Below are 576,716 nucleotides of genomic sequence, written 5' to 3' on the forward strand. Positions count from 1 at the left end.
AAAGCAAATTGTTCACCTCTAGTTTGTATGTCTCCCTTTTATACCTCCAATAACAAATGAATAAAGTCTAGACATTACTCATAACACTTGTTCCTAAAGAAACAAATCCACAATTTAGTAAATTGGAATTGCTACAACAGTCATTATTTTGGAAGGACCATCTTAAAACATTACAACAGGATGGATAAAGTCATAATGGAAAAAAAGCTTCTTCCAAAAAATTAACCTCAAAATACCTGTCTGTAAAGAACACTTCCTGCACATGGTACAATTCTTCTTTCAGTGTGTAAAACGTTGATTACAAAATAGCAATGCAGAAAAATCCAGGAAATAAAGAAGGCACACCACAAAAGGAAATGCAAAGCAAAAATCCATTTTATTTCATTTAAAGACTAGAAGTCTTCCTTCTACTATTGCTGAGGGTTTTGACTCCTGGGAAATCGATCGCAACAGGCAATCAAGTCTCTTTCCAAAGCTCAAGTGCTTATTACATTCTTGCGACCGTAGTACAAGATGTCCATTGCGTCTATTTGGCCATTTCGGGTTTATCAAAGCCATTACTTTTCTCTTTAAAAAGTAAAACGTCAATTTTTTTTTGTTGAAACACTGACTTTTCTCCCCCCACAAAAAGCAGCACTATACCCGCACCGACACCACTGTAGTTAAACCTGTGTAGTTTAATGTAGAATGCCCTTTTTTAAAAAAAAACACTTCCTTGTAGAGGTCAGCTTTTCTTGCCATTTCAAAAGCTACAGACAGCAAAATATCCTCAGAGGAGATGGATTTATAGAAAATCTCTTCCTCCAAAAGGTTTCTCAAACCCTTAAAATTGGCAACCTTGTGCATCCAAGATAAAGTTGCTGAACCCTCTACCATCTTCTGCGCACACATGACGTGGACTACTGATGCTTTGCACAAAAAAAATACCTTCAAGCAGCCCAGAATAACCAATAGAATTTTTTTTAATGGACATGAGTTATGCAAAGGTAATCCTCTACCACAACAAAAAGTATAAAAACAACCAGTCTTATCTAGAACATTGTTGCAGCATTTAGTTGTTTTCTATTTGTTCTAGATCCAGATCACCACAGTCCAGTGGAAATATTCCTTCTTCAGTGCTTTCACAATCGCTTGTATCCTCCTCGCTTTCACTCACATTAACTTCTTCCCCATAATTCCTTGGGTGGCAGCCATCTCGGCTCCCAGGGACATGATACCTCGCCGAGTCGTGCTCTTTGACTGGACTGGAGCCTGGAGTGATGATGTTCATTAAAAGGTCATTTGAGTCACATGGTGAGGACACAATAGTCTTCATATGGTGATCATCTTCGTCATCATCATCTTCTTCATAGTCAAGAGAACAAAGGCTTTTTGAGTTCTTTAGCGTCTGAAATTTTAAAAAAAAGTCACCTTGGGTTAATAAAGAACTGTTAAGCATTCTCTGAAACATTCCAATTACAACTGCACGTTTTTCACAATATAACCGCTTTTGGTAGGGAATGATTACTACTCAAGTCCCATTCTAGCAGCTCTTCCACAACCTTCATGAGAAAGAAAGTGGAGGAGATTGGAGAGAAGAGAGGAGAGGAAAAAGAAAACAAGTGAATGATGCATTTAAGGGGAAGCAAGACAAGTACACGAGGGAGTAAGGAATAGAAGGATATGGCAATAGGATAAAATGAAGTAAGGTGGGAGGAGGCTCATGTGGATCATAAACAATGGTATAGACCTGTTGGGCCAAATGGCCTGTTTCTGTGCTGTGTAATTCTATGTAAAGAAAAGAATTTGCATATATAGCAGCATTTCCCAAAGCCTTATTATCTGCTCAAGTTGCTGAAATGGGGTTTGAACCCACTACCTTCTGACTCAGAGGCAAGAGTGCTATCACTGAGGCAACGATTGACAGCTAATAGCCTTAGACAACTAATAACTCAAGTAAAGCAACTGTGATGAGCCTTTTATTTCCTGTAGTTCACTCCAACACTGCCACAAACATATTTATTCCACTTTTGTGGGAAAGTCTAGGAGAATATCAAAATTACTGAAAGTGTTTTTTTCAAAGGGACTTCATGTGGGAAAAAAATGGAAGAGCCCTTTCAATTGACCCACTGCAGTACAACTTGCATTTACAGCACCTGTAATGTAGAAAAACATCCCAAGTCACTTCAGAGTTGCAAGGAAAAATTGGATGCCGAACCAAAGGATGAGATATTAGGAGGGGTAACCAAAAACTTAGTCAAAGAGTTGGGTTTAAGGGGTACTTGAAAGGAAGAGGGAGGTGAAGAGGTTTAGGATGGAAATTCCAGAGCATGGGCCGAGTTGGCTGTAGGAACAACTGCCAGTGGTGCAGTGAAGGGGTGGGGGGGGGTTCACAAGAAGCCAGAAACAGGAACAGAAAGTTTGTGTGGAAAGGGGCATTGTAGCACTGAATGAGTTTACAGAGATAGGAAAAGGCAATCCTTAGAGGGATTTAAATCCCAGGATGAGAATTTTAAATTTGAAGCACTGGGGAACTGTAAGTCATTGTAGGTGAGTGAATACAGGGTGAGCAGGACTTGGTGGGGTAAAATTCAAGCAGCAGAGTTTTGGATGAGCTCAAGTTTATGGAGGGTGGAGGTCGGAAGCCCAGACAGGATAAGCATTACAACAGCCAACTCTAGAGGTGACAAAAGCATGGATAAGGGTTTCAGCAGCAGATGGACTGATGGATTGGAGGCAGGATTAGATGGTCTTTGTGGTAGAATATCGCAGTTGGGGTTGGAAGCTCAGCTCAAAGTTAAATAGGACGCTACGGTTGTGAACAATTTGGATCTGCCTGAAACAGGGGCTTGGGGGCGGGGGGGGGAGGAAAGACAGCGCGGGGAAATGGGTCAGTGGCAAGGGAATGGAGTTTGTGCTGGGGCTCCAGATGATGGCTTTGGTCTTTCCCATGTTTAGCTGGAGGAAATTGCAACTCATCCAAGACTGGATGTCAAACAGTTTCCATAGCCTTGCTCTTGCGCATATCTAACCTCCTCCAAACTACAATAACTCCCTCCAAATCTTCCATTCTTTTGACTCTGGTTGCAGGGCATTATCCCCTCACTTTCCTCCACAATTGAATGCCATGCTTTCAGCTGCCGAGGCTCCAGGCTCTCTAATTCCCTCCCTGCTTATAAACACTACAAAGAACAATTGCTTCAAATAGTCAAAGCCAATAAACAACCTGAAGTCAGGAGAATGCAGTAACTATTCGTGGGGACTAGTGCAGCTGTTTAGAATTGATCTATGTTGCAATTCAAACACTTCCTACAAGCCTTTTACATTAAAATAGATCTGTTAATGTTAATTAAATCATGGCTTCCCATCCGTTAGGACAAGTACAAAGTTGAAATTGCAGACAAGGACCCTCAAATCTTGGATCTCGGTGCAGAATCACCATTATACTACATCAACAAAATTGCACAACACTTACATGAGATTCTACTTTTGTGAAGCCTCAAATTTAAAATTCTTATCCTTGTGTGCAAAGCCCTCCATGGCCTTGCCCCACCCTATCTCTGTAACCTCCTCCAGCCCTACAACCCTCCAAGAACACTGTTCCTCCAATTCTGGTCTCTTGTGCATCCCGTTTCCTTCACTCCTCCATTGGCGGCCGTGCCTCCAGCTGCCCAGGCCCTAAGTTCTAGAATTCCTTCCCTAAACCTCTCTGCCTCTCTCGTCAAGATGCTTCCTCAAACCTACCTCTGCAACCACCCGTCCTAATATCTCCTTATATGGCTCAGTATTAAATTTTATCTGATAACGCTCCTGTGAAGCTGTACAGTCGGGATGTTTTACTATGTTAAAGACGCTATATAAATGCAAGTTTTTGTCTGATGGAACAAAAGCGGCAAACGCCTTAACCACAGGCTTAAAGGATCCTGTATACGAGAGGGAAAAATCCGAGAATCATAATTGTGTTAAACCTCTTAACAATGCTTCAGCCCCTCCACACATACAATTTATAAAGCAGATCTCAGACTTATTAATGAGCTCTTTGTTCATTACCAAATGTATTACAACATCTCCATCTCTCAAATCAACCAAAACACTTGAAAGTGTTTCCAGAAAACAATTTAGTAGTAAATATAAAAAAATCCAACTAGCAAAAAAAAAGATTTTGGCTAACAAGGGTGGAAAGATCTTATTCATACTATGCCTTTTCTACATCAATTTTTGAGAAGCAAACAAAAAAAAAAATTATAAAGAGAATGCCATCAACATTCATCCAGGATGACAACGTGGCATGAACAATGTGCATAAATATCAGTGTCTGCCCTGGAATTTACACCAGTGATGGGAATATGATGCATTTAATTTGCACGGTCAGACCTAATTGGTATCAGATTTTGACATTAACGGGGGCTCGGTGTATCAGGCAGGGAGCGACTAAACCCAGGAGAACCACGTCACTTCACACACATACCAATGAGAGAATATTTTCAAAATAGATTGCTAAAAATCAAGCCACTACATCAGGTTAACTGACAAAAAAAAACATGGCTTTTGTTTGTTTCAAGACCCAAGAGATTGGCATAGACTGAAGGCTTTCAGGCCTCTCAATCGAAGTATTGCAGTTAAAAATATTTTTAACCACCTTTTTTGGATTATATCTGACAACAAGTTTGGAACTGATCAAATGCAGTGATATGGAAAATGAAATGACTCAAATCATAGTTCAAGATCCCCAATGCTTTTCACACTATTGAAAAACAAGTTGGAGCTAATTCTTATCTCCCATCAGCTCAGCTGCTGTGAATGCAAATAGTCCTGCAGTGTTACAGCAGTGAATTGCAAAGAGATTCCTGCCTCATTTATTTACATTCCAGTGGGGCATTACCTCAAGCACTCTGGTCTGCATCTGCAAACCAGAGAGAACACTGGAAAAATACAGAGGCTCAATTTTCACAGTTGCCTCAGTGACAAAACTTTAAATACAGCAGTCAATTAGCCATCTCTATATGAAAAAACACATGCCTCTGCATTTTAAAAATACATTTTAGTTGTGAATTTCCCCATCGCACTTGCTCCGATCTGGGCTACTTTAGTGGTTAAAACAGAATCCACAACAATGGAATATATAAAGGTCCTCATTTCCTTTTCATGAACTCATCTATAAATGAAGCAATGATAAATTTATACGAGACAAAAGTTAGGGCAGTGAGATTAGTTTTGGAACATAAGAAATAGGAGTAGGAGAAGACCATATGGTCCCTCGAGCCTGCTCCGCCATTCAATCAGATCACGGTTGATCTTCAACCTCAACTCCACTTTCCCACCCAGTCCCCATATCCCTCGATTACCCTAGAGTCCAAAAATCTATCCATCTCAGCCTTGAATATACTCAACGACTCAGCATCCACAGAAACATAGAAAATAGGAGTAGGCCATTCGGCCCTTCGAGCCTGCTCCACCATTCAATATGATCATGGCTGATCCTCTCTCTCAATACCATATTCCCACTCTCTCCCCATACCCCTTGATGCCTTTTGTGTCCGGAAATCTATCTCGCTCCTTCTTAAACATATTCAGTGACTTGACCCCCACAGCCTTCTGTGGTAGAGAATTCCACAGGTTCACCACCCTCTGAGTGAAGAAATTTCTCCTCATCTCAGTCCTAAATGTTCTACCCCATATCCTGAGACTGTGGCCCTCGTTCTGGAACCCCCAGCCAGGGGAAACATCCTCCCTGCATCCAGTCTGTCTAGTCCTGTCAGAATTTTATATGTTTCAATGAGATCCCCTCTCATTCTTCTAAACGCGAGTGAATACAGGCCTAGTCGACCCAATCTCTCCTCATAAGACAGTCATGCCATTCCAGGAATCAGTCTGGTAAACCTTCACTGCACTCCCTCAATGGCAAGGATATCCTTTCTTAGGTAAGGAGACCAAAACTGCACACAATACTCCTGGTGTGGTCTCACCAAGACCTTGTATAACTGCAGTAAGACATCCTTGCTCCTATACTCAAATCCTCTTGCAATGAAGGCCACAGCCCTCTGGGGTAGACAATTCCAAAGATTCACAACCCTCTGAAGAAATTCCCCTTCATCTGAGTCTTAAATGGCTGACCCCTTATCCTGAGACTATGCCCCTTAGTTCTAGACTCTCCAGCCTGGGGGAACAACCTCTCAGCATCTACCCTGTCAAGCCCTCAGAGAATCTTGTAAGTTTCAATGAGATCAGCTCTCATTCTTCTAAACTCCAGAGAGTATAGGCCCTTTCTACTCAAACTCTCCTCATAGGTCAACCCTCTTGTCCCAAGAATCAATCTAGTGAACCTTTGTTGCACCGTCTTTATGGCAAGTATATCCTTCCTAAGGAGAGCAAAACAGTACTCCAGATGAGGTCTCACCAAAGCCCTGTAACAATTGTAGCAAGACTTCCTTATTCTTGTACTCCAACCCCCTTGCAATAAATGCCAAAATGCCATTTGCCTTCCTAATTGCCTGCTATACCTACATGCTAACTTTTTGTGCTTCTTTTACGAGGACACCCAAATCTCGCTGAACTCCAACATTTAATAATCTCACCCTTTCAAAAAATATTCTGTTTTTCTATTCTTCCTACCAAAGTGAATAATCTCACATTTCCCGACATTATACACCCATCTGCCACCTTCTTGCCCATGCACCTAACCTGTCTATATCCCTTTGCAAATTCTGCGTGTTCTCCTCACAACTTACTTTCCCACAAGAGTAAGCACAGATATGATGGGCTAAACAGCCTCCTCCTCTGCTGCAATGTTCTGTAGTTCTAGCTCAATTAGAGGCGGCAGAATTTCTCAAGCTATTTCAAGCCCCAATTTTTTTTAAAAAAAAAATTGTAGGCATGACTCACTGTAGCTAAGCAATGCCATTTTCAGGACATTTAACAGTCAATGAGCATGAGATGAAACCTGCCAATGAACTGGCGCCCATTTTTATTGAACTTAAAAATATATCTAGAGCAGGGTGAAAAATAGATTGCAGTTTCCAACTGGCAGAATGCTGCAACTTAGTAAATGTTTAACTGATAAGAAAATTAGAAGTCACAAGGATAAAATTAGTCTCTTTAGGAAACTGAAGGCCCTTACATTTCTTTGCATATCAACAGTGACAATACTCAAGAATAAACTTAGTAAAAAGAGTTACTGGTGTCAGTATTGCTACACCTTTAATGTGGCTACGTTGCACTTATCAATCTAAACTGTATCCCTTCTTTAGCTTTGGATAGTTACTTTAAAATGCACCAGTTATCATCTAACAGCAACTGTAAAAATGCACAACCAGCAGTGAGATGTGATGAGATGTGATGAGCATCTCACCACAAATGAGCCTGATCAACAACTTGCATTTATATAGTGCCTTTAACGTAGTAAAACGCCCCTGATCAGAAATCTTAACAGAGAGGAAATAAAAAGTTAATTGCATCTTACTGTTGACTAAGATCTGTCCTTTATATACACAACTTGTCCTGCACAAATTTTAAATATAATTTTAAAATAAGCCTATGTTGCTATTGATATCCCAAATGTGGAGATAAGAGGTGCCTCTCCAGTTACCCAGGCTACAAGTACAATATCAAAATAAAGTGCAACTATAAGTTAGCAATAGCGTAGGCTGGACATTTCATATTTTAAAGAAACCAATGGAAAATGTGTTAAAATAATGACAAGTTTTAAATGGCTACGAATAGCGAGTCATCTGTTACATAGAGTCATAGAAGTTTACAACATGGAAACAGGCCCTTCGGCCCAACATGTCCATGTCGCCCAGTTTATACCACTAAGCTAGTCCCAGTTGCCTGCACTTGGCCCATATCCCTCTATACCCATCTTACCCATGTAACTGTCCAAATGCTTTTTAAAAGACAAAATTGTACCAGCCTCTACTACTGCCTCTGGCAGCTCGTTCCAGACACTCACCACCCTTTGAGTGAAAAAATTGCCCCTCTGGACCCTTTTGTATCTCTCCCCTCTCACCGTAAATCTATGTCCCCTCGTTATAGACTCCCCTACCTCTGGGAAAAGATTTTGACTATCTACCTTATCTATGCCCCTCATTATTTTATAGACTTCTATAAGATCACCCCTTAACCTCCTACTCTCCAGAGAAAAAAGTCCCAGTCTATCTAACCTCTCCCGATAAGTCAAACCATCAAGTCCCGGTAGCATCCTAGTAAATCTTTTCTGCACTCTTTCTAGTTTAATAATATCCTTTCTATAATAGGGTGACCAGAACTGTACACAGTATTCCAAGTGTGGCCTTACTAATGTCTTGTACAACTTCAACAAGACATCCCAACTCCTGTATTCAATGTTCTGACCAATGAAACCAAGCATGCCGAATGTCTTCTTCACCACCCTATCCACCTGTGACTCCACTTTCAAGGAGCTATGAACCTGTACTCCTAGATCTCTTTGTTCTATAACTCTCCCCAACGCCCTACCATTAACGGAGTAGGTCCTGGTCCGATTCGATCTACCAAAATGCATCACCTCACATTTATCTAAATTAAACTCCATCTGCCATTCATCGGCCCACTGGCCCAATTTATCAAGATCCCGTTGCAATCCTAGATAACCTTCTTCACTGTCCACAATGCCACCAATCTTGGTGTCATCTGCAAACTTACTAACCATGCCTCCTAAATTCTCATCCAAATCATTAATATAAATAACAAATAACAGCGGACCCAGCACCGATCCCTGAGGCACACCGCTGGTCACAGGCCTCGAGTTTGAAAAACCCTCTACAACCATCCTCTGTCTTCTGTCGTCAATCCAATTTTGTATCCAATTGGCTACCTCACCTTGGATCCCGTGAGAACTAACCTTATGTAACAACCTACCATGCGGTACCTTGTCAAAGGCTTTGCTAAAGTCCATGTAGACCACGTCTACTGCACAGCCCTCATCTATCTTCTTGGTTACCCCTTCAAAAAACTCAATCAAATCCGTGAGACATGATTTTCCACTCACAAAACCATGCTGACTGTTCCTAATCAGTCCCTGCCTCTCCAAATGCCTGTAGATCCTGTCCCTCAGAATACCCTCTAACAACTTACCCACTACAGATATCAGGCTCACCGGTCTGTAGTTCCCAGGCTTTTCCCTGCCGCCCTTCTTAAACAAGGCACAACATTTGCTACCCTCCAATCTTCAGGCACCTCACCTGTAGCTGTCGATGATTCAAAAATCTCTGCTAGGGGACCCGCAATTTCCTCCCTAACCTCCCATAACGTCCTGGGATACATTTCATCAGGTCCCAGAGATTTATCTACCTTGATGCGCGTTAAGACGTCCAGCACCTCCCTCTCTGTAATATGTACACTCAAGACATCACTATTTATTTCCCCAAGTTCCCTAACATCCATGCCTTTCTCAACCGTAAATACCGATGTGAAATATTCATTCAGGATCTCACCCATCTCTTGTGGTTCCGCACATAGATGACCTTGTTGATCCTTAAGAGGCCCTACTCTCTCCCTAGTTACTCTTTTAGTTACAATGACAATGGTGGTCTACTAGCAATGCACTTGCCCAAAACACTTTTTCCACCCAAAGTTTACCCTTTATGTATCTGCAGGTGCATTAATTGGTCAACTCCTTTATTTATAAATAATGAAACATCTCTTTTCTCAAACTTAATCATCCCAATGAGACCATAACATTCTTCTTCCATTTGACCCAGAGTAGAATTTGACCCTATCCTTATTAACTAATGACTCAGGAACCCCTCCACATAAACAGGTAACAACTCTAATGGTCAGCCATTTTGGGCTCTATTTTAGCACCCGCTATCGGGTTCGTTCCTGGCGGGGAGGGCTCCGAAAATCGGGGAATCCCGGAGCGGGTCGGGAGCCCGGCTCCAACCCGCCCACTTCCGGGTCCCCCACAGACACGCAGACGTGCGCGCGCAGCCCCCGCATGTGGGACTCCCGCAGGCAATTAAAGCCAGCGGGGTGCCACTTAAGTATTTACCTAGGTATTTCAGGTCATTAACAGACCTGATTAAGGGAATATTTCAGGAGGGGTGGGATTTTAGAAACAACTGGGACTGTTTCCCATACAGGGACACACACTCCCAGTTGAAATGGACGTGTGGCAGCCATCAGCCTGTGGCAGCTGCAAAGGTCCATTTGACAGGTGGGGGGGGGGGGGGGGGGGGGGGGGGGAGACCCTCACTCATTGCAGGAGGCCACTCTGTCACTTGGGACAAAGTTTGGCCTCCACCACCCTCCTCCTGACAATCAAATTCACCAACTTGCACACTTACCCCGGGGTCTAGAGACATGTACCTACCTTGCGGACTCCCTCAGATGTACATCTTCCAGATGGGGGCCGCCGTAGCTGCAGTCATGTCCTCCTCGGAGGATGAACAGCATCACCAGCCTCGCCGGCCAAGCCGTCCACCTCTGACATGTGGAGCTCCACAACACAGTGCTGTGACACATCCACCTGCACAGCAGGAGGGAGGGCAACCCCAAAGAGAGATGCGTCGCAGGGGGCACTACCCTCGCCACAGGGTCCACAGACTGAGGCTCAGCTTCCTGGACCTCTCTGAGTAGCAGTGCACACGGAGGCTCAGAGTCACTCGACATGTAGTCGTGGACATCTGCAGCCTCCTTCATGCCGAGCTGCTCCCAGCTGGCCTGAGCACCATCTTCTTACCTGTCGCTGTCAAAGTCACCAGTGCCCTCAACAACTTCTCCACCACATCCTTCCAGGGTACCACCAGGTACATCGCCAACGCCTCTCAGTCGTCTGCACAAAAGAGCCCTGCAAATACACCTACACCCACTTTGCAGTGACACAATGGGTGGCATCAGGTGTGGGTCTTCATTGTGATCCTCAGGAAAGGGCATTATTGCACAAACCAGACAAGATTCGCAAAGATGTGGCAGTAGTGGTGCCAATATAATGTGATGTGAGTTGATCCGAAATTAAATATAAGTTAAAAACCATAACAAACCCTCAAACACCCTTGTGCATCCCCTTCATGCTCACGACACGTTTGCCTTACGCTTCCTACTGCACATATGTGACGCATGCCCTGTGGCTGCAGCACAGGTCGTGGCAGGTTGAGTGAGGCTGACCATGAAAGAGATGCATGAGAGGGTGAGTATGAGATAGAGCCATGAGATTGTATGAGGATTGGGTTGAGTGGGAGTGGCAGGATGAGTACTGGCGAGGTGAGTAAGTGCAGTTAAGATGAGGATGAGGTTTGAGTGAGTGTGAGGAGTGATGTGACAGAGTAGTGTTGGCAGTGCAGAAGGAGATGTGGCAGACGGAGTGTAGGGGAATAAGTGTACTCACTTTGGCTGACCTACTTAGGTTAATTCAGCGCCTCCTGCACTGTATGCAGGTGCGCGATATGTTGGTGGTGCAGGTGACCTCCTCTGCCACCTCGAGCCAGGCCTTCCTGGTGGCAGAGGCAGGCCGCTTCCTCCCGCCCGCCGGGGGGGGGGGGGGGGGGGGGGGGGGAGGAAGATCTCTGTCCTCCCCCTCCTCCTCACCCCATCTAATGATACCTGGAGTGAGGCATCATTAAACTGGGAGCAGCCTTCCCCCTGGGCTGCTCCATGCTGTATTTTTTCCTATTTGTTGCAGCATGTCAGTGGAGGACTGCCCCTTTAAATAGAGCTCCTCCAGCTGACAGACCTTACTGCACATGCTCAGTCCGCCCGACGCGCAGATCAGCAGCGGGGAACCCAGAACAACAGGTAAGTGGATCCATTTAGGCTGCGATCGCGCGCAGGGCAGGCTGATTTCGCCGGGCGCCCCGCCACGAACCCGCAGCCCTGGCAATATCGAGCCCATTATCTCAAGCAGCCACAACCAGTATGAGGACTCAACTTGCTGTTTCACTGATTATCCACTCAAACACTGATAGATGTTATCCACACATTCTATTTACTCATGGACCAACATGTGTCTTTTGTATATTAAAAAAAAGCTATGCTTAAAAAATGATAACTTCAGGAACCTCCACTGGAAACATTCCAGACTGAAACTTCGCAGATAAACAATGGAACTCTGCAACTGATTCAATGCAGCGCTGTGTCTGCATCTGAAGTGTATTTCTACCTTATATAGTGCCGTTGCACAAACCACATCTAAAAACTTGTGCACAACAATGAATTGAAGTGCTGCCTGCCTTTCTCCTACCCACCCAATGTTTATATTTAGAATTGTAAACAATTTTACAACACCAAGTTATAGTCCAGCAATTTTATTTTAAATTCACAAGCTTTCGGAGATTTTCTCCTTCCTCAGGCAAATGTTTCAAGATCTCCTTGAAGCCTACGCATTTATACATATTTAGAATCACTGTGGAACTCATTCTTTTGGGATATTAGGTTCTCCAATCCCAATCCACCAACTTTTCTATTTTGTTTCCACATTAAAACAGCAAGGTGGAGCTCCAGGGATAAGAAAGATTGATCAAAAGTTATTGCAGCATTCCTTGTGCAAAGGCTAAGCAAACAATTAAAATGCAGGCTTCTGCATTGTGCACTGACATGGCCCTTCAGTACTACAATCCCTTAAGTCACAGGCTGCAGCCATTATCCAAAATCTGGAAGCTTTGTGCTGATGCAAACTCGCTATCTGCCACATAATGGACAGCACCACCAAAGATAAATTAGGTGGTATAGGACTGGAATGCATTAATAAATTGAATGAAAGGCGACCAAAAAAAAAGATACAAAAATACAGGAGTTCCTCAGGGCAGTGTCCTAGGCCCAACCATCTTCAGCTGCTTCATCAACGACCTTCCCTCCATCGTAAGATCAGAAATGGGGAGCTCACCGATGATTTCACAGTGTTCAGTTCCATTCGCAACCCAACATCCTGGTTTGGGCTGATGAGTGGCAAGTACATTCGCACCAGACAAGTGCCAGGCAATGACCATCTCCAATAACAGAGATAGTCTAACCACCTCCCCTTGACATTCAATGGCAATACCATCGCCGAATCCCCCACCATCAACATCCTGGGGGTCACTATTGACCAGAAACTAAACTGGACCAGCCACAAATACTGTGGCTGTAAGAGCAGGTCAGAGGCTGGGTATTCTGCGGCGAGTGACTCACCCCGACTCCCCAAAGCCTTTCCACCATCTACAAGGCACAAGTCAGGAGTGTGATGGAATACTCTCCACTTGCCTGGATGAATGCAGCTCCAACATTCAAGCAGCTCTACACCATCCAGGACAAAGCAGCCCGCTTGATTGGCACCCCATCCAACACCTTAAGCATTCACTCCCTTCACCACCGGCGCACTGTGGCTGCAGTATGTACCATCTACAGGGTGCACTGCAGCAATTTGCCAAGCTTCTTCAACAGCACCTCCCAAACCCGTGACCTCTACCACCTAGAAGGACAAGGGCAGCAGGTACATGGGAACACCACCACCTGCACGTTCACCTCCAAGTCACACCATCCAGATTTGGAATTATATCGCTGTTCCTTCATCGTCGCTGGGTCAAAATCCTGGAACTCCCTTCCTAACAGCACTGTGGGAGAACCTTCACCACAGACTGCAGCGGTTCAAGAGGCAGCTCACCACCACCTTCTCAAGGGCAATTAGGGATGGGCAATAAATGCTGGCCTTGCCAGTGACACCCACATGCCATGTGTGATTGTTAACAGTATTAGAATTGAAATGACAACTGTTAACTGTTCAACCTGGTCAGATTGGGGTGTGTGGGAAACAGAGCCACTAGGAAAGCAAAATTCAGGATGGATCGAACCAACAAGTATAAAACATTTGATACAGGATGTAATGTTTAAAAAAAACACTACACAAAATTTGTTTGACACCATTTTCTTTCCCCAGGGCCTTGATTCGGCCATCCTTTAAGACAACCTACTGCCAAAGGCAATGGGGAGACCACGAATACAGAAGGTTACTTCATTAAAGCCCACTTCAGGCCTAATTTTATGTTGTGATCCCCACGGTGATCCGAAAGAAGCAAAACACCAGATGCTCTCAGTGCCCGCCACCTTAGTAGTGCTCTTTCATTGCACCAAATGCCTCTAGCCTCTATTCAGAACTAAGTACCCCAGCCTGTTATCTGCTGTCACAGGACAAAGCACTGGTTTGTTTGCAGCTCAATCTTGATGGTTGATTATCATCTCCTGGGCCCAGCCTACTGCTATCGGTTTTCCTTCTTCCCAAGCCTGTTGGAATTTGAACATTAAATGGATGCTCTTCTCAGGAACAATAGATAAAAAACTGATTTTCTTTTTGAGCAATGCATGAACAAAGGCCAAGATCCATCTTCAGCTTAGCCTGGCTAGAACTCATCCACTAGCTCCCATTCCAAAGCAAGGCTTTTGCCTGTAGCCACAGTATTCACTTCCATTCAGAAAAATAAAATCCTCAGGTTTAACTGCATATTTTCTCTGAATAAAGAGGCACACAGACAACTTTCAAACCCAAGCATGCACACACACATGTATGCTGAGGGACAGTCCATTCCTGTTCCAGTATCTCTCTCATGCACTCATCTGGATCTCAGTAAATATTAGTATCTTTGATCTCTTCCACAATTGCTAGCATACCTTTAACTGGAATGGGAAACAGTTTTTTTTTGCCAAGTTGGTCACGTCAAATACCTGAGGTCACCCTAAAGAGGATTTCAAATTTGAATTTAACCAGACTAATGTCACCCCCGTTAATATTCTAAAATGTAATCTTTTCAGATTAAAGTTTACTGTTATGACCGTAGAAATAACAGAATGGCAGTTCATACAGAAACAGATGACGGCAATTTAGGTTGCAAACGTCCTGAAAGCCATATTTCTAGGAAAACAGAAATAAATGCAATGGGAACATCTGGATTTTGAATTTCCATTTGTGTGGTAGAAATATTCAGAAGTCAGATATTCACCCGAGTCAGCACAAACTATTGGCAGCTTTTGGTGTTGAAATTTACTGCAGTTGCATTAATAAGTTACTGACCAAATTTCAGTGTCAATTTCTGAAAAAACAACCCATGTCCTTGAAGTAATCAATATATTTATATTATGGTTTCAAACTGTTTTTTAAAAAATGAAGCCTATGTGAGTTAAAGGCACCAGATTTGGTCATTTGTTCTCCCATCCCATCCTTCCAGAAAAAAAAACTTTTGGGCTTTTACTTTTAAAAATGTGGTAACATATCAGCAAAACCCAAAATCTAACTTCTCAGTTGAAAATAATATTGTAATAATGAAATGCCCTTGTTAGGGTATTTCTCAAATTTAATTTTAATTTTCTTTATTACAAATTTATGTAACTATAGGGAACATATTTTGAAGACGACAGATTTTAGTATTCTTATTTTGCAAACAAATCAAATAGCTTGAATGTCAATGCTATTGTGTCTGAGAATTAATCAAAACTGTATGCTGCTGCCATTCTTCATGGTAAAGGCACCTTACAACATAGAAGCTGACCAATGCTAGATCCTTACCACTGGCCAGCAAGCTTGTTGCCCTTTAGATGGTGTTTTAAAAACGTAAGAGTGCTCACATTTTAAAGATGCAATTCCAGCAGTTATGTTGCAATCTTCTGACCAAAGGACAGAGAGCCATGTTCAAGTCCCTCACTAGATTTTGCGTACATTAACTAGGCTGACTCTCTAGCACAGTACTGAGGGAGTCCTATATTGTCACAGGTGCTGTACTTCAGCTAAGATGTTGTACTAAAGTACCTGTTCAGGTGGATGGCATTACTTAAAGAGCAGGACATCATGGTTTAGGTGGGTAGCTAACGTTCTACCCCCCTAACCAATATCAGAAAAAAGATTAATCATTCATTTTGTTGCCATTTGTGGGATATTGCTGGAACAGAATGGCTGCTGCATTTGTTTACATAACAGGATTCACTGTACTCCAAAAGTAATTCTAAATGCGGAGACATTTTGACCATTTACTGTGCTACATAAATTCAAGTACTTAATTCTAATTTTACTTTAGTAGCTTCAATGCTGAAAGTAGTACTAATGGAGTTTTATAGTGGTTTTATTTAATCACATAACATCTTATTCATGCTGTGGGCCTCACAATGACCACATGCAGTTTTGACTCCAAACCGAATGTCTATAACCAGGCCTGTCCAGATTTAGCAATAATGCAGTGTGTTACTTGCCCGATATATATATACACCAAAGCCAACTTGAAGTCCAGAGACTCTTGAACCTCAAGCAAGATCATTTCAGCCATTTATACTTGGCCATGTAATGTCACCATTTAGCTGCAAATTCACAGTAAATGCAAAATTTATAGCTGAGTACAGGCTGCGGCTTAAGATAGCACAAAACACATTCAATGAGATACTGAACAGAAGGCATGTCATTATTATTGCTAAAACAGTCTCAACAATGCAACTAAAATAAATGTGGGCTTTGCAAATCTGTTTTCAGGAAGTCTTTCAGGTTAAGCAAAAGCATCTTCAACCAGATACTGGTTGAATAGTTGAGTTTACATTATGCATCGAGAAGACGGTAGAATTAAACATTGCACAGAATTTCACTCAAGATAAGTCTCTCAGAAGCGTGTAGAGAAAGAAATTCTTCGATTTATATAGTTCGTCTTGAGAACTCCCAAAATCATCACAGGATGAATGGCTTCAAAATAGCAGTGACTTATGTAGGCAAATGCTAGTAATTTTGCGTACAGATACAATTAATTGAATGACCACAAATTCTGTTTTTGGTGGTGTTGGCTGGGACATCGGGGTAACTCCCTGCTTTCCTTCAATTAGTGTCATCTTAACATGCACCTGAACAGGAAGACAAAGCCTCAGTTTAATGTCTCAATGTCAGAGGCAAAGACTCCCTCAGAACTATACTGTTGTGTTAGCTTGAATCAGGCACTCAAGTGATCCTCTGACTAAGAATGGAGTGTGATTCAACTGAGCCAACCTGATACTTGACACTGTTGAGACGCAAAGTTGTATTTTCTGGCTTAAGATGTGTGCCTACTGCCAAACCACCCACATTTGAATGCTCAACACCAACTCCCATGTACAACTGCCGATGGGTTTTTGTGCTATAAAAATCGATAGGTTTGTTATAAAACTGCCAATCCCCCAGAAGCTTGTTGTATAAAGCTAGGATTCTGCTTTTTGCACTTGAGTGATTTCTGGGAAGGCGTATATTATTCCAGTAGAGTTTTCTTCACTATATGATATATATTTAAATTATTTCAGCCACTGTAAATTAGATCTATCACTATCCAAATCAATGACCGCTTTTTAAAAAGGTGGACAATGAAAAATCGTAGATCTGCAGGAAGGTAACACTGGTGCAGAAATGCTCATTAACTGCAATAAGCCAGCTGAAAACAATCATTCCTGGCAGCTCTATCCAGGAGCTGCTTGCCAAGTTTCAAGCTCATTAAACCTAATGATATTTTGTAACAAGTTCACTCTGTTAGACCAAACTAAATTACAGAGAGGGAAATGAAAAGTGGAAGCAGCTGCAACCAGCCTTTTTTTCCCCTCAGCAGACAACGACAACGACCGGAGCTGCAGCTGCCACACGAGTACCAGGTCCAAATGCCTTCAAATCCACACGAGAGCCAGGCCCAAGAGCCTTCAAATCCACACGAGAGCCGGGCCCAAGAGCCTTCAAATCCACACGAGAGCCGGGCCCAAGAGCCTTCAAATCCACACGAGAGCCGGGCCCAAGAGCCTTCAAAGCCACACGAGAGCCGGGCCCAAGAGCCTTCAAAGCCACACGAGAGCCGGGCCCAAGAGCCTTCAAAGCCACAGGAGAGCCGGGCCCAAGAGCCTTCAAAGCCACACGAGAGCCGGGCCCAAGAGCCTTCAAATCCACACGACAGCCGGGCCCAAGAGCCTTCAAAGCCACACGAGAGCCGGGCCCAAGAGCCTTCAAAGCCACACGAGAGCCGGGCCCAAGAGCCTTCAAAGCCACAGGAGAGCCGGGCCCAAGAGCCTTCAAAGCCACACGAGAGCCGGGCCCAAGAGCCTTCAAAGCCACACGAGAGCCGGGCCCAAGAGCCTTCAAAGCCACAGGAGAGCCAGGCCCAAGAGCCTTCAAAGCCACACGAGAGCCGGGCCCAAGAGCCTTCAAAGCCACAGGAGAGCCGGGCCCAAGAGCCTTCAAAGCCACACGAGAGCCGGGCCCAAGAGCCTTCAAAGCCACAGGAGAGCCGGGCCCAAGAGCCTTCAAAGCCACAGGAGAGCCAGGCCCAAGAGCCTTCAAAGCCACAGGAGAGCCAGGCCCAAGAGCCTTCAAAGCCACAGGAGAGCCAGGCCCAAGAGCCTTCAAAGCCACAGGAGAGCCAGGCCCAAGAGCCTTCAAAGCCACACGAGAGCCGGGCCCAAGAGCCTTCAAAGCCACACGAGAGCCGGGCCCAAGAGCCTTCAAAGCCACAGGAGAGCCAGGCCCAAGAGCCTTCAAAGCCACACGAGAGCCGGGCCCAAGAGCCTTCAAAGCCACACGAGAGCCGGGCCCAAGAGCCTTCAAAGCCACAGGAGAGCCAGGCCCAAGAGCCTTCAAAGCCACACGAGAGCCGGGCCCAAGAGCCTTCAAAGCCACAGGAGAGCCGGGCCCAAGAGCCTTCAAAGCCACACGAGAGCCGGGCCCAAGAGCCTTCAAAGCCACACGAGAGCCGGGCCCAAGAGCCTTCAAAGCCACAGGAGAGCCAGGCCCAAGAGCCTTCAAAGCCACACGAGAGCCGGGCCCAAGAGCCTTCAAAGCCACACGAGAGCCGGGCCCAAGAGCCTTCAAAGCCACAGGAGAGCCAGGCCCAAGAGCCTTCAAAGCCACACGAGAGCCGGGCCCAAGAGCCTTCAAAGCCACAGGAGAGCCGGGCCCAAGAGCCTTCAAAGCCACACGAGAGCCGGGCCCAAGAGCCTTCAAAGCCACACGAGAGCCGGGCCCAAGAGCCTTCAAAGCCACACGAGAGCCGGGCCCAAGAGCCTTCAAAGCCACACGAGAGCCAGGCCCAAGGAGTCTTCAAATTAACTTTTGAGTTGTCTGCTCTTCCACTAGTTAGTGTGAAACACTCAACACCAGAGGGGCCTCAGCACACAGCAAATCACTGAGCAAAACTGCCAGGGTTTGGGGTAAACAAGCAGTAGATTTCATATTCTAATGACGAGTGGGGCCAAAAACTCATTTTGTATACAAGTTGAAATGGTCTTAGGACAGAACTCAAAATGCAGAAGTACACCATACTTTATCGCCAAGGCAGTCCTTGTTTCAATAAGGGGCTGGTTATAAATAGGCTGTTTAACCACAGAATTCACGTACGAGGCATACTTATTTAAAATCAAAAAACATTTACAGCTGGGAGTGTGGCCTATATGTGAGTCAATACAGTATATTGTTTCTCTATCAACAAGGGTGCCACAAGTACAATATTAATAACTTGAATACATCAAGCCCACAATGGAGTTGCAGTGGGTGTGGTAGGACTAATAGAGACCTTCATATATATTGTGAAATGCTTAAACTTATAGCCCATTAACAGAAATGTATAAGCATTGTCCCAGCAATTCCCTTCTATAAATTAGCATAGGACATCAGCATCAAGTGTTTAATGAAACATGCATATGATTTCCAATGATGCAGCATGCCCGGCATGCAAGTTACTCTATCTGCACTTTGATTTCAGATTTTACTATCACATAGCCTTTAGTGCACTCTCATTGTGCACAAAGTATTGCTATTGTTACTGTCAAGTATACAAAGTATCTGTGCATTAGACCCACTAAATTTCTACTCAAAAAGCCTACAATGTAATTGTATATAGAGGCAGTGAGTGTAAAAATTACATTACTGGTACAGTAAACTACTGTATAAGTGCTTCTGGCCGCCCTTATTTCATAGTGTGTCTATGTATCACCATACATGTGTCTGTCACGTCATTGATTATACCAATATATTAGGAAAGGCTAAACCCAAGCTCCTCTACTCTAATTGAAAATTGAGACAAGGGTTAAATAAACACAGACATATTCCTAGCAAGTTTATCACAGAATATGAGGTTACATGACAACCTGCATTCGATCTACAGAGATTACTTGATAACCTGCATTCAATCTACAGAGATTATATGACAACCTGCATTCTAGCCATGGCTTGTAAAGCCCAGTATAAAGGGCTGAACAGAAAGCACCAAAATTCATAAGTGCACACTGCAGCCAGCTCACAGATCCAACAACAGTGTGTCAGCAATGCCAGTCTACAGGCACAGTAGCCGACTCCCATAGTACAACTAGCAAATCAGCTTTTCACAGGGAGCAAGTTTCCTCATTAGCTTTACAGTGTAACTATATAAATCACAAACAAGGATGCAACATTTCCAGAGTAGTCTTTCAGACCACAAAGGCTTTCAACTACTTTCAATGCACTTATTCCGATCACAGAGATAGTTAATTGTGGATTGGACATGGAAGAAGCCAGTTTGATCCAAGCCAACCTAAGAATCACAAATGCATCTAAGTGCTTAGAGTCAGCTTTAGACTGCAAAAGAAGCAAAGTCAGTAAAAGTACAAATATACTACAGGCAAATGCATGTGAAAGAGGTTAGTAACCAGTGAAAACCAAAATGTTGGCCAATTCAAAATGAACTGACAAATTCCACAAGTCCCGTCTTAATGTATGGGAATATTTTACCCCATCAAAAATGTAACCCCCTCTCCCGACGACAAGCATCCACCCAATTACTGGGCCATCAACATTTCCTTAATGTACAATACTGCTATGCAAGTCTATACTAGTCAGAATTCTCTTTTGGGCAGAGGCTGAACGAATTTAGATACCCAAAGCCAAAGGAGAACATCTCTCCTCGTTATTGTTAAAACTCAGTCTCCACAGTGGGGTTTTCAGTAAAATTGTTAACGGTTGTCTGTGGTTATGGACAGATGGAAATTACACAGCTTCACTTTGCCAAATATATTTCACAGCGCTATATTATTTAGAGGCTGGAAATAAACCCAGTAATGTGCCAATACTAGTGTAACATTACATTGCATGAGGAAAATAACTCACTAGTCAGAATCACTGATAGGGAAAGGAAGAGAAATGGAGATGAACCCTCTATTCCTTTTCACCCTTTCCCTCCTACCCCTTCTCTAAGAAAATGATGCACGGGAGGGAGTCCATCAAGAATTGCCTCATTGGCAGGGGAGGGGGTTAGGCTCAGTAAAAATGGTGTTCAATTGGAGAGGGGGTTGGGGGGGGGGGGGTATAGTTAATGGTGATAGGTCTAATGTTTGGTGGATGTGTGTTGGAGGAAGGGGGGGAAAAAAAGGGTCTCACTTGTTCATTATGGAGGGGTCCCAAAGATGGAAATGCTGCTCAGTGAAAGAGGGTTGGAAAGGACAACTGTGGAAATGTGTGGAGGAGATGCTTCCACTGTGGTGGAAATGCTGCTCAGATGAGAAGGGTTGCAATATTGGAAGGGGTGCTGAGTTGGGGGGTGGGCGCAGAGAAGATCAACTGGGAAAAATGGTGCTCTGTTGGTGGGAGATTGGATCAGCATGAAGATGTTACTGGAGAATATGGTCAGTGGGGGCACAGCCAGAACAGAGGAAAACTCAGTCACGGTGTGGGAGAGCAATTGTTGTGTTTGACCATGTTGGAGGACATTTGGGGTGGAAGGAAGGATTTGGAGCAGGTCTGAGGATATACCAATGAAGGCACCAAATAATCAGCCAGCCATGCACGAGATCATACTGCAGCAAGTCCCAAGATATTCCCTCTGCATACTACGAATAATTGAAAGGTTAAAAACTTCCTGCTCTGTGAAATTTCTCCTTAATCCAAGGTGATCTTGCCATACACCCCAGAATAAACCAATTCATATTATTCAACCCTGATCAGCTTCATTCCACACATAACATATCTACGGTTCAAGCAAAAGGTTTTCTTGTAACTGTTTTGCTGAACAGGATGCCTTGGTCAAAAGAACGATTCGGTCTCAGCCACAGTAGGGTTCTGAGGTCAGCTATTTTGATTACATTTGCCTTTGTCGACTTGTAGTTACTGGTAGCTGCATGTCAGCAACCATTAAAAACTGCCAATCATATTCATCACAGCAATCCAGATAGAGGACCTTGCTTGGAGTCAGTCAACAAAGACTAATACTTTTCCATGCAGATTTCATTCTCCCACTCCTGCAACATATCCATCTACTGTACAATCATATTGGAAAGCCACACCAAAAATGGAATAAAATCTGCAGATACAAAAACTGCTTTCCCACCTATCTACCTGTTCCAGTAAGTTAACTGAACGTAATTCCCTCAATGGGTTTTGCTCACATCCCTTTATAACAAAAGATATCAAACACTCCACGTCCACTTGCACAACAGCAGGTAGAACCTAAAAGCGGATGGGGTGGGAAGTTAATAGGCCAATCACACTGATTCTGTGCCAGTGCAATATAGTTATCGCTTTGCACTAATGCTAGAAACATAATATAACCAATTAAACCTCAATCAGGTTTAGGTCAAGCAATCTACAGAAGGCTTCCCATTGTCTGCAGTATACTTTTTTTTTTAAAATGGAGAAACCAAAAAGGAGGGCCAAAACGCTTAGCAGAGGACACCAGTAGGTTGAAAAGAATAAGGGAGAAAACAAGGTAAATCAAGTAGGGGTGATTAGGCAACACAAGCTTGAATTTTAAAAGTCTGAGGACTATATGAGGAAGGAAGAATGGAGGGAACTAAAGACATTTGTGGCACCCTGAGAAAAGATGAGTTACGGTAGAAGACGGTGTGATGTAAGACGGTGAGATAAGTCTGGATTTCAACACAGTGAAAAAAGCAAACTTCTTAAAACTTAGCAATATGAAAAATCTAAGTCAGTCTGCTGTCAAGGTTGTTCCGTCAGCTCTTTACTGATTATTAAAAAGGTCACTGATATTTAGATGCTGGGTAGTACAGAACTGCAAATGTATTCATGTGCATATATACAGTGCCCTGTTTTCCTTCAGTTTGAGCCGGGTGCAGAGCCAGAATAGTCTGCTGCTGGCTTGCATTACCGGTGTCAAACCAGTACCAGCAGAATAAGCTGTGGCATTCAAAAAGGCTAGGCAATAGTGCCTATGCTTTTTAAGATCCAACTTTTAAAAAAAAAAATCGAGCCACAAGGTCAGGTTTATAACACCTTGATCTTTCCAGATATGATCTGTCACGTAAGGAAGATCACACCACCATATTTTGACACACAATATCCTGTGCTGGAAGAATTTTTAAGTGTCCAAGGAAAGGGAAAGCAAGACAGAAACTGAAACCACCCCACAAAACTCTCACATCCAAAGGATTCAGAAAATTCACAAGATGAAGGGCACACAATTGGTCAAAAAAGAGCAAAGTAGCAGATTCAAAAGAATTGATTGTTTTTTGGACAAACTGAGGACAATACTTTCAAAGTTGGATTAAACAGATAGGGCTCAAATGTTTGCTTTTTAAAACTATATAAAGGATGTCAACGGTCGGTTATTCTTAAATACTTTCAAATGTTAAACAGATGTAAAGCTGATTTTATTTACAAGGACCAGAGGGGAGCAAGTTGATGGTTCAGTTGAGGTGACTCAACGACTGTTGTATAATACGGTTTCTTCCTCCCAATTCCTGAATACACATCTACAGGCTGTCAAGTCTTTTTATAGACCTTTCTGAAATACTAGAACACGTTTCTATTCAGTGTACTTCATAAATCACTCTGCCTGGATTCTGCACAGACTTCTAAGAGTGTCTTCGTAGTATTTTAAAAAGGCAGATGACTAATAGCTGAAGTTGTTACATAAACCATTTCTGTTTTCAGCACTTTCATAATGACTACCCCTTCTTCCAGCACTCCTCGGTCCATTGAGCATTTCACCCACCCAAGTGTTGCTTGCTGTTTGAATAAAACTGTCCCATTTGATTATGGGGCAAGCAAACATAGATCAAATTAACTACGGGGTAGTTTCTGTGAATTGCAGCATTTTCAGTGCACAAAATGACCTGCAAAATACTACAGGGAATCACTTATAATCTAGCAAGTGAGATTCACTTTTTTCATCTGGGAATTATCATTTAATAAAAAGGGAGAAAACAAGCATTTTCAGCTTCCAGCTGTTTGCAGGAAATTTTAAGCTACTGTTTTCTTCAACATTTACAAAACAGTAATCTATTTGTAATATTTGAAATGTTCCGTTTAGCTTTGCTTAGGACCGCCTAATTGACCCATTGAATGGTCTCAGGCCTCTTGCATCACTCCTCTTGGCCTCCCCACGCTTGAGTTTTAGCTGTTTGTTGTCCGCTTCAAAAGCGCAAGTAGGTCTGCCTTTGCTTTCCGTTCCATTCCCAGCTGGCTCGCTCCCAAGCCCAGGCCACTCTTCACACGTCCTTCCCAGAAGCCAATCCAGGGCCCTGCCTCCCACTCCAGAAGCCCAGCTGGGCCCATTCTCAGTGCTCCAGGGTGCCTGGACCTGCTAGAAATGCCACTGGAGATCCACTGGTACTTACCTCCAAAAAAAAATTAAAACATTAAAATTCCATGACTGGCATTAGAGCTGTATCATTTTCCTTTTATTGGGCTTTGAAACTCTTACATTGTAGCCTCCAAGCTGTAAAGAATCAAAATCGGCACTGCTATGGGAAATGCCCTCACCCCAAACAAAGCTTCAAATTTGGAAACTGTGTCAAAGAGCCCAGTTTCTTTATAGTTTCATTAAGACCTCTAGCTTTGCTTAGCAAAGATTTTGCTGAGCCAACATCGAGCTGAACTTTGAAACCACAATGCTGTGAAACACAAGCTGTAGGACTGCAGAAAGAAAGCTTTGGGTAAAAGGACAGCTGTACAATTTGAATCCAAACCAAGAGGTACAAATAATAAAACTTTCCACTATAGCTAAGTAATTCAATACTACAACCCACTCCTGGTCCTGTGCCATGAAGTCAAGGGTCAAAACAATATGAACACAATGCAATTTTAAAACTGCGAAGGTGCCTATTAAGATGGCTGACAATGTGATTGATCACAGCTCTTCACCATTACCCTCTGAAATCCAAAAGAGCCATCTAAATAGCGTACATGGGTGACCTTCAACACCGCACTGGATCACCAGTTCTGGAAACACCTTTGTTTTGGCTTTTCAGACATTAAATCATGATTGTGAGTAAAAGTAGTACACTAAACTGCACCTAAATAGTTATTAATTGTGGACGATTATACTGCAACCTGCAAGTAGGACGATAGTTTGAGAGCGCCAGTTTGAGAGCTACAGCTCAGTAACAACACACTGTTAGTGAGTGTGCAAGATTACATTTCCTCAAAGATGGCTTTGCTATGCAAAAATGAAGTCAATTAGGAAGTACTGCTGATTCCTAAAATGGATACTCCCACATATGGAATTCTTTGCCTATAAAAATCAGGCTCAAGCATCTATTCTAGACCTTCTGGCTATACATTTAGTACATGGCAAGTTTACAAAAAATATTTTGTTAAAACTATTTCAGTAACCAACATATTTTCTATCCATTCTGATATTGCTAGTGAAACAATCTCTAACGTAAGGTTTATACTGATTATGCTCTTTTTTTTACTCCTTCCTCCCACCCCCAATTATTCCTCCTCTGAGTTGGTCATTATGCTGCATTACAGTTCTGTGGTCAAGCTACCAAAGAGGCTGTCACCTTAATTGCCATTGTTTGAGTGTCTCTGGGCTGCAGGTCTCAACATGCTACAGGGAACACATCACAGCCGACTCAATGCAGACATCACTCGATGCCCACACAGGCAATTTCAAGCAGGATTTACTTAATAATAACCAGTCAGACTGGAAGATCCCCCCTCCCTGCCCCTAGCAAAAGGAGTTTTGAGACCAACTGAGGACCCCACTATTGTCCCAGGTGAAATCTTCAAAATGATAAGGGTCCAAAGCTGGGACTTTTCTGGTCTGTCTTATGTATTTGCACACTGGGCCATGGAGGAAGGCAGAGCTGCGAGGTGGATGGGAGTCTTTTGAAGTAAGCATATGTCAGAATTATAAGAGACAAATTTTCAATATTCAAACTCTTGTCTTTTAAAAAGATCACTGACCAACATTAGCAGAGCTTCAGATTTAGAATCAATTAAGACAATCTCGCCATTCATTTCATGTAGCTCGAGAGTAACCAGCTTATAAAACAAATTTATGAGGTTGCTGGAAAAAGAGATCCTGCTGGAAAATATAAAAAGGTAAGCATTCCAGATACATTTAGTTCAAGTTGGACTAAAGTTAAAGCCAGAGCCACATTTAAAGGTCCTGCATCGTATGGATTTTACAGACAAGACTTTGAGACACGTGTACAATGACTGCTGAAAATCTGTGCCACAAAGCATGGAAAAAAATGCTAAATGTCATTGCTGTCCCCAGAATGAGCTCTCAATTCAGACTGGTTTAAGTTCCTTGTTGTTTAAATATGGTTTATATCTCCACAGAACAGAGGAACTTTTATAAAAGGCAATCTGGGATCAAAGATAGCCCTTTATTTCTGAATCCACAAGAGGTTTGTTATCTTTCAGAAACTTTGCCTAAATTCATTTTCTAAACTCCCTAGAATAGCATAATGTTGCTAAACTAGATTTATTTTATTTTTAATACTCCTGTTTTTAACCACCTAAAATACAGATTTTTCCCCAAGGTCTATTATTCTCAAGAGTTCGCTACAGTTCATGTGCAATGAAAATGTGTGTATAAACTAAACTAGTAACACAAAGGGACTACTTTTATTAACAATTATAGTTCCACCCAAATATAAGTTGTGCAGGATTGCCTTTTCTGTTTAAGGAGTTCTGTAAATAGTTGGGATCCACTCATTTTGTATATTCTGAAACCAAGGGCCCGATTTTACCAGGCCTGCGGGTTTCGGGAGCGTGGTCAACACGCTTGGTGAAATTAGTGGGTTGCCCGCGCGATCGTAGCAGGCAACCCACTAATAGGAATCAATTACCTGCTCTTCTGGGCTCCGCGCTGCTGGTCTGCGCGTCGGGCGGGCTGCGCATGCGCAGTACGATCTGTCAGCTGGAGGCTCTCTAGTTGAAGGGGCAGTCCTCCACTGACAGATGCTGCAACCAATAGAACACATTACAGCATGGAGCAGCCCAGGGGGAAGGCTGCTCCCAGTTTAATGATGCCTCACCCCAGGTATCATCAGATGGGGTGAGGAGGAGGGGGAGGACAGAGCTCTTCCACCCGGCGGGCGGGAGGAAGCGGCCTGCCTCTGCCACCAAGAAGGCCTGGCTCGAGGTGGCAGAGGAGGTCACCTGCACCACCAACATATCGCCCACCTGCATACAGTGCAGGAGGCGCTCCAATGACCGCAGTAGGTCAGCCACAGTGAGAACACGTAGTCTTTCCCCTACACTCCGTCTGCCACAACACTGCCCCCACCCCACATCTCCTACGGCACCGTCAACACCACTCTGTCACATCACCCCTCATACCCACTCAAACCCCATCCTCATCTTACCTGCACCTACTCACCTCGCGAGTACTCACCCCGCCACTAACACGCAACCCAATCCTCATATAATCTCATGGCTCTATCCCATACGCACCCTCTCGTGCATCTCCCTCATGGCCAGCCTCACTCAACCTGCCACCACCTGTGCTGCAGCCACAGGGCATGCATCACATATGTGCAGTAGGCAGCGTAAGGCAAACGTGTCGTGAGCATGAAGGGGATGCACAAGGGTGTTTGAGGGTTTGTCATGGGTGTTACCTATATTGAATTTCAGAACAACTCACATCACACATTATATTGGCACCACCACTGCCATGTCTCCGCGAATCCTGTCTGTTTTGTGCAATAATGCCCGCTCCTGGGTATCACTATGAGGACCCACCACTGATGCCACTCATTGTGTTACTGCAGAGTAGGTGCAGGTGTATTTGCAGGGCTCTTCCGCGCAGACGACTGAGACACATCGGCGGTGTACCCGGCTGCACCCTGGAAGGATGCGGAGGAGAAATTGTGGAGGGCAGTGGTGACTTTGGCAGCGACAGGTAAGCAGATGGTGCTGGGGCCAGCCAGGAGCAGCTCGGCATGAAAGAGGCTGCAGATGTCCACGACTACATGTCGAGTGAATCTGCGCCTCCGTGTGCACTGCTGCTCAGAGAGGTCCGGGGAGCTGCGCCTCGGTCTGTGGACCCTATGGCGAGGGTAGTGCCCTCTGCGACGCGTCTCTCTCTGCGGTAGCCCTCCCTCCTGCTGTACAGGTGGATGTGTCACAGCACTCTGTTGTGGAGCTCCACATGTCAGAGGTGGACGGCGTGGATGGCGATGTTGTGCGCCCTCCGAGGAGGTCATGACTGCAGCTACGGCGGCCCCCATCCGCAATATGTACATCTGAGGGGGTCCGCAAGGTAGGCACATGTCTCCGGACACCGGGGTGAGCGTGCAGGTTGGTGACTTTGACCGTCAGGAGTGGGGTGGTGGAGGCCACATTTTGTCCCAAGTGACAGAGCGGCCTCCTGCAATGGGTGAGGGTCTCCCCCCACCCGTCAAATGGACCTTTGCAGCTGCCACAGGCCGACGGCTGCAACATGTCCAGTTCAACTAGGACTGTTTCCCCCAGTGTGTGAAACAGTCCCATGTTTCTCCAAAATCACACACAGTCCCTTAATCAGGTCAGTTAATGACCTGAACAAGTAAACTAAATACACTCAAGTGGCATCCCGCTGGCTTTAATTGCCTGCGGGATTCCCACCAGCGGGGGCTGCGCTCGCACCCCCGTACGTCATCGGGGAACCCGGAAGTGGGCGGGATCGTGGCGCAATCCGGTCACGTGCCTGGATATCGGGATTTTCGGGGGCCCCCCGCTGGAAACGCACACGAAACCCGCTGGTAAAATCGAGCCCCAAGCCACAAGTCTACCAGTAAAATCACATTTTAAAGACACAACATAGCCTAGTGCACAGTAACTTTACATGCCTTTTGACTGAAATTTAAAGTGGTCAACTACCAGTTGTTGGCCAGACTGCTAGCAGGAGCATTCTATAGATAAGCATCTCATCTGACCTTCAGAAGTCCAATTCCTAGGCCCCTTTCACCTTACAAGGTCACGTCTAACTACAGGAACACTAGAAGCAATCCTGTAGTAATCCAATGACTGGATCAAACCCTCAAGGGGTCATTTTTCCACCAGAGGTGCTTGGGACAGGGCCACTATCAGGCATGCTGAGCTCTCAGTAAGGTTCCAGCCAGAGTTGGTCACAAAGAATTTTCAAATAACTGTACATGTATGATACATACATGCATAATTGTTTCAGACATTTTCAACTTTTGATCAAGTGCGGAGATACAAATTTTGCAAACTCTCCATTCTGTTGCTGCAATGCAAGTACTTGAAAGTAAAAAATTTGCAGGGGTATGGGGATAGGGAGGGGGAGTGGGACTAACTGGACCGGTCTTGCATAGAGCTGGCGTGGACTCAGTGGGCCGAATGGCCTCCTTCCGTGCTGTAATCTTTCTATGATTCTATTAAGTAGGGCAAATTCCATTATAGAACCATTTCCAATGTAGCAATACAACTAGAGAGAAATTGAAGTGGAAAAAAAGATTTTTCATACAAACGTTTTACCCTATTTGCATAAACAGCAATGTTAACAGGGCACAACTGCTACTTGCTACTTTGTCATACATAGATTATCGGATTAAGTAAATTGCTACCACAATGTGATTCTATTCCGCAGGTAAGGCTGCAAAGCTTCCTTCCCCAACTCACATTTTCATAGATATCACACTCTTTAAAAAGGTTGCTAAGCTAACTATTTACTAGCTGAAATGATGCCACAATTCAGAGCTTTTATATTATAAAAAGGCTGTTAAGGATACATTCCAGATAACGAAAGCCACATTACCACTACAGAAAACAATTCACACTGAGGCAGAAACTTGGAAAGACGCCGTTTACCAGAGCTGCACATTATAAGGGAATGCTAAACAATTTAGAAACACATTTCTAATTAAAATGGATTACATTGTACAAATGCTATTAAAAATGGTGAGGGGTGGGGGATGGAAAATTAAAAACTAATTGGTCTTTCTCTTTTGTTCTTTGCCTCTGGTACAATAAACGCCTATTACAAAGTTGTGAACCTTCGCAGTTTACTGCATTTACAGTACAAGATTTAATAGTCAGGCAATTGCCAGATTAAAAGGAGTATTATCTAGCAGATTCAGCTTCTGGAATAGCCTGCTGCAAGAACATAAAGGCCATGCCATTGTGTTGGCCAAGTAAGCAAGTCCACACAGCCCACAGTGACGCAAACTTTTTTTTTTAAATACTCTGAATTTGTAGTGCCAGATACAACACTACACTGGCAATTAATTGCTTCACATCATTCATAGTGCATGCCTTTGCCTTCATTCACACGCAGCTTTGGCCAATAAATGTAACCACAGCAACAGCCAGTCAAGTAGCTCAGGATCTAGCGAGACCCATCACTTAGTTCAACCAGTAGCTTTGTTACCTGCAAATTATATTTCACCCAGCCAACCTTTTCAACAGTCAAGTTCGAGTCAAACGACCATTGAGTGAGTGGTGCCTTAAAAAATGTCAATGCAATACTATGTAAATGCCCATTACAATTTTAGCTTTTAACAAGCTGTTTTCACAACTGTGACTCACAGACATTTAAGATCCTGTGAAGTTTTTTTTTTAATATACAACCATATATTGCTTCCAACTACAGGATATCTTCAGGTGCCAAACTTCTAATTCTGGATTTTGGTGCGCTGTTAAACACAACATTTATTGTACACCAGTACCTGGAATGATTCCGGAGGAGTCATTGCACGTTACATTCGAAAAGTTTACAAGTAGTTTACATTACTAAAGAAATCTAACCCTGAAAAGGCAGGAGCAAGAACAGTACATCAGTAACCAATTCATCTCATATACCCTCTGTTGCTGGTGTTAAAGACAACATTTACTTTGCTGTCACACCTGGCTTCTATTTACAACCCATTTAACATACCTGTAATAAATCCACAGCCTAGAACATAGAACTTTGTTAAATGGCAAAATGCATAATTTTATTTTGTGTAGTGTCAATGAAAAATTTACTGGCCTGCCTCTTGGACCAGACTAGGTGATTTTGCAGTTTGTCCATACAGCAAATTGCAGAAACAAACCCATTGCTTCAATAAATAAGAAAAACAAAACTCAACTGTAGGACAAGGATTCCAACTCAGTAATACTCACAATGAGTTCTTGATCCAGTGTGGAGGTTCGGGCAAGAGAGACTTCTTTTGGAAAAAAAAGCATTTAAATGAGTTTGAAAGTTCAACTGCAGCGCAAAATTCACTCGACCCACCACAGGGACCATCTCAGGAATGTGTGCGGCAGCAGTTTCCATAATATGCAATTTTTGGTTTTTCAGACACTTTATTAAAAGTCTCAACCAGAGGATCAGATGAAGATAAACCATTGCATATATATTACACCCCCACCCACATTACACAGAATGTACAGCACAGAAACAGACCATTCGGCCCAAATGGTTTATGCCGATGTTTATGCTCCACACAAGCCTCCTCCCACCACTCTTCATCTCACCCTTTAAGCATAACCTCTATTCCTTTCTCTCTCATATACTTATCTAGCTTCCCCTTAAATGCCTCTATGCTATTCGCATCAACTACTCCTTATGGTAGCGAATTCCATATTCTCATCACTCTCTGGGTAAAGAAGTTTCTCCTGAATTCCCTATTGGATTCATTAGTGATTATCTTATATTTATGGCCCCCAGTTTTGGGCTCCCCACAAGTGGAAACATCTTCTTCACATATACCCTATCAAACCCCTATATAATTTTGAAGATGTCTATCAGGTCACCTCTCAGCCTTCTCTTTTCTAGAGCAAAGAGCCCCAGCCTGTTCAGTCCTTCCTGATAGGTATAACTTCATAGTTCTGGTATCAGTAACTATAAACATAACCTCTCCAATCTTCCGTTCAATAACACTAACACTCCATTTTCATATTCCTACAAAGATCAAGACACAATTCTCTTTCTCCCACACGATATTGTTTCAAAGCTGGCGATCCAGCATTACAAAGTTTTCTTCTCAACTCTGATGTTTTCAAGTCAGGTTTAAAAACATCTAAAGCACCAACTAACTTCACTCCAGCGAATAACTCAGGTGTCCTACCAACTACAGGATGAGGAGCCGTACAATAGGATAAATACAGCTCATTTCTGGCGCATGGAACCAGGATCTTGTTACGTACACAAATGGAATCCCCGAGTCCTAAGAGCATGTTGGGAGGGGCTATGGCGCAGAACCCATAATTCTGAACATCTAAATGTGCACAAAGATTCAATCCCTACTGGCAAAATGTATTATAAGGAATGATGACAATCAACTCTACATAAAACTAGATCAAATCCATTCGTGTCTGGGACTCTCCAAGATGAACATAAAGAAAGTTAACACAGGCAAACTTCGAAGTTTTCTGTTAATTGCTGTGTGATGGTGTGTCCAACTGTTGCTGTGGCAGGCATAAATGTCATTAGCATGGTTCACCTATCTGACACTGCGCCGCTGCACACCAAACTGTCACTGATGAATAAGCGTGAAACCATTTTTAATGGCTTCATATTAAATACAGGTGAAGCTTCTGCCAAAATTAAACTGGTGATGTTGACTGAATACTTGTTAGGATTACATTAGTCTTGTGCATTGTTGCCTGAGTGATGGCCATCTTCTACATGGAACCCAATAGTAATCCCCAAGTTTCCTTTGTGTAGCTTCGCAATGATGCAACCTTCATTGGAGGGAGAGGGTTGGGAAGAAGAAAGTGAAAGCTTGGCGGGTTTTAAATCACTCTACAAACAAGGGGGAGGGAAGGAGTGGGATGGGGAGGGAAGAGACCAAACAGAAGCAGAAAAAAATATATTTTAAAAAATGATTTGAGGCACCCAAGGATTAGCAGGTTAACACAATTAATTCCTCCCCACACAGTTGAACTTCCCATGTTCATTTGGAGAATTGACCAAGGTACTAGACAGCAATTGATACACCACCCGTGAGATTCAGGAGAAACTTCTTTACCCAAAGAGTGGTAAGAATGTGGAACACGCTGCCACAAGGAGTAGTTCAGGTAAATAGCATAGATGCATTTAAGGGGAAGCTAGATAAGCACATGAGGGAAAAAAGAATAGAAGGGTATCCTGATAGGGTTAGATGAAGTAAGGAGGGAGGAGGCTCGTGTGCAGCATAAATGCCATTATAGACCTGTTGGGCCAAATGGCCTATTTCTGTGCTGTAGTTTCAATATAACTTGATGTAAAGATAATTTGTCTTAGTCCTCCATTTGTGGTGTAGGCTTCTGAAACAGTTTAATCAAGTTTTCAAAGATAGTACTCTGGGTTCCCATCTTGATTGTTATAGGAAGTCAGAATTGTCTTTCATGTTCTTAAAGAAGTCCAGTTTGTCCCACTCAACAAAAATGTCTTGTCTTAGGCAATGCTGTAACACCAGTGTTTTTTCCTAACCTGCCAAAATAGAAACTCAATATGCTTGGCTTTTTTATTGACTGCAATGCACTATGTCCCGATCAGAATGCAAGCTCCCTAGATGGTGATTTGGTGCCACAGTAAATCTACCATACAGGTTGATTTTTACAAATAATTTAACTAGATACAGAACACACTATTGTGGGAAGTACCAAACTGAGGCCAGATAGTTCCCCTCAAGGAAAAAAATTCAGGTTTGTGATCCTAAACATCTATGAGTAATCTACTCAAAAATGACATGTTAAATTCAGAGACCTCTTTCATCCTTCTTCCACCCCCACCCTAAAAATAGCAAACCCATAAAAGGTAAACAACGGGAATTAGCAGCAGTGCACTTTGGAAAAGATCCAAAGTATAAAGTGGCTTATTCTGCAGTTTGTAAACAAATTATTTTTTAAATTACAAAAAAGAATCAAGGAATTTGCCTACTTAAAACAGCCATTGAATTCTATCTATACAGTTGATTAGAGTTTTGCTTCCAGTTTTTCAGCACAAGTTCAGCTCCTGGTGACTGACCAAAAAGCAACAAGGGCATTATGGTTGGTAAGGCTGTAGGCTGAGACATTAAAGTCTCCCCATTGAGAATAGTATGGATGTTAAGAGTTAACTTTTTGGGAGATAGATGGGAGAAGTAGGAGAGGAAGCAAACAGATAGAGTCCAACATAACTTTTTTTGGTCAAGAAACAATTCCAAATTTTCTAAAATGATATGCATTAGTGGCTATAATAAACTGCAATGGCAATTAGAATATAAAAGCCAAGAGGTGATGGTAAACCTTTATAAAAACCTTAATAGGACCTCAGGCGGACTGTTGAGTACAGCATTGGGCTCCACACTTCAGGAAGGACACAAAGGCTTTAGAGGGAGTACAACATAGATTTACTAAGATGCTGCCTGGATGAGGAAATACAAATACAAGCAAAGAACTAGGGGGTGATTTTAAACCACAAGAACGGGCGGGTGGGAGTTGAAAAGAGTTGTTTTTTTGGGTTGCAACCACAAAACTTTCAGACTTTGCATTCCCAGTGGAAAGCCTGTACTTTTACGCGCCAACGTTAAACCTGGAAATAAAGCCGGGTTGCAGTCGCGACCCAAAAAACAACTATTTTCAACTCCTACCAGCCCCCAACCCACCCGTTCTTGGGGTTTAAAATCATTCCCCTAGTATCTGTTTTGTAGCTAATTGAATTTGCTAGTCCATAACGAGATGTCGACGTGACTGGTGACACAGAATATTAAGTCAAGATACTTATATTTTGCAGTACTGTGAAACACACTTTTATATCTACAATAGAAACTAATGCATTTTTGACCACAAAGGTCATGAATCATCTTGTCTGAATATCACCAATTACATCACAAACAGAACTATTAACAAAAGCACAACTAGATTTTAATTTTTTAAAATATTTCCCACCTGACCACAAAGTGTATTTTTGCTAGATCAAATCTCTAATTTAAAAAGTAAGTATTGTTTGATAAGTGGCGGTAAATGAGATGCCCTTCATTTGGTTTCCTTTTCAATATGCCCTTAAGTATCAACTCAGAAGTGGCTCCAGAATATACATGGAAAACAGACAAAGTTATGACAATTGTTCAGCCAATTTCTGGGGCGATAACAGTGAGCTAACATTTCTTTTTTCCCCCAATAGCGCCCATCTCAAAACCTTGTAATCAAAACACGGCTTTGATGGGCACCCAGAAACCAGTTCTATTACCATTTAGTCACCACACTAACCAAGTGCTACACACACAGCCATGGAGATAAAAAAGACATACCTAGAAGTTCAATTTCTTGAGTAAAACTTCGCATGAGCATAGATATATGGAGCATCTATGCAGAAGGTATTTAAAACATCTAAAGTTGGCACAATATTGTGCGGTCATAGCCAGAAACAAATTACATGAATCTCTTGCCATTACATTACAGGAAAGGATATCTAGAAATGCCCAATCTTCACACAGAACCTTTTGTACTCAATGACTTTGGGGAGCTGATCTATATGTCCGTGGCAAAAGAAGGCTCAGCAGCTGGTCTAATCGATACATGCCCCGCATGCCCTTTCTCAATGGTTCAATTCATCTGAATGCTCTGCCTGGGACACCTGATCTCCTATCAGAAATAAGAGTTTATGTCAACAGGTGTATGTGTGAAGGGAGATAAATAAGCAATTGAATGGATTTGGCACACACACAAAGAGCACAGTGCTTTACAAACTGGCATACTACGTTTTTTTATTGTACATTTAGTTGCACAGCTCTAAAATGATGTAGGCACAGAGGAAGCTGGTTTAATAATATACTCAACCAGCTGTTAGTCATTTCTTAAAAGGACATGTAAGGACTTTGTACCAAGAAACCTTACAGTGAACAGTGCCTCTGAGCTGTTCAATAAGCACCCATTCATTTTCCTTTATAAAGTGAGTAATTGAAGTAACCATGTTACTTGCCAAATGAAAGGGAGGAAAACTATTTTGCGTTCACAATGATCTAGGATTCCCAAACAAAATTACCCTATCAATTTTCTACTTTTATTTAACTTAGAACTTCAAAAAAGTTCTATTTCAAAAAGAAAATACAAGATTTATTCTTGGCATTACTAGAATGTTGCCTAAATTGGTTCAGTTATCTATAGCAAGAAATAAATTCAATTTAAAGTTTCAAGAATTATAAAGTTTCTTTAATGAACTCTTCATACTAACAGGTGCAAAATAATTCCAGTTTTCCACTTAACAATTCTCCCTTCAACTAAATACATAGTTAGGATAGTCCAACCTAAATGTATAATCACAATGCTGTTTCTTAGTTGGCCCAACAGGAAATATGCCTGAGTAGCATGTGTAAAGACTCTCACACCAAACCCCTTTCCAGTCACCAGGACAAATACAAAGCACTATACACGTCACTGGTCAGACCACATCTGGTATACTGTGCCCAGTTTTGGTCCCCCCACATGGTGGGTGATAGTGACCTTGGAAAAGGTCTAGAGGAGAGATACGAGAATGATTCATAACTTAAAGAACTTCAACTACTCAGATAGGCTTAAGGACCTTGGTCTATTTACTTTAGAGTAGCGTAGACTTAGAGGTGACCTAATAGAGGTCTTAAAATAATTAAAGGGCTGGATAGCTTGCGTAGCTAGATCACCTAGGAAGATCTAACTATTCCAGCTGGAGGACCAGATAACAATTGGTCCATGTGATCTCCTGGACTGGTTTCGATCACCTGAGGGGTTCGGAGAGGAATTTTCCGGAGTATTTTTTCCCTGTTGGCCCTGGTTTTTTGCCTCTCCCAGGAGATTACATGGCTGCGGGGGGCAGGGGAAGTGTCTAGTCATGATGCTCCGGCCATCATGAGTGTGGGGCAGGCTTGATGAACCAACTGGTCTTTTCCAGCCTATCAATTTAGTACGTTCATAGAACGACGTCAAATAATTTTGGTAATGATAGTCAAATTTGAAACTTCCATTTTCATGTTTGAGGTTTTTTTTTAAAAAGTCTCCTTCCTTTCTTCCACTGAAAACAGGTCTCTGCTATAGTTTATATACTCTGAAATCGTCTAACAGTTTGGTAAATACAATGATCAAGACTAAATTTATTGAGGTTCTGCTTAACGGAGACAATTAGCTGGCAGCAGACCTGTAAAGATTATTCCAATGCTGTCAAAGAAAAAAAATCAAATCAAGGCAGTCAAACACAAAACTACAACTAAGGCAACACAGAATCAGTCTACAAGTCAATTTTAAGAGAAAACAGGACAAGAAAATATCACAGGCCCATCAAGCTTACCCCACCTAACAGTGTAACATTACACATCATCCTCCCACCTCCTAGAAATGCCATTTCCTAGTAGAAACAAAACAGGAAAAACTGGCAAATTCAGGAAAAATCTGGGCAATTCCTCCTCAATTCCCTCACAGAGCAAGATCCAAATGGTGGTTGCCCACAGTATACCACAGGATTTGTCTGTGACCGTAAGTGACACGCTGTTGGTCTTAACCACAAGGGGAAGGGGGTTTACCAGATGACCATGATGTCAGACCTTTTTAAGTTGATTGTAAGGCCAAAACAATGCCACCCGAGCAAAGCAGTTGGATAGCAGCTGAATGTCCTGTAAGAGAGTGGGCAAAAAACATGTCGTAAACAGTTTTCTGCATTACTTTCATTTCAACATGCAGCTGACGATGCCTCAGTCAGTGCGGTATTGAATATAGATTCCCGTCACACTCCTTGAATGGCTCAAGCAGTGCCATAGCAAACAGTATGCTAAACAGGATTGGGGCAAGAACACAACTTTGTTTGACATTGCAAGCGACTACAAATGACCGTGATCTATTACTTGGGCCATCATACCAACATGTAATTGCTGAACCATGTTCACAAATGTGCCACAGCATCTCCCACAGTGCATCACAATTCGCAAAATCAAATGCCTTTATCCAATCAACAAATACCACAGTGGTTCTGGTGCTCTTTACATTCTTCCTGGATTTGGTGGGCTGAGAAAATCATGTCAGATGTGATACAACCAGCCTGAAAGCCACATTGGCTTTCTTGGAGAAATTTTTCCACTAGATGCTCATTTACTCGGCGGAGCATGGTACAGAAAAGAATTTTACCTGATACCGATAGAAGTGAAATTTCGCAACAACTATCGCAGCATGAGCGATCACCTTTGAGCTTTTGGAGGTGCACAATGTTGGTGTTGTTAAAGCTTTGCGGCACGTTTTCATGTTAAGGTTTTATTATAGAGGGCAAGAAATCTCTTCTCAAGCTTGTGGCCCCCATACTTGTAGATCTCTCCGGGGTACTGTCCGAACCAGCTTCTTTTCCACCCCGCATTTGCTTGAACGCAAATTGGATTTCAGCCACATTAGGTGACAAGCTGGTCTTGCATAGGTACTTGTGGTATGTTGTTTAGCACGTTAGCAGAGGGAAAATTGAAGACTGCTACCTTGGTAGCGTTCTCTCGCAAATTGCGACAGTCAGCGACGTCACTCACTAGATTGGCAGCGCCAGCTCCACCTTTGGCGAACTCGAGCAGAGACTCTGGCAAGAACAAGGAGCTAATCTGCCAACAAAAATCACAACATACCAAGCTGTTGTCCTCACCATTTTACTATATGGATTGAACTTGTGGATCTGCTACCGCTGTCACATCAAGCAACTTGACCATTTCCACTTGCGCTGTCTACGACTTATTGCTCACATCAAGTGGCAGGACACTGATGCCCTGAAGCGCTGCAATACAACTGGAATTGAGGCCACGATGTAAAAAGTCCAGTTGCGTTGGTCTGGATTTACCATTCACATGCCTGATCCTCGAAGCAGATTTCTGCAGCGAACTACTGGGCAGCTGAAACGCTATAAAGACACACCAAAGGCCACCTTGGAATCCTGCAATATTATCCTCCGGGGACAGTGACCAACAGTCTGCAATGGCAGCACTTCTGCTGAGTCAGCTTGAATGAAATTAAGGCTGAGAGTTTGCAAGATCTGGCTGCCAAGCAACTTATTTACCGCCTCATCTGACTTTCAATGCGACATGTGCAACCGTATACGTACGTCTGGGATTGTGCTCATATCTCATTAGTGCACGCATAACAACTGAGACTCATCTGTCGATTCAATGAGAGACTGCATCATCACAATCTAAACGACTAACCCTGTGGGTCCTTAGCAACCTCCATATTCTTGTATCTGGGGCAAGCAATTGTATTGGGCTGGGAACTGCATAATCCACAGATATCAAATTCACTGTGCCATCTTATCAAGGGTGAAGGCAAGCCAAAAAAGTTGTCCAACACAGCATTACACTGGTGTATCAGGGTCGACCATGCAATAGGCCATGGATTTGCTCCTCCAATTTCAATATGGAGAGCTCATCTCAAATGTAAGCATGGCAGGTACTGAGGGAATTGGGGCTGTCACCATAGGGAGGCAGAGAAATTAAATCAATTAAACAATGTGAGCCATTGAGACCCAAAAATGAGAAAAACAATGGTTATGCAAGATTGGTGTCATGCGGGTACGTCAAAAAATAAAAGATGTTCAAAAATTGTACAGTGTCTGTCCTAATACATTTACAGCTGTGCCATGATTCACCCAGCAATTCTATACGGATTGTCTGAATTTCTAGAGTCCATGTTCTCCAGTTCCTTGGAGACAGCTGTGAATATCTGATGTAGACAGCTGTTTATAGTTTGGATTAGTTCACTGTTAATTGTGAAACTGCATTAAACAATAAAACACTTAATATAAAAAGGCTAGTTGTAGCAACTTCCAAGGATATCCCTTCTTTCCAAAAAGGAGAAAAAAAATGATTTTTGCATAATAATTGGAAGTACCTAGGTACTTCCTATAAACAGCCATCTGACTACTTTTCAAGGCTGTCATCTTTAACCTGGTCTTCACGATCTCTGCTGAACAGCATTCTCAACTAAACAACAGCAGACACAGCTGTTAAATTCATCCTTAATAACTTGGCTATCAGGTAAAGCAACAATTTGCATTTATCCAACATTTAACGTCCCAAGGACTGTCCCCTGTTACTTTAACACTACATACACCATAAGATCTAGATGCCACTGTAAAATTAGGAAGTATTTGAACTTTGGATTTAATGGGGGTGGGGGAAAAAATTACAAATAGAAAATAGTTTTCACTCCAACTCAGCGAGGTAAATATCCACTTATATCTCAGTGTTGATTGCAGCTGCCTTTATATTGTGCTCAATTGGGTACCAGTACAGTTGGCAGCCGTGCCTTCAACCGTCTATGTCCTAAGCTCTTGAATTCCCTCACTAAACCTCAACATGTCTCCAACTCTCTGTCCGTGTTCAAGACCCTCCTTAAAACTTCTCTCTTCAACCAATCTTTCAGTCCCAATATCTCCTCCTTCCGCTCGGTCAATTTTTGTCTTATTACTCTCCTATGAAGCGCCATGAGTCGTTTTCCAATATTAAAGGCGCTATATAAATGCAAGTTGTTGCTGTTGATGTTATTGGATCTCACATAGCCGACAACAACCCAAAATAAACTTCGCTAAAGTGAGCTACAGAAAAGTCTTGGTTAAATCAAAAAGCCTGCAAAATTAGCTCGACAGACATGGCGAAAGAGAAGCTAACACATAGTCACACTGCTGGGTGGCACTCGCCTCCAAATCAGAAGGTTGTGGCTTCACGCTCCACTCTAGGATTTAAGCATATAATGGGGCCAGAATTTACTATAGCTGGCGAAGGAACGGCTTGACCTTGCCTGTTTAATTTCCATGGGACTTTGCACTGGAAGTTGCGGTAAGTGGGAGATAGAAATGGTGTTTTTTTTTAATTCGTTCATGGGATGTGGGCGTCGCTGGCGAGGCCAGCATTTATTGCCCATCCCGAATTGCCCTTGAGAAGGTGGTGGTGAGCCGCCTTCTTGAACCGCTGCAGTCCGTGTGGTGAAGGTTCTCCCACAGTGCTGTTAGGAAGGGAGTTCCAGGATTTTGACCCAGCGACGATGAAGGAACGGCGATATATTTCCAAGTCGGGTTGGTGTGTGACTTGGAGGGGAACGTGCAGGTGGTGTTGTTCCCATGTGCCTGCTGCTCTTGTCCTTCTAAGTGGTAGAGGTCGCGGGTTTGGGAGGTGCTGTCGATGAAGCCGTGGCAAATTGCTGCAGTGCATCCCTGTGGATGATACACACTGCGCCGGTGGTGAAGGGAGTGAATGTTTAGGGTGGTGGATGGGGTGCCAATCCAGCGGGCTGCTTTGTCCTGGATGGTGTCGAGCTTCTTGTGTGTTGTTGGAGCTGCACTCATCCAGGCAAGTGGAGTATTCCATCACTTGCCCTTGAGAAGGTGGTGGTGAGGAGCCGCCTTCTTGAACCGCTGCAGTCCGTGTGGTGAAGGTTCCACCATCTGCAAGGCACAAGACTCCTGACTTGTGCCTTGCAGATGGTGGAACCTTCACCACACGGACTGCAGCGGTTCAAGAAGGTGGCTCCTCACCACCACCTTCTCAAGGGCAATTAGGGATGGGCAATAAATGCTGGCCTCGCCAGCGACGCCCACATCCCGTGAACGAATAAAAAAAAAGGCTTTGGGGAGTCAGGAGGTGAGTCACTCGCCGCAGAATACCCAGCCTCTGACCTGCTCTTGTAGCCACAGTATTTATATGGCTGGTCCAGTTAAGTTTCAGGTCAATGGTGACCCCCAGGATGTTGATGGTGGGGGATTCGGCAATGGTAATGCCGTTGAATGTCAAGGGGAGGTGGTTAGACTCTCTCTCTTGTTGGAGATGGTCATTGCCTGGCACGAATGTTACTTGCCACTTATGAGCCCAAGCCTGGATGTTATCCAGGTCTTGCTGCATGCGGGCTCAGACTGCTTCATTATTTGAGGGGTTGTGAATGGAACTGAACACTGTACAATCATCAGCGAACATCCCCATTTCTGACCTTATGATGGAGGGAAGGTCATTGATGAAGCAGCTGAAGATGGTTGGGCCTAGGACACTGCCCTGAGGAACTCCTGCAGCAATGCCCTGGGGCTGAGATGATTGGCCTCCAACAACCACTACCATCTTCTTTTGTGCTAGATATGGCTCCAGCCCTCTACAGAGCATTTGGGACCTGTGTGAACAGGGCCAGCAACTGTGTATCTCCTTTACGAATCAAACTGAAGAATTGAACAGCACAGAGTCTGAACAAGGACGCGTAAGTTAGAATAGTGAATTCAATGTCAAATCAGGTACAGAAAGCAAAAGAGGGGGAAAGAAAGATTGGATTGAGAGAGCAGAAAAGAGACAAAATAAGTGTAATTTTTTTTTTTAAAAATCTAACAGTTAAAAGCTGAAGGAATGAGACTCCACGCTTGTAAGAGTTAATTTTCAGTGCCAGATAAGTATTAATTACTGCCAAATAACTATCACACCGTTAAAAAGGGTACTTGGAATGAAATGGACAAGCCCTAACTTTCTGTGGCAAGTTTTAGATTGTATCCATGACGTATGTACAGGAACTTCACACCGTTTGATGCATTTGAATAGTGAGTCAGACAGCGAGATCCTGTTTAACAGAAGCTAACGAAGGAGCAACGCATCTCGGACAGCAACTTCTGGATTTTCGCGTTTAACCACGCATCAGCCCTCAGTGTGATTTGCACATAAGTAACGGTAAGCACAGTTAGTTGTACCGTTGTTTTGACAGTAAATTCTGGCCCAATGCTAGATGGTACTCTACTGTAGCACTAAGGGAGTGCTGTGTGGTCAGACATGCTGGCCTTCAGATGAGATACTAACCCAGGTCCCAACTGTCGGTTCCAACAGTTTAGGTGGATGTTAAAGATCCCATGGCATCATTCGAAGAGGCAGGAATGTACATGATCTCCAAGAGCATACAAACTAGACATAGCACTTGCAAATATACAGTTTGAAGATCATGGGTAATATTGCACAATGGCAGATAACTTTAGTGTACTTTCTATAGAATTGCCATTTTTTATTTATAAAATGCCATTTTTGTTAAATGGTTACATAGATTTACCTTTAAGAATGTCTAGCTAGATCTTTAAATTTGTAATTATTTTTGCAATGAACAACCATTGCATTTTGTTAAATTTTTAAACGAACAAATGGAGATACAATGTTGCATCATGGGCATAAGGTTGAAATGTAGTGTAGTTCATCTGCAATTACTATAAAATCTGGATTATACACTCTAATCACGGTCATCTTCTTCATCCCATTATTCTTAATGCTTTTGAATGCAAATCTTGGAGCTATTAACTTAAGTTAATCTCCCATACTGAATGGGATAAAAATGAATGTGAAAATATGTGCAAGACTAATTTTTTGCTCAGTAATTTGCAGTTTAGGAAACACGAAGGGAATGTGAATGCAGACTAAGGTCATTCTTCATGATGCAAGGTAAATTTTATTTCATGCTCACTGATCAATGGAAGGCACCTGTTTAAAAAATGTCCGTTGTGAAAATATACACAATACTAATTCACAAGTAATATTGCAAGTGGTGAATATAATTGCTCATGTTAACTGATCTGTTTGGATAGACCATAGAAAACAAAACTTGCATTTATATAGCATCTTATCACATCTTTCAATGTCCCAAAGTTAGTCAGAAATCCTTCAGGTGAGTTCACAGTAGGGGTGTGCCAAGTGACTTCAGCCCCCTGGATAAGAGTAGTGAAACAGCTACGGTACCCAATCCAGATCACTGCTGGCATCCCGACAGGATCATACTAACCTGCAATGCCCTCTTCCCTGGAGTCGAATAATTTAATGTTCAATCAAGGGTCATGGGTACTTGAGTGAATGTCAGAGGCACAGGCACCAATATCTCAGCATCTTCAGAAAAGGGGTAGAGGGAAGAAAATTAGTTGAAAATAGTGGAACTCCACTCTGCCATGGTAGGACTCACTTATTTCCACAATCCTCTATGCATCACTGATGCATAGATACTGAGCAGAAGTTAACACTTTTCAACTTTTTTTTTGGGGGGGGGGGGGGCACAGAGGAAGGGGGCAGAGCTGCACTTGCACCAATCCAAATTGCCAATTTGCAAGTGGCATTGGCACTGGCCTGGAAAGTCAATGGCCCTCTCAGTAAGTGGTAGCATGTGACAAATGGAGACCCTGGTAAAGACACTGTGAAAAAAAAACTACATGCTAATATTTAAAACCCTGATGACAGCACATTTGGAAACAAATTTGCAAAAGCCACATATATTCCCAATAAGGCCACAGTGCAGATATGCATGAAGACAATGAATGCAGTTCTTGCAAAGTACACTACTGCATATTGAAACACAACCAATCACTGGCTAGGTCATTAATGAGAGACCATTCATATGTTTACATATATATAGAAATCTGACAGAAGAAAACTGTCTGATGTAATTACATAATCTTGACAGCATCCTGCTTTTTTCTGGAAAATGACAATTTTTCCAGAAACATGCTTCAAGCCTGCACATTAGACATTACAGTACAATCCCTTGGAGCAAAAATGCTTCAATTTGATCCACATCATGGAGTTCTAAATAGTCAAGAATTGAAAGGCTGCCGTTTTGCAAGTCAGACTATTCGAGTGTAACTAGGTGGGGTTATGCTACAAATGTCAGATGTGGTCAACAGAAAGAGAAGATAATTAGCTTCTCAGGATTAAAATAGCCATTTCTGGATTTTGATACAACTGTTTTAATGCCAGTAAGTAAGCCCTAGATAAAAACCAGCAAGTTCAGCAACAGGCTAGTAACCAGAGTAGGAATGATCTGACGGACTAGGCAATTCACCCCAGTGCCAACATATCCACACTACACTGCTCACATATGGAGAATTCAGCTGATGGCTTCGTTCCAAGCTGTTTGTGAAGGACTTACGTAGAGAAAGGAAAGCATAGCATTAATATATGGTGTTTTCTTGTAAAAATTGGACCCAAGACTTACTACGAGGATGTGAAAAACAAATCGCAGTGAATAAGTTGCAACCACAGATCTATGTGGAGGTGTGACTTTTATGCACCAATTTTTCATCAAGTGCCTGCAACATTGACAGAACAATAATTTGCAGTCTATAGAGTTCTGCAACCTCAATAACTAGCCCTGAAACTAATTTCCACAGTTAGCCCAGGCAATTAGTTTTCTGTATTGAACCTCAGTAATAGACCTTACTTAACAAGCTGGAAATGCTCCATAAGTAGGATTACAATATTTGCAAAAACATTCATTTACTGTTTTCAGACCACAGTCACATCTTACTTGAGTTTCTGTTTGTACAAACCAAAAAATGAAATATTTGGAATGGGTTAAATCTCCGGGACCTGATGAAATGTATCCCAGGACGTTATGGGAGGTTAGGGAGGAAATTGCGGGTCCCCTAGCAGAGATATTTGAATCATCCACCGCTACAGGTGAGGTGCCTGAAGATTGGAGGGTAGCAAATGTTGTGCCTTTGTTTAAGAAGGGCGGCAGGGAAAAGCCTGGGAACTACAGACCGGTGAGCCGGACATCTGTAGTGGGTAAGTTGTTTGAGGGTATTCTGAGGGACAGGATCTACAGGCATTTGGAGAGGCAGGGACTGATTAGGAACAGTCAGCATGGTTTTGTGAGTGGAAAATCATGTCTCACGAATTTGATTGAGTTTTTTGAAGGGGTAACCAAGAAGATAGATGAGGGCTGTGCAGTCGACGTGGTCTACATGGACTTCAGCAAAGCATTTGACAAGGTACCGCATGGTAGGTTGTTACATAAGGTTAAATCTCATGGGATCCAAGGTGAGGTAGCCAATTGGATACAAAATTGGCTTGACGACAGAAGACAGAGGGTGGTTGTAGAGGGTTGTTTTTCAAACTGGATGCCTGTGTCCAGCGGTGTGCCTCAGGGATCGGTGCTGGGTCCGCTGTTATTTGTTATTTATATTAATGATTTGGATGAGAATTTAGGAGGCATGGTTAGTAAGTTTGCAGATGACACCAAGATTGGTGGCATTGTGGACAGTGAAGAAGGTTATCTAGGATTGCAACGGGATCTTGATAAATTGGGCCAGTGGGCCGATGAATGGCAGATGGAGTTTAATTTAGATAAATGTGAGGTGATGCATTTTGGTAGATCGAATCGGGCCAGGACCTACTCCGTTAATGATAGGGCGTTGGGGAGAGTTATAGAACAAAGAGATCTGGGAGTACAGATTCATAGCTCCTTGAAAGTGGAGTCACAGGTAGATAGGGTGGTGAAGAAGGCATTCGGCATGCTCGGTTTCATTGGTCAGAACATTGAATGCAGGAGTTGGGATGTCTTGTTGAAGTTGTACAGGGCATTGGTGAGGCCACACTTGGAGTACTGTGTACAGTTCTGGTCACCCTATTATAGAAAGAATATTATTAAACTAGAAAGAGTGCAGAAAAGATTTACTAGGATGCTACCGGGACTTGATGGTTTGACTTACAGGGAGAGGTTAGATAGACTGGGACTTTTTTCCCTGGAGAGTAGGAGGTTAAGGGGTGATCTTATAGAAGTCTATAAAATAATGAGGGGCATAGATAAGGTAGATAGTCAAAATCTTTTCCCAAAGGTAGGGGAGTCTATAACGAGGGGGCATAGATTTAAGGTGAGAGGGGAGAGATACAAAAGGGTCCAGAGGGGCAATTTTTTCACTCAAAGGGTGGTGAGTGTCTGGAACGAGCTGCCAGAGGCAGTAGTAGAGGCGGGTACAATTTTGTCTTTTAAAAAGCATTTGGACAGTTACATGGGTAAGATGGGTATAGAGGGATATGGGCCAAGTGCAGGCAATTGGGACTAGCTTAGTGGTATAAACTGGGCGACATGGACATGTTGGGCCGAAGGGCCTGTTTCCATGTTGTAACTTCTATGATTCTATGATTCTAGAGGTTGATCTAAGCTAACAATGTGACACATACCACTGGTTTTACTTTTAACACATTACAATTATCTGCTTTATACAAATCCAGTGGGGACTCATTAATTAGACCAATTGTCTACAAGGCAAACTTAGCTTCTTCTGATTATGCAATTCTACAAACAGTTAAATACATCACACACCACCAGCTTATGGCTTTTGTCAATGCTTTGATCTTAGAATCATACAGCACAGAAGGAGGCCGGTAGGCCCATCATGCTGGCTCTCTGAAAAAGCTACCCAAATAATCCCACTCCCCTGCTCTTGTCCGTAGCCCTGCAATTTGTTTTTCCTACTTTCTCTCTTCAAGCTTCCTTCCCCTTCGTTCTGGTCACATTATTCTCTTGCTAAAGAATAAGTGACCAGCTCCCAGTAATGGAGGAAAGCAAGATGAATATTCCTCCAATTTTCCTTCCTTCAGCTCGCTACCTCCCGATCTGAGCCCAAGAACATACCCCAACGTCACAGACATCCCATCACGACAGCAGAACAGGTTAGTCCAACCAGATTGGCAATTAAGGCACCAAAGAGAAGTTCAGCAAGAATCTTTTTGGGGTTTTCAAGATGTAAAAATAGGTTTTCCGGTGACAACTTTAAATTCTAGTGCTGGGTCAAGGTCAGGTACAGGATAGACAGTAGAAATTCCATTATTCGACACTGCACAATATTATGAAAACTAGGTCCTGCTTTCTACACAGGCTCAGTTTCAAGAAGGCATCTCAGATACAAAGGACAAAACTGCACTTGTTAAAAACATTGCACAACTGGTTATCAGAACCTATATCGGGCTAGCATTAATTTAGGACAGCTGCTGTGATATATTAACAGTTTATTAAACACCATCTGATCAACTGGCAGACATCACTAAGCCCTAATGAGGGTCCAGCATTTCAAGCTGCCTGATAGCTCAAAGGATAAATCTACAATTTAGCGAAGCACACAGAGCAACTAAGTGAGATTCCTGGTCTGCGTTCAGTTAGTCGACTTCAGCCAGAATACAGTATCCTCTGCAGTGGGGTTGCGGAAATATTAACTAGATTTCCTGCTCCTGATCCTATACAGTGATCACTGCTAGGAGGTTTCGACCTTCATTGTGAACAATGAGGAGAGGATCAGTGTTGGTTTTAATGGCCCACATGGAAGAACTGCCTGCCTACAGCAGTGTCTAGGCTCAAGTATATAAAAGGACACCAGGCCTAGGTACAGGCAACAGTGGAACCATACTCCAGCATGTATTACCATCCTCAGGAAAAGGGAAGAACACAGTCCACTCCAGGAATCCAATTTAAAAGCAATATTTTACAAGCACTTAAAGATCCTGCATTGATTACTAATGGCTGTAGCACTGGGTTGCACAGTTCCCATCTCTAGTCCACGAGCCTTCCACAAATCAACTATCCTGATTTCATGTTAAACTGCATTCATGCCTTAGTTAAGCAGCTTCCAGAATGCTCAGAGAGCATTATACCTGGATATCAAGACTGCTAGTTTACTGGTACATACCATAGTCTGTACATGGTGTTCTGATAGTGTCTCAGCTGGAATCCAAGGCTGACTTGAATTCTGGTGTTTAGAATTGTTGCAGACCAAGGGCCCGGTGACTAAGGAGGTTCACATTTTGCAGAGAAAGTCCTAAATTATTTACATCATACTAAATTCAAGTACAGCAATAAGGTTCCTGGCATACTGCCACTGTACATCTAAATTGCAGTAATCAACATGGATCTCATTTAAAATGCTCAGCAACCACGAGGCAAATCAATGTTTTTGAGATGTTTTAATTAAACAAGCAAAGCAATGGTTGCAACTCAAATGATCCAAAGTTTTGAAACAACGCAACATTTATTATTTGATAGGGAAATGTGTGATGTCTAGGTTGGCAAGGCATCAAATGACTTGGTGCCAAAAAGATCTCCTTTAGGAGAGTAAGGAGATGTGAAGACACAATCAGACTTTCAGGAAAAACTCCTGTCCTTTATAATCTCTATGATTTCCACAAATGAACATCATTGTGTCCTTAACTTATTTACGCAGAAGGAATGGTGAGTTTGACAGATTACAGTGGTTCAAATAACCAGGGTCAGCTCTGAATATTAAAAAATGTGCTCAGCTTTCACAACAAGCAAGGTCACTTCTACATGATGAAATGGTGTAAGAACTAAACAAAGGGTGCATTCACAAGTGCAGTGGCAGTGCAAAGTGGATTTTTTTCACACAAACACTGCAGTTACAGTGCAAGTGCTGTCTGAATGAGAGTCAGGGTCCAACTTTTATATATATCTCTACGATCACCACTGTGAAGCCAAGGTTTGTCCAGTCTTTCCCCAACTCAATCCCCCAACACTCGGAATCAGCCTCATGGCTCTTCTGTACACTGCCCAACTTCAAGAACCCGCTCTCGTGAAAGGCACAGGTTTTCACAAAAAAAACTCGTCTGCCCATGGCAGAGACACTTAATTCTTGGATAAATTCACTATTGCACATAGTGCATTCTCACCAAATTTCAAGTTTCCTACATCCAGTTTTAATAAAGGCAGAAAAACAAAAATCTCAACAAGAAAAATCCTGCTCCAGGTCGGCTCAGGGAGCCTCAGTCTGCTCCACATTGGGCCTTTACACCAGACTGACATTATACAAGTTTAGTGTATGTACAAAGCCAAAAGGGCTTTGCGTCAATGCTAAACTTGCAAATTTTAGTTGTGATAGAAATCACTGCCACTTGAGAAGAGAATTTTAGAGCTATGCTATTATTCATTAATTGAAGTTTTGTTAGCTCATTCGACTACTTCCTAACTATGTTCAGAAACAGCCATGCAAGACCTCTGGTTCCCCACAAAAGGCCTGCTTGACCAAACATCTCATCTGCAGTGGTTTGAAGCAAGCAGCCTCTCTTTCCTGTTCAAAGGAAGGTGCATGCACAAATGTTAGAACTGTATGTTTTGTTAGGTGCAGCTAGCTTCAAATTTGATGAGAATGCACAAACCATGCGCATTAGTGAACTCATCCAAGAATTGTTAAGTCTCACTTCCAGTGGCAGACATGGGGTTTTTTGTGCAAAAACCTGCATAGGACACAAGGGAGACATGTCATCCAAAGAACGCAGGTCAATTGTGATTTAAAGCTAGGGTTTAAATTTATAACTAAGCTTGGCAACCTAACAGGAACTACCCTGCAAAATTATACTTGGCACACATTACTACATGATGTTCTTTATCTTTAATATCTAAATGGATGCCTCTTCACTCTTATGAAACTAGAACACAACACAATTGAAGGTATATAGGAATTTAAATGCAATCATTTTAAAAGGCAATATACTTTATAACAAATTTATACTGTGAACCTTCTTCTTGGTTCTGATACTGCACTCCTGTTTATATGGGGGTGGAGTGAGAGAAAGTAAGAAAGAAAATGGTCTTCTCTATAGCAGCCAGTTTCATTTTAAAATTGTGCAATGAGGGGAAGTTGCTCAAAATTAATCTTTCTGGCGGTGCGCTACACCACCAGTGTCACTTACTTACACTGCAAACTACGTTTGATGATAGAGTTGTCGTTAATAGTTAACCAAGAACGTAAATGCAACATTAGATGCTTACTTTAATTTTTCCATCACATACGCAATAAAATCCATTATATTGGTTGCACCAGTGCAAAAGTCACACCAGCAACTTGCACCCTGGGCGGCTGAACAAAAAATGCACAATCCAAATTTCTGGTCATTTAAAAACCTGCGCTGAGACATGCACACCTAACCAGCTGAGCAGGCTTCACAACTACTGCCAACTAAATTAAGCCATTACAAGATAGACACCAGGAGCACAGTTCATACATCTGTTCCTCAGTAGTACATCTATAAATCATCTTATTTGGGCATCACCATTCTATGACTTGGTCACGTCTGCAGCTGAACAATTCTACCACTAGATGGAGCTTCATAAGTTTCAAAAGCTGTAGATCCCCATTTTCTATACCGACTGTAGTACTATTCAGGCAGCCTCACAGTTCCAGGATGCTATCAACATCCCTACCCTTCGCCCCCTGAACAGTGGTAAGTTTGGTACAGCTACTCTTCATTTATCTTCCTTTGCTTCAGTTTCTCCCTTTCGATGTTGAAGTAAATGATTCATGAAACATTTGAGTGTTTTGCTCAGAGATCGATTCTGTCGGCTGTTCCAGCCAACCCCCTCCCCCTAGCAAGGGACCAATTTCCCTCCTTCCAAGACCTTCCACAGACTGAGTTGGTGCCTAAATGGTTTTCATCTCAATGTTTTGCTGATTATGCATTAATTCATTGTCCATGTACCACATTTTTGCATTTGATAGATTTTCAATTGTGTTTATTTCACATTATGATTACAAACTGTTTGTTTTTTATATTATTAAATTTATCATTGTTGCACACTCCTTATTTCAGCATTATTATTTTTCATGCCTCTTGGTGCCTTGATAGCTTTACCCATCATAAAGTTATCAGTCAGCTAGCTTATACCTGAAGCTGCACACCTCTACCAAATATAGGCAGCTTCATAAGCTTCAGAATTTACAGATCCTCATACCTATGCTGACAGCATCACTAATGCACTCTGAAGGAAACTGCCCTGACTTTCCGTAGACAATACCACAGCACATCCACTACTCCACATAAATTACTGCATTGTTCATCACTTTCAAGCTTATTCTGTAGTTTGCTACAATTGCATAGAATATCAAAGCAGCAGTAATCAATCAGCAGTAATCAATCAGCATTAACCTTCAAAACAGAACTTCTGTCTAGAAGGTCAAGACATTCTGCTGTGAAGCAGTATACATAACATTCTGCTCCAAGCCAGATCTAATATGCACCTTAACCTGTTCACCTATCTCAGGGAAAATGCTCAGTCTTGATGTCTAATCTGCAAGGCACTGATATTTCACAACTCTGCAATAGAGCATATTTTCTGAGGAGATTACAGGAGATGCAGTAAGTTTCCAATAACTACATCTTGTGCACATCATATTTAAGTTCATAGCTTATTATTTAGGCACTGGTGAAAAGGAACATTGATGGTTTTGAAAATATATATATGTATATATATATATATATACACACATATGTATTACAGCAATATGTTAGCTATTTATGCATCTCTATTTTCCAAAAGAAATGGTGTGATCTGATTGACCTACTTACACAGATATGGTGCGTACTCTGGTTAGCTGTAAAACTCAGCTTATTAAAACAGTTCACATTATAACTCGAACCTAATTTCTTCTCCATTTTCAGTGTAGCAAGTGGTGAAAATTAGAGCAACACTGTGCTAACAGAGCTGCAGGAAGAAAGGTAACTCTGTTCTTGCAACGTGACCGTACGTGGTTAATTGAGATATTAAAAATACATGCGGTACAATGGAAAACAAAATTGAAGACATTTAGTGACACTATCACACAATTAATAGAAAAGGTCAGCTCACAAATTAAGCAAGACCTGTAATTATCCACTAAGAATCATTACAGTTTCAAGTTAAGTTTGGAAAGCCTCCTTGTTTAGAGGGGCGTGCACTGCAAGCAGATTTTTTTTTAAAATATAGAAACAGCTAAAATTTACGCGATCACTTTGCTATTTTGGCAGACCTCAGTCTTAGTCATTTAATTTAAATATATGGAGGGAGGGGCAAGGAATGAAGAAAGTCGACAGCTATATCAGGGAAAGCACATCACAAAAGGATTAAAACATACCCTGAAGATGGGACAATTTAAATACCTGACTATCAAAAACTCATGGAATTTGTCATGTATCTCAAAACCAAAGGTCCCCAACTTCAAGAATCCAAACAAAGCCATTCTGTTACAGTGGCATTTACCGCAGGGATAATCTATATACTGTATTAAGAATTTATCGATTTGGATGGAATTAGGCTACTTAGAAAATCGGAAGTAAATAAATTGGCCTCTTTGCAAGTTCTACAAAATCACAAGGCTAGGAACCAAAAGGTCATGAATGTACACGGAAGCAAACTTCAGCCATGAGATCAAAACCAAGGGTGACTGATTCGCCAGCTTCAAACATCACTTTCATCTTTTTCAAGTTGGAATGGCTCTGGATTAAGCAAATTTAATTGCTTTAGCTCAGAATTCTCTTCAAATATAAATCAATAGATTAATTTTGTAGAACCATGTTTAAATAATATGGTGCTTAATTCCGAATAAAGAATTAAGAGTTAATCAACATCGCAAATTTTCTATAAGCAAATATTTGAAGAAAAATATTACATACAACAATCTCCAGGTCTGAGTTTGCAAAAATGCAGACTCCAGCAAGAAATGGATTTATAAAGGCATTTAAGATGGTTTCTGTTGGTAAGAAAGTCAGTATGTATTGCATTAGAAGTTGAAATATCAACATATTAGAAGTGCTATTAAATATAATATATATTTTTAATGTGATAAAATTACAACCTAACTCTCTACTATTTGGTTTAGTGGTTAAAAAGAGTTAAATCCCATAGGTAACAGTTTTATATGGCTTCAATGTGTAGATTTCCCAAGAGTATTTTTAGAATAGATCCTACATCTGCTCCGAATCATGACTTGCATACTGTCTTCAGTATGTTCCATACTTGCTAAGTCTATTAAAGCTCTTTCCCACTGAGACTGAAGGCTCATTTTGAGATTTCCAATTCAGCAGGATTATCCGTTTTCTAACTATCGCAGGGAAGAATGCCCATCGCCACCTCCAACTGTGTGAGGTCTTAGAACACACTCATGCCCACTTTGTTGAAATTAAGCCATCTGTCGGATTAATGTTAGTTAATGATCTCTTAGAAGCCCAACTATAATTAGGAAATATAACTATGAAAATAAAAACATTTTCCAAGAGTTTAACAGTCATACTTCTGAAACTGAGTGTTTCTGAACAGTTTGATTCCACATACACCCATATAGAGTAGACTTCAGAATTAAACTACTGGTTTTGAGCCTATTACTTCTATCTGTTTTCTTCTCTCTTGGCCTCTCTTGTCTCTTCCCTTTCTTGTCACCAAGTCATACCATCTTTCATTCCTCCCTCTCGGGTACTTTTTCCATCCTCATCACTAACCCAATCCATCACCACTCCTCTCTCATAGGTACATGAGTAGGCCATTCAGCCCCTTGAGCCTATTCCACCATTCAATTAGATCATGGCTGATCTATACCTCAACTTCATATCCTTTGATGCCCTTAACCAACAAAAATCTATCGATCGTAGTCTTGAAAATTTCAATTGACCCAGCACCTCAAACTTTTAAGAGAGAATTCCAGATTTCCAGTATCCTTCGTGTGTAAAAGTGCTTCCTAATATCACTCCTAAACGGCCTAGCTCTAATTTTATTATGCACTCTTGATCTGGATTCCCTACCAGAGGAAATATCTTCTCTGTATCTACCCTATTGAATTACTATCATTTTAAAGACCTCAATTAGATCATCCCTCAATCATCTAAATTCAAGGGAATACAAGCCAAGTTTATGCAACCCAACCTCATAACTTAAGCCTTTAAGCCCTGGTATAATTCTGATGAATCTGCACTGTGACCCTTCCAAGGTCAATATATCTTTCCTGAGATTTGGTGCCCAAAGCTGAATGTAGTATTCCAGATGGAGTCTGACCAAGACGCTGTACAACTAAAGCATCACTTCTGAATTCAAAGTTTCTTGAGATAAAGGTCAATTTTCCATTAGCCTTCTGATTACCTTTTGTACCTGCGCACTCACTTTTATTGATATGTACATGGACACCTAAATCCTTCTGCTCTTCCACAGCTCCTAGTCTCACCATTAGGAACATATTCCAATTTGTATTTCTCAGATCCAAAGTGGATGGCCACACACTTCCCCACACTGAACTCCATCTGCCATAGTTTTGCCCAGTCACAGTCTATGTCCCTTTGTGCTCCCATCTACACAACTTACTGTGTCTCCTAACTTACTGTCCAAGTGTCTAACTAGAGGACCCAGTACATATCCCTGGGGAACACAACTGGTCACATCCCATCAGAGAAGGAACCCTCTATCCCTTCTGTCTCCTAACACCCAAATAATTACCGACTCAAAGCTTACCTCCAATTCAATGCACCCTCACTTTTGTTGATAACCTCGTGCGGAACCTTAAGTGCTTTCAGAAAGTCCGCATGGACAATATCCATACGTAATCCCTTATCCATCATGCCAGTGACTGCCTCAAAAAAATTCAACTAGATTAGTCAGATATGACATACTCTTCACAAATCTATGCTGATTCGCTTTTATCAGCTTATCCTTGTCTATAAGCTCAATCTCTGATGAGATTCCAGTAATTTCCCCACAATTGATGTTAAATTGACAGGTCTATCTGGTTTCTCCCTCCCTCCTTAAACAATGGAGTAACATTTGCAATTTTCCAATCAAAAGGCACAATTCCGAAATCTAGTTTTGGAAAATTATAATCAACATATCTACAATTTCATCTATTTCCTTCAATTTCCTTTAGCTGCTGGATATCTGTCTATCTTAAGTCCCATTATTTTCTCCATTACCATTTAAAAAAGAGACGTATTAAATTTAACAAAATCACCGTAAAACTTTAGCTACTGCATACAAGCTTAACTTAGGATAACGGGTAAGTAAAATGCATTTCAAAACTTACCAGCAGAATCATAACACTTACTGACATGTCACATAGCTACAATTCTTATTTGGCACTGCACCTTTACAACTTCAAACTATTGTAACAGTCTAAAAAGGAATTTAGAGTCACAGGAACGAGATACACTTCCTGAAATATAATGGATGAATAATCAAGGCTACATTGGGACAACATTCATATCATACTTTTGACTCATTTACAGAAATTGGTACAAATACCAAAAATTGGTCACGTTATTTTCAGTTGCATGAACCCTTAATTCTGAACCAAAATAGAATAGTCTACCACACTCAAAAAGCTCGATCAGGATTCAAGAATGTAGCAACAGCCTGGCTTGGCAAATATTGCGCCACAGAACCACATGTGAACTCATAACTGCAATTCTCCACATGCTGGGTATTTTTGATCTCAAGCAAAAGGTGATCAACCAAACGCTTGTATAAAAAGATGTTCGGGTTAATGTCCCAAAAGACATTAGATAACTCACTACATTATATATCCAAGTGTCCAGGTGCTAATGCGAGTTAACTACAACACTAGAGGCATAGAAACATAGAAAATGGGAGAAAGGGCCGAATGGCCTACTCTTCGGGCCTACTCCGCCATTCAAAATGATCATGGCTGATCGTCTAACTCAGTACCCTGTTCCCACTTTTTCCCCATATCCCTTTAGCATTAAGAAATGTATCTATCTCCTTCTTGAATACATCGAATAACTTGGTCTCCACTGCCTTCTGCGGCAGAGAATTCCACAGGTTCACCACCCTCAGTGAAGAAATTTCTCCTCAATTCAGTTCGAAATGGCATACCCCATATCCTGAGACTGTGACCCCTGGTTCTGGATTCCCCAGCCATCAGGAACATCCTCCTTGCATCTAGTCTGTCTAGTCTTGTTAGAATTTTATATGTTTCAATGAGATCACCTCTCATTCTTCTAAACTCCAGTGAATATAGCCCTAGTCGAACCAATCTCTCCTCATACGTCAGTCCTGCCATCCCAGGAATCAGTCTGGCAAACCTTTGTTGCACTCCCTCCATGGCAAGGACATCCTTCCTCAGATAAGGAGACCAAAACTGCATACAATACTCCAGATGTGGTCTCACCAAGGCCCTGTATAACTGCAGTAAGACATCCCTGCTCCTGTACTCAAATCCTCTTGCAATGAAGGCCAACGTACCATTTGCCTTCCTAACTGCTTGCTGCACCTGAATGCTCGCTTTCAGCGACTGGTGTACAAGGACACCCAGGTCTCGTTGCACCTTCCTTTTTCCCAATCTATCACCATTCAGATAATAATCTGCCTTTCTGTTTTTACAACCAAAGTGGATAACCTCACATTTAACCACATTATACTGCATCTGCCATGTTCTTGCCCACTCACCCAACTTGTCTCAATCACATTGGAGCCACTTTGCATCCTCCTGACAGCTCACATTCCACCCCAGCCTTGTGTCGTCTGCAAACTTGGAAATGTTATATTTAGTTCCCTCATCCAAATCATTGATATATATTGTGAATAGCTGGGGCTCAAGTACTGATCCCTGCGGTACCCCACTAGTCAATGCCTGCCATTCGGAAAAAGATCCGTTTATTCCTACTCTGTTTCCTGTCTGTCAACCAATTCTCAATCCATGCCAGTATATTTCCCCCCAATCCCATGTGCTTCAATTTTGCACACTAACCTCTTGTGTGGGACCTTATCAAAAGCCTTCTGAAAATCCAAATACACCACATCCACTGGTTCTCCCCTATCTATTCTAATAGTTACATCCTCAAAAAACTCCAGTAGATTTGTTAAGCATGATTTCCCTTTTATAAACCCATGCTGACTTTGTCCAATCCCATTAATGCCCTCCAAGTGTTCTGTTATCACATCTTTTATAATAGACTCTAGCATTTTCCCCACTACTGATGTTAGGCTAACTGGTCTGTAATTCCCTGTTTTTTCTCTCCCTCCTTTTTTAAATAGTGGGGTTACATTTGCCACCCTTCAATCTGTAGGAACTGTTCCAGAGTCTATAGAATTTTGGAAGATGATCACCAATGCATCCACTATTTCCAGAGCCACTTCCTTTAGTACTCTGGGATGTAGATTATCAGGCCCTGGGGATTTATCAGCCTTTAGTCCCATTAATTTCCCTAGCACCATTTTTTTTTTACTAATACTGGTTTCCTTCAGTTCCTCTCTCTCACTAGACCCTTGGTTCCCTAACATTTCTGGGAGGTCATTTGTGTCCTCCTTTGTGAAGACAGACCCAAAGTATGTGTTTAATTGTTCTGCCATTTCTTTGTTCCCCATTATAATTTCCCCCATTTCTGACTGTAAGGGACCTACATTTGTCTTCACTAATCTTTTTCTCGACATATTTATATAAGCTTTTACAGTCAGTTTTCATGTTCCCTGCTATTTTTCCCCTCAATCAATCTTTGTCCTCCTTTGCTGAATTCTGAACTGCTCCCAATCCTCAGGCTTGCCGCTTTTTCTGGCAATTTTATATGTCTCCTCTTTGGATCTAATACTATCCCTAATTTCTTTTGTAAGCCACGGTTGAGCCACCTTTCCTGTTTTATTTTTGCACCAGACAGAAATGAATAATTGTTGTAATTCCTGCACACGTTCTTTAAATATTAAATATTAGCCATTGCCTATCCACCATCATCCCTTTTAGTAAAGTTTCCCAATCTATCATAGCCAACTCGCACTTCATACTTTTGTAATTTCCTTTATTTAGTTTCAGGACCTTAGTTTTGATTCAACTACTTCAGTCTCCATCTTAATGAAGAATTCTATCATGTTATGGTCGCTCTTCCCTAAGGGACCCCGCACAACAAGATTGTTAATTAATCCTTTCTCATTGCACAATACCCAATCTAGGATCACCTGTTCTCTAGTTGGTTCCTCAACATATAGGTCTAGAAAACCATCACGTACACACTCCAGGAATTCCTCCCCCACAGTATCCTTGTTTCCCCCTCCTCTGTCTCCCTGCTCAGGTTCCCATCCCCCTGCCATTCTAGTTTAAACCTTCCCCAACAGCAATAGTAAACACCCCCGCGAGGTCATCGGTCCCGGTTCTGCTCGGGTGTAACCCATCCCGCTTGTACAGGTCCCACCTTCCCCAGAACCGGTCCCAATGTTCCACGAATCTAAATCCCTCCCTCCTACACCATCCCTGCAGCCACGCATTCATCTGGTCTATTCTCCTGTTCCTATACTCACTAGCACATGGCACTGGTAGTAATCCTGAGATCACTACCTTTGAGGTCCCGCTTTTTAATGTGCCTCGCTAGCGGATAAATCTTTGTCCACATCCAAGCAGCATTTAAGCATTCGGGTATAATATTATGGCATGAAACCACATCATTTGCTATGGGTGCTGAAAGCAAACACCACTTTGCTTTCTTCAATCACCCCAATCGAGACAATATCAGTCGGTCATGAGAGTGCTTCCTGAATTCTGGATCTCTTTCCTCCCACCCCACAATGTATCAATTGGCTGCTGATAGACCACTCTTTACAATTTGATGCTCATCTACTCAGGAAAGGCACTACACATTAGCTTGGATGGGAATGGTCCAGGAGCTCTCTAAACAGGTTATGTACTTAGTCATGTACTACAAAACAGACATAGAAAAGTACTAAAATGCACTAATTTTCAAGTTAATCTAAAGGCAAGTAAATGTGTAGTCCAGTATACAACTGGAAAGAAAAGTTCTGCCTTCTAATACTCACTACATCGCGATGGAAATGTTTAATCAATCAACTCAACATGGGCCTCAATTTGAACACCTGATGACAAAACTATTCAACAGGATATCATTCTGAAACGTAATAGGCTTCAGGGTTCTAAGAAAAACAGATTTGGGGGCGGGGGGTTGGCCGCCACAAGAACAAGCATTGACTCCGCCTCACAGCAGTTTTGCCCATTTTTGTGCTTATCTGCGTATGAGGCAATTTAGTCTGACAAGAGGACGGTCAAATGTACAAAAGGTTACTGTTTTCTCCAAGACAAAAGCTAGCTGGGCGGGCATCTGTAAAACGGCTGGCATCTATAACACGAAGGAGCAGTTGGCACTGAAGTGGCGGGAAAGTCCTGTCAGTTTTGTGGCACACTCAGTAACTTCTGCTGGCAATCTCGCCCTATAATGCAGTACATTATAACCAAATGTATCCAAATCGTATCAGCAAAGGACAAACAGATCATACAGTTCACTTTTTCAAAGCTGTACATGGTGATGTTTCCAGCGTCTGTCCTTGTGCCCATTTCCATATATTTTTGGAAAGTCAATTGCACAGCAATAAATCCATATCACAAGGTAAAAAAAAATGCACCAAAGCAGACCAGTGTTTCTCCAGAGGCATTATTAAAGAATTAACACACACTGGATAAGATAGTCATTACTAGAAGTTTGACAATCAAACTATGAGGGAAGACAATTAAGTGTTTAAATGAATGTCCAGACCCTGCCTGGTCAACTAAAGCATTCAAATTCCTTCACTCAAAAAGATAGTGTAGAACCACTCATATGTATGCATGTATGTATGTATGTATGTGTATGTATGTGTGTATGTATGTGTGTGTTATCTAAAGCAGACCACTTTACTATTTTAGACCAAGATATTTAAATGTTTTGTCTTGGCATTAAATGGGCTGAAATAGAACTTAAATAGTCAAACTTTTGCTGCAACTGGTTTTCTAAAATTAGCTGTACATCATACCATTTGAATAAATGTCATGGCAAAAATGGCAAGTTTATTGCAATATACGAGAATCATGGCTTCAAATGGTTATTCAATGGTAAACATCGTATTCTCTCATTCCAGAAAGATTTCTGTTGGGAGCCCTAAGAAAAAAATCTTAAATAATGTCTTATTTAAGCAACAATCTATGGCCCAATTATGCACCAAACATTAAATGTTTGAGTCATTCCAATTACCTGATCACTTCTACAACTGGACATTTGATGGAAACACCACCGTTGCTCAATTTATAATTTTACAGCTGTAAAGGAGGCAACTGACTATATATGCGGTACCCTTCATGGAATCCCACACTCACCTGACGAAGGAGAAAGCCTCCGAAAGCTTGTGATTTTCAAATAAAACTGTTGGACTATAACCTGGTGTTGTAAGATTCCTTAAAAATATATGGATTGAGTTTTAAATATAGGCATTGCTACTGTACTCCATGGCAAATCATGAGATTGCTATCCTCTATGCATTGTAAAATTGATACTCTTAGCTCCATATATCCTAAACATAATAGAGCCTCACCAACCTACCTGTTGCAGACACATCTGTTTGCTATAGTATCAATAAATATAAGTGACCATTGCACAGTTCTTGTGAAGACAAAGTTTCATCTCCCTTATGTATGTGACACTATTGTTGTGCTGTGGAACAGATTTAATGATAGATCTAGCAGCCAAAAACTGGGCATCCATGAGATATTATGGGCCATCAACAGAATTGTATAACACCATTTCAATTCTCATATCCTTCAATCGTGATCAGGCCAGGGTACCGACCCTGGTTCAATGCAGAATGATGAAGGGGGTACCAGGAGCAGCACTAGACATATCTAAAAATGAGATCGTTCCCACCACTTATACTGCCCATGCCTATGGTGGACATCCGTCCATACCAAGCAATTAACGATAACCATTTTCCATCACCGCAGAAATCAGTTACAAAGGTGCCGCTTACAATGTATTAAGTGCACCGACTATTTCGAACTTTTTGCACTTCGTTAAAGGGTGATTACCGTAATTACCTAATCCTCTCTATTTACCATTTTAAAAGCTCTGCTGATTTCAGGCAAATTGAAGTATTTATTAAATGTCTTTCAGTTTGTATGTGAACTATTCACCTGAGGAATGGAGTGCTTCAGTACTGCAGTGCTACTGTTTGTATTGGGAGCGTGGTGAAACAGTAGCTGAGTTCAGGATTACATGTATTTACCGGCCATCGTTCAGGATGCAAGATTTCAATGTCTTGTTCTCCGTCATGTATCAAAGAACGGTGACCATCTCCTCATTCGGATGTTCAACATGAGCTGGAAGCTAAACTGGCTATCGACACTGTTTTTATTCAACACTTCGGGATTTTACCGTCCACTGCTTATAGTGGGCAAATCACGTTAACACCAACACGTCCGCTATAAGCATGGGGACTGTACCAACCTAGTGAAGTTACTACACAGGGCAATCTGCACGCTAAACCAAAAGCAGCAGGCTATACAAACAGATAAGCAGTCCCACAACCAAAGCTCTCTAAGCCCTACCTCATCCAGTTAAAAACCTTGGTGGGATAACCAGACAACTAACAGGAGGTGGCTCCATGAACATCCCCATCCTTAACCACGGAGAAGCCGAGCATACTGGTGAAAGGGACAATGCTGAAGCATTTGCAAGTGTCTTCAGCCATGAGTGCTGAGGTCCTCACCATCATTGATGCCAGTACCCAGTCAATTCAATTCACACTACGTGATGTTAAGCAGCTAAGTGTAATGGACATTAACAAAATCCTGGTCGTAGTGAAAACCTGTGCACCAGAACTAGCTGTCCCAGTACCGCTTTGACACTGGCATATACTCGACAATGTGGACGATTACTTGGGTATGTCCTGTGCACAAAAACAGGACAGATTTAATCCAGTCAACTGCCCCTCAACTGCCTCCTCGCAATCATCAGTAAAGTGATGGAAGGAGTCATCAATAATGTCATCAAGTGACATCTACTCACCACTCGGCTCTAGACCTCAAAGCCTTGATGCAGACATGAACAAAAGATCTGAATGAGAGAGGAGAGAGTAGCTGACAACATCAAGACAACATTCAACAGAGAATGTCACCAAGGAGCCCTAGCAAAAGGGAAAATCTTCCAGTGGCTGGAGTTATAAATCACATTAAAAGAAAACGACTGTGGTTGATACCAATCTTCTCGGCCCGAGGGTGTCGCCTCAGGAGTTCATCAGCAACCTTCCCTCCATCATAAGGTTAAGAGTGGAACTGCTAGTTAACCATTCTGCAGTATCAGCTCAATTCACAACTCCGATAATCAAACAGCGCATGCCAACCTAATGAACCTGGATAACATTCAGATTTGGGCTGACAGATGGCAGTTAATATTCGCACCACATAAGTGGCAAGCAATGATCATCTTGAACAAGAGAAAGCCCAGCCATCCCCAACCTTCAACAGCACGACCTCAAGTCCCCCATCAACATCATATTGGGGAGCCAGCGTTGACCAGAAGCTTAACTATAACCGACATATCAACAAGCATATCAGCTACAAAAGCCTGTCACTTGCACTCTGCAACAACTCACCTCCTGACCCCATAAAGCCTCTTCACCCTCTACAAGGTCAGGAGTGCGATGGAATATTCATCCCTCGCCTGGATGGGTCCAGCATCAACAACATTCAAGAAGCTAGACAACATCCAGGACAGGGCAACTATGCAATTGGACTAGATATCCACTCCCTCAATCACCACTGAACTACTACTGCAGTATGTACAACCTACAGGATGCTTATAGAAATTCATCAAGGTTACTTCAATAACACCTCCCTCCCTTGCAACCTCCACCATGGAGAAGGAAGAGAGCAGCAATGTTGCAGGGACACTATCACCAAGTCTCACACCATGCTGACTTGGATATACATTGCCTTTCAATGAGTCAATATCCTGGCATTACCTACCATCACAAGGACTGCAGCAGTTCAAGGATAATGCCCACCAGCACCAACTCAATGTAATGTGGGATAGGAAATAAATGCAGCCTTGCCAGCATCATCCACATCCAGAGAAAAAAATTAAAATGGTTTCACTTTTAATTTAAACTGTGCCTTTGACGCTTACTCTCCTCACAATCTCAAATGTAATCTCTAAACCTAAGTCTTGAATATCATGTAGCCTGGATATCCTAAATCTTCTAAAAATTTAAAGCAAGCTCCATTTATACCAGCAAAATACCAGTAAATTTGTCAACTTCACTGCTCAGTATTCACCATTTAGGTGAAATTCGAGGTTCACAATTGCATGTCAATGCCGAAGACCCAACATGTAATTTCTGGGGGCGGGGGCGGGGGAGAAAGAGAAGAAAAACCATATAGTCAAGCCATATTGCATGCAGCTCCTAGTTACTATATACAGAACAGCACTAACAGATTCCTGGAGATTATCCAATTTCCCTGCTTAGAGAAGAAATTGTGTACAACTTGGAGGACAGGGGCAGTGGGAAACAGGATATAAAAACCAAAGAAACCTTTGTAAGGAGAAGTACATGGAACATTAATCATAGAATCATAGAAGGTTACAGCAAGGAAGCGCCCATCGAGTCCACGCCGGCTCCATGCATGCGCAATCCAGCTAGTCCCATTCCCCCGCCCTATCCCCGTAGCCCTGCACATTTTTTCGTTTCAAGCACTTATCCAGTTCCCTTTTGAAGGCCATGATTGAATCTGCCTCCACCACTCCCTCGGGCAGTGCATTCCAGATCCTAACCACTCGCTGTGTAAAAAAAGTCTTCCCTCATATCACCTGTGGAACTTTTACCAATCATGTTAAATCTATGCCCTCTGGTTCTTGACCCTTCCACCAATGGGAACAGTTTCTCTCTATCTACTCTGTCTAGACCCTTCATGATTTGAATATCTCCATCAAATCTCCTCGCAACCTTCTCTGTTCCAAGGAAAACAAATCCAGCTTCTCCAGTCTATACACATAATTTAAGTCCCTCATCCTGGAATCATTCTAGTAAATCTCCTCTGCACCTTCTCTAAGGCCTTCACATCCTTCTTAAAGTGCAGTGCCCAGAACTGGACACAATACTCCAGTTGTGGCTAAACCAGTGTTTTATAAAGGTTCAACATGACTTCCTTGCTTTTGTACTCTATGCCTCTATTTATAAAGCCCAGGTCCCCATATGCTTTTTTAACCGCTTTCTCAACCTGCCCTGCTACCTTCAACAATTTATGCAAATATACCCTCAAATCCTTCTGTTCCTCCACCCCTTTTAGAATTTTGCCCTCTAGTTTATATTACTTCTCCTAATTTTTCCTACCAAAATACATCACCTCGCATTTTTCTGCGTTAAACTTCATCTGCCATGTGTATGCCTATGCCACCAGAGTATCTATATCCTCTTGAAGTCTATCACTATCCTTCCAAGTTTTGTGTCATCCGCAAATTTTGAAATTGTGCCCTGTACTCCCAAGTCCAAGTCATTAATATATAAGAAAAGCAGTGGTCCCAGCACAGACTCCCGGAGAACACCACTGTACACCTCCCTCCAGTCTGAAGAACAACTGTTCACCACTACTGTCTGTTTCCTGTCATTTAGCTAATTCTGTATCCATGTTGCTATTGCACCCTTTATTCCATGGGCCACAATCTTAATAGCAAGCCTACCATGTGGCACTTTATCAAACGCTTTTTGAAAATCCATATTCACCACATCAACTGCATTACCCTCATCTACCCTCTGTTACCTCTATCAAGTTGGTTAAACACAATTTGCCTTTAACAAATCAGTGTTGGCTTTCCCTAATCAATCCACACTCATCCAAGTGACTGTTAATTCTGTCCTGGATTATTGTTTCCAAAAGTTTCCCCACCACCAAGGTTAAACTGACTGGCCTATAGTTGCTGGGTTTATCTTTACACCCTTTTTTGAACAAGGGTGTAACATTTACAATTCTCCAGTCCTCAGGCACCACTCCCATATCGAAGGATGTTTGGCAGATTATGGGCTAGTACCTCTGCAATTTCCCCCCTTACTTCCCTCAGCATCCTAGGGTGCATCCCATCCAGACCAGGTGACTTATCTATTATAAGTACAGCTAGCCTTTCTAGTACCTCTTCTTTCAAAATTTTTAGCCCATCCACTATCTTAACTATATATTCCTTTACCGAGAATCTGGCAGTATCTTCTTCCTTGATAAAGACCGATGCAAAGTACTCATTTAGTACCTCAGCCATGCCCACTGCCGACATGAGCAGATCTCCTATATGGTCCCTAATCGGCCCCAGAGTACTCCTTGCACACAACTATGGATGCCCCCGAAATAAAAGGATTCCAGACAAGTAAGTGAATACCAACTCCTGATAAATGACACCAATGATTTGCCATTCATGCTCATCCCAAGCAGCTGCTTGATTGTAACTTTTGGAAGCTTGAAATCCCTTTTTCCAAAGTAACATTAGGGAGACCCACTGCAAAGCAGCTGCTCTTTGAACAACACCAACACCAAGCCCTCCTTCGCTCAGCCTTGAGCCAAGATATATTCTGGCAACCAGTCAGCAGAAAATCAATTTCTTGCAGAGTTGTTTCAATGCTCCGCACAACACGTGCATATCTCTGCAACCTCAAATCTTCTTTGTTTATGAAGCTTGAATGATATCAACAGTGGTCCCAAGTGTTAACACCGTTTGCATTTCCTGATCCCTCCAGAACAAACCCACAGCCTTGAAGTCCCACAATTATAACTTTTCAAGCTACAATCACTCCTTAAAAATAGAACGTTCTTATTTTGGTTTTGCTTCAATGAATGCACTTTGAAGTAGGACAATCGACTGTTGTTGCTATTTAACCTCGCTATTGTGGCTGAAGTGACATTTTTGCCATATTATAATGAAAACTCGTGCAGCTTTTTTTAAAAAGCCATATCATCTGACGAATTCTTATACCTGAAGCATTCTAAGTCAGTAACGTTTCTGTTGAGCATTAAAAAGGCTGATGCAGCAGGATCTGATAAAAAGCAAGAATCAACATTGTGCTGACATTTAAGTGCACTAAGGTCAACCAGAATTAGTAAATTTACATGCAAGGTTTTAATAGAGAAAAGGAAAATGGTTATTTCTACTCAAATACAATGGGAAACCAGCTGCCTGTGTTCTGGACTCATTCTACACAATAATGCCAGTGTGGCTCTCAAATTCACTACAATTCCTATTTACATTCATGCTTACGGATAAGGACGATTGAGGAAAGGGAAAGCACCATGGCAAATAGTTTTACCCAAGAACATACGAAGAGGAGTATGCCATTCAGCCCCTCAAACCTGCCATTTGATAAAATCATGGCTGATCTGATTGTGATCTCAGCCCTACTTTCCAGTCTACCTACTATAACCTTTGACTCCCTTGTTAATCAGGAATCTATCTAACTCAGCCTTAAAAATATTCAATGAACCTGCCTCCACTGCTCTCTGGGGAAAGGAGTTCCACAGAGTCACGACCCTCAGAGAATAAAATTCTCCTCATCTGTCTTAGATGGGAGACCCCTTATTTTTAAAACTGTGGCCCCTAGTTCTAGTCTCTCCCACAAGGGGAAACATCCTCTCAGCATCTATCCCTTCTGGTCCCCTCAGGATCTTATATGGTTCAATAAAATCACCTCTCATTCTTCTAAACTCCAATATATACAGGCCCAACTTGTCCGACCTTTTCTCATAGGATAACCCCCTCATCCTAGGAATCAGTCGAGTGAACCTTCTCTGAACCGCTTCCAAAGCAATTTTGTCCTTTCTTGAATAAGGAGACCAAAACTGCACATAGTATTCTCGATGTGGTCTCACCAATGCCCTGTACAACTGTAGCAAAACATCTCTACTTTTATATTCCATTCCCCTTGCAATAAATGTCAACATTCCATTTGCCTTCCTAATCACTTGCTGTACCTGCAAACCAACTTTTTGTGATTCATGTACTAGGACACTCTGATCCCTCTGTATCTCAGTTCTTCAATCTCTCTCCATTTAAATATACTGCTTTTCTACTCCTCCTGCCAAAGTGGACAAGTTCATATTTTCCCACATTATACTCCATCTGCCAAATTTTTGCCCACTCGCTTAACCTATCTATATCCCTTTGCAGACTCCTTATGTCCTCTTCACAACTTACTTTCCTACCTACTTTTGTGTCATCAGCAAATTTAGCAACCATACATTTGGTCCCTTCATCTAAGTCATTGATATAGATTGTAAATAGTTGAGGCCCCAGCACTGATCCCTGTGGCACTCCACTTGTTACATCTTGCCAACCTGAAAATGACCCATTTATGCCTACTCTCTGTTTCCTGTTAGCTAACCAATCCTTTATCCATGCTAATATGTTACCCCTACACCATGAGCTCTTATTTTGTGCAGTAGCCTTTGATATGACACCTTGTTAAAAGCCTTCTAGAAATCCCAGTACATCACATCCACAAGATTCCCTTTATCCATGTTGCTTGTTACTTCCTCAAAGAACTCTAATAAATTAGTCAAACACAATTTCCCTTTCACAAAGCCGTGTTAACTCTGCCTGATTGCATGGAGATTTTCTAAGTGCCCTGCTATAACCTCCTTAATAATAGATTCTAGCACTTTCCCAACGACAGATCTTAAGCTAACGGGCCTGTAGTTTCCTGCTTTCTGTCTCCCTCCTTTCTTGAATAGAGGAGTTACATTCGCTATTTTCCTATCTGACAGCACCCTTCCAGAATCTAGGGAACTTTGGAAAATTAATACCAATGCACAACTATCTCTGCAGCCAGTTCTTTTAAGATAGCAGTTCACTCCCCATTAGCCATAGAAGAGACACAACATTGCAAGATCAAAAAGTCTTATTATAGGAAATATTATATTTTAATATGTCCAGACTTACCACTCTGGTATATTTTCCTGTAGATTATTTCTCAATTGTACAAAAGTTATCCAATTGGAGGAAGTGACATTTGGTCATGGGAACTAGGTTTTAGCTGCTAAAAATAACTTACGATATACTAGTTAAAAATCACATTTAGAGGTCATCACTATTGGGTCCCCTTTGTTGGAAAGCCGCACTGAAAATGACAAGAGTTGGTACATCGCTTCTCTGCTCCTTGGGTGTGAATAGTGATTGGTAGGTTCACTTGAAATTAAACAGACCGTCCATTTACACAGCTGCAGTATTCTTTTAAAATCTACAAATTAGGTATTTTTGTCAACGCTTGCAGGCATTAGTTAGCTTGGGACTTCTATGTGCTCTTGAAATGCAACTACCAATACTGGCTTGAGGGTACAATCAATACACAACTTAAGTAGGAATTTGGTCATAGTAGTGGTCAGCTATTCTAGTAGATGGTTAATTACTCAACAAGCACAGTTAACTTGCAGCCAAGTGAATAAATCAGCCACAAAGTTGTGCTCTTATTAGGAATTTATAAGATCACAAGTACAGATGTAAAAGGTCATTCAGTACATCTTAGCTAATCCATTTAGATAATCTGAATTACCCCACTCACAGCATCCACCGTTTAAGGACCCAAGATTTGTGCTTCCACTAACCTAAGCAGATGTCCATTCCAATTGTCAATCACTCTGAATAACTTTTACCTTTCACCAGCTTTGTCCTACTTACATGGACTACCTTGCAGCAGTGCTCTGGATTGACCTTTTTGACGGTTTAATGCTCGATAAACCTTGCAGTCACCTCCTTTCAAGGTTGAAGAACATAAGTTTCTCCCGTCTTTCCTCATACTTTAATCCTGACACTAGGGATTATGGCTTTTCTCTGCAGTTTCTAGGGTTTGGAGGTTTATCCTGTATTTCAATGGCGAAAAATGGACATGGTACTAATGGTGTGGGCTTACCAGAGCATTGTACAATTGCAGTTATTACCCATCCTCTAACTTAATACTGAACTATTTTAGCAATACAATGTACTGTTCCAAATCAAAAGCAAAATACTGCATATGCTGGAAATCTGAAATAAAAACAGAAAATGCAGGAGAAGCTTAGCTAGTCAGGCAGCATCTGTGGAGAAAGAAACAGAGTTAACGTTTCAGGTCGAAGACCTTTCATCAGAATTGGAAGATGTTAAGAGTTTAAGTTTTTGAGCAAGTACAGAACCAGGGAAAAGGAGGGGGTTGGGAGAAGGAGGGGAAAGAACAAAAGGGAAGTTCTGTGATAGGGTAGAGGGCACGAGTGATTAAATGACAAAAGGGATAATGGTGCAAGGCAAGGAAGGTGGTGATGGGACAAGAAACAAAAGATGGGCCTGGAGTAGCTGTAAATGGCCGATTACCAGCACTTCCTGTCCAAAAAAATGGGAGCAGTGGTTATAATCTGAAGTTATTGAAATCAGTGTGGAGTCCAGAAGGTTGTAAAACGCCTAGACAAAAGATGAGGTGCTGTTCCTCGAGCTTACGTTGAACTTCGATGGAACAGTGTAAGAGCCCGAAGAGTGGGAGTGGGGTGGGGAATTAAAATGGCAAGCGACCGGCAGATCAGGGTCACACTTGCAGACAGAACGGAGGTGTTCAACAAAGCAATCACCCAGTCTGTGTTTGGACTCCCCAATGTAGAGGAGACTGTATTGTGAGCAGCGAATACAGTATACTAAATTGAACGTACAAGTAAACCACTGTTTCACCTGGAAGGAGTGTTTGGGGCCCCGGACAGTGGGAAGGGAGGAGGTGAAGGGGTAGGTGCTGCATCTCCTGCGTTCGCACGGGAAGGTGCCGTGAGGTGTTGAGCTGGGGGTGTTGGAACAGTGGACCAGGGTGTCGCGGAGGGAGCGGTCCCTTCAGAATGCTGAAAGGGGAGGGGAGGGGAAAATGTGTTTGGTGGTGGGATCATGCTACAGGTGGCGAAAATGGCAAACCATCCCAACTTGGACATATATTGCCATTCCTTCATCATCACTGAGGCACTGTTGAATGTGGAGGCTGGTGGGGTGGAAGGTGAGGACAAGGGGGACCCTATCATGGTTCTGGGAGGGAAGGAAGGGATGAGGGCAGAAGTGCGGGAAATAGGACGGACGCGGTCGAGGGCACTGTCAACTACAGGGGAATCCTCTTTTAAGGAAAAAGGAAGTCATATTGGAAGCACTGGTGTGGAAGGTGGCATCGTCAGAACAGATGCGACGGAGACAGAGAAACTGGGAGAAATGAAGCGAGTCCTTACAGCAAGCTTTGATGATTGTTAGTCTGTAGTAAATGGAAATGTTAGGAACCTGGACCAACACATTTAATTGGCTTTCAGCTTCAGCTTGTTTGGCACTATTCATACAGTATGCATACCTCCCATTTTCTTTTAATGTTCAATGCCTTACACTTACCAATACTGACTTTTATCTGCCACTTTTACACCTGATTACCAATTTTATCATGCTCATTTTATTGGTTCCTGAATGTCTCCCCATTCCATTTTTGTACCATTTGCAAAAATTTGCATAGAGTTGCAGAATCCAAATTGTTGATTTAAATTAGAAAAGGCCCAAACAGTATTCACTGTGCACACTATTCAGTACACCCACCTCTCTAAATTGGCATCAGTCCCCTAACACTTATTGCTTCCCTTCAGCCAATTTCTTAAACCAAGCTTTTTCTTGAATTCTCACTGATAGCAATTGTCTACGGTGCAGTGAGCAAAGTTCGGTTGCAACTCAGGTAGGCTTGTAACCAGTTTCCAGACTGCAAACTATTTCATATCAGTCTTGATGTAATTTGATTGTTGATGCAAGAGAAATTGTGCAACAGGGTGAAGAGGTGATCATGAGGGCAATAAATAGTAAAATGGATCATCTGGGCAACAGAAGAAATATTTACTTAAGGATACAATGGTTGTAGATGTAGAATGAGTTGGAACTTTTCAATTTCTATTTGCCGATCCAGTATTCATTTCAGTGAATTGAAACGCAGTACTCAAGATGCTGAAAAACTCAATAGAAGCTGGTTATTTAAAAAATTCATTCTTGGGATGTAGGTGATGCTGGCAATGCCAGCATTTATTACCTATCCCTCGTTGCCCATAGGTGGTAGTGGGCCTTCTTGAGCTGCTGTCATTCGTGAGTCTCTGCAGTAGGGAGTTCCAGGATTTTGACTCAGTGACGATAAAGAAATGGTAATATATGTCCAAGTTAGGATGGTTTGCAGCTTGGAGGTCATGGTGTTCCCATGCAACTACTATCCTCGTCCTTGATGGAGGTCATGGGTTTTGGAGGTGCTGTAGTGCTTCCTGTAGATAGTACATTCTGCAGCCATGGAGAGGGTGGATGCTAAGGCTAGTGGATGAGCTGCCAATCAAGCGGACTGCTTTGTCCTGAACGGTGTCAAGCTTCGAGTGTTGTTGCAGGTGCACCCATCCAGGCAAGTGGAGAGTATTCCATCACACTCCTGACTTGTGCCTCGTATGTGGTGGAGACTTTGGGGAGTTAGGAGGTGAGTCACTCATCACAGAATACCCAACCTCTGACCTGCTCTAGCAGCCAAGGCATTTATGAGGTAGGTTAAGTTCAACTGAATTTCTGGTCAATGGTGACCTCAGGATGTTGATGGTGGGTGACTCAGCAACGGCAATTTCATTGACTGTCAAGAGGAGATGGTTAGACTCTCTCTTGTTGGAGATGGTCATTGGCTGGCACTTGCGACACGAATATTACCTGCCACTTATCAACCCAAGACTAGATGTTGTTCAGGTCTTGCTGCATGCTGGCATGGACCACTTCATTATCTGAGGAATTGCAAATGGAGCCAAACACTGTGCAATAATCAGCAAACATCCTCACTTCTGACCTTATAATGGAGGGACGGTCATTGATGAAGCAGCTGAATAGTTGGGCCTAGAATGCTGCAGAGGATCTCCTGCAGCGATGTCCTGGCGCAGAGATGATTGGACTCAATCACGACCATCCTCTATTTTGCATTATGACGTCAACCACCGGAGAGCTTTCCTAATGAACCCCATTGACGTCAGTTTTACGAGGGCTCCTTGGTACCACTATCTGTTGAATACTGCCTTGATGTCAAGAGCAGTTACTCTCACCTCATCTCTGGAATCCAGTTCTTGTGTCCATGTTTGGACCAAGGCAGTAATGATTTTTTTAACCAGAGTGGTCCTTGCAGAACCCAGTGAACAGATTATTGGTGAGTAAGAGCTGCTTGATCGCATTGTCGATGATACCTTCCATCACTTCGTTGATGAAAGGGCGATAATTGGCCTGGTTGGATGTGTCATAGAAGCTACCAAAGCATTAGGAGCATCTAAATCAGACAGCTCAGGAACTACAAAATGAATGTAAATTATGTAAGTGGGCAGAACAAGGACAGTTGAAATTCAATATGGACAAGTGTAAAGTACTGCACATAGGAAGGGGAAAGGCATACAACTACTTCATGAATAATGTAAAAGTTAAGTTTTTTTTGGTAGGCTTGACATTCAATACGTAGATTCAATAGTTGAACCACAGTTTCCTCTCCTCCAAAGTAGTGAAACTCATTCCAAATATGCATCGCAAGTAAATGTTTGAAAGGAGTTCAAGAGCAGAAATGGCTTCCTAAATGAGCTTGCAAGCTCAAAATGCGGAGCTAAACGTGCAAACATTGAGCAACAGCATTGGCTCTCTGCTGTTCACTTGGAGAATATTGCACTCCTGTGTGGTTTAACTCTTCCCACACAAACTAGTTGATGTACAATTAAATTAAACAATGAAAATAATAATAGGGTTAATGAGACTAAAACTAACTGTCTACCAGTCCTCTCAACTATATGGCCTCCTAACATCAGGCATCATATTGCAGCAAAGAACCTCCAAGAAAATCCTGGAGTTGTCATATCTGGCACTTTTCAAAGATATATGGGAGGTGCCTCACCCCTGACTCCTCAGTAGAAGACCAATCCAGACTATACTACCAATCATTTCCACAGCGGACACAACCTCATTATGAACAGAATGGGAGTGAACTGTTCCTCTAAGGAACTCCTTCCTCATCATCCAGCCTGATGAGATTTCCTAGCTTCGAGCTGCTATGCATCTCTGGTGCAAGCTCAGACATAGGGTGGAGGTGTACTAAAGTACTGGAGCAAACATACTTTTGCCAGGTTAAAAAGAAACCTTTTCCCTAAATTTATACTCGTAGAAGATAGTGAAGATGAAAATGTGCTATCTTACTATATTCCAGGGCTCTTGCACATAAACTATTTATGTTCCCTTTCATGCCAAACTAAAATATTAACATAACAGATTTACCAGAAGTGTTAGAAATACAAAGAGGCTTTCCCCAACTTACCCTCGTCATCTTTAGGAAGTCCAAAGAGGGTCGTGTCCACCTGACATCTTCCTCCCGCCTGCGCTTTAGCCCACATTTCCTTTCATTCAGCACGCAAGGCTGTGAGCGGCATCGGAGCAATCCCTGTCGACGGCTGAGCTCTGGTGTGGAGGTGGGAGTGCTGTTTGCTGAAGGCAAGAGATTCGTCGTCTCTGTAATGTGTTCCTGTGAAAGTGACAGCCGCCGCCTTGGGTTAAAATCAAACGGTCCTGCAGAGTTCCAGCGGACACTTGATGTGCTTCCCTCACTACTGTCCACAAAACCACTGCTGGCGGATGAGGGCCTTGGTACTGGTGAAGTATTGAAGCTGGTGATATTAAATATACTGTTGTTCAGAGATAAGGTGTGTTTACTAGTATGCTGGAGCAGATTGATGCTTGTGCTCCGCTGCAGTGTGGCACTTCCATGGCTGTTGCAGCGCTGTAAAGTTGCACTGCCACCGCTGTTGCACCGCCGCTTCGACACAGGAGTCCAGACCTTGGAACCACTGGGCTTCCATGGAGACCGGCACCGGGACAGTTCATCAGGCTCCGAAAGAGACCTGCAATGTCGTTTTGTGGGAGGAGCCAAGGGAGTGCTCGAGTTCTCATTGAGATTCAACTCACTGATCCAGCCGGAGACAACAGAGGTTTTATTCGTGTCGATCTGCCACTGTAACCCAACGTGGTCAGCCAGGCCATGGTTAAACGTGCATGTTGAAAAAGGAAAAGCCACATTGCGGTTTGTTTCAGCTTTAATCGGACAAGTCCTGTTTACAAGTCCCCATGGACTTTCTTCTGTTAGAGAAAAGTGAAAACACGGTCAACAATTCCTCCAGTTTGTGCATGAGCATAATTTCCAATAGACAATTGAAACAGCCTTGACAATATTTTTAACCTTCCATACATTCAACGCTAATAAAAAAGTCTGAGTCAGCACCATATTCTATTACTCAAATTATTGAAGCTCTGTAGAATAACAAGGTTATTTGAATACAAGTAAATTTTTACATTTTTCTTTAATTAGGATAGGTGAAAATAAAGATGCTGTCAGGATAAAGCACCTCGTTTTATATTAGTCATGGCATACCTGGCAGCTTATTTTTAGCACATGCAAATATAGACTAGCTCTTCATTAAATACATCAGGCCTACTGAATGGAATAAACTTGCTACTTTGTACTTCAAGACAATCAAAAGTATTCAGCATTCACATTATTACGATGCAAAGACAATGCAGGAATAAAGGTACAAGGACATCATTACAGGAATGTCAAGGACAGTATGTTGACAATTGGACTGTTCCTCCTCTCCTGCAGTTCATATGACTGATTATTTAAGCACTGGATTATGGCCTTTTTTTGGAAAAGGGCAGGGTTTGAAGAGTGCTTAAACAATTTTGACCCAAGGTTATAGGATGCTTCGGCTGTTTGGAGTTGATCCTGTGATGTTTGATGACTAATTAGAGTTACAAACAGGAACAAAACTTTCTCTGATGAACTTGAAGCAAAGCAACATATTATTCACTCATTCAGCCACCATACGAGGTAATGCACCCTAATTTTAGAGAAAAATGTTTGCAGTTTACATTTTTTTCAATGTACATCAATACAGTGCATGCAACTTCAGAGCTTGAACAGAGGACAGCAATTCAATCCAAGTGTAACACATTTTATGAGGACAACTTAAAGTTCAGTACATGAGAATATTGGAATCAGGATTTAAAAATGAAATGAAAGTTTTACATTGTGGTAATAATTAATAGACAATTCTTCAGAGCAGTGTTGCACAACATTGCAGCCACAGGCTGAATCTGGCCCAATGTATCATTTTGTCAGCCTTTTCAAGCACTTTTTAAAATTAACATTTAAACTGTCAGCAGATCCAAAGAAATTCCCAACTCCGAGGCAATTAGTTTTGTTTGTTCCCCACACATGCAGCAAGTTGTGGAAAACACCACTGCAGTAACAATGCAACTTAAACATCAGAAATATAATTAAACAGTAACCCTGAAGCCCCAATTTTTTTTAAAAACTGAGAACAGTTTTAAAACTTCACCTGTCACCCTTTAATCTCCTTTTCCTGTTTTTAAATTACCCTTTATTCTACCTTTATTCAACAATTCTAGTCATTTTCCTCACTATCATCTGAAATCTCTTGTCCGTCTGTCTTCTTGCTCATACCATTCATTAAGAAAGGTGGGAGCAAGCTTTTCACTGACTGAAAACCTAAAAAGGCCAAAAAGCCCAGATTCAATAGAATCAAATCAACACTGCGCTGAAGAAGTCAATTAACTATTTTAACAATGTAGACATCATTTTATTCTGGCCATTGATCAATAAACTGGTTTGTGGCCCTTCCAACCCAACAGGGTCCAAATGATTTTTTTTAAATTCTCAGGACGTGGACAATGCTGGCAAAGTCACTTTATTGCTCTGGCAAGGTAATTTTTGCACCTGCATGGTCTGCTGGACAATTTCAGAGGAGATTAAGAGTCAATTATAGTGTGGGACTGGAGTCACGTGTGGACCAGACCAGCTACGGCAAATTCCTTTCCTGAAAGGGAGAGGTCACTATCCCCCCCTCCCCCACCCCAAGTTAGCTCACAAATTACCAGATTTATTGAATTCAATTTTCCAACTGGTCATGGTGAGATTTGAACACTCATTCTCAGTTCCTAGGCTAGTACTATAACCAATTACACTACCGTACACTAAAGTACTGTAACTTTGGATCCTGGCCTACCAAACAGCCAAATGAATTTTAAGCCCCAATATCATTCTGGTGACTCTGAGCTACATCCCTCCAAGGCCAATATATCCTTCCTGAGATGCGGTACCCAAACTGAACGCAGCACACCCAATCCGTACGCAGTTTTATTTACAAATGGTCCAGTGGACCTTCTTAATAGGAGATGAAGAAGTGTGAGCAGTAGCAACACAAGATAAGTTCCACATATAACTGGGGCAAGCATTGTTCAGGACACTGCAAGGTTCCATGCCAATTTACATCTGACTGTTACCGAATGCAGAAGTCAATCAGCATTGCAAGGATATACTTTCCACTCCCAGAACTGAATTTGTGCAACACCACATTTAAGAACGCAATCAAAAGCACCCAATAAAATTGCAAGATATAACTGGATGAGTATTTATGAACATCACACCAAGAATTTTTTTTAAGCTAGCAAATTTGTCATTTTCATTAATTACAGCTGAACTCGCAAAACTAAAAGCAGGTTTTAAAAAGTTTAAGAAATATAATACTCGGGATTTAATCTTGAGGATGAAAATTTGAGAGATTACTCAAACAACTAGAGTTGATGACTACCTCATCATCCACTCCTACTTGCAACTACATCCAGGGCACATAAGCAGATATAGCACAGGCATAGCAAACATTTACATTTGCATCTGCATACAAAGCAACATGAACTTTTTGTAGTACATTCTCAACAAATCAAATACTTGTACTTTAGGCATTGCTTAGCAATGGAGGGCAAAAAAATTAACTCCCCTGTGGCGCTTTCAAAATCCATTTCCTAATGCTGGGGGATTTTCAAAACAAGCATTAAACAGGCCAAAGTCTCACAGGTCAATTTGAGAAGCAATACAAGTTTTTTTTAAATGTTTCTGCTGCACCCTTTACAGCACTTGTTTTGAAGTAGCATTTTTATTAAGCAGCACTTTTTAATATATTACTCAGCCTATTTGATATGATTTCTAACAGGAAATTCACCCATAAGGAAAAGTCATCCAATGCAGAACTTAGTCATTATACAGTAAATATTCTGGTTTCAATATTAAACACGATGGCAGATTTAGTTGCAACATAACAGCAATTTAATTAAGATTTTCAAATATTAATATGGTTAAAAACCTGTATTGTATTTATGAAAATATACTTAGCCCAGCAAAATAGTATTTACTGAAAACATCAATTTCCACTAAGCTCAGCTTGTATTATGAATTCATGATTGAGCCCCAAAATATGCATTATTCATTTATAAAATATCATGGCCCTTGAAAGACCCTTTCTTTTTCAATTACAAACTAGAACACAGTAAATGAACAAGCAACCAGAGTTTGCTTTCCAATAGAGAGCAGCTCTTGATGTTCTATCAGGGCCAGAGTGACTGAGCACATGGATATGTATCAGCTTGGAGAGTCAGCATGGATTTGTGACTGGTAGGTCATGTCTGATTAATCCAGATTAAGTTTTTTGAAGCAGTCATTAGTGAATAGGGGAGTATCTATGGATATTGTCCACATAGACTCCCAGAAAGCATTTCATGAGGTTCTGCAGATGTGACAAGTGGTGTTTGTTCTCCAGGGGTCTGTACTGGAAACTCCACTTTTCACCACATATATTAATGACTTGGATGAAAGAATAGAGTTGTATATCCAAGTTTACAAATGACACCAAGTTAGGAGGCACCGTAAGTTGTGTGGATGGGAGAAGGAAGTTGCAAAGGAACAGACAGACTAAGTGAACAGGAAAAACAAGGCATATGGAGTTCAATATGGAGAAGTGTGAGGTCACCCACTTTGGATCTAAAAGACAAATCAGAATATTTTCTTAATGTTGAGTAGCAGCTGTGGAGGAGCAAAAGGATTTAGGTGTCCATATACACAAATCACTAAAAGCTAGTACACAGATAAAAGAAATAATCAAAAAGTCTAATGTAATGTTGGTCTTTATCTTAAGGGGATAGAATACAAAAGTGAGAAGTGATACTTCAGTTGTACAGAGCCTTGGTCAGACCCCATCTGCAGCACTGATGGGATCTGACCAAGGCTCTGTACAACTGAAGAGGAGGAAAGGCAGTGAGGTTTAGGGAGGGAATTCCACAGCCTGGGGCCTAGATAGCTGAAGACATTGCTGTCAGTGGTGGGGCGAATTTATACAATCTGTCCTCATAATTTATCTCTAAGCCCTGGTCTCGTTCTGGTGAGTGTCCTCCATTGTCTGTTCCTGTGAAGCACCTTGGGACATTTTATTACGTTAAAGTGCTATATAAATGCAAGTTATTGTTGTTAATACCCATACCTAACAAAAATCTATTGAGATATAGAACAAAGGCACATATCAATCATGATCAAACTGAATGATGGAACAGGCTCAAGGGGCTGAATGGCCTACTCCTGTTCCTATGGAACTCATTGTGTTCCGGCTCTTCTCACTACAAAGAACTGCCAATTTCTAAAAAAAGTTACCAGAAATCTGTGTTGCTATTTTTATTCTGAAGTGTCTGCCTCGGGGGAAAAAAAAGCAAAAGAAACTTACCATCAATTTCGTATGGAAACAAGCTGCCATTTTCATTCAGTTTCTCAGATGAGTGCTGAAATCAACCAAAGAGAAAAAAAATTCAACACCACAGAAGCAAAGATGGTGCAAAAGTCAGTGGAGATAAAGGCTGTGCAACAAAGTGGAGACTTGGGCCAGGAATTATCCCTACAGTTTCAGGTTTGTCACAAGGCTACGGTCTAGTAACTTTTTGAAGAATAACATGCAGGTCGAACAGTTGAATACTGTACAACACTCAAGTGAATCCCAGAGAGGAGCTCAGTCTGAATAGCTCTCCATCACACAGAGGTGATGACAGGAGATGTTAATGTGGCCACTTCAGGGTACAGTGTTACGGCAAGGACCAACTTGCAAAGTTTATCTGTCCTGGCTAGAATAGTATTTAAAAATCAAAAGTTAACTATAAAAAATTGTTCCTCCCATATTCCCTGAAGGTTAGCAGTCCTGCTGATTTTTTTAAAATCAGTAAGACTACTGTGTACAACAGGCTTGCTTACCCAAAGAACATTAAAAAAAAATTAAATTTAACTGGTATCTAGTGTTTTTTTGTAAAATGTTAAACTCATGTGAAACCTGCATGTGGACTTGTGTCCACAAAATTAACCTTTGGCACATTTTGCATGCTCACTGCTTGTTCCAAATATAAACCAAGCAGAATCTAATTGATAGGAAGCTTACAAACCATATTGTTTATTGTATTATTCCTAGTATATCTTTAAAAACAATAGTTTTGGAGAAGCATGACAGAACAGAGAGCATTGTTTAGTGACTTCCTCTTGCACGGATATGTGTGTCATGATTAAACAAATATCCTTGAGCAATACTGCTCGAGATGCACAGTGCTGCCAATTGCATTAGATCCTGGAGTTCTGGGGACATATGCACAACAGCTTTCTGCAAAGTTCAGAACTCAGTAGGGTTTATTTACACACAGTTAATAGGATTTTTATGACAGCATGCAAGCACATAGTCCAACAGGATAACTGCTAGCTGATTAAACTCAAGGAAAATTAAAACCAATTTATCCAGCAGAATGAATTAAATATAAAATCTGAGGAGTGGTAGTCACAGCCTATGACTCAACAAGATGTTCAAAGTAAGACAAGTGCCAAGTAAATCAGTCAGCGTCAAAAGCAACCCTTTAGCATTTCAGCTATTAACTCATGTCCACGTATAATTTTTTTTAAAAGTACGCTACAGCATAACAACCTTCAGAAGACTCTCCTGCATAATACAACTCCCAAAAAACCTAAGCTCTAATTCTTTTCAACTTTTACAGCTTTACCTTTGGATGGTAGTGGTTTTGGTGGGGGGAGGGTGAGAGAAGAGGGGAATTATTTAAAAAGATGGAATATTCTGCTGCAGTTGCAACAGTGGATATTTTTAGTCTCTCAAGCTCTTCACTTTCCACCTCCCCTGCCCCCCTACTCCCCTCCCCTCCCCTCCTCCTCTGCTGCTTCCCTTATGCATGAAAGGACATTTACCTCTTGGGATTCTGCCAGGTTTTTTTGCCTAGCTACTGAGCAGTTAATCTGCCGTGGCCAAAATTGCTCATTCTCAGGGAAACTGAATTTAATTTCAATGGAGGGATTAGGAACCATCCACCATTTCCTCAGTGTAACAAATTAGAATTCAAAAAAATAAAATTTGAACAGAAGCTTAGTACATGGGACTCATACGAGATGATGGAACTACTGGGAAAAAAAAACTAAGCAACTTACTGATCACATTCAATAAACTAGAAAGGTGGGAAATTTAAACACCCCCTTTCCCCCCCATCCAAAGTGCTCAGTTTGAAAATGAAAAGGAAGTTTTGGAAATCAAGTATATAAAAAGATATGCAAAAGTTCGGTAAAAATTTAGTTAAATCCAACCTGTTAGGTCACCAGTCCATGCTCGTGCACAGGAACGCACAAGACAGGTTCCAGCTTGAGTGAAGATGGCTTTACATTAATGGAGTGCTGTTGACTGCAGTTGTGCAATAATTCCAAAATCGACAGCACTCTTAATGACCCCAACTCCAGAGACCCACATGTCCAGCAGTCTTGAACGCGGTCAGGTCTCCAGTTAAAATTAAAACCGCAGAGCCAGATTCTCTCCTTTTAGAAATGAGATTCACAGATCTCCAGGCTCGATGAGAAATAGCAGCAGGAAAAACAATGGGTGACTGTGGAACACATATGTCATAGATCTCCATTAAAGCACTACTCCCCGGGCACCACTTTATATAAAGTAAAAAGGAAGGAACTGAGGATCTGAAGACGGGAGGACTCTGAATTTTGAAGAATCCAATATTTAGTTATGGCAGTGACAAGTGCAGAATGCTTCAACGCTCAATCTGCTGAGCTTATGGTTGTTGTATCCATTTTAGACAAGAACCTAGAAAGAATTGCTTGACAAATTTGATGAAAATCTGAAAGTGGGTCTTTATTTTAAGGTTTAAGTCACTTATTTCCAAATGTGAGGAAAGAACTGGACAGGTCTGGGCACTAGCACAGTTATGAAATCCAGTTAAAATCTCACTAAGCATTTGCAACATTTAAGGTTAGAATTCACAACACTATAGCAAATAATGCAGGCCAGAAGAAAATGAAAACCTAACTACATAAGAATCTTCTTCAAGCGCAGGAAGAGCCACCAGTTAGTATTGGGACATCAGAGACTGCACAAATTGATCCATTGTCACATGGATAATCTTTTCTACTTTACACTTTAAAAAAAAATGTGCCCCACTAGCTGAGCAGGTATGTGTTGGTTAAGTAATTAAACATTTGATTTCCTGCCAGTTTCCTCAATGCCTACAGAGCTACTGCTGAAACTCCACTGTGTAAAACAAACTTGAAGCAGATGTAATGAACAAAGCACTGTTCAGCTCTATTTGCTAACGGTCAGTTTCTTTTTTGCTACCTTGCCTCATCAGCACAAGAACATTGGTTATGACAGATTGCTGCTTTAAGAGTTAGGACGTGAAGGGCTGGATTTTCTGCCCATTTCACAGCCAACAGGCAGAAATTCTAGCCCTAAAAGCCTTACAGATCACCATAAAAGCTCAGTAAGGCCAGTTGTTTAGGAAAAAAAAAGCCAGCTCTAATATCTCCTGGACAGAAAAATATTTAGCCACATATCAATTCTACTTTTAAAAAAGGAGAAACTCTTAAAATCAGCCTCTCAGTAAAAAGCAGCAGGCAGGAGGTGACCTATTATCAAAGCAGTCATAGTCACTGCACGAGCTTTCTACAAACTTTACTAAGAGTTTTAACATTATACTGAAAGCCCACAGCAGAGCTATGGTCACCTCACCAGTTATTCTTGATCTAATTTTTGAAATTTCCAGCATCAATAAAATGCTTCCAACACAGGTTTCTGTGTTTGCTATAAGGAGATATGTTTTCAAAGTAGAAGCTGCCATTTTTTGTGCAGAAGAACTCAATGCTCCTTCTCAACTGATGGGCTTGATTATTAAAAAATTATAATCGAGCCAGTGAGACTGCAGGAACACTTGAGAAACAAATGGAAACTATGTCTCCATAATCCTGTCCAAGCATGCAGTGTTGGAAAGGTTAGGTAAACTTCATAATGTTGAGGAATACCAGTCACCTTCGAGATCACAGTGTGCAGTTTTACTCTGCTGGAAATGGATAAGGAGGGAATACACTAGTTATCTTATCTTTACAGTTCAGTTTGAGCAAGAATGTGCTACAAGATTTCAAACATTTTGGGTGTTGACTACTAAAGTCATCCAAATTAAATAATGCCTAATCCACTTCAGAAAACGATACAACTGGAATAAAACTTCAAAAGCTAGGCAAGTTTGTTAAGAAGCTTAGGTTTATGTGGCACAGCCCATTTCAGCACCAAAATCCTTAACAGGACCGAGTTCACAATCTCAGCCATATCACTTCAGGGTAAGAGCATGCCGAGGGCAAACACTCTCCATCCAGCATAGAAGGTACAACGGAGAGTCATTCATAGATCATTCATGTGTATCTCATTATTAAAGCAGACAATACAAGTGAATTCAATAAGCAATTAGATGCATTGTTGAATGAAAAGGGATTGAGGGATAGCAGGTAGTTGGAGCTAAAAGGCAATGGAGATAGGCTTTTAGGCCTTATGGCCCTTTCCTCTACCTAAAAATTCTAGCTGCCAGCTTCAGAGCAGCAGTGGAGGAGTCCAACCTTGTCAACTTTGGATCATGTGATATGTGAAAAATAATAGTTTATAAAGAGTGTGTTCCTCACACAAGGAAGAAACAGTGACCATTAGATTCAGGTCCTTTTAGGTCAACTGCAGAGAATGGAAAATTCTCAATCTAAAAAGTCTAACTTGAAGTCCTTGTAAAATGGGCTGTAGGCTAAGGAATCTCAATAAACTAACTATTCTACATTGCAACTTATAAAGCAAATACAGAAATAACACTGCACAATTGTCATTTTGGCTGCTCTCTGCATATATAAGGAAACGTTTTCTTTTTCAATCAAAACTCTTGAAACCCACAGTTTATTCCATTGAACAAGCAAGTGAGCATTTCCTCTGCCCAAATTCAACATCTTAGAATTTTAATGGCTTTGGCCAAGTCTACTTTGACACCATCAAATCAATGAACCCCTGTCAAAAATGTTTTGGGTAAATTCCAAAATTAAGAAAATATTTAAAAAGTAAACAGAATTTGTCTCCATTCCCACATTACGATGGCTATCTGCAGTTGAGCACTGCAGTTAATTTTATAAAAAGAAAGCAAACCTTACACTAGTGCTACATCTTCACCAACTACCTTCAATTTCTGCAAGCCAACAAAATGTTATCTGTCCGCTTTAGTAAAGAGAGTGTTTGTGTGGCAGCGACTCAGTGTGGCTATCAAAACCTCAATACCAGGCTTCTAAACTTCCATTCAGTTCACACTTGAATTACCACTGCTCATTGCAAACCTACAGCAAGTGACCACGTAGAAATGATGCAGTCACTCGAATTAACACTGCAGAATATGGTAAGCACCAACCTCCTAATTTCACCGGAAAAGTAATCCTTCGAACTCTACAGAAGAGTGTATCATTTCACAAAAAAAAAATCATACCCTGTGGCTACCAGTGGAATAACTGAGTTTCCCGTCGTGTGTCTGCAATAAAATCCTTTCAAATTTGGCTTATCCCTTCTCATTCCAATCAGATCACGTTTGCTTGCAAATGCCTAAAAATGGTAGTTCTTTCTTGCTCTCAAATTAAATTTTCCTTGTTTAAGATGGTCTGTGTAGCGAGGTAACAAGTTTACAGGATTTTAAACAGGAAGAGAGATGGCTATTACATTTATGACATTAATCTAAAAATATTATGAATGACAAGTGAGTTGAGATACATGTGTAAACTGATCAGATTAGTTATATGTATTTTATAATTAATAGATTTTTTTAATGGGGTGTACACAGCTGCATACACATACTGCAGTTATGCTCCTGGCCCCATGGGTATTCCTAGTTGCATGGCAGTGGACTGAGATACCACACTGGTAGGATTTTTTAAAAACTCATCACGGTATACTTTGTTGCAATTTTAAACAAAAATGCCCACCCCCGCCCCACCCCCAATGCTTGGCCTCAGAACAAACCTAAGGGTGAGGGGAGGTAGAGAAATAGAAGAAAAAGATCGGATGTAATCTCTCTACATTGCTAAATGCATTAATGCAATTTGAAGTCAGGAAAAAGCAGGTGATTTGTAGGTGCTTTTACACTACGTGCAAGCTGTCAATTGCCAACACATCGGCTGCTCACAGTTATTAGCACTCAAGATAAGGGTGGCGCTCTCCTCAGGCCCAACAGCAATGTAGACTCAATTTTTATGGGTCTTGGCTCCTGCCACAAGGCACAAACGTGGTTGTATTGCTAAACATACCAAGTGAATGCAGAGCATCCATGTTGTAACATAAAACTACAACATGACAGAAGACCACATGACACACTGATCTGGTTCAGTGTCTTTTCCAAAGTCCATGGCTCCAAATATGGCTTAAAGCAAAAATCATGGCAGCTTAATGGTCTTAAAAAGGACCAAGAGAAATAAGCACTTTCAAATTCCCCATCACTAGATGACAGCATCTAGCCGCTCCCCTAGCCAAGCTGCTCCATGCCTAGATTAAGCTATACTGAGGTCTGGAGCCAAGTGGTTCTGCTGCAACCCAAACTCAACAACGAGCAGGTGAGTTGATGCTCCACGATGGCCCCCCGCCCCACCATGCTACTCAACTCAATATCCACCCCCACTATCACCTTGCACTGTAGCTGCAATATGCAAAATCTACAGGATCTCACCAAGGTTACTTCAACAGCAGCTCCTCTCTGACTTGCACATGTATCACTATTCTTTGATTTGCGCCACATCTGTACTTTAGGATTCACTACCTAACACCATTGTGGGAGCACCATTACCACAAGGACAGCAGCAGATCAAGGAGAAGGTTCACCAACACCACTTTCTCAGGACAAGGGATGGGCAATAAATGCAGCCTTGCTAGCATCATCCACAGCCAGTGAACAAATAAATATGTAGGAAGTATGAGCTGACTTTAGTTAAATAATCCAAACAAATTGGAAAACCTAAAAGTGTTCTCAACACAATAATTTTTTGCAAAGGATTGTGTAACAGGTCTGTCCAAAACCACGTTGCCATTTACAGCTACTCTCGACTGATCTTTTGTTTCTTAACTTGTCCCATTACCACCCTCCCTCCTTGCCTTGAACCATCATCCCTTTTGTCATTTAATCACTCTTGCCCTCCACCCTATCCCCCCTTTCCCTAGCTCTGTACTTGCTTAAAAACTTGAACTCAAACATCTTCCAATTCTGACAAAAGGTCTTCGACCTGAAACTTTAACTGTTTCTTTCTCTTCAGATGCTGCCTCACTTGCTGAGCTTTTCCAGCATTTTCTGTTTTTATTTCAGATTTCCAGCATCCACAGTATTTTGCTTTTGAAGTTATGTTAAACTTGCATAGAACCTTGGTTAGAACACACTTGGGAGTATTGTGCAGAGTTTTGGTCTCCATATTATATAAAGAATATAGAGGCATTGGAGAAGGTGCAAAAAAGATCCAAAAGGATGATACCAGAACTGAGAGGATATCGTTATCAGGAAAGGATGAAAAAACTGAGACTCTTTTCTCTTTTTTAAAAAAAGGGAAGGCTGAGGGGCAACCTGAAAGAGGTCTTTAAGATAATGATAGGCTTTGTTAGGGTAGACGTAGAGAAAATGTTTCCACTTGTTGGGGGGATGGGGGGAGTCCAAAACTAGGTCAAGAATATAATAGTCGCTAATAAATCCAATAGGGAATTAAGGAGATACTCCTTTACCCAAAGAGTGGTAAGAATGTGGAACTCGCTACCACAAGGAGTAGTTGAGGCAAATAGCACAGATGCATTTAAGGGGAAGCTAGATAAGCACATGCGAGAAAAAGAATAGAAGGATATCCTGATAGGGTCAGATGAAGTAGGGAGGGAGGAGGCTCGTGTGGAGCATAAACGCCGGTATAGACCAGTTGGGCTGAATGGCCTGTTTCTGTGCTGTACTTTCGATGTAACTCAATGATACAAGAACACAAAAACAACCGCAATTTGACTCGTCTTTAATCCAATAAATCTTATTGTGCTGAGTTTCTATAGTTGCACCTCCTACACAAACCACACCTCATTAATTTTAGCATTGCATGCAAAATTTATCAGGTTTTTTTTTAAGGACATGGTGGAAAGACAATCACAACTACATGCTCCTGAAACCTTGCATAACACAAGGCTGTTTTTCAACTCCTTCAGATATAGAACAATGAAGCTCATTTAAGAGAATGTATTAAGATTTTTCTTGAGTTAACATGGTTTTCCTATAATGGAGTTTCATTGTATTATGGAAGACCTGACTGTAATAACTTGCATTTATATGGTGCCTTAAACAAAGAAAAATGTCCTAAGGGATTTCATGGAGGAATAAGAAAAAAATATGAAATCGAGCCAAGATGATATTAAGAGTGACCAAAAGCTTGGGCAGAGGTGGGTTTTAAGGAGGGTCTTAAAGAAGGGGAGGTAGGTGGAGAGGTGAAGGGGTTTAGGAAATTCCAGAGTGTGGGGCTTGCTAGGCTAAAGGCATGGCTGCCAATACTGGGATGAAGGGGCAGGTGCACAAAAGGCCAGAATAAGAGGAATGGGATGCTCAGGGAATAGATGGCTGGGTTTGTAGGGCTGGATGAGGTAACAGAGATAGGGAAAGGCAAGACCATAAGGGGATTTCAAAACTAGAAGAGTTTTAAATTTGAGGCATTGGGGGATCGTGAGCCAATAAAAGTTAGCGAGGATGGAGTGACTAGGTAAAATATAGGCTATGGGCAGCAGAGTTTTGGATAAGCTTAAGTTTATGAAACATGGCGGATGAGGGGCCAGCCAGGCGAACATTGGAATAGTCACATCTGATGGGGACAAAGGAACGGATGAGGGCTTCAGTAGTAGATGGGCTGAACCATAGGCAAGTGATGGTAGCAGGTGGAAGTAGGCCATCCTTGTGATAGAGGCTATGAGAATTGGAAACTCACCTCAGGGTCAAATAGGACAAACAGTCTGGTTCAACCAGAGATAGAAGGATGCAATCTGTGATAAGGGTACGGAGTTTGTGGCAGGGACCGAACATAGTAGGCTTCAGTATTCCAAATGCACTGCTGGAGGAAATAGCGGCTCATACAAGACTAAGAACGTAAGAAATAGGAGCAGGAGTAGACCATAAGGCCCATCGAGCCTGCTCCGTCATTCAATAAGATCGTAGCTGATCTTTGGCCTCAACTCCACTTTCCCAACCAATCCCCATAGCCCTTGATTCCCCTAGAGTCCAAAATTCTATCTATCTATCTCAGCCTTGAAAAACTAGATGTTGGACAAGCAATCTGATAACACAGAGGTAGTGGAGGGATCAAGAGAGATGGTGGAGAGGTAGAGTTGGGTGTTGTAAGCATACATGCAGACGGTGATCACATCTGCGGATCATGTCACCAAGGGACAGCATGTAAATGAGGAAGAGATAGGGGCCAACTGTTAATGGAGGGGTTCTTATTCATAATTTACTTCTCAAATCAATACGGTTCTTAAACATTGAAAATCAGGTGTCAGATTTATTATGCAAAGTAATAGTACTTAAAAGATAGCACTTACAACCACACTTAATTATGGTTGACTGGGCATTCTGAGCTACAGTTCTAGCTCAGTATTTTGGGCCTTTGAGTCCAAACACTCATTACAAACAACCAATTTTTATACATTTCTCAAAGACCCTCTACGTAACAATCCACACAACTCTCCATTACATCATTAAATAAAAATTAAAGTACAACTCATATTTAATTGACTTACTGCTTATAAATAACTTTGGTTTTCCTTACTTAACCAGCTCTTTTTCTGTTGAGCTAATGAGTATAACTCCCTTACTTTTTTTACCTTATCGATAATTTCATTCAATATAACTGCTAATCTACCAAGTGAAACCTTTAATTATAAGTCTGCCTTTGTTTCTGTATCAGTCGTACCAATTAAAAAGGATGTATGCCCAGATGTTTCCTTTGCAGAACTAACTGTTTCCCAACATGGTTATCAAATGATTCAGTATGCAATGGCATGTCTTTAATTAGGCCTCATTACTTCATCCTGAAATTGATCATTGCTGCAGGGTCAGCTCTGGCCCAATAGTACTTTAAATTGACTTATATTGCCCCGCTTAACATGCATACTTCTTTGACCAAGCTTTTGGTCACCTGTTCCAATATCTCATGTGGCTTGGTGTCAAATTTTGTTTGATAATGCTCCTGTGAAGTGTCTTGGGACGTTTTGCTACATTAAAGGCGCAAGTTGTTGTTGCATACAAACATACAAAAATGCCAGACAGGAGAAGACCCACTGCTCCACCTAGCCTGTCCCATATAGTTGTGATGCCCTATGCTTCACGACAAAGACACTCCCTACCCACTCGGAGTCTTGTAATCTTCTGGGAGGGGCGAAAAACCACGTAAAAACCCAGGCCTGTTAGGGGGAAAAAAAATTGGAAAATTCTTCTGACATCTTTAGGCAAACAAAACTAGTCCAGGAGATCACAATGACCAGGATTTATATTACAAATGTCAGCGATGCCATTTTTCAGATAAGATGTTAAATCAAGGCCTCATCTGTCTGTCTACATGAATGTTAAAGATCTCATAGCACTGTTGGAAAACAAGCAGTGTCTTGGTCAGCATTGTTCCTTCAATTAACACCAAAACAGATTAACTGATCATTCGTTTCATTTATTTCTTTGTGGGATCTGGCCATGTACAAATTGTCTGCCACGTTTGCTTGCATAAAAATCACTACAATTCAGAAGTAATTAATTGTTAGTAAAATACTAACGTAAGGACGTGATAAGGAGTTATGTAATAATGCAACTTCTTTCTTTACAAGTGGTAATGAAAACAGTGCAAGGAAAACTGTGTTGCAGGAATAAAAAGTATCAGTTTAAAAACATTTGAGAGAGAATAGCAGCTTCCTTAACATGCACTGTGACAGTACATATTAGAACAAAATGACTGACTTGCTGACAAATTCCATGTAGTTTATAATTTTTAAAACAAATCCAGGCCTTGAAAGATGGTGTCTGTTTCCCTTGGTACAAGATAGTTTATTTAGCTACATTTACTTAATATCTTACTCAGGAATATGTGCTTAAACTTTGAAGGTTTAACCTACGTTGGATAACCAGAACTGCACTACACGTGTAAAGAAAGCAGAAGTTCACAACACTTAACAGACCTTTGCCAACATTATAAAGCCAATATTCGAGGTGTAACATTAGTCCTTCATAGGCAAATAAGTAAAGCCAATGATCACAGAGACTCGTGATCGTCCATCATTATCAATGTACGAAGCACACGAGAATGTCATTAGCATACCCCTCCCAGTTTGCAGTGTTCGTTTCTGATAAACATTTTACGTGATTAAAAGTTACAATTCCCCATAAACGCAAAATCTAATTAACAGTCACAAGCATGCTGAAGTGTCGTGCCCTCGATTTCTCAGACGGTAAGCTTATCTCAGCCTAAGCAGAGGCTATGCATTTCTACTCAGGTGGGAGATAAAATGAATCAACCCTCTTGGTACTGGCAGAAGCAGAGAGCAGACTGCCTGCCTTCTGGAATGATGCGTGGCATTTTGAGACACGAGAAGATGGGAAAAAGATTATAATGTACAAGGCATGCATACTGCATGGCTGAAGTATCCCCAGAAGGTGATGGAGTGAGTCCCAGCTTGAAAGACACTGCACGGAAGGATAAAATTGAGATGATATGTACGGGAAGTCCTGAACAACAGAAAAGTAGCTGCAGAAGGGAGCAGAGCATTACTACAAGGTCTTGCAGTTTTTTTTTAAACCAGCCTAACTGTGGAAGTTGATAAGAAATTTTAAAAAATTGGGAAAGCAGAACAGACAAAAATACATTCCCAAGATTATTTTCAATGGGTGAGAATCCTAGCCTTAAGTGACACTCAAACTCCTATCCCTCACTAATCAGACCATTAGGTAGAGCACTCTGCAGCATTGGAGTGCCCCTCCTTAGGGGGAAAGGTGATAAAACTGGCAAGATTGGCCTTACAATGTGGAAACTCACCCACTGGACATTGAAGAGTGAAACTCAGTGATGGATGCAATGATATGGCACAGTTGGTGATCTGTAGTAATTTAACTTTTGACACAAAGGGAGTTGCACTATTTGCTTTCATCATAACCTTTGTTTGAAAAGGGAGCGAGGGATAGACCGAGTAATTACAGGCCAGTCAGTCTAACATCAGTGGTGGGCAAATTATTGGAATCAATTCTGAGGGACTGGATAAACCATCACTTAGAAAGGCACGGAGTAATCAAGGACCGTCAGCATGGATTTGTTAAAGGAAGATCATGTCTGAATAACTTAGTTGAATTTTTTGAGGAGGTAACAAGAAGGGTAGAAGTAGTCTACATGGATTGTAGCAAGACTTTTGATAAGGTCCCACATGGCAGACTGGTCAAAAAAGTACAAGCCCATGGGATCGACGGGAAAGTGGCAAGTTGGATCCAAAATTGGCTCAATGGCAGGAAGCAAAGGGTAATGGTCGACGGCTGTTTTTGTGACTGGAAGGATGCTTCCAGTGGGGTTCTGCAGGGCTCAGTACTAGGTCTATTGCTTTTTGTGGCATATATTAATGAATTGGACTTAAAGGTAGGGGGCACAATTAAGAAGTTTGCAGATGATACAAAAATTGGCCGTGTGGTTGATAGTGAGGAGGAAATCTGTAGGCTACAGGAAGATATCAATGGACTGGTGAGGTGGGCAGAAAAGTGGCAAATGGAATTCAATCTGGAGAAGTGTGGTAATGCATTTGGGGAGGGCAAACAAGGTAAGGGAGTACACAATAAAGGGGAGGACACAGGGATGTAGAGGAACAAAGGGACCTTGCAGTGAATGTCGACAGATCCCTGAAGGTAGCAGGACAGGTAGATAAAGTGGATACTTTCCTTTATTAGCTGAAGCATGGAATATAAGAGCAGGGAGGTTATGCTGGAACTATATAAAACATTGGTTAGGCCACAGCTTGTCATAGAGTCATAGAGTCATACAGCACGGATAGAGGCCCTTCGGCCCATCGTGTCCGCGCCGGCCATCAGCCCTGTCTACTCTAATCCCATATTCCAGCATTTGGTCCGTAGCCTTGTATGCTATGGCATTTCAAGTGCTCATCCAAATGCTTCTTGAATGTTGAGGGTTCCTGCCTCCACAACCGGTGAGGTGAGAGTGACTGCCCTTGACATCAAGGCAGCATTTGACCGAGTGTGGCACCAAGGAGCCCTAGTAAAATTGAAGTCAATGGGAATCAGGGGGAAAACTCTCCAGTGGCTGGAGTCATACCTGGCACAAAGGAAGGTGGTAGTAGTTGTTGGAGGCCAGTCATCTCAGCCCCAGGACATTGCTGCAGGAGTTCCTCAGGGCAGTGTCCTTGGCCCAACCATCTTCAGCTGCTTCATCAATGACCTTCGCTCCATCATAAGGTCAGAAATGGGGATGTTCGCTGATGACTGCACAGCGTTCAGTTCCATTCGCAACCCCTCAGATAATGAAGCAGTCCGAGCCTGCATGCAGCAAGACCTGGACAACATCCAGGCTTGGGCTCATAAGTGGCAAGTAACATTCGCGCCAGACAAGTGCCAGGCAATGACCATCGCCAACAAGAGAGAGTCTAACCACCTCCCCATGACATTCAACGGCATTACCATCGCCGAATCCCCCACCATCAACATCCTGGGGGTCACCATTGACCAGAAACTTAACTGGACCAGCCATATAAATACTGTGGCTACGAGAGCAGGTCACAGGCTGGGTATTCTGCTGCGAGTGACTCACCTCCTGACTCCCCAAAGCCTTTCCACCATCTACAAGGCACAAGTCAGGAGTGTGATGGAATACTCTCCACTTGCCTGGATGAGTGCAGCTCCAACAACACTCAAGAAGCTCGACACCATCCAAGATAAAGCAGCCCGCTTGATGGGCACCCCATCCACCACCCTAAACATTCACTCCCTTCACCACCGGCGCACTGTGGCTGCAGTGTGCACCATCCACAGGATGCACTGCAGCAACTTTGTGTACTGCATACAGTTCTGGTCGTCACCACATTACAGGAAAGATGTGATTGCACTAGAGAGTGTACGAAGGAGATTTACGAGAATGTTGCCAGGACTGGAGAATTTTAGCTGTGAGGAAAGATGGGATAGGCTAAGGTTGTTTTCCTTGGAACAGAGGAGGCTGAGGGGTGATTTAATTGAGGTGTACAAAATTATGAGGGGCCTAGATAGAGTGGATAGGAAGAACCTATTTCCCTTAGCAGAGAGGTCAATAACTGGGGGCATAGATTTAAAGTAATTGATAGAAGGATTAGAGAGAAATGTTTTCACCCAGAGGATGGTGGGGGTCTGGAACTCAATGCCTGAAAGGGTGCTAGGGGCAGAAATCCTCAGCTCATTTAAAAAGTAACTGGATGTGCACCTGGAGTGTCGTAACCTACACGGCTACAGACCAAGTGCTGGAAAGTGGGATAAGGCTGGGTGGCTCATTTTCGGCTGGTGCGGTCGCGATGAGCCGAATGGCCTCCTTCTGTGGCGTACATTTTCTATGATTTCTATGATAATTATGCCTAAATTTAACATTAATAGAAACATATTAAAATGTAGCATGAAGAAGCAGTAACTGGGACTAGCATAGAAGTCACTAAGTTATAAGAATTAAGTCTACCCATACAAGTTTACCAAGAAAGTTTGTGAAACTCTTACCAGATTAATGCTGTAGGCCTTGCATGTGATATCCTCCAGGCTCTGGTTCTGCAGCTTTTCTGTGATTAGCGTTACCATGGTAGTTGTCCCTTTTCCACTGCTCACGCTGACTAGCATTGGAGGTTCTTTATGTGCTGTTTCAATATTCCCCATGCATTCCCTGGTTGCCGTGCTGCATCCCTGGTCTTATTCATAGGCCTCCATGGCAGCTGCAGTGCTTACGAGCCAACATATCCTTCAGTACATTCAATTATCTATCAAAAATTACAAATGCAAGAAAAAAGAAATAAAGGTTTTGTTGCAAAATTCATTCATGATAACATTTACAAAAAACAATAAAAAATTGGAGATGGGAAATGATTTAAACTTTGCTAAAAAGACAGGCTAACCCCTGTCCCCACAAACGTTCTGGTACTTTCCTTTGTCTAGTACTACCCATGGACATCCGTCCTACCATTAAAACCTAAACTAAAAAACTAAATGGGAATTCAGATCAATAGATTTGAGCCACAGAGGCCTTCCAAGTAAATCTGCATCTGTGGCAGCTTTGTGGCCTCATTTTCTTCAAGCAATTCTGTGTTGTGCGACAATCTTGTTAAAGTTTACATAAAACAGTTGAAACTGAATGTTACCCACTTGAGTCCCCAGTCTCAGTCAAAGAGTTAGGGACTCCTGGCAGCTGGTCAAACTACAGGACACCAGCAGCAGGTCTTCTCACCCATTGGAAAAGACTCGAGAGATGTCATTTTAAAATAGCCATGATGTGGAGATGCCGGTGATGGACTGGGGTGGACAAATGTAAGGAGTCTTCCAACACCAGGTTATAGTCCAACAGCTTTATTTAAAATCACAAGCTTTCGGAGGCTTCCTCCTTAGTCACCTGACGAAGGAGGAAGCCTCCGAAAGCTTGTGATTTTAAATAAAGCTGTTGGACTATAACCTGGTGTTGGAAGACATTTTAAAATAGAGTAATGCAAAACAAAGTACTCCACTAAAGTGCTTAACCGCCCATATTTTTTTAAACTGAAGACATTACTCATTTTCCCTCCCACAGTGGCCCATTTCAGGTTTCCTCTTGCATCAGAGAACTCAACCGAGCTGCTCTGATGATGCAGGTTGCTAGAGTGGCTGCACGTCACAGATCAACATTTGAAAGAAGCCTGGATGCTACTTTAGACTGTTCAAACTGAAAAGAAATTCAAACCAACTGATCATACAAGATAGGCCTTTCCTCACAGCAGCACCTCTGGATTTGCGCCCAAGTTGCTACAAAACTGCAATATCCAGATGTGTATTGAGCCATGCCAGAGAACATATGTCCAAGCTGTTCCAGTTAGGAGACTCGACGTAAAATTGTCGGTGTCCATAGGAGGCAATATAAGTAATAAAAACGCTTTTAAATTTGACACAGATAATAGCACTGAATATTAAGTGTTCCCATCTTAGCAGTGCTTGCACTTGCCTCACATCATTGACATATCTGCTTACCATCCAATGATGCACACTCGGCCAACACAAGTGTTTTTTTTATTCTAACTATATTTGTTTGAAACTGGTTTTAATAGACATGGCCAATGCAGCTCTAACCACAGGAGGGGAACATCTGATAAAATTACATCATCCAGTGATGCTATCTCATCAAGTTTTAACTTGCAAGCCTATTTCTAGAACAATTGCACATCCTGTACCAGTTAAGTGAAGACCATTTACTTCATTGTCTAGGATCCTCCTTGATCATTAGCTCCATCCTGATGGCATCATGTGCGCATTCCTACACAAATGTCTCCAATAAAAATAATTTTGCAAATCTCACGTAAGCATCTATTTCAAGTTCCTACACCTCTGACCAGACACATCCATTGCCCACAAAGAATGCCTACTCATCCAAGAGATCTACTCACAAATTAAAAACTGTTTAATTAAGCAATGTCTCCATGAATAATGTTATTGTGAAATTCTGTCTGGGAAGGCAGAAAGGTCAGAAAAGCCTAGCATCTTTTTGCCACCACTTTCGATTCAATACCACACACACAATGCTAAATTTAACTGCATCCACTTTCATTGGGATTTGCTTTTGTGGATTTGTTTTACCACCACTTCGCCCAGAGCGCGCGCACTCTAAAATGAACACATATTAAAAATGTTGGAACAAATTAATTCTATATTTTATTAGACATCAGTTTCATTAGATGGTCACGTTCCCAATCATGCTTTGTTGTAGAAAGGCCACTACAAAGAAAAAGAGCAGAAGGTAAATTGGAAAGTACCATGCACTTTTGTCATAGCTGCAAATGCAAATGACAGGATTAAACCTTAGTACAATTCACATAACGTTGGTAATATAAAAGCTTGAAAATGAGATTGTACCCCTTTAAACTTTTCACTCACCGACAAGGTTTGCCATCAAGCAGTGCTTCCAAAGCAGAAGATCCTAAATCATCTTTCACCATAACTAGTTCAAAGGTCAAAGCCTTTCAACACTTCAAATTCAAACAAAAACTTCACGTCATGTACATTCACCCTTATTCAATTAGTTGCTAAAACCTCATATCTGCTACACAGCTTGCTTTTATCAGGATTTTCTACAATTTCCGAAACACTCTTTGTTTAAGTTTCTACAGGTGGCAACGGTCAACTGCCTTAGCAACAAAATCCCTAAGGCCAGACTGTCCTGCAGTAAGTTGGAATGAAAGACTCAATGAAAACCTTATTGCAATTAACCTGCAGCAGTAGTCATCCTGCAGAGTCCACTCTTTTGCATGCACACTCATGATTACTGTCACTCCAACCCACAGCAATTACAGAATAAAAACATTCATGTTTTAAGCAACTTTGACAAAACTTACCTGATACTTGAACAGACTCATCATACAATATGCTAGCATTTTAAGGATTTACAGCATATTTAAAAAGGTGCTATAAAAATTTACTTCTCTTTACAAAGATAACCTACATAGGGACTCTATATATGCACATAAAAATGTGTGTCCTTAACATATGTAACATAAAATTATTGAGTTTAATATCTCAGACAAAAAGTTTAGTTATTAAAGACACTAATGCCACAAATAAAAGCCAATAGAATTTAATTTGATTTCCAGTCGCCACCTGACCTGAAAATCTTCGCAATGTTCCCAAAACTGTCATTTTAGAATAAGTTCCTCCAACAGTTTAGCTACCCTAATATATATTTAGTGTAATAGCTCTAAATTTTTTTTTACAAGGACAGGATTTTGAAAAACTAGGTTCAGTTGCTGGAAAGTAGCCTAATTAGACGTTTTCCGTATTTATATGCAATAAGACCTTGGAGATCGTAGCCATTTAGAGAAATGCAATGTCAACCGGTATGCAACATTGCTCGACTAACAAAACTATGAGCATTTCAATTATTTTCACCAACATTTTGTTTTTAAACAAGGTTAGCTTATTGTTGAGTAAATAAGGCTGCAAATCAATTTTCAGCATTAGCATTTCTTGGAATGAAATAAATTTTACATATTAATTCATTCACAATTATGAACAAGAATCAATCTTAGGTTCAGCGTTTCATGTGAAAGAGTAATTTTAGCAGGCAATCTGCAATAGAGACAGGTGTCTTCGGAAAGTTGAAAAGGTCTTTTGGTGCTCAAACTGGGGTAAACATCTGCCTACTGCCAAGTACAAAACTGGGGAAATGAGATAATGTACAGCACAGCCCAAATCTCCAAGGGGTACATTCTAAAACGATGTAGGCCAATGAAAGGAGCATTGTTTGAAGACAGGGTAAACAAATGCAATGTGAAAAATAAAAATCATGTCACTACAACAATATTAAGTTCAGGTAATTGCAGGGCTGTGTCCGGAAACAAATGTCCAGTCAGGATATTCCTTAGGTGGAAAAAAAATAATGCTCCAAATAATTAACTTTCAAAAGGGAATTGGATTTATACTTGAAAAGGAGAAATTTGCAGCGCTATGGGGAAAGAGCAGGGGAGTGGGACTAATTGGATAGTTCTTTCAAAGAGCTGGCATAGACACGATGGGCCAAACTGCCTCCTTCTGTGCTGTATGATTCTATGAACCACTTCAGAATACATTTTGAACTGAGCTCATTTACACTGTTACCACTTATCAACACCAGTCACAAGCTGAAGCAGCCTCATCTCCGACACTTGTGCAACATCAAGCCACAAACCACAATTCCATCTGATATATGTGCTAAATTAGTGCCTAAATTAACCAAACAGGAAGGTTAGCCATGAGAGATGGTAATGCAAAGGCACTACACTGTACCGGTTATTAACAGTGGCTACCCTTCCTTCACTATGTTACATTTGAAAAGTAATCGGAATAGATTAAGTACATTCTATCCATATTGTGAAAAGCTCGAAACAGTGGAGGGGCAGAGGCTTAGGGGTCCATGTACACAGATCATTAAAATGTCATGGACAGGTACAGAAAATAATCAAGGCTAATGGAATGTTGGCCTTTATACCTAGAGGACTAAAATACAAGGAGGTAGAAGTCATGCTACAGCTATACGAAGCCCTGGTTAGAGCACACCTGGAGTACTGTGTTCAGTTCTGGGCACCACGACTTAGGAAGGATATATTGGCTTTGGAGGGACTACAGCGTAGATTTACTAGAATGATACCTGGATTCCAAGGGTTAAATTATGAGGAGAGATTACACAAACTAGGGTTGTACTCCCTGGAATTTAGACGGTTAAGTGGTGAATTGATCGAAGTTTTCAAGATATTAAGGGGAACCGATAGGGTAGACAAAGAGAAACTATTTCCGCAGGTTAGGGAGTCTAAGACTAAGGGACATAGCCTGAAAATTAGAGCCAGGACTTTCCGGAGTGTAGTTAGGAAATACTTCTGCACGTGAAGGGTGGTAGAAATTTGGAACACTCTTCGCAAATGGCCATTGATGCTAGCTCAATTGTTAATTTTAAATCTGAGATTGATAGATTTTTGTTAACCAAAGGTATTAAGGGATATGGGGCTAAGGCAGGTATATGGAGTTAGGTCACAGATCAGCCATGATCTCAATGAATGGCAGAACAGGCTCAAGGGGCTAAATGGCCTACTCTTGTTCCTATATTGTAAACCTTGTTCGTTTTTTTCTCTTCAAGATAAAGGGAATAGTCCTAGCATACTTAATATAAAATCAAATCAACAACTCATATGAAACTCCCATGAAAGAAAACTGAGGGACTGTGAAAAGGTTCCAAAAAAAAGCACAATGCAACAAAGTACTCCAGCCACAGCTGGAGTACTGTGTGCAGTTCTGGTCGCCACACTACAGGAAGGATGTGATCGCTTTGGAGAGGGTGCAGAGGAGATTCACCAGGATGTTACCAGGGCTGGAGCGCTTCAGCTATGAAGAGAGACTGGGAAGATTGGGTTTGTTTTCCTTGGAGCAGAGGAGGCTGAGGGGGGACATGATTGAGGTGTACAAAATTATGAGGGGCACAGATAGGATGGATACTAAGGAGCTCTTTCCCTTCGTTGAGGGTTCTATAACAAGGGGACATAGATTCAAGGTAAAAGGTGGGAGGTTTAGAGGGGATTTGAGAAAGAACTTTTTTACCCAGAGGGTGGTTGGAGTCTGGAACTCACTGTCTGAAAGGGTTGTGGAGGCAGGAACCCTCACAACATTCAAGAAGCATTTGGATGAGCACTTGAAATGCCATAGCATACAAGGCTACGGACCAAATGCTGGAATATGGGATTAGAGTAGACAGGGCTGATGGCCGGCGCGGACACGATGGGCCGAAGGGCCTCTATCCGTGCTGTATAACTCTATGACTCTAAATTAGAAATTCAAATATCATTGTAAATTTAATCTGTTCTTGCAAATTTTTACTTGAAGTTTGAATTAAATCAGGTGTCCAAGCTAGGACCCACCTTGACCCACAAATTCCAGGCAGCTCAGTTCTATTTGCACTTATATTACTTGCTGGGAATGTCATCACAATTTCACGAGTCTGGAAGCTTGGTAAGGGCTGTTCCTAGAACTGCTGCCTCACTGAATAAAGCTTGAATCAAAACACCTACAAATTGTTGTGTAAGCAGCTTGAGATATAAGCAGATTAATGGGAATGTTAGTTTAAACTTCTTGTGTCCTGTGAATCTTCCTGGTATGCACCCAATTGGCCCACGATGACAAAAAGCTTGAATATTCTTCCATTAGATTTCCAGAGTGCAGTTGAAAAAAATTCTGGGGGTGTCAAATGCAAAATTTTAAAAAATAAAAATGGAAATCATAGTAAACCATGCATGGTCCCAGGAACTGGGTTTTGTAGGGACAAAAGGCTCAATTCCACAGGGCAATATTGGCAGAGGCATAGAAGGCGTCCAATCAGTAATCGTGGATGGGGAAGGTGTATTGCATAGGAAGACTACAAAAGTAGCCAAAGAGATGATAAAGTACCACCAAAAAAAATTGTTAATTGCATCTTACAGGTGACCTTTTAAAAGTGATGTACTATGCACACATACGGTAGTGTAGTGGTTGAATATATTACTAGTCTAATAATCCAGAGGCCTGAACTAATCATTCCAAGAATGAGGGGTCAAATCCCACCACGGCTGTTTGAGAATTTGAATTTTAAAAAAGCTGGTATCACTAAAAATGACCATGAAGCGGTCATAAAAACCCAACTAGTTCACTAATGTACTAAAGGGAAGAAAACCTGTCATCCATGTACAGCCTATATGTGACTCCAGTCCAACACCAACATGGTCGACTCTTAACTGCCCTCTGAAGTAATCTAGCAAGCCACTCGATTCAAGGCAATAAATGCCCGCCATGCCAGCCACACCCACATCTGAGAAAACAAGGACAACTTCTGATTTAAGTTCATACTTGAAAGGAACCAAGTAGAACCGATGAGAAAGTTTGGTGAACGTCTAATCAGATCAAATCCACTGATAAATTCCTGTTCAAGGGCGAGCAATGATAAGCAGCATTGAACATTATTGCTTCCAAATGTCCACTGTTGAGGAAAAAGTGTCAGATGAGACTAAATCAATTATGAAATTGTGAAGTTATTGTTTAACAGCAGATTGACACAACCTATCCCCAAATGCCTTGTAGCACACGATTATGAACACCCAATCAAATGGAAACTGTGTTCACTGAGTTACAATACTGACTCCACCGGATATATAAACTCAAACTCAACTTGCCTTGATTGCTGTAAAAGTTGAAAGTGAAAACTTTAGATATTCTCCAGTGTTTTTAGGGCCACACCAGTCCACAGCTTAAACTCCATATAAATCTGAAAATAAATCTGAACTAATACTGACTGAGGTGAAGTTCCAAAAAAATCTGTGGATAATGGGGTAAGAGATACAGAAGGGGAGTCTTCTGCACTATCGACTTTCATCATGTTAGACCTTAAAGAATCTCATGCTGTCAGTGGATGACAAGTCAAACTAGGTGAAGAATGCTAATGTTTTGGAAAGCAGACAAAATATGATGTGAACAATGAGGCACAGAGTACAAAAGCAAGGAAGTTATTGTAAGCCTTTATAAAATCACTGCTTCGGCCCCAGCTGGAGTATTGTGTCCCATTCTGGGCACCACACTTCAGGAAGGATGACAAGGCTTTGAGAGAGGGTGCAGAAGAGATTTGCTAGAATGGTACCAGGGATGAGGGACTTCAGTTATGTGGAGAAACTGGAGAAGCTGAGGTGAGCAGAGAAGGTTAAGAGGGGATTTGATAGAGGTGTTCAAAATTATAACGGGTTCTGTAAAAGTAAATAAGGAGAAACCGTTTCCAGTGGCAGAAGGGTTGGTGACCAGAGGACACAGATTTAAGGTGACTGGCAAAAGAACCAGAGGTGAGATGAGGAGAATTATTTTTTTTTAAAACGCAACGAGTCATGATGATCTGGAATGCAGGGTGATGGAAGCAGATTCAATAACAACTTTAGAAAGGGAAATGGATAAATACTTAAAGGGGAAAATTTGCAGGGCTATGGGGAAAAGACTGGGGAATGGGACTAATTGGACAGCTATCAAAGAGCCAGCACAGGCACGATGTGCCGAATGGCCTCCTTCCGTGCTGGATCATTCTATGAATAGTATACACAATCAAATATGTTGCAAGATAAAACTCTTAGCATTTAGATTTTTTAAAACATTGCGTTCCAAGTGTTTCAATGAACTTCAGCAAAAAACAATTCAACAACCAGAATGGTTGGAGCACTTCAACAGGGAGATATTCTATACCTCAGTTTTGGTCACTAAAAGACAGCAAGTGTCATCTTGGTTCAGTGGTAGCACTCACGTCAGTCTGAAGGTCACGGGATCAAGCCTTACTCAAGGACTTGACCACAATCTAGACTGACATTTCAATACATCACTTGGGGAGCATTGTCGGAGTTGCTTCCATTCAGCTGAAAATGCTCAGGTTCCCATGGCACTATTCAAAAGGAGAACAGGGGAATTCTCCCAGTGCCCTGGCCAACATTTATCCTTTAATCAACACTGGTAAAAACACAGATTATCTAACAGCTCTTTGGAGACCTTTCTATGCACAAATGCTACAGACCCCTACAACACCCGGCTGTAGTGCTGGAGAACTGTGCTCCAGAATTAGCTGCGCCTCTAACCAAGCTGGTCCAGTACAGCTACAATACTGGCATCTATCCGAAAAGTGGAAAATTGCCCACGTATGTCCTGTCCACAAAATGCAGGACATATTTAACCTGGCCAATTACCATCCTATCAGCCTACTCTCAGTCATCAACAGTGCTATCAAGCAGCTCTTACTCTCCAATAACCTGCTCACCGATGCTCAGCTTAGGTTCCACCAGGACCACTTGGCTCCAGACCTCATTACAACCTTGGTCCAAGCATGGACAAAACAGCTGAATTCCAGAGGTAAGGTGAGTGACTGTCCTTGACATCAAGGCAACATTCGACCAAGTGTGGCACCAAGAATCCCAATAAAACTGAAATCAATGAGCATCAGGGGGTAAATTTTCCAGTTGCTGGAGTCATACCTAGCACAAAAGAAGATGGTTGCGGTTGTTGGAGGCCGATCATCTCAATCCCAGGACATCGCTGCAGGAGTTCCTCGGGGCAGTGTCCCATGTGTGACTATCACGAATGACCTTCCCTCCATCATAAAGTCAGATGTGGGGTTGTTCGCTGATTATTGCAGCCTTCAGCTCCATTCGCAATTTCTCAGAAAATGAAGCACTCCACGCCCGCATGCAACATCTGGATAACATTCAGGCTTCAGCTGATAAGTGGCAATTAACATTCGCGCCACACAAGTGCCAGGCAATGACCACCTCCCCTTCATATTCAATGGCATCACCATCGCCGAATCCTCCCCATCAACATCCTAGGGGTTGCCATTGACCAGAAACTCAACTGGACCAACCGCATTGGCGTTGTTGCTACGACAGCAGGTATTCTGCAGCAAGTGGCTAACCTACTGACTCCCCAAAGTCTCTCCCACCACTTATAAGGCACAAGTCAGGAGTGTGATGGATACTCTCCACTTGCCTGGATGGGTGCAGCCACAACACTTAAGAAGCTCAACACCATCCAGGACAAAGCAGCCTTTCCACCACCTTAAACATTCATTCCCTCCACCTCTGGCGCACTGTGGCTACAAGTATGTACTATCTGCACTGCAGCAACTCACCAAGGTTTCTTCGACAGAACCTCCCAAACCTGCAACCTCCACCACCTAGAAGGACAAGGTGTGGAGATGCCGGTGATGGACTGGGGTGTACAAATGTAAGGAATCTTACAACACCAGGTTATAGTCCAACAGTTTTATTTGAAAATCACAAGCTTTCGGAGGCTTTCTCCTTCATCAGGCGAGTGTCGGATTCCTTGAAAATTACCGCATATATAGTCACAGAACAGATGCATGGGAACACCATCATTTCCAAGTTCCCCTCCAAGTCACACACTATCCCGACTTGGACATATATCACTGTTCCTTCGTCGTTGCTGGGTCAGAATCCTGGAACTCCCTACCAAACAGCAACAGAAACTGATGTTAAAAAACCTGAAGAAATGCACTAGGTTATTCTGGCCACAAACCAGTGAGCACTGACAACATTAATCCTTCTCTTCACCACGCCCCCGCCCCCTTCACTGCACAAGTTATAAACATAACAAGAAACAGGACCAGGAGTAGGCCATACTGCCCCTCAAGCCTGCACCGCCATTCAATCAAATCATGGCTGATCTTCAACCTCAACTCCACTTTCCCGCCCAATCCCCATATCCCTTGATTCCCTTGGAGTCCAAAAATCTACCCATCTTAGCTTTGAATATATTCAATGACTCAGCATCCACAGCCCTCTGGGCAGAGAATCCCAAAGATTCACAACCCTGAGTGAAGAAATTCCTCCTCATCTCAGTCTTGAATGGCTGACCCCTTATCCTGCGATTATGCCCCATAATTCTAGACACTCTAGCCAGGGGAAACAATCTCTCAGCATCTACCCTGTCAAGTCTCCTCATAATCTTGTATGTTTCAATGAGATCACCTCTCATTTTTCTAAACTCCAGAAAGAGTATAGGCCCATTCTACTCAACCTCTTCACAGGACAACCCTCTCAGCCCAAGAATTAATCTAGTGAACCTTTGTTGCACCGCCTCTAGGGCAAGTATATCCTTCCTTAGATAAAGAGACCAAAACTGTACGCAGCATTCCAGGTGAGGTTTCAGCAATGCCCTGTACAACTGTAGCACGACTTCCTTACTCTTGTACTCCAACCTCCTTTCAATAAAGGCCAACATGCCATTTGCCTTCCTAATTGCTTGCTGTACCTGCATACTAACTTTTTGTGTTTCATATGATGAAATGTTATCTGCACAACTGAACAAAACTAACTACATCTTACTCCATACTTCAAGAGACAATATCCAATTAAAAGCCCCACATCATTAAAAGGTGGTAGTACAAGTAGCTACTGCCTGAAAAATGAAAACTGAATCTTTGTTTTCGTATCTAGAGGCACAGAATACAAAAGCAAGGAGATAATATTCGACTTGTATATGACCATAATTGGGAGTTTATGTACAGTTTTGCACTATGCATAAGGACATACAAGCAAAGAAAAAGATGCAGCATAGATTTAGCCACGAGGGATGAGGGGTTACAGTTATGAAGGGAGACTTGAGAGTTTAGAGCTTTTGCCACTGGAGCTGAGAAGGTTGAGGGATGACCTGAAAGAGATCTATGAAGGGATAAATAGTGATGGGTTTCCAATGTGACAGTAACAAGAGGGCACAAGTTTAAGATAGTCATAAGAATTAAAGGGAGGCTAGAAAAAAAAATGACTTTTACTGAGGAGAGAGGGGGAGAACTGTTAATGTGTGACATTCTCAGCCACACAGCCTGGTTAAAGCATAAATTATTTTAAAAGGTAATTCGATAGTTGCTTAGAAAAGAGGAATATATATATATATATATATATATATATATAGGGAAGCAAGCGAGTGGGATTAGACTAGGTAAATCACGTAGCACAAACTTAAGGGGCCAAATGCCTATTTCTGTACTGTAACATTCTATGAAAAGTCTTGCTTGCCTGAGTTGGGGCAAGTTTTATCACCTCATGACTGATCATCATCTTCCAAGCGGTCCCCTAGTGGAGAGTTCAAGAACTGAGATGAGGGTAGTAGGTCTGTGGAATTTGCTGCCCCAGGAAGCTGTGGAAGCTACATCATTAAATAAATTTAAAACAGAAATAGACAGTTTCCTAGAAGTAAGGGAATTAGGGGTTACAGGGAGCAGGCAGGAAATTGGACATGAATTTAGATTTGAGGTTAGGACCAGATCAGCCATGATCTTATTGAATGGCGGAGCAGGCTCGAGGGGCCGATTGGCCTGCTCCTGTTCCTATTTCTTATGTTATTAACTAGAGGACATAGATTTAAGCTGATTGGCAGAAGGATTAGAGGGGACATGAGGAAAAACTTTTTTACCCAGAGGGTGGTGGGTATATGGAATTCGCTGCCCAAATTGATGGTAGAGGCAGGGACCCTCAACTCTTTAAAAAGTACCTGGACCTGCAGGGCTACAGACAGGGTGCTGGAAGGTGGGATTAGAATGGGGCACCTGGTTGCTCTTCGAGCCGGCGCGGACACAATGGGCCGAATGGGCCCCTTCTGTGCTGTATCTTTTCTATGGTTCTAAACCAGAAAGTCAATTAGTTGAATAAATCATGGGCAACCTCGCCAGTTAACAAAGATCCTGGTGGCCATGCAAATCCACATTCTTGCACCCAAATATTTATTTTTCCACATGGTTTTTAAAAAAGAAATATTGGGACCAAAGGATGAACATATTTCACAATTGTGAAACATTCCACCAGAATAAAAAGGAGCTTCAATTGGCCGGCCACATCTCAAGAGTATGAGAAGCCTGTGAAGGCAAATGCTTCAGACTCATCTTTGCACCACACTGTCAATTTCACTCACTCAGCCAACAATAGATCAATAAGGAATGAGTATCAGGCATTTCCTGCGCAGCCAGCTTCAGAGGGACCCTACACATACAAAAATCTGAATGGCATTAATACCTATTTTTTTTGCAGTAAATGCCCAAGGTTGAGCCTTCATACGCCACATACTGGAATATTACATTAATGTTTACCTTGTGTTTCTCATTCAATATAATTTTCAACCTAACTGGGTCTTTTCGGCATGTTTTCACCAAGCTTGCAACTCCTTGATCAATGACCTATGTCGAATTTCCCTGAACTTAACAGAATACCAAGCTCTGGCAAACTAATGACGCTTTTTAAAAACAGATCTAAACTGCAACAATAGAACTGTATGCAGAAAAATTAAGGTTCACTGCATTTTTGCATGTTTTTAAAATGCATTTTTCAGTCCAAAGTGACTAAAGATAACTGCATTATTAACACCTTTATTAAGAACATGTCTGCTGAATTCAGGCTAAGATTTTCAAATGCAAAAGTTTCAATTCTAATCAGCAACAGATGGTTTCAAGGGATCTACGCACTGAATCCATGGAATAACAGGAAATCTATTTCTTTCTTGCAGTTTCATTCCACATGTCATTTGACTTTGATCCTTCAGTAAAGCTGGTACTAGCAGGAAATAAAGCCGGAAAAGTATTTAACTCAGCGTACAACAGGTAAGAACATTTCTGAATAGTCATGAAGCTCGATCCCATTTGCTGCAGCTATTTACTAGGAGTAAACCTCAGTATGAACTCATCAGGTCCAATCTTTTTGCGCTCCTATCAGGAGTTCATCTCAATATGAACTGAGCTCCTGAACTTTTTGGTTAATCATCTATTATTGCCTTGAACAATGTCAAAGCCTTTGATGGAATCTGGCACTTCTAAACATGTTACCATATGGCCAGAGCCATGGTTAATACCTTCTCAAATTGTTCTTTCTGTGCTGTAGTTAATACCTCATCACTGACATATTTTTCAATTAACTTGAGTCCTCAAGGGTTCTGGGCTCTATTCTCTTCCCTAATCTGTTCTTTCTCCATACCAATGTCCTCTACTTAACATCCAATCACATCCACTCAGATTGCATACCCTCAACCCACAACTTCCAGTGATCTTGCAGTGCAGTGATCAAATTCAGTCAAATAACCCTGCCAACACTCGCTATCTAGGCTAACAGAGGGAAAACCGTCTTTGCCCAAGATACTGGAGGACTGCCAGTACTACAAGACAACTTGATTTTACAATTTTAACGAGTACCTAGTACAGCTTTTTTTGCACGATGTATAATTAATTTCCCAATTGGCAAAAAGACTGCCCAACGCAGGACAGCCCCCTCCCAATCCCAAGACAGTACAGGTACTTGAAATTTAAATCTGCCTTTGACAGATGAGCAGTCAAAAAACCCACTGAGTTAGCAGGTTAAAAACAACAGCACCACTATTTCAAAAATTAAAGTATTGCAGATGCTGGAAATCTGAATTAAAAACAAAAAGTGCTGGAAGCACTCATGTCACGTAGTATCTGTGGAGAAAGGAAGGGAGGATTAATGTTTCAGGTCTATGACTGTCAAAATCAGCATCATTATTGTCCATTTTTGTCTCCTTTTCATGCTATGAAACTTGTTAATAGCATGGGCATTATATGGAAATTGAAATTGTACAGTTCACAACTTGGTAAATGTGATGATACAAACCTTACTTATTGCTTATCATATTAACAATCTACTGGGAGGCCGTTTAAAAAAAAAATCAACAGTCTACATCTACTGCAAGTGTCAAGGCTGGCAACCACTGCTGTGGAGCACAGACAACCTTATCTATTGGCACTGTGCTATTGATTAGGCATCTGCAGAGAATAGGAGTGAACACAATGGAAGGATTGTTGTGTGAAAATTAAACCACTTGGCAAGGAAATTCCTAAAAAAAACTATACGACGGTATATTGTGTAGGAACATCATCCAACTGTTACATTCCAACTCGCTGTACTCAACTTCACTTTAATCTAGAGAAAAATGTCAAAAATAGATAGGTATTATTTGAAAAAAAATTGAAAGATTTGAGCTTACGGTTGAGTTTTGTGGATGTTTTTTCTTTTTAAAACTTGACCACAATTAAATACTTAGGGAGAAAAATATGTTCAGTGCAATTATAATTAAAATGCAATACTGAATTCTTCACTGGCCACTTGGAAGATATTGGCTTGATCTCGGAAAATTTATCTACACCACAAAGCTGGTACAAAATGGGGAGTTTTCGCAATGGCACACAACTTTTAAATATATAAACCAGTTGCCAAGACTTGGATGGGAAACATTATGCAACTACATCACATTTAAGGGGTGATGTTGCCAGTAATTTCTCACTTGCAAGACAGAAATTCAGAATGAATGTGGCTAGTTATCAAAGGTGTGATGGACTTGCAAGTTCACCACAACTCTCCCTCTTCCTCCTGCCACCCGATATTTTCTCCCCTCTTCTCCTGAAAGTAGTGATCCCTATTAGAATACAGTTCCACAGACATTGGCAGCTCTCCAGCATCTTGCATAAAAGCACCCATTCTTCTTACATTAGCCTAGACAGTGACCATCAGTAGGTTATTGAACTATATGGGACAGCTCAGGCCTGCCTGATGTCCACAAATGCACATTTGCTCCCATCAGGAATAGGAAGCACGGTTGATTTTTCACCATCTTGCACCGCAACACCAATACCTACCCCAACTGATAACTGCTAACTCAGCCATTTCTGCCACACAACAATGCACATTTAGCCAGTCATCAGGAACGAAGAAAGAACGTGCATATATAAGCATTTTTCAGATCTTCTGGATGTCCCAAAGTGCTTCCTAGCTGAAGAATATTGTTTAAAAATATAGTCATTGTCATTTCGTAGACAGATGCAGCAGCCAGTTTGCACACAAAAAAATCCCACAAACAGCAGAGATGATTGACCAGGCATCTGTTTTGGTGGTGTTGGTTGTGGGATGAATATTGGTCAAGGCATCAGACAAATTCCCTGCTCATATTTGGAAAAGTGCCATAAGCTCTTTTACTTTCACCTGAACAGGCAAACTGGGTCTCAAGTTAACGTCTACTATGAAAGATGGCTCCTCCAAAATATAGCGCACTCTCCGCACTGCACTGAAATGTCAGCCTAGATGCTGTATTCAAGTACTGCATTGGGGCTTGAACCCACACCTTCTCACTCAAGAAGTGAGAGTGCTACCATTAAGTCAAGCTCAAAACAGTTTTAAAAGTAAGCCTTTCCCCCTGAATGTCACACCTTTGAAACTCAGTTATAATTTAAAACACTGTTAATGTTTCCTAATTGAATATTTGTATATAGACATTTCAGCCAAGAAGAAAATTTGAGATGGATGACCTTTAGCCTGTTGTACTGCAGATACTAAACCAATAAATGTATAATAGAATACAAAGCCATCAACTTGGTCTACACTGCCAGCTGCACCTCATTGAGCCACAATGGGTTCAGCAGCAGAGCGTCATGCCTGTGTATTTGATCACATTCACACAATTCCACTCACATACATTAACTATTTAATGATAGAATATCGTAGGTATTAGCATCACTTCTCGAACTTGTTTATCAATGTTTTTAAAGTTCCCGGGAAGTCCACTGGACAGCCGCGACACTTAGAATGTGGCTTGTCGTATATGCTTGTCATATTAACAACAACTTGCATTTATACAGAGCATTTAAAGCAGTAAAACAACCTAAGGCGCTTCACAGGAGCGTAATCAGACAACAAAATTGACACCGAGCCAAAGGAGGAGACATTAGGACAGGTGACCATAAGCTTGGTCAAAGAGATAAGTTTTACAGGAGGAGAGAGAGGTGGAGAGGCAGAGATGTTTAGGAAGGCAATTACAGGACTTGGGGCCTAGACGGCTGAAGGCAGCGCCACCAATGGTGAGGTGAAGGAAATCGGGGATGCACAAGAGAATACCAAGTAAGAAGTACTCAGCAGATAAATCAAACACTGAGTACAAAAAGGCAAACAGCCAGTTTCCCACTGGCAAAGACCATGCCTGTCAGAACTGTGGCAAAAGACAGAGAAAGGTGAAGGATGAATGAAAAAGGGAAAGGAAGAGGGAAATGGTGAGGGGTAATTATGAAACGAGGGGCAGAAGGAGAAGGCAACAGTGTGGCGGAGAGCAGCAATTGTACGGGGAAGGGGAGAAGAAGAGAAGCTCAACTGGAGCAGCCATATCAATAATGTGGCAACAAGCAGGGCAGAGGCTAGAGGCCAAGTTAGGAGGCACAGTAAGTTGTGTGGATGGGAGAAGGAAGCTACAAAGGATTTCAGACATAACAGAGTGGGCAAAACTATGGCATATGGAGGTCAATGTGGGGAAGTATGAGATCTGAAAAAGACAAATTAGAATATTTCCTTAATGGCAGGAGACTAGGAACTGTGGGGGAACAAAGGGATTTGGGGTTCATGTGCACAATTCATAAAGCTTAAATGCAAAAATTTCTTACAGTAAATGGCTTTAAAAATACAGAAGTCCAAAATCAGCTAGCCACAACTGTGGTTTTCAAAATAACTTTCCAATTAAGTTTCCTTAAAGTTGCCATGTATTGTGCAGTAACACCTACAGTGTTTGGCACAAAGTATTTCCTATGATTTAAGTTTAAATAGCTGTGCTCGACATATTTACAAACATTAAGCAGAACATTGCTCCATCATCTGTGTAAAAAAAAATTAAAGTGCTCCAAAGCACAGAAACAGATCGCTTTTTACCAAAGATTACATTACAGGAACTGTTAGCTTCTGGCCTATGAATAATTATAGCATCACTCTAGCACAAGGGCACATCTCTTTCTTACCGAGACCTACCAATGAACAAGCTCCTGTTAATTTAATTATATCTCGTTTGCAGTCCAGAGAATCTAATTCTGAAAATCTCATAGGAAAGAGATAGCATGCAAAGTTTAGACGTATGGAGTAGAATGCTGTCAGGAAGAATGACATTTATATTGCCCATTCACAGCAGTGGCATGTAGGAGTAAGACCAATGATCCACAAATGGATACAGAAAAAAGCTTCAAGTCGATGCCAGATATTATGCTATAACTTTTTTTTAAATTTATATTTGTTCTTGGGTTCAATGCCACATTTACTGCCCATCCCCAGTTGCCGAGGGGATTAAGTCAACCATATAGTGTGGGACTGGAATCACATGTAGGTACGACCAGGTAGGGGTGGCAGGCTCTCTTCCCTAAAGGACATTAATGAACCAATTGGTTTTTTACAGCAATCCAGCAGCTTTTAAGGATTTTTTATTTTTCCCTAGTGTACGGTCACAAATTACCAGAGATTTATTGAATTCAATTTCATCACTTGCCATGGTTTTGAACTCTCAATCAGTGCTGCTAGTACAGTACCATTATCACTAGGCTACCGTACCCATCTACTTGTACTATGCCACGGAGAATGGACATTTGCAGGCCATTTCCCCTTGCTGTGGTCCTCAGCAGAAGTGCTGCTCCATGTACCTTCTGTTTTTTTAATATAAAAACATCCATTACAGTAACTATCAAACAAGTCACTGCTTGGATTTACAGCCCTCAACTTAATGCCTTAGGAGAAAGAATTAGTCTAGTCACCTAACTACTACTAAAAGTAGTAATTGCTACCCCTCCCACTGCCCCACAACCCCCCCCCCAACCCCACCGGCTGAGAAATGGCAATGACCTCAAATAGGAGAGTAAATAATATTTTAAAAGATTGAGAGAAAAGTACAACAGCACATCACATCGGCAGTTTAAAATTACTTGCTGTTAAAACCAGCACACAAGCCAATGCCCATGTCTATGGAGCTATTCTGGAGATAATGGGAAGAAAGCCGTTCACTTCACAATATAGGCCCAAAACTAGTGGTTACCAAGATAGGTTACTAATCAATGGCCCAGTGCCATTTCTAGTCCACATAAAGTGAAGCTTCAGCATTCTGTGAGTCACTACCATTCTGACCACTGATTGTTTGTTTGACATACATGACCATGCTAACTGACCACCCCACACAGATGGTACACAAATACGACAAGCACAGCACACATTGGGCCAGAATGTGCTGTCAAAATAACTGTGAGGCTAATGGCGCTCGCCGTTATTTAGGCACAAACGCGACAACTTCAGACAAGGGGCAGATGCATGGTTAAATGCAGATATCCAAAAGTTGCTGAGAGTTGTGCCACTCTGCCAGTAGCTTCGAGTAAACTGCATCTCACTGTCTGCCTCAACAGTGAAATGCACTGAATGACATGAAGTTGCTGTATTTGCGTAGCAGGTACGAGCTAAACTCACCACAGAAAGTCAAGTCAATTCAAGTCTAAGTACCCTTTTAACGACATGACAAGTGTTAATTACTGCCAATCAACCTCTCTGGCACTGAAAATTAACTATTACAAGCGTGCAGTCTTATTCCTTCAGGTTTTAGTTGTTGGAGATTTTAAAAACGTAAAATTTTTTTAAAAATCTTTTCCGTTGTCTCTTTTTTCTCTCTCTTAATCCAATCTTTCCCTCTCTATTTCTCTTTCCATACCTGATTTGACATTGAATTCACCCATTCTAATTTATACTTCTTTCTCAGTCCTTGAGCTGTTTATTTCATCATCCTTCAATCTGATTCATTAAGGAGATACACAGTTGCTTGCCCTGGTTCACTCAGGTCCCAGATGCCGTTTCCCTCGCTGCGATGTTATCAACTCGCACTTTCAGCAACTTGCCACGCAAAAAATTTAAAAACCTAAAATGTGCAAGGGCAAGTCTAACTAACGGCAATCGCCGTTAGATGCCCTGCTACAGCAAATTACAGGCCATTAACCATTCCCAAGAGAGCTAGAGAAAATGTTCCCCTTTTAATTTGTGTAAATAATATTAAATAGCATTTCATGTGAAGTGCTTTGCAATCAAAATCTCTCAGATTCCATCTTAACGCGCACATACTCATGTGGGATACTGTGGATTTAACAAAAATTCTGCCTCTCGAAAATTATAGAAGTTATCTGAAAGGAATTTATGTTTCTGCTCTGGTCTTTCATGAATTTAGAGGGAGAGAGCGCACAAGAAAATTCAAGGGTACATGTGTTAAATGCAGCAAACACAATGTTCATGTTCTCCTTCCAATCTATACAGAGTACCGCTGCTCTCAAGTGTACTCTAGTCAATGTTGAAAAAGGGTGCATCTACTTGCCCCAACACTTAAAAATTGCACAACTGAATAAAAATGAACTTTGCATTAGTGCTGATGCTCACACAGCTACCTTTATTTCCTCATTGCAAATCATTTAATGCACCATCATGAAGATTAGAATTTGAATGGAGAATGAATTTTAAGGAAGGCCAAGTTTAAAAAACTTTTAGAAATAAAAATGTAATGCATCACAGTTGGCTACATTGATATTTTTAATAACTGCTGTGGTTTAGAGATTTGATGCTGACTTTTTTTGTAAGAGTAGTAGCAGCAGGTACTGTAACTCTGGAAAGGTATTTAAGGAGCAGCAGCATAAGGACAGGGAAGCATACGAATAAGTGCGTCACCAGATATACTGCTCTGCTGCTATTAGCATCACCTGATTTTCTGGTTAAGGCGCTGATGTTGCTCTGACACTACAGTTTCCACTGACTTAATGATGTAAACAAAAAATTGCAAAGCCTTTTATATGCTCAGTTAGCAAAGTTCCACCTTTGCTACACACACTGACGTCCAAACATGAGCCTCATCTACTAGTTTACAGTTCCAAAGATCATCAGCATCCATCCAACATAACTAAATATTTCCTGCTACTACTCTGTGTTAGATGAATTCCCCAAGCCTAGATCACTTCTAGTTAAACCTTCCTTGCAATTATTTTTAAAATTCTATATGTGCCAACACTACCCAATCGGAGTATCCAAACTTTTTGTCTTTGTGGGCCACTTAAATGGGTACCACAAAGCCTGCAGCCACAGTTTAAATGAACGGCATCAATAACTTGTATACATCTCAAGCTGCTAATGCCAAATGACCTCGGATAAATGCCAAATGTGACCAGCATCATTAACGGAGCATTGCTGAAAACAGAACTTCACAAGCATCCAGGTCAAACTGGAGAAGCCAGAGTATAAAAAATACAAGCAGATAGAAAACAGAGCTTCCTGGATATAGCCCAAGAACCATAATTTGGATATCCCAGTCCCACAACAACAAACTACTTGTGGCGCTCCTAGTTTTAATCAGGAGTCTCGTGATAACCGGAAGAACCAAAGGCAACATGAGAAAAAAACTTTTTTTTAAGAACGCAGTGAGTGGTTATGATCTGGAACGCGCTGCCTGAAAGGGTGGTGGAGGCAGATTCAATCGTGGCTTTCGAAAGGGAATTGGAAACGTACTTGAAGGGAAAAAATTTGCAGGGCTACGGGGAAAGGGCGGGGGAGTGGGACTAGCTGGATTGCTCTTGGAGAGCTGGCACAGGCTCAACAGGCTGAATGGCCTCCTTCTGTGCTGTAACCATTCTATGATTTTATGCTAACTATGATCTAATTGAATAGTGGAACAGGCTCGAGAGGCTGAATGGCCTATTCCCGTTCTTATGTAGAAACCAGCTATGCAAACACATGCACATAAGCAGAAAACACACTGAGGTTTACGTTATGAAGGTTTGTTATTTTTGAAGAAACACATTTTTCTGGAGCTCAAAAACTTATGTTACATTTCCTATTATCATTGACCATTAATGGTATAAAAAGCTGCCCTTTTAGTAAAATCCATTTTATTGAAATTTTAAGTAGTTATTTTCATGACACAACTTGCATTTATATAGCGCCTTTAATGTAGTAAAACGTCCCAAGGTGCTTCACAGGAAAGAGTATCAAACAAAATTTGACACCGAACCATAAAAGGAGATATTAGGACTAGGACAGGTGACCAAAAGCTTGGTCAAAGAGGTAGGTTTTAAGAAGCATCTTAAAGGAGAGAGGGGTGGAGGGGTTTGGGGAGGGAATTCCAGAGCTTAGGGACTCAGCAATTGAAGGACGGCTACCAACGGTGGAGCGAAGAAAATCAGGGATACGCAAGAGGCCAGAATTGGAGGAGTGCAGAGATCTCGGAGGGTTGTAGGGCTGGAGGAGGTTAAAGAGATAGAGAGGGGTGAGGCCATGGAGGGATCTGAAAACAAGGATGAGAACTTTAAAAACCCAACACTGTACAGCTTTTGTTTGGCTATTAAAGGTGAAAGCACTATAGAAATATTAAGTATTAACGCCATCATAAATTAACCACTCAGCCTACCATTCCAATAGAACTTATTAGTTGAGTGCAACTTTGCACTATGTAGTCTACTAGAGGTTATTATAGTCATTACTCCAATTGTGAATGGATGATTGAAGCTTATAATTCAGCTCTTTGACATGACCTAAACAGTGAGTTCAAAACACCAGAATGTAGTGCAATTTGCTTTAGTTGCTAAGTGATCAAAACATACACACTCAAACATTAACTTTTTATTTAAGATTAGGAGTTGCCAACCCTGCTAGAACTCGCTTCCAACCTTAGGAAAGGAATACAACATTCTCAGACTAGAATAAATGAATGCTCACAGATGATCAGCAAGTGTACTAGAAACAAAATCCACAATTGATTATTTGGCTTAAATCGTACAGTTCCAGTAAATGCCAAAACAACTGGAGGTCATTCATGTATTATTCATAATGGACTGTGCACTTTAGTTCATGCAAAGGTTATAACAAACTACAGAGCCCTTCAGTACAGAATTCTTGTTCAGTATAGAATTCTCCAAAATGCGTGCTGGAAGGGTCAAGAAATCCAGAAGGGCTACGCATTTTTCTTCATTCATCTCTATGGAAAGGATACATCCGAAGAGGGTAGGGGTGCAAGAGGAAAAAAATGAAATCAAACGTTTTGGGGTTAACAAATCAACCTGAAAATTCACTTCGGCACTTGTTGGCCTCCAAACAATAAAGTTCTACCTCCTTCACTACAAAAGAAAAAAACACTTACAGTGCAATTAATAAACCCTGAACAGTCACAAATTTCTTTCTATATCTATAGATCAAATCCTGTGAATTTCTCTCATTCCATATGGTGTGAGGAAAAGCAAGGCCTTGCAAACACTTAACATAAAACTAAGAGTGGAGGGGTTAATAAATGTAGCCGGACTACAGTACAGAATTTAATCAAATTGTTAACTCCATATATCTTCATCCCCCCACCCCCAAAAATGAAGTGTTTCTGGTGTACGTATATCAAATAGCCTCTATAATTTGTGAAGTTCACATTTCTGCTCTCACGTCCCCATGACATTCTTCTAGGTCAAGAGACTGATCACCAATGTTATTTCTTGTGGCACAGTTCCTACATTAAAGCTGTAAGAGGACCTAGAGCTACAGGATATGAAATGCATTTACTCAGACTATTTCAGTATCATTAAAAACAGATTTTCAATAGATACACAGCTCAATGCATTATACTTGAAGTGAATTAAAACAATGACATGCTGTTCATGCCTATTTATTTCAGAACGGGAATCAGTTTATTTTTTCCCCCTAGACCCACCTCTGTTACCAGAGCCCATGATGACACTTATATTTCATATTTGCCTACATGATTTCTCAAATCTGCATGCATCTCATGGAATCTCCCTAGAAGGAAATTTACTGCTCACAACAAATGCATTGCTTTAAACAATCTAGATTTGCTTTGCAAAAACCAGTTTGTGGTTACAGTTTAGCACCCTCTCAGCAGTGCTGATTCTTATCTACACAAAGATTAGATGACTGCATCCAAGAACGCAAATTATAGACTATTTCACCTCAATTTCTCAATACTGAAACATAAATGCAAAAATAAAGGTTTTAACAAATGTTATGACTGTATATAAATATTTTGAAAGTTTAGCACATTTAACAATAAACTGCCTACAAAATGGGTAAATTCCAAAATTCAGAGTTCTTTCTGACAACATCAATTAAGGCAATGTATAGCTTAAGTCTGAACGTTCTCAATGCTCAAGTTACATACCATGGAATGCAAATAAGTTCAGAAATCATTGAATAGTTCTCTTTCAGGATTGGCAGCTACTTTACATATGGGTGGACACCTGTTGGCATTAATAGTTAAACTGCAACCTCCCTTCTCATCCTCAATAAAAAAATTCAGTAACAAGACTTCTGTTTCATGCTGTTGGCTACACGTCACTGCATTCTCACTATATGCCTTCAATCGCAAAGGGTCCCATCTTCCAATACAGCCCATATATTAAAAAAAAATCAAGACACATACCTGCTGGCTTAACAATTTTAAAAAATCATAAAGACTAGAAGTTCCTTTAATTGCAAAATAACTTGAGCAACAATTCAGCTCCTATTGCAAAATAGCAACAGTCATAATATATAAAATCAAGAATTCAGGACAATACCACAATGACATCATTAAATGCTTTTGCCAGAGAAAGAACACAAAGATGAATAGTGATCTAAGATGCACCTAATCATTTATTTGATGTTCACCCAGCCTGGGCACATTTATACAACAAAGGAAATTCTAAAGCCAGAAAAACACATTAAAAAGGGTAAAAACCCAATATTGGAAATGCCAATCTTCAGGTTATTTTCATGTAGAAATTAATGTCGTCCATGGTAAATAAATATCGTTTATTAACGAACGTTTTAGTGATCTTCCTGAATTTATTTCAAACTAAGCCCGTTAACGACAGAGGAAAAATAAAACTGCATTTACATTCCTGCTGTACCCATTTCCCCATAAAGGGGAAAAATGCAATAGAATTTTTTTTTAATATATACATAAAAATGTTTTTTTTTAAAAAAAAACTGCATCCCTTAATGAAGAACACTCACCGTTATTTCTTACCGTATTTATTAAAGCTGAACTTCCCTCTGTCTCAGAGCTGCCTTGAATAATAAGGTGCCACCCCTTTTTCCTGTGTGCGCTTCAGGCCCCATCTACAAGCACCGCAAGAAAAACACCAGACCCCAGGAGCAAACTCAGACTAACTTCCACCGGTGGGAACCCGCCCACCGCCACGCACCCGATTGGCGGCGCCACTCAACAGCTGCTGGCCCCCCCCCCCCCCCCGGACGTCTGATTGGCTCAGCCCACCCATCAATCACACCACCCCACCACCACCACCAAAGCTTCAAGGATCGAGCAGGAGGTAATCGGTATCGCGCCACTGCGCAGGTGCGGGGGGCACGGAACACCGGGAGATGCTGTTTTTTTTTTCACGCTGTCAACCCCTCGCTCGCAGTTGTGCATCTCGAAAAGAACTACAACTCCCACAAGGCCGCAGAACCACCCCCCCCACCACCACCATCACCACCCCCGGCAAAATCTGCCCCCCCCTCCTCCCTCCCTCACCCCAACAAAAAAAAATCCGTTCGTTAAAAAAAAAACAGCCTTCCCTTTCAGCTACGTCAATATCCTCATTATTATGCCAGTCTTTTTACCCACTAAGACACTAACGCATGTCTCGAAACAAAAGCACACTATATTAGGCTCCCGTTAAAAGATTTTTTTTTTTAAAAAATCTTTTCTTGCCCCGTTTTCTTTTTTTTTCCTCTCTCATAACAAACACATTGTTATGATAGGGGTGAGCTACGTACGAGTAAGACACCAGCTCCCACTCACATTCACGTTTCCATCCTTCTCCCAACCGCCAGGAGAACTAAGCCGCCCGGTCGGTGCTGCCATTTATATAACCTCGGCACCTACCACTCACGCGGCAACATAGGAAGAACGGATGGAGAAAGGAGGGGGGGGGGAGGGAGAATAAATAATCTCACAGCGCACATTATATTCAATGACACGTATTAATAAAATTATTAACTCTTAGATATCAAACGTTGAAATCGATTCTCTGAAAGGTTTTTTTTAAAAGAAGCACGAGGGGGGGGGGGGAATAATCAATCCACCCCTGCTTTTCCTCCCTTTGTAGTGTGGAACAATCCGTGTCCGAGCCCCAGATTATAAACAATGGAACCTCGTGGGAGCCGCTGCAGGTCAATAACCCATGGATAATTCAAACTAGAATCATTGCATTATCAGTCATTATTTTTTTATCTGTGGCTGCCAGTTTGCAAACGACGCCACAGTACAGCGTAGTCTGAAGCAAGGTACATCAAAATACGTATTGAGTGTACATTTGTACTATGTATGGTAAAATAAAAAGATAGCACAAGTGCATTTGCTAAAAAAGTTGAGATTATTAAATTAGTTTTCCTCCCATACACTCCCACCCAAGAAGATATGTTTTTTATTAAATTTGCAACTAAACGGTGTCGTTTGTGCGCTTGTCGAAATAACACGTTGTTATAAACACGTTTTTAAACACGGACCAATTAAGACTTTGTTATAAAATTTGCTACTTTTTTAAAAAAACAATAATTTGATTCCATTCAGCGGGACCGAAAACACCGAATTTAATTGATAACAGTAGTTCATAGTTTATAACACGGAAATTGTTTTTGAAACTCCTACCTATGTTATATAATAAATATTTAAATAGTAAAAGACTTCATCCGAGTTCCTCTTTCATTCACAAGATGCACAGAACAAAATTCTCACCTTATCATAAATATTAATTATATATTTAAAAAGTGCAAACATTTCCCGTTGAACAAACAGACTGACGGCGCGCTACCAGGTCAGTGATGCCATCTGCTGGAGCTGAGAACAGATCATCCCTGCCTCCATCGCAAAAGAGCTACCATAACACCATAGATTTCGACTAATTATAAGTAACTCCACTATGTACTGGCCAGGGGGGGAAATGCTTTGATGTGTCGTTAACAGTCTATTTGTGGCCATACGAAGAGCCTGGGAAGTGAAAAGGCCACTTGTCCCAAAAGGCCATCCTTGGACGTTAATCATCATATCATCTAATTGTTATTTGGATAACCGTAATGTTTTTATTATTATTTTGGTTAGGAAATTATTCAAAAAGTTTATCACTGTTTCAGTAAAGCAGTTTTTTTCTGATATTTGTTCTAAATCTACTTTTCACTCATTTCCATTTATGTCCTCTGGTTATGCTTACTGATCTACACCATTTAATATTTTACATACTTTGATGAATTGTCATTAACTCTTCTTTCCAGACTGTAAAGCTTAAGCTTCCCTAATCTTTTATCGTAGCTCATTCACATTACACTTGGGATCAATCTTGTTCTTCTAGTCTGTACCATTTATCATGCAAGCATATTTTTTACAAGGTAGAGTATATAAAACAGAATTGCATGCAAACTGGACAAGCTTATAGCTCAGCTCCAGTGTTGGGTGGGTTTCAGTACTGGCTGGAGGAATATCTGGCATTATAGCAGCCAGGATTTAAAGAAATGAGGCTACTTAAAGGTGAGTGGCCATACATGGGGACAAAAAGTTAGTTTGGTGTTCTCGGCCCAACCATCTTCAGCTGCTTTATCAATGACCTTCCCTGCATCATAAGATCAGAAGTAGGATTTTTTGCTGATGATTGTTCAGCTCCATTCACAATTGCTTAGATAACAAAGCAGTCCATACCCACATGCATAAAGATCTAGACAACATCCAGGCTTGGGCTGATAAGTGGCAAGTAACATTCGCACCATACTAGTGCCAGACAATGGCCATCTCCAACAAGAGACTGCTTAAACACCTCCCCTTGACATTCAATGGCATTACCATCGCTGAGTCCCCCACCATCAAAATCCGGCAGTCAATATTGACCGAAAATTCAACTGGACCAGCCACATAATACTGTGGCTACTAGAGCAGGTCAGAGGCTGGGTATTCTTCAGCGAGTGGCTCAACTCCTGACTCCCCACCAACTGCAAGCCACAAGTCAGGAGTGTGATGGAATACTCCCCACTTGCCTGAATGGATGCAGCAACAACAACACTCAAGAAGCTCAACACCATCAAAGGCAAAAAAGCAGTCTGCTTGATCGGTACCTTAGCCACCAGTCCTCATGGCATCAGGTCAAACATGGGCAAGGAAACCTCCTGCTGATTACCATCTACCGTCCTCCCTCAGCTGATGAATCAGTCCTCCTCCATGTTGAGCACCACTTGGAGGAAGCACTGAGGGTAGCAAGGGCACAGAATGTACTCTGGGTGGGGGACTTCAATGTCCATCACCAAGAGTGGCTCGGTAGCACCACCACTGACCGAGCTGGCCAAGTCCTGAAGGACATAGCTGCCAGACTGGGCCTGCGGCAGGTGGTGAGCAAGCCAACACAAGGGAAAAACCTACTTGACCTCATCCTCACCAATCTACCTGTCGCAGATGCATCTGTCCATGACAGTATTGGTAGGAGTCACCACCGCACAGTCCTCGTGGAGATGAAGTCCCGTCTTCGCACTGAGGACACCATCCAACATGTTGTGTGGCACTACCACCGTGCTAAATGGGATAGATTCAGAACAGATCTAGCAGCTTAAAACTGGTCATCCATGAGCAGCAGAGTTGTATTCCAGCACAATCTGTAACCTCATGACCCGGCATATACCTCACTCCACCATTACCAACAAGCCAGGGGATCAACCCGGGTTCAATGAGGAGTGTAGAAGAGCACCAGGCGTACCTAAAAATGAGGTGCCAACCTGGTGAAGCTACAACTCAGGACTACATGCATGCTAAACAGTGGAAGCAACATGCTATAGACAGAGCTAAGCGATTCCATAACCAACGGATCAGATCAAAGCTCTGCAGTCCTGCCACATCCAGTCGTGAATGGTGGTGGACAATTAAACAACTAACGGTAGGAGGAGGCTCTGTAAACATCCCCATCCTCAATGATGGCGGAGTCCAGCACGTGAGTGCAAAAGACAAGGCTGAAGTGTTCACAACCACCTTCAGCCAGAAGTGCCGAGTGGATGATCCATCTCGGCCTCCTCCCGATATCCCCACCATCACAGAAGCCAGTCTTCAGCCAATTCGATTCACCCCACGTGATATCAAGAAACGGCTGGGTGCACTGGATACAGCAAAGGCTATGGGCCCCGACAACATCCCAGCTGTAGTGCTGAAGACTTGTGCTCGAGAACCAGCCACGCCTCTAGCCAAGCTGTTCCAGTACAGCTACAACACTGGCATCTACCTGACAATGTGGAAAATTGCCTAGGTATGTCCTGTCCACAAAAAGCAGGACAAATCCAATCTGGCCAATTACCGCCCCATCAGTCTACTCTCAATCATCAGCAAAGTGATGGAAGGTGTCATTGACAGTACTATCAAGCGGCACTTACTCACCAATAACCTGCTCACCAATGCTCAGTTTGGGTTCCTCCAGGACCACTCGGCTCCAGACCTCATTACAGTCTTGGTCCATCATAAGATCAGAAATGGGGATGTTCGCTGATGATTACACAATGTTCAGTTCAATTCGCAACCCCTCAAATAATGAAGCAGTCCTTGCCCGCATGCAGCAAGACCTGGTCAACATCCAGGCTTGGGCTGATAAATGGCAAGAAACATTCGCGCCAGACAAGTGCCAGGCAATGACCATCTCCAACAAGAGAGAGTCTAACCACCTCCCCTTGACATTCAACGGCATTACCATCGCAGAATCCCCCACCATCAACATCCTGTGGGTCACCATTGACCAGAAACTTAACTGGACCAGCCACATAAATACTGTGGCTACAAGAGTAGGTCAGAGGCTGGGTATTCTGCAGCAAGTGACTCACCTCCTGACTCTCCAAAGCCTTTCCACCATCTACAAGGCACAAGTCAGGAGTGTGTTGGAATACTCTTCACTTGCCTGGATGAGTGCAGCTCCAGCAACACTCAAGAAGCTCAACACCATCCAGGCCAAAGCAGCCCGCTTGATTGGCACCCCATCCACCACCCTAAATATTCACTCCCTTCACCACCGGCGCACTGTGGCTGCAGTGTGTACCATCCACAGGATGCACTGCCTCAACTCGCCAAGGCTTCTTTGACAGCACCTCCCAAACCTGTGACCTCTACCGCCTAGAAGGACAAGGGCAGCAGGTACATGGGAACAACACCACCTGCACGTTCCCCTCCAAGTCACACACCATCCTGACTTGGAAATATATCGCTGATCCTTCATCGTCGCTGGGTCAAAATCCTGGAACTCCCTTCCTAACAGCACTGTGGGAGAACCTTCACCACACGGACTGCAGCGGTTCAAGAAGGCGGCTCACCGCCACCTTCTCAAGGGCAATTAGGGATGGGCAATAAATGCTGGCCTCGCCAGCGACGCCCACATCCCGTGAACGAATAAATAAAAATTCCCCACCATCTATACCACCAGTGTACCATGACTACAGTGTATACTATCTACAGGGTGCATTGCAGCAAGTGGCCAAGACTTTTTCGACAGGACCTCGTAAAGCTGCAACCTCCACCACCTAGAAGGACGAGGGCTTCAGGTCCAAGTTCCACACTATCCCGACTTGGACATGTTTCTTCATTCCTTCATCGTCGCTGGGTCAAAATCTTTTAACTCCCTACCTGTGAAAGCGCCATCACCAGACGGACTGCAGTGGTTCAAGAAGAAGGCTCACGACCAGTTTCTCAGGACAGTCAGGATGGGCAACAAATGCCGGCTTTGCCAGCGACACTCGCATCCCGAGAAAGAATTTTTAAAAAAATGTATCTGCCTTTCCAACAGCTGTGTGAAGCAAAGTGATTTCCAATAACTAATGGATGGCAAAACAAACGTGAAGGCAGGAAAAGTCTGTGGGCAACGATGGAGTTGCACAGCTGGCAAAGTGCTGCTGCATGAATAAAAAGAGAACACCACAATTGTGGGGATTCTGAAATAAAAACAGAAAATGCTGGAAATACGCAATGGGTCAGCATCTGTAAAGAGAAAAGACACATTTTCATTTTTTAGGTGCATACCCTTTATCAGAGTCGAAGACTGAGAGAAAAGCAGGCATTTTAGCAAGATGGGAAAAATAGAGAGAAAAGGGATGGGGGTGAAGGGAAAGAATCAACAGACTGCGCCTGCTTATACAAAGGGCCTAACGCCTGCTTCAGGCATGGGTAAAGGGCGCCTCTTGTTTGTATTGGAGCCATAGTAGTTCGAGTCGCGCCTGAAAAAGGGGCACTTCTAGGCCACTGTGTATATAAAAGTTATTTAAAAACAAAATGCTTAGTGTTTAGATTGAGACTTTTTACTCATTTTCTAGATAGAAGGATGTCTACTGTAAAAATAAATCATTTGCATTTATATAGCACCCTTCTCATCCTCAGGATATCCAAAGCAATAGAATGTTGAACTACATAGCCGAAACAGTAGAATATGTCAGAAAACATAATGATGAAACTTTATAGTGCTCTAGTCAAACAACACCTTGAATTCAGTGTCCAGTTCTGGTCACTGTCGTGTATTGATACCACCAGAGTAATCAAACACTGCTTATAAAAGGAACAAACATTTTACTTTGTAACTTCAACACACATACAGCAACTGCATGGAACAAATAAAATGGTGGAACTGACCATTGACTTTTACATGCCATCACTTCCTTTCCCAGAATCCGCCACATGACCCGTACACTAAGTACAGTACTCCGCAGTCAACGCGAAATAAGAGAGACAGTCAAGTGCTGGAGGCAGTAAAGAGAAGAGGCTCTTCCCCAGGTGTCAGGGGATTGTTACGAAAGAAGACTATAGAAACTTGGGCTTTTCAGCCTGGAAAGGAGGCATCTGAGAGGTGATCTTTGAGAGGTACATAAGAATGTTAAGAGTATAGAAAAAGTTAACCTGAATATTACTTTAAATTAAACCGTAGGTGTAAAATTAGGGGACACAGGTTCAAACAGAGAAGGGTATATTTAAGACCGACACCAAGATTTTTTTTATTCACTCGAAGTGTGATCTACATGTGGAATAAACATCCAGACAGAGTAATGGAGGTAATATCCCTGGAATCATTTCAGAAACAATTGGATGCCAGATTGGGGGGACATTAGGATCTTTCTGGATGGATGTGTTAAGATGGCCTTTGTCACCTGTAAAGCATCTTGTGATTTTGTGAAGAGGACATGAGCTTCTGGAATTTCAAGGTGGGGGGGGGAGGGGCAGAGATGAATCTCCTGATCTAATGCTAGAACTTTGGCAAAGGTTTGGAGGAACCCCCAGAGAAACAACAGAAACAGCTCAAAACAGCCTTTAGTGCCGTTTCTCCAGGCTCTCCAACAACGTTACAGGGGGAGGCCAGGACAAACCCAATGTAAATTCTCCCCCATGCTGTCCAGGAAAGCAGCACAGGAGAACGCAAGACGGTAAATCTGGTGAGCCACTTGACAACACACTCAACCTACACATATTAGAAAATGACGAGTAAACTGCAGCTAATAGAATGCGAGGGTCCACCAGTGGCTTGTGGACTCACAGTATCTATCCTAAGATGTACAGCAGAGAGAGACAGAGAGAGTGTACTGGAGAATCTTAGGCGCACAACAGAATACGAGCTGCACAGAATAAAGTGCGAGGGATAAAGGCAGAAGCCAATATAAGACGACTGTGTGGAAAGCTTGTGTGTAAGTCCAGGATGAGAAAAGCAAAATACTAGCAATAGAGAAAGACACGAGGAATGATGCACAGTCTCGGGCTCAAGTACTCTGGCCCTGGTCCAGCTTTTTATCGTGCTTTTGTACTGTTTTGTATATATATGAATCTCGTACGTGTACATCATTATTCTTTGTATTTCTTTGGTTGAAGCATATGAAAAGGTTTATTCTACTTTACCCACAAAAGGGAACGCTTGAAAAGGGAGCGCCTGAGGTAAGGAGCGGACTTGTTCGGAGTCGGGGGCGGTGAGTCGGAGTCGGGGGCGGTGTGTCGGAGTCGGGGGCGGTGTGTCGGAGTCGGGGGCGGTGTGTCGGAGTCGGGGGCGGTGTGTCGGAGTCGGGGGCGGTGTGTCGGAGTCGGGGGGCAGTGTGTCGGAGTCGGGGGCGGTGTGTCGGAGTCGGGGGCGGTGTGTCGGAGTCGGGGGCGGTGTGTCGGGGGCGGGGGCGGTGAGTCGGAGTCGGGGGCGGTGAGTCGGAGTCGGGGGCGGTGAGTCGGAGTCGGGGGCGGTGTGTCGGAGTCGGGAGCGGTGAGTCGGAGTCGGGGGCGGTGTGTCGGAGTCGGGGGCGGTGTGTCGGAGTCGGGGGCGGTGTGTCGGAGTCGGGGGCGGTGAGTCGGAGTCGGGGGCGGTGTGTCGGAGTCGGGGGCGGTGTGTCGGAGTCGGGGGCGGTGTGTCGGGGGCGGGGGCGGTGAGTCGGAGTCGGGGGCGGTGAGTCGGAGTCGGGGGCGGTGTGTCGGAGTCGGGGGCGGTGAGTCGGAGTCGGGGGCGGTGTGTCGGAGTCGGGGGCGGTGTGTCGGAGTCGGGGGCGGTGTGTCGGAGTCGGGGGCGGTGAGTCGGAGTCGGGGGCGGTGAGTCGGAGTCGGGGGCGGTGAGTCGGAGTCGGGGGCCGTGTGTCGGAGTCGGGGGCGGTGAGTCGGAGTCGGGGGCGGTGAGTCGGAGTCGGGGGCGGTGAGTCGGAGTCGGGGGCCGTGTGTCGGAGTCGGGGGCGGTGAGTCGGAGTCGGGGGCGGTGTGTCGGAGTCGGGGGCGGTGAGTCGGAGTCGGGGGCGGTGAGTCGGAGTCGGGGGCGGTGAGTCGGAGTCGGGGGCGGTGTGTCGGAGTCGGGGGCGGTGAGTCGGAGTCGGGGGCGGTGAGTCGGAGTCGGGGGCGGTGAGTCGGGGGCAGTGTGTCGGAGTCGGGGGCGGTGTGTCGGAGTCGGGGGCGGTGAGTCGGGGGCGGTGTGTCGGAGTCGGGGGCGGTGAGTCGGAGTCGGGGGCGGTGAGTCGGAGTCGGGGGCGGTGAGTCGGAGTCGGGGGCGGTGTGTCGGAGTCGGGGGCGGTGTGTCGGAGTCGGGGGCGGTGTGTCGGAGTCGGGGGCGGTGAGTCGGAGTCGGGGGCGGTGAGTCGGAGTCGGGGGCGGTGAGTCGGAGTCGGGGGCGGTGTGTCGGAGTCGGGGGCGGTGTGTCGGAGTCGGGGGCGGTGTGTCGGAGTCGGGGGCGGTGTGTCGGAGTCGGGGGCGGTGTGTCGGAGTCGGGGGCGGTGAGTCGGAGTCGGGGGCGGTGTGTCGGAGTCGGGGGCGGTGTGTCGGAGTCGGGGGCGGTGTGTCGGGGGCGGTGTGTCGGAGTCGGGGGCGGTGAGTCGGAGTCGGGGGCGGTGAGTCGGAGTCGGGGGCGGTGTTTCGGAGTCGGGGGCGGTGAGTCGGAGTCGGGGGCGGTGAGTCGGAGTCGGGGGCGGTGTGTCGGAGTCGGGGGCGGTGAGTCGGAGTCGGGGGCGGTGAGTCGGAGTCGGGGGCGGTGAGTCGGAGACGGGGGCGGTGAGTCGGAGTCGGGGGCGGTGTGTCGGAGTCGGGGGCCGTGTGTCGGAGTCGGGGGCGGTGAGTCAGAGTCGGGGGCGGTGTGTCGGAGTCGGGGGCGGTGTGTCGGAGTCGGGGGCGGTGAGTCGGAGTCGGGGGCGGTGAGTCGGAGTCGGGGGCGGTGAGTCGGGGGCAGTGTGTCGGAGTCGGGGGCGGTGTGTCGGAGTCGGGGGCGGTGAGTCGGAGTCGGGGGCGGTGTGTCGGAGTCGGGGGCGGTGAGTCGGAGTCGGGGGCGGTGTGTCGGAGTCGGGGGCGGTGTGTCGGAGTCGGGGGCGGTGTGTCGGAGTCGGGGGCGGTGTGTCGGAGTCGGGGGCGGTGTGTCGGGGGCGGTGTGTCGGAGTCGGGGGCGGTGTGTCGGAGTCGGGGGCGGTGAGTCGGAGTCGGGGGCGGTGAGTCGGAGTCGGGGGCGGTGTGTCGGAGTCGGGGGCGGTGTGTCGGAGTCGGGGGCGGTGAGTCGGAGTCGGGGGCGGTGAGTCGGAGTCGGGGGCGGTGAGTCGGGGGCAGTGTGTCGGAGTCGGGGGCGGTGTGTCGGAGTCGGGGGCGGTGAGTCGGGGGCAGTGTGTCGGAGTCGGGGGCGGTGAGTCGGAGTCGGGGGCGGTGAGTCGGAGTCGGGGGCGGTGAGTCGGAGTCGGGGGCGGTGTGTCGGAGTCGGGGGCGGTGTGTCGGAGTCGGGGGCGGTGTGTCGGAGTCGGGGGCGGTGTGTCGGAGTCGGGGGCGGTGTGTCGGAGTCGGGGGCGGTGTGTCGGAGTCGGGGGCGGTGAGTCGGAGTCGGGGGCGGTGTGTCGGAGTCGGGGGCGGTGTGTCGGAGTCGGGGGCGGTGTGTCGGAGTCGGGGGCGGTGTGTCGGAGTCGGGGGCGGTGTGTCGGGGGCGGTGTGTCGGAGTCGGGGGCGGTGAGTCGGAGTCGGGGGCGGTGAGTCGGAGTCGGGGGCGGTGTGTCGGAGTCGGGGGCGGTGTGTCGGAGTCGGGGGCGGTGAGTCGGAGTCGGGGGCGGTGAGTCGGAGTCGGGGGCGGTGAGTCGGGGGCAGTGTGTCGGAGTCGGGGGCGGTGTGTCGGAGTCGGGGGCGGTGAGTCGGGGGCAGTGTGTCGGAGTCGGGGGCGGTGAGTCGGAGTCGGGGGCGGTGAGTCGGAGTCGGGGGCGGTGAGTCGGAGTCGGGGGCGGTGTGTCGGAGTCGGGGGCGGTGTGTCGGAGTCGGGGGCGGTGTGTCGGAGTCGGGGGCGGTGTGTCGGAGTCGGGGGCGGTGTGTCGGAGTCGGGGGCGGTGTGTCGGAGTCGGGGGCGGTGAGTCGGAGTCGGGGGCGGTGTGTCGGAGTCGGGGGCGGTGTGTCGGAGTCGGGGGCGGTGTGTCGGGGGCGGTGTGTCGGAGTCGGGGGCGGTGTGTCGGAGTCGGGGGCGGTGAGTCGGAGTCGGGGGCGGTGTGTCGGAGTCGGGGGCGGTGTGTCGGAGTCGGGGGCGGTGTGTCGGAGTCGGGGGCGGTGTGTCGGGGGCGGTGTGTCGGAGTCGGGGGCAGTGTGTCGGAGTCGGGGGCAGTGTGTCGGAGTCGGGGGCAGTGTGTCGGAGTCGGGGGCAGTGTGTCGGAGTCGGGGGCGGTGTGTCGGAGTCGGGGGCAGTGAGTCGGGGGCAGTGAGTCGGGGGCGGTGTGTCGGGGGCGGGGGCAGTGTGTCGGAGTCGGGGGCAGTGTGTCGGAGTCGGGGGCCGTGTGTCGGAGTCGGGGGCAGTGTGTCGGAGTCGGGGGCAGTGTGTCGGAGTCGGGGGCCGTGTGTCGGAACGCCGGATCAGCGATAAAGAGTTCGGGGCTTCAAGGAGCGAGGTAAGACAATTAAAAGTGACGTCAGCACAAGGGGAGGAGCTGATTCGCTGCGAGCGAGTGAGGGTTCCTTTCACCGTCTTTTTTAAGTCTTTAGTTTATTTCAGCTGCTGGAGGCACGAAGTCACAGCCAACAGGTAATTGATTGGCTGGTGACTGGTAAGTAGTTTTTCTTTCCTTTTTTTCTCTTGACATTGTAGTTGTTGTTAAGCTAACTTAAGGGTTAAGTCATGGCAGGAGATCCCAGACCCGTGTCATGTTCCTCTTGTGGGATGTGGGAATTCAGGGCTCCTTCCTGTGTCCCTGATTCCTTCACCTGCGGGAAGTGTGTCCAGCTGCAGCTACTGGTTGACCACTTGACGGCTCTGGAGCTGCAGATGGACTCACTTTGGAGCATCCGCGATGCTGAGAAAGTCGTGGACAGCACGTTCAGTGAGTTGGTCACACCACAGATAAAAATTACTGAGGGAGATAGTGAATGGGTGACCAACAGACAGAGGAAGAGTAGGAAGGCAGTGCAGGGGTCCCCTGCGGTCATCTCCCTCCAAAACAGGTATACCGTTTTGGATACTGTTGTGGGAGATGGCTCACCAGGGGAAGGTGGCAGTGGCCAGGTTCATGGCACCGTGGCTGGCTCTGCTGCACAGGAGGGCAGGAAAAAGAGTGGCAGAGCTATCGTGATAGGGGACTCGATTGTAAGGGGAATAGACAGGCGTTTCTGCGGACGCAACCGAGACTCCAGGATGGTATGTTGCCTCCCTGGTGCAAGGGTCAGGGATGTCTCGGAGCGGCTGCAGGACATTCTGGAGGGGGAGGGTGAACAGCCAGTTGTCGTGGTGCATATAGGTACCAACGATATAGGTAAAAAACAGGATGAGGTCCTACAAGCTGAATTTAGGGAGTTAGGAGTTAAACTAAAGAGTAGGACCTCAAAGGTAGTAATCTCAGGATTGCTACCAGTGCCACGGGCAAGTCAGAGTAGGAATGACAGGATAGCTAAGATGAATACGTGGCTTGAGAGATGGTGCAAGAGGGAGGGATTCAAATTCCTAGGCCATTGGAACCGGTTCTGGGGGAGGTGGGACCAGTACAAATTGGACGGTCTGCATCTGGGCAGGACTGGAACCAATGTCCCAGGGGGAGTGTTTGCTAGTGCTGTTGGGGTGGGTTTAAACTAATGTGGCAGGGGGATGGGAACCGATGCAGGAAGTCGGTGGGAAGTAAAGTGGTGACAGAAACAAAAGGCAGTAAAGGAGAGTGTACAAAACATGACCGGACAGATGGTCTGAGAAAGCAGGGCAAAGACCAAGGGAAGTCTAGATTAAACTGCATTTATTTCAATGCAAGAAGTCTGATGGGCAAGGCAGATGAACTCAGGGCATGGATGGGTACATGGGACTGGGATGTTATAGCTATTACTGAAACATGGCTAAGGGAGGGGCAGGACTGGCAGCTCAATGTTCCAGGGTACAGATGCTATAGGAAAGATAGAGCAGGAGGTAAGAGAGGAGGGGGCGTTGCGTTCTTGATTAGGGAGAACATCACGGCAGTAGTGAGAGAGGATATATCCGAGGGTTCGCCCACTGAGTCTATATGGGTAGAACTGAAAAATAAGAAGGGAGAGATCACTTTGATAGGATTGTACTACAGACCCCCAAATAGTCAACGGGAAATTGAGGAGCAAATATGTAAGGAGATTACAGACAGCTGCAAGAAAAATAGGGTGGTAATAGTAGGGTACTTTAACTTTCCCAACATTGACTGGGACAGCCATAGCATTAGGGGCTTGGATGGAGGGAAATTTGTTGAGTGTATTCAGGAGGAATTTCTCATTCAGTATGTGGATGGCCCGACTAGAGAGGGGGCAAAACTTGACCTCCTCTTGGGAAATAAGGAAGGGCAGGTGACAGAAGTGTTAGTGAGGGATCACTTTGAGACCAGTGATCATAATTCCATTAGTTTTAAGATAGCTATGGAGAAGGATAGGTCTGGCCCAAAAGTTAAAATTCTAAATTGGGGAAAGGCCAATTTTGATGGTATTAGACAGGAACTTTCAGAAGTTGATTGGGAGAGTCTGTTGGCAGGCAAAGGGACGTCTGGTAAGTGGGAGGCTTTCAAAAGTGTGTTAACCAGGGTTCAGGGTAAGCACATTCCTTATAAAGTGAAGGGCAAGGCTGGTAGAAGTAGGGAACCTTGGATGACTCGGGAGATTGAGGCCCTAGTCAAAAAGAAGAAGGAGGCATGTGACATGCATAGGCAGCTGGGATCAAGTGGATCCCTTGAAGAGTATAGAGATTGCCGGAGTAGAGTTAAGAGAGAAATCAGGAGGGCAAAAAGGGGACATGAGATTGCTTTGGCAGATAAGGCAAAGGAGAATCCAAAGAGCTTCTACAAATACATAAAGGGCAAAAGGGTAACTAGGGAGAGAGTAGGGCCTCTTAAGGATCAACAAGGTCATCTATGTGCGGAACCACAAGAGATGGGTGAGATCCTAAATGAACATTTCACATCGGTATTTACAGTTGAGAAAGGCATGGATGTTAGGGAACTTGGGGAAATAAATAGTGATGTCTTGAGGAGTGTACATATTACAGAGAGGGAGGTGCTGGAAGTCTTAACGCGCATCAAGGTAGATAAATCTCCGGGACCTGATGAAATGTATCCCAGGACGTTATGGGAGGTTAGGGAGGAAATTGCGGGTCCCCTAGCAGAGATATTTGAATCATCGACAACTACAGGTGAGGTGCCTGAAGATTGGAGGGTAGCAAATGTTGTGCCTTTGTTTAAGAAGAGCGGCAGGGAAAAGTCTGGGAACTACAGACCGGTGAGCCTGACATCTGCAGTGGGTAAGTTGTTAGAGGGTATTCTGAGAGACAGGATCTACAGGCATTTGGAGAGGCAGGGACTGATTAGGAACAGTCAGCATGGTTTTGTGAGAGGAAAATCATGTCTCACGAATTTGATTGAGTTTTTTGAAGGGGTAACCAAGAAGATAGATGAGGGCTGTGCAGTAGACGTGGTCTACATGGACCTTAGCAAAGCCTTTGACAAGGTAGGTTGTTACATAAGGTTAAATCTCATGGGATCCAAGGTGTAGCCAATTGGATACAAAATTGGATTGACGACAGAAGACAGAGGGTGGTTGTAGAGGGTTGTTTTTCAAACTCGAGGCCTGTGACCAGCGGTGAGCCTCAGGGATCGGTGCTGGGTCCGCTGTTATTTATTATTTATATTAATGATTTGGATGAGAATTTAGGAGGCATGGTTAGTAAGTTTGCAGATGACACCAAGATTGGTGGCATTGTGGACAGTGAAGATTGTCTAGGATTGCAACGGGATCTTGATAAATTGGGCCAGTGGGCCGATGAATGGCAGATGGAGTTTAATTTAGATAAATGTGAGGTGATGCATTTTGGGAGATCGAATCGGGCCAGGACCTACTCCGTTAATGGTAGGGCGTTGGGGAGAGTTATAGAACAAAGAGATCTAGGAGTACAGGTTCATAGCTCCTTGAAAGTGGAGTCACAGGTGGATAGGGTGGTGAAGAAGGCATTCAGCATGCTTGGTTTCATTGGTCAGAACATTGAATACAGGAGTTGGGATGTCTTGTTGAAGTTGTACAAGACATTAGTAAGGCCACACTTGGAATACTGTGTACAGTTCTGGTCACCCTATTATAGAAAGGATATTATTAAACTAGAAAGAGTGCAGAAAAGATTTACTAGGATGCTACCGGGGCTTGATGGTTCGACTTATAAGGAGAGGTTGGATAGACCGAGACTTTTTTCCCTGGAGAGTAGGAGGTTTAGGGGTGATCTTATAGAAGTCTATAAAATAATGAGGGGCATAGATAAGGTAGATAGTCAAAATCTTTTCCCAAAGGTAGGGGAGTCTATAATGAGGGGGCATAGATTTAAGGTGAGAGGGGAGAGATACAAAAGGGTCCAGAGGGGCAATTTTTTCACTCAAAGGGTGGTGAGTGTCTGGAACGAGCTGCCAGAGGCAGTAGTAGAGGCGGGTACAATTTTGTCTTTTAAAAAGCATTTGGACAGTTACATGGGTAAGATGGGTATAGAGGGATATGGGCCCAGTGCAGGCAATTGGGACTAGCTTAGTGGTATAAACTGGGCGACATGGACATGTTGGGCCGAAGGGCCTGTTTCCGTGTTGTAAACTTCTATGATTCTATGATTCTAATACCATTGAGTGTCAGGCATTAAATCTGTTATTTACAATAGCTTTTTTAAACAGACCCATTCATTGTTAATAATGGCAGTAGTTCAGATGACAAGAGAAGTTGTCTGTAATTATTATTACCTAACACTGAAGTTGAGTAAAAAACCTCCAGGCCAGGGTGGCACTACTGGTGCCACAGCTCTGAAGCAGTGCAACCTCGACCAGATGAGCGAGTTCGACTTGCCAACTCACCTGATGACAGGGTGGGGGGATGAGCTGCCTGTCGGACCAGGTATTCGAGCAGCTCGATGACCAGAGAGAAGCACTGACGTTCGAGGGAGAGAAAAAGTAGATTAGAAAAAGTTAGCAAAAGAAAGTAAGCTTGAAAGAAAAAAGTTTGGGCGCTAAATTGGGCCGTGTAGCGTCCATTGTTTCGGCGCTACACGGCCTCACTGACATCCAAGACGGCGTCTTGGATGCGCACGCGCTTTTCCAGCGTGACGTGTGCCGGACGCTATCTTGGTATCGGAGTTGGTGCATGCGCAAATACCGAACGCTGGAAGCAAGTAAGGTAGGGAGAAAATGCATGCAATCAGTGTGCAACGCTGATTTAAAGTGATAAACACCATTTTGGACCTTAACGCTCAACTCAATGCACAGTCTTAACCCCGACTATCTGAACGTGTCTTACAGTGCCTGAAGGACCCCCCCACCAGCACTATTTAAAGGGGCCATGCAAGTGTTACAGGTTAGTTGCTGGATTATTGCTTCTGGCTGCTGAAGGAGTAGGAAGTGTTTTTTGAAGCTCCCTATTCTTACTGAGAGTGGTTTAGCAGGTACTGCCTTACAGGTCGGAAAGTTACAACCGTGGTTGTACAACATTCCTGCCAACCATAGGCGGTCTGCTAGGGCTCCCGCTGGGCATTGAGCATGACTGGGAGCATGCAGAGAGGTCACGCATTGCAGGTCAAGCTGCAAAGAGACGGAGGACAAAGAGGCGCAGGCACTGAGCAGGAGGCCATAACCAATTAGGGCCTTCCGGGGCCAATTCTCTTACCTCAACATGACCGAGGAGGATTGCATCCGACGCCTGAGGTTCACCAAGGAAGCCGTCACCGAGATCTGTCAACTGGTGCGGCCATAACTGCAGCCTCAGAGCAGGGCGAGGACAGCATTGCCTGGGGCTGTGAAGGTCACCGTGGCGCTGAATTTCTACGGATCAGGAGCATTTCAGGCCTCTGCTGGCGACATGTGCAACATCTCGCAGTATGCAGTGCACTGCTGCATAAGGGAGGTCACAGACCAGATGAGGAACCGGTTCATCACCTTCCCTCTCCAAAGAGACAACAGAACGAGCGAGCACGGGGGTTCACTCGTATTGCTGGCTTCCCCATGGTGCAGGGTACCATTGACTGTACGCATATTGCCCTGCGTGCCCCGCACATCAACTCAGCCGTCTTCGACAACCGAAAGGGCATCCACACCCTCAATATGCAGCTGGTTTGCAGCCACATGCATCGGATCATGGAGGTCGATGCCCACTACCCTGGGAGCGTTCACAATACCTTCGTCATCGGCAATCGGCAGTCCAACGTGCCAGCTATCTTTCATCCGACTCAGCAAGTCAAAGGCTGGCTACTGGGCAACAAGGGCTATCCCCTCACGCTGTGGCTCATGACACCGGTCAGGAACCCACGCACGTGTGCACAGCAGGCCTATAATGAGAGCCATGCTGCCACACACAACATTGTGGAGCACACCATAGGCCTCCTCAAACAACGCTTCCGCTGCCTGGACTGGTCTGGAGGAGCCCTGCACTACTCCCCTGAGCAGGTGGGCAGATTTGTGGTGGTCTGCTGCATGCTGCACAACCTCGCCATCATGAGGGACCAGCCTTTGTCACCAATGATTGCAGAAGGCTCTGAGCCAGAGGCGGAGGAGGAGGAGGCTGAGAAAGAGGAGGAGGTGGTGGAGCCAGAAGAGGAAGTGGAGGAAGACGCAAGGGTGCAGCAGGAACCACACGCCTTGTCTGCAAGGGCTGTGCGTGCTCGCCTGATCCGTGCCCGCGATCAATAATTTGAACTGTATCCCCCAACTCACCAACTACATTCCCCACCTTTCCCCTCCCACAAGACAATCAAATCACCCTCCATCTGATTACACATTGGTGTCCCTCTCAGCTCATTGCATAAATAGAAACCACCACCAAATGCAAAATCAAAGTCTCATTTATCAATGAATAAATGAAATTATGCAAACATAACAGAACTATTCACCCTTGTGCATTCCCTTAATGTCTGTTGTTCGTGTGCCTTTACCTATCCTAGTGCTCCTACGAGGTGCTTCCCCAATGGCTGGAGCATGGGTGGTGGGGGGCTGCTGGCCTCCAATGGAGGAGCATGCAGATGGCCTTGGAGGACGACCTCGAGCAGCTATCGGCCTGGAGGGCCCGGCTTCAGACTGCACCTTCGCAACACGGGCTGCAGCAGTCTGGCCTGGCTGGCCGATAGGCAACAACAGGGGCACTGTCGGAGTGGCAGGGGTGGGAGCAGGAAGGCTGTCGCACTGAGAGAGGACAGCAGGTCCGACTGCCATGGCGCCACTGCCACTCTCCCGGGGCGGCGCCTCAGCAATCCTGGTGATCAGCTGGAGAGCGGATTGCTGGAGTGCTGGGATGGCCTGGAAACCATGTTCCACAGTGGTGGGTTCCTGACCGGTGTCATGAGCCACAATGTGAGGGGATAGCCCTTGTCGCCCAGGATAGCAGAAGTCTAAACTTCCAAGACAGCAGTCTGAGCTGCAAATGCAGCAGTCAGGCCTTGGATGGCAGATGTTTGTGCTGCAATGGATACTGTGACATCAGTCATCAGACGCTGCATCATGGTGGGTTCCACAGGTGTGCTGATGGAGATGACCACCCGTTCCATGTTGGAAAGGATGGGCTCCAAGCTAAGTGCAAAGAACTGTGCTAAGTTGTAGCTGGGCTCCTCCACGCCCCTTCTCATTGTGCGCAGGCTTTCTGGCAGGTTTCCCAGTGCCCCAAGCATTTGGTGGTGTACGCCCATCAGCCGTCTTCTGTAGCCTGGCCCATTGAAGTCCTCATTTGACTCCTCTGCAGCAGAACAAGAGAACTAGAGAGTGACCTCGCCCTCCGGCAAGCTGGCACTTGTGGTATCCGCTCCCTCCTTCCCGGCTCCTGCGTACTTGTGCTCGGTGTCTCACCACGTGCAGATCCCTCCTCTAACCTAACCTCTAAAGGACGCAAAGTGTCAGTTTCTGAGCTGGTGGAAGCAAGTGTCAGATCGAGTGACGGTGTGGCTTCAGTGTCCCCTTCCTCGTCCTCCTCCTCCTCCTCCTCCTCCTCGGTCGGTGCCACTACATGCTCTTGGGTATCTACAATGACAAAGGGAAACAAGTTGACTTGTGGACTGGGGAGAGGAGCAAGTAAGATGTGCATGCTGACAGCATCTGCAGCACACGAGTCAGAAAAGATAATGGGAGGAGGGAGATGTGGAAAAGGAGAAGGAGCATTAGATACGCAGAGACCCCCTTCATCAGGATCTCCAGTGCGGCATGTTGTGACGGCTGCAGCGACGACCCGCCCAATGATCCAAAGCACTGTCTTCTCTGGGGGGGTGAGGACGTGCCCGTCCACCCTCAGGTCCCTCCTGTTGCCGGCTGTTACGCGCCACCTTCTCCTGAAAGACAGAGGACAGTGTGTCAGTGAGTTTCCTGCAAGGTATGTGGGTGATGTACCTGTCATGGTCGAATAGCTGCCAGTTTGTGTGACTTGTGAGTGGTGGTTGTGTGGCCTGCAAGTATGGTACTATGTGCGGGTGACATGCAGCATGCTGAGTGCAGCATTGCGTATGGATGGGCAGTGTTTGTTGGTGGGTGTGTGATGGGGAGTGTGATGTGTGGAGCAGTGGTGCTGTGTCACTTGACACTTGCATTCACTCACCTTGACTACTAGTGTCAAATCATTGAACTTCTTCCAGCACTGCACCCAGGTGCGTGGTGCAATGCTCCTGGCATTGACTTCCTGCTCCACAGCCTGCCAATGCCTGCACAGCTGCAGTCTGGAGGTCTCCGGCCATCCTGTGGGTACATGTTGGCCCTCCTTTCATCCATGCCTTCCACCAGGGCCTCCAGAGCATTATCAGAGAAGCGTGAAGCCCTCTCTCCTGCTTTTCTCGTGGCCATCTTTCCCTCCTCCAAGTAAGGTGTGTACCTGCCATTTGAAATGTGCACCTTTAAGAAGTGCAGGCCGCTGATGACGTGCGCTGTGCACGCCCCATTTCCAACTTCCTCATTCTCCGTGCAGCCTCTCAGCAGCGAGGGTTGCGCTGGCTGCACGGAGATATCATGATAATTAGCAGGCAGCACGAAGTTCACGTATAGGGTCCGTCGGGCACGGGGTACTAGCGCATCAAGCTACCCCCGCCCGAAAACGACCCTTAACGAATTTTTCCCCCTATATCTTTTATTAAAAAACTGCTAATGCTGGAAATCCGAAACGAAAATAGGAAAATGCTGTAAATACACAGCAGGTCCATCAGCACCTGTAAAGAGAAAAGACAGGTTGGTTCCAATAATGGACCCCTTCTCAAGCCTGTTTTTCGGACGCGAAATGGGCGAATGTGGCCTAACCAGTGGTCCTTAAAGGAACTGCTAGAAGCCGTCAACACAGTGGTAAGTTTTTTCTTTTTAACTTACTTCATGTGGAGCTAGGAGGAGCAGGTGGGCTCCTTCTGGCTCCACAGTAATACTGCAGGCTCAATCTCACCCCCCCACCCCACCTCCCTCCCAGGACCTACCTGAAGGCTGCTGCCAGTGGGAGTCAGCCCAATTGGGTTGTGCAGCAAACTGGAAAGTTGCCTCTGGATGCCCAATTGACGTTTGCAGCTTGCCGACATTATGGAGATGAGGCCTGAGGCCCAATTTTGTATAGGCCTTGGGCCTCCGACTTATGGCGAGCACATTGAACGTGTTGCCAATCTCGTACACAAAACGGGCCATAAACGATTTCTCCCCCATTATGAAATTTTAGGCTAGTTTCTTTATTAGCTTCTGACAAAACATTCATCTATCTTTTCTGTTTTCAGATGTTGACAGACCTAATGTTTATATCCAACATTTAAACTTCAAGCAAAAAGGGAAAAGTGCAGCTCGGCCGTACAGACCGAGAATGTTGGATTTTTTTACATTCATTCTTGGGACATGGGCATCGCTGGCCCCGCTCAGTGAAACCCAGTCTGCAAGAAGAAGAGACCATATAAGAATCATAGAATCATAGAAGTTACAACATGGAAACAGGCCCTTCGGCCCAACATGTCCATGTCGCCCAGTTTATACCACTAAGCTAAGGTAAATATTAAACTTTCCTTTGTGGGGCCTGGAGGTTCAGGAGTGTTCTTCCGGGTACTACAAGGAAAGTCTGGGCCTGTGCTGCCCAATTCTCCCCCTTCCTTCTCACTCACGAGACCAGGCCGCAATCCCCCTTCACGACTTACCTGTGTGCCCGCTGACAGCCTCCAACCCACCCGATCTTCCACATCCAATAGTGAGCCGGTTGCCTCCTACCAGCTGTTTCAGGCGGGCAAGTGGCCGATGGATTGCAAATGAAGCCTGGGAGTTAAAATAGCCTATGCCCTGAATTGATGATGTCAGCAGGGGTGGGGTTTGACGCTCACCGCATCCGAAACCCACTCCCAGTTAAAATCCCCCCAAGATCTCTAAAAGCTGTATTATTGTATATAGTTTCCAGAAGTTATCTCTCTCACTGACTAATGTCTCTTTTCCGTTCTGATAGCACATCAGATTAGTTGTGCAGTTTCCAGGATGCTGTAACAAGCTGAGTGGAAGTTTGGTGAGAAGAAGATAAGAGGTTGTGCTTAGTGGTTATGGTCAGATGAAACAATTTAAATATTTTGATATAAAGTGGAAAATGGAACACACCATCAGAAAATAGCACCCAGAGAATGAGCAGTTCTCCAAACAGGTGACGAGGATTGATTTAACAATGTCAGTGTTTGCACAGCCCATATCCTTATGGTGATAGAAAATGTTGGGGCCAATTTTCACATGCTGATATAATCCAGTTCTAAATAGCTAAGAACTGCTGCAAATCTCGCCAGAATGGTAATATGCTAATAGCATTCAATCTTCCAGGATCAGCTCATTATTATAACTTTGCATAGATTCAGGTGCAGATTTGGATGATGCAAGGATCACACTTGTGTTGGAAATGCAAAATGGTGTGAGGGTGAAATTTAAAGGAGGCAGAATTTTTTTTAAAAATTCATTCATGGGATGTCGGCGTCACTGGCAAGGCCAGCATTTATTGCCCATCCCTAATTGCACTTGAGAAGGTGGTGGTGAGCCGCCTTCTTGACAACTCAGTGGCTTGCTAGGCCATTTCAGAGGGCAGCTAAGAATCAACCACATTGCTGTGGGTCTGAGTCACATATTTTTTTTATTCGTTCATGGGATGTGGGCGTCACTGGCGAGGCCAGCATTTATTGCCCATTCCTAACTGCCCTTGAGAAGGTGGTGGTGAGCTGCCTTCTTGAACCGCTGCAGTCAGTGCGGTGAAGGTTCTCCCACAGTGCTGTTAGGTAGGGAGTTCCAGGATTTTGACCCAGCGATGATGAAGGAACATCCAAGTCGGGATGGTGTGTGACTTGGGGGGGATCATGCAGGTGGTGTTGTTCCCATGTGCCTGCTGCCCTTGTCCTTCTAGGTGGTAGAGGTCACGGGTTTGGAAGATGCTGTCGAAGAAGCCTTGGCGAGTTGCTGCAGTGCATCCTGTGGATGGTACACACTGCAGCCACAGTGCACCGGTGGTGAAGTGAGTGAATGTTTAGGGTGGTGGATGGGGTGCTAATCAAGCGGGCTGCTTTGTCCTGGCTGGTGTCGAGCTTCTTGAGTGTTGTTGGAGCTGCACTCATCCAGGCAAGTGGAGAGTATTCCATCACACTCCTGACTTATGCCTTGCAGGTGGCGTAATAACACTTCGGTTAAGGTTACTGTGCCCCTTAAATGAACCCCTGTCTACTTGCTGGTTCCTAGCAACCCTGGATGCCAGAGTTGTCAAGAATATGATTAAGAAATAGACACCCTGGCCGTGTGCAAAACAGCCCTGCTCCCCAGTAATATGCATCAAGCACAAAAGGTTTGGAAACCCAGTGTTAAGGGTCTCTGCCCCTTTTTCTAATCCATTACACCTCATGAACTGCTGCCCACAGGAAATGATGGAATCAAAAATCACCCCTGTATTTTTATCAGGCAGGTTACAGAGAAAACAAATTTCTTGCTCCTGCGCTCAATATAGGCCAAATCCCTGTAGTTCAGTGGACCTAAAAAGGATGTTAGGAATTAAACTGTAGCCACTTTCAATGATACAACTATGAGTTGTCCCCTAGGACCACAGTAAAGAGAAACTCGCACAGCCTGATATTCTATACACTGCAATTACAGTAAAGAAAGACCTGCACAACTTGGTTTCCTCCACATAGCGGCCAGCATCAGGAAGCAGAAGCAAGAAGTCTGGATGCTACCACGTACATGTTGCTCTGACCAGTGACTGAAATTGAAACGTGTTTTCTCCTTTTTGCTTCTAACGTTGAGACAACATTTAAAATCAAGTTTCTAAGATACTGTAAAATGAAATATCTGTACATCATAAATACTTTGCATTCCAGATCTTGATGGGACTGTGGTAATGAAGGTTTACTTTCATGGTACAGATCACTAACATTATACAACAGATAGGTTATTCGCAAATGATGTAACTATTTTTACTGCATTGAAGAAGTTCATTTCACGCTATCACAGCTGCTATTATCCAGTGCAGTTACAAACAGATATGGGGTGGTGGGGGAGAGAGGGGAGAGGGGAGCTGAGAGGCAGACGGGGCATGGGGATGGGCAGGGTAGAGTAGAGAAGCAAAGTGAGAGAGAGACAGTTATAGAGAGAGGGAGACAGGCAGCGAGCATGAGAGAGACTTGGGGAGATTCAAATAGGCAGATAGTGGTACAGGAAAAAGCAAATAATCAGCGAGTTAGAGATATTTACTTCTCAGGGTTTTTTTTATATCATCAAGGAGAAGTCAAAGGCTGTATTTCCAAGCAAGAAGACTTTATTTACGCAGTCCTTTGCTGCTCAGGCACTTCTTTCAACTCTCGCAATGACTGGTGCAATCTAATTAGGGACAGTTACTTGCTCAGCCTGTACATCAGATATGTAGATCTGAGCTAGCTGTTTGCTGCTTTGGCATAGAACTTGGGACTACCACCAGTCTGGTCATCAGCTGGACAATCCATTTTTCAGCAGGTTGTCTGCTTAAAAATTTAAACTGCGCAACAAAAGTTCATTTTACGCGTGTGTGGCCCGGGTTTCATCCTGTTTTATGAGCCACACCGTGCTCTTATTGGCCAAGCCCAACAATCAGAGTGCTCTCAGTCATTCATCATAGTCAACTGTTACTCTGTTACTGTACCAAGGTCAGATGGAGTATCAATTATCTGTTCAATGAATAAAGGAGCTCTTGGATTGTTGAATAAAGTGTCCATTGTCGCTTTGTCTTGGCAAAGCTCGATTATAAGTTGAGGCTTCAAAGTATTTGGATGGAGTGGCAACAAAATTAGCGCCTCAGGACGAAAGTGTACAGGCATGCTGAGTGTTTGGACAAGCTGTCAGTCATGGCAAGCACTGCTATAATTCAGATTTGTGCATTGTGACCGATGCCAATGTAATTCAAATTCTGGGATAAATTATTGAATATGTGTGTTAATAACTACATCAGGGATTTTACCAATATATGTTGTTCCCCCCCACTTAATAAGCCCAAACCTCTGACTCTGGGCTATCTGGTTTTGGACTTAGCAAAAAAAGTGGCAATTCACCCTGCTACATAGGCCTGATAGAAAGTGAGAAACAATAGAGCATATAAAAGAAAACAAGGTCTGAGAAAGAGAAAAAAATGAGCAGGGGGATCTGAATGGGCAGACAGAATGAGAGAAAGACAGGCAGAGGGAGAGACAGTTAGAGACTAAGAGAGATAGGCAGAGACAGACATGGAGAAGAGGCAGGCAGACATAAACTGAGAGACAAAGAGAAAATCTCAGTGCATAGGTAGCCATTATACAAAGAATAGAAGAATGAAAGAAGGAGGTAGAGAGTAACAATTAGAGACAGACATACAGACATTATTAAAGAGAGGCAGAATGAATAGAGACACAGTTACAGAGACAGGCAGAAAGGCAGACACGCAGACGGAGCAACAGCACACAAAATGAAGGCTAGGTACAGACATATAAAACAGAGTCACTGTAACAGCAAGCCCTGTCATTTTAAGAATCTCTATCACAAATGTAAATCAACTTTTGGAAGAAAAAAATTGCAGCCAACTTTCTGTTCAGTGTGGCCCTCAGCAGAGCTCCCACTCTATGGAGCCCAATTTCACAGCCTCTGCCGGATGGAAATGGGCCGGGTCGTGCTCCAAAAGTTGAGGGGCTGAACTGCCGCCCCGTTCCCACTCCCAATCCACCCGCCAGCATTCTGTTCAAGGCCTTCACATGGGTGGCCCAGGCACACGCCAGTCGCCTACTTGTAATATGCAAATCAGAGTTCTATGGCACAATGTTGAGGTACCGTTGGTTCTAGGCCAAACCAGTGGTCCTTCAAGCTGCAGGCTGTTCAGAAAGGTACATTTAAAAAAAAAAAGATTCTTGTGGGGCCAGGAGGAACATGAATGCTCCTCCTAGCCCCACAAAAATCAACTTCCCACCCACTAACGCCTCCCTTTCACCAAGCCATTACTTCCGGCTCACCTCTGCGCAGGAGCTGCCGGATTTCCAGCCTGTGAGTGCTGGTTTCACAACTCACATGCACATTGAAATGAGGCCCAACCACTAAAATGGCTCAGGGCCTCTCGGCGAGGATATTGGCAGGCAGCACAGTTGCACCTCCTGCCCCATGTCCGCCCAAAGTCAAAATTGGCCGCCACATGTCTCCGTGCTTCTATCCCCTGATTCTGACTCAACAACTAAAAGCAACATGTTACCTCACAATGATGATGAGAACACAGCAGTGTGACATAAAACATGCTCCATTACATTGAGTCATTGATCCATTGAGCTTAATAAATAAAACATTTTGTTTATACCGACAGCACTCTGCATGATGATACTAAGATTCAGCCAAGAACAATTACTCCCGGTGGGGCCCTTTATTATGTCGCTGTTCATATATTTGAACATACATATTATGAATATTACATGAAAATTGCCATTAGCGATTCTCACTCTGTTCTTGTGTTAGAAGGACTGTGAGATGGACTCACTTATGTGAGGAGAAATCTATTTCAGGTTCATGTGCTGTATTTAAAAGCAGTAACAGATGTCACAAGTCTAAGTATATATATCACACGAGCGGATCTCTGTGGAATAGCTCACAGTGAGTCAGTGGTTATGCCTTTGCAAGGTGGGGAGAGTTTGCTGGGGTGTAGGAATGGGGGAGGAGTGCACAGTTCCAGTGAAGTAATTTGGAAAGCGGTTTATTAAAAAAATCTCCCTGGAGACAATGAAGTGAGTGTTTTTGATTGGTCCCTGAAAAATAAATTGGTCCTGAAATTCCACAGAGGTTCTACTCGTCTTCCACTGTAACTCTGGGGGAGACTCAGTTACATTTCTAGGCTTATAAAATTGTGCTTGTATAATTGGGCGGTCTGTCTGAAACCTTCAGAAAGAGATATAGTCCGGAGAGAGAGATTCCACAGATGACCAGCAAGAAACTGCCACATAATGGTTATCTTCAGGGAAGTTGTTGTAACTACTGTAAATCCACAGTGTGTTGCTAGTTAACAAATCTGTTTAGCAATTTGTAACCTACGCCAAGGTCTGGTGAAAACTTTATCCTATTGCCTGCTGAACAAGCTGAAGGTTATATAGGGGGCACATGATTATATATAACAGTGAGCAAAAATGCAGTGACAAGGGTCTTGTGTTCAATCCCTGGGCACACTAGAAATTACCTAGATATTGACCAGGTAAAGGCACTCTCTGGATCATTAGAAAGTAACGGGGTCTCCTACTGAAGTGGTCTGAGATGTTAATTGCCCTCTTCCAGCAAACCGCTCAGTTGTACAACGACAACTCAGGATGGGCAATAAATGTCGGCTTTGCCAGCAACACCCACATCTCAAGAATTAATATAGAGAAAATGCCAAACGTGAGAAAAATATCTAGAGTTAAAAACCTAAAAATTCTCAGTATAAACAGAAAAACACAGGTAATGTAATCATTCTACTGTGTCAGTCTGTTTCTGCCTTTCCCTCTCTGAGCCAATCTCTCTCAGCCTTTCTCTCTGAAGTAAAAGTATAATCAATTGAAAATAGTTTCCGTATGAAACCTTACTTCAAATCCAGCCCTCTATCTGCTAGCTGTAATGGCCCTATACGGTATATAAAATGAGTTTGGCCAGTTCCTGGTAGGCACGGGCCTACAGCGTAGAACTGCCCTTAATTCAGCACTAATTAGTAATCTCTCTCAGAGAGGCCAGAGGGTGGCTGGTGTGGGAAATGGAAAAAATATCAGGCTGATGCAGTTGGGGTGCTTCAGGTGGAAATATATTGTCAGGGCAGAGACAAGAAAGCTTTATTCTGCATTTGGCTGTGCTCCAACCGACCTGCGAGTATTTGATGCTGACACTGGATACCCGAAATGTAAAGTGTTCCATTCCCCAATAGTAATGTCCTTCACTTTGATGAGCGCAAAAAGAAAAATCAGTTAAAAACTGATATTAAAATATAATAATCTGACAAAGAGCGGTACCGAGTAAAAAGTGCTTGGAATAAAAAGGTGATGATAAATTTTTAACCCCTAGTCAATAGTAGACAACACAATTTTAAGAGAGGCTGGCCAACCTCCTTGACTTCCTTGAGGAAGTGGCATCCCAAGTGAACAGTGGAAAACATTATGACACGATCTATCCAGAACACCAAAGTTCTGCATGAAAGGCTGTTACATAAATTAAAGCAGCGGCAATTCAAGATAAAACCTGGAAATGGATATGAAGCAGATACTAGTTTAAGAAAAGGAAGCCTTGAGTAATGCTGAGTTGGGGCAGTACTGGGTGGATTGCTCCAGAGGTCAGTGCTGGGTCCCTATTGTTACCACTTTACATCAACAATTTGAATTCAGAAACTCAAAACAAATTGGTCAGGTTCACGGACAATACTAAACTAACGGGAGCACTTGAGTCTGATAAAGCAGTCAAGGATTTACGAAATAAACTACTGTAACTAAAATCTGTAACTGGATGAAAGTAGATTAAATTCAATATGGATAAGTGTAACGGTACTCCCCCATTGGAAGAAAAGTCAGTGATGTATATGCTCTCTGAATGGTGTTGAACCAGCTAAGGGTAAGGTTGAAGAGGTCTAAGCACAGGTTCAAACCAGTGAAAAGCAAATCTAGAACTTATGTTGGAAAGTTGTTCTTCGGGCAAAGAGCAATCAACACTTGAAATGGATTTCTGGATAAGTTAGTGGAAGCAAAAACCTTGATGTAATTTAAGAGACAGCTGGCTGCTGTTGGAGGCTAAGATGAATGAGCAAAGATGAACCAAAGGCCTCTTTCATCCATATTTATCTTGTGATTTATCTTAACGCAAGTAAATATGGAAATAGCTACTGTATTATCAATCGATTCTTACATTGTTGTGCTGGCCCATCTGACTTGAAGAGAGCATAACCAGAGTGCAAATTATCAATCATTTAAACAAACTGTGACATTAACGAATTTCCATGATTTATACACTGATAGCTAATATATAAAGTAATGTTATTGATAGTGATTGTCTGCTGAAATGTTTCATATTCTCAGAACACCCTAGATTACACTGCAGCATTCCACCCTGAACTTTCTTTAGCTAATTTTTTTTTTCCTTTTAGCCCCTCCTCTTCTAAAGACATGCCTCTTGCTGGTGAACATGCTGCTTCCTGGTGTACACACTCCTTCCTGGGGTAAATACCTCTTGCTGGTGTATATGCTCCTTGCTCGGGTAAATACCTCTTGTTGATGTACGTGCTCTTTGCTGGTGTATACGCTTCTTACCGGGGTAGTCGTCTCTGCTGGTACACATGCTCCTTGCTAGGATACACGCCTCTGCTGGGATAGGGGCCTTTAGCTGGGATACATGCTGCTTACTGGGGTAGACGCCTCCTGCTGGTATATAAGCATCTTGCTGGGGTACACGCCTGAGGTGCAGTTTCACAGGTACCAGGAAGGTTCCAGTACCTTTCGGAAGCGTCTATTCGTCATGTTTCAACATGTAGACAGTGAGGCCCTGAAATTCCACCGGGGCTGTTCTGGCCTTCTGCTAGGCTATAGTGGGTCTGCACCTTTTATTGGGAATTGCGCCAGTTCACTGGTTTCCTGCCATAAATCTAGTGGATCCACCGTGGAATTTCAGGTCCTGAGTGTCACCCGAGTATTTAACCCCATGGCGAGGCATCATGGCCAATCACGATCCTATCCTGGCCTGACATCCACACACGCACGTATTCCAGCAGCGATCACTAGATTATAATTAGGAGAAGGAAACTCTGGCTGACTGTTTCCCCCCTGCTTATCCTGGGGACACTGAAGTCGACTGCTTTGCCCCCTAAATGCCATTCCGGCTAAGCACAAATCGAGCCTGGGACCTTCCAATGCTTTATGACTCATTATCTCAGGCACTGCGCCGCTGGGGAAGAGGGAGTAAAATTATCTTTCATACGCAGTGTGTTGTTAAATTTCTAAAGAAGTGAGAATGTCGATCTCTCATCTCGAGGCAGCTTCACATTAAATTGCAGTGGTGACATTCGTGACCTTGCTAGGAGCATGATTTGCACTAGCTCAGCACCGGGGGCCCTCTCTGATCCTGTAAGAAGTCCGATCAGGCTAACAGCTACAGTCATCGAGCAGGATTACATTACTGCTACTGCATTGCTCCCATGAGTTAGAAATTAAATCAAATTCATACATTTTTGTGAATAAGTTACAACTGCAATTAGAAAATTACTTAAAGTAAGATCAGAGATGGTAATGAAGATATTTTTACTGGATACGTGCGCTCTACTGTGCTGAGCTGGCTGATCTGAGCAGGAGGAGTAATGGGTGGGCGGGTGGGGTGGGAGGAGGGTTAATACCTGCTCCAGGCTCAGTGTGATGGAAAGTCACCTGGATTTTTGCTGCTCATCACAAGCCAGTGACATCTGCTACAATGTTCTGATGAAGACTGGCCACTTGGCCGATAACCGGAAAGCATGAGTCATCGCCATCAGGAGAGGAGCAGAGAAAAGGAGGGGGGAGCCGATGACAAATTGGTGCTGAACGCCTCGATTTTAAAATTATCATCCCTGTTTTCAAGTCGCTTCATGGTCTCGCCCCTCCTCCAGCCCTACAACCGTCTGAGATCTCTGCACTCCTCCAATTCTGGCCTCTTGCGCATCCCCCATTTTAATCGCTCCACCATTGGCGGCCGTGCCTTCAGCTGCCTAGGCCCTAAGCTCTGGAATTCCCTCCCTAAACCTCTCTACCTCTCTCCTCCTTTAAGACGCTCCTTAAAACCTACCCCTTTGACCTAGCTTTTGGTCATCTGTCCTAAAATCTCCTTATGTGGCTCGGTGTCAAATTTTGTTTGATAACGCTCCTGTGAAGCGCCTTGGAACATTTTACTACATTAAAGGCGCTATATAAATGCAAGTTGTTGTTCATAAAATTTCTTTTGAAATAAAGTGTAACTTGGTTGTGGAACAGAGGCATTTTCAGCTTCCTAAAGCACCAAGGTTTTCGAAACAGCTTTAATTTCAGTCTCACACTTGTGATTCCTGATGCTGGTGGAGACCACAAATATATATCAGGGGAAAAAAGAGAGAGAGAAGGCAGCAGCGGCCAGTGTGTATGTGTGTTGCTCCAGTATATGGTGGGATATCTACCTCACAACAAAAACAGAAGCTGTTTTGAAATACACCTCAGGACTACAGATAAGCTGGTGAAAGGGAAGGCAGTAAATCTCAGTGCAGCATTCAGATGCGATGTTTGAAGTTTCACTGCAGGTTGAATAAAATAAATGTTTTTTATATTAGTACTGCAGTCTAGATAATACGGTGAAAACAGCAATAACTTAGGAACAATGTTAAAGAGGGACAGGGCTAAAAGTGCAGGTCTTTTTGGGACTTTTCTTGTTTTAGTTGCCAGTGGAGCATTTTATTGTAATGTTTTTTTCAACATCAGGTGACAGAATAAGTTAATGTTACACTGGGAGGGGAATTTTCCACCCAGGTGCTGATGAAAGTGTTTGACAATGTTTCACATAAAAGGCTGCTGCTTAGCAGTGGAGACAAAATGTAAAACCTGGAAATGAATAAGAAATTAGCTGAAAGAAAGGATATTGGAGTGTGTGGGGAGGGGTGAGGGGGAAGGGGGAAGTACTCTGTCGAGTGCTCAGTAATTGGCGCTGAGACCCCTACCATTTTTTAATTCACATCAATGACTTGGATCCAGAAATTTTGAGAGAATTGTTCAAATTTGCAAATGATATTTAAGTGAGGAGGGTCAGTGAAATTTGACATGGCAAGAAAGGGCCGACAAAATAAGTTAGATAAGTCTAACCATGGCATATGGATAGGCACATGGTGTTACACAAAGTCAACATACACATTCTGTGAATGGTGTTGAACTAGCTATGGGTGAAGTTGAAAGAGATCAGGGGAGTGATAATAAGGCAAAACAAATGCTGGAAATCTAAAATAAAACTAGAAGTCCTGGATGTACACAGTAGGTTCATCAGTATCCAAGAGAAGACAGAATAGCAATTTGGACAGAGGTCCTTCTTGGGGAAAGTGAGATACAATCAAACCCTTTGATAGCAGTGTCAGTGGACTTGGCACAACATCCAAGCACTGCAGAGCAGCACTCAACAAAGCAACTAGAATGTTGCATTATATTGCTAAATCAGTAAATAAGCCAGAGGGTATCAAGCTTTACAGTGCTCTGGTCATTCCATACCTTGAATACTGCATCCATTTTTGATTCTCCAGATACAAGAAAGACACGCAGACCCTGGAGATAGTGCAGAGAGCCACTCTCAGAAGATTGAGTTATGAGGAAAGGCACTAAAATCTTGGATTCTTCAACCCTAAATGAGGTGACTGAAAGGGGACCTTACAAAGAATATAAAGTATTAAATAATTTAGGAAAGGCACATACTGAGCACTACTTTAAGGTGAGCATTGGTACTAGGACAAGGGGGCACAGGTGAAGGGCAAAATACAATGATGGGAAGCTCTTCATTCAAAGAGTGGTGTGTATTTGGAATGGATTTCCAGGTCAGGTAGTAAAGACTTAAATCTTGGAATCATTTAAGAGACACTGGCCTAGGTTTTCCACCTTCCCATATCCATTGGAACCAACTCAGGGGCACGTTCTGCTGCTTTACCACTGTCCTGCCATTTTACAGCCTTTTTCCAGGGGCTCGGTCAGTCGGAGCAAATAACAGCTGCCGGTATGTGAATGGACAAATAGTAAATGCACCAAAATGAGGGAAACATGGCCTCCATATTTGCACTCTTTGAACCTTGATGCAGGGGCCACCTACTAGGCCTCAGCATCTAAAATTCAGAGGTCTGTGGAGAGGTACCCAGGCCAAAAAGTGAAGAGGGACCTATGGAAGGGCTCTCAGAACATGGCCATCTGTGAAATGAAAAGTTTCCTTACAATTTTTTTAAAAACAGACAGCTCACTGACCATCTCTTTCTCCCAATGCAGAAGGTTCCAGAGGCATGCCAAAGAAAGTCTCCACCTCCAGACCAGAGCCTGCCTTCTTAGGGCCAGAAAAATGGCCACGGTCAGTGGGGCATTTCCGAGGCAGGTGGACGTCTCCTCATGCCGGAGATAGGCCCTAGTCAAAGGGGTGGGATGAAAAGCCTGGATTATCGGGTTGCTCTGGGGAGGAGGTGTGGAGGGGGGGGGGGGGGTTGCAGGAATGTACTATAGGATTTTCATGATGAATGAATTAAGATGAGACAAATGGCATTCCTTATCTGTATCCACCTTGTGGACTTGTGAATAAACTGTGGATTTTTGTATATTTATATCTGCTGAAGATGCAGTGCTGAACAGACTTTGTTGAATCTTACATTGAAAATGGCGTGGGACATTTCTGTTTCTACGCGTCCTAATGGAACTAACATTTATATAGAGGCAGATTCTGATCATGAGAAGATGTGGACATTGGACTGTTCTAGTACTGTGCCTTGATGTACTAGCCCTTCCCTATCTCTGTAACCACCTCCAGCCCTACAACCCTCCGAGATCTCTGCACTCCTCCAATTCTGGCCTCTTGCGCACCCCTGATTTTCATCGCTCCACCATTGGCGGCCGTGCCTTCAGCTGCCTAGCCCTAGCTCTGGAATTCCCTCCCTAAACCTCTTCCCCCTCTCTCTCCTCTTTTAAGACGCTCCTTAAAACCTACCTCTTTGACCAAGCTTTTGGTCCGAATATCTCCCGGTGTGGCTCGGTGTCAAATTTTGTTTGATAATCGCTCCTGTGAAACGCCGTGGGACGTTTTACTACTTTAAAGACGCTATTTAAATGCAAGATGTTGTTGTAGTTATAAAATAAAATGTGAAAACACAGAAAAGAAATGAAATTGGACCTGTTTCGAGAAAGAGAAGGAAGTAGTCGGATTCAAAGCATGCTCCTGCCATCCCCCCCAATACTCTACACACAGCAAGTCCCAGTTCTCTACAACAGGAAAGGTAAAACCCATTCAGTGTCACTTTGCCATTATGCCAATTTGTAGAGTGCCGTTGACGGAGATCTCGCAGTGAGCTCACTGTCATTTGGCTGGTGAACAGTGTAAGAAACAGTGGAAGAAAATAATTTCTGAAAGGTAGGTAAGAGTAAATATTAATTTATTACCATCATTTGCAAGGATGTATTTTTGGAATGTGTTTAAAGGGGTAGTGGTTTCATGAATTAGCATTTGGCAAACTTCTTTTTTCATTAACTGAGTGAGGATGACAGTGGTGGACACTGCAATTGGTCTCAGTCTCCCTAGTCGGAGGGGCATGGAAATCAGCTTGGCTTAGAAATTGTATGCGTTGGTATCCATTGTCCCCGGTTGGAAAGGTGTGGATGTCTTTTCTGATACAGTGTTATGCACGTGATACAATCGCCTGAAATTTTCACAGTGGTTTTTTTTGGTAGGAGGTCAGCAGAACACTGGAGAAATGGTGTAAATGACTAAAAATGACCATTAGCTCTGAGGTTTTCGTCGAAGTTACAGAGGGAGATTCAGGGCAAATAACATAATTTACATCACTGTCTTGTGTACTTTCAAACAAATTAAAACAGCTTTGTCAACAGTTTTGTTAAAGATATTACCCCTTAAAACAGCAGAAATTTATGGACATTTTGTCAGTTCATTTCTCCAGATGATTTTAAATGAAGAGTTTTGCATATCATTCGTACATATATTGTTCAGAAAGTTCTAATGATACACATTTATGCCACTCACCTGTGACTTGATTACTGTGGCAATGTGATTATAAAGTCAAACTGGCAGATCTGGAAATGATTAGACAGTGATGCCGACTTTTAGAATATCAGGCTCCAAGATGGAGTGTACTGTATTTCAGTTCAGTGGAAAACCTGGTCTGTATGACTCAGTACCACAACTCACAAAGCATTTATCCACTGACCCATCAATGGATCCCACCTGCATTCTTAAGGGTTTTATTTCCTGTTTAAGTTTCCCTGTGCCACGCAATAAGTCCTGGTGTGGAAGACAACCAGATGAGCTGGTCCGAGGCCTCCACCAATGCCAAACTTGTTCCCATCATTAGAAAGAGTGGCTGTGAAAATTTCTCCCATCAACGTTCTCTTCATTCCTTATGGAAGCACCTACCCACTGCCAGCTGCCTTCCCTGACAGTGTGACTGAGATCAGAAGCTCATAGGAACAGGTGTAGACCATTCAACCGCTCAAGCCAGTTCTGCCATTCAATTAAATCACAGCTTATCCATTTACCCACCTTGGTTCCATATCCCTTGATACCCGTACCCAACAAAAATCAATTGTTCTCAGTCTTGAACATTTCAGTTGACCCAGAATTCACAGCCTTTTGGTGGAGAGAGCTCCAGATTTCCAATACCCTTTGTGTGAAAAAATGCTTCCTGATTTCACTCCAAAATGGCCTAGCTCTAATTTTAAGATTATGCGCTCTTGTTCTGGAATTCCCCACCAGAAGAAATAGTTTCTCTGTATCTACCCTATCGAATCCCTTTATTATTTTAAATACCTCAATTAGATCACCCCTCAACTTTCTAAACTCAAGGCAATACAAGCCAAGTTTATGCAACCCGTCATAACATAATCCATTAAGCCCTGGTGTAATTCTGGTGAATCTGCAATGTACCCCTTCCAAGTCCAATATATCTTACCTGAGTTTCGGTGCTCAAAATTGAACACTGTGCTCCAGATGGAGTCTGACCAAGGCGCTGTACAATTGAAGCTTAACTTCCTGCCCTTTGTATTCCAGCCCCCTTGAGATAAAGGCCAATATTCTATTAGCTTTTTTTGATTACTTTTTGTACCTGTGCACTCGCTTTTAATGATTTCTGTACATGGACATCTAAATCCTTTTGCTCCTCCACAGCTCATAGTAAGAAAATATTCCGATTTGTCTTTCTCAGATCCAAGTGGGTGACTTCACACTTCCCCACATTGAACTTCATCTGTCATTGTTATTCCCACTCACTTAGTCTGTCTATGTCCCTTTGTAACTTCCTGCTCCCATCCACACAACTTACTGTGCTTCCTAACTTAGTGTCATCTACAAACTTGGATTTGCAACACTCTGTTCCTTCATCCAAGTCATTCTGAGGAATAGCGTGAACACACCTTCTAACACCCTATGGCTGGTACGTCAAAGCATGTTCATGCGACCTCATCTTACTTCCCAGGTTTTAACTAACTCATTTAAGAAAAGAATAAGAAAAACAGAAGGTCATTCACACTTGTTAACTGCAAATTAATTTGATGCATTTACACAAACACCACAAATAATTCAGCAGCAAAATATGTTCACTTTTGCACAATAATAACTTTGGGTATCATCGATTTTTGTACTTATTAATGTTGAATAATAGGCAGTAAAAGCTTCTGTCACCAGAATTCAGATTGTTTAGGAAGATTTCTGTTGCGAGCTCCAGCACATTGTCAAAGGGAAAGTATATTCCACTGAATTGTCAAGTAACACTAAATATTATTCTTAAAATGTGCTGAGGCCCCTACTTTTCTTGCTGTCATGATGGTTCTGGCTGTAGTGTTCATTCATCTGATCAGACTGGGAGGGTGAACCAGCTCATCGTGAGAAAAGAATAGTCCTGTCTTTTGATAGAGCACAAAGACCTTTAGAGAATTGTTTGAACTCTTTTAGTGTCGTATTCCCAGGTTGGATTGCATTTCTCTTCACTGAATGTTTCATTATTTGATTTTTTTTTAAAAAAGCTAACATTTATCTTGAAGGGAAATACCAGTCAGTTTATTAAAACATCCGATTGTCCCTCACTAACTTACATCACTTCTGGAAAACAAAAGAAAGACAGAAGTAAGAGTGATTTGGGCAGGCTTTGTTTGATCTTCCAGCAGGCTTACCAGGTTAAGAATGTCACTGACCTGTCTGATATTGCTATTATATGTCGGGGTGAGGGGAGACGCGTGGGGGAAGGGAGAGTTAAATGTGAGTTTGGGGGTCACTCTGCACAGTCGTTTGATCTAGATTGGTGATATTATTGCACGTGAAACCATTGGCTTAAACATTCATAGTTGGCTGCTTCCAGCATGCAGCAGAGGATCACTTGTGCAGAAGGAAAAGAAAACTGATTTTGCTTTTTAAATAGACCGTATAGACCGTGATAGCGTTCAGACCAACTTTCATTTTTACTTATTTATACAGCAAAGGATTGCTGGTAAGCTTTGACAATATGTTTTCTTTGGGTTATTCTCGTGGAGTCTCCCTTTATATTGTCATTTAAGACATATACACAATACATAATATGGAAGACATTATTTCGGAGACATAGACATAGAAAAAACATAGACATAGAAAATAGGAGCAGGAGCAGGCCACTCGGCCCTTCGAGCCTGCTCCGCCATTCAATATGATCATGGCTGATCCTCAATCTCAATGCCATATTCTCTCTCCCCATACCCCTTGATGCCAAGACGCCATGTCATGTTAAGTAGTTCTGTTTATCACTGCAGCACTTAGCAAAGCAAAATAATAAGAACTCTTTCTGTCAATGAAACTGATAAAATATAACAACAACAACTTGCATTTATATATCGCCTTTAACTAGTGATTATCAAATAAAATTTGACACTGAGCCACATAGGAGATATTAGGACAGGTGACCAAAAGCTTGGTCAAAGAAGTAGGTTTTAAGGAACATCTTAAAGGAGGATGGAGAGGTAAACAGGCAGAGAGGTTTAGGAAGGGAATTCCTGAGTTTAGGGCCTAGGCAGCTGAAGGTACGGCCGCCAATGGTGGAGCGATGAAAATTGGGGATGCGCAAGAGGCAAGAATTAGAGGAGTGCGGAGATCTCGGAGGGTTGTAGGGCTGGAGGAGGTTACAGAGATAGGGGAGGGGTGAGGCCATGGAGCGATTTGAAAACAAAGATGAGAATTTTAAAATCATGGCGTTCCCCGACCGGGAGCCAATATAGTTCAGCAAGCACGGGGATGATGGGTGAACGGGACTTGGTGCAAGTTAGGATATGGGCAGCAGAGTTTTAGATGAACTCAAGTTTATGGAGGGTGGAAGATGGGAGGCCGGCCAGGAGAGCATTGGAATAATCGAGTCTAGAGGTAACAAAGGCATGGATGAGGGTTTCAGCAGCAGATGAGATGAGGCAGGGGCTGAGACGGGCAATGTTACGGAGGTGGACGTAAGCGGTCTTGGTGATGGAGCGGATATATGGGTTGGAAGCTTATTTCAGGGTCAAATAGGATGCCAAGTTTGTGAACGGTCTGGTTCAGCCTCAGACAGTGGCCAGGGAGAGGGATGGAGTCGGTGGCCAGGGAACGGAGTTTGTAACAGGGACCAAAGACAATGGCTTCAGTCTTTCCAATATTTAGTTGGAGGAAATTTTGCTCATCCAATACTGGATGGCAGACAAGCAGTGACAAATCAGAGACATTGGAGGGGTCAAGGGAGGTGGTTGTGAGGTAGAGCTAGGTGTTGTCAACGTATATGTGGAACCTGATGTGTTTTCAGATGATGTTGCCAAGGGGTAGCATGTAGATGAAAAATAGGAAGGGGCCAAGGATTGATTCTTGGGGGATTCCAGAGGTAATGGTGTGGGAGTGGGAAGAGAAGCCATTGCAGGTGATTCTCTGGCTACGACTGGATAGATACCAAAGACAAACGAAATACACCTCAACTTTCACCATCTAAATGGTAATTTAAGCACTTAAATTATTAAATGAAAGTTGTGTAGAACTCAGTTATAGGCTGCAATATCATTGTTATTTAAGGTGGTGACTAACCAGAAGTATAGTACATTAAACTGGATACACAGCTCTCTGAGGTTTGTTTGGATGCTGCAGTGTTAATGTATTATTAATTCATATTTAAAAGGCAATAATAGGCAACAACCAACAGCGCAAAAGCTCTAAATAAAGTATTTTGCAAAAAACAACTGGCTCATCCCACAATGTGTACTTAGTGCATGTAGTTATCCTTAATGGATACACCTCAGTTTAAGAAAGAACAATGTATTTCTCAGCAAGGGAGTGCATGACCTTCATATGGGAAATCAAATAATCAGTTATAGTCCTTACATGGTCAAGTTAGCCATGAGACACTGTCCCTTGTTGAAAGGCCTTTTCTACACCTGAGGGTATATATATTAAGCGCAACAAATGAAAAATTTAACGCTATTAAAGACAAGTGGATGAGGCAGAAAGCCGAATGATAGAACAAGTTGTTGCTCGCTCCAGCAATCAGAAAACCAATACTAGTTAAACAGCTGGCTATGATTTTATTCAGATAATCTGGATTGACAGTTGATTTACATATTTCAGCATCAAGCTGCTGGCAGCACCTTGAGATAACCAGTACTGAGGAGAAGCTTGAGAAAGATTGGTGTAAAGTAAAGTTGGATCTACTTCAGCACACAGGGAGGTGACGTGCTCCCTCGGTGTTTGTACACATACAGGAACGTTAACTTCGCAAATCCCAATGTGGAAATAGCAATGCAAAATAAATAAATAATTTCGTTTTGCATGTTTGGGATACTTTTAAGACTCCATTTAACATATATCTATAGACATCTGCATGCACTTCCTGTTAGCATTATCCAATATAAATCCCTATGTCCACATTTAAAATGAAAAGTGTTACATTAAATGACACCTTCCCCAAGTACGGGTGTGGCAGTGGCAATAGTTCCAGATGGGCGTAATTACAGCAGGTCAAGGTTACATCGACAATTTCCACTGTAAATGTAGACAGGAATTTATAACTGAAATATAAAATAAAGGACAGAATATATTACTTTTAAATGGGAGATTAAGGAAACAAGACAAGAGTGTCTCAGAAATGCTGCATAAATTAGCCTTCAGGGTCAGCTGCGCACAGCCAGTTCCTAAATCAATATCATCAATAACCTGTTCAGATCTTTTGAGGATGGATATCGATCAGCTGGATTCCTGCAGTCAGTCAAGTATTGTGGATTTTAATATTTGTTTTAATTCTCAGCAATTAAAATCTGAAAGAGCTGAGAGAGAACATTATAGGTTAAAAGTGATTAGTAAATATAGTCACAGTGGGGTCAGGTGAGGCATGCGTGCTTGGGTTCACTAATAAATTATTTATTTATTGAACTTCCCCCCCCCCTCTTCTCCTCTGAAGGCAGTGACTCATGCTAGGTGACAGTTTCATTGATCTCGACCACTCTCCAGGACCTTATCCAACATACCATTCCTTCACGTGTGATCCTGGACGGTGAGTCTTGGCAGACTATTCGACTGAGGTGGTCATCACAGCCAAGACTATCCTCACTTAATGGGCATGATTTTATTTTGGAGCTTGGTACCCCGCGTGTCTGTAGATATTCGCATGGGAAACACGGAAGCCAATTGAGCAGGTCGTAATCTGTGATTGCAACTCAATTAAAGGTGAGTTTTTGTGCTTCTGGATTTCCCTCACGCCAGGCAGCCAGATTGACAGGCTGGCTGCCTGTTGGAAGGGAAAGGCACTGCGAATCAGAGAGGGGAACAAGAGGGAGAGAGAGATCGTGAGCCCTGGAAAATATTGGAGGTGGGGCGGGGGGGGGGAGGTGGAGGACATCGGAGTTCCAGCATTGGGATTGGGGGGGGTTGGGGGGGGGGTTGGCCAGTATTGGGATTGGAGTTGGGGGGGGGTCAGCCAGCATTGGGATCGGAATGGGGGGGTCCAGCAATGGGGGTGGACCCGGCTGATCGCAGGGGTCCTGTTGGCCAGCTGAGCTTGTTGGGCCTGGATGAAGCACTCCTGCTCCTCTGGGCCCACAAGCGATGCTATAAAGGCTCACCTCATGGATCCATCCCTTCCCACCTGCTTTCACCTGACGTGAATCGGAAATGATGGGAAACCCGAACAGTTAAGGTTAAATTCATTTTACTTTTGTAATTCACAGAAAATTAAGTACCTCAACCATTTCAATGAGGTACATTGCCCCTTTATGTATCGGTCCGCTGACTTCAAATGGGGATGGTACTTCCTGGGTACCTGTTTTGCCCTCGCATACAAACCTGCCTGTGTCAAACCCAAAAGAGGGCGCGTTGAAGCCGGCTTACGGCCCCGCTCCAAAAAGCTCTTATTTTAACATCCCACTCACCTCCAACCCACCTGTTCTTAGGGGTTAAAATTACCCCCAATGTCTCCACCCTTCCACCCGCATATGTGCACGCTCTCTCACTCACACACTCTCAGGAATGGGGACCTTAGTTGATTTTTCCCTTTCCTAGTCCAAGAATGCTGAGGCCAATTGTAGTGCTGTCAGCTACCTCAACACAGAACAGGGATTGACCATGGATCCTGCTGCGTGATTCTGTACTCTACCCGGTGGGCACTTACCACCTGAGCCATCAGGATAACCCCAACTCTGACATGAAGGGCATCATAATGTGAACATTATGTGGAAAACACATTTGCAAAGCTATTCTAGTAATGTTCCAAAGTGGCAGCTTGGCTCAGTTGGTAGCACTTCCGCCTCCTAGATATAAAATTGTGAGTTCAAGCCCCAGTCCAGTACTTGAGTACATAATCTAGGCCAGCACTCCAGTGCAGTACTGAGGGTGTCTTTTCGATAAAGCTGTCTTCCCATTTAGGTGGATGTAAAATATCCCATAGCGCTATTTGAAGAAGAGCAGAAAATCTCTCCTGATGTCCTAGTTAACATTCTTCCCTCAACCAACACCACTATAAACAATGACCAAAAGTATACGTGTGCAAGAGCCAAGGCTGAAGTGTTTTCAAGCATCTTTGGCCAAAAGTGGCAAGTGAACTATTAAAGTAGCCCATGCCAGGCCACAGCAGGATCTGGTTAACATCCAGGCTTGGACTGACAAATGGCAGGTAACATTTGCACCACAAAAGTGCCGGTAATGATCATCTTAAACAAGAGAAAGTCCAGCCAACTCCCCTGACTTTCAATGACACCATCAACATGAGTCCCTCACCATCAACATCTTGATGGTCACCATTGACCAGAAAATTAACTGGACCAGCCATATCAATACCCCGGCTACGAAAGCAGGGCAGAAGCTGAGCACTCTGCAACAAGCAGCTCACCTCCTGACCCCTCAAAGGTTTCCATCATCTATAAGGCTTAAGTCAAGTGTGCGATGGAATACTCACCACTTGCATGCATGGGTACAGCTGCAACAACACTCACAAAGCTCAACACCATCCAGGAAAGAGAAGTTCACTTTATCAGCCCCCATGCCACTGGAACCAATATGCACCCCTCCACCACCTGCACAATGTGGTTGGAGTATGTATGATCTATAGGATGCACTGTAGCAACTGACCAAGTTTACTTTGACAGCTCCCCTCGCCCCTCTGAACTCTATCACCGTGAAGGACAAGGCCAGCAGACACGGGAACACCATCACCTCCAAGTTCCTCTCCAAACCATACAACATTCTGACTTGGACATATATTCACTGTTACTGGATGAATATCCAGGATTTTGCTACCTGACACCGTTGTGGAACACCATCAGCACAAGGACTGCAACAATTCAAAGGGCCCACCACAAACTTCTGAGGGCAACAATGGGGAGGGAAGGGGGTGGGGATGGGCAATAAATGCAGCCTTGTCAGCATCACCTACATCTCGAGAACACATTTAAAAACATAAACTGGTCATTCACCTCATTTACAGCATTTTTGAAGCACTTTTCGACTCTGAGAATGTGATAAGCTATATAAATGCAAGTTCTTTCAATGACGATGATTCCTTTTAAGAAACATGAGTCCAACCCATAAAGATGTGTAGTTTACCGTCACTGTGAAAATAAATGGACTAGAGACATCTCTATTCTGTTTAAATACAGTAAATTACGACAGTTCAGTTAGAAGTAAAATCCTCTGCCAGCAACTAGTCCTGGAGTTTCCTGCCATCTGGTGTATTCAAGAAGTCGGAAAACCTGAGGTTTAATTATTTCACAAATGATGATTAGTTTAATAGCCAGGTTCTATGAATTATTGACATCGCCTAAAATCGTGCTGAGTAGCTTATAAAACACTTTTAAACATTGCTGCACTTAGTCTGGAACAGCAGCGCTCCAGACATTGTGCTCCCTGTGCTCCCCATAATACAACTCCTGCGTGCCACCAGACTTCTATCAGAGACCCAATAGAAACAATCTCCAATCTCCACTCCCAAGCCCACAAAAATTTGGTTCCCGGGCAGCTCATGGGGGCGAGCAGTCACCTCGTTTATATTGTGTTGTCTGTCAGCTGGAAGAGTTCTGCACTCCTACCACCAACAGCAATAGGCGCAACCACCAACAAAATGCTGGGACACCAGAGGCCCACCCACATGACTTTTTGGCTCAAGCCAATTATTATTTCTGACAATTAATTTGAAAAAAACCATGGCCCCGATATTTGCGGGGAGGGTGCAGGGCAGGGGGGTTGTAGCATCTGGGAAAATCCGGAAATGCAGGGAACACGGAGGTCCTGCTGAATTTAACGGCGGGACCTCATTTGAATTTACTTTCGCTGTTTCCCGGATGGCAACCAGCCAGATTGAGAGGCTGGCTGGCTGTCGGGCGGCAAGGCCTGTGCTATAAGGCTGCAGCCGGGGACCGGAGAGGAGGGAGAGAGGGAATGACCGCAGGGAGGCTGAAGATGCGATCGCGGGGATGCTGAAGAGGAGATCGTGGGGATGCTGAAGAGGAGATCGCGGGGATGCTGAAGAGGAGATCGCGAGGAGGGAGGCTGATCACAGGGAGGGATGCAGGTTATTTTGGGGGGCCAAGTGGAAGCACTCCTGCTCCTCCTGGTCCATAAGCAGTGCTGGAAAGCCACTTACCTGCTGGACCCAGCTGTTCTCGCCTCCTTTCAGCTTCCGGGTTTCCCGAGCCCTTGAAAACCTGGCCCTCAGCCATTAAATGTAAAATGCTGCTAAAATCTGAGACATGCCGCCTCATTAACATATTTAAATTACTGAGGCACCTCTCGAGGGCCGGTTACTTGCCCACCCCCCCAACACACCTCTGTTAAAACCGGAAGTGGGCGGGTTTGAGGTGGGTTGTGGTCGGGTTTCAGATTTTTGAAATTTTAACCTACCCCCCTGCCACTGTCCCACCTGTCGTGGGGAGTTAAAATTTTCCCTATGTGATTTGACGATGCTTAAGCTTTGTCAGGCTGGGCTCCCCAAAAAAACAGCCTCTCACACCTTCGTAGCTAAGGGTACTGGTAATGATAAGTCTAACAAAATGGATTTCTCTCTCCTACTCCATTTCTGCTTTTTTTTTCATTAATCCATGGGATGTGGGCCCATGAATTAATAATTATTGCCCATCCCTAATTGCTCAAGAAGGTGGTGGTGAGGCGTCTTCTTGAAGTGGCTTGCTAGGCCATTTCAAAATCAATCAAGTTGCTGTGGGTCAGGAGTCACATATAGGCCAGACCGGGTGAGGATGGCAGGTTTCCTTCTCTGAACAACATTAGTGAACCAGATGGGTTTTTACGACAATCCGGTAGTTTCATGGTCAACCAATACTAACACTAGCTTTTTATTCCAAATTTTATTTAATTAACTAAATTTAAATTCCCCAGCTGCTGTGGCAGGATTTGAACTCATATTTCTAGATTATCAGTACAGACCTCTGGATTGCTAGTCCAGTAACATAACCACTATGCTCCCATTACCCTCTCACTTTCACCTGTTTCGCTTTCTTCTTTACTTGAATGAGAGGAGATCTAATTGAAACATATAAGATTATGAGAGAGCTTGACAGGGTAGATGCTGAGCAATTGTTTCCCCTGGCTGGAGAGTCTAGAAATAGGGGGCATAGTCTCAGGATAAGGGGTCTGCCATTTAAGACTGAGATGAGGAGGAATTTCGTCACTCAGAGGGTTGTGAATCTTTGGAATTCTCTACCCCAGAGGGCTGTGAATGCTGAGTCGGTGAGTCTCTTCAAGGCTGAGATAGTTAGATTTTTAGACTCTAGGGGAATCAAGGGATATGGGGATCGGGAGAGAAGGTGGAGTTGAGGTCGAAGATCAGCCATGATCTTATTGAATGGCAGAGCAGGCTCGAGGGGCCATATGGCCTACTCCCAACCTATTTCTTATGTTCTTATGTTCAGTTTCCTAATATCTTCCTTCACTATTGTTTCTATCTCTCTTTCTCCCCTCATTTTTGGTTTTCTCTCTCCTCCTCTACTTCTGTCTGTCTCTTTAACTGCTGATTTTCTCTCTCTCTCTGTTCTCTTCCTTCACTCCTGTCTCTTTCACATTAGGTTTTCTCTCTGTTCCTTCACTTTTGCCTGTCTTTCACATCTGTTTCTCTCTTTGTTTTCCACTACGAACGCTTCTGTTTCTCCTGCTCTCTTCCTTCAATTACCAAGAAAACAGAGAACTGTCCTTTCATCCCTGGAAACTGAAATCATTCAATTTAGGACCAGTAACAGGTTTTTATCCTATTTAGACAGGATAAATACAGATCCCAGACTGTGCTGTAACAAATATAGTATATCAACTAGACCCATCAGAGACACATCAACCCCATCTGTCAGTTTCCAGAGATGAAGGACAATTTTCTAAAAACATTGCACTACTTAGTCCCCATCGCAGAAATGAAATTTGCCCTGTCAGAGATAGATTGAAATTCAAATCCCAAAGGTGAAAGGGCAACATGTGTTAAACCAATGTCATACCCAGTCCCATCAGAGAAAGTGAATCTTAATTACTTCCTTCCAGACTGGATTCAAACCTTAGTAAAAGGATAGTGTCTAACTGTGTCCTACCCCAACGTATTCCCAAGTCCTCTAAAGTGTACATGATCTTTAAAATGTGTGTTATTCTTCAGTTTTCATTAAAAGGTACTTAATCTTACATTTTTTAAGATTAATCTTAAAATGTTAGATTAAGATTAAGTTTAATCTCATACAACAGTACACAGTGGTGTTGAAAAAAAGGTTAAACAAGACCCTTAACCCAGTTTGTCAAATGACAATTGAATAAAAAAGGTGTAGGTATAAAATTAAGGGACTTCAGAACAATGCATCACAAAGCGATTCAAACCGTAAAGTGTAGTTAATCACAGCGTTTCTTGGACTAATCATATGGCAGTTGATTATGCCATAGGGTAATGGTTCAACAACAGATTAATTTTTTTTAATGTCTTTATTGGGAAGGCAAGCGTTCTCTGAGGACTGGGGGTTATTATTTTCCCACCCTCACTATGAAGCCCTGATTTACTTTCTGGACTGTGTGTTAAGTGAGTCTAAAGGCATTTCATTTTACATTGAAATGCTGTCGACAGCAGATGCATGGCACTCCCAATGTTGATGCCACTCTGCCTCCGGACATCTGGCTGCATTGGAGATCCACAATCTCGTGTTGGGTCTCCATTTTAAACAACAATCAATTAATTCCTTCACTTTTAGCCAAGGGAATCATTGACCTCCATTAGGTGCTGTGACATCAGCTAAAGTAATCAGAGGAGCATGGTACTTGGTGATGGTAAATCTATGTTTGAGTGCTGCCCACTCTGGGATAACTCGTAAGAGTATAAAAGTGCTTTAAACAACTTCAAACAACAACTTGCATTTATATAGTATCTTTAAAGTAGAAAAATATCCAAAATAGGTACAAATAAGGCGGTATTGGGGGGGTGACCAAAATCTTGGTCAAAAAGATGAGTTTTAAGGAGGGGCTTAAAGAAGAGGGAGGTAGAGAGGTGGAGATGTTTAAGGAGAGAATTTCAGAGTATGGGGCCTAGGTAGCTAATGGCATAGCTGCCAATGCTGGGGTGAAGGGAGAGGGGGATGCACAAGAGGCACAGAGAGTTTGGAGGGAGAAGTGAAGGCTACAAGGATAGAGAGATGAGGCTAAGAAAGGATTTAAACAACTGCAAATGTTCGCGAGTGAACAGACATTGTGGAGGGAAATATGGAGAGCAGCGGTGATTGTTGTTCTGCTGGTAATGATCTGGATTTATAGTTGCCCAAGTTTAATGCAAACATATATTCATATTGTGACAGGTGAGAGCTCTCTGTTGAAGTCAAAATAACTGAATTACCAAATGTGGTCACTGTCCCAGTTTATTTCACTGCTCAAATTGTACTCTGCTCAGCAAATGTATGTGCCTGGGGGAAGGGATGGGAGTTGTCTCACTGGGTACTCAGTAAGGGTCATTAAATAGCAAGAGGCAGTTGCTCCTAATTCTAATAATTTAAAAATAATTAAAGAGCTAAATCTGCAGTTTAAATATATAGCATCGGAGTCTGTGCTTTCAGGCCTTCAAATTCTTGCTCATTGCTCAAGATGCTTTGCTTCCTATGATCAGATAATCTGTCACTTAAAATGTTACTAGGTCAGTTCATTTGATATTTGACCTTTAAATTGATTGCAGTTAAGCAACGTAATTACGCTGATATGCGTCTGGTTTAATCCAGAAACTCCATAGGTGGGACTGTCCTACGTGCAGTCGGGTTTGTACGCCATTAGTGCTCAGAGGAAAAATAGTTTCTTGGGTGATCAATCTGCTTTGGACATTATTCGCACTAATTTGCATTCAACGTTGTAAGTTAATTGCTGGGTTTCGGCATTATAGTCCAAACAGATTAATCATCATTTAAATCAATAATTAAGGGTTGGGGCAACCTCAAAAGAAGTCAAGTCACTTTTTTGAGTATTAAGCAAGGGTGCTTCTATGCCTCATTAGTATGAGTATTTAATAGCTGTCTTATGTACGAGGTGCATGCACCTTTCTGAGGAGAGTGACCTCCACATACCATGTCGCCTACCAGTCTCTGTACATGTGATGGGTTTCAATGGAGATCTGAATGCTTGAAAGTGCAAAGTTGCAGGACTGGCTGTGTGTGGCTATTTTGCTGCAAGAGGAGGACAGATGGCAGATTCACCCCCTCACAGTCTCCTAGATGTATATTGCAATTGGTCCTCAGAAGATTGGATCATTACATGAATGACGACATGTCCATTTCTGAGTGCACTTCTTTAATGTAGAAGTGCCTATAGTTTCTGCCTCAGAACAAAGTAAAGTGAATTATAAAACAGTTACAATTCATTAACAGTGATTGCTGTAATCACGGAGGAGTGTCACAATTTCTAAGTAATCTGCTATATTTGCATACTAGTTCCAGCAATTACAATATATTATGTTATGCAGTAGACTTAAAAGAATTGTACTGAATATAGATGGAAACTATACTCAATCCAACTACTTTCATGTATTACCTGGCACAAAAGGAAATAAGCAGAAAGATGTGACTTATGTGCCAGAACAGTCTTGAAATCAATGGTTCAGGACACAAGCACCACCTCACAGCATAGATTCCACAACATGGCCACAAAAACGCACAGGGCGGCACATCTCAGCTTAAGTGCCGAGATGTGTCATACCAGGAATCACGCTGCTGGGAAGTCCTGAAATTTGCACTGCCAGGGTGGGCTAGTAGTCCATCTGGGACACTCTTACCCCCCCCCACCCCCCACCCCCCACCTCAGGTAAAGATGCCAGAAAGTCCACTATAAGGACCTGGGGCTGGGGGGTTTGGATCCTCACTCCCAAAATAATTTTAAGGCCCCTATAGAAAGGGGGGTTGCCTTAGAATTGTTGTATCAGCCTTGGCTCAGTGGTAGCAATCTTGCCTCGGAGTCAGAAGGTTCAAGCCGCAGTCCAGAGAGTTGAATGCATAATCTAGGTTGACACTCCAGTGCAGTACTTAGGGAGTGCTGCACTGTCGGAGGTGGTGTCTTTTGGATGAGTCATTAAACCTGCCCTCTTGGGTGGACCTAAAACATATTTTAATGCGATTACAAAGGTCCACCTGTGGATCAGTGGGTAAATAAGAGTCTAAATGGGGTAGAGGAACAAAGGGATCTGGGGTACATAAATCATTAAAAGTAGCGATGCAAGTTAATAAGGTCATTAAAAAGGCAAACCAAGCACTGGGGTTCATTTCTAAAGGGATAGAATTGAAAAGCAGAGAAGTTATGTTAAACTTGTACAGAACATTGGTTAGGCCACACTTGGAGTACTGTGAACCGTCCTGGTCTCCACACTATAAAAAGGATATAGAGGCACTGGAGAAGGTGCAAAAAAGATTTATTAGGATGATTACCAGAACTGAGAGGTTATACCTATCAGGAAAGGTTGAGCAGGCTGGGGCTCTTATCTCTAGAAAAGCAAAGACTGAGGGGTGACCTAATAGAGGTCTTTAAGATTATGAAAGGGTTTGATAGGGTAAACGTAGAGATGTTTCCACTTGCGCGAGGAGACCAGAACTAGGGGCCATAAATATAAGATAGTCACTAATAAATCCAATGGGGAATTCAGGAGAAACTTCTTTACCCAGAAAGTGGTTAGAATGTGGAACTCACTACCACAAGGAGTAGTTGAGGCGACTAGCACAGAAGCATATAAGGGGAAACTAGATAAACACATGAATGAGAAAGGAGTAGAAGGATATGCTGATAGGGTTAGATGAAATAGGGAAGGAGGAGGCTCGTGTGGAGCATAAATACAGGCAAAGACCTGTTGGACTGAATGGTCTGTTTCTGTGCTGTACATTCTATGTAATTCTATGTCAAATGTACAATTCTTGATGTGTATTGCAGGTCACCAAACAGTAGAGATGAGGTAGAGGCGAGACCTTCCCTACTCTCTGTCTCCTACCTCCCAACTAATTGCCCACCCATGTCACAAGGTTAAAACTTTGTTTTTTGCTAATGGTCTTGTGCAGAACCATATCAATGCACTGAGAGGAGTGGCACAGTTGTCACAAACACAACAAATATATGAAAATGATGGACAGGAAAAGACCAGCTGGTCCATCAACTCCACTGTTGTGATGCTTTAAGCATCATGATTCATAAACCCCCCCCTTCCCCCCAACACAGACCAGCAGCCATATAATCTCCTGGGAGAGGTAAAAAAAAATAAGAAAACCCACGGCCAATTTAGGGAAAGAAAATCCGGAAAATTCCTCTCCATCCCACTTTGGCGATCAAAACTAGCCCAGGAGACCACATTGATCATGACTTATATTAGTTAGTACTTCGCTTACTTTTTGTATGCCATGGTCTCCACCTTAACCAGGAACTGGTCCAACTCTCTTTTGAAGGTATGCTGCAAAACAGCCCTCACCGCACGAGCTGGCAACTTGTTCCATAGGTCTGTTATCCTCTGGGAAAAGGAGAATCTCCTGACGTCGAATCTAGTTCTGCCCTTGCATAATTTATACACATGACCCCTGGTCTTCCTTAACCTATGTGATTTAAATAATCTGTCAATATGAACACAGTCTGGTCCCTTCATTACTTTAAACACCGCTGTCAGATAGCTCCTGGGTCTATGCATCTCTAAAGTAAATAGTCACAGATTTTTAGGCATATCTGGTTAACTGATGTGTTTTAAGCTGGGTATCGTTCTTATAGCCCTCCTCTGAATCTTTTCCAAAGCCTTTATATCACCCATTATGTGAGGGGACCAAACTTGACACAAAGGCACTGGACATAGTGACACTTCAGGCTGCCACAGCAAATCTGCTAGACTTGCCATTAAGGTACTTCAAATATGTCAAAGCAAGTCTGACTGGCAACAATCCTGAGATGCTCAGAGAAATGTGGCAAGTGGCAGACAAGTGAGGTCAGTAGATTAATGAGAGATAGAGAGACAGACAACCTGCTCAGTTCACTATACGTGGTCAGTGGATGGTAGTCAAACACTGTACCTATACTGATATCCTACAAATTCTCTTGACACATCCTATGGGGTTACCAGAACTATGTTAGAATTTTTATATAGGATATCAAAATTTAAATATTGAGTATTGTGAAAATGTATCCACATAAGACATTGATAAAATATTTTTTAAAAAGAATAAACATAGTGAGACAATTCTGTCACAAACAACATCTTGCTTTTCTCAAACTACTTGTCCAACAGATTGTTACAATTTTTCTGTTTAAAAGGAGATATTCAGCACATTTTAATTCACAAACAAGGATTTTTCTTTTTCTTAAATAAAATATAAGGTTTATTTTATTAGTCTCTGGTATTATGTATGAAGTTATTGAGCGGATAAGTATGAATAATGATGAAAAACTTTTTATTGCAATCCGAAAATGAATCCTAAATACATTCCTTCATTTTTATGAGTTTTTGCTTGTTTCTTCAGCAACCGAAATAAAGCGTATTTTCTTTCATAGAATCATAGAATCATAGAAGTTTACAACATGGAAACAGGCCCTTCGGCCCAACATGTCCATGTCGCCCAGTTTATACCACTAAGCTAGTCCCAATTGCCTGCACTTGGCCCATATCCCTCTATACCCATCTTACCCATGTAACTGTCCAAATGCTTTTTAAAAGACAAAATTGTACCCGCCTCTACTACTGCCTCTGGCAGCTCGTTCCAGACACTCACCACCCTTTGAGTGAAAAAATTGCCCCTCTGGACCCTTTTGTATCTCTCCCCTCTCACCTTAAATCTATGCCCCCTCGTTATCGATTCCCCTACCTTTGGAAAAAGATTTTGACTATCTACCTTATCTATGCCCCTCATTATTTTATAGACTTCTATAAGATCACCCCTAAACCTCCTACTCTCCAGGGAAAAAAGTCTCAGTCTATCCAACCTCTCCCTATAAGTCAAACCATCAAGTCCCGGTAGCATCCTAGTAAATCTTTTCTGCACTCTTTCTAGTTTAATAATATCCTTTCTATAATAGGGTGACCAGAACTGTACACAGTATTCCAAGTGTGGCCTTACTAATGTCTTGTACAACTTCAACAAGACATCCCAACTCCTGTATTCAATGTTCTGACCAATGAAACCAAGCATGCTGAATGCCTTCTTCACCACCCTATCCACCTGTGACTCCACTTTCAAGGAGCTATGAACCTGTACTCCTAGATCTCTTTGTTCTATAACTCTCCCCAACACCCTACCATTAACGGAGTAGGTCCTGGCCCGATTCGATCTACCAAAATGCATCACCTCACATTTATCTAAATTAAACTCCATCTGCCATTCATCGGCCCACCGGCCCAATTTATCAAGATCCCGTTGCAATCCTAGATAATCTTCTTCACTGTCCACAATGCCACCAATTTTGGTGTCATCTGCAAACTTACTAACCATGCCTCCTAAATTCTCATCCAAATCATTAATATAAATAACAAATAACAGCGGACCCAGCACCGATCCCTGAGGCACACCGCTGGTCACAGGCCTCCAGTTTGAAAAACAACCCTCTACAATCACCCTCTGTTTTCTGTCGTCAATCCAATTTTGTATCCAATTGGCTACCTCACCTTGGATCCCGTGAGATTTAACCTTATGTAACAACCTACCATGCGGTACCTTGTCAAAGGCTTTGCTGAAGTCCATGTAGACCACGTCTACTGCACAGCCCTCATCTATCTTCTTGGTTACCCCTTCAAAAAACTCAATCAAATTCGTAAGACATGATTTTCCTCTCATAAAACCATGCTGACTGTTCCTAATCAGTCCCTGCCTCTCCAAATGCCTGTAGATCCTGTCTCTCAGAATACCCTCTAACAACTTACCCACTACAGATGTCAGGCTCACCGGTCTGTAGTTCCCAGGTTTTCCCTGCCGCCCTTCTTAAACAAAGGCACAACATTTGCTACCCTCCAATCTTCAGGCACCTCACCTGTAGCTGTCGATGATTCAAATATCTCTGCTAGGGGACCCGCAATTTCCTCCCTAACCTCCCATAACGTCCTGGGATACATTTCATCAGGTCCCGGAGATTTATCTACCTTGATGCGCGTTACGACTTCCAGCACCTCCCTCTCTGTAATATGTACACTCCTCAAGACATCACTATTTATTTCCCCAAGTTCCCTAACATCCATGCCTTTCTCAACCGTAAATACCGATGTGAAATGTTCATTTAGGATCTCACCCATCTCTTGTGGTTCCGCACATAGATGACCTTGTTGATCCTTAAGAGGCCCTACTCTCTCCCTAGTTACCCTTTTGCCCTTTATGTATTTGTAGAAGCTCTTTGGATTCTCCTTTGCCTTATCTGCCAAAGCAATCTCATGTCCCCTTTTTGCCCTCCTGATTTCTCTCTTAATTCTACTCCGGCAATCTCTATACTCTTCAAGGGATCCACTTGATCCCAGCTGCCTTTGCATGTCATATGCCTCCTTCTTCTTTTTGACTAGGGCCACAATCTCCCGAGTCATCCAAGGTTCCCTACTTCTACCAGCCTTGCCCTTCACTTTATAAGGAATGTGCTTACCCTGAACCCTGGTTAACACACTTTTGAAAGCCTCCCACTTACCAGACGTCCCTTTGCCTGCCAACAGACTCTCCCAATCAACTTCTGAAAGTTCCTGTCTAATACCATCAAAATTGGCCTTTCCCCAATTTAGAATTTTAACTTTTGGGCCAGACCTATCCTTCTCCATAGCTATCTTAAAACTAATGGAATTATGATCACTGGTCCCAAAGTGATCCCTCACTAACACTTCTGTCACCTGCTCTTCCTTATTTCACAAGAGGAGGTCAAGTTTTGCCCCCTCTCTAGTCGGGCTATCCACATACTGAATGAGAGTTCTGGCAGGGTAGTAGGGTAGTACATCAAGTCACAGTGGACATCCATGATTTGTGGGACTTCGGCATTAATAATTCATTTTACTTATACTCATAACGTGGCTGACATGTAGGATGGGAGTATTCGGTGTTCTTAAAATTTCTTGCAGAATTTTGCTTCTGAAAAATGTGAAACCATTAGAAATATACTTAAAAGAGGTTTGCTACTGAATTGTCACAAAATTGTCACAAAGGTAATAATCTCTGGATTACTACCTAAGCCTCTTGCAAATTGGTATGGGGACAAACAGATCAGAGTTAAATGCATGGCTCAAAGAGTGGTATGGGAGGAAGGGGTTTTGATTCATGGGGCACTGACACCAATTCTAGGGAAAGAGGGAGCTGTTCCAACGGGACGGGCTCTACTTAAACCGGGCTGGGGCCAGCGTACTGGCGAATCGAATAACTAGGGTTGTAGACAGGGCTTTAAACTAAAAAGGGGAGGGGGTGGCATTTAGGTGAGGGGAAATTTAGAAATCTAATGAGAAAAGTTAAGACAATAGAACAGTGTAGTGACTTGGATAAAGATATGCAAAGTGTGGCAGGAAGGGACAGAGAGTTTACCAATAATAGTGTAACAGCAAGTAAGGTCAAAGCAGGAAAAAATGGTAAAACATCAAAATTGAAGGCTCTTTATCTGAATGCATGGAGCATTCGTAACAAGATAGATGAATTAATTGCACAAATGGAGATAAATGGGTATGGCCTATTCGCAGTACAGAGACATGGTTGCAAAATGACCAAGGTTGGGAACTAAATATTCCAGGGTACATGACATTTAGAAAAGACAGGCAGAATGGAAAAGGAGGGGGTGTAGCCCTAATAATAAAGGATGACATAAGGACAGTGGTGGGAAAGGATCTTGGCTCGGAAGATCAGGAAGTAGAATCTGTATGGGTGGAAATTAGAAATATCAAGGGGCAGAAAATACTGGTGGGAGTAGTTTATAGGCCCCCTAATAGTAGCAATACCGTTGGACAGAGTATTAATCATGAAATAATAGGAGCTTGTAACAAAGGAAATGCAGTCATCATTGGGGTCTTTAATCTGCATATAAACTGGGCAATTCAAATTAGCAAAGGTAGTTTGGAAGACGAGTTCATGGAATGTATTCGAGACAGTTTCCTAGAGCAATACGTCAGGAAGATATAGTTGAGATACTGAATGGGCTAAAAATTGATAAAGAAGAGGTGCTTGAAAGGTTAGCTGTACTTAAAATAGATAAGCCACCTGGTCTGGGTGGGATGCATCCTAGGTTGCTGAGGGAAGTAAGGGTGGAAATTGCAGAGGTACTGGCCATAATCTTACAAATATCCATAGATATGGGGGTGGAGAATTGCAAATGTTACACCCTTGTTCAAAAAAGGGTGTAAGGATAAACCTAGCAACTATAGGCCAGTCAGTTTAACTTCAGTGTTGGGGAAACTTTTAGAAACGATAATCCGGGACAGAATTAGGAGTCACTTGAACAAGCGTGGATTAATTAAGGAAAGCCAGCATGGATTTGTTAAAGGCAAATCATATTTAACTAACTTGATAGAGTTTTTTGATGAGGTAACAGAGAAGGTCAATGAGAGCAATGCAGTTGATGTGCTGTAAATGGACTTTCAAAAGGCATTTGATAAAGTGCCACATAATAGGCTTGTCATCAAGATTGAAGCCCATGGAATAAAAGGGGCAGTAGCAACATGGATACAGAATTGGCTAAATGATAGGAAACAGAGAGTGGTGGTGAACGGTTGTTTTTTGGACTGGAGGGAGGCGAACAGTGGTGTTCCCCAGGGGTCGGTGCTGGGACCACTGCTTTTCTTGATATATATTAATGACTTGGACTTGGGTGTACAGGGCACAATTTCAAAATTTGCAGATGAGACAAAACTTGGAAGGGTAGTAAACGGTGAGGAGGATAGTGATGGACTTCAAGAGGATATAGACAGGCTGGTGGCACGGGTGGACACATGGCAGATGAACTTTTATGCAGAAAAATACGAGGTGATGCATTTCGGTAGAATGAGGAGAGGCAATATAAACTAAAGGGCACAATTCTAAAAGGGGTACAGAAACAGAAAGATCTGGGGGTATATGTACACAAATCATTGAAGGTGGCAGGGCAGGTTGAGAAAGCGGTTAAAAAAGCATATGGGATCCTGGGCTTTATAAATAGAGGCATGGAGTGCAAAAGCAAGGAAGTCATGATGAACCTTTATAAAACACTGGTTCGGCCACAACTGTGTCCAGTTCTTTAGGAAAGATGTAAAGGCCTTAGAGAGGGTACAGAAGAGATTTACTGTAACGATTCCAGGGGTGAGGGACTTTAGTTACGTGGATAGACTGGAGAAGCTGGGGTTGTTCTCCTTCGAACAGAGAAGGTTTGAGAGGAGATTTGATCGAGGTATTCAAAATCATGAAGGGTCTAGACAGAGTAGATAGAGGGAAACTGTTCCCATTGGCAGAAGGGTCAAGAACCAGAGGACATAGATTTAAGGTGATTGGCCAAAGGACCAAAGGTGACATAAGGAAAAACTTTTTTACACAGTGAGTGGTTAGGATCTGGAATGCACTGCCCGAGGCGGTGGTGGAGGCAGATTCAATCATGACCTTCAAAAGGGAACTGGATAAGTACTTGAAAGGAAAAAAATTGCAGGGCTACAGGAATAGGGCAGGGGAGTGGGAGTGGCTGGATTGCTCTTGCATTGAGCTGGCACGGACTCGATGGGCCGAATGGCCTCCTTCTGTGCTGTAACTTTTCTATGAACCTTTGCCTACATAAAAAGTCACTGCACATCAAAGATTTCCATAATTTGTCTTTTAATTTTTGCTCCAATGAGAACAAGTTTTCGTCATAACTTATGGTCTGAAATTACACTGTTAAATATTAGTATTGAGCATGTTAAAGCATTGAAATGAAATTCCTTTGTCTGCTAATTCAACAAAGGGCCAATTATTTTAAGTTAACAGACAGAGGAATTTCATACTAGGGTTGCCAACACTCCAGAATTGTCCTGGAGTCTCTAGGAATTAAAGATTAATCTCCTAGACACTGCTGCGAGCAACTTAGGAGAAAAATCTTCGGGGCATTAAAAAAACTGTGTGTTTTCTTCACTTTCTTAGAACACTTTTGTTTATTAGTTATAAAAATATTGGAGATGGGAAAAAACTTGGTTTGACTTGGTGGGAAGGTTGGAGGTCATGTGATGAAACCTCCAGGAATAAGTCCAATTAGAGTTGGCAACCCTATTTCATACAAGTGCATTAACATGTTTGTTACTAATGTTGCAGAACACAATTTCAACCTATTAAGTGCTTTAAATCTCTGAATTATCCTCATCACTTCTTAATGAACCCTATATAATTCTTAAAAGTATAAGTCCAGGTGTACACAATAGCAGCAATTCTGTGGTCAGGTGCTCACAGGAATGCTGATCAGGATATTGTGGGCCTACAGCTCATGATTTTTCATCCTTTAAAATTAATAGATAGGAATCCCGGTATGATTTTCTGACTCTTGCCGAATCACTCCTGCTATTACAAGTATGTGGAATTTGGACATAGTTAAATATTCTTGAGATACATCCTGGTGCTTGATTGTTGACAACATACCGTCAGGACACTTTGACGAATAGTCAATAATTTCACTTAGACTTTTTCTTTCCACTTTCCACACGTCCATGCACATTCATGCATTGTACACACATTTCATCTTTCCTGTATCAATTTACATTACCTCACCTTTTTTCCACAATCAATTTCATCAACTATCTTAGAATATCGGCTTAATTTTTCCAGCTCCCTCTGAATGCTATTAATCTTCCCTACACTGGGCTCTGGGCCATTTTGGCTTGGTGTCACAAGCAGATGTTGTAATATTTCTGGAGGTGTTCTTTTCCACACTATTCACAAGTCAGGTAAACAGCAGAGACCCAGAACTAATCCCTATAGGATGGAACTGGAATTTGTTCACTTAATTCATTTAACACATCTGCCATTTTCCGGTTCCCACATGATTCTTCCAGCCAATAATCCTGTATGGTCTTCAAGGCACAAATTAATTTCAAGCAAAGTAACATTCCTACGATCCTGTCGAGACAGCCATTTTAGATAGCAGGCTGAGCAAAGTGCAGCTGCACAGTTGCATGTGCAGCCTGGACCCAAGGTACCTGCAAACGCAGCAACAGACACAGTGTGCTCAATGTTGTGCCTGTCACTCTAGCTGATTTGCAGGGAGGTGGGAACAGCTATGTTAGAAGTGCATTACAGCAACTGTATGAGTAGTCATTTCTGTTGATTAATATGGTGATCCAATATGATGGAATTTAGCATCATTTAGTATTTTAATTTAAAAAAAAATTGTTCTTGGCATGTGGGAGACACTGGCAAGGCTGCATTTATTGTACATCCCTGTTTGCTCTGAGAAGGTGGTGTTGGGCCATGGCTTGCTAGGTCACATCAGAGGACATTAAGTGTCAGCTACATAGTGTAGGACTGGAGTCACATGTAAACTGAAAGCCAGACAAGTTCCTTTGCCTGAAGTGAACCAGTTGGGTTGTTATGACAATCCAGCAGCTTATGGTCTTTTTTCTGATACCACAACTTTCCATGAGATTTGAACTCACAACCTCTAGGTTGCTAACCAAGTAATATACAACTACACTAACATAACATGCCATTTAATACAAGAGGGATATTAAAATTGAAGTATAAATTACTAAATTGCTCATAATTCTAAATGCTATAAGGGAGATGCAAAGACTTGTATCAGTGTCTGTCAGTTCGCCTCAAAGGAGACATTTTTCGGTTGAAATTGCACTGTGTGATATTAGCAATGACTGAGTTAATGTATTCACATAAAATTCCTTGTCCGCTATTCTAATAAAGCCACTAGCCCAAGACATGTTAACATTTATTACTAATATTCATATTTAAAGTAATTGGTAGAAGGATTAGACAGGAGTTGAGGAGGTATTTTTTCACCCAGAGGGTGGTGGGGGTCTGGAACTCACTGCCTGAAAGGGTGATAGAGGCAGAAACCCTCATCTCATTTAAAAAGTACTTGGATATGCACTTGACGTGCCGTAACCTACAGGGCTAAGGACCAAGTTGGATTAAGCTGGATAGTTCTTCTTCGGCCGGCACAGACACGATGGGATGAATGGCCTCCTTCTGTGCCATAACTTTCTATGATTCTTTATTGCACAGCTCAATTTTAATCTCCTTGTGTGGTACTTCCCCTACGGTAAAATCAATGGAGGTAATTTCCCAATTATATGCCAGCAAGAGGCTGGCTGGTTTTCTGATATGGCCTGGAGGCAGGCACATTTCTCAGCTGCTAGCACGAACTTGGCAAATTGCCCCCATGAAGTTGGCATCATTATCGGCAAACACTACCCACAATCTACTACAACAACTTACATTTATAAAGAGCCTTTAACGTAGTAAAATGTCCCAAAGCGCTTCATTAACAAGGTCATTATTCATAATGCAACTGGAGTGAGACTCTATGCTAGAAATACAGAAAGTTACAGCACAGGAAGCCATTTGGCCCATCATGTCTATGCTAGCTCTTTGCTAGAGTAATCCAATGCAAATCCCACTGCCCAGCTCTTCCCATGCCCTTTTGTATCTCCCTCTGCTTTAAATGATTATCCACTTTTCCTTTAAAACATATTGCTCAAAAGATTGCTAGAAACTGTTAACAGACCTACTTGGACTGTGGTGCAGCATGTGCCGTCCTATATTATTAAAGTTCTGGAACAAGAAATGTTTTTGTCCATCCCAACCTGTTGTATGTTCCACTGGGTCTCAATGTGCAGCTGCAAAAATGGAACAGACCCAGTGAAAGTTTTCCACCCTAAGTGTAGAGTTATAAAAAAAAATGATTTCGATTCTAGCTTCTGCAAAAGTAAAAGAGTTCCAAGTTTAAAAATGCTGTGAGTCAATAGTTTCTGTCTACCAAGCAACAGATCCAGGCTAGAGGACTGCAGGACTCAGTCAATCCTGGTAAATATATAACTAATTTGCTCAGGAATGTTATGCTTGGATCAGGCATATGCCTGAATAAGGGCTTCTGTATAATGTGAGTAAATGGAAATGATACATTGGAATTCTTGCCTGGACCAGGCAAGCACTGACTCAAAGCTCACAATCTCTTCACTATTAGTCGACTGTATCTTTCCACAGACAATTATACTGTATGACATTCCTATGTAGCTTTTCAGCATGGTAATATGGAAACTACTTCTTGGGCCAACAATATTCCACTAGCATAAAAATGGCAATTCATCAGTGATGATCTCTGAACCTGATCACCTGATGGCAGCAATTTAAGGGATACCTTTGGTCATAAAAAGTCGTAAATCATTCTTGATAAGAGGCTTATATAATTTTTCAAACAAGAATGTTTGCATAAATCTGTGGCATAAATCTGCTTAACTTTTTAATACACAATTTTAATGGCTGTGTGTATTCAAGGGACACCAAACTAATTACATGTGAGTAGAAACCAACAATAGAACTTTAATAGGATATCGACTGATTTAGTGTTTTCAGACCAACAGGTATTAAAATGTTGATTTAATCAGTATTTTTATTATACAAAGCAAAATCTGGAATTTAGATTTATAATCTTATTAAGGCCAACCAAAATGTATTTTCACATATTTATAACACGAGACTCCAGGAGCTGAATACTGTTCTCACAGCAGGGGAGGTTCCAGTCAGGTTACAAGAAAATGCTGGTCATCTGCTAGGTAATCCCATCACATTGTTGCCTCTAACCTCTCTTTCTCTGTCACAACCTTTCTTCTCCTTTTCTCTATTAGTTGGTGCTCCTTTGAACTTTCTTCTCATTCCTCCAAAGCTAAAAATATAATGCCCTACACATCATTCCTCCTCCTTGTGCAGAAATCAAGACATCACATCATTTTCTACTCTAACGTTGTTTTCCAGGACCTTAAAACTATGGATGTTCTTACCAAGCTCAATCTACAGGCTTTAAAAACTGAACTTTGGTATCCCTACTCACTACTTACAAAATCATAGACCCTTACAGCACAGAAGGAGGCCATTCAGCCCATTGTGCCTGTGAAAGAGCTGTCCAATTTAGTCCCACACCCCAGCCTTTTCCCCATAACCCTGTAAATTAGCCCTCTTCAAGTCTTTGGGAGGAACAACATCCAATTGCCTTTTGAAAGTTTCCATGGAATCTGCTTCCACCACCCTTTCAGGCAATGCATTCCAGATCATAATAACCCTGTGTGAAAACATTTCTTCTTATTTTCCCTCTAGTTCTTTTGTCAATTATTTTAAATCTATGATCTCTGGTTACCAACCCACTTGCCAGAGGAAAGAGTTTTTCCCTATTTGCTCTATCAAAACCCCTCATAATTTTGAGTACCTCAATTAGGTCGCCCCTTAACCTTCGCTCCTCTAAGGAGAACAATCCCAGCTTCTCCAATTTCTCCACATAACTGAAGTCCCCCATCCCTGGTAAACCTCCTGTACTCTCTCCAAGGTCTTGATATCCTTCCTAAAGTATGGTGCTCAGAATTGTGCACAATACTTCAGCTGAGGCCTAACCAGTGATTTGTAAAGGTTTAGCATGACTTCCCCCTTAACAAAGCTGTATCAACTTGCCCTGTCACCTTCAAAGATTTGTGAATATGCACCCCCAGGTCCCTCTGTTCTTGCACCCCTCTAAAAATAATACCATTTAGATTATACTGCCTCTTCATGTTGTTCTTCCCAAAGTTCATCACTTCACACTTATCCGCACTTGCACCTGCCAAGTGTCTGCCCGTTTCACCGGTCTGTTTATGTCCTCCTGAAATCTGCTACGATCCTGCTTACTATTTACTATGTTACCAAGTTATGTATCATCCCTGAACTTTGAAATTGTTCTCCCTATACCCAAGTCCAGGTTATTTATATATAACAAGAAAATCAATGGTTCTAATACTGACCCCTGGGGGACCCCACTACATACTTCTCTCCAGTCAGAAAAACATCCGTTCACCACTACTCTCTGCCTCCTATCCCTTAGCCAATTACGTACCCAAGTTATCACTGTCCCTTTAATCCCATGTGCTTCTGTTTTCCGAATAAGTCTGTTATGTGATACTTTATCAAATTCTTTTTGAAAGTCCATATATACATCTACTGCACTACCTTCATCAAACCTCTCTGTTACTTCATCAAAGAACTCAATCAGGTTAGTCAGACATGATTTGCCTTAAGCAAATATGTGCTGGCTGTCCCTGATTAACCCATGCTTCTTCAAGTGACAATGGTCTTGAGTAGTTTTCCCACCACTGATGTTAGACTGACTGGCCTGTAGTTACCAGGTTTATCCTTCTCCCCTTTTTTGAACAGGGGTGTAACATTTGCAATCGTCCAGACCTCTGGCACCACTCCCATATCCATGAAGGATTGAAAGATTGTGGTCAGAGCTTCTACTATGTCCACCACCTTGATTTGCTTTGTCTTCTCTCCTACTCTTTTAAACCTTGGTGATTTCCTCCCTTCTCTCTTGCCTTATCCTTTGCACCTCTTCCAATGATTTTGATCTTCACCTCAATTCTCCTAGTCTTCTTTCCTCCGAGATCACCTACCTGCCCTCTCTCAATCATATAAATCTCCCCACCCATAACTTTGGCCACTCCCTTGACCTCACGACCTTTTCTGGCCTCAATCTCCAACAAAGCTATTTCTGACCACTCCCTTGTCTCCTTTGGCACTGATAAACTCCTACCCTCCTCCAATCCAACAACTGCCATCTGCCCCATGGAAAATACTCTTTCCCAACTCCCTTATAATCTGGTCCTCATGCTAGCTTGCATTGTCAATGATTCTCTCTCTTCGGGCACTGTCTATCTTCCCTTCAAAGCTACTGTTTTCACCTCTTCCCTCAAAAAACCTTGACCCTTCCATCCTCGCCAACAGCCATCCCATGTACAACTCCCATTCCTCTCCAATGTGCTTGAGTGTGTTTTCACCTACCCTCTGTATCCATGCCAACTCTCCCAAAATTCCCCCCTCAAATCCAGCTTCCATCCTTTTCACAGCACTGAAAGTCCCTCAGAAAAATCACAAAGGACATCCTTGGTTTAGAAGGTTGAGGGGTGATCGAATCGAGGTTTGGTAGAGTAGATACGGAGAAACTACTTCCCCTGGTGGGGGAATCCAGAACAAGCGGACATGATCTTACAATTAGGAACATAGAAACATGTTCTCACTGGAAAAGAGGTTGAGGTGACATGATTGCTGTTTTTAAGATTCTAAAAGGACTAGATAATGTCGACCATGACAAGCTCCAGAACAGTAGAACCAGAGAAGACAACCTGCGCTTGAAGCGGAGTAAATTCAAAACATAGAAACATAGAAAATAGGAGCAAGAGTAGTCCATTCGGCCCTTCGGGCCTGCTCCGCCATTCAAAATGATCATGGCTGATTGTCTAACTCATGACCCTGTTCCCGCTTTTTCTCCATATCCCTTAATCCCTTTAGCATTAAGAAATATATCTATCACCTTCTTGAATACATCTAATGACTTGGCCTCCACTGCCTTCTGTGGTAGAGAATTCCACAGGTTCACCACCCTCTGAGTGAAGAAATTTCTCCTCAACTTGGTTCGAAATGGTATACCCCGTATCCTGAGACTGTGACCCCTGGTTCTGGACTCCCCAGCCATCGGGAACATCTTCCCTGCATCTCGTCTGTCTAGTCCTGTTAGAATTTTATATGTTTCAATGAGATCACCTCTCATTCTTCTAAACTCTAGTGAATATAGCCCTAGTCGAACCAATCTCTCCTCATACGTCAGTCCTGCTATCTCAGGAATCAGTCTGGTAAACCTTCGTTGCACTCCCTCCAAAGGCAAGTACATCTTTCCTCAGATAAGGAGACCAAAACTGCACACAATACTCCAGATGTAGTCTCACCAAGGCCCTGTATAACTGCAGTAAGACATCCCTGCTCCTGTACTCAAATCCTCTTGCAATGAAGGCCAATATACCATTCGCCTTCCTAACTGCTTGCTGCACCTGAATGCTCACTTTCAGCGACTGGTGTACAAGGACACCCAGGTCTCGTTTTACCTCCCCTTTTCCCAATCTATCACCATTCAGATAATAATCTGCCTTTCTGTTTTTACAACCAAAGTGGATAACTTCACATTTCTCCACGTTATACTGCATCTGCCATGTTCTTGCCCACTCATCCAACTTGTCTCAATCACATTGGAGCCTCTTTGCATCCTCCTCACAGCTCACATTCCACCCCAGCTTTGTGTCGTCTGCAAACTTGGAAATGTTACATTTAGTTCCCTCATCCAAATCGTTGATATATATTGTGAATAGCTGGGGCTCAAGCACTGATCCCTGCGGTACCCCACTAGTCACAGCCTGCCACCCGGAAAAAGACCCGTTTATTCCTACTCTCTGTTTCCTGTCTGTCAACCAATTCTCAATCCATGCTAGTATATTCCCCCAATCCCATGTGCTTTAATTTTGCACACTAACCGCTGGCGGGGACCTTATCAAAAGCCTTCTGAAAATCCAAATACACCACATCCACTTGTTTTCCCCTATCTATTCTATTAGTTACATCCTCAAAAAACTCCAGTAGATTTGTTAAGCATGATTTCCCTTTCATAAACCCATGCTGACTTTGTCCAATTCCTTTAATGTCCTCCAACTTTTATCACATCTTTTATAATAGACTCCAGCATTTTCTCCACTACTGATGTTAGGCTAACTGGTCTGTAATTCCCTGTTTTCTCTCTCCCTCCATTTTTAAATAGTGGGGTTACATTTGCCACCCTCCAATCTGTAGGAACTGTTCCAGAGTCTATAAAATTTTGGAAGATGATCACCAATGCATCCATTATTTCCAGGGCCACTTCCTTTAGTACTCTGGGATGTAGATTATCAGGCCCTGGGGATTTGTCAGCCTTTAGCCCCATTAATTTCCCTAGCATTATTTTTTTTACTAATACTGGTTTCCTTCAGTTCCTCCCTCTCACTAGTCCCTTGTTCCCTAACATTTCTGGCAGGTTATTTGTGTCCTCCATAGTGAAGACAGAACCAAAGTATGTGTTTAATTGTTCTGCCATTTCTTTGTTCCCCATAAGAATTTCCCCCATTTCTGACTGTAAGGGACCTACATTTGTCTTCACTAATCTTTTTCTCTTGACATATTTATAGAAACTTTTAGTCAGTTTTTATGTTCCCTGCTAGTTTACTCTCATACTCTATTTTTCCCCTCTTAATCAATCTCTTTGTCCTCCTTTGCTGAATTCTAAACTGCTCCCAATCCTCAGGCTTGCCGCTTTTTCTGGCAATTTTATATGCCTCCTCTTTGGATCTAATACTATCCCTAATTTCTTTTGTAAGCCACGGTTGAGTCACCTTTCCTGTTTTATTATTGCGCCAGACAGGAATGAATAATTGTTGTAATTCCTGCACACGTTCTTTAAATATTAGCCATTGCCTATCCACCGTCATCTCTTTTAGTAAAGTGCCCCAATCTATCATAGCCAACTCGCACCTCATACTTTCATAATTTCCTTTATTTAGATTCAGGACCCTAGTTTCGGATTCAACTACTTCACTCTCCATCTTAATGAGGAATTCTATCATGTTATGGTCGCTCTTCCCTAAGGGACCCCGCACAACAAGATTGTTAATTAATCGCACAATACCCAGTCTTGGATCGCCTGTTCTCTAGTTCGTTCCTCAATGTATTGGTCTAGGAAACCATCACGTATACACTCCAGGAATTCCTCCCCCACAGTATTATTGCTAATTTGGTTTGCCCAATCTATATGTAGATTAAAGTCACCCATGACTTTAATCTACTTTAATCTCTAATTTCCTGTTTAATTCCCTCCCCTACATCTCCATTACTGTTTGGGGGCCTATAGACAACCCCCACCAATGTTTTCTGCCCCTTGGTGTTTCTTAGCTCCACCCATACAGATTCCACATTGTGATTTTCCGAGCCAATATCCTTCCTCACTACTGCATTGATTTCCTCCTTTACTAACAACGCTACCCCACCTCTTTTCATTTTTTGCCTGTCCTTCCTAAATATTGAATATCCCTGGATGTTTTGTTCCCATCCTTGGTCACCCTGCAGCCATGTCTCTGTAATCACAACTATATCATAACCATTAATATCTATCTGCGCTGTTAATTCATCTACCCTATTGCGAATGCTTTGCGCATTTAGACACAATGCCTTTAGACTTGCCTTTTTAAGATTGCTAGTCATTTTAGTTTTGTTTTGCACTATGACCCTATTTCACAATTGCTTCTTCCCTTTCTGTCTTTTGTTTCTATCCTTGTTTCCCCCTCCTCTGTCTCTCTGCTCAGGTTCCCATCCCCGTGCCATTCTAGTTTAAACCTTCCCCAACAGCACTAGCAAACACCCCCGCGAGGACATCGGTCCCGGTCCTGCTCAGGTGTAATCCGTCCTGCTTGTACAGGTCCCACCTTCCCCAGAACCGGTCCCCATGTCCCAGGAATCTAAATCCCTCCCTCCAACACCATCCCTGCAGCCACGCATTCATCTGGTCTATTCTCCTGTTCCGAAACTCACTAGCATGTGGCACTGGTAGTAATCCTGAGATCACTACCTTTGAGGTCCTACTTGTTAATTTATCTCCTAACTCCTTAAATTCACCTTGCAGGACCTCATCCCTTTTTTTTTTACCTATGTCGTTGGTACCGATATAGACCACGACTACTGGCTGTTCACCCTCCCCTCCAGAATGCCCTGCAGCCGCTCCGTGACATCCTTGACCCTAGCACCAGGGAGGCAACATACCATCCTGGAGTCATGTTTGCAGCCGCAGAAACACCTATCTGTTCCCCTTACAATTGAATCCCCTATCGATATAGCCCTGCCACTCTTATTCCTCCCCTCCTATGCAGCAGAGCCACCCGTGGTGCCACGAACTTGGCTCTTGCTGCTTTCCCCTGATAAGCCATCTCCCCCAACAGTATCCAAAGCGGTAAATCTGTTTGAGAGGATGATGGCCCTAGGAGACTCCTGCTCTACCTGCCTAGTCCTTTCATTCTTCCTGGCAGTCACCCACTTCCTTTCTGCCTGCGTAATCTTTACCTGCGATGTGACCACCTCACTGAAAGTGCTATCCATGATAATCTCAGCAGCGCGGATGCTCCACAGTGAATCCACCCGCAGCTCCAGCTCCGAAATGCGGTTAGCCAGTAGCTGCAGCTGGACACATTTCCTGCACACATGGTCTCCAGGGACACCTATAGTGTCCATGACTTCCCACATAGTGCAGGAGGAGCATATCACGGGTGCGAGCTCTGCTGCCATGACTTGCCTTAGATTTACACTGCGTTCACCTCTCGGACTCTCTTCCTGCTCTCTAGACTCTCCTTTTGCACTGCGCTCACCTCTCGGAACTCTGTTTTTACACTGTGCTCATCTCTCGGACTCTCCTCCCGCTCTCAGACTCTCCTCTCATGCTCGGACTCTCCTTTTACACTGTGCTCACCTCTCGGACTCTCCTTTTACACTGCGCTCACCTCTCGGACTCTCCTTTTACACTGCGCTCACCTCACGGACTCTCCTCCCGCTCTCGGACTCTTCTTTTACACTGCGCTCACCTCACGGACTCTCCCATTACACCGCGCTCACCTCTTGGACTCTCCTCCCGCTCTCGGACTCTCCTTTCACACTGCGCTCACCTCTCGCTCTCTCCTCTCACTCTCGGACTCTCCTTTTACAAAACAAATTTGCGGAAACAATATTTCAGTGAGCGAGTGGTCAATCTACTGAACAGGGAGATGGTGGAAGCAGTTAATATTTCCTATGGTTTCCATTTTTGTTTGATGTGTTACAAAACAGTCATTTCTACACCAGTCCACTCAATTCAACTTAAACAACAGTTCCTTTACAGTGAACTTGTGCATACTCCAATTTAATTACCATATATCTGAATCAAATAATATTCCATTGCAGAAAAATGACTATCTTCTTGGCAAAAATATATTCATTCTACAAAGAATTGACACTAGTCTTCTGTGTGTGCATGATGATGGTGGGAAGGGAGGAATTTAACATTTTTCTTCCCTCTTCATGCCATACAGTATGACCCAGTCAAGAATGCAGAGAGAAGACCTGTTTACAAGGTTTCCCAATAAAATTATCCACTGGAAAGTACAGCAACCTAACCTTCCAATGTCCCCCCACCTCTCTCCCTGTGGAGAAGTGGCTGGCTCTACTCAATAGCACAGAAATTATGGATCCCTACCCATGTCCTATCACTCCACGATATACCTTATTGCACAAAGGAAATATCATAAAATAAGGCTCAGTGCAATTGAAAGATGAAATAGGATATTCATCCAAAGCAATTTATTTCAAAGGAATAGGTAAAGTAAGAACTTGCATTAATATAGCATCTTTCCTGTCCTCAGGATGTCCCAAAGCACTCGACAACCAATTAAATAATTTTTGAAGTGTAGTCACTGTTATTATGTAGGCAAACATCAGCCAATTTTCACACTGCAAGGTCTGACAAGCAGTAATGAGATGAATGACCAGTTAATCAGTTTTGGTGGAATTGCTTGAGGGATAAATGGTGGCCAGATGCCAGATCTTTTACATCCAACTGAACAGGCAGACAATGCCTAATTGTTCCAACATCTCAACCAAAAGACCTCTGACAATGGAGCATTCCCCTCAATATTGATGTGTCAGCCTAGATTATGCGAATCATCGAATCATGGAGTAGGACTTGAACTCACAACCTTTTGACTTAAGAGGAAAAAGCAACTAACCCAAGCTGACACAAACTATGAATAAAATACAGACAAGAACAACTTGCATTTATAAAGCGCCTTTAAAGTGGTAAAACATCCCAAGATGCTTCATAGGAGTGTTATCAAACAAAATTTGACACCGAGCCACATAGAGATATTAGGACAGGTGACCAAAAGGTTGGTCAGAGATAAGTTTTAAGGAGCATCTTAAAGGAGGAGAGGGAGGTCAAGGCAGAGAGGTTTAGGGAGGGAATTCCAGAGCTTAGGGCCTCGGCAGTTGATGGCACAGCCACCAATGGTGGAGCGATGAAAATCAGAGATGTGCAAGAGGCCATAATTGGAGGAGCGCAGAGATCGCGGAGGGTTGTAGGGCTGCAGGAGGTTACAGATAGGGAGGGGAGAGGCCATGGAGGGATTTGAATATAAGGATGAGAATTTTAAAGTCGAAGTGTTGCCAGACTGAAAAGAGATAATTAAAAGAAATTTGAGGAGAAAGGGAAAGGTAGAAACGAAAAGAAAACTTTTAAAAGCAAATCACTTTTCACAGCATGTGGAGAAATCAATAGGAAAGGGAGGGAATTTAGAAGAAACTGTTACACAAAGGATGAGGTGAACAAAAAAAATATGGAAGACACAAATAATGCTCTTCTAGGCCTGTCATGAATAGTGTTGGTGATGATGGACATGGATCTCATTCAAAAAAACACCATGAAGTGTACAGAGACAAATGCAGATCAAAAATCAGTTGGTGCACCTTTTCCTCAAAAATTACTTTTCTTTCTTTTTGATTGCACACTAAAATAATATTGGTTTGAGACAATTTGAGAATTTGAGAAAAGTCTTCAGTGAGTTGGTTGTGCAATATCAGGCATGGATATCCCCAAATCTCTGCTTGCCGAAGCCAGAGGGTTCCATTCCACCTGATATGGAGAAGTAAAAATTATACATTTTCATTATGCCAATATATTTGTAGCACACAAGCACGTATTTATCTATTGATAAACTTTGCATAGTCTTGAGACTTGATTGCCTGAGTTGTTATGATTAGCATTTGCAAGTGCATACGTAGTAAAATTTAAGAGCGTGTGCAAATGACAATATGGTATCTCCAAATTAACCACATGGAGTAATAAGGAACACTCAGACCAAGGTGCAGAACAAACAGTGGGTGCAAAACTACAGGTTCCAAACTGCAGGCAAGTAAGCTACTCAGGTAATAGCTCATATCTTAATCAGTATCCTATTCCAGCAGAGAACCTATATATTCCTTCACCATAGTGCTAACAACATTTCTTACAGTCCATATATGCAAGTTTACAGCTCAGAGGGAAGCCATTCAACCCATCGTGTCTGTGCCAACTTTTTGATAGAGCAATCCAAAACAAATCCCATTGTCCCTATCTCTCCTCATAGCCCTGTATATTCCTCAAAGTCCAATCTAAATGATTTGTTCATTTTGCAGCACAGGTGCAGCAGGTTCCAGAATATCTTATGTGTAAAAAAAATTGTCAAAAAACAGACATTTGCTTCGTAGAAATTATGATCATGATTCGATACCCTCTAATTGTCTCCTGGTGGCTAATCCATAACTTGCATAGAGTGCTGCAAGAAACTCTCTGCGGCATTGTTGCCTTGCATTGGCTAGATACTGGCCTGAATGTTTAAAACAGCTCTACCTTCCTAAGTGATCACTTCAGTTTATAATTATACTGAGGTACTTTTAGTTATTAATTTCCAATGCTCATCAGATCTCACTAATTTTAATTATATTTGGCATCTCTGCAGCATTGAAGAGGCTCCGCGGAGGATATAGTCGGGTTATTTAAGTGTTCAAGCTAGCACACCACAGATACAAAACTAACACTATCCTAAAACCAGTTTAATAAAACTTGAATATCTATAGCTGTAGTAAGTAACATCCAATTGTCTCCGCTTATAAGTCAGCTAAGAAGTAAAAAAAATAGGTGAACTTGCATTTATTTTGTACGTTATCACATCCTAAAGTGCTTCACATACGAACATACAAAAGTGATCGACAAGAAAAAGATCAGCTGGTCAATCAAGCCTGCCCCACACTGTCGTGATGCCTTAAGCATCATGATTCGTAACACCTCCCAACCCCCTCCCCCCCCCCCCCCACACACACACACACCAGCAGCCATGTAATCTCCTGAGAGAGGCAAAATACCCACGGCCAATTTAGGGGGAAAAGAAATCTGGAAAATCCTCTCCAACCCCCCCCTGCCCCGGCTTGGGAAATCAAAACTAGCCCAGGAGGCCACGTTAACCATGATATATATTGGCCCGTAAATTATTCTCACCCACTTTACTGCAGGAACTTCCTCTAATAGGAAGCTGAGAGGAGCCCAGCATTAACTCCAGCGAAGATAGGACCCGTGGAAGAAGTGAGAGGACCAGTCCTTGAAAATCCGCGAAGAGTCAAAACCTCGAAGTACAAGCTGGAATGTAAAAACCAGGAAGTGAAAGTTGCAACAATAAAATCATTTATAAAAAATTATAGACAGTGAAAAAAGAGAGGGTATGAAAAATCTAATTAAATAAAAGAGACAGAAGGAAAAAGTAAAAAAAAAGTTTTTTTAATTTGAAAATTTTTTTTAATGACCAAAAGTTATTAAAATAAGGAGTAATGAGACTCCACATTTTTAAAAGTTAATTTTTAGCTGTTTGGCAGTCATTAAGACTTAGGTTAGACCTGGTATGTTTAAGTGTACTGTTTTATGGCAATATTAATTAGTTTCCAGATGGGTAGACGAGCAAGTTGGCAGTGGTCTGTTAAGTGCAGCCAGCGATATCCCTTTAACGCGAACCTGTCAGATCGCCAGCGAACCAGGAAGAGCAAATTCCAGATTTCCACATTTGACTGCGCATGTACCGACGTCGGAACTTGCTTTCATTTGGCCACTAACAACAGTGAGCGCTGTTGAGCTCACCGTTCTTTTTAAAGCAATTTCCAGCCCATGACTTAATATTTCACCTACTTCTTGTATGCCACGATCCCCGTCCCAGCCAGGAACCGGTCCAACTCTCTTTTGAAGGTATGCAGTGAATCGATCCGGCAATTTGTTCCATAGGTCTACTGTCCTCTAGGAAAAGGGGAACCTTCTGACATCTCACCTAGTTTTTCCTTACGTAACTTATATGCAAGACCCCTGGATCTCCCTAACCTATCTAATCAAAATACTCTGTCAATATGAACAGTCTTGTCACTTCATTATTTTAAACACCTATATCAGTTCACCCCAGAGTCTAAGCATCTCTAACATAAATAAACCCAGCTTCTTAAGTCTATGAGTAACTAAGGTGTTTTAAGCTGCGTATAATTCTTCTGGCCCTCCTTTGAACCATTACCAAAATCTCTATATCACCCACCAATGTGAGGGGACCAAAATCGAACACTATGAAGCCTAACTAAAGTCTTCTTCAAGGACAAAATGATGCGTTTTGTTTTATATTAAACAGCCCCAATGCAACCTAATACCCTATTTGCTTTGGATATTGCTTCATAGGAACAGGAGGCCATTTAGCCCCTCAAGCCTGTTCTGCCATTCAATAAGATCATGACTGATCTGTGACCTAACTCCATATATGCCTTAGGCCCATATCCCTTAATACTTTTGGTTAACAAAAATCTATCAATCTCAGATTTAAAATGAACAATTGAGCTTGCATCAACTGCCGTGTGGAAAAGTATTCCAAACTTCTACCACCCTTTGCATGTAGAAGTGTTTCCTAACTTCACTCCTGAAAGTCCTGGCTCTAATTTTTAAGCTAATTCCCCTAGTCCTAGACTCCCCAAGCAAGGGAAATAGTTTCTCTTTATCTACCCTGTCAGTTTCCCTTAATATCTTGAAAACTTCGATCAAATTACCCCTTAATCTTCTAAATTCCAGGGACTACAATCCTAGTTTGTGTAATCTCTCCTTGTAATTTAACTCGGAGTCCAGGTATCATTCTAGTAAATCGACTCTGCACTCCCTCCAAGGCCAATATATCCATCCTAAGGTGCGGTGCCCAGAACTGAACACAGTACTCCAGGTATGGTCGAACCAGGTCTTTGTATAGCTGTAGCATAACTTCTACCCCCTTGTGTTTTAGTCCTCTAGGTATAAAGGCCAGCATTCCATTAGCCTTTTTGATTATTTTCTGTACCTGTCCATGACATTTTAATGATCTATGTACATGGACCCCTAAGTCTCTTTGGACCGCCACTGTTTTGAGCTTTTCATCATTTAGAAAGTACTCTGATCTATTCTTTTTAGGTCCAAAGTGTATGACCTCACATTCGACTACAATGAAATCCATATGCCACAGCTGTGCCCACTCACTTAATCTATTAATATCTCTCTGTAATGTTACGCTTCCATCTACACTGCTTACAATGCTGCCTATCTTTGTGTCATTGGCAAACTTGGATGTGTGGCTCTCTATCCCGTCATCTAAGTCCTTAATAGATACAGTGAATAGTTGAGCAGCATTTGTTGTGAACCTTAAGAAAGTTCTGTACTATAACACCAAGATATTTTTTCTTTTGTCAATAGTCTTCAGTTCTGTACACTGTAGGGTATAAATAAACTTCTTGTTGATTCTGCCCTCGTGCATAACACTAGATTTATCCACGTTATGTACCTTTAGCCAAAAGCGGCCCATTCCCTCATCGCATCAAGGTCTGCTTGCATGAGTTTTTTCTCATTCTTAGTCCTAATACTTACACAAATTTTCGTATCATCTGCAAACATGTGGACCATTCCCCCAAAACCTACACTCAGGTCATTAGTGAAGACAGTAAATGGTAACGTTCCTATCTTCAATCCCTGCAAGGACTCCAAGCAGATCTACAACCATTAATAACCACAGTCTGCCTATGGGAATACAGCCAATTCTTAAACCACTGCAGCAACTCCTCATCAATTCCACAAGATTCTATCTTGTACAGTAACCCCTTGTGAGGTATCTTATCAAAGGCTTTCTGAAAATCCAAACAGACATTATCTACTAGGCTACCCTCGTCCACCAACCTAGTAAGGTCTATCAAATTAATGAGACATTACCTTTTTCCCAAAAGCTGTGTTGAGTGTCTCTGAATAGAGAAGCTGTTATTCATTCCAGCATCATGCCTATGATTGAAGTCAGACTAATAGGCCTATAGTTACCTGGTATTAACTTGTCACCTTTTTCAAAATCAGGATTACATAAGCATTCTTGCAGTCCAAAGAAACAATCTAGTGAGCTGTTAAAGATACAGTCGAGGGTTTGCATAGCACATGTCCCATCTCTTTAAGTGCCCTCGGGTGGACGTCATCTGGACCAACTGTCTTGAGGTTCCTAATTCTATCTAAGATGATATCCTTAGCCAATTTACTTTTTACTACTTTCATGTCATGCAATGAATTGTTTTGAATTCAGTCACCTTTGTTATATGGGTGAATGTGACAGCCAGTTTGCACACAGCAAGATTTCAAACAGTAATGAGAAGAATGACCAATATTTTTGGTGGTGTTGGTTGAAGAATGCATGTTGGACAGGAGACCGTGAGAACTCTGCTTTTCTTCAAGTAGTGCCATGGGATCTTTAACGTCCACATGAACAGGCAGACAAGGCCTCAGTTTATTTGGCAGATGGAGTATAATGTGGGAAAATGTGAACTTGTCCACTTTGGCAGGATTAGAAAAGCAGTATGTTATTTAAATGGAGAGAGAATGCAGAACTCTGAGGTACAGAGGGATCTGGGTGTTCTAGTACATGAATCACAAAAAGTTAATATGCAGGTACAGCGAGTGATTAGGAAGGCAAATGGAATGTTGTAATTTATTGCAAGCGGAATAGAATATAAAAGTAGAGATGTTTTGCTACTGTTGTTCAGGGCATTGGTGAGACCACATCTAGAATACTGTGTGCAGTTTTAGTCTCCTTATTTAAGAAAGGACATAATTGCTTTAGAGGCAGTTCAGAGAAGGTTCACTCAACTGATTCCTGGGATGAGGGGGGTATCTTATGAGGAAAGGTTGGACAAGTTGGGCCTGTATACATTGGAATTTAGAAGAATGAGAGGTGATCTTCTTGAAACATATAAGATCCTGAGGGGACTTGAAGGGGTAAATGCTAAGAGGATGTTTCCGCTTGTGGGAGAGACTAGAACTAGGGGACACAGTTTAAAAATAAGGGGTCTCCCATTTAAGACAGAGATAAGGAGAATTTTTTTCTCTCAGAGGGTCGTGAGTCTGTGGAACTCCCTTCCCCAGAGAGCGGTGGAGGCAGGGTCATTGAATATTTTTAAGGCTGAGTTAGAAAGATTCCTGATTAATAAGGGAGTCAAAGTTTATAGTAGGTAGACAGGAAAGTAGGGTTGAGGTCACAATCAGATCAGCCATGATCTTATCAAATGGCAGAGCAGGCTCGAGGGGCCGAATGGCCGACTGCTGCTCTTAATTCGTATGTTTATGTCTCAGCTGAAAATGAGCACTTCCTCAGTATCCATTGAAATATTAGCCTGCATTAATACAAATCAAAAGAAGCTACAATATTCTATTATATGGTATTGCATTGTATTATTGCTGTAGCACATTGCTCAGATCTCACACAGTGTGTGTAGACTTCTGGTCATCTGATCATAGCAAGATTATTCTTTCTCTTGAGACGAAACAGAAGTGAGCAATCAAAATGTTATTCAGAATCCATACTATGAAGAAAGTGGAACTTTCTCGGTGATTCTGAGTTGGGGATAAAAAAAAATTCAGCCAGGATTCTCACTTCTGATCAACTCATAAGCGAAAGTGTGTGTATCTATGCATGTGGAAATCTGATGAGGACAGGGCTGAACTTGACTCTACCCTAACCCACCACCCCCCAGTTGTATATGACAGACTCATAAGAGAAGTATGGGTATTAGATAAGGTTATAGGAACTCCGCTGCTGTCACTGAAACTGTATCCTAACATCAGTCAGTACCTTCAGGAAAGTGGAGAAAAATTAGAAGGGGGAGGAGGGGGGACATTAAAATAAGTTAAGACTTACACAAAGAGAAACATATTACATTTTTAATATATGTGATTTAAATACAAAATCCTCTATAAGAAAGACAATTAAAGGCAGGTACTCATTAAGTACTATTTGTAGTTTCTTTTGCCTGACCCAAAAAAAAATCAATCACACAAGGCAGCTTCTAAATTGCAACATTAAAAACATTTTTTGGAGGCAGTATAAACCACCCAAAGATTGTATCTTTGGTAAAGATGTTCCATTAGAGTTCAGTGTTCTTTGTATTTAAAAAATGATAAATTATGTAGCTCACTTCCAAATCAAAAAAATACTGGCTTTCAAAATAGCATACTGAATTCCTTCAAACACAAGATAACATAAAATCAGCACTAACACATATGGTAGAAAAATGAATAACATCTATAGTTTTGCCTTATGAAAATTCATTCACCAAAGGAGTTTTTTTTAAGGCTGCTCATCGGCTTTTGAAGTGTTAATGTTTCAGAGCTACAATACAACTCGAGAGTGTCCCTTGAATTTGGGTCAATTGTTGACCATACAGGAAACCTAACACTTTTTCAAGTTCAGGTAGCTCAAGACCTTCAAATCAGTAACACATTTAACTGAAAAATAAAAAATAAAAAACGTTAAAGTGCTTTGTTATAATGCATTTCTATGGATCAACTTTTCCAACATTTGAACCGAAATAGCACTGACTGCTCATTGTTCTGGGGTTTTATTCATACAAGGCAAACAGAGAACTTTCCGGCGTCTATTGCTGTCCACTCGCAGTGCAAGCCACTCCTGCTGATTTACTGCCAAATAGGACTCCGGGTGCCCGGTTGCCCTAATCTTGCTGAGTAACTCAGAACCTGTGGAGGCTTCAGGCTGAAAGACTGCTCTGGTTCTTTCAGCCCGTATATCCAGGCTGTCAAGACTGTTCAAGCTCCTGTGACTGAAGTCGACCGTCCTGGTGGAAGAGGAGCCTACAGCAAAGAAAATATTCATTAGTAGGGTTGTGTGGTCACAGAATCAAAAAGCCAAGCAAAGCCAGTTCTAGCAAACCTATGATCGATCAAAAACAGATTCAATTGCTTGACCCACAAAATTATCAAACAGTTGATATTAATAACAGATCTCCAGCTAATGAAAACATTTTAAAATCCTCAGTTTCAGTGCCATTCCTGTTCAGCTGGAAAATCTGCAGCCAAGCTAATTTTCTGAAACAAATACAATTCGCTGAATTAAGTTACCAAACTTATTTCAATAGGACAGTGTAAATACAGTTTTCAACAACTGTATAAAGCCAAACACATAAAAAAAGGATCTCAAAGCTTAAAATCAAAATAGAATTAAAACACCTCCATTCATCCAAAGAAAACACTCGTTATTTTACTTCAGACTAATTTAACCCAGTCACCCAAATGTAGTATCAAACAGCAGTAATAGTAGAAAGAGAAATTCCTACAAGAAAAACTTCCCTCCCCTCCCTTATATTCATCAGAATAAGGAATGCTAGAGAACGGATTGTTTTTAAAATGGTTACTTTCCTGAAAGAGAACAGTATCTGTAAGGAGTAAGTACACTCAGTATACTACAGTTCTTTTTTATACATGTTTTATTCTGTTATTTTTCTCAATAAGTTTTTTATTTACTTTGACCTGTAATTGAAGAATCCCTCCATAGAGGTCAAGAGAAATTAATTTCAGCAAAGAGGATGTGCTCCAGTAACATGTGCCAGGGATGCCCATGTAACATACCTACATAGTGATAGTTACTTTCTCCTTTAACATTTATGACTGGAATTCAGTACAGATGCCTACCTTGCATTACCATATTCAAATTGACATTCAAATAAAACAATATGTAAAATAGTGCAGGTGCTGGAAATCTGAAATAAAAACATAAAATGCTAGAAATACTCAGCAGGTAAGGCAGCATCTGTAGAGAGAGGAAGGTAGTGTTAACATTTCAGGTCTATGACCCTTTGTTAGAACCCAATAAGGGTTCATAGATCTGAAACGCTTACCCTACCATACTCTCTCCACAGATACTGCCTGATCTGCTGAGTGTTTACAGCATTTCTGTATTTATTTGACATTCAAATAAAAGGATATTGATGTTCTAAGAATAAAGTTGAGAAAAAAAAAATTACATTTTTAAAAAGCTGTAGAAACAAGTAGAACAGTTAAGTGATTGAAGTCTAGCTGTAAGTACAGGGGCTACTCATCCAGGTCAATGACGAGCCCATATTTAGACTAAATGTAAAAAAAAAGTTTAACTTTGTTTACATGTTACAGCAATTGTCGCTGAGGTAATCTTTCAAAATGAATTAGTTTAAATCTCCTCGATTAAGAGTTATTTTTCTTTCCTCTCTCCTGCCTTTACACCTCCCCCTCAATAAGCAGAGATCCAGTCTACTAATAGATGTCGGCTAATGCTGGTTTAAGCTGATCACTGGTTATGCCAAAGAATGGTCTGGGTGGAGTGGAGAGGTAACGTGCTCTCTGATTTGCTAACCCCTCATCATAGGAAATTGCCTGGCACGAGCTGGACACTGTTCCTTGAAGGGAAGGTTGAAGTTGGAATAACAAATGGAAAAGGAGTTTATAGGCCAGTTTAAAAACTGAACTCCACAATACTCCATGAAGGATCTCACTGAGTGAAGTGAACATGTCAAGCTTTTCAGGGCTGATGTCACAATTGCCTTCTTGTGGATTTTTAATCGAACCCAAAGTTAAATCAAGTAAGCTAAAGTCAACTTTATAAAGAAAGCAAACTGTATAGTAGCAGTGTGATGATAGGAGGCTGAGAATTTGCTTCATACTGTAACCTGAAGAGTTTCAATAATATTTTAAAGGTGGGGGGGGGGGGGCGTGGTGGTGGCAGTGACTGAAGACTGAAACACTTCTTTCCTGGTCTACAAAAACATATACTGTGATGCCAAAAAAAGGCAGTTATCTACAATCATTTTTAAAAATTCTAAATTCCTACAGAAAACCTCCATTTTGTGCCATACTGAGTTTGATATGTGTAGAGATATAAGGAAAAAATACAAATACTGGAAATCTGAAAAAACAGCAGAAAATCATGAAAATGCACATCAGGTCAGTTTGTTTTATTAAAAAAGATAGATTAATGTTTTGGGTGTGAGCCTTCATCATAATACTGATATGCTTTTTGAATCATAGAAAGGTTACAGCACGGAAGGAGGCCATTCGGCCCATAGCGGCTCTATGCAAGAGCAATCCAGTTAGTCCCACTCCCCGCCCTATCCCCGTAGCCCTGCAAATTTTTTCCTTTCAAGTACTTATCCAGGTCCCTTTTGAAGGCCACGATTGAATCTGCCTCCACCACCCCCTCGGGCAATGCATTCCAGATCCTAACCACTCGCTGTGTAAAAAGGTTTTTCCTCATGTCACCTTTGGCTCTTTTGCCAATCACCTTAAATCTAAGTCCTTTGGTTCTTGACCCTTCCCGCAATGGGAACAGTTTCTCTCTATCTACCCTGTCTAAACCCTTCATGATTTTGAATACCTCTATCAAATCTCCTCGCAATCTTCTCTGCTCCAAGGAGAACCATCCCAGCTTCTCCAGTCTATCCACGTAACTGAAGTCCCTCATCCCTGCAACCATTCTAGTAAATCCCTTTGGCACCCTCTCTAAGGCCTTCACATCTTTCCTAAAGTGTGGTGCCCAGAACTGGACACAATACTCCAGTTGTGGCCGAACCAGTGTTTTATAAAGGTTCCATTCTTTGTACTCTATTTATAAAGTCCAGGATCCCATATGCTTTTTTAACCACTTTCTCAACCTGCCCTGCCACCTTCAATGATTTGTGCACGTATACCCCCAGATCTCACTGTTCCTGTACCCCTTTTAGAATTGTGCCCTCTAGTTTATATTGCCTCTCCTCGTTATTCCTACCGAAATGTATCACTTTGCATTTTTCTGCATTAAATTTCATCTGCCACGTGTCCGCCCATGCCACCAGCCTGTCTATATCCTCTTGATATCACTATCCTTCTCACTGTTCACTACCCTTCCAAGTTTTGTGTCATCTGCAAATTTTGAAATTGTGCCATGTACACCCAAGTCCAAGTCATTAATATATATCAAGAAAGGCGGTGGTCCAACAGTGACCCTGGGGAAACACCACTGTTCACCTCCCTCCAGTACGAAAAACAACCATTCATCACTTCTCTCTGTTTCCTGTCACTTAGCCAATTGAGTATCCATGTTGCTACTGCCCCCTTTATTCCATGGGCCGCAATCTTGATGATAAGCCTACCATGCAACACTTTATCAATCGCCTTTTGGAAGTCCATATACACATCAACTGTATTGCCCTCGTCTACCCTCTCTGTTACCTCAGCAAAAAACTCTATTAGGTTAGTTAAACACAATTTGCCGTTAACAAATCCGTGCTGGCTTTCCCTCATCAATCCACACTCATCCAAGTGACTGTTAATTCTTCCCAGATTATCATTTCTAAAAGTTTCACACTGAGGTTAAACTGACTGGCCTGTAGTTGCTGGGTTTATCCTTACACTCTTTTTTGAACAAGGGTGTAACATTTGCAATTCTCCAGTCCTCTGGCACCATCCCCGTATCTCCGGATGTTTGGAAGATTATGGCCAGTACCGCTGCAATTTCCACCCCAAGGATTTCACTGAGTGGCTGCAGAACATTCTGGGGGGGGGGGGGGGAGGGTGAACAGCCAGACGTCGTGGTCCATATCGGTACCAACAACATAGGTAGAAAGAGGGATGAGGTCCTGCAGGCAGATTTTAAGGAGTTAGGAAAGAGATTAAGAAGTAGGACCTCAAAGGGTAGTAATCTCCGGATTACTCCCAGTGCCACCTGCTAGCGAGTTATGAAATAGGAGGATAGAGCCGATGAATGCGTGGCTGGAGAGATGGTGCAGGAGGGAGGGCTTTAGATTCCTGGGACATTGGGACCAATTCTGGGGAAGGTTGGACCTGAACAAGCCGGACGGGTTGCACCTCATCAGAACTGGGACCAATGTCCTCGCGGGGAGGTTCGCTAGTGCTGTGGGGGGGGGTTTAAACTAATTTGGCAGGGGGATGGGCACCAGGATGTAGCATTGGAAAGGAGAAACAAGGGGCACAAAGGATCGGGAGAGAAAGATAGCATTACAGCAAGTAATAATACAGTATTAGATGGGATCAGACTAAGAGAAAGTACAAGAAAGTCTAGGACTGATTTGCAGTGCATGTGTGTAAACACATGAAGTGTGGTAAACAAGATTGGTGAGCCGAAGGCGCAAAGAGCCACATGGGAATACGTGTCGTGGCAATAACGGAGACCTGGCTCAAAAAAGGGCAGGATTGGGTACTAAATATTCCTGGATACAAGATGTTCAGGAAAGATAGAGAAGGAAAGAAAAGAGGAGGACGGGGGGGCGGCGGTGGCAGTATTAAGGAGAATATTGCAGTACTGGAGGGAGAGGATGTCCTGGAGGGGTCGAGGACAGAATCTATTTGGTTAGAGTTAAGAAATAAAAGTGTGCCATTACACTATTGGGTGTATTCTATAGGCCACCAACTAGTGGGAAGGATATAGAGGAGCAAATTTGCAGGGAAGTTACAGAGAGGTGCAAAAGCTATGGAGTAATTATAACTGGGGACTTCAACTATCCTAATATAGACTGGGATAACATTAATAATATAATGGGCAAAGAGGGGGAAGGAATTTTTGAAATGTGTTCAGGGTAACTTTCTTGACCAGTATGTTTCCGGCCCAACGAGGAAGGAGGCATTGCTGGACTTGGTTTTAAGGAATGAAGCGGGCCAAGTGGAGGAAGTGTCAGTGGAGGAGCATTTAGGGAGCAGCGATCATAGTATCATAAGGTTTAGAATAGCTATGGAAAAGGACACGGACCACTCTAAAGTAAAAATACTGAATTGGAGCAGGGCCAATTTCAATGGGATAAGAACAGATCTGGCCCGGGTAAATTGGAATCAAAGATTGGCAGGCAAAACAGTAATTGAACAGTGGGCAGCCTTTAAAGAGGAGATGAAGGGTTCCACCTGAAACATTACCTAATCTTTCTCTTTCAGTTGCTGTCTGATCTGCTGCGTATTTCCTGTTTTTATTCTAAATTTTATGTCTGTATTATTCCCAGTGTTAACCAAGTGCAAAATCAGTACAGGAAGAAGTTTTTAACCAGTTTATAAACAATTCCTCAACACTTCATGAAGTATCTCACTGAGTGAAGTGAACATGACAAGCTTTTTAGGGCTGATGTTACAATGGACTTCTTATAGATTCCTAAGCATTTTTGGGGCCTACTCACCCCCTTTGTACCCTGGATTATTGCAGTTCTCATGGGCTCGATTTTGCGATCGCGTTTCCGGCGGGTTCCCAGCGGGGTGGCCCCGAAAATCCCGATATCCGGTCACGTGACCGGATCGCGACGAAATCCCGGCCACTTCCGGGTACCGCGCTGACGTGCGGGGCTGCGCGCGCAAGCCCCGCTGGTGGGAATCCCGCAGGCAATTAAAGCCAGTGGGGTTCCACTTGAGAGTACTTAACTTGCTCGTTGTGGTCAGTTAATGAGCTGAAGCAGCTGTCAAAAGAGGAAGTGTGGGATTTTAGGTTCAAGGCAGTGAGTTTCACACACTGGGGGAAACAGTACCTTTCCAACCAGGCGTGTTGCAGCCAGCAGCCTGTGGCAGGTGCCAAGGTGCGCTCCACGGGGGAGAGCCCTCACCCACGCAGGAGGCCACCGCGTCACATAGGGCAACCCCTGCCCTCCAGCACCCCCCGCCAAGCCAGAGGACAGACCGACACGAAACCGCAGCCCCAGTCCGAGGAACCACCCACCTACCCTGCACAACCCCTCAGACCAACACCTGCCAGATGGGTGGTGCGTTGACATCGTCGGAGGACGAACAGGATGACCAGCCCCAGCAGCCTCGCAGTCCACGCCGTCCGCCTCGGAGACGTGGGGCCCCCCAACACGGTGCTGCGGCACACCCACCTGCACAGCAGGAGGGAGGGCAACCGCAGAGAGAGATGCGTCGCAGGAGGCACTACCCTCCGCACAGGGTGTACAGAGCGAGGCTCAGCTTCATGGACCTCTCCGAGGAGCAGTGCATACGGAGGCTCAGAGTCAATCGCCAGGTAGTCGCCGACATCTGCAGCCTCCTTAACGACGAGCTGCTCCCTGATGGACCAAGCAGCATCTTCCTACCTGTCTCCGTCAAAGTCACCACCGCCCTCAACTTCTTTGCATCCGGTTCCTTCCAGGGTGCCACCGGGGACATCACCGGGGTCTGTCAGTCCTCTGCACACAAGTGCATAAGGCAGGTCACCAATGGGTTGTTCCGCAGGGCCTCCCACTACATCAACTTCGCCATGGACGAGCGCAGCCAGATGGAGAGGGCGGTTGGATTCCATGCCATGGCCGGCTTCCCACGGGTGCAGGGTGTAATCGACTGCACCCACATCGCAATACGGGCACCTCCGCATGAGCCAGGGCTGTTCATCAACAGGAAGGGGTATCACTCCATGAAGGCCCAGCTCATCTGTGACCACCGCCAGAGATTCCTACACGTGTGCGCCAGATACCCCGGCAGCTGCCACGATGCCTTCGTCCTCAGGGAGTCCGCCGTCCCGCCCATCCTGCAGGCACCCAACGCAGGCAACGGCTGGCTCCTCGGCGACAAGGGGTATCCCCTACACACGTGGCTCATGACACCTCTGAGGAACCCCATCACCGAGCCGGAGCGTCGGTACAATGACAGCCACACTGCTACCAGGTCTACAATTGAGCAGACCATAGGGCTTCTCAAGATGCGCTTCAGGTGCCTTGATCGTTCTGGGGGAGCGCTCCAATACACACCATTCAGAGTGGGACGAATCATAGTTGTCTGCTGCGCCCTGCACAACATGGCCCAACAGAGGGGGGTGCCGCTGGAGGAGGCCCCATCCACACCCGCCACCCACATTGAGGAAGGCGAGGGCGAGAAGGAGGAGGAGGAGGAGGAGGAGGAGGAGGAGGCGGAGGAGGAGGAGGCGGAGGAGGAGGAGGCGGACGCGCCAGAGGATGTTGGACGACCCATGCGCCGAGCCGCGACTCACCGGGATGGTCGCCGGGCCAGGGAGGCACTCATACGTCAACGGTTCTCCTAGAGTCAGACACTGCGAGGCGCTCGCATCTCCTCACCTGCACATGCGAGCGGCCATACCAGCCCCCTCCACTGAAGAGTGCTGCCAGTAATCCTGCACCCACAGCAGTGTGCCCAATGGGTGGCAGCAGGTGTTCGCCGTCATGATGGCCTCCACGGAACGCACCTATTGCACAAGCCGGGGAAGAATGGACGAGAGGTGGCAGGAGTGGTGAGAATAGAGTATTTAATATCTCGAATGTGACATTATATAAGAAAAAAAGTACAAATTAATAAACACCCTGGTGTATTCCCTTTGTGATTATAAGGCTTTTGCAATTCTTTTCCGGGAACCCCTACGTGGTGCTACCCCTGTGGCTCCAGCAGAGGTAGTGGCAGGTTGCTCGTCTTCTTGCCTTGACCGGGTAGATGCTTTTGGCGGACGGCCCCTGGGTTTCGGTGCCCGTGACGGCACCTCCACAGACTGCTCCTCCTGCACCGGGGCAGGGGCAGACTCGGCCACCTGGAGAGGAGGCACCATTGCGGGTACTGGTTGAGAGGTGGGCGACGGGTGGGACGTGGGGACGCCTTGAGAGGCGTCCCCGCTTCCATGTCCCCGGTCACCATCATCCCTCTCTTGGCCTCGGCCCACATCACCCCTTCCACCCTGCTGGACGGCAGTTTGGATGGCATGTGTGAGGCCTTGCAAGGCCACCCCTGGTGTATCCCTCAGCCTGTTGATGGCGTCGGAATGTTGCTCACCCTGAATCCGTACAGACGTTGTCAGGGCCTGCATGGACCCGATCTGGAGCTGTGCGTGACGCTCGAGGGAGGCCAGCCTGTCCTCCACCGCAGACAGTCCCGCACCTACCTGCGACACTGTGTCGCCGGTACCCTCCTGTGCCTGCGCCACCAATGCCCACATGCAGGAGTTGGACTCCTCCATCGCCTGCGCTATTGTGGACAATGCGCGCGGCACCTCTGCCAGTACCTCAGCAATTAGCTGGTGGCCCTCGACGACTCTCCTTTTCACTGGTGGCCCCCTGGGTTCAGCATCTGGGTCCGGCTGAGCAGAGCCTGGAGATGAGTGCTCCCTCCGTCGCGGACCCTCCGCGGCTGCCCCTGCCACCAGGGTCTGCTCATGCTCACTCGTGCGCGGTGACTCACCAAGTGCTACCCCAACTAGTTGGCGAGGGGGACCCACCGAGGTGCGTGTCTCTGCGCTGGTGGATGGTTGGCTCTGATGTGACGATGCACCCTCAGAGACCGCCATGTCCTCTGAGGAATCGCCCTCCACGATCGCTTCACCCAAAGACGGACCTGCAAGAGAACAGAGGGCACTTTGAGGCATGTGGACCAACTTGACAGTGCGCCTGATGGCAGGTGATGAGACGGTAACTCGCGATCATGGGTGTTGAGTGTCAGCTTTCCCTTACCGGCCGTTTCGGCAGCGACACACTCGCCATCGCCCACCGACAGGCAATGTCGCGTGCGGGCGAGGTCGAGCGCCTCCACCTCTGCGTCGGTGAGCTCCACCACTTGCGGCGGCCCACCTCCGGTGCGTGCCCTTTCCCTATTGTTCTTGCTTCTCTTCTCCTGTGAAGGCAAAACACAGATGTGTGAGTGGGTGCGTATTGCATCGTGAGACGCATCGAGCATCGGTGTGGTTGGGTTGAGCGTGGGCCACGTGCCCATCCCATTGCATGGGGATTGGGGTGTGTGGTAGTGTTCGGGTGGGGTCAGGGACGGTGGCTACTTGCGTGCACGGCGAGGATGGTGAATGAGTGGCTGTGAGGATTGCTGATGGAGCGCAGTGGTGGCTGTGCAGGAGGGGGTTGTGATCTGTTTGGCGTGATGGTGGGGACGGGATGTGGGAGGGTGCGTTGGTGTACTCACCTTGCCAGACCTAGTCAGGTCATTGAAGCGCTTGCGGCACTGCTCCCAAGTCCTTGGGGTGTTGCCCCTGCTGCTCACCTCCGCCGCCACCTCTGCCCATGCCTTCCTGGTTGCGGCGGCAGGGAACTTGCGTCCATCTTCTGGGAAGAGTGTTTCCCTCCTCCTCCTCACGCCCTCCAGCATCAGCTGCAGTGCCAGGTCTGAAAAACGGGGCGCAGCCTTTCCCCTTTGCTGAGCCATCGTCTCAAACCGCTTGCATGTAGCAGGAGGGGCTTTGGGAGACTGCCCCTTTAACTGGAGCTCCTACATCGCGTCGACGGTACTGCGCATGCGCAGCCGGCCGGCACGCAGCTGGGGAGCGCAGAACCCGGAAGCAGGGCTTAATCAGTTCAATTATCCCGCGATCGCGTGGGGGACGCACACGATTAGCCGTCCGCGTTTTCCACGCTCCCGGAGGACCACCCGCTGGGAACCCGCAGGCCTGCTAAATTCGAGCCCCATATCTTTGATCACTCTCATTGGCAAGTCCCAACTCCCCATTTTTTTGAGAGCAATCTGAGATCTAAGTAAGCTTTCAGTAACATGTCTAGCGAAACAAATAGCAAAACCTATTTGGTAATTGCTTTTTAGTACTGGACTATCTTGCCACTATTAGATCACAATTCAATCTTCAAAAGCTGTAGAGCATCACATCAGACCTTGTTTTTAGTTTAAGATTTCAAACAACTTAATTAAACAATGAGCAAGCAAATAATCTAACTATGATATATATAATGCATTCTTTTACCTAACTCCTCACGTAGACAAAATAATAAGAGTTGTAAGCTATTATTTTATCAATAACTTTTATAAATTTAGTCCTTTTCTTTCTTACATACTTTTCTGACTGCAGGCATTAGCTGGTCTATCTTTTCTGTCCATGTGAAGTTTCCAATCGGTTTGACTACCCTCTGATAACTCAAGTCAATGAATAAATCCAGCCACCAACTGGATAAAGTACAACATTTTTGTCATAGTAACCTAATGTTAAGTTTGCTTAAACCTAAATATAAGTGTACACATACAAAAAGCTTAAATGGCTAATACATGAAAAACAGCACTGCTCACAGTAAATCAGAGGCTGTGTTGCTGGGATGGTGGTAAGGAAGTGGAAAAGTGAAGGGGTTTAGGAAGGGAATTCCAGAGCGTAGAGCATAGGTATGGGGTTGCACAAGAGGCCAGAGTCAGTATCCTGGACATACTGTGGAAACCCTATCTTTGGATAATTAAAGGCACCCATTATGGCTCTGTTATTCATTCATTTTTCTCTAATCTGTCGACAATCTCCATCTCTATCTCCTCTCCACTGGTCTATAATATACTCCCAATAGAGTAACAGTTCTCTGTTAATTCCTTAACTCGATCCAAATTCAACTTTTGCACCCCCCCTCCATGCCATCATATGTTCTAGTGCTTTAATGGAATCTTTGATTATTACTGCCACCCCATCTCCCCTTTTTCCTATTCCATCTCTCCTAAATATATTGTAATCAGGAATGTTCAGCTCAGTGTCCTGTCCTAGCCTAAGCCACACATCTGTTCATGCTATTACATTATACCCCCAATGCAATTTGTGGCTTTAGCTCACCAATTTTATTCATAGTGTACTTTGAGTAATAATATACAGCGCAAACCTGCCTCTGTTTGGCAATCTTAATTTGTTTTAATCCCTTTGCCTTCTTTTTATTAATTCATTTTTTTTTGATTTGGGATATGGGTGTCGCTGACAAGGCCAGTATTTGTTGCCCTTGAGAAGGCGGTGGTGGGCACTTATGTGGCTAGTCCAGTTGAGTTCCTGGTCAATGGTGGCCTCCAGGATGAGGGGGATTCATTGATGGTAATGCCATTGAATGTCAACAGTGGATGGTTAGGCTCTCTCGTTGGAGATGGTCATTGCCTGGCACTCGAGTGGCACGAATGTTACTTGCCACTTATCAGCCCAATCCAGGATGTTGTCCAGGTCTTGCTGCAAGCCGGCATGGACTGCTTCATTATCTAAGCAATTGTGAATAGAGATGAACATTGTATTCCAACACAATCTGTAGCCTCATGGCCCGGCATATCCCTTACTCGTCCATCACCATCAAACTAGATGACGAACGCTGGTCAATGAGCAGCACAGGCGTGCCTGAAAATGAGGTGCTAAACTAGTGAAGCTACAACACAGGACTACATGCATGCTATGGACAGAGCCAAGCGATCCCACAACCAACGATCAGGTCGAAACTCTGCTGTCCTACCGCATCCAGTTGCGAGTGGTGTGGACAATTAAGCATCTTTGAAAGTAGATAAATCGCCAGGCCCGGATGAAATGTATCTCAGGCTGTTAAGAGAGGCAAGGGAGGAAATAGCGGCGGCTCTGACCATCATTTTCCAATCCTCTCTCGCTACAGGCGTGGTGCCGGAGGACTGCTAACGTTGTACCGTTGTTTAAAAAGGGAGAAAGGGATAGTCCGAGTGGGCAAATTATTGGAAAAAATTCTGAGGGACAGTATTAATCGTCAGTTAGAAAGGCACAGGTTAATCAAGGACGGTCACGATGGATTTGTTACGGGAAGGTTGTGTCTGACTAACTTGATTGCATATTATTGAGGAGGTAACAGGGAGGGTCGATGAGGGTAGTGCGTTTGATGTAGTTTACATGGATTTTAGCAAGGCTTTTGACAAGGTCCCACATGGCAGATTGGTCAGAAAAGTAAAAGCCCATGGGATCGACGGGAAAGTGGCAAGTTGGATCCAAAATTGGTTCAGTGGCAAGAAGCAAAGGGTAATGGTCGACGGGTGTTTTTGTGACTGGAAGGCCATTTCCAGTGGGGTTCCACAGGGCTCAGTACTAGGTCCATTGCTTTTTGTGGTATATATTAATGATTTAGACTTAAATGTAGGGGACGTGATTAAGAAGTTTTCAGATGATACAAAAATTGGCCATGTAGTTGATAGTGAGGAAGAAAGCTGTAGACTGAGGGAAGATATCAATGGACTGGTCAAGTGGGTAGAAACGTGACAAATGGAATTCAATCCAGAGAAGTGTGAGATAATGCATTTGGGGATGGCAAACAAGGCAAGGGAATACACAATAAATGTGAGGATACTGAGAAGTGTAGAGGAAGTTTGGGACCTTAGAGTGCATGTCCACAGATCCCTGAAGGTAGCAGGACAGGTAGATAAGGTGGATAAGAAGACATACGGGATACTTTCCTTTAATAGCCGAGGCATAGAATGTAAGAGCAGGGAAGTTATGCTAGAACTGTATAAAACACTAGTTAGGCCACAGCTTGTGTACTGCATACAGTTCTGGTCACCACATTACAGGAAAGATGTGATTGCACTAGAGGAGGGTACAGAGGAGATTTACGAGGATGTTGTCAGGACTGGAGGTTTCAGCTATGAGAAAAGATTGGATAGACTGGGGTTGTTTTCCTTGGAACAGAGGAGGCTGAAGGGAGATTTAATTGAGATGTATAAAATATGATGGGCCTAGATAAGAGTGGATAGGAAGGACCTATTTCCCTTAGCAAATAGGTCAATAACCAGGGGGCATAGATTTAAAGTAATTGGTAGGAGGATTAGCGAGGAGTTGAGGAGAAATTTTTTCACCCAGAGGGCGGTAGGGGTCTTCCTCAAAGGGTGGTAGAGGCAGAAACCCTCATCACATTTAAAACATACTTGGGTACATACTTGAAGTGCCGTAACCCACTAGGCTACGAATCAAGAGCTGGAAAGTGGGATTAGGCTGGATACCTCTTTTTCGGCTGGCAGACATGATGGGCCAAATGGCCTCCTTCTGTGCTGTAAATTTCTATAATTCTATGTACATAAGATATGAATTCCAGAGGTGAGATCAGAGTGACTGTCCTCAGGGGGACCTCAAACTGGCAACAGCAGCCAGAGTTTTTGTCTGAGCCTAGGAAGAGCAGCTTGCTTCTTCTGGTCCCACAAAATTAAAAATTTCTATGCCCTTTTTGAGCAGCATCCAAAGGTCCCTTTTAGGACTGCTGGTCTGGTCGCTCATTGCCTGGTACATACAGACGGAGCTTGCACAGTGCATGCTCCACCCATTTGTAGGACCCTGATGTACACATTTAAGCAACCTTACGCCCATTTCAGGTGAGTGGGTTGCTAGTCCATTAACAAGCCTGCCTGAAAATTGTATCAGGTGGGCCTTTGGCATCCACCCCATCCTCCCCCCGCCCCGATTTTCAACTGCCGGCACCCTGTTTTTCAGGTGAGAAACAGGTGGTCGTCAGTTGATTATTGCACTACTTTGTCAGCATCTCAGGTCAACTGTAAAACAGGCCTGATGGAGACTTCTACTGTTACACTTATAAAAGAACTTTGAGACCATTTAGGTGAGGCAGTACTGAACAACGCCAACTTGCTCGGCATTGTATATTGTCTGGTGCTCTGGTTTCCTTCAAAACCATCGAGCAAATACAGCCATCATGTTTTGGAGGAAACCATGTAACCCAGCTTGTTCACCAATATACAAGATTAAGTCAAGGTTACTTCAGAATTTACAAACAATAGAAAATTACTTAACACGTACAGCATCTCATCAATGGCTCCCAGGTGTTTGATGGGACATAGACCTTCCTGGTAGGTTGCTGAAGGAGGCAGATGATGGCATTGTCCACTTGATGGAAGACACGGAGAGAAAGGACAGCCTGTCTGATTTCTGATGACAACTGCTGTTCTTCTGAACAGATTAAGTCTCTGATCATTTCAAAATCCTGCTTCAGCTGCAAGGCACCCTGGAGACTAAAGGACACAAACAACAAATTCACAATTTAATACAGTAGTTACATCTGTTGTGATGTTACAATATATACAGAAGAATATATATCCTACTGGAATAAAATTATTACCCATCTTAAACTGAAATGGTTTGCAGAAAGGAAATAGATGCAAGTAAGTAGCCTGAACCTTCAATCTGTTTATAATTATTTAATAATAGACACAGGTGGATTCACAGATTTAACAACAAAAAACAACAACTTGCATTTAAAGGTACAGTGGTGTTGAGGTTATGTTACTGAACGTGAGTTCAAATCCCACCATTGCAGTTTGAGAATTTGAATTCAGTTTACAAAACCTGGAAATAAAAAGCTAGTATCATTAAAAGTGACCATGAAGCCATCGGATTGTCATAAAAACCCAAATGGTTCATTAATGTTCTTTAGGGAAGGAAACCTGCTGTCCTTACTCAGTCTGACCTATACGTGGCTCCAGTTCCACACCACTAAAGTGGCCTAGCAAGCCACTCAATTGTACAAGGGAAACTCAGGATGGGCAATAAATGCCAGCCTCGCAAGCAACGACCACATCGCAAGAATGATTAAAGAAAAGAAAAGTATAGCACTTCACAAAGTATGAAGAAAAATGGAAGTCAAGCCAAAGATGGAGGGGTGAGCAATAGCTTGGTGAAAGAGGTGGGTTTTAAGGGGTGTCTTAAAGGAAGAGAGGGAGGTGAAGAGAGAGAGAGGTTTAAGAAGGGAATTCAATAGAGTGGGACCTAGGCGGATGAAGGTACAATGCCAATAGTGGGGAAAAGTGGGGGGGCGATGAACAAGAGGCCAGAAACAGAAAGCTTGGGGGGAAGATTTAGGGCTGGAGAAGGTTTCAGAGATAGGGAGGTGTGAGGCCATGAAGGGATTTAAATGCAAAGATGAGAATTTTACATTTGAGACTTTGGGGGATCAGGAGCCAATGTCAGTCAATGAGGACAGAATGTGATTTGGTCTGTGATAAGATATGGATAATAGAATTTTGGATCAGCTGAAGTTTCTGGAGGGTGGGAGGAGAGCATTGGAGTATATTGAGGCTGGAGATGACCAAATGCATGAATGAGCGTTTCAGCAGCAGATGGGCTGAGATAGGGGGACAGATGGATGATGTTATAGAGGTGGACATAGGCTGTCTTTATGATGGAGAGGATATATGAGGTGAGAAGCTCAGCTCAGGTCAAACAAGATACCAAGGTTGCTAACAGTCTGGTTCCGCCGGAGGCCGTGGCTAAGGAGGGGGATAGAGTCAGTAACGTATGGAGTTTGCAGCAGGGACAACGGATTTGATCTTCTCAATGCTTAGCGGGAGGATGTTACAAATCATCCAAGATTGGATGTCAGACAAGCAGTCTGACAACACAGAAGCAGTGGAGGGGGGTCAAGAAGGGTGGTTAGTGCTGATGCCCTTAGAACTCTGGATTCCAATCATAAGAGGAGGAGGAGAACATTTTAAATTCTTGTCACACAGCATTAAGTCCCACATCAAAAATCAAGTTATAATGGGGCAGTAAGAAAATATTGGCACCAGTAACATGATTCCAACAACAAAGCATGATTGGGAAAGTTTAATACTGGAAAAAAAATGTTATTCAAACCTCGAGTGTATTACAACTTTTTAACACACGCCCACCATGCTTATTCCTTATGTAACATCAGTTTTTATTTAGCTGTATAAAAGCACAACAGTTTTTTAAAAATTAGTTGCTGAAATTATTAGCAAGCAATAATAAAATATTTTGGAATTGGAGTGCTTTCTAGCCAGTTGTACAAATAAAATTGAGTACGGCAGAGACAAGCTTTGAAATACTTATTTTTCACAGGATATACAACATTTAATAAAATTACTTGAAAGAAGACCTGAATTTTATCTTTTGCTTCAGTATATGATCCATCCAGGCCTCCATAAAAGCAGTCAAGGCCTCTGTTAATGGAATGGTTTGAGCATCTTCTGGAAGCGGCTGAATGCCCTCCAGAATCTGACCAATCACAGTCTGTACAGCAGCAGTTGCGTATTCATTGGGTTTACTGGGGAGCTCAACTGAAATGGAAAAAAAAAGTTATTATTCATACTACATTTGAAAAACAGAATTTGATTACCTGAAGGGTATCTCCAATGTTTGATAGTGGAGATTTGGATACCTTAAAGATGACATATTTGACTCAACCAGATGCTTTGGAGGGAGAAAGGAGTTAAACAAACCAAATATATTTAGCAATTATTCTACTCAACTATCAGTTTCATTCATAAATTGTATAACCTACTCTGAATTCTAGAAGATACAGCACTCAAACTCATCATTCCTAATAAGATACTATTCATCAAATCCTTAATCTCCTTCCCTCAACTGTTTTACCACAAGTTTGTTTGTCTCTTGCACTTACAAAAAAATAAAAATCATGGGCTCAATATTGCCAGGGCTGCGGGTTTGCGGTGGGGGGGCGCCCGGCGAAATCAGTCTGCCCCGCGCGCGATCACAGCCTAATTGGATCCACTTACCTGGCCTTCTGGGTTCCCCACTGCTGAGCTGCGCATCGGGCGGACTGCGCATGCGCAGTAAGGTCTGTCAGCTGGAGGAGCTCTATTTAAAGGGGCAGTCCTCCACTGACTGATGCTGCAACAAATAGGAAAAAATACAGCATGGAGCAGCCCAGGGAAAGGCTGCTCCCAGTTTAATGATGCCTCACTCCAGGTATCATTAGATGGGGTGAGGAGGAGGGGGAGGACAGAGATCTTCCCCCTGGCGAGCGGGAGGAAGTGGCCTGGCTCGAGGTGGCAGAGGAGGTCACCTGCACCAACATATCGCCCAACTGCATACAGTGCAGGAGGCGCTCCAATGACCTAAGTAGGTCAGCCAAAGTGAGTACACTTACTCATTCCCCTACACTCCGTCTGCCACATCACCGCCCCCACCCCACATCTCCTTCTGCACTGCCAACACTACTCTGTCACATCAACCCTCACACCCACTCAAACCTACTCAAACCTCATCCTCATCTTACCTGCACTTACTCATCTCGCCAGTACTCATTTCACCACTACGACTCAACCCAATCCTCATACAATTTCATGGCTCTATCTCATACTCACCCTCTCATGCATCTCTTTCACGGTCAGCCGCACTCAACCTGCCACTACCTGTGCTGCAGCCACAGGGCATGCATCACATATGAGCAGTAGGAAGCGTAAGGCAAACGTGTTGTGAGCATGAAGGGGATGCACAAGGGTGTTTGAGGGTTTGTCATGGTTTTTACTTCTATTGATTTCTGACCAACTCACGTCACATATTATATTGGCACCACTACTGCCACGTCTTTGCGAATCTTGTCTGGTTCATGCAATAATGCCCTTTCCTGAGGATCACAATGAAGACCCACACCTGATGCCACCCATTGTGTCACTGCAAAGTGGGTGTAGGTGCATTTGCAGGGCTCTTTTGTGCAGACGACTGAGAGACGTCGGCGATGTCCCCGGTGGCACCCTGGAAGGATGCGGAGGAGAAGTTGTTGAGAGCAGTGGTGACTTTGACAGCGACAGATAAGAAGATGGTGCTCGGGCTAGCCAGGAGCAGCTCGGCATGAAGGAGGCTGCAGATGTCCACGACTACATGTTGAGTGACTCTGAGCCTCCGTGTGCACTGCTGCTCAGAGAGGTCCAGGAAGCTGAGACTCGGTCTGTGGACCCTGTGGCGAGGGTAGTGCCCCCTGCGACGCATCTCTCTCTGCGGTTGCCCTCCCTCCTGCTGTGCAGGTGGATGTGTCAAAGCACTGTGTTGTGGAGCTCCACGTGTCAGAGGTGGACGGCTTGGCCGACGAGGCTGGTGATGCTGTTCGCCCTCCGAGGAGGTCATGACTGCAGCTACGGCGGCCCCCATCGGGAAGATGTACATCTGAGGGGGTCCGCAAGGTAGGTACATGTCTCTGGACCCCGGGGTAAGTGTGCAAGTTGGTGAATTTGATTGTCAGGAGGAGGGTGGTGGAGGCCAAACTTTGTCCAAAGTGACAGAGTGGCCTCTTGCGATGAGTGAGGGTCTCCCCCACCACCTGTCAAATGGACATTTGCAGCTGCCACAGGCTGATAGCTGCAACAAGTCCATTTCAACTGGGAGTGTTTCCCCCAGTATGGGAAACAGTCCCAGTTGTTTCTAAAATCCCACCCCTCCTGACATATTCCCTTAATCAGGTCTGTTAATGACCTGAAATAGCAAGATAAATATTGTCAAGTGGCACCCCGCTGGCTTTAATTGCCTACGGGAGTCCCACATGCGGGGGCTGCGCGCGCACGCCGGTGCGTCTGTGGGGAACCCGGAAGTGGGCGGGTTGGAGCCGGGCTCCCGACCCGCTCCGGGATTCCGACCCGCTCCGGGATTCCCCGATTTTCGGAGCCCCCCCCCCCCCCCCCCGCCAGGAACGCACCCGATAGCGGGTGCTAAAATGGAGCCCCTTGTGTATGTGCAGGATAAGTTTATACAAATCTAGGGATGTAAATTTTGGAAAAAGCATTTATTAGTTAAGATAAAAATGTCAAAAACATTAAATCACAGTAAAAATCAATAATAATCGGATATGATTTGTGCTAACCAAACTACCTTTATTTTGTTTTATTATTAAATAAACATATCAGCAATTTGTTGTGCTCAAACTAGTGGGTACTAACTCCTTCTGCGGGTTGTGCTATGTACTGGCTGTTGTACTTGGAGCTTGCCAGACATATTCCAGGAGATTATGTTGTATCGGGGGAGTGTCCAGTAGATGGTCTTTGGAATAGGAGAGGAGGGGTGTCGTAAGTTGGAGAGATGGTGAATAGGTTTTGGTTCACCATCCCTGTGTGAACCTTGGCAGGCTGCTGGGAGGGTGTAAAGTTGCTGCAAAGACCTAATTTGCTGGTGGCCCCATTGGGTTCTGATTTGAAGGAAATGCAGATAGCTCTAGCTGTGTGACATGTGGGCCTCCTGTAGGTGCCTAACTCCCATTTTTGCTTGTTGGCAGATTTAATGTTTTCCCAGCTATCAAATTAGTTGTCTTTTCAAGCATTGAATCTGCCGCTGGGGTTTTGAGTGCACAGTGCTTCCTGTTTGTAAAGCTTAGATAGTACTTTGTATTAAGAGTAAGAAGGAGCACTTTTGTCTTGGTCAGCATAGAGGAGACTGGTGCTCAGTTGAGTACTAAAAATAAAGCAGGAGTGATGAAAATTAAGAACGTATTAAACTGCCTGTATAGCAACATATAGAGCATTAGCAACAACAATTGTGATAAGTCAAAAAGTGTGAGAAATACACCATCAGGGCACGATGCATGTAGCATAAGAAATAAAAAAAATGAGTTAGAAGCACAAATTCAGCTTAAAAGGTATGATGTAGTAGCCATTACAGAGACCTGGCTACAAGCTGAGCATGGCTGGGAGCTAAATATTCCAAGCCATAAGATTGTTAGAAAGGACAGTGAAATTGGAAAGGAGGAGGAGTAGCAATATTGACGAAAGATGCAATTACAGCAGTAGAAAGAAAGGATTTCAGTAAGGTTGATCTGGCAGATGGAAACATTATGGGATAGATTTTGACTTTGTGTGATAGTATAAAATGGGTGATAGCGAATCAGCAACCCATTTTACAGAGATGTTAAACAAATATTTTGTATCAATCTTCACAGTAGAAGGCACAAAAAACATACCAGAAACAGTGGGGTAACAAGGATCTAGTGAGAGTGAGGAACTTAAAGTAATTAATATTAGTAAAGAAAAAGTACTGGAGAAATTAATGGGACTAAAAGCCGACAAATCCCCTGGACCCGATGGCCTACATCCTTGGGTTCTAAAAGAGGTGGCTGCAGAGATAGTGGCTGCATTGGTTGTTATCGTCCAAAATTTCCTAGATTCTGGAACAGTCCCAGTGGATTGGAAGTTAGCAAATGTAACACCTCTATTCAAGAAAGGAGGGAGAGAGAAAACAGCAAACTACAGGCCAGTTAGCCTGACATCAGTCGTCGGGAAAATGCTGGAGTCTATTATTAAGGACGTGGTAACGGGGCACTTAGAAAATCATAATATGATTAGGCAGAGTCAACATGGTTTTATGAAAGGGAAAACGTGTTTGACAAATCTATTAGAGACTTTGAGGATGTAACTGGCAGGGTAGATAAAGAGGAACCAGTAGATGTAATATATTAACATGGATAGGGGATTGGTTAACAGACACAAAACTGATAGTAGGAATAAATGGGTCATTTTCAGGTTGGCAGGCTGTAACTAGTGGGGTGCCGCAAGGATCAGTGCTATTTACAAACTATATTAATGTCTTAGATGAAGGGACTGAGTGTAATGTATCGAAGTTTGCTGACGATACAAAGCTAAATGGGAAAGTAAGCTGTGAGGAGGACACAAAGAGTCTGCAAAGGGATATAGACAGGTTAAGTCAATGGGCAAGTAGGTGGCAGATGGAGTATAATGTGGGGAAATGTAAGGTTATTCACTTTGGTAGGAAAAATAGAAAAACAGAATATTTTTTAAATGGTGAGAAACTATTAAATGTTGGAGTTCAGAGGGATTTGGGTGTCCTTGTACATTAAACACAGGAAGTTAACATGCAGGTACAGCAAGCAATTAGGAAGGCAAATGGCATGTTGGGCTTTACTGCAAGGGGGTTGGAGTACAAGAGTAAGGAAGTCTTGCTGCAATTGTACAGGGCTTTGATGAGACAACACCTGGAGTACTGTGTGCAGTTTTGGTCTCCTTGCCTTAGAGACGGTGCAACAAAGGTTTGCTAAATTGATTCCCGGAATGAGAGGGTTGTCCTATGAGGAGAGATTGAGTAGAATGGGCCTATACTCTCTGGAGTTTAGAAGAATGGGAGGTGATCTCATTGAAACATAAGATTCTGAGAGGGCATAACAGGGTAGATGCTGAGAGGCTGTTTCCCCTGGCTGGCGAGTCTAGAACTAGGGGGCATAGTCTCAGGATAAGGGGTCGGCCATTTAGGACTGAGATGAGGAGAAATTTCTTCATGTAGAGGGTTGTGAATCTTTGGAATTCTCTACGTCAGAGGGCTGTGGATGCTCAGTCGTTGAGTATATTCAAGGCTGAGATCGATAGATTTTTGGACTCTAATGGAATCAAGGGATATGGGGACTGGGTGGGAAAGTAGAGTTGAGGTCGAAGATCAGCCGGTATCTTACTGAATGGCGGAGCAGGCTCGAGGGGCTGTATGGCCTCCTCCTGCTCCTACTTCTTATCTCTCCCGATTTTTATTTACATTGACTTCAAGAGTAACTCCCCTGCTGTTCTTCAAATAGTGCCATGGGATGTTTCAGGAGTGAAATCAAGAAGCACTTTTTCGCTCAAAGGGTAGTGGAAACTCTCTCCCCCAAATGGCTGTGGATGCTATGTCAATTGAAATTTTCAAGATTGAGATCGATAGATTTTTGTTTGGTAAGGATATCAATGAATATGCATCAAAGGCGGGTAAATGGAGCTGAGGATCAGCCATGATCCGATTGAATGGCGGATCAGGCTCGTGGGATTAAATGGCCTACTTCTTTTCCTATGTTCCTATATCCCAACATTATGTCCTGATCCCTAACTATAGAACACTCTTCCCCCTACACCACCAGTGTTAATTACATTTCTATTTCCCTGCTGTCATCTTAACAGCTTTTGTCAGCAAGACTACCAGTTTAGTGCTTTGAGCACCTGGCCACCGAGAACCGGTTCGATGTTGCCCAACCTCATTTCACTCAAAGCACTTACAGTCAAAGAGTGGAGACTTTCATCCCATCAATCTGGGTTGGATATGACTTGAGCCCATTTGTCAGAAATAACCGCAACTCCTTCCCATATTAGGAATATTTTTAATAAACATCATACTTATTTTTTTGTTTAGGGATTCTTCATTTCATCTCTCTCCATTCCAGGCCCAAGCAGTTTCTAATAGAAGCACATCTACAGATTCATGAAGTCACATTTTGAATGAATGCTTAGCACACATTTAGTTTAGATAAATTCAACATTCCAAGTTTAGACAACTAAGAGTCCAAGCAATATTTTGTTAAAAGTCAATTATTTTTAAACCTTTGCCATAACAATTTTGACTGGTATTGTTTGAACTAATTGTTGTTTTTAAGATGTACCAGACAAAGTCCCAATTTTAATACGGGACGGCAGTTATGCAGGAGGGATGGAGGCGGGCTGCATACTGTCCTAAATTCAGCAGTGTGAGGCCCGGGAGATTTTAAAATCCCAGGCTTACATGAAAAATAGGAGCAGGAGTAGGCCATTCAGCCCTGTGAGCCTGCTCCACCATTCAATATGATCATGGCTGATCCTCTATCTCAATACCATATTCCCGCTCTCTCCCCTTACCCTTAGTATCACCAAGGCCCTGTAAAATTGCAGTAAGACATCCTTGCTCCAGTACTCAAATCCTCTTACAATGAAGACCAACATACCATTTGCCTTCCTAACTGCTTGCTGCACCTGCATGTTTGCTTTCAGTGACTGGTCAAATGTAAGGAATCTTACAACACCAGGTTATAGTCCAACAGTTTTATTTGAAAATCACAAGCTTTCGGAGATTATCTCCTTCGTCAGGTGAGTGAGTGAATGAGAGGTTCTCAAATCGCATATCTTATATTAGGCTGGGACACCATCACACCAATCAAAGTTGTCGTTGGTGTTCAGACAGGTTAGCCACGGAAAACAGTAGGTCCCACTGGTGTACAAGGACACCCAGGTCCATTTGTTCATCAACATTTCCCAATCTATCACCATTTAAATAATTCTCTGCCTTTCTGTTTTTCCTTCCGAAGTGGTAACTTCACATTTATCCACATTATACTGCACCTGCCATGTATTTGCCCACTCACTCAACTTGTCTAAATCGCCTTGAAGCCTCTTTGCATCCTCCTCACAACTCACGATCCCACCTAGTTTTGTGTCGTCAGCAAACTTGGAAATATTACATTTGGTTCCCTCATCCAAATCATTGATATATATTGTGAATAGCTGGGGCCCAAGCACCGATCCCTGCGGTACCCCACTAGTCACCGGCTGCCACCCCGAAAAAGACCCATTTATTCCTACTCTCTGTTTCCTGTCTGTATATTACCCCCAATCCCATGTGCTTTAATTTTGCACACTAACCTCTTATGTGGGGCTTTATCAAAGGCCTTTTGAAAATCCAAATACGCCACACCCACTGGTTCTCCCTTATCTATTCTACCAGTTACATCCTCAAAAAACTCCAGTTGGTTTGTCAAACACGATTTCCCTTTCATAAATCCATGCTGACTTTATCTAATCCCGTTGATACTTTCTTAAGTGTCCTGTTATCACACCCTTCGTCTGCATAGGCCCGTCAGCCTCTCGTCCAAAACCGGCGGAAAGCGATAGCTGACTGTCGGGCGAAAGCGGAATGTCAGCCAAGAAACTGACGATAGTGATGTAGTGGGAACTGCTGGGGGCCAAAGGAATAGTCCCCGGCACTCATTTAAGTAGCGTGCCGGTGGATAGATGGGCCTCACGGTCAGAAGAGGGATAGGGGGGTGGAAAGCTTGGGGCAGGGGAAGCCTAAATTTTCCTGCTCCTGCGCCTCCTGTCCCACAAGGAAAGTCAAAAAAAGTACTAACACTTACCTTTTTGGGCCTATTCTACACCGACTACTCTTCCAATTAGGTTAGCCTGGCAGGGAAGCCACAATGGCTTCGCCACTCAGGCCTCTGGTTAAAATTGTAGTTCAGCCTCGATGGTGTTATCGGATCTGCATATTTAAAGAAAGCCCCAGCCGGTTTCCAGTGGGTGTCCCTCTTGCCTGCTCAGAACAGGTGGTCAAAATCGGAACCTGCGGAGAGAGCAGGACCGCGGCGGGTAAGCCCCATGGGCGATTTTAACTGCCCAGTCAGTTTCTGCCAGGCAGTTGGGTTAAAATCACCCATAAATTCTTCAGCCACAAATAAACTAATATTTGCATGCACTAGAAGGCATATATAACTGTAACAATGCTAAGGAACAAATATTACAATTAATTTCATAATAAGGTACCTTTGAGAATTTTGAAGTGATCTAATTACCTGTTCGATATTTTACCCTCCACTGTCTTCCCACAGGCATGGTCTGTTCAAATATCTCAATAGCTATCCTTTTACAGTTGGTTGAAAATAACGTCAGTGCCTTCACCGAGAATGTCTGAAAAAGGAACATAATTTACAGTGATGTCTGCAGTTTGGCATCTGCACGCACATATGTACGGTTTTATTATATAACTAGTGGATCTTCTCTAGTGTTGCGTATGGTAAGTCAGGCAGTACACTGCTTTATAAGGAGCATGTTATACCATGTAAAGCAGAATGCTGGTGCTAAGATGAATTGGTGTCCTCTTAAGGAAACAAAGTTTAATTTCTGTTAAATAAGGTTAAATTGGTCTTCAGGCTGCAGATAAAAACCCTGACTTTCTGTTTTTTTGGGTATATTCCACTAACTTCGAAAATATAAGCATTCATCAGACAGGAGGGACTGCAATTTGAAGGGTGAACCTGTTTTTTTTAAATTCGTTCCTGGGATGTGGGCATCGCTGGCAAGGCCTGCATTTATTGCCCATCCCTAATTGCCCTTGAGAAGGTGGTGATGAGCCGCCTTCTTGAACCACTGCAGTCCGTGTGGTGAAGGTTCTTCCACAGTGCTGTTGTTAGGTAGGGAATTCCAGGATTTTGACCCAGCGACGATGAAGGAACAGCGATATATTTCCAAGTCGGGGTGGTGTGTGACTTGGAGGGGAACGTGCAGGTGGTATTGTTCCCATGTGCCTGCTGCCCTTGTCCTTCTAGGTGGTAGAGGTTGCGAGTTTGGGAGGTGCTGTCGAAGAAGCTTTGGCGAGTTGCTGCAGTGCATCCTGTAGTTGGTACACAGTGCAGCCACAGTGCGCTGGTGGTAAAGGGAGTGAATGTTTAGGGTGGTGAATGGGGTGCCAATCAAGCAAGCTGCTTTGTCCTGGATGGTGTTGAGCTTCTTGAGTGTTGTTGGAGCTGCACTCATCCAGGCAAATGGAGAGTATTCCTTCACACTCCTGACTTTTGCCTTTTAGATGGTGGAAAAGTTCTGTTGGGTCTTCACCCCTTTCTTCCATGAGAGGACAGGGGACTAGTGGGATGTTGTTACCCGTTAAAAATTCTGCCAATTGCACTTCTTCTTGTGCCCTATAGACACTACACCCTAATGCAGGTGTATGTGAAGCAATTGGGCAGTAGTGGGTTCCAAAATCCATTTTCCTAATGGCAATCAATCCCAGATCACCCATTGCTGCTAGGAAACTGGCAATTATAAAATGCACAGCTTTTTGACAAGCTTTGACTGTCTTTGGGTTCCGTCATCACCTCTCTGATATTCCTGACCCCACCCACCCACTCTCCCCCAGAGTAAATGCCTGCCCCGGATTTGGAACAAGGCTACTGCTGGGGCACAGTGGCTTCCCAGAGCCCTTCCCTGCCTCTATAGTGGGGAAAACGAGGCCTACGGTGGTAGGCTTGATACCAGCCACGATACCACCAGGGAAAGCTCAGATTTGGCAAGCCCCAGTCTGAAATCACAGGGTGGTGATTGGACGAGGCCTGCAAACTGGCAAGTGGATCCCAGTTGTCTTGTTTTTCAGGTGAAAAACCTGAAAATCGGGTAATAAACATCTGATGAATGAGGAAAAACACTCCACAATCACGAAAAATCAGATTACAAACCACAGGCTAGTGATAGCGGAAGCCCTGCAAACTATATAAACGCTCGTAATGTGTCAAATGAGTTAAGATCAAATATTACCAAAAACTAACAAATCTAGTACTATTTACATTTTGTGGCAGAAACACTTCTGTTTGGAGGAAGTATAAAAGGGTCATTCTGGTTCACATGTGTCTAAAACAGAGGAATGTCAATATGAAAACCCATTATGTGCCACTGTGCATGACTGGTTCTCTTCTCAAAATATTTTTTCAACTAGTTAGTCTCATTTAATCAAAACCCCGCACATACTAGTAACTGTTAAACAGGGAAGAAAATCTGCAGTAAACAAAACATTGTTAGAATTATAGTACTTGAAAATGCAAACAGAGAAACATATTTAAACAAAAGTGTAACAAATAAGGGAGAAAGAATTGCACTGATTATTATACATAGCAACATACTGGCATTTAGTTCTCTGTAAATTTGCATCAAAAAACGGCATAATGGTGGTGCAATGTCGATTTCCAGCTAGCTGCCTGGTAGACCACCAAAGCGTAAATTAAGCAAAATCATGTTTTACAAAACAATGAATTATTTGGGAAAAAGAAAAATTTGCTTTTATATAGTACCTTTCATACCCTCCAGACACACTGAAGCATTTTACAACAAAAGAATCATTTTTGAAGTGTAGCCACTGTTGCAGACAAAGCAGTCAATTTCTGCACACGATTCCACCAACAAATGAATAAATGGCCAGATAATTTTTTTTTGGTGATGTTGGTTGAGGGAGAAATGTTAGCCAGGATGCTGGGAGAATTGTGATGGGATCTTTTACATCCATCTGAGGCCTCAGTTTAACATCTCATCTGAAATAGAGCACTTTTGACAATACAGCATTCCCTCATTATTGCTTTGAAGTGTTAGCCTAGTTTTGTGCTCAAATCCATAATGGGGTTTGTATCCACAACCCTTGGACCCAGAGGTGATGGTGCTATCAACTGAGCCAAGTTGATGCTTATTAATATCGTAGTAGTATCATAGTAGGTAGCACAGGAGAAGGCCATTCGGCCCATTATGCCTGTGCCAGCTCTTTGAAGTGGGAGGGTGGGTGAGTGGGGTCAGGAATATCAGAGAGGTGATGACGGAACCCAAAAACATTCAAAGCCTGTCAAAAAGCTGTGCATTTTATAATAGCTAATTTCCTGGTGGCAATTAGCTCCCTGAATACACCAAGTGAGTAAAGACATCTTCCAGTGGAGCGTTAAACCATACAAGCCAGAAGATCTTAGGTTTGATTCCAAATCTATGGTGAGTTAACTGAATCAGTCAGGCACTACAATTGATGTCAATACCCATAGGTTAAAGAGGGAGAAAAAAAAACAGCCAGGAATCCTCATCAGGAGTCAGTGACTCCTGCCAGAAGTATGTGAGTGCAGATATTAGGTGAGAACATGAATTCAGTCAAATAGACTGCCAACGCTAACTAAAAAATAAGACACTTGGGTCAAGGTACCAGTGAGTTCATGGAATCTTACTCCAGCATGTACAGAAGAGGTGAGGAGGGGGAAGGGAAAAAAGGGTGAAAATTGGGGAAAAGATAATACTGCTGTGCAAAAATGCAAATTAATTTGTGTAATAAAAATGGAATATTTGCAGAATATTAAAATGCCATTTTAAATAAACATCCATTCCACTCTGTATTTTACCAAGAGCACAAATGGCCATGATAGTACCAGTGACTGTATTGTGTTTAGAGAACATTTGCAGCCTTTGGAATCCAGCATTCAAATGAAAATGAGTTATGGACTTGATCTCTGGGTTGGACCTTCCTATCCTGCTGAGTGAAGAGGAAGATTTTAGTGTGGGAGGTTTAATTGCCTGGGCAAAATGACAATAGAGGATATTTTCTTTACAAAAAATGATTGTTGTTCGGAACATGATGGTGCAATTTTGGAATGGACCAGAGATGCATTTCATCGTTACTTATTCCTGCACCACAGATACCATCATATTTGATTCTAAAATATGAAGAAAGAAAGCTTTTCATTTAAAAGTGCATTCTACATCAGTTTTGTATCGGTATGTTTTTGTTACTGTTTGGAATTCAGAATTTACAAACCTTCCTATGTTTAATCCGCGTCATATACAACCTGGGAATGAGGGATGCTATTATCCCCTTCTTCTCCAGAAAGTAGGACCTGCTAGATGCCATGAAGTCACATAAGATCCAGAAGCTGGGGCTAACCAGGAGTCTGATACAAGAACGAGTATGTGTAGCTGTCCTGCTGCATCTCACAAGGTGGATGGACCCTTGAGGGACTACAAGTTCCAATTACAAAAAAAAAATATGACGTGTACCAGAAGTTTTCTGCATTGAATCAACTGATTCATTTTAGAACTCATACCTTGAACAAGACCAAAACATTTAAATGTGAATTTAGATTTTACAACAAGCTAATTGTGATTTTCACATTCTAATGTCCGACTTAATCCAGTTAGAGAATGAGATAAACAGCTAAGCATAGAGGATAAGAAAGGTAATAGATGGGAGAGTGTAGAAGTGGTCAACTTATTGCTTGATGAAAATGTTGCTGTTCCTTGACAAATCTTACAATAAGATTGCAATGTGCTGCTAAATACTATAGTTTTAAAAAGATATATTAAATGCTGTAGACCCATAATGCTACGCAAGACGTGTACATTTATAGAGAGAGAAAAGAATGAGAGAAACAAATTAGGGGATTGAAAGAACCACAAGTAAAGGAAGAGAGAGAAAGAAAATTAAAAAGTTCTGTTAAATGTTATTTTACACTCACCCTAGACAAAAGAAATAAACCCTTTGGAGTTAAGACTGCAAATGTACTATTGATATTGATTACAATTTTCGTGGTCTGAAACAGATTTAAATGGACTTAAGTCAATTTGTGTCAAATTCAATCTATAACCTAAACACAAGCTGAATGGGTTGTTACTGTATAATTATTATTGCTACAGACAACTTATAGGATTAAACAAAGGAAAGTTTGTAAACTCTGAATTCCAAATGTAGTAACAAAAACATACAGACAAAAAGTGATGTAGAATGCACTTTTAAATAAAATGCTTTCTTCCTTCATATTTTAGAATCAGATATGATGGTATCTGTGGTGCAGGAATAAGAAACAAGAAAATCCATCTCTAGTCCATTCCAAAATTGCACCATGTTTCTGACAATAATTTTTTAAAAAGCCCAAACTGTCATTTTCCCCATGCAATTAAACTTCCCACACTAAAATCTTCCTTTGCACTCAGCAGGATAGGAAGGTCCAACCCAGAGATCTCCACAGACCTCTTTCCTTAATCAATCTGCCAAGAGGTCAGATACCCACAACTATATCGGGCTTCTGCCAAAATAGTTCCTGTGTTTTTCCTGTGCAGTTTTGAAATATTTCCTATCTTTGTCTTTTGTGTCCTGTCATAAATCTCAAAATGCACAAAAATGTATAAGAACATTATAACTCTCCTGCAGGTGTGCTCCTGTTCCCTCATCCTCAAAAAATGTGTTCACAGTAGATTAGTTAAAAACAAAATGTGAGCTTGAGTGATTTTGTGCTAAATGATTGGTTAAGATGAGCACATTTTACCACTGCGACGTATACTACTATTTAAGTGGTGTCGCGAGTTCAATTTGAACTGCTTACGTCAGTGCTATTACGATGTGGGCTCTCCCAGCTTACATAGTGCTACTGAAACAACTCTACAATCTGGTACTATGCAGTCTATCAAAGCTCTCCAACTTTTCCTTGCTGAGACAGAGGGAGCAAAGACAGAAGCAGAAGTTGCACTGATCACATAAAGGCATGGAGGGCTTGTGGAGCAGGAGGAAAAAATTGGAGATATATATGAGCTGATTTTCCTTTCAATCTATCTGGGGAACACTCAGTTCCCATGTGCAAAGGACAGGAAAAAAAGGCAGAGATCCGTAATGCTGGGTCTCCAGCCCCTTTACAATGCCCAAGGGTTTCCTGGGGATCCATCGAGGGATCAGGGAGTTTGTGCCTGCAGTATTTGTAATCAAGGGAAGGCTATGTAAATGAGCCAGGAGGCTCTTTACAAGCTTTCTGCCTCATTTTCCTCCATGGTTGCAAGGCTGGCAACCAAATGCAGGGAACCCCAAAAGTTAGCAGTAGCCCTTGTGCCTGGATCTGAGAGGGGCAGGCAGCAAGGCAAGGGAGGCCTAAAAAACATAAGAGGTACCTTTTTTAAAAAAAAGACATGCCCCTAGGATCCTCAGGGCTGGAAGGGCCCAGAGCCAGTGGACATTACTGCTGCAGGCCTCTCAGTTAGATTTCCACTCCGATTTTGGTTGCAGACCCTTGGGAACGTTGGTTCAATGATAGTGACCTAAATCAAGAAGTCCAGGCAGGTTCACGTCATGTCAGGCAGAGTACACTTTGGGTATGCCCTACCTGATCTAAATGCAGGCATGGTGGAGGAGGTGGGGGGGTGGCTGGGGAGGAGGGGCAAGGTGCATACTGATTTCACTCCATCTTGCTCATGTTTCTACAGGTATTTCTCCTCCATTCAAAATGAAAATACCTGTGCTTCTAGGAGCCAGATTAAAAATGATTATTTCTAAACTAATTCATGGAAATTCTACCCTCCTCACATCCTGCCCTATGGAAATCCAAGTATCAACACTGAGATTCAAATGTGGAGCTCCTTAGAAACATAGAAAATAGGAGCAAAAGTAGGCCATTCGGCCCTTCTCCGCCATTCAAAATGATCAAGGTTGATCGTCTAACTCAGTACCCTTTTCCTGCTTTTTCCCCATATCCCTTGATCCCTTTAGCACTCCTTAGAGAGTCTTAAGTGCTATTTCAGCACCAGGTGGCAGTAGATGGCCTTTTCCACCTTAACTTTACCCTAGATCTATAGATTAGTTACATAGTATGGTACAACACAGGAGGAGGCCATTTGGCCCATCATGCTTGTGCCAGCTCTTTGAAAGAGCCATCCAATCATTCCCATTCCCCTGCTCTTTCCCCATAGCCCTGTAAATGTTTTCCCTTCAAGTATTTATCCAATTCCCTCTTGAAAGTTACTATTAAATCTGCTTCCACTACCCTTTCAGGCAGTGCATTCCAGGTCATTATAACTTGCTGCGTAAATAAATGTTTCCTCATGTCGCCTCTGGTTCTTTTGCCGATCACCTTAAATCTGTGTCCTCTGCTTACCGACCCTTGTTTCTCCTTGTTTACTCTGTCAAAACCATTCATGATTTTGAACACCTCTATCAAATCTCCCTTTAACCTTCATTGTTCTAAGGAGAACGACCCCAGCTTCCCCAGTCTCTCCACATAACTGAAGTCCTTCATCCCTAGTACCATTATAGTAAATCTCCTCTGCACCCTCTCTAAGGCCTTGACATCCTTCCTAAAGTGTGGTGCCCAGAATTGAACACAATACTCCAGCTGAGGCCTAACCAGTGTTTTATACAGGTTTAGCATAACTTCCTTGCTTTTGTACTCTATATTAATAAAGCCCAGGATGACATATGCTTTTTTTTTTGAAACAGCCTTCTCAACCTGTCCAGCCACCTTCAAAGATTTGTGTACATTCATGCCCAGGTCTCTCTGTTCCTGCACTCCCTTTAAAATTGTACCATTTAGTTTATATTGCTTCTCCTCATTCTTCCTGACAAAATGTATCACTTCACACTTCTCTGCGTTAAATTTCATCTATCATGTGTCTGCCCATTTCACAGTCTGTCTATGTCCTCCTGGAATCTGTGACAGTCCTCCACATTGCTTACTACATTTCCGAGTTTTGCGTCATCTGCAAACTTTGAAATTACACCCTCTACCCAAGTCCAGGTCATTCACATATATCAAAAAGGGCAGTGGTCCTAATATTGATCCATGGGGAACACCACAATCTCATTTTAGAAATTAACAGCATGTCTTGTTGTGGCATTTTGCCACTCTAGTCTTAAGTAAAATCATTTGTTACGTAAGAATATTTAAATTAAAATGAATTTCGTCATTAACATAGAGCATGAGTTGTGGATTGGGCAGTTAAACAAGCATTTGATCATCAATTGATTCAGTTCACAATTTAAGTTAAGCTTTGAAGAATTAAAAGCCAGATTCCTTACATTGAAGATGGCTGTAGCATAGCTGAGTTCTGTTACTAGTGCAGTTACTTGAGCCAACAGCAAAGTGTCTTGGATTCCTTGGCTACTCATTTCTTCAATACATAAGGTTTCTGCAAGCCGCAACATCTTCGATGCAATCACCCTGAGAAGCTAGTTAGGAAAGAAATATGTCATAAGCAATCTCAAAACTTTTTAGGTTTCTTCTAGAACAAACTAAACCAAAAATATATACTTGTTGAAGGCTTCCTAGTGGCTGTGAAATGTAAACATTCAGTATACAAAAAGTATAAACAACAACTGGCAGAGAAATATACTTGTACCATCAGTAAACTAATTACAATAGGGGTGAATATAAATCTGAGTCAATACTAATTTTGGTTGGTTGGACCAGGCTGGACTTCCTCTTAAATTACAACATTCTTTGTTAAACAAAGAATCTACACCCAAATTAATGACAATTTTACCTAAGCTGTTGTTGATACCATTGACCAATATACCAACATACCATATACCAAAGCTCTTTTAGGAATTTTGATCATGCTGAGAGTTCAGTCTGGGTAACTTTTGACAAATTGAAGTGAATATTCAAACAGATGTGTATTGCTAGTTGTGGGCAGCGTTAAAACTTTTCTGGATGTCTACCATCTGATAAACCAGAGTTTTTTTTCAACTTTAAGTTTAAAGAATTTGAAATATACAGCAGCTTGCAGTTTGAAAACATCGTTTTCCCAAATGGTCATGCTGCCCAACAACAACTTGCATTTATATAGCGTCTCACACCAAATTGCCAATTTCTGTAAAATTGGTAGCATTTTATTGTGGATTATCACAGTTTGTTACAGCACAGGAGGCCATTTGGTCCATGGTGCTCGTGCCAACTCTTTGAAAGAGCTATCCAATTTGTCCCACTCCCCTGCTCTTTCCCCATAGCCCTGAAATTCTTTTCCTTTCAAGTATTTATTCAATTCCCTTTTGAAAGTTCATAGAATGGTTACAGCACAGAAGGAGGCCATTCGGCTCATTGTGCTCGTGCCAGCTCTTTGTAAGAACAATCCAGTTAGTTCTATTCCCCTGCTCTTTTCCCGTAACCCTGCAAATTTTTTCCCTTCAAGTATTTATCCAATTCCTTTTTAAAAGCTACAATTGAATCTGCTTCCACCACCCTTTCAGGCAGCGCATTCCAGATCATAACTACACTGCGTAAAAAAAGTTTTTCCTCATGTCGCCTTTGGTTTTTTTGCCAATCATCTTAAATCTGTGTCCTCTGGTTCTTGACCCTTCTGCCAATAGGAACAGTTTCTCTTTATTTACTTTATCGAAACCCTTCATGCTTTTGAACACTTCTGTCAAATCTCGTCTCAACCCTCTCTGCTCTAAGGAGAAAAACCCCAGCGTCTCCAGTCTATTCATGTAACTGAAGTCCCTCATCCCTGGAACCATTCTGGTAAATCTTTTCTGCACCCTCTCTAAGGGCCTTCACATCCTTCCTGAAGTGCAGTGCCCAGAATTGGACACAATATTCCAGTTGTGGCCAAACCAGTGTTTTATAAAGATTCAACAAAACTTCCTTGCCTTTGTACTCTATGCCTCTCTTTATAAAGCCCAAGATCTCGTATGTTTTTCTAACCGCTTTCTCAACCTGTCCTGCCACCTTCAAAGATTTGTGCACGTATACCCCCAGGTCTCTCTCTACCATTTAGTTTATATTGCCTCTCCTCGTTCTTCCTGCCAAAATGTATCACTTCACACTTCTCTGCGTTAAATATCATCTGCCTTGTGTCCGCCCGTTCCACCAGCCTGTCTATGTCCTATTACTATCCTCCTTACTGTTTACTACACTTCCAAGTTTTGTGTCATCTGCAAGTTTTGAAATTGTGCCCTTTACACCCAAGTCCAAGTCATTAATATATATCGAAAAGTATGGTGGTCCTAGTACCAACCCCTGGGGAACACCACTGTATACCTTTCTCCAGTCCAAAAACAACCATTCACCACTACTCTCTGTTTCCTGTCACTTAGCCAATTTCGTATCCATGCTGCCACTGCCCCTTTTATTTCAAGGGCTTCAATTTTGCTGACAAGCCTATTATGTGGCACTTTATCAAATGCCTTCTGAAAGTCCACATACACAACATCAACCGCACTGCTCTCATCAATCCTCCCTGTTAGCTCATCAAAAAACTCAATCAAGTTAGTTAAACACGATTTGGCTTTAACAAATCCGTGCTGGCTTTTCTTTGTTAATCCACACTTAATAGTCCAAGCGACTATTAATTTTGTCCCAGCTAATCATTTCTAAAAGCTTCCCCACCACCGAAGTTAAATTGACTGACCTATAGTTGCCGGGTTTATCCTTACACCCTTTCTTGATCAAGGGTGTAACATTTACAATTCTCCAGTCCTCTGGCACCACTCCCATATCTAAGGAGGATTGGAAGATTATGGCCAGCACCTCTGCAATTTCCACCCTTACTTCCCTCAGCAACTTAGGATGCATCCCATTCGGACCGGGTGACTTATCTACTTTAAGTACAGCTAACCTTTCTAGTACCTCCTCTTTATCAATTTTATGTCAACTCCTCTTTACTATGACATTGACAGCATCTTCTTCCTGGGTAAAGTCAGATGCAAAATAGTCATTTAGTACCACTTGACCCACCTCATTCCCCAGAACCAAAACAAGAAAAAAAGTTATTATTGAATCCACTTCCACCACCCTTTCAGGTAGTGCATTCCAGATCATAACAACTCTGTGTAAAAAAAAGTTTTCTCATGTCGCCTCTGGCACTTTTGCCAATCACTTTAAATCTGTGTCCTCTGGTTACCGACCCTTCTGCCACTGGAAACAGTTTCTCCTTATTTACTCCATCAAAACTGTTCATGATTTTGAACAAAAAAAAATTAAATTGCTTAATTTCAGTTCTTAACCAGTCTTTAGTATTGCATTTGATTTCTTCAGGATGTTTTAAATCTCTCTCTTTGGTCTTTACCACTGCTGCAGAATCCAAATGGCAGATAAAATTTCATATGTTCTCCATTATATTCCTTTAAGCTAGTTGTGAACAGATCCCTACAGGCTGAAGTGTTAACTCATCTGCTGATACCTTGGTGAGGGGGTGGGGGCATTTTAACCCCCAAAGATACCAATCTCTCCCTGAAGCCCCCAAGGATCCTGATCTCTCCGCGACTCCCCCATCCAACCCCCAAAGATACCAATCTCTCCCTGAAGCCCCCAAGGATCCTGATCTCTCCGCGACCCCCCCCCCCCCAATCCAACCCCTGACTTACCTTTGAGTGACCGTGAAGCTGTCGGATTGTCATAAAAACCCAACTGGCTCATTAATGTCCTTTAGGGAAGGAAATATGCCATCCTTACCCGGTCTGGCCTATATGTGACTCCAGTCCCACATCAACGTGGTTGACTCTTAACTGTCCTCTGAAGTGGTCAAGCAAGCCCCTCAGTTGTATTAAACTGTTTGCCATGATACAAACATGTGCCTATTCTGCCCAAGAAGGCCAACGCAATGTTGGCTTTTATTGCTAGGGGGATAGAATATAAAAACAGGGAGGTATTGCTGCAGTTATATAAGGTATTGGTGAGACCGCACCTGGAATACTGCATACAGTTTTGGTCTCCATACTTAAGAAAAGACATACTTGCTCTCGAGGCAGTACAAAGAAGGTTCACTCGGTTAATCCCGGGGATGAGGGGGCGGACATATGAGGAGAGGTTGAGTAGATTGGGACTCTACTCATTGGAGTTCAGAAGAATGAGAGGCGATCTTATTGAAACATATAAGATTGTGAAGGGGCTTGATCGGGTGGATGCGGTAAGGATGTTCCCAAGGATGGGTGAAACTAGAGCTAGGGGGCATAATCTTAGAATAAGGGGCTGCTCTTTCAAAACTGAGATGAGGAGAAACTTCTTCACTCAGAGGGTAGTAGGTCTGTGGAATTTGCTGCCCCAGGAAGCTGTGGAAGCTACATCATTAAATAAATTTAAAACAGAAATAGACAGTTTCCTAGAAGTAAAGGGAATTAAGGGTTATGGGGGGCGGGCAGGAAATTGGACATGAAGCTGAGTTCGGATCGGTCAAGGCCCTGTGGGTGGCGGAGCGGGCCCAGGGGCTGAGTGGCCGGGTCCTGCTCCTACTTCTTGTGTTCTTTAGATTTGAGGTTAGGATCAGATCAGCCATGATCTTATTGAATGGCGGAGCAGGCTCGAGGGGCCGATTGGCCTACTCCTGCTCCTATTTCTTATGTTCTTATGTTCCTCAATCAACTCTTGTGGTATGCCACAAAGAACGCTGCTTGTACAGAAATGGTGCAGTGAGACATCATCCAGTTAGTTTAAAGCCCACACGCAATTCGTGACCCCGTGTGATACAATATTCCATGTAGGAGTGGCAACAGAGAGGAAAAAATGGGTCAAGTGTTTAAAAAAAATCTTCTTTAAAAAGAAAAAGGCTTAGCACTGTCTTTTTCACTGCAGGTGTAAAATGGTCACACCATCTGTAGTGCTCAGTCAAAATAATTTCTTCCCTAGCTTCAAAAGCAGAATGCTGGCATCCCAATGCAAAGTGGCACCAGAAGCAGATGTAAATGGAGTTTCTAGTGTTTATTCAGCAACATAAGCTCGCACTCCATACTGCCAAATACAATAATTAAAACAGTGCCCTGAGGCATTTCAAAACACAGTATGCTGTTCATGCTGATTCATGTCTCAACAGATTTTGGACCAATGTTGGGTATATTTTTGAGACCTTCAAAATGAATATTGTTTAACAATGCTTCAAATTCTTGACTTATTATATGGGTTTTTAATTTTTCTCTGAACTTTCACAACTGCAGGATAATTCCCAATTATTTCATCACATGAATCATGTGGCACAATTATTCTGCAGCACTATCCCATTTGCAAATATTGCTGAGCCGTCACAGGCCTAGTCATAAAAGAAACACAGATGGTTGTTACTGAGTACAAGGCTGTAATTTTATCAATAGGGGGTTGAAGGACAGTGAAGTGCTCAAGCACTAGTTTATGGCATCATCTGTACACTTCAAAAATTCACTCCTAAAACGTGAATTATTCTATCTACTGGAGCTGGAAAGCAAAAAAAATTTGTAATTTACAAACTACTTCTTTATTCCTGAGATTTTAGAAAGACGAGGAGCCAGCTAGCTGAGGTAGGGTGGAAAGAGAAATTGACACACAGGACTTCAGAACAACAGTTAGAAGTTTTAATAAAAGATTGCAAAAGTGCAGAATAAATATATTCTATTAAAAAAGAAAGAAACTACTACTAGCAGTTTTAGGAAGGATAAATAAAGAGGTTACAAGCCGATTAAAATCAAGTAGGATCTTTGAGAGGAGAGGATTGTCAATTTGTAGACGATGATCAAAAAATGGCAGAGGTAATAACTATTTCAAATCAGTCTTTACTAAAAAGAAAGGATATGGGAGAGGATGAATTCTGAAGTGGTTGAGAACTAGATGAGTGATATTATGATGGATAAAGGGAAAATTTTTAGATAAAGTTAATTAAGCTTAAAGGAAGACAAAGTGCCATGGCCTGAAGGGATACACCCGATGATCCTGAGGGAGCTGAGGGAGGAAATTGCCCTAGAAATGATATTTTAGGGCTCTATTGAGTGTGGATATGTGCCGGAAGACTGGAGAGTGCCCATTGCGGTACCCATTTTTAATCCTGGTAATGACAAGCCAGTAGGCTTAACATCTGTGGCAGGAAAATGTTTAAAGCCTCAAATTAAGAGTAAATGTGCCATTTATCTTGATAGAGAGAAAAGAGTGAGAAGTAGCCAGTGCAGATTTCAAAATGAACAATCGTTTTGACATAGCTCATCGAATTCTTTGAGGTAACAGACATGGTGGATGGGAGAAATGCAGTGAATGTAGTGTACATGGGAGAAATGCAGTGAACGTAGTGTACATGGACTTTAGGGACACCTTTGAGAAGGTAGTATGTGGAAGATTACAAGAGAAAATGAAGGAGTATGAAATTAGAAGGATGATAGCAAACTGGAATAGCAGTAAAGGGCAGTTTTTTTTTTAAAAGAGTGGTTGAAAGTGGTTAGTCGTGTCTCAAAGGGTTCAGTTCTGGGGTCACTTCTGTTCACTGTGTATATCAATGACTTGGATTTAGGCCTAGAGGGAGTGGTGTTGAAATTTGCAGATGATATCAAAATGGGAAGTACAGTTAATTCTTTAGAAGACAAAAAGAAGCTGCAAAGAGATATTGATAAGATGGGGGAATGGGCCAAGAACTCATAGATGGAAATCAATGTCAGTAAGTGTGAGGTGATGCATTTTGGTTAAAAAAACAGCAGTAACTATACTCTGAATTAAAGTAGGCTCGGTACAGTGGAAGAGCAAAGGGATTTGGGGTACAGGTTCGCAGGACATTCAATGCTGCACCTTGTGTTGATAAGCCTGTAAAAAAAAGTAATAGAATTATAGGTTTTATCTAGCTCAATTGCTAAATTTAAATGTGAGATAGATAGCTTTTTGGCAACCAAAGGTATTAATGGATATGGGCCAAAGGCAGGTATATGGAGCTAGATCACAGATCAGCCATGATCTTATCAAATGGCGGAGCAGGCACGAGGGGCTGAATGGCCTACTCCTGTTCCTATGTTCCTATCTAAAAGGTATAGAACATAAAAGCTAAGAGGTAATGATGAGCCTATATAAGATCTTAATATGACCATGGTTAGAGTGCTATATGCAGTATTGAGCTCCACACTCAATGTTTCTTGCCAGATGAGCCACCTGGTTTAATCCCACTCATCTTTTGCGCCCCAAACCCTTCAATATTCTATTTTCAGGCAACTATCTAATTCCCTTTTTAAAGAATTTATGAACTCTGATTCAACAACAAGTTGTGGCACAGAATTCCACTCTGGATACTCTCTGTAAAGATTTTTTCCAACCCTCCCTTTTAGTTCTTTGTGATTATCTTAAATTTGCACCTTTTTGTTCCTGTCTCATTGATCAATGGAAACCATCTATCACTATTTACTTTATCATAAAGGCAGTAACATATCTTGGGAATTATGATGATGGCTATAAACCACTTTCATTGTTCACAATGTCACCTCAACCCCTCGATATGTTAATACTTTGGGACACACTCCATTTTGCATATTATTATATATTATATATAAAATCATCCAAAAAATTAATGAGCTTTGTTTAATGACTTTTCTAGCTTTTAAAATGTAACATCTAAAAAGGTTTTTGCATTTACCCTACTCTTTTTCTTATTTTCTTCTCTTCCTAGTTTAAGCTTCCTCTGTAACAAACAAGAGGGTAGACAGGTGATCCAGTGATCAGCCTGTGCCAATGTTGCTTTGTAATCTGCTAGAAAGTGCACAACAGAGGCCTTTGTTGACGTGTGAGATTTTCATTGGGGAGCTGCCCCATCTCTACTATGCATCTTCCTCCAAGCAGTCCCGCCAAAACAGTCATGTAGGAAATCATTGGGAACTGCCTTGGTGCGCAAACACATTACGCAACTATGCCACTCCTTACATAAAACAAAGAAACTTTTCAATTAACGGCCTTTTAAAAAATAAATGGCGAAGTAATTTGTTTTGACGTTGTACAATTCTGCTATCGTTCTCACACCGTTGAAAAAGAAACCCCATAGTATTATAGTAAGTACAGCACAGGAGGCCATTTGGCCCATCGTGCCTGTGCCAGCTCTTTGAAAGAGCTATCTAATTAGTCTCATTCCCCCGCTGTTTCCCCATAGCCCTGTAAATTTTTCCCCTTCAAGTATTTATCCACTTCCCTTTTGAAAGTTACTATTGAATCTGCTTCCACCACCCTTTCAGACAGTGCATTCCAGACCATTACAACTAGCTGTGTAAAAAATGACTGCCTTCTTGAACCGCTGCAGTCCGTGTGGTGAAGGTTCTCCCACAGTGCTGTTAGTGAGTTCCAGGATTTTGACCCAGTGACGATGAAGGAATGGCAATATATTTCCAAGTCGGGATGGTGTGTGACTTGGAGGGGAACGTGCAGGTGGTGTTGTTCCCATGTACCTGCTGCTCTTGTTCTTCTAGGTGGTAGGGGTCACGGGTTTGGGAGGTGCTGTCGAAGAAGCCTTGGCGAGTTGCTGCAGTGCATCCTGTGGATGGTACACACTGCAGCCACTGTCCGCCGGTGGTGAAGGGAGTGAGTGTTTAGGGTGGTGGATGGAGTGCCAATCAAGCGGGCTGGTTTGTCCTGGATGGTGTCGAGCTTCTTGAGTGTTGCTGGAGCTGCACTCATCCAGGCATGTGCAGAGTATTCCATCACACTTCTGACTTGTGCCTTGTAGATGGTGGAAAGGCTTTGGGGAGTCAGGAGGTGAGTCACTCGCCGCAGAATACCCAGCCTCTGACCTGCTCTTGTAGCCACAGTATTTATATGGCTGGTCCAGTTAAGTTTCTGGTCAATGGTGACCCCCAGGATGTTGATGGTGGGGGATTCGGCGATGGTAATGCCGTTGAATGTCAAGGGGAGGTGGTTAGACTCTATCTTGTTGGAGATGGTCATTGCCTGGCACTTGTCTGGCACGAATGTTACTTGCCACTTATCAGCCCAAGCCTGGATGTTGTCCAGGTCTTGCTGCATGCGGGCTCGGACTGCTTCATTATTTGAGGGGTTGCGAATGGAACTGAACACTGTGCAATCATCAGCAAACATCCCCATTTCTGACCTTATGATGGAGGGAAGGTCATTGATGAAGCAACTGAAGATGGATGGGCCGAGGCTGCTGCCCTGAGGAACTCCTGCAGCAATGCCCTGGGGCTGAGATGATTGGCCTCCAACAACCACTACCATCTTCCTTTGTGCTAGGTATGACTCCAGCCACTGGAGAGTTTTCCTCCTGATTCCCATTGACTTCAATTTTACTAGGGCTCCTTGGTGCCACACTCGGTCAAATGCTGCCTTGATGTCAAGGGCAGTCACTCTCACCTCACCTCTGGAATTCAGCTCTTTTGTCCATGTTTGGATCAAGGCTGTAATGAGGTCTGGAGCCAAGTGGTCCTGGTGGAACCCAAACTGAGCATCAGTGAGCAGGTTATTGGTGAGTAAGTGCCGCTCGATAGCGCTGTCGACAACACCTTCCATCACTTTGCTGATGATTGAGAGTAGACAGATGGGGCGGTAATTGGCCGGATTGGATTTGTCCTGCTTTTTGTGGACAGGACATACCTGGGCAATTTTCCACATTGTCGGGTAGATGCCAATGTTGTAGCTGTACTGGAACAGCTTGGCTCGAGGCGCAGCTAGTTCTGGAGCACAAGTCTTCAGCACTACAGCCGGGATGCTGTCGGGGCCCATAGCCTTTGTTGCATCCAGTGCACTCAGCTGTTTCTTGATATCACATGGAGTGAATCGAATTGGCTGAAGACTGGCTTCTGTGATGGTGGGGGTAGCGGGAGGAGGCCGAGATGGATCATCCACTTGGCAATTCTGGCTGAAGATGGTTTTTTTTTTATTCGTTCACGGGATGTGGGCGTCGCTGGCGAGGCCGGCATTTATTGCCCATCCCTAATTGCCCTCGAGAAGGTGGTGGTGAGCCGCCTTCTTGAACCGCTGCAGTCCGTGTGGTGACGGTTCTCCCACAGTGCTGTTAGGAAGGGAGTTCCAGGATTTTGACCCAGCGACAATGAAGGAACGGCGATATATTTCCAAGTCGGGATGGTGTGTGACTTGGAGGGGAACGTGCAGGTGGTGTTGTTCCCATGCAAACGCTTCAGCCTCGTCTTTTGCACTCACATGCTGGACTCCACCATCATTGAGGATGGGGATGTTTGCAGAGCCTCCTCCTCCCGTTAGTTGTTTAATTGTCCACCACCATTCACGACTGGATGTGGCAGGACTGCAGAGCTTTGATCTGATCCGTTGGTTGTGGAATCGCTTAGCTCTGTCTATAGCATGTTGCTTCCGCTGTTTAGCATGCATGTAGTCCTGAGTTGTAGCTTCACTAGGTTGGCACCTCATTTTTTGGTATGCCTGGTGCTGCTCCTGGCATGCTCTTCTACACTCCTCATTGAACCAGGGTTGATCCCCTGGCTTGTTGGTGATGGTAGAGTGAGGAATATGCCGGGCCATGAGGTTACAGAATGTGCTGGAATACAATTCTGCTGCTGCTGATGGCCCACAGCGCCTCATGGATGCTAGTTTTGAGCTGCTAGATCTGTTCTGAATCTATCCCATTTAGCACAGTGGTAGTGCCACACAACACGCTGGATGGTGTCCTCAGTGCGAAGACCGGACTTTGTCTCCATGAGGACTGTGCGGTGGTCACTCCTACCAATACTGTAATGGACAGATGCATTTGCGACAGATAGATTGGTGAGGACGAGATCAAGTAAGTTTTTCCCTCATGTTGGTTCGCTCACCACCTGCTGCAGGCCCAGTCTAGCAGCTATGTCCTTCAGGACTCGGCCAGCTTGGTCAGTAGTGGTGCTACCGAGCCACTCTTGGTGATGGACATTGAAGTCCCCACACCCAGAGTACATTCTGTGCCCTTGCTAACCTCAGTGCTTCCTCTGGCTCTCTTGCTGATCACTTTAAATTTGTGTCCTCTGGTTAACGACCCGTCTGCCACTGGAAACAGTTTCTCCTTGTTTACTCTGTCAAAACCATTCATGATTTTGAACACCTCTATCAAATCTCCCCTTAACCTTCTCTGTTCTAAGGAGAACAACCCCAGCTTCTCTAGTCTCTCCACATAACTGAAGTCCCTGGCACCATTCTAGTAAATCTCTTCTGCATTCTCTGTAAAGCCTTGACATCCTTCCTGAAGTGTGGTGCCCAGAATTAAACACAATACTCCAGCTGAGGCCTAACCGCTTTTATAAAGATTTAGCATAACTTCTTTGCTTTTGTACTCTATGCGTCTTAATAAAGCCCAGGATTCCATGTGTTTTTTTTAATGTCGATGGTAGCCATGATGTGGAGATGCCGGTGATGGACTGAGGCTGACAATTGTAAACAATTTTACAACACCAAGTTATAGTCCAACAATTTTATTTTTAATCCCACAAGTTTTCGGAGGCTTCCCCCTTCCTCAGGTGGTGTGGAAATTTCCACACCACCTGAGGAAGGGGGAAGCCTACATTTCCACACCACCTGAGGAAGGGGGAAGCCTCCGAAAGCTTGTGGGATTAAAAATAAAATTGTTGGACTATAACTTGGTGTTGTAAAATTGTTTACAATTTTTTTTTTAAAACAGCCTTCTCAACTTGTCCTGCCACCTTCAAAGATTTGTGTATGTGCACCCACAGGCCTCTCTGTTCCTGCACCCCCTTTAAAACGGTACCATTTAGTTTATATTGCCTCTCCTCATTCTTCCTACCAAAATGTATCACTTCACACTTTTCTGTGTTAAATTTCAACTGCCATGTATCTGCCCATTTCACCAGTCTGTCTATTTCCTCCTGAAGTCTGACTACATTTCCGAGTTTTGTGTCATCGGCAATCTTTGAAATTATACCCTCTATACCCAAGCCCAGGTTATTAATATATACCAAAAAGAGCAGTGGTCCTAATACTGACCCCTGGGGAACAGCACTGTATACTTCCCTTCGGTCTGAAAAACAACTGTTCACCACTACTCTGCTTTCTGTTCCCTAGCCAATTTTGTATCCACGCTGCCGCTGACCCTTGAATTCCATGGGCTTTAATTTTGTTAACAAGTCTTGTATGTGGTACTTTATCAAATGCCTTTTGTAAGTCCATATACACATCAGCCGCACTACCCACATCAACCCTCTCCGTTACTTCAACAAAGAACTCAATCAAGTTAGTCAAACACGATTTTCCTTTAACAAATCCACGCTGACTTTCATTTATGAGCCCATGCTTTTCCAAGTGCCAATTTATTTTGTCCCGGATTATTGTTCCTAAAAGTTTCCCCACCATCGGTGTTAGCCTGACTGGTCTATAATTGCCGGGTTTATCCCTCTCCCCTTTTTTGAACAGGGTTGTAACATTTGCAATCCTCCAGGCTCCGGCACCATCCCCATATCTAAGGAGGATTGGAAGATTGTGGCCAGAGCCTCTGCAATTTCCACCCTAACTTCTCTCAGTAACATAGGATGCATCCCATCTGGACCAGGTGACTTTTCTACTTGGAGTACTGCCACTCTTTTAAGTATTTCCTCTTTATCTATTTTTATCCCAGCCGATCCATGTACTATATTTTTTATTTGAAAATATGCCCATCCTACTTGTATTACTTGTTCTAAGTATTCTTAGCAGGTCCAAGGTAAACAATCAATTCCTGCTTTGAAGTTTTGATTACATGTAAAGTAACAGCTTTATTGCTTATCTACATTTTTATTTATGTAAGATCTGACACAAGTAATCATTATCTTCATTGAAATACATGAAGTGGATGATGAGATCACTTTATCTTTATAATTTAAAGTTACAAAAAAACCCACAATGTTCACAGCTTATTGTTTTAACTTTTAAAATGCTAGTCAAAGCATTTGCTAAGCATATACTGATCTGGTTAATTCAAAATTTTCCAGTTTTCACCATTCATGCCCAATTTCAAAATTTTATTCAAAATAACAATAATAATTTGGGAGCTACATAATTGTAAATAAGCAAAACAATTATGTAAACTAAAAGAAAAATAATGCTTTGATATAGGTTTGAGTTAGATTCCACTCAGTTCCTGATCTAAGTTGCTTTGAGAGAAGAATTCTTTCTCTCCGTAGTAGGAACAGAGCAGATCATAGAGGATCACATCTGGCCACCTCTTTTTGCCTCTCAAAGCAGGTAATGGGGGCACCAATAATGGCTTGGGAACTGGCCATACAATGCAGGCATTAGGCCAAGCAGACAAATATATAACACAATCAATAAAAATAACATGAACAGGAAAATTTACCCTCATAAATATAAAGGAAAAATAAGATTGTGCAACTGAATCAAGTAGCAGTGTGGCTGCACATGAAAAACATGTCAATGATTATCCAGATGGTCACTCATGGAATTCTTTTTTACCAATTTAAACTAAAAGTTCCACATAGTTATTTGCATTGCATTGAAATATGATAGATAAATGGGAAATATATTGATTCACTGGACTTATAACTTGGAATTCAAAAGGGTTTGTGGGTGATCTGTGGTACTTGGTTAATAAAAGCCCCCAGCATTAATCTCCATCCAGAATACTAAGTGCTTTAGTGGTTGTTTTAGAATGGTTGCATGATGTTTAATTACATCCTTATGCATCTATTCAAAATCTCTTGGTAGAAGACTGAATTGAATCCTCGCAGGATTGATTTCCTGTCAAACTGATGCATTAATAAGGCCATCAGGGATAGTGCGACAATGTGAACAACCAGATTAAACTATCGCTCAATTTACATTTATGAACTCAACTGGCACTCCCTGCTTAAAAATCAATTATTATTGGCACGCATGGCATAAATTCTAAAACCTACTTTGATCTGCTTGTAACTGTGCTGTCCTGCCTACTATTAAAAGTAGTCAATAATAATTAAGAATTCAATGACCTTTTCACCCTTACACTTTACTGCAGCTATAATTATTAACTGTAGTTCCTGGGATGACCTTCAAACCATAAGGAGAAAAGCCATTAATCAGATCAGGGATTTCCAATGAGCTGCAAAAAATGTTAATTTACAGAGGTTAAAAAAAAAATCAGAAACCAATAGCATTGTGCAATTATAGCTTCAAAATAGCCATCAATAGCAATATTTATACTATTTGATGTTCATAATTACCAGTAATGTTGTTAGTAAGCATACTAATATTAGACTAGTGCCTATTTTCTCTGCAGGTCGAGCTGCAACGCTCCATCCAATTCAAGGTTTTCCTTGCAGCAAATTATCCTCAAGAAAGTTTTCCTATGATGTCTTTCAGTCGTTAAAAAGTAAAACTTCTTTAAAGAAATTGGCATGCCCACTATCAGTCTGACAGCTGATTACTTTGGCAACTTAACAATCTTTTGAATTATGTGAGCTATTAATTGAATACTTGGATATATTAGATAAAGAGCACCTCACTGCAACATTCTCACGACTACAGGATCTGGAACTAAACATATTAACTGAAAGAAGATACCACAAATGTCTGCTTCTTTATTTTTTTTTAAGTACAATGAACCTCAAAAATAGGAAGAGATTCTCTGAGAAATATATGATCATGCATGTTTATTGTGAGAATCGTGGCTATTTTGTTATGTGCATTTAGCACATCATTTTTAGCCAGTAAGGTCGGGGAATAAGAAAAAGAATGAAAGTGAAGCAGAAGAGAAGCAAAGAAAATACAGCAGCAAGGAAACTGCACAATGCAAAATTGGAGAAGAAAACAAAACAGCAAAGAAAAATAGGTTATCAATTTCATATTGTAACCTTGGATGAAATTTTGCTGTACAAGCACACCATATTTTTAACATGTTTACACACATATATAGGGAGAAATGAATAATGTACAAGAAAAGTCTAGCTATGATACTTACGCACCATCAATGGCGAGCTACAACAGCAGTCCTTTCAGGAACACTAAATACCCAAACAAGTAAGTGTAAGGAGGAGCAGGAGTGCAGTTCATAGGCCCACAAAAAAAACTTCAGCCTGCTGCCGACCCGTCCGAGCACCCCCTCCTGCGAACAGGATTGCCTCTCTCCATCATAGGCTCCGACTGTCAGCTGGCTCAACATGGGAGCCGGCTGATATCCCGCCCTCCCACAACCGGCGAGCTGCAGCACGGTGCCCATTTGGTACCCACAGCTCGTCTCAAAATGGCTAGGGTCTCACACTGGCAACAAGCACACACCCTCTGCCACCCATCTGTTATCTGCCTGTAGTTAAACTCAGCCCTTGTATCATAGAAAATATGAGCAGGAGTAGGCCAAACGGCCCTTCAAACCTGCTCCGCCATTCAATATGATCATGACTGATCCTCTATCTCAATACTATATTCCTGCTCTCTCCTTATACCCCTTGATGCCTTCTGTGTCCAGAAATCTATCTATCTCCCTCTTAAATATATTCAGTGACTTGGCCTCCACAGCCTTCTGTGGTAGAGAATTCCACAGGTTCACCACCCTCTGAGTGAAGAAATTTCTCCTCATCTCAGTCCTAAATGTCCTACCCCGTTTCCTGAGACTGTGACCTCTCGTTCTGGAACCCTCCCTGCATCCAGTCTGTCTAGCCCTGTCAGAATTTTATACGTTTCAATGAGATCCCCTCTCATTCTTCTAAACTCGAGTGAATACAGGCCTGGTCGACCCAATCTCTCCTCATACGACATCCCAGGAATCAGTCTGGTGAATCTTCGCTGCACTCCCTCGATGGCAAGTATATCCTTTCTTAGGTAAGGAGACCAAAACTGCACATAATACTCCAGGTGTAGTATCACCAAGGCCCTGTAAAACTGCAGTAAGATATCCTTGCTCCTGTACTCAAATCCTCTTGCAATGAAGGCCAACATACCATTTGGCTTCCTAACTGCTTGCTGTACTTGCACGTTTGCTTTCAGTGAGTGGTGTACAAGGACACCCAGGTCCCTTTGTACATCAACATTTCCCAATCTATCACCATTTAAATAATACTCTGCCTTTCTGTTTTTCCTTCCGAAGTGGATAACTTCACATTTATCCAAATATACTGCATCGACCATGTATTTGCTCACTTACTCAAATTGTCTAAATCGCCTTGAAGCCTCTTTGCATCCTCCTCAGAACTCACGATCCCACCTAGTTTTGTGTCATCAGCAAACTTGGAAATATTACATTTGGTTCCCTCATCTAAATCATTGATATATATTGTGAATAGCTGGGGCCCAAGCATCGATCCCTGCGGTACCCCACTGGTCACCGCCTGCCACTCCGAAAAACGTCCATTTATTCCTACTGTCTGTTTCCTGTCTGTTAACCAATTTTCAATCCATGCCAGTATATTACCCCCAATCCCATGTGCTTTAATTTTGCATACTAATCTCTTATGTGGGACTTTATCAAAGGCTTTCTGAAAATCCAAATACACCACATCCACTGGTTCTCCCTAATCTCTTCTACCAGTTACATCCTCAAAAAACTCCAGTAGGTTTGTCAAACACGATTTCCCTTTCATAAATCCATGCTGACTTTGTGTAAGCGTCCTGTTTATCACATCCTTTATAATAATTTAATATCGTTCACAGCACTTCAGTGCAGCATTGAAAGAGTGCTACTTTATTGGCCATCTCGTGGATGAGACATTAAATTGATGTTCAAATAGGCATAAAAGATTCCATAGCATGATTCAAAGAAAAGCAGGGGTGTTATCCTGGTGCCCTAGCAACATTTATCCCTCAATCAACACCATCAAAAACAAATCAACTGGTCATTTGGCTAATTGCTATTTTTGGGATCTTGCTATGCACAGATTGGCTGCCACATTTGCCTACATAACAGTGATACACCTACAAAAGTAATTTATTGACTATTAAGTGCTTTGACATTTCCTGGGGATATGACAGGTGCACATTTTTCATCTAGTACATGTCAACAGCTAAAATAACAATCTATGAACTGTTTCAGTATCTGTGGTTTAGACTGATTTAAGCAGACTATGTGAAATAATAAAATATGTGCAAAAAGGCTTCTCAATGACACGACATCATTGATTTCTGTTTAAATCTGATGAACAGCAATGCAAACAATTAGTTAATTAGCTTAATCCTATATAATACCCACCCCAGAAGGTTGTGACATCAAGCTCCAGGGCCATCTGTCACAAAATATATCTTGACTATGTTTTAGGGAGCTGGAGAATGTTCAATAAGTGATTAATTGGACTGTCATATCTTCACATAGTTCCAAGAATTTACATTAAGGAGAGGTTGGAGAATGTTTAGAAGAACGACATTATCCAACTTTCCTAACTAGAATCACACTTCCTGTTTTCCAGTGACACAGTCCAAAAACCTGCAACAGTTAAGGCTCTAAAGTACAGTAATAACATCAACATTCTGGTTCTATTTCATAACTTAACTCTTCTAACACTGCTTGTGAATTTACTTGTCTCAACACTACCTGTTTCCAGGGATTGCTAATGACTATGCCTGTCAGCAGACATCTTCCTGGTTTTGATGTTTCCATCCCTGACATCAACTTGGTGAATCTACACTGAACAAGTTTTATAACTTTAATATCTTTTCTGTAATGGGGCACCACAAACTTTACACAGTACAATAGTCTAGATAGTGCTTTGTACAAATTTATCATTATTTCTTTACTCTTGTACTATCAGCCCCTATTTATAAAACTGAAAATATTACTAGCTTTTTTATGGCTTTAACTATGGGCAGTCACAATTTCAGGGAATTATGAAATTATTCTATGAAATTCATATTACCAGATATTATATAGTGGACAATGTGCATACAGTCCACTCTCTTAACAATATTGTCTTCCAGAGTCATCATCAGAAAAAAAAGAGTAATATATAGAAGATTATGTTGGAGAGTTTAAAATATATGGATTCTCCATTTGTGAGCGAGAAACAACGTGCAGCTTAATCAATGTTTTGGTATATTTTTTAAATAACCAAACAATTAGCTCTTATTTGCTATTTCAATCCTGGAACAAATATTTACTTTCCCAGCAATTCCTGAGAGTTGGGCTTACCAACACATATAAATTGTACCATTGTTCTGAGGACCAAGGAACATCCTCTTTGGTTCATCAAAATAGAGCCAGACATACAGGAAATAAAATCTTAATGCGCACCATCTTATTCTGGCTGAATGAATTGCACTTTAACACTCCTACTGGTCTTAATTTGGCTCTGCATTTTTCTACTTTCATGCTGTTACTGAATTGCTGCTTCATGCACTCTGCTGTTTTTAAATCCCGAAGTGTATAATCCTTTTTCCTTTACTTTGCAAAATTAGATTGTGGGAGTGCTGAAATTAAGTCGAGGTCACAATCACTCCTATTATAATGATCAGAAGAGAAGCTAAAGAATTGAAGTCCAAAAACACTCATGGAATAGCAATTATCTGAGGACTCATTGATCTCATGCAAAATTACTGCTGCAAGATCAACAAAACAGTACCTTTGGGATCTTAGGCATAAAACACATTCCATGAAATTAGATCTCAAGGACTGAGTCACCCCTGGAATATCACTCAGTAGGGCTATCAGGTATTTGCATATGCTAATGATAATACATTCACACAAGTACAAACTCATGCTCAGGGTGTTAATTTTTATGCTCAAAGGATATTTTTGGCCAACAAAATAATCTATAACTATGCAAAATGATTATGTTTTAATCTGATTGGAGTCAGTATCAAGTGATGATGCCAAATGATGTAGAAGTGAACCAGAATGAGCATTATCCTCTGAAGAGAGGAGACTACATCAGCAGCTCCATTTTATGCTACAATAGACATGAGCAGTGCCATAAGAGTGGTGCACGCAGACACATTCCCTCACGCTATAGCACACTGTCACATAATGACATACCAATCTAGATTGTAATCTCCCTTGTCTGATGCCTCAATAAGGGAGGTATCTGAAGTGGTTTGTAGGAAATCTAAGGTCAGTCAATTTTTTGACACACACACACACACAGAAAAATTCACTAGAAAAGGGAATAGTGCCAGAGGACTGACGGACAGCTAATGTTATTCCTATATTTTAAAAGGGAAATAGAACATGTCCAGGGAACAATAGACCAGTTAGCATAACGTTGGTGGTAGGAAAGATAATGGAATCTTTACTCAAAGATGTAACAGAAAGACATATAGAGAACGAAAATGTAACAGATAGTCATCACAGATTTCAGAAGGGAAAGTCATGCTTGACCAACCTGACTGAATTCTTTGAAGAAGTAACAGAAAGAGCAGACAAGGAGGCCATTTGGCTGGCATGGACACGATGGGCTGAATGGCCTCCTTCTGTGCCGTAACTTTCTATGATTCTATGATGTAATATATTTGGACTTTCAAAAGGCCTTCGATAACGTCCTGCATTGTAGACTCACAGCTAAGGTCAGAGCAGGTGGGAGTCAGGGAACAGGGGATAGAATATAAAAACAGGGAGTTATTGCTGCAGTTATATAAGGTATTGGTGAGACCGCACCTGGAATACTGCATACAGTTTTGGTCTCCATACTTAAGAAAAGACATACTTGCTCTCGAGGCAGTACAAAGAAGGTTCACTCGGTTAATCCCGGGGATGAGGGGGCGGACATATGAGGAGAGGTTGAGTAGATTGGGACTCTACTCATTGGAGTTCAGAAGAATGAGAGGCGATCTTATTGAAACATATAAGATTGTGAAGGGGCTTGATCGGGTGGATGCAGTAAGGATGTTCCCAAAGATGGGTGAAACTAGAGCTAGGGGGCATAATCTTAGAATAAGGGGCTGCTCTTTCAAAACTGAGATGAGGAGAAACTTCTTCACTCAGAGGGTAGTAGGTCTGTGGAATTTGCTGCCCCAGGAAGCTGTGGAAGCTACATCATTAAATAAATTTAAAACAGAAATAGACAGTTTCCTAGAAGTAAAGGGAATTAGGGGTTACGGGGAGCGGGCAGGAAATTGGACATGAATTTAGATTTGAGGTTAGGATCAGATCAGCCATGATCTTATTGAATGGCGGAGCAGGCTCGAGGGGCCGATTGGCCTACTCCTGCTGCTATTTCTTATGTTCTTATGTTAACAGGTAGCAGAATGTATAGCAAGTTGACTACAAAACAGAAAACAGAGAGTAGGGGTTAAGGGTTGCTACTCAGACTGGCAAAAGGTAGGAAGTGGTGTTCCACAGAGATCAGTGCTGGGACTACTGTTGTTCACAATTTACATTAACGGTTTGGATTCGGGAATCAGAAGTATAATTTCAAAATTTGCGGACGACCACCAGGTTGGGGGGTGTAGTTAATACAAAGGAAGAATGCGTCAAAATGCAGGAGGACATCAATAAACTTGCAGAATGGGCTTGTAATTGGCAAATGAATTTCAATATAGATAAGTGTGAGGTGGTGCATTTTGGTAGGAAGAATAAGTAGGCCACATATTGCTTGGATAATAAGAGTCTAAAGGGGATAGAGAAGCAAAGGGTATAGATACATAAATCCTAAAGGTAGCGGCACAGGTTAATAAGGCCATAAAAAAGGCAAATCAAGCACTCAGGTTCATTTCTACAGGGATAGGATTGAAAAGCAAAGGTTATGTTAAACTTGTATAGAACCTTTGTTCGACCACACTTGGAGTATGGGAAAATAGGAACAGGAGTAGGCCATTCAGCCCCTCGTGCCTGCTCCGCCATTTGATAAGATCATGGCTGATCTGTGATCTAGCTCCATATACCTGCCTTTGGCCCATATCCATTAATACCTTTGGTTGCCAAAAAGCTATCCATCTCACATTTAAATTTAGCAATTGAGCTAGTATCAATTGCCATTTGTGGAAGAGAGTTCCAAATTTCTACCACGCTTTGTGTGTAGAAATGTTTTCTAATCTCGCTCCTGAAAGGTCTGGCTCTAATTTTTAGACTGTGCCCCCTACTCCTAGAATCCCCAACCAGTGGAAATAGTTTCTCTCTATCCACCCTATCCGTTCCCCTTAATATCTTATAAACTTCGATCAGATCACTCCTTAACCTTCGAAACTCCAGAGAATACAACCCCAATTTGTGTAATCTCTCCTCATAACTTAACCCTTGAAGTCCGGGTATCATTCTAGTAAACCCACGCTGTACTCCCTCCAAGGCCAATATGTCCTTCCGAAGGTGCGGTGCCCAGAACTGCTCACAGTACTCCAGGTGCAGTCTAACCAGGGTTTTGTATAGCTGCAGCATCACTTCTGCCCCCTTGTACTCTAGCCCTCTAGATATAAAGGCCAGCATTCCATTAGCCTTATTGATTATTTTCTGCACCTGTTCATGACACTTCAATGATCTATGTACCTGAACCCCTAAGTCCCTTTGGACATCCACAGTTTTTAACTTTTTATCATTTGGAAAGTACCCTGTTCTATCCTTTTTTGATCCAAAGTGGATGACCTCACATTTGTCTACATTGAATTCTATCTGCCACAGTTTTGCCCATTCACCTAATCTATCAATATCCCTTTGTAATTTTATGTTTTCATCTACACTGCTTACAATGCCACCAATCTTTGTGTCATCGGCAAACTTAGATATGAGACTTTCTATGCCTTCATCTAAGTCGTTAATAAATATTGTGAATAATTAAGGCCCCAAGACAGATCCCTGCAGGACTCCACTTGTCACATCCTGCCAATGTGAATACTTACCCATTATCCCTGCTCTCTGTCGCCTTTCACTCAGCCAACTTCCTAACCAAGTCCGTACTTTTCCCTCGATTCCATGGGCTTCTATCTTAGCTAACAGTCTCTTATGTGGGACCTTATCAAATGCCTTCTGGAAGTCCATATAAATAACATCCATTGACATTCCCCTGTCCACTACTTTAGTCACCTCTTCAAAAAATTCAATCAGGTTTGTCAGGCACAACCTACCTTTCACAAATCCATGCTGGCTGTCTCTGATTAACTGAAAATTCTCGAGGTGTTCAGTCACCCTATCCTAATTTTAGACTCCAGCAATTTCCCCACAACAGATGTTAGGCTAACTGGTTTATAATTCCCTGGTTTCCCTCTCTCTCCTTTCTTAAAAAGCGGAGTGACATGTGCAATTTTCCAATCTAGAGGGACAGTTCCTGAATCTAGAGAACTTTGAAAGATTATAGTTAGGGCATCTGCAATCTGCTCACCTTTAAAACCCTGGGATGGAAACCATCTGGTCCTGGGGATTTGTCACTCTTTAGTTCTATTATTTTCTTCATTACTGTTGCTTTACTTATGTTCATTTTATCAAGTCCCTGTCCCAGATTCAATATTAGTTTTCTTGGGATTTCCGGCATGCTATCCTCTTTTTCTACTGTAAATACTGGCGCAAAGTAATTATTCAACATGTCCGCCATTTCCCCATTGTCAATGACAATAGCCCCACTTTCAGTTTTTAAGGGGCCATCACTGCTCCTGACCACCCTCTTTTTCCTAATATAACTATAAAAGTTCTTCATATTGGTTTTGATATCCCTTGCAAGTTTCTTTTCATACTCTCTTTTTGTAGCTCTTACTATCTGTTTTGTGATCCTTTGTTGATCTTTGTATCTTTCCCATTCGCCAGGATCTGTGCCATTTTTTGCCTTTTTGTATGCCCTTTCCTTATGTCTTATACTGTCCCTTACCTCTTTAGTTGTCCATGGCTGGTTTTTTTGGCAAGTAGAGTTCTTGCCCCTCAGGGGTATAAGCCGGTTCTGTATCTCGTTAAAATGTTTCTTTAAACATTTCCCAATGATCATCAGTCGTTTTACCCATTAACAGATTTGCCTAGTTTACTGTGGACAGTCTCTGTCTCTGTCTCATCCTATTGAAGTCGGCCTTACCCAAGTCTAGAATCTTAGCAGCTGATTCACTTTTTTCCCTTTCAAACACTACATTGAACTCGATCATGTTATGATCGCTATTGGATAGATGTTCACGCACAGTTAAGCTGTTAACTAAATCTGGTTCATTACTCATTACTAAATCTAGTATGGCTTGCCCCCTTGTTGCCTCTAGGACATACTGCTGTAGAAAACTATCCCGGACACACTCAAGAAATTCACTACCTTTCTGACAGTTGCTAGTCTGCTTTCCCCAATCTATCTGAAGGTTGAAGTCCCCTATTAAGACCACTATGACTTTGTTACACGCTTATCTAATCTCTGCATTTATACAATCTAGCACTTCAGAGCTGTTGCCAGGGATCCTATATACAACTCCCACTATAGTCTTAGATCCTTTCCTATTTCTCAATTCAACCCATAAGGTCTCTGTTGGCTGCTTACCTCTCGTTATATCCTCCTTTATCATTGAATTGATTTAATCTCTAATCACAAAGGCTACTCCTCCCCCTCTTCCATTTTCCCTATCTCTCCTGTTGACCTTATAACCCGTATATTTAGTTCCCAATCCTGACCATCCTGCAGCCATGTCCCAGTGATAGCTATCATGTCATACCCTCCAATTTGAATTTGAACCTGTAGTTCATTTAATTTATTCCTTATACTCCGTGCATTTGTATATAGAACTTTTAGTTGGGCCACACACCCTAGCCTGACCTTCAGCTTTGATGCTGGGTTAAGCGCCTTACGCCTTCTAGTTTTCACTTTATCTGTAGTGTCTAAAGTACTAAAGAGTATTGTGCACAGTTCTGGTCTCCATATTATAGAAAGGATATAGAGGCATTGGAGAGGGTGCAAAAAAGATTCACAAGTATGATACCAGAACTGAGAGGATATCCTTACCAGGAAAGGCTGAACAGGCTGGGGCTCTTCTCTCTAGAAAAGAGAAGGCTGAGGGGTGACCGGTTGAGGCCTTTAAGATAATGAAAGGGTATGATAGGGTAGAACATAGAGAAAATGTTTTCACTTGTGGGGGAGTCCAAAACTGGAGGTCATAAATATAAAATAGTTGCTACTAAATCCAATGGGGAATTCAGAAGAAACTTCTTTACCCAAAGAGTGGTAAGAATGTGAAACGCTCCACCACAAGGAGTAGTTGAGGCAAATAGCACAGATGCATTTAAGGGGAAGCTAGATAAGCACATGAGGGAGATAGAAGGCTATCTTGATAGGGTCAGATGATGTAGGGAGAGAGGAGGCTCGTGTGCAGCATAAATGCTGGCATTGGCCAGTTGAGCCGAATGGCCTTTTTCTGTGCTGTAGTTTTGATGTAACTCAATGTAAGAGGATACTGAAGAGGTTCGTTAGGATGATACCAAGGATGAGAGGCCAGAGAAATTGGGGCTCCTTTCAGTACAGGAGATAAGGTGAACGAGATGTAAAAGACATGTTTGAAATTAAGAAAGGTGAAATATAAGATGAACGGGAAAAAACTATTTCCATTGGTCAGTGAATCAGTAACTAGAGAACATATATTTACAATAATAACCAAAGGAATGAAAGGAGAGGTTAGAAGTTTTTTTTTTAATCCAGAAGTTTGTTAGGACATGGAATATCCTACTAAAACAGTGGTGGAAGCAGAGCCCGTAATAGCTTTTGAAAGAGAAGTGGAGAAATATTTGAAAAAGAAAAAATTAGAGGGGATAGGACTATTTGGATAACTTTTTCAGATGGGCTAAATAGCCTCCTACTGTGCTGTAAAATTCTATGATTCTGTGAGGAACAAAGATCTGGGAAGGGAGAAATAAAAATACTAAGTTGTAAATATTATTATACTGCTTTAGATTAAAAAGAAAATCCTGAAAACAAGCATGTGAGTGAAAACATAAAGAAAGGTGTGGAAATAGTTTTGTTGTTCCTATACATGTTTTGTTTATGCTTTTACAAGGAAAAGTATGATGTACAACAGCACTGCGACATTCACTTCAATTAAATGGATTAAGTCTCAGGTCCATGTCACATTCTGTTTCAGGAATGTGCAATAAACAAGCAAAATAACAATTTTAAATCCGTCACTGCTGACCGAATCATTTTTATGGCTACTCTAATACACTTTCAGCATTCTCAGTGAGAGCTCCAATTACTCTCAAATGGAGTGAGTTTCATTACCTCGGCAACAATTGGACCCTTGTGTAGCAGATCCAAATTATTGAAGAGTTTGTTATTAAATTAATTTTCACAAATATTTTTCAGATAAAAATAAGGGATCAAAGAAAAATGCCACTTGGAGATATTTGGCTCATAACAGTATAAACAGAATTCATTATGAAAACACATGTATTGTTAATGAGTTACAGTTAGCACCACTAGTGGCATTTGGATTCTATTGCATTAGTGCAATTGACTAACTCATCAGAAATATACAAATGAGCAATCTATCAGGTCAGCCCACTCAGAGTGTCAATCTCTTACTATGTATTCGCTATGCATCCTCTCTGCAGAAATCAGCTTTGCTCATTGGGAGAAAAATATATTGGAATCACAGGGCATGACTCCTCCATCTTGAATTTAGTAAAATCAATAATGTTCATAGAATCATAGAAAATAGGAACAAGAGTAGGCCATTCGGCGTTTCGGGCCTGCTCCGCCATTCAAAATAATCATGGCTGATCGTCTAACTCTTTACCCTGTTCCCGCTTTTTCCCCATATCCCTTGATCCCTTTAGCATTAAGAAATATATCTATCTCCTTCTTGAATATATTTAATGACTTGGCCTCCACTGCCTTCTGTGGTTTAGCATTCCACAGGTTCACTACCCTCTAAGTGAAGAAATCTCTCCTCGTCTCAATTCTAAATGGCGTACCCCCTATCCTGAGACTGTGACCCCTGGTTCTGGACTCCCCATCCATCGGGATCATCCTCCCTGCATCTAGTCTGTCTAATCCTGTTAGAATTTTATATGTTTCAATGAGATCACCTCTCATTCTTCTAAACTCCAGTGAACATAGGCCTAGTCGACCCAATCTCTCCTCATACGTCAGACCTGCCATCCCAGGAATCAGTCTGGTAAACCTTTGTTGCAATCCCTCCATGGCAAGAACATCCTTCCTCAGATAAGGAGACCAAAACTACACACAATACTCCAGATGTGGTCTCACCAAGGCCCTGTATAACTGCAGTAAGACATCCCTGTTCCTGTACTCAAATCCTCTTGCAATGAACGCCAACATACCATTCGCCTTCCTAACTGCTTGCTGCACCTGAATGCTCGCTTTCAGCGACTGGTGTACAAGGACACCCAGGTCTTGTTGCACCTCCCCTTTTCCCAATCTATCACCATTCAGATAATAATCTGTCTTTCTGTTTTTACAACCAAAGTGGATAACCTCACATTTATCCACATTATACTGCATCTGCCATGTTCTTGCCCACTCACCCATCTTGTCTAAATCACATGGGAGCCTCTTTGCATCCTCCTCACAGCTCACATTCCACCCCAGCTTTGTGTCATCTGCAAATTTGGAAATGTTACATTTAGTTCCCTCATCCAAATCATTGATATATATTGTGAATAGCTGGGGCCCAAGCACTGATCCCTGCGGTACCCCATTAGTCACTGCCTGCCACCCGGAAAAAGACCCGTTTATTCCTACTCTCTGTTTCCTGGCTGTCAACCAATTCTCAATCCATGCCAGTATATTCCCCCCAATCCCAGGTGCTTTAATTTTGCACACTAACCTCTTGTGTGGGACCTTATCAAAAGCCTTCTGAAAATCCAAGTACACCACATCCACTGGTTCTACCCTATCTATTCTACTAGTTACATCCTCAAAAAACTCCAGTAGATTTGTTAAGCATGATTTCCCTTTCATAAACCCATGCTGACTTTGTCCAATCCCGTTAATGCCTTCCAAGTGTTCTGTTATCACATCCTTTATAATAGACCTTTATAATGTTATAGAGAAGTTAAAAGGCAGCAACTTTTTATTTTGTTTTCAGTGCTTCATTCATGATCAATTTGGTGCAACCTTCAATACACTGTAAACAAGCTTATAAAATCAGTGTATACTCAAAGAAAATACACAAAGACACCATAACTCAACCTACAAAATACCACAGACCAATTCTTATGCACATAAATGGAAAAAGTTCTGTGTGGATTACAAAAATGGTACATCATGATTTATGTTGATTTTTAAAAAAAGTATTGTGAGCAGGTGTAAAGAGTTGGCTACAGCCTTATTGCCCAGTTATGCTCAAGCAGACAACCTAAATTTGCATAGAAAGGCTGTTTGTGCCTTTATAAATTTAGAAACGTTGCATGCAGTGACTACCTCGGACCAGGTAATGTGACCCATTCAATAAAAGTATACCAGACACATTTTTAAAATAGTTCAGTGAAAATTGGAGAGAAGCTACCTCTCTCATATACATCTCAGCAAATGAGAATATGGTCATATATTTTCATGCTCTTGATCAAAGACTGGACAAGATAACTTCAACAGAACTTACTGTATCTCAGAAAAAGTGAAGTAACTAGTTATAATTAGAATCAAAACAGCACTCACTTTTAGATCCCCTTGAATTACTAGTAGAAACTGGTTCATGGACCAAGAAGAAAGAAATTGGAAACCTTTTGTCATTAGCCAATGGGATGAAGTCTGCATTGTTGCGATACAATGACTCATTGTTCGCACCGAGATGGATGGTACTACCAGTTTACGAACCACTCCAGTACTGGTACCTGCAATAAGGAACACACCAAGCTCATTTGCAAGAATATAAGCATGTAATGAGAAAAAAAATTCAGTCTTTTAAGCCTCTGCCTTCCACAGCCAATATATAATCTCCATTATCATGGATTCTATCGCAACAATTTAATCTCTGTATATTAATATTGTATATTAATCATATATTTGCATGTCTATTTAATTAAGCTTATATAGGAGGTATTATCTGATTAGGAAACAATCTACAAGCAATCTTCTAAGTTAATCAGAAAGTCTCATGAGACATTATTTCATGTGATTTTGGAAAAACAGCTTGTATGATTTCCCAAAATCAATGGTTTAATAATAGTTTAATACTAATTTAATATAGTTTAAAAGTTGGAGTTTATAAGAGCTGGAATTCTATCAAAATTCTGTTGCATGATCAGGCAGATGGCTCCATTTTGCTGCTAGCATTAGTTGGGGTTGACTTTCAACTGCTGGCTGCCTGTTTCCTGCCTGAAAAGTGGGTGAGCGACAGTTGAAAGTCTGGTGGGGATCGTGTGCACCCAATTTGTCCGCCCGAATCAATGGTCAGGCAGGCCTTTAAATGAGTGCCCAAAACAAGCAGGAGACTGCTTAAGATTATGCAAGTTGGAATCTTATGTCTGCTGTAAGGCGTTGATGGCAACTTTCAAGGAGAAATGGGCAAAGCATTTCTCCAAGCTTTGAGAGGCTTAGCTGTTGGTATTAAAAGGATCACTGGAGGCTTTTCCCTAAAGGTAAGTTTTTAAAAATATTTTTGTGGGCCAGTAAGTGGAGTGCTCCTCCGGGTCCCACAAATATCTTTTCAACTGATGCCAACTTGTTCTCAATGCTCCTCCCCCACCCCCCACCCCCAACCAAACAGGCGTTACCTGACGCCCAGCTGAGTGCAGTAGTTGGCCGAATTTCCTCCCGATAAAAACCAGTGAGCTGGAACGGGGTGCCCATTTGCCGCCCGCAACTCACTGAGAAAATATTAATGAGGCCTAAACCTGAAAGTTATTTGGGACTCCCATCCGCCTTGTTGAGCAGGCGCAGTGGACGTACCGCTGATATCACAACCATTTGCAGCCCAAACCAAAAGTCTCCCCCATTATGTTAACAGTATAATCATAAGAATATGAAACTAAATGCATTTGTTATGTCAGAAAACAGGGCTAGGTCTTATGAAAGTAAAACTATATACATGTGGAACCTACCTGAGGAATCCACAATAGTGCAGGCTCCAATAGGAGGAGAGCAGTGCTGCTGGGAGTCAATCCAGTGGGCTACTGGTGACAAAATCTGTGGCACTGTCTGAGATTTTTTTCCCCGAAATTATATATAAACTTGCAAATCAACTGCTTTTACCAGTGAGAGAAATTAAAAGATGGAGCTCCCAGGATAATATTGGGAATTGGGCTGAACACACCCACGCTAACCATTGCACAGCCCACTACTTGTTATTAGCAAATCTTATAATATTGCAAGAAGTTATAAACATCTGGTTCTGTAAGTAAAATTGTTGATGAATACCATAAACACAAGGGCCTAGAAATTGGATTGGACAGTGGCTGTTTTTCAAGTGAAAAACGGGTGTTGAATGGTCCAATATGGCGTCCTGCGCGTGCACTCATTCTGCACCAGCTATGTGCCACACTCAATATAGGTTAGAGCGCCCTGTAGTTGTCCAAGGTACCTACCTTAAACAGGCATTAGGCCTATTAACGAAGCAAATCAGAGGCCTAATGTCTATTAAAGGCTTCTTCGTGAAATTGGTTGGCGCCTGAGTGCTCCTTCTGGGCTGCTGCTGGCCACCACTCGCCCACCGATCTCCTCGCTCCCGAGCTCACTGTTACTCTGGTGTCAGCATCTCCCGAGCTGATTTCCATCTTCTGCACGACCGGTGTCCTGCCTCTTGGGGCACAACTAGCAGCCCCAGAATGCCAGTCACGTCCTGATGACGCATGACAGTGTTGCCCATCAGTTTTGGCGCAGTGGTTCATGTTAGCCGCCAGATTCACAGTTTGCAGTGGGTCGCAGTGCCACCAATGTCTAGGCCCAAGAGACTAACAACAAACTCCACTTTCTCAGACAAAGCTCCTTCCTTTTATCATCACCTTTTCTTTCTTACATCCAAGCCAGTTTTCAATCCAGGCTACAAATTTGGAAACATTCCAAAATTCTTAACCTTTCTTAAAAATCTTGTATGTGGAACTTAATTAGTTGCCTGGCTAGAAATTTTTTGCCAGATTTGCTTTCTGTTGCTCATAAACACACTCAGTAATAATTACAGAACAAAGAGAGAGAGAAAGGGGGGAAAATGATACAAAGGATTATCTCTGTGCCAGCCTGCCTTCCTACAGATAGGGAGATGTCAAAAATGTTATCAGTAACGATGATAAGGTTACTTTAATATGTAATATATATTTAAATATGTTGCATGTTGAAGTGTGTGAAAACATAAATATTATGTTTTTAAGTATTATTTAAACATTGTAGGCACTGGAATAATTTATTTTTATTTTCAATCCAATAAAGTAGATCATCGAATTATTCTTTATTGTGGACAGTGCCAACCGTACTTATGCTATAAAAGATAATTATGTACAGTTACTATTGTATACCCTAGTAATCAATAATAGATTAGAGAATATTGATTTCCTGGTTGTAATTATATATAAACATTGGATGGCTGTCAGTGATTTTAAGGCTGTAATTCTGTTGAGAAGTTAATAATATTAGAATTTTTAGGAACAGAAAATGGCCATTAGACTCACACAAGCCTGAGTTCAGATCATTTCATAAGCTACCCAGCTAAACTGTAAGATTGAATTATTCTGTGATTCACTGAGAATATCTACTGTCATTATATGGAGACTAGTTGTTTTTCCCCTTTAAATAAAAAATATTGCATTTTCAACAGAAAATAGTTCTGTTATTCCTAACTTGAATAATGGTGCAATCCTTCCAGAACTTGCTACTATATATGATCATTGTATGACAATGATTATTGAGTTCAGAGTATAAAGAACGAAAGGAAGCTGCTGTAACCATTTAGAGTGCATTAATCTGGGCAAACACACCAGCACTGCACTGTTGGTGGTGCCGTCCTTCGAATGAGACATTAAACCAAAGCCCCATCTGCCTATTCAGATCCTATGAAAAGAAGATCAGGGAGTTCTTGCACTGTCCAGGCCAATATTCCTTCCTCGACCAATACCACCAAAAAACAGATTTACTGGTCATTCGTCTTGCAGCTTCTTGTTTGCCATATTTACCTACATAATAGCAGTGACTGCACTCCAAAGTAAAAATTCATGGGACATTTCTGGGATGTGATGAGGTGCTATATAAATGCAACTCTTTCTTCTTTCTAAAATGTAAAGACCTGCTCCTTCCCTACTTCCTGTTTATCATTCAGCTATATCTGTGCTTGGCTTTCTCACTGTGCTTGCCGACTGTATTTGTAGGAGGTCACCGTCTTTGCTTTCCAAGTTACCTCAAAGTTGATGGGTTCATGCTTTAAATGTTTTATACAAAAAAATACAAATGATCTTAACTGTTTCTAATAATAGTTACTCTGTAGAAGAAAACCTGTAGTGGGTCAGGAAAACTCTTTATATAGTTTCTAAAAAACAATTTAAAAACACAGTACTGCACTGTCTCTAAGGAAATCTCTTACAAACTTCTTTCCAAATTCTCTCAGTGGAGATGTGCATCCCTCCCTGACTTCCACACTCCTACATGCACCACTTTTTCAGTACTCAAAGTGTGTCTGACAATGGGCAATTCCATTAGAGATCAACTAGTTGATTTAAAAAGCAGGTATCCACAGAAAATCTCCCATTTTTCAAAAAAAGTCTACCACTCTTTTGATTCTCCTGTATTACTCATTCCATAGCTGACAGGTGGACAGGTGACTTACACCGATGCCCCTGTTAACACCACTCTGCTACATGATACTAGGCTGTGGATGACTGTGGCCAGGATTGCATTCCCCTCTCTTTACCATTTATTGAGAAACCAAGATGAAGGGCCAAGTCCTATAATGCAAGTACCATCAAGGCTGGAAAAAATGGAAGAGAAAATGAGCTAAATCAGGAAATAGTGATTAAATGATACTAAGCTTTGTAAAACAAAACTCCCTCTTATTCCATTTTTATATGGGAAATGTTGCCATTACTTTTTAACATGAACTTTAACATGTCAATTTAAATTTAAACAAATAATAATTAAAAATTATGCCGCTGTGATGGAATGTTTTAGGATACAAATGGAAGATACCACGAATATTTCATGACTAAATAATCAGATTCATATTCACAAACTTTCTCTATTCCAGTAACTAATCGAAGGATTTACAGTGTTCACTTCCATCTGCTGAATTACCAATTGCAGCTTTGCCACCTCAGACATGTTAAGTGTACTCCAGGTTGTTCCATACAGGGAAGGACAACACAGAGAGGAAATTTCAAGATTCCTTTTTGTCAAAGCAGAAATCTTCGTGATATCATACTGTGTACTTTAACTTTACACCGGTGACTTATTCATTGTGGTACTAGTGTCTTTGAACTGAGGATCTCTGAGCGAAATGGGTTTATCTCTGGTTTCTGTGGCAATTTAGTATTTCTGTCCGAGTTCATTAAGGTCCAATGCAGATCCTAAAGTAAACAGTTACATGCAGAATAGGGATGGCAGGGAATGTTAGTGCACCCTGGTTGCAAATAAAATAGGTTCAATCTCCATTCTACTCAATTCCTGATCTGAGCTATGTCAATTGAAGAGGTACTGAGTGGGCACTGCAGTGACTCCCTGAACAGGACAGTTACACTGGACAATTGCCAGATTAGACAGGGCTTGATGGCCGGCGCGGACACGATGGGCCGAAGGGCCTCTATCCGTGCTGTATAACTCTATGACTCTATGACTCTGATAACAGGAGGTATTGCTGTTGGTTTGGCAGTACACCATCTATATACTCTGTCAACAGCAGAGGAGTCAAGACCAAGCAAACCAAAGATGGAGGATAAATTTATCCAAAGAATTAGATTTAAAAAAAAAGTAATATGCAAGGGCCCCAATTTAAAAAAAGTAATGTCCAAGGGCCTCAATTGTAGCCCTACCACCACCCCCCCATTATCCTGACTGAGATCAGTTAATTCAGTCTCAATACACTGTACCACAGCATTCTGAGATTGGGTTTTCAATCACAATCCTCTATCTAGCAAATTACTGATCACAGCATGACCATCTCAAAGACATTGTAATGGTACTCCACATATTCCCACAAAGAGGGATGAAGACCAAAGAAACAATCAATCCAGGCTATGCTAGCATAGTTCATAATAGTTGTGTGTAGAGGAGCATTAGTAGAAACTACCAAATAGGAGGGTTGCCCAGCCACTCCTTTCCGGGGGCATTTATAGTTGTGATTCTGTGTTTGCACATTTGGTTTGTTTTCACTTGACTTGATTTGTTCCATTCTCCAATCCACAAATTCTGTGTTGATGTGTAGTGAAGTGATTTGAATGTGACCAATGCTTAAAGTAAATGAATAAACTAAATAAAAGTCAGAAAATGTTCTCAACAAAATGGACATTAATGCCATGGTCCAAATTAACTGTCCTGTTAGGAACAGGTCATATTTGAATAACATTGGCTTGGATTACAAGTTAATGAAGGTCCCATGAACCCCAATTAATTTCTAGTGTTCTACATATGATAATACAGATGCTATAGCTACAGATGCATTCCATGAGTATTCTCCATGCCGAACAACATCGTCCTCGCTGAAAAGTAATAGCGCCGGATTTTGTTGTGAGTGGCGAATTGGAACGGTGCCAGCTGTTCGTTAGACTTGCACTTGCCCATAGACTTTATATGAGCTTCTGCACGGCAAGTTCCTGTAAATTAGAGGCATAAAGTTGATACTTATCCACAACTCTATGTCCAACGGCATCAGGCAATAGAAAAGTACCCTCTGACACCAGTAGCTGATAAATAAATCAAACTCTGGCTAAAACAGAGGGTGTAAATGTGTTACAAAAGTAAACATTCATAGCACAGATCGGATTAAACAAAAACAGAAGAAAAGCTACACACAAGAATCTGTGTGCTTCAATTTACCTCATGAGCATTTCCTAATTCACTTCGTAGAAATTACTGGGTTAATGCCATCACTAAAACAGCAGACAGGAATTTGATACAAACACTTTAAGTGTTCATACAATAACACCAATTACAGTAATTTCTACCTTTAAAATATTTAAAGGAAACCCATTATCATTAAGAGCTTTGTCATTACACCAGAAGCAACTGGAAGAATTACAGGACAGTATAATCAATTACCTACAGGGCTTTGAAAAAAAGACGATGAAATTATAGAATCATAGAAGTTTACAACATGGAAACAGGCCCTTCAGCCCAACATGTCCATGTCACCCAGTTTATACCACTAAGCTAGTCCCAATTGCCTACACTTGGCCCATATCCCTCTATACCCATCTTACCCATGTAACTGTCCAAATGCTTTTTAAAAGACAAAATTGTACCCGCCTCTACTACTGCCTCTGGCAGCTCGTTCCAGACACTCACCACCCTTTAAGTGAAAAAATTGCCCCTCTGGACCCTTTTGTATCTCTCCCCTCTCACCTTAAATCTATGTCCCCTCGTTATAGACTCCCCTACCTTTGGGAAAAGATTTTGACTATCTACCTTATCTATGCCCCTCATTATTTTATGGACTTCTATAAGATCACCCCATAACCTCCTACTCTCCAGGGAAAAAAGTCTCAGTCTATCCAACCTCTCCCTATAAGTCAAACCATCAAGTCCCGGTAGCATCCTAGTAAATCTTTTCTGCACTCTTTCTAGTTTAATAATATCCTTTCTATAATAGGGTGACCAGAACTGTACACAGTATTCCAAGTGTGGCCTTACTAATGTCTTGTACAACTTCAACAAGACATCCCAACTCCTGTATTCAATGTTCTGACCAATGAAACCAAGCATGCTGAATGCCTTCTTCACCACCCTATCCACCTGTGACTCCACTTTCAAGGAGCTATGAACCTGAACTCCTAGATCTCTTTGTTCTATAACTCTCCCTAACGCCCTACCTTTAATGGAGTAGGTCCTGGCCCGATTCGATCTACCAAAATGCATCACCTCACATTTATCTAAATTAAACTCCATCTGCCATTCATCGGCCCACTGGCCCAATTTATCAAGATCCCGTTGCAATCCTAGATAACCTTCTTCACTGTCCACAATGCCACCAATCTTGGTGTCATCTGCAAACTTACTAACCATGCCTCCTAAATTCTCATCCAAATCATTAATATAAATAACAAATAACAGCGGACCCAGCACCGATCCGAGGCACACCGCTGGTCACAGGCCTCTAGTTTGAAAAACAACCCTCTACAACCACCCTCTGTCTTCTGTCGTCAAGCCAATTTTGTATCCAATTGGCTACCTCACCTTGGATCCCGTGAGATTTTACCTTATGTAACAACCTACCATGCGGTACCTTGTCAAAGGCTTTGCTAAAGTCCATGGAGACCACGTCTACTGCACAGCCCTCATCTATCTTCTTGGTTACCCCTTCAAAAAACTCAATCAAATTCGTGAGACATGATTTTCCTCACACAAAACCATGCTGACTGTTCCTAATCAGTCCCTGCCTCTCCAAATGCCTGTAGATCCTGTCTCTCAGAATACCCTCTAACAACTTACCCACTACAGATGTCAGGCTCACCAGTCTGTAGTTCCCAGGCTTTTCCCTGCCGCCCTTCTTAAACAAAGGCACAACATTTGCTACCCTCCAATCTTCAGGCACCTCACCTGTAGCTGTCGATGATTCAAATATCTCTGCTAGGGGACCCGCAATTTCCTCCCTAACCTTCCATAACGTCCTGGGATACATTTCATCAGGTCCCGGAGATTTATCTACCTTGATGCGCGTTAAGACTTCCAGCACCTCCCTCTCTGTCATATGTACACTCCTCAAGACATCACTATTTATTTCCCCAAGTTCCCTAACATCCATGCCTTTCTCAACCGTAAATACCGATGTGAAATGTTCATTTAGGATCTCACCCATCTCTTGTGGTTCCGCACATAGATGACCTTGTTGATCCTTAAGAGGCCCTCCTCTCTCCCTTTTACTCTTTTGCCCTTTATGTATTTGTAGAAGCTCTTTGGATTCTCCTTTGCCTTATCTGCCAAAGCAATCTCATGTCCCCTTTTTGCCCTCCTGATTTCTCTCTTAACTTTACTCCAGCAATCTCTATACTCTTCAAGGGATCCACTTGATCCCAGCTGCCTATGCATGTCATATGCCTCCTTCTTCTTTTTGACTAGTGCCTCAATCTCCCGAGTCATCCAAGGTTCCCTACTTCTACCAGCCTTGCCCTTCACTTTATAAGGAATGTGCTTACCCTGAACCCTGGTTAACACACTTTTGAAAGCCTCCCACTTACCAGACGTCCCTTTGCCTGCCAACAGACTCTCCCAATCAACTTCTGAAAGTTCCTGTCTAATACCATCAAAATTGGCCTTTCCCCAATTTAGAATTTTAACTTTTGGGCCAGACCTATCATTCTCCATAGCTATCATAAAACTAATGGAATTATGATCACTGGTCCCAAAGTGATCCCTCACTAACACTTCTGTCACCTGCCCTTCCTTATTTCCCAAGAGGAGGTCAAGTTTTGCCCCCTCTCTCGTCGGGCCATCCACATACTGAATGAGAAATTCCTCCTGAATACACTCAACAAATTTCTCTCCATCCAAGCCCCTAATGCTATGGCTGTCCCAGTCAATGTTGGGAAAGTTAAAGTCCCCTACTATTACCACCCTATTTTTCTTGCAGCTGTCTGTAATCTCCTTACATATTTGCTCCTCAATACTATTTGGGGGTCTGTGGTACAATCCTATCAAAGTGATCTCTCCCTTCTTATTTTTCAGTTCTACCCATATAGACTCAGTGGGCGAATCCTCGGATATATCCCCTCTCACTACTGCCGTGATGTTCTCCCTAATCAAGAACGCAACGCCCCCTCCTCTCTTACCTCCTGCTCTATCTTTCCTATAGCATCTGCACCCTGGAACATTGAGCTGCCAGTCCTGCCCCTCCCTTAGCCATGTTTCAGTAATAGCTATAACATCCCAGTCCCATGTACCCATCCATGCCCTGAGTTCATCTGCCTTGCCCATCAGACTTCTTGCATTGAAATAAATGCAGTTTAATCTAGACTTCCCTGGGTCTTTGCCCTGCTTTCTCAGACCATCTGTCCGGTCATGTTTTGTACACTCTCCCTTACTGCCTTTTGTTTCTGTCACCACTTTACTTCCCACTGACTTCCTGCATCGGTTCCCATCCCATCAACTTCTTTTCTAATGGTCAGAGCAAATATTTCACCATGAAACACACTAACATTAAATCAGAATACATACAAGTTCTAATAATAATTTAAATAACTACTTTAAAAAGAACTATTAAAATTTTGATTTGTTTTCATCCTAAAGACATTTCAACTCTGCAGACTCTTTTTCACCAGTGTGAAAACCCAGTACCCAAAATCAGCAAAATTATATTTTTTCAGTAAAGTACAAAAATCCTGTTAAATGTGTCCATTTTTGAAAATAGAACCTCAGCTGAAACTTCATCAGTCCATTCTGGGACAGGACAGAACATGCTTGGGCAGGTACACATTTATTTTAACCATCTCCTGTTCTTCATTTAAGCATTTTAACAGGTCATTCTACTTCCTCTCTCTCATGTGTGTGTTGTTTTTTTCCCCTCCCTTTCCCTTTTGTTCTATTCCTTTATAAATGGTGTTAATTTGTCTGTTGTCTCCACAGATGCTGAATGACCTGCCGGTGAGCATTCCCTCAGTGCTGCACATGAATTTCAACCTAGATTATGTGCTCAAATGTAGTATCAGTTTGGCTCAAGTGGTAGTACACATCACAAAGTTATGGGTTCAAACCCCACTGCCTCATTTGCCTGCATAAAAACAGTGACGGCACTTCAAAAGTAATCTACTGGTTCCATAAGGTGCTATATAAATGCAAGTTCATTCTTTGAATCCATAACCTCCTTTACATTACACTGTGTCAGCTTGGCTCAGTTGGTAACACTCTTGCCTCTGGGTTAGAAATTTGTGCACATCAGTCCAACAACAAGGTTTGAATGCACATCGGCTAATTCAACAGTGCAGTATGGAGAGAATGCTGGATTGTCATTAGGAGTGCTCCGCAGTGCACAAGGAAAGTCTGGGCCTCTACTGCCCCGGGCTTCCCACCCCACCACTCTGCCCACCCACTAAACTGCCTGTTCCCCAAATTTGTGACGTACATTGGTGCCACCTGGCTGCCTTAGTGTCGTGCGAATTTGACCTGTCCGAAGCAGGCTGCTGTGATGTAAATGAGGCCCGGAGATTAAAATAGCCTCAAACTGATGACGTCGGGCAGTTTGACTCTCACTCCACCCCCGTCTGCCCAAAACTAACTTCCAGTTAAAATTCTACACCCCGATCAACATTTTTTCTTCAACCAAGGACAAGGGCAGCAGGCACATGGGAACAACACCACCTGCATGTTCCCCTCCAAGTCACACACCATCCCGACTTGAAAATATATTGCCTTTCCTTCATTGTCGCTGGGTCAAAATCCTGGAACTCCCTACCTAACAGCACCGTGGGAGAATCTTCACTACACGGACTGCAGCGGTTCAAGAAGGCGGCTCACCACCACTTTCTGAAGGGCAATTAGGGATGAGCAATAAATGCTGGCCTTGCCAGCGACGCCCACATCCCATGAACGAATAAAAAAAAACAATACCACCAAAAAACAAATGAACCAATCATTCTCATTTCTGCTTATGGATATTGGTGGCACAGCATGACTGCTGTTACAGCATGACTGCTGTTTCTCTTGCATTAAAAAAAGTTCCATTACTTCAAAAGTAATTAATTGTGTGAAACATTCTAAAACATTTCAATGTGACACGGCCTCTATTTAAATGTTTTATTCATTAGCTACGCCGGCCCTAAGATTGGATTACTGAGAACATTATTTAGAACATGAGGTGGATGTAGCAAATTAATTTATACAAAATAATCTTTGATTAGCATTTGGTGGCAGGTAATTCCTTTGATGTTGTGAATGTGGCATCTCAGCATATTAAAATCTTTTCAAAATCGCTTTTTCTAAAGACTATCGAAGCTCGGACATTTACAGTACTTAGTCGCAATCTGTAATTTATTATAGTCTAAATAAAATGAAAAACAGAGCTAGTTAAAAGTATTGTATAAACTACATCAAATGAAGCCTAAAGGCCAATTAAGTGTCATCACTAAAGAGCATGATTACCTGCTTCACGTTAAAAGTATAATGGGCCAGAAATTGCTTAAAAAAGAACAGTGAGCTCAACAGTGCTCACCGTTGTTAGTGGCGAAATTGAGAAACAAGTTCGCACATGTGCAAACGCGGAAATCTGGAACTTGTTCCTCCTGGTTCGGCGGCGATATGGCAGTTTCACATTAAAGGGATGGCGCCAGCTGGAATCAGTGGAATCAACTGACCAGTGCCAACTTACTCTTCTGCCCAGCTGGAAAGTAAGTAATATCGCCACAAAACAGGTACGCTTAAAAATACTAGGTCTAAACTAAGTTTTAACAGCGCAGTAAGTCTTAATGACTGCCAAACAACTAAAAATTAACTTTTAAAAATATGGAGTCTCATTACTACTTATTTTAATAGTTTTTTTACTTTTTCCCTCTGTCTCTTATTTAATTCGATTATTTCTTACCCTCTCTTTTTTTCAGTCTGTTTTTACAAATATTTTAGTAGTGTACCTTCCAGCTTGCAGAAACTGTTTGCAGCTTGTCAAGAATGCTGCAGTCTGATTGGTTGAGGGGAGAGCGCTTCGCTGGAGCTAACGCTGGGCTCTTCTCCGCTTCCTATTCGAGGAAGTGCCAGGAGAAAAGACCGTGATAAGTTAGTGGGTTAGTATAAACCTATGGAACGGCGAGCACTGTTGGTTGGCGCTGGGAGCAATTTCTGGGCCAATGAGTAATTATATTGCAGATGGAAAGCAAGGTTATTGGAGTACTGAGACCAGAATAGGCAGGCAACAATAGATAACTGACAGCCAACTACAAGACAATGATAAACTGAAAGATTTAGATGATAACAAAGTTTGACCAGTTTATAACAACCATTTGCATTCCAAGATTTGGTTATGTGAAGAATACCAGCTGATTTGAAGTGGGTCATGAAGTGTCACTCTTCGAATTTGGGATGGCATCTGGTTGTCAAAATGAGGTGCATGACAGCCCACACCCAGTATGTTTATTACAGTTTTTTTTCTGTCCAATATTCCCCTTCTGAAAGCAGAACGGCCTTGCTGATTTACAGTTGCACAGGTGCCAGTCACTCTCCAGTACCTCGTCCAAGTAGCCATTCTTCATGCATTAGCTTTGAAGTGAGTATAAGTAGATTATTCATCCACAACAGGCATCACCCAACTTTCAAACTCGGATAAACTCAGAAGGAACTACCATATGGCCCTTTTTTGGATCAGTCGACTCAAGTCAGAAGATCGTGGGTTCAAGCCCCACTCCAGAGATTTGAACACATAATCTCGGATGACACTGCAGTGTTGGAAGTACCATTTTTCAGATGAGACATTTAACCAGGCCCCATCTGCCCTTTCACGTGACGTAAAAGATCCCACGGCAGTATTCGAAGATGAGCAGTCGAGTTCTCCCAGTGTGGCCAACATTATCGCTCAATCAACATCACTAAAACAGAATATCTTGTTATTTATCTTTGCTGCTTGTGGGACCTTGCTGTGCGCAAAGTGGCTGCTGAGTTTCCCAAAATTACAACAGTGACTATCCTTCAAAAGTACTTTGGTTGTGAAGCCTTTTGGGATGTCCTGAGATCGTGAAAGACTCTATGTAACATTTTATTCATTCTCGGGATGTGGGTGTCGAGACAAGGACAGCATTTATTGCCCGTTCTTAGTTGCCCTGAGAAGGTGGTGGTAAGCCATTTTTTGGAACCGCTGCAATTCTTTGTCATGGTTTGATTCAACTGAGTGGCTTGCTGGGCCACTTCAGAGGGCAGTTAAGAGTCAACCATACAGGTGTGGGACTGGAGTCATATATAGGCCAGACTGGGTAAGGACAGCAGACTTCTTTCTCTAAAGGACATTAGTGAACTAGTTGGGTTTTTACAACAATCCGACAGCTTCAAGGTCACTTTTACTGTACCTAGTTTTTTATTTCCAGATTTTTAGAACTGATTTCCATTGCTCAAACTGCCATGGTGGGATTTGAACTCTCGTTCTCTGGATTATTAGTCCACACCTCTGGATTACTAGTCCAGTAACATAACCAGTACACTACCGTACCTGTCTATGTAAGTCCTTTTTTCTTTTTAAAGAAAATATGTTGTATTGGAACTTGCTTCTTCTATTGATTACCATTACGGTTACCAAGATTTTTCTCTGCATCTTTAAATTATACATTAGATTATGTTTTAGAAAATTCAAATGTTAGCCCAGAGTTAAAATACCATCCACTAAAGAGGAAAAGGTATTTTGCTCGAAACTACTGCAGCCCTTTACTAGGTTAGAATATATACATGTAATTCATTCTTTGGTATTTTTGTTGCACTATTTTTTTGCAACCACCAGCTGTTTTTATACTCCATGTCCTTAATGAACGATGGCATTTACAAAAGCTTATTACATAGCAATAGCAAATGGATATGAGGTATAATTTTACTGCACAGTAATTCACTTGGATTTCATTACTGGTCATATATCATGTTACATGTACAATTATTCAGTAGTCCAAATTAATTCAATAAAAATATTACTGAAATCCAATTACTGGGTGGACAATAACATTTCATTTTAAACTACATAAACTTTTATTGAGATTCCAAGGTGAAAGTCCAAGGTCATTGTATGGTCAACACAAAGGTTGAAAAAAGACAAGGTAAATCAAGTAATGATCAAAGATCAAAGAGGCCATGGAGGGATTTGAAAACAAGCTGTTTTAAAAGCTTAAAGATTGAAGGCGGAAGGAAAGACAAAGGAAGATAAGGAGTCCCACACTTTTAAAGTCTTAGAAATGAACTAATTCAGAGCAGGACCATAATGTGATGAGTCTCAGTTTCAAAATAGCAAAGAAAAGGAAGATTATGTAGAATAGTGTATCTGCATCTTGGGAGGACCAAGTTCAGAGCAGCACTGACCATAGTAGTACTGGTAAAATAGTGACAATGAAGGATCCAATGGAGAGATCTGAAATAAATCTGTAAAAGATAGATCACCTCATAAGGTGACAAGGTTTCCTTGTATTCTGTGAGAGAGGTACAAGAAGAGCCTCCCCAGATTAGGACCAGTCAGTTTGCATGTCTTGGACAGACCTTAGCTTTAAACAGACAGTTATATATTGTTGAGAGAAAAATAAATGCTTGGCAAGAAAGAGAACACAGAGATTTTTGTAGACAGCTTTACTAACAGAGGAGATATAGCAGTTCAATTTAAGATCAGAGAAGATGCCAAGGCAAAGAACGCGATGAATGAAGAAGGACTAAAGGTGAAGCCATGAAATGTGACAGATAGTAGCTGCTGGTTAGATTTACAAGAGGCATGAAAAACTGTATCTTTAAAGAACTGAAAGAAATGATATTTTCATTGCCCTACCTAAAGTCATAGAGATCAAGGTGTTTTGATTCAGCCACTGCACTGTAAGAACAATGGAGTTTCTGTTTGCAAATCAATAACAACTTGTATTTATATAGCGTAGTAAAAAAATCACAAGGCACTTCACAGGAGCGTTATCGAACAAAATTTGACGCTGAGCCACATAAGGAGATATAAGGACAGATGACCAAAAGTTTGGTCAAAGAGGTAGGTTTTAAGGAGCGTCTTAAAGGAGGAGAGAGAGGTAGAAAGGCAGAAAGGTGTAGGTAAGGAATTCCAGAGCTTAGGGCCTAGGCAGCTGAAGGCACGGCCGCGAAAGGTGGAGCGATGAAAATCAGGGATGTGCACAAGGCCAGAATTGGAGGTGCGCAGAGATCTTGGAGGTTTGTGGGGCTGGAGGAGGTTACAGAGATAGGGAGGCCATGGAGGGATTTGAAAACAAGGTTGAGAATTTTAAGTCAAGCAATCTGAAGAAAGTTTGAGGATTTAGAGTGAAATAATCAGCAACAGTGGATATGGTTGAATAATAAGTGCAAGAAGTCATTGATTTGCTGTTACTAATAGCAGCTTAGTACAATTACTATTTCCAAAAATAAACCATACCATATTTTTGATATTAAAAAGATGGTCTATAAACTACTGCCATTTCAATAGATAACTGAAATTGATTTTAAACTTCATGCTTCTAGTACTTAAATGTATATTTACTTTTGGTTATTGCGAAACAATGATTAATTTGAAGCAATATACTTCATCACCTCCCAAATGCTCATGAATTATTTTATTTATTGTTTTGTTATTGGTTATTTAATTATTTAAATAATCTTTCTGTGGGTGTCAGTGTGTTCATTTACAGGATTCCGTTAGCTATGCATGGCTCATTGAATAACTGTCCAGTTTAATAAAGTTTTTTTGAAAAGATTATCTCATTTAGTGGTCTGTAGAGGCTGCAATTTAAAACTGAGAAAACAAACGTGTGCAACACAGCTAACATTTCAGGTTTCTGGTGTTTATTTTAACCACCTTTTTATGTATACTAAATCAGGGCTTTATCGGTGCTTTCTGTTTTTCTTTTGTTCCAAATATAGGGAAAAACCGGAGTAAAATTGTGTGCAAAAAACGTTAAGTATTATTGTTTCATTCCTGATTTGATAGTTTTAATGAATGCTTACTCTGTATTATTAAGTAAAACAATTTTATAAATGTTATTTAAACTGAATCTGAATACTATAGAAGTACTGTATAGTATATTATCCTGTATGAGGGTCCCAAAAATTAATCTGGCAAATTTTTAAATTTCATCAAGATTCTTAAAGCCCACAAAGATCCCATGGGACTGACAGTAGCAACTATATTCGTATAGAAAGGAAATGACAGATATATGGCTCCAATATTTGAGGTCCATGAGAGGGGAAAACCTGGCGAGGCCGGGGACGTAGAGATCCTGTCAATTTGGCCGGCTTCCAGGCGAGACAACCAGCGGCAGGAGGCTGCAGCTGTGGACCCTTGGGGACAGTCCCCAGTCATCTTGATCACGGGACAGATTGGAGCTTGGGGGGTACTGAATCGCAGGGTAGGCTGCAGATCAGGGCTTGGTGTGGTAGAAACATAGAAAATAGGAGCAAGAGTAGGCCATTCGGCCCTTCGGGCCTGCTCCGCCATTCAAAATGATCATGGCTGATCGTCTAACTCAGTACGCTGTTCCTGCTTTTTCCCCATATCCCTTGATCCCTTTAGCATTAACAAATATATCTAGCTCCTTCTTGAATACATCTAATGACTTGGCCTCCACCGCTTTTTGAGGTCGAGAATTCCACAGGTTCACCACCCTCTGAGTGAAGAAATTTCTCCTCATCTTGGTTCTAAATGGCATACCCCGTATCCTGAGACTGTGACCCCAAGTTCTGGACTCCCCAACCATCGGGAACATCCTCCCTGCATCTAGTCTGTTTAGTCCTGTTAGAATTTTCTATGTTTCGATGAGATCGCCTCTCATTCTTCTAAACTCCAGTGAATATAGGCCTAGTCGACCCAATCTCTCCTCATACGTCAGTTCTGCCATCCCAGGAATCAGTCTGGTAAACCTTCGTTGCACTCCCTCCATGGCAAGGACATCCTTCCAGGGGTGGGGGGAGTCAGATCAGATTGTGAGGCAGGCTGCAGATTGGGGCTTGGGGGGAGGGGAGTCAGGTCGCGAGACAGGCTGCAGATCGGAGCTTACGGGGGGGGATTGAATCGCGGGGCAGGCTGCAGATCAGAGCTTGGGGGGTGTCGGAGCGGATCGCGACAGGTGCTAGAGAGAGGCCACGATGGACAGAACGAAGGCCGAAGGCTTCCTTGAGGAGCCGGGGGAAGCACTCCTGCTCCTCCTGGCCCACAAGGAATGCTATAAAAAGCACCTACCTTCTGGAACCCACAACGCCCGCCTCCATTTCGCTGCTGAGTTTCCAGCAGCCGGCCGAGTTGCCGGCTGGGAAACCCGGCCGGCAACTATTAAGTTTAAATCAGGCTCCCAATGGCACTGTGGGTGCCTGATTTAAATATGTTAATGAAGTGTCCCGCCTCTCCAAGATGGGACACTAGCATGCCTCATTACCCGCCGTCGTAAAAATGGCAATGGGCGCGAACGTGGCAGGAGGCGATCGCGTTACCCTCTTTTCGGTTTAACTCCCCCTCCACGGGAGGGTTAATATGGAGGCTATAGAATCAGGCCTGTAGTTCAAAGATTGTGCAAAAAACATTGCAGTCTGCTCTGATTAATATCAGCCATTTTCCTCATTTAAAATACCTTAATCAAAAAGCTATACCAAAAGAAGATATTTTTATATATACACCTTTAGTTTTTAATAATTTGCAAATCCATGACATATTTTTCAACATAAGGGACACCATCACTTTAAAGCCGATACAGGTCTTGAGTGCCACAGTGCACTGGAGCACCCACGTGGCACAGCAGCGTGGTGGAACAAAGGCGTGCGCGCACGTGATCCCCCAAAGACACAACAACTCAGATTTATATAGCGCCTTTAATGTTGAAAACATCCCAAGGTTTCACAGAGGTGTGTGGAAAAACAAATGCCAAGCCAAAGAAGAGATTAGGAGAGGTGACAAAAAGTTGGTTGAAGAGGTGAATTTTAAGGAGTCAAAGAAAGAGGAAGGTGGTGGAGTTTAGTGAGGGAGTGGGACTTAGGTGGCTGAAGGTACTGCTGCCAAAAGTGGGACGAAAGGAAGGGGGGATACACAAGAGGCCAGAGTTGGAAGAACCATGACGTCATTAGGGAGAGGGGGAGAGTTGTTGGGCTGGGGAAGGTTATACAGTTAAGGAGGAGTAAGGCCATGGATGAGAATTTTAAATTTGAGGCTTTGGGGGAGAAGGAGTCCCTGAACTCAGCAATGCCACTGAAATGATTCCTCCTTGCAGGTAAGAGCCTGACTTCTATTCTGTACCTCCACGCGGTAGCTCAGCTCAGATAAGGGGTTCATCATGTGGGAGCAGTTCTGCCCAACCTCCCTTGAGCCAGGTTCAGAGTAATATTCGCAGTGGCGTGGGAGCCGTCCACTCACTCTCCATTTCCGCAAAAGGAGGGAAAAATAGTCAATGATCCATTAAGAAGGGATTAGACCATTTTTATTTCAAAGAAATTGCATTTGCTCAAGGTAGTCAATATTCTACTATCATTTCAAAAGAATATGCAGAGACTGGCTGGTCAATATTTAATATTAGTGTAGGCTTCACAAAGACATGCCATGGTAGACAAGTTATCACTACTGGATTTATTATTAAAGCTAATCTTCTCCTCAATTTTTTCCCCCAGAATATTCCAGTGAATATAGTTTATGGAAACAAAAATAGAAAAAGCTGCAAATACTCAGCAGGTCAGACAGCATCTGTGGAGAAACACAAGTCAGTTGACGTTTCAGGTCTAAGAGCCTTCCTCAGGACTGGAAGATATTGCAAATGAATAGCATTTAAAAAGCACAATGGAAAGGGGGCAGGGAAAAGAGAAAAGTTGGAAGAACCAAGAGGTCATTAGGTAGAGGGGGAGAGTTGTTGGGCTGGAGAAGGTTATACAGTTGAGGAGGAAATTAAGGAGATAATTTCTTCACTCAGAGGAATGGATGCTCAGTATATTCAAAACTGAGATCGATAGATTTTTGGACACCAACGGAATCAAGGGATATGGGGATAGGGCGGGAAATTGGAGTTGAGGTAGAAGGTCAGCCATGATCTTATTGAATGGTGGAGCAGGCTCGAGGGGCTGTATGGCCTACTCCTGCTCCTATTTCTTATGTTCTAAAAGACATACACACAGGAAAAGAAATAGAGTGGCCTGTGAAGTACTTGAGTGGAGAACAGGAAATGATAAAATGTAAGTTTATTCTAGTGCACTGAAATAAGAAATGCATATTTTGGCAGAAGAGAATCTTCTCCAATTGTTATCCCTTTGGTAAGAAATTCAACCTCCATGTCACGAGCAGAGATTTGTAAAATTCAGTTAAAAAGGTAAAACATCAGACACAATGAAATACATTTCACATATCAGGAACAGCATAGCAAATACAGATTTAGAGAAGTATATATAAAAAATTGTGTACATTTTGGTAGTACAATGATATAATTGCTCTTTGGTTGGTGCCGAGGACCAATGGGGGATGCAGGGACAGCATGTAATGGTGACATTACATGATTGATAGGTGACTTGTAATCTATTGAGGGCTTGGTAACTCTTTTTTTGCTCTTACTTTCTTGGCATGGGAGCTCTGATGTGGCTTGGGAAGTGGATGGGGCAAAAATCAAGGGAGAGAGCTTTCATGAAGAGATCCACATATTTAGTGCTTTTCCAGCTCCAAGCATTGTGCATGAATTAATCATTTGTACTGGCATATGTCACATAGGTATTTTCTTCATTTTCTTTGATCTCTGCAGTGTCACAATAATGCTCAGCCCCAACTGCTGAGAAAGTACTGGTGGGCCACCTCCTTGAACCACTGCAGTCTTTGAGTGTATGGTGCCTTTACGATGGTCTTAGGTGGGTAATTCCCGGATTTTGACGATAATAAAGGATAGCGGTATATCTCCAAATCAGGGTGGGGTAAAAATGTAATGCTACATCTGTGTCAGATTGAGAGATTTAAACACATGATCTAAAATGACACTTCAGTGCAAGTGCTGCACTGTTGGAAGTGCTGTCTTTCAGAAGAGATGTTAAAACGAGGCCCCATTTGCTGTCTCAGGTGGACATAAAAGATCCCATGACACTTTTCAAAGAAGAGCAGGGGAACTTTCCCAGTGACTTGGCTAATATTTATCCCTCAACTAACACCAACAAAAACAGGTTATCTGTTCATATATCTCATTGTTGTTTGTGGAACCTTGCTATGCACAAATGTACTGACTGCCACATTTCCCTATATTATAATAGTGACTACACTTCAAAAGTGCTTCACTGGCTGTGAAGCACTTTGGGGAATCCTGGGGTCGTAAAAGGTGCTATATAAATGCAAATTCTTTTTCTTTAAACAGTTCCTATGACATGACAACACTGTTGCTGAAAGATAGTAACTAGCTTAGTAATATTAAAGATAGCAATGAACAGAGCAATTCTCGGAATAAGCAGTATAAAATAATCTGAAATGGGATCTTGTAGATAATACTCCTCTACCCTTTGTTAGACTGTCTTTCCTGAAGTTTACAATAAATCTAGTTCTGGACAGTTTCAAGCGTGATCATTCTTACGAAACAAAGGACTGGGAGTGGTTGTCAATATCACTTACTTAGCAGCAGTATTAGTATGCATGGAAAGTTATGGCTTATTTATGTGTGCTTTTACATCAGATTAAGTAATCCTGTTTTTGGGAGAATGACCTTCATGTGCCGATCTCGTGTTTTTACACATGGCATAAGAACGTAGTCTCAGTGGGTTTTGCTGTAAACAGAGACCGACAGAGCAAATGCATTGGATCGGCTGCCCAACGGCAGCTATTGTTGTTGCTGCTGTTGGCTGCACATCCCTAATGTGTCTTGCATTATAGGATTGCTTCAGGAAGCAGTTCTACAATATTGTTTGAGCGTTTTGTGCTCATTAATATTGTGGACAAATTTCCCCAGCAGAAGCGTAAAAAATACATGTCGCAAGCATTTATATTTGTAGATATTTTTATTTCACAACTTGTAAATTTGTTCCTGCCCAATATATCTTTTACAATATATCTTTTATATCTATATCTGCACGGACCAACTTTGCTGATCTGTATGGGCGGCTGAGCCGTTTTGCTTGCCAGTTGCCAGAAAAATGACAGCTTCTACCTCTTGTAGAAAAGACCCTAGGAGGTGCCAGTGAAACCTACTTCTTTCGGGGATGTTGGAGCCTCCAAAGGCAGCTGTGCTACCTCATTTACTTTAGAAAGATCAGATCCCCCACCTGATTTTCATTCCACTGATTTCAATCAAAATCAGGCAGTTCCACAATGGATGAGCCAGAATTGCTCAGGTGTTACAGACAAAAATTTAGCCCTTACAGTTGTAATAAAGGATTTCCTGACTGAAAAGGCTGAGACTTAACGTTTTGCAACACATACATGTCAGAAAATATATTTCAGACTATAACATCAAAATTTCATTTAAATTCATATTACAAGGTCCTGTTAAGATAGGAACTCATTTATCCAATATTTATTTGCTGACCTTCATTCTGAGCTTGCTCCATGTTCAACCAGGTCAGCATCACACAGAGAGGGTGAAAGAGCTCTAGGAAAAGCCCAGCTGTCCTACTTCTCACTGTATCTCCCTTCCTCTCAGGATCAGGAAAACATTTATCCTTCAATGTTGATCCTAAGGCACTGCAGAAAACTAAAGGAAACATTAAAAAATGTAAATGTAATACCAGTGATATGATTTCTTTATTTCTTTTCATCTGGTGAATTCTTGGCTTTTTTGTTTTAATTATTTGCAAATTATATGTATTGAAAGGATTCATTCAGTGATTTTCAAAATGACCTGAACTGAAGCAACATGTTCTATTATTCAAAGAAAATGTTTTTTTTCGTGGAGCAAATAGCATCAGAGCCAGTTCGTGGAGAAAGACTTTCTGAAGGAGGACAAGAACAACAACTTGCATTTATATAGTGTCTTTAACATAGAAAAGCATCCCAAGGTGCTTCACCGAACCATAATCAGACAAAAATGGATACCGGGCCAAAGAAGGAGATATTAGGAGGGGTGACCAATAGCTTGGTCAAAGAGGTGGGCTTTAAGGAAGGTCTTAAAAGCACTGCAGTGATTTGGAAGCAATCTGTTCAACAAGCAAATTTGTCAAACAGTATCACAAAGAAATGGTGAAGGTCACAAAATAAGTTTTAAGTACAAAAATTAGAGATGCTCACAAGCTATACTCCCCCCACCCAACCCCGAATGAAAGTCATTTGGAGAAATCATTGTGGATATCATTCAAAATATCATGAGTAGTATACAAAGAAATGTGTCACAGCAAATTGAAAATAATTTTGTGTTTTAGTAGCTTACAAGCAAGAGATATTTTAAGTTATTTTAGTGCGCTTTTAAAAATTATTTCTTCCCTTCCTCATTTTGTATGTTTATTTTCTGTTAGTACTGTAGGTTTTGATCTCCTCTTCCCTGCCCAAATTACGGACAGCACATGCAAGCAACCTGCACTTTGCTTGCTGTTAATACTGTTCCCTACCCCCTTTTCCACAGTTTTCATCCCTCCTTCCCCTCCAGTGACTGTGGAAATATTGTACCATAACGAATATAATTTCCTAATTCATTACATTTCTTGTGCATACTGGAAAAATCTGAAATATAAATATTCTTAAAATATGGGCCAAACTTCTACTCACATAGTCATTAAGATCCTCAATATTTTTTATTCTGTTGTTAGTTCAGCTCCCCCAATGGTTCAGGAATGAATGCACTGCATTCTACTAAGCCATAAATGTAAGGAATTTAGGTCCCATGTTTGATTCCTGATGTATGTTATGTTACCTAATCTCAGCTGTAGCAGCAGTAGAAATGCTATAATTTGCCTCAATGTCTCCAGATAAGGGAAAGGAAAATAGAAATCAGCTAGGGTTCCTGTTCTGATCTCTGCCCATGACCTTGCATGTGTCAAGTGACAATAGGATACGGCCAGCAGCCGAAAGGCTATCCAATATTTACTAACTAGCTCACATATGTAAAATGGCCGGTTCGGTGAGATACAGGAGGCTTTCGACGCCTGTGGAACCATACCCCACTTGAGTCACTGCTTCAGGACAGACTGAAGGAAGGACGAGCAAGAACAAAAGCTGAAAAAATCTGTTGAACTGTGCACCACAATCTTATTCAAGCTATTATTAGAAACAATAGGCATTGACAATTTAACTACAGGAAAAGATTAAGTAAATCAATGCAGCAATATATGCTTCAAATTTTCCTCAACAGTCCTCCACAGTGAAGGTCTATTTAAGTGTAGAAACAAACAAAAAAGAAACACTCAAAAGGAAATGAGGATTCTAAAAAGACTTAGTTTACACACTAAAGTCCAGTTATATTGCAACGTTCTGAATTATTATCCCTAGTATTAAAACAAGACGAAGTGGTAGGTCTTCCTACTCTGACTAACTAATGTGTGAAACCTGTCATGCTATGGTTTCACATGACGTTTGTAGCTTGGGTTAAAACCAGTCCTTAAAGTACTGTGTTATAACCAACACAGTTTTAACAAGGATTTACTGAACTACCATCATTTCAGACTTCCAAATAAGCTAATGTTGAACTGCTGCCCTCTACTGATCAAGTTCTTTCATAGATAATTTGTCCTTTTTATTTTGATACCTTGATCCCAATGAATGAGAGCAATCCGTGAAAACATGTAGAGACAAAGATCCTTTACAAATGGCTCACAATCACTTGGCAGTAACCCTGAAAAGAAAGAAAATCAAATGTTTAAAGACCATTTTTACAGGAGAAAAATTGTTTGAAATATTTCATATGAAATGCTTTCATCACCCAGTGGTGAAATCATGCAGCTTTAGGGAACTCTGCATATTTGAATTTCACTAATCAATTTCCTCCTATTGTTTAAATTTCCTTCCCTCTATGCCATGTACCATAACCCGAGTTAAGATGGTAAACAGGTCTCCCCTAGTATCAGCAGTTGGATGGCGTGTATGCACTGCATCTGATTTTCTGTTCCTGAAGGGAACTGTATAGCATCTGCTCACCATTTATCAAGTACAGAAATCTAGAAAGAGTTTCAGAACTATTACAACATAGTTGCAAAAACTATGAAAATGCCAATTAATTCAAGGCAGTTCAGTAAAGTTCAATATTAGTCCAAATTAAAGAACTGCAGACTGAATACCTAAAGCTACTAGTCCAACCTTTGCCAATACCATTGTATGTATCTTTATTCAAAAGCATTCCACATATTGAACATATTAACATTAAAGGATCTCCATTGCATTTAGAATACCGGTAATTAGGAGCCCTCCAGCAATTGTAAAGGAAGGAAAAGGAAAGGACTTGCATTTATATAGCACCTTTCATGACCTCAGGATGTCCCAAAGCGCTTTGCAGCCAATTAAGTACTTTTTGACATGAAGTCACTGTTGTAATGTAGGAAAGGTGTCAGCCAAATTGAGCACAGCAAGGTCCCACAAACAGCAATGACGAGATAATCTGTTTTTAGTGATGTTGGTTCATGGATAAATATTGGCCAGGGCACCAGCAGGACTCCCCTGCTCTTCTTTGAATAGATGTGGCGATGCCGGTGATGGACTGGGGTTGACAATTGTAAACAATTTTACAACACCAAGTTATAGTCCAGCAATTTTATTTTAAATTCACAAGCTTTCGGAGGCTACCTCCTTCCTCAGGTGAACGATGTGAATAGTGCAATGGGATCTTTTACATCCACCTGACTGGACCTCAGTTTAATGCCTCATCCAAAATGACACCTCCAACAACACAGCATTCCCTCAGTACTGCACTGCAGTGTCAGCCTAGGTTTTGTGAATTGGGGCTTGACCCAAGACCTTCTGACACAGATGCAAAATTGCTACCACTGAGCCAGGGCTGACACTGAGTCAAGGCTCACTGGAGATAATAATATATAAACTTTACAATGTATTTATAAGAAAGTACTCCTGAAAATATATGCCAAAGTAATTAATGTATATTAGTGCAAAATAAATACAAAGAAAGAAGGAAAGAGAAAGAAGGAAAGAAGAGAGAAAGTGCTCCTGAAAATATATCCCAAAGTAATTACTGTTATATTAGCGTATTAATACAGGACAATATAGTATGAAATCTGCCAGTTGAAAAATTCAGGCAATTTTTCTGATTCAATCTCCTAACTGATGTGTCCCTCTCTTCCAAATAATATTCTGAACTATATTAAATAGCAAAACCTTTTCTACAGGGGTCTAAAATCCATTAACCTGGTACTGTGAGCAGTTCGGGGCACCGCACCTTCGGAAGGACATATTGGCCTTGGAGGGAGTGCAGCGTAGGTTTACTAGAATGATACCCAGACTTCAAGGGTTGAGTTACGAGGAGAGATTACACAAATTGGGGTTGTATTCTCTCGAGTTTCGAAGGTTAAGGGGCGATCTGATCGAAGTTTATAAGATGTTAAGGGGAACGGATAGGGTGGATAGAGAGAAACTATTTCTGCTGGTTGGGGATTCTAGGAGTAGGGGGCAGAGTCTAAAAATTAGAGCCAGACCTTTCAGGAGCGAGATTAGAAAACATTTCTACACACAAAGGGTTGTAGAAGTTTGGAACTCGATTCCGCAAACGGCAATTGATACTAGCTCAATTGCTAAATTTAAATCGGAGATAGATAGCTTTTTGGCAACCAAAAGGTATTAAAGGATATGGGCCAAAGGCAGGTATATGGAGTTAGATCACAGATCAGCCATGATCTTATCAAATGGCGGAGCAGGCATGAGGGGCTGAATGGCCTACTCCTGTTCCTATGTTCCCAGTAGAAGAAAGGTACCATGGATCCGGTTGTGAAGAAAAGGAATAAAGTTACACAGATGCAAAAGACCGACTATTTTTGGCTAAAGCCAGATTCAAGGATTTCTGAAGACGACAGTATATTTGATTAGTCTCACAAAAATAAAAAAAAACATTTAAAAACTATAAAATCACTGAGCTTTATTCACTTGAACAGTAAAAAGCTGTGGTTTCAAGACAATGGGCACTTGAGTTCTTCAGATCCTGCACGGTCAAGAATGCACAGCATTAATTTTTTAAACTAACTGCTGTTTGCCTGATTTGAAAGTAAGGGTAAATTTAGGGAAATCATGAAACACCAAACCAGGTCTCAGTGTAGCTCAGCAATGTTGAATAAAAACTCTAACAACATCTTCTCATAGAAACCAATTAAATCTCCTGATAGTTCAGAACAAAAAACGTGGCAACAATTTTTACAGCACTTTTTGTACCTGTAATATTTGCACTCCAATTCCTTTCTTCAGCTGAGAGGCTTGAGTGGTCAAAGTAGCAAGCTTCTCTGCCACTACTGTAAACCTGATTTGGGAGATATGGGCAGGGATTTGTACCTGCATTCAGCATCCTCCGATTTTCCCCCTTTCTTTTAATGGACTGTAAAATCACAGGCTATTGAGCGTACAGCAGAAAACCCTGCCCATGTTGCAGGAGCACCGATCAATCAATCTGCTTTGAGCTTGAGTGTTGTTGTCGCTGCACTCATCCAAGCAAGTAGTAAGTAGTCTATCACACTCCTGATGAGCCAGGTAGATGGTGGATAGATTTTGAACGATCAAGAGGTGAGAGATTCTTTGCAGAGTTCTCAGCTTCTGCCCTGTTTTTGTAGCCACAGCATTGATATGGCTGGACTAGTTCAGCTTCTGGGAAATGGTGACCCCCAAAATGTTGATGTTGGGAGCCAATTTTACAATTTGCATACATATGAACAGTAATGAAATAAATCATTAGGTGTTGATTGAAGGGTAACCATTTGCCAGAACACAAGAACTCCAACTCCCCTGCTCTTCTTTGAATAGTGCCGTCGGATCTTTTACATCAACCCGAGAGTGCAAACGGAGCCTCGGTTTAACATCTCATTTCAAAGACAGCACCTCCAACAGTACAGAACTCCCTCAGAACTGCACAGAAGTATTAGCTTAGATTAGATGTTCAAGTCTCTGGAGTGCAATGTGAACCCACAATCTCTGACTCAGAGGCGAGAGTGCTACCACTGAGCCACAGTGACACCCATAATTTGAGTTACAAGTTAAAACTGCCCTAATGTTTTACATTTGCTGCATTTAAAGAAAAAAATGCAGAATGGATAGCAAGCTGGCTACAAAACAGAAAACAGAGAGTAGGGGTTAAGGGTAGCTACTCAGACCTGCAAAAGGTGAGAAGTGGTGTTCCACAGGGATCGGTGCTGGGACCATTGTTGTTCACAATTTATATTAACGATTTGGACTCGGGAATCGGAAGTACAATTTCAAAATTTGCACTCGACACAAAATTGGGGGGGTGTAGTTAATACAAAGGAAAAATGCGTCAAAATACAAGAAGACATTAATAAAGTTGCAGAATGGGCGAGTAATTGGAAAATGAATTTCAATATAGATAAGTGTGAGGTGGTGCATTTTGGTAGAAAGAATAAGGAAGCCACATATTGATTGGATTATAAGAGTCTAAATGGGGTAGAGCTGTTGACAAGCTGTTGGTTTCTTCTCTAACCCTGCAGTGTTAATTCCAAAGCTCCACTGATCACCAAGGTTTACAAATTCCCAGCTGTCACCCTCACTCATGTTCTCCATATCTTGTGTGTCCAGGAGGGACACTTCAGGTTTAAGACACTTAACAGTGCGCCAGCAGATATGGCTAGCTGTTGCAAAAATAGTAAAAAGACAGCTCTAAAGGCTTTATATCTGAATGCGCGTAGCATTCCTATCAAAATGGATGAATTGACAGCTCAAATAGAAATAAATATGTACGATCTGATAGCCATTACAGAGACATGGCTGTAAGATGACAAAGGCTGGAACCTGAATATTCAAGGGTACTTGACATTTCGGAAGGACAGGAAGCTAGGAAAAGGTGGAGGGGTAGCTCTGTCAATTAAGGATGACCTGAGTATAATAGAGAGAAATGACCTTAGTTCTAAAGACCAAGATGTAGAATCAGTTTGGGTAGAGCTAAGAAATAGTAAAGGCAAGAAGTCACTTGTGGGAGTAGTTTATAGGCCCCCGAACAGTAACCACACTGTAGGACAAGGTATACAGGAAGAAATAATGGGGGCTTGTGAGAAAGGAACAGCGATAATCATGGGTGATTTTAATTTACATATACATTGGAAGAATCTGATTGGCAAAGGTAGCCTGGAAGATGAGTTCATAGAGTGCTTTCAGGACAGTTTCTTAGAGCAGCACATTTTAGAGCCAACCAGAGAGCAGGCTATTCTAGATCTGGTAATGTGTAATGAGACAGGATTAATTAATGACCTCATTGTAAAGGAGCCTCTAGGTAGCAGTGATCACAATATGATTGAATTTTGCATTCAGTTTGAGGGAGAGAAGAGTAAGTCTAAGACTGGTGTTTTAAACTTAAATAAGGGCAATTATGAGGGCATGAAGACAGAGCTGGCTAAAGTGAACTGGGAAATTAGGTTAAGGGATAGGTCAGTACAGATGCAATGGCAGACATTTAATGAGATATTTCATAACACTCAGCAAAGATACATTTCAGTGAGAAAGACAGATTCTAGGGGAAGGACGTACCATCCGTGGCTGACTAAGGAAGTTAAAGATAGTATCAAATTGAAAGAAAAAGCATACAATTCCACAAAGATTAGTGACAGGTCAGAAGATTGGACAGAATATAAAAAACAGCAAAGAATGACTAAAAGAATAATAACGAGGGAGAAATTAGAGTACGAGAGAAAGATAGCTAGAAAAATAAAAACAGATAGTAAGAGTTTCTACAGGTATTTAAAAAGGAAAAGAGTAAGTAAAGTGAGCATTGGCCCTCCAGAGAGAGAGTCTGGGGAATTAATAATGGAGAATAAAGAAATGGCAGATGAATTGAACAGATATTTTGCATCCATCCTCACTGTAGAGGATACAAATAACATGCCAGAAATAATTGTGAATCAAGAAGTGAAAGGGAGGGAGGAACTTAAAACATTTACAATCACCAGGGAAAGGGTTTTGAAAAAAATATTAGAACTAAAAGCTGACAAATCCCCAGGTCTTGACAGACTTCATCCTAGGGTCTTAAAAGAAGTGGCTGCAGAAATAGTAGATGCATTGGTATTAACTTTCCAAAATTCCCTAGATTCTGGAAGGGTCCCATCAGATTGGAAAATAGCGAATGTAACTCCTCTATTCAAGAAAAGAGGGAGACAGAAAGCAGGAAATTACAGGCCAGTTAGCTTAACATATGTCATAGGGAAAATGCTAGAATCTATTATTAAGGGGGTTATAGCAGGGCACTTAGAAAATCTCAGTGCAATCAGGCAGAGTCTACACGGCTTTGTGAAAGGGAAATCGTGTTTGACTAATTTATTAGAGTTCTTTGAGGAAGTAACAAGCAACGTGGATAAAGTATATGGATGTGGTGTACTTGGATTTGCAGAAGGCTTTTGACAAGGTGCCGCACAAAATAAGAGCTCATGGTGTAGGGAGTAACATATTAGCATGGATAAAGGATTGGTTAGCTAACAGGAAAAAGAGAGTAGGCATAAATGGGTCATTTTCAGGTTGCCAAGATGTAACGAGTGGAGTGCCACAGGGATCAGTGCTTGGATTTCAACTATTTACAATCTATGTCAATGACTTGGATGAAGGGACCGAATGTATGGTTGCTAAATTTGCTGATGACACAAAAGTAGGTAGGAAAGTAAGTTGTGAAGAGGACATAAGGAGTCTGAAAAGGGATATAGATAGGTTAAGTGAGTGGGCAAAAATTTGGCAGATGGAATATCATGTAGGAAAATGTGAACTTGTCCACTTTGGCAGGAGGAATAGAAAAGCAGTATATTATTTAAATGGAGAGAGATTGCAGAACTGAGGCACAGAGGGATCATGAATCACAAAAAGTTAGTATGCAGGTACAGCAAGAGGAAGGCAAATGGGCTGTTGTAATTTATTGCAAGGGGAATGGAGTAGAGATGTTTTACTACAGTTGTATAGGGCACTGTTGAGACCACATCTAGAATACTGTGTGCAGTTTTGGTCTCCTTATTTAAGAAAGGACATAATTGATTTGGAGGCGGTTCAGAGAAGGTTCGCTCAACTGATTCCTGTGATGATGAGATGGTTATCTTATGAGGAAAGGTTGGACAAGTTGGGCCTGTATACATTGGAGTTTAGAAGAATGAGAGGTGATCTTAGTGAAACATATAAGATCCTGAGGGGACTTGAAGGGGTAGATGCTGAGAGGACGTTTCCCCTTGTGGGAGAGACCAGAACTAGGGGCCACGGTTTAAAAATAAGGGGTCTCCCATTTAAGACAGAGATGAGGAGAAATTTTTTCTCTGAGGGTCGTGAGTCTGTGGAACTCCCTTCCCCAGAGAGCGATGGAGCCAGGGTCATTGAATATTTTTAAGGAGGAGTCAAATAGATTCTCGATTAACAAGGGACCCAAAGGTTATAGTCGATAGATGGGAAAGTAGGGTTGAGGTCACAATCAGATCAACCATGATCTTATCAAATGGCAGATCAGGCTCGAGGGGCCGAATGGCCTACTCCTGCTCTTAATTCGTGTGTTCATATGTAATTAACGCAGTGTTCATCAGTAATCCCATAACAACAGGAAGATACTGCTGGAACTCCTTACCCAGGATCTTACACATTCTTGCCCACAGAGAGATCATGTAATCATGAATCTCAGGGTACAGATACACAATTCACCAAAAGTAGCAAAACAGGTTAATAAGATCATAAAAAAGGCAAACTAAGCACTGAGGTTCATTTCTAGAGGGTTAGAATTGAAAAGCAGAGAAGTTATGTTAAACTTGTATAGAACCGTGGTTAGATCACACTTGGAGTACTGTGTATAGCTCTGGTCTCCATATTGGAGAAGGGGCAAAGAAGATTCACAAGAATGATACCAGAACTGAGAAGATATATTAATGAGGAAAGACTAAACAGGCTGGAGATCTTTTCTCTCAAATAGAGAAGGCTGAGGGGTGACCTGATAGAAGTCTTTAAGATAATTAAAGGGGTTAATAGGATAGACGGAGAGAAAATCTTTCCACTTGTGGGGGAGTCCACAAGAGGTCATCAATATAAGATAGTCACTAATAAATCTAATAGGGAATTCAGGAAAAACTTTTTCTTTAACCTAAAGAGTGGTAAGAATGTGCAATGCACTACCACAGGGAGAAGTTGAGGCAAATTGTATAGATGCATTTAAGGGGATGCTAGATCAGCACGAGGGAGAAAGGAATAGAAGAGTAAGCTGATAAGATTAGATGGAGGGAGGTGGTTCGTGTGGAGCATAAATGCCGGCATAGACCAGTTGGGCCGAATGGCCAGTTTTTGTGCTGCAGACTCAATGTAACTCAATATAAACTGGTTGCATGAGAGTGCTTGCACTGAGCCAAGGCTGACACATCAAGGGGAGATGGCTGGGTTTTCTCTTGTTTAAGATAGTCACCACCTGGCATTACACAGTGTGCTGAGAGTTCGGTAAGTGTGGGAGTTTAAGGGTTAATCTCTTTAAATCTAGTGCATATTGCTTCAACTGTTTAAGGTCAATTTAAAAGTTTAAATTTCTAAGTTTCTGTCAGGCTTCAGCAGAGAGCTGCTGTAGCAAGTTAATTGGTTAGCTAGATTCAACTGGTACTTGACTCATCTGAGTCTCAACTGCAGAAATATGGGGGCCTGTCAGTGTGGACCGCACGGTGTGCTGAGAGTTCGATAAGTGTGGCAGTTGGGGGAAGGAGGTGCTGCTTTGCCTGCAGAGCGGTAGTGGACCTTAGAGTAGAAGACTGAGATTGTGGAATAAAATCAGCAGCAGACCTGCACCAAGAGACAACTACTGTGCGACATCACAGGGACTTAACTCCTGGACCTAAGATAAATAAGAAGCAAAAAGTAATCCAAGTGGGATGTCACCAAGGAAGAGGTAAGTGATTGGCTGGTGAGTATTTTCCTGCTGAATTTGTCTAAGGTTAGAGTTTGTGGATTCTTGGGTCTCTGTTGTGTAGTGGGGGACTGCTGTTCAGCAAGGGCCCTTGAGTATACCTTTTAATTGAAGTGAAATTGGTGGGATTCATTTAATTTGAATTCATTAGTTAAAGGGTAAGGACAGCCCAGCCCCGTGTTATGCTCTTCCTGCTCTATGTGGGAAATCAGGGACCCTTCCGGTGTCCCTGACTACCATGTGTGCGGGAAATGTATCCAGCTGCAGCTACTGACAAACCGCATTGCGGCACTGGAGCTGCGGATGGATTCATTAAGGAGCATTCGCGATGCTGAGAATGTCGTGGATAGCACGTTTAGTGAGATGGTCACACCGCAGGTAAAGGTTGTACAGGCAGGAAGCAATTGGGTGACCACCAGGCAGAGTAAGAGGAGCAGGCAGGCAGTGCAGGGGTCCCCTGTGGCCGTCCCCCTCTCAAACAAATATACCGCTTTGGATATTGTTGAGGGGGATGACTTATCAGGGGAAGGCAGCAGCAGCCAACTTCCTGGCACCAGGGGTAGCTCTGCTGCACAGGCTGGGAGGAAAAAGAGTGGAAGAGCTATAGTGGTAGGGGATTCTATCGTAAGGGGAACAGACAGGCGTTTCTGTGGCCGTAAACGTGACTCCAGGATGGTTTGTTGCCTCCCTGGTGCCAGGGTCATGGATGTCACTGAGCGGCGACAGGGCATTCTCAAGGGGGAGGGTGAGCAGGCAGAGGTCGTGGTCCACATTGGGACCAATGACATAGGTAGGAAGGGAGACGAGGTCCTGCATCAAGAATTTAGGGAGCTAGGTAGCAGATTAAAGAGCAGGACCTCAAAGGTTGTAATCTCTGGATTACTCCCAGTGCCACGGGCTAGTGAGTATAGAAATAGGAGGATAGAACAGATGAATGTGTGGCTAAAGAGTTGGTGCAGGAGGGAGGGTTTCAGCTTCCTGGATCACCTGCTTCTGGGGCAGGTGGGACTTGTACAAGTCGGACGGGTTGCACCTGAACCAGAGCGGGACAAATATCCTTGCGGGGAGGTTTGCTAGCACTGTTGGGGGGGGTTTAAACTAACTTGGCAGGGGGATGGGATACAGAGTGGAGCTACAATAGGGGGTGATGTGCAGCCAAATATAGAGAAAAAAAACAAGTCAGCTTGGAAGACAGGGCAAATATGTGAGGGCAAGGCTGGATGGCATCTATTTTAATGCAAGGAGTCTTGCGAATAAGGTGGATGAACTGAAGGTGTTGATAAACACATGGGAGTATGATATTGTTGCTGTCACAGAGACATGGTTGAGGGAGGGGCAAGACTGGCAGCTCAATATTCCGGGGTACAGAATCTTCAGGCGAGACAGAGGGGGAGGTATAAGAGGAGGGGGGGTCGCAATATTAATTAAAGAATCAATTACTGCCATAAGGAGGGATGATATATTAGCAGGTTCCTCTAATGAGGCCATATGGGTGGATCTTAAAAACAAAAAGGGGGCAAGCACTTTGATGGGAGTGTACTTTAGGCCCCCAGTCAGGGGGAGATAGAGGAACAGATATGTAGGCAAATCTCAGAAAATTGTGCAAATAATAGGGTAATAATAGTGGGGGATTTCAACTTCCCCAATATTAACTGGGATACCCAGAGTGTAAAAGGCTTAGAGGGTACAAAATTCTTAACGTGCATCCAGGAGAGCTTTTTGAGCCAGCATGTAGAAAGTCCTACAAGAGAGGGGGCGGTACTGGACCTAATTCTAGGGAATGTGGCCGGCCAAGTGGAAGAAGTGCTAGTAGGTGAGCACTTTGGTGACAGTGACCATAATTCGGTGAGATTTAAGGTGGTAATGGAAAAGGATAGGGAGGGGCTGGAAATAAAGGTTCTAAATTGGGGGAAGGCCGATTTTAATAGGATAAGGCAGGATCTGGCCAAAATGGACTGGGATCAGCTGCTTGTAGGAAAATCCGCATCGGAGCAATGGGAGTCTTTCAGAAGGGAGATTGAGACCATACAATGGCAACATGTTCCCGTAAAGGTCAAGGGTGGTTCCAAGAACTCCAGGGAACCTTGGATGTCAGGGGATATACGAGAATGGATTAGGAAAAAAAGAGGGCTTTTGGCAGATACAAAAGGCTAAAGACGGAGGAAGCCCTAGAGGAGTACAAAAAGTGCAGGGGGATACTTAAAAAAGAAATTAGGAGATCAAGGAGGGGCCATGAAATAACACTGGCGAGCAAAATAAAGGAAAATCCTAAGATGTTTTATAAGTATATTAAGGGTAAGAGGATGACCAGGGAAAAAATAGGGCCCATTAGGGACAAAAATGGCAATCTGTGTGTGGAGCCGGCAGATGTAGGAGGGGTTCTAAATGAATTTTTTGCATCTGTTTTCACTATGGAGAAGGACGATGTAGACATAGAAATACGGCAGGGGGACTGTGATATACTCGAACATATTAACATCAAGCGGGAGGAGGTATTGGCGGTTTTAGCAGGCCTAAAAATGGATAAATCCCCAGGCCCGGACGAAATGTATCCCAGGCTACTGTGAGGCAAAGGAGGAGATTGCGGGGGCTCTAACACATATATTCAGAACCTCTCTGGCCACAGGGGATGTGCCAGAGGACTGGAGAACCGCTAGTGTAGTACCATTATTCAAGAAGGGGAGTAGGGAAAAACCGGGGAACTACAGGCCAGTGAGCCTAACATCAGTGGTAGGAAAATTATTGGAAAAAATTCTGAAGGACAAAATTAGTCTCCACTTGGAGAAGCAAGGATTAATCAGGGATAGTCAACATGGCTTTGTCAAGGGAAGATCATGTCTGACTAATTTGATTGAATTTTTTGAGGGGGTGACTAGGCGTGTGGATGAGGGTAACGCAGTGGATGTGGTATACATGGATTTCAGTAAGGCCTTCGATAAAGTCCCGCACAGGAGACTGGTCAAGAAGGTACGAGCCCATGGAATCCAGGGTGCCTTGGCACTTTGGATACAAAACTGGCTTAGTGGCAGAAGGCAGAGGGTGATGGTCGAAGGTTGTTTTTGTGACTGGAAGCCTGTGGCCAGTGGGGTACCACAGGGATCGGTGCTGGGTCCCTTGCTGTTTGTGGTCTACATTAATGACTTGGATATGAATGTAAAAGGTATGATCAGTAAGTTCGCTGATGATACAAAAATTGGTAGGGTGGTAAATAGCGAGGAGGATAGCCTCAGTCTGCAGGACGATATAGATGGGTTGGTCAGATGGGCGGAACAGTGGCAAATGGAATTTAACCCGGAAAAGTGCGAGGTGATGCACTTTGGAGGGACTAACAAGGCAAGGGAATACACAATGAATGGGAGGACCCTAGGCAAGACAGAGGGTCAGAGGGATCTTGGTGTGCAAGTTCACAGATCCCTGAAGGCGGCGGAACAGGTAGATAAGGTGGTAAAGAAGGCATATGGGATACTTGCCTTTATTAGCCGAGGCATAGAATATAAGAGCAAGGAGGTTATGATGGAGCTGTATAAAACACTGGTTAGGCCACAGCTGGAGTACTGTGTGCAGTTCTGGTCGCCACACTACAGGAAGGATGTGATCGCTTTGGAGAGGGTGCAGAGGAGATTCACCAGGATGTTACCAGGGCTGGAGCGCTTCAGCTATGAAGAGAGACTGGGAAGATTGGGTTTGTTTTCCTTGGAGCAGAGGAGGCTGAGGGGGGACATGATTGAGGTGTACAAAATTATGAGGGGCACAGATAGGATGGATACTAAGGAGCTTTTTCCCTTCGTTGAGGGTTCTATAACAAGGGGACATAGATTCAAGGTAAAAGGCGGGAGGTTTAGAGGGGATTTGAGAAAGAACTTTTTCACCCAGAGGGTGGTTGGAGTCTGGAACTCACTGCCTGAAAGGGTTGTGGAGGCAGGAACCCTCACAACATTCAAGAAGCATTTGGATGAGCACTTGAAATGCCATAGCATATAAGGCTACGGACCAAATGCTGGAATATGGGATTAGAGTAGACAGGGCTTGATGGCCGGCGCGGACACGATGGGCCGAAGGGCCTCTATCCGTGCTGTATAACTCTATAACTCTATGATGTGAATGTTACCTGCTACTTGTCAGCCCAAATATCGATTTTATCCACGTCATGCTATAGGCCGGCATGGATTGCTTAATTACCAAAGGAATTACGAATGGAGCTGAACACTGTGAAATCAAGCAATCCCTGGTGGAAGCTACGTGTACCTAAGGACATCAGACCAGAACAAGATCAGGTTCATCTGTGAAACCTCCCCCGCCCCACCACCACCACATGGATCACTATCCTGGCTCACAATGAAATATGGCCATGGAACCATATTTCAGCAAAAGTTGGTGCTTTCAGGAATGGAGAAAAGATGAGAAAATTGAAAAAGAAACACAATGGGGAAACAAAAAAAAGTGTCTATATACTTTTCACTGTTCCAAAAAAGAGCTCAAACCTTATTCCCTGGTTGTCTCTAGGAGAAAATTCCAGTCATAGTCACAGCCCTAACCCACAAAGATGATAGAGACCTAAAAGAGCTAATCAGTACTCAATTCATTAAATGGTTATTGATTCTGGTTCTTGTTATGCAGCATGCAATAAATTAGTGCATGAGTAGCACATAAACATTAACTGCATTTGACTCGAGCCATTTATTATTTTAAAATTTCAAATAAACAAAACTTGCACTTACATGGCACATTTAAAATAATGTCACATAGCATTTTTAAAAATAGCACCAAGAGGAACAAAGTGCCGAGCCAGGGGAGAGAGTTTATGAAGAGTGGCTGAAGGCTTGGTTGAAAAGCTGGGTTTTAAGGAGGAAAGTGAAGAGGCAGAGGACTTTAGGGATGGAATTTCAGCGAGCTCTACCACCAATGGTGGGGCAAAGAAAGGGTTGGGGAAGTGTACAGAAGGCCAGAGATGTAAGACCAAAGGATGCAAAGGGAAAGCAAGTCTGGAGGAGGTTGCAGAGGTAGGGTGGATTAAGGCCATGGAAAAATTTGAAGATTAGCACGAGGAATGTGTCAAATTTAAAATCCACTGCCAACTTACTTAACTGTTAGGAGCACTGCTTTAATATAGTTTAATTATGCTCTTGAATATTGAAACTTATGATTTTATAAAATATTATTTAACATACTTGAAAGAAAAAAGTGTGCATATGGAATCATAGAAAGGTTACAGCACGGAAGGAGGCCATTTGGTCCATTGCGTCCGTACCGGCTCTATGCAAGAGCAATCCAGCTGGTCCCACTACCCCACCCTATCCCCGTAGCCCTGCAGATTTTTTCCTTTCAAGTACATATCCAGTTCCCTTTTGAAAGCAATGATTGAATCTGCCTCCACCACCCCCTCTGGCAGTGAATTCCAGATCATAACCACTCGCTGTGTAAATAAGTTTTTCCTCATGTCACCTTTGGTTCTTTTGTCAATCACCTTAAAACTATGTCCACTGGTTCTTGATCCTTCTGCCAATTGGAATAGTTTCTCTCTATCTACTCTGTCTAGACCCTTCATGATTTTGAATACCTCGATCAAATCTCCTCTCAACCTTCTCTGTTCCAAGGAGAACAACCCCAGCTTCTCCAGTCTATCCATGTAACTAAAGTCCCCCATCCCTGGAATTTACTACAGAATCAGATGAATGATTACAGTTATCAGTCCACGCAAATGCTACTAAAGGGCAATTTTCTTTTGTCCTTTTACTGTCAAATATGACTCTGAAGTTTCCACAGAAAGAAAACTCATCTCACACAGGAAGGTCAGCACATACATACCCTTGAATTTCACACCCAGAATAAAACATTTTCCGAGCATTGCTCAGTGTGATGCATTTTTTGGCCATACAGCGGCACTAAAACTTCAGAATGCTGCCACTACATAATCAATTTCTCCATTCATTCACACAAAATAAAAAATAACACATTATTTTAGAAACCAGTAATCATAGTATACTCTGAGAAACTGGTATTTATGAAATCCTAGAATTAAAAGAAATCTCAAACATTGATTTTTTTTTTTGGTTAATCAGAATCAAGTTCATTTGCTCTTCTGAAGCATTTACAGGCTGGTACAATTATTCTGGGATATTTAAAAATGCATAATCTTCCCCTTCCTCCACACTGTCCCTCTTGAAGGTGGTGACTTGTGCTGGGGTTCAGTTCTATGCAAAACTTCAACTCTCTGGTACCTTGTTCAAATGGGCACTCTTCATTTGAAAGTTTTGATAAGCAATGTCATTGGACTGTTTGTCGAATGAGGCATCATAGCCAAACCCAAATCCAGCAAGATTCATTGGTTAGCGATCAATTCCCTATCCCCAGCTCAAGGACATGGAGGCTCTGAAGACAACTCTAGCAGCCTAGCTGAGATCAGTTAATTTTACAGGTGCAAAATGGGCAGCAGTAAGTTGAATTTCTCTGCCATGGAAACCATGTGTGTTTCTCAGATATAAAGAAGGGTACATGGTAAATAAAGTGAAACCTAAATAGCTGAATGAAAACTATCCTCAAAGAGGAAATATTTAACTCAGTTTAAAGCGAATAACCATTAAGAGAGTGAAGATAAGTATATGATACTTACGACAATAAGTAAAGACACTTTTATAAATGCCAAAAGGCATTAGAGAAAAGGATTATGAGCAGGTGTAGATGTAATGATGGTAAAAACAAAATTCAGTAAAGTCATAAGTCAGAAAATGATTAAGGATCACACAGACCTTTTGAGAGGATCAGAATATGGCTGAAGTTCTAAAAGATACTGTGCATCTATTTTCACTACTGAAGATGATGCTAGTGCCATTAGTACTGAACAGGTGTGCTCCTAAAATTGATTCTATAGAAGTAAATACTGAAATTATTTTAGATAGGATTAAGCCACTCAAGGCTAATCAGTTGCTGGACTTAGAATCATAGAAAGGTTACAGCACGGAAGGAGGCCATTCAGCCCATCGAGTCCGCACCGACTCCATGCAAGAGCAATCCAGCTAGTCCCACTACCCTGCCCTATCCCCATAGCCCTGCACATTTTTTTGTTTCAAGTAGTTATCCAGTTCCTTTTTGAAGGCCATGATTGAATCTGCCTCCACCACTCCCTCAGGCAGTGAATTCCAGATCATAACCACTCGCTGCGTAAAAACGTTTTTCCTTATGTCACCTTTGGTCCTTTGGCCAATCATCTTAAATCTATGTCCTCTGGTTCTTGACCCTTCTGCCAATGGGAACAGTTTCTCTCCATCTACTCTGTCTAGACCCTTCATGATTTTGAATACCTCTATCAAATCTCCTCTCAACCTTCTCTGTTCCAAGGAGAACCACCACAGCTTCTCCAGTCTATCCACATAATTTAAGTCCCTCATCCCTGGAATCATTCTAATAAATCTCCTCTGCACCTTCTCTAAGGCCTTCATATTCTTCCTAAAGTGCAGTCCTATTGTGGACAAAATACTCCAGTTGTTGTAGAACCAGTGTTTTATAAAGGTTCATCATGACTTCCTTGCTTTTGTATTCTGTGCCTCTATTTATAAAGCCCAGGTCCCTGTATGCTTTTTTAACTGCTTTCTCCACCTGCCCTGCCACCTTCAACGATTTGTGCACATATACCCCCAGATCCCTCTGTTCCTCTACCCCTTTTAGAATTGTGCCCTCTAGTTTATATTGCCTCTCATTTTTCCTCCCGAAATGCATCACCTTGCATTTTTCCGCGTTAAACTTCATCTGCCATGTGCCCGCCCATGCCACCAGCATGTCTATACCCTCTTGAAGTCTATCACTATCCTTCTCACTGTTCACTACCCTTCCAGGTTTTGATATAGTTTACTCCTGGAGTACTGAAGGAAATGGGTGATGTACTATGTGAGCAACTGGCTCATATATTTAATAGCTCATTGAAGTTTGGACTACCTCCAATGAACTGAAGGGAAGCTTATGTAGTCCCATTACTTAAGGTGGCAAAAAGATCAGACCCTGGGAATTATAGTCCTAAAGGTTGAAGTCAGTTGTTGGAAAGATGCAAGAAGATATTTAAAACATGTGATTTATGTTCATCTGGAGAGGTTGTCAGTTAGTAGAGAATCCCAGTATGGCTTTCGTAATGGAGGCCCTGCCTCATGAACCAGATTGAGAGTTTTTTGAGGAAGCACCAAATTAATGGATGGTGGCAGTCCAAGTCACGTCGTATGCACTGATTTCCAGAAAATCTTCAGTATAGTACCGTGTAGATGGCTTTTGGGAAAGATTTCATCATATGGAATTGGCGATCAGGTATTATGGTGGATAGTAAACTGGTTGCAATCTCATAGGTAGTCATCATTAATGGGAATAGATTTGAATGGAGCCAGATTACGTGTAGAGTGGAGCACTGCAATGTTAAATTCATTGCTGTTCTTCATCTTTATAAGTGATTTGGTTGAGGAAATCAATGGAACTATTCTCAAGTTTGCAGATGACTCAAAAATCTGCACTGGATTCAGAATTTAGATCAAATATACAAATTACAGAACAATTTAGTGAGGTAAGTCAGGATAATGGGCCCGTGTGGGGCAAATGTCAGTCAATATAGACAAATGCATTAGAGGGAAAGGACTTGCATTTATATAGCGCTTTCATGACCACAGGACATCCCAAAGTGCTTTACAACAAATTAAGTACTTTTTTGAAGTGTAGCCACTGTTGTAATGTAGGGAAATGCGGCAGCCAATTTGCACACAGCAATGTCCCACAAACAGCAATGAAATACATGAGCAGATAATCTGTTTTAGTGTTGTTGATCGAGGGATAAATATAGGCCAGGACACCGGGAGAACTCCCCTGCTTTTCTTCACATAGTGCCATGGGATCTGTCACATCAACCAAGAGGGCATACAGGCCCTCAGTATAACGTCTCATCCAAAATTCAGCACCTCTGACAGTGCAGTATTCCCTCAACAACAAACAACTTGCATTTATATAGCGCCTTTAACATTGTAAAATGTCCCAAGTCACAGCAGCATTATCAAACAAAATTTAACCGAGCCACGTAAGGAGATATTGGGAGAGGTGAAAAAGAGTTAGGTTTCAAGGAGCGTCTTAAAAAGAGAGGCGCAGAGGTTTAGGGAGGGAATTGCAGAGCTTAGGGCCAAGGCAGGGCCACCAATGGTCAAGTGATGAAAATTAGGGATGCACAAGAGGCCATAATTGGAGGAGCGCAGAGATCTCGGAGGGTTGTAAGGCTGAAGAGGTTAGGTGAGGTAGGGAGGGATTTGAAAACAAGGATGAGAATTTTAAAAGCGAGGTGTTGCTGGACCGGGAGCCAATGTAGGGGTGATGGATGAACGGGACTTGGTGCGAGTTAGGATGCGGGCAGCAGAGTTTTGAACAAGCTCAAGTTTATGGAGGGTGCAAGGTGGGAGGAGTGCATTGGAATAGTCGAGTCTACAGGTTACAAAAGCATAGGTGAAGATTTCAGCAGCAGATGAGCTGAAGCAGGGGCAGAGACGGGCAATGTTACGGAGGTGGAAGTAGACGGGGTCTTGGTGATGGAGAGTATATAGAGTCAGAAGCTCAGCTCAGGTTCAAATAGGATGCCACGGTTGCGAACAGTCTGATTCAGCCTCAGACAATGGCCAGAGAGACAGATGGAGTTGGTGGCTAGGGAACAGAATTTGTAGCGAGGACCGAAGACAATGTCTTCAGTCTTGCCAATATTTAATTGGAGGACATTTCTGCTCATCCAATACTAGCTGTCGGACAAGCAGCGTGACAAATTAGAGGCAGTGGAGGGGTCGGGAGAGGTGATGGTGAAGTGAAGCTTGATGTCGTCAGCATACATGTGGAACCTGACATTGTGTTTTCGGATGATGTTGCCAAGGGACAGCACATAGATGAGAAATAGGAGAGGGCCAAGGAAAGATCCTTGGGGGACTCTAGAGGTAACAGTGCGGGAGCAGGAAGAGAAGCCATTTCAGGAGATTCTCTGGCTACGACAGGATTGAAAGGAATGGAACCAGGTGAAGGCAGTCCCAGTTGGACAACAGAAGTGTCTACGCTGAAGTGTCAGCTTGGATTATGTACTCAAGTCTCCGGAATGGGGCTTGGCCCCACAACCTTCTGACTCTGAGGCAAGAGTGCTACCACTGATCCAAGGCTATTGTTTTGCATTTGGGGCTGGGAGACTCCAGTCACGTGCATACAAAGAAGGAGTAACCGCTAAATGGTATGGAGCAGGAGAGGGACTTGGGTGACTTGGCGATTGGAAAAGCAGAGTTTTAGGTTTTATTTCTAGCACAGTACAATATAAAACAAAGAATAGTGTAAATATTACAAGGTCTTGATATGGCCACATCGAGAGTACTTCGGCCAGTTTTGATCACCATATAATGGTGGACTTATGAGGTCCTGAAAAAAGGAATAAAGGAGGGTGACCAAAATGATATCCAGTCTTAGGGCTGATCGTTATCAGAATGGGCTGGATAAGGTGGGGCTACTTTGATCAGAAAAATCCAGGATGAGAAGAGATATGACTGAGGTTTTTAGAATAATGAAGGGATTAGATTCTGTCCAGTTGGATAGGTTATTTGATGTGAATAGACAAGAAGCCCTTGACATCGTAGAGCAAGGGGGACTAGCACGTATGAAAGAAAACATAGACACATAATCCTCTCTTGGGGCACTTTGTAGGCAATCCTTTGTCAAGGCCGTCAAAACTGTAAAAAATAAAATAATTAAGTTAGATGCAAAAATTCAGCTTAAAGCCGTGCTAATATTCCAGGTTATAGGATCCTTAGAAAAGACAGGGAAATTGAGAAAGGAGTTAGTGTAGTAATATTGGTAAAAGACACAATTACAGTATAGCAGTAGAAAGAATTTCAGGAAGGGTGATCAGGCAATGGAAACATTATGGGTACAGTTAAGGAACAGCAAAGGATGCAAGATATTGGTAGGATGTGTCTACAGACCTCATGATGGTAGTCATGTACTGGGGGGTGTATAAATATTCAAATGAGGGAAGCATGTAACAAAAACAATGTGGTTATAATCAGAGATTCTAATTTTTCATAAACAAAGAGAAACAGAACAGCTTAAGTGGCAAAGGCAATGAATTTCGAGATTGTGTTCAGAACAGTTCTCTAGAACAATTGGTCAGAACATTGAATGCAGGAGTTGGGATGTCTTGTTGAAGTTGTACAGGGCATTGGTGAGGCCACACTTGGAGTACTGTGTACAGTTCTGGTCACCCTATTATAGAAAGGATATTATTAAACTAGAAAGAGTGCAGAAAAGATTTACTAGGATGCTACCGGGACTTGATGGTTTGACTTACAGGGAGAGGTTAGACAGACTGGGACTTTTTTCCCTGGAGAGTAGGAGGTTAAGGGGTGATCTTATAGAAGTCTATAAAATAATGAGGGGCATAGATAAGGTCGATAGTCAAAATCTTTTCCCAAAGGTAGGGGAGTCTATAACGAGGGGGCACAGATTTAAGGTGCGAGGGGAGAGATACAAAAGGGTCCAGAGGGGCAATTTTTTCACTCAAAGGGTGGTGAGTGTCTGGAACGAGCTGCCAGAGGCAGTAGTAGAGGCGGGTACAATTTTGTCTTTTAAAAAGCATTTGGACAGTTACATGGGTAAGATGGGTATAGAGGGATATGGGCCAAGTGCAGGCAATTGGGACTAGCTTAGTGGTATAAACTGGGCGACATGGACATGTTGGGCCGAAGGGCCTGTTTCCATGTTGTAACTTCTATGATTCTATGAATAATGTTTTAGAACCAATAAGGGAATAGGCCACGCTAGATTTGGTGAAGAATAACAAACCAGAATTAGTTGACAATCTGATGGTAAGGGCAATTCTTGCTATGATTGAATTTGATATTAGGTTTGAGAGGGAGAAAGAAGAGTCACAAACCAAGGTTTAAAATTTAACTAAAGTAAACTTCGAAGCATATGGGAAATTAATTGACAACAGTAAACTGTGCAGAATTGTTAAAGGGTAAACCAACAGACAAACAGTGGGAAGTACTCAAAGACGTATTTTATATAAATCAAAACCGTTACATGCCCCTAAAAGGCAAATGTTCCACTTGTGCAGTTAAGGAACCATGGTCAACAAATGAGGTAAGAGACAGTGTCAAGCTAAGAAAAGGCTTACACATATTCAAGGAAAAGTGGAAATCCAGCAGACTAGGAGAACTATAACAAGCAACAAAGGTATACAAAGAAAGTAGTAAGAGGTTCAAAAGGGGAACAAGAAAAAACAATTACAAGGGGTATCAAAGCTAACAGCAAAAGTTCTGTCCTGGAATGTAGGGCGGAGTGCAGAGAAATTATTCTGTTTAATTTCAATGATGAGTAACTGGAGTGGGGGTATCAAAGGTTCTTTATTTTGTATCTTACACGAATAGAAGTCATACCGGATGAACTAAGCGACTCTGATCAAACCCATCACTCTGTAAGTTCCGCCTTTATGATTCAAACCAAGCTCTGCCTCATCTAGTATAAACTTACTTCGTCTTCATAGAGATGGAAGGCAAACACATATGTAAAACTTGCGATCCAGTCCCTATCCACATGATAAAGTTGTTAGGTCCATCACCAACTCCTGTAGTTCGTTAACCCTTTGTCACAAAAAACTGTTCTGTATGCAAGAAACTTAAAGGTTTGACATAAACTTTTTAAAAACCATATTTGAGTCCAATGCAAAGAACAACCCGAGTAATGAAATGTTGCTTCATGAGATGGTCCCCCAGTTGCACCAGCCAAAGGCAAGTGATATGCAGAGACAGCAACATGTACTCTCAGAAAACTCAAACTGCATTTATACTGCAACTTCACCACAGCTGCAAATCATTGCAGTATAATTCAGAGTCAAGAGTCCAACCGAGAGGGGGCAGTCTTGGGTTTGATACGACATGGAATATAATTCGTGCAGTGTCAAACTGGATTTTAAAAGTCTTCAGGACACATCAATAGACTAACTCATGGAATGGCTGATTTGTAACTGATGCTGGATGAAGTTATGTGAGGACTGGAATCCTTTGACCCCACTCCTCAGTCATATGTCAACACAGAATGTGAACTGACCTCTGAACCTTTAGGAATGAGGCCTGGCGAACATGCCTTGGTCTCTATTTGACCTAGAAATTATGTAATGCCTGTTAGCGGGACCTTAAGATTCTCTGTGCTGAGAAAAATTAAGCTTCGACATTTTGTAGCCAGTATCATACTCCAACAGTTTAGTTAGCCATACTCAGTCCTTACACTTAGCCAAAAGCCAACTTCATGCTTCAAAAGGCAATACTATGAAGAAAGGCAGTAATAACATGAGAGTCACTCACTAATAAGGATCCACCACACTGAAAATAAAATTAAAAACCAGCAGATGCTCGTGCAACCACAGTAGAAATCAAAAAGAGTCAATCTGATCAAAGTACACAACAGGCATAATGACATTGATGAAAAACAGCACAAAAACTTAACTGACTAAAACCATAAAATAATCTCAAGCAAACTTCTAGAGAGTTAGAATATGCTAAAACTGTTTTGTTAAAAACAAGAAAACCAACAGCAATTCACACAGATGGTTATTAGTACGACTGCAGAACAACAGTTAGACTGACACAGATGCAATTGGTTGAATGGCCTCCTTCTGTGCTACAAATTATTAGATTCAATGTGCCATCAATGAGAACACAACCAGAACAAGACCTTATAAAAAGCAGAGTCAGGAAGATCATCTAGCCATTAAGGAGGCAATTTTCTCAATAGGAATGGTGCCCCAGGTGATATCCCCTCAAGGATGACAGCAATCTCCTAATTGTATATGGTTGTTAAATATATTACTTAGCATTAGCCTTCAAAAAAAAGGGGGTGCTGCCAATGTCACAGTAAAGGAGGAGGGGGTAAAAATATTGGATAGGATAAAAATAGATAACTAGGAGGTACTTAAAAGGTTGACAGTGTTCAAAGTAGAAAAGTCACCCAGTCCAGATGGGATGGATCCTAGGTTCCTGAGGGAAGCAAGGGTGGAAATCTTTCAGTCCTCCTTGGATAGGCGAGTAGTGCCAAAGGACGAGAGGGTTGCAAATGTTACATTCCTGTTCAAAAAAGGATGGAGGGATAAACCTGTTAATTACAGGCCAATCAGCCTAGCATCGGTGGCGGGGAAACATCTAGAGACAAAATTAATTGTCATTTTGAAAAACATGGGTTAATAAATGACAGCCAACACGGATTTAGAGTCATAGAGTCATACAGCACGGATAGAGGCCCTTCGGCCCATCGTGTCCGCGCCGGCCATCAGCCCTGTCTACTCTAATCCCATATTCCAGCATTTGGTCCGTAGCCTTGTATGCTATGGCATTTCAAGTGCTCATCCAAATGCTTCTTGAATGTTGTGAGGGTTCCTGCCTCCACAACCCTTTCAGGCAGTGAGTTCCAGACTCCAACCACCCTCTGGGTGAAAAAGTTCTTTCTCAAATCCCCTCTAAACCTCCCGCCTTTTACCTTGAATCTATGTCCCCTTGTTATAGAACCCTCAACGAAGGGAAAAAGCTCCTTAGTATCCATCCTATCTGTGCCCCTCATAATTTTGTACACCTCAATCATGTCCCCCCTCAGCCGCCTCTGCTCCAAGGAAAACAAACCCAATCTTCCCAGTCTCTCTTCATAGCTGAAGCGCTCCAGCCCTGGTAACATCCTGGTGAATCTCCTCTGCACCCTCTCCAAAGCAATCACATCCTTCCTGTAGTGTGGCGACCAGAACTGCACACAGTACTCCAGCTGTGGCCTAACCAGTGTTTTATACAGCTCCATCATAACCTCCTTGCTCTTATATTCTATGCCTCGGCTAATAAAGGCAAGTATCCCATATGCCTTCTTTACCACCTTATCTACCTGTTCCGCCGCCTTCAGGGATCTGTGAACTTGCACACCAAGATCCCTCTGACCCTCTGTCTTGCCTAGGGTCCTCCCATTCATTGTGTATTCCCTTGCCTTGTTTGTTAAAGGCAAATTGTTTCTGACAAACTTGATTGAGTTCTTCGATGAAATAACAGAGAGAGTTGATGAAGGCAGCTGATGTGTATATGAATTTTGAAAAAGCGTTTGATAAAGTGCCTCATAATAGGCGTTAGCAAAATTGAAGCCCATGGGGATAAAGGAGCAGCGCAGTGTGGATACGAAATTGGCTAAGACAGAAAGCGGAGTAGTGATGAACAACTGTTTTTCAGGCAGGAGGGAAGTATACAGGGATGTCCCTCAGGGGTCGGTATTAGGACCGCTGCTCTTATTGATATATATTAATGATCTGGACTTGGGCATGCTACGTAATTTCAAAGTTTGCAGATGACAAAACTTGAAAATGTAGTCAACGGTGAGTAGGATGGAAGCAGACTTCAGGAGGACATAGACACGCTGGTGAAATGGGCAGACACGGCAGATGAAATTTTATGCAGAAAAGTGTGAAGTGATGTATTTTGGTGTGAAGAATGAGGAGAGGCAATATAAACTAAATGGTACAATTTTGAAGGGGGAACAGAGACCTGGGGGTTCACATACACAGTTCTTTGAAGGTGGCAGGACAAGTTGATAAGGCTGTTAAAAAAGCATGCAGGCTCCTTGGCTTTATAAATAGAGACATAAGAGTATAAAAGCAAAAAAGTTATGCAAAACCTTTATAAATCACTGGTTAGGGCCTCAGCTGGAGTATTGGGTGGCAGTCTGCTTGATCTGGCAACCCATCCACTAACTTAAACATCCACTCCCTCCACTACCGGCACACGTGGCCACAGTGTGTATTATCCACAGGATGCACAGCAGCAATTCTCCAAGGATTTCTTCGACAGCACCTCCACTACCTAAAAGGACAAGGGCAGCAGGTGCATTGGAACACCATTACCTCTAAGTTCCCCTCCAAATCCCATGAACAAATAATAAAAAAAATCACACACCATCCCAACTTGGGACATATATCGCCATTCCTTCATGGTTGCTGGGTCAGAATCCTGGAACTCTCTACCTAACAGCACCATGAGAGGACCTTCAGCACATGGACTGCAGCGGTTGAAGGTGGTGGCTCACCACCACCTTCTCAAGGGCAACTAGGGATAGGCTGGTCTTGCTAGTGACTTAAATTATTTTTTTTAAAATTCTGGGCACCACAACGTAGGAAGGATGTCCAGGCCTTGGAAAGGATGCAGAAGAGATTTACTAGAATGGTGCCAGGGATGAGGGACTTCAGTTATGTGGAGAGACCAGAGAAGCTGGGATTGTTTTCCCTAGAACAGAGAAAGTTAAGGGGAGATTTAATAGAGGCGTACAAAATTATGAATGGTTTTGATAGAGTAAATAAGGAGAAACTGTTTCCACTGACTGGAGGGTCAGTAACAAGAGGACACAGATCTAAGATAATTGGCAAAAGAACCAGAGGGGAGAATTTTTTTTAATGCAGTCAGTTGTTATGAACTGGAATGTACTGCCTGAAAGGGTGGTGGAAGCAGATTCAATAGTAACTTTCAAAAGGGAATTGGATGTACACTTGAAAAGGAACAATTTCCAAAGCTATGGGGAAAGAGCAGAGGTCTGGGACTAATTGGATAGCACTTTCAAAGAGCTAGCACAGGCATGATGTGTTGCATGACAAAGGGTCATCGACCTGAAACGTTAACTCTGTTTCTCTCTCCACAGATGCTGCCTGACCTGCTGAGTATTTCCATCATTTTCTGTTTTTAGTATAAAATATTACCATTTTGAAACTATTATACTGCAGCTTTATTTTGAAGAGTAAGGACCGCAAATCATCTGGAAATTATATGCAATGCAAAACAATACAGAATGGTACTACTTATGATACATATACAGCATTGTATCAGGCAGAAATATACTCTGAAGGCAATATTCTGTTGTCAAGCTTACCTTTGTAACATGCTTCATGCAGTACTTGAATAAGTAGTGCCGTGATTTGGGGTTTGCACTGGTCCAGCTTTCCAATAGCATGTTTAGAGCTGCCATAAGAAAGCCGTGGTTGGAAGTAGAATTGATCACTCAGGTGAGTTGCAAAGGCTTTCCACATCATGGCTTTGTATTTACAAAACAGCACAGCTTTTCCTTCAGAGTGCGAAGAGTCCTGCCAATGTACAGATTTTCTCCTGAGAGGGGAAACTAAAGGACTACTACTTATTTCATCATTTTGTTTGGCTTCTAAACCTCGTTGAGGGTTGTTTTCCGCTGAGAATATGGTGTGCTGCAATTGCAGATTTTCTGCTTTAGTTTCCTGTGGTTTATCAGGCTTGGGTCTGTTTAGAACATGTTGCCACAGCATGTTAGATGTAACAAGACTTTCAACAATATGGTTCAGAAGAACTTCATCCTCCATGCAGAAATTTTGAATGGAGTTCTTACAGCTACAAGGCTCCAATTCTTGTTGGTTGACCCCTGATTTTGGTTGACACAAGCTAGTTTTTATTTCTTCACCACAAAAAATATTAAGATGACTATCTGTAAATCTCTGAAGCAAAGACATTTTTATATTTTCCCAATCCAGAGCTGTGAGGTTATTATTACCCACAGTTGAAAGAAATGTTTTATTTGTCGTGATGACTTCATAGAAACATTGGGCTGCTATTCTTCCTCTTTCATTAGCTAAAACCCTCAACACTCTTTCTACCAGGAATGGTTCAATTCTCCAGTTCCCACTCTTTCTACACAATGTTACTTTCAGTCTTTGAGACAGTAAATCAAATTCATTTACATTAATTTCTTCAACATAGTTCTTCAGTTCAAGATATGGCTGATGTATATTAGATTCTGATACAATGCTGTTGAATATTTCCAGACCATGAAAAAACTCCCAAAGCGATTCTGAGGGCACACTATAAGGTTCAGCATATGCTAAGGTACAAAGTACGGTGGAAATATATTTGTCCATGAGAAAAATAGCATATATGCCCAACAATGTCAAAGCCTGCTTCATACAGTTAAAGGTTTCCTTCATGTGTATCAACTGACAATTTAACCAAGGATCATTCTTAATTTTTTCACCAAGGCATTTCCAATGGCTTGTATGGCATCTCAGTTCTTCACAAAGGTGTCCAAGTTTCTTGATAGATGTGACACTTGTACGATCCATGCCCAGATTTACTTTTTTGGACATTGCTTGCTCTTGAATCAGTAATTCTGTCAATTTTTTTACAAATTTAGATGCTCCCCTTACACTTACAGCATATGCTTTATTAAGAAGAAGACAAGATCTGTGTTCCAACAGTATCTGAAGCTTTGCATAATTGTTTGCTAAGCTTGATATGGCTTGATGATACTGGAAATCAGCGGTGCCCAGAACATCAGAGGGCAATGATTTTACATGACCATGAAATAAAGCACCTTTTAGACTTCGTTGCAGCTGGCAACATTTACCTAGATCAAAGGCGATCTGCTCCGCCTCAGGCAGTCTCCCTGAAGGAAATCTCTTGTCCAGATCTGAAGATAGCAATGAATCATCACTATCTGTATCTGAACAACTGTCTTCTGTTTGGTACTTAGTCATTAGCCATCTCCACCCAGGTTGAAGTCGACTCCACAGTAGAGTTTCAGCGTGCTGCAGAGATTTTGCAAAACTGTTTGGTGGTCCTAAACATAGAAATACAGAATAATTCAGATAATGTAAGACAGGTGACAGACATCTTTTAATAGAGACATAGTTTAGATAAAATATGTGCACACATAAACATATGTGCAGTAAGGGTGCTTATATTGTTGATGACAGAATTCATCCAGCAGTAGTACTCTTCTATTTGCATTGAAAAACTATTCAAAATTTAACCTAGTCGTGTTTATGATACATCCAGTCAAACTTCAGTCTTCTAGCTTGAAAAATTGTTCTTTGCCAGTGAAAGAAAGGCTTACACAAAAGCAAGGAAAAGTGGAATCACAGAAAATTTACGGCACAGAAGGAGGCCATTCAGCCCATCGTGTCAGCACCGGCTGAGAAACAAGCCACTCAGCCTAATCCCACTACCCCGCATATGGTCCGTAGCCCTGCAGGTCACTGCTCTTCTGGTGCACATCCAGGTATTTTTTAAATGAGTTGAGGGTTTCTACCTCTACCACCCTCTCAGGCAGTCAGTTCCAGGCCTCCACCATCCTCTGGATGAAAAATAATTTCCTCATTTCCGCTCCAATCCTTCTACCAATCACTTTAAGTCTATGCCCCCTGGTTAATGACCCCTCCACTAACGGAAATAGGTCCTTCCTATCCACTCTATCTCAGCCCCTCATAATTTTGTAACCTCAATCAAATCACCCCTCAGCTTCCTCTGTTCCAAAGAAAACAACCCTATCCTATCCATCTGTCAGCATTGCTAAAATTCTCCAGTCCTGGCAACATCCTCGTAAATCTCCTCTGCACCCTCTCTGGTGCAATTACATCCTTCCTGTAATGTGGTGACCAGAACTGTGCGCAGTACTCAAGCTGTGGCCTAATTAGTGTTTTATACAGTTCCAGCATAACATCCCTGCTTTTATATTCTATGCTTCGGCTAATAAAGGAAAGCATTCCATATGCTTTCTTAACCACCTTATCTACCTGTCCTGCTACCTTCAGAGATCTGTGGACATGCACTCCAAGGTCCCTCACTTCCTCTATATCTCTCAGCATCCTCTCATTTATTGTGTATTCCTTTGCCTTGTTTGCTCTCCCCAAATGCATTACCTCACACTTCTCTGGATTGAACTCCATTTGCCACTTTTCTGCCCATCTGACCAGTCCATTGATATCTTCCTGCAGTCTACAGCTTTCCTCCTCACTATCAACCACACGGCCTATCTTTGTGTCATCCACAAATTTCTTAAATGTAGAGGGCACGATTATGTCCAAATCGTTAATGTATACCACAAAAAACAAAGGACCTCGTACCGAGCCCTGCGGCACCCCACTGGAAACAGCCTTCCAGTCGCAAAAACACCCATCGACCATTACCCTTTGCTTCCTGCCACTGAGCCAATTTTGGAATCAATTTGCCACATTCTCTTGGATCCCATGGACCTTTACTTTTTTGACCAATCTGCCATGTGGGATCTTGTCAAAAGCCTTGCTAAAATCCATGTAGACCACATCAATTACGCCACCTTCATCGATCCTCCTTGTCACCTCCTCGAGAAATTCAATCAAGTTAGTCAGACACGACCTCCTTAACAATTCTGTGCTGACTGTCCTTGATTAGTCCATGCTTTTCTAAGTTACAGTTTATCCTGTCCCTCAGAATTGATTCCAATAATTTGCCCACCACCAAGGTTAGGCTGACTGGCCTGTAATTACTCGGTCTATCCTTCGCTCCCTTTTTAAACAATGGCACAACATTAGCAGTCCTCCAATCCTCCGGCACTACGCCTGTATCCAGTGAAGTTTGGAAAATGATTGTTAATGCCTCTGCTATTTCCTCCCTGTTTTTTTTTTAAAACAGCCTGAGATACATTTCATCCGGCCCTGGTGATTTATCCACTTTCAAAGATGCTAATCCCCTTAATACTTCCTCTCTCACTATGTTTATCCCATCCAATATTTCACACTCCTCCTCCTTAACTTCAATCCCTGCATCATCCCTCTCCTTTGTGAAGACAGATGCAAAGTATTCATTAAGAACCATACCCACATCTTCCGCCTCCACACATAGTTTACCATTTTGGTCTCTAATAGGCCCTACTCTTTCCTTAGTTATCCTCTTGCTCTTAATGTATTTATAAAACATCTTTGGGTTTTCTTTGATCTTACCCGCTAATATTCTTTCATGCCCTCTCTTTGCTTTCCTAATTTCCTTTTTAACTTCACCCCTGCACTTTGTATACTCCTCTAAGCTTTCTGTAATATTGAGTTCCCGTGTCTATCATAGGCTTTTTTTTCTGCCTTATCTTACCCTGAATGCTTCTTGACATCCAGGGGGCTCTAGATTAGGCAGCCCCTCCCTTTTTCTTTGTGGGAGCATATTTACCCTGAACCCCTTGAATCACCCCTTTGAATGTCTCAACAAACTTTGGTGATTCAACAGTCAGAGCAATAAAGGGATACAAAGAAAGTAATGAGGTGCAAAAGGGGAATAGCAAAAAAAATTGCAAGGGATATCAAAGCTAACAGCAAATGTTTTTATAAATATATTAAGAGAAAGAGAGTGGTAAAGGGGAATGCAGGCCCATTAAAGACAGATGCAGGCAAGACTACAATGGATAATAAGGAAATGGCAGACCTGTTAAATGAGTACTTTGTATTATTGTCACAGTGGAAAAAAAGTGTAAATACCAACTGTAGATGGGAAGCTAAAAATGTCAAGTGGAGGAATTTCGTAGATTTAATATAAATGGAACAATGGCAATGGAGAAAGCAGGGGACCTAAGATAAGAAAATCTACAGGATCCGATAGTTTCCAACCTAGAGTAATAAATCAAATAGGTGAGAAAATTGTAGATACATTAGTCATAATTTTATTCATAACCCTCATCCATGCCTTTGTTACCTCTACATTTGACTATTCCAATGCTCTACTGGCTGGCCTCCCATCTTCCACCATCCATAAAGTTGAGCTCACCAAAACTCTGCTGCCCGTATCCTACTTCGCACCAAGCCCCGCTCTCCCGCCACCCCTGTTCTCACTACGTTGGCTCCTGGTCCGGGAACGCCTCGATTTTAAAATTCTCATCCTTGTTTGCAAATCCCTCCATGGCCTCGCCCCTCCTTATCTCCCCCAACTCTCTGAGATCTCTGCACTCCTTCAATTCTTGCCTCTTGCACATCCCCGATTTTAATTGCTCCACCATTGGCAGCTGTGCCATCAGCTCCCTAAGCCCTAAACTCTGGCATTCCCTCCCGAAACCACTCCACCTCTACCCCTCTCTCCTCCTCTGAGACACTTCTTAAAACCTACCTCTTTGACCAAGCTTTTGGTCACCTGTCTTAGTGCCTCCTTAAGTGGCGGAGTGTCAAATTTTGTTTGACAACACTCCTGTGAAGTGCCTTCGAATCATAGAATCATTACAGCACAGTTGGCCCATCAAGCATGTGCTGGCTCTTTGTAAGAGCACTCCAGTTAGTCAAATTAGCCCGCTTTTTCCCCGTAGTCCTGCAAAATGTTTCCCTTCAAGTATTTATCCAATTCCTTTTTGAAAGCCAAGATTGAATCTGATTCTACCACCCTTTCAGGCAGCGCATTCCAAATCATAACTACTTGCTGTGTAAAAAGGTTTTCCTTATGTCGCCTTTGGTTCATAAGAAATAGGAGCAGGAGTAGGCCATCTGGCCCCTCGAGCCTGCTCCATCATTCAACAAGATCACTGCTGATCTTCTAACTCAACTCCATTTTCCTGCACCATCCCCATATCCCTTGATGCCTTTAATATCTAGAATTCTATCGATCCCTGTTTTGAATAGACTCAATGACTGAGCCTCCACAGCCCTCTGGGGTACAGAATTCCAAAGATTCACCACCATCTGAGCGAAGAAATTTCTCCTTATCTCAGTCCTAAATGGCCTATCCCTTATTCTGAGACCGTGACCCGTAGTTCTAGACACTCCAGCCAGGGAAAACATCCTCCTTGCATCTACCCTGCCGAGCCCTGTAAGAATTTTGTATGTTTCAATGAGATCACCTCTCATTCTTCTAAACTCTGGAGAATACAGGCCTGGTCTATTCAATCTCTCCTCAAAGGACAATCCCGCCATCCCAGGAATCAGTCTGGTGAACCATCGTTGCACTCCCTCTATGGCAAGTATATCTTTTCTTAGGTAAGGAGACCAAAATTGTACAAAATACTCCAGGTGCGGCCTCACCAAGGCCCTATATTATTGCAGTAAGACATCTTTACTCCTGTACTCAAATCCTCTTGAAATAAAGGCCAATATACCATTTGCCTTCCTAATTGCTTGCTGCATCTGCATGTTAGCTTTCAGTAACTCATGTACAAGGACACCCAGGTCCCTTTGAACATCAACATTTCCCAATCTCTCTCTATTTTAAAAATACTGCTTTTTAATACTGCTTTAATAAAGCATTTCTCTTTTTCCTACCAAAGTGAATAATTTCACATCTTTCCACATTATATTCCATCTGCCATGTTCTTGCCCACTCACTTAGCCTATCTATATCCCCTTGAAGCCTCTTTGCATCCTCCTCACAACTAGCATTCCCACCTAGTTTTGTGTCATCAGCAAATTTGGAAATATTACATTTGGTCCCCTCATCCAAATCATTGATATAGATTGTGACTAGCTGGAGCCCAAACACCGATCCATGCGGTACCCCACTTGTCAGTCTGCCAACCTGAAAAAGACCCATTTATTCCTACTCTCTGTTTTCTGTCTGTTAACCAATTCTCAATCCATGCCAGTATATTACCCCCAATTCCATGCGCTCTAACTTTGTTCACCATCCTCCTGTGTGAGACCTTATCGAAAGCCTTCTGAAAATCCAAATACACCACATTCACTGGTTCCCCCTTATCTATTCTACTAGTTACGTCCTCAAAGAACGCCAATAGGTTTGTCAAACATGATTTCCCTTTCATAAATCCATGTTGAATCTGCCAAATCCTATTATTGTTTTCTAAGTGTCCTGTTATCACATCCTTTATAATAGATTCTTTTGCTAATCGCCTTAAATCTGTGTCCTCTGGTTCTTGACCCTTCCACCAATAGGAACAGTTTCTCTTTATTTACTTTATCGAAACCCTTCATGATTTTGAACACTTCTATCAAATATCCTTTTAACCTGCTCTAATCTAAGGAGAACAATCCAAGTTTCTCCAGTCTATTCATGTAACTGAAGTCCCTCATCCCTGAAACCATTCTAGTAAATCTTTTCTACACCCTCTAAAAGTCTTCAGAACCTTCCTAAAGTGCAGTGCCCAGAATTGCCACAATACTCCAGTTGTGGCCAAAGCAGTGTTTTATAAAGGTTTAACATAATTTCCTTGCTTTTGTACTCTATGCCTCTACTTATAAAGCCCAGGATCTTGTATGCTTTTTCAAACACTTTCTCAAACTGTCCTGCCACATTCAAAGATTTGTGTACATATATACCCAGATCTCTCTGTTCCTGCACTTCCTTTAGAATCGTACCATTTAACAAAATGCCTCTCCTCATTCTTCCTGCCAAAATGATCATTTCGCATTTCTCTGCGTTAAATTTCATCTGTCATGTGTCCGCCCATTCCACCAGCTTGTCTTTTTCCTCTTGAAGTCTATTGCTATCCTCTTCACTGTTTAGTGCACTTCCAAGTTTTGTGTCGTCTGCAAATTTTGAAATTGTGCCCTGTACACCCAAGTCCAAGTCATTAATATATATCAAAAAAAGCAGTCGTCTCAGTACCGACTCCTGGGGAACACCACTGTTTACCTTCCTCCAGCCCAAAAAACAACCGGTCACCACCACTCTCTGTATCCTGTAACTTAACCTATTTTGTAACCATGCTGCCACTGTCCCTTTATTCCAAGGGCTTCAATTTTGCTGACAAGACTATTATGTGGCACTTTATCAAATGCCTTTTGAAAGTCCATTCACACCACTTCAACCACATTGCCCTCATCAACCCAATCTGTTATCTCATCAAAAAACTCTATCAAGTTCGTCAAACACGATCCGTGCTGGCTTTCCTTTGTTAATCCACACTTGTCCAAGCGACTATTAATTTTGTCTCGGATTATCATTTCTGAAAGCTTCCCCACCACCAAGGTTAAACCGATTGGCCTGTAGTTGCTGGACTTATCTTTACACCCTTTTTTCAACAAGGGTGTAACATTTGCAATTCTCCAGTCCTCTGGCATCACCCTGATATTTAAGGAGGATTGGAAGATTATGGCCAGCACCTCTGCCATTTCCACCCTTACTTCCCTCAGCAACCTAGGATGCATTCCATTCGGACCGGGTGACTTAGGTTTACTAGAATGATACCCGAACTTCAAGGATTAAGTTACAAGGAGAGATTTCACAAATTGGGGTTGTATTCTCTAGAGTTTAGAAGATTAAGGGGTGATCTGATCGAAGTTTATAAGATATTAAGGGGAACAGATAGGGTGGATAGGCAGAAACTATTTCCGCTGGTTGGGGATTCTAGGACGAGGGGACACTGTCTAAAAATTAGAGCCAGACCTTTCAGGAGTGAGATTAGAAAACACTTCTACACACAAAGGGTGGTAGAAGTTTGGAACTCTCTTCTGCAAAAGGCGATCGATGCTAGCTCAATTGCTAATATTAAATTTGAGATAGATAACTTTTTGCCAACCAAAGGTATTAAAGGATATGGGCCAAAGGCAGATATATGGAGTAAGATCACAGATCAGCCATGATCTTATCAAATGGCGGAGTGGGCTCGAGTGGCTGAATGGCCTACTCCTGATCCTATATTCCTATGACCGGGTGACTTAACGGCTTTAAGTACAGCCAGCCTTTCAAGCACCTCCTCTTCATCAATTTTTAGTCCATTCTGTATCTCAACTACCTCCTCTTTTACTGTGACTTTGGCAGCATCTTTTTCCTTGGTAAAGACAGATACAAAGTACTCATTTAATACCTCAGCCATGCCCTCTGCTTCCGTGCGTAGATCTCCTTTTTGGTCCCTAATTGGCCCCACCCCTCCTCTTACTACCCTTTTACTATTTATGTGCCTAAAGAAGACTTTTGGATTACCTTTTATGTTAGCTGCCAGGCTATTCTCATACTCTCTCTTTGCCCCTCTTCTTTCCTTTTTCACTTCTCCACTGTACTTTCAATAGTCAGCCTGGTTCTCACCTGTGTTATCAACCTGACATCTGTCATACGCTCCGTTTTTCTACATCATCTTATTCTCTATCTCTTTCATCATCCAGGGAGCTCTGGCTTTGATTGCCCTACCTTCCCTAAGTTGTGTACTTTAGGCACGACAGATAAAATAAAAACTAGAAGGCGTAAGGCGATTAAACCCAGCATCAAAGCTGTGGCAGGGGGTTGGGAACCTGAGCAGGGAGACAGAGGAAAGCGTGTCAGGAAGGGACAGAAGGAATGGAGTAAAAGGTAAAGTGTTAAAAAAGGAAAAAGCAGGAACTAAGTGTCACAAAACATATTTGAAAGTTCTTTATCTGAATGCACGTAGCATTCGTAACAAAATGGACGAGTTAACGTCACAAATAACAACGTATGGGTATGATCTTGTGGCCATTACAGAAACATGGCTGCAGGGTGACAACGACTGTTAAATACCCTGGCATATTTAATTCCCAATCAGAAGGACAGGCAGGAAGGAAGGGGAGGTGGGGTGGCTATGTTAATAAAGGAAGGAACCACTGTAATACAGAGAAATGATATTGGGACAAAGGATCAGGATAATGAAACAGTTTGGGTAGAGATAAGGAATAATAAGGGGAAAAAACACTAGTGGGCGTAGTATATAGGCCTCCTAATAGTTGCAACTCTGCTGGAAGAAGTATTAATCAGAAAATAGTCGGGGCATGTAATAAGGGAACAGCTATAATTATGGGGGATTTTAACTATCATATTGACTGGACAAATCAAATTGGGCAGGGCAGCCTTGAGGAAGAGTTTATTGAGTGTATTAGGGATGGATTTCTTGAGCAGTATGTAACTGATCCTACAAGGGGGCAAGCAACCTTGGACCTGGTCCTGTGTAATAAAGCCAGGATTAATTAATAATGTCCTAGTTAAGGATCCCCTTGGAATGAGTGACCAGAACATGGTTACATTCCATATCCAATTAGAGGGTGAGAAGGTTGGTTCTCAAACAAGCGTACTGAGCTTGAATAAAGTTTGTAAGTTTGCAGATGACACCAAGATTGGTGGCATTGTGGACAGTGAAGAAGGTTATCTAGGATTGCAACGGGATCTTGATAAATTGGGCCAGTGGGCCGATGAATGGCAGATGGAGTTTAATTTAGATAAATGTGAGGTGATGCATTTTGGTAGATCGAATCGGGCCAGGACCTACTCCGTTAATGGTAGGGCTTTGGGGAGAGTTATAGAACAAAGAGATCTAGGAGTACAGATTCATAGCTCCTTGAAAGTGGAGTCACAGGTGGATAGGGTGGTGAAGAAGGCATTCAGCATGCTTGGTTTCATTGGTCAGAACATTGAATGCAGGAGTTGGGATGTCTTGTTGAAGTTGTACAGGGCATTGGTGAGGCCACACTTGGAGTACTGTGTACAGTTCTGGTCACCCTATTATAGAAAGGATATTATTAAACTAGAAAGAGTGCAGAAAAGATTTACTAGGATGCTACCGGGACTTGATGGTTTGACTTACAGGGAGAGGTTAGACAGACTGGGACTTTATTCCCTGGAGAGTAGGAGGTTAAGGGGTGATCTTATAGAAGTCTATAAAATAATGAGGGGCATAGATAAGGTCGATAGTCAAAATCTTTTCCCAAAGGTAGGGGAGTCTATAACGAGGGGGCACAGATTTAAGGTGAGAGGGGAGAGATACAAAAGGATCCAGAGGGGCAATTTTTTCACTCAAAGGGTGGTGAGTGTCTGGAACGAGCTGCCAGAGGCAGTAGTAGAGGCGGGTACAATTTTGTCTTTTAAAAAGCATTTGGACAGTTACATGGGGAAGATGGGTATCGAGGGATATGGGCCAAGTGCAGGCAATTGGGACTAGCTTAGTGGTATAAACTGGGCGACATGGACATGTTGGGCCGAAGGGCCTGTTTCCATGTTGTAACTTCTATGATTCTATGATTCTAAAGGAGACTATGATGGTATGAGAGCGGAGTTGATTGGAGTGGACTGGGAAAATAGATTAAAGGGTAGGACGGTACATGAGCAGTGGTGTTCATTTAAGGAGTTATTTTGCAACTTTCAAAAAATATATATTCCACTGAGGAAAAAAGGGTGTAAAAGAAATGACAGCCATCCGTGGCTAAGAAATTAAGGATAGTATCCGACTAAAAACAAGGACATATAAGGTAGCCAAACTTAGTGGGAGGATAGAAGATTGGGAAGTCTTCAAAAGACAGCAAAAAGTAACTAAGGGATTGATTAAGAAAGGGAAGATAGATTATGAAAATAAATTAGCAAAAAATATAAAAACAGATAGCAAGAGTTTCTATAATTATATAAAAAGAAAAAAGGGTGGCAAAGGCAAGCATAGGTCCGTTAGAGGATGAGACCGGGAAATTAATGGTGGGAAACATGGAGATGGCAAAAATGCTGAACAAATATTTTGTTTCAGTCTTTACGGTAGAGGACACTAAGAATATCCCAACACTGGACAAATAGGGGGCTTTAGCGGGGGGAGGCGCTTAATACGATTAAAATCACTAAGGAATTGGTACTCAGTAAATTAATGGGACTCAAGGCGGATAAATCCCTTGGACCTGATGGCTTACATCCCAGGGTCTTGAGGGAAGTGGCAGTAGGGATTGTGGATGCTTTAGTAATAATTTTCCAAAATTCTCTGGACTCGGCAAAGGTCCCGGCAGATTGGAAAACTGCTAATGTAACACCCTTATTTAAAAAGGGTAGTAGGCAGAAGGCTGGAAATTATAGACCAGTTAGCCTAACATCTGTGGTGGGTAAAATTTTGGAGTCTATTATTAAGGAGACAGTAGCGGAACATTTGGATAAGCATAATTTAATTGGACAAAGTCAGCATGGCTTTACGAAGGGGAAGTCATGTCTGACAAATTTGCTTGAGTTCTTTGAGGACATAACGTACAGGGTGGATAAAGGGGAACCAGTGGACATAGTGTATTTAGACTTCCAGAAGGCATTCGACAAGGTGCCACATAAAAGATTATTGCTCAAGATAAAGAATCACTGGATTGGGGGTAATATTCTGGCATGGGTGGAGGATTGGTTATCTAACAGGAAGCAGAGTTGGGATAAGTGGTTCATTCTCGGACTGGCAACCAGTAGCCAGTGGTGTTCCGCAGGGGTCGGTGCTGGGTCCCAACTCTTTACAATCTATATTAACGATTTGGAGGAGGGGACCAAGTGTAACATATCAAAGTTTGCAGATGATACAAAGATGGGAGGGAAAGTAGAGAGTGAGGAGGACATAAAAAACCTACAAGGGGATAGCGACAGGCTGGGTGAGTGGGCGGAGATTTGGCAGATGCAATACAATATTGGAAAATGTGAGGTTATGCACTTTGGCAGGAAAAATCAGAGAGCAAGTTATTATCTTAATGGCGAGAAACTGGAAAGTACTGCAGTACAAAGGGATCTGGGGGTCCCAGTGCAAGAAAATCAAAAAGTTAGTATGCAGGTGCAGCAGGTGATCAAGAAGGCCAACGGAATGTTGGCTTTTATTGCTCGGGGGATAGAATATAAAAACAGGGAGGTATTGCTGCAGTTATATAAGGTATTGGTGAGACTGCACCTGGAATACTGCATACAGTTTTGGTGTCCATACTTAAGAAAAGACATACTTGCTCTCGAGGCAGTACAAAGAAGTTCACTCGGTTAATCCCGGGGATGAGGGGGCGGACGTATGAGGAGAGGTTGTGTAGATGGGGACTCTGCTCATTGGAGTTCAGAAGAATGAGAGGCGATCTTATTGAAACATAAGATTGTGAAGGAGCTTGATCGGGTGAATACTTCCTTCCTGTCTGTAAAACAACCATTCAACACTACTCTCTGCTTTTTGTCCCCTAGCCAATTTTGTATCCACACTGCCAATGTCCCTTGAATCCCATGAGCTTTAATTTTGTTAACAAGTCTATTATGTAGTACTTCATCAAATGCCTTTTGAAAATCCATATACACATCAACCACACTACCCTCATCAACTCTCTCCGTTACTTCATCAAAGAACTTAATCAAGTTCGTCAAACACGATTTTCCTTTAACTGTACTCGGGCCTCAGCTTTTCACCATATCTCATAATGACTTGGATAAAGGAATAGAGAGTTGTATATCCAAGCTTGAAGATGATACTAAGGAGACACAGTGAGTTGTGTAGATGAGAGCATTTACAAAGGGACATAGGCAGACTAAATGAGTGAGCAAAACTATGGCACACGGAGGTCATTGTGGGGAAGTGTGAGGTCATCCACTTTGGATTTGAGAATGATAAATTGGAATATTTTCATAATTAGGAGCTATGAAGGAGCAAAGCGATTTGTGCGTCCATGTGCACAGATGACCAAAAGCTAGTGCACAGATACAAAAAGTAATCGAAAAGGCTAATGGAATACAAAAGTGAGGAAGTGATGTTTCAGTTGTTCAGAGTCTTGGTCAGACCCCATCTGGAGTAGTGTGTTCAGTTTTGGGCACCGACCCTCAGGTAAGATAAATTGGCCTTGGAGGGAGTACAGTGCAAATTTACCAGAATGATACCTGGGCTTAAACAGTTAAATTATGAAGACAGGTTGCATAAACTTGGTTTGTATTCCCTTGAGTTTAGATGGTGGAGGGATGTTCTAATCGAGGTCTTTAAAATGATAGAGTCTCCATAGGGAAGATCAGAGAGAGAAAAACCATTTCCCCTGGTGGGGGAGTCCAGAACAAGAGGGCATAATCTTAAAATTAGAGCTAGGTCATTTAGAAGTGAAATCAGGAAGTACTTTTTCCACACAGTTAGTGGAAATCTGGAATTCTCTCCTTCAAAAGACTGGTTCAATTGAAATTTTCAATATCGATATCAACAAATGTTTGTTAGATGTGGGTATCAAGGGATATGGAGCAAAAGCAGGCAAATGGAGTTTAGGTACAGATCAGCCATTATCTACATGATTTCAGGGTTGCAAATTCAGCTAAATGTTATACCTCTTCAGAGACAATGGGTGCAAAATCTAACCCATTGATATGTGAGCTGCAAGTTTAAAAAAAGACTAGAATTTCCTAGAGCTGCTGACAATCTAAGAGTTAATCTTTATTATTGTCATTTTCAGATAAAATCACTGCATGACTAATGGAACATACATACAAAATAGACTGAAAGCAATGTGAAGCTGTGGATCATAATTTATTTCACTATAAGCCAGGAAGAACCATAAAGCTGCATTTGTACAATTCAAACCATAACTGCATGCAAACATAATAATTGAAGAACTCTGACTTCCACCTTACACAAGTTTTAGTTTTGGAAAACAGAAATACTATCATAACTCTAGTGGCATTTAATAATTTACAGTTTTTGGTATCCTAAATAAATTTGTGCTATTTTGAATTAACCTTTAATTAAAATATTACACCATAAAAGTACTGTAAAACACCCTTTATCTAATTATGCACCTGACTTAAGAGCGCTTGATGTTGATACTGGAACATGAGTAGGCCATTCAGTCCTTCGTGCCTGCTCCGTCATTTGATAAGATCATGGCTGATCTGTGATCTAACTCCATATACCTGCCTTTGGCCCATATCCCTTAATACCTTTGGTTGCCAAAAAGCTATCTACCTCAGATTTAAATTTAGCAAACTGAGCTAGTATCCATTGCCGTTTGCGGAATAGAGTTCCAAACTTCTACCACCCTTTGTGTGTAGAAATGTTTCTAATCTCGCTCCTGAAAGGTCTGGCTCTAATTATTAGACTGTGCCCCCTACTCCTAGAATCCCCAACCAGTGGAAATAGTTTCTCTCTATCCACCCTATCCGTTCCCCTTAATATCTTATAAACTTCGATCAGATCACCCCTTAACCTTCGAAACTCCAGAGAATACAACCCCAATTTGTGTAATCTCTCCTCGTAACTTAACCCTTGAAGTCCGGGTATCATTCTCGTAAACCTACGCTGCACTCCCTCCAAGGCCAATATGTCCTTCCGAAGGTGCGGTGCCCAGAACTGCTCACAGTACTCCAGGTGCGGTCTAACCAGGGTTTTGTATAGCTGCAGCATCACTTCTGCCCCCTTGTACTCTAGTCCTCTAGATTATAAAGGCCAGCATTCCATTAGCCTTATTGATTATTTTCTGCACCTGTTCATGACACTTCAATGATCTATGTACCTGAACCCCTGGGTCCCTTTGGACATCCACTGTTTTTAACTTTTTACCATTTAGAAAGTACCATGTTCTATACTTTCTTGATCCAAAGTGGATGACCTCACATTTGTCTACATTGAATTCCATTTGCCACAGTTTTGCCCATTCACCTAATCTATCAATATCGCTTTGTAATTTTACGTTTTCTCTACACTGCTTACAATGCCACCAATCTTTGTGTCATCGGCAAACTTAGATATGAGATTTTCTATGCCTTCATCTAAGTCGTTAATAAATATTGTGAATAATTGAGGCCCCAAGACAGATCCCTGTGGGGCTCCACTAGTCACATCCTGCCAATGTGAGTACCTACCCATTATCCCTACTCTCTGTCGCCTTTCGCTCAGCCAACTTCCTAACCAAGTCCGTACTTTTCCCTCGATTCCATGGGCTTCTATCTTAGCTAACAGTCTCTTATGTGGAACCTTATCAAATGCCTTCTGGAAGTCCATATAAATAACATCCATTGACATTCCCCTGTCCACTACTTTAGTCACCTCTTCAAAAAATTCAATCAGGTTTGTCAGGCACGACCTACCTTTCACAAATCCATGCTGGCTCTCTCTGATTAACTGAAAATTCTCGGTGTTCAGTCACCCTATCCTTAATTATAGACTCCAGCATTTTCCCCACAACAGATGTTAGGCTAACTGGTCTATAATCCCCTGGTTTCCCTCTCTCTCCTTTCCTAAAAAACGAAGTGACATGTGCAATTTTCCAATCTATAGGGACAGTTCCTGAATCTAGAGAACTTTGAAAGATTATAGTTAGGGCATCTGCAATCTGCTCACCTACTTCCTTTAAAACCCTGGGATGGAAACCATCTGGTCCTGGGGATTTGTCACTCTTTAGTGCTATTATTTTCTTCATTACTGTTGCTTTGCTTATGTTAATTTTATAAAGTCCCAGTCCCCAATTCAATATTAGTTTTCTTGGGATTTCTCTTTTTCTACTGTAAATACTGATGCAAAGTAATCGTTCAACATGTCCGCCATTTCCCCATTGTCAATGACAATATCCCCACTTTCAGTTTTTAAGGGGCCAACACTGCTCCTGACCACCCTCTTTTTCCTAATGTAACTATAAAAGTTCTTTGTATTGGTTTTGATATCCCTTGCAAGTTTCTGGTTACAAAAAGTGCTAAAGCACTGATATTTGTGACTTGTACAACATAAAGTGGTATTGTACAGAATCACTGCCAGTACACACATAGGATTCTAATATCAGGAAATTATGCATATAAAATTATCAGATGAAGGGACATTTTAAAAAATGGAATTTAAGCGGTCAGAGACGTAAAATACATTTTTAAAAGTATTTGCAATCACTGAGGGCCTGTATTTAAGAAGCTTTTAAGCAAATGGCATTTTTTTTCTGTTGTGCTAATAACGTTAGAACTAGCTGTGCATTATAACACTTTTGACTTATTATCAACATCAAGCATTCTCATGTGATACAGCGTTGGTTAGTTTCAAAATAGAGTTCTTCACCTGCCCCCCAGCAATGCATCTTAGCCTCTACAACATTAACGTGACGTTTCCGTTTCTGACAAAAATCTTTTTTGTGGCCTCACTAATTGAGACAATTTCGTACAGAGGTGTACTAAATTATGGGGATTTTTTTATGCTCCTTGGTTGGGGAGTCAGCCTAAAAATTAGAGCCAAGACTTTCAGAAGTTAGGAAACACTTCTTTACGCAAAGGGTGGTAGAAGTTTGGAACTCTTCCGCAAATAGCAGTTGATGCTAGCTTAATTATTAATTTTAAATCTGAGATTGATATATTTTTGTTAACTAAAGGTATTAAGGGATATGGGGCTAAGGTGGGTATGTGGAGTTAGGTCACAGATCAGCCAAGATCTCATTGAATGGCAGAACACGCTCGAGTGGCTAAATGGCTTCCTGTTCCTATGTTCCTAGGAAATTGCGCTCTAAAGGAACTGGGTTTAGATTCACCCTATTATACCAACTGTGCAATAGCCCACTAAGAGAATGGTAGCAACAAAAATTTAGAATTAATTTCTCTTTTTTTTTAAAGATTGCAATAAATTAGGTTGATTTACTTCAAAGAAGAGGCATTCATATTTCTCAATATCATGCTTACGCAAACATGTTTCACTCAACTAATTTACCTGATCCATTTAAACGGTAAAGTTTTTCTTTTTGCATAGATTCCTCTGGTGATATAGATTCCTTTGGTGCTATGCTTGCCAGCGTGTTAAATGGTGTCTGTAATCTGTTGCTGTCCTCTATAACTGCAGCATTCTGGAGTAAACAGGTCAAGTAGTTAATTTAAAATATAGGGTTCTATTTTCAGAAAAATATTTATGACAGGAAGGGGAAGGAGGAGTACCTCAAAAATATTTTCCTCTTAAAGCCATTTATCCCCTTCGGGGTCCTTAAAGCCTTTTGACTGCAAGGCTCTTGCACCAGGTTGAAGGCAAGTGGGCAGACTGATGGCAACAGATACATTTCAGAGCCTCCAATGGCACAGCAAGTTTATCCAATGAGGCGCTGAGCCATATAGAATTGGGAAGTCCCAGATTCAACTCCCCAGTCTTTTCCGAGTTACTTGATCTCAACTGGTGTGACAATAGGGGTGTTAGAATTGGCTTCAGGATTCCTGGATTAGGGAGGGAAAAATCATCTCTGGTTCTTTCCATCTCCTTTCCTGAAGGTATTGACACGTATGATTCTATGGGTGTCAGCCACCTTCCAATACTGACCAGGTGGCCATTATTCATATTTGAGTCTAGACAGTGAGTATCAGACTATTCCATCCCAGGAGGCACTGCAGGTGAGCCTATTCCTGACCTCATCCAATGTCTGAAATGCAAACTTCTAGCAGGGATAGCTGGATGGTCATCAGGATGGGAACCCTGGTCAATTTTCCCTCCTTAGTCCAGGAGCATTTAAGCCAATTGTAGCACCTCTATTGCCACCCTCGATGAGTTCACCTAACTCAGCCCAAGGATCAAATCTGCGCTGCACCGCTTAGCTACTCATTGCATTTCTGAACGTGCCAACTGATATTTCATCTCCTAGCTTTTGCTCAACACTTCCCCTTTGAAACAGTTGAAATCAGGAACTCAGCATTTGAGGAAAAGTCACAGATATGAACCTGTGTAACAGCATTCATAATGCAGTACATTAGTTTGTCAATGTGTTGACTAACCGGCTGACTGCTACTTAATTCAATTTTGTATAATTCAGCAAATGTCAAACAAATACAAGAAAAAGGACAAGAAAATCTACTGAACATCACCACACAATACCTGCAATCTAAATGAAAATATATGTACTAACAATCAACTATGCTATTTCATATGGTGAATCTGGGAATACCCAGCCTTGTAAAGTTGGACTGTAAAGCTCCAACGGCAAATCTCCTTTCCAATCTTAGCAGAGTCATAAATAGGATGTTCTGCTATTCATAGCCAATGTGGAGAATAGGAGCAAGTACAGTCAGTCAGGGCTATATCAGCAAAAATGAAAGTGATGGAAATGTGGTTGGCCAACACTTAACCAATCAGAAGGAAGAAAAATTACCCAACAGACACAAAACATGCGATATATGGCCTTTTAAAAAATTGTTAGAGCCAGATTTCCACCCATTTATAATCAATAGGCAAAAAATCTATCCCTGTAAGTGCTTTTTTTTAAAAAAAAAAGCATTTAAAATACCAAAATTCAGAAATGCTACTTATTCCAACCTGATTATATACACTTTGCAATAAAATTGGCAACCTAGCTGTTGTTACCATGGGGATTCAACTTGGACTCCATGTTGGCAAAAAAGATAATTCTGACTCCTAATATTTGTTGTGAGGGAAATGTAAAAGATTTCATTAAAATTCAGAAAAAAGTTATAAACTTAGAATATATTTTTACATTATTACTACTGAAAGGCATGCCAATGCAATGCACCAGAGAAACACTAAGTGGCATTCTAAAGTAGTGGGGAGTAGGTAGGGTTCTCTAGTGTTGCTGAGTTCTCAATTTCAGCCATGGGAGGTGCCAAAAGGCCAGCTCTTCCACACATGGAAGAACAAAAATTGCCCATGAGCCAACTGTGCCCCTCCTTATGGCCAATTGAAGAGTGCCAGGCAAAAGCCACCCAGCCTCTCAGCTACACAAAACTGACAACCAAGGGAGACCAAAAGAGATAAAAAGCGAAGGAAAATACTAAAGTAACTGAATGGAGTATTGCTTTATAGGGTAAATATTGCAAGACCCTGTCCCACTGACAGCACGGGGTCTCACAAAACTTATCCTTATGTGCAATGCAGACATGCAAAGTGTTCACCTTCAACAGTGGAAGTGTAGTGAATAGTGAGGAGAATAATGATAGGACTTCAAGAGGATATAGACAGGCTGGTGGAATGCACCTGGCAGATGAAATTTAACGCAGAAAAATGCCAAGTGATATATTTTGGTAAGAAGACCGAGGCAATATAAACTAAAGGGCACAATTCTAAAAGGGGTACAGGAACAGAGAGGTCTGGGAGTATAGGTGCACAAATTGTTGAAGGTGGCAGGGCAGGTTGAGAAAGTGGTTAAAAAATACTGGGCTTTATAAATAGAGGTATAGAGTACAAAAGAAAGGAAATCATGAAAGTATTGTCTCCAGTTCTGGGCACCGCATTTGAGGAAGGATGTGAAGGCCTTAGAGAGGTCTAGAAAAAGATTTACTTGAATGATTCCAGGGATGAGGGACTTTAGTTAAATGGATAGACTGGAGAAGCCGGGTTGTTCCCTTTGGAACAAACAAGGTTGAGAGGAGATTTGATAGAGGTATTTAAAATCATGAAGGATCTAGACAGAATAGATAAGAGAGAAACTGTTCCCATTGGTGGAAGGGTCAAGAACCAGAGGACATAGATTTGAGGTGATTGGCAAAGGAACCAAAGGTGACATGAGGAAAAACGTCTGCACGCAGCGAGTGGTTCGGATCTGGAATGTACTGCCAGAGGGGGCGGTGGAGGTAGATTCAATCGTGGCTTTTAAAAGGAAACTCGATAAATCTGCAAGGCTACGGGGATAGGGCAGGGGAGCTGGATTGCTCTTGCATAGAGCCAGCACGGACTCAATGGGCCGAATGGCCTCCTTCCGTTCTGTAACCTTTCTACGATTCTAACACATTGTTATAAATGGAATTCTTTTTCATCAAGCTTACTTTATTTTCAGCTGAGGAAGTCACTGGCAATTCAAGTGGCTTTGGAAATGATTCTTCCTTATCTAAGGAAAAGGAAAATTAAAATTAACTATATCCTTTATTTCAATAAATACCAGACATGCTCCTAGTCCCCACCCTGTTGAATAATAAAGAAAGAACTTGCATTTATATTGTGCCTTTCACTACCTCAGGACATCCCAAAGCGCTTTACAGCCAATTAAGTACTTCTTGAAGTGTAGTCACCGTTGTAATGTAGGAAACGTTGCTGCCAATTTGCACACGGTAAGATCGCACAAACAGCAAAGTGTGATAATGACAATATCATCTGTTTTAGTGATGTTGATTGACGGATAAATATTGGTCAGGACACCAGGAAGAACTCCCCTGCTCCTCTTTGAATAGTTCACATCGAATAGTTTCACATCGTTCACCTGACGAAGGAGGAAGCCTCCGAAAGCTTGTGAATTTAAAATAAAATTACTCTTTGAATAGTGCAGTGGAATCTTTTACATCCACTTGAGGGGGCAGACGGGATGTCGGTTTAACATCTCATCCGAAAGACAGCACCAATGAAGTGTCAGCCTGTGTTATGTGCTCAAGTCTCTAGAGTGGGATTTAAATCCACAAACGTCTGACTCAGAGGCGAGAGTGCTACCACTAAGCCAAGGTTGACACAGAATAAATAAAGGAAAAACGATTACAGAAATGAATAGGCAAATATAACCCCACTATTTAAAAAGGGAGAGAGAAAACAGGGAACTACAGACCGGTTAGCCTAACATCAGTAGTAGGGAAAATGCTAGTCTATTATAAAGGATGTGATAACTGGACACTTAGAAAATATCAACAGGATTAAACAAAGTCAACATGGATTTATGAAAGGGAAATAAGTGTTTGACAAACCTACTGGAGTTTTTTTTTTTGAGGATATAACTGGTAGAATAAATAAGGGAGAACCAGTGGATGTGGTGTATTTGGATTTTCAGAAGGCCTTTGATAAAGTCCCACATAAGATGTTCGTGTGCAAAATTAAAGCACATGGGATTGGGGGTAATATACTGGCATGGATTGAAAATTGGTCAACAGACAGGAAACAGAGTAGGAATAAATGGGTGTTTTTCGGGGTGGCAGGCGGTGACCAGTGGGGTGCCGCAGGGGTCAGTGCTTGGGCCCCAGCTATTCACAATATATATCAATGATTTGGATGAGGGAACCAAATGTAATATTTCCCAGACTGAGTCCTGGGATGGCAGGACTGTCGTATGAGGAGAGATTGGGTCGATTAGGCCTGTATTCACTATAGTTTAGAAGAATGAGAGGGGATCTCATTGAAACAGATAAAATTCTGAAAGGGCTAGACAGACTGGATGCAGGGAGGATGTTTCTCCTGGGGGGGGGGGGGTCCAGAACGAGGGATCACAGTCTCAGGATATGGGGTAGGACATTTAGGACTGAGAGGAGGAGAAATTTCTTCACTCAGAGGGTGGTGAACCTGTGGAATTCTCTACCACAGAAGGCTGTGGAGGCCAAGTCACTGAATATATTTAAGAAGGAGATAGATAGATTTCTAGACACAGAAGGCATCAAGGGGTATGGGGAGAGAGCAGGAATATGATATCGAGATAGAGGATCAGCCATGATCATATTGAATGGCGGAGCAGACTTGAAGGGCCAAATGGACTACTCCTGCTCCTATTTTATATGTTTCTATGTTTAAAAAATTGGAGCAATTTTCATAAGAGATAAAGTCAGTAGTGGGTTACCCAATAAAAGTTGATTTTAAATAATTTGACTCAGAGGCGAGAGTGCTACCACTGTGCCAAGGCTGACACCTAGCAACCCAACAGTAGAGGAATATTTGGGTAACAGTGATTACACTATAGCTAAGTTCAGTGCAAGATTATAAAAGGAGAAAGAAAAGTCAAGCAAATTATACAGATAAAAAAGGGACCATGCCCAAATTAAATGGAAGGAAGAATTAACAACAGAATCATAGATCAGCAACAGGAAATATTTGAACAGGATCTAGAAAGGGTACAATTCAAGTATAATCCAGTAAAGAAAAAGAAAGGGAATGGGTTCATGAACGAATAGGAAGATTAGGCCAAATTTCAAATTGGAAAAAAAAAAAATAAAATGGAAATAGAAGAGTCAAATAAAGGGAGATTAGGAAGACTAAGAGAATATGAAAGAGTGTCAGCAAAGAATATAAAGGACAATAATTATTGGTCCATTAATAAGCGGATAATCAGGGTAAAGGGAGAGTGACGAGGAGGATGGAGGACAACCGGGAGGCAGGTGATCGGGACGATGACGTCCAATTGGGATGGTGGGGGTGGGGGTGGGGGGGTGGTGGTGATTGAGACATCCGGACGTGGGGACGATCGACATGCAGGGGGCCCTCGGAGCAGGGGGGGGGGGGGGGGGGGAAGGGGTCGAGGCAGCAATCCGGAGTGGGGGGCATGGCAAGAGATGGACAGCAGTTTTAATGTGGAGCATTATTTTTTTGCAAACTTACCTTTTCAGTGGTGGCCTGCAGCAGTCTCACAGGCTTGACCGCAAGTAGACCTGGTTTGCCTTCAACGCAGGTGGCCCAGCGCTGGTTGCGTTTACGTCAACCCAATTTTGCATAGCGTGCCTCAAACAGGTGTTAGGCCCCGTATTCGTATAGAACAATTTGTGAGGTATCCATACGGGGGAGGGGTAATTTACTAATCAAGAAAAATGATACTGAAACTTAACGTAGATCAATCACCAGAACTTGATAGTATACATCCAACGATCCTGAGGGATCTCTACAAAAGGAGGCTGACAATAATTTTCTAAAATTCTTGGAAAGGAAAATTGAGGCAGTTTGGAGGGTGGCAAATGTGACATCCTCTTCAAAAAAGGAGACAGGGATAAAGCAGCAAATTATAGGCCGGATTGCCTTACTTCAGTTGTTGGTAAAGTGCTAGAGTCTCTAGTATTAAATAAAATTACTAAGCCCTGGGAGGAATGAGAGTTAAATGAGGCCGGTCAGCATGGATTTCTAAAAGGCAGGTTGATTAAACGCATGAACTAAGAGGGGCCAAGGATGGGCCAGCTGGGGTACAAAGAGTTTTTCTACTTGCTTAGTATGTTATATACTTCCAGTAAGCTCCTCCTTTCATGGCTGAAGAATCTAGGTTTTATTAGTTGTTCCTCATAAACTCAGTTCTCTGGCACTAGGTATCTGCCTTGTGGCCCTTCTCTGCACAGTCTTGAGACTGTGTTAAGTTTGGAAATAACCAGAAACAAACACAGAACTTGAGTTGAAGTCCACGCAGAGCATTGTATGAATTTTGTCTGGGTTTACTCCTAGTGGTATGTGGAATTTTGGAGATATAAAGCAATCACTGTGGGAGACAACTGAATTGTCCTGTACGAAAACGGGGCCTAACACCTGTTTGAGGCACGCTATGCAAAATTGGGTTGACGCAAACGCAACCGTAGCTGGGCCATCTGCGTTGAAGGCAAACCAGGTCTACTTACGGTCAAGCCTGTGAGACTGCTGCAGGCCACCACCAAAAAGGTAAGTTTGCAAAAAAATAATGCTCCACATTAAAACGGCTGTCCATCTCTTGCCACGCCACCCCGGATCGCTGCCTCGACCCCTCCCCCGTATGGATACCTCACAAATTTGAGGAAGACTTGGAAAAATTGTACGAGGGCATTCAGTAGAAATTCTCAAGCTCTTCTGAAGGGCCGAGGGTGGGATCAGCTAACCAAAATAATAAAATGATGCACACTTATATTTATTTATTTTTGGAACAGAGAATTGCTATGTACTTTAGTCAAAGAGTTCTGACTTCAGATGGACAGTCAATGAAGAAAAAACTTTGTATTGTGGCTCCTTACTTGACTCTGAGAAGCTCTTGGTTTCTCTGCTCTCTATTTCAGCTGGAGAAACCCTTTTCTGTCCCAAAGGGCCCAAAGGAAGCAGAAAACCTCCAGATGCCTGTGACATTTTCCCAATTGTGAAGACGATACCAAAATTCAACCTTAAACTTTCTTTATCAGCTCCCTGAAATGTAAAAAAAAATGGAGGCCATTTCAAAATTACAAGTGAAGTAATAATTTTTATGGTAAAGTAAAATACAGGGTAAAGCTAAGTCTAAAGTTAACACAATCCTTATTTGCAGAGGGGATTAAAACAATCCATGGGATATGATCAGAAGGCAAATAGGTTCCATGCACAATACCAAGTGGTGTACTAAAGGAATAAAAACAGAAAATGCTGGAGAAGCTCAGAAAGTCAGGCAGCATCTGTGGAGAAAGAAACAGAGATAACGTTTCAGGTTGAAGACCCTTTTTAACATCTTCCAGATCTGGCGAGAGTTCAAGTTTTTGAGCAAATACAGAGCCAGGGAAAGGGGGGGGGGGCGGGGGGAGGAAAGATCAAAAGGGAAGGTCTGTGATAGGGTAGAGGGCACGAGTGATTAAATGCCAAAAAGGATGATGGTGCAAGGCAAGGAAGGTGGTGATGGGACAGGTGAAGAAACAAAAGATTGATCAGGAGTAGCTGTAAAGGGCAGCAGCAAAACCATTACCAGCACTAGCTGACCAAAAAAAAGGGGAGCGGTGGTTATGATCTGAAGTTATTGAAATCAGCGTTGAATCCAGAAGGTTGTAAAGTGCCGAAACAAAAGATGAGGTGCTGTTCCTCGAACTTACGTTGAGCTTCATTGGAACAGTGTAAGAGGCCGTGAACAGAGAGGTCAGAGCAGGAGTGGGAAGGGGAATTAAAATGGCAAGCGACCGGCAAGTCAGGGTCACACTTGCGGACAGAGCGGAAGTGTTCAGCAAAGTGATCACCCAATCTGCGTTTAGTCTCCCCAATGTAGAGGAGACCACATTGTGTACAGCGGATACAGTATACTAAATTGAAAGAAGGACAAGTAAACCGCTGTTTCACCTGGAAGGAGTGTTTGGGGCCCTGGACGGTGAGAAGGGAGGAGGTGAAAGGGCAGGTGTTGCACTCCTGCGCTCGCACGGGAAGGTGCCGTGGGGAGGAGAACGGGTGTCGTGGAGGGAGCGGTCCCTTCGGAATATTGAAAGGAGAGGGGAAGATGTGTTTGGTGGTGGGATTGCGCTGGAGGTGGCAAAAACGGTGGAGGAATCATAGAATCATAGAAGTTTACAACATGGAAACAGGCCCTTCGGCCCAACATGTCCATGTCGCCCAGTTTATACCACTAAGCTAGTCCCAATTGCCTGCACTTGGCCCATATCCCTCTATACCCATCTTACCCATGTAACTGTCCAAATGCTTTTTAAAAGACAAAATTGTACCCGCCTCTACTACTGCCTCTGGCAGCTCGTTCCAGACACTCACCACCCTTTGAGTGAAAAAATTGCCCCTCTGGACCCTTTTGTATCTCTCCCCTCTCACCTTAAATCTATGCCCCCTCGTTATAGACTCCCCTACCTTTGGGAAAAGATTTTGACTATCGACCTTATCTATGCCCCTCATTATTTTATAGACTTGTATAAGATCACCCCTAAACCTCCTACTCTCCAGGGAAAAAAGTCTCAGTCTGTCTAACCTCTCCCTATAAGTCAAACCATCAAGTCCCGGTAGCATCCTAGTAAATCTTTTCTGCACTCTTTCTAGTTTAATAATATCCTTTCTATAATAGGGTGACCAGAATTGTACATAGTATTCCAAGTGTGGCCTTACTAATGTCTTGTACAACTTCAACAAGACATCCCAACTCCTGTATTCAATGTTCTGACCAATGAAACCAAGCATGCTGAATGCCTTCTTCACCACCCTATCCACCTGTGACTCCACTTTCAAGGAGCTATGAACCTGTACTCCTAGATCTTTTTGTTCTATAACTCTCCCCAACGCCCTACCATTAACGGAGTAGGTCCTGGCCCGATTTGATCTACCAAAATGCATCACCTCACATTTATCTAAATTAAACTCCATCTGCCATTCATCGGCCCACTGGCCCAATTTATCAAGATCCCGTTGCAATCCTAGATAACCTTCTTCACTGTCCACAATGCCACCAATCTTGGTGTCATCTGCAAACTTACTAACCATGCCTCCTAAATTCTCATCCAAGTCATTAATATAAATAACAAATAACAGCGGACCCAGCACCGATCCCTGAGGCACACCGCTGGTCACAGGCCTCCAGTTTGAAAAACAACCCTCTACAACCACCCTCTGTCTTCTGCTGTCAATCCAATTTTGTATTGGAGGAAGTGGAGTGGGAGGAAGTGGAATCAAGGTAGCTGTGGGAGTTGGTGGGCTCATAATAGATATCGGTTGACAGCCTATCCCCAGAAATGGAGAGAGAGGAGTCAAGGAAGGGAAGAGTCGGATAGGCCATGTGAAGGCGAGGGAAGAGTGGAAATTGGAAGCAAAGTTGATGAAATTTTCCAGTTTAGGGTGAGAGCAGGAAACGGCACCGATACAGTCATCAAAAAGAGGTGAGGGAGGAGACCTGAGTAGGACTGGAACAAGGAATGGTCCACGTATCGCCATTTTCTGTTTTTATTTCAGATTTCTAGCATCCACAGTATTTTTCTTTTGATTTAGTGTACTGAAGGACATCAGAATATCACTGCTGCTTCTTGTATATTGCACATAAACTTCCAAGCAACCAACCTGAGATTAAGGGCCCGATTTTCGCACCCCCGAGTGGGTGCGATCATGGCGGGGGGGGGGGGGGGGTGCGAAAATCGGGGATTCCCGGGGCGGGTCCGCAGCCCGGCTCCAACCCACCCACTTCCGGGTTCCCCAGTGACGCGCTGACATGCGCGCGCAGCCCCCGCACGTGGGACTCCCACCAGCAATTAAAGCAGGCGGGATGCCACTTGAAATAATTAACCAGGTACTTCAGGTCATTTACAGACCTGATTGATCTGATATTTTAGGAGTTGTGGGATTTTCAGATCAATTTGGACTGTTTCCCGTATTGGGGGAAACACTCCCAGTTGAAATGGACGTGTTGCAGCCTCCAGCCTGTGGCAGCTGCAAAGGTCCATTTGACAGGTGGGGGGGGGGTGTGGCGGGGAGACCCTCACTCATTGCAGGAGGGCAACGGCAGAGAGAGATGCGTCGCAGAGGCACTACCCTCGCCACAGGGTCCACAGACAGAGGCTCAGCTTCCTGGACCTCTCTGAGCAGCAGTGCACACGGAGGCTCAGAGTCACTCCTAACAATAAAATTCACCAACTTGCACACTTACCCCGGTGTCCAGACACATTTACCTACCTTGCGGACCCCCTCAAATGTACATCTTCCGGATGGGGGCTGCCGTAGCTGCAGTCATGACCTCCTCGGAGGATGAACAGCATCACCAGCCTCGCCATCGACCTCTGACACGTGGAGCTCCACAACACAGTGCTGTGACACATCCACCTGCACAGCAGGAGGGAGGGCAACGGCAGAGAGAGATGCGTCGCAGAGGCACTACCCTCGCCACAGGGTCCACAGACAGAGGCTCAGCTTCCTGGACCTCTCGGAGCAGCAGTGCACACGGAGGCTCAGAGTCACTCGACATGTAGCCGTGGACATCTGCAGTCTCCTTCATGTCGAGCTGCTCCCGGCTGCCCCGAGCACTATCTTCTTACTTGTCGCTGTCAAAGTCACCACTGCCCTCAACAACTTCTCCTTCGCATCCTTCCAGGGTGCCACTGGGGACATCGCCAACGTATCTCAGTCGTATGCACAAAAGAGCCCTGCAAATACACCTACACCCACTCTGCAGTGACACAATGGGTGGCATCAGTTGTGGGTCTTCATAGTGATCTTCAGGAAAGGGCATTATTGCACAAACCAGACAAGATTCGCAAAGACGTGGCAGTAGTGGTGACAATATAATATGTAATGTGAGTTGATTAGAAATTAAATATCAGTAAAAACCATGACAAACCCTCAAACACCCTTGTGCATCCCCTTCATGCTCACGACACCTTTGCCTTACGCTTCCTACTGCACATATGTGATGCATGCCCTGTGGCTGCAGCACAGGTAGTGGCAGGTTGGGTGAGGCTGACCATGAAAGAGATGCATGAGAGGGTGAGTATGAGATGGAGCCATGAGATTGTATGAGGATTGGGTTGTGTGGTAGTGGTGGGATGAGTACTGGCGAGGTGAGTAAGTGCAGGTAAGATGAGGATGAGGTTTGAGTGGGTGTGAGGAGTGATGTGACAGAGTAGTGTTGGCAGTGCAGAAGGAGATGTGGGGTGGGGCGGTGATGTGGCAGACAGAATGTAGGGGAATGAGCAAGTGTACTCACTTCGGCTGACCTACTTAGGTCATTGAAGCGCCTGCTGCACTGTATGCAGGTGTGCGATATGTTGGCGGTGCAGGTGACCTCCTCTGCCACCTCGAGCCAGGCCTTCTTGGTGGCAGAGGCAGGCCGCTTCCTCCCGCCCGACGGGGGGGAAGATCTCTGTCCTCCCCCTCCTCCTCACCCCATCCAATAAGACCTGGAGTGAGGCATCATTAAACCTGGGAGCAGCCTTCCCCCTGGGCTACTCCATGCTGTATTTTTTCCTATTTTCTGCAGCATCAGTCAGTGGAGGACTGCCCCTTTAAATGGGGCTCCTCCAGCTGACAGCCTATGCTGCGCATGCGCAGTCCGCCCGCTGCGCAGCTTTCCAGCGCGAAACCCGGAAGCAAAGGTAAGTACCTTCAATCAAGCTGCAATCGCGTGCGGAGCACCCCGATTTCACTGGGCGCGTTACTCACACGCCCAGTCGACCCCCCGCTGCCAACCCACCGCCCTCCTAATATCAGGCTCTATGTCTGCAAGCTTTCAGTAATATCATATTTGCTGAGCCGCTTGTATCAAGTACTACAAAAGTAAATCAATTCCTGCCACATACTCAATGCTAACGAAGTAAAATTAAAACACACGGGGGAAATGCAGTACTGAGGGAGTGCTGTATTGTTGGAGGTGCCCTCTTTCGGATGAGACATTAAACAGAGGCCCCGTTTGCCCTCTCAGGTGGACATAAAAGATCTCATAGTACTTTTCAAAGAAGAGCAGGAGAGTTCTTCCCCTTGCCAATATTTATCCCTTAACCATAGAATCATAAAGGTTCAACATAACTTCCTTGCTTTTGCACTCTATACCTCTATTTATAAAGCCCAGGATCCCGTATGCTTTTTTTAAGCTGCTTTCTCAACCTGTCCTGGCACATTCAAAGATTTGTGCACATATATCCTCAGGTCTCTCTGTTCCTGCACCCCCTTTAGAACAAACATCACTAAAACAGATGAAATGGTCATTTATCACATTGCTGGTAATGGGGCCTTGCTGTGCGCAAATTAGCTGCTGCGTTTCCTACATTACAACAGTGACTACACTTTTAAAAAGTACTTCACTGGTTGTAAAGTGCTTGGGACATCCTGAGGTCATGAAAGGCGCTATATAAATGCAAATCTTTCTTTTTTTTGGATAATGCGGTAGGTTAGCACATTATCCATTTACCACTGGAACCTAGGATCAAATGCAGCGGAAACTGACAAAAGAAAACACTCTACTCTTTGCACTCTTTAACAGTGCCATGTGAAATGAGTTTGGGCAATCTCAACTCAGCTCCTGGTGAGTGAAAGCTCAAATCATTAAATTGTCCCTAACTGGCCCCATACAGGCCAGATGTGTAGGAAATAGAAAGAAAAATCTTGCATTTATATAGCACCTTTCACATCCTTAGGGTGTCCCAAATACTTCAGAGCCAAAAAAATTTTATAGGCAGCCAAATTTGTGTACAGCAAGATCCCACAAATAGTACTGAAACAAATGCCCTGTTAATCTGTTTTGGTGGTGTTAGTTGATGGATGAATGTTGCCAGACACTGGGAGAACTCCGTGCTATTCTTCATAAAAGTGCCATGGGATCTTTTAAAACCACCGACAGCACTTTGGTTGCCTCCTCCTTCCAGATATGGTATGGTTTGCAGGTGACGCAAAACTTGGAAGGGTAGTAAACAGGGAGGAGGACAGTGATAGACTTCAAGAGGATATAGACAGGCTGGTGGCATAGACGGACACGTGGCAGATGAAATTTAATTCAGAAAAATGCGAAGTGATCTATTTTGGTCGGAAGAACGAGGAGAGGCAATATAAACTAGAGGGCACAACTCTAAAAGGGGTGCAGGAACAGAGAGATCTGGGGGTATATGTGCACAAATCTTTGAATGTGGCAAGGCAGTTTGGGAAAGTGGTTAAAAAAGCATACAGGATCCTGGGCTTTATAAATAGAGGCAAAGGGTACAAAAGTATGGAAGTCATGATGAACCTTTATAAAACACTGGTTCAGCCACAACTGGAGTATTGTGTCCAGTTCTGGGCACTGCACTTCAGGAAATATGTGAAGGCCTTAGAAAGGGTGCAGAAGAGATTTACTAGAATGATTCCAGAGATGAGGGACTTTAGTTACATGGATAGACTGGAGAAGCTGGGATTGTTCTCCTTGGAACAGAGACAGTTGCGAGGTGATTTAACAGAGGTATTCAAAATCATGAAGGGTCTAGGTAGAGTAGGTAGAGAGAAACTGTTCCTATTGGCGGAAGGGTCAAGGACCAGAGGACATAGATTTAAGGTGATTGGCAAAAGAACCAAAGGTGACATGAGGAAAAACTTTTTTTTTAACACAGCGAGTGGTTAGGATCTAGAATGCACTGCCCGAGGGAGTGGTGGAGGCAGATTCAATCATGGCCCTCAAAAGGGAACTGGGTAAGTACTTGAAAGGAAAAAAATTGCAGGGCTACAGGGAAAGGACGGGGGAGTGGGACTAGCTGGATTGCTCTTGCACAGAGCAGGCGCAGACTCGATGGGCCGAATGGCCTCCTTCCATGCTGTAACCTTTCTATGATTCTATAATGCTGGCCTCCAGGGAGGGTGCCCTGGAATGCCAATCCTTGCGTTGCATCATGTTTCATAGTATCATAGTAGGTACAGCACAGGAGGTCATTCAGCCCATCATGCCTGTGCCGGCTCTTTGGAAGAGCTCTCCAATTAGTCCCATTCCGCTGCTTTTTCCCCATAGCCCAGTAAATTTTTTCCCTTCAAGTATTTGTCCAATTCCCTTTTGAGAGTTACTATTGAATCTGCTTCCATCACCTTTTAACGCAGTGCGTTCCAGACCATTACAGCTCGCTATTTAAAACAATGTTTCCTCATGTCACCTCTAGCTCTTTTGCCAATCACCTTAAATCTGTGTCCTTTGGTTACCGACCCTTTTGCCACTAGAAACAGTTTCTCCCTATTTACTCCGTCAAAACCGTTCATAATTTTGAACACCTCTGTCAAATCTCCCCTTAACCTCTGTTCTAAGGAGAACAAACCCAGCTTCTCCAGTCTCTCCACATAACTGACATCCCTCATTCCTGGCACCATTCTAGTAAATCTTTTCTGTACCCTCTCTAAGGCCATGACATCTTTCCTAAAGTGTGGTGCCCAGAATTGAACACAATATTCTAGCTGAGGCCGAACCAGTGTTTTAGAAAAGTTTAGCATAACTACCTTGCTTTTGTACTCTATGCTTCTATTAATTAAGATTCATCAGGCGCACTCAGAAGACAGTCCAGAATGTCACCCGAGCACAACGCAACGCCATCAACGCTCTCAAGACCAACCGAAACATCGTCATCAAACCAGCGGACAAAGGAGGAGCCATTGTCATACAGAACAGAACGGACTATTGCAAAGAAGCATACCGACAACTGGACAACCAGGAACACTACAGACGGTTACCCGCAGATCCGACCAAAGAACACACCCACCAGCTCAACAAACTGATCAAGACCTTCGATCCAGACCTTCAAAGCATCCTACGCACTCTCATCCCACGTACTCCCCGCGTGGGTGACTTCTACTGCCTCCCAAAGATACACAAAGCCAACACACCCGGACGTCCTATCGTATCAGGCAATGGAACCCTGTGTGAGAACCTCTCTGGATACGTCGAGGGCATCCTGAAACCCATTGTACAGGGAACCCCCAGCTTCTGTCGCGACACTACAGACTTCCTACAAAAACTCAGCACCCACGGACCAGTTGAACCAGGAACACTTCTCACCACGATGGACGTCTCGGCACTATACACCAGTATCCCCCACGATGACGGCATCGCTGCAACAGCCTCAGTACTCAACACCAACAACAGCCAATCTCCAGACGCCATCCTACAACTCATCCGCTTCATCCTGGATCACAATGTCTTCACCTTCAATAACCAGTTCTTTACCCAAACACACGGAACAGCCATGGGGACCAAATTCGCACCCCAATACGCCAACATTTTCATGCACAAGTTCGAGCACGACTTCTTCACTGCACAGGACCTCCAACCAACACTATACACCAGATACATCGACGACATTTTCTTCCTATGGACCCACGGCGAAGAATCACTGAAGAGACTACACGATAACATCAACAAGTTCCATCCCACCATCAAATTCACCATGGACTACTCCTCAGAATCGGTTTCTTTCTTGGACACACAAATCTCCATCAAAGACGGGCACCTCAGCACCTCACTCTACCGCAAGCCCACGGACAACCTCACGATGCTCCACTTTTCCAGCTTCCACCCCAACCACGTCAAAGAGGCCATCCCCTATGGACAGGCCCTACGAATACACAGGATCTGCTCAGACGAGGAGGAACGCGATGGACACCTACAGACGCTGAAAGACGCCCTCGTAAGAACGGGATATGACGCTCGACTTGTCGATCGACAGTTCCGACGGGCCACAGCGAAGAATCGCATAGACCTCCTCAGAAGACAAACACGGGACGCAACCAACAGAGTACCCTTCGTCGTCCAGTACTTCCCTGGAGCGGAGAAACTACACCATGTTCTCCGCAGCCTTCAACATGTCATCGATGACGACGAACACCTCGCTATGGCCATCCCCACGCCTCCACTGCTCGCCTTTAAACAGCCACCCAACCTCAAACAGACCATCGTTCGCAGCAAGTTACCCAGTTTTCAGGAGAACAGCGTCCACGACACCACACAACCCTGCCACGGCAACCTCTGCAAGACATGCCAGATCATCGACACGGATACCACCATCACACGAGAGGACACCACCCACCAGGTACATGGTTCATACTCCTGTGACTCGGCCAACGTTGTTTACCTCATACGTTGCAGGAAAGGATGCCCCGGAGCATGGTACATTGGCGAGACCATGCAGACGCTGCGACAACGGATGAACAGACACCGCGCAACAATCGCCAAACAGGAGGGTTCCCTCCCAGTCGGGGAACACTTTAGCAGTCAAGGACATTCAGCCACCGATCTTCGGGTAAGCGTTCTCCAAGGCGGCCTTCGAGACACACGACAACGCAAAATCGTCGAGCAGAAGTTGATAGCCAAGTTCCGCACCCATGAGGACGGCCTCAACCGGGATCTTGGGTTCATGTCACGCTACACGTAACCCCACCAGCAAAAAGGGGGAAAAAATTTATATGTTTTTTAAAATTCTCTCTCTCTCTCTCTCTGCCATTTTAAGTTTCTTTCTGCCTGCCTGTGTAAAAGACACAATGTATATCGAGTGTACTGGGACGTGCTGTTCTCCGTGACTGGCCTGTTTGAATAACAACGACACCTTTTGATTGGTGTGATGCTGTCCCAACATCGTATAAGATATGCGATTTGAGAACCTTTTCATTCAATCATCTGACGAAGGAGATAATCTCCGAAAGCTTGTGATTTTAAAATAAATTTGTTGGACTATAACCTGGTGTTGTAAGATTCCTTACATCTATTAATAAAGCCCAGGATCCCATATGCGTATTTAACAGCCTTCTCAACTTGTCCTGCCACCTTCAAAGATTTGTGCATGTGCACCCCCAGTTCTCTCTGTTCCTGCACCCCCTTTAAAATTGTACCATTTAGTTTTATGTTGCCTCTCCTCATTCTTCCTACCAAAATGCATCACTTCACACTTCTCTGCCTTAAATTTCATCTGCCATGTGTCTGTCCATTTCACCAGTCTGTCTATGTCCTCCTGAAGTCTGTTACTATCCTCCACATTGTTTACTACATTTCCGAGTTTCATGTCATCTGCAAACTTTGAAATTATACCCTCTATATCCAAGTCCAGATCATTAATATACATCAAGAAGAGCAGTGGTCTTAATACCGACCCCTGGGGAACACCACTGCACGCTTCCCTCCAGTCTGAAAAACAACCGTTCACCACTCCTCTCTGCTTTCTGTCCCCTAGCCAATTTTGTATCCACACTGTCACTGTCCCTTTAATCCCATTTATAAACACATTTACTCCACCTGTCATCAAGAGATTGGGAACTGCGCCAATCTGCCACTTTCCCATAGATTTCATTTTGTGCCTCAACATTTGATTCACCTTTGCTTTCTTTTTTGGCCCCCAATTTGTCCCCCCCCCACCACCACCGACTGCCCGATGGTACTGCAGATCAGCCTCATCATCTTTCTCTACATCATGTGCACCCCCAGTTCTCTCTGTTCCTGCACCCCCTTTAAAATTGTACCATTTAGTTTTATGTTGCCTCTCCTCATTCTTCCTACCAAAATGCATCACTTCACACTTCTCTGCCTTAAATTTCATCTGCCATGTGTCTGTCCATTTCACCAGTCTGTCTATGTCCTCCTGAAGTAGGCAGAAGGCTGGAAATTATTGACCAGTTAGCTTAACATTTGTGGTGGGGAAAATTTTGGAGTCTATTATTAAGGAGACAATAGCAGAACATTTGGATAAACATAATTTAATAGGACAAAGTCAGCATGGCTTTACAAAGGGGAAGTCATGTCTGACAAATTTGCTTGAGTTCTTTGAGGATATAACGTACAGGGTGGATAAAGGGGAACCAGTGGACGTAGTGTATTTGGACTTCCAGAAGGCATTCGACAAGGTGCCACATAAAAGATTATTGCTCAAGATAAAGAATCACTGGATTGGGGGTAATATTCTGGCATGGGTGGAGGATTGGTTATCTAACAGGAAGCAGAAAGTTGGGATAAATGGTTCATTCTCGGACTGGCAACCAGTAGCCAGTGGTGTTCCGCAGGGGTCGGTGCTGGGTCCCAACTCTTTACAATCTATATTAACGATTTGGAGGAGGGGACCGAGTGTAACATATCAAAGTTTGCAGATGATACAAAGATGGGAGGGAAAGTAGAGAGTGAGGAGGACATAAAAAACCTACAAGGGGATATAGACAGGCTGGGTGAGTGGGCGGAGATTTGGCAGATGCAATACAATATTGGAAAATGTGAGGTTATGCACTTTGGCAGGAAAAATCAGAGAGCAAGTTATTATTTTAATGGCGAGAAACTGGAAAGTACTGCAGTACAAAGGGATCTGGGGGTCCTAGTGCAAGAAAATCAAAAGGTTAGTTTGCAGGTGCAGCAGGTGATCAAGAAGGCCAACGGAATGTTGGCTTTTATTGCTCGGGGGATAGAATATAAAAACAGGGAGGTATTGCTGCAGTTATATAAGGTATTGGTGAGACCGCACCTGGAATACTGCATACAGTTTTGGTGTCCACACTTAAGAAGACATACTTGCTCTCGAGGCAGTACAAAGAAGGTTCACTCGGTTAATCCCGGGGATGAGGGGGTGGACATATGAGGAGAGGTTGAGTAGATTGGGACTCTACTCATTGGAGTTCAGAAGAATGAGAGGCGATCTTATTGAAACATATAAGATTGTGAAGGGGCTTGATCGGGTGGATGCGGTAAGGATGTTCCCAAGGATGGGTGAAACTAGAACTAGGGGGCATAATCTTAGAATAAGGGGCTGCTCTTTCAAAACTGAGATGAGGAGAAACTTCTTCACTCAGAGGGTAGTAGGTCTGTGGAATATGCTACCCCAGGAAGCTGTGGAAGCTACATCATTAAATAAATTTAAAACAGAAATAGACAGTTTCCTAGAAGTAAAGGGAATTAGGGGTTACGGGGAGCGGGCAGGAAATTGGACATGAATTTAGATTTGAGGTTAGGATCAGATCAGCCATGATCTTATTGAATGGCGGAGCAGGCTCGAGGGGCCGATTGGCCTACTCCTGCTCCTATTTCTTATGTTCTTATCATTAGATTAGAACGGAACACAGTATTCAAAACACTGCCTGACCATAGATTCTTGTTAGGTTAGGGGATCAAGAGATATGGAGCAACAGCGGGTAAACGGAGTTGAGGTACAGATCCACCATGATCTAATTCAGTGGCGGAACAGGCTTGAGGGGCTGAATAGCTTACTCCTGCTCTTAAGTTCGCTACAAAGCTTTTGAAAATGCTAGGAAATAGTTAAAAACTATTTTCCATCTTTCTGAAAACTAGAGTAATTTTTGCCCCCTCTCCATGCAGCCACTTCCAATAAATCGCCACATCCCTTTAAGGGCTGCATTACAAATTCAGGTCTGCTGCAAATGCCTTCTTGGGTTCAGTGGCATCAATCGCTCCCTTAAGTAATCTGAGTGTCTTACTTTTATGGGAGTTGACTCACAATGCCCTATATCTACTTGTACAATAGCATAACCCAGGAATGTAACATTAGCATCCCTTTGTAATCTAGACCAGATACTCATGTCTTTTGCGCATGTATTTCTGCAATCTCTCTCTGAAGGCACAGTGAGCGAACACTTGGCAAAACAAGACTTGCTGTGAATCATTAAGCTGCTCTATTTCCCATCGAGTTAACATACAGAACAACCGTTATGATCAGATTCACTTATTTCCATCAGTACAGCTTGTCTTTGCGTATTAATCTAAAAATAATTAAAACACTATGCTGCTCCCATTCAGTGGGTCATCTTACTTAATTAAAAGCTAATTTTCTAACTCTCCTCCCCTGTACTCCATCTTTGTCACAGCTCTTTACTGCTTGACTGCCTATGCAACAAACACCCTGTTGTTTGTATCTCTACTTCTGGTTGTTCACATTCAGAAAGAGACCAAAAATCTTCCAACACATTAGGTGTGAGGCATTTATTGATTACTGAAACAAGCTAACAAATTGCTTATTATAAAGGAAAAAACATCAAACTAGCTCATTAGCACCTTTACTACCTACTGTCTCAGACACCACCACTTTTCTTTTACTAAGCTGTATCACACAACATTTAAAGTAACTTCTTTAAAAATCCTTTCTGTTGGAAAATGGTCAAAAGATCTAACCTTGACAGGCTGAGTGTTGCCACATCTGTAGACCTCCTTTCAGAATGCTCCCTATGCAAGGCATAAGCTGCAAAGGGAGCATAATAAAATTATTCAATTTGCCCTGATGATGTCAGCTGGCCACTCCACCAGTGGGGGTGTAAAAGGGAGTGCTGCAATCAGTGAACTGGACAATGTATTTTTTTGCTGTCCAGGAGTATCACATTGCTGGGCACAAAGATCAGAAAGCTGCCAACAGTATTATTAGCCAATGTTATTAAGATCAGCAGATCTCTTCCAGTGTTGCTTGGGCAGATGACAGAGGCACTGGGTGGGAGGAGAGACTGGCAGTAGTGTGAGGGGTTCAAAAAGATAAGCACAAATGTGGGAGGCCATCTTTTGTGTGAAGAAGTGCTTCCTGACATTCATCCCCAAACTTGCCTTTCACCAGTTTGTACTTGCGTCCCTGTGTCCTGCAGTCATAGCTTAACTTGAGATAATGCTCAAAATTAACCTTTTCTATTCTACTTAGTATCTCATATACCTTTATAAAATCCAATCTCATACATCTCTTCAACTCTAGAGTTGAAGTTTTTTCTAATCTTTCTTCATAATTCAGTCTTCTGATATTAGAGATCAGTGTCATCATCTTTCTCTGCATCACCTCCAGAACTTGAATGCTTTCCTGAGCCCCTTAAAAATTGATAATGGTGATATTGTAAATGAAAATAAGGAAATGGCAGACGTATTAAATAATTACTTTGCGTCAGTATTTACAGTAGAGGACGAGGATAGCATGCCGGACACCCCAAGGAAACTAATTTTGAATCGAGATGGGGGCTCACCATAATTAACATAAGGAAATTAACAGTAATGATGAAAATAATGGCACTAAAGAGCGACAAGACCCCAGGATCAGATGGTTTCTATCCCAGGGTTTGAAAGTAGGTGAGAACATTGCAAATGCCCAAAGTATAATCTTCCAAAGTTCCCTCAATTCAGGAACTGTTCCTTTAGATTGGAAAATTGCACATCACTCCGCTGTTTAAGAAAAGTGAGAGGGGGAAACCAGGCAACTATAGACCAGTTAGCCTAACATCTGTTGTCGGGAAATTACTAGAGTCTATACTTAAGGATCGAGTGACTGAACACCTTGAAAATTTTCAGCTGATCAGAGAGAGCCAAGATGGATTTGTAAAGCGTAGGTCATGCCTGACAAACCTGGTTGAATTTTTTGAAGAGGTGACTAAAGTAGTGGACAGGGGAATGTCTATGGGTATTATTTATATGGACTTCCAGAAGGCATTCGATAAAGTCCCTCATAAGAGACTGTTAGCTAAAGTTGAAGCTCATGGTAATGAGGGCAAATTATTGACCTGGTTAGGAAATTGGCTAGTGGCAGGAGACAGAGTAGGGATAATGGGGAGGTACTCAAATTGGCAGGGAGTAACTAGTGGTGTCACACAGCAATCTGTATTGAAGCCACAAATATTCATTGTCTTTATTAACGATTGAGATGACAGGATAGAGAACCTCATATCCAAGTCTGCCGATGGCACAAAGATAGGCAGCATTGTAAGCAGCGTAGATGGAAGCATAATATTAGAGAGAGATATTAATAGATTAAGTGAATGGGCAAAACTTCAATACAGGCAAGTGTGAAGCCATCCACTTTGGACCTAAAAAGAATAGATCAGTGTACTTTATAAATGGTGAAAAACTTGAAACAGTTCCAAAAAGACTTAGGGGTCCATGTACATAGATCATTAAAATGTAATGGACAGGTACAGAAAATAATCAAAAAGGCTAATGGAATGCTGGCCTTTATATCTAGAGGACTAGAATACAAGGGGTAGAAGTTATGCTACAGCAATACGAAGTCCTGGTTAGACACACCGGGATTTTTAAAAAATTTTTTTATCCGTTCACGGGATGTGGGCTTCGCTGGCAAGGCTGGCATTTATTGCCCATCCCTAATTGCCCTCGAGAAGGTGGTGGTGAGCCGCCTTCTTGAACCGCTGCAGTCCGTGTGGTGACGGTTCTCCCACAGTGTTGTTAGGAAGGGAGTTCCAGGATTTTGACCCAGCGACAATGAAGGAACGGCGATATATTTCCAAGTCAGGATGGTGTGTGACTTGGAGGGGAACGTGCAGGTGGTGTTGTTCCCATGCGCCTGCTGCCCTTGTCCTTCTAGGTGGTAGAGGTCGCGGGTTTGGGAGGTGCTGTCGAAGAAGCCTTGGCGAGTTGCTGCAGTGCATCCTGTGGATGGTGCACACTGCAGCCACAGTGCGCCGGTGGTGAAGGGAGTGAATGTTTAGGGTGGTGGATGGGGTGCCAATCAAGCGGGCTGCTTTATCTTGGATGGTGTCGAGCTTCTTGAGTGTTGTTGGAGCTGCACTCATCCAGGTAAGTGGAGAGTATTCCATCACACTCCTGACTTGTGCCTTGTAGATGGTGGAAAGGCTTTGGGGAGTCAGGAGGTGAGTCACTCGCCGCAGAATACCCAGCCTCTGACCTGCTCTTGTAGCCACAGTATTTATATGGCTGGTCCAGTTAAGTTTCTGGTCAATGGTGACCCCCAGGATGTTGATGGTGGGGGATTCGGCGATGGTAATGCCGTTGAATGTCAAGGGGAGATGGTTAGACTCTCTCTTGTTGGAGATGGTCATTGCCTGGCACTTATCTGGCGCGAATGTTACTTGCCACTTATCAGCCCAAGCCTGGATGTTGTCCAGGTCTTGCTGCATGCAGGCTCAGACTGCTTCATTATTTGAGGGGTTGCGAATGGAACTGAACACTGTGCAATCATCAGCGAACGTCCCCATTTCTGACCTTATGATGGAGGGAAGGTCATTGATGAAGCAGCTGAAGATGGTTGGGCCTAGGACACTGCCCTGAGGAACTCCTGCAGCAATGTCCTGGGGCTGAGATGATTGGCCTCCAACAACCACTGCCATCTTCCTTTGTGCTAGGTATGACTCCAGCCACTGGAGAGTTTTCCCCCTGATTCCCATTGACTTCAATTTTACTAGGGCTCCTTGGTGCCACACTCGGTCAAATGCTGCCTTGATGTCAAGGGCAGTCACTCTCACCTCACCTCTGGAATTCAGCTCTTTTGTCCATGTTTGGACCAAAGCTGTAATGAGGTCTGAAGCCGAGTGGTCCTGGCGGAACCCAAACTGAGCATCGGTGAGCAAGTTATTGGTGAGTAAGTGCCGCTTGATAGCACTGTCGACGACAGCCTCCATCACTTTGCTGATGATTGAGAGTAGACAGATGGGGCAGTAATTGGCCGGATTGGATTTGTCCTGCTTTTTGTGGACAGGACATACCTGGGCAACTTTCCACATTGTCGGGTAGATGCCAGTGTTGTAGCTGTACTGGAACAGCTTGGCTAGAGGCGCAGCTAGTTCTGGAGCACAAGTCTTCAGCACTACAGCTGGGATGTTGTCGGGGCCCATAGCCTTTGTTGTATCCAGTGCACTCAGCCGTTTCTTGATATCACGTGGAGTGAATCGAATTGGCTGAAGACTGACTTCTGTGATGGTGGGGATATCGGGAGGAGGCCGAGATGGATCATCCACTCGGCACTTCTGGCTGAAGATGGTTGCAAACGCTTCAGCCTTGTCTTTTGCACTCACGTGCTGGACTCTGCCATCATTGAGGATGGGGATGTTTGCAGAGCCTCCTCCTCTCGTTAGTTGTTTAATTGTCTACCACCATTCATGACTGGATGTGGCAGGACTGCAGAGCTTTGATCTGATCCGTTGGTTGTGGAATCGCTTAGCTCTGTCTGTAGCATGTTGCTTCCGCTGTTTAGCATGCATGTAGTCCTGAGACTCCAAGGGTTAAATTACAAGGACAGATTACACAAACTAGGGTAATATTCCTGGAATTTAGAAGATTAAGGGGTGATTTGATTGAAGTTTTCAAGATATTAAGGGGAACTGATAGGGTAGACAGGGAGAAACTATTTCCGCTGGTTGGGGCATCTAGGACTAGGGGAATTAGCCTAAAAATTAGAGCTAGGACTTTCAGCAGTGAAGTTAGGAAACACTTCTACACGCAAAGGGTGGCAGAAGTTTGCAACTCTCTTCCTCAAATGACAGTTGATTGTTTTAATTTTAAATCAGAGATTGATAGATTTTTGTTAACCAAAGGTATTAAGCGAGATGGAGGGTATATGAGTTCGGTCACAGATCAGTAATGATCTCACTGAATGGCGGAACAGGCTTGAGGGGCTAAATTGCCTACTCCTGTTCGTATCTTCCTCGTGCCTTAATGATTAGAACTGAACGCAGTATTCAAAATGCAGCCTGACCGTAGACATGAAGAATCAGAATTAAACTCTACTATTAGGAAATGTAGCTTAGCATTCCCTCTGCTTTGTTAATTGTGCTCTTCAATAAGGTGACATGGTCAGTGTAGCATCTATCATTCCTAGATCTGTTTCAGCCTCTAGCCTAGCTAATTCAACACCATTCATTAGCACATTCTCCATTTTTTCTTCCAATGTGTAATATCTCTATTGAACTCTGTTCAATATAAGGGAGCATCTTGAGGGGCATGAGCTAATCAGAGATAGTGAGCATGGTTTTAGGAGTGGACGGTCATGCCCGACTAATTTATTGGATTTCTTTGAGGAGGTGACAGACCTAGTAGATAGAGAAGAGACAGTTATCTATCTGGATTTTGGGAAGACATTTGACACTATCCCACATAATAAGCTTCTACATAAGGTCCAAGCCCATGGAATATATGGGAATGTATTAAAATGGATTAGTAAATATTTGGTTGGTAGACAATGAGGTTGTTTTTTTATGTGTTCATGGGATGTGGGCGTCGCTGGCAAGCCAGCATTTATTGTCCATCCCTAACTGCCCTTGAGAAGGTGGTGGTGAGCCGCCTTCTTGAACCGCTGCAGTCCATGAGGTGAAGGTTCTCCCACAGTGCTGTTAGGAAGGGAGTTCCAGGATTTTGACCCAGCAACTATGAAAGGACGGCGATATATTTCCAAGTCGGCATGGTGTGTGACTTGAAGGGGAACGTGCAGGTGGCGTTGTTCCTATTTGCCTGTTGTCCTTGTCCTTCTAAGTGGTAGAAGTCGCGGGTTTGGGAGGTGCTGCCGAAGAAGCCTTGGCGAGTTGCTGCAGTGCATCCTGTGGATGGTACACACTGCAGCCATGGTGCGCCGGTGGTGAAGGGAGTGAATGTTTAGGGTGGTGGATGGGGTGCCAAGGAAGCAGGCTGCTTTGTCCTGGATGGTGTCGAGCTTCTTGTGGTGTTGGAGCTGCACTCATCCAGGCAAGCGGAGAGTATTCCATCACACTCCTGACTTATGTCTTGTGGATGGTGGAAAGGCTTTGGGGAGTCAGGAAATGAGTCACTCACCGCAGAATACCCAGCCTCTGACCTGCTCTTGTAGCCACAGTATTTATGTGGCTGGTCCAGTTAAGTTTCTGGTCAATGGTGACCCCCAGGATGTTGATGGTGAGGGATTCGGCGATTGTAATGCCGTTGAATGTCAAGGTGAGGTGGTTAGATTCTCTCTTGTTGGAGATGGTCATTACCTGGCACTTGTCTGGTGTGAATGTTACTTGCCACTTATCAGCCCAAGCCTGGATGTTGTCCAGGTCTTGCTGCATGCGGACACGGACTGCTTCCTCATCTGAGGGGCTGCGAATGAATAGTAGTTCATGGGAAGTTTCCGGTTGGCAGACAGTTCCCAGTGAAGTGCTACCAAATTTAATATTAGGGTTGCTGTTGTTTATAATTTTTATAAATGATTTAGGGGAAGGAATTATGTCCAAAGTGTCCAAATTTGCAGATTATACCAAAATGCCAAACAATAACTCTCAATGCCCACAAGGATTTTGGTAAGCTCCATCAGCGGGAAAAGAAATGGCACATGCAATTTAATACAGGGAAATGTACGGTTAAGAGATTCAGCAGCGTGAGTTTGATGTGGATTCTGTGCTCTCTGGGAATGTACTTGAAGTATTGGAGCTAGAGAAAGATCTTGTGATATTAATGGATAGGTCACTAAACCATAAGCACAATGCTTCCAGCTGGTAAAAATGCAAACAGGGGTATAATATATAAATCCAGAGAGGTCATGGTGATACTGTATTTTGCCCATGTTTGGCATACTGCATGCATTTTTGGTCTCCCTATTTCAAAAAGTAAATTCAGTTATTGGAGGGAGTACACAGAAGGTCTATATGATTGATCCCAGAGCTTAAGGGAATTACATCTGAGGAAAGATTGGATCTTTTCACTCTTAAAAAAAAAACAAGACTGAGGAGATATGATAGAAGTGTTTAAAAATTATGAAAGGTTTGGACAAATTGGATCCAAGCTTTTCTAGTGTGTACAGAATTTGAGCACGAGGTCATATTTGCAAATTAAGGACAACAAAAGAAAATAGGAAATGTAGAGGGAATTTCTTTACCAAACGTGTGTTAAGAATGTGGAATAGATTACCACCACAGGTGGTGGAACAAGAATCCTTAATGGGTTTCAAGAAGGAACTGGACAGGTTCTGGTCAACAATTGGGATTCAGGGTTATTAGAAATGCACCAAACGAATATTGTGAATAGGCTAGTTACATAGACCGAAGGTTTTCTCATGCCTGAAATTGTTACTATTATGTAAGCTTTGCACGAAGTGAACCGCAATGAGTTTCAAAAAGGAATTAGCTTAAAACAAATGAGATTCAGAATGATTAGAAATGCACCAAGAGAATACTGTGGATAGGTGGGCTAAATGGACAGACACTGTAACTAACTTGTCTCGTGCATTTCATTTGTAGCACCTCTGCTAAGACCAGTTAAATTAGCATGGACCAGGAATTGAACCTGTATCGTTCCTGCACTGTTGGCTCAGCTACTCCCTTAGCCAGCTGAGTCATCAGGGCACTCCAATTGATTGACAGTAATATAATCCTTGGTACTTTACTAACTACATTTAGGGATTTCAACTAGCCAGAATCTGGAATAATCCCTCTCCCCAATTCACTAACATTGAAGTTTTCAAATGCTAACCTTCTAAATAGTTCACATTGCACTTAACATCTTACTACAATAATCATTTCAAATGAAGGTTTACGAGCCTAGAACTTACTGTTGCTGATTTTAGTTGACGGGCTTGTATTCACATGACATTCCTTTGTCTGACATTTGGATGCATGTGTTAACCTGTTTATTTTAAATGGGATAATGCATCAGATAAAATATTGGACAGAGAAATGTCATACGAGCATATTAAGCGTTCATCCACTAACATCTGCAACACTAATTTCTAGGCTATAGTTTCCTCAAGTATTATCCAAACTACTAAGCATTTAAAAAGAAACATAATTAATCTTTGTTAAAGCAACCCAATTTCCAAAGCAGTAAGTAACAAGAAATGGCACAGAGACAATACGAACAGAATATCTATACTTAATTATTTCTATATATACTTCTTTCTAAATTCAGACAATGAATTTTAACTGCTTGGCATCTTACCCCTGCGCTGTGTTTTCCCTCAGTACTATGCAGAATGTTTATTCCCGCCATGATGTACCACGAACTGCCAGCAGTAAACCAGCAGAGATACTTAAAGGCTGCTTATAAATAGACTTAATTGGATAGAATTCATCTGTATGGATAGAATTTGCATGACATTGTCTACTTAACAATCTTTGCCTCTGTAATTCACATCCAATTACAGTGAAAACCTGATAAAGTTCACATCAGGCTGAAACTATAATCTAAAGCATATCATCAATTTTGCCCCACTGAGCTGAGAGGAATAAAATTCAACAATTTTAAGGAAAAAATACCTTTTAAGTATGCCCCCATATACATGTATTATTTATGATTTTTTATTAGTAGCGTATATCCCCTCGTAAAGAACAGCCATTTCAGGTCCCCACTCACTCCTGGTACCATTCCAATGACGTTCTGCAGGCAGCCTCGAGCAAATCCGTTTATGTACTTTAAGACTTGAGCTTTAGACTGGCCCTGAAAGGTGATTTAGAGGTATCTAACCTAAGAAAACTTAGTACTTAGTAAACTTAGTAAAAGCTGAGTACACAGCAGCATCCAGGTAGTAGTATCTTTCTCAGCTCAAGAACCTTCAAATTGGCTTTCTAACCAACCCTTTTACACATGAATTGAGTTAGGACAGCACAATTAGTGTTAGAACACTAATGCTCAGAGCCATAGACGAAATACATAAGTTCAACCCCTGTATGATGTAGTTCCTGATCTTAGCTGCCCTGAACGAGAAGCACTCAATAAAAACTTCATCACTGCCTTACAGGACGGACTAAAATCAGAGGAGAGGTGGAGTAGAATGGGCCTATACTCTGGAGTTTAGAAGAATGAGAGGTGATCTCATTGAAACATATAAGATTCTGAGGGGGCCTGACAGGGTAGATGCTGAGAGATTGTTTCCCCTGGCTGGAGAGTCTAGAACTGGAGGCAATTTAAGACTGAGATGAGGAGGAATTTCTTCACTCAGAGGGTTGTGAATCTTTGGAATTCTCTACCCCAGAGGGCTGTGGATGCTGAGTCATTGAATATATTCAAGGCTGAGATGGATAGATTTTTGGACTCTAGGGGAATCAAGGGATATGGAGATTGGGCAGGAAAGTGGAGTTGAGGTTGAAGATCAGCCATGATCTGATTGAATGGCGGAGCAGGCTCGAGGGACCACATGGTCTACTCCTGCTCCTATTTCTTATGTTCTTTTGTAGATGGGAGAGTCACACTCGGTCAGTCCCAAGTACCTCAAAGTGGCTAGATATGGGAGACACTGGCAGCAGTCAAGGAGCCGGCCACCTGTCCTCCATTTCAATAATGGATCTAAAAAAACCTTCTGCACAAAATGTGGGAGATACTTTGCAAGGCAGGAAAATTACTCAAAAAGAACTTTAGAGAAAAAGAATGGAGCTGTTTCAAGCCAGGTGAGCTATTTCTATAACATATATCACTAAAGCAGCTCTGGGTGTCAGCAAAGATCCAAAATAATGGATCTGCGTAGAAGGGGAAATACACTAGGCTTTTATTTTATAATATTATAATAGTACAATTTGGTATTAGTGCACATTAGTTTTAGTGGCAATTCAGATGAACTGCTCAAATGTAAAATGCAAAAATCTTGTTGCATTAAATACTCTATAGTGACAGCCACATGTACAGCTGAGAGGAGCGGAGCGGAGCGGAGCGGAGGGAGCGTCCGATAAAAGGCGGGATTTCAGAGCGCTGAGAGGAGCCGAGCGGAGCGGAGGGAGCGTCCGATAAAAGGCGGGATTTCAGAGCGTTGAGAACAGCTGAGAGGAGCCGAGCCGAGCGGAGGGAGCGTCCGATAAAAGGCGGGATTTCAGAGCGCTGAGAACAGCTGAGAGGAGCCGAGCGGAGCGGAGGGAGCGTCCGATAAAAAGCGGGATTTCAGAGCGCTGAGAACAGCTGAGAGGAGCCGAGCCGAGCGGAGGGAGCGTCCGATAAAAGGCGGGATTTCAGAGCGCTGAGAGGAGCCGAGCCGAGCGGAGCTGCGACCGAGTTCGAAGTGACGTCAGGAATCAGATCGGGACGCGACACAGGGGAGGCACCTGATTGGTGAGTAGGTTCAGGTGAGTATTTCTACTTATCGACAGTAACTGAAGTAAAAGGAAAGGGAAGGTCTGCAGGTCTTAGAGGAAGTAGCGTTTATTTTTTAGTGAATCAAGGTCCCTAGTGTAGTTAACATTCTCTAAATTGAGAACAATTTAAAGGAGTAAACTCCTTAAAGGGAGTGGTAAGTAGTTTTTCTTTCCTTTTTTTTCTCTTGACATTGCAGTTGTTGTTAAGCTAACTTAAGGGTTAAGTCATGGCAGGAGATCCCAGAGCCGTGTCATGTTCCTCTTGTGAGATGTGGGAATTCAGGGCTCCTTCCTGTATCCCTGATTCCTTCACCTGCGGGAAGTGTGTCCAGCTGCAGCTATTGTTTGACCGCTTGACGGCTCTGGAGCTGCGGATGGACTCACTTTGGAGCATCCGCGATGCTGAGAAAGTCGTGGATAGCACGTTCAGTGAGTTGGTCACACCGCAGATAAAAATTACTGAGGGAGATAGTGAATGAGTGACCAACAGACAGAGGAAGAGTAGGAAGGCAGTGCAGGGGTCCCCTGCGGTCATCTCCCTCCAAAACAGGTATACCGTTTTGGATACTGTTGGGGGAGATGGCTCACCAGGGGAAGGTGGCAGTGGCCAGGTTCATGGCACCGTGGCTGGCTCTGCTGCACAGGAGGGCAGGAAAAAGAGTGGCAGAGCTATAGTGATAGGGGACTCGATTGTAAGGGGAATAGACAGGCGTTTCTGCGGACGCAACCGAGACTCCAGGATGGTATGTTGCCTCCCTGGTGCAAGGGTCAAGGATGTCTCGGAGCGGCTGCAGGACATTCTGGAGGGGGAGGGTGAACAGCCAGTTGTCGTGGTGCATATAGGCACCAACGATATAGGTAAAAAACAGGATGAGGTCCTACAAGCTGAATTTAGGGAGTTAGGAGTTAAACTAAAGAGTAGGACCTCAAAGGTAGTAATCTCAGGATTGCTACCAGTGCCACGGGCAAGTCAGAGTAGGAATGACAGGATAGCTAAGACGAATACGTGGCTTGAGAGATGGTGCAAGAGGGAGGGATTCAAATTCCTGGGCCATTGGAACCGGTTCTGGGGGAGGTGGGACCAGTACAAATTGGACGGTCTGCATCTGGGCAGGACTGGAACCAATGTCCTAGGGGGAGTGTTTGCCAGTGCTGTTGGGGAGGGTTTAAACTAATGTGGCAGGGGGATGGGAACCGATGCAGGAAGTCAGTGGGAAATAAAATGGTGACAGAAACAAAAGGCAGTAAGGGAGAGTGTACAGAACATGACCAGACAGATGGTCTGAGGAAGCAGGGAAAAGACCAAGGGAAGTCTAGATTAAACTGCATTTATTTCAATGCAAGAAGTCTGATGGGCAAGGCAGATGAACTCAGGGCATGGATGGGTACATGGGACTGGGATGTTATAGCTATTACTGAAACATGGCTAAGGGAGGGGCAGGACTGGCAGCTCAATGTTCCAGGGTACAGAGGCTATAGGAAAGATAGAGCAGGAGGTAAGAGAGGAGGGGGAGTTGCGTTCTTGATTAGGGAGAACATCACAGCAGTAGTGAGAGGGGATATATCCGAGGGTTCGCCCACTGAGTCTATATGGGTAGAACTGAAAAATAAGAAGGGAGAGATCACTTTGATAGGATTGTACTACAGACCCCCAAATAGTCAACGGAAAATTGAGGAGCAAATATGTAAGGAGATTACAGACAGCTGCAAGAAAAATAGGGTGGTAATAGTAGGGGACTTTAACTTTCCCAACATTGACTGGGACAGCCATAGCATTAGGGGCTTGGATGGAGAGAAATTTGTTGAGTGTATTCAGGAGGAATTTCTCATTCAGTATGTGGATGGCCCGACTAGAGAGGGGACAAAACTTGACCTCCTCTTGGGAAATAAGGAAGGGCAGGTGACAGAAGTGTTAGTGAGGGATCACTTTGGGACCAGTGATCATAATTCCATTAGTTTTAAGATAGCTATGGAGAAGGATAGGTCTGGCCCAAAAGTTAAAATTCTAAATTGGGGAAAGGCCAATTTTGATGGTATTAGACAGGAACTTTCAGAAGTTGATTGGGAGAGTCTGTTGGCAGGCAAAGGGACGTCTGGTAAGTGGGAGGCTTTCAAAAGTGTGTTAACCAGGGTTCAGGGTAAGCACATTCCTTATAAAGTGAAGGGCAAGGCTGGTAGAAGTAGGGAACCTTGGATGACTCGGGAGATTGAGGCACTTGTCAAAAAGAAGAAGGAGGCATATGACATGTATAGGCAACTGGGATCAAGTGGATCCCTTGAAGAGTATAGAGATTGCCGGAGTAGAGTTAAGAGAGAAATCAGGAGAGCAAAAAGGGGATATGAGATTGCTTTGGCAGATCAGGCAAAGGTGAATCCAAAGAGCTTCTACAAATACATAAAGGGCAAAAGGGTAACTAGGGTGAGAGTAGGGCCTCTTAAGGATCAACAAGGTCATCTATGTGCGGAACCACAAGAAATGGGTGAGATCCTGAATGAATATTTCACATCGGTATTTACGGTTGAGAAAGGCATGGATGTTAGGGAACTTGGGGAAATAAATAGTGATGTCTTGAGGAGTGTACATATTACAGAGAGGGAGGTGCTGGAAGTCTTAACGCGCATCAAGGTAGATAAATCTCCGGGACCTGATGAAATGTATCCCAGGTCGTTATGGGAGGTTAGGGAGGAAATTGCGGGTCCCCTAGCAGAGATATTTGAATCATCCACCGCTACAGGTGAGGTGCCTGAAGATTGGAGGGTAGCAAATGTTGTGCCTTTGTTTAAGAAGGGCGGCAGGGAAAAGCCTGGGAACTACAGACCAGTGAGCCTGACATCTGTAGTGGGTAAGTTGTTAGAGGGTATTCTGAGGGACAGGATCTACAGGCATTTGGAGAGGCAGGGACTAATTAGGAACAGTCAGCATGGTTTTGTGAGAGGAAAATCATGTCTCACGAATTTGATTGAGTTTTTTGAAGGGGTAACAAAGAAGATAGATGAGGGCTGTGCAGTAGACGTGGTCTACATGGACTTCAGCAAAGCATTTGACAAGGTGCCGCATGGTAGGTTGTTACATAAGGTTAAATCTCATGGGATCCAAGGTGAGGTAGCCAATTGGATACAAAATTGGCTTGACGACAGAAGACAGAGGGTGGTTGTGGAGGGTTGTTTTTCAAACTGGATGCCTGTGTCCAGCGGTGTGCCTCAGGGATCGGTGCTGGGTCCGCTGTTATTTGTTATTTATGTTAATGATTTGGATGAGAATTTAGGAGGCATGGTTAGTAAGTTTGCAGATGACACCAAGATTGGTGGCATTGTGGACAGTGAAGAAGGTTATCTGGGATTGCAACGCGATCTTGATCAATTGGGCCAGTGGGCCGATGAATGGCAGATGGAGTTTAATTTAGATTAATGTGAGGTGATGCATTTTGGTAGATCGAATCGGGCCAGGACCTACTCCGTTAATGGTAGGGCGTTGGGGAGAGTTATAGAACAAAGAGATCTAGGAGTACAGATTCATAGCTCCTTGAAAGTGGAGTCACAGGTGGATAGGGTGGTGAAGAAGGCATTCGGCATGCTTGGTTTCATTGGTCAGAACATTGAATGCAGGAGTTGGGATGTCTTGTTGAAGTTGTACAGGGCATTGGTGAGGCCACACTTGGAGTACTGTGTAGTTCTGGTCACCCTATTATAGAAAGGATATTATTAAACTAGAAAGAGTGCAGAAAAGATTTACTAGGATGCTACCGGGACTTGATGGTTTGACTTACAGGGAGAGGTTAGATAGACTGGGACTTTTTTCCCTGGAGAGTAGGAGGTTAAGGGGTGATCTTATTGAAGTCTATAAAATAATGAGGGGCATAGATAAGGTCGATAGTCAAAATATTTTCCCAAAGGTAGGGGAGTCTATAACGAGGGGGCATAGATTTAAGGTGAGAGGGGAGAGATACAAAAGGGTCAAGAGGGGCAATTTTTTCACTCAAAGGGTGGTGAGTGTCTGGAACGAGCTGCCAGAGGCAGTAGTAGAGGCGGGTACAATTTTGTCTTTTAAAAAGCATTTGGACAGTTACATGGGTAAGATGGGTATAGAGGGATATGGGCCAAGTGCAGGCAATTGGGACTAGCTTAGTGGTATAAACTGGGCGACATGGACATGTTGGGCCGAAGGGCCTGTTTCCATGTTGTAACTTCTATGATTCTATGATTCTATGATATACTGTTCAAAATTGTAGCCTGAAACACTGAATGATGGTCAAATTTAAAAAGTCTTAATTACATTGGCAAGATTTTGCTGTGGAAATAACGGTGAGGCTAACAGCGCTCACCGTTATTTCTGCGCAAATCAGACAGCAACTTGCCGTACAAAACCCGATAGAAAGTCTACGGGCAAGCGCAAGTCTAATGAACAGCAGGTGCCATTTGTTCGCCGCTCACAGCAAAATCTGGCCCCATAACACTCCACTGAGATTACCCACCAGCAAATTTAACCTCCTTCTCACACCTTTTGAACTCTGCTCAGACTCTATAATTTTGACTGACTGACTGCAATTGCTATGCTATAGGGACACACTACAGTCATGACCTTGCTAATACAAAATGCAGCAGTAAATTACAACATTTGCCATGAGACTGGAGTGCTCTATGGTCATGCTCCACAAATATTTACAGCGATTCCCATGGGGATGTTCAAACTACCCGTGGAGACCCAACTTCAGATATAACGATCTTTTGGATAGTTAACAAGTTAAATATTATATCCAAATTGTACTGTGTATATCCATCCTCATAATCTTCTGGAGGTGATCATAATCAGATATTCATCCAGAATTTTTTTTTGACGGACTTAATATACAAACTATTGATTACCTTTTACTGAAAGCCTATTCTACACATCAATTATTCTGTATTAGAGATTTTTTTTTGTTTTCTGAACTCTAGTCTCACAAGATCAAAAGGTAATTATGTTAGTGTTAATTAATCACTAACAGGCAGGTCTCTCCTCTCTGTACTTTCAACAGTGTTTATCCTAGTCTTGAAATCTAGGTAAACTTTCAGTAATAAGCCCAGCAAACAGCAAACCCTGTCTCAATTATTTTTGAGCACAAGAATTTATCCTATGCTTTCACGGGATCCAACTCCAATTTTGAAAAGTATCACATCAGACAGACTCGTTTTACAAAAGATGAACAAGAAAATAAGCGATCATATACTTACAGTAGACACCTTTCCATTTAAATCAACAGGAAAATAAATATAAAATGAATCACAATTCTGATCACTAAACTAACCCTTTGTAAATAACTTTCAAATATACAGTTATTCTTTTCCTACAAGAAACGGGGGGAGATGAGGAGACATTTTTTCACACAGCGAGTTATGATCTGAAATGCACTGCCTGAAAGGGTGGTAGAAGCAGATTTAATGGTAACTTTCAAAACGGAATTGGATACATAATTGAGAAGGAAAAATCTGCAAGGCTATGGGGAAAGAGCAGGGGAGTTGGACAAATTGGTTAGCTCTTTCAAAGAGCCAGCACAGGCACGATGTGCCGAACGACCTCCTTCTGTGCTGTGTGATTCTATGATTTCGTACCACTGCTGGACTGTGTACTAATCTAAACTATCCTGAAAGCTTTAACCCAACTTTTTCCTCTCTCAAGTTTCAACTGATCAGTTTCTTCTCTCTGAGATTTTTCAAATTATTTTCAGATTCAAATTGAATAGCTACTTAAATATCATTGATGTGGAGATGCCGGTGATGGAACAGGGTGGACAAATGTAAGGAGTCGCACAACACCAGGTTATAGTCCAACAGCTTTATTGGAAATCACAAGCTTTTGGAGCTTTGCTCCTTCGTCAGGTGAAGTGAAGAGATGCATATAGGCACAGCATATGTAGTCAGAGAACAATGCCTGGTGATTACAGATAATCTTTCTAACTGTGATAAAGGGCAGTTAGAAAGATTATCTGTAATCACCAGGCATTGTTCTCTGACTATATATGCTGTGCCTATATGCATCTCTTCACTTCACCTGACGAAGGAGCAAAGCTCCAAAAGCTTGTGATTTCAAATAAAGCTGTTGGACTATAACCTGGTGTTGTGCGACTCCTTACATTAAATATCATTGGAAAGAGTTACCAGGACTTCCTTGATTTTGAATAATCGACCACTCAAAATTAAAAAAGGAAAGGTTCGTCATTCACAAGCTGACCAATTACAAGAAATTGTTTAAGTTTGAATTATCCCCCTTTTAAAACCTACACCAGGCAAAACTTGCAACATTGTACTGAGTTAAGTCTGGTACAAGATATGAACTGCAGTCAGGTGTTTTTTAATCTGCTAATGTACTGTGACTGGATTTAAAGGAACAGCCGCCAAATCAAAACCAGATATATTTTTAAAAATATAACTTTTGTCACAGCCCCAAAATAGAAAATCCCATAAAAAATACTATCATGTGACACTGAGAGCAAAAAACTTTAATTGTTACTATGTTAGCCCAACCCCTTTTTGTGCTGATTGTGAGTCTAACATACCGACTGCACACAACAATGCACTTTGGTTCTCAAAGAACTTGCAAGCAGCACCGTATGATTACATGGTCAATATCTTTGTAGGTGCGGAACTTGTTAACGGAATCTTGACTTCTAGAGCATCTTGCGTCAATAATCCATATTCTTGTCTCTCAAGGTTAACTGTCTGCATAATAAAAGCGGGGAGCTGTTATGCTGAAATAAGAGCTTGATCAATTGTGCCATATAGTTTCCCTTAATTCTAGTTTACGGGTAGGTTGAGCTTTTACTTGTACTGATTTTAAAAGTTGATATATCTATTTTCTTGGCTGTAGACTGCTCTAGTTTCACGATAACCATGGAGAAAATACACCAATTTGCCTTAATGTAAATTTGGCACATCACTACACAACCTTAAAATAACCACTTTGTGCTCGTCTCCCTAGTATCAACAAAACTTTTTTATACAGCGAGTGGTTAGGATCTGGAATGCACTGTCTGAGGGGGTGGTGGAGGCAGATTCAATCATGGCCTTCAAAAGATAACTGGATAAGCACTTGAACTGAAAAAATTTGCAGGGATGCGGGGAAAGGGCGGGGGAATGGGACTAGCTGGATTGCTCTTGCATAGAGCCGGCTTGGACTCGATGGGCCGAATGGCCTCCTTCCGTGCTGTAACCTTTCCATGATTCTATGAAAAGAGAAGTGTGAGACAATACCAGTCAAGGGGTCTACACTTGGCTTTTAGTTAAAGACGATTTGGACAACAGGGTGGTATTGAAACTCCTAACAAGGTTACAAAATATGGTAGCTTGATTTGTGCATATCTAAATATTACTTCTAGGTAACACAATTTCCATAGTGGATGATATTTCTAGAAAGTTGAAACAGTACAAAAATTGTATTTAAGCAATACATAATAGAATAGACTCAAAAATGAATTAGCCTCTGTACATACACAACTAGTTAAGAGAAATTGAAATTAAGAGTATATTTTACTGCTATGTAATATATACAGGGCTTGCTAGTTCCCTGCAGTATACAGCGAAATAAAACCCAACATTACCCAAGCTTAAATCGTGTGTTTCTCTTCAATCACTACGACACGGCGACACCGTGTATTTACTCAATGAGCCTATTAAGGGAAGCCCAATAGGTCCCATTTTTAAAAATGATTGTCAGTACTAATGAGTAGCACATGGCAATCTGTAAGCAACATAGGTTAAAAGAGAAGTAACAACAATCAGAAATCTAACACAGGAACAGGAGTAGGCCATTCAGCCCCTCGAGCCTGCTTTGATGTTCAAATAGATCATGGTTGATCTGTACCTCAACTCTGTTTACCCACCATAGCTCCATATCCACTGATACCCTCACCTAACAAAAATCTACGATTTCAGGCTTGAAAGCTCCTATTGTTCCAGCATCCACAGCCTTTTTGGGGAGAGAATTCCAGATTTCTACTGTCCTTTGTATGAATATATCAGAATATATGTACATTGGAAATGCTTTAAATGGCTTTCCCCATAATGAGTCAGATAGCAGGTGAGTACTATAAATGGCCTCAGTACTTCTGGATAAGGGAGCAAGGAAAAGCCACCAACATTCCTGTCCTGATCAATATGCAGTGATTCTTGATGGAAAGTACATACATGTGCAGACAGAAACTGAAGACTGTGATATCCACCCTCTCCCCGATCCCTATCAGGGATGGGGCTTCAGGGGAAAGAGGGAGACTAGGGAATGGGGGCCAGGAGATTGGAGCCCAAACAGGGTCGAGAGGGAAACCAGGGACTTGGACAGGGGGAGAGAGGACTGGGGATTGGGGCGGGTGTAAGGACCATGCAGAGCTGGGAGCATCAGCAATGTGGTGTGTGGGAGGAGTGCAGAGAGAGAAGCAGCCAGTAAAAGGGTGAGTGACACCTGGGAACTCTACCATGGGTAATAGTGAAAGATTGCTTCCACTGGTGGGCAAATGGGGAACAAGGGGACGGAGACCGAGGAGTCTCATTGCACGCGAGGAGCTTTACGACATAATTTTACATCACAATCTCCAAAACATGCTCCACAGAAAAGGAAGTTAAAAAAAACTTACCCTATCATTCTTCAGCGGTCTCCTGTGGCCTCTAAGTCTGCTGTTTAGGCCGCTGTAGAACTGGCAAAACGAGTTCGAGCTTGCACACCGCATGCTCCACCTAGTTATTCATGCATTTTGCAGAGGGTCCTCAAACAGGCGCAGGACCCTTCTTTGATTATTTAAATTGATTCCACGCTTATTTCAGGCAGCAACGAGATACGCCTAAAAACAATGAGGACCAATACGGCGGCAGCCATGCCACTGGCGCAGTTTAGGTGCAGGACCTCACGCCCAGAAATGTATACATTGCGCCTATTTTATGCCCTAAAGACGGGCAAAATGCATTCCAATTTCTACCCCAGTGTGTCCAAATAACTTTTGCTGAATGTGGCCCATGCCGAGTGCCAGGATGTCGCATTAGGCCCACCAAATAAATTGAGTTTGACACATCTAGTCTAGACTAACACTCGTTGCAGTGTATTGGGTGTGTGTTTGAGGTGTAAGTTGGCATGGTGGTGATGGACCTTCTCGAATGACCTAGCGATTGCCTTTGCAACTGACCATAAGAGATAGGAGGAGGAGTAGGTCATTCAGCCTCTCGAGCCTGCTCTGCCATTTAATGGCTGATCTGATTTTTACCTCAACTCCATTTTCCCACCTTTTCCCCATATCCTTTGACTCCCTTGCTGATCAAAAATTTGTCTAACTCAGCCTTGAATGTATTCAATGACTCAGCCTACACAGCTTTTTTGGGGTAAAGAATTCCAAAGATTCACAACCCCCTGGGAGAAGAAATTCCTCCTCATTTCCATCTTAAACAGGTGACCCCTTATTCTGAGACTATGCCCCCTAGTTTTAGATTCCCCCATGAGGGGTAACATCCAGTCAGCATGTACCCTATCGAGTCCCCTCAGAATCTTGTATGTTTCAATAAGATCTCCTCTCATTCTTCTAAACTCCAGTAAGTATAGACCCAACCTGTTCAATATTTCCTCATAAGACAACCCTTCCATACCCGGAATCAACCTGAGTGGCTTGCGAGGCCAATTCAGAGGGTATTAAGCGCCAATTGTGTCGTGTGTAGTCACGTATACGCCAGAGTGGCTGGTTTCCTTCCCTGAAGGGAGTATGATTAGGGAGGAGGGCAACCCCTTGATCGAGTTTGTACAACAATCTGGTAGTTTCCATGGTCGTTTTTCCTGGTGCCAGCCCACGGATTTACCCAAATTCCAATTTCACAACTTGACATCTGTGGGTTGCAAGTCACCCAGAAGAAATACTTGCCAGGACTCGAAAGACCTGATGGTCTTTTCTAACTTCTTTTATTACATAGAATTACTTCGAGTCTACAGCACAGAAACAGGCCATTCGGCCCAACAGGTCAATGCCGGTGTTGATGCTCCACACGAGCCGTCTCCTACCCCTATTAGCATACCCTTCTATTCTAGGCTATAATGTATATTACATACACTGATGATCTGCCACCTCCTTCAGGATCTAAAGGAGCGGGAGTCACGGTTGGTGCCCCGGATACCCGAGGGCTGCCCCGTGCTCCAAATTAGAAGCGTGGGGGGGGGGGGTATGCGTTGCTAGGCGCCCACCCCTCAGGGCCCACATCACGTCCTCGCCAGGTCCCTTTCAATCACGAAGAATTAAAGCAGACATCACTCACCTGTAATATAAAGATAGGCCTTGGGCCCCCACCTCCTCCTTACCCCTCTCGGCCTGTCAGTGACCGGACGCAGCCATCCGTCCGCCCGCCCGCCCCGGTGGTCTCCAGACTCTCGACAAACTGCCAGAACTGCCTCGCGAGACCCGGCGACCGTTGACAGAACGCAATAGGGCGCGCGCGACCCTCCGTACGGCGCAGCAAAGCGCAATCCTATTGGGCGTCGGCCCATAGCAACCCGACTCGCTGCGATTGGAAACCGCCGAGCGGAAAGGAGCAGCTGGCAAACTCCCGGAGGCAGAGAGATGCGGGGCGCAGCACCGACACTGGGGAATCTGTACTATCGGTGGTTTAATAAGTACGGTTGATCATATTTATAGTTCCCGAAGCTGTCTTTACTTATCCAAACAGTTGGAGAAATACGTGCTCCTTTCCGTTGAAACTCACAGCAAGTGGAGTCGTCACCTTCTGCCAGTCATCCAAGCCAGCACTAAATTCACAAACTGCCATGGTGGGCTTTGAACTCACCTTCTCTGGATTATTAGTCCAGTAACATGACCACCACGCTACGGTACACCCGTTGCCCTGATTTTAAAAACTATACTTTTCATGTGTGTTAAACACTTTGTGAGTTTCCGGACAGTGTACTCAAACACTAGACTATCCCAGGTCTATCCCTAATCGAAAACTAATTTGGTAACTTTTATCACTGCAGCCGAATTGCCTTCGGCTATTCAACTAATCTTTGAAGCAAAATCTAAACAGTTCTAAAAAAGGGTTATTAGTCCAAAACGCTAACTTATCTATTCTCTTCATAGATGCTGACTGACCTGGTGCGTATCCAGCATTTTCTGTTTCAGATTTTCAGGAGTTGTAGATTTTGCTGTTTATTTCTAAAAATATGACACCTTACTGATACTGAAGAACACATATATAATTGTAATACAGTTTACCTACCACTTTACAAAACTTGTCTAAAACCTTATTCCTATTTATTTATATTCTAAAATATTTACTATTACTGCTTTACTTCTCAATGGATGTGTAATATTAGCTTAAGTCACAAGTACTTTATTTAATTCTTCTCTCCCCAAAAACTTTCCCTTTCTCACCTATTTCTCCTTATTTCCACGATGGATTTGTTCTAGTTGGTGATTGAATCTCCAATAACCAGCACCTCATCATGTAGTCATCTGCATGGCGGGGTTTTGGTTGACTGCTACAGTGCGAAGGTCAGCATTGCAGCGCCTCATAAACACTCGCTTCTGGCACTGGCGCATGTGATTAGTCCCCACTCAATGGCAAAAAAAGGCCTCGTCTCAAATAACATTAGCTGTAAATTTTTATTGCAATATATTTAAAAAGGTTAAAAAAACTGTCTTGCTGCATACACTTCACAGTAGTTGTTTGTCAACTTTTTACCAGGTTGGAGACTAGTGAAAACTACAGCTTCTATGATGCAACTTTTTCTCACACATAACCCCACCAACTCTTCATAGAAGCTAGAACTCTCCGGTCCTTCACTGCTTGGTTGTCATGTTACACTCCGGGCATACTCATTTCACAGCAGCAGGGTAAAAACGACAACACATTATGTATTTTCTCAGGTATAAAATTTGTATACTGCAGCTGGAAATCAGCAGTATCCAGGACCAGGTAAGATTTCGAACACCAGCCCATGACTCCAAAAAAGCAAATCTATGATACTATGGTGTGAGGGAAGTGTCTTGCAGGTATTTCTAACATTTAATAATGAATTTTATGAATAAGTTTAGTGATTTTTTTTTCCTGAATTGTGTAATTTATGTTCCAAATGTTATTTTTACCTGAATGAAAAAGGTAGTTGAAAACCATGTGAAGAAATTATTTGAGTGACTTGATTTGTACTTGCTACTCACGTGCAATCCTATAAGTGAGGAAAAAAACCATCTTCTTTCTAAAACTGTATTTTTGTTACCTTTTTCCCCTTCTAGGTTTCCAGACAACATACACAAAAGCAATATGATCCAACCAGTAAGTTATAGCTTTGAAAAAGAAATTAAGAGATTTGATTGCTTGGTTTTCTACTGTTATTTGTTCCTTTATTGGTACATTTTTTTTTTGCTTTTAATTATTTCACATCCTGTCAATTGGGCACTCAAATGGCTCAAGCATTTACTTGCCTATTAAGTTTCCAACCACAATTATGTGCCCTATGGATATATAAAACCTGGATTTGTGACAATTTTGAGGTTTGGTGTCTGAGGCTACACTTTCAGATGTCACTTGACAGACGTATGCTAGATGCAAAACTTTTATCAGAAAATATATATCTATATAATTAAATCAACTATAATTCACTCAATGAACTTACCATGATTATCTCATACGTAGTGATCTTTCCTATGAGGCCATCATTGCACCAGAATAGCATCCTGGCCATTGTGACACCTGCCATCCAAACAGGAACAAGAAACTGAATAAACCTGCTCCCACCAGCTCCACAATAAATAATAAAAATGAAGATGTAAAGGGAATAACAATTGACCCTTTCTGAAGTTTAGATGAATTCTCCATTTTATCTCGTATATATTTGTAATAAAAAGTAATTACTCAAATCCCTGGTGGTTTGTAGTGCTGCAGAATAAAACCCTAGAGACCATGAGATCCTTGGTTTAATTCTTTGGTTTGTGCTGAGTTAGCCAATCTCAACTAGATCAATAGTCGGACGACAATTGGCCTCAGTGTCTCTGGACTACAAGGGAAGGGGGGGGGGGTATCAATCAGGGTTCTTGCCCAAGTGCTATCCATTGATTGTTGTTGGAGAAATGCGCATGTGTGGACAGTAGATAATAACTGAGACTGTAATGATGCTCTCCAAAGTAAATGGCTTGCTGACATTCAATATCTAGGCTCACACATGATGAATGGCTACTTTGACAAGGTAACAAAGGATGGCTGGCATGCGTAGAGCTGAATCCCAGCACTTGACTGGAGAAAATTTGGGAAGGGGGAAAAGATGAAATCAGTTACTCAAAAGCATTACCTAAAAAATTAAGAATGCTTACTGTTACAAGGTAGCTTAGCATTTCAGTTTTAATTATCCCATTCAGCTGAATTCTGGCTAATCACAAGGTCGGTGAAAGCAACGATTGGCTATTGTGTTGCATAAGTTGCCTTCCCTTTTGACACTCTTGTTTACAGTGGTACTGAAGCTGAAGACAGTTCTCAAATTTGTATGTTGAACCTTAAGGCTAAAATTGACGGCACAAATAGAAGTAAATGGGTATGATCTAATTGCCGTTACGGAGATATGGCTGCAGGGTGACCAAGGCTGGGAACTGAATATTCAAGGATATTTGACATTTAGGAAGGACAGGCAAAAAGGAAAAGGAGGTGGAGTAGAGCTTTTAATAAAGGATGAGCTCAGTACAATAGTGAGAAAGGATCTCGGCACAGTTTGAATCGGTTTGACTGGAGCTAAGAAACAGCAAGGGGCAGAAAACATTGGTGGGAGTTGTTTATAGGCCACCAAACAGTTGTGGTAATGTAGGGCATGGTATAAAGCAGGAAATTAGATGTGCATGTAACAAGGGTTATACAGTAATCATGGGGGACTTTAATTTACATATAGATTGGGCAAACCAAATTAGCACGAATACTGTGCAGGACGAATTTCTGGAATGTATACAAGATGGTTTTCGAGATCAGTATGTTGAGGAAACAATTAGGGAACAGGCTGTTTTAGATCTAGTATTGTGCAATGAGAAAGGGTTAATTAATAAATTTGTTGTAAAGGAGCCCTTAGGGAAGAGTGACCATAACATGATAGAATTCTTCATTAAGTTTGAAAGTGATGTAGTTCAATCCGAAACTAGGGTCTCAAATCTAAACAAAGGAATCTACGAAGGTATGAGGCGCAAGTTGGCTATGGTTGATTGGGGAACTGCATTAAAAGGTATGACGGTAGACAGGCAATGGCTAGCATTTAAAGAATTAATACATAACTTGCAACAAATATATATTCCTTTAAGGCACAAAAACCCAACAGGAAAAGTGGTCCAACCGTGGCTAATGAGAAATTAAAGATAGTATTAAATCAAAGGAAGAGGCATGTAAAGTTACCAGAAAAAGCAGTAAGCCTGAGGATTGGAAGCATTTTAGAATTCAGCAAAGGAGGACCAAGAAATTGATAAGGAAAGGGAAAAGAGAATATGAGAGTAAACTAGCGAGAAACATAAAAAAAACAGACTATGAAAGCTTCTATAGGTATGTAAAACGGAAAAGACTGGCGAAGGCAAATGTGGGTCCCTTACAGACAGTAACAGTAGAATTTATAATGGGGAATAAGGAAATGGCAGAGAAATTAAACAAATACTTTATGTCTATCTTCACGAAGAAGACACAAAAAACCTCCCAGAAATACTAGAGAACAATGAAGAACTGAAAGAAATTAGTATTAGTTAAAAAAAATAGTACTAGAGAAATTAATGGGACTGAAAGTCAATAAATCCCAAGGATCTGATGATCGACATCCCAGGGTTTTGAAAGAGGTGGCTATAGAGATAGTGGATGCATTGGTTGTCATCTTCCAAATTCTATAGTTTCTGGAACGGTTCCTGCAGATTGGAGGGTAGCAAATGTAACCCCACTATTTTAGAAAGGAGGGAGAGAGAAAACAGGGAACTACAGATCTGTTAGCTTGACATCAGTAGTAGGGAAAATGCTAGAATCCATTATAATGGATGTGATAACAGGACACTTAGAAAATAATAATAGGATTTGGCAGAGTCAACATGGATTTATGAAGGGGAAATCATGTTTGACAAACTTATTGGAGTTCTTTGAGGATGTGACAAGTAGAATAGATAAGGGGGAACCAGTGGATGTGGTGTATTTGGATTTTCAGAAGGCTTTCGATAAGGTCCCACACAGAAGGTTGGTGAACAAAGTTAGAGCACATGGAATTGGGGGTAATATACTGGCATGGATTGAGAATTGGTTAACAGACAGAAAACAGAGAGTAGGAATAAATGGGTCTTTCTCAGGTTGGCAGACTGTGACTAGTGGGGTACGGCAGGGATCGGTGTTTGGGCTCCAGCTATTCACAATCTATATCAATGATTTGGATGAGGAGACCAAATGTAATATTTCCAAGTTTGCTGATGACACAAAATTAGGTGGGAATGTGAGTTGTGAGGAGGATGCAAAGAGGCTTCAAGGGGATACAGAAAGGCTAAGTGAGTGGGCAAGAACATGGCAGATGGAATATAATGTGGAAAAATATGAAGTTATCCACTTTGGTAGGAAGAAAAGAAATGCAGAGTATTTTTTAAATGGTGAGGGATTGGGAAATGTTGATGTTCAAAGGGATCTGGGTGTCCTTGCACATGAGTCACCGAAAGCTGACATGCAGGTGCAGCAAGCAATTAGGAAGACAAATGGTATGTTGGTCTTTATTACAAGAGGATTTGAGTACAGGAGTAAAGATGTCTTACTGCAATTATATAGGGCCTTGGTGAGACTGCACCTGAAGTATTGTGACCAATTTTGGTCTCCTGACCTAAGAAAGGATAGACGTGCCATGGAGGGAGTGCAACAAAGGTTCACCAGACTGATTCCTGGGGTGGCGGGATTGTCGTATGAGGAGAGATTGAATAGACCAGGCCTATATTCTCTAGAGTTTAGAAGAGAGGTGATCTCATTGAAACATTCAAATCCCGCCATGGCAGCTGGTGAATTTAAATTCAATTAATTAATTAAATTCAATTAATTAAATAAAAAAATAAAAATCTGGAATTAAAATACTAGTATCAGTAATGATGGCCATGAAACTACCGGATTGTTGTAAAAACCCATCTGGTTCACTAATGTCCTTTAGGGAAGGAAATCTGCCGCCCTGACCCGGTCTGGCCTAAATGTGACTCCAGACCCACAGCAATGTGGTTGATTCTTAATTGCCCTCTGAAATGGCATAGCAAGCCACTCAGTTGTAAAATCTCGCTACGAAAAGTCATAATAAGAATAAAACCGGACGGACCACCCGGCATCGGACCACTAGGCACCGGACACGACAACGGCAAAACACCAAGCCCAGTCGACCCTGCAAGATCCTCCTTACTAACATCTGGGGACTTGTGCCAAAATTGGGAGAGCTGTCCCACAGACTAGTCAAGCAACAGCCTGACATAGCCATACTCACAGAATCATATCTTTCAGCCAACGTCCCAGACTCTTCCATCACCATCCCTGGGTATGTCCTGTCCCACCGGCAGGACAGACCCACCAGAGGTGGCGGTACAGTGATATACAGCCAGGAGGGAGTGGCCCTGGGAGTCCTCAACATTGACTCTGGACCCCATGAAATCTCATGGCATCAGGTCAAACATGGGCAAGGAAACCTCCTGCTGATTACCACCTACCGTCCTCCCTCAGCTGATGAATCAGTCCTCCTCCATGTTGAACACCACTTGGAGGAAGCTCTGAGGGTAGCAAGGGCACAAAATGTACTCTGGGTGGGGGACTTCAATGTCCATCACCAAGAGTGGCTCGGTAGCACCACTACTGACCGAGCTGGCCGAGTCCTGAAGGACATAGCTGCTAGACTGGGCCTGCGGCAGGTGGTGAGCGAACCAACACGAGGGAAAAACTTACTTGACCTCGTCCTCACCAATCCACCTGTCGCAAATGCATCTGTCCATGACAGTATTGGTAGGAGTGACCACCGCACAGTCTTCGTGGAGATGAAATCCCGTCTTCGCACTGAGGACACCATCCAACGTGTTGTGTGGCACTACCACCGTGCTAAATGGGATAGATTCAGAACAGATCGAGCAGCTCAAAACTGGGCATCCATGAGGCGCTGTGGGCCATCAGCAGCAGCAGAATTGTATTCCAGCATAATCTGTAACCTCATGGCCCGGCATATTCCTCACTCTACCATTACCAACAAGCCAGGGGATCAACCCTGGTTCAATGAGGAGTGTAGAAGAGCATGCCAGGAGCAGCACCAGGCGTACCTAAAAATGAGGTGCCAACCTGGTGAAGCTACAACTCAGGACTACATGCATGCTAAACAGCGGAAGCAACATGCTATAGACAGAGCTAAGCGATTCCACAACCAACGGATCAGATCAAAGCTCTGCAGTCCTGCCACATCCAGTCGTGAATGGTGGTGGACAATTAAACAACTAACGGGAGGAGGAGGCTCTGCAAACATCCCCATTCTCAATGATGGCGGAGTCCAGCACGTGAGTGCAAAAGACAAGGCTGAAGCGTTTGCAACCATCTTCAGCCAGAAGTGCCGAGTGGATGATCCATCTCAGCCTCCTCCCGATATCCCCACCATCACGGAAGCCAGTCTTCGGCCAATTCGATTCACTCCACGTGATATCAAGAAACGGCTAAGAGCACTGGATACAGCAAAGGCTATGGGCCCTGACAACATCCCAGCTGTAGTGCTGAAGACTTGTGCTCCAGAACGAGCTGCGCCTCTAGCCAAGCTGTTCCAGTACAGCTACAACACTGGCATCCACCCGACAATGTGGAAAATTGCCCAGGTATGTCCTGTCCACAAAAAGCAGGACAAATCCAATCCGGCCAATTACCGCCCCATCAGTCTCCTCTCAATCATCAGCAAAGTGATGGAAGGTGTCGTCGACAGTGCTATCAAGCGGCACTTACTCACCAATAACCTGCTCACCGATGCTCAGTTTGGGTTCCACCAGGACCACTCGGCTCCAGACCTCATTGCAGCCTTGGTCCAAACATGGACAAAAGAGCTGAATTCCAGAGGTGAGGTGAGAGTGACTGCCCTTGACATCAAGGCAGCATTTGACCGAGTGTGGCACCAAGGAGCCCTAGTAAAATTGAAGTCAATGGGAATCAGGGGGAAAACTCTCCAGTGGCTGGAGTCATACCTAGCACAAAGGAAGATGGTAGTGGTTGTTGGAGGCCAATCATCTCAGCCCCAGGGCATTGCTGCAGGAGTTCCTCAGGGCAGTGTCCTAGGCCCAACCATCTTCAGCTGCTTCATCAATGACCTTCCCTCCATCATAAGGTCAGAAATGGGGATGTTCGCTGATGACTGCACAGTGTTCAGTTCCATTCGCAACCCCTCAGATAATGAAGCAGTCCAAGCCTGCATGCAGCAAGACCTGGACAACATCCAGGCTTGGGCTCATAAGTGGCAAGTAACATTCGCGCCAGATAAGTGCCAGGCAATGACCATCTCCAACAAGAGAGAGTCTAACCACCTCCCCTTGACATTCAACGGCATTACCATCGCCGAATCCCCCACCATCAACATCCTGGGGGTCACCATTGACCAGAAACTTAACTGGACCAGCCATATAAATACTGTGGCTACGAGAGCAGGTCAGAGGCTGGGTATTCTGCGGCGAGTGACTCACCTCCTGACTCCCCAAAGCCTTTCCACCATCTACAAGGCACAAGTCAGGAGTGTGATGGAATACTCTCCACTTGCCTGGATGAGTGCAGCTCCAACAACACTCAAGAAGCTCGACACCATCCAAGATAAAGCAGCCCGCTTGATTGGCACCCCATCCACCACCCTAAACATTCACTCCCTTCACCACCGGCGCACTGTGGCTGCAGTGTGCACCATCCACAGATGCACTGCAGCAACTCGCCAAGGCTTCTTCGACAGCACCTCCCAAACCCACGACCTCTACCACCTAGAAGGACAAGGACAAGGGCAGCAGGCGCATGGGAACAACACCACCTGCACGTTCCCCTCCAAGTCACACACCATCCCGACTTGGAAATATATCGCCGTTCCTTCATTGTCGCTGGATCAAAATCCTGGAACTCCCTTCCTAACAGCACTGTGGGAGAACCATCACCACACGGACTGCAGCGGTTCAAGAAGGCGGCTCACCACCACCTTCTCGAGGGTAATTAGGGATGGGCAATAAATGCCGGCCTTGCCAGCGACGCCCACATCCCGTGAACGAATAAAAAAAAACATACAAAATTCTTAAAGGGTTTGACAGGGTAGATGCAGAGAGGATGCTTCCTCTGGCTGGGGAGTCTAGAACCAGGGGTCACAGTCTCAGAATATGGGATAGGCCATTTAGGACTGAGATGAGGAGAAATTTCTTCACGCTGAGGGTGGTGAATCTTTGGAATTCTCTACCCCAGAGGGCTGTGGAGGCTCAGTCACTGAGTATCCAACTCACACACCATCCCGACTTGGAAATATATCGCCATTCCTTCATCATCGCAGGGTCAAAATCCTGAAACTCCCTTCCTAACAGCACTGTGGGAGAACCTTCACTACATGGACTGCAGCGGTTCAAGACGTCGGCTCACCACCACCTTCTCAAGGGCAATTAGGGATGGGCAATAAATGCTGGCCTCGCCAGCGACGCCCACATCCCATGAACGAATAATAAAAAAAATATTCAAAACAGAGATTGATAGATTTCTGAATATTAAAGGCATCAAGGAATATGCGGATAGTGCAGGAAAAAGGCATTGAGGTAAATGATTAGCCTAATTCTTGTTGAATGGCGGAGCAAGCTCGAGGGGCCCGATGGCCTACTCCTGCTCCTATTTCTTATGTTCTAAATGGCAAACTGGAGCCAAACTCATAGGTTGATTTCCTGGTCACGACCATAACATTCAATTTATTCTAATAAAAAAGTGATTAAAAATACTACTGTATATTATAATGCAAAGAAGATATGCAGTATTTAAATCTTCCAGTCTTTAGATGCAAGGCACAATGGGGACAATTTTTCTCTTCCCAATACCTAGTGTGCCAGTTATTGAGGGATTCGGATCCAGAAAAAGGCACGGACCCATAATGCTGGATCTTCACCCTATTTGCGCATGAAGCATATTTCCATAGGTTTGGTAGAGGGACCTCCACCTGAAATAAACGGAAATTCTATTATATTTAACCAACATGGGAGCACTGGTCCGACGCCTTGTACCTTTTTCCACCTTTAACACGGTGTCTGGGGCAACTGAAATTAATGCCCAATCTAAGGAGGCATCTATGGTTGCTAGATGCTGAACAATTTAGGTACTAAGTCAATTTAGGGGGCCAAAAAGGTTGTTTTCGTAGCTTAAAGGCAATTTCTAGTTCATTTGGATGTGTATATATATATATATAAAATCTTTCCAGGCACTCGTGAACCTTTATGCCAGTTATTGTCTATGGCACCATTGCCATCAGCCAGTTTCCCAATGTGAATCCTGCTATGTAAAATGCTGAAAGAAGGACCACCACTCAATGGATGTCAGGTGCATGATAGGTGCTCTCTATAGGTGCCAATACTTGCACTCCTGTATCTACAGACATACCACTAGTGCATGTGAATGCTCTCTTGAGGTAGGTTGACAGCAAACGCAATGTCACAGACACCTGTGAAGCTTCTTCCATCACAGGTCATATTTTTTACATACTGCATGAAAGAAGATATGCCTGCATGAACGTCAGCCAGCCAAGTCTGATTGGTCACACTGGCCAAAATGCCACCAAATATATTTGCAGGCATTGTGGCACTTATCTGGCAATGGCTGTGAGGAACGATCTTTACAGGGTCTGAATTTGCAGAGCTGTGCCAGCTATTGTGAGAATACCTGCTGTTACACGCCACAAGGTTGGTACAGCCAGTGACAGAACCAGTCAACTACAGCCTCAGCCTGCACACAGGACTCCCTTTCTACCTCTCGCTTCTTAATCCCATCCTTTATGCTGCATCTCGTCTGTCTTTTGTGCCTTCTACGATCCTTGTCCTCCTCCAGAAACGATAAATAGGTACATTTATGCTTGAAGTTCAGAGAGGAAGTGAAAAAAGAAATGAGGGACAAAGAGAGAGTATGAGAATAGACTGGTGGCCAATATGAAAGGGAATCCAAAAGTCTTCTACAGGCATGTAAACAATAATCGGGAAGTAAGAGGAAGGGTGGGGCTGATTATGGACCATAAAGGAGATCTACTCATGGAGGCAGAGGGGATGGCTGAGGTACTAAATGAGTACTTTGCATCTGTCTTTACCAAGGAAGAAGCTGCTGCCACAGTTTCAGCAAAGGAAGATATAGTTGAGATACTGGATGGGCTAAAAATTGATAGAGGTACTTGAAAGGCTAGCTGTACTTAAAGTAGATAAGTCACCCGGTCCAGATGGGCTGCATCCTAGGTTGCTGAGGGAAGTAAGGGTGGACATTGCGGAGGTACTGGCCATAATCTTCCAAACATCCGTAGATACAGGGGTGATGCCAGAGGACTGGAGAATTGCAAATGTTACACCCTTGTTCAAAAAAGGGTGTAAGGATAAACACAGCAACTATAGGCCAGTCAGTTTAACCTCAGTGGTGGGGAAACTTTTAGAAACAATAATCTGGGACAGAATTAACAGTCACTTAGATCAGGATGGATTGATTAGGGAAAGCCAGCACGGATTTGTTAAAGGCAAATCGTGTTTAACTAGCCTGATAAGTTTTTTTTGATGGGATAACAGAGGGCAATGCAGTTGATGTGGTGTCGTGGACTTTCAAAAAACGTTTGATAAAGTGCCGCACGGTAGGCTTATTAAGATTGCGGCCCATGGAATAAAGGGGGCAGTAGCAACATGGATACCGAATTGGCTAAGGGACAGGAAACAGTAGTGAACGGTTGTTTTTCCAGACTGGAGGGAGATGTACAGTGGTGTTCCCTAGGGGTCAGTGCTGGGACCACTGCTTTTTTTGATATATATTAATGACTTGGACTTGGGTGTACAAGGCACAATTTCAAAATTTGCAGATGACACAAAACTTGAAAGGGTAGTACACGAAGAGAATAGTGGTAGACTTCAAGAGGATATGGACAGGCTGGTGGCATGGGCGGACACGTGGCAAATGAAATTTAACACATAAAAATGAGAAGTGATACATTTTGGTGGGAGGAACGAGGAGAGGCAATATAAACTAGAGGGGTACAGGAATAGAGAGCTGGGGGTATATGTGCACAAATCCTTGAAGGTGGCAGGGCAGAAAGTGGTTAAAAAAGCATACAGGGTCCTGGACTTTATAAATGGAGGCAGAGTACAAAAGCAAGGAAGTCACGATGATCCTTTATAACACACTGGTTCAGCCACAACTGGAGTATTGTGTCTAGTTCTGAGGACCACACTTCAGGAAAGATGTGACGGCCTTAGGAAGGGTGCAGAAGAGATTTACTAGAATGATTCAAGGAAAGAGGGGCTTTAGTTACATGGATAGACTGGAGAAGCTGGGGTTGTTCTACTGGGAACAGAGATGGTTGCAAGGAGATTTGATAGAGGTATTCAAAATCATGAAGGATCTAGACAGAGTGGTTAGAGAAACTGTTCCCATTGGCAGACAAGTCAAGGACCAGAGGATATAGATTTAAGGTGATTGGCAAAAGAACCAAAAGGTGAGATGAGGAAAAAATTATATATCACACACACTAACCACTGAGGGGGTGGTGGAGGTGGATTCAAACATGGCCTTCAAAAGGGAACTGGATAAGTACTTGAAAGGTAAAAATTTGCAGGGAGACAGGGAAAGGGCAGGGGAGTGGGACTAGCTGGATTGCTCTTGCATTGAGCCGGCATGGACTCGATGGGCCAAATGGCCTCCTTCCGTGCTGTAACCTTTATGATTCTAAGAGAGAACTCTCCAATAACTAGAACTGTACGTAATTCACTTTGATTTGGACACTTTTCTGGGCCCAGCTCAAAGAGGTTGGACATCCCCGTGCACCACCATAGATTAACAGTATTAATGACTATGCCTTATGATCTCAGTAATGCAGTCAGACAGAAACTGTATGTTGTCCCACAGGAAAGGAGGGAAAATGGGAGGAACAAGTCATCCAATCATAGAATGACAGAAGTCTAGAAGCAGTTAACTTGCCAGTCTTGGCTGATGGTGTATGAGGGACTATGGAATGGGGGAGGGAGAGAAAAAAAAAGTGGTTTTGCATGACAATTGACATTATGTAACTGGTTTTAAAAATACATTGTTGATTTGACAGGTACATTGGTGAGGACGAGGTCAAGTAGGTTTCTCCCCCCCCTCATGTTGGTTCGGCTCACCACCTGCCGCAGGCCCAGTCTGGCAGCTATGTCCTTCAGGATTCGGCCAGAGCAGTCAGTAGTGGTGCTACCGAGCCACTCTTGGTGATTGACATTGTGGGATCTTGCTGTACGTAAGATGGTTTTTGCATCTGCCTACATAATAAATTCATTGTCTGAAGCACTGAAAAATGTGATAATCACTATATAAATGAAAGCCTTTATGCAAGATTTCTAGAATCTATTACAGGTACTGTATGCATATCTGCAGTTAGTTATCCAATTGAGAGTTTCATTAAACAATGTTATACATTTGCAATTGACCCCCTCCCTCAAAGATTTTTTAAAATCAAATCAGGGAGGTAGCAGTCCAAACAAACATGGCCAATGCCAGCGAGATCCTTCTGGTACACCACTACATTCAAACTGAACTTTCAGCTAGTTTTAATAGATGCTTCTCCATTTCAAACTGATCAGATTTTATATACAAGATTGCCCAGTGAAGTCATGTGATCAATTTATGCAATTTGAGGCTATGAGCTCAAAATTTCACCAAAGTGTAAAACAATAGCCACAGGCAAATACAAGGACAAGCTAAGTTTTATTGTACAGCTGCAGATTTACAAAAAAACTACAGACACATTAAAAATAATGCTCAGTTCAACAATTTATATTTCAATTGTAAAGAATTTCAAATGTCTGCAATATCTAACTGGAATCTGGCCACATGCAAGACAAGTTGCTTTAAATACAAAATAAAAATATGGTCATTATAAAGTTTTCTGTTCCAGTCTTCCAATTGGAAACTAGCCTTTGTACCAATGGACATTGCATTACATTTATGCAGATTTGTTAATGTAAAAACACATCTAAAAATTCACACCAGTCAAACATTACCAAGATACAAAAAAAGTATTAACTTTATACAATCTCAAATGGCAGAGAGTAGCAATTAGCAGACATTGCATTGGATTTTGAGCAAAATAGTTGATATTGCTCCAAGATTAAACACTGAAAACATTACAACTGAGTAATCTAGCAACTACAGGATACAAAGTAACTTGAATTTAAGATAGTCCACCCTTGTTCTGACATTCCCATCCATAGATAGACACCACATAGAAATGGGGGAAGGCAGAGAAATCTGTAACTCCATGCAGTAGAGCCCCCACCCAAGAGCTGTTCCGAAAGCAACCAAATTTTGTTGCAAAGCATTGTTAAAGACCTAAGAAACAATGTTTAGAGAGGGACTCAAGTGGCAATCTGGTGCCATAATTCCCTCACCACAAAGACAGGTGCTAACCTTGTGGGGAAAAAGTCAAATTAACCCAAGTAACCCAACTTAAGGATGAGGTTTAACATTAGCAGATGTTGGACACCAACTGTCTTGTCCACAGTACTTAGTTGGAAAAGTGTATTTTTGTTGGGAGAGGCAAAAGGCAGTTACATTAATGGATTTGCTGGACTGCACATTATAGACAAATCTACACAATGTGACACATTATGGAAAAAAACAAAACACTAAACTCCTTTAGGTTCATGAGATCACCACACCAACTGTAGAACTGTAATCATTCAACATTCAAGACAAGATTCTCTCAATAGCAAGCAGCCTCCTTTAGTTTAACCAGGAACTAGCTTCATTGGTTTCAGCCAAACAAGCTTGCAAATCAAATTCTTTGCCCACATGAGGGTAGACAAACTCTCTGGTTGTTGGAGTCGAGCAAGATATCTAAAGAAAATTAAAATATTAAATCATTAGTTGAAACTCTAAATTCTCAGTTATAGTAACTTCACAGATCAAAGCCAGCCTTCCTACCAACTAATACTGCAAACACATACTGGACCAAGTTACAGAACCAACATCTAGACAGAAGGCAGATAACAATGTTGGCCACACCATCTCATACTAAAAAAAATTATCCAAGGTGCCCATGTCAGATTAGTAAAGGCACAGCATCACAGCTGAAAAACTCAGTGGTCGAGAAATTTGACTTCTGCCCAAAATGGTTGCAAAGTCAATGGAGCAACTACTCAGTCTGCCAGTTCATGCCAGCTTGAGGCCCACCAGTTGTCAAAGGGCAGGAAATCAGATCCTACGCTGAGCCAGCTGACAGATCAGTGATCCCAGGGGGGTCCCAAATGGGCCTAACTTTCTCCTGGGCCCACAAATGAAAACTCAATTTCCTGGGTAGTTGGGGTTTTTTTTTTGAGTGGCCTCCAACAGTCTCTTTCGGACCATTGGTTAGGCCTGAAAGATGGCAGATAAAACAAGTTATGGAATCAATCTATTCTGTTGCAGGTTGGATCAACTTAGCTTACAAAACTGTAAGAGTTAAGTGAAGGGGTACAGGGTTTATAAATTCCTCATGCAGTCAACAGGAATGCAGTGAAGTCAGTCATTCTACTTGCAGCTTAAATCAGAAAAGTTGTTTGTCTATCCCATACAGCCCTAAGAATTTTTCAATTATCTATACATCAGATTGGCCAGCAACATAACAGGGAACACTAAAGTCTTTTATAAACAAAGAGTAAAAGGATAGTCAAAGGAAAGGTTGGGCCGATTAAGGACCAAAAAGGATATCTTCTTATGGAGGCAGAGGGCATGGCTGAGGTACTAAGAGTATTTTGCATCTGTCTTCACTAAAGAGGATGCTGCCAATGTTCTAGTGGAGGAGGTGGTAGAGAAATTGGATAGGATAAAAAAATAGGGGAGGTACTAAGACAGTTGGCAGTGCTCAAGGTAGAAAAGTCACCAGATGCATCCTAGGTCACTGAGGAAAGTATGGGTGGAAAAAACAGAAGCCCTAACCACAACCTTTCAATCCTCCTTGGATGTGGAAGTGGTGTTAGAGGACAGGAGGATTACAAATGTTACACCCCATTCCAAAAAAACCAAACCAGGTAACTACAGGCCAGTCAGCCCAACATCGATGGTGGGGGAAACTTTGAGACAATAATCAGAGACAAGATGAATTGCAATAACATGGGTTGATAAATGACAGACACAGATTTGTTAAAGGCAAATTGTGTCTGACTAATTTGATTGAGTTCTTCAATGAAATAAAATACAGGTTGATAAAAATAGTGCAGTAGCTGTGTATATGGACTTCCAAAAGACATTTGATAAAGTGCCACATCGACTTGCTAGCAAAATTGAAGCCCATAGGATTAAAGGGGCAATGGTAGCATGGATACGAAATTGGCTGAGAGAAAGCAGTCATAGTCAATGGTTGTTTTTCAGACTTGAGGGACCTGGACTTGGGTGGAGGGCATAATTTCAAAGCTTGGAAATATAGTAAACAGTGAGGTGGATAGTAGCAGACTTCCAGAGGACACAAGACTGGTTAAATGGGCAGACACATGGCAGATGAAATTTAATGGAAAAGTGTGAAGTGGTGCATTTTGGAAAGAAAAAGGACTATAAACTAAATGGTGCAATTTTAACAGGGGTGTAAGAACAAAGACATGGTGGGGGGCGGGGGGGTTCACATAAATTTTTGAAGGTGGCAGGACAAGTTGATAAAGAAGTTATAAAAGTACACCATCCTTGGCTTTATAAATAGAAGCATGGAATACAAAAGCAAGGAAGTGATGGTAAACCTTTATAAATCACTGGTTAGACCTCAGCTAGAGTATTATGTGCAATTCTGGGCACCACACTTTAGAAAGGATGTTAAGTCCTTGGAAAGGGTACAGAGATTTACCAGAATGGTACCAGGGATGAAGTTGTTCAGTTTTGTGGAGAGACCTAGAGAAGCTGGGATTGTGCTCTTTAGAGCAAAGGTGGTTAAAGGGGGACTTAATACAGAGATGTTCAAAATAATGAGGATTTTGATAGATAAGGAGAAACTGTTTCCACTAGCAGAGGGGGTGGGAGGGGTCAGTAACATTGGACACAGATTTAAAATAATTGGCAAAAAATCCAGGGGGGGAATGGAGAATTTCTTTTAATAAACACAGCAAGTAAAGATGATCTGGAATGCACTGCTGGAAATGGTGATGGAAGTCGATTAAGTAGTAACCATCAAAAAGGGAAGTGGATATATACTTAAAAAGGAAAAATTTACAGGGCTACAGGGATAGAGTAGGGGAGTGCAACTAATTTGATAACTCTTTCAAAGAGCCAGCAAAGGCACTACTGGGCGAATGACCACCTTCTGTGCTTTTTTGATTCTATAAAAAGCAGACTGCTCATCACTATATAATCATTTTTTTTTAAATGATGCATACCTGAGGAGATGGTGCACGTGTGTTGCTGGGGGTACATCCCCTCTCATCATGGAAACTTGTTCGACTTCCACTTGAGCTGTTCACTGATTCTGTTTCCATATCAAAATCAAACTCCGTGCTGTAAGACATGTACGGCTCAAGGTTTTTTTGTTGCTTAAGCAGTATTTGTTTACAACTAGTGGAATTTTACTACAATGCTTATAATAAAAACCCTACCAATCACCAAAATACCATTCTAACAAGGGTAATCATCAAGTACTATGATCCAATTTTAATCCTTATTTCACTTACCAATAAATTCATACCATCACTTTCATTTAAAGCAATTCACTTGAATTCCACTGGATAAGAATTGCAAATTCATTCCCAAATCTGAAACCCATTAACAGTACCCACATCCCAAAAATGTCAGTACATTAACATACACTGCCTGTAAATCACTGCCTTCTTCTGCAGGTGGATCCCATGCATGCAGTGCAATTCTCCACAACCTAATTTGCTGGTCCCAGGATCTACGACTGAACTTCTTAAACTTGTTTGGAGTCCTTGGATGAACACCTGGCTTACGAAGATGTCTGAAAGAAAGAATTCAATGAGTATGTGCAGTGCTAACTTGCTTTGAAGTACATCGAGCATCACCAATGACAAGTTCTGCATCCTTCCAGCTAAAGCCAAACAATGAACAATGCTATATCTTCTCATTGATAACTAGTGTACTCTTATGTACTGTGAACAAAGTGTTTATATGCAAAATGATTTTACATCCTTTTATATTTATCATAGCTATTACTGAAACATGGCTTAAAGAGGGGCAAGAATGGCAGCTCAACATTCCTGGTTGCAGGGTTTTCAGATGAGATAGAGGGGGAAGGCAATATTGGTAAAGGAAACAATTACAGCTGTGAGGAGGGATGATATGTTAGAAGGAACAAATGAGGCCATATGTGTTGAGCTAAAGAACAAAAATGGGGCAATCACACTGCTGAGAGTGTACTATAGACCAAGCAGTCAGAGGGAGATAGAAGAGCAAATAGGTAGGCAAATTTCTGAGAAGTGCAAAAAACAATAGGGCAGTAATAGGGGATTTCAACTACCCAATATTAACTGGGATAGAATTCTTAAAATGCATTCAGGAGAACTTTAGCCAGTATGTAGCAAGCCCAACAACAGAGGGGGTTCGGGATTAAGTTTTAGGGAATGAAGCTGGGCAAGTGGAAGGAGCATCAGTGGGAGAGCATTTTGGTGGTAGTGATCATAATTCAGTTAGATTTAGCATAGTTATGGAAAAGGTCAAAGAAAGAACATGAGTAAAAGTTCTTAACTAGGGAAAGGCAAACTTTACTAAGCTGAGAAGCAATTTAGCAAAAGTGGACTGGAAACAGCTACTTGAAGGTAAATCAGTGTCAGAACAGTGGAAGTCAAAGAGGAGATAGTGAGGGTTCAGAGCAAATACGTTACCACAAAGGAAAGAGTGGGAATGCCAAATCTAGAGCTCTCTGGATGTCAAGATAAGAAAAAGGGAAGCTTATGTCAGACACCGAGAACTCAATCCTGCAGAAAGCCTAGAGGAGTATAGGAAGTGCAGGGGTAAAATTAAAAAGGAAGAGATTAGGAAAGCAAAGAGGGCATGAAAAAAGTGATAACTAAAATCAAGGAAAACCCAAGGATGTTTTATAAATACATGAAGAGCAATAGGATAACTAAGGAAAGAATAGGGCCTACTACAGACTAAAAAGGTAACCCATGTATGGAAGCGGAAGATGTGGGTATGGTTCTTAATGAATACTTTGCATCTGTCTTCACAAAAAAGTGTGAAATATTGGATGGGATGAACATAGTGAAGGAGGAAATATTAAGGGGATTAGCATCTTTGAAAGTAGATAAATCGCCAGGCCCAGATGAAATAGATCTCAGGCTGTTGAGAAGCAAGGGAGGAAATAGCAGAGGCTTCAACAATCATTTTCAAATCTTCTCTGGCTACAGGTATGGTGCCGGAGGATTGGAGAACTGCTAATGTTGTACCGTTTTTAAAAAAAAAAGGGAGAAAGGATAGACCAAGTAATTACAGGCCAGTCAGTCTTACCTCGGTGGTGGGCAAATTATTGGAAGAAATTCTGGGGGACAGTATTAATCATCATTTATAAGGGCACAGGTTAATCAAGGACAGTCAGCATGGATTTTTTAAGGGAAGGTAGTGTCTGACTAACGATTGAATTTTTTGAGCCGGTAACAAGGAGGATCAATGAGGGTAATGCATTTGATGTAGTTTACATGGATTTTATCAAGCTTTTGACAATGTCCCACATGGCAGATTGGTCAGAAAAGTAAAAGCCCATGGGATCCAAGGGAAAGTGGCAAGTTGGATCCAAAATTGGCTCAGTGGCAGGAAGTAAAGGGTAATGGTTGACAGGTGTTTTTGTGACTGGGAGGCTGTTTCATTCATTCATTTATATAAATTTAGACATTAATGTAAGAGGCATGATTAAGAAGTTTGCAGAGGATACATAAATTGGCCATGTGGTTGATAGTGAGCAGGAAAGCTGTAGACTGCAGGAAGATATCAATGGACTGGTCAGAAAGTGGCAAATGGAATTCAATCCAGAGAAGAGTTTCCAACTCCATATCCTCTATCACAAATTTACACCTCAAACATCGCCCACCTCAGCCCATCTGCTGCTGAAACCCCAATCCATGCCTCTCTCATTTCCAATCTCGACCATTCCAATGCACCACTGGCTGACCTCTCATTCTCCACCCTCAACTTCAGCTCATCCAAAATTCAGGTAGGTCTGTATCCCACCTCGCACCAAGTTCTGCTTACCCATCCTCATTGACCTATATTGGCTCCTGGTCCCCACAACACAAACTTAAGATTTTCACCTTTTTATTTAAATCCCTACATGGCTGTGCCCTTCCCCATCTCCACTATAATCCCCTCCCCAAACACTCTTCTTTGGACTGTACCTTCTTTTGAATCTCCTCCCCCCCACCCCACCCCGGGCTTTGCTCAACCACTGACAACTGTGCCTTCAGGTCTTAACCTCACGCTTTACTTCCTTCTCCTTTAAAACGCTCCTTAAAATCCACCTCTTCCACAAAGCTTTTGGTCTCCTGCCAATTATCTAATTTGGTTCAGCATTCATTATTTCCCCCATATGCCTCTGACGCACCTTGTGACTCTTCTCAACATTAAAAGGCACTATGTAAATACAGGCTGTTGATGGAATATGAACACTTTCATAGAGTAATTTACAGGCATGAAGCATCCCAAGAACATAATGCACTGCATAAATGAAAGTCCCATAACATGTATTTCTTCCCTTCCTGCCTCAAAAAGATCCATTGAAAGCAACTCTAGATGGCTAATGGGGTGATCTGAAGCCACATGAGCACAGAACTAAGCTACAGTCTGGGGAAATGTAGTACCCAAACGGTGGCATGTTTTGGACTAAACCAGTCTTCAAATTACAACAGAGCAGGGACATCATTCTTCACGAGGTACAAGGACACAGACAGATTTGTATTCCTGGTGATCTCAGCCACTGAAGTATAAACCAGTCACCTTCCCAAAGTGAAAAACTTTCATGCTTCTAACACCAAGAATATTTTCTACTTTACCATAAACACTCAAGTATGATGAATGGCAAGTTACCCAATAAAGTCTTATTGTCCCACCCCAAACTTGGCAAAAAAAAGCCTGACTTCAAAAGTATCAGAGCAAAAACAAAGGCATTTCTTGTGATCTTACTTAGGAACTTCTTGAATGAATCTATCATATGCAATTGTGTTCTTTCCATAGTTGATCTGCTTCTGTCTCCTCATCAATACCACTTCATCAGTTTCAAGTTCTGAAGGTGCCAATGATTCTCTGGAGCCACTGGAACTGAAATAAAACACCTAGAGTAATTAGATGATTGAGGAATCATTTTTAGTCAGGAACGTCCTAGATTAGGGATGAGGAAAGCATTACCGGCATAAACTGCACATTCTTTAGTACATCAATATGCTACAACCCTAAATTACCCAAGAGGTTGTTGCAGATTCAAACTCCCTTATCAGAATAAAGTCTCCACCATTTTCAAGTACCAAAGCACCAGGTGGTACCTAGGTGCAGATCTAACGCCTTACTGTATTAAAATCCCAATCCCAGCTGTGTTGCAGGAGAGAAGAGATAGAAACCACAGGGAAGTAATCAAGCCACTCTGTACCCCAACAGCTGGCAACACTGGTGGACATCTACTACACTACATTGCTGGGGCGGGACGCAGGTTTGGGAGGAGAAGTGAGGGATCCATGCGCCAAATCAAAAGAGAACCAGAATATTTGATGACGATCCTACTAGTCTCAAATTCTTCTTCCTTTCCACCCCCTCCATTCCAAAACATCCTCATGCGAAGAGGCATTTGATACAAAATTTAACAATCTGATGCTACAAAGTCTGACAATGTATTGAGTAAAAGCTTTGTAAAATGCAGAAGTTAATTATGCAGTACTTTGTAAGCAAGCATTTATTTCAGGCTTCCTGGAAACACAATATTAGATATACCTTTCAGAAGAGTAATCCTTTTCATAGTCACTAAAGTCATTTAGCAAGAGTCTTCTTTTGTATCTGAAAGAAAAAATAAATTGGTTGCTTAAACCACTTATTTAAAACACGTTAAGTGAATTAACAGCAGTACTACTGGTCCGCAGGATAAAATATTGAGACTTTTTAAAGAAAAAAGCCACAGCTGGGAAATAACAGAACATGGAAGCAGTTCACCAACTTTGTGAACCACACAGTTGCAGGTTTTAAACTGTGGGAGGAAGACAAGGGGACACATGTTCATAATAGTAAAAGGCCAACAACAGAAGGTGCTTTTATTTTTTTTTTAAAATGCAGAATCATCAAACCTTAAAATAGATTTCCAGGCAGTGATAAAAGGTGAAAACCCTGGAATCATTTAAGAACCAATCAGATGCAGCAATTGGAGGGGTCGAGAGGCATGAGGTTCTTCTGGATGGATAAACCCAAGGTAGTCCAAATGGCCTTCCCCATCCATAAACAAACATGTTGTGAACTAGTAGTTTTCTCTTGGCATTGCCTAGAAGCACGACTACCGGCTTACCATGACTGAATTAGTCAAATTCAGTTTGGTTATTTGGGATTTTTACTCGTGCTTTGGATCGCATTCCTCAATTTGGTCCATTTCGCCTTTGAAAACCAATGGCCTTGTTCGTGGGTAGTGTGAGGCAAGGAGTGTGGTTTACCACGATGGATAGGAATCTACTTGAATCCAATGAAAAGTCAAATGATGAGTTTACACTGACCAGTCACTATATTCTAAATGCTACTATTTGAGGGTTGCATTGTGTACATTCTTGACTCTAAACAAAATAATTTATGAGATTTTAAGAACAGATTGGAAATGCATGTTATGTATTACCTCACTATAGCAATCCAGGATACTTGGCCATTATTACAGGACAACTTTATAATGGACTTTGGGGCTGGGGAAATTTTTGAATTGAAGTGAACTGAACATGCAATAAAAAAAATGTTTTAGATGTTAAGACAGATCCTGGAAAGATGTGAGTCTAGACGAGGAACTTGCCGTGCATGGGACTCAGTTGCTGCGAAAAGCAAAATCCAACCCAACAGTACCACAGCCCATCACAAGAGATTCCTTAGTTATATGTTCCTCACAAACCAGTGTGCAAGCAAGGAACACCTCCACCCAAATTAGCTTCCTTCAGGACACCTTGTTCTCTAAAAGATACCTGTTGTTCCTGACTCTACTTGACAGTATAAACAGAGCAGATTTAGCAACAAGGCAACCAGGTATTACATAATCCCTTCAAGCCGTCCTAGAATATAAGTGGGTTACATCATGACAATTGAGCCAGTTCTGCACATCAAAAAAAAAGCATAATTTATCATTTTTGGCCATTCTCTAGAACTGAATTATACAGGCATTAATACACAATAGTCATACAAGGTTTCAACAGTAGCAAAGATTATTAAGCTATACAGGAAATTGAGATTTTTAGTGCAGCAACTTTTTGGACACTCCCTCCAAAAAGGCAATTTGTAAAAACTACAGCATACAAACCTCTTCAAATCCCGATAAACAATCTGTCTGGTTTCCTCATCTTCTACTGCAGTGCCCCAATCCGCAGAGGCACACCTGGGGACTGCTCCATCATTTTCTGGTGTTGTGAAACTGAAAGATTAATTTTAACATGGTCCATTTTAAAATTAAACAACCTTTTCTTGTTACATGGATTTGCCTACAAATTAATCACAGTATCTGCTTCAGTATTGGGCAAACAGGGAAAATTCCCCAGTGGAAAGCACTGCAGATTACCAACTCAATTTCAAAATTTACTCTAGAAATACATCTCATTTCTAGCAGCATGGTCTTCACGCTCAAAACATAAATGGCACTTTCCATATTGATCATATCATTATGCCTCATCTTAATTCTAAGTTGATAAGAGAAGCCAATCCAGTTACTATTGGATATGGGCCTACAAGTCTCCAATTCATAGAAAGGTTACAGCATGGAAGGAGGTCATTCGGCCCATTAAGCCCATGCCGCCTCTCTGCAAGAGCAATCCAGTTAGTCCCACTCCCCCACCCTATCCCTGAAGCCCTGCAATTTTTTTTACTTTCAAGTACTTATCCAGTTCCCTTTTGAAAGCCATGATAGAGGCAGATTCAGTCACCCCCCTGGGCAGTGCATTCCAGATCCTAACCACTCGCTGTGTAAAAAGGTTTATCCTCATGTCACCTTTGGTTCTTTTGCCAATCACCTTAAATTTATGTCCTCTGGTGCTCAACCCTTCAGCCAATTGGAACAGTTTCCCTCTATCTAGACCCTTCATGATTTTAAATACCTCTGTCAAATCTCCTCAACCTTCTCTGTTCCAAGGAGAACAACCCCAACTTCTCCAGTCTATCCATGTAACTAAAGTCCCTCATCCCTGGATTCATTCTGATAAATCTCTTCTGCACCCTCTCTAAGGCCTTCACATCTTTCCTAAAGTGCAGTGCCCAGAACTGGACATAATACTCCAATTGTGGCTGAACCAGTATTTTATAAAAGGTTCATCATGACTTCTTTGCTTTTGTACTCTATTTATAACACTCAGGATCCCATATGCTTTTTTAAACTGCTTTCTCAGCCTGCCCTGTCACCTTCAACAATTTGTGCACGTATACCCACAGATCTCTGTTCCTGTACCCTTTTTAGAATTGTGCGCTCTAGTTTATATTGCCTCTCCTTGTTCTTCCTACTGAAATGTATCACTTCGCATTTTTCTGTGTTAAATTTCATCTGCCACATGTCTGCCCATGCCACCAGCCTGTCTATATCCTTTTGAAGTCTGTCACTATCCTCCTCACTGTTCACCACCCTTCAAAGTTTTGTGTCATCTGCAAATTTTGAAATTGTGCCCTGTACACCCAAGTCCAGGTCATTAATAGATCAAGAAAAGCAGCGGTCCTAGTACAAACCCCTGGGGAACACCACCGTATACCTCCCTCCAGTCCGAAAAACAACTGTTCACCACTACTGTTTCCTGTTACTTAGCCAATTTTGTATCCATGCTGCTACTGCCCCTTTTATTCCATGGGCTTCAATCTTGATGACAAGTCTATTATATGGTACTTTATCAAATGCCTTTTGAAAGTCCATATACACATCAACTACATTGCCCTCATCGACGCTCCATCAAAAAACTCAGCACCACAATACTGATGGGAGAGGGAAATGGCTCAGTAAAGGAATGAGTTGATATTGAGGATGACATACTTAGACAGAAATTTTTTTCTAACTCTGCATTTAACTGCATTATACCTGATCTGGTAATGCTGACAAGATGTCTAAAATGGAAAATGTTCTATTTCCCCTTCACATTAAAAATAAATTCACCAAAAAGACAAAATGAATTCACTCACATTCTCTGCACAAACATGATTTTACAGGTAACAAAAGACTGCCAAAATATTTCAAAGTCTTGCAATGGGCAACTATAAAATTTGGGCTGTAAATAAGATTAGTGACTAGAATATTCAACATAAATGAATACAATAGGCACACTTAACCTCATCACTACAGTGCAGCCACTTATTCTTTACATTTATGGTCTCTTCAACTTCTGATTATTGTGGCCCTCATTAGATCATGCATGTGCAAGTCCCAACTCCCCATTGCTTCTTATCCCAGCCTGGAGATCTAATTAAGCTTTCAGTAGTTTGCCTAAGATAGCAAACAGCAAACACTCAATAGCAAACCACAGAAACATAGAAAATAGGAGGAGTAGACCAGTCAGCCCTTCGAGATGCTGGTATTTACCCCACGATTCCATAAGATCTCACTCCAGTCTGCAAAAGCAATGCAGTATCACATTGGATTGGGTTTTAAATTTTTAAACACAAGTTTAACCATTAGCTAACCCTGATAAGAGTTTTTTGATGAGGTAACAGAGGGTAGGTGTGGGCAATGCAGTTGATGTGGTGTATATGGACTTTCAAAAAGGCAAGTTGGGTGAGTGGGCAAGAACATGGCAGATGCAGTATAGCGTGGATAAATGTGAGGTTATCCACTTTGGTTGTAAAAACAGAAAGGCAGATTATTATCTGAATGGTGATAGATTGGGTAGAGGGGAAGTGCAACGAGACCTGGGTGTCCTTGTACACCAGTCGCTGAAAGCGAGCATTCAGGTGCAGCAAACAGTTAGGAAGGCGAATGGTATGTTGGCCTTCATTGCAAGAGGGTTGGAGTACAGGAGCAGGGATGTCTTACTGCAGTTATACGGGGCCTTGGTAAGACCACATCTGGAGTATTGTGTGCAGTTTTGGTCTCATCTGAGGAAGGATGTCCTTGCCATGGAGGGAGTGCAACGAAGGTTTACCAGACTGATTCCTGGAATGGCAGTACTGACATATGAGGGGAGATTGGGTCAACTAGGCCTATATTCACTAGAGTTTAGAAGAATGAGAGGTGATCTCATCGAAACATATAAAATTCTAACAGGATTAGACAGACTAGATGCAGGGAGGATGTTCCCGATGGCTGGGGAGTCCAGAACCAGGGGTCACAGTCTCAGGATATGGGGTATGCCATTTAGAACAGAGATGAGGAGAAATTTCTTCACTGAGGGTGGTGAACCTATGGAATTCTCTACCACAGAAGGCAGTGGAGGCCAAGTTATTAGATGTATTCAAGGAGGAGGTAGATATATTTCTTAATGCTAAAGGGATCAAGGGATATGGGGAAAAAGCAGGAACAGGGTACTGAGTCAGACGATCAGCCATGATCATTTTGAATGGCGGAGCAGGCCCGAAGGGCAGAGTGGCCTACTCTAGCTCCTATTTTCTATGTTTCTATGAAACATAAATTCTGACAGGGGTAGAAAGACTGGATGCAGGGAGGATGTTTCCCCTGGCTGGGGTCGGGGGTGGGGGTCCACAACGATAGGTCACAGTCTCAGGATATGGGGTAGGAGATTTAGGACTGAGATGAGGAGAAATTTCTTCACTCAGAGGGTGGTGAACCTGTGGAATTCTCTACCACAGAAGGCTGTGGAGGCCAAGTCACTGAATATATTTAAGATGGAGCGAGATAGATTTCCAGACACAAAAGGAATCAAGGGGCATGGGGAGAGAGTAGGAATACTGTATTGAGATAAAGGATCAGCCATGATCGTATTGAATGGCGGAGCAGGATCAAAGGGCCGAATGGCCTACTCCTGCCCCTATTTTCTGTTTCTATGATAAAGTGCCGCACGGTCGGCTTATCATCAAGATTGTGGCCCATGGAATAAAGGGGGCAGTAGCAATATGGATACAGAATTGGCTAAGAGACAGGAAACAGTAGTGATGAATGGTTGTTTTTTTTAGCCTGGAGAGAGGTGTACAGTGGTGTTCCCCAGGGGTCAGTGCTGGGACCACTGCTTTTTTTGATATATATTAATGACTTGTACAGGGCACAATTTCAAAATTTGTACATGACACAAAACTTGGAAGGGTAGTAAACAGTGAGGAGGATAGTGATAGACTTCAAGAGGATATAGATAGGCTGGGACACGTGGCAGATGAAATTTAAACGCAAAAAAATGCAAAGTGATACATTTCAGTAGGAAGAACAGGATCAAATGATCTTAAATAAATGATTTAAGGTGAAAAGAAACAAAGTTGACATGAGGAAAAAACTTTTTTTTGTTTACACAGCAAGTGGTTAGGATCTGGAATGCACTGCCCGAGGGGTGGTGGAGGCAGATTCAATCGTGACCTTCAAAAAAGGAACTGGATAAGTACTTGAAAGGAAAAAATTTGCAGGGCTATGGAGGAAGTGGGACTAGCTGGATTGCTCTTGCATTGAGCCGGCATGGACTCGATGGGCAGAATGGCCTCCTCCCATGCTGTAACCTTTCTATGAAATAAACACAGTGTAAGCTTATTCACAGCAGAAAGCCTATTGTTCAAGAATATTTGTGCAAAATATCAAGTTACACCAGAGAACCTTGTACAATTCTGAAAGGACATTAAAACAAGAGTATTACATTGCAGATTCAGCAGGATGACACCAGGGATGGGAACCTCTAGGTATGAGGAGACTGGAGATACTGGGATTAGTGCCAGGAGAGCAGAGAAGGCTAAAAGAGATTTCAGAGATTTGTTTTAAATCATGAAGAGTTTTGATGAATAGGGAAAGCCTAGTTTCTCCCAACTTGGGAGTCAATAAGCAGGTATCAATTTAAAATTTCCACTAGTGTAAGAGACATCTCTTTATGCACAATTTTGTTGCAACACAGGATGCTTTGCCACAGGGAGTGGTTGAAGCAAACCATTGGATCTTTACAGGAAAATTGGATAAATATTTGAAGCAGAAGATACAGAGCTACAGGGAGAGGAGGCAGTTGGATTAATTTTGGATCGCTCTAGCAAAGAATAGCATCCCTATGTAAACATTTATGCCAAGTCATTCTTTTCATATGTAATTGTTTTCTTGCAATTTTGGAAGCTTGCTGGTCTATCCATTTTTGTAAAGATTCCAACCACTTCAAACATCTTCAAATCCAGCCACTTATATACCCTTTCACCGGTTGCAATACTTGGATCAAAGGTTTGTCCTTTTTTTAAAAAAAAAGTTAGTATGCAGGTACAGCAAGCAATTAGGAAAGCAAATGGCATGTTGGCTTTTATTGCAAGGGGGTTGAAGTACAAGAGTAGGGAAGTTTTACTACTGTTGTACAAGGGCTCTGGTGAGACCTCACCTGGAGTACTGCATACAGTTTTGGTCTCCTTATCTAAGGAAGGATATACTTGCCTTGGAGGCAGTGCAACTAGGGTTTACTAGGTTGATTCCTGGGATGAGAAGGTTGTCCTATGAGGAGAGATTGAGTAGGATGGGCTTATTGTCCCTGGAGTTCAGAAGAATGAGAGGTGATATTGAATAATGTTGAGGGGGCTTGACAGGGTAGATGCTGAGAGATTGTTTCCCCTTGCTGGAGGGTCTAGCACTAGGGGGCATGTCTTCATGCCGAGAGTTGTGGATGTTATGGCATTGCATATACCGGCGGGCGGTCGGGTAGACCGACCGACACTAGGGGAAATCAAGGGATATGGGGATCAGGCAGGAAAGTGGAGTTGAGGATCTGATTGAATGGCGGAGCAGGCTCGAGGGGCTGCATGGCCTACTCCTATGTAATTATGTTCTTAAAATGCCTGTAGTTGTGAGGAGATTAAAAAGGGACAGCCATCAAGCCAAACCTAGACAGGACAACAAAATTACATTTCTGTCACACTCAACGACATCCCTGAGTGACAATCAACAATTTTCTCCTAACAAAACATCCAAACAAAAGTCAGAGGCAGCAGGATTTAGCATGTTGAATATTACAGCACCATGCACAGGGCTCAAATCAGGAAAGTGATGGAATACTCACCACTCGCCTTGATGTGTATACCCACAACACCACAAGGGCAGAGTATAAGATCATAAGAAATAGGAACAGGAGTAGGCCACACAGCCCCTTGAGCCTGCTCTGCCATTCAAGATCATGGCTGATCTTCAATCTCAACTCCACTTTCCCACCCAATCCCCATATCCCTTGATTCCCCTAGAGTCCATAACTTTATCGATCTCAGTCTTAAATATACTCGACTCAGCATCCACAGCCCCCTGGGTTAGAGAATTCCAAAGATTCACCACCCTGAGTGACGAAATTCCTCATCTCAGTCCTAAATGTCTGACCCCTTATCCTGAGACTACATCCTAGTTCTAGACTATCCAGCCAGGGGAACCTTCCTCTCAGCATCTACCCTGTCAAGCCCTCTTAGAAACTTATCTGTTTCAATGAGATCACCTCTCATTCTTCTAAACTCCAGAGTATATGTAGGCCCAATTTACTCAATCTTTCCTCAGGACAACCCTCATCCAGGATTCAATTTAGTGAACCTTCGTTGCACCGCCTCTAAAAACAAGTATATCTTTCCTTAAGTAAGGAGACCAAAACAGCTCAGTACTCCAGGTGTGGTCTCACCAAAACCCTGTACAATTGTAGCAAGACTTCCTTACTCTTATACTTCAACCCCCATGCAATAAAGGCCAACATACCATTTGCCTTCCTAAGTGCTTGCTGTACCTGCATGTTAACTTTCTGTGTTTCATGTACAAGGACACCCAAATCCCTCTGAACACCAACATTTAATAGTTTCTCACCATTTGAAAAATTTTGTTTTTCCATTTTTCCTGCCAAAGTGAATAACCTCACATTTCCCCACATTATACTTCATCAGCCACGTTCTTGCCCACTCACTTAACCTGTTGGTATCCCTTTGTAGACTCTAGGTCTTCCTCACAGCTTACTTTCCCACCTAGCTTTGTCTCGTCAGCAAACTTGGATACATTACACTCCGTCCCTTCATCTAAGTCATTAATATAGATTGTAAATAGCAGAGGCCCAAGCACTGATCCTTGCGGCACCCCACTAGTTACAACTTGTCAATCCGAAAATGACCCATTTATTCCTTCCATTTTCTGTCCTTTAACCAATCCTCAATCTATGGTAATATATTACCCCCATCCCTAATCTTGTGTAACAATCTGTCACACTTTAGCGAATGCCTTTTTGAAAATCCAAATATACTACATCCATTGGTTCCCCTTTATCTTGCCTGCTAGTTACACTCTCAAAAAACTAAATTGTCAAACATGATTTCCCTTTCATAAAACCGTGTTGACTGCCTAATCATATGATTTTCTAAATGCCCCATTACTACGTCCTTAATGGATTCTAGCATTTTCCTTACGACTGATGTCAGGCTAACTCGTCTGTAGTTCCCCGTTTTCTCTCCCTCCTTTCTTGAAGAGCAGTATTTCATTTGCTACCTTCCAATCTAGGGAATTCTGAAAGGTCAAAACCAATGCATCCATTATATCTGCAGCCACCTCTTGTAAAACCCTAGGATCTAGGCCATCAGATTCAGAGGATTTGTCAGCTTTTAGTCCCATTAATTTCTCCAGTACCTTTACTAATATTAATTACTTTAAGTTCCTTGAAGTTACCTTGCTCACTCCTGCCACTACACAATAGCTACCCTCTCCATACTTGGCTGCAGTTATCTATGATCTACAAGCTACACTGCAGCAACTTATCAGTTACTTCAACTGCACCCCATACTCCAAGAACAAGCTGTCCCATTTCCAACCCCACCACCCCCCCCAAAGGTCATCACCCAGATCTGTCCCCATCTCTCCTGTTTGAATCCCTCCAATCAGGTTTCTACAATTCCACTGGTTGGGGATTTTAGGAGTAGGGGGCAGAGTCTAAAAATTAGAGCCAGACCTTTCAGGAGCAAGATTAGAAGACATTTCTACACACAAAGGGTGGTAGAAGTTTGGAACTCTCTTCTGCAAACGGCAATTGACACTAGCTCAATTGCTAAATTTAAATCTGAGATAGACAGCTTTTTGGCAACCAAAAGTTTTAAGGGATATGGGCCAAAGGCAGGTATATGGAGTTAGATCACAGATCAGCCATGATCTTATCAAATGGCAGAGCAGGCACGAGGGGCTGAATGGCCTACTCCTGTTCCTATGTTCCAACACCCCACCCCAACAGCAACTAGTCATAAACAGCATTCTCCAGCTGTGGTGCATTATCCCTCCACATTCTCTCCAGCCTTCACCAGTCGATCACACCATCCTTCAACACCTCCCCCGTTGTCCAGCTTGGTGGTACTGCCTTCATTTGATTTCAGGCTTACCCATCTGATTATAGGCAGAGAATCTCTACCAACCCCCACATAGTCTCAGGAGAATACGGTTCCATTCTTGGCATCCACCTCTATATGCTACCCTTTGGCTAAATCACCTGCAGACAGATGATTCCAGATGTACTGATATCCAGCTTGACCACTCAATGCTTCCCACCCACCTCCAATCACTGCTGTTACACTACTTGTCCAGCCTCCAGTCATGGATGAGCCACAAATCTCTCCATGAAGACTAAAGCCAACATTGTCAGTCCCTGCCACAAACACCTTCCACCTCCACAGCATTGTCTCAAGCCAAACCACTGTTCACACGTTGGCATCCTACATTCTATTTGGCCCCGAGTTGAGCCTCCGACCACCCCCCCCACCTCAGAGGTTGCCTACTTCCACCCCTACCTCAGCACGTTACTAATCTGTCACCCATGCCCTTGTTACCTCCAGACTTACTTATATGTCTCCCAATCAAACATAAAATTCTCATTCTTCTGTTTAACTCCCTCCATTGCCTCACCCCTCTCCAATCTCATCCAGCACTACAATCTACACCCCAAACTCTCCATTTACAATTCCTCATGCATTGCTCCCCCATTCACCCAATCATTGGTGCAGTGCCATCAGCACCCCCCATCCCCACTATGGGTTTTCCGCCACCTCCCTCGTCTAACCTTAAAAAAAACCCTTTCATGGCATCACGTTAGGGTACAGCAAAGGAGGACATTCGTCCCATCATGCCGGTGCTGGCAGAGCTAAAGAAACATAGAAAATAGGATCTGGAGTCGCCATTCGGCCCTTCGAGCCTGCTCCGCCATTCAATATGATCATAGTGGATCCTCTATCTCAATACCATATTCCTACTCTCTCCCCATACCCTTTGATGCCTTTTGTGTCTAGAAATCTATCTAGCGCCTTCTTAAATATATTCAGTGACTTGGCCTCCACAGCCTTCTGTGGTAGAGAATTCCACAGGTTCACCACCCTGAGTGAAGAAATTTCTCCTCATCTCAGTCCTAAATCTCCTACCCCATATCCTGAGACTGTGACCACTCATTCTGGACCACCCCCCCCCCCCCCCCCCAAGCCAGGGGAAACATCCTCCCTACATCCAATCTGTCCAGCCCTGTCAGAATTTTATGTTTCATTGAGATCCCCTCTCATTCTTCTAAACTCGAGTGAATACAGGCCTAGTCGACCCAATCTCTCCTCATACCACAGTCCTGCCATCCCAGGAATCAGTCTGGTGAACCTTCGCTGCACTCCCCTCTATGGCAAGTATATCCTTTCTTAGGTAAGGAGACCAAAACTGCAACAATACTCCAGGTGTACTCTCACCAAGGCCCTGTATAACTGCAGTAAGACACCCTTGCTTCTGTACTCTAATCCTCTTGCAAATGGTATGTTGGTCTTCATTGCCTTCCGAACTGCTTGCTGCACCTGCATGTTTGCTTTCAGTGAGTGGTGTACAAGGACACCCAGATCCCTTTGTAGATCAACATTCCACAATCTGTCACCATTTAAATAATACTCTGCCTTTCTGTTTTTCCTTACGAAGTGGATAACTTCACATTTATCCATGTTACACTGCATTTGCCCACTCACTCAACTTGTCGAAATCACCTTGAAGCCTCTTTGCATCCTCCTCGCAACTCACAATCCCACCTAGTTTTGTGTCCTCAGCAAACTTGGAAATATTACATTTGGTCCCCTCATCCAAATAATTGATATATATTGTGAATAGCTGGGGCTCAAGCACTGATCCCTGTGGTACCCCACTAGTCACTGCCTGCCACCCTGAAAAAGAACCATTTATTCCTACTCTCTGTTAACCAATTTTCAATCCATGCCAGTATAAAACCCCTAATTCCATGTGCTTTAATTTTGCACACTAACCTCTTATGTGGGACTTTATCAAAGGCCTTCTGAAAATCCAAACAAACCCTTATCTATTCTACCAATTAGATCCTCAAAAAACTCCAGGAGGTTTGTCAAACATGATTTCCCTTTCATAAATCCATGTTGACTGTGTCTATTCCCACTAATATTTTCTAAGTGTCATGTTATCACATCCTTTATGATAGACTCTAGCATTTTCCCTACTACTGATGTCAGGCTAACTGGTGTGTGGTTCCCTGCTTTCTCTCTCTCCCTCCCTCCCTCCCTCCTTTTTTAAAATAGTGGGGTTACATTTGCCACCCTCCAATCTGCAGGAACTGTTCCAAAATCTATAGAATTTTGGAAGATGACAACTAATGGATCCACTATTTCCATGGCTACCTCTTTTAGTACTCTGGGATGCAGATTTTCAGGTCCTGGGGATTTGTCGGCTTTCAGTCCCATTAATTTCTCCAGCACTATTTTTTTTTTACTAATACTAATTTCCTTCAATGCCTCCTTCTCACTCGTCCCTTGGTTCCCTAGCATTTCTGGGAAGTTATTAGTGTCCTCTTCCGTGAAGACAGAACCAAAGTATTTGTTTAATTGCTTTGCCATTTCCTTGTTCTCCATTATAATTTCTCCCGTTTCTGACTAAGGGACCAACATTTATCTTCACTAATCTTTTTCTTTTTATGTACCTGTAGAAGCTTTTACAGTCCACTTTATGTTCCTTGCAAGTTTACTCTCACTATTTTCCCCCTCTTAAATCAATCTCTTGGTCCTTTTTTGCTGAATTCTAAATTGTTCCCAATCCTCAGGCTTGCTACTTATTCTGACAACTTTGTATGACTCCTCTTTGGACCTAATATTATCCTTAATTTCTTTTGTTAGCTATGGTTGGGCTGCTTTTCCTTTTGTGTTCTTGCACCAGAAAGGAATGTTTAATTGTTGCAATTCATGCATTTGTTCCTTAAATGTTAGCCATTGCCTATCCACCATGCCTTTTAATGAAGCTTCCCAATCTGTCATAGCCAACTCACTCCTCATACCTTTGTAGTTTCCTTTGTTTAGATTTAGGACCCTAGTTTCGGATTAGACTACTTCACTTTTCATCTTAAATGAAGAATTCTATCATGTAATGGTCACTCTTCCCTAAAGGACCCTGCACAACAAGATAATAAATTAACCCTTTCGCATTGCACAATACCCAATCTAGGATGGCCTGTTCCCTGGTTGACTCCTCAACATACTGATCTAAAAAAACCATCTCATACACACTCCAAGAAGTCATCCTCCACAGTATTATTGCTAATTTGGTTTGGCCAGTCTATATGTAGATTAAAGTCACCCATGATTACTGCAGTACCCTTGTTACATGCATCTCTAATTTCCTGTTGATTAAGTCCCCTACACTACCACTACTGTTTGGAGGCCTATAGGTAACTCCCACCAGTCTTTTCTGCCCTTGGTGCTTCTTAACTCCACGCAGACTTATTCTACATCTTGATTTTCTGAGCCAATATCCTTTCTCACTATTGCTCTGATTTGATCCTTTACTAACAACACCTCCTTTTCCTTTTTGCCTGTCCTTCCTAAATATCGAATACCTTGGATATTCAGCTCCCAGTCTTGGTCACCCCGCAGCCATGTCTCCATAATCGCAATGATATCGTATCTGTTTACATCTATTTGCACTATTAATTCATCCACCTTATATGCTTCGTGCATTCAGATACAGTGCCTTTAGATTTGTCTTAACATTTTGAGACATCTTAACATTTCGTAACATCTATCCAATTAGTCCCACTCCCCTGTTCTTTTCTCCATAACCCTGTAAATGTTTTCCCTTCAAGTATTTATCCAATTCCCCTTTGAAGGTTATTAGTGAGTCTGGTTCCACAACACTTTCAGGCAGTACATTCCAGATCATAACTCTCTGCATAAAAAATGCTTCCTCATTTTTAAAAAAAAATTTGTTCATGAGATGTGGGCGTCGCTGGCAAGGCCAGCATTTATTGCCCATCCCTAATTGCCCTTGAGAAGGTGGTGAGCCGCCTTCTTGAACCGCTGCAGTCCATGTGGTGAAGGTTCTCCCACAGTGCTGTTAGGTAGGGAGTTCTAGGATTTTGACCCAGCAATGATGAAGGAACGGCGATATATTTCCAAGTCGGGATGGTGTGTGACTTGGAGGGGAACGTGCAGGTAGTGTTGTTCCCATGTGCCTGCTGCCCTTGTCCTTCTAGGTGGTAGAGGTTGCCTCTGATTCTTTTGCCAATCAAATTAAATCTGTCTCCTCTGGTTACCAACCCGTCAGCCACTGGAAACAGTTTCTCCATCAAATCCGTTCATGATTTTGAACACCTCTATCAAATCTCCTCTCAACCTTCTCTGCTCTGAGAACAAGACCAGCTTCTCCAGTCTATCCATGTAACTGAAGTCCATCACCCCTGAAATCATTCTAGTAAATCTCTTCTGCACCCACTCTAAGGCCTCCACATCCTTCCTACTCTCTAGTTTCTGTCCCTTAGCCAATTTTGTAGCCACATTACCACTGTCCCTTTAATCCCATTGGCTTTAATTTTGCTTACAAGTTATCAAATGCCTTTTGAAAGTCCATATACACATCAAAACACAATACACTCATCAACCTTCTCCATTACTTGATCAAAGAACTCAAGTTAGTCAAACACGATTTTCCTTTATCAAATCCACGCTGACTTTCATGCATTAGCCCATATTTTTCCAAATACCAATTAATTTTGTCCCAGGTGATTGTCTCCAAAAGTTCCCCCACCACTGACTTTAGGCTGACTGGCCTCCGAAGCCAGGTTTATCCCTCGCCCCTTTTTTGAACAGAGGTATGACATTCCTCTAGCACTACCCCCATTTCTAAGGAGGATTCTTTGACCAAGTTTTTAGACACCCCTTCTTTACGCAGAATTTTACAGCACAGAAATAGGCCATTCGGCCCAACAGGTCTATGCTAGTGTTTATGCTCCACACGAGCCTCCTGCCATCTTACCCTATCAACATATCCTTCTATTCCTTTCTCCCTCGTACTTATCTAGCTTCCATTTAAATGCATCCACATGAATCGCCTCAATCACTCCACATTCTCACCACTCTCCAGAGTAAAATTTCTCCTGAATTCCTTATTGAATTTATAGTGGCTCAGCAGCTTTCCCCACCAACCCCAGAACTGAAGGAGAAAACCCACCTTGAAATCTGTGGAGCTAGTCATACTTTCTTTCCCCTTTAAGCATCTCAAATCAGTTAAGCAGTCTAACCATTCCTCAAGAGCTTCAAAAAACTAGTGCCCCATCACATTGCAAACATCCCAAAACACTTTGATATCATTCATATAGGCAAGTGCATCAGCCATTTTGCATACAGCAAGATCTCAAAAAGCTAAATGACATGAATGGCTAATCTGGTATCGCAATAAAAGACAGGAAATGCTAGATGTAGAAATCACATCAGCAGTATCCAAAAGGGAAGGACAGGCTAATCTTTGATGTATACCCAAGTACTTCAGACAAGCAATGTTTATTTCCAACATTGGCTGTTTTTAAATTTAAGATTTGCAGTTTTTTAAAAATCTGTTTTTAAGAGTCAATAGATTAGTGCTGGCCAGCAAACGAGAATTCCCTGCTGCCTTCTTGGACATGCACTTCAGGAAACGAATCTACTGAGTTGCGAATTGCTCACTCAATTTGTATAAATGACATTTAAACTGTCCCCAACATCGTCGCCCTCCCCCACCAACCCCTCAAAAAAAAAACCCTGGAGAAATAGATCGCGCCCCACTAACCTGGAGACCCTGCCATCCGGCCAAGAGGGAGCGTCTGGAGCCCAGTCCTTGATCTCATCTTCAAACACTGTGGAATCCGAGTCGCACATCCTGCGCAGTTTGCCATCGGCGCCGCGCTTCCTGCCAATGGACCAGCGACATGGCGGCGGCTTCCTCCTGCAAAAAGATGGAGAAGGAGAAGGGAGGGGGAGGCGGGGAAGGAATAAACATATAACAGACCAGTCAGGGGACGAGACAAGACGAGACGACCGATCTCGCAGCTTCAGAAAACACTCGGTTACACAAACGTACAGGGTCCCGGGGAGGCGATGGAGCGAGGCCTCCCTCGGAAAATTTTGCGCGGGGGAAAAAAAAAATAGCCGCCCATCGCATCACCCTCCCTCCGGGGCACAGGAGGAGGATTGAAATTTAATTGTAAATAAAATATTTATGACACAGTAGATTGCAAATCATATACATTTTAATTTTTTTTTACAAAAAAAAAAGCAAAAAAGACTGCGGATGCTGGAAACCTAAAATAAAGACAGAAAGATGCTGAAAAAAGCCCAGCAAGTGAGGCAGCATCTGTGGAGAAAGAAACAAGAGTTAACGTTTCAGGTCGAAGACCATTGGGGACCCACTGGAAGATGATAACGAGTGACTTGCTGAGCGTTTCCAGCATTTTCTGTATACATTATATAAATCTTCCCAAATTCACAGCTTCAACAAAAAAAAGGAGGGAAACTTAAATTTAAAAAAATACATTTCTTTTGAAATACATCAGGGGATGGAGGGGCTGAGGCCTGTAAGAGTGGGGAGGGGCGGGGGATTCTGACCCTCGCCTCCTTTAAGCGGCTCCGTTTCCCGCCACAGCGGCGTCCGCCGATCCGCGCGACACATTCAAATCAACACCGAACTAACGGCCACCACCGGGAGGTGTCACAAGCAAAACGCTCGCGCTCTTCTCCTCCTTTAACATCCTTATTATTATTTTTTAAAAAAAACTATTTATAAAACCCATATTTTTCTTACACCGGTTGATAATTTTTTTTTTTGCCCTTTAAAAATATATATATATATTATATATATTATTTTTTTTAAAAAACACAGTGTACCTGAAGCGCTCGTTCCCCTGACAAGCCGGGACTGGACTCGGGTGCGACATCTTGTTTTTTTTTTCCGAGCGGTTTCCCTTTAAAACTGACTGCTCCTAAAAGGACTGAATCCACTTCCGCTCCCCGAGACCACTTAAACCCAGCGCGCCCTACGTCACAAACCCGCGCGAGCTGGACCGCGCCAACTGCCGAAAGGGAAAAAAAAAGAGGGGGAAAAAGGAGCGGGTAAGAGAATAAAATAAAACACCTACGCAATACAGTTCGCTCATCTCTGGTCAAACAGCTGCAAAAAAAAAAAAATCTTTATTGTTTACTATTAATCTTATTCGAAATGAAGTAATTTATAATCACTCAGTTGATATTGTCCTCCTCCCTATGTTGGGAAATGACGACTTCCTTTCTGGTCCATTCTCGACAAAGAGCCTTAAATTTGTTTCTCCTTTGATTATAGTAACGGGCCTGTTCGCATTTCTAGATTTTTCTGTTTATATTCCAGATTTCAAGCTTTTGCGGTTTTTATTTTTATTTTTTTATTTCCATTATTCATTTCGGTTGGTCAGTCGGGTTATTCTGATTGGCCAATTCGACCGTACGACCCGCGGGAAATTGTTTTTCCGAAGATTTCTCTGTGAAATGTTGGTATAAACTTTTCAATCCACTCTTTCAATTTCATGCAACCGAACAGGTTTTTTTTCCCCTTTGAATGCAGCAAATGCAAAATATTAAAGCAATTTTAACTTGCAACCCGAGGCCGAATTTCCGTGCTGTGTCATTCTGTGATTCTAACTCAAATTATGGGTGTCACTGTGGCTCAGCAGGTTATCGGTTCAAGTCCCACTCCAGAAACTTCAGCACAAGATCTAGGCTGGCACTTCAGTGCAGCACTGAGGGAGTGCTGCGCTGTTGGAAGTACTCTCTTTTAGATGAGATGTTAAACTGTCTACCCACCCAGGGTGGGTCCTTCCTGCCCAATTTTTATCCCTCGACCAACATCACCAAAAAAACAGCTTATCTGGTCATTATCACGTTGCTGTTTGTCGGACCTTTTGGCTGCCTACAGTGACAACACCTCAAAAGTACTTAATTGGCTGTAAAGCGCTTTGGGATGTCCTGAGCCCTGAAGAGGGAACTCTGATACATGCTTCTGTGAAGTGTCTCCATGAAGCATTGACTGAGATCACAAATTCACCACAAGGAATTGCAGATACTAACCTGAAACCTTCCAATCTACCACACACAACATTGCTGCACTTGAGCAATGCAGCACCTGATCAGTCCTGAAGACAAAGCTTCTAAGCTTGTGATAAATGAGGAGAGAGATAGATAGAATTTCCCCCATGATCTTTTCAAAGTGTTGAATAGACAAGAAACAATCACGAGGGTCGAATTTCCTTGGATCCACGGAAATAACTCCAACACATTGGTAGTGAACCAAAATAGCGCTACGCCTCTAATTACCTGTTGGGGCTAATTAGCTTGTCATAGGCATTAGATTGGTGGGTGATGAGGTTCTGGGGCCTCCTATGGAATTAAAATAATAAGGGCACAAGAAATTGAAGCCCTGCTGTAGACCTCCAAGGTCTGTAGCTGCTTAAAAGGGCTGGTGCATCTTGGGGCCTCGGAAGAGCCCGCGCAACAAACAGTGAACCATGACCCTCGTTGAACAGTGTGAGTGGGAGCTTGCAGCTAAATATTCTGGAGTGCTTCGAAGAAGAAGATTACAAGGCAAGAGTGGGGAAAAAAAACACTGAAAATCCATTAGCATGCCAGTAAGGTGATGTAGTTGCATTATGGCACACTGCTTTGACGACAAGGTCATTGAGCTGCTGTTCCATGAGAGATGCCATGTTTCCCTGCCATGGAAGGAAGTTCACGAAGGCAGCGGCATACAGAGCATGGCAAGGGGTTCTGAGGCAATCAACAGCATCAGCACCATGCCAAAGATATGGATGCACTGCTGGAAAAATGTGATGACCTCACCAGGAGAGGTAAAATAAGTGTGAATCTTTACACAGATGTAAAATCTTTAAGTCTTGTGGCAACAACCTAGCATTTTTTGACAATAAATGTTATGTGCTCATTAAAATAATATAATGGAAGCATGGTACAGTCTCATGCCCATAAGCCACAGACATTCCACACAGGTATCTGCAAGGATGGAATGCATGAAAAAACAGTAACTCACATTCATAGCAATTCCTTCTTTATGCAAAGGGGAAAAGGCACAGCTGCTTTGGTCTAGATGGTGCAGTTAGTCATGGAAGTCTCAGATGTCTCTGCAAGTGAAGATAGCCTTTAACAGAAGGTAGACCACCACTGCTAGAGGAGGACCAGCTACAGTACAGGATGCAACCCCATTTGAGAAATAGGTTATAGAACTACAGCAACTTGAGACAGCTGGCAGGAGATGGTGAGCAAGTCCCTATTAAGAGTTCATTCCCATTCCTTTCCTCCCTCCAGGTCCTAGTCAAAGTTACAGAAAATTACAACTCTGATGACTTTCCCATACACATAATACAAGCCCACGAGTAGACAACCAACTATGCATTAGCGCTTTTGTTTTTCCTTCTCTATGTCTTCACAGAAACAGCATAGCAAGCAGAGGCCAGGACCCTCTACGGAACCTGCAAGAAGCAGCTCATCTGGCAATCTGTCACATCCACTGCGGGATATACAGAGAGAGGGTATGAGGGGAGCACTGCGGTAGAACCACTGAGCACTGTAGTGCAAAAACATGAGGAAGAAGAAGAGGAGGCTCGTTATCCGGGTTGGAGAGAACCTCTGGTCCAACTGATGTGCCAGCTCACAGAAATCGAGAGCCACTTCAGGTCCCAGAGCCTAATTAACAAATTTTCATGGCAACGCTTCCCTCAGGCACAGTGCTACAGAGACTTTGAGGGGCCTGGTCAGGAAGTTTGTGGGCTGTGTTATTGGAATGGAGACCTGGTCGTCCATATTTCAGGTTCACTGCGGCTCTGCTACAAGTGCCAGGGCAAGGAAAATCTAAGGATCCTTCAGCATGAGTATAAGGGTACCAGTTCCAAATCTCCTAAAGTTAAACGCTATCCTTGGGAAATAACCTACTCTGCAGTCAAACCTTCAATAGCTTGAGGTGCTGACTGCCAACCTCCTCAGTGCCCATCAGAACCTCTAAGCCTTTGGTTTTAAATCCATTAATCTCCTCAGTTGCCATCTTAAGCTGTCAGAAGGTGTGTAATTTAGTGTCCTCAGCAGCAAGCTTAGCTTACTCATCCACATCCAATCCATTATCAAAAGTGGCTTCTTCTATCTCCACAATAGTGTTCCCTCCACCCCTACCTCCCTTGTGTTACTGAAACTCTAGTCTATGCCTCTATCACCTCAAAGCTTGAATTCTCCAACAGCCTGCTATCTGACTTCCCTGCATCAACCCTCCATGAGCTTCAACTCATCCAAATGCCACAGCCTGTGCAATGTCTTCACTTGCACATACCCATCACCCCATCCCTCTCCAAGCTCCATTGCTTTCCCATGCCTGAATGTGTCAATTTCAAAATGCTCATGCTTGTTTTCAAATCTCATGATAGCCTTGCCTCATCCTACCTTAGTGATCTCCTCCTTTCTGTGGGTTCCTGTACACACCCACTGCTCCTCTGGACTTCTCTTCACCCTTTGTGCTCCCTGCTCCATCATTGGTTCATATAACTACTGTGCTCCTGCCTTTTGGAAATGTCCACTCTGTCCGCCCTGCCCTGTCATCGCCTTCCCCTGCTTTCAAAAACTACTTCAAAACCCTTCTTTCTACCATATATTTGGTTCCACACCTTAGCCTCTCCATTCCACCACCCCCACTTTCCTCATGCTCAATTTCTACCATATAATTTTGCTCCTTATTGTAAAGTGCACATGAGGACCATTATATCAATGCGGGTTATGGTTTGAGATTCCATGAAACCTCTGAAGGTCTAATCTCAGCATCAGTGGCAAAGGAGATCAAAGTTTTCCACAACCTTTTCATATTCCCTCTCATATCCCGCTCTGCATTAAGGCTAGCATTATACATGTTGGTGCATTTAGCAGGGTGCAGGTGATAAAGGTATTGTAAAGATGATTTCATAATGCACACAAATGACATTTTTCTTTGCACATGTTAGCGAACATGGTAGTGCTACACAATTCTAGTTGTGCTGAATGTCTTGCAATGCAACTGTGTGTAATATTCATTGCTGGATGGATTCAATCTTGGTGTAATCCTGAACAGTGAAGTTAGTTTGTCACACCTGACAGGTACATTGTACCACTGGTGTACAACTGATGTAAAATAATACAAATAGGCTGCCTTAGGAGCATCAGCTCTCCCTCTCTCAAGCATTGTCCTAACATAATTAGGTTTCAAGTCTTAATTTATGCTTTGACTATGAGTTCCAATATTTATCACTTGTGCATTCAACAAACATATTTACAACTGACAAAAAATTGGCTTGGCACTTGGCTTGTTTCATTGGTTAAATACATATAGGCATCAAATTGTTCAGCTTCTCTGTGGTGTTGCACTCTCATAATAACCACTGCAGTTCATGCGTTATTTACCTTGGCATATTGGAAACCTGGGATTCCTACTTTAAATTGTTAGAGATTATTTCACTGCAGGAGGTCTCTTAGAGCATACAGCCACCCCTCCCCCCACACCCAAACAATGTGAGAGGAGGAAAGAAGTTACCATGTCCAGAATGAATAATAAAAGGAGAGTTTTTTCTTGGGTCTGCACCCACATGCACTGGATTGCCAGGATGCAACAAATATCAGAAAATTGGGCAGTTCAGATAAGATGCCTGTAAAGGAACTTATCTGATCTTCTGATATTCACCGTATCGAGGTGATCCATTGCAGCTGGTCACGGACCCACGACAATTTCCCTTAAAGTCTTTCTCTCTTTTTGGCATTGATGTCTACATTATTGGGCAGGGACCAGATCTCAACATGCTTCAGGTCAGCCAACAATCCCTTCAAAGTTTAGATACTCAAAGTTACTGCTGTATTGTATTCTTATCTATCCAGTCGTAGCCAAAGAATCACCTGCAATGGCTTCTCTTCCTGCTCCCGCACTGTTACCTCTGGAATCCCCCTAGGATCTACCCTTGGCTCCCTCCTATTTCTCATCTACATGCTACCCCTTGGCGACATCATCCGAAAACACATCAGGTTCCACATGTGCACTGATGATACCCAGCTCCACCTCACCACCACCTCTCTTAACCCCTCCACTGTCTCTCATTTGTCATACAGCTTGTCCGACATCCAGTACTGGATGAGCAAAAATTTCCTCCAACTAAATATTGGGAAGACCAAAGCCATTGTCTTTGGTCCACGCCTAACGTTGTTCCCTAGCCACTGACTCCATCCCTCTCCCTGGCCACTGTCTGAGGCTGAATCACACCGTTGGCAACCTTGGTGTCCTATATGACCCTGAGATGTATTCCGACCACAGATCCACTCCATCACCAAGATCGCTCACTTCCACCTCCGTAACATCGCCCGTCTCTGCCCCTGCCTCAGCTCATCTGCTGCTGAAACCCTCATCCATGCCTTTGATACCTCTAGACTGGACTATTCCAATGCTCTTCTGGCTGGCCTCCCACCTTCCACCCTCCATAAACTGGAGCTCATCCAAAAGTCTGCTGCCCGTATTCTAACTTGCACCAAATCCCGTTCATCCATCATCCCTGTGCTCGCTGACCTACATTGGCTCCCGGTCCAGGAATTCCTCGATTTTAAAATTCTCATCCTTGTTTTCAAATCCCTTCATGGCCTTGTCCCTCCCTATCTCTGTGGCCTTCTCCAGCCCGACGACCCTCCGAGATTTCTGCGCTTGTCCAATTCTTGCCTTTTGCGCATTCCCGATTTTAATTGCTCCACCATTGGTTGCCGTGCCTTCAGCTGCCTAGGCCCTCAGCTCTGGAATTCCCTCCCTAAACCTCTCCGCCTCACTCATCCTTTAAGATGCTCCTTATAACCTATCTCTTTGACCAAACTTGTGGCCACCTGTCCTAATATCTCCTAACGCGGTGCGGTGTCAAATTCTGTTCGATAATCGCTCGTGAAGTGTCTTGGGACGTTTTACTGCGTTAAAGGCGTTATGTAAATGCAAATTGTTGTTGTATCCCATGCCATATTTTGTGGGTCTTTTTTTACCATTTTTCCACAGAAAGGATTTGGAAAAAAATGATTTCCGTTAAAGTTTTAAAACAAGTTTAAAAAAATGATAGGTAATACGTAGTTGAGACACTAGTCGTAGAATCATAGAAAGGTTACAGCACGGAAGGAGGCCATTCGGCCCATCAAGTCCGTGCCGGCTCTATGCACGAGCAATCCAGCTAGTCCCACTCCCCCGCCCTATCCCCGTAGCCCTGCAAATTTTTTCCTTTCAAGTACTTATCCAGTTCCCTTTTGAAAGTCATGATTGAATCTGCCTTCACCACCCCCTCTGGCAGTGCATTCCAGATCCTAACCACTTGCCGAGCTAGCTTTGATGGCATTTCCCCTTAGATTGTAAATCAGCAATTTGTTAGCCTGTCTTGCCAATCAAAAAGTTGTTAATCCTATTTTTGCTGTGAACAGAGAGATATCAGATAGAGATAGGGACATAGGCTGGCAGGGGAGAGTCTTTGAATAGGAGGTCTGTGAGGGCAGCCAAGTTTTTAGAAAGAAAGCTGTGAGACCTCGCCCCAAGACTAAGAGGTCAGAAGTGCTGGAAGAACAGTTAGAATTTATCTTGTTTCAGTCAAGTAACACCACCCATTGATGTGGGGGAAGAGTGTCATGTTCTTTATTTTGTATCATTAAGCGAAAATAAGTGTACTGTTTGAATTAAGCGAGTCCAATTATAACTGCTGTTCTGCATTTTCACTTTACTGTGAAATAAACCAACTTATTGATTAGTGCAGGCCTTGTATCACCAAATGTTTGTTCGGTCTGCCTTCGGAGAGATTGAAGAGCGTCAGTGTGAAAACACAAATATCCAGTCCAGATTATAAAGGGATGCTATTGTTACATCCTTGGGTTAAACCAATAGATATAGGGCAGCTTGAGTCAACTACCATAAAAGTAGGATGTTGTGACAGCTTACAGGAGTAACTGATGCCACTGAACCAGAGAAGCTATGTACGGCATATCAGAATTTATAATACCAAAAAAAATGAAAGGACCTCCTTACCAAAGTACAATCAATTGCATTAGGCCATGCTATAGATCCTCAGCTAAAGCAAGTGACCCAGCTGCCTCAGGAATGTTATATAACAGGAAAACAACAAAGTTCCTGACACCCAGCATCACTATGGCATTAATACATTGGCTGACACATTTCTGTCATGTGACTTTGGCAGCCCAAAGATATCTTCAAAGTCTGCCATCACTTCCAGCAGAAAATTCTGGAAAGTAGCAGACAACACCGTGGGACCAGTAGAATGGCTCCCCGTCACATTTCCCACTGCCAACTGCTTCAGATCTACCCAAAATCAGGCGCATGTGCAGAAAAAACTTATGCCCTCGATCTCTAAGTAATAAGTTGGAGAATTGGCATGATACTTGCATGATGCCCATCTTCAGAAAAGTACCAGTCAATGGTTTCATAAACAAACACTTAATGCGAATGAGGAGTACCCTCCTATAAAAAAATCCGAGGTTCCAATAGGGTCACATAATTTGTGTATTTTAACTTTTGAACAATTAAAAAATATTAGCAAGCATCGAAAAGCCAAACATATTATTGAAATGACTTTGATATGTTGACAAGCATGAGAAGAACACTTTATTAAAGTGTGTTTGTATGTTTTGGGTAGGAACATAAAAGCAGGAATAATTTTAAATTAACAATAAAAAGTAACAAGATCAGGTAATCTATCTAATAAAATTGGGACTTCACAACAATAGTCACACCAAAAGAGAAGACAATAAATGGATTTCGTCGTGTTTAGAAATCATTGCAGCTTTTAACCGACAGGAGTCAGGCAAATCCAACCTGAATTTCACCTTTCTGATTCTTCCTCCTTCCAATTTCCGTCTTACAGTTTCTTCTTCACCTTCCAATCTAAATACGGTCCATTTGTTTATGCTGGTTTTATTGTCTCAGGTGCTCATCATACCTTTCTTGATTTATTTGATTTTGACCTGTTGCTAAATTTATTATCCTAGAAATTCCTCGCCGTTTTTGATGTGGAATTAGTGCAATCTGTGAGAGAGGGGGGGGAATTTGGGATTTCTACACCTACTTGGCCTAGGGCCTTCTTCCACCCAACCCTGCTATCAAGACATCAACTTTGGAGGCGGGACTGATGGGATGCTGGGCTGTCCTGGAAATCCCACCAGCTCCATCCAGTGTACAGTAACAGCAACAACAATTTGCATTTAAATAGCACCTTCAACGTAGTAAAATGTCCCAAGGCGCTACATAGGAGCGTTATCAAACAAAATTTGACACCGAGCCACATAAGGAGATATTAGGCAGGTGACCAAAAGCTTGGTCAAAGAGGTAGGCCTTAAGGAGCGTCTTAAAGGAGGAGAGAGAGGTAGAAAGGCGGAGAGATTTAGGGAGGGAATTCCAGAGCTTAGGGCCTAGGTAGCTTAAGGCATGGCCGCCAATGGTGGAGCGATGAAAATTGGGGATGCACAAGAGGTCAGAATTGGAGGAACACAGAGATCTTGGAGGGTTGTAGGGCTGGAGGAGGTTATGGAGATAGGGAGGGGAGAGGCCATGTAGTGATTTGAAAACAAGGATGAGAATTTTAAAATCGAGGCATTCCTGGACCGGGAGCCAATGTAGGTCAGTGAACACAGGGGTGATGGGTGAACGGGACTTGGTGTGAGTTAGGATACGAGCAGCAGAGTTTTGGATGAGCTCACGTTTATGGAGGATGGAAGATGGGAGGCCAGCCAGGAGAGCATTGGAATAGTCAAGTCTGGAGTTAACAAAGGCCTGGATGAGGATTTCAGCAGCAGATAGCTCTGGCAGGGGCGGAGCAATGAAGCTGTATAAGGGAGCAAAGATCAGGTAGAATTTTTCCATGACAGCAGAGGCCAAACCAGCCTGGAGCCCACTATCCCCACCCCCACGATCCCGCTCTAAAATCCTCCTGGCCTTGTTACTGGCATGGGTGCCCACACTTATTATGCAAAAAAAGCCATCTCCGAGATTTGGGATGGGGTTAGGTTGAGGACAAAATGGTCGGCTGTAGTTTCACCCTGCTGCACTTCTAGCGACAGAGAAACCCTTCCAGACTTTCAAGGCCTTATACCATAACAAATTAATTTGGTGTCTCCTGACCTTGATAATTCTCTAGTACTTTTAAATTTCTTGTCAAACAAAACCAAATCTATCAATTCTAAGGGTTAACTTTTCAGCTTTAGTGCTCCCAGCATTGAGCTTTGTGCACTGGGAGTGTATACAGGAAAAGTGGGCACAAGCCAGCCATGATTTTCTTCCATTCTATGCAGGGAGCATTAAGATGAAAATTTGCTGCTAAAATTACCATTCTTGATGACTTCAGAGCTCACCATCAGTAGTCACTGTGTTTCTCCTCTTCTACTGACCAGACTGGCACTGATGCTTTGCTTTTCTGAATGACATGCAAAACAAACTCTGAAGAATTTCCCAGCCTGTGTCTGTCCAAGACATGAGTACTGCTCCATATTTGGGAAGGTATTTTCTGTTGTAACATTTTTTGTTTCTGTTTTATGATTATAGTATTAAGGTCACTGCTTCCCTTAACTTTCTTTGCTCATTCTATGTCATCTTATTCATTCTTTCTCTCCTCTGCATCCTCACTGTTGAAATCAAGATGCATTGCACTGTCTCCCACTTTAATTCAGTCTTCCCGAGCAGCTCAAAACTATGAAACTCTTTACATTCCTTGTTCTTTTTCTTACAATTTGCACGCCTTTAAAACCCACGCTTGGTGCCACCTAACTCCTAGTATTTGATTTAGTCGTCTGTACTGATTTTTTAAAAATCTTGATGGTATCTGGCTGGCACTATGGGGCTTGGCCCCTCACCCAGGTTTCTCAATTATACCTCTAAGTACTATTTAATCAGACTGGAAAATACACGCTGCACAACACACATGATTGAACCATATCTTTACATTACAGTTATTTAAATAGGCACATTTTGAAAGATCTATGTATTCTGATTTTTTAAGATGGGGATTTCTCTTCTATCACCTTGTTCATTGATTGATGTTTTCCCTGTTGTGCATCTGAAATATTTTTATAGATGTTATCTGGAAAATAAAAAGGCAAAAATTAAAGCAATCCATTTATAGCAAAGGTAGCTCACTAGTGACTATTGTAAAGGCTATAGATGAAAAGTCTAGCTTCAAGCTCAAGCTATTGGCATCTTAATCTACCTTCCTCAGTTGGGTGGGGTTTTGTTAGTGTTTAGTCGATGTGGAGGGTGAGGAGAGGGAACATAATGGACATTATTAAACTGAGCTTGTTTTGTTCTACTTTAAACGTAACAACAATTTACAGCTGAATGCAACTGCAACAACTATAAATAATTCATAAATGTTATCATAGTTGTTTTTTTTAATTTGTTCATGGGATGTGGGCGTCGCTGGTGAGGCTGGCATTTATTACGCATCCCTAATTGCCCTTGAGAAGGTGGTGAGCCGTCTTCTTGAACCGCTGCAGTCCGTGTGGTGAAGATTCTCCCACAGTGCTGTTAGGAAGGGAGTTCTAGAATTTTGACCCAGCGACGATGAAGGAACGGCGATATATTTCCAAGTCGGGATGGTGTGCGACTTGGAGGGGAACGTGCAGGTGGTGTGGTTCCCATGTGCCTGCTAAGTGGTTGCTAAGAATACGCAAGGACTTGGTGCAACTGTGCTAAAGGAATGGGGGGGGAGTGGAAAGGTCACCTTTTCCCTCACAGAAAATGGCAAACTTCAACATATAGGGTGGAATCCAGGGATAATGGCTTCTGCTCCAAATTCCAGACATCTGCCTGCTCGTCGATTTTTTTTTAATGGACTGGAAATTTGGTCCTGAAGACACCCAAAGAAGATGGAACTTAAGAACATAAGAAAGATCAAAGTACAACTTGTTCATTTTAGTAAATGATGCAATGCAATTTTTTTCAAAATGATATGCTCCAACCTGTCCTTCCCAGTCCCACTTTCAATGTTTTCCAGTCCGGCTAGCCCCCAGACTGCAGTCCTCCCTATCACCATACACCTATGCTAGGCCCCAAAATCCCCACTCTCAAAAGCTCCCAGCCCTGACCTGCCTGACCTTCACATAGCTGCTCTATTTGGTCTTTCTCCCTCCGCTAATTACATTTGGCCCACTGGCCAGTCTGATCTCAGAAAAGCTTTGCACCACACCGTAAGACAAATAAACCAGAACTGAAGCAGGCGCACAAAAAACTGGAACATGCTCAAAAGGACTGTTTGAATCCTTTAATAATCTCAAGAGGCAACACTATATAGTTGAGGCAGGAATCAGAATGGCATACTAGATCATTCTGGTCCTCTAACCCCTAATAATGTGCTGTTCTGAGTTAGGGGCAGTAATAAAGCAACTTTACCTTGCTTATAACTCATACAATAGGGCCTGGGAGTACTTGATGCGGCCATTAGGTGCGAAAAATATTCCAATTCCTTTCACTGCTGTTCAAGTATCTCAAAAATATGACTTTACTATAGATTACAATTTAAAGTAACCACAGTAACGTTTTTTCCTTCATTGCTTTATGGTCATAGAAATAAAATGACCCCATATCTTTTCACCTTTTCTATAATTTCCACTAATTTCTAATCGATACATTTAACATTATAACATGGGTAAATGTCATGTTTAATCATGTGCTAATTATATTTTTCTAAAGATTTTATCCAATTAAGGGATAAATTTTACGATTTAGCGCTTCCAGTGCAGAGGTTTGTGCACATGAACAAGTATCGAGAATTCCAGCATGGAGGTCAGTTCGCCCAGTTCAGTCTCCCACATGATTTACCATCCGTTAATCAGGTGCCCTGGTCTCCGCTTCAGAGTCCATGCTATATGCTCCCGTCATACAAAGCTTTGCGCTGGGAGTGCTAAATCGCAATATGTACCCCAAACTTCATGGAAGACACTGGCTGTTTGTTTTGTGTGGGTGCATAACATTCTTACCTGATTTATCCTCAATTTTCTGAGAAGCAAGGCTGAGCTCTGTGCTGTTTACATAAAACCAAGAACTGTAACAGAGATTTTATAACAGAAGTTTAACACATAAATACAAAAATATTCAAACAGTTAGCAGTTGTCACTCAACTCATCTGTTATTTAACTCTGCTGCTTTTAAACAATATTAAATTCCAACAACATATGAAAGAATGGAACCAGAAAAGTCATTCAGTCCATTTAACCTGTTCCTTCCTCCATCCACTATCATTGGCACAACCCAATCCATGTTACCTCCTGAGAAAAAAAATATTCAAGGATTTTCCTTGTCTCCACAAAAAAATCAAACAAAACTCCAGAATATCTATCTTGACCAGTTATCAAACACAATGGCCCAGAATTTCCTGGAGATTTGCGCCACTGTAATGGTGCATCAACGTTGCAGGGTTCGATTTATGGCTCAAAAGTACTAGGTAATTATAGCACCAGTAACTTCAACCATTACTTACGCACTCCCTAATTTCCTGAGACTCTTGCACTGATTCGGTCTTTCCCTCACTGAAACAGTTGCACAGCTAATTATTGTAGCTCTACTCCCATTAAAATCAGTGGTGAGGTTGAGTTTGCTGAATTAAAGCCACTGACTCCGCCACTTTCACTTAGATCATTGCAGAATGGTGCTGGTGGGCTGAGTATACTGGAATCATAACAGGAACATGTTTAAAGGAGGCGACATCGATTCTGGGCATTATAATACAGATGCTATCTGAATTTTAAATCTTCTTTATCAGATTGATCGACATAGAGCCCACATTTTTGAAGGTTTAATGTAACGCAAATGTGAATATTATTTATAGTTATTTCTCGCACTGCTAGATACAGTAATCAAAAAAACTAGGGTAATCCTTGAAACAGAGTGAATTTGCCTTTTGGGGTGGCTGTTTTCTGCATTGCTTCTGAAATCGCTTTTAGATGTTAATCAGAAGTAAAGTACAGCCCTCTTCTTAAAATCCACAGCTCCCAGCCATAGCCTTGTGATACAGTGTGAGAATTACAGAAGACCTGTTATTGTCCTAATAATCTTTGTTCTTATGCTAGTATCAATATTTATTCCTGTTTCTATCTTTCAGTAACTTGATATAAATAAACACAAATCAGGTTGAAATTCCTGCAGAAATCAAAAAGCAAAATGAATTCTTAACTACCGATTGGCCCCACTGATCCTGATTTGCCACTATGCTCACTGCGGCATATTCTAATTATTTTCCAGCAAATTCTGGCTTAAATTCACCACTGGAGGATGGGGGAGCACAGCGCTCTGACTTATGCCGTTTGTCACTAGTATCACCATTGGAGCGAATTCCGGGCCCACGCCAACAAAATCAGACTTAATCTGCCAGGAATCGCTTTAACCTCTACAGGTTTGTAAAGTCACTGCCTAGTGTGGCACTGACCAAAGAGGTCTCAGCTTTGCGCTCCATCACCGAGAGAGCGGAAGGATCACAGCAAGGGTTCCCACTTCTGACTGCCCCTCCTGTGACCTCTTTTGGAACGTGTGCATCAGTGAGGACAGGATCAGATCAGATGCTCTGCCAGCACTCATTGTCTAGGCTCACATATGATGAGCCAGGGCTCAGAGGGATGTTATTGCCTGTGGAAATGTACTCCAGCCAACACGAGCCATAGTCTTCAGAACAGGAAGGGAAAAAATTGATTAACAAAATAAAAGAAATGAGATATGCTTCATATAGACTGACAGCATCTGTTTGTCAGGGCACTAGCATCAGAATCAGCCATGCTGACTGGAGCCTTTCCTTCAGCATGCAACAGTGAATTATTCACCTTCTCTTTTTCTTCTGCTCACGAGCTTCTTTCTTTATTACGGAAGAGTTTTCATACACAGAACTGGCTGCACAGAAAACATCAAATGACATTAATATTAATAAATATCAGTTTGCAGTCAATTTCTAAAATATTGTGAAGTCCAAATTCAACTGAAAATAGCAAATTGGACTTAGTTTTGATGCACAAACAGAATACAGCACCTGAAATACATTGTGTTAGCAGTGCTTTTGAAAATCGTTGGCATGGGCTCCTCAGTATGTATTAAATTTTCAATAATCTGTGAAGCCTGGTATAAATGGGCTAGAACCAGCATAAGGCCCTGATTTGCATATGAAAGCAGCCTCCCTCCTGCCTGTTTCAGATGGGTATGCTGTGTCCCCAGTTACAGGCCCACCTGGAAACTGCATCAGATGGACTTGGGTGTTCAAGTGGTGGCCAAGGTGCCCCTCCTCCCTCTAATTTTCAACTGTCGACCGCCCGTTTTTCAAGATTAACTCCAGCCATAGAAGAATAAAATGGAAATGTTTTCCACATAAACTGTTATGATATCTCTGAGTGGCCAGTTTTGTGCTGCAAACCTACACCAATCAGGAATTGGATTGAAATTGCCAAATGCATTACATGGGTACGGTAGTGTAGTGGTCCTGTGGCTGGACTAGTAATCTAGAGGCCTAAACTAATAGCTCAAAGAATTTAAGTTCAAATCCCACCCTGGCAGTTTGAAAAATCTGAATTCAGTTTTTTTAAAAATCTGGAAATAAAAAGCTGGTATAAGTAAAAAGAAATTGAGTGACCAGATGGTCATAAAAAGCCAACTGGTTCACTAATGTCCCTTAGGAATCTGGAATCCTAACTGTCCTCTGAAGTGGCCCAGCAAGCCACTTAGTTATATCAAACCACTAAGAAGGCAGCCCACCACCGCCTTCTCAGGGCAACTAGTGATTGGCAATAAATGCCAGCCTTCAGGGCCTTGCCAGCAATACCGGCATCCTGCGAATGAATGAAAAAGCACAGTATCTCTGCATCAGAACAAACAGCCTTTTAGTCTGGACTGGATTTCAACCAGGTCCCAGGGATGAAAAGTCAGTGTGCCAACCTATCATGCCAGCACTTTGCTGAGAGTAGTTCTATTAATTAAAAGTTGCGCTAGTAATACCTGTACATCGCTGGTGTTACAATGTTGTTTCTTTAACTTTTCACACAGTGTAGGGTAGATTTTCCTGGGTCTATGCCATGGGGCACTGGATCACCTGGGCACAGTGGATATCGGAAAATCAGGTGGCTTCCTTTGCAGGCGTGCACTTCAATTTACTGATATTCGATGTCCCAGGCACTCCAGTGGGCCTGGGTGCAGATCCAGGAAAACGTCCCCTTATATGTTCACGTTTCTCTAATATTACATTTGTGTAGTTCAAGTGTGTTCTGTCAATCACAACAGTGGTGACTTACAGCAAATTTCCTATTGAGACAGACCCACTTTGCATTCGCTGTTCATAGTGACATTTATTTCATTACTACCCTGTGACAAAAATGTCTTCTAATTCATATTCTTAAGTGAGACTAATTTGATATTCATATTCGAAGTGTCCAGTGATCGATGTATGCTGGCTTGTGCATAATAAATAACTAAATTATGTAAGAGTGTAAAAGGTTACCAGACACAATGGGGTAGATCTTGTCTTTGTGCGATAGTGTAAAACGGGTGATAGCGAGTCGGCAGCCAGTTTCACATCTCTCCCGATTTTTTTATCTCCAATGTAAATAAAAATCGGGAGAAATGTAAGACAGGTTCCCGATCCGTTATCACCCGTTTTACATTATTGCACAAAGTCAAAATCTACCCCAAACCGTGTTAAAACCTGATCGTCAATATCTTATTTACCTTTCGTTTGTGACATTTTCCCTTGAATTTCAGTTAGCTCCACAGATTTTGCGTGTAATCTAAAGCTATAGAAGATTAAGAAAACAACTGAGGTATTATTCTAGCTCACAAATATGTAAAATGTTCCCTGCAACTGGTGTTAATCTTATTCAGAGCAAAAAATGGCTTGCTTACATAGGAAGGATAAAGCTATTTTTCCTTCAAATTTTTCCTTCAAATTTCCACTTTTGATTTAAATTCACAGTGTTGGCAGCCCACCAGCACTGCTATTTACTGTGGAGCTCCAATGAGAGAATATAACAGGAACACACAACAAAATCAAAAGCACTTTTCATCCTGAATTTTGTTATCCAATAATTGTTTTTGCATTCCTGTCTCCACTCTTTTTTAAAAATTCTTTTCTCATCCTTGCAGTAAGATCCAACTAGTTCTTTGCTGATCTTACTTCTGCTAAGATCTTCTTTAGCATGAGGAAAAAAATGCTTGTAGAATCACCACAGTCAATATCCTTGCCTCCCTGCAGTGCCTGATCCCGAGTGTCATGGCAGGCAAGCGGCTCACACTACTTGATTACAATTGTTGGTGTGACTCCTTTACTTTTTGCCAATTATTTACAAGGTGGGTGAACGTATGGTACTGAGCTACACAGATCAGGGAGGTCCTAGCTTTAAACTGGCCAGTCTCAGGTTCAAACTGGTCAGTCTCAGCTGGGGTAGCTGCGTGGGAGGCAGGGGACTACAAATGACCTCTGTGCTCACAGGTTAGGGAGCGGTAAAATCAGCCAGTGTTCCTGCTTCTATCAGGCGACTCTGCCTGGACAGTGTTTTTTTTGCTGACATTGGGTGGGGAATGTCCAAGTTGTAGAGGCCTTCCAGGTAAGGAAGATTTTTTACTTTCCTTTGTGGGGCCAGTAGAAGCAGGAGTGATCCTGAAGGCCCAAGGAAAGTTTGGGCCTTCCCCTGCCCTGGACTCCTTTCCTCCCTCCCCTCTCCCCCCCCCCTCCCCCCCTCAATCCGTACCGCGAGACCCTCCAGAACCCCCTTCCCCACACTCACTGCCGGCAGGTGACCAAGGGCCATCCGATTTTCCAAAGGCCGACAACCGCTTCCCGCCCGTTCTGGCTAAAATCGGCATGGCTTCATACTGTCCCGGATGGGCAGGAAACGAACTGAAAGTAGCAGTTTCCCACCGGAAATCCACTGGTAATTAAACCCCCCCCACCGCCCCCTCTAGAGATCAATACCATGAAGAAGAACACGTGGAATGCTAATGAGCATTCTCTGGTATCAGATCGTTCAACACTTCAAGATCAGTAGGCAAACAATTGTGATCCCCCCCCCCCCCCCCAAGAATAAAAGGTGAATGAAAGGAGCGGGGGGAGAGCAGACCCGAGGGGCCAATGAAAGGAGCGGGGAGAGCAGACCCGAGGGGCCAATGGGAGAACGGACCCGAGGGGCCAATGGGAGAACGGACCCGAGGGGCCAATGGGAGAACGGACCCGAGGGGCCAATGGGAGAACGGACCCGAGGGGCCAATGGGAGAACGGACCCGAGGGGCCAATGAAAGGAGCCGGGGGAGAGCGGGCCCGAGGGGCCAATGAAAGGAGCCGGGGGAGAGCGGGCCCGAGGGGCCAATGAAAGGAGCGGGGAGAGCGGACCCGAGGGGCCAATGGGAGAACGGACCCGAGGGGCCAATGAAAGGAGCCGGGGGAGAGCGGGCCCGAGGGGCCAATGAAAGGAGCCGGGGGAGAGCGGGCCCAAGGGGCCAATGAAAGGAGCCGGGGGAGAGCGGGCCCGAGGGGCCAATGAAAGGAGCGGGGAGAGCGGACCCGAGGGGCCAATGAAAGGAGCGGGGGGAGAGCAGACCCGAGGGGCCAATGAAAGGAGCGGGGAGAGCGGACCCGAGGGGCCAATGAAAGGAGCGGGGAGAGCGGACCCGAGGGGCCAATGGGAGAACGGACCCGAGGGGCCAATGAAAGGAGCCGGGGGAGAGCGGGCCCGAGGGGCCAATGAAAGGAGCGGGGAGAGCGGACCCGAGGGGCCAATGAAAGGAGCGGGGGGAGAGCAGACCCGAGGGGCCAATGAAAGGAGCGGGGAGAGCGGACCCGAGGGGCCAATGAAAGGAGCGGGGAGAGCGGACCCGAGGGGCCAATGGGAGAACGGACCCGAGGGGCCAATGAAAGGAGCCGGGGGAGAGCGGGCCCGAGGGGCCAATGGGAGAACGGACCCGAGGGGCCAATGAAAGGAGCGGGGAGAGCGGACCCGAGGGGCCAACGAAAGGAGCGGACCCGAGGGGCCAATGAAAGGAGCCGGGGAGAGCGGACCCGAGGGGCCAATGAAAGGAGCGGGGAGAGCGGGCCCGAGGGGCCAATGAAAGGAGCGGGGAGAGCGGGCCCGAGGGGCCAATGAAAGGAGCCGGGGAGAGCAGACCCGAGGGGCCAATGAAAGGAGCGGGGAGAGCGGACCCGAGGGGCCAATGGGAGAACGGACCCGAGGGGCCAATGAAAGGAGCCGGGGGAGAGCGGGCCCGAGGGGCCAATGAAAGGAGCCGGGGGAGAGCGGGCCCGAGGGGCCAATGAAAGGAGCGGGGAGAGCGGGCCCGAGGGGCCAATGAAAGGAGCGGGGAGAGCGGACCCGAGGGGCCAATGAAAGGAGCGGGGAGAGCGGACCCGAGGGGCCAATGAAAGGAGCGGGGAGAGCGGACCCGAGGGGCCAAGGAAAGGAGCGGGGAGAGCGGGCCCGAGGGGCCAATGAAAGGAGCGGGGAGAGCGGACCCGAGGGGCCAAGGAAAGGAGCGGGGAGAGCGGGCCCGAGGGGCCAATGAAAGGAGCGGGGAGAGCGGGCCCGAGGGGCCAATGAAAGGAGCCGGGGAGAGCGGACCCGAGGGGCCAATGAAAGGAGCGGGGAGAGCGGGCCCGAGGGGCCAATGAAAGGAGCGGGGAGAGCGGACCCGAGGGGCCAATGAAAGGAGCGGGGAGAGCGGACCCGAGGGGCCAAGGAAAGGAGCGGGGAGAGCGGACCCGAGGGGCCAATGAAAGGAGCGGGGAGAGCGGACCCGAGGGGCCAATGAAAGGAGCGGGGAGAGAGCGGACCCGAGGGGCCAATGAAAGGAGCGGGGAGAGAGCGGACCCGAGGGGCCAATGAAAGGAGCGGGGGAGAGCGGGCCCGTGGGGCCAATGAAAGGAGCGGGGAGAGCGGACCCGAGGGGCCAATGAAAGGAGCCGGGGGAGAGCGGGCCCGAGGGGCCAATGAAAGGAGCCGGGGGAGAGCGGGCCCGAGGGGCCAACGAAAGGAGCCGGGGGAGAGCGGGCCCGAGGGGCCAATGAAAGGAGCGGGGAGAGCGGACCCGAGGGGCCAATGAAAGGAGCCGGGGAGAGCGGGCCCGAGGGGCCAATGAAAGGAGCCGGGGAGAGCGGACCCGACGGACCAATGAAAGGAGCGGGGAGAGCGGACCCGAGGGGCCAATGGGAGAACGGACCCGAGGGGCCAATGAAAGGAGCGGGGAGAGCGGACCCGAGGGGCCAATGGGAGAACGGACCCGAGGGGCCAATGAAAGGAGCGGGGAGAGCGGACCCGAGGGGCCAATGAAAGGAGCGGGGAGAGCGGACCCGAGGGGCCAATGAAAGGAGCCGGGGGAGAGCGGGCCCGAGGGGCCAATGAAAGGAGCCGGGGAGAGCGGACCCGAGGGGCCAATGAAAGGAGCGGGGAGAGCGGACCCGAGGGGCCAATGAAAGGAGCCGGGGAGAGCGGGCCCGAGGGGCCAATGAAAGGAGCCGGGGAGAGCGGACCCGACGTACCAATGAAAGGAGCGGGGAGAGCGGACCCGAGGGGCCAATGGGAGAACGGACCCGAGGGGCCAATGGGAGAACGGACCCGAGGGGCCAATGAAAGGAGCGGGGAGAGCGGACCCGAGGGGCCAATGAAAGGAGCGGGGAGAGCGGACCCGAGGGGCCAATGAAAGGAGCCGGGGGAGAGCGGGCCCGAGGGGCCAATGAAAGGAGCGGGGAGAGCGGACCCGAGGGGCCAATGAAAGGAGCCGGGGGAGAGCGGGCCCGAGGGGCCAATGAAAGGAGCCGGGGAGAGCGGACCCGAGGGGCCAATGAAAGGAGCGGGGAGAGCGGGCCTGAGGGGCCAATGAAAGGAGCCGGGGAGAGCGGACCCGAGGGGCCAATGAAAGGAGCCGGGGGAGAGCGGGCCCGAGGGGCCAATGAAAGGAGCCGGGGAGAGCGGACCCGAGGGGCCAATGAAAGGAGCGGGGAGAGCGGGCCTGAGGGGCCAATGAAAGGAGCGGGGAGAGCGGACCCGAGGGGCCAATGAAAGGAGCGGGGAGAGCGGGCCCGAGGGGCCAATGAAAGGAGCCGGGGGAGAGCGGGCCCGAGGGGCCAATGAAAGGAGCCGGGGGAGAGCGGGCCCGAGGGGCCAATGAAAGGAGCGGGGAGAGCGGACCCGAGGGGCCAATGAAAGGAGCGGGGAGAGCGGACCCGAGGGGCCAATGAAAGGAGCCGGGGGAGAGCGGGCCCGAGGGGCCAATGAAAGGAGCCGGGGGAGAGCGGGCCCGAGGGGCCAATGAAAGGAGCCGGGGGAGAGCGGACCCGAGGGGCCAATGAAAGGAGCCGGGGAGAGCGGGCCTGAGGGGCCAATGAAAGGAGCGGGGAGAGCGGGCCCGAGGGGCCAATGAAAGGAGCCGGGGAGAGCGGACCCGAGGGGCCAATGAAAGGAGCCGGGGAGAGCGGGCCCGAGGGGCCAATGAAAGGAGCGGGGAGAGAGCGGGCCCGAGGGGCCAATGAAAGGAGCGGGGAGAGCGGACCCGAGGGGCCAATGAAAGCCGGGGAGAGCAGACCCGAGGGGCCAATGAAAGGAGCGGGGAGAGCAGACCCGAGGGGCCAATGAGAGGAGCCGGGGAGAGCGGACCCGAGGGGCCAATGAAAGCCGGGGAGAGCAGACCCGAGGGGCCAATGAAAGGAGCCGGGGGAGAGCGGGCCCGTGGGGCCAATGAAAGGAGCCGGGGAGAGCGGACCCGAGGGGCCAATGAAAGGAGCGGAGAGAGCGGACCTGAGGGGCCAATGAAAGGAGCGGACCCGAGGGGCCAATGAAAGGAGCGGGGAGAGCGGACCCGAGGGGCCAATGAAAGGAGCGGGGAGAGCGGACCCGAGGGGCCAATGAAAGGAGCCGGAAGGAGCGGACCCGAGGGGCCAATGAAAGCGGGGAGAGCGGGCCCGAGGGGCCAATGAAAGGAGCGGGGAGAGCGGACCTGAGGGGCCAATGAAAGGAGCGGGGAGAGCGGACCTGAGGGGCCAATGAAAGGAGCGGGGAGAGCGGACCCGAGGGGCCAATGAAAGGAGCCGGAAGGAGCGGACCCGAGGGGCCAATGAAAGCGGGGAGAGCGGGCCCGAGGGGCCAATGAAAGGAGCGGGGAGAGCGGACCCGAGGGGCCAATGAAAGGAGCGGGGAGAGCGGACCCGAGGGGCCAATGAAAGGAGCGGGGAGAGCGGGCCCGAGGGGCCAATGAAAGGAGCCGGGGGAGAGCGGGCCCGAGGGGCCAATGAAAGGAGCCGGGGGAGAGCGGGCCCGAGGGGCCAATGAAAGGAGCGGGGAGAGCGGACCCGAGGGGCCAATGAAAGGAGCCGGAAGGAGCGGACCCGAGGGGCCAATGAAAGCGGGGAGAGCGGGCCCGAGGGGCCAATGAAAGGAGCGGGGAGAGCGGACCCGAGGGGCCAATGAAAGGAGCGGGGAGAGTGGGCCCGAGGGGCCAATGAAAGGAGCGGGGAGAGAGCAGACCCGAGGGGCCAATGAAAGGAGCCGGGGGAGAGCGGGCCCGAGGGGCCAATGAAAGGAGCGGGGAGAGCGGACCCGAGGGGCCAATGGGAGAACGGACCCGAGGGGCCAATGGGAGAACGGACCCGAGGGGCCAATGAAAGGAGCCGGGGGAGAGCGGGCCCGAGGGGCCAATGAAAGGAGCCGGGGGAGAGCGGGCCTGAGGGGCCAATGAAAGGAGCGGGGAGAGCGGGCCCGAGGGGCCAATGAAAGGAGCGGGGAGAGCGGACCTGAGGGGCCAATGAAAGGAGCCGGGGAGAGCAGACCCGAGGGGCCAATGAAAGGAGCCGGGGAGAGCGGACCCGAGGGGCCAATGAAAGGAGCCGGGGAGAGCAGACCCGAGGGGCCAATGAAAGGATCCGGGGAGAGCGGGCCCGAGGGGCCAATGAAAGGAGCGGGGAGAGCGGGCCCGAGGGGCCAATGAAAGGAGCCGGGGGAGAGCGGACCCGAGGGGCCAATGAAAGGAGCGGGGAGAGAGCGGACCCGAGGGGCCAATGAAAGGAGCAGACCCGAGGGGCCAATGAAAGGAGCCGGGGAGAGCAGACCTGAGGGGCCAATGAAAGGATCCGGGGAGAGCGGGCCCGAGGGGCCAATGAAAGGAGCCGGGGAGAGCGGACCCGAGGGGCCAATGAAAGGAGCGGGGAGAGCGGGCCCGAGGGGCCAATGAAAGGAGCCGGGGGAGAGCGGGCCCGAGGGGCCAACGAAAGGAGCGGGGAGAGCGGACCCGAGGGGCCAATGAAAGGAGCGGGGAGAGCAGACCCGAGGGGCCAATGAAAGGAGCCGGGGAGAGCGGGCCCGAGGGGCCAATGAAAGGAGCCGGGGGAGAGCGGGCCTGAGGGGCCAATGAAAGGAGCGGGGAGAGCGGACCCGAGGGGCCAATGAAAGGAGCGGACCCAAGGGGCCAATGAAAGGAGCGGGGAGAGCGGGCCCGAGGGGCCAATGAAAGGAGCCGGGGAGAGCGGGCCCGAGGGGCCAATGAAAGGAGCGGGGAGAGCGGGCCCGAGGGGCCAATGAAAGGAGCCGGGGGAGAGCGGGCCCGAGGGGCCAATGAAAGGAGCCGGGGAGAGCGGACCCGAGGGGCCAATGAAAGGAGCGGGGAGAGCGGACCCGAGGGGCCAATGAAAGGAGCGGGGAGAGCGGACCCGAGGGGCCAATGAAAGGAGCCGGAAGGAGCGGACCCGAGGGGCCAATGAAAGCGGGGAGAGCGGGCCCGAGGGGCCAATGAAAGGAGCGGGGAGAGCGGGCCCGAGGGGCCAATGAAAGGAGCGGGGAGAGCGGACCCGAGGGGCCAATGAAAGGAGCGGGGAGAGCGGACCCGAGGGGCCAATGAAAGGAGCGGGGAGAGCGGACCCGAGGGGCCAATGAAAGGAGTGGGGAGAGTGGACCCGAGGGGCCAATGAAAGGAGCGGGGAGAGCGGACCCGAGGGGCCAATGAAAGGAGCGGGGAGAGCGGACCCGAGGGGCCAATGGGAGAACGGACCCGAGGGGCCAATGAAAGGAGCCGGGGGAGAGCGGACCCGAGGGGCCAATGAAAGGAGCGGGGAGAGCGGGCCCGAGGGGCCAATGAAAGGAGCGGGGAGAGCGGACCCGAGGGGCCAATGAAAGGAGCGGGGAGAGTGGACCCGAGGGGCCAATGAAAGGAGCGGGGAGAGCGGACCCGAGGGGCCAATGAAAGGAGCCGGAAGGAGCGGACCCGAGGGGCCAATGAAAGGAGCGGGGAGAGCGGACCCGAGGGGCCAATGAAAGGAGCCGGGGAGAGCGGGCCCGAGGGGCCAATGAAAGGAGCCGGGGAGAGCGGACCCGACGGGCCAATGAAAGGAGCCCGGGAGAGCGGGCCCGAGGGGCCAATGAAAGGAGCCGGGGAGAGCGGACCCGAGGGGCCAATGGGAGAACGGACCCGAGGGGCCAATGGGAGAACGGACCCGAGGGGCCAATGAAAGGAGCCGGGGGAGAGCGGGCCCGAGGGGCCAATGAAAGGAGCCGGGGGAGAGCGGGCCCGAGGGGCCAATGAAAGGAGCCGGGGAGAGCGGGCCTGAGGAGCCAATGAAAGGAGCCGGGGGAGAGCGGGCCTGAGGGGCCAATGAAAGGAGCAGACCCGAGGGGCCAATGAAAGGAGCAGACCCGAGGGGCCAATGAAAGGAGCCGGGGAGAGCAGACCCGAGGGGCCAATGAAAGGAGCGGGGAGAGCAGACCCGAGGGGCCAATGAAAGGAGCGGGGAGAGCGGACCCGAGGGGCCAATGAAAGGAGCGGGGAGAGCGGGCCCGAGGGGCCAATGAAAGGAGCCGGGGGAGAGCGGGCCCGTGGGGCCAATGAAAGGAGCGGGGAGAGCGGACCCGAGGGGCCAATGAAAGTAGCCGGGAGAGCGGACCCGAGGGGCCAATGAAAGGAGCGGGGAGAGCGGGCCCGAGGGGCCAATGAAAGGAGCCGGGGAGAGCGGACCCGAGGGGCCAATGAAAGGAGCGGGGAGAGCGGACCCGAGGGGCCAATGAAAGGAGCCGGGGAGAGCGGACCCGAGGGGCCAATGAAAGGAGCGGGGAGAGCGGACCCGAGGGGCCAATGAAAGGAGCGGGGAGAGCGGACCCGAGGGGCCAATGAAAGGAGCGGACCCGAGGGGCCAATGAAAGGAGCCGGGGAGAGCGGACCCGAGGGGCCAATGAAAGGAGCGGGGAGAGCGGACCCGAGGGGCCAATGAAAGGAGCGGGGAGAGTGGACCCGAGGGGCCAATGAAAGGAGCCGGGGGAGAGTGGACCCGAGGGGCCAATGAAAGGAGCCGGGGGAGAGCAGGCCCGAGGGGCCAATGAAAGGAGCCGTGGAGAGCGGGCCCGAGGGGCCAATGAAAGGAGTGGGGGGAGAGCGGGCCCGAGGGGCCAATGAAAGGAGCGGACCCGAGGGGCCAATGAAAGGAGCCGGGGGAGAGTGGTCCCGAGGGGCCAATGAAAGGAGCGGACCCGAGGGGCCAATGAAAGGAGCGGGGAGAGAGGACCCGAGGGGCCAATGAAAGGAGCGGACCCGAGGGGCCAATGAAAGGAGCGGGGGGAGAGGACCGAGGGGCCAATGAAAGGAGCGAGGAGAGAGGACCCGAGGGGCCAATGAAAGGAGCGGGGGAGAGCGGGCCCGAGGGGCCAATGAAAGGAGCCGGGGGAGAGCGGACCCGAGGGGCCAATGAAAGGAGCGGACCCGAGGGGCCAATGAAAGGAGCCGGGGAGAGCGGACCCGAGGGGCCAATGAAAGGAGCGGGGAGAGCGGACCCGAGGGGCCAATGAAAGGAGCGGGGAGAGCGGACCCGAGGGGCCAATGAAAGGAGCGGGGAGAGCGGACCCGAGGGGCCAATGAAAGGAGCGGGGAGAGCGGGCCCGAGGGGCCAATGAAAGGAGCCGGGGAGAGCGGGCCCGAGGGGCCAATGAAAGGAGCGGACCCAAGGGCCAATGAAAGGAGCCGGGGAGAGCGGGCCCGAGGGGCCAATGAAAGGAGCGGGGAGAGCGGGCCCGAGGGGCCAATGAAAGGAGCCGGGGAGAGCGGGCCCGAGGGGCCAATGAAAGGAGCGGACCCAAGGGCCAATGAAAGGAGCCGGGGAGAGCGGGCCCGAGGGGCCAATGAAAGGAGCGTGGAGAGCGGACCCGAGGGGCCAATGAAAGGAGCGGGGGAGAGCGGGCCAATGAAAGGAGCGGGGGGAGAGGACCGAGGGGCCAATGAAAGGAGCGAGGAGAGAGGACCCGAGGGGCCAATGAAAGGAGCGTGGAGAGCGGACCCGAGGGGCCAATGAAAGGAGCCGGTGGAGAGCGGGCCCGAGGGGCCAATGAAAGGAGCGGACCCAAGGGGCCAATGAAAGGAGCGTGGAGAGCGGACCCGAGGGGCCAATGAAAGGAGCCGGTGGAGAGCGGGCCCGAGGGGCCAATGAAAGGAGCGGGGAGAGCAGACCCGAGGGGCCAATGAAAGGAGCGGACCCAAGGGGCCAATGAAAGGAGCGTGGAGAGCGGGCCCGAGGGACCAATGAAAGGAGCCGGGGGAGAGCGGGCCCGAGGGGCCAATGAAAGGAGCGGACCCGAGGGGCCAATGAAAGGAGCCGGGGGAGAGCGGACCCGAGGGGCCAATGAAAGGAGCCGGGGAGAGCGGGCCCGAGGGGCCAATGAAAGGAGCGGACCCGAGGGGCCAATGAAAGGAGCGTGGAGAGCGGGCCCGAGGGGCCAATGAAAGGAGCGGGGAGAGCGGACCCGAGGGGCCAATGAAAGGAGCGGGGAGAGCGGACCCGAGGGGCCAATGAAAGGAGCGGGGAGAGCGGGCCCGAGGGGCCAATGAAAGGAGCGGGGAGAGCGGGCCCGAGGGGCCAATGAAAGGAGCGGGGAGAGCGGGCCCGAGGGGCCAATGAAAGGAGCCGGGGAGAGCGGACCCGAGGGGCCAATGAAAGGAGCGGGGAGAGCGGACCCGAGGGGCCAATGAAAGGAGCCGGGGGAGAGCGGACCCGAGGGGCCAATGAAAGGAGCGGGGAGAGCGGACCCGAGGGGCCAATGAAAGGAGCGGGGAGAGCGGACCCGAGGGGCCAATGAAAGGAGCGGGGAGAGCGGACCCGAGGGGCCAATGAAAGGAGCCGGGGAGAGCGGACCCGAGGGGCCAATGAAAGGAGCCGGGAGAGCGGGCCCGAGGGGCCAATGAAAGGAGCCGGGGAGAGCGGGCCTGAGGAGCCAATGAAAGGAGCCGGGGGAGAGCGGGCCTGAGGGGCCAATGAAAGGAGCAGACCCGAGGGGCCAATGAAAGGAGCAGACCCGAGGGGCCAATGAAAGGAGCCGGGGAGAGCAGACCCGAGGGGCCAATGAAAGGAGCGGGGAGAGCAGACCCGAGGGGCCAATGAAAGGAGCGGGGAGAGCGGACCCGAGGGGCCAATGAAAGGAGCGGGGAGAGCGGGCCCGAGGGGCCAATGAAAGGAGCCGGGGGAGAGCGGGCCCGTGGGGCCAATGAAAGGAGCGGGGAGAGCGGACCCGAGGGGCCAATGAAAGTAGCCGGGAGAGCGGACCCGAGGGGCCAATGAAAGGAGCGGGGAGAGCGGGCCCGAGGGGCCAATGAAAGGAGCCGGGGAGAGCGGACCCGAGGGGCCAATGAAAGGAGCGGGGAGAGCGGACCCGAGGGGCCAATGAAAGGAGCGGGGAGAGCGGGCCCGAGGGGCCAATGAAAGGAGCGGGGAGAGTGGACCCGAGGGGCCAATGAAAGGAGCCGGGGGAGAGTGGACCCGAGGGGCCAATGAAAGGAGCCGGGGGAGAGCAGGCCCGAGGGGCCAATGAAAGGAGCCGTGGAGAGCGGGCCCGAGGGGCCAATGAAAGGAGTGGGGGGAGAGCGGGCCCGAGGGGCCAATGAAAGGAGCGGACCCGAGGGGCCAATGAAAGGAGCCGGGGGAGAGTGGTCCCGAGGGGCCAATGAAAGGAGCGGACCCGAGGGGCCAATGAAAGGAGCGGGGAGAGAGGACCCGAGGGGCCAATGAAAGGAGCGGACCCGAGGGGCCAATGAAAGGAGCGGGGGGAGAGGACCGAGGGGCCAATGAAAGGAGCGAGGAGAGAGGACCCGAGGGGCCAATGAAAGGAGCGGGGGAGAGCGGGCCCGAGGGGCCAATGAAAGGAGCCGGGGGAGAGCGGGCCCGAGGGGCCAATGAAAGGAGCCGGGGGAGAGCGGACCCGAGGGGCCAATGAAAGGAGCGGACCCGAGGGGCCAATGAAAGGAGCCGGGGAGAGCGGACCCGAGGGGCCAATGAAAGGAGCGGGGAGAGCGGACCCGAGGGGCCAATGAAAGGAGCGGGGAGAGCGGACCCGAGGGGCCAATGAAAGGAGCCGGTGGAGAGCGGGCCCGAGGGGCCAATGAAAGGAGCGGACCCAAGGGGCCAATGAAAGGAGCGTGGAGAGCGGACCCGAGGGGCCAATGAAAGGAGCGGGGAGAGCAGACCCGAGGGGCCAATGAAAGGAGCGGACCCAAGGGGCCAATGAAAGGAGCGTGGAGAGCGGGCCCGAGGGGCCAATGAAAGGAGCCGGGGGAGAGCGGGCCCGAGGGGCCAATGAAAGGAGCGGACCCGAGGGGCCAATGAAAGGAGCGTGGAGAGCGGGCCCGAGGGGCCAATGAAAGGAGCGGGGAGAGCGGACCCGAGGGGCCAATGAAAGGAGCGGGGAGAGCGGACCCGAGGGGCCAATGAAAGGAGCGGGGAGAGCGGGCCCGAGGGGCCAATGAAAGGAGCGGGGAGAGCGGGCCCGAGGGGCCAATGAAAGGAGCGGGGAGAGCGGGCCCGAGGGGCCAATGAAAGGAGCCGGGGGAGAGCGGACCCGAGGGGCCAATGAAAGGAGCGGGGAGAGCGGGCCCGAGGGGCCAATGAAAGGAGCGGGGAGAGCGGGCCCGAGGGGCCAATGAAAGGAGCCGGGGAGAGCGGACCCGAGGGGCCAATGAAAGGAGCGGGGAGAGCGGACCCGAGGGGCCAATGAAAGGAGCGGGGAGAGCGGACCCGAGGGGCCAATGAAAGGAGCGGGGAGAGCGGGCCCGAGGGGCCAATGAAAGGAGCGGGGAGAGCGGACCCGAGGGGCCAATGAAAGGAGCGGGGAGAGCGGACCCGAGGGGCCAATGAAAGGAGCCGGGGAGAGCGGACCCGAGGGGCCAATGAAAGGAGCGGGGAGAGCGGGCCCGAGGGGCCAATGAAAGGAGCCGGGAGAGCGGGCCTGAACGGAGAAATGTAAGAAAAATGAAGAAAAAGACAAAAAGAGAAGTCACAGAGGAGCGCAGAGGATAAGTCAATGGAAGTATTTAATTTATTGATAAGTGATTTTAGTGGTTATTGTGTTTAGTGGTTAGTGTCTTTAGTGGTGGTTAGTGTTTTTAGTGGTTAGTCTGTTAATGTTAGTTCAAAAATCTTAGAACTAAACAGTTTAAAAAGACGGGAAACTATAAATTAATTAATTTAAAGAAAACTAAAAATAAACCAAGTCAATTAATTACATAAAAACTTTGATTAATTAAATAAATAAAACAAGGTTAGATAGAGAAGGCAGGGCAGGTGGTGTGTCATAACTGCAGTATGTGGGAGTTGGTGGAGAGCAGTGAGATCCCAGGCAATCACATCCACAGTAAGTGTCTGCAACTCGAGGAAGTTCGTCTCAGAGTTGTTGAGCTGGAGTCCGAGCTGCAGACATTGCAATGCATCAGGGAGGGGGAAGAGTTACCTGGACATTTGATCCAGGAGGTAGTCACACCCATTAGGTTAGATAGTAGTTTAGATTTGGTCAGTGGTCAGGGACAGCAGGATGTGACTGCGAGTCCTAAATCGGGGCTACCACAGCTTTTAAGCCTATATTGAAACCCAACAGGGCAAAATTCCTGTAATTGTCACAGGCAGTTATCATAAAATCCAATGCTTAAGTCTTATCTTAATGAAAGTCTTTATGACCTGTAAACGTGGGGTTTTATGCATTTTCACGAGGCCACCGTTTTAAATAATGAATGCAGTTTTTACATCAATGCAACCAAAGTGATGGATTTTATGGCAATTTGGTTGCTTAGGCTCCATTTACAAGTGGCAACTATTTGATCATCAACTGAACGTGAAGAATGAGAGGATAGGTAAAATGGTGACAGCAGTGAACATTCTGGTCCTCTGGGGATTGTTGTAAAAGGGATAGGCACAACCAAACCCAAAGTCTGTGAACTGATACAAATGTAAGGAATCTTACAACACCAGGTTATAGTCCAACAGTTTTATTTGAAAATCACAAGCTTTCGGAGGCTTTCTCCTTCGTCAGGTGAGTGTCGGATTCCTTGAAAATTACAGCATATATAGTCATAGAACAATGCCTGGTGATTACAGATAATCTTTCCAACTGCCCGTTATCAAGGCCATCAAATGAATTGAATAGTGTTCAGACAGAGACACATTAGATACCAGACGACTGAATATACAAACGGCCAGAACCAAAGACAGAGAGGGAGAGAGAGAAACATCCGAAAGGAAGAGAAAGAGACAGAATGACCCGTTGTATTAAAAACAGATAACTTTTGTTCGCTGGTGGGGTTACGTGTTAGTGTGACATGAACCCAAGATCCCGGTTGAGGCTGTCCTCATGGGTGCGGAACTTGGCTATCAATTTCTGCTCGACGATTTTGCGTTGTCGTGTGTCTCGAAGGTCGCCTTGGAGAACGCTTACCCGAAGATCGGTGGCTGAATGTCCTTGACTGCTGAAGTGTTCCCCGACTGAGAGGGAACCCTCCTGTCTGGCGATTGTTGCGCGGTGTCCGTTCATCCGTTGTCGTAGTGTCTGCATGGTCTCGCCAATGTACCATGCTCCGGGGCATCCTTTCCTGCAACGTATGAGGTAGACAAAGTTGGCCGAGTCACAGGAGTATGAACCATGTACCTGGTGGGTGGTGTCCTCTCGTGTGATGGTGGTATCTGTGTCGATGATCTGGCATGTCTTGCAGAGGTTACCGTGGCAGGGTTGTGTGGTGTCGTGGACGCTGTTCTCCTGAAAGCTGGGTAATTTGCTGCGAACGATGGTCTGTTTGAGGTTGGGTGGCTGTTTGAAGGTGAATGTAAGGAATCTTACAACACCGGGTTATAGTCCAACAAAACAGTTGGACTATAACCTAGTGTTGTAAGATTCCTTACATTTGTCAACCCCAGTCCATCACCGGCATCTCCACATCATGTTTGAAGGCGAGTAGTGGAGGCGTGGGGATGGCCTTAGCGAGGTGTTCGTCGTCATCGATGACATGTTGAAGGCTGCGGAGAACATGGCGCAGTTTCTCCGCTCCGGGGAAGTACTGGACGACGAAGGGTTGCGTCCCGTGTTTGTCTTCTGAGGAGGTCTATGTGATTTTTCCCTGTGGCCCGTCGGAACTGTTGATCGACGAGTTGAGTGTCATATCCCGTTCTTACGAGGGTGTCTGTAGGTGTCCATCGCGTTCCTCCTCGTCTGAGCAGACCCTGTGTATTCGCAGGGCCTGTCCATAGGGGATGGCCTCTTTGACGTGGTTAGGGTGGAAGCTGGAAAAGTGGAGCATCGTGAGGTTGTCCGTGGGCTTGCGGTAGAGTGAGGTGCTGAGGTGCCCGTCTTTGATGGAGATTCGTGTGTCCAAGAAAGAAACCGATTCTGAGGAGTAGTCCATGGTGAGTTTGATGGTGGGATGGAACTTGTTGATGTTATCGTGTAGTCTCTTCAGTGATTCTTCGCCGTGGGTCCATAGAAAGAAAATGTCGTCAATGTATCTGGTGTATAGCGTTGGTTGGAGGTCCTGTGCAGTGAAGAAGTCCTGCTTGAACTTGTGCATGAAAATGTTGGCGTATTGGGGTGCGAATTTGGTCCCCATGGCTGTTCCGTGTGTTTGGGTAAAGAACTGGTTATCGAAGGTGAAGACATTGTGATCCAGGATGAAGCGGATGAGTTGTCGGATGGTGTCTGGAGATTGGCTGTTGTTGGTGTTGAGTACTGAGGCTGTTGCAGCGATGCCGTCATCGTGGGGGATACTGGTGTATAGTGCCGAGACGTCCATCGTGGTGAGAAGTGTTCCTGGTTCAACTGGTCCGTGGGTGCTGAGTTTTTGTAGGAAGTCTGTAGTGTCGCGACAGAAGCTGGGGGTTCCCTGTACGTTGGGTTTCAGGATGCCCTCGACGTATCCAGAGAGGTTCTCACACAGGGTTCCGTTGCCTGATACGATAGGACGTCCGGGTGTGTTGGCTTTGTGTATCTTTGGGAGGCAGTAGAAGTCTCCCACGCGGGGAGTACGTGGGATGAGAGCGCGTAGGATGCTTTGAAGGTCTGGGTCGAAGGTCTTGATCAGTTTGTTGAGCTGGTGGGTGTGTTCTTTGGTCGGATCTGCGGGTAACCGTCTGTAGTGTTCCTGGTTGTCCAGTTGTCGGTATGCTTCTTTGCAATAGTCCGTTCTGTTCTGTATGACGATGGCTCCTCCTTTGTCCGCTGGTTTGATGACGATGTTGCGGTTGGTCTTGAGAGCATCGATGGCGTTGCGTTGTGCTCGGGTGACATTCTGGACTGTCTTGTGAGTGCGGCTGATGAATCTGGCATTGACGCATATCCTGACAGCTTGAGCATACATGTCAAGCTTAGGGCAGCGACCCTCCGGAGGAGTCCAGTTTGACTCTTTCTTCTTTGGTTGCTGTTCTGGATCGTTGATTGTCTCATTGGGTTCGCTGCTGAAATCTTGGGATTTGTGGAAGAATTCCCGGAGCCTCATTCTCCTGATGAATTCCTCTGTGTCCGCCGCGAGACCGATGGGGTCCATTCTGGTGGTGGGGCAGAAATTGAGCCCTCGGCTGAGAACTTTGATTTCGTCTGGTTGAATGGTGTGGTCGGACAAATTGACGATAGACTTCCCTGTGGTTGCAACCGTGGTACCGGGGGAGGCTTGGTTGATGCTGTTGGTGATGCCGAGTTTCTCAAGCTTCCTGCTTTTGGTTTTCATGTAGGCAGCGTAGTTCCGTTGCCTCGGCTGTTTGGCGGTGTCTCGTAGCTGGTCTGCTGTGTCCTGAGTACAGGTTGAGAGTATGGACTCTACCTTGGTTTCGAGGTTGCGGCGTCTGCTGTAGAGTTGGTGTATGAGATGGTTGCGGAGTGTGCGAGAGGTACGACGGCAGAGTCTCTCAGCGTAATCTGAGTTGTATGTCGACTTGAGTGGGTTCGTGATCTGTAGTCCTTTCGGGATCTTGTCTGCTTTCTTGCAGCTCTGTAAAAACTTGATGTCTGTGTCGATATGCACAATCTTCTTGGAGATCCTCTCCACTGTGAGCTCTCTCCCTCTCTGTCTTTGGTTCTGGCCGTTTGTATATTCAGTAGTCTAGTATCTAATGTTTCTCTGTCTGAACACTATTCAATTCATTTGATGGCCTTGATAACGGGTAGTTGGAAAGATTATCTGTAATCACCAGGCATTGTTCTATGACTATATATGCTGTAATTTTCAAGGAATCCGACACTCACCTGACGAAGGAGAAAGCCTCCGAAAGCTTGTGATTTTCAAATAAAACTGTTGGACTATAACCTGGTGTTGTAAGATTCCTTACATTTGTACATCCCAGTCCATCACCGGCATCTCCACATCTGTGAAGTGAGGCAGTTCCAGGTGAGTGAACTTTGAACTTGCCCAGTTCAGCTGAGGGCTGGAATTCAATTAGGCTCTTAGCTCCATTAATTATTTATACCTCTTTTTCTATCTTTTTTTCTCTAACGTAATGAAGTTATCAGAAATAGTTTCTAACACAATTCATTCATACTTACCTCCTCCTTAAATTAGATATTATTCCTAAAACAAAGAACAATAAAAGAATATAAATACATTTTAAAATATAAGTCTACTTCTGAAAAAAAGTGGGAGAATTAATCCTCACCGTTCTGCCTTCTGTTCTTTGCTTTCCTTAAGCAGCAGCACACAGCTATGATCACAATCAGCATAGTGGGACTGATTGCTGCCAGAAGCCATATAATCATATCTGTCTTAGCTTGGGCCTCTATATTAAAAAAAAAACGCATGTTGTTAAGGGGACGTCCACCACACAAATATTTCTTTTTAATTTTAATTCATTCTTGGGACCGTGGGGCCGAAATAACTCAGTTGGGAGAGCGTTCAACTGAGGATCTAAAGGTCGCTGATTCAATCCCGGGTTTCAGCAGTTTACAGTTCTAAAGGGGGTGCGGGAACAGAGAGACCTGGGGGGTATATGTACACAAATCATTGAAGGTGGCAGGACAGGTTGAGAAAGCGGTTAAAAAAAGCATACGGGATCCTGGGCTTTATAAATAGAGGCATAGAGTACAAGAGCAAGGAAGTTATGTTGAACCTTTATAAAACACTGGTTCGGCCACAACTGGAGTATTGTGTCCTCTTCTGGGCACCGCACTTTAGGAAGGATGTGAAAGCCTTCGAGAGGGTGCAGAAGAGATTGACTAGAATGGTTTCCAGGGACGAGGGACTTCAGTTACGTGGATAGACTGGAAAAGCTGGAGTTGTTCTCCTTAGAGCAGAGAAGGTTAAGAGGAGATTTGAAAGAAGTGTTCAAAGTCATGAAGGGTTTAGATAAATTAAATAAAGAGAAACTGTTCCTATTGGTGGAAGGGTCAAGAACCAAAGGACACAAATTTAAGGTGATTGTCAAAAGACCCAAAGGCGACATGAGGAAAAACTTTTTAATGCAGTGAATAGTTATGATCTGGAATGTGCTGCCTGAAAGGGTGGTTGAAGCAGATTCAATTGTGGCTTTCAAAAAGGAATTGGATAAATACTTGAATAGAAAAAATTTTCAGGGCTACGGGGAAAGAGCGGGGGAATGGGACTAACCGGATTGCTCTTGCAAAGAGCCGACACGGACTCGACGGACCAAATGGCTTCCTTCTGTGCCGTAACCATTCTATAATTCCATGATATGGGTGTGGTTAGCAAGGCCGGCATTTATTGCCCATCCCTACTTGTCCTTGAGAAGATGGTGGTGAGCCTTCTTCTTAATCCTCTGTAGTCCTTGCTGTTAGGAATGGAGTTCCAGGATTGTTACCCAGCGACAATGAAGGAATGATGATATATGTCCAAGTCAGGACGGTGTGTGACTTGGAGAGGAACATGGAAGTGATGGTGTTCCCATGCATCTGCTGCTTGTGTCCTTCCAGGTAGTAGAAGTCATGGGTTTGGGAGGTGCTGTGAAAGAAGCCTTGGCGAGTTGCTGCAATGTATCCTGTAGATAGTACACACTGCAGCCATGGTGCACCGGTAATGGAGCGAGTTGATGTTTAAGGATATTCCCTTATTAAGTGAGAAATAGGCTGAAAAATGTTGGAGGAACCCAATCTAGCCTTCAGATTGTCTCCCATCAGCTGGATTCAGGAATCCTACACTTTCCATGGCACAGCTTTATTTTTTTTAAGCTGCAATTTATGTGCTTAACACATCTGAAGCTTGTTCTAGAGTTACCAGCCACCCTCCTGTAGCCATTTCTCACCCATGATCCTGGTCAATGAGTATGAGCAGGCTATGTAACTATGGGAGACATCACAGCACAGCCTGAATCTGTCCTCATCCAAGGTGCAAACAATTGTAAACAATTTTACAACACCAAGTTATAGTCCAGCAATTTTATTTTAAATTTAAAATAAAATTGCTGGACTATAACTTGGTGTTGTAAAATTGTTTACAATTGTCAACCCCAGTCCATCACCGGCATCTCCACAAGGTGCAAACATACACACTTTCCAGCAGAGGGCACTAGATAGCAATCTTCAGGAACCCAATGTCATCACAGCTGAAATAAGCTAACTCATCACAGACCAACTTTGTGTGTTTGTATAGCACACTTACACACTTTCTTTTTACCAACTGAGCTATTGGGGCAGCTGTGATGGGGGTTTTAAAGTTAAGTGTCTATTCCTTAAAATTTCCATACAATTCTTAACAACAGCAACTTGCAAATATATACTGTGATGCCTTTAATGTAGTAAAGCGTCCCAAGACGCTTTACTGGAGCGATTATCAGACAATATTTGACACTGAGCCACATAAGGAGATATTAGGACAGGTGACCAAAAGTGTGGTCAGAGGTAGGTTTTAAGGAGTGCCTTAAAGGAGGAGAGAGAGGAGAAGAGATTTGGGAGATAATTCCAGAGCTTAGGGCCTAGTCAGCTGATGGTACGGCTGCCAATAATGGAGCGATTAAAATCGAGGAATGCACAAAAGGCCAGAGTTCTCAGTGAGTTGTAGCTCTGGAGGAGGTTACAGAGATAAGAAGGGGTGAGACCCCGGAGGGATTTGAACACAAGGTTGAGAATTTTAAATTTGAAGCGTTGCCAGTCAGTGTAGGTCAGTGAGCACGGGGTGATGGGTGAACGGAACTTGGTGTGAGTTAGGATACGGGCAGCAGAGTTTTGGATGAGCTCAAGTTTACGGAGGGTAGAAGATGGGAGGCAGGCCTGGAGAACATTGGAATAGTTGAGTCTGGAGGTAACAAAAGCTTGGATGAGGGTTTCAGCAGCAGATGGGCTGAGGTGGGGGTGGAGACAGGTGATGTCTCCTGTTCCAGTTTCAAAGGGGGCAGTAGCAACATGGATACAGAATTGGCTAAGGGACAGGAAACAGAGAGTAGTGGTGAACGGTTGTTTTTCAGACTGGAGGGAGGTGTACAGTGGTGTTCCCCAGGGGTCAGTGCTGGGACCACTGCTTTTCTTGATATATATTAATGACTTGGACTTGGGTGTACAGGGCACAATTTCAAAATTTGCAGATGACACAAAACTTGGAAGGGTAGTAAACAGTGAGGAGGATAGTGATAGACTTCAAGAGGAGATAGACAGGCTGGTGGCATGGGCGGACATGTGGCAGATAAAATTTAATGCTGAAAAATGCGAAGTGATACATTTCGGTAGGAAGAATGAAGAGAGGCAATATAAACTAGAGGGCACAACTCTAAAAGGGGTACAGGAACAGAGAGATCTGGGGGTTTATGTGCACCAGTCGTTGAAGGTGGCAGGGCAAGTTGCGAAAGTGGTTAAAAAGCATATGGGATCCTGGGCTTTATAAATAGAGGCAGAGAGTACAAAAGTATGGAAGTCATGAACCTTTATGAAACACTGGTTCGGCCACAACTGGAGTATTGTATCCAGTTCTGGGCACCGCATTTTAGGAAAGACGTGAAGGCCTTAGAGAGGGTGCAGAAGAGATTTACTAGAATGATTCCAGGAATGAGGGACTTTAGTTATGTGGATAGACTGGAGAAGCTGGGGTTGTTCTCCTTGGAACAGAGACAGTTGCGAGGTGATTTAACAGAGGTATTCAAAATCATGAAGGGTCTAGACAGAGAGAGAAACTGTTCCCGTTGGCGGAAGGGTCAAGAACCTTGACCCTTCTGCCAACGGGCACATAGATTTAAGGTGATTGGCAAATGAACCAAAGGTGACATGAGGAAAAACTTTTTCACACAGCGAGTGGTTAGGATCTGGAATGCACTGCCCGAGGGGGTGGTGGAGGCAGATTCAATCATGGCCTTCAAAAGTGAACTGGATAAGTACTTGAAAGGAAAAAATTTGCAGTGCTATGGGGAAAGGGCGGGGGAGTGGGACAAGTTGGATTGCTCTTGCATAGAGCCGGCGCGGACTCGATGGGCCGAATGGCCTCCCTCTGTGCTGTAACGAGAAAAGAAATGTTACGGAGATGGAAGTAGATGGTCTTGGTGATGGAAAGATGTTAGAATAGAAGGTCTTTGTCCATAACATAAGAAAATATGGAACAAGACCATTGGGGCCACTAAGCCTGTTTCTTCCACAGACCATATACAACTTGCCTGGTCTTCACACCTCACTTAACCTCCATTATGATCAAAGGGGCAACATTGAGAATGTTCAAGGTTAAGCTACATGTCCCACACCCTTGGGTATTCAGGCTTCGAACTACATAATCAAGTCATATGTGATTGCCCATGCCAGCTTGAGTATTGTCCAGCATACCAAAGCTTGTCATGCCCACTTAAGCATGGTGATAACTGTGCGAACAGATCCTAGCTTTTCAGATGGGTTTTCAGAGCTGAGTGTTAGAATAATAGCTGGGAGTCAGATGATGCTGAATGGTGGACAATTGCGAGTTGGAATGGGGGCAGTGAAATATGAAGACATTAAACCAAGAGAGAAAGGGAAAGCGATCTTGAATGATGCAATATGAAGATCTGTGGAATCAGTGAGGGTTGGTGAGGTGGTATTGACAATAGTTAATGGGAGACTATATTGAAATCTATAAAGAACAGGCTTATGATTTCATTACCCACAGCTTCTGTACAGTGGCAGGCATGTTAGTGTCCACTGTCAGAGTACTGGCATTGCTATATATGGAGCAGTGACCAGGCTTTTAACAATAGTAAGAGGATTGTACTAGTCCAGATGAAGTTCTGGTATTGTTGTGTGACAAATGTACTGACCTAGACAAACTGAAATGGCTTGCAAGATGGAAAAACTGGAGTTTTAGAAGAATTTTTTTACTAAAGGTATTACACTGCCTCACAAGTAGAAATATTTAATTTACTTCATGGTCGACTGAGGTATTTTGTTTCTAACATTTCTAATAGATATACACCTAAAAAAAGAATACTTAAATTAGCTCTTTCTCGCCCCTTCCTTCTCTATTATGATGTGTCTTGTTGACAAATTCAGCAAACAAGCAGTATGTCTGCCAGTATTTTAGGGTGTACGGTATTTGAAAAAACATTTATCTGATTGGTCCACCAATGAATTGCTCACTAGGTAAGGGAACTGTGTGCAGTGGTGCTGAGGCAAAGGAGGAGCAAGGTTCAATTCTCAGTCTGCTGAGTGTGTCATTCCCAGCAGTCCCTGGTTACAATTCCTGATCACAATCCAGTGGCTCTGATGGAAGTACAAAGATATGGATGCCAGGTGAAGATAGAATATGGCTTTCCTGTGATGCCCATGTGGTGAAATAACCTACTAACACGAGGCATGAATTTGTGGGGGTTTGTCCCGATCTCCTGCCATAACTTTAATGGGAGATTGGGGGCACCCAAGAGAAATTAAAGAAATTGCCGTTTCCCTGGGGATTCCGCCAATCCCCAACCGAAGCCGCAGCAGGAGATCAGGAGAACTCTTGCAGAGGTTCAGAGCTTCAGTGGCTGGGCTTACATATGTGAGCAGCTGCATGAGGTATAGGAGGGCAACTGCCATGTGGAACTGTATTCCAACATGGGTCAACACCTTCAGGAGCGAAATAAGAAGTTAAAAACAAAGGCGGCGGGGGGGGCGGGGGGAGGCGGGAAGTATTCTTTGTTTAGAATTGCCTGGTATAGTAATGCCAGCTGAAAAAGGATTATTTATTATGCTTACTTTTTTTTAAAAGAGTATCTGCAGCACAGTATGTTGCCTTGGCTTTGTTTTTTTTAATCCAACTGGAATCCGCCCTCCATTAGAACCCTGGAATGGCAATCAAGACCTACCTGGCTGGGAGATATGCAGGTAGACCCCCACTATACTTATATATCAAAAGTAAAATACTGCGGATGCTGGAAATGTGAAATAAAGACAGAAAATGCTGGAAAAGCCCAGCAAGTCAGGCAGCATCTGTGGAGAAAGAAACAGGGTTAATGTTTCAGATTGATGACCTTGGGCTTCTTTCAGCTTCAATCCTAGTTACTTCAACATCGTTCATGGGGAACCTGTGTTGATGCATATTTTTCTTCCTACATGTAGCGTTTTGCAGGTTTCTGCAGTAAATTTCATCTCCCTTTGTTTTGCTCATTTAATATTTTGTTCAACTCATTCTGTAGTTTCTGAGCTTCTGATTCTGAAACGTTAATTCTGTTTCTTTCTCCACAGATGCTGCCTGACACACTTAAATATCAGTTACATATGGAAAGTCGTTGAATCTGAAGGTATAAGTTCAATGAATTGCCTTACCATTTGCCTTATCAAAGACAAGTAACAATGACCCTTCTCCACTTGCTCGACGGACTGGCGGTGGTATCTCCACAAAGACCTCACAGTGATACAATCCCGAGTCATTTAGAACAGTATTAGGAATGATCAGGTTTGAGTAGTTTCCTTCGATAATGTACTCTCTTTTGTCAGGTCTATATTCTCCTTTGCCATTTTTTGTAAAAATGCTGATGTTGTCCTTTAACCAGTCCACTCTAACACTTTCACCCTGGCTGGTGTTCCATGAGCACGTCATCGTGACAGGATCTCCCTCAGAAATATTGACTGCTGGGGGGTGCTGCGTGACTTTAAAATCCTCCGTTTCACCTGTGAAGGAGAAAAAAGACAATATTTGCATACACCTGTAAGAAGTCATATAGCCAGGTGGTGAAGGATAGAATACTAGAGCCTGGTCTTCAGTTGCTTCCAGGCCTTTATTCACAGAGATTCCATTACACACCGTGCACTCCCTAGATAAGCTCCCTCCTATAAATGGATACAAGAGAGTCCCCAATTAATACCCACCTGAATACAATTAACACTAATTGATATGTCACATGTATACAATTAACAGATTCCCTTCTCTTTAAATAAAATTTAAAAAATTAAACTTTATGTATACAATACAAACAACATTTCAAAAATTAAAAACTTCCATACTCTGTACACCGTATACTATTCAAAGCATTATATTATGAGGCAACCCTTCTCCAGGACCCCTAATAATTTCTTCATACATGTACTCCTTTTAGTAAAACAATCCATGGCTTGATTCAACCCATTTAATTTTAGAGATTTCCTTTCTCTCCAGCATTTGTTTCAAGTCAGCAAGGTCAATCCGTAATTTTTTCTCACTCACATTTTTTGCAGAATGTACATTATCCCACAATGAACGATTATCTAAATAACATTCAATGGGTGTACTATCTTCAGTACTCCCATTGTACAGGATGTCACTCAAGATATTTGCCAAATAGAATCCACATCCACTGCATCTACAAGAGCCAATGTTTCAGCAGCCAGAGTACTTTTAACAACCCTTTTTATTTTCTTAGTTTCCCAAGCTAAAGGACAACATTTCTCATTCTCACCCATAAGAAATGCTATGAAACCAGCTGCACTAGAATACCCATCAGGAAGATTAGCATTTGAAGCATCGCTAAAGATAACTAGCTTCATTTTCTTCGGGTCACCGAAGGATGAGAACTCAAGTGTGCATTCATCTATATTTAATTTTCCTAATGTTTTATTTACCCTTAAAACATTCTCTACCACGAGGTGTTTCATTCAAGTACTTAACTCCAACACATCTAAACTGGCATCTGGTCTAGTCTGAGTGCACAACCAGCTCAATTGACCAATCAAGATTCAAAATTGCTCTGTCTCTTCTCTAGATATAACCTCACCTTTCTGTGATGACCGAGTACGATTAACCGAGATGGGAGTAACACTCTCTAAATAGGACTGTTGATTTAAAGTTATACCAGACCCACTCTGCTTAATATCTAAACCAATATATTCAAAAGCTCCACAGGCCTGACTCCCAATTTTAAATTCTACTCTAATCTTATTAATGACGCATTTCTCAAATTCCACAATACTACCCCATAAGAAATCATCAACATGCATCATGAAGATGTCTGAAAGTTTTCCATTATGGTACCAATAAAACATTGTGGGATCTGCTTTTAGTTGAACACAACCTATTTTCAGCAAAACAGATCTCACCGAAAAATACCATACCCTGGAAGCGTCAGTCAGCCCATAGATGTATTTGTTTAGTTTCCATAGTTTTCCTTCCCCATTTGCTGCCTCTTTAGGCAGTTTCAGAAACACTTCTCTCTGAAAAGTATCATCCTGCAGAAATGCGGCTTTTATGTCAATTGACCGACTCTCCCATGAAAATGTTGCCAAAAGAGCCAAAAAGATTTTTAAGATTACCTTTCCAGCAGTGGGAGAATCCACTCGAACATCTATATCACCCAGTTTCTCTTCAAAACCCCTTAGCTATGAACCTCGCTTTAGCCTTATATGTCCCATCTGCAAGGACTTTTTCAGTACAAACCCATCCATGCGACAAAGCTGGTTGATCCTTATCTGTTACCCCAGAGTAAACTCCAAATTCTTTCCAACTTTCTAACTCCCTTTGTTTTGCCTCTCTTACTCGTTTATCCTCAAGCTTATTGGCAGCCACCAAAACTTCACGATCATGAGGACTTCTGCTTCTAGTTCTGTTACGTGACTGTTCTATGGTCTTTGTTTCATTGTCTGACCTAGTCAAGCGATGTCTTCTACTTCCACTTCTATGCCTGTAGGGACTAATACTGTGAGATCTCCCTCTTTCATCACTAGTTCGCGATCGCTTTCTGACGTGAGATTCACTTCTGGACTCCCTATCACTACTTGTACTCTACTTTCATACTCTCCACTCTTTCACCCCATTCTGCCAGTCCATGGACCTCGCTTCTTGGCCATCATCCTGAACATTCAACCAATATTTAAACTACCAGTAGCTTTGCCTGCACGTCCCAAAATTGATGCATCCTTCCATTCATTAGTCCCTTCTGGAACATATGTCACCCGTCTACCCACTTTGGGTAATTGTTCTCTGGATGTGATAGCTCTGTCATGTGTTTCCTGATCACTGACATTATCATTGTTCAGTCCTTGATCTATCTCAGTCTGTTTCTCAGGAACCTCATCAAAAAAATCATGAACATCTGAAGCACAAGATGCCTCGTTTACTGCTATCAACTGCTCAGAGTCAGAGATTTTATAATTAATTCCAATTAATCATGAGGAATGAACCCTAACAATTTGATTGCCATGTTGGATAATTACTGTCTCACCATCACGACCTATTACCTTACCAGGGCCTTTCTATTCCCGATGACCCTCTCTTTCACAGTATACCAAATCTCCTGAATTGAACTCTGTCTCAGATGGTCTAATATGATGGCTCCATGCTCTATGAATTTTCTCTGATACCTCAGCCTTGATAAAAGTCTGTCTCCCTGCATGCATAACATTTAAATACTCAGAAAAAATGGCACTAATTGTAGTACCTTCCAGAGCAGGAGGATTATCACAAAGAACAGAAGGTAATTTGGGATTGCGCCCATAGACGAGTTGGTAAGGACTATAATCCTCCAACCATCTGAAGAGAATTCTTTGCATGAATTGCCCATGCTAGGGCAGTTGACAATTTACACTTTGTTTGATTAGCCAAAATCTTATGCACCATGCTATCAATCACAGCATGATTCTTTCACAAAGACCATTGCTAAAAGGGCTCTCAGCTGCTGTATTCATGACAATTATATTCATAGTCTCACACATATTTCTGAACTCCATGTTAGCGAATTCACCTCCATTATCAATCAAAAACTTTGCTGGTATCCCAACTCCAGTCCCTATCCATTTTTCCTTAATTTTATCTCGAATAACCTTCTTCTCCTTACTATATATTAGTGTAGAAATACTAAATCTCATAGCCAGGTCAATAAAATGTGAGATGAAAACATTTCTGTCTTTGTCCCGTACCTTTAGATCCATTGCAACTACCTCGTTAAAGTCACATGCTAATGGAACACTCACAATAGGACATGGGTGCGTCCGTCTATACATCTTACAAATTTCACAGTTCTCACTAATCTCTTCTATTAGCCTCGTATATTGCTCATCAACTACACCTGCATCTTTTAGTAGGATTTTTAAACATTGACAAGTAGGGTGGGCAAATTGTATATGTAACTTTAAGACAATTAATTTTTTTTCTCTCTTATCCTTATCGCCTGATGCCATTTACACTTGCCTAACATGCTGATGAGAAACATCAGGTTTTATTAAGAGGATACAGTAATGAAGCGTTTGCAACCATCCACAGCCAGAAGTGCATAGTCGATGATCCATCTCGGCCTCCTCCCGATATCCCCACCATCACAGAAGCCAGTCTTCAGCCAATTCGATTCACTCCACGTGATATCAAGAAACAGCTGAGTGCACTGGATACAACAAAGGCTATGGGCCCCGACAAGTGCCGAAGACTTGTGCTCCAGAACTAGCTGCGCCACTAGCCAAACTATTCCAGTACAGCGAGAACACTGGCATCTACCCGACAATGTGGAAAATTGCCCAGGTATGTCCTGTCCACAAAAAGCAGGACAAATCTAATCCGGCCAATTACTGCCCCATCAGTCTACTCAATCATAAGCAAAGTGACAGAAGGTGTCGTTGACAATGCTATCAAGCGGCATTTACTCAACAATAACCTGCTCACCGATGCTCAGTTTGGGTTCCGCCAGGACCACTCGGCTCCAGACCACATTACAGCCTTGGTCCAAACATGGATAAAAGAGCTGAATTCCAGAGGTGAGGTGAGAGTGACTGCCCTCGACATCAAGGCAGCATTTGACCGAGTGTGGCACCAAGGAGCCCTAGTAAAATTGAAGTCAATGGGAATCAGGGGGAAAACTCTCCAGTGGCTGGAGTCATACCTAGCACAAAGGAAGATGGCAGTGGTTGTTGGAGGCCAATCATCTCAGCCCCAGGACATTGCTGCAGGAGTTCTTCAGGGCAGTATCCTAGGCCCAACCATCTTCAGCTGCTTCATCAATGACCTTCCCTCCATCATAAGGTCAGAAATGGGGATGTTTGCTGATGACTGCACAGTGTTCAGTTCCATTCGCATCCCCTCAGATATTGAAGCAGTCCATGCCCCCATGCAGCATGACCTGGACAACATCCAGGCTTGGGCTGATAAGTGGTCAGTAACATTCACGCTAGACAAGTGCCAGGCAATGACCATCTCCAACAAGAGAGAGTCTAACCATCTCCCCTTGACATTCAACGGCATTACCATCGCAGAATCCCCCACAATCAACATCCTGGGGGTCACCATTGACCAGAAACTTAACTGGACCAGCCACATAAATACCGTGGCTACAAAAGCAGGTCAGAGGCTGGGTATTCTGCAGCGAGTGACTCACCTCCTGACTCCCCAAAGCCTTTCCATCATCTACAAGGCACAAGTCAGGAGTGTGATGGAATACTCTCCATTTGGCTGGACGAGTGCAGCTCCAACAACATTCAAGAAGCTTGACACCATCCAGGACAAAGCAGCCCGCTTGATTGGTACTCCATCCACCACCCTAAATATTCACTCCCTTCACCACCGGCGCAACGTGGCTGCAGTGTGTACCATCTACAGGATGCACAGCAGCAATTCGCCAAGGCTTCTTCGACAGCACCTCCCAAACCTGCAACCTCTACCACCAAGAAGGACAAGGGCGGCAGGCACATGGGAACAACACCACCTGCACGTTCCCCTCCAAGTCACACACCATCCCAACTTGGAAATACATCGCCGTTCCTTCATCGTCGCTGGGTCAAAATCCTGGAACTCCCTTCCTAACAGCACTGTGGGAGAACCTTCACTATACGGACTGCAGTGGTTCAAGAAGGCGGCTCACCACCACCACCTTCTCAATGGCAATTAGGGATGAACAATAAATGCTGGCCTTGCCAGCCACGCCCACATCCCATGAACGAATAAAAAAAAAGAATGTCCTGACTGGGTAAACTGCAGATCAACCGATTTCCCAGAAATGATTGCCTCAGCGTGTTCCATGTCAAGTTTCATTTTTGCCTTTTTCGTGGAAGGTTTACTCAAAAGCTTAGGTATCTCACTAGAGACGACATCCGTACTTATAAAATGGCTCACTCCAGCTATCTTACATGTAATTACCACTCTCTTGAGTGACCTCAAGGTGTTGTCATCTCCAAACCTAAAATATGTAGAACTTTTATATTCCTTAACGTTGCATTGATCCTCACTACTTAGTGATCCTCACTACTTAGATAACATTTTAACCAATCTACCTCGCATACAGTTGAAGTACATGCACTATCTAACGCCGCACAATTAAAGGAATCCGCGACTATAGGGCATCGGTGAGACCACATCTAGAATACTGTGCAGTTTTGGTCTCCTTATTTAAGAAAGGACATAATTTGCTTTGGAGGCAGTTCAGAGAAGGTTCACTCGACTGATTCCTGGGATGAGCGGGTTATCTTATGAGGAAAGGTTGGACAAGTTGGGCCTGTATACATTGGAGTTTAGAAGAATGAGAGGTGATCTTATTGAACCATATAAGATCCTGAGGGGACTAGAAGGGGTAGATGTTGAGAGGATGTTTCCCCTTGTGGGAGAGACTATTGGTCAGAACATTGAATACAGGAGTTGGGATGTCTTGTTGAAGTTGTACAAGACATTAGTAAGGCCACACTTGGAATACTGTGTACAGTTCTGGTCACCCTATTATAGAAAGGATATTATTAAACTAGAAAGAGTGCAGAAAAGATTTACTAGGATGCTACCGGGACTTGATGGTTTGACTTGTAGGGAGAGGTTGGATAGACTGAGACTTTTTTCCCTGGAGAGTAGGAGGTTTAGGGGTGATCTTATAGAAGTCTATAAAATAATGAGGGGCATAGATAAGGTCGATAGTCAAAATCTTTTCCCAAAGGTAGGGGAGTCTATAACGAGGGGACATAGATTTAAGGTGAGAGGGGAGAGATACAAAAGGGTCCAGAGGGGCAATTTTTTCACTCAAAGAGTGGTGAGTGTCTGGAACGAGCTGCCAGAGGCAGTAGTAGAGGCGGGTACAATTTTGTCTTTTAAAAAGCATTTGGACAGTTACATGGGTAAGATGGGTATAGAGGGATATGGGCCAAGTGCAGGCAATTGGGACTAGCTTAGTGGTATAAACTGGGCGACATGGACATGTTGGGCCGAAGGGCCTGTTTCCATGTTGTAAACTTCTATGATTCTATGATTCTAACTAGGGGCCACAGTTTAAAAATAAGGGGTCTCCCATTTAAGACAGAATTGAGGAGAAATTTTTTCTCTGAGGGTCGTGAGTCTGTGGAACTCCCTTCCCTAGAGAGCGGTGGAGGCAGGGTCATTGAATATTTTTAAGGCTGAGTTAGATAGATTCCTGATTAACAAGGGAGTCAAAGGTTATAGTAGTTAGACGGGAAAGTAGGGTTGAGGTTACAGTCAGATCAGCCATGATCTTATCAAATGGCAGAGCAGGCGCGAGGGGCCGAATGGCCAACTCCTACTCTTAATTCGTATGTTCTTATGTATGTTGGTAATATATTCATCACAGGATGAAAACTCCTTGTGACCAGTATAATCTGTTCATTATCTTCATCCTCTTCCTCAGAACTACTTTCTTCATGCATCATTTCAAAGACCCTGCCTCTTCGCTCTGGGCAATTTGCCTCATAATGATACTTAAAGTCACATCTAAAGCATCTACTGATTTTTCCTTGGACATTCCTGGAATTCTTTCGCCTGTTATTACTGTCCCAATTTTTATTCTGTTGATGTAGCTGGATTTGCTGTACCTGCTTTCATCGCCAATCTGGCTGCCTTTAATCCTTCCATCGTGTTGATGCCTGCGTCCGGTCTCTTGAAAATTTTGAAACCTGGTCTGGCGCTTGCGTTTAATATCTGGAACATTTCGAAACCTGATAACCATCGAATCTTCTATTCTTTGTGTCACAGCAGAAGGCCTCATTTGTTCCATGAAGGCTGAAGGGAATGACTGTTTCCCCAGGAATTATTTTAAGGCAACAGACATTTGATCCAACAGAGTCTCCTTTTCCGAGAACTGGATACCAGTTAGGACCAGTTGCCTGTCCATATGAGACACCTTAGCACAATCTAATAATTTAAACACTAGTACCGATCCAGGATCCAGGGATTGCCAATTTGAACTTTGTCAACCCCTTGTACAATTGTTAAAATGCATAATATACTCTTCCATTGAATGACCGTCTGTTTTCTGAAATCTATCAAATGCTGACCAGGCCTCATCGGCACTTAACAGATCATCTTTCTTGTAGATTTGATCAGAAATTCTATCAGAAAGGTAAAATCTTTGTCATTATCCACAAGGTTTGCATCCCTCTCAGAAAATACCTTACTTCTGATTTTACTTCGATCAGGAAGCGACAATGCCAAGGCCATACCTTGTTTTCTCTGTGGCAGAGTAGTAAACCATGTCCACATATCAACCTCATTCTTCCACTGGTCATACGGTTCAAACTCCGAGAACATCGGAGGGAAATCGTACCTTGCTTCCTGCAATTTTCCACAATGGCCACTAGGCTTTCAAGTTTTATGGAAAAAAATTTTTCAACCTCCACCTTTGGACAACCATCCTCTGCTACCATGTAAAAAGCCAGATAACAAAGTGGTGAAGGATAGAATACTAGAGCCTGGTCTTCAGTTGCTTCTAAGCCTTTATTCACAGAGATTCCATTACACACCATGCACCCACTAGATAAGCTCCCTCCTATAAATGGATACGAGAGTCCCCAATTGATACCCACCACTTGAATACAATTAACACTAATTGATATAAATCGTATGGATACAATTAACAACACCCAGCGAGCTGCTAAGGCATCCATCAGTGTTACCTCCCCAGCTACCTTTGGAGAATGTATATATTCTAGTAAAGGAAATTTGTCTCACTTGATTTCACCTCCTCTCACCATGCTACACTGCATTACTATGTCCATTGCAAGAAGATTTGAGTATAGGAGCAAGGATGTCTTACTGCAGTTATACAGGGCCTTGGTGAGACCACACCTGGAGTATTGTGTGCAGTTTTGGTCTCCTTACCTAAGAAAGGATATACTTGCCATAGAGGGAGTGCAGTGAAGGTTCACCAGACTGATTCCTGGGATGGCAGGACTGTGGTATGAGGAGAGATTGGGTCGACTCGGCCTGTATTCACTCGAGTTTAGAAGAATGAGAGGGGATCTCATTGAAACATATAAAATTCTGACAGGGCTAGACAGACTGGATGCAGGGAGGATGTTTCCCCTGGCTGTGGGGTCCAGAACGAGGGTCACAGTCTCAGGATATGGGGTAGGACATTTAGGACTGAGATGAGGAGAAATTTCTTCACTCAGAGGGTGGTGAACCTGTGGAATTCTCTACCACAGAAGGCTGTGGAGACCAAGTCACTGCATATATTTAAGAAGGAGCTAGATAGATTTCCAGACACAAAAGGCATCAAGGGGTATGGGGAGAGAGTGGGAATATGGTATTGAGAGAGAGGATCAGCCATGATCATATTGAATGGCGGAGCAGGATCGAAGGGCCGCATGACCTACTCCTGCTCCTATTTTCTATGTTTCTGTGTTACTCAATATAATATAGTAACAATAAACTGAAGTCCTCATAAATTAAATGAAACATCAGTCACCTCCCCCAATGTGTCAACCTTGGCTCAGTTTGTAGCACTCTTGCCTCTGAGTCAGAAGGCTGTGGGTTCAAGTCCCACTCCAGGGATTTGAGCATATAATCTAAGCTGACATTCCAGTGCACTACTGAGGGAGTGCTGCACTGTCAGAGGTGCTGTCTTTCAGATGAGACATTAAACCGAGGCCCTGCCTGCCCTCCCAGGTGGATGTAAAAGATCACATGACACTATTTCAAAGAAGAGTAGGGGAGCTCTCCCCAGAGTCCTGGCCAATATTTGTCCCTCAACTAACATCACTAAAACCGAATCATTATCACATTGCTGTTTGTGGGACCTTGCTGTACGCAAATTAGCTGCCGCATTTCCCTACATTCACTGGCTGTAAAGTGCTTTGGACGTTCTGAGGTTGTGAACAGCGCGATATAAATCCAAGTTTTTTCTTTCAATGCATTTGGCAATGCTTTTGTTTGTTATGTCAGCACCTTTGCATTTGCTTGCACACAATGTCACCACTTGCCATATTTGTCATAACTACCACCATCCTTCCATGACAATAATTCTCCTTTTTAAACTAAATAAACATCAGAGGGTTTCATCTCCTCTCTAATATTTGTAGCACACTGGTTAACATGCATTAGAATAAAGAGTAGTTCAGAAATAGTAGAGATCAGACGGGGGGAAATGCAAGGCAGACTAAGATGGGTTTGGAGTGCATGTGCATAAATGCATGGACTGTGATAAATAAGATTGGTGAGCTGCAGGTACACATTGGCACATGGGATTCTGATATAGTGGCAATAATGGAGACCTGGCTCAATCAAGGGGAGGATAATATTCCTGGCTATAAAGTATTCAGGAAAGATAGGGAAAGAAAAAAAGGAGGGACAGATGGAAGTATTGATCAAAGATACTGTTAAGGCACTAGAATGGGATGATGCACTTGAGGGTTAAAGACAGAATCTATTTGGTTAGAATTTAAGGAACAATAGAGGAGCAATCACACTGCGGGGTGCATACTATAGGCCACCAAATCGTGGGAAGGAGATAGAGGAGCAAATTTGCAGGCAAATTTCAGAAAGATGCAAGAACTATAGTGTAGTGATAATGGGGGACTTCAATTATCTTAATATAGACTGGGAAAATAACAGTGTAAAGGGCAAAGATGGGGAGGAAATCCTGAAATGTGTACCAGAGAACTTTCTTGATCAGTATGTTTCCAGCCCAACGAGGAAGAAAGCAGTGCTGGATTTAGTTCTGGGGATTGAAGTAGGGTAAGTGGAGCATGTTTCAGTGGGGGAGCATTTGGGTGGGTGATCACAATATCATTAGGATTAGAGTAGTTATGGAAAAGGACAAGGAACAATCAAATGTGAAATTTGCTAATAGCTAATTTCAGTGAGCTGAAAGGTGATCTGGCTCAGGTGGATTGGAATCAAAGATTGGCAGGTAATACAGTAAATGAGCAATGGGAGGCCTTCAAAGGGGAGATAGTTCAGAGACAGACTAGAAACATTCACATGAGGGGGAAAGGAAGGGTATCCAGACTTAAAGCTCCCTGGATGACTAAAGATATAAAGATTAAAATTAAACAGAAAAAGAAGGCTTACGATAAATATCAGGCTCTTAATATAGTTGAAAACCAAGCTGAATACAAAATGTGCAGAGGAGATCGAAAAAAGGAAATAGGAGGGGCAAAGTGAGAGTATGAGAATAGATTTGTGGCTAACATAAAAGGGAACCCAAAAATGTTTTATAAACTTCTAAATAGTAAAAGGGTAGACAAAGGAAGGGTGGGGTTGATTAGGGATGAAAAAGGAAATCTTCTTGTGAAGGCGGTGGGCATGGCTGAGGTACTAAATGAATACTTTGCATCTGTCTTCACTAGAGAAGAGGATGCTGCCAATGTCACAGTAAAGGAGGAGGTAGTAGAGAAATTAGATAGGATAAAAATAGATAAAGAGGAGGTACTTAAAAGGTTGGCAGCACTCAAAGTAGAAAAGTCACCAGATCCAGATGGGATGCATCCTAGGTTGCTGAGGGAAGCAAGGGTAGAGAAAGCGGAGGCTCTGGCCCTAATTGCCCTTGAGAAGGTGGTGGTGAGCCACTTTCTTGAACCGCTGCAGTCCGTGTGGTGAAGGTTCTCCCACAGTGCTGTTAGGAAGGGAGTTCCAGGATTTTGACCCAGCGACGATGAAGGAACGGCGATATATTTCCAAGTTGGGATGGTGTGTGACTTGGAGGGGAACGTGCAGGTGGTGTTGTTCCCATGTGCCTGCTGCTCTTGTCCTTCTAGGTGGTAGAGGTCGCGGGTTTGGGAGGTGCTGTCGAAGAAGCCTTGGCGAGTTGCTGCAGTGCATCCTGTGGATGGTACACACTGCAGCTACAGTGCGCCGGTGGTGAAGGGAGTGAATGTTTAGGATGGTGGATGGGGTGCCAATCAAGCGGGCTGCTTTGTCCTGGATGGTGTCGAGCTTCTTGAGTGTTGTTGGAGCTGCACTCATCCAGGCAAGTGGAGAGTATTCCATCACACTCCTGACTTGTGCCTTGTAGATGGTGGAAAGGCTTTGGGGAGTCAGGAGGTGAGTCATTCGCCGCAGAATACCAGCCTCTGACCTGCTTTTGTAGCCACAGTATTTAAATGGTTGGTCCAGTTAAGTTTCTGGTCAATGGTGACCCACAGGATGTTGATGGTGGGGGATTGGGCGATGGTAATGCCGTTGAATGTCAAGGGGAGGTGGTTAGACAATCTCTTGTTGGAGATGGCCATTGCCTGACACTTGCCTGGCTCTTGTCCTGAGAGAATATCTATTATAAAACCTGTGACATTTGCAATATTTCCCTGTCCTAATTATGTTCCCTTTATTGTATGCCTCTGTTGTTCATTCTTTCTTCTAACCTGCAATACTTTGTACTTGTCAGTATTAAATTTCATTTGCAATATGTCTGTCCACTTGCATAACTGACCTAAATCTTTCCACAAATCCTTCACCACATCCTTTAACTGTACTGATCTCTCTATTTTACTATCTGCAGATCTAACAAACATATGACGGGTTTCTGCATCCAGATCATTTATATATAAAGGTCACAAGGGTTTAAGCACTCACCCCTTGTGATATACCATCAATACCTCCCCCAGGCTGATACTACACCTTTTCCATATTCTACCCTGGTTTCTTATGGGTTTTAGTTTAATTAGTATTCTTTCATGTGGGACATGTAAAAGCCCTTCTGGATGTCCAAATAAACTATATTGTAGGAACTTCCACTGTCTGTCTATTTTATTTGTAATGTTGTAAAGAAATTGAAAAGGGATGTTAGCAGAACCTTCCCCTCCTAAATCTATGCTTATTGAGCTCTAACAATTGAGGTATTCCTCCAACCTGCTTAGTAGAGTTTCTATTATTTTACTCTGGTATTGTTATAAGGCAAATGGGCCTTTAGTTAATGGGGTCCAATTTAATCTCCCCTTTTAATATGGATACAATAGTTACTTGTTTCCAATCCTGCAGAACCTCTCTAGTATCCAATAGGGCTTTCATTACTGTTTAAGTGCCCACATTTCCTTGCAAGTCGTTTTTTAGTGCTCTACGATACACGCTGTGTGGCCCAGAGGATTTGATAGTCTTCAGTCCTTTTAACATATCAAGTACCTCGTCCTCACTGATTTAAAAATATTCTATGATATTTGTTGTACCACAATAATCAGATAGCAAACCAGCATTTTCCTCCCTAGTAAATCAAGGATGGGCATTGTGTTGAAGGAAATTGGACTTTTCAATATGGACTTTTAATTCCGGCTTTTTAGGAAGGCTAAAGGAATGGTCTTGAAACCCTGCATATGGACCTTTATGGTGTCTGCTCTTAAGCAAGGCTAAGTAAGGCCTATAGAGCAGGAATTAAGGGAGTGACGTTCGCCCAAGAACCGTGAGATGGATAAAGGAATGGACTTGGAAAAGATCATGATGGATTAAAGTATGAACGGCAAATGGAGGATAACTCATGTGCAGTCAATCACAATCGAGACGAAATCACAGGCGGGCAGGTTTGGGATCAATAGCCCACCGAGGAACGGATTGCTTGTATCAAAACACCAATGAAGCAGAGGACTTTGGGAAAGTTGACCAAGTTCAAAAGGTATCATGAATATTATTGATACTTCAGACTGTTCCGAAAGACATTGGTTAATAACGAGAGATAAGAACAAGGTTAGAGATAATAAGCTGTCTGCTTGACCTTGGAGACTGTGTGAAACTGTCATAAACACTAGCAAGCTGTTTTGCAGTAACAAAAGGGTATAAGAACAGCCATTTTGCAATGATTTCTAGGAGACCACAAGAAGCATTTAAAGAAAATGCACTGCAGCAACACGCCAAGGCTTCTTTGACAGCACCTCCCAAACCCGCGACCTCTAAGACCTAGAAGGACAAGGGCAGCAGGCGCATGGGAACACCACCACTTGCATGTTCCCCTCCAAGGCACACACCATCCTGACCTGGAAATATATCGCCATTCCTTCATCATCGCTGGGTCAAAATCCTAGAACTCTCTACCTTCACCACATGGACTGCAGCGGTTCAAGAAGGTGGCTCACCACTACCTTCTCGAGGGCAATTAGGGATGGGCAATAAATGCTGGCCTTGCCAGCGACGCCCACATCCCATGAATGAATAAAAAAAAGACAGGCTAGGTGGACCAGTGGGTCTTTTCCATCTATCATTTTTGTACATTCATATGTATGTGTGAAACTGTGCTGTGTGATATTCGTAACCAATGCATTAAATGTGAGCATAAAATTTCTTTTTTTGCTATAACTTAATGAAGTCATTAATCCATATATTTTAAACAGGTCAGCTCCTTCCTTAAAAACCTACTGTTCCATCATCACAGCATAACTGCCTCTTGAATAATTCCAGAGTCTTTGCCTGCTTCCTGACAGCACCCTAAACTTGCCTTTTCCCAATTTTCACTACATCCCCTTGTCCTACAATGATAGTTTAGCTTGAAATAGTACTCCAATTTAACATTTTCTAGTCCACTTAATATCTTAAGCTCTAAAAGGTCCTGTCTCATTCACACCCTTTCAAGGCTGGACAGTACAAGTTTCTCCTCATAACTTAGTTCTCTGACACTAGTGATCAGCCCCTCGACACTTTTCCGCACTATTTCCAGGATTCGGATGTTTCCCTTGAACCTCCGTGAACCAGAACTAAATACAATGGGCTCAATTTTGAAATGGTGGCGGGAGGGGGGGGTGTGAGTGAAGATGCGCGTGGCAAACCCCGCATAAAAAAAGCTTACCGTTTCCGACACGATCGCATCGTAATTGATGGTGATTAACGTGCTCCCGGGTTTCACGCTCGGCAGCCAGCCTGATTGATCGGGAAGGGGAGGGGAAGATCGGGAGGAGGAGAATAGAAGATCGGGGGGAGGGAGATTGGAAAATTGGGGGGAGAGGGGATGATCGGAGAGGGAGACATCGGAGCAGGGTGGAAAAGTAGGTTGATTTTATGTTTTAACTTCGTGCAATGGTTTTTTATTTAATATACTTTGTACCTTCACGCCTGGTGCACACAGCTGCGTCCGTGGGGAACTTGGAAGTTGGCGGGTTGGAGCTGGCTTCCAAACCCGAACAGGATTTCCCCGATTTTTGGAACCCCCCCCCCGCCCCTAACGCATCCGCAATTTCCTGGGAAAATCAAGCCCAATACGTGGCCTGACTGGAGCACAGTACAGTTGTAGCATGACCACCTCAAACTTACGCTCTACTGATGTGGCAATCTAGCTCAGGACTCGACTTGCTTTTTTGATTATTTGTCTGCAATGATTGGACATTGTAAATATTGATTCTACTATTACTCCCAGATCTCCTTCACTCTCTCCCCTAGCCAGTTTGACACCAATGAGTAGGGATATCCCCCATTTTGTCTTCAAATGTGTAACACCATAAACAGATCTGTATTGAATTTTATCTGCCCACTTACAAATTTTGTCCTTGCTGCTTGATCAGATTCTACTGCCTTCTAATCTAGTATCAGCTGCACATTTGGCCAACTTACTTATTTTTGAATCAAGATCAGAAACAGCAGGGGCTCCAGCATTGATTATGGGACAGTCCATTCAGCACATCTCCTCAGCCCACTATCACTTCCCTAACTAGTTTCTTCTCTCTTTCAGCCAATTGCTTATCAACCTCCAGTCTTAACTAGAATAGCAACTGTCCTTAGATTTCGGTAGCAACTTTTCTGTGGGACTTTATCAAAGTCTTTTTGGATGTCCAGGTACATTCCATCACAGGGCTTTCCAGAGTCCACTTGGGATGTGAGTGAGTGAGTGAGGTGGGATCGGCCCCTTCTGAACCCATGCTGACGCTTTCAAATTTCATTTGTTTTTTCTTAGTGAAAAGAAATTTTTTCAAACTAATCTTTTTTTGAAACAGTTAAGTTCTTACCTGCAGTAGCCAAATGAGGCAGAAGGAGAATCTGTTGAATGATGAGCAAGAGTCTTTTGTGAGGACTGGTGCTTTTTACCTCCATATCTGATAGGATTAGAAACTTTACATAAGTTGAAATATGCTGCTCTTTCCGTATCAAGTCGTAACTTTAAGTTCTCTGTACTGCATCCTGTTTAACCAGTGGGTCTATTATAGTCAAGCAGAGAGACACTGTTTGTCATCAACCACAAGGTTCCTGCGTACAATTCACAAACCACAAGGGTGTGAATTCACTGTCAGATCAGGTACAGAAAGAGAAATAAAGAGAGGGAAAGAAAGATTGGATTAAGAGAGAGAGAAGAATGAGACAGAAAGGAAAAGTAAGAAAAAAAAAGTAAAAATTTAAAATTTGACTTTTTAAAAATCTCCCTGAAAAATTCAAAATCTGAAGGAATGTGTCACCACACTTGTAATAGTTAATTTTCAGTGCCAGAGAGATTGACTGGCAATAATTAACAATTATCACATCGTTACAAGGGTACTTATGCTACTAATTACTATCCCTAAATATCTGTAGCAAGTTTAGTTCGTATCTATCGCGCAAATACAGCAACTTCATGACATTCAATGAAGGTCAATGGTGAGGCAGACAGCAAAATGCCATTTTCACAAAGCTAACTCGGATAGCAACTTTCGGATATTCACATTTAACTATGCATCTGCTCCTCACCAGCTGTTGCTGTACCATTTACGCAAAAAATAGCGGTATTAGCCTCACCATTATTTTGAAAGCAAATTCTGGCCCATTAGATTTTGTCAGATTTGATGTCAGCCTTAGCTCGGTGGTAGCACTCGTGTCTCTGAGTCAGAAGGTCATGGGTTCAAGCCCCGGTTCAGAGGCTTGAGCACATAATCTCAGTCCTGTACTGAGTTATCTCTCCTCATCCTCCTCAGTCACCTCGCCCCTGCTCCTTCACTTCTCCTCTGGTATCCAGCTCCAGAGGACTGCTGTTATGTGGTTTCACTCCTACCTATCTGAACATAGCCATTGCATCTCCAGGCAATGTCTTCTATCCCTCCCCCACACTAACAATCAGAATCCCCCAAGGATCTATCCTTAGCACCCTTCTCTTCCTCATCTATAGGCCCCTGAACGATATCATACACAGCATAGAGTCAGCTTCCATATGTGTTCTGATGACACCCAGCTCCACTTCTTGATTACATCTCTTGACCCCATAACCACCTCCGTGAGGTTTTTTTGCTTGTCTAGCATTAATTCACGATGAGCCTCAAACATCCTCCAGCTGAAGACCAATGTCCGCTGTGCAGTCTTGAATGAGACTTAGGTATAAAAGTTTAGGACTGGTGTGATCTTAATAGCCACTGGCAGTGCTATGCCTATTTTAGAATATGGCTGCCGTTCGGATTGCAACATGGGGCAAAATTCTGTCATAGCCTCTGTGGTGAATCTAAGCTTATGTGTACATTGTTCCTCAGACAAGTCCAGCTAAGCCTGTCTTTGTCTGTATATTTGGTTTGCCAGGTTATGGCAGATGGTGCAACTTCCTCTGATGAATCCTGTCGTATCTGGAATTCCTCTGTTCTTCCTTTACTTCCTCCTCCAAATAGTCTAACAGGAGAGGGACTCCCTAGACACACCCATTATCCCAATTTGTAGGTGTCAAACAAAGCTTGGATGGCCCAAAACTCATGCCACAAACACTCTTCAGTTGGGCAAAAGAATTTTTTTTTTAAATGAACAAAAAGAGTTTCAAAATGAATTAGGCTTTCAGGTTGTCCCTTTGAATAACTTTGCATGCAAAGGTAACCCTGGATGCCTAATTTTTATAGGAGTAATGAAAAAAGAAAGACTTGCATTTACATAGACCTCAGGCTGTCCCAAAAGTGCTTTACAGACAATGAAGTACTTTTGATGTGTAGTCACTGTTGTAATGTAGGAAACACGGCAGCCAATTTGTACACACAAGGGGGTCGATTTTAGGTTGGCCGAGCAGATGCACTGGAGGCTCATAAAATGGAGGAATCCCGGAGCGGGTCCGGAGCCCGGCTCCAACCCGCCCACTTCCGGGTTCCCCAATGATGCGTTTGGGTGCGCACGCAATTCCCGCATGCGGGACTCCCACCGGCAATTAACGCCGGCGGGATGACAATTTAAATATTTACTTACCTAGTTGAGGTACTTGACAGACCTCATTGACAGGAGATTTTGGCAGGGGTGCAATTTTGAAGGATCCTCAGCGTGTTTCCCGTGCTGTGGGAAACACTCCCTGTTGGAGCAGACATGTTTCAGTCAGCAGCCAGTGGGAGATGCAAAGGAATTTTTGACAGTTGGGAGGAATACCTCATTTATTGCAGCAGGGCACTCTGTCACTTCAGACAAAGTTTTGGCTGCAACACTGTTGTCTTTCCTCTCAAAATTATTAATTTATACCCTAAACTCTGCTGTGCAAAAACATTTACCTACTTTGTGGACCCCCTCAAACTCACACCGTCAGGATGGGGGGCGCCATGGCTGCATTCATCACTTCATTCGAGGATGAGCAACATCACCAGCCTCGCCAGGCACGCCATCCGCCTCCGCCACGTGGAGCTCCACAACACAGTGCTGCGCCACAGGCACCTGCACAAAATAGTTGTGAAACTACACATACACTCACTGTAGGGTGACCCAATGGGTGACATCAAGTATGGGTGTTCATGGAGAACCTCATGAAAGGGACTTATTGCACAAGCCAGTCAAGAATGGCCAAGACGTGGCAGTAGTGGTGACAATATAATATTTAATGTGAGTTGAACCAAAATCAAATATAAATAAAAACCATGACAAACCGTCAAACACCCTTTTGCATCCCCTTTGCCTTACGCTTCCTACTACTCATACGTGATGATTCCCCTGTGGCTGCAGCAGAGGTAGTGGCAGGTTGGGTAAGGGTGACTGTGAAAGAGATGCATCAGAGGGTGAGTATGAGATAGAGCCATGAGATTGTATGAGGATTGGGTTGAGTGGTAGTGGTGGGATGAGTACTGGGGAGGTGAGTAAGTGCAGGTAAGTTGAAGATGAGGTTTGAGTGGGTGTGAGGAGTGATGTGATAGAGTAGTGTTGGCAGTGCAGAAGGAGTTGTGGGGTGGGGGCAGTGATGTGGAAGACGGAGTGTAGGAGAATGAGTAAGTGTGCTCGCTTTGGCTGATCTAGTTAGGTCATTGACGCGCTTTCTGCACTGTATCCAGGTGAGGGATATGTTGCTGGTGCTGCTGACCTCCTCTGCCACCTCGAGCCAGGCCTTCTTGGTGGCAGAGGCAGGCCACTTCCTCCCGTCCGCCGGGTAGAAGATCTCTCTCCTCCTCCTCACCCCATCCAGTAACACCTGGAGTGAGGCATCATTAAACCTGGGAGCAGCCTTTCCCCTGGGCTGTTCCATGCTGTAATTTTGGCTGTTTGCTGCAGGAGCAGCATTGGAGGACTGCCCCTTTAAATAGGGCTCCTCCAGCTGACACCCTGTGATGCGGGTGTGCAGTCCGCTGCGTAGGTTTCCAAGGGAAACCCTGAAGCCAAGGTAAGTGGCTTCAATTTACTTGCGATTGCGTGGGGAACCCACCGATTTTACTGAACGGATTACCCACGCGCCCAGTCGACCCCCCGCTGCCAACCCGCCTCCCTGGTAATATCGGGGCCAAGGTCTCACAAACAACGTGATAAATGACCAGATAATCTGTTTTAGTGATGTTGGTTGAGGGATAAATATTGGCCTGGACACTGTGGAGAACTCCCCTGCTCTTTTTTCCAAATAGTGCCATGGGATCTTTTATGTCCACCTGAGAGGGCAGACGGGTCCTTGGTTTAGGAAACTGGTATAAGGGGTGAATAGTGTTTACATCTATATTACATCAGTTCTGCTAATTATTATATTGTAAAGAAGCTACTGCCTATCTCTTGTGGGAGCTTCTTGTGCATCACGTCAACCTGAATGGAAATGTGCAGCATGGGGGAAGTTTAACTCCTGGGCAGGATGTGCGGGCACACCTACTGAATGGTGCAGCATGAAGCCCGGTCCATTTTAACAGCTGGGCCTCATTTAAATGGAGCTGGCGAACTGCCCATCCCAAACTGGGTTTGGGCCTGTGCAACATCAGACAGCCACTGGGTTCCCCGAGCAGCAGCAAGGTTAAGTCATCGGAGGGGAGGTGGAGTTTTAGGAAGGCTTTGGAAACGTGGAAGGTGGCAGTGGCCCAAACTGTTTTTGTGGGGTGCGGAGGAGCATTCCTACTCCTTCTGTGCCTGTTTTTAAAGATAGGCGTGGGGTGGAAAAAGAGCGGTAAGTGGACCACTTTTATTTCAACCCCGTATTGCCCTGGTTTCCGCTGGACAAATGGACTTAAAATCCCACACTTCTCGTAAATAATTTTTGTCGTGAAAGTGGGGGACACTGAAAATACTTCCAACTAATGCAAATCGCAGTGAATTTTCTGAATGCTGTGATCAGCTTGATGCAATAGACTGAAGACCATTAACAAATTGATAGCGCCATTCCTTTTGGCGTGTAGTAGGAACGGTTTGCAATTTTTTACAATTTGTACGAACTGTCACTGAAAGGTGTTAAAGGTCATGTGTAGTGGCTTCTCACTTTTTCTAATTTCAATCGCAGGTGTTTGTGGGGAGTATTACAAACGATATAAAAAGGAAACACTAAATCCTGGAAATATGAAGTAAAAACAGAACATGTTGAAAGCACAGCAGGTCCATCAACATCTGAAAAAAATTACATAGTTTGACATTTTGGATGAGGACCCTTCACTGGAGGGGGGCTAATTTCAGTGAGTTAAAAAGGGATCTTGCCCAGGTGGATTGGAATCAAAATTTGACAGTAATTGAACAATGGGAGGCCTTCAAGGAGGAGAGGGTTCGGATACAGGGTAGACATATCCCTATGAGGGGGAAAGGAAGGGCATCCAAAGCTAGAGCTCCCTGGATGACTAAAGATATAGAGATTAAAATGAAACAGAAAAAGGAGGCTTATGACGAATGTAAAGTTCATAATACAGTAGAGAACCAGGCTGAATACAGAAAGTGCAGAGGAGATGTAAAAAAAGGAATTAAGAGGGGCAAAGAGAGATTATGAAAATAGATTAGCAGCTAAAATAAAAGGGAACCCAAAAGTCTTTTGTAAACATATATATAGTAAAATGGTAGTCAAAGGAAGCGTGGGACCATTTAGGGATAAAAAATATATTTTTGTGAAGGCATGGCAGAGGCACTAAATGAATACTTCACATCTGATAGATATGGGGATGGTGCCGGGTGACTGGAGGATTACACCCCTGTTCAAAAAAGGGGAGAGGGATAAGCCTGGCAATTACAGGCCAGTCAGCCTAACGTCGATGGTGGGGAAACTTTTCGACAATAATCCAGGACAAAATTAATTGGCACTTGGAAAAGTACGGGCTAATAAATGAAATGGATTTATTGAACGAAAATCGTGTTTGACTAACTTGATTGAGTTCTTTGATGAAGTAACGTAGAGAGTTGGTGAGGATAGTGCAGTTGATGTTGTGTATATGGACTTTCAAAAGGCATTTGATAAAGTACCACCATAATAGACTTGTTAGCAAAATTGAAGCTCATGGGATTAAAGGGACAGTGGCAGCGTGGATACAAAATTGGCTAAGGGACAGAAAGCAGAGAGTAGTGGTGAATATTTGTTTTTCAGACTGCAGCAGAGTATACAGCGGTGTTCCCCAGGGGTCAGTATTAGGACCACTGCTCTTTTTAATATATATTAATGACCTGGACTTGAGTATGGAGGGTATAATTTCGAAGTTTGAAGATGACATGAAACTTGGAAATGTATTAAACAATGTGGAGGATAGTAACAGATTTCAGGAGGAAATAGACAGACTGGTGAAATGGGCAGACACATGGCAAATGAAATTTAATGCAGAGAAGTGTGAAGTGATGCATTTTGGTAGGAAGAATGAGGAGAGGCAATATAAACAAAATGGTACAATTTTAAAGGGAGGACAGGAACAGAGACAACTGGGTGTGCACCAACACAAATCTTTGAAGGTGGCAGGACAAGTTGAGAAGGCTGTTAAAAACGCATATGGGATCCTGAGCTTTATTAATAGAGGCATAGAGTACAAAAGCAAGGAAATTATGCTAAACCTTTACAGAACACTGGTTAGGCCCCAGCTGAAGTATTATATTCAATTCTGAGCACCACAAGGATGTCAAGGCCTTAGAGAGGGTGCAGAAGAGATTTACTAGAATGGTGCCAGGGATGAAGGACTTCAGTTATGTGGAGACACTGGAGAAGCTGGGATTGTTCTCCTTAGAATCATAGAATCATAGAAGTTTACAACATGGAAACAGGCCCTTCGGCCCAACATGTCCATGTCGCCCAGTTTATACCACTAAGCTAGTCCCAATTGCCTGCACTTGGCCCATATCCCTCTATACCCATCTTACCCATGTAACTGTCCAAATGCTTTTTAAAAGACAAAATTGTACCCGCCTCTACTACTGCCTCTGGCAGCTCGTTCCAGACACTCACCACCCTTTGAGTGAAAAAATTGCCCCTCTGGACCCTTTTGTATCTCTCCCCTCTCATCTTAAATCTATCCCCCCTCGTTGAACAATGAAAGTTAAGAGGAGATTTGATAGAGGTGTTCAAAATCATGAACGGTTTTGACAGAGCAAATAGGGAGAAACTGTTTCCAGTGGCAGTCGGGTCGCTAAGCAGAGGGCACAGATTTAAAGTGATCGGCAAAAGTGCCAGAGGCGACATGAGGAAACATCTTTTTACGCAGCGAGTTGTAATGATCTGGAATGCACTGCCTGAAAGAGTGGTGGAAGCAGATTCAATAGTAGCTTTCAAAAGGGAGTTGGATAAATACTTGAAGGGAAAGAAATTACAGGACTATGGGGAAAGAGCAGGGTACTGGAACTAATTGGATAGCTCTTTCAAAGAGCTGGCATAGGCACGATGGGTCGAATGGCCTCCTCCTGTGCTGTACCCACTATGATCAGACTAATTTATAGGGCTGACCCAACACAAGCGAGCAGAGCAAATGCAACATCTTTTTTGTTTCAGCCACTCCCATTTGTACTCTGAAATGTTCGTGTCAACACCTTAGACATTGTATTAATATTGACCATCTGCTTAGTGGCACGAAGTAGCACTAATGTATTTGTACAGCAAAGCGTGAAATATATTTGAGTTCACAATATAAAAGTTAGCCTTGTAAAGAGGATGGGATGTGTGTATCATTAGATTATACTTTAACTAACCATAATGGTTAATTGAGAAAATCCTATCTCTGGCTCAGTCTTGCAGTCACGTATGGTGCAACCACAACTAGGTTTTGCTCAGTGTGGCTGTACAACCGAAGGCTATGATGTTTCCAGTAATTTCGCTCCAAAATGTCACACGGGACAAAAGACAGCATTTATTAAACCGATAAAAACTGTAGCAGCATTGACGCACACACATTAACTAGAATAAAGTCTGTCTTTACAGTGAAAAGCTTAATACAACTGAGACTGCCACTGCAATTTTTCTATTTAAAATTAAAGAAGATCTAAGTAGATATCTATCCATCTTATAAAAATGGTAGGGTAGAATTTTTGCAGGGATTCTCCTGCCGTAACTCTAGTGAAAAATCACTGGAAATATCGAGGAAAGGGTATAAATGTGAAAATTCTACTCCTGTATGTCACACTCTAAAAGCCCATTACATGTTTGATGCTGCAAACTATCTGATGCAAATTTACAACCTCTTAATTGGTGTTTGTTTAAATTTAATTAATTAAGCGATTGCATTTTGTATCATTGAAGGGACACATACCTACTTTAGCCCTATTGGGGACTGTTCCTTCTCTCTGGGCTCCCAGTGAACACCGGATAAGTGCAAGCATCTTGAGGTAAGTTGGGCCTGTGAGGGAAGAGGTACCCACCATTTGCATGGGCTGGGCACACTCCTGGAGAAGGTCTGCCCCCTTGCACTGGGATTAGGGCTGAAAGCAAGAGTCAGAAAGCCCCGAAGGCTGAAGTACATCGGAGGTGGGGGCTAAAAGCTTTAAACACTGGAACTACCGTACTCCATTCTTCTACCTTCAGGCTGCTCCGGGACTCCTGAAGATGTTCCGGTCGGTGGAAGGCCTCAGCATAATCCCCACTGTCAAGTTTCTTCACGTGGCCCCTCCGCTGGGGCACACCACAGGCCGACGATGGGGGAACTGAGGCGGGAGGCTGGGAATGCCCCCTTCCATCTCAGTTACATAGTTACTCTCGACTTGTGCCTACTGCAGATGCAGGCCAGTTACGTCATCTTGGGGAACCCCAGATAATCCCTGGGCAGTGTTGTGGGGGCAATGGGTTTCCTCCCTACTTCCACCTGGGAACTTGCTGCCCAAGAATAATGAAGGGGAAAATCTCCCCTATTATCTTTTACATGGTATAATGTTCCTGCCCTGATCAAACACCATGTCCTCTGACTTACCATGAGCATTGCCACAGGAGACTCATCAGCAATATTATAAATACTTCACATATGTATGCCCTTTCTGTCCATCACACTTCAAAGGTCACACACTGTCTAATGCCAACTTCCAGCCTCTTACTTGACATGTGTATGGACTCACCCAGTGTTGACTTAAAGGAACACACACCTACATTTTAGCAGCAGAATAATACAGTGGCCCTGAATTTGCTCAGGGCCAACAGAATGATGGCAGGGAGAAACTTCTGGCCACTGATTGGGTGTGCCACTGACCCCGTCACAATTCGTGGGGTCAGCTCATTAGCAAACTAGTAGTTGGGCCAGGAGTGCAACTCCTGCTTTTTGTGGGTCGGTAACGATGGGGAGGTGGGGGAGGGGAACGCAGGATTTACAAGCCGGCAGCAACTGAAAGGGGTAGCAGCACTGAGGAACAGAAGCAGGTAAGTGCAACGTGTGCAACAGTTGTGTTAACTTTGTGCTGACTTTGATATTTAACTTTATTGTTCATCTTAATCCCATCATAAAGAGAACCAACAGTATCTATCTTTGACTTTCAACAGAATTACACCAGTCATGGCAGCCCTATCCCCCAGGGCCCAAGCAAAGGAAATGTTACCATCCAAGCAGCATGCTTTCAATTCCTCAGTTGAAGCTCCTGCCAGAAGAAATGAAGCTACCAATGGAAAGTTTTCTGGGCAATTATGGCAGTGAAAGCAGTGGTGTAAGCCATGTGGAGGCAGGTAGCAGTGGCTGAACACCACCTCAGTTCCCCCTCAGGACTGCAGTACTATGCCAGAAAAAGTTGAATGACCTGACAAGGGCAAAGAAGGTAATAACACTGCCCTCAATGTACTGTCGAACCATGGGTGATCATCCACTCCTCTCTCAGTTTAATCGGCTGCAATCGAGTGATGCAATGTGCATCATAGTTCTCTCGCCCTCTCATTCCTCCACTTGGTACCTCACAACATTTTCTAACTCTCATGTCTGTGAAGCCTTTCTACGCTTAGCCTTCCTGTAGCATTCCCAGCCTGCTGATACCAAGGATGCATTGAAATTCTAGAGGAGCACGATTGTTTCATACTGTCTGCATTCTTCTTGCAGGAAAAAATGTCACTCAAAGCCTGGGAGAGGCAGGCCGCCAAGTAAGAGGGATCCCTAATTTCAATTTCAGGCAGCTGACTCCCTATTAGGAGCAAGTCATGGATCTCCTGGAGAGGCACTCCAGGTACTTGAATTCGAAGAAAGTGACTAGTGGTGTCCCACAAAGGTCTGTGCTGGGGCCTCAACTATTCATTAGTTGTATTTATTAATGACTTAGATAACACAATAGAGAGCCAAACATCCAAGTTTGCCGATGACACAAAGACAGTTGGCATCGTAAGTAGCATTTCCAGGAACATAAAATTACAAAGAGACATTGAAAGATTAAATGAGTGGGCAAAACTGTGGCAGATGGATTTCAATGCAGGGAAGTGTGAGATCATCCATTTTGGACCAATAAAAGATTGATCGAGTATTTTTTTTTAAATGGTGAAAAACTAGGAACAGTAGAGGTCCAAAGAGATTTAGGGGTCCATGTACACAGATCACAAAAAATGGAGTGGTCAGGTACAAAAAATAATCAAAAGGGCCATTGGAATGTTAGCCTTTACATCTAGAGGGCTAGAATATAGAGAGGAAGTTTGGCTACAGCTATACAAAGCCCTGGTTAGACCACATCTGGAGTACAGTTCTGGACACCGCACCTTAAAAAGGATAAATTGGCCTTGGAAGAAGTGCAGCACAGATTCATCAGAATGTTACCAGGTCTCCAAGGGTTATATTATGAGGAGAGATTACATAAACTATGCTTGTATTGCCTGGAATATAGAAGGTTAAGGGGTGATCTGATTGTGGTTTGTGGGATTTTGAAAGGAATTGATAAATTAGGTAAAGAGAAACTTTTTCCATTGGTGGGGGAGTCTAGTGTAAGGAATCTTACAACACCAGGTTATAGTCCAACAGTTTTATTTGAAAATCACAAGCTTTCAGAGGCTTTCTCCTTCGTCAGGTGAAGTGTGGGATTCCTTGAAGCTTACCGCATTTATATTCAGAGAACAATACCTGGTGTTTACAGATAATCTTTCCAACTGCCTGTTGTCAAGGCAATCAAAGTGTTCAGACAGAGATGTTACATACAGGACCACCGAATATACAAACGGCCAGAACAAAAGAGAGAGAGAGAGAGAAACATCCGAAAGGAAGAGAAAGAGAGAGAATGACCCGTTGTATTAAAAACAGATAACTTTTTTTCGCTGGTGGGATTACGTGTAGCGTGACATGAACCCAAGATCCCGGTTGAGGCCGTCCTCATGGGTGCGGAACTTGGCTATCAATTTCTGCTCAACAATTTTGCGTTGTCGTGTGTCTCGAAGGCCGCCTTGGAGAACGCTTACCCGAAGATCGGTGGCTGAATGTCCTTGACTGCTGAAGTGTTCCCCGACTGGGAGGGAACCCTCCTCTCTGGCGATTGTTGTGCGGTGTCCGTTCATCCGTTGTCGCAGCGTCTGCATGGTCTCGCCAATGTACCATGCTCCGGGGCATCCTTTCCTGCAACGTACAAGGTAGACAAAGTTGGCCGAGTCACCGGAGTATGAACCATGTACCTGGTGGGTGGTGTCCTCTCGTGTGATGGTGGTATCTGTGTCAATGATCTGGCATGTCTTGCAGAGGTTGCCGTGGCAGGGTTGTGTGGTGTCGTGGACGCTGTTCTCCTGAAAGCTGGGTAATTTGCTGCGAACGATGGTCTGTTTGAGGCTGGGTGGCTGTTTGAAGGTGAGTAGTGGAGGTGCGACAACGGATGAACGGACACCGCGCAACAATCGCCAGACAGGAGGGTTCCCTCCCAGTCGGGGAACACTTCAGCAGTCAAGGACATTCAGCCACCGATCTTTTGGTAAGCGTTCTCCAAGGCAGCCTTCGAGACACACGACAACGCAAAATCGTCGAGCAGAAATTGATAGCCAAGTTCCGCACCCATGAGGACGGCCTCAACCGGGATCTTGGGTTCATGTCACGCTACACGTAACCCCACCAGCGAAAAAAAGTTATCTGTTTTTAATACAACGGGTCATTCTCTCTCTTTCTCTTCCTTTCGGATGTTTCTCTCTCTCTCTCTCTCTCTCTCTTTTGTTCTGGCCGTTTGTATATTTGGTGGTCCTGTATGTAACATCTCTCTGTCTGAACACTTTGATTGCCTTGACAACGGGCAGTTGGAAAGATTATCTGTAATCACCAGGTATTGTTCTCTGACTATAAATGCGGTAAGCTTCAAGGAATCCCACACTTCACCTGACGAAGGAGAAAGCCTCCGAAAGCTTGTGATTTTCAAATAAAACTGTTGGACTATAACCTGGTGTTGTAAGATTCCTTACATTTGTCAACCCCAGTCCATCACCGGCATCTCCACATCGGGGGAGTCTAGGACAAGGGTACATAACCTTAAAATCAGAGCCAGGCCATTCAGGAGAGAGGTAAGGAAACACTTCTTCACGCAAAGGGTGGTTGAAGTGTGGAACTCTCTCCCAGAAAAAGCATTAGATGCTAGCTCAATTAATAATTTTAAATCTGAAATGGATAGATTTTTGCTAGCCCAGGCAGGTAAATAGAGTTAGGATACAGATCAGCCATGATCTCATTGAATGGCGGAACAGGCTCGAGGGGCTGAATGGCCTACTCCTGTTCCTATGTTCCTATGAATAAAGATAGGCCACATCCGCAATTATCTTGTCTTATCAGGCTAGACCAACTTCTTGGCAGAGGCCAGATACATCATGCTTTTCCAATAAGTGACTGTCAAATTCCATCTCTTCCAACATGGCCTATTCCGCTACCTCCAAATTAAACGTTTACATATTAATATACAAAAAGTGCTAGAAAAGACCATCAGGCCCATTATACATGCCCCATTCATTTAGAACCAAGGAGGGTCAGTTGCGGGGTGGCTGGAATGAGTGGGATTCACAAGTTGGTGTGGGCCTTAGGTGAGGAGATGGGGGGGGGGGGGGCGGGGGGCGGGATGGAGAGTAGAATTTCTTAGATTCGAGCTTTGTGCCACAGTGGAAGGAGACTATGTTTTGTTTCTTTCTGCGGGTGTGATTTCTGCCAGTGAGTACAATCAGAGCTCATAGCTATCACCTTAGGCACTGACCTAGGATATGGAGCCATGGGAAGTACCACAAAACCATTTTAAAACAAAAAGACAGTCATTTCATGATGGCTTCTTCTGACTGAGAGCCAGAAATTTACAAGCAACTACAATTGTCCTTTAACTTCAGCAGTTTACAAGCAGATATAATTATATTGGAATTACTTCCCTAAAGGAGAGCCTTGGTAGTGGGGTTGAGGCCCAGGCCCAGGCCCAGATTAACAGCTAAACATCAAAATGTGCTCCAGACCCCATGCTCAATGTCATGAGATTTGCTAATATTTCAGAAAAATACACAGGGCCTTTTCAATTGGTCTGTAACCACACTGACTATGCAGAATTGCATAGGTTCAAGCAGACACAATCCACCTGACTACTTGTGTCATAAATAGGGCAGATCTGAAATGGCAATCATCGGGGATCAACGGTGGAGTCTTTAGCACAGGATTACTCAAAGGTGGGACTTAGTTTCAGCAGAGGTTTCACCTAAAGGAGGCACAGTAATTCCTTCAGACTGAAGGTGCTTACCATTCAAATGATGTCTGCACAAGAAAGCAAGCTGCAATTGGTTTAAATAAGTTAAACAAAATAGTGAGAAATTTTGGTTAAGAGCAACAAAATTACCAAATCACATGAATAAGTTGCAAGCATAATTTTTAAATGATAAGTTGGCTTCAGCCCTGACGACCCACCCTTGGAGAGTGTCAAACCAAGCATCACTGAAAGGAATTCACCTTCCTATGTAATTAGGTCAATAGAAGCCACTTGGTACATTTATCTCTGTACAGTTTTCAAATGTTTAATTTTGAAATGCACCACTGTTGCAGAAGCTGTGATATTCAAGTTTGGTCATTTAAAAGCTGGTGTATTTAAAGTAAGCCTCTAAACATTGGTTCTGATACCTCTCAGCATTTTATCGTAGAAGAAAAATTAGGTATTTTTCTCCAGTGCTGGTCATTAAAGCTACAACATCCCCTCTGATCAAGAATCTACAGAAACGTTAGGGATAATTTTCTGCAAATCTGCTTTGCTGGCAATACTCATCATATTGTGGGCAGAAAATCCCCACATTTCTAATATTCACTGCTGGTGTATGGAGCTCCCCACTGGCAGTGCAGATTTGTAAATTAACTGGGATCTTAATTTTTCTTTTCACAGATGATGATGGAGCTGCTGTACATTTTCTATTATTTCTCTATCCAGGACCTCTAAAGCAACAAGAAATGCTTGGCAGATGCTAATAATGTAGAAATTTCTTCCTTCATTACATTTTGGATTATTGGACAATTAAGAAAAACATTACTTTCCCTTTATGATCATATTTTAAAAACTGAATGCAATTCTTGGCTGACCAATACTACAATGAGTACTAACAAATGGTACCACTCTGTAGCAATCAGAGAGTTGCATGTGGCTACTGTCTTAGAACTTCTCATTTAAATTTCTCTACATCCCTTTTCACATTTCCCCAAGTCACATATTTGTCCAAGCTGGCAAGGCAGACAGACCTGACTCCGAGTTTTTACAACTATTGCTCAAGCTGACAATTGGAGATAGCAGATTGGCCAAGGATAAATTGTCCTCCAACATTCTTTGCCTGCCTGTGGTGCAAAGCCACTGCCTACCCAGATCAGAAGTTGGTCCCATACAGGAACTGAAGCGTCTTGCTCAACCCTGATTTTAATCGCTCCACCATTGGTGGCCTAGGCCTTAAGCTCTGGAATTCCCTCCCTAAACCTCTCTGTGTCTCTCTCCTCCTTTAAGACTCTCCTTAAAACCTACCTCTATGACGAAGCGTTTGGTCATCTGTCCTAATATCCCCTTATGTGGCTCGGTGTCAAATCTTGTTTGATTTCATGCCTGTGAAGCACCTTGGGACATTTTACTACTTTAAAAGGCACTATATAAATACAAGTTGTTGTACCTACCTCTGTGACACAGCACAGTAAGAATATGTCCTAGGATTGAGTATATAACACAGCTACATGACGGGAGCTAGTGGTTTACTGAAAAACCAAACAGAGAGTGACATTAGGCTCATGATTTTGCAGACCCAAATCATCAAGACCCACCCCCCAACCCTGCAAAATCCATTTACGTATCTTAATCATACATACTCCAGTTTTATCATTTTAATGCAATAGTTCTGTGTGCATATGCATTTGTATTTGCAGAAAGTTGCATGCTGAGAGATAGTCATTATCCTGTGTTGGTCACGCAGTATTTTCCGAGTTCACTATCAAGGGTGGATTGCAGGCCACACAATGGTTGAAGAGGTCAAAATTTATATACGCCCACACACACACATACATAATCCAAAAGATACATTCAATTCTTTGAAGTTACAGCTCCAACTCTTACATGGTGGTAATGGAAAGATTTGCAAAGTAGTAACCAAATACAATATGGTCATTTTCCCCTCTGACAGATTTGCCCATGTCTCCCTTGTGACAAGTTTATTTCTCAAAGGATGATAGATTAATTTTAAAAAAACATTAAAATGGTATTGTAATTGTGTAGCATGTGAAACCATGCAATTTCAGGAGTCAAGAAAATAAGTTTGTAAATAATGCAATGCAAATGGATCATTGACATTCAGTCCACAAGTATAAACTGGCCAGGTTTATTTAAAAAACAGACTTTGGTATAATATGGTTGTATATTTTTTGGGATTAGTCTTAAGAAAATTTTCAATTAATTTTATGATAAAAATATATTTATTGACGCACAATTATTACAAAACAGGCATCAAAACTGATGAATACAAATTAATGGTGAAATCTTTAATTTGTATTCACGAAGGACATACTAATATTTAAGCTGCAATATCCAGTTTCCACTTGCACTTTCCTCATGTAAAGATAACAGCTTACCTCTGATAAAAATGACCACATACTCCTATCAGTTCTGATGTTTTCACAGCAGAAATCAAATCTCATTACAGCGCAGTTTACGCGATCACCTTGCTGACTTCTGCTCTTTACATCTAGCTTTGTGATTGGAATACAAGGCAGTGAGCAAAAGTCAGCAGCACGTGTACATCAACATGAAGGATGTAGATCTACAGTTGTGCTGTAAATAAAAACTCAAGTGGAGGAATGGCGTGCAGGTCACTTCAGAGCTTGGAATATAGAATCAGACGAGAAGTTACACCGCAGAACGGTAAAACACCAAACCGTGAACACTAAAGTGAAGACCACTAGGGCACTGCATACACTGTAGCACCTTTGTAGAGGGGTTACACCAAGACCCAAAAGTCAACAAAGCAAGCACTGTGGCAATGCAATAAAGAACCCGCTTAATAAAGGATCACGGTTTTCCTTTCAGGGAGTTTTTGCACAGGCGGAATTCCTGGAATATCCTGTACAGAAAACTTTGCTTTCGATCAGCTATGTCGGCTGTTAAAAATTATGGGTTCTGAGGAAGGGCTTACGCCCAAATGTTAACCTGTCCCTTTTACAGATGTTGACTGACCTGCTGTATATTTCCAGCATTTGCAGTTTTTTTTTTAATATACCAAAGTTTGTGCATTTTGGGATTTTATTTTTGTTCAATATACCAAGTTTCCAAAGGTAATAATGAACTCCTATAAATAATAAGAAAAAATGCATTTATATAGCGCCTTTCGCAATCTCAGGGCATCCCAAAGCACTTTACAGCTAATTAAGTACTTTTGAAGTGTAGTCATTATTGTAGTGTAGGAAACGTGCCAATTTGCACACAGCAAGGCCCCACAAACAGCAATATGATAATGTGTTTTAGTGGTGTTGGTTCAGGGATAAACATTAGCCATGGCACCAGGGAGAACTCCCGTACACTTCTTCGAAATGGTGTCATGTAATCTTTTACGTCCACCTGAGAGGGCGGACGAGGCATCAGTTTATCGTCTAATCCGAAAGATGGTACCTCCTACAGTGCAGCACTCCCTCAGTATTGCACTGGAGTGTCAGCCTAAATTTTGGGCTCAAGTCTCTGGAGTGGGCCTGTGAATGGACATCATTTAAAACTGCTTAATGAAATCACCCTGATGTGTCTGGTTCAGTATCACACAAGGTGGAGTACTGTATCCATGGCAGAAACTCTCACTGTAATATCTGACTTAAGTTGCCAGTTATCTTTTTCCACTTGCCTTTCATGCGCCCAATAGCAGCAGCTCCAATTGGAGTGGGTGGGTTGGGTTTTGCTGCTAAAAGGTCAACTGTAGCAGCATGCAATATTCTCAACCCCACCGCACCCCTTCAATACTTCCAGGTTCCTCACCATAACCCACAATTGCAGTCTTAGATCAGTCACACATCTTTAAAGCAAACCTTTCATCCATTTTGCATACAACTGTATTGTAACATTAGAGGACAATACTGAAATGTTCTCCTACAAACACACCAAATCTGTAATATAGTTACACTTATAAAGCATGTTATCACAGCAAAACATCTTGAAGCTCTTCATAATCAATGAATTATTTTTGATGTGCAGTGACTATTATAAGTCTGCAGCTAAATGTTTCCTTCAAAAGGTGCCTATGTGACCTACGCCCTTTAAAGCTGATTGATAGTTCAGCAACTGAACAAGAGCAAGTGCTTTTGTTATAGTGCAGTACAAACCACAAATCCCAATTAAAGAGAGAATAGAAATGATTACTAGATAATAATTTCCTGACGGTTTTCAGTGATAAAACCTCAAGCTGTTTGTGACACAGTATGAACTTTGGGCTAACGATGATTTGAACTCACTTATTGTGAATGTGTAAACCGCCCGTAGGGTTGCCTACGTCTCTCTCTCTCTCTCTCACTCTCTCACACACACGCACACACACACACACACACACACACACGGTGATAGAATTCAGTTCGGAAACTTGCTCCACAGGGCCACCTAGTGGTGAACCTGCAGCTACTTCATGACAGTGGATATAGCAAAAATGAATGCAAAATGCTAACAGAAAAAAAAGTGACCAAAAATTACTCTCCTGGATAGAATATTGACAAGTAATGTATAATTATAAAATAAAGTACTATTAATGAAAAAAACAGGGCCTGTGGCTTCAAAATACAACTCCATCTTAAAACCGAAGAGTTATTTAAAGTTACTTTCAACAAGGCAAGAACCATTTTCACTTTTTCCTGAAACACAGATGCAGTTCCAAAGATGCCTGCAGCCCTCTGCATATTCCTCATACGTAAACATAGTGAGTGTGGGCAGGCTGGTTAATCATGGGAAAAGGAGGAGGGGGTGCCAGTCAGTGTGGGCCTATCTAGATTCATTGACCACACAGGTACACTTAAGTACAGGACTCACCGTATCACAACCATATTTTCTACCCCTCCTCCAATCCCAGGGATTCTGAGCCACTCTAGAACGAAGAGTCAATGTTAGCTCCCAAAGAAACCCCATCAGGATCACTAAGTTTCCAAATTAGGTTTAGTTTAAGTAAAAAGAGCACATTCTGGTTAAATTCCAGAATTCCAAATGGAATTGGTGATACCAGGGCTTTACTGTAGGATATTTTAGTGTCAAACTTCTGCGAAACTTCCTGGCTTTTGGGGAGGTGGGGAGAAATGTGGTGTTTGTCATCAGAATTATTCCAAAAGAACTTGCATTGCACGACTTCCAGCCTCTTTGCATTTATTTAAATTTGGCATTATGTATAATCTTTATTGTTAACACAAAATGGACAGAAAGAGTTGCACCATTTCCCTCTCACTACTAGAGGAAAGGCAGTTTAAGCATCGTTGTGGGTGCAACATCACTCCACGGACTGCAGCGGTTCGAGAAGGCCCACCACCACCTTCTCAGGGCAAGAAATCCAGCCTTGCCAGTGATCACTCACATACCGAGAACTAACAACAAACAAAAAGTGCAGCTGAGGAACATCGCGTGCCGGAAAATCCCGAGTGAGTCACGTGCGCCTTGTAACACCAGCAGCACTGTTTAGTGGGAAATGGAAAATCCCACACCCAGGAAAGCAGCAAGCTGCAGAAATTGTTCATAAAGGAGATGTGCAATTAGCACGGTGTATTAAAAAGGGTTAAATTAAATGAAAAAAAGTTAAACCTCATCACTAGCATTGATAACAATGACAATGTCATCCACAACTATAATGGATTGTCTTTGTAGTGATCATGTAGAAAAGGTTAATTGCAATTGGAGATGTAAAAAAATATTTTGAGAATCCACATCTGCAGTATAAAGCCAAAGGACAGTTGAGAAATATTTAAAAAGGTATCAAATACTCAAATTAACTGTTTTTGACAATCAGATGTCCATCCACATTCTTCTCCAAGTTTGAAGTTCAGAAGTGTTTCAAATCATTCAATGCAATTAGGGATTCTAAGAATCAGACCATGGCAATCTAGATGTACAAGCATTGTAGTGATCTGAAGATTTGAGTTCCAGGCAATTTTGAATCTGCCTACTTCCAATGCAAAAGCCATCAGTTCTTAACCCGGCCACTAAATGGAGCAGTGCCAAGGAGACGGGTTCCATTTTGGGGTGGATGCAGGGCAACAAGGGGAAAATAACTTCTCTCACTGGAATTTTGCGTGCGGAGACTCATCCACAGTCCTAGAAATGGGACAGCAATCCACAAACCAAGGGGTAGGAATTTAAATCGAGAAAAATTAGCTATCAGAAAGAAATCAGCTGGGGTTACAGCAAGAGCATGCAAGAGGACGGAAATTAAATCTTGCTGGTAGATAGACTACTCGGACCTTATGTGAAGAATAAGTACCATTACCATTTCATATTTCATTTAGCATACAATGGAGATATCAAGAATGCAGAACTTGGACCGACAGGTAGGGCAGGGCACCAGATTGGAAAGCCATGTCTCTGGATGTTGCTGGTCTTGGCGGCTGGCAAACCACTTTCCCATGCAGGTTAGGCACCACATGGGGCGACAGTAACACTGCTGACATTCACCCTCATTTGGCTCCAAGCAGACTTTGACGAGTTTGATGTTAGCGGCTGTCTGCATGCAGCCAATACACGGCTCCAGTTCCTGTTTCAAAGAAATATCTTGCAATTAGAAAACGTCAGTCAATTTCTCAATGGGACACAAGTTAAGGATTTAAATGAGATCATTCACTTCTTTTTAAACATTAAAAGTTCTAGTTCACACACAGCCCTCTACCCTCGATATCGCTTTTCCAATAAAAATAAACCTAACTCCTTCTCCACAGCTTGCTTTGATTAGAGCTGGTATAACTTTGGTAACTCCATGTTGCATCCTCTCAAGGTCAATGATAACTTTCCCACGATGTGATGACCAGTACTGCATAGCACCCCAGCTGGAGTCTAATCATTACCATGTACAATATCACCTCGATTTGTATTCAATCCTTTTGCTAATGCAATTTGACACCTCATTTGTCTTTTTAACTATAACAAGAAAAAAGGCAGACTTGCATTTAAAAAGCATCTTTCATGACCATGGGGTGTCCCAAAGCGCTTTACAGCCAATAAATTACTTTTTTGAAGTGTAATCACTGTGGTAACGTAGGAAACACAATTTGCGCACAGCAAGGTCCCACAAACAGCATTGTGATAATGACCAGATAATCAGTTTTTAGGTGTTGGTTGAGGGATAAATATTGGCCAGGACATCGGGGAGATCTCCCCTGCTCTAGTTCCATTATGTGGAGATGCCGGTGATGGACTGGGGTGGACAAATGTAAGGAATCTTACAACACCAGGTTATAGTCCAACAGTTTTATTTGAAAATCACAAGCTTTCGGAGGCTTTCTCCTTAGTCAGGTGAGTGTGGGCACTCACCTGATGAAGGAGAAAGCCTCCGAAAGCTTGTGATTTTCAAATAAAACTGTTGGACTATAACCTGGTGTTGTAAGATTCCTTACACTAGTTCCATTGGATCTTGTATGTCCACCTGCGAGGGCCTCGGTTTAACGTTTCATCCAAAAGACAGATGGTGGTTTCGACCATTTCTCCTAATAACCCCCAGATTTCTTTCCTAACTGGTACACCGCGTGTTTCATTAAAACACACAATCTTTTCTTTGGTTCCTTGTTCCTAGTCTAATTATTTTACATTTGCTGGCCCGGTTTCCTAAAAAAATCCAAATCCTTCTGTGATTAGGGTGGGGAAGGCCAACTGTAGACTTCCATGGAAGTATGAACCAGATTGGCACAATAGCCTCAATCATCTGTCTTACCTTTGTAACAATAATCCTCATTATTTAATCTACTTCAGATTTTAGTATTGTTTAAAAACTTGGTTTGGACATTCTCGGTCAGTTATACACCTCATAAATCACAAATAATTCAATTCAGGGCGAGCTGCAGCTTCCGCCACACTCCGTACCCGTGCCACCGATTGCATTCCCCTCACTGTCTTAGGTTGAACCGGACTACTTGCAACCTCTGCTTTATATTTGACCCTAAGCTGAACTTCCAACCCCATATTCTGTCCATCACAGAGACTGGAGGAAGTTTATAGGTTTCCAAGTGCTTATAAATTTGTGGTCCAAGTCAGAAAAAAAAAACATGCTTTTTTATTCCAAAATAATTTTGACAGTGTAGAGTGTGAAACGCTCTTAAAGTTTTCATATAAATAAAAGCTTTGCCAGCCTCCCGACGGCATTTCTCTCGTCAGCCATGGCTCAGAGTTTAGCACTTTCATCCGAGTCAGAAGGTTATCGGTTCAAGTCCCACTCCAGAGACTTGAGCACAAAATCCAGGTTGACACTCAAGTGCAGTATTGAGGGAGTGCTGCACTGTCGGAGGTGCCGTCTTTTGGATTAGACGTTAAACTGAGGCCCTGTCTGCCCTCTCAGGTGGGGATAAAGATCCCATGGCACTATTTCGAAGAAGGGCTGGGGAGTTCTCCCTGATGTCCTGGCCAATATTTATCCCTCAACCAACATCACTAAAAAACAGATTATCTGGCCATTATCACATTGCTATTTGTGGGACCGTGCTGTGTGCAAATTGGCTGCCGTGCTTCCCACATTATAACATTTATTATTAACATTTCAAAAGTACTTCACTGGCTGTAAAGCGCTTTGGGACATCCTGAGGTCGTTATATAAATGCAAGACTTTCTTATGGCAGCTTTTTGAAGGCGAGTGCAACCTCCCCCTTAAAGGAATTCCTGATCTCAGCCTTACCGTTGGTAGAAGGCACTATGCAAAGGCAACACTAGGTAGCAAGGAAGAAAAGGGTGCAATTTTCTCTTCAAAGAATGCAGGTTTAGCTCAGCAAATTACATGCACAGGTCAAAAGGTATAATAATCTGACCCACACCCAGCCAGCCCTCTGCTTCTATTGTATTCATAGAATCATAGAATGATACAGCACAGAAAGAGGCCATTCGGCCCCTCATGCCTGTGCCGGCTCTTTGTAAGAGCTATCCAATTAGTCCCACTCCCCTGCTCTTTCCCCATAGCCCTGCAAATTTTTCCCCTTCAAGTATTTATCCAATTCCCTTTTGAAAGTTATTACAAAATCTGGTTTCACCACCCTTTCAGGCAATGCATTCCAGATCATAACAAATCGCTGCGTAAACATTTGTTCCTCATGTCGCCTCTGGTCCTTTTGCCAATTATCTTAAATCTGTGTCTTCTGGTTACCGACCCTTCTGCCACTGGTAACAGTTTCTCCTTGTTTACTATATCAAAACCCTTCATGATTTTGAACAACTCTATCAAATCTCCTTAACCTTCTCTGCTCTAAGGAGAATAACCCCAGTCTTAATTAAGAATTATATTCATACTGTATTGATGGCATTAACTTTTGTATCACCTGGTGCAAGCAACACATTTTGTGGACCTTCTCACATTGATGTAGCATGAAAAGCAGCCCTCTTCTTACCACTGTTAAGCCAAATTGTCATCCATTGTCTTAGTAATTAAGGAGCTTAATCATTACTCAGGCAGCCTTTAGAAGGGGAAACTGGGAAGCACATCTTCTATGTGGATGAGCAGCTTGATCTATAGAACAGATTACTAATGCTGGAGGGAGGAGTCTGGGCCCACACGTCACCTCTTCCAACAGGAAATGAGGAATGGGGTGTACAAAGTAAAAATGGTTGAGGGGTTGCTGAGAAGAAATTATGGAAAACACCTTTACCATCACTAATTCAGAAGGTTAAAATCCTAATAAATTTGCATCACTGTACAATTCCTCCCTCCATTGTTAAATGGTGCAAAGATAATGGACTGATTTACAGATACAGAGAATATGCTTCATATCTCATTTTCATACACAGGATTGGGCCCAGTGTTAACTTTGCATTGCCATGTTGTCACACAACATACCACAGTGATACAGGTAATAAAAATGTTTAACTTAGATAACACGTACCTGGTTACCAGATAGAGGATACCGCTGGTTCAACTCCACCTGGACCTTGAAGGTGTCAAGAAACATGTCGCTCAGAGACTGATGGATGACTACATTATGGGCATTTCGAACTGGTGTGTGGAGCTTCTCACGGAGTTCGCCGTACTCAGTCGAATTCAGCCTGTGAATAATCAGATAAATAGACTTCAATTTCTGAGGTGAAACAATTTTAATTTCTCTCTGCACCCCCCCACCCCACCAAAAAAATCTGCTTCTCACTAGGTGCGGTTTTGTTAGGGGGGAGTGGGAGGTGGGAGGGCATAGAAGACATAATGTGTGGCGCTGACTCGGGAAAGAGGGAAATCAGGCCCATAAGACAAGGGGTATGGTTTCAAGTTTTAATCAGTGATAACTTGGATAAATAAATTGGATATCCAGCTATAGATTGAAATCCATTACCTACCTAATGTCGAATGGCTTGACGTTCGGATTGATGCTGCCCACTCGAATCGTAAGGAATTGTACAGGAGTATTCAGGTCAGGACACAGCTCATGCTGCCTTGATTCAGTCAATGTGAGGTGAATGTCCTGCTGCTGTGCTATGTGAACACTATATGTAGTCACCTTCATCACCCAGGTATCAGTAACAATAACTCGGGCGCCTGGTGCACCGGAAGCGAATTTATCGATCCTTCGGAACTCAGTATTAACAGAAGATGCCACAGCTCTCCAACCAGACTGCGGAAGGGCATGGTGCGCAAGGCTTCTGGCTATCGGATGGTTGCCCCACTTATTTAAGGACCAGTACAACACCATGAGGCTAACAAAGGCGGGGATGAGCACGGCAGCCACCAAGTAAATTATCCAACCCTCACTCACTAGAAAGTAGAAATGCTTTTCACCAGAAGATGCAACACACATTCCTGCATAATAGCCTGCAATAAACAAACAACAGTGGTAAGAGATGAGTAACATATATGAAAAGAGCACTTCAGAAAAGCATCACATGCTTTCAAAACTGTGGTCATCACTCGTCTCAAAAAATGCCACCCAAAATATTTCTACTCTAACTACAGCCCCATCTCCAACCTTCCCTTTCTCGCCAATATAATCCTTGCACTCATACATCAACTCACACTTTTTGAAATGTAGTAGCAATTTTCTAGGCAAATGCAACAGTAATTCTGTGCATAGCAATGTCCCATAACTAGCCATAAGATGAATGACCAGTCAACCTCCTTTCAGGTAATAATGGCTGAGGGGGAATGTTGCCCAGGCAGCTTGTTGAAATTGTAACCTGTGATCTTCAAAATCTACCAGCACGACTAGAATAGGCAGAACTTTGGTTTAATGTCTCATTCCAAGGATAGTACCTCCAACAAAGCAGCACTCTCTTCATACTGCACTGAGGGTGGATAAAGAATTGGGTGAAAGAGAGGAAGCAGTATAACTAATCATAGAAAAGCAGAATTTTTTTTTTTTAAAAGGTGAGAGACTAAGAAATGTCAGTATTCAGAGGGGTTTGGGTATCTTTGTCCATGAATCACAGAAAGTTAACATGCAGGTACAGCAAGCAATTAGGAAGGCAAGGTGGTTGAGTATAAGAGCTCTTATTGCAAGGGGGTTGGAGTATAGAAGTAAGGAGGTATTGCTGCAAATATATAGGGCTCTGGTGAGACACACCTGGAGTACTGGGGACAGTTTTAGTCTCCTTACCCAAGAAAGGATATTCTTGCCTTAGAGGGGATGCAATGAAAGTTCACTGGATTGATTCCTGGGATGAGAAGGTTGTCCTATGGAGGAGAGATTGAGTAGAATGGGCCAATATTCTCTGGAGTTTAGAAGAATTAGAGATTATCTCACTGAAACATAAAATTCTTAGAGGGCTTGACAGGGTAAATGCTAGAGACTGTTTTCCTTGGCTGGAGAGTCTAGAACTAGGGGTCATAGTCTCAAGATAAGGGGTCAGCCATTTAGGACCGTGATAAGGAAAAATTTCTTCACTCAAGGTTGTGAATCTTTGGAATTCTCTACCCTAGAGGACAATGGATGCTCAGTCGTTCAGTATATTCAAGATGGAGATTGATAGATTTTTGGACACTAAGGGAATCAAGGGATATAGGAATAGGGCACGAAAGTATAGTTGAGGTCGAAGATCAGCCATGATCTTATTGAATGGTGGAGCTGGCTCAGGGGGCCATCCTTGGACCCCTATTCTTTCTGGTCTACATAACAACCTGGATTCAGAAATGTTATGCAAGTTGATCACCTTTGCAGATGATACTAAATTAAGTGGGTCAGTTGAGTCTGATGAAGCAGCTAAAGAACTTAGGGACTTAAGTAAAAATTGCAAGTAGAGTTATACTAAATGAAATTCTATACCAATACATGTAAGGTATTACACACAAGGAAAAAATAGGGAACACTCTTGCTCAATGAATGTTGTTGGACTACCCAGAAGACAAAGTGATTTGGGAGTGATAGTAGACTCAACAATTATGTCCGGTTATTGCAAAGCAGCAGCTAACAAAGCAAATAGGTGTTGAGTTATATTGCCAAATTGAGAGAGCGCGCAAGTCTGGGGGCTTCATATTGAAGCTGTGTAAGTTTTCAGCACAAGGACTGTGTTCAGTTCTGGTTAGTAAGGCACAAAGGAAAAACATCTGTGCTGTGAAAGCAACACAGCCAAGGACCATAAGGCTGATCTCAAGTGTCAGAAGACAGTTGTGAAGAAAGATTTGAAACATTGAGACTGTTTAGCTTTTTAAGGAGGTAAATCAGAGAAAACCTTAAGAGGTATGCAAGATAATCAGTTGACTAGAAAGGTTAGTCTGGAATACTAGTTCAAATTAAATCATGGGTAAGAATAGGTACAAGCCAGTAAAATGCAATTCAGGTCTAATGTCAGGAACCATTTCTTCACCAAAGAGTTATCAATGCCAAGAATGATTTTCTGAGTAGGGTAACGGAGGCAAAAATTGTTGAATGATTCAGGAGAGTTGGATGTTGCGGTGGCTTCCCTCATCGGTACTTATCTTTCTGCATGGGTGTGCCAGCATTTACAGTATTGTGTGTTCAAACCCACAGCTTGCTGTCAGCTGTGGCTCAGTGATAGCACACCCACCTCTAAGTCAGAAGGTTGCCAGTTCAAGTCCCATTCCAGAGCCTTGAGCACAACATCAAGGCCGACACACCCAATGCAGTACCGAGGGAGTGCTTCATTGTTGGAGGTGCCAGCTTTCGGATGAGACATTAAACCGAGGCCCTGTCTGCCCTCTCAGTTGGATGTAAAAGATCTCATTGAAGAAGAGCAGGGAGTTCTCCCCAGTGTCCAGGCCAATATTTATCCCTCAACTAACATCACTAAAAAAAAAATTATCTGGCCATTTACCTCAATGCTGTTTGTGGGAGCTTGCTGTGTGCAATTTGGCTGCTGTGTTTCCTACAACAGTGACTTCACTTCAAAAGTACTTCATTGACTGTAGTGAAGTATTGAGGTAGTGAAAGGTGCTATATAAATGCAAGTCTTACTTTCTTTAACTCAGAAGCAAGAGTGAGCCAAGTTGGCACAAACACGTCACCTTACTCATAGTTTTAAAATATAAACTAATAACCAGCAGCTTCCTCTTTCAGCTCCAGTCCCTTCATTTGAATTTGGGAGGATCTACTTCAAAAAGCACCACCGTGTGCGATTCCTTAACACCTCTAGTTAAAAAAAATAACGAAGCACAAACCCAAAAGTCAATGGCGAGCTCACTACTGACAAGTGGTGTATCAGGGGCTTGGGTACCATCCGAAGTTTAACAAAAGTTAACTCTGCGCTCCGTCCAATGAAGCCATTGGCGGCGATTCGCCCTACAGTCCACGACAGCAGCGCAACATGCAAACAAGCCCCGGTCCCCGGCCCCCGGCCCTGACCTAGCGGCAGCAGCGAGTGCACGGTGACGGTGGCCGCCGTCCTGCGGATGTGGTAGTGGATGAAGCCCACGTCCTCGCTGCCCAGCTGCTCCGACAGCAGATCCTGCACCGTCACCCCCGCCGAGCGGAACTCGGTCGGAGTGAAGACGAAGCAAAAGGACAAGACGACATAGAAGAGACTGAAAGCCACCTCAGGGCTGTCCATCCTCGACCCCCCCACCGGCCCAGGCCCAGGCCCCACAGTCCCGTCCCGGCCCGGCCCGACCCACTACCACCACCGTCACCCCTGGAGACACGGATATCCGCCTCAGGCCCCGCACGCATGCGCCGAGCGTTGAGTCTTCTGGGAAGTGTAGTTTAAAAGGGCGTGGATTCCACTGAGTGGGGAATGGGAGGGACAACAACCTGCATTTATATAGCGCCTTTGAGGTAGGAAATGTAAGGGCACAGGAGCTTACATTAACAGTCGGTTACTGGAGGCCCTGGAGTAGGGGCGTGTGGTGGCTGCTGTTATGCTTGAAGCCTTCTGCAACTGGTGGTTGCCGCAGGGACTGGATGGTAAAGTGGATAGGGACAACAATATTGTTGTTTAGTTGGATAAGTTTCCTTTCTCCTTTTTGTAGGGTTTGGATGTTTGTGCCACCTTAAAAAAGGGGGCACTTGTTTTGGTGAATGACACTGTGGGGCAACCCAGTGTCTCCTCCTATAAAACTAACATTCCGTTACTGGGAATACCATCCTCAGGAAAATTTTAGCAGTGAGATTTTATGAATGATGGGATGCTCTCAAGAAGAGCTCTGGAATAGTTGAGTCTTGAGGTGACAAAATCATGCATAACCATTTCAATGGTGGATAGGGTGAGGTAAGACTGGAGGATCACAATGTAGGGGAAGTGCAAGTAAGTGGTCTCTGTAATGGATAAGATGTACGATTTAAATCTCTGCTCAGGGTTGAATAGGGTGCCAAGATGTGAACAGTTTGGTTCAACCCTGAAAGGTTGGTGGAGGAAGGGAATGGAATCAGTAGCAAGGGAATGGAGTTTTTGGTTGAGACTGCAGAGTATTGGAATCAGTCACTCTGGTGATGAGTTGAAGGAAATTGTAACTCTTTGGGACTTGGATGTGTGACAAACAGTCTGACAGCATGGAGCCATTGAAAGGTCGAGAGAAGTGGCAGAGAGGAAGAACTGGGTATCATCACTGTACATGTGAAAGCTAATCTCCTGCCGGTAGATGATATCGCTGAGGGGCAACATATAGATAAGAAAGAAAGCCAAGGATAAATCCTTGGGAAACCATGAGGTAACAGAGTGGGAGAGGGAAAAGAAACCATTGCTGAAGATGCACTGGTTATGTTTGCATAATTATGGAACTATACAAGGGTGGTCCCATGGAGCTGGATAACTGAGAAAACGCATTGGAGAACGATGGTTTGGTCAACTGTATTGAATGGTGTGAAGATTTTGAGGATGAGGAGGGACAGTGCATCACAGTGACAGTCACTGTGAATGTCATTTGGAACTTTAGCTGGGGCCATTTCAGGGCTGTGAAAAGCCAGACTGAAGAATTCGGATAGGGAGTTTTGGGAGAGTTGAGAGGCAAAACACATTCAAGGACTTTAGTGAGGAAAATATGTTAGAGATGAATGGGAGTGGGAGAAGGCAGTTGGGTTGAGGGTAAATACATCAAAAAGGAGAGACTTTGGGGGTAAAATTAAACATTGGTGGAGTTCAAAAAAGGGCGGTAGTGGAATAGCCCCCCTACCCCGCCGTTATACACCCTGCTCGATTTTCTTTTCCATTGAAGTCATTGCACGAAATACGCCACTGTGGCCTAAATAATGTCTGATGCAAATTCAACATCACTTCATTGCTTTTAATTTTAATGCACTTATGCATAGAACCCAGAATCTCATTTGCTGTTGTTAAGCACTGGATTACAGGGTCTGTAACTTCTTCCAGACAAAGCTCTAAACACAGCTATTCAAATAGAACAGAGTTAATTTAATAATAAGGTAGCAAAAGGTGTCTTTCTAACTCAGTAAAAACTCTGTGGGCTCGATTATTTTTTTTCCCGGGAAATTGCGGGTGCATTGGAGGGGGCGGGGTGGGCTCCGAAAATCAGGGAAATCTCATTCGGGTTCGGAGCCTAGCTCCAACCTGCCGACGTCCAAGTTCCCAATGGACACATCTATGTGCGCACGGGCGTCGCGAATCCGGAAGTCCTGCTGGCAAATGATAGTTGAAGAGCCAAATGTACCTCGGTACTTAAGGCACTTCACTTGTGACATATTACATAGTTAGAACGAGTTTTAGCTTACCTGGCCGGCTTTCCCACAGCTTCTGATTCACGCCTGGTTTCCGGATCAGGCAAAAAGAAACTAAATAAATTAAATTTAAAAAACCATTGCACGAAGTTAAAACACAAAATCAACCTACCTTTCCACCTTGCTCCGATCTCCGATGTCTCCCTCTCCAATCTCCACACCACCACCCACCGCCCCCCCACCCCACGATCTTCCGTTCCAGTGCTGGATGATGTCTCTTTCTCTCCCCCCACTCTTGCGTTGACAGGCTGGCTGCCGTCAGGAGCTGCAATCAGGCTGGCTGCCAGGCACGAAACCCTGAGAGCACGATAATCACCATCAATTACGATGCGATCACGTCGGAAATGGTAAGGTTTGTTTATTCAGGTTTGCCACGCGCACCTTCACCTCACGCCTGTCCCCCCCGCTGCCAACCCGCCACCATTTCAAAATTGAGCCCTGTATCTCTTATACCATTTGCTTTTATGGTCTGCTTCCTGCTGAATGTAACACCATCTGATGTTTTATGACCACCCAGTTGTTCGAACCGATAGCCAAACTGAGATGAGAGGCCCGATGCCTTTTCACACCATACTGTTACTTCCTATCATTGCTTTTCCCGAGCCATTGCTTTGTTGTAAACAAACTTTGATGCATGCTGTACAGAAACATATTGCCATTTATATTGCAGTAATCTTTCTCTTACATTACCCCCTGCTGTGATGACTATGTGACTTAATCCTAACAACCCTTTGAGCTCAATATTACCCACCTGGTTTATTTATTTAATAATCTATATGTGCTTATCTGTACAGTGCAATGTCTTCGACCCTGAAACTCATCCTCTCCAATGTTATCAGTGTCATTGAGGGGAAAAGACAGGGTTTGCGAGAACACAGTTTACTACAACAACAACAACTTGCATTTATATAGTGCCTTTAACATAGGGAAACATCCACAGGAGTGTTATCAAACAAAATTTGACACCGAGCCACATAAGGATATTTTAGGATAGGTGACCAAAAGCTTGGTCAAAGCGGTAGGTTTTAAGGAGTGTCTTAAAGGAAGAGAGATAGAGAGGCGGAGAGGTTTAGGGAGGGAATTCCAGGGCCTAGGGCCTAGGCAGCTGAAGACACGGCCGCCAATGGTAGAGTGATTAAAATCGGGGAAGGGCGAGAGGCAAGAATTGGAAGAGCACAGAAACAGGGTTGTAGGACTGGATGAGGTTACAGAGATAGGAGTGGCCAATGTCATGGAGAGATTTGAAAACAAGGTTGAGAATTTTAAAATCGAGCCGTTCCAGGACCAGGACAAATTTCTTAGAGTTTTTTGAGGCTGTAACTAGCAGGGTAGATAAAGGGGAACCAGTGAATGTAGTATATTTGGATTTTCAAAAGACATTCAATAAGGTGCCGCATAAAAGGTGGTTTCGCAAGATAAGGGCTCATGGGGTTGGGGTAATATATTAGCATGGATAGAGGATTGGTTAACGGACAGAAAACAGAGAGTAGGGATAAACGGGTCACTTTCAGATTAGCAGGCTGTAGCTAGTGGGATGCTGCATGGATCAATGCTTGGGCTTCAGCTATTTACATTTTATATTAATGACTTAGATGAAGGGACCGAGTGTAATGTATCCAAGTTTGCTGACGATACAAAACTAGGTGGCAAAGTAAGCTGCAAGGAGGACACAGAGTTGGCAAAGGAATATAGGTTAAGTTAGTGGGCAAGAAGGTGGCAGATGGTAGTGGATGTTGGAGGCCAATCATCTCAGCCGAAGGATATTGCTGCAGCAGTTCCTCAGGGCAGTGTCCTAGGCCCAACCATCTTCAGCTGCTTCATCAATGACCTTCCCTCCATCATAAGGTCAGAAATGGGGATGTGTGCTGATGATTGTACGGTGTTCAGTTCCATTCGCAATCCCTCAGATAATGAAGCAGTCCGTGCCTGCATGCAGGAAGACCTGGATAACACCCAGGCTTGGGCTCATAAGTGCAAGTAACATTCGCGCCAGACAAGTGCCAGGCAATGACCATCTCCAACAAGAGAGAGTCTAACCACCTCCCCTTGACATTCAACTGCATTACTATCACCGAATTCCCCCACCATCAACATCCTGGAGGTCAACATTGACCAGAAACTTAACTGGACCAGCCATATAAATACTGTGGCTACAAGAGCAGATCAGAGGCTGGGTTTTCTGCGGCGAGTGACTCACTTCCTGATTCCCCAAAGCCTTTCCACCATCTACAAGGCACAAGTCAGGAGTGTGATGGAATACTCTCCGCTTGCCTGGATGAGTGCAGCTCCAACAACACTCAAGAAGCTCGACACCATCCAGGACAAAGCAGCCCGCTTGATTGGCACCCCATCCACCACCCTAAACATTCACTCCCTTCACCACCGGCGCACTGTGGCTGCAGTGTGTACCATCCACAGGATGCACTACAGCAACTCGCCAAGGCTTCTTCGACAGCACCTCCCAAACTCGCGACCTCTACCACCGACAAGGACAAGGGCAGCAGGCACATGGGAACAACACCACCTGCACGTTCCCCTCCAAGTCACACACCATCCCGACTTGGAAATATATCATCATTCCTTCATAGTCGCTGGGTCAAAATCCTGGAACTCCCTACCTAACAGCACTGTGGGAGAACCTTCACCACACGGACTGCAGCGGTTCAAGAAGGCGGCTCACCACCAGCTTCTCGAGGGCAATTAGGAATGGGCAATAAATGCTGGCCTCGCCATCGATGTCCACATCCCACGAACGAATAAAAAATAAATAAATAATGTGGGGAAATGTGAGGTTATTCACTTTGGTAGAAATAGAAAAACAGAATATTTTTTAAATGAGAAACTATTAAATATTGGTGTTCAGAGAGATTTGTGTGTCCTCGTACAAGAAACTCAGTTAGCATACAGGTACGGCAAGTAATTAGATAGGCTAACAGCATGTTGGCCTTTATTGCAAGGGGGTTGGAGTACAAGAGTAAGGAAGTCTTGCTATAATTGTAACAGGGCATTGGTGAGACCATACCTGTGTACAGTTTTGGTCGTATTATCTAAGGAAGGATATACTCGCCTTAGAGGCGGTGCAATGAAGGTTTACTAGATTGATTCCTGGGATGAGAGGGTTGTCCTATGAGGAGAGATTGATTAGAATGGGCCTATACTCTCAGTGAAACATATAAGATTCTGAGGGGGCTTGATAGGATAGATGCTGAAAGGTTGTTTCCCCTGGCTGGAGAGTCTAGAACTAGGGGGCATAGTCTCAGGATAAGGAGTCGGCCATTTAAGAGTGAGATGAGGAGGAATTTCTTCACTCAGAGGGTTGTTAATCTTTGTAATTTTCTACCCCAGAGGGCTGTGGATGCTTAGTTGTTGAGTATATTCAAGGTTGAGAGAGAGATTTTTGTACTCTAGGAGAATCAAGTGACATGGGGATCGGGCGGGAAAGTGGAGTTGAGTAGAAGGTCAGCCATGATCTTATTGAATGGCGGAGCAGGCTCGAGGAGCCGTTTGGCCCACTTCTGCTTCTATTCCTTATGTTCTTATGTAGGTCAGCAAGCACAGGGGTGATGGGTTAACGGGATTTGGTGCGAGTTAGGAAACAGGCAGCAGAGTTTTGGATAAGCTCAAGTTTATGGAGGGTGGAAGATGGGAGGCCAGCTATTAGAATAGTCCAGTCTAGAGGTAACAAAGGCATGGATGAGGGTTTCAGCTGCAGATGAGCTGAGGCAGGGCTGGAGATGGGCGAGGCTATGGAGGCGGTCTTGGTGATGGAGCGGATATGTGGCCAGATGTTCATCTCGGTCAACTTAAGATGCCAAGGTTGAGGCATGGAGTCGGTGGCTAGGGAATGGAGTTTGTGGCGGGGACCGAAGTCAATGGCTTCAGTCTTTCCAATATTTATTTGGAGGAAATTTTTGCTCATCCAGTACTGGATGTTGAACAAGCAGTGTGACAAATCAGAGACAGTGGAGGGGTCGAGGGAGGTGGTAGTTGTCAGCGTACATGTGGAATCTGATGTTATATTGTCGGTAGTGTTGCCGAGGGGCAGCATGTAGATGAGATACAGGAGCGGACCAAGGGTAGATCTTTGGGGTCTCCAGAGGTAACTCTGTGGGAGCGGGAAGAGAAGCCATTGCAGGTGATTCTCTGGCTAAGACTGCATAGAAAAGAGTGGAACCAAGCGAGCACAGTCCCACCCAGATGGATGACGGAGGAGAGGCTTTGGAGGAGGACGGTGTGGTCAAAGGCAGCAGACAGGTTGAGAAGGATGAGGAGGGATAGTTTACCACAGTCATAGTCACATGGGATATGAGTTATGACTTTGATCAGGGCCGTTTCAGTACTGTGGCAGGAGCGGAAACCTGATTGGAGGGATTCAAACATGGAGTTGTGGGAAAGATGGGTTCATATTTGGGAGGCGACAACATGTTCGAGGACTTGAGAGGAAAGGGAGGTTGGAGATGGGGTGGTAGTTTGCAAGGAAAGAGGGGTCAAGGATGGGTTTCAAGGTCAAGTTTAAACTAATTCTGTCCACATTACTGTTCTGTTTTTGTTAGAAGTAAAAGCAAAGCAAATCGATATTCTTGCATAGTATAAATGGGTTTAAGAGGAAACTGGAAATGTCTCTTGAGGGAGTGAGAAAGTAGTTGTTGGCCAACTGGTCTATTTCTGTTCTTAAAATTTCCCAAGTTCCTATACAAATGATGTCATTGTGCATGCCCCACTTTTTAAATAAAGCCTCTTTGAAGGATCTGTTGTTGATTGCTCATGATTTTCTTTGGATTTTGCTTTCGGTACTTTAGAGCACAAAACCAAGCCTGAAATTAAGCCAGTTCTATTTTGGAAGTAGACCAATTTCTGTTGAAACTAACAAAAAAAAGAACGTTTTCTGTTACAATGAGAAGATCACAAGCTCACTGAATTTCCTTGCAACAAAATCTCTGTTAGAACAAGTAGGCCAGTCTTCTCAATAAACTGTCCTAGGCTTCTTTAATCATTCAGATGTAGGGGTGAGGCAGGCAACATTGTGGAGACGGAAGTAAGCAATCTTGATGATGGATATGATTTGGGGTTTAAAATTCAGCTCAGAGTCCAACAGGACAGCAACACTTTGGTTTAGCCTAAGTATCCTTTGGATGGATGAAAATACAGTACACCCATATAACAGCAACTTGCATTTATATAGCACCTTTAACATAGTAAACCATCCCAAGGCACGTCACAGGAGCGTTAACAAACAAAATGTCACCAAGCCACAAAAGGAGATATTAGGACAAGTGACCAATAGCTTGGTCAAAGAGGTAGATTTTAAAGAGTATCTTGAAAAAGGAGAGATAGAGAAGCAGAGAGGTTTAGGGAGGGAATTCCAGAGCTTAGGGCCTAGGCAGCTGAAGGCACGGCTGTCAGTGGTGGAGCAATTAAATTCAGGGATGCGCAAGATGCAAGAATTGGAGGAGCGCGGCGATCTCGGGGTTGTAGGAGGTTACAGAGATAGGGAGGGGCGAGGCCATAGAGAGATTTGAAAACAAGAGTGAGAATTTTAAAATCGAGATGTTCCCGGACCGGGTGCCAATGTAGGTCAGCAAGCATAGGGGTGATGGGAGAATGGGACTTAGTGTGAATTAGGATACGGGCAGCAGAGTTTTGGATGAGCTCAAGTTTATGGAGGGTGAAAGATGGGAGGCCAGCCAGGAGAACATTGCAATAGTCAAGTGTAGAGGTAACAAAAGAATGGATGAGAGTCTTAGCAGCAGATGAGCTGAGGCAGGGGCAGAGACGGGTGATATTACTATAATTTAGAAAGAACTTTAATTTATATAGTGCCTTATCATTTTTCAAAAGTACTTCATGTAATAAATTATTTTGAATTGACTGGTAGGCAAATGAAGCAGCCATCTCCAACAAGAGGGAGCCTAAATATCTCCCTTTGACATCTAATGGCATCATCATAGAGTCATAGAGTTATACAGCACGGATAGAGGCCCTTCGGCCCATCGTGTCCGCGCCGGCCGTCAGCCCTGTCTACTCTAATCCCATATTCCAGCATTTGGTCCGTAGCCTTGTATGCTATGGCATTTCAAGTGCTCATCCAAATGCTTCTTGAATGTTGTGAGGGTTCCTGCCTCCACAACCCTTTCAGGCAGTGAGTTCCAGACTCCAACCACCCTTTGGGTGAAAAAGTTCTTTCTCAAATCCCCTCTAAACCTCCCGCCTTTTACCTTGAATCTATGTCCCCTTGTTATAGAACCCTCAACGAAGGGAAAAAGCTCCTTAGTATCCATCCTATCTGTGCCCCTCATAGCTGAGTCCTCCATCATCAACATCCTTCTTCAGCTGTACAAACCTCCAAGATCTCTGCGCTCCTCCAATTCTGGCCCCGATTTCCTTCACTCCACCATTGCCAGCCGTGCCTTCAGCTGCCTTGGCCCTAAGCTTTGGAATTCCCTCCCTAAACCTTTCTGCCTCTCTCTCCTCCTATAAGTCACTTCTTAAAACTTACCTCTTTGGCCAAGCTTTTAGTCACCTGTCCTAATATCTCCTTATGTGGCTTGGTGTCAAATTTTGTCTGATAATGCTCCTGTGAAGTGCCTTGGAAAATTTACTATGTTAAAGGCGCTATATAAATACAAGTTGTAGGTGGTGGTGGTGGTGGTGTTTTTGTTGGTCACCATTGACCAGAAACTCAATGGACCAGCCACATAAATCACAAGGCTATCAGAGCAGGTCAGAGGCTGGGTATTCTGTGATGAGTGGCTCACTTCCTGACTGAATGTCTTTCCACTACCTACAAGGCACAGTCAGGATCGTGATAGAATACTCTCCACTTGCCTGCACGGGTGCAGCTGCAACAACACTAAAGAAGATTGACACCACCCAGGATAATGTGTGTCTGCTTGATTGGCACTTTACCCACCACCCTAAACATTCATTCCCTCCACCATTGGCATGTACAATCTACAGAATGCACTGCAATGATTTGCCAAGACTTCTTTGGCAGCACCTTCCAAACCCACAACTGCCACAATCTAGAAGGATAATGGTAGCATGTGCACAGGAACACCATCACCTCCAAGTTCCACTCCAAGTCACAAACCATTCTGATTTGGACATATTTTGCTGTTTCTTTGTGAACTGCAATTAATTGACAGCCCTTATTTATATAGAACTTTGGTTAGACCACACTTGGGATACTGTGTGAAGTTTTAGTTTCTATATTACAAAAAGGATACTGAAGCATTGGAGAAAATGTAGAAAAGATTTACAAGATATCAGAATTGAGAGGATGCAACTATCAGGAAAGACTGAGCAAGCTGGGGCTATTTTAGACCAAGAGGAGACCTCATAAAGGTCTTTATAATTATGAAGGGGGTTGATAGGGTGAATGTGGAGAAACTGTTTCCACTTGTGGGTGGATCCAAAAAAAGGTGCATAAATATAAGATAGCCACTAAGAGATCAAATAAAGAATTTAGGAGGAATTTGTTTACAGTGAAAGGTGAGAATGTGGAACTCACTGCCACATTGAGTGGTTGAAGCAGTTGGCACTGCTGCATTCATGAGGGAAAAGGGAATAGAGGGTTATGAGGCCATGGTGGGAAGAGGAAATCAGAGTGGGAAGCTTGCGTGAAGTATAAACATCTGCATAGACCAGTTGGACCGAATAGCCTATTTCTAGGGTTGCCAACCCTCTAGGATTGTCCTCTAGTCTCCAAGAATTAATGATTAATATCCTGGACATTGGGGTGAGCATTTTAGGAGAAAAATTATAGAGGGATTAAAAAAAATTGTGTTTTTAAAAAAATTTCTTTGCGCATTTTCATTTATTAGTTATAAAAATATTGGAGATGGAAAAAAAAGGCTGGGGTTGGAGGCAGGAGGTTATGCGATTAAACCTCCAGGATTACAGCCAACCAGAGTTGGCAACCTTACCTGTTTTGGTGCTGTAGATTCGATGCAATTCTATGTAAAGGTTAGGAGTGCCTTTACTTCATTAAATACAATTATTCAATTTTACATAAGACAGATCATGAGACAACCACAGTGGACTATGGAGTTTAACAACGTGTGGAAAAAAAAATGCAACTTCTGCTTCTTTGTATTCCTCGCAATCTGGATCAAAAGCGCCGCCCGTGGGCATCTCTGAGAAACTTTCCACACATTTAACACAAAAAAAAACTTGCAACGCATGCGCAGAAGCAGCCGTGCGACGCTCACGCGGTTCTCCCATTGCTGATTGGTTATTTCGTAACCCGCTGAACTTTAACCCGAGGGGCGGCCGCATTGTATTGGACGCCGAAATAAACGGTCGGATTTTAAAATTTGTGGGAGAGAGCGAGCGAACGAGTTTGCGTTCGAGGGACAGGGACACGGCGGAGGAGGCGGCGAGGTGAGTCTCACCCGAGGGCGGGGGATAGGGACAGGGACACGGCGGAGGAGGCGGCGAGGTGAGTCTCACCCGAGGGCGGGGGATAGGGACAGGGACACGGCGGAGGAGGCGGCGAGGTGAGTCTCACCCGAGGGTGGGGGATAGGGACAGGGACAGGGACACGGCGGAGGAGGCGGCGAGGTGAGTCTCACCCGAGGGCAGGTCACTGGGAAAGGGCGGGGGATAGGGACAGGGACACGGCGGAGGAGGCGGCGAGGTGAGTCTCACCCGAGGGCAGGTCATTGGGAAAGGGCGGGGGATAGGGACAGGGACACGGCGGAGGAGGCGGCGGCGAGGTGAGTCTCACCCGAGGGCAGGTCATTGGGACAGGGACTGATGGTGCTAAGAGTAAGCCGAGCGCGGCGGGTGGACGCACACTCGGCCGGGGAACGGGTGTTGAGTAAACGGCTATCGAGCGGCGGCGCAGCCTGGTGGTGACCTAAGCGGGCAATGTGGGGATGGGTGTGGAGTGGAGAGAGGGGGGGGGTGCTAACGGAGTGGGCGACAGACGCAGGCAAAAAGAGGGTGATAGGGGGCCCCCTCCCGGGGAACGCATCTTTGTCCCCTTACTCCGCCCCGGTCTGGGTTTGCGCCGAGCCATCGGATTCACCCTCCCCGTCCCAGACTGACCCACCCTCCCGGTTAGAAACTGGCCAAAAACCCAGAGGCATTTTATCGAATGAAATTACTTTAGAAATAAACTAGGTTTTTATGCTGTCGTTAGTCGCGGCCCCAGTTAACCTGAAATGTTTTGTATAGTTATTCAATGGGGATGAGGAAATATTACATGAGATTTGATCAGAAGAGTGATACTGATCACAAACTCAAATATACTGATTGGATCGACTTTTTTAAAAATTGCTTCTCCGATGGAGTGGATTGATCTAGGTTTTGGTGCCTTGTTGCTGTGGTTCTGTCCCTGGCACCCAGTAAGGGTTTCCATCTGCCGGGTTTTGGACTGGACTATAATTTCTGAGTGGTATCTGGAAACGTCTAAAATGCAACCTGGAGAAAAATTCTGATTTTTAAAAACAAATTAGCCCTGAGGTTTATTGCTTTTGATTTTTCTTTTGTGGTAAAAATCAGAATTTAAGCCATTCCCCACCCCAATGTTCTTCCATGTTCTGGCATCTGGTCCTGGGATTCTTGGGTTCAGTGTGATCCTACTGGACTTTTTTTTGGATATTTTGAATGCAAACTTGATATTTAAAGCTGTAGTGAATAAAATCTGACATTATTAAAAGCTTAAGCAATCTTATAGTAGTCTAGGATACAGCACAGTAGGTGGCCATTTGGCCCATTGTGTCTGTGCTTTTTGATAGAGCTATGTAATCTGTCCCATTCCCTTGCTCCTTCCCCTTAGCCCTGTAATTTTTTTCTCCAAGTAGTGGGGCAGGTGGTGCATGTTTCAGTGGGGGAGCATTTGGGGAATGGTGCTCATATTATTAGGTTTGGAATAGTTATGGAAAAGGACAAGGTACACTCAAATGTGAAAATGCTTAACTGGAGGAGGGCAAATTTCAGTGAGTTTAAAAAAGGATCTTGCCCAGGTGGACGGGAATCAAAAATTAGTACAGTAATTGAACAATGGGAGACCTTCAATGAGGAATTGGTTCAGAGTAGACCCATTCCAATGAGGGGGAAAGGAAGGGCATCCAAAGCTAGAGCTCCCTGGATGACTAAAGATATAGAGATTAAAATGAAACAGAGAAAGGAAGCTTATGATGAATGTAAGGTTCATAATACAGTAGAGAACAAGGCTGAATACAGAAAGTACAGAGGAGATGTAAAAAAGGTTTTGAGGGGCAGAGAGTGAGAGACTAGATTAGCAGCTAACATAAAAGGAACCCAAAAATCTTTTTATAAACATATAAATAATAAAAGGGTAGTCAAAGGAAGGGTGGGGCTGAGTAGGGACAAAAAAGGAAATCTAGTGGAGGCAGAGGGCATAGCTAAGGTACTAAATGAATACTTCGCATCTCTCCATGAGATGAGGATGCTGCCACCGTAGCAGTAAAGGAGGAGGTAGTAGTGATACTGGATGTTTTAAAAAAAAATTAGAGGTACTCAAAGTAGTAGTCAGCCGGTCCAGATAGGACAGCCAACTGTACGTCGGTGGTGGGGAAACTTTATAATTCGGGACAAAATTGGCACTTGGCAAAGTATGGACTAAATTGAAAATCAGCGTGGATTTGTTAAAGGAAAATAGTGTTTGACTAACTTGATTGATTGACTTCTTTGAAGTAACAGAGAGGTTTGATGAGGGTAGTGTGGTTGATGCAGAAGAGATTTACTAGAATGGTGCCAGGGATGAGGGACTGCAGTTATGTGGAGAGACTGGAGAAGCTGGGGTTGTTTTCCTTATTGTAAACAATTTTACAACACCAAGTTATAGTCCAGCAATTTTATTTGAAATTCACAAGCTTTCGGAGGCTTCCTCCTTCCTCAGGTGAATGTTGTGGAAGGAGGAAGCCTCCGAAAGCTTGTGAATTTCAAATAAAATTGCTGGACTATAACTTGGTGTTGTAAAATTGTTTACAATTGTCAACCCCAGTCCATCACCGGCATCTCCACATCATTGTTTTCCTTAGAACAGGGAAGGTTAAGGAGAGATTTGATAGAGGTGCTCAAAATCATGAACTGTTTTGACAGAGTAAGGAGAAAGTGTTTACAGTGGCAGAAGGGTCAGTAACCAGAGGACACCGATTTAAGGTGATTGGCAAAAGAGCCAGAGGTGACATGAGGAAACATTTTTTTAACACAGCGTATTATGATCTGGAATGCACTGCCTGAAAGAGTGGTAGAAGCAGATTCGACAGTAACTTTCAAAAGGGAATTGGATAAATACTAGAGGGAGGGGGGTTGAATTACAGGCCTATAGGGAAAGAGCTGGCGAATGGGACTAATTGGATAGCTCTTTCAAAGAGCAGGCACCTTGGGCCGAATGGCTGCCTCCTGTGCTGTACCGACTATGATACATTGAGGTATTTATCCAATCCCTTTATTTGTAGTGGATGTGTCTTTCAGTCACGTGCTTTGTTTACATGTAGTGTTTGGTCTTGTTTTCTCTTGTAATCAAAAAGGACATGAGGTTTGCATATTGACTAAATCTGAATTCTGAGTTGACTCCTCTTATTGTAGAATTGGTACTGTTGGATCTACCCAATTTACATTGCAGGACAAGTTTCACTTACCAGCTGAACACTTGTGATGGTTTGAAAGTCAGGGCATGTGACTTTGGTTCTGGTAGGTAAACCTTCCTAATGCCTGGGATGGTTAGAATGGACCAGCAAATAGTAAACTGCATTTCTAGAAGTGCCCAATACAGCAAGATTAAAATGGTGGTTGATGCTAGGGAACATCTTGGTGTTTCTCAGTGCTTGTGGATACAATTTCTGTGACAGTGGGAATTCTATTGTTTATAACTGCTGTAATGTAAGGTATCTTGACTCCTGTATACCAAGTAATATTGCTGCTATCTTCCACTTGTAGCTGTCTTGCATTGCTGTACAGACATTTTTGCCTACCAACTTGTGGGGACCAGCTGAAGTAATTTTTTTTAATAGTTACTGTGTATCTAAAGTCAGTGGTAGATGCTGTACAGAAGAGTGGGAGGTTGAAATTGTCCACTTTGATAGGAAGAATAGAAAAGCAGAATATTTTAGAAGGTGAGAGACTAAGAAATGTTAGCATTCAAAGGAATTTAGGTGTACACAAATCACAGACAGTTAACATTGCTGGTTAGAGCAGGACCGTTTAGGGTGTGTGGCCCAAATAAGCATTCTTTATACAAATGCATGGAGTATAAGGAACAAATTGAATGAATTGCAGGCGCAAATTCAACTTAGAGGGTATGACATGGTAACCATTACTGAGACATGGCTACAAGATGGTCCGGACTGGAAACCGAATATACCAGGTTATAAGGTCTAGGAAAGATAGAGAAACTGGTAGAGGGGGAGGAGTAGCTTTAGTGATTAAGGATGAAATTTCTTCAATGATGAGAGGATATAACAAGAGGTAAGCAGGCAGTGGCAACTTTATGGGTAGAATTAAGAAATAGAAAATGATTTAAGACAGTAATGGAAGTTGCGTATAGGCCCCCTGGTAGCAGCTCTGAAGTGGCAGAATGTATAAATGCAGAGATTAGACAAGCATGTAGCAAAGACAGAATGGTTTTAATGGGGGATTTTAACTTTCATATTGATTGGGATAAGCAGATGAGCTCATGTGAAAAAGGTAGTGAATTTCTGGTGTTTAGGACAGCTTTCTGCAACAATATGTCCTAGAACCAACAAGGGGGCAGGCCATGATATTCAATGGCGGAGCAGGCTCGAGGGGCCATGCTTCTATTTCTTATGTTCTAAACAAGTGACTTGTGTGTTGAGGTTACCGTACAACCAAATAGGAATTGTTGAACTTTCCTGGTGTTTCTAAAATTGAAGGAATAAAATTTATTTGGTGATATTTCTATTCTCCACATGCTGTGGGACTTCATCCTAATACTTTGTGGCAAGTGTTGAGTATACACAAGAAATGGCACCTTGCAGATATGATGTGGAGATGCCGGTGATGGACTGGGGTTGACAATTGTAAACAATTTTACAACACCAAGTTATAGTCCAGCAATTTTATTTTAAATTCACAAGCTTTCGGAGATTTCCTCCTTCCTCAGGCAAATGTTTCAAGAGCTCCTTGAAGCCTACGCATTTATACATATAGAACAATACATGGTGTTTACAGACTGCCCCTGCAACTGCCCGTTGCCAAGGCAATCACCGTGTTCAGACAGAGAGGTGTCACCTGCAGAACCCCCGAATACACATTCAACAAAAAAACAAACAGGGAAAAAAAACAGAGAGAGAGGCAGAAACATCCGGAAGGCAGAGAGAGCCAGCAAATGACCCATTATATTAAAAACAGATAACATTTGTTCGCTGGTGGGGTAACGTGTAGCGTGACATGAACCCAAGATCCCGGTTGAGGCCGTCCTCATGGGTGCGGAACTTGGCTATCAATTTCTGCTCGACGATTTTGCGTTGTGTGTCTCGAAGGCCGCCTTGGAGTACGCTTACCCGAAGGTCGGTGGATGAATGTCCATGACTGCTGAAGTGTTCCCCGACTGGGAGGGAACCCTCCTGTTTGGCGATTGTTCCATCCCACCATCAAGCTCACCATGGACTACTCCTCAGAATCAGTTTCTTTCTTGGACACATGAATCTCCATCAAAGACGGGCACCTCAGCACCTCACTCTACCGCAAGCCCACGGACAACCTCACGATGCTCCACTTTTCCAGCTTCCACCCTAACCACGTCAAAGAGGCCATCCCCTATGGACAGGCCCTGCGAATACACGGTCTGCTCAGACGAGGAGGAACGCGATGGACACCTACAGACGCTGAAAGACGCCCTAGTAAGAACGGGATATGACGCTCGACTCATCGATCGACAGTTCCGACGGGCCACAGCAAAAAATCGCATAGACCTCCTCAGGAGACTAACACGGGACGCAACCAACAGAGTACCCTTTGTCGTCCAGTACTTCCCCGGAGCGGAGAAACTACGCCATGTTCTCCGCAGCCTTCAACATGTCATCAATGAGGACAAACACCTCGCTATGGCCATCCCCACACCTCCACTACTCGCCTTTAAACAGCCACCCAACCTCAAACAGACCATCGTTCGCAGCAAACTACCTAGCTTTCAAGAGAACAGCGTCCACGACGCCACACAACCCTGCCACGGTAACCTCTGCAAGACATGCCAGATCATCGACACAGATACCACCATCACACGAGAGGACACCACCCACCAGGTGCATGGTTCATACTCCTGTGACTCGGCCAACGTTGTCTACCTCATACGTTGCAGGAAAGGATGCCCCAGAGCATGGTACATTGGCGAGACCATGCAGACGCTGCGACAACGGATGAACGGACACCGCGCAACAATCGCCAAACAGGAGGGTTCCCTCCCAGTCGGGGAACACTTCAGCAGTCATGGACATTCATCCACCGACCTTCGGGTAAGCGTACTCCAAGGCGGCCTTCGAGACACACGACAACGCAAAATCGTCGAGCAGAAATTGATAGCCAAGTTCCGCACCCATGAGGACGGCCTCAACCGGGATCTTGGGTTCATGTCACGCTACACGTTACCCCACCAGCGAACAAATGTTATCTGTTTTTAATATAATGGGTCATTTGCTGGCTCTCTCTGCCTTCTGGATGTTTCTGCCTCTCTCTGTTTTTTTTCTCTGTTTTTTTTCCTGTTTGTTTTTTTGTTGAATGTGTATTCGGGGGTTCTGCAGATGACACCTCTCTGTCTGAACACGGTGATTGCCTTGGCAACGGGCAGTTGCAGGGGCAGTCTGTAAACACCATGTATTGTTCTATATGTATAAATGCGTAGGCTTCAAGGAGCTCTTGAAACATTTGCCTGAGGAAGGAGGAAATCTCCGAAAGCTTGTGAATTTAAAATAAAATTGCTGGACTATAACTTGGTGTTGTAAAATTGTTTACCTTGCAGATAGATGGTGCTGCACATAGTTTCCTACTCCTGCATTGTATAAAGCTACTCCAATTATTTTTCTCTATAGGTTGTTTTGTTTCATAAAGAATGCTGAGCTCTTCAGGTTTTATGGTCACTAGTGGTTCCAATCCTATGTTTTTTGCAATTAGAACAGAAAATGCTGGTAACACTCAGCAGGTCAGGTAGCATCTGTGGAGAAAGAAACCGTTAATGTTTCAGGTCGAAGACCTTTTGTCAGAACTGGAAGAAATAAAGAATTAACAGTTTTTAAGCAAGTACAGAGCCCGGGAAGGGTGGAGGGCAGGAGTGATTAAATGACAAGGGATGATGATGCAAGGCAACGAAGGTGGTAATGGGACAAGTATAGAAACAAAAAATGGGTCTAGAGGAGCAGTGTGCTTTCAATGATCTGTGTAATTATACCAGTTCTATGTGTAACTTAATGCCCATGCCCCACTAAACTTCTGAATTATGAAATATTTAGAAATTAAAATTTGGCTGTCTTGTATATTGTGCCTAGTATTAGATCTATAAAAGTAGGCATCTTTATCTGCAGACACAGCTTTTCAAGTGGATACTCCCTTATCTTGTATTTTTCTTTCCCATACCAGCATGAGTTTGCATTTAGATGAAAACACTTTCTTGGATCTTCAAGGTTCTACCATAATGGATGAACAATGTGACCCATTAACACTGACCGAGACCACGGGGAGACCATCAATTCTTCGAGTATCACAGAAGGAAAACTTCCCTCCCAAAAGTTCAGTGAAACTACCAAAGGTAGACTTTCTGCATTTTTCCAGCAGTAGACTTTAAGTTGTTGATCTGCTTGTTAGAGCTTTAATAGCTAATTTTTGTTTTAGTATAGTACATGTTTTTGGGAGCTATATTTTTATAGACAAATCTTGGGTCTTTCATTTAACACTTGTGGTATGTTACCTTTTCTAAATTAACCAATCTTTGTGTGAGCCAGGCAGTCACTGTCTAAATATTTAACAATAGTGGCATCACACTTTATGATCTGGATTTCTGCATAGAAAATGCCAATGTACCAGAAGTCTCTAAAATAAGGACCACCCCCCCACCTCCTCCCAAGTTAGGGTTACAGTAACTTGGTTATGGTACTGGACTGACAATGCAAAGTTTGAGTTCACATCCACCTTTGAAAGATTTATGGAGCTATGGGAGAATTCTACACCTGTAAAACAAAGGGAGCTTAGCTTCAACCTGAGCTGTGCATAGTGGTTCTGGTCCACAATTCAAGCTTCAGACTTTCCATGTCAATTCCCTGCTTCTGTTGGTATCCTGTGTCCATAAACAAAACATGAAGATGTGGAAGGAATACTGAACACAACCCTTAATGTTTTCTTGAGGTACTGGTGACTTTTCTTCAAACTTGAGTTGCAGCATAGCAGTTAACTTTTTGAAGTGATGTGTTGGGCACTGATTAGTGTATGCTATAATGCTGTTGGTATATTCCTTTAAACTGTGTAACAAAGTTTTAAGCTGGCTTTTTTTTAAATATAGGTGTCCTTCCAAACTCCTTTGAGAGATCCTGTTTCACGCAAAGTACTCAGTCCGCACATGACGAATAAATGGGATGGTAATATTGCCTTTGATGAGTCTGGTAAAAACGAAGAAAAAGTGAGAAACACTGGGGGGCCAGGAAGTCTTAATGAGACTGAGGAAAAAGGGTAAGAACAAGTGCACTGGATAAAACCTTGTTAAATAAATACTGGCTTTTAAAAAAAAAAATGTAATGTTGCAGCTTTAAGCGATGGAGATACTTGGGGTTGGTTCAAATATTGGAGGTTTAAAATTGAGAACAACTGTAACCTAGTGATTTTTCTCCATGTGTCTTCTAAAGTTGGATGCATTAATTTATGGGCTATGTGCTTTAATGTGATTTAAATTCATCACCTCAAATTACTGCCACCAGTAACTGATCAGAAAAGCACCAGTAATTTGCAGAATGTGCTACATTGCTCAAATTTCTGGACACAACCCAAATTTGGGAAGGAAAAAAATTGTTTGTTTGCTGCTAGGTGTTTCCAGAATGCAAGTGGGCAAGTGTGAAAATCTCACATGCTACCATTGGACCTCAGCTATTTACAATCTGTATTAATGACTTGGATGAAGGGACCTTGTGTAATGTATCCAAGTTTGCTGACTATACAAAGCTAGGTGGGAAAGTAAGCTGTAAGGAGGACAGAGTCTGCAAAGGGATATAGACAGGTTAAGTGAGTGGGCAAGAAGGTGGCAGATGGAGTGTAATGTGGGGTTGTTCACTTTGATAGGAAGAATAGAAAAACAGAATATGTTTTAAATGGTGAGAGACTATTAAATGTTGGTGTCCAGAGAGATTTGGATGTCCTTGTACACGAAACACAAAGTTAACATGCAGGCATAGCAAGCAATTAGGAAGGCAAATAGTATGTTGGCCTTTATTGCAAGAGGGTTGGAGTACAAGAGTAAGGCAGTCTTACTACAATTGTACAGGGCTTTGTTGAGATCACACCTGGAGAACGATGTACAGTTTTGGTCTCCTTACCCAAGAAAGGATATACTTGCCTTTAGAGGCAGTGTAATGAAGGTTTACTAGGTTGATTCCTGGGATGAGAGGGTTGTCCTATGAGGAGAGATTGAGTAGAATGGGCCTATACTCTCTGGAGTTTGAGAATGAGGTGGTCTCATTGAAACTTATAAGATTCTGAGGGGACTTGACAGGGTAGATGCTGAGAGGTTGTTTCCCCTGGCTGGAGAGTCTAGAACTAGGGGGCATTGTCTCAGGATAAGGGGTCAGCCATTTAAGACTGAGATGAGGAGAAATTTCTTCACTGAGGGTTGTGAATCTTTGGAATTCTCTACCCCAGAGGGCTGTGGATGCTCAGTTTATATTCATGGCTGAAATAGATATAGTTTTTTTTTTTGGAATCCCAAGGAAACAAGTGACATGGGGATCGGGCGGGAAAGTGGAGTTAAGGTTGAAGATTAGCCGTGATCTCATTGGATGGCGGAGCAGGCTCGAGGCACCATATGGCCTACTCCTATTGCTTGTGTTCTACCAGGATTATAACATAAGTACAAAATGACTGACTTTTTAAAAAAAAAATAATGAGGGGAACAATTATTCAACAAATTAAATTGTGTGCACAGCATCTGAAACAAAACTGGGTAGCTGGAGGTGATAATTCATAGTGAGGAGCCAGATGTGGTGGGGATAATTGAAACATGGCTACATAAAGAACAGGACTGGCAGTTAAATATTGCAGGATATAACCTATTTAGGAAGGCAGGGCAGGTGTACTAATTAGTCAACATAATGGAAATAGAAAAAAGGGACATAAATAACATTAGGATAAAACAGAATCAGTATGGATTGAGACAAAGGATAAGAAGGGATTGATCATGTTAAGTATATTCTACAGACCACCTGGAAGTGGAAGAAATATATAGGTACATCTATGAAATTAGTTTTAAGAAAAAACATTGAAATAATAATCATGGGTGATTTCAAATGCCCCATCTTTCTCTTCCACCTACCTCCTAAAGAAACTGTCAAGAGGAGGCAGGGAAAGGACAAAAAGGAATGGTGTTTTTACTGTGTACAGGACTTCTTTCTTACCCAGTATGTGAGAAGTCCAACAAGAGAGCATTCACTGCTGGATTTAGTAATGGGAAATGAACCAGTGAAGCAAGCATGGGGGAACATAACCTAATAAAGTTTAAAATAATGACTGGGAAAGACATAAGACGAAGACCAAAGTAATAGATTGGGGAGAAAAAAGTTAATTTTGAGGGGATGAGAATGGAACGAGGGAAGGTAAACTGGAAAAAAAAATGTTGACGACAGCAGTGGGGAAATTTTTAAAACAGTGAGCAAGAGTTCAGGAGAAATATATTCCTCTTTTTATTGGCTTTTTTTTAATGAAACACCATGGATAAATAGAGAGTATAATTGAAACTAAAGAAAAAGGCATGCACTAAGTACATGGACAATAAAGGAGAGGATGACAAAAGGAATATGAAAAAGTTAGGAAAGCAGTCAAAAAAACAATTAGGAAAGCAAAGAGGAACTACAAAATTAAGGAATATAAAAAGAAATAGTAAAGTATTCGACAGACACAAAAAATAACAAAAGAAAAATCAGAATAGGGAAAGGGCTATTAAGGGATGCACAAGATAAACTCACAGGTAATGACAGCAAAAGGGCAGAAATATTGAATAGTTTCTTTGCCTCAATATTTACCAAGGAGGCTAACCAGGTAGGTATGACATCAGAAGAAGAGACCAAAAAAGATAGAAAGGAGAAAGATAATCAGCTAATCAAACTTAGAGGATAAAATCCCAGGTTCAGATGGATTGCATCCATGCATATTAAGTTAGGGAAGAGACAGCAGAAGCACTATTAATATATATAAAAAATTATTAGAAAAGGGAATAGTGCCAGAGTGACAACAGACAGCTCATCTCCCTATATTTAAAAAGGGAGATAAAACAAGTCCAGGGAGCTATAGACCAGTTAGCTTAATGTTGGTGGTAGGAAAGATAATAGAATCTTTACTCAGATGTAATAGAAAAACATCTAGCAAGTGAAAATATAAGAGTAGTCAGCACTGATTTCAGAAGGGAAAGTTATGCTTGATCAATCTTATTGAACTCTTGGACGAACTAAGAGTAGACACAAGTAATGCAGTAGATGCAATATATTTAGATTTTCAAAAGGCCTTCTGATATTTTGGACTCATGACTAAGGTCAGAGCATGTGGAAACAGGACAGGCAGCAGATTGGATAGCAAGCTGGCCACAAAACCAAAAACTGAGTAGGAGTTGAGGGTAGCTACTCAGACTGGCAAACGCTAGGAAGTGGTGTTCCACAGGGATTGGTGCTGGGACCATTGTTGTTAACAATTTATGTTAGCGATTTTGGATTCAGGAATCTGAAGTTCAATTTCAAAATTTGCAGAATACACCAAATTGGGGGGTGTAGTTTAATACAAAGGAAAAATGCATCAAAATGCAAGAAGACATTAATAAACTTGCAGAATGGGCATGTAATTGGCAAATGAATTTCAATATCGACAAGTGTGAAGCAGTGCATTTTGGTAGGAAGAATAGAGGCCACATACTGCTTGGATAAGAGTCTAAATGGGGTAGAGGAGCAAAGGGTTCTAGGGGTACTGATGCTCAAATCGCTAAAAGTAGTGACAGTATAGTGCTTTTTTTTTAAAAAGGCAAACCAAGCAATGAGGTTCATTTCAAGAGGGGTAGAATGGAAAAGCAGAGAAGTTATGTTAAACTTGTATAGAACCTTGGTTAGACCACACTTGGAGTATTGTGCACAGTTCTGGTCTCCATATTATAAAAAGGATATAGAGGCATTGGAGAAGTTGCAAAAAAGATTCATGGGTATGATACCAGAACTGAGATGACATACCTATCAGGACAGCCTGGGGCTCTTTTCTCTGGAAAAGAGAAGGCTTGAGGGGTGACTTGATAGAGGCTTAAGATAACAAAAGAGTTTAATAGAGTAGACGTAGAGAAAATATTTCCACTTGTGGGGAAGTCCCAAACTAGAATCATAGAAGTTACAACATGGAAACAGGCCCTTCGGCCCAACATGTCCATGTCGCCCAGTTTATACCACTAAGCTAGTCCCAATTGCTTGCACTTGGCCCATATCCCTCTATACCCATCTTACCCATGTAACTGTCCAAATGCTTTTTAAAAGACAAAATTGTACCCGCCTCTACTACTGCCTCTGGCAGCTCGTTCCAGACACTCACCACCCTTTGAGTGAAAAAATTGCCCCTCTGGACCCTTTTGTATCTCTCCCCTCTCACCTCTATGCCCCCTCGTTATAGACTCCCCTACCTTTGGGAAAAGATTTTGACTATCTACCTTATCTCTGCCCCTCATTATTTTATAGACTTCTATAAGATCACCCCTAAACCTCCTACTCTCCAGGGAAAAAAGTCTCAGTCTATCCAACCTCTCCATATAAGTCAAACCATCAAGTCCCGGTAGCATAACTAGAGGTTATAAATATAAAATAGTTGCTAATAATCCAATAGGGAATTGAAAAGTGGTAAAAATGTGGAACTCGCTACCACAAGGAGTAGTTGGGGCAAATAGCACAGATGCATTTAGGGGGAAGCTAGATAAGCACACGAGGTGGGGGAAGGTGAAAGAATGGAAGAGTATGCTGATAGGGTTAGATGAAGAGGGGTGGGAGGAGCCTTATGTAGAATATGGAGACCAATGGCCTGTTTCTGTGCTCTGGACTTGATGTAAATTGCACACTACATAACTAAACAATCTAAATATGCCAAATGAAATGTGTTGTGGGAAATCGTAGTGCTAAATTGAACAGTTTTTTTACATGAATGAATGGACACCGCTCATCACAGCATTCCCCCCCCCCCCCCCCCAAAAAATAAGTGTTCTTTTCATTAAAACAACCTTTCAATTAAGCTGGTTGATTTTACCATCAATCCATCAATTTTAGTTTCTTTTAAAGTTCAGTGTAGAAACCTTCTGAAAATTCAAGTAAAATAAATCATTGGATAACCCTCGTCCATTCATTTAGTTACCTCACATAGATATAGGAGTACGGCATAACCTTCCAAGTCAAGGACAAGTTTTTTTTTAATGGGCTGTGTAGGTGGGTACCATGGGGCATAGGAGACCTCCTATAAAGTATCATGTTACCCATAACTTGTATTTCATGGATCTTAACTGATCTTGTTCTGACTTGAGATTGGAAAAAGCTGTTTTTGGCACTATTGGGATTAAAGCTGATGAAATTCAAACAGTGTAAACTGGATGGGAAATGCAACTAGGACTGAGATGTTTGGGTTTCAAGGTGGAATTTCTAGGGCTTGAGGCCTATAAGCTACAATTTGGCTACCCTGTTTTAAGCTATGCTGATTTATTGCCTTGAAGACTCTTGGTACTGATATCCATAATTGAGAATGCACAATAGGTTGTTAGGCTAATTGGGTGAATCCCTTTGTCACTGTTTTTAATATTGCTGTCCACCTGTTCTGGAATACAGCCTATGTATTTATGGAGCTCTTAACTATTAAGAGCTATTCTATTTCTTTGAGAATTCTAGGGTGCTTTCCATCTGGTCTGGATGTCCCGTGGACAGGCCTTATTGATTAAAATCATGAGGTGAAATGACTGAATTTGATATTTTGTCCAGTCTTATTGCAATCTGATATCAATGTTCTTCTATAAAGTTTTAGGTTGAATTGTTCTGGTGTTTGAACTTCGGCACAAGTCTGATTCAACTAACTGCTGTTTGCTTGAACTTCCCATTTGGCATTCTCCTTTGATGCAACTGGAAAGGTTGCATATGTGCTTGAGATGTTGGGCTGTTTGTCTCCTATTGTAAGTTGGTCATAATATGCTGAAAGTTGTGTTGACTATTTAAATTCATGAGCAGCAGAGATTGTTGTTCTACCACCACCACCCGCCCCCCAACTTTTGGGTATGGTGACATTAGGCTGACTTAATCAGTCTGAGCAACCTCATTATCAATGCAAGGTTTTGAAGGCGGCGGGTAAGACGAAGGCTGCTTCAGGTTCGTGCTGCTTGATATGCCACCGCTTCTCCTCTGCTAAATGTAAGAACCTTGTTTTAGTTTGGTCGAAGTGCATCAACTTATCATTTGTTAAAAGATTGATGTAGTGCACTCCAACAATATGGGGAGGGGGTGTGGAATGGAAAGACAGTTATCAAAAAAATGCCCAAGACAGGGCATGTAATCATGCGTATAGTTAAGTTGGCAAGAGGAGTACATTTTATCTTGCATTCTGTCACGTGTAAAAGATTTTCCTTAAATATTGGATTTCATTTCTACTTCAGGCTTTGTTCCCAAAGTTGAAAAGCTTAAGACCACACCAGACTTGTCGAGTCTGATAAGTAGTAAAGTGCCTGAACGAATGTACTAATGCTCACAATAAATTCCTTCATCCTTCATTCTCCCTTCCCCCACTTAGCTATACAGGGTTCTGTACCATTTCTATAACAGTCACTAACAGCTTATAGTTTTGAGGTTGAATTTTTGTTCTGTTAAAATAATGGATATCTGTTGTAGAATGCTTTTCCACTTTGGCATGTTGCATTAGCATTCAGTGCTCTCAGGTTGGTGTACTATGGGAGAAACAAGTGGAGCTCACTGTTCTGGCAATGTATGTTAATCCTGATGTGTTAATACCATGACTCTACCATTTTGGTGCTCTTGATATTCCATGAGCTGCCTATTTTAATCTGCCAATTTGTGCTAAATGTATACTTTTTCCTTGGAGCAGTGCCCACTAGGAACTGGACTGAAACTGGCCAATTGTTTTGTGCAGTAGCCTCATTTGTGATAGACTTTTTTTTGGTTTTGTAATAGTTTCTTTTATTATTGCTTTTGGGTTGGGTTTAAGTCCATGTCCTGGATGAGCTTTTTTTTTCCTCCCTCAAATGCTGACTATTAATTCTTTACCAGGGTATGGTTTTTTATTCATTCATGGGATGTGGGTGTCACTGACAACGACAGCATTTATTGCCCATCCCTAATTGCCCTTGAAGGTGGTGGTGAGCTGCCTTGAACCGCTGCAGTCCGTGTGGTGAAGGTTCTGTCACAGTGCTGTTAGGTAGGGAATTCCAGGATTTTGACCCAGCGACGATGAAGGAACGGCGATATATTTCCAAGTCAGGATGGTGTGAGTTGGAGTGGAACGTGCAGGTGGTGTTCCCACTCGCCTGCCGCCCCTGTCCTTCTAGGTGATGTAAGTATGGGTTTGAGAGGTGCTGTCGAAGAAACCTTAGCAAGTTGCTACAGTGCATCTTGTAGATGGTACACACTGCAGCCACAGTGAGTGGTGGAGGGAGTGAATGTTTAGGGTGGTGGATGGGGTGCCAATCAAGTTGGCTGCTTTGTCCTGGATGGTGTCGAGCTTCTTGAGTGTTGGAGCTGCACTCATCTAGGCAAGTGGAGAGTATTCCATCACACTCCTGACTTGTGCCTCGTAGATGGTGGAAAGGTTTTGGGGAGTCAGGAGTACCCAGCCTCTAACCTGCTCTTGTAGCCACAGTATTTGTGGCTGGTCCAGTTAAGTTTCTAGTCAATGGTGAATCCCTAACCCCACCCACCAAGATGTTAATGGGGCATTTGTTGATGGTAATGCTGTTGAATGTCAAGGGGAGATGGTTTGACTCTCGTTGGAGATGGTCATTGCCTGGCACTTAAGTGGCAAGTAACATTCGCAGCCCAAGCCTGGATGTTGTCCAGGTCTTGCTGCATGCAGGCACAGGTTGCTTCATTGTCTAGGGGTTGTGAATGAAACTGAACACAGTGTGATCATCAGTGACCATCCCCACTTCTGACCACCTGGTTCAATGAGTGTCAATTGCCTCCTGGTGCTTCAAAGTGGCTTTTCATACTTGAGCCTTCATAGTGAATGAAGGTAGGGTACCTGCATGGCACACGTCCAAACCTTATCCTATCTTCTCCCAAATTCAAGAGTGCCTCCAGCACGTGTTTGATAACTCTAGAGCAGGCAGTTTTCCTTCTCTCTCTCTTACCTGGGTGTTGAAGCTAGTTGCAGTGCCTTTACTGGCTACATGAACCTAGACTGGAAATTGAACCTTAATAAACTTATTAAGTAAGTTCTTTGGAATGTAATGGTTTATTTTTCAATGTAATTACTATTGGTTATTCACCTGCAAAAAATAGTTAACATTGATCCTAAAACACCATTTTATTAACTGGACTGTGAACCTGTTCTGGCATTTAATTCAGTGTGAATTGTGGCCTTTCAACAGTAAAGTTGCTCTAAATAAAGTAAACTGGAGAATGACTTTTTTTCAAAGTCTGCAGCTACGAAACACTTATCCATTGAACTTTCCAGATAATTGAACAGTTGATGTTTCACCTTTTTAGTCTTTGTTTTATACTGCAGATATGTTTTGTTAAACTGAGTTTTTAAAAACTTTCTGTCCCAATTGCAGGAATAAAAATTCTAGAGGTACTTCTGAAATTCTAGTTTCTAATCTGGGACCAGAGATGCTGCTAAAACCAGGTAAGCATATGTTTGGATTTCAATTGGTTAATGACACACATGGGTTATTGACCGTAACCTTTCAGTTAAATCTAATTGTTTCAGTGACATTGTGCAAATTTCATAATTGTAAACTTATTTGCTAGCTGTATGTGTCGAATTTAATTATGGATTTATTTAAAAGGAATCTTAGCAAAATGTAGTAATGGGTAGAAACTAATGCAGTACTGTATTACAAATATATCAGACTTTGCTATTTTTGATGTCTGCATAACAATTACTGTCAAACTTTGCTTTTGTGTAAAGGATTACGAGAAAAACGATAAACTGCATCAATTTTAAGAGTTCTAGTGTCATTGCTAAGTCCGCATCAAATCTGTATATTTATATTGAACATTTGCTATGGAAACCAGTGCATATTACGAAAGGTGCACTAAACTGATTTACCTTGTGATTTGTAAAACTAAAAGTTTCATTATGTCTATTGTACTATTTAAATTTAAAAAAATGCTTCCAGAAGTTGACTTCAAATTGTTATTGGTTAGATGTTTAAAGATGTGTACTCAAGGATTGGATTTTGGAACAAAATTGAACATTTTAGATTAACTTGCAGACTTTTTTTCTGAATTGTCAGAGGCTAACCAAACTACTACTGCCAATGATGTTGGTCTTGGGGATGAGGAGCAGATTTCACCTAAAGGAACATATGCACTTGATTTTGACATGCTTGATGCAATAAACCCTTTTCAGGGTATGTCAAAAGTCTTAAATTCCCCAGCAATGAACGTGGGTGACACAGAGCTTGACTGTCAGGAACAATATGCCAAGATTTCCTCAGTGAGTGACCAAACACTGCCTAAGAAAACTGAGCAAATGTTAAAAGCCACTCCCTGCAGCAACAATGAAGACCATGGTAAAAATGCATCAGCAGACATCTTTTCACAGGTGGAAAGTCAAAGCAACAATGTTGAGCAGGACTTTAAGGTGATCATATCACAGATCACCACATGCAACTTTGGTGAAGACAGTCTTGAGAAGATTGATCCTTGTGCAAGTCAGACAAAAGTGCAAATTTCACAACTTTCCCCAAAAGACTCATACAATTTTGATTTTGACCACATGGATGTCATCAACCCATTCCAAATGGGAGGGCCAAAACTTCAGAATTCACCTCCACCTGGGCAGGATCCTTTGTTTCAAAGCAAGAAGAAAGATGTTGATGCTGACCCGGTGCAACCAGTGAGGTTGGAGATTGAATTCAATGATGGTAGTGTTGGTGAGAAGAAGCCTCCACCGAAGAAGTTGGGGAAAAGACCTGGAGGCCAGTTACTGCTTAAAAAGCCAGGTGTAACTACAGAGAAGACTATATGCAGCAAATCAGAAAAGCAGAATAAGGAAGCTGTAATGCTGCATGACAAGACCGATTTCAATGATCTTTTAGTCCCAAAGATGGAGTACAGTGTTGAGTGGGACAAACTGGATGACCCAAATTTCAACCCTTTTGGTGGAGGCTCTAAAATTGGTAATTCTCCCAGTTCTGCTAAACTGCCAGCAGCCAATTCTGATGGATTATATTCACTGCAAGATGCAGTAGAAAATATTGAGCCGATTGCAAAGGAAGTGGATGAGGTGCAGAAGCCAGCAAGCTTTGCTAGGTCAGATGGCATTGGTGGAGTGCCTCCTGAGGCTTTAAAGCAATCTGTCAAAAAGTAAGATCAACCTAATATGCACAGATTTTATTTTCCTGAATGCTCTTTTTCTCTCCTCACCTCCCAAATTAGAACTAGTTTTCAAGAGTGCACACTTAATTTGGATCCTAGAAAAATCAATTGATTTTGGAGAAAATAGTATAAAATAAAGTGTAAGGGATGGTAAACAAATTCCAACTTGTGGATAGCAGGACATTTATAACCACAGAGAAAGCTGGCATGTAAAAGAGCTGTAACAGATCCCATTAATTTTTAAAAAGCTGTTAAAATACATTCTGCAGTATCCTAAAGATGACTGTTCTTCATGGTCTTGTACCAAGTAATATTCTAACCTGAGGTTAATGGTTACTATTTCTCATTAGCCATTTAATCAAAGCATTTGTAATATATGTGAAGTATGCATAACAGATGCTCTTAGTTTTGTCTCTAGCTTCACTGTGAACCTACTCCTTAAACCTATTCAAGTCTGTCCCTCTGCATGCTTTGCAAACGGGTGTCTAATGCTGAACTACACTTCTGCATTGTCCTTCTGTTGAGCCAGTCCCCATTACATAGGAATTCTCTATCTCCACTTGGTCTCAATGTTTGGGATATTGGAAATGGAGAAGACCAATTCATTCTTTGTGGCTCCAGAGGTTTTATTTTTTTAACCTGTTCTTTGAAACAGAGTCCTAGGTTAAAGGAGGGCTGTATCTGAGGATTTGGGCAGCAAGTGCATGGGAACTTGAACATATCGCTGTTCCTTCATGGCCGCTGGGTCAAAATCCTGGAAACGCTACCTAACAGCACTGGGATTGAATGCAGCTCCCCACCAACTACTCTGGGGCAACTAGGGATGGGCAAGCTGGCCTTGCTGGTGATGTCCATATCCCCAAAATAAATTAAATTTTTGAAAATTCTCTTTGAAACAGAAAAATTCTATTTTAATCATAAGTGCATTAAGCACACTAACTATAGAAAAGGGAGCAAGGAAACTTTTGTCTTTTAGTTTAAGTAGTTGACCTGCAGGAATATGACTTTATTGTACACATGATGTCGGCATGTTTGTTTTAAATGCTCTTTTGTAGCATTTCTTTTTGTTGTGTAGAGCTTATCCTTCCAAGATATCTCAAATTATCAGCCTAAGCCATGAAAAAAATCATTGATCCCTGAAATAAGATGGTCAACATAGAACAGCACCTGAACACAAAGTAACGTTACATCCATCCCACCCCCCCAAAAAAAAAAATCTCTCCTGCCTGAGTCTTGAACTAGCTATGCCTTTGTACTATCAGGTCACAAAACTTTAGCATTTGTATTTTGTGCCAAAAAATTCTGCATGTCTTTGGCCAGTGAGGGGGAGAGATGATTTCCAGCAATTTAAATATAGATCCTGATTTGGGGACACCTCCTGACCCCTTGTTCCGGGATTGTGCTACCACCACCACCATGCAAGGGCATGTTGAGTCCCAAAAGCACAAGTACATTTTTAGTTGGCAGTCATGGGTGGAGACTGCATTGGTATGACTGCTTTCAACACCACTCCTTCTCCAGTTGGTGCTTATGGTTAGACACCCCTTGACTTGTGGATATAATATGACCCTCACCACCCATCTTTCTCCTCTTTATTTCTCACCCCAAAAATGGAAATCTCCAACTTTGAGCAATTTTTTTCTCCCTTCCCTAGCAAACTGATTTACTTTGACTATTTAAAAAAAAAAAATAATTGTTTCGATCTCAATATTCACAGGAACACTTGTAAAGTTAAACCCATGATGGATGTCTCAGCAGTTGCTGTATTGCAGGTGGGTAGAAATAAGTTCTGAATTTTAAATAGATACTAATCTGGTCTGCCACATTTTGCAGTTTCAACGATTGAAACACTGAAGTTTCGGTGAGATTTGTGCTGCTCTGTAAATCTTGATTCTTGGTATATGTGGTAATTATTTTCATGCTTGTATTCAAATAAAGGTTCAAAATGAACAGAACAAACAAGAAAGAGATACAAGCACAAATTGGACAAAGTTGCTTGGATTTTGTGGGTGGTAAAAATGTTTTTTAAACTTTAGAAATGCATACAAGACATGGGCCATAAAGTTGAAGACTTGCATTTACAACTTGCAAATTTGATGGAGAAGGATGCTGTGGTCAATTTCTGTCAATTGACTGTTGATTACTCCAGGCTGCCCTCCATTGGTTCCTCTCCTACCTATCCCAAAGTAGCCAAAACATCACATCTCTGAAATACCCTAGAGCTCTATCCTTGGCCCTCTCCTTTTTAAGACTTAAGGAGTCTGCAAAGGGATATAGATAGGTTAAGTGAGTGGGCAAAAAATTGGCAGATGGAGTATAATGTAGGAAAATGTGAACTTGTCCACTTTGGCAGGAGGAATAGAAATGCAGTATATTATTTGAATGGAGAGAGATTGCAGAACTCTGAGGTACAGAGGGATCTGGGTGACCTAGTACATGAATCACACAAAGTTAATTTGCAGGTACAGCAAGTGATTCGGAAGGCAAATGGAATGTTGTAATTTATTGCAAGGGGAATGGAATATATAAGTAGAGATGTTTTGCTGCAGTTGTACAGGGCATTGTTGAGACAACATCTAGAATACTGTGTGGAGCTTTCCTTATTTAAGAAAGGGCATAATTGCTTTGGAGGCGGTTCAGAGAAGGTTCACTCGACTGATTCCTGAGATGAGGAGGTTATCTTATGAGGAAAGGTTGGGCCTGTATACATTGGTGTTTAGAAGAATGAGAGTTGATCTTATTGAAACATATGATCCTGAGGGGACTAGAAGGGGTAGATGCTGAGGGAATGTTTCCCTTTGTGGGAGAGACTAGAACTAGGGGCCACAATTTAAAAATAAGGGGTCTCCCATTTAAGACGGAGATGAGGAGAAATGTTTTCTGAGGGTTTGAGTGTCTGTGGAACTCCCTTCCCCAGAGAGCGGTGGAGGCAGGGTCATTGAATATATTTTTAAGGCTGAGTTAGACAGATTCCTGATTAATAAGGGAGTCAAAGGTTATAGTAGTTAGATGGGAAAGTAGGGCTGAGGTCACAATCAGATCAGCCATGATATCAAATGGCCTACTCCTGCTCTTAATTCATATGTTCTTGTTTGCCCTATTGGCCTTTTGGAGACATTATTTGCAGACATAGAATCTATTTCCTTATGTGTGTTGAATAAGCCAATCCCACCGCCCTTGTGTCCAACAGCCATGTGTTGTCAGACTGTTTATCTGATAAGTTGTGAATGATTCTGAACTTTTTTCAATGTAACATAACATGGAAAACCAAAGCTATCTTGCTTGCCTTGCCAAAAAGACCATATACTTGTTATAAGACCATTCCTCCACAATGCTACTTGTTCAGACTGAGCCAGACAATATGCAATTTATACTGTTGCACTCTGAGCTGATCTTGAAACCCACACTTCCTGACCATCACCATGACCACTTACACTCGTGCAGCATTGCCTGTCTCTGCCCAATCACTGCTGAAATCTTGTCCACAGTTTTGCTACCTCAACACTTGGCTACTCCCAAAGCTTTCTTCACTGGTCTCCTGACCTCTATCCTACAAAAACTAAAATTTGTCCAAAACTTTGCTTACATCCTGTCTTTGCTTACATTGCCTTTGTCCTTGTTGGCCTCCCTGACCCTCGTTGCATTAAATTCCAAACCCTTCCTTCTCTGGCCTTGCACAGCCTGTGACTTTCAGTCTTATTCTGGTTTTGTGCAATTTTTTTTTCCCACTAGGTTATCAAATCTTGCTGTTTTAGCTCTACTTTCTGAAAGTGTTTTACTGTCTTATTTAAAGCAAGCTCCCTCACTGGATGTGGTAAAATGAGCAAGTAATGGTGGCTCAAGTTCTCTTTCTTTCCTTCCTTTTCCCCACCCACCCCCTTCCAATCCCCTGGATTTAAACAGTGATCAAGCTTAAGACAGCTTAACTATTAAATTTAAAGCTTGGCAATTGGGCTGTACACTTGCCTTAATGGGATAGTGTTCACAGAAATGAACGGTGCCATATAACTTGGCAATGTATGGCTACTGAAGATAATTGTCAACTATGACACTGCAAAAGTTTATTCACTTGTAGGATCCTGTACTTTCATCTGCTGCTGGAAATGTCACTGAGACCAGGCTTGCATCCAGTTTTGAAAGGACAATTACTGACCACAACCGAGTGCAATCAACAGTGAGTGATACAGAAACACCAGGTGTGAATATTGACTTCACCATGCGAGGAACCTCTGCATTCCTTAATGCTATTATTGAAGGTGAAGCTGAAGAATTCAGGCCTGCTGACCAAAGTAAGATTGGTTTTACTTGGCTTTTCCTCATCAAACTTCTGTTTTGTCAATGAAATCCTACTTGGTTGAGGTCTGGTTCTTTACTCCTGTCTAATTCTATTTCATTGCCGTAATTGGGCATCTTTAGAATTATAATCCAGTTTTTAATTCGGCTGTTGTCCAGTTTTCACCCATGTTGTCTAGCCACACCAGTGGTATACAGATAATCAGTCCTGATGTCACTTGGAGGAGAAAAGCAGGGGTGGGGGAGTGGTGGGAAAGATGCTTCAGCCTCAGGAGTAGGAGCTATGATGAGCATATGAAATCTTAATTCAAGCAAAGAACAAAGGAGGAACCCACATTTTTGTTCTAGAGTTAAGGAGGGTTGTATTAATGTGCAGCATAGCTTTAAAATATTGTTTTCTCTTCACTTTTGAAGAGAATCTATTCTAACTGCCATTGAAGCAGGCTAAGCTGAACCATAAGCTTTTACTTCTGCAAATGCTTGCAAAAGCAAATCTCTTTTAAATATGATACAATTCAGCTTAAAGCTCTTCATTCTCCATTAATACTGACCACATCCACATGCTATCCAGTGGCCCATGGTTGAATTCCAGGGAGGTTACTCTTTCTTCCTCCCTCCACCCCACCTAGTTTGTTCTCTAAGTGGAAATCTCCAGCTGATCCTTTTTGGTTCAAACTTTGGTATCCTGACTGGGAATCTAGCCCTCTAATATTGTAGTCTTTTTTTAGTTTGATACTAATTTCTTTACATCAATAAGCAGTCAAAAGCCACTCAAGCTAGTTTTTGAGGAACCTTAACTGATCTGATTTTAAATTTGATAGCTTACACATGCTGTCTAAGCCACTTGGTCAAGGTATTAGAGAGTGACTGTTGCCCAGATATCCATACCACAGCAAGGAAGTTGATCCCTTCAAGAGTGAGGGGAGAGAAAAGGAAGTACTGGTTAGGGGAAGTTGCATGTCAAAATGCAAGGTTTCTTGCATTCCTTCCACTATCTTTGGGTGAAACTCTAATTTTCTAGGTTAATAATGCCTCCCAGTTGTAACTGAATAAAAACATTTATGCTGAAGAGTCAAATGGTGAACTTATTTTTAGAAAATATGTATGTACCATTTTTTTTATTCCTTCTCAAATGTTGGTATCACTGGCAAGGCCAGCATTTATTGCCCATCCCTTGTTACCTTGAGAAGGTAGTGGTGGGCAACCTTTTGAACTGCTGAAGTTTATTCTTTGTAACAGTTTGATACAACTGACTGACTTGCTGGGCCACTTCAGAGGGTAGTTGAGTCAATCACTTTGGTGTGGGACTGGAGTCACATATCTAGGCCAGACCAGGTGTGAATGGCCATGAATCATTTGGGCTTTTATGTCAATCTGATGCCTTTGACGATCCGGATTCTTTCCCCTCAGTCTGGTTCAGTAATAACTGAAGTCGAATACATTTTAAAGTTCAACACATCTTTAATAGCAGGGTTCTTAGTCTGCAGCATTGATTTGGACTCCTGATAGAGTCCCTCTATGCTGGCAGAGCAAGAACAAAAACATACAGAAATCCACACGTTTTTATACAGATGAATAGGGGTTGGAACATACTTAACGAGGGTCAACACCAATCATAAGCCGGGCACAGGTTGCCATGCGAGGTTACATTATTTCCGGCCAATCATAAATAATCATGTGCTGATCATGCTGCTGTTAGACATCAAAGGGGATAACTTCCTCACTTTCCAACTTGGAATGTTCTTCCCTGTTCCTTCTGTTCCTTATCTCCCAACCTGGAATGTCTTTCAACTTTGGCTAAGCTCGTTCCCTATATTGATCTGCCATAAACATGGAGACATTCAGACCAGTCCTTGACTCACATCAAAGACCTATCATTGATAAGACAATGCAGGCCTGCTGACTAAGCAAACATATGGCCCAGCAGGAGGGCCAGGCCACTTGTATCAATCTCAGTTACTAACTAATTAACCCTTTCTAACCATTTTGCATTCTGCTTCTTTGCCACGTAGGCATTTTAATATTTTACCGAAAACTGACCACGTAGGGATTCTCACCTTCATGGTCACTTTTTTTTACTGATACAGCTTTATATTTCCAGATTTTATTTAAACTGAATTCAAATTCTCAATTCGGCATTACCATTGCCGAATCCCCCCACCATCAACATCCTGGGGGTCACCATTGACCAGAAACTTAACTGGACCAGCCATATAAATACTGTGGCTATGAGAGCAGGTCAGAGGCTGGGTATTCTGCGGCGAGTGACTCACCACCTGACTCCCCAAAGCCTTTCCACCATCTATAAGGCACAAGTCAGAAGTGTGATGGAATACTCTCCGCTTGCTTGGATGAGTGCAGCTCCAACAACACTCTAAGCTCGACACCATCCAAGATAAAGCAGCACGCTTGATTGGCACCCCATCCACCGCCCTAAACATTCACTCCCTTCACCACTGGCGCACAGTGGCTGCAGTGTGTACCATCCACAGGATGCACTGCAGCAACTCGCCAAGGCTTCTTCGACAGCACCTCCCAAACCCGCGACCTCTACCACCTAGAAGGACGAGAGCAGCAGGCACATGGGACCAACACCACCTGCACGTTCCCCCTCCAAGTAACACACCATCCCAACTTGGAAATATATCGCTGATCCTTCATCGTCGCTGGGTCAAAATCCTGGAACTCCCTTCCTAACAGCACTGTGGGAAAACAGTCACCACACAGACTGCAGCCGTTCAAGAAGGCAGCTCACCACCACCACCACCTTCTCGAGGGCAATTAGGGATGGGCAATAAATGCCGGCCTCGCCAGCGACTCCCACATCCCATGAACGAATTTTTAAAAAAAACTACCATGGTGGAATTTTGAACTTGTGTTCTCTGGATTACGAGTCCAGTAACATAACCACTGCACTACCGTAACCACTTTTCTATTTTACTATGCAGGAGGTGATTCCACATTTCCCTGTATATACTGGAAGATCCTTTTAAACACCATTGTAACTTTGATCTGTTTGTTTTGTTACAGTCTCAACATTTAATCAACCAATAGAAATTGATTACCTGGCACAGTTTGGCACCTCTTCAGTAAGTGTAAATACTGATAGTTTAGCATCGAATTTAATCTTTTCAAGATTTCGTACTTAGTTCAATGTTACGTCAATTGTGTAAATGTAAAATGAAATCCACATCTGCAGTCAGTCTGTATTAATAATCTAAGGATAGGCACACTTAACTGAGCAGTAAACCAGCATTATCCAACACTGTTCGTTGAATGTTGGAATAGGCTGGATAACTGTACAGATACGTACGTCTGTCCTTGGGACCTAAAGCTGCCTTTAAAAACTGCATTTGTTGTATTTCTGGTCTCCCATTTTAGCTTTATACAGCTGCTACCACACTACTTGAATGTAACTTTTACTCTCGTTCAGCGAACTAAAAAGCAATTGAGCACTTGCTCATTTGTGGAAGCCTTCCACAAATTTGGAACTGCAGTGCTTTTGACAGATGCTGTTTTAGCTCCAACTATTGATGAAGCTATATCCAGTTGTAGACGTTTTTGGGTTCAGACAAATGGGAGAATTACTGGGATGGGATTAGTTATGGGGTTGTGCAAAATCATTATTGTGAGTGTGCAATGAAACATGAGCCCCACACTACATGCTTCTATCATTCCTGGTGGTCCTTCCTGATCTGGACAAGTCCAATAATTTTCTTGGAGGGTGTTTCCAGAATGCTTGTGGTACAACTTACAAACTGGGAATTGGAGATCACTGTTTTCCCCTTACCCATCTTCCCTTGCCTATCCACCCGCCATCCCTTCTTTCCATTTCCCACCCAACACTGACCAATAAAATTTTAAAGAAAACCGGTTGCTGGTTAACTGTTATCTTGACTGCTGTTGGGGTAGCCTTTTTGTGCAACTGACATGACTAATTCATCATAATGGGTGTGGAGTGGCACACCATATTGGAGCTCCAACATGTGGCAGAATGGTCCAAAGTGCATTTCTGGTGTTACCTTCATTTGAGTTCTTGTTTTGTCATGCATTGTAGGATATATAAGGAAAGGTGACCTTTCTATATTTCTATACTTTTACCCTCAAGGTTAAATAGGTAAAGAGTCATCCAGGGCTTTGCTAGTGCTTGCTTAAGAGTACACATCTGGTTGTTCTAGCAAAAACATACTGAGAACTTAATTTTTTTTCTAAATTGTAACTTTTTTCAGTTCCATTCTTCTGCTTTGAGAAAGCAATCTCTATACCTGAAGTTTGATCCTCTGTTGAGAGAAAGTCCTGTCAAACTGGCAGTTAAGCCCAAGGATACTAAACTTGTTCTGGCTAACCCAACAACCAATAGGTAAATCAATTGTTTAATTTCCTTTTATTACTCTTTATTGTATGCCTGGTCAATATTGCATTTTTGTAGTTAAATAACTATAACTTTAAAACTGTCAAGTAAAACTGAACTTTGAATCACTAGAATACTTGAATCCACAGTACCTATGGTGGACTTTTGGCTAAATGGTGTAGAATTTCAGTGATTCTCCACCTGAAAGTTAAGTAGTTAATATAATTAACTTCAAATTTCTTTCTAAATCTGTTATTGGTCTGTCTTTTTCAGCTGCACATGACTATCTCAGCTCCTGAAGCATGCTGTGTTTCACCCAGCATACCACCCGTTTTTAAAAATAATAATATTTTAAAAAAAAAAATTTGGTCACAAGTTGGGGAAACAGCTGGCTTGCTTTAGAAGATGAATAATGACGCTCACTTCATGACTAATACATGCACGTTTTGAATAAGTTTAAAATACTTAGTTAACTTAAAACTTGTTGCTTCACTGAAGTTCAGTTGAAGAGGCATTGGCTTATTTTTGTAATTTTAGGTCTCAACAACAACTTGCATTTATATAGCACCCTTTAACGTAGTCTCCTATGACAAAGTATTGTTTGCTTTTCGGTTTCCCCATGACATGTTTTTTCCGACTTGCAGGAAAGGCAAAACTTAAACATGGCAGCCATAAATGTTTTGAAAGTTGCCTGTGCAAGTGAGTGCTCCCATCTGTCTACAGGCCTGGTATATAGAGTATTTGTGGTCATGTTCTGCTGCTACTCTATGCCTTGGTAAGGCTCAATGGCACCGTACTTTGCTAATATCTGATATACCTAGTTTTGAATGTAGATGCCCATTGTATAGATACTGAGAATAGGAATGAGATTGAATGTGGGCACCAATTTCAACTTTAAAAATATAGTTGGAAAACATTGAAAGCAACTTTATCAAAGTCCTTCATTTCTATACAGTTCTCGTGTTGTGGATCATGAAAACAATGAGTTTGAAACTCGACTAATTACTCTTCCTGAGAGTGGCAAACAATCGAATGAATTGGACTTATTCGAAATGGTTGTAAGTAACAAATGGGGTGTTTCATTGCAAGAAAATGTTAGATGTGTAATTTCAATACCTCAATTCATAAACGTATAAAAACATACTATTGAGGATTTTATTTAGCCTTGAATATTTGCCTGAAGGCATTGTCTATTAACCATCACTTGACCTAACTACATAGGAAAAGGAGTAGGCCATTCAGCCCCTCTTCTGCCATTCAATGAGATTATGGCTGACCTGCATCCTAATTCTATCCACCTGCCTTGGCACCAAATCCCTTAATACCCTTGGCTAGCAAAAATCTCTGATTTTAAAATGATTAATTGAGCTAGCGTCTACTTTGAGTTCCACACTTCTACCACCCTTTTGTGTGAAGTGTTTCCTAACTTTTCTCTCCTGACTGCCTGGCTCTGATTTTTAAGGTTGTCCCTTGTCCTAGACTTCCCCCACCAGTGGGGAAAAAAATTGCTCTATCTACCCTCAGTTCCTTTTCAATGTCGTCATAAATTACAGAATCCTATATTTGTACAGCACAGATAAAGGCCTTTTCTCAAAGAAAAAGAAAGGAAGATTTGCATTTGTAAGTCCCTTTCACAACCTCGGGATGTCCCAACCCACTTTACAACTAATCAAGTACTTTTGAAGTATCATTACTGTTGTAACATAGGAAACAAGGCATCCAATTTGCGCACAGCAAAAATGACCAGAGAATCTGTTTGTGATGTTGGTTGAGGAATAAATATTGACCTGGACACTGGGGAGAACGCCCCTGCTCTTCAAAATAGTAAGGAATCTTACAACACCAGGTTATAGTCCAACAAATTTATTTTAAAATCACAAGCTTTCGGAGATTATCTCCTTCGTCAGATGAATGAATGAAAAGGTTCTCAAATCGCATATCTTATACGATGTTGGGACAGCATCACACCAATCAAAAGGTGTCGTTGTTATTCAAACAGGCCAGTCACGGAGAACAGCACGTCCCAGTACACTCGATATACATTGTGTCTTTTACACAGGCAGGCAGAAAGAAACTCAAAATGGCAGAGAGAGAGAGAGAGAGAGAGAATTTTAAAAAACATAAATTTTTTCCCCCTTTTTTGCTGGTGGGGTTACGTGTAGCGTGACATGAACCCAAGATCCCGGTTGAGGCCGTCCTCATGGGTGCGGAACTTGGCTATCAATTTCTGCTCGACGATTTTGCGTTGTCGTGTGTCTCGAAGGCCGCCTTGGAGAACGCTCTCCAAGGCGGCCTTCGAGACACACGACAAAATCGTCGAGCAGAAGTTGATAGCCAAGTTCCGCACCCATGAGGACGGCCTCAACCGGGATCTTGGGTTCATGTCACACTACACGTAACCCCACCAGCAAAAAGGGGGAAAAAATTTATGTTTTTTAAAATTCTCTCTCTCTCTCTCTCTGCCATTTTGAGTTTCTTTCTGCCTGCCTGTGTAAAAGACACAATGTATATCGAGTGTACTGGGACGTGCTGTTCTCCGTGACTGGCCTGTTTGAATAACAACGACACCTTTTGATTGGTGTGATGCTGTCCCAACATCGTATAAGATATGCGATTTGAGAACCTTTTCATTCATTCATCTGACGAAGGAGATAATCTCCGAAAGCTTGTGATTTTAAAATAAATTTGTTGGACTATAACCTGGTGTTGTAAGATTCCTTACATTTGTCCACCCCAGTCCATCACCGGCATCTCCACATCATGGCTTCAAAATAGTGCCATGGGATCTTGTGCCCATCCGAGAGGGCCAACGGGGTCTCAGTTTAATATCTCATCTGAAAGACGACCACTCCAACAGTGCAGCACTCCCTCAGTACTGTACTGTACTGTACTGGAGTGTCAGCCTAGATTTTGTGCTAGAGTTTCTGGTGTGGGACTTGAACCCACAACCTTTTGGCTGAGGTGAGAGTGCTGCCACTGAATCATGGTTGCACTATTGGATGTAATTACATAAACGGGAGGTTGAGAAGATTAACTGAGCCCTCTGAGGGGGGAGTGATGTTTCTCTTGGCCATTAACACTAAAATCTAATTGAATATTAATGTTTTACAGTAAACAAGTTTATCATCCATTTTTCAATAACTTACAACTTCAAAGATAGTTCTTGAAAGTTGTGAATATGTACAGTTTCATACTGCAAGTCTTTCTGTTTAGGATGTTGCTACTTTGATCCCTGATGATCAATCCACCCTGATTGATCCAGTAGCTGATTTCAGATCAGCTACAGTTGCTGCTGAGGATGCCATTGTTGAGGTTTTGAAATACAGCCAGAAGGACATGGATGCTGCAATTCTAGCTGTAAAACAAGAGGTAAGTACTAATTGATGGTTTTGTCAGGGATTCCTCTTTCCAAGGTTCAAATCCTTTGTAGTTGCCATCGAAAACAAAAACACATTTCTCTTTGAAAATGTTTGGGAATTTTCTGAACAAGCTGCAGTTCTTCACCTAATGTTTACACCAGATGGTACCATTCTTATGGTGACTGTTTTAAGGGGTTGGAGAAGAATTTCTCATGAGGTACATACCCAACATCCTTCCTACCTTTTTGGTACACAGTAATACTAGCCCAGCTCCTTTTTGAACTGTTGCAGCGAGCCTGAAACTTATTCCAAGTGTCAATAACCCTCTGCGTAAAGAAAAACTTTCCGACATCTAATCTTGTTCTACGCTTACAGAACTTGTATGCATGCCCCTCCTTTTCCCTAACCGATCTAGTTCAAATGGTCTGTCCACACAGACACAGCTTAATCACTTCATTTTAAATACTTCAATTGAATCACCCAGAAGCCTATACTTCAGTAAAAAGACCCAGCTTTTCCAGGGCCACTATCACCCACCATGTGAAAAACCATATCTGGTATTCCAGATGAGGCCTAACTAGGGTCTTGTACAAGGACACTTTTTTTAATGTACTGGATCATCCTCTGTTTGACTTTGTGATAGGCTCTCTCTGCACCTTCAGAAACTCATGCACATTAACGCCTAGGTGTCTTTCCCACTCAACAGTCTTTAACTCTGTAAAAAGCATTGGCATCTAGCCTACTCATGTGCATGATGCTACATGTATCTACATAAATGCCATTTGCCAGATGTGGGCACAGTCCCCCATCACATCTAGATGAGATTGTAGTCTTATTGAGGGTCCTAACATTAGCAGTAATTTTTGGGTAGTCTGCGAATCTGCAGACAGTACCCACAATGCCTTCATCTAGATTTTTTTATTCGTTCATGGGATGTGGGCGTTGCTGGCAAGGCCAGCATTTGTTGCCCGTCCCTAATTGCCCCTGAAGGTGGTGGTGAGCTGTCTTGAATTGCGGCAGTCCATGTGGTGAAGGTTCTCCCACGGTGCTGTTAGGTAGGGAGTTCCAGGATTTTGACCCAGCAATGATGAAGGAACGGCGATATATTTCCAAGTCGGGATGGTGTGTGACTTGGAGGGGAACGTGCAGGTAGTGGTGTTCCTATGTGCCTGCTGCCCTTGTCCTTCTAGGTGGTAGAGGTCACAGGTTTGGGAGGTTCTGTCGAAGAAGCCTTGGCGAGTTGCTGCAGTGCATCCTGTGGATGGTACACACTGCAGCCATGGTGCGCTGGTGGTGAAGGGAGTGAATGTTTAGGGTGGTGGATGGGGTGCCAAGGAAGCAGGCTGCTTTGTCCTGGATGGTGTCGAACTTCTTGTGGTGTTGGAGCTGCACTCATCCAGCCACGTGGAGAGTATTGTGGTGGACAGGGGCATGTCAGTGGATGTTATTTATATGGACTTCCAGAAGGCATTTGATAGTCTCTCATAAGAGACTGTTAGCTAAGATAGAAGCCTGTGGAATTGAGGGAAAAGTACGGACTTGGTTAGGAAGTTGGCTGAGCAAAAGGTGACAGAGTAGGGATAATAGATAGGTACTCACATTGGCAGGATGTGACTAGTGGAGTCCCGCAGGGATCTGTCTTGGGGCCTCAATTATTCACAATATTTATTAACGACTTAGATGAAGGCATAGAAAGTCTCATATCTAAGGTTGCCGATGACCCAAAGATTGGTGGCATTGTAAGCAGTGTAGATGAAAACATAAAATTACAAAGGGATATTGATAGATTAGGTGAATGGGCAAAACTGTGGCAAATGAGAGGTCATCCACTTTGAACCAAAAAAGGATAGAACAGAGTACTTTCTAAATGGTAAAAAGTTAAAAACAGTAGATGTCCAAAGGGACTTAGGGATCAGATACATAGATCATTGAAGTGTCGTGAACAAGTGCAGAAAATAATCAATAAGGCTAATGGAATGCTGGCCTTTATATCTAGAGGACTAGAGTACAAGGGGGCAGAAGTTATGCTGCAGCTATACAAAACCCTGGTTAGACCGCACCTGGATTACTGTGAGCAGTTCTGGGCACCGCACCTTCGGAAGGACATATTGGCCTTGGAGGGAGTGCAGCATAGGTTTATTAGAATGATACCCGGTCTTCAAGGGTTAAGTTACGAGGAGAGATTACACAAATTGGGGTTGTATTCTCGAGAGTTTAGAAGGATGATCTGATCGAAGTTTATAAGATATTAAGGGGAACAGATCGGGTGGATAGAGAGAAACTGTTTCCGCTGGTTGGGGATTCTAGGACTAGGGCACAGTCTAAAAACTAGAGCCAGACCTTTCAGGAGTGAGATTAGAAAACACTTCTACACACCAAGGGTGGTAGAAGTTTGAAACACTCTTCTGCAAACGGCAATTGATACTAGCTCAATTGCTAAATTTAAATCTGAGATAGATAGCTTTTTGCCATTTAAGGGATATGGGCCAAAGGCAGATATATAGTTAGATCACAGTTCAGCCATGATCTTATCAAATGGCGGAGCGGGCTCGAGGGGCTGAATGGCCTACTCCTGTTCCTATGTATCCCATCACACTCCTGACTTGTGCCTTGTAGATGGTGGAAAGGCTTTGAGCTGTCAGGAGGTGAGTCACTTGCTGAAGAATGCCCAGCCTCTGACCTGCTCTTGTAGCCACAGTATTTATGTGGCTGGTCCAGTTGAGTTTCTGGTCAATGGTGACCCCCAGGATGTTGATGGTGGGGGATTCGGTGATGGTAATGCTGTTGAATTTCAAGGGGAGGTGGTTAGACTTTTTTAGAACCTATGTTAATCTCTTATACCTACTCTTTCCAGGTGGTCATACAGGATGTATCTAATCATCCCTTCTGACAACTTTCCAATAACTGAATTTAAGCTAATGGGCTATAGTTTCCTGGTTCTGACTCATTACAGCTTTTTAAAATATTGGTGCTACAGAGGCCTCCCTCCAATCCATGGGAACATTCCTTGTCTCTAGTGAGCTACTAAATATATAAGCCAGGGGCTCATTTAACACATACCCCATTTCTTTAGCACTTCGGTGGAGAGTGCTGTTAGGCCTAGCTGCCCTATCCAATTTGATGCCCCTTATTCTTTCCTGGATTATATGTACATTCACTTTGACATTCTCAACTTTAGTGTTAAATGTACATGATATTAATGATTGAGCTGGAGTGAAGACTGAAGCAAAGTAGCCACTTAACACCTCTGCCATGTCCTGGGAGTTCACCAGAGCGTTGCCAGTAGTGTCCTTTTAATGGTCCTATGGAGTCTCTTGCCTTTTGAGTCCTAACATAGCTTTAAAAAAAGACTTTGCTATTAGCAGTTATCCATAATCCCTTCAACTAACCTTTTGACTGAACATAACATAAGAAATAGGAGAAGCAGTAGGCCACGCGGCCCCTTGAGCCTGCTTCATCATTCAATCAGATCATGGCTGATCTTCGACCTCAACTCTACTTTTCTGCCCGATTCCCTGGGGTAGGACTGTCCTATCCTGCTGGCCCATCACCCCATCCACCTGACCTAAAAAAAATATAATGTCACCATTGAATTTATTCTTGACTTTCAAATCTCTCCATAGCCTTGCCCTTCGTTATCTGTGTAGTCTCTTTTCCGCTTTTTAACCCCCTTCTAGACCCTTTGGCCTTATTCCTTTAAGTATTTCCCTCCCCCCCCCCCCCCCCCCCCCAACGTTCCATCTTGTCTCAACCTCACTGGCACTACCTCCCTAAATCCCTTTATCTGCTTCTCTACGTTTTTTTGAGCCAATTTCATCACTTCTCAACCCTTGCATCATGGCTCATCATGAGTCCTTTTACCTGTAAATAGTGGTCATGGCAAAACTTCTATTTTTTTTGTGGTTTGTTTACGAGCCACCTGATCCAGTGGCTTAACATCTCATCCAAAACACAGTAGCTGACAATGCAGCACTCCCTCAGTATTGCACCGGAATACTTCAGCTCAGTCTAAGCTAGTCCTCGTGTGAGGCTTGAACCCACAACCTTCTGAACCAGCACTTAGGTCAACTGAGCCAAGCTGGCATTTATGTCAGCCTCTTCTAATATCTTTTATATGTTGATATAATTCTTCCTCTGGCTGCCATTCTAGACTGGAGTTGGAAGTTGTCTAACATTGCCTTATAGCTCATTCCCTTAACACTTAAGATGTGGTCTACCTTTCACTACACCCTCTCTAGTACTCGTAATTTTTTTTTCTTGTGACCAGAATTAAATGTAGTACTCGGTGTGGCTTGCATTATGATCCTTGCTGTAACCATTAGAGAACTGTAGTGTACTGTGAGCTATATATCAGTTTTTTTTTAAAATGCTTTGCTGTATGGCTGGACATTGAAAGTGGTGTTTTGGGATAATTTCCAAGTTTCACCTGGTGTAGCAGATGGAAACGTTTTTTTGCATGTGTTCCGCCACTTTATGAAGTATTGGTTCTGGTACTTGGATCTACTTGCTGAAAAAAAAAATCTTTTGTAGGTTACTAATCAGGAAAATGTAACTTTGAAATGGAAGCAGAAGCATGAGGAAAGCCTTGCAGAGTGTGCAGAAATGAAGTAAGGATACTTTTTATACAGTTTTCTTGTAATTTTGGATATTGAAAACAAATGTAATCTTTTGGCCAAATCATTAACATTGAAGACTAATGGCCTTGACTTGCATATTAATCTTTTGTAGAAAAATTGTTGCTGAATATGCTGAAATGACATTTCAAATGATTGGTGAGTTACTTTATTACTGTTTTTAGTTCCTAATGATGGATTATGTGGTTTGGAATAGTTATCTCAAGTTTCAGTTGTAAAGAGGAATCTTAATTGTTTGATAACATTTGTAATTTAACATGAAACATGCAAATTCTGGCACTGCAGCCATTTTTGGAAGGATGTGGTTAGTGTATCGCCTTATAAAAATGGCTGATCTAAATTGCATAGAAATGGCACTTTTGTAGACAACTTCTGAATTTTGAAATAATTTCTGAATATGTAATGGTCTTTCAGAGGAATCAGGCAAAAAGAGTGACTTAGCCAAGACGCAGCTGGAGGGAGTTACTGAAGAAAAACTGCAGGCCTTAAAGGAGCTAAACTCAGTTGAAAAATCATTTTCTGAATTATTCAAGCGATTTGAGAAACAGAAGGAAGCACTTGAGGGTTACAAAAAGGTAAGACTGCTTCAAAAAAGATAATTCAATGCATTTTTGCAGCTGTATCATAATCTTTATTGCAATTGTTTAAAAAAAATTTGAAATAATCTTGGGTGACTAATTGAAGGCTTCTTGGGAATGAAGCACTATCTTTGATAAAAATTAGATTTTAAACTATTCAGTTTGTTGGTGTTAAAGTGGATTGACCCCTTGACAGTTGTATCGTGTGCCAAGTGAAATGTGGTGAGTTTTTCAGCTCATTGCTGCCATATGATGCAGGGTTGACTTTGTTTTGGCTTTTCTTTTCCAATCTTGAGATTGAACTTGGTTAATGTAACAAGTCATTTTAGTAAGGGGGGATCTTAGTTTTCATTTAAAGATAATCTCCAAAGGCCATTCTGCTTTGCAAGGATGCCTCACCACTAAAATATGTATAGTAAGAAAATGGGCAGAGAAACATTTAAAACAAAAAATGGCTTGCACATTGAGGAGCTGCACCTGCACCAATGTGAAACTTCAGATTTTGTACAGTTTGTTGGAGCACCAATACATTGCAACTGCAGAATAGTGGAATGGGCTTGCAGTTCCCCTTGTGCATAGGTAAAGCTGAGCTTTATGCTGTCAGAGGTGGTGAAGGGAGGCCAGTAACTTAAACATGAAGAAAAAGTCTGCAGGGGTCTTGCCAAACTACTACTGCATATCCTTGCATCCTGATATTTCACTTTGATCACCTTTGCCTGCTTGTTGCCATGTACTATTGTCCTTCAAGCTAGTTGATCTCTGTGGCATTGCACATGGGAGTCGAGATTAATTGTAGTCTTCAGGTGAAGTGAGGTTAGAGGGTGGGGGGATACTGGACCAGGATATGCAGACATAACTCAGTCACCCTTTTAGTCATATTCTACTTTTTTTTTGAATATTTTGATTTGCTATTTATAGCTAAACAGCAACTCCTGTGGCAAGTTGAAGTAGAAAAAGTTGGTTGATGCGTAGAAATCTCTACAGTATAGTCTTGAGCTGCTGGAAAATACAAAATAAGCACTACAGCACATCACAGGTGGGAGGGTGCAAGTGTAACCAGTTTAAGTAGGCAGTTTCCATTCTCAATGTGGACATAAGTTTTCCCATTAGAAATTCCTAAAGTGACGCATAAGGGGAAGTAAAATTTTGTAAACAGGAAGTGCATGGTGATATGACTTTTTAGTATTGTAGATGTTTTATCTATTTGATTTTAAGATACAATTGCTACTTTGGGTAATACATTTTAAGAATTTTGCCATTGCGTTTAACCTCCTTTTGCATTTAACCTAATAAATTTATTCTTGTTACCAATTCACTGACTAGTGGAAATCTCAGTATTTACCCTTTCAAAACTAGGAATACTTGGATCTCCCTTGACCTTCTCTGCTGTAGTGAACAGTGCTATCTAGTTTTATAACTATATCCTCAATCCCGGTGGCATCCCTGTAAACTTGCATTGCACATTTTTCCAAGGCTCCCAACATCTTTTCCTTTTTAATGGGGTATTTAAAACTGTCACTGTACTCTCAGCTAGTGTTGTGTACATTAATCATGACAACCTTGTTTCTGTATTCAGTACCACATATGTAAAACCCAGAATCCCGTTGCCTTTTTTGTTTTGTTTTTCACCTGCAGTCCTGCTTTTTAAAGATCTGTACCTGTGGATCTTCACTGACTGTTACTGTGAGTTATTTTCCTTTTTCTGATCTTTCCCAAAATGTACCACTTTACATTTTTTTACATTACATGCCCACTCCCTCCCTGGCCTGTGACCTGTGTTGTTCCTATGTTTCTAGTCAGCAAAGTTTAATATTTGCCCTTTCGTGCCTACTCCCATGTCCAATGTATAGGAACTGCAACATAGAATCACTGATATTCAAGTCAGTTGACCAATTGCTATCGATATCAAAATTTCCAAATTTTTTTTACTAATGGGCTTAGAATGAAGAATCGCTAAAGAAATGTGCTCAGGATTATATTGCAAGGATTAAGAAGGAAGAGCAGCGATACCAAGCTCTGAAAGTTCATGCTGAAGAAAAATTGAACCAGTGAGTATCCTTAAGTGGTTTTGTATAGCTTTATCATTCAAATTTCAGTTTGTCAACTGCACATTGAGCCAAAATCTGATTTTTTTCCATCAGTTGTTGATGGCCATTAAATGCAAATGGAAGAGAAAATTGGGGAAACTGGGTGCCATTTCAGGAGACTTTTATAATTGCAAGCTTGCTCTTAAACTGCAAATCTGCACTACACCTATCCAAAATAAATGTCTCAAAAAACTGATAGGGATACATATTCAAACTGTTCTTCATTAAAGGTTATAGGCTATAAAAATTCTGTGATGGTTGATGGGAGGCACGAAGATTTTCTAGAACTCAAAATTCATGGTTTGAGATACCAGGTGCCTCCAAGTTCAAGATGTTATACTTTTATGCTAGTGACTCTTCTATGCCATCTACAACCCAGCATGGTGTGGAATCCTATTTTCCTCCGCAACACCTGGCAAACCAAAAAACAAGTGTACTAAATGTGCTTTTTTTAAATTAAAATAAAACACATCTTGGAAGATACTGTAGCAAATGTCAGTTCCATTGACATCCTAATTTAAGGTTTGACACAAGGTCTCTTGATTACTGCTGTAAATTCAGTAACTCATACGAGCTTATTCAACACAGATTTTCATTCAAAATGCTTTGTTTTGAAGTGGTGCAAAAACTAGATTTCAACAGTAGGATGCAATTGTAAAAGGGAGGAATTATGAAGAAAATCTCGAGCTTGCTTATCTAATCTAAAGCTGCAAAAAGGGCTGCTGGAAGATCTTATCAAAGTGTGCATATAAAATGTAGATAAGGGAAATAAACCCAAAATATTACGTCAGCGATAGTGTGGGACAGAGGACATCAAATTAAGTTAGTCAAAAGCAAAGATCTTCATGTTTTTTTTTGGTGTGATGTGTTTGGAATAACCTACCAAATTCAATAGTGGAGACCGACACGGGGTGTTCAAAATACCGTTTGAATTGGGAAAGATAATGGGCCGGATTCTGCTGTGAGTGGCGGCACCAGCTGTTCACTGGACTTGCACTTGCTCATAGACTTTGAGCTTTTGCAAGGCAAGTTACTGTCAACAGGACAGCCAAACGACATGGGGCATCTGGCCTGTGTGAACAGGGCAAGCAATTGTGTATCTTAATCATTCAGATTGAAGAATCATTAAACCAGGAAATGTAAGTTTAGAATAGTGAATTCAATGTCAAATCAGGTACAGCAAGTGAAATAGAAAGGGGAAGAAAGATTGAATTAAGAGACAGGTGAGAGTTTTAAAAATGTAATTCTTTTTAAATGTCCAACAGTAATTAAAAGCTGAAGGAATGAGATTCCACACTTGTAAAAGTTAATTTTCAGTGCCAAGAGAAGTTGTTTGGCAGTAATTAAGACTTGCCACACCATTAAAGGGGTACTTACAGTAGAATGGACAAGCCCTAACTTTTTTTTCTGGTGAGTTTACTCCGTATCTGTCTTCCCGTACAGGAACTTCATGCTGTTCAATTCATTTGAATGGTGAGTCAGCCATCAAGATGCTGTTTTCAGGAAGCTTTTGGAGGAGCATTACATCTTGAACAGCAATGTCCCAGTTTCTGTGTTTGACTGTACATGTGCAGTTGCTGGAAATTATTATTCAATTTACTCATAACAGCAAAATTCATACCCTTTCTCCCAAAGAGGACAGGTTATATGATCATGGCTTTTATTCCCTCGAGTTTGGGGGGTTTGAAGATTGAGGTCTTTAAATAATAAAGGGATTTAATAGGTTAAAAACCGAGGAAGCTCTTTCTTGTGGGGGAATCCAGACTAGGAGGGCATAATAAAATTAGAACTAGGCCATTTAGGGATGAAATCAGGAAGCACTTTTTCACAGCCGCAACAATCTGGAACACTCCCCAAAAGATTGTGGCTGCTAGGTCAGTTTAAATTTTCAAGACCGAGATAGACAGAATTTTATTGGGTAAGTATCATGGGATGTAGAGCAAAGGCGGGTAAATGGAGTTGAGTTACAGATCAGCCATGATCTAATTGAATGACAGAACAGGCTCGAGGGACTGAATGGCCTACTCCTGTTTGTATTCCTAGTAACAAATGCTTGTAATGTGGGTATTGTAAAGCCTATGAGATGATAAATTGGTTTTACTTTTTTAGTCTATACAGTTTACTATCTTGTACTTTCAAAAGTCTCCTGTTTAACTATTTTTTCCTGTTCCTGAAAAGAGCTAATGAAGAGATAGCACAAGTACGTAACAAATACAAGGCAGAAGTTGCTGCTCTCCAGGCTCATCTGCGCAAGGAGCAAATGAAAACCAATTCCTTGGAAAGGAGTCTGGAAGAAAAGGTGAGATTATAAATTTGCTACAGATCTCTTTACTTGTACAGCCTTTTGTAGGTGTATCTCTTTAGATATTCAAGATTCATTTTACACACAACCTAGATATTCTCTTTCACCCCCCCCCCCCCCCCCATTAAATGAGGCCATTTAATGCATATTTTTCAAATACGAAGTTTCTACTTCCCTTACCTAATTCCCCTGTCATATCATCCAATTGGCATTTAAATCCACTGCTCTTCCTAAAAGCCATTTATCAAGAATTTTCTTCTGACATCTGACCTAAGTGTGCTCTTGGTCTGTTAGCCTATGCCCCTAGTTCTATATGCCATTGGCTTGCCTCTAATACTCCAGGTTTTAATTTTTTTTCTATACAGTTTATTATCTTGTACTTTCAAAAGTCACCTTTCAAGGTTAAAGAGCCCTTGCTTCTCTAATCTATATCCTCATAACTTCCAGGGCTTGAATGTTTTTTGAGTTAACTAAACTGGGCACAGTACTCTAATCTGATCAAAACATTAGTTTCATCGCTACCTCCTAAAAATCAGAACGCATGCTTACCCTTCCATAGGTCTTTACTTAACTGCTGGTCTTCCAGTGAAAGGCTCTTGTAGTGAGATCTATTATCAAGTAGGGGATGAATGTGACTTTTTGTTTAAACCTGGTTCTGTGATATGGATGCTTGCACATGGATTTTAAAGCCAAATGTCAATTCTATTGAGGATTCAAATTTCTATTTTTTTTCTTGAATCATATTTGAAGATTATCTTTGAATCCTCTGACAGTAGGTGGTGCTGTGGAATGACAACTAACTAAGTTTCTGCAGTTATCCAGTGTCTGGCTTTATACCAATAATTTCAGGTGTAGAGCTAAATGCTGCCACCCATGTACAAGAACTTGTTACTGCAGCAACATTGAAATATACTATGGCTCTATAAAATAAAGGACCAATGATCCCTCTTCCAAGTCCTACCACTTCACTGCAACAAAACAACTTGGTAAATTATTCACATCTATTTGAAGGTGTATGGCAACTTGTTGCAGTAGCCTGTCATAATTTTGAACAAGGAGAAACACTTGGCAATACAATTAAAGATTTTGTGCTTCTAGACTTGGGTTGTCTGGAGAGGATTTTAAGCTACAGCACCATAAGCCTGTTTTCTACCACTACCCCACTTGAACTCTGGCAAGAAGATATAGTATCTGGCCGGTCAATCCAGTTTCTGTAGAAGTGTTCTAAACTTTACATCATTGTGATTACTTAGTAACTTTTTTTTTAAAAGTGGTACACATCAAATAGTCACTGGACTGTTTACATTTAAAATTACTGCTAGTTATTTTATATATAACATCTTAAACTTCCTTTCACACACTTATATGGATTGAATTTGTAAGTTCTTTTGCTGCAATGCAATGGCCAGGACTTTAAGAGGGATCATTGGTCTTGTCTTTGGCCCCATAATATAAATCAATATAAAATAATGTTGGCCACTTACCAAATTAAACCTTTAACAGAGCAAAAACAAACAGCAAAGTTCACAAGTTATCCACAGCTCATTGTGGAAACCTTCCAAAACATCCAGGAGCAGACAGTGTACAATTTCAAGGGCTCCAAATGTCATTTTAACATTCCCAACCAGGAAATTATAGCTGGAGTTAGAGCTGCCATTTTGTTTTTTGTTAAATGGCAGGCATTTTTAATATCTGCAAAAAATAAAAGTAGGGGTAACATTGGGAAAGCCAGCTATGGGTAAGTTTTGATGAAATGCAGAACTTGTGGGCACTTGATGGGGCAAAGTGCTGGTGATTGTCTGTTGATGGTACTGATGGGAATAAATTGAGGTGATTATCACTATATTGGCAGAACATTAAAGTGTTTTTTCTTTTGCTTATTGCCATTTGTAAATAAGTGACTGTTTTGATGACTGCATTGGCAAACTTACATCTAGTTCAGGAACTTTGATTTTGCAAAGGAATTGGATTGACAGGCTAAAGTTTTCTCATTAAGTAACTACTAATAATCCACTTCCACGCTTAGTTCAGTAAATGCTACAAGCTGATTTTCTCTAATTGCTCGTGTTCAAATGTAAAGGTTGAAGTGAATTTGAAAGGGTCCAAATGATGTCACTAGTTCATAGGTGTACAGTAGTCTAGTGGTAATGTTACTGAACTAGTGGTGATACTGAACCCAGCAATTACAGGCCAGTCAGTTTAACCTTGCTGGGAAAACTTTTAGAAGTGATTATCTGGGACAGAATTAGCAGTTACTTGGACAAATGTGGATTGATTAGGGAAAGCCAGCATGGATTTGTTAAAAGGCAAATTGTGTTTAACTAACCTGATAGTATTTTGATGAGGTAACAGAAGGTTGATGAGGGCAATGCAGTTGATGTGTATATGGACTTTCAAAAGGTGATTGATAGTGCTGCATAATAGGCTTGTCATGAAGATTAAAGCCTGTGGAATAAAGGGGGCAGTAGCAACATGAATGCAAAATTGGCTAAGTAACAGGAGCAGAGAGTAGTGGTGAACAGTTTTTTTTTTTGGATTGGCGGGAGGTGTACAGTGGTGTTTCCCCAGGGGCTGGTACTAGGATCACTGCTTTTCTTGATGTATATTAATGACTTGGACTTGGAAATTGTGCCCTGTACACCCAAGTTTGCAGATGACACAAAACTTGGAAGGGTAGTGGATGGTGATAGATTTCAAGAGGATAGAGACAGGCTGGTGGAATGAGCGGACGCATGGCAGATGAAATTTAACTCAAAAATGCGAAGTGATGCATTTTGTTAGGAAGAATGAGAGGCAATATAAACTAGAGGACACAATTCTAAAAAGGGTGCAGGAACAGAGATCTGGGGGTATAGGTGCACAAATCATTGCAGGTGGCAGGGCAGGTTGACGTTTTTTTTAAAAAAGCATTCGGGATCCTGGGCTTTGTAAATAGAGGGGGCATAGAGTACAAAAGCAAGGAAGTCACGATGAATCTTTATAAAACACTGGTTTGACCACAATTGAATTATTGTCCAGTTCTGGGCACTGCACTTTGGGAAGGATGTGAAGGCCTTAGGGTGCAAAAGAGATTTACTAGAATGATTCCAGGGGTAAAGGACTTCAGTTATGTGGATAGACTGGAGAAGCTGGGGTTATTCTCTTTGGAATGGAGAAGGTTGAGAGGAGATTTGATGGAGGTATTCAAAATAATGAAGGGTTGAAACAGAGTAGATAGAGAGAAACTGTTCCTGTAGGTGGAAGGGTCAAGAACCAGAGGACATAGATTTGAGATTCCTGGGATGGCAGGACTGACTTATGAGGAGAGATTGGGTCGACTAGGCCTATATTCACTAGAGTTTAGAAGAATGAGAGGTGATCTCATCGAAACATATAAAATTGTAACAGGACTAGACAGACTAGATGCAGGGAGGATGTTCCCGATGGCTGGGGAGTCCAGAACCACAGGTCACAGTCTCAGGATATGGGGTATGCCATTTAGAACCGAGATGAGACATTTCTTCACTCAGGGTGGTGAACCTGTGGAATTCTCTACCACAGAAGGCAGTGGAGGCCAAGTCATTAGATGTATTCAAGAAGGAGCTAGATTATATTAATGCTAAAGGCATCAAGGGATATGGGGAAAAAGCAGGAACAGGGTACTGAGTTAGACGATCAGCCATGATCATTTTGAAGGGCCGAATGGCCTACTCTTGCTCCTGTTTTCTATGTTTCTATGTGATTGGTTCTTTAGCCAAAGGTGCCATGAGTAATCTTTTTTTGCACAGCCAGTGGTTAGGATCTGGAATGCACTGCCTGAGGGGGTGACGGAGGAAGATTCAATCATGGCTTTCAAAAGGGAACTGGATAAGTACTTGGAAGGAAAGAAATTGCTCGGCTATGGGGATAGGGTGGGCAATAAATACCAGCCATGAGTGACAACCACATCCCAAGAATGCATGAGTCCACAGTTAAGCTAGGATGTGAAAGTGCTAGTCATGGTATCTGGTCTTTGACAATGCACTAAGCCTGACTGTTTTATCCCTTCTACAGACGAAAGAAAATGTGGAACTGTCAAAAATCTGTGATGAACTAATTTCCAAGATGGAGAAGATCTGATTTCCCTCATCTGACTTGTAAAAATGCTTCATATTCTGTCCTGCTTCTTCAAACTCCTGACTTTTTATTTTTGCCTTTGTGACTGAATACATTTTATATGTGTAGAGAAAAATAAAGTTCAATATAACCTTTTGAGTGGTTGTGTGCAAAATTGTTTCTGGTAACCTTTATGGTATCTTTGGGTCGAGTCACCAAATGGAGAACTTCCTCAGTAAATGTTTAGGAATTTAATTAGCTTTTAAAGAATTCTTTGTTCAAATTAGTTTCCATTTTTGATCAGTTGTAGAAAATCTGGGCTGCTAAGTGATGAGCTGCAAGTTATGCTCACGCCACTTCTAATGAACATGCAGCATTGTTGAGACTAAATTATATTTTAACTAGCAGATTAATTGCTCATTCAAACTCCACTTGCAATGAGGTCAAGAATGGGAAAGCTATACTTGTTCCACTGCTTTACCTAATGGATTTTTCCAAATGTTTATTACTTTGAGTAAGGGCATTCTTTTCAAGTTCTTTCATATTTGCTAATTTTAAATTTGTCCTCTCCTAACCTCACCTTGTCTTGAAGTAATATTTTGGGTTCACCTTTATTTAATACTTTATATACCTCATGACTTAACTACAGTTTAAGCCTCTCATCTTTCCTCATAGCTCATGGCCTTTTACATCTGGGATATTTCCTGCACCCTCTCCAATCCATATAGTAATATTTTTTTTAATGGTGTGAAGAAATAACTTGCATTTTTTTTGGCACCTTTCATATCCCTTAGACGTCCCAAGCACTTTTGTGTAGTCACTGTCGTACTGTAGGTATGATGTGGAGATGCCGGTGATGGACTGGGGTTGACAATTGTAAACAATTTTACAACACCAAGTTATAGTCCAGCAATTTTATTTTAAATTCACAAGCTTTCGGAGGCTTCCTCCTTCGTCAGATGAACGATGTTTACTGTAGGTAAACCTTGTAGTCAGTTTGCACACAGCACGATCCCACAAATGAGTTGTATTTGTTTTTTTAGTTTTGGTTGGGGGATAATGTTGGCCATGACAATTTAGTTTTCATTCAATAGCTGTGGTGCATGAATTTGTACACCATACTTCAAATTGGCCAAACAATGGTTTTGTAAAAGTTCAACATTGCCTCCCAGCTTGTATGTTGTCCTGTAGACTGGCATGAATTCTCTTATTGAATGGATCTGAACACTGTCATAAGGGCAGCAGTAGGGCTGCTCATCATGCATGAGGGCAGGTCACTGAAGCAGCTGAGGATGCTTCCTTAAAGAAACCCTCCTGTGATGTTCTGTGGCTATGATTGGCCCCTAACAACCACTAAAACTTACCTGTCAGGTATGACTCCTTCGCTCCAGTTTTGCTAGGGCTCCTTAATGCTGTACTCGTTTGAATGATTCCTTGATATTGAGGGCAATTACACTTGCCTCTCCTGACGTGTAGCTGGTGTGTCACTGTCTTGAAGGCTAGTGGGGGGTTATGATTGTTTCCACTAGATGATGAGGGGGAAACAAATTTAAGGTAAAGAATTCTGGGAAAAGTTAGCTAAATATCGATACACAAGATTGAAATGTGTGATTCTCTACTGCAAGCTCTTAAAATAGAATTCAAATCTTTAATTGTTAAAGCAATTGCCTTTTAAGTGGTTAGGAGGAACTGGCAGAGGGATTAGAATTGGTGGCTCATGTGGAGGAAAATACTGGTTTAAATGTGATGGGTCAGATGGACTGTTTGCAATGCAACATTCTAGGAGGGGCATAAAGGAGAAAAAATATGTCATGCTTGTGCTGACCAGGTTATATTGGCCAGACAGTGGTGGTGCCTTAAAATGTGAGCACTGCTACACAAGAATGCAGTTACATATGTAATTTAGCTGCTGATTTGACAAAGCTGGAGCAGTATGCAGCAGATTTTAACTCAGCCTCACATTGTAAACTTACTTAAAGGGAAATTAGACTCCTGAGGGAGTGCTTCTGAAACACATAGGGGACATATTTATCTAGGGGTCTAGTAATCCTAAATTACTGGGAGAAGTATGGGTAAGGCTGAACAGCCAAATTAACCATTTTGCTAATAATAGATTATGAAAGATTATTCAGTGTGATGCTGAATAAACTTTGTTTATTGCTCTAGTAAGTTGAGTGTTTCAAAATTGATTGGCAGAGGGAGAAATGCAATATACATAAATTACAGACTTGATTTCAATAGTGACCATGCCCTCTGGCTTGACCTTGCTTCTTCCATACCTCTGCTGACTTTGCTGCTTTCTGCTTCTGATACTGTTACTTCCTATTTTCTAGTCATGCTCCTGATGATTCCTTTCACCATATTTCTGCCAGTTTTCCATCCCTGGACCCACCTGACCTCCTTCAGGTTCTGGACTTTGCCCCCTTTGGATCATAAGTAAAGTAACTCCTCAGTCTGCACAGGACCTGGGTAACATCTAGACTTGGGCTGACGTGGGGTGAATGTTAACTGCCACTTCAGTGCTGGTAATGACTATCTCGAGAGCCCAGCCAACTCCTCTTGATTTTCAATGCCACTACCTTTGCCTCGACCATTCTTACGAATTAAGAGCAGGAGTAGGCCATTCGACCCCTCGAGCCTACTCTGCCATTTGATTAAAATCATGGCAGATCTGATTGACCTCAACTCTATTTTCCCATCTACCTACTATAACCTTTGACTCCTTGTTAATCAGAAATCTATCCAACTCAGCCTTAAAAATATTTGATGACCCTGCCTCCACCGCTCTCTGGGGAAGGGAGTTCCACAGACTCACGACCCTCTGAGAAAAATTCTCCTCATCTGTCTTAAGGCCCCGAGTACTAGTCTCTCCCACAAGGGGAAACATCCTTTCAGCATCTACCCCTTCTAGTCCCCTCAGGATCTTTTGTTTCAATAAGATCACTCTCATTCTAAACTCCAGTGTATACAGGCCCAACTTGTCCAACCTTTCCTCCTAAGATAACCCCCTCATCCCAGGAATCATTGAGTGAACCTTCTCTGAAGTGCCTCCAAAGCAATTATGTCCTTTCTTAAATAAGTTGACCAAAACTGCACACGGTATTCTAGATGTGGTCTAACCAATGCCCTATACAACTGTAGCAAAGCATTTCTACTTTTATATTCCATTCCCCTTGCAATAAATGACAACATTCCATTTGCCTTCCTAATCACTTGCTGTACCTGCATACTAACTTTTTGTGATTCATGTACTAGGACACCCAGATCCCTCTACCTCAGTTCTGCAATCTCTCTCTCAATTTAAATAATATACTGCTTTTCTATTCCTCCTGCCAAAGGGGACAAGTTCACATTTTCCCACATTATACTCCCTCTGCCAAATTTTTGCCCACTCACTTAACCTATCTATACCCTTATGTCCTCTTCACAACTTACTTTCCTACCTACCTTTGTGTGGTCAGCAAATTTAGCAACCATACATTCGGTCCCTTCATCCAAGTCATTGATATAGATTGTAAATAGTTGAGGCCCGAGCACTCATCCCTGTGGCACTCCATTCGTTACATCTTGCCAACCTGAAAATGACCCATTTATGCCTACTGTTTCATGTTAGCTAACCAATCCTTTATCCATGCTAATACATTACCCCCTACACCATGAGCACTTATTTTGTGTAGTAGCCTTTGATGTGGCACCTTATCAAATGCCTTCTGGAAATCCAAGTACACCACATCCAGGGGATCCCTTTTATCCATGTTGCTTGTTACTTCCTCAAAGAACTCTAATAAATTAGTCAAACACTATTTCCCTTTCACAAAGCCATGTTGACTGCCTGATTGCATTGGGATTTTCTAAATGCCCTGCTATAACTTTAATAGAGTCTAGCATTTTCCCTGACAGATGTTAAGCTAACTGGCCTGTAGTTTCCTGCTTTCTGTTTCCCTCCTTTCTTGAATAGAGGAGTTACATTTGCTATTTTCCAATCTGATGGGACCCTTCCAGAATCTAGGGAATTTTGGAAAATTAATACCAATGCATCCACTATCTCTGCAGCCACTTCTTTTAAGACCCTAGGATGAAGTCCATCAGAACCTGGGGACTGGTCAGCTTTTAGTTCTAATTTTCTTTCAGAACCCTTTCTCTGGTGATTGTAAATGTTTTAAGTTTCTCCTTCACCTCTTGATTCACAATTATTTCTGGCATGTTATTTGTAGGGTTGCATGCTCCCAAAATATCTGTTCAATTCATCTGTCTTCTCCATTATTAATTTCTCTCTCTCTCTCTCTCTCTCTCTCTCTGACCGCTTTACTTTTTTCCTTTTTAAATACCTGTCGAAACTCTTACTCTTTTATATTTCTAGCTATCTTTCTCTCGTGCTCTAATTTCTCCCTCCTTATTATTCTTTTAGTCATTCTTTGCTATTTTTTATATTCTGTCCAATCTTCTGACCTGCCACTAATCTTCACTGAACTCTATGCTGTTGCTTTCAATTTGATACTATCTTTAACTTCCTTAGTTAGCCACGGATGGTATGTCCTTCCCCTAGAGTCTTTCTTTCTCACTGCAATGTATCTTTGCTGAGTGTTATGAAATATCTGTTTAAATGTCTGTCACTGCATCTCTACTGTCCACTTTAGCCAGCTCTGTCTTCATGCCCTCATAGTTGCACTTATTTAAGTTTAAAACACTAGTCTCAGACTTACTCGTCTCTCCCTCAAACTGAATGCAAAATTCAATCATATTGTGATCACAAGACCATCTTCAAGGCTCAAATCAGGAGTGTCAGAATATTTACCACCTGCTTGGATGGGTGCAGCCAGTTACACACCTCAAGCTTGACATCATCCAGGCCCGAACAGTGGCGGGGTAACGATCAAGTGAACTGGAGTCAGCATTCACCAGCAGTGCAGTGTGGCTGCAGTACATATGATCTACAGGGTGCACTGTAGTAAATTACCAGCATCTTCTTTCTTTCTTTCTTCCTCCCTGCCCCCACCTCCAATTACTTCTACCACCAAAGAGGCAATGTCATGGGATCCCCATCACTCCCAAGTCACACACCATCTTGACAGTCGATATTCTGTAATTCACTACCTGCCACCTTTGCGAGAGTGCCTTCACCACAAGCATTGTTGTGGTTCAAGGAAATGGCCCACCCCCACCTTCTCAGGGCAATAAGGGATAGGCAAAAATGTAGCCTTGCCTCTGTTGCCCACATCCAAAGCGCAATTTTTTTTTAAAAAGGTACTTCTGATGGTGTTCAGTCTGGCCGTCGTTTCCTTTCAGGCCTGGTGGAATACTGTCCTCTGGGGAAGGTGCTCTTCAATGCCAATCAGGGGAAAGCTGCCTCTCCTCTATCTCATACACCAGTGCATTCACTTTGCCAGCCATCAAATGGAGCATTGGGTGCTGCACTACTCCACAACTTGCTCATAGCCTCAATTTTGTGCTTCGACATGGATTTTCTTTTGTCTTACTTCATCTTGGTCACCTCGCTTTCTCCCCAACCTTGGAAAGGTTGACCCATTTAAAAAAACTTATCTTCAGACTTTCCAAAGACTGGAATCATTTATGGCCAATTCTCGTGCAGCCACAAACTTTAAGGGTTGCATGCTCCCAATTCTGTGGGCTCGCACCAAACCACACCTTTTCCAAGGCTCAAGGAGTGCAAGAGGCCAATCCCTACCAGATCAGGCGAGGTTAGCAGGTCACTCCAGCCACATAGGTGCACACAGCACCGAAGAAAGCTTGGCTAATTTTCCCAGCTTAGGGAATTTTCCCTATAGTGGTCAGGAGCCCTGGCAGATATTTCACAAAGGCAGTTCAAAATAGATAATTATGATGCATTACTTTTCTTGAAAAATAAGAGAATGAAAATCTAACGTAAATGATGAAATTACATTGTGTCTAGAGCACAGAAACAAGCCATTCGGCCCAATTGGCCTATGCAGGTGTTTATGCTCCACATGAGCCTCCTCCTACCCCTCTTCATCTAACCTTATCAGCATACCCTTCTATTCCTTTCTCCCTTGTGTGTTTATCTAGCTTCCTCCTCAGTATCAACTATACCCCCAATTTGGTGTCGTCTGCAAATTTTTAAATTATACTTTATGTAAATGGTGAACAACTGTGGTCCCAGCACTGATCCTTGTGGAACACCATTTCCCACCTTTTGCCAGTCTGAGTAACTTCCTTTAACCCTACTCTGTTTTCTGTTTGGAAGCCAGAATTTTAAAGGGGGTGCAGGAACAGAGAACTGGGGGTTCACATACACAAATCTTTGAAGGTGGCAGGACAAAATGATACGGCTGTTAAAAAAGCATGTAAGGTCCTTGGTTATATAAATAGAGGCATAGAGTACAAAAGCAAGGATGTTATGGTAAACCTTTATCAAACGCTGGTTAGGCCTCATCTAGCGTAATGGCTGGAATTTGCTCCATAAATAATGGAGAGCCGAAGAGCACGCACCGTTGTTTAAGGGCAAATGGACGAGCAACTTCCGGCAAGCGCACATCCGCAGTCAAACGCGGAAATCCAGAAGTTGCTCTACGAGATGCCCTGCTCCTCCGAAAGATGTGGGGGAAGGAGATCACATGACTGGAATGAATGGACCAGCACCAAGATGCTGTCCTGCCCAGCTGGAAACAAACTAATCTACACAGAAAAAGGCAGGCTTAGTTTTTTAGGTCTAAGTTAACTTTTAACGGCGTGGTAGGTATTAATGACTGCCAAACAACCTCTGGCACTCAAAATTAATTTTTAAAAATGTGGAGTCTCATTCTGATTTTAATTGTTGTTGGACATTTAAAAAAAAGTTAAAATTTTTATTTTTTTACTTTTTCTTCGTCTCTTTTATCATAGAAATTTACAATTGTAAACAATTTTACAACACCAAGTTATAGTCCAGCAATTTTATTTTAAATTCACAAGCTTTCGGAGGCTTCCTCCTTCCTCAGGTAAATGTTCAGGAGCTCCTCGAAGCCTACGCATTTATACATATAGAACAATACATGGTGTTTACAGAATGCCCCTGCAACTGCCCGTTGCCAAGGCAATCACCGTGTTCAGACAGAGAGGTGTCACCTGCAGAACCCCCGAATACACATTCAACAAAAAAACAAACAGGAAAAAAAACAGAGAGAGGCAGAAACATCATAGAAATTTACGGCAGAGATGGAAGCCATTCAGCCCATCGTGTCTGTGCGGGCCGAAAAAGAGCTATCCAGCCTAATCTGACTTTCCAGCTCTTGGTCCATAGCCTTGTAGGTTACGGCACTTCAAGTGCATATCCAAGTACTTTTTAAATGCGATGAGGGTTTCTGCCTCTACCAACTTTTCAGGCAGTGAGTTCCAGACCCCACCACCCTCTGGGTGAAAAACTTTCTCCTCAGCTCCCCTCTAATCCTTCTACCAATTACTTTAAATCTATGCCCCCTCATTATTGACCTCTCTGCTAAGAGAAATAGGTCCTTCCGATGCACTCCATCTGGGTCCCGTCATCATTTTATATTCCTGAAGCGTTTGCAACCATCTTCAGCCAGAAGTGTCGAGTGGATGATCCATCTCGGCCTCCTCCCGATATCCCCACCATCACGGAAGCCAGTCTTCAGCCAATTCGATTCACTCCACGTGATATCAAGAAACAGCTGAGTGCACTGGATACAGCAAAGGCTATGGGCCCCGACAACATCCCAGCTGTAGTGCTGAAGACTTGTGCTCCAGAACTAGCTGCGCCACTAGCCAAGCTGTTCCAGTACAGCTACAACACTGGCATCTACCCGACAATGTGGAAAATTGCCCAGGTATGTCCTGTCCACAAAAAGCAGGACAAATCCAATCCGGCCAATTACCGCCCCATCAGTCTACTCTCAATCATCAGCAAAGTGATGGAAGGTGTCGTCGACAGTGCTATCAAGCGGCACTTACTCACCAATAACCTGCTCACCGATGCTCAGTTTGCGTTCCACCAGGACCACTCGGCTCCAGACCTCATTACAGCCTTGGTCCAAACATGGACAAAAGAGCTGAATTCCAGAGGTGAGGTGAGAGTGACTGCCCTTGACATCAAGGCAGCATTTGACCGAGGAGCCCTAGTAAAATTGAAGTCAATGGGAATCAGGGGGAAAACTCTCCAGTGGCTGGAGTCATATCTAGCACAAAGGAAGATGGTAGTGGTTGTTGGAGGCCAATCATCTCAGCCCCAGGACATTGCTGCAGGAGTTCCTCAGGGCAGTGTCCTAGGCCCAACCATCTTCAGCTGCTTCATCAATGACCTTCCCTCCATCATAAGGTCAGAAATGGGGATGTTCGCTGATGACTGCACAGTGTTCAGTTCCATTCGCAACCCCTCAAATAATGAAGCAGTCCGAGCCCGCATGCAGCAAGACCTGGACAACATCCAGGCTTGGGCTCATAAGTGGCAAGTAACATTCGCGCCAGACAAGTGCCAGGCAATGACCATCTCCAACAAGAGAGAGTCTAACCACCTCCCCTTGACATTCAACGGCATTACCATCGCCGAATCCCCCACCATCAACATCCTGGGGGTCACCATTGACCAGAAACTTAACTGGACCAGCCATATAAATACTGTGGCTACGAGAGCAGGTCAGAGGCTGGGTATTCTGCGGCGAGTGACTCACCTCAGGCACAAGTCAGGAGTGTGATGGAATACTCTCCACTTGCCTGGATGAGTGCAGCTCCAACAACACTCAAGAAGCTCGACACCATCCAAGATAAAGCAGCCCGCTTGATTGGCACCCCATCCACCACCCTAAACATTCACTCCCTTCACCACCGGCGCACTGTGGCTGCAGTGTGCACCATCCACAGGATGCACTGCAGCAACTCGCCAAGGCTTCTTCGACAGCACCTCCCAAACCCGCGACCTCTACCACCTAGAAGGACAAGGGCAGCAGGCACATGGGAACAACACCACCTGCACGTTCCCCTCCAAGTCACACACCATCCCGACTTGGAAATATATCGCCGTTCCTTCATCGTTGCTGGGTCAAAATCCTGGAACTCCCTTCCTAACAGCACTGTGTGAGAACCGTCACCACACGGACTGCAGCGGTTCAAGAAGGCGGCTCACCACCACCTTCTCGAGGGCAATTAGGGATGGGCAATAAATGCTGGCCTCGCCAGCGATGCCCACATCCCGTTAACGAATAAAAAAAAAAAATTGAATCTCCCCTCTGCTCCAAGAAAACAATCCCAGCCTATCCAATCTTTCCTCATAGCTAAAATTTTCAGTCCTGGCAACTTCCTCGTAAATCTCCTCTGCATCCTCTCTAGTGCAGTCACATCTTTCCTGTACTGTGGTGACTAGAATTGTACAGACATACTCTAGCTGTCGCCTAACTAGTGTTTTATACAGTTCTAGCATAATCTCCCTGCTCTTATATTCTGTGCTTCGGCTAATAAAGGAAAGTATCCCATATGCCTTCTTAACCACTGGATCCAGCTATCCTGCCACATGGACATGCACTCCAAGGGCCCTCTGTTCCTCTACACTTCTCAGTATCCTACCGTTTATTGTGTATTCCCTTGCCTTGATTGCCCTCCCCAAATGCATTACCTCACACTTCTCCAGATTGAATTTCATTTGCCACTTTTCTGCCCACCTGACCAGTCCATTGATATCTTCCTGCAGTCTACAGCTTTCTTTCTCACTATCAACCACATGGCCAACTTTTGTATCATCTGCAAACTTCTTAATCATGCCCCTACATTTAAATCTAAATCATTGATATATACCACAAAAAGCAAGGGACCCAGTACTGAGTCCTGCGGAACCCCACTGGAAACAGCCTTCCTGTCACAAAACACCCATCAACCATTACCCTTTGCTTCCTGCCAATGAGCCAATTCTGGATCTAACTTGTCACTTTCCCTTGGATCCCATGGGCTTTTACTTTTCTGACCAGTCTGCCATGTGGGGCCTTGTCAAAAGCCTTGCTAAAATCCATGTAGACTACATCAAACGCGCTACCCTCATCGACCCTCCTTGTTACCGCCTCAAAAAATTCAATCTCCGTCTTTTAATTCAATATTTCTTACCCTCTCTTTATTTTGCTTTCTCTAACTGATTTTACATTGAATTTACTGTAGTAGATTGCACTTCCTGGTTCTGTGTCTCGTCAAGGATGCTTCAGGGGACAGAGAGATCCTTTCCCCGCTCACTTGGCTCACAGATGCCTGGGAGAAGACACTGCACTTTTTGCAGCTCACCATTAAAACCCATGAATCATTTATGGGTAAGTTTAAATCTAATGAGTGCTGGGTGCCATTTGTTCACCGCTCAGAGCAATTTCCAGGCCATTGTGTCCAAATCTGGGCACCACACTTTAGGAACGAAGTCAAGTCCTTGGGGAGGATGCAGATGTGATTTACCAGAAGGATATTAGGAATGAGGGTCTTCAGTTATGTGGGGAGACTAGAGAAGCTGAGATTGTTCTCCTTAGAGCAGAGAAGGTTAGGGGGAGATTTAATAGAGGTGTTCAATATTCTGAGGAGTTTTGATAGAGTAGATAGGGAGAAAAAGGGTGGTGGAAGCAGATTTAACTTTCAAAATGGAATTTGATGTATATTTGTAAAGTAGAAATTTGCAGGGCTACGGGGAAAGAGCAGGGGAGTGGGACTAATTGGACAGCTCTTTCAAAGAGCCGGCAAAGACATACTGGGCCCAATGTTCTCCTTCTGTGCTGTATGATTCTATGAGGTACTGTCTAAAACTGCCACTAATGGGCTGGATTTTGCTGTGAGGGGCGAATGAATGGCGCCCACCGTTCATTAGACTTGCACTTGCCCATAGACTTTCTATGAGCTTTTGCACAGCATGTTCCTCTAAAGAGCGCAGCACCCTCTACAAGGCATCTGAGACCTGTGTGACCAGGGCAAGCAACTCTGTATGTCCTTAACCAATCAGATAGAAGCATCGTTAATAACAGCGCAGACAGAACCAGGAAGTGCAAGTTGCAATAGTGAATTCAATGTCAAATCAGATACAGAAAGCAAAATAATGAGAGGGAAAGAAAAATTGAATTAAGAGACAGAGAGAAAAGAGACAGAAAGAAAACATTTTTAAAAATATTTAAATTTATTTTTAAATGTCCAACAAAATCTGAAGGAATGAGACTCCACACTTGTAAAAGTTAATTTTCAGTGCCAGAGAGATTGTTTGGCAGTAATTAAGACTTATTATGCTGTCAAAAGGGTACTTAGACTTGAAATGACTTGACTTAACTTATTTTGGCGAGTTTAGAGTCATAGAGTCATAGAGTTATACAGCACGGATAGAGGCCCTTCGGCCCATCGTGTCCGCGCCGGCCATCAAGCCCAGTCTAATCTAATCCCATATTCCAGCATTTGGTCCGTAGTTCGTATTTAGTTCGTATCTATCAGGTAAGTACAGGAACTTCACGCCATTCTGTTACAGCAACTTTCGGATTTTCGCTTTTAACTGCGCAGGTGCGGTCGCGGAAGTTACTGTCCAATTTGCACATGAATAATGGTGAGCGCTGTTAGTCTCACCATTATTTTTACGGCAAAGCCCGGCCCAATTAATTCTTGGGAAAGCAGAATTTGCCTGTTACTCACTAGATGGCACTGTAGGGCAATTTTATTTTTAAGAGTCAGTAAGATGTGCCCTGATGTTTTGGAATCTAATGAGGACTGTCGGGATAAACATCATAAAAAGTTGTTGCCACATGGGTATTGGAAATCACCCCAACTACCGTGGAATAATGAGACTTCATTAAGGTTTTGAGTTGGATTTCTGTCTGTACGTATTTCCTGTATCTGTAAAACTACAGGGTCTAATTTCTGTTAGTAAAATAAAACTTAATAAGGGTATGATATTTTATACTCAATGTTGCATAAAGTAATTAAAATCCACAGCAAAGGAGTCCAACTTCACTTGAAACCTACAGTCCAATTTTGCCCCAGAAAAAGTCTGTTTTCAAATTAAATTTCTGCTGCAAAATAAAATCTTTTTGAACGGCTGTCTGAAAAGTGTTTTTTTCCTGAAGTAAGACTTTCGTTCAGCCAATCTATTAAAAAGCAGTGATTTAGATTTTTTTTTAAAAATGGATACTTAATAAGAGATAAAAAGAAAACACTTGCCAATATTGAAAATCTGAAGTAAAAATAGAAAATGTTGGGACTACAAGGCTGGTCAACATCGGTTAAGAGAAAAGACAGTTTAATATTTTGAGTGTATATCCTTCACTAGAAACTGGAAGACAAGCAGATCTGAAATATTAGTCAAAAATTTTTTTTTCTGATGCTGACAGACCTGGTGTTAGGGTTCCTAACCTTTCAGGAATGTCCTGGAGTCTCCAGCAATTAAAGATTAATCTCCTGGAGAGCACTGCGAGCAACCTGAGAGAAAAATCATTGGGGCATTTTTCTTATTTTATTTGAACACTTTTGTTTATAAAAGATATTGGAGATGGGAGGAAAAGGCTGTTTGACTGGGTGGGATGGTTGGAGGCGAGAGGTCATGTGATGAAAACACCAGGAATACATCTAACCACAGATGACAACCCTAACCTGGTGTGTATTTCCAGACAATAAAGTAATGGCAGATCTATTAAATGAGTACTTTGTATCTGTTTTCATGGTCGAGGAAGAGGATAAAATACCAGTGATAGAAAGGGAACTAAAAATAAATCAAGGGGAGGAACTTATAGGATTCAATATAAGTTTAAAAAATGGTAATGGAGAAAATAATGGGACTTTAGGATAGATAAATCTCCAGGACCTGATGGTTTACACCCCAGGATATTAAAAGAAGTAGGTGAGGAAATTGCAGAAGCATTAGTCATAACCTTTCAAAGCTCTCTTGATCCAGGAATTGTGCCATTAGATTGAAAATTTGCTAATATCACTCCATTATTTAAGAAGAGTGGGAGGGAGAAACCTGGTAACTACAGGCATGTCAGTTTAACATCAGTTGTGGGGAAGCTACTAGAATCTGTCATTAGGGATAGAGTGACGAAGCACTTGAACAAATATGAGCCGGTCAGAGAGAGCCTGCATGTCTTTATTAATGGTAATCCATGTCTGACTAATCTAGCTGAATTTTTTGAGGAGATCACTAATAAGGTAGATAAAGGAGTGTCTATGGATGTTATCTATATGGAGTTCCAGAAGGCATTCAATAAGGTTCCATACAAGATATTATTAGCAAAAATGAGAGTGCACGGAATTGGAAGTAACCCTTTGACTTGGGTTGGAAATTGGTTGGGAGGTAGGAGACAGAGAGTGGGGATAAAGGGTATGTACTCTGATTGGCTTGATGTGGCAAATGATGATCCGCACGGATCTGTTCTGGGGCCTCAACTTTTTACCATATTTCTTAATGACTTGGATGAAGGAATAGAGAGTGGTGTATCCAAGTTTACAGGTGACACTAAATTAAGAGGGACAGTAAGTAGTGCAGATGGGAGCAGGAAGATACAAAGGGACAAAGACAGATTAAGTAAGTGGGCAAAACTATGGCAAATGGGTTTCTGTGTGAGGTCATCCACTTTGGACAAAAGAAAGATAAATTGGAGTATTTTCTAAATGGTGAGAAACTAGGAACTGTAGAGGAGCAAGGAGACTTGGGAGTCCAAATTCACAAATCATTAAAAGCCAGTAGACATATACAAAAAGAAATCAGTTGCATAGAACTTTGGCCAGACCCCATCTGGAGTACTGCATTCAGTTTTGGGCACCGCACCTCAGGAAGGATATACTGGCCTTGGAAGGGGTGCAATGCAGATTCACCAGAATTGTACCGAGGTTTAGGGGGGTTAAATTATGAGGACAGGTTGCATAAACTTGGCTTTTATTCCCTTGAGTATAGGAGATTGAGGGGTGATCTGATCGAGGTGTTTAAAATATTAAATGGATTTGATAGGGTAGATACGGAGAAACTATTTCCTCTGATGGAGGAATCAAGAACAAAGGGGGCATAACCTTAAAATTAGAGCTAGGCCATTTAGGAGTGAAATCAGGAAGCACATTTTCACACAAATGGTAGCGGAAATCTGGAACACTCTCCTTCAAAAGACTGCAGATGCAGGGTAACTTGAAATTGATAGATCAATCGATTTTTACTAGGTAAGGGTATCAAGGAATATGGATCAAAGGTGGGTAAATGGAGTTGACGTACAGATCGGCCATATGGACTAGTAAGGTCAACATTATGTTATGACGGTGCTTCAGACACATTGGATATGTCTGTGCATGCTGATGCCATGACGCACTACTGAAATGGGGTGCTAGCTTCAGTAAAACAAGCGGCAGAAGACCAAGTGGGAAACAGGACTTTTTTGCCATCAGGTTTACGTTAATATGATTGCTGGCTGCAGTAGATCAAGCTATGGGAGCTGATGCCCAAAGAAGAGTGTTGAAGCATCTTAGATGCAGAGCTAGATGACAGAATTAGATAACAACAAAACCACGAAATACACCATGTTGTCCCTGAAATCAAGAGGTTGATATAATTTTCCCTGTGCACTGACTCCAGTTATGGTTCTCTCTTTGTTGTTTGAAGTCTTATTAGCTTGTGTTTGAGGATTGTGGTTTGTGTGTTCTGGCATTCTGTCTTCAAGCTGCACAATGCTGAGTTGTGGTATGTGATTATTTTCTCTGTCTGTGTGCTGTATTGGTATGCTTTACTTTTAGTTTTGGTGTAATCTTTGCTTGACAGGTATAATTGATTCAAGCCAGCCATGATACAAATAGTTTATTTTATGTAAACCATAGTTCCCGACATGGATTCCATTTGTTCATCATTTGGTTTGTAAAAATCTGGAGATTAAATTCTTTTCTTTTAACTCAACAGGTTCAGTTAGACTTGGATTTAGTGAGAGGTTAGGGATGACACCACGTGAAATGGGCCCAAATCAGCAAAACAAAAACTGAAATGTTTATATTCTTTCTCTCTCTAAAATTTATTCTTTCCTCATAAAAAATTAAAAAACCTGCCAGAAACAAATGGTTTTCCAAAAAGAAATCACTGCTCGACAGTGTGGGGAGGGATCAAACTGTTGCAGCGATAGCTGAGGAAAGGCAAATGTACATTGTATTAACTGGATTACCCATTATGTATCCTCTATATGTTTTTCACTGCACCAAGGCTAATTAACAATGATGTAAAAGACCTGTTGCCAGCATTAGCTGAGACTGGCGGATGTGATTTTGAGTGAGACCTTAGAAGCTGCGGCCTGAAGAAGCTGAGGATGATTGCTGGGCTTACAGAAGGGCTTTAAAATCGACTAGCGTTTGCCTCGGATAGAAGTGGCCTTGCCACTAACACCCTGAGGGTTTGTGAGACCACTGGGAAATTGCTCCCCCCCCCCCACTCCCCCGACCTGAGTATCAGGTATCAGATTTCCAGTGGGCATTCCCTTGTTTGCAAACATTTTCCACCATTCAATTGGATCATGGCTGATCTATATCTCAACCCCATTTACCCACCTTGGTTCCACATCCCTAATACCTTACCGAACAAAATTCTATCTATCTCAGTTTTGAAAGTTTCAGTTGACCCCCAGCCTCAACAGATTTTTGAGGGAGAGGTCCAAATTTCCACTACTCTTTGTGTGAAGAAGTGCTTCCTGACATCACCCCTGAATGGCCTAGCTCTAATTTTAAAATTAGGTCCACCAGATCTACCCTATCAACTCCTTTAATCATTGTAAACACCTCAATTAGATCACCCCTTAATCTTCTATTAAATAAAGTGTTTAGTTCATGACATGTGGTCTGGCGTGTTCCTTGGTGATTTGGCAGCTTGAGGGTAATCTAACGAGGGTTAGTAAATTAAATCCATTTTGATATGAACTGGGTTAAATGTTAGACAGTTGGGTGAGTCAAGTGAGGCTTCACTCGTCCCTAGATCTACGCTGGGAGGTTAAACCTCAGACGGTTCCTTAGTGACAAGTTAAAGGAGGGTGTTAAGTGTTTGTCTGGTTCCTCGGCAAATATTTGTCAGGATACTGAAACCCAGCTTTCTGACACACTGCTATTCAACCCCACATCCCTCTCCGAAGAGCCTACAACAAAACGCATCCAATGCAACAGGAACTTCATCAAGCTGAAACACACTGGGGGCGATTTTAAGGGGCAATTGCGGTGGCGGGAGGGCTCCAAAAATCGCCAAAATCCCGTTCGGGTTCGGAAGCCGGCTCCAACCTGCCGACTTCCAAGTTTCCCAGGGACCCACCTGTGTGCGCACGGGCGACCCGAAAACGGAAGTCCCGCCGGCAACTAAAGCTGGCGGGATGACAGTTAAAGAGCCAAATTTACCTCATTGAGGTACTTAAGGTACTTTACCTGTGACAGATGAAGTAATTGTAATGATTTTTAACTTACCTGGGCGGCTTGCTCACCACTTCTGATTCACGCCTGGTGAATTGAAAAGCGGAAGTGAAAACACAAAATGAACCTACCTTTACATTCTGCTCCGATGTCTGATGTCTCTTTCCGATGTCCCACTCTTCACCCCTTGATGTCCCCCTGATGTCCCCCTCTTCACTCCCCTGATGTCCCCCTCTTCACTCCCCTGATGTCCCCCTCTTCACTCCCCTGATGTCCTATGTCCCACTCTTCACTCCCCCGATGTCCTCCCGATCTTCCCCCAATCTTCCCCTCTCCCCTCCCCGATCTTCCCCTCTCCCCCCCGATTGTCCCCTCTTCCCCCCCCGATTTTCCCCTCTCCCCGCCCGATCTTCCCCTCTCACCCCCCCCACCCCGGGTCTTCCAGTCCAGCGCCCGGTGACGTCTCACTCTCTCTCTTTCTCCCCCCTCCACCCCCGCATTGCAGCTCCTGACAACATCCAGCCTGTCAATCAGGCTAGCTGCCGGGCGCGAAACCCGGAGAGGACGTTAATCATCATCAATCAACATGCGATCGCGTTGGAAACGGTAAATTTGGTTCATGCGGATTTGCCACGCGCGCCTTCATCCCACCCCCCCCCCCCCCCCACTGCCAAATGGCCACCATTGCAAAATCGAGCCCACTAGGTGCGTTACGACGCACCCTAGAGAGAGTTAGCAGATTGGTATGGGTGTGCTGCATGCTGTATACATAGAAGGAGGAATATTCCTGTTTGTCAACAGCATCAGTGGGAGTGTCTATGAGAGATATTACCTATTTCGCCTGCGTATTGCTCAATGACTCTTCCTACACATTATCTTGGGTGACATCTGTAGGGGGGCAAGTTTGCAGCAGGATCAGCTGGTTAGTGGCGGCCTGATAGCAGAAGCTTTGTGTAGAAAAACTCCTCATGACATCATGAACTTCTCCAGTAGCATCAAGAACAAGAATGTGGAGCGCAGCTCAATATTCCCATTCATGATCCCACAGGAACAAAGTTACACGAGCAGGGGTAAGAGTTCTGATAGTTGCTTTGTGTGGCAATGTTATAAATGCATTCTTCACAATGATTTATTCATCTTGGTGTTTCTAGCAAACTTGTAAACATGTTTATAGAATTCCCATGCAAGGTGTTAATGATCGTGCTAAACGTAACTCTAGAACTTAACGGTTTGTAATGTAATGGTGTGAATGTTTAACACTCTCATACTTAATTCCTCTCTCTGCTACTTTCATGGAGTTGTTTAACATAGACAGTTTAATGCCTCTGTTAAAATAGCAGAGAGAGGAACTTAGTGCGCGTGCATTAACAAATTACTATGATGCCACTAAGTGTTTGTATGATGACATTACCAACGGACATTTCTACCCTGTGACTACAGGAATTTTTACCTCAGGAAATCTACCCAGGGGCTAAACTTTTGTCTTCAGCACTCCCGGCAAAGAGCTTTGTATTCTGCAAAGGATGCTGAGCACCACAGGCTGAGCGGGCAGAGTGCTTCACACACTGAGAGGGCACAGAGATTCACACACTGGGAGGGCACAGAGCTTCACACACTGGGAGGGCACAGAGCTTCACACACTGAGAGGGCACAGAGATTCACACACTGGGAGGGCACAGAGCTTCACACACTGAGAGGGCACAGATATTCACACACTGGGAGGGCACAGAGATTCACACACTGAAAGGGCACAGAGATTTACACACTGGGAGGGCACAGAGATTCACACTGGGAGGGCACAGAGTTTTATGCTCCAAAGCTGCCTTTAACCAGTAGTTTTGATGCATAAAACATGTAGTTAATAGGAATAACCAAAAGACACTGATAGATGTACAAACACCTTTTAAAACATATAAGATTATGCATTTCCTCTTTAAGGCGATGGTAGTTTGGAGCTACATCCACCTCTTGGGATGTCCTGTCAGACTAGACTGAAATGATAAATTATCATTATTATTCTAAGAAAGAAACAATGACGAGCCTAATTTGCCTTTCTCATCAAAAATCAAAGGGAATGGGTCCCAGTACAGAAAACTGTGCCTTGATCAGAGCAGTAAACTTCCTGCTTTAAAATGGGAAATAACACCAGCCTCAAAGCAACAAAAGCTGATGCTTCAGAGGAACCAAGTGCTACCAAAAAAAAGGACCAAACTAGAAACGTAAAATAGAATCTTAAATAATATGTTTAAATTTCAAGCCAAAAATAAACCAGGTAATTATAACTGTGTTGCTAACCACTACCTCCCTGCGCTAACCAATACTACTTTGTTTTGGGCAATAGTTTATGTAAGGGCTGTGTACAATTTGGTCTTTGGAACCGAAGGTCATGAAATATTGTGTGGAATCAAAATCTTTCCCTGATGTACCTCATTAATGCCCATAAACCTGACTTGTATTCCTTTGGCAAATTAGACCGTCTTTACAAATTAACCTTAATTCTAAGCACTAATTTACTGGAAATCACATTAATCAAAGGAGCAAGTAGCAAGTCTGACTGAACAGAGCTTGGTTTAGTGCTGGCGCTCTTGTCTCTGAGTCAGAAGGCTGAGAGTGCAGGTCCCACTCCATTAATTAAGCCCATAATCTAGGTTAACGCTGGGGTTAATGGTTGGGGGGGAGGATGCTGCATTATTGGAGGTGCCTCCTTTTGGATAAGGTACTACATTTACCTGCACATGAAAAAAAGATCCTATGGCATTTCTTCGAAGCAGGGCATGGAGTTCTCCCAGTGTCCCAGCCAACATTCATCCAGCAACCAACACCACCAAAGCAAATTAACTGGTCATTCATCTCATTGTTGTTTGTGTGCAAATTGTTTACCTCCCAAACATCATTGGCTACACTTCAAAAAGTGATCCACTGGCTGTGAAGCAGTTTGGGATGTGTGAGGACACGAGCTATGTAAATACAAATCTTTCTTTTCTTTATACTCTTGTTCCTTGGACTATAACATAATAAGATTAACTAGACCATGCCAGAGTCAGACCCATTTCTGCAAGTCCTTTACACATTACCTTTCTTCCATCCTCCATTTTGCTCTGTGATTCCATGCAAACACAGTTCCTTGCTCTCTCTTCCTCAATACGCAACTTCAACCATCCACCCTTCATCCCTGTCCATCCAGGTGCCATAAATGAAGAATCAATCCTGCGTAAAAATGAATCTGTTCACGTTAATGCTTCAGTCCTATCATCAACTGATGCTAAACAATATTTAAAAAATAAATGCTGCATCTGATCACCTCATACCTGACCTGGAAGCGCTTGATGCTGACACCAGATACCTGAAATGGCAGGTGTTCCATTTTCCAACACTAACATTCCTCACTTTAATAAGCACAATATGCACGCAAAAAAGCCTTACATTTTCTGTTACAAATAGCTGCATTGAGGTGAGTTTCCAAACTAGCTAGTTTTTTTGCACCATCTATTCTAGGTTGCAATGATTATATTGCTATCTGGTATTTGTACAGTGCGATATACGACGGGCATACCTGAGCTATATGCTGCCTATGACTTGCACTGATCTTAACAATAAAGGAGCTGTTTGCATATGTGTTTTTACACATACTCAGTTCTCTATTCCCCAGGCAATTTATTTGTAGAATTAGGAAAACATGGCTGAACCTGCTTTCTTCTAACATTAAGCTAGAAAGAATCTGCATTTATATGGGGGGGGGCACCTTTCATGTTCTCAAGTGATGCAGAACCAATGAAGTACTTTTGAAGTGTAGTCACTGTTGTAATGTGGGTAAACACAGCTGCCATTTTGAACATAGCAAGGTCCCACAAATAGCAATGAAATAAAGGACCAGATAATCTGTCTTAGTGTGTTGATTGAGAGATAAAAATTGGCCAGGACACCAGGAAAAATCACCTGCTCTTCGTCAAATAGTGCCGTGGGATCTTTCACATCCACCTCAGAGGGTAGATATGGCTTCAGTTTAACATCTCATCCATAAGACAACACAGTGTAGGACTCCATTTACATCAGTACTACACTGAACTGACAGCCAGATTACGTGCTCGGGTATCTGGAGTGGGGCTGAAACCCACAACCATCTGCCTCAGAAACAAGACTATTACCAGTGAATCAAGGCTGACAATTATAGTTGGAAAATAAATTTAGGAAGTCCTCAGGAGGTCTATTATGTTGTGTGGGCACTTTTAAGACATGGCTTAATCCCATGGTGGAGCTCTTCTGCGAGCAGTATGAGCTCAAAGAGTTGCGAGTTTACCTGCCCAAGATAACCTTACAGCTATTGCTTCTCTATGCTCGAGAGTTGATTGCTGACCTGGCTCCCAAGTTATACTGCCACTTCTGTGTATGTACACTCACCTGAAATCATTTTGCATTGATGCAAAAGTGGTTGTACCAATGAGACCTAACATTACAGACAGAGTGATAGAAAATGGGCAAGTTTAAAACAAAAAAAATTCTCGGGATGTGGGCGTTGCTGGCTAGGCCGGCATTTATTGTCCATCTCTAGTTGCCCTGAGAAGGTGGTGGTGGGCCTTCTTCTTGAACTTTATACAGCTTGCTAGGCCACTTCAGAGGGCAGGTAAAATCAAGCACATTACATAGAATTTTACAGCACAACAGATCTATGCCGGTGTTTATGCTCCACGCGGGCCTCCTTCCACCTTATTTCATCTCACCCAACCACGTTGGTGTGGAACTAGAGTCGCATGTAGGCCAGACCCAGGTAAGGATGACAGGTTTCCTTCCCTAAAGGACATTAGTGAACCAGTAGGATTTTTACGATAATCCCACAGATTCCTGGTCACTTTTACTGATACCAGTTTTTTTTTTACTGGAGAATCTCTTCAGACCTCACGAAGGCAAGCAGAGGTATATCTGGAAGCTGCTGTTTCTGGATGGCTATTTAAATTTCCTATTCTTCTGTGGAAAAAATAAAGACAGACTTTATAAAAAAAAATTCCCTAACATGTACTATTTGGTGTTAGTTTTGGGCAGTATGTGCTGGTGTCCCTTTTGCACCGTAAAACTGCTTTGTTTAGTTGTGTGGTATTGTAGGCATTTTGACAGGGCTGACATTTGACTGCCGATGAGGATCAGTATCATTAAGGCATGCTATTAACCTCTTTCCGTTCATGTAAGCCCTAAACACATATAATTGTGTATTCATATGGGGCACTTGGAGTCGGCCTGTCTGACTGTTTTCCAAATATATCTCAGTAAACATTAATTGTTTTTTCATAAATCTTCCACTTATAATAAATTCCGTTGGTGGAAAGTAGTTAGACGTTCCGCTTTGTCAAATTACATGTGGAAATTGGCCAAACTGATATTAAACTGGATTTATTGCAGCCTTTGGTAGCTGAATTAACCAGTAATGAACTGGAATGAAAGTAATGGATGATAAATATATACCAGATGCTTTCTATCCAACAAGATCTTTTCATTTCTGTTTTTAGAGTCATTGGTGGGGATTTTAACCCCCAAGGATGGGTGGTTTGGTGGTGGGTGAGAGGGTAAAAATCTTAAAATTCTCAAACCCGCCTCCGACCCGCTCACTTCTGGTTTTAACAGAGGCAGGTCAAGGGGCGGGCGACTGCTAACACCTTTTAAGGAGGCTGTGTGCCTCCATTTTAGCTCCGTTTTTATTTTTAACACATGGAGGCCGGGATTCCCAGGTAGGTTAAGAGGACATGAGAGGGGCCGGATCCATGAGGTAAGTGCCTTTATTGCACTGCATGTGGGCCAGGAGGAGGAGTGCTTCCTCCGGCATCCCAAGCAAATCCCTGCGATTGGCCGCCCCCCTTCCCAACGATGTCCGATTCACCCCCCCCCCCCCACGATGTCCGATTCACCCCCCCACAATGTCCGATTCACCCCCCCCACGATGTCCGATTCACCCCCCACCACGATGTCCGATTCACCCCCCCCCACGATGTCCGATTCAATCCCCACGATGTCCAATTCACCCCCCCCCCCACAATGTCCAATTCACCCCCCCACGATGTCCAATTCACCCCCCCCACAATGTCCAATTCACTCCCCACGATGTCCAATTCACCCCCCCACAATGTCCAACTCACCCCCCACAATGTCCAATTCACCCCCCACAATGTCCAATTCACCCCCCCACAATGTCCAATTCACCCCCCCCCCCGCACAATGTCCAATTCAATCCCCACGAAGTCCAATTCAATCCCCCCACAATGTCCGATTCACCCACCCCCACAATGTCCAATTCACCCCTCCACGATGTCCAATTCACCCCTCCACGATGTCCAATTCACCCCCCCCCCCACGATGTCCAATTCACCCCCCCCACAATGTCCAATTCACCCCTCCACAATGTCCAATTCACCCCCCCCCCACAATGTCCAATTCACCGCCCCCACAATGCCCAATTCACCCCCCCCCAACGATGTCCGATTCACCCCCCACAATGTCCAATTCAATCCCCACGATGTCCAATTCACCCCCCCCACAATATCCACTTCACCCCCCCCCCAACGATGTCCGCGATTCACCCCCCACAATGTCCAATTCAAACCCCACGATGTCCAATTCACCCCCCCCCCACAATGTCCAATTCACCCCCCCCCCCACAATGTCCAATTCACTCCCCACGATGTCCAATTCAACACCCCCACAATGCCCAATTCACCCCCCCCACAATGTCCAATTCACCCCCCCCCACAATGTCCAATTCACTCCCCACGATGTCCAATTCAACCCCCCACAATGTCCAATTCACCCCCCCCCACAATGTCCAATTCACTCCCCACGATGTCCAATTCAACACCCCCACAATGTCCAATTCACCCCCCCACAATGTCCAATTCACCCCACCCTGATGTCCGATTCACTCCCCACGATGCCCAATTCACCCCCCACCACGATGTCCAATTCAACACCCCCACAATGCCCAATTCACCCCCCCCACAATGTCCAATTCACCCCCCCCCACAATGTCCAATTCACTCCCCACGATGTCCAATTCAACCCCCCCACAATGTCCAATTCACCCCCCCCCACAATGTCCAATTCACTCCCCACGATGTCCAATTCAACACCCCCACAATGTCCAATTCACCCCCCCACAATGTCCAATTCACCCCACCCTGATGTCCGATTCACTCCCCACGATGCCCAATTCACCCCCCACCACGATGTCCAATTCACCCCACCCACGATGTCCGATTCACCCCCCCCACGATGTCCGATTCACCCCCCCACGATGTCCGATTCACCCCCCGACGACGGGGGGTGAATCGGACATCGTGGGGGGGTAGCATAGTGGTTATGTTACTGGGCTAGTAATCCAGAGGCCTGGACTAAAATCCAGAGTCATGAGTTCAAATCCCGCCACGGCAGCCGGCGAATTTAAATTCAATTAATTAATTAAATTCAATTAATTAAATAAAAATCTGGAATTAAAATACTAGTATCAGTAATGATGGCCATGAAACTACCGGATTGTCGTAAAAACCCATCTGGTTCACTAATGTCCTTTAGGGAAGGAAGCCTGCCGCCCTTACCCGGTCTGGCCTATATGTGACTCCAGACCCACAGCAATGTGGTTGATTCTTAATTGCCCTCTGAAATGGCCTAGCAAGCCACTCAGTTGTAAAAATCTCGCTACAAAAAGTCATAATAAGAATAAAACCGGACGGACCACCCGGCATCGGACCACTAGGCACCGGACACGACAACGGCAAAACACCAAGCCCAGTCGACCCTGCAAGGTCCTCCTTACTAACATCTGGGGACTTGTGCCAAAGTTGGGAGAGCTGTCCCACAGACTAGTCAAGCAACAGCCTGACATAGCCATACTCACAGAATCATATCTTTCAGCCAACGTCCCAGACTCTTCCATCACCATCCCTGGGTATGTCCTGTCCCACCGGCAGGACAGACCCACCAGAGGTGGCGGTACAGTGATATACAGTCAGGAGGGAGTGGCCCTGGGAGTCCTCAACATTGACTCTGGACCCCATGAAATCTCATGGCATCAGGTCAAACATGGTCAAGGAAACCTCCTGCTGATTACCACCTACCGTCCTCCCTCAGCTGATGAATCAGTCCTCCTCCATGTTGAGCACCACTTGGAGGAAGCACTGAGGGTAGCAAGGGCACAGAATGTACTCTGGGTGGGGGACTTCAATGTCCATCACCAAGAGTGGCTCGGCAGCACCACTACTGACCGAGCTGGCCGAGTCCTGAAGGACATAGCTGCTAGACTGGGCCTGCGGCAGGTGGTGAGCGAACCAACACGAGGGAAAAACTTACTTGACCTCGTCCTCACCAATCGACCTGTCGCAAATGCATCTGTCCATGACAGTATTGGTAGGAGTGACCACCGCACAGTCCTCGTGGAGATGAAATCCCGTCTTCGCACTGAGGACACCATCCAACGTGTTGTGTGGCACTACCACCGTGCTAAATGGGATAGATTCAGAACAGATCGAGCAGCTCAAAACTGGGCATCCATGAGGCGCTGTGGGCCATCAGCAGCAGCAGAATTGTATTCCAGCACAATCTGTAACCTCATGGCCCGGCATATTCCTCACTCCACCATTACCAACAAGCCAGGGGATCAACCCTGGTTCAATGAGGAGTGTAGAAGAGCATGCCAGGAACAGCACCAGGCGTACCTAAAAATGAGGTGCCAACCTGGTGAAGCTACAACTCAGGACTACATGCATGCTAAACAGCGGAAGCAACATGCTATAGACAGAGCTAAGCGATTCCACAACCAACGGATCAGATCAAAGCTCTGCAGTCCTGCCACATCCAGTCGTGAATGGTGGTGGACAATTAAACAACTAACGGGAGGAGGAGGCTCTGCAAACATCCCCATTCTCAATGATGGCGGAGTCCAGCACGTGAGTGCAAAAGACAAGGCTGAAGCATTTGCAACCATCTTCAGCCAGAAGTGCCGAGTGGATAATCCATCTCAGCCTCCTCCCGATATCCCCACCATCACGGAAGCCAGTCTTCGGCCAATTCGATTCACTCCACGTGATATCAAGAAACGGCTGAGTGCACTGGATACAGCAAAGGCTATGGGCCCCGACAACATCCCAGCTGTAGTGCTGAAGACTTGTGCTCCAGAACTAGCTGCGCCTCTAGCCAAGCTGTTCCAGTACAGCTACAACACTGGCATCCACCCGACAATGTGGAAAATTGCCCAGGTATATCCTGTCCACAAAAAGCAGGACAAATCCAATCCGGCCAATTACCGCCCCATCAGTCTACTCTCAATCATCAGCAAAGTGATGGAAGGTGTCGTCGACAGTGCCATCAAGCGGCACTTACTCACCAATAACCTGCTCACCGATGCTCAGTTTGGGTTCCGCCAGGAGCACTCGGCTCCAGACCTCATTACAGCCTTGGTCCAAACATGGACAAAAGAGCTGAATTCCAGAGGTGAGGTGAGAGTGACTGCCCTTGACATCAAGGCAGCATTTGACCGAGTGTGGCACCAAGGAGCCCTAGTAAAATTGAAGTCAATGGGAATCAGGGGGAAAACTCTCCAGTGGCTGGAGTCATACCTAGCACAAAGGAAGATGGTAGTGGTTGTTGGAGGCCAATCATCTCAGCCCCAGGGCATTGCTGCAGGAGTTCCTCAGGAAAGTTTCCTAGGCCCAACCATCTTCAGCTGCTTCATCAATGACCTTCCCTCCATCATAAGGTCAGAAATGGGGATGTTCGCTGATGACTGCACAGTGTTCAGTTCCATTCGCAACCCCTCAGATAATGAAGCAGTCCGAGCCTGCATGCAGCAAGACCTGGACAACATCCAGGCTTGGGCTCATAAGTGGCAAGTAACATTCGCGCCAGACAAGTGCCAGGCAATGACCATCTCCAACAAGAGAGAGTCTAACCACCTCCCCTTGACATTCAACGGCATTACCATCGCCGAATCCCCCACCATCAACATCCTTGGGGTCACCATTGACCAGAAACTTAACTGGACCAGCCATATAAATACTGTGGCTACGAGAGCAGGTCAGAGGCTGGGTATTCTGCGGCGAGTGACTCACCTCCTGACTCCCCAAAGCCTTTCCTCCATCTACAAGGCACAAGTCAGGAGTGTGATGGAATACTCTCCACTTGCCTGGATGAGTGCAGCTCCAACAACACTCAAGAAGCTCGACACCATCCAAGATAAAGCAGCCCGCTTGATTGGCACCCCATCCACCACCCTAAACATTCACTCCCTTCACCACTGGCGCACTGTGGCTGCAGTGTGTACCATCCACAGGATGCACTGCAGCAACTCGCCAAGGCTTCTTCGACAGCACCTCCCAAACCCGCGACCTCTACCACCTAGAAGGACAAGGGCAGCAGGCACATGGGAACAACACCACCTGCACGTTCCCCTCCAAGTCACACACCATCCCGACTTGGAAATATATCGCCGTTCCTTCATTGTCGCTGGGTCAAAATCCTGGAACTCCCTTCCTCACAGCACTGTGGGAGAACCGTCACCACATGGACTGCAGCGGTTCAAGAAGGCGGCTCACCACCACCTTCTCAAGGGCAATTAGGGATGGGCAATAAATGCCGGCCTCGCCAGCGACGCCCACATCCCGTGAACGAATAAAAAAAAAAATGTCCGATTTACCCCCCCACGATGTCCGATTCACCCCCCCACGATGCCCGATTCACCCCCCCCCACGATGTCCAATTCAATCCCCACGATGTTCGATTCATCCCCCACGATGTCCGATTCACCCCCCCACGATGCCCGATTCACCCCCCCACGATGCCCGATTCACCCCCTCCACGATGTCCGATTCACCCCCCCATGATGCCCGATTCACCCCCTCCACGATGCCCGATTCACCCCCCCACGATGCCCGATTCACCCCCCCACGATGCCCGATTCACCCCCTCCACGATGCCCGATTCACCCCCCCACGATGCCCGATTCACCCCCCCCACGATGTCCGATTCACCCCCCGACGATGTCTGACATCCGTTCTCTGGCTGATTTCCACCTGTCAATCTGGCTATCGTGCGGGAAACATTGAAAAAATTAAAAAGACGTCCTGCAGTTAAATTCAGCAGGACCTGTGGGAAACCCTTACTTCCAGGTTTCCCGTCCGAAAATCCCGCTCCCCGCTCTCTTCCCACTTCCGAGTAAATATCGGTGACGTTGCATCTTATCAAGGATAAAACGTAATAGGAATATTTAGTGATAGTTTTCATATTCTTTACAATTAGTGTGCATTGCAGCTTCATTCATGATTTTTTTTCTGTTACGGGCCCACAGTCCCAAGCCTGTATCTTGCTTGATGGCCACGCTGAGTAATGTTCCAACTTGCTGCAGAACAGAGTCATAGGACATGGGTCTATGTTGGCAGTTTCTCACACAATGAGTTCCTGATTTCAATCATGCCACAGTGGGAAGTTAAATCTATGATCTCTGGTTATCGACCCACTTGCCAGTAGGAACAGTTTTTCCCTATTTGCCCTGTCAAAACCCCTCATAATTTTGAAAACCTCTATTAAGTCTCCCCTTAACCTTCTCTGCTCAAAGGGGAACAATCCCAGCTTCTCTGATCTCTACACATAACTGAATTCCCTCATCCCTGGTATCATCCTGGTAAACCTCCTCTGTACCCTCTCCAAGGGCTTGACATCCTTCCTAAAGTGTGGTGCCTAGAATTGTACACAATACTCCAGCTGCTGCCTAACCGTGATTTGTAAAGGTTTAGCATGACTTCCTTGTTTTTGTATTAAATGCCCCTATTTACAAAGCCAAATATCTCATTGACTTTCTTAACCACCTTATCAACTTGCCCTGCCGTCTTCAAAGATTTGTGAATATGCACCCCCAGGTCCTTCTGCTCTTGCATCCCCCTCAAAATAGTACCATCCAGGACAAAGCAGCCCGCTTGATTGGCACCCCATCCACCACCTTAAACATTCACTCCCTCCACCGCCGGCGCACTGTGGCTGCAGTGTGTACCATCACAGGATGCGCTACAGCAACTCGCCAAGGCTTCTTCGACAGCATCTCCCAAACCTGTGACCTCTACCACCTAGAAGGACAAGGGCAGCAGGCGCATGGGAATAACACCATCCGCACGTTCCCCTCCAAGTCACACACCATCCTGACTTGGAAATATATCACCATTCCTTCATCGTCGCTTGGTCAAAATCCTGGAACTCCCTTCCTAACAGCACTGTGGGAGAACCTTCACCACACGGACTGCAGCGGTTTTCCCATTTGACCAGTCTGTCTATGTCCTTCTGAAGTCTGCTACTATCCTCCTCACTATTTACTACGTTGCCAAGTTTTGTATCATCCGCAAACTTTGAAATTGCACTCCCTATACCCAAGTCCAGGTCATTTATATATAACATGAAAAGCAATGGTCCTAATACCGACCCCTGTGGGTCCCCACTGCATACTTCCCTCCAGTCAGAAAAACATCTGTTCACCACTACTCTCTGCCTCCTACCCCTAGCCAATTACATACCCAAGTCATCAGCATCACTTTAATCCCATTATACTTCCTCTCATTTGCTATGAAGGTGAGGCAGTCGGCAGTTGCAACCACTGTTAGCTACTCTGCATGATTGGCTTATGGGATGCATAATTCTGGCCTCTTGCACATCCCCGATTTCCTGCACTCCACCATTGGCGGCCATGCCTTCAGCTGCCTAGGCCCTAAGCTATGGAATTCTCTCCCTAAACCTCTCCACCTCTCTACCTCTCTCCTCCTTGAAGTCACTCCTTAAAACCTACCTCTTTGACCAAGCTTTTGGTCACCTGTCCTAATATCTCGTTATGTGGCTTGGTGTCAAATTTTATTTGCTAACACTCCTGTGAAGCGCCTTGGGACGTTTTATTATGTTAAAGGCGATATATAAATGCAAGTTGTTGTTTGGTATGAGGCATTAGTTTGACTCCATCTGGAGCACTGAGTGCAGTTCTGTCACTTATTCATAGGCAAGATATTGTAGCTCTTGAGAACATACAGAAACAGGGAGCAAAGGTGATTACGAGTATTTGGATTCCAAGTTACAAAGAAATCTAAAAAAGTTGAACTTTTTTTTGAAAAGGGGGAGACTTTGCGGTGACCTAACTGAATTTTTCAAGGCTGTAAAGTGGACTGACAAAGTTACTCTCGGTAAGTTGTTCACTGTGGTGAAGTATTCATGTTTGAGGGAGCATAAATAAAAAAATTAGGAAGTTAGGAGTTAGGCGGGAAGTCAGGTAATTTTTTTTCTTGTAGAGATGAGCTGTATAATGTCACCAGGAAAGGATACTGAAGTGGATAATGTAACTGGGTTCAAAAGGCAATTAAAGAGGTTTCTGCAGGAGAAGGTTTTTGAGGAATGTGGTGAGAACCACAAGAAGAATAACATCTTGAATTTATATCTGCTTTTAATGTAGAAAATCTTTCCAAAGTGCTTCACGGAGGCTTAACCACAGAAAAAAAAATTGGACGCCAAGACAAAGAAGGAACTATTAGGAAGGGTGACCAAAGGCTTGGTCACAGGGGTGGATTTTAAGAAGCAGAGGGAGGTGGAGAGGTTTAGGGGGGGATTTCCAGAGTGAGGAGCCTAACCGACTGAAGGCACAGCTGCCAATGGTGAGGCGAAAGGAGGGTGTGTGCACAAAAGTCCAGAATCAGAGGATCAGAGAGTTTGGGAATATTGTGAGGCTTGAGAAGTTTACAGAGGTGAGGGGTGAAGCCATGGGGGGATTTAAACACCAGGATTTGAATTTTAAATTTGAGGCATTTGGGGACTGAGATCCAATGTAGATCAGTAAGGGGTGATGATGAGTGGGACTTGGGACGGGATAGAATATGGGCAACAGAGTTTTGGATGAGCTGAGGTTTACAGAGGGTGGAGGATGGCCAGTCAGGAGAACACTGGAATAATCGAGTCTGGAGGTGACAAAGGTATGGATCAGGGTTTCAGCAGCAGATGGGCAAAAGTAGGGGCGGAGACGGGTGATGTTATGGGGGTGGAAGTAGGCGGTCTTTTTGATGGAGAGGATATGTGGTTGGAAACTCAGCTTGGAGTTGAATATGGCGAGATTGCAAACAATCTGGTTCAACCTGAGACAGTGACAAGGAAAGATAATGGTACAGAGTTTTTGGCGGGGACAAAGATGATGACTTCAGTCTTCCCAATGTTTAATTGAAGGAAACTGTAGCTCATCCAAGACTGAATGTCAGGCAAACAATCTGACAGCACAGAGGTAGTGGAAGGATTGGGAGAAGCGGTGGAGCGGTAGAGCTGAATGTCGTCAGCATACATGTGAACGCTAATCCCCAAGTCTGCAGATGATGTTGCCAAGTTACAGCATGTAGCTGAGGAAAAGAATGGCTGCATGAATAGGTCTGTGACTGACTTCAGAGGTAACATAGCAGGGGCGGCAAGAGAAGCCATTGTTGGAGATGTTCTAGCTACGATTGGATAGGTAAGAATGGAACCAAGTGAGAACTGTCCCACTGAGCTGGACAATGGAGAAGAGGTGTTGGAGAAGGATGGTGTGGTCGACAGTGTCAAAGACTGCAGAAAGGGCAAGGATGATGAGGAGGGCCTCATAGTGCACCACGGTTACAGTCACAGAGGATGTCACTTGTCACTTTGGATAGGGCCACTTTGCTGTAGTGGGAGAGGCAGAAACCTGATTGGAGAGATTTAAACAGGAAGCCGCAGGAAAGAGTGGCATGAATTTGGGAAGTAACAACACAATCGAGGACTTTGTAGGAGAAAGGGAAGGTGGAAATGGGCAGTAATTTGCAAGGATTGAGCTGTCACGGGAGGGTTTCTGAGGAGGGAAATGATGGCGGTTTTGAAAAGGGTGGGGGACAGTTAGCTTAGGATTGGGAACCATTTACAACGTCAGCTAGCATGGGGGCCAGGAAGAGAAGTTGGGTGGTCAGCAGTTTAGTGGTGATGGGATCAAGAGAGAGGTGGTGTTTCTCATGGACGAGATGAGCTTGGAGAAGGCATGAGGGAATGAGAGAAAAATTAGAGAGAGATGTGGGTTCATTGCTAAGGCAGGGGAAGACTGAGAGGAAGCAGCAGATGCAGCTGAACAGATGGTCTCAGTCTTAGTTTTAAGACGTCCATGATCTCCTCACACTTGTTGGATGAAAGGGTGGAGAGGGCAGGTTAGAGGGGTTTAAGGAGATGGATGGTAGTGGAAAAAATGAAGCCTGGGTTATCTTTCCTCTCCAGAATGATCCTGGAGTAGTGGGCAGTTTTGGCAGAAGAGATTCATGAGCAGACGCAGAAGGAAGTGTGGTTGGAAGTGGAATCCTTACTCAAAGATGTAATAGAAAAACATCTAGAAACCAAAAATATAATAAAGAGTAGTCAGCACAGATTTCAGAAGGGAAAGTCATGCTTGACCAACCTTATTGAATTCTTTGCAGAAGTCACAGAAAGGGTAGACAAGGGTAATGTAGTAGATGTAATATATTTGGATTTTCAAAAGGCCTTCGATAAGGTACCGCATAATAGACTCATGACTCAGGTCAGAGCATGTGGAGTCAGGGGACAAGTAGCAGAATGGATAGCAAACTGGCTATGAAACAGAAAACAGAGAGTAGGGGATAAAGGTAGTTACTCAGACTGGCAAGGGATGGGAAGTGGTGTTCCATAAGGATTAGTGCTGGGACCACTGTTGTTCATCATCTACATAAACGATTTGGACTTGGGAATCGGAAGTACAATTTCAAAATTTGCGGACAACACCAAATTGGAGGGAATAGTTAATACCGAGGAGGGCTGCGACAAAATACAGGAAGACATTAATAAACTTGTAGAATGGGTGTGTGATTGGCAAATGAATTTCAATATAGATAAGTATGAGGTGGCACATTTTGGTAGGAAGAATAAGGAGGCTACATACTGCTTGGAAAATAAGAGTCTAAATGGAGTAGAGGAGCAGATACACAAATCACTAAAAGTAGTGATGCAGGTTAATAAGGCAATAAAAAAGCAAACAAAGCACTTGGGTTCATTTCTAGAGGGATAGAATTGAAAAGCAGAGAAGTTATGTTAAACTTGTATAGAACCTTGGATAGACCACTCTTGGAGTACAGTGAACAGTTCTGGTCTCCATATTATAAAAAGGAAATAGAGGCACTGGAGAAGGTGCAAAAAAGATTTACTAGGATAATACCAGAACTGAGAGGTTATACCTATCAGGAAAGATTGAGCAGGCTGGGGCTCTTTTCTCAAGAAAAGAGAAGACTGAGAGGAGAGCTGATAGAGGTCTTTAAGATTATGAAAGGGTAGACATAGAGAAGATGTTTCCTTTTGCGGGGGAGAGCAGAACTAGAGGCCATAAATATAAGATAGTCACTAATAAATCCAATAGGGAATTCAGGAGAAACTTCTTTACCCAGAGAGTGGTTAGAATGTGGAACTCACTACCACAAGGAGTAGTTGAGGTGACTAGCATAGGTGCATTTAAGGGGAAGCTTGATAAACACATGAAGGAGAAAGGAATAGAAGGATACGTTGATGGGGTTAGATGAAGAAGGGTGGGAGGAGGCTCGTGTGGAGCATAAACACCAGCGTGGATCTGTTGGGACAAATGGCCTGTTTCTATGCTGTACATTCTATGTAATCCTATGAAGTGGGTAGGGGAATATGTGTGGTGAGGGATACAAGAAACTGGTCAGAGATAGCCTTGTCAGTGATCGAGGCCATGGGAATAGAGAGACCACAGGAGATGGCAAATTCGAGAGGGTAACTGTGAATAAGGGTAGGGCAATTTATATGGAAGGAGAGGTTCAGGGGAACAGGACAGAGGGCAAAGGGAACAGAGATGGAGATTAAAATCCCCAAGGATGTGTAGTTGGTCGGTGTCGAGGTTGAAGGAAGAAAGGAAGGAAGATATTTTTGGGGGAAATTCAGGGTGGGGCTTGAGGGTGATAAACAACGAAGATTTTAAAGGAGAGGTGAGAAGGTGACTGATGGACGAGGGAAGCCTGAAAAAGGGACAGGCGTATTGGCCTTAATGACCCTTTCCAGTTCTAAAAATACAGATCTTGTAGGATGTTGGTTAAGATTTCTCTTATTTTGAAGTTTACGTCCTCTTCAATATGGTCAGTTAGAGTTTTCCTTGGTACACCCATGGCAGCAAAATACATCAAATATGGTTGAACGTGGACTGATTCTGAATGAGGGAAGAGGTCAGTGGTGACAGATATTTCTGGACCTGTGGAATATTTTAAATCAAACCACTGAACGCCACACAACAAAACATACAAAGGGTAATATGCAATTTAAAAGTAACATTTTTAAATTTTGTATAGCACAAACTTTCTATAATTAAAAAAAATTGTTTCCCCCTTCCCTGATTTTCACCTGCATTCTCCAGAAGTGGGTGACTTAGAGTTCCATGGGTATTGACTGCTGTCTGGTACTGTACCCAAATAGTCATTTTATCTTTATGTCTCGATGGAGTGGTGACCGGCTATTCCACTATAGGGGGCACTGCAGTAAAGCCCATCCTCTCCTCACCACATGTCCATACACCCTCACACACTAGAGGTCATTGGATAATGATCAGGAATGGGTTTGGATGTGGGGGACGTTGGCAAAGAGCCTCATTATTGAGTGTAACATTCTATGTCCTATGAAGTTGAAATTTCACCAACTGCTTAACATAGTTAACAAAGTTCCTATATGAACTATTTTAATGGAGTTGGTAACAACAACTTGCATTTATATAGCGCCTTTAACATAGTAAAACGTCCCAAGGTGCTTCACAGGAGTGATTATCAAACAAAATTTGGCACATAAGGAGAAATTAGCACAGGTGACCAAAAGTTGGTCAAAGAGGTAGGTTTTGCGAAGTGTCTTAAAGGAGGAGAGAGAGGTCGAGAGGAGGAGAGGTTTAGGGAGGGAATTCCAGAGCTTGGGGCTTAGGCAGCTGAAGGCACGGCCACCAATGGTACAGTTAGTAATAAACAGGTTATCAAATGTGTTAAAATAACATGCACAGAAATGTTACGAGTGTTAACCAGTGTGTTAAAAATGATGCCCTGAGGAATTTCAATACCATAGTGAGGAAATAAAATGAAAAATAAAATTGGAAAGATAAGATGATTTTCCTAATTTGAATTTTGCATTGTCCATGGATAAAGAACATATCCACAATTCTTCACTTATATCCCCTGTTCACATGTTGCACACTTTGGGTCTAAACATCTCTATTCCAATGACAGATTTCATTAATGAAGAATCTACTCCTGAAAATATTGAAATACAGGTAACTCACTAAAATGGCCGTTCTTCAAATGTCAGACTGTCAGCTGGTTATTTAACCATGATGAGCATCACAGTTGAGCCTGATCACGCCCTCAGTCTAATGTTCACGCAAGCACACTTTCAAGCAGGGATTACTGGATTATCAGGAGCAGGAACTCTGAGTAATTTTTTCCTCTCCCTGCCCTGGGGAGTGGGGAGGAGGGGGGGGTCTGATGCCAATTTTAGCACCCCCTACTGCCAGCTTGACTGAACTCAGCCAATTCAGCACAGACTGGAGACTGAAGTTGGTAGCTTCTGGCCTGTTTGGCTCAGTACACTTTTAGGGAGCTATGTAATATGCCTTACAGGAAGAATTGGATGTAAAGGACTTTTGCTGATATATTTTAATGTTCGTTTTTTGAATCAGTTGGGTCTTTAGTAGCTGTCCATTCTGTTCTGCTTTGGCCCATATAGACAGAAGAAGCTACCATTCAAAGCAAAAGAGCCACCTTTATTAAGGAGTTTGGTAGAAATATTTTTCAAGTGAAACCAGGTTAGGCCACCAACAACCCACCAATTTACAACATAATTGACTAAAATATGTTCAAATACATAGGTTTTCCATTACGCATAATAAAAGACTAATATGTGAAAGCACTGATACGGCTTCAGGCTGTTTTGTAATATTTCTGCCCTGAATGTTTTTCTATGTAAATCCCGGTTCATTGTAGAACTGAGAAACGATTGTTCAAGGTAATAGCACTCCCTTCATAAACCCCTGTTCTTGAATGATTTGATGTATATTTTAAGTGGATTCAATGATTGCTCAATATTTATACTCTGGAGACAGATGGACATGAGGTGCTTTTCATACACTCCATGCCATTATGTGTTCACACTCGTTGCGTTTTGGCCATTTCTGGGTACAGACATTGAAAATCTCTTGTCTCTGTTTTCATTGCCTCCATATTGTTGCACTTAATCCTCTGAGTCTTTGACAATGAATAATGAAAGCTGGAGCAATACTTTTATTTTTTGCCTTGCTTTGTGTAGGCTGTATTTCAAACCCACAGAGCCAGTCGGCCAAATGTGCCACCTATTACCTTAAAAAGTTAACTGTTCCTTTATAAAATATTTTGCTTGAAATTTAATTTCATGAACATGTTTTATTATAATGCACCACAGCTCACGCTGCTGATGACAGACAAAAAGGATACAGAAAACTATACCTTAAGACTGGGCACAATGACATTTATTTGTACACATACCTTTCTGTTATTTTTATTCAGTACATGGCATAGGGCACTGAGTGTTGGCATAACAACATTCTATGCTACAGAGATAGAATGGACACAGGTTCCAGTCCTGCTCCTCTTACTTCCTAATCTAAGCCCCACTGAGTATAGAGGCCCCAGCTAAGGCTGTGGTATCCCCAACAGGGGTAAGAGAAAGACGAAGGGAGAGTCAAACATGTAGGGACACCCTGACACCCCACACTGGATGGCTACAGAGGCAGTGCAATGAAGGTTCACTAGACTGTTTCCTGGGATGTCCTATGAGGAGAAATTAAGTAGAATGGGCCTATACTCTCTGGAGTTTAGAAGTATGAGAGGTGATCTCATTGAAACATATAAGATTCTGAGGGGGCGTGACAGGGTCGATGCTGAGAGGCTGTTTCCCCTGGCTGGAGAGTCTAGAACTAGGGGGCACAGTCTCAGGATAAGGGGTTGGCCATTTAGTTTTGAGATGGCTGTGGATGCTGAGTCGTTCAGTATATTCAAGGCTGAGATGGATAGATTTTTGGACTCTAGGGGAATCAAGGGATAGGGGGATCGGGCAGGAAAGTGGAGTTGAGGTCGAAGATCAGCCACGATCTTATTGAATGGTGGAGCAGGCTCAAGGGGCTTTGTGGCCTACTCCTGCTCCTATTTCTTATGTTCTTATATACAAAGGGTATTAATGGCAGCCTGGGACCAGGGAGCGCATCTGCCCTCTTGGCTGCATAGGTAACAGACCAGATGGATGAAGAAGGGGGGCAAAATGTCAATGTAACAATAAAAGGAGGAAACGTACCCAAAATATCCCCAGGAATAAGGAAAGTAGAAGAAATCACTAAATTCACATCAAAATGTCTCAGATCAATTATCTTCACAAAATATGCACCAGGATCAGTTAGCAAAATTCTGATCCAGTCTTCTTCAATCCTGTACTAATCTTTGTGCAATAATTTTTGTCAATGAATCCCTTTTTGATACTTCTGACTTCCGATTATCTGTTAAATTAATAATTTCATTTCTCCCTCAGTCTTATTTATATCCATAATCACAGCACTCAAGTAGGCACTGATTACTCAGTTTGTGCCCCCATTTCAATTAGAGAGCTCCCCTCCTGAACCATTAAGGTTAAGGGGCTATAATTTATCTAATTTGAGGCTATAATTTGAGCCTCAGCTAACTTGTGCTGAGTTAGCTGATCTCAACTAGGCCAGTGGAGGACTGCTACAATTGGCCTCTACACTCCTGGGTCATAGAGGAGAAAAAAAACAGGACATCTTCCTGGTCCTGATTGCAAACCAGTGACTCCGGCTGGAAAGTATGCATGTGTGGATATCGGGAGAAAGCAAATACTCTGGCAACACTCACTAGGAAGACTCACTATGTAGGCTCACATACGAAGAATGCAATTGGGCATTGTAGCAGAGAGTTGTTGGCATCCCTGAAACTGGTCATTAGCACAAATCAGCACCCTAGGAAAGTTGGGGAGGAAAAAGGGGAACCTTGGAATGTGGGCCTGTAGATTTACTTTAATAGGAGAGAAGCAACAATTATTGCTGAGAGAGAAGAGCAAAGAGATAGGGAAGAAAAATCTACGTCAAGAGAAAAGAAATGGTCAGTTAAAGTATTTAATAGTCAAGAATCGACTACTTAATATTACTCATATTTTTGAATTTTATAATATTTCTACAAATATCACTTCAGATCAAAATATTTTAACATTAACTCAGCTGTCAGCGGAACTGGGAAATCTCAGTCTCCCTGGTTTGGTGTCAAATTTTGTTTGATAACGCTCCTGTGAAGCGCCTTGGGATGTTTTACTATGTTAAAGGAAGCTGTTACCATTGGCGGAAGGGTCGAGAACCAGAGGACACAGATTTAAGGTGATTGGCAAAAGAGCCAAAGGCGATATTAGGAAAAACTTTTTACGCAGCAAGTGGTCATGATCAGGAATGCACTGCCTGAGAGGGAGGCAGATTCAATCGTGGCTTTCAAAAAGGAATTGGATAAATACTTGAAGGGAAAAAAAATTGATGGGCTACGGGGAAAAAGCGGGGGAATGGGACTAACTGGATTGCTCTTACAAAGAGTTGGCACGTGCTCGATGGGCCGAATGGCCTCCTTCCTTGCTGTAACCATTCTGTGATTTTATGATTCTATATAAATACAACTTGTTGTTGTTGGACAGACCACTTTTTTTACATATTTAGCTCACAAATCATGATACTGAAACCAACTGCAATATTACAGTAATAAAATTATTCAAATGTCAGGACCAACTCTATTACTGTATTTTTAACGCGGCCCAACTAAAATATATACCTTTATATATTTTACTAAAATATAAACATTTTAAAATCAAAAGTTAAATATTATTCAACTGGTCTACCTTTTTCTACATTCTCTCACATCTATTTTTATTTGTATTTAATTAACTTCACGTGTGCTTTATTTCTATTAATATAAGCTTTTCTTTCAATCTTACGTTCTATCACTTCTTTATTCTTTGTCCTGTATTCTATTAATCCTATAATTCCATCAATTTTATATTTTTTGATCGTATATTCTATCAATCCTACATTCTATATCTTATCAGTCATGTATTCTATTAGTTCTATATTTTATGAATCATACATTTTATCAAATCAACATTCCAGCAGTCATATATTTTAACCATCAATTCCACAGTATATTAATTATGTATTCTATCAAATCCATAACTATTGAATAATCTAAATCTTCACCTTTTTTTCTAAACTTCAAATGAATTCATCAAAATGGTTGCTGTTTTAAACAAAAACTATCTTGCAGGTTAGTAGAACATAAATATTGTATAACACAGCAAACAGTCACACAATGGCTGTGAGATATGGTGCCAAATATATATTTAGTAGGTATAAAGAAATAAGAAGGTGAAAGGTTTACCCAGCAGTTTAATAAAGAATTAACTGTTCCTAAAAGATGTTTAACTTGGTTAAAAGCAAACAGACTTATCCGACTCATTTGTTTATCATGTACAACTGAGGTCTGAAAAGATTTTTTTTGTGTTTGTATCTTAGATTAGTGAAAGTCTATAGTTCTATTTAAGACTACAAGGACCTTTATTTACAGTGTAAGATGAATTGGCACAATGTAGTCATAGGAACAAGAGTAGTCCATTCAGCCCCTTGAGCCTGTTCCGTCATTCAATTAGATCATGGCTGATCTGCATCTTAACTCCATCTACCCATTTTGGTTCCGTAACTCTTAATACCCTTACCTAACAAAAATCTATCAAGCTTTGTTTTGAAATTTTCAATTGACCCAGTCTCAATAGCTTTTTGGGGGAGAGAGTTCCAGATTTTCACTACCCTTTGTGTGACAAAGTGCTTCCTGACATCACCCCTGAGCTCTAATTTTAAGGTCATGCCCCCTTGTTCTGGACTCCCCCACCAGAGGAAATAGTTTCTCTCTATCTACCCTGTCAAGTCCTTTAATCACCTTAAACACCTTAATCTTCCATACTCAAGGTGCATACAAACCTAGTCTATGCAACCTGTCCTTATAACATAACCCTTTTAGCCCTGAGTACAATTACTGAGTACAATGCTCTTTAATATATTAAGGCCTCTGATATAAGGATTTGTTATTGATGGCACCCAAACCATTGGAGAATCCATAGTAAACAACTGTGTTCCCTCACCATACATTATTTGAATCAGTGTCCAAAGGGCAGCTTTATAACAATGGTCTTTCCTCTGGGGTTTTGACTAAGGGTCAAGAAACATTAATCTATCGTTCATTTTTTTAGAGGCTTTTGGACATGCTGTGTATTTCTGGCATTTTATTTTTGCATTTACAGAAATGACCTCACCTTTGGGACGTTAATTTAAATCCAGCCCAGACCAATTGGACAGAAGTTTCTTCTGTCTGCTGGCTAGAAGGGTCCTACGTGAAATTAGTTTGGGAAGTCTCAATCCAGGTTTTAGTGGGCAAGGAAACTGCACCTAATTCTGCTAGCAACAACAACTTGCATTTATATAGCCCCTATAACATAATAAAACATCCAAGGTGCTTAGTGGAACGTTATCAGACAAAATTTGACACTAAGCCACATAAGGAGCTATTAGGACAGGTGACTAAAAGCTTGGTCAAAGTGGTAGGCTTTAAGGAGCATCTTAAAGGAGGAGAGAGAGACAGAGAGATGGAGAGGTTTAGGGAGGCAATTCCAGGGCTAATGACCTAGGCAGCTGAAGGCACGGCCACCAATGGTGGGGCGATAAAAACCGGGGATGCGGCTGGAAGAGGTTAAAGAGATAGGGAGGGGTGAGGCCATGGAGAGATTTGAAAACAAAGATGAACATTTTAAAATCGAGGCGTTGCCGGACTGGGAGCCAATATAGGTCTGTGAGCACAGGAGTGAGGGGTGAACAGGACTTGGTGTGAGTTAGGATATGGGCTGCAAGTCAATAGTAAGTTGACTATCTCATTCAGTAAAGATCACTGGGTGGTTGGTGTGGGAAATGACACTTGGGACATTTGGGAGCATATTTCAGAGGTTGAGACACGTTAAAACTGAGTCGCTTTACTCTGCAGCTGCCTTTGTCAAAGCTAACCTGGGATTGCATGGTGTTAAAAAAGGAAAGTGTTTCAATACACAGCACTAATATCCCTCACCACAAATAGCATAAACGCCACAAAAAAGAGAAAAGACACAAGTCTTCTGTAATTTAATAGTAATTGCATACACTTTACAGCCTTTTTAGTTTTAAATGAGGAGTGTAGAAGAGCATGCCAGAAGCAGCACCAGGCGTACGTAAAAATGAGGTGCCAATCTGGTGAAGCTACAACTCAGGACTACATACATGCTAAACAGCAGAAGCAACATGCCATAGACAGAGCTAAGCGATTCCACAACCAACGGATCAGATCAAAGCTCTGCAGTCCTGCCACATCCAGTCGTGAATGGTGGTGGATAGTTAAACAACTAATGGGAGAAGGAGGCTCTGTAAACATCCCCATCCTCAATGATGGCAGAGTCCAGCACGTGAGTGCAAAAGGCAAGGCTGAAGCGTTTGCAACCATCTTCAGCCAGACGTGCTGAGTGGATGATCCATCTCGGCCTCCTCCTGAGATCTCCACCATCACAGAAGCCAGTCTTCAGCCAATTCGATTCACTCCACGTGATATCAAGAAACGGCTGAGTGCACTGGATACAGCAAAGGCTATGGGCCCCGACAACATCCCGGCTGTAGTGCTGAAGACTTGTGCTCCAGAACTAGCTGTACCTCTAGCCAAGCTATTCCAGTACAGATACAACACTGGCATCTACCCGTCAATGTGGAAAATTGCCCAGGTATGTCCTGTCCACAAAAAGCAGGACAAATCCAATCTGGCCAATTACCGCCCCATCAGTCTACTCTCAATCATTAGCAAAATGATGGAAGGTGTCGTCGACAGTGCTATCAAGCGGCACTTACTCACCAATAACCTGCTCACCGATGCTCAGTTTGGGTTCTGCCAGGACCACTTGGCTCCAGACCTCATTACAGCCTTGGTCCAAACATGGACAAAAGAGCTGAATTCCAGAGGTGAGGTGAGAGTGACTGCCCTTGACATCAAGGCAGCATTTGACCGAGTGTGGCACCAAGGAGCCCTAGTAAAATTGAAGTCAATGGGACTCAGGAGGAAAACTCTCCAGTGGCTGGAGTCATACCTAGCACAAAGGAAGATGGTAGTGGTTGTTGGAGGCCAATCATCTCAGCCCCAGGACATTGCTGCAGGAGTTCTTCAGGGCAATGTCCTAGGCCCAACTATCTTCAGCTGCTTCATCAATGACCTTCCCTCCATCATAAGGTCAGAAATGGGGATGTTCGCTGATGATTGCACAGTGTTCAGTTCCATTCGTAACCCCTCAGATAATGAAGCAGTCCGTGCTCGCATGCAGCAAGACCTGGACAACATCCAGGCTTGGGCTCATAAGTGGCAAGTAACATTCGCGCCAGACAAGTGCCAGGCAATGACCATCTCCAACAAGAGAGAGTCTAACCACCTCCCCTTGACATTCAATGGCATTACAATCGCCAAATCCCCCACCATCAACATCCTGAGGGTCACCATTGACCAGAAACTTAACTGGACCAGCCATATAAATACTGTGGCTACAAGAGCAGGTCAGAGGCTGAGTATTCTGTGGCGAGTGACTCACCTCCTGACTCCCCAAAGCCTTTCCACCATCTACAAGGCACAAGTCAGGAGTGTGATGGAATACTCTCCACTTGCCTGGATGAGTGCAGCTCCAACAACACTCAAGAAGCTCGACACCATCCAGGACAAAGCAGCCCGCTTGATTGGCACCCCATCCACCACCCTAAACATTCACACCCTTCACCACCGGCGCACTGTGGCTGCAGTGTGTACCATCCACAGGATGCACTGCAGCAACTCGCCAAGGCTTCTTCGACAGCACCTCCCAAACCCGCGACCTCTACCACCTAGAAGGACAAGGGCAGCAGGCACATGGGAACAACACCACCTGCACGTTTTCCTCCCACACCATCCCGACTTGGAAATATATCGCCGTTCCTTCATCGTTGCTGGGTCCAAATCCTGGAACTCCCTTCCTAACAGCACTGTGGGAGAATCTTCACCAGACGGACTGCAGCGGTTCAAGAAGGCGGCTCACCACCACCTTCTCAAGGGCAATTAGGGATGGGCAATGCATGCTGGCCTTGCCAGCGACGCCCACATCGCATGAATGAATTAAAAAAAAGGATATAGTTTTTTTTTACGATCATTAATGTGAGGCATTCCAGCATCGAGCACTCGCAGGTCATGTACAGAATAGTTAACTATAAAGTAAAGTTCCCTCCAGTCTGACCCAACAAAATAGATTAAACTCAGCCTTAAAAAAGCACTGGTATGATTTTTTTCCCATTTGAACAGCATTCTCTGAGAGAGATTGGCAGGATTATTTAGTATTGAGTTGTGCTGAATTAGATTCTGTGTTGTGCTGTCGGCCCATGTCTAAAAATAATACTTGTGTTTATATACTGCCTAATCAAGTTGAAATACCACTAAGCAATTCATGCAATTAATTTTTTTTGAAGCGCAGTGACTGTGTGTTATGAAGGCAAATGGACTGGCATTAAAGACTGCATGGTAACTAACCCAAGTCATTTTGCACCTCCTATTGTCCCTGTGTAAGATTTTCATTTCTCATACTAGCCTTTCTGTCGATCACAATAGCGGGAGGAGGTCCCATCCTATCTGTCTGGTTGACTTTGAGATCAGGTCCAAGAGGTAATGGACTATGCTAATCCAATGTCCTGAAGTTAAGGAACAAAGCAGATAAAATTAATGACTTTTGTATAAATGAGATGCAAGTCCTGGAAAGGTTAGAAGGGATCAAAAATAATAAATCGCTAGAGTTGGAAGGTATTTATCTCAGAATCTTAAAGGAGACTAGGGTGGATAGTTGTTAGACATTGGCAATCATTGTGAGGGATCCAATGGACACTGGGGAGATATCAGTAGATTGGAAGCAGGCTAATATTATGTCCATATTCAAAAAGGGCAAAAAAAAAATCAGATATAGGCAATTACAGACCCATTAGTCTTGCCTACATCCCATACTGGAAATAATGGAATTGATTATTAGATTCTAACTGCTTAACCTTTGGTCCTATACTTGCCATGAATGCTTTGTTCAACCAATCCGTCATTGGCACCTTTGATGCCTTTGTCCTCAGCAGAACCTTTACTGTCTCCCATCCGGTCACTCTCCTATTACAGTCGCTACCTTCACTCCCTCAAGTCCAAGAGTCACAAA

The 576,716-nt window shown here is 43.4% G+C and overlaps 6 protein-coding genes and 2 long non-coding RNA genes across 12 annotated transcripts; 3 read left to right on the forward strand and 5 right to left on the reverse strand.

Moving 5' to 3' along the window:
• Nucleotides 1-357: 357 nt before the first annotated feature.
• Nucleotides 358-118,490, reverse strand: LOC137320790 (protein FAM53A-like). 4 transcript variants are annotated; one of them, XM_067982631.1, is made up of 5 exons: nucleotides 118,414-118,490; nucleotides 93,283-93,536; nucleotides 78,918-78,972; nucleotides 73,616-74,430; nucleotides 358-1,387 (listed from the first exon to the last, which is right to left on the reverse strand). In XM_067982631.1, the coding sequence occupies exons 2-5, from the start codon at nucleotides 93,433-93,435 to the stop codon at nucleotides 1,052-1,054; spliced, it is 1,359 nt and encodes a 452-aa protein (XP_067838732.1). In that variant the 5' UTR covers nucleotides 93,436-93,536; nucleotides 118,414-118,490; the 3' UTR covers nucleotides 358-1,051. The 4 variants fall into 4 exon arrangements, with proteins under 4 accessions (XP_067838732.1, XP_067838754.1, XP_067838747.1 ...); XM_067982653.1 differs by having other exon boundaries at nucleotides 118,389-118,429; XM_067982646.1 differs by lacking the exon at nucleotides 118,414-118,490 and adding an exon at nucleotides 117,637-117,767.
• A 73,897-nt stretch (nucleotides 118,491-192,387) lies between these two features.
• ccdc142 (coiled-coil domain containing 142) lies at nucleotides 192,388-358,367 on the reverse strand. Its single transcript, XM_067982667.1, has 13 exons — nucleotides 358,257-358,367; nucleotides 325,106-325,271; nucleotides 321,227-321,288; nucleotides 318,183-318,315; nucleotides 301,014-302,723; nucleotides 275,793-275,879; nucleotides 273,645-273,809; nucleotides 252,061-252,236; nucleotides 225,025-225,174; nucleotides 217,253-217,367; nucleotides 209,054-209,234; nucleotides 206,959-207,170; nucleotides 192,388-193,328 (listed from the first exon to the last, which is right to left on the reverse strand). Exons 2-13 carry the CDS (start codon nucleotides 325,212-325,214, stop codon nucleotides 193,063-193,065), a joined length of 3,366 nt encoding a protein of 1,121 aa, XP_067838768.1. The 5' UTR covers nucleotides 325,215-325,271; nucleotides 358,257-358,367; the 3' UTR covers nucleotides 192,388-193,062.
• Nucleotides 358,368-358,513: 146 nt separating this feature from the next.
• On the forward strand, nucleotides 358,514-371,399 carry LOC137324406 (uncharacterized). Its single transcript, XR_010963609.1, has 3 exons — nucleotides 358,514-358,611; nucleotides 360,227-360,266; nucleotides 371,245-371,399. It is a non-coding gene; the product is annotated as an uncharacterized lncRNA (long non-coding RNA).
• Nucleotides 371,400-371,866: 467 nt separating this feature from the next.
• Nucleotides 371,867-396,674, reverse strand: slbp (stem-loop histone mRNA binding protein). Its single transcript, XM_067982681.1, has 8 exons — nucleotides 396,561-396,674; nucleotides 395,467-395,622; nucleotides 381,610-381,720; nucleotides 380,064-380,126; nucleotides 379,266-379,400; nucleotides 375,943-376,092; nucleotides 375,518-375,635; nucleotides 371,867-373,016 (listed from the first exon to the last, which is right to left on the reverse strand). The coding sequence occupies exons 1-8, from the start codon at nucleotides 396,608-396,610 to the stop codon at nucleotides 372,903-372,905; spliced, it is 897 nt and encodes a 298-aa protein (XP_067838782.1). The 5' UTR covers nucleotides 396,611-396,674; the 3' UTR covers nucleotides 371,867-372,902.
• Nucleotides 396,675-396,711: 37 nt separating this feature from the next.
• LOC137320826 (uncharacterized) lies at nucleotides 396,712-403,479 on the forward strand. Its single transcript, XR_010962653.1, has 2 exons — nucleotides 396,712-396,785; nucleotides 399,145-403,479. It is a non-coding gene; the product is annotated as an uncharacterized lncRNA (long non-coding RNA).
• An 849-nt stretch (nucleotides 403,480-404,328) lies between these two features.
• Nucleotides 404,329-451,523, reverse strand: LOC137320817 (uncharacterized). The gene is made up of 8 exons (XM_067982694.1): nucleotides 451,395-451,523; nucleotides 435,642-435,986; nucleotides 429,599-429,718; nucleotides 429,489-429,513; nucleotides 412,426-412,490; nucleotides 410,541-410,607; nucleotides 408,708-408,772; nucleotides 404,329-406,813 (listed from the first exon to the last, which is right to left on the reverse strand). Exons 1-8 carry the CDS (start codon nucleotides 451,477-451,479, stop codon nucleotides 406,728-406,730), a joined length of 858 nt encoding a protein of 285 aa, XP_067838795.1. The 5' UTR covers nucleotides 451,480-451,523; the 3' UTR covers nucleotides 404,329-406,727.
• An 18,170-nt stretch (nucleotides 451,524-469,693) lies between these two features.
• Nucleotides 469,694-478,550, reverse strand: tmem129 (transmembrane protein 129, E3 ubiquitin protein ligase). The gene is made up of 4 exons (XM_067982715.1): nucleotides 478,302-478,550; nucleotides 474,847-475,318; nucleotides 474,405-474,564; nucleotides 469,694-471,085 (listed from the first exon to the last, which is right to left on the reverse strand). Exons 1-4 carry the CDS (start codon nucleotides 478,504-478,506, stop codon nucleotides 470,837-470,839), a joined length of 1,086 nt encoding a protein of 361 aa, XP_067838816.1. The 5' UTR covers nucleotides 478,507-478,550; the 3' UTR covers nucleotides 469,694-470,836.
• Nucleotides 478,551-488,945: 10,395 nt separating this feature from the next.
• LOC137320837 (transforming acidic coiled-coil-containing protein 3-like) lies at nucleotides 488,946-533,188 on the forward strand. Of its 2 annotated transcripts, none has more exons than XM_067982736.1 (17): nucleotides 488,946-489,008; nucleotides 496,191-496,359; nucleotides 497,107-497,273; nucleotides 505,585-505,655; nucleotides 506,269-507,343; nucleotides 509,073-509,127; nucleotides 511,431-511,644; nucleotides 514,679-514,737; nucleotides 515,878-516,008; nucleotides 516,955-517,057; nucleotides 519,213-519,368; nucleotides 523,889-523,965; nucleotides 524,087-524,130; nucleotides 524,407-524,567; nucleotides 526,512-526,618; nucleotides 528,836-528,956; nucleotides 532,992-533,188. In XM_067982736.1, exons 2-17 carry the CDS (start codon nucleotides 496,192-496,194, stop codon nucleotides 533,055-533,057), a joined length of 2,775 nt encoding a protein of 924 aa, XP_067838837.1. In that variant the 5' UTR covers nucleotides 488,946-489,008; nucleotide 496,191; the 3' UTR covers nucleotides 533,058-533,188. The 2 variants fall into 2 exon arrangements, with proteins under 2 accessions (XP_067838837.1, XP_067838829.1); XM_067982728.1 differs by lacking the exon at nucleotides 488,946-489,008 and adding an exon at nucleotides 489,239-489,264.
• The last annotated feature ends 43,528 nt before the right edge of the window (nucleotides 533,189-576,716 follow it).

This window comes from Heptranchias perlo, chromosome 1 (genome assembly GCF_035084215.1).
Source record: "Heptranchias perlo isolate sHepPer1 chromosome 1, sHepPer1.hap1, whole genome shotgun sequence".
NCBI lineage: Eukaryota > Metazoa > Chordata > Chondrichthyes > Hexanchiformes > Hexanchidae > Heptranchias > Heptranchias perlo.

What these genes read in the sequence shown, in the direction of transcription:
- LOC137320790 (XM_067982631.1), bottom strand. Translation starts at nt 93,435, where the DNA reads ATGGGGAATATTGAAACAGCACATAAAGAACCTCCAATGCTAGTCAGC. An exon ending in AGGCCTACAGCATTAATCTG is followed by an intron (nt 78,973 to 93,282) that starts GTAAGAGTTTCA and finishes GGTTGATTTCAG; the next exon opens with CACTCATCTGAGAAACTGAA. An exon ending in ACTTCCTAAAGATGACGAGG is followed by an intron (nt 1,388 to 73,615) that starts GTAAGTTGGGGA and finishes TTAAAATTTCAG; the next exon opens with ACGCTAAAGAACTCAAAAAG.
- slbp (XM_067982681.1), bottom strand. Translation starts at nt 396,610, where the DNA reads ATGTCGCACCCGAGTCCAGTCCCGGCTTGTCAGGGGAACGAGCGCTTC. An exon ending in GTTTATCGGGATTTGAAGAG is followed by an intron (nt 380,127 to 381,609) that starts GTTTGTATGCTG and finishes TTTTTCTTTCAG; the next exon opens with ATACAAAAGAAGACTCTTGC. An exon ending in TTCATTCAAGAAGTTCCTAA is followed by an intron (nt 376,093 to 379,265) that starts GTAAGATCACAA and finishes TCTTTCTTTCAG; the next exon opens with ACATCTTCGTAAGCCAGGTG.
- LOC137320817 (XM_067982694.1), bottom strand. Translation starts at nt 451,479, where the DNA reads ATGGAGGTAAAAAGCACCAGTCCTCACAAAAGACTCTTGCTCATCATT. An exon ending in ATATCTAATTTAAGGAGGAG is followed by an intron (nt 412,491 to 429,488) that starts GTAAGTATGAAT and finishes AATCTTCTATAG; the next exon opens with CTTTAGATTACACGCAAAAT. An exon ending in GAGCAGAAGAAAAAGAGAAG is followed by an intron (nt 408,773 to 410,540) that starts GTGAATAATTCA and finishes TCTCTGTTACAG; the next exon opens with TTCTTGGTTTTATGTAAACA.
- LOC137320837 (XM_067982736.1), top strand. Translation starts at nt 496,192, where the DNA reads ATGAGTTTGCATTTAGATGAAAACACTTTCTTGGATCTTCAAGGTTCT. An exon ending in CACAGTTTGGCACCTCTTCA is followed by an intron (nt 514,738 to 515,877) that starts GTAAGTGTAAAT and finishes AACTTTTTTCAG; the next exon opens with TTCCATTCTTCTGCTTTGAG. An exon ending in AAAGGAGTCTGGAAGAAAAG is followed by an intron (nt 528,957 to 532,991) that starts GTGAGATTATAA and finishes TCCCTTCTACAG; the next exon opens with ACGAAAGAAAATGTGGAACT.
- ccdc142 (XM_067982667.1), bottom strand. Translation starts at nt 325,214, where the DNA reads ATGTCACAGGCATCTGGAGGTTTTCTGCTTCCTTTGGGCCCTTTGGGA. An exon ending in TTACCGTTTAAATGGATCAG is followed by an intron (nt 302,724 to 318,182) that starts GTAAATTAGTTG and finishes TTCTATGTTTAG; the next exon opens with GACCACCAAACAGTTTTGCA. An exon ending in AAGCAAAAGATAAAATTCAG is followed by an intron (nt 207,171 to 209,053) that starts GTCTTCTTTCAA and finishes TGTGTCCTTTAG; the next exon opens with TCTCCAGGGTGCCTTGCAGC.
- tmem129 (XM_067982715.1), bottom strand. Translation starts at nt 478,506, where the DNA reads ATGGACAGCCCTGAGGTGGCTTTCAGTCTCTTCTATGTCGTCTTGTCC. An exon ending in GCACTCGCTGCTGCCGCTAG is followed by an intron (nt 475,319 to 478,301) that starts GTCAGGGCCGGG and finishes TGTTTATTGCAG; the next exon opens with GCTATTATGCAGGAATGTGT. An exon ending in ATCCTCTATCTGGTAACCAG is followed by an intron (nt 471,086 to 474,404) that starts GTACGTGTTATC and finishes TCTTTGAAACAG; the next exon opens with GAACTGGAGCCGTGTATTGG.